This window comes from Dromaius novaehollandiae, chromosome 1, assembly GCF_036370855.1.
Source record: "Dromaius novaehollandiae isolate bDroNov1 chromosome 1, bDroNov1.hap1, whole genome shotgun sequence".
Taxonomy (NCBI): Eukaryota; Metazoa; Chordata; class Aves; order Casuariiformes; family Dromaiidae; genus Dromaius; species Dromaius novaehollandiae.
In genome coordinates this window covers 176603563-177180278 of record NC_088098.1, presented here as the reverse complement: position 1 = coordinate 177180278, position 576716 = coordinate 176603563, and the positions used below count along the sequence as shown (strand labels likewise).

Sequence of the window (576716 nt, the reverse complement as noted above, 5' to 3'; positions counted from 1 at the left end):
AGGAAAGCAAACAAATAGTTTAACACAAAACAAAAGAAAACAAAACCTTTAAACATCTTTTTAAGCTCAAGTCTTAGGCTCTAAAGTATCATGAGGAAATGACAAATCTGCTGCCACTAGCTTTAATTAAAGCAACTATAAATTATATCACCTGGCTACACTTCTCTCCCACATCCTCATATTGAATGAAGGTTCATCAGAGTATATCAGCTTTACATGAATTTTACATGAAAGAATTCTCAACTAGTTAATTACAAGTAGAATGCAGCTCTTTATATTTCCTGAGCAACAGAGGAACACATTACCCCAGCTGCTGTAAAACGTAAAAGCAGCATCATAAACTTTTTACTGGATGCTTGCTAGAAGCTCAACCCAGCCTAACCAGTCTTGCAGGAAGACTGCTGAGAAAACAGGAACACAGATTAGGTGACAGTTATGAAGAAGCTTTCTGATAGCCATCTTCGTGGATTACATTGACTGGTCATCAAAATCAAACATTCTAATGAAATAGTTGATTTCTATAAATCGGAAAATTCCTATGAACACAACTACCCCCTTGAAATCATAGTAAGGGAAATTTTATTATCTCAAGGTTCTTGGCAACAGAGGTTGTGAAGAAATAGAAGTGAAGACATTCCTGTTGTAGGTTGGCTGTACCAACTGAAGTCCAAACAATTCATCAGAAAGTTCATATTTGACTGTAACTACAATCTACAATACTGCAGTGCAAAGACCTTTATCAATCAGTGAGATTTGGAGAGGGGAGAATTAAAAATACTTCTTTTGCCGACAGAAGTGATACACGAGTTCTCATTTTTTTGCATGGTAATATAACCCTTACAAATAATTTAGAAATGCCTTTATAACACTTCCCATTTTGACTCATTAGTAGTCAGAATATGTTTTCCTCTGATTAATCCTTGATATAGGAAGTTAAGAAATGAAATATTAATACAATCCAGGGACATACTATAACTGAAATTCATTTTTCCTAATTAGAAACTTAAGTGTTTTGTATAACCAGTTGCATTTTCTTTACCTGAACTGGATTTCAAAAATAGCCACAAGACTAGCAATATAGCAAAACAAAGTGGGGTAAAATTGTGAATAATCACTGTGAAAAGTATTTAAAATCAGAAATATACAGCAGAAATCAGTATATAAGCTGTAATTATTAAGTTATCCGATTGTTTTTCGTAGTGCATTTGCAGTGGTAGTCTATGCACTGAAAAACAGGTTACAGCTTCACACATCAGCTTTTTGAACACTTTTTTTCTATGCCTTCTGTAGATTTAACACGAAATGTTTGTAAAATTATCGTAAGCCATGATATTCCTATGAAGCTAGATAAAAGGCAGGGATGTGGAGAATTGTCACAACCTTTTCTTCAGGTTATAAGTACAAAGTTTCCCCTCATATTCTTTACTCATCACGGGCCTAGATTTCTTTAAAAACTACTTGCAACAGCCAATCATAATGAGATTTTCCTTATTATTGATTGATCTTCTCAACCGTGTCCCTAATAGTTGTCCATGGAGCACAAACCCATTAAAAAATAAATACTGAACTTCCAAAGTAGTATACCAACCTATATTGCTTGTGTTTAGGTATAAGGAAACAAACAGCAGACAGTCATTTTTTCTCACAAAAACCTGTGTAAAAAGACTTTGAATTCTGTAGAACAGTGAATTTTGTTTACATTTCAGCAATGTGGGAAATAAATTCTAAGGCTAAGGTTTCAGCTCTAGATAGTAAAAACTGGTATGTGTAAGGTAAAGACATACGAGTGGAACTTTGTTGGTAGTTCATAAAAAAATACCTGGAATTTTTTTTGAGAATATAATCTAGTCACTGCATATTTTCATGATCCTTATATTATACTATTGTACAAGAAGAGCTGTAATGTATATACAGTAACAAGTAAAGTGTTATCCTTGCTAAGCAGACATTCTCCAGTATCCTCTAGGAAACAGTTTCCTGAGGAGATGGGAACCTTATGGTCACTGAACACCTTTCCATAGTTGTCTGATCATGCCTCTTCCTTCCTTGGACACTGTTTTAGTTTTAAACGCAGAAGGAAGTCATTAATTTATTTCAGATGACTTATATTAAGCCAGTGGATTTAATGAGTTGTGAACTGCAGTTCTCAAGAGACTAAGCTGCTCTGCCATTGTAACACACAAGATTGAGCAGCCAAAGACATGGCAAGGAATTCATTAGGTGAGATACGGCCAGTCTTCAGAGTTCCTGCATGCCGTAGTAAAGACGAAAACTATCAAAGTCCTTGCCAAATATAGTGATAATTTGGGGAGAGGAGATTTCTCCACAAACCCTGTGATCACTGTGATCTGTGTGGAAGAGCAAGACTAATGAAACAGGCTTTTAGAAATACAATTCCTTTTTTATCATCTGAGCATTGTGGTCTGAACCACCCAGTATTCCACTCCCAGCTATTGCTAATCTCTGCTGCTTGAGTATAAGAAATGAAAATGGAAACACAAACATACAGAAAACCTGCATAATACCAGCCAGAGATGCATTCATTTTCAGGAAAAAAAAAAAAAAAAATCCTTCCTGAATCACATTGAATCACTGAAGAATGAGATGTGGTAATAGTTTTTCTGTAACAAAAAAAGGCATGTGTCATGGCTTTTGCTTGCCAAAAAGCTAAGGTTTCCTTTTTTTTTTTTCCCAATTGAATCAACACTTCTTTTAAAAGCACTGTTTACTCTGCAGTCTCTGTGTGATTAGAGTTTTTGCCAATATATAACCAATTCCATGCAAGAAGGGAAATTTCAATTAATATTAATTTAACTATATAATGGAGGGGCTTCCCTTGCTTCTCAATCTAAAGTAAGCACTCAAGGAACCCAAAGTGAGTTCTTTAAGGCACTCATCTTAGACTGAATGAAAGTTTTTACTCATGAGAAATTTCAAAAAAATAATATTGACATCAAATAAAGATAGAATATATGTTCATTTATGAAACATTTTTCGTTGTAAAAAATAAAATAAGTTTTAATTATGAATGTATTAAGATCAAAGTTTTATTTCCTATAGTTCATAAAGTTGAACATGCTACTGATAAATTCATAGCATGAATGACCAAAAAATCTCATTGTCTATTCTGACTCCCTAAGTGGGATCATGGGCATTCACAAAATCCTAGATCTAAACAAACTCATTCCACTCCGTTAGCAGCTCTAAGCCTTCCTAATAAGCAATTCTCAGTGTGGTTTTGATAAGAAGAACAAAAGATTGCACTGAAGTATCATCATTGTCATGTTAATGTGAATAGTGGTAAAGTGGATAGCACTTGGCAGAGTTCCTTGCATCTACAGTAGCAGACTGAAAAGAACATGTGGCCCTATATTCATATTCCTATTCTATTTGCAGAAAGATATACTGTTATGCAAAATAGCTTTATTTAAGGAGGATTAAGATGTTAAAGAATGAACTACTGATACTATGGTTGCTCCCTTTTTTTCTCTTTTCTCAGAATCTTCTCGTTTTATCAGCTTCCATGCTCTTACATGCATGAAATTCAGGTTTTTTGCCACTAGCTTTGAAGCTCTATTCTTTTTTTTTTTTTTTTAATAAACTGAAAATCTTCCCTCTTGTTTTGCCTGTGCTCCTCAGACTTATTTTTTACCTTCCTTTCTTATCTAAGCTAAAGTTACATTAGGTGATTTCACATGACTAAAGTCATCCACTTTTCTGGGCTCCCATTTCAGGCAATGACGAGAGACAAGTACTTCCAAAGGGCTATTCTTTCTTTCCTAAGATATTTCTATAAAGAAGCTCTGCAAGTGGTAATATCTTTGCATTAAAATGGACCTAACCAGTTCACTTAAACTTTAGCCATGAGACGGATAATGTTAAGTGAGAGGAAACCAAGCTTCAATATCCAATTTCCAATTAGTATTATGATGCTATTTCTGATGAGAACAATCTGGCCATCCCAGTGCACCTTTCCCTTTCTCTCTACTTGAAATATGTTATCCTAGCTCATTTGAAACTATCCATAATGTGTAAGGGGCATTAATAAATCAGAGAAATAATATGGAAAACTTTTTTTGGATTTTAAATTCTTTCAAATATTTCTGTACGTGATTATATATATTGATACAAAGTGTAGGCATCAATTCTATAACGATAGCATATTTGAGGTAGAATTTAAGTGTTACTCAGGCTATACATGAGTTCAAAATAGGTCAAGTTTTTTATACAGACTTTGACATAGGTGAAAAAGGAAAAAAGAAGAGGCCTTCAGTAAATTCAGTAATCAAATTATACTTACACGCAAAAGTAGGAAGGGAGTTTTGAAATGCAAAAAATAGGGAAGAATGATTATCAAACAGCTAAATTATCTGTACACGAAAGTGAGATCTGGGAATAATCCAAGGAGACACAGAAGTCACGAGATGTCAGATAGTTCCATCTCATTAGCACAATAAAAACTTAGTTTGATGTTTCACAACACTTGATCATCAGAGAGCAAGATCCATACATAATTGATAAGAATGGGGAAAAGCTGGGCAAAGACTTATGTCCAAAGTTTTTAAATGCCAACTGAATTGAAATTTGAGAAAATAGGGAACAAATCACATTGTTAATATGGTAAAGCTTAAATGAATGGAAGAAAGAGTGGATTCCATTTTTTAATTGTTTATCCCTCAAAATATGTATATGGTATTCAGACATATGTTCCTAGATGTTTCTGAAAATTCCTCAAGTTACTTGTCAGAATTTTAGCTGCGTACATGATTTAAATTCTGATCTACTGAGTAATACATGCAGCCAACAGGAATTATGAAACAGAGTGCTCTATTACTCTTTACCACCTAGGCAAGGTGGTAAAGAATGTAGCCAGAGGATAATCCACACGTGATCTTGTTGGTATCTAAGTTCTTATTATGAACAGGAAAATAAAAGAATCTTGGTGCTGGTGATCCAAAAATATTGAATATGATGTAGAGACATAATGGACATTTGGGGCAGCCAGGAAATTCAGTGGAATGGCTGTAATAAAAGGAAATATTGAAATCTATCTGAATCAAAGCTGTATTCCAAACAATGTATCTGTTAGAATAAAACAGATTACTTCCTCTCATCAAAGGGAGTGAAGGAATAGAAGTGACTCTGTCTGGTTTTGCAAGAGAGAGATGCCAAAACACATTTTTTTAAGCAAAGCTAATTCATACATTTTAGAATAATTCTGCACAGCTTTTGGAAATAAAAAACCTCACTTTCAAGCTGTGAAGAAATGAGTTTATATTTCAAAGTTGTAATATAATCAGTGCTAAGTAGAAAATGTTTCCTTCACACATGTATTTACAGAATAATCATTGACATGATGCTCTCATCACCCAGACTTAAGAAAAGTCAATTAAGTTAGTTCAAAATTATTATTATATATTCAAAATATTTAAGATATTTTCAAATTGTACTATTTAGCACAATTCAAAATCTTTTAGAAAATTCTAGTATATAAATTCTGATTTTATTAGCAATGAGGCCCTAGAAATACTAGTTGCCATGCACTTCTCTCAACTCTGCATTTAGGCTATCTGTTCATATTCTGGATGCCTGACGATATTCAAAGCTAGCAATGGCCATTTGAAAATACCTTCTGTGCAAACAGCTGTGCACTGTCAGCTCCTAAACCCGCCTGCAGACTTGTTCAAGTTGCACCCTCATATTTTTTAGATACCTGAAGCAATCTGCTGCAGAGTTCAGAGTTTTAAGAGCTATTCAATACTCTGATTTTCAGGGGTCTCCACATCCAAAAGGATGGAATGCTTTGAAATGACCCTCATAACGTATGGTTAAGGGAAAAACAGAAAAGTATGTAAAATTCAAATACAAACAACAGAATTGCACATGTTATTAAATCAGGTGAAAAGAAAAAATGAAGTGGAACAAACAACCTCATGCTTTTGCATTTCATAACAGATAAAAGATTCTGTTACTATCTACTTAATAATCTGCTTTAATGTTCAGCTAATCATGAGCCCATCATTGCACAAGCCTTACATTCTTACGTTGTTTTTATGGAATAGAACCTAGTTTAGAATATGTGTGCTTCCTTTTATGCCAAATCCTTCCTGTTGTAAGCTGTTTTGATAGCGTATTGATAACATTACTGTAACTAATAGATATTAATAATAAGTACTTACCAAAATATTTTATTTATATCTATACCTTCCAATGGACCATTATTTTTGTATAGTTAAATATTCAATAGCACTCGAACAAAGATATGTGCATGACTTAGTCTTGGTTCTAAAATATTTGTTATATTTGGGAAGCCATATCTTGGAGAGTTTTGAAGAAATACAGGGAATTTATAGCACGATCACCAAGAGTTCAAGTATAAGGTGATAGCAGAGTATAGGCACAGTATGTTACCAGGGGCTCCAAGGATATAAAAAACAAATCACAAATGATAAATTACTAATTAGTAAACAAATGAAACTGTAAAAACTAACTAGAACTCATTTTAAGATACAACTTGAATATATTTAGAGTTGTGTGATAACCTGTTGCAGCTACCCATGATTATTAAGTGAAGATGTCTTTAGTTTTTATATAAGACTGCAATGAAAACAACTAGTTCCGATGACACCCAAGGACATTCTTACTTCAGGATATGCCCCAGCACTTAAATGAACTATTAAAATCATTAAACTAACCAGGAGATAAAACATTTTTGCCTGCCTGGCAGAACTACATTTAAGAACAATGTAAGTTTTTGTTGTTGTTGTTGCTGCTGTTTGTTTGTTTGTTTTTTCTCAAACCAAACACTACAGCTAATGTAACTCTTTTAATCTGATAATTGCACATCAATGCTTACAACTCAGTTTTGGATCTCCTTTGAAAGCTAATATAGTAATCAGTCATAACGGGGTAATAATATATATTAGAAAGGCAGTGCACTGATCAGAGTTCTACAGAAAAATATCAAAAACCATCCCCAAGTATTTTTTTATACATATATATATATATGTATCTGTCTTAAAATAAGAAGAAAAATAGGAAGAAAAAAGGAACACCTTATTTGCAGTTTTTCAACTGGATGGTACAGAAATTAATCTCTGAGAAAAAAAAAACTTGTTAATAATAACAGCAGGAATACAGACACATCTGAGTCACTGGTAACTCAAATCAAAGCAAAAGCAAAAGCAAAAAAATCTCTGTGTATAAATAATGCAACACATTAATTACAAGCCAGATCATTTTCAACATGTCTAAAGTAGGCCTACAGAAATGAAAAGGAAATGTTGGTTTGTTAATCTCAGCAAAGAAACTGACAGAAAGTGTTAAAATAAGCAGCAGACGTTCTGATTTCTCAGTTTCGGAAAATTGTTCAGTGTCATCTCTGAATCAGCGAAACACATACAAGTTCTAAATTTGAACACATCCTAAACTAAACCAAAACTACAAAATAAATCTTTTTTTTTCTGTACAATAAGTATTTCAACAGATTAACTCATTTCATTTGCTTATTTTATTTCATTGATTTATTATAGGCTGGTCATCTGATTTAAATCTTTGGTCTTCTGTGGTTTCTTTTCTTGTTGACTCCTTTACCAGGTTGGAAAAAATGACAGTCTATGGTTCCATGTATTCTTTGGCTTAATACCAGACTTTTACTTGGTATCAAGCACTTGGATAGTTGTCTAAAAAAGTTTTGTTCTCCTTTTAAACAATATATTACAAAACACAAAAATGCACATACATACAAAAGGAAGCCGAGAATATTTTCAAAGTAAACACTTTCTGTATGTCTATTTTGAGTGAATTTTTCTGTTCAGTACAATATTTGTGCAAGTGTTAGGAGCACCATACTGTGCTGTAGGCACAAAAATATGTATATCATCTCTTACTCTCTCTTACTGCTCTATTTAGATGCCCACATAGATGTCTAGTAACATCTGAGATGGCATAAGGTATTGGCCTTGGCCTCTACCTGCTGCTTCAAGAGGATATTAGTATCTGATGAGTCCTGTGTGATATCCATTGTTCTCACATCAATGTCTTGGCTATTCTAGGGTGTTCGTAATTATACTAGCTACATACTTCTAGGCAACTTAATCTTAGTGGTCAAATCAGGTTTTAGGTATCATAAATCTACCCAAGATCTCTGCTTTCAATAATGTGTGAAAACAAATATTGCCTGAAAATAGAATAGACCTCTGAGAAATTACAGCTTGCATGAGTTAATTTCTTACTTGTAAACAACCCTATTTAGATTACCAGGCAAAAGACATGGACTTCACACATGTGGAATTCTTCTTCGAAGAATCAGCTCATCTTCAACATTGACTGAAACTCAAAGGCATTTCCCTTTCCACTCAGTCTCAGTGAGAAGGACCACTTCAGTCTTCAGCATCTGGTTATAAGTAGCCTTCCTGGAAAAAAACACTAAGAAAAGAAATACATCTGGTGGGACCCCCACACACACATGATCCTAGAAAAAGAATCTGTAGTTGCAATTGAAAAATGTTTGAAGCATGCTGATTTTTTTTCAGAGAGTACTCTTTTTCTGCAGGTTACCTTGTCTCTCTGGTGAAGTATAAAATGGAAATAATCTTTGGGACCTTTCAGAGGGAAAGAAAAGAAGTTAAATACATTTTAACCTCATAGTTATGGTATGAGCTATTGTATAGCAAAAACCTTGGATGTAAGCATCTTAGAAAATGTTCAGTTTATCGCCCAATTTGTCCCACCATGCTTTGTCCCATGATCCTACCCTCAAAATTATTCAGACAGGACACCCTTTGGGCCTATCTGGCCATGTATGTGGACTTTATATGCAAACCAGACTGCAGTGTGGCTAGTACTACCTAGGTGTGTCCTTAGTATGATGCTAGGAAAGCCTGAAAGACACAGAAGGAATTAAATATTAGTGCCAGGTTCCCTCAGCTAGACCTTGCCAGGGTGTACCTTGACATTTCTTGATGCATAACCCTTGAGACAATATTAAAAACTGATGTTTTCTCAGATTTATTTATATATGCATTAAGCTACTATTAGATATGCATTATAATATAGAACTATATATAATTGATTCAACATTATATACATGCTAGCTATATATATATATACATTACAAGCTATTATATTTACATTATATACACATTACACTATATATACATTAACATCTGGACAGAATATTTTTCCTTTTTATTTCAGACTCTTTATACACTGTTTAGACTTTCCTTCCATTATGTTTATGTATGTGCATCTCAGTCTCTGTTATATGGCTATGTGTACATGCCTCTCTGTTTCCCTCTAACTGCTCTACAGTATCCTCAGTAAAACAACAGTAGCATTTTAAAAACAGTAGCAATTCGCAATCTGTATCAAAATTTACATGAATTGGACAGACTGTCACAGACATGTCTTGGTCCCACATTGATCGTCACTGAGTGCACAGCCCTGTCTTCAACTCTTCTATTTAAAATCTTTCTTCACTGAATTCCACCTGTTCAGCTGTGTGATGATGCACGAGTTTGCGGCAGACAGACGAGTGAACTTTTGCCTTAAACATTTCTTGGTACATAACGTGCAAGCAAACCATAACCCCAAACAAGCCATCTGTCCCTGGCGGAAACTGGACTAAGCTGCTGCGACCCCCAAAATGGTCTCCCTGCAACCACCCAGGACACAGCGAGTCTGCGCTGAACCATACCACGATCGGGCAGAGACTTCGGGACCTGGACTGTAAATTATTGCTGCTTAGCACAACTTCTATAAAACTTGCTTAGCATGAGTAGCTAAATTTGCTGAAGCCTTAGGCCGCACTTCAATAAAATAATGAACTTTTACCTAGTTCAGTCAGAAAAGGGGCCTGAGAGCTGGTTCAAACTGGAATGATAAGGGAGCTGCAAGCAGTTTGCATTCCTGTGCTTTGCGCTCCAGAAGGGAGGATGTCAAGGCTTTGAAGTGAGGCCTGCTTGGGCGCCGGGAACCTGGGGAGCAAGGCCTCCTCTCCCTGCTGAAACAGTGTTGATTGGGGGAGTCTGGACTATCTCGGGGTCTGGATTATATTCCCCTTTGTCAGGACCTTGGAAGATAACACCTACTGTCACTGCTGGGGCAGTGCTAATTGCTGGAACAACTTCTCTTTGTCAGGGCCTTAAAAGATAAGGGCAGGACCTGAAGAATCAAAACACATCTGTCAGCAGAAACCACAACAGTAAAGATAAGGGAGAAAAACATCCTGCCTAGGAACAACGAGGAGACCCAACAAGGAGCAGGAGACCCCAGACCTAAAAATTACTATTGGTCTGAACTACCACATGAGGGGTGGGAAACTTAATTTGAAAAAGCTATAATTGCCCAGGGATTTCTTTGTTCGGGGTCCCTCTTCAGAGGCACCCAACTCGAGCTGTAACTACTGTACGCATGTCATTACCATTTATTTATTTAATTTGCCTTGATTTGGCTCTGAACTTTGCAGCGGGAACCTAGGGTCGGACCCTGCTCGAGTTGTAATTACTGCACGCGCATCGCTAAAATTTACGCCTAGGGTGAAGAGGACCAACGGGACGCCGCTGGATCCACGGGTGGCGATATCTCTCTCTCTCTTTCTCTCTCTCCCCCTTTCTCTTTCTCTTTCTCTCTCTTCTCCCCTTCACCTTTCCCCACCTTTTCTCCCCACTCTGTGGAAAATAAAGTTAAAAGATTGTACGATATTTGACCGGTTTTAGCGTCTTAATCTCGTCCTTGAGATCGTAACGAAACCCTCCCGATATTGGATCGGGACAGAGTTGAATCTACAAGTCTAGTTTTCTAAATCACAGACAAACTCTGTATGCTGGGGAAAAAACTTCCTTGCCAGACATCAGTTTAGAGGATGACTATAGAGCAACTTTCATTATCCAAGTGCACACAAAGCAAAAGAACAAATGAAAGAAAGAAAAAAGAAGAAAGAAAAAAGAAAGAAAAAAGAGAAAGAGAGAAAGAAAGAGAGAGAGAGAGGAAGGAAGGAAGGAAGGAAAGAAGGAAGGAAGGAAGAAAAAGAAATAAGGAAGGAAGGAAGAAAAAGAAAGAAAGAAGCAGGAAGGCAGGAAGGCAGGAAGGAAGGAGCGAGCACCTAGGAATAATGTGGATACTATGGAATTCTCTGAGATGCATGGAGAAAAGATAGAAAATGCCCAGGACATCAAGCTTCTAACAGCTCGGTGAGCTATCACTGCTATAGATAGCCTACATGAACGAGTAGTTAACTTTCTATCACAGAAACAAGTGAGACAATAATAAATGCATTGCCTGTTTTCAGTTATGTGTATGTAAACTGTCTCCTCAGAAAATTGTCAAAGAACTTACAGAACATATAGTGCTGATATTTAGTCTGAGATAATCACTGTAAGTACAGAATGGCAAATACTGTAATTTTAAGAGGAAAGGAAAACTTTATTTCATAATCAGTATTGATTTTCAAACACTAAGCCAATCAAAATCCATCAGTGTACTGAATATTTAACGTGCAGATTTTCAAAGCAGCAAAACTAACTGATTCAATGGCTTTAAGAATATAAACTTTCAAAGAGCAAAAATAAAACTTTTAAATAATTTTTAAATATCACTTAAAATAATTAATAATTTCTTCTGACTGAAATATAAAGATATATGTATCTTTAAAGTTTTAGTTCTAAATGAAACTGAAAGATGGGCCAAATCTGAATGTGATATATGTTACATAATTTACTGTAAGCATTTTATGTTTCACTGCAATAGGGAAACATTAAAAATATAGATATACATAAAATTAGATTATATCTTCAGTGTAAGACCAATTTATCTTAAAACACAAGTAATTCTGATCCTTTTTGATTTTAGCATTGAATTGTCGGAGACTTATTGTATTATAAAGCATCTAGGTGAGACACAGTGATAATATCTGGAAGTGAACGTACATCTTCAAGGCTGATTTTTTAGAATAGAGGCCCAAAAAGCACAACTGTCTAAGTCAGAATCTTCAATTGTGAAAAGACTTAGTGACTTTAAAGCAAAATTGGGTTTGCAGATCTTTGCACAAGCCTAACTACAGGGGCTAAAAATGCAAAGCTTGGTTCAAATCACCATCCTAACGGATTAATTCAGTTACTACAACTCATTATTCCAATGAAATATATCCCCTCACAAAGTAGATCAGAGTAGTTAAATTTCTTATATGAAGCTGTGCTTTTCTTTCAGTACTTTGCACTAATTTAAAATGAAACATTTACCTTTGCAGTGTGTTCTTTTTATACTCTGATAAGTCTCTGAACTATTTGCTGTCTGACAATACAATCAACTGGGAAGATAAGGAAGTAAAATTCTCTTCCAATGAAAAGGAAACTGTTTAAGACATGAAGGACACAAGATTAATTCATACAGGAAATTACTGTAATAAACTTTAACAATACATACATATGCAGAATTGCAGTATTTGAAAGTCCTATATGATCACACGTTGATACTATAACAACAGCTGATTTTGTAACAACTTCTTTAACAGAATAAAGAAGGTAAAATTGACTTGTTCTTTTATTAGAGAGAAAAAAAAGGAAAAAGTACCTATATCAAATAGATCAAAGGAATAAAGATTGGCACACAGCCACAAAGGTATCAGCATATCTGAGATTTTAAAACCCTGATATATCCCTGGTTCTAGAATTCAGTTTCCTCAGACTCTATCAGTGCTCCTGAACATAGTGTTTCTAAAACAGGAGAATACAAACAAAAGCATGTGAGTTTCCTTTTTTATGATCAAGCAGGCTGATCAGAGCCCAGTAGAGATGGAGAATGCATGGGAAACCTCACATGCCTCACAAAATTCCTAGTGAAAAAAAACCCCACATATATATATATATATATATATATATATATATATATATATATATATATATACACACACACACACACATTTCTTTTTTGCTGAACAAGGCATTGAGATATTTAATTATCTTTATGAGGTCTGGAAAATAACCCCTAAAACTATGGTTAGCCTTCACAAAGTGATCTCAGTTTGCAAAGGGAGCATTTCATAAACCCTAGCAGAAAGTAAGTTTTTTGTTGTTTTTTGTTTTTGTTTTTCTCTTTTCCTGAGCCTGATGCAGTAATCAAGTTATCAAGTTATCCTCTGGCAGACACACCGGAACTGATTTACCTGCTTAAAGCTAGTGCTACCAGAGACACCTAAGGCTATTCAGGATATTTCCCTGGGGTTGGTAGATACAGCATGGGAGCTACTGTCTTGAGCAGCAGTCAGATGTGAAGGTGGATACCCAAGGGTGTCTAAGACAGCTCTATAATTACTTTCAGGAAAATAAAATTAGGAAAACTTCCAAATGAGTTAGCCACTTTCATTAGCAAGATGCAAACAGTCAGTTTTGGAATGAAAAGAAGCTGACTCCAGGCAAAACTGAAATCATTTCTGATAGGAAAGAAAAAAATAAAGAAAAAACCTCTATAGAGTACTGATTCAGTACTTTCTCTTCAAAGTGTAGGACTTGTATTTTGTAGAGTCCTGCTATTCTTGTGTGACTGCAGAGTATGAAAGAATCACTCTCTCTTACACCAAGGCTGAACCTGAGATAGGGCATCTGTGGTCTTTAAAATGTGTTTGATGGAGCATCAGTGTTCCTTTAGGGCAGTGCAAACTACTTGAATATCACATGAGGCTTGGAGTTAAAAAAAAATCTTGTCCAAAAACTGTATAATACATGTTTGAAGATCAAGGGAATAAAAATTGTGACTTTTGGGGGGAAGAAAAAAGTCAATAAAACCTTCCTGAAACAGCTTTTAACTGCACACATTCTGTACAGCTTGCATATTCTGTTTGCTTTACCACATATTATGAATATTATAGCCAATATGGCAGTAAATATCTGATATAAATAGCTCCCAGAAGAAAAGGCAAAAACAAAAGAGAGAGAAAGAGAAAGAGAGAGAGAGAGAGAGCAACGAGGTATAACAGGTAACTAGATAAGCCAAGAAGGGGGAAAAGGTGCAGCTAGTTCCTTATTATAGTGTTTCTCTTTCACAAAAACTGTTTGTACTTCTAGCACGACAAACACTAAACATCTGGGAAGCAAACATTTTCCCCATAACAGTGAGAAATCCTTTTAGCAAGTAAAACCTACCATACATTAAAATTGTATATGTTTGTATCTAAAGCCTATTCCTTTTTTTTCCAAACTAAAGAGGACCAGAGACTTTCTGATATATGCTGGAGAATTCTTTTTCACTATTAGTTTTTTATTAGCAGTTATTAGGTTCAATTACTATGGTCACAGAAAGCAAAATAAAACCAAACTGTTCAAACCTGATCATACAGTTCAAATACACCCTCTTTCTTCATCTTTTCAGTGCTTTCCTCAGCAAAGTCCTGGCTCTGTTCAGTGAACTTTCCTGACAGTTTTTGAATATGACATAGCCTGCCGGGTCTCTCCTAACACACGTCTGCTACTGTACTGCTTCTCTTCAGCGACCTGCTGGGCTTTCAGATGCTGGTTCAAGTTACTGTTCTTGCCAACACACAACACACCGAGCCACTGTCCGGTCAACAGGTTAACCTTGTGGTCTAGCTACTGCTGCTTCTTCATGCTATTTTCCATTCAGCAGCTTGAATTTCCTGCTGCACCACTTCTGTTGTCGCAAAAAGACCCCCAAACCTTCTGAGTCTATCTGTGAAAGAGCTCTGTTTAAAGAGAGAAGTAGTTTTGTTCATCATGTTGGATTAATTCTTATCTACCTTTCTATAAGTCTGTTCTGGCTTCTGCTCTCCGTACAGACTAAACATTGCATTATCTTCTGTGTGTGCTTGGATTTTCGCAAAAATTTTGTCACTGCAAGGCTAACATAGCTAAAGAAGAGAAGGCTAGACACTGTCCTGGCATCTGCATTAACCACAAAATTGCTACTTACAGTGAATTCTCGCTCTGGATTCTCTGTAACAATTGCATGTTGAAGAATCACAAAACCAGTTTCCTTTTCTGCTTATTAAACAGAAGAGTTTCCAGAGACTGAGAGATCCAGCAGCTATCTCTCTTTAAAGTATCCTTTCCAAACACTGTTCACCAAAAGCCAGCTCACTCCTCTATAGCTGTCAAAATGGAACCCCTTAAGCTGACAAAGGCACAGCAATGTGCACGTTGCAGCAATGCACTTTCCTACCAGGTTCTATATGCAGTAGGAAAATCAGGTTTGCCTGGTCCTTATACAACACCAAATAATTTGTTTAAGGAGTGAAGTGCTGAGTTAATGAATGTCCAAGTCATATATCACACCATGAGAGGAAAGAATAAACAATTTTCTGAAAAAAAGATTGAATCTGTATGGCAAGCATTTATAAACCAATATTTGTACTGCTAAATCTATTAGGAAAATCAGCATTAAATAAAAAAAAAATCGTGTGTGTGTGTATATGTATATACAGCATGTAATTATACACATAATAGATATGTGCATTCTCTCTGTCTTTATACATATACTTACTTATTTTAAGGAATCATTTTCTCAGAGATTAACTGTGCTTTTTATGATGTAGAGGTTCACAGAGTATGTCGGGACAGGACGGACAAGGGAAGCAAGTGACCACCCTATATGCGTGATAAACAAGCTTCAACTTTATTGGTAGCAAGCACAGTTTATATAGCTCACTCGACTCTCGATTACATACTTGGCGCACATCCATTGGATAAGAATTGTACACGCCCTCCTGACAAGTCTCTTGGCCGACTGCCAGGGACTTCTCATGTCCGTTAGTGGTGTGCTGTTTGTTACCTACACTGTGCTGTAACTAAAGGTCAAGTAAAGTTCAAAACCTCTGTAATTTTCCTCAAGCTAGCACCTATACAAGCATCTCCATAGAACTGTGTCCCTGTTGCTCAAGCCATTCCCCAACAAGAGTACACAATGTACCCCACATATAACTCAGTGACAGATCATAGATCATATTACTTATCAAAACTGGTGACTCAAGAAGCTAAACAATTTAATTTTTAATTATAAAAAGCTGCATAGCCAGACTTTTTGGCATAAATTTGATTCAGCCTAAATAATCCACCTGTTGTTCCTACTGCAGGGTTTAGGTAGGTTTATTACTTCTTCAGTGTCAGCAGTAGATTTTGTGTGGTAAAGACAGAGGAGGAATATGCCCTAAAACTCTACTGTACGTTAGAGTTTGTGCTTCCTAAGGACAAATTAAAATTCCTCATGTATCACAAGAGAGCAATCTTTCTAATGGGAATCTATGGAAAAGCCCTGCTGGACCTGTGGTTTATATGGCTACAGGAATCAGTATTTTTGTATATCAAGACAGGAAACAAGCATTTAGAAAATACATTTTCAATTCCTTTTATTTGTAAAATGGTTTCGAGCCTTCAGGGTTTATATTTTCAAAGGTTTACTTCTTTTAGCGTAATCACTAGAAATCCTACTTTTTTCATGAAAGCAGAGGTGCTTGTATAACCAAATTATGCTAGAAGCTAAGAATTAAGAAAAGTAAAAGAAAGAAACAAACAAATTCCTAAATATCACAACAATACTGACATCATGCATTTAGCAACTCCAAAGTTTGTAGGTCATATCTATTAATACTAGCCTCTCTTCCTTAGTGAGAAGTTGTTCTACATCACCACCGCTGCTGCCACCATCACCTTGGAAATACCCTTGGCTCATAATCAGAATATGCTTTGTTCAAAATCACTGTAAACAATCTTAATGGTATACTGTAAACCATAAAATTTGACAACAGTGATTTATTTTTGAAATTTTTACTTCGCTTTTCAAGCAGCTGCTTTATGATTCTAGGTTTACATCATTCCTAAAACATAAAATGTACCTGAATGAGAAAAATCTACAAAAACAATATTAGATCACCATCACGAATGCTTGTGATCATGATACTGATCATGACTGCTGTTCATTATGCCCTCGATACATTATCTGAGCTCAACTAGAACAATCTTATTACCACAGCGTGTCCTTCAGGTTTTTCTGTGTTATGGCAGATAGGAAACTGTTTTCAGGGAAGAATCTATTATTGTTCAAAAAAGAAAACAAGAGGCTGGAGTTTTATTACCTCCTGAGCAAACAATAAGTCATAGGGGTTTTTTTTATTTATTTATCTTTTGAGAAATAAATATTTCAGTATCAGCCCTGTGGCATATGAAGACACGGACCTCAGATAGGGTGGCGCAAGAGATCTCCTTTATTGAGACAACAATGGCTGGTTATATAGCAACCAAGCCCAGCCCCTCTTCCTTCCGCATATCTCCTTGTGCGTTGTGGCATATTGTGATAGGCAGGAAGGCACATCCTGATCACTGGCACGTAGGCAGGAAGGCACATCGTGATCACTGGCAACTCACGTGCACGCATTCTGGCCACAGATCATAGTTACCACATCATCACTTTCTGCCTTAGAGATTCTCTGCTGTCTTACACAGCGTCATCCTTTTTTGGTCCCCAACACAGCCCTATGAGTTGGAAAAGTAGACGAGATTGCAGGAGCACAAGCTCTTTTCTCCAACTATACTACTTGAACACATAAAAGTTATCACCCATACTTACAAACTTTACTTCCCTGTATCCTTTAATCAACATAGATACAGCAATCCTATATCCTTAGATCATTATACCTACACTAGTTCTAACTTTATATATGTAAGTTCTTACCTTTTTTACATGTGAATATACTTTTTCCCAATATATAAATCAAAGGAAAAGATACAATAATATAATGACTAATAACAGCAATAATAATAATAATAATAATAATAATAATAATAATAATAATAATAATATCTTGATGACAAAATAATGTTTTTGTATATCACAGGTTTTCTGTAGAGTTTTGGAATCTTTTGATCCATGAAAACTTGTGGCTTCTGAAAAAGAAATGACTTCAGGTCCTGAAATAATAATATTTTGACTAATGTGGAATGCAGACTATCAGATGGTGTCTTCCATAATTGATTGCCCTTCCAAAATTTCTTCCAAAGTAGGTTATAGTACCTGATAGGTAATAAATTATAATGAAGTGTCTTTTGTTACTGAATTCACAACCTCTCTGATTTCGTGGCATGAAACTTTATAGCAAGATGCCAAAGGATCATTTACCTGCGACTGAATATGGTTGATAGAAACAGAAAACTCCTGGATAGATTTTCTTGTTTTGACGTATGGCTTGAAATTACTTATTATATAAAAATTAAATTAAACTGAATGGATGCCAATACTCAATTATTCCTTTATTTTAAAGAAAATTGTAAATTATTTTTCACTAGCTGATTAACTAACCTGTGATTTAAGGTTAAAGTCATGTACAGGGAGAAAATGAAGTTCCAGAGTTGAACAGTGACAAGGTATTCATTCACTCATATTCCTTTAAGATGTACTTATAGAACATTTTGTGGGGAGAGTAACAGCCATAAAATAGCAATCATATGCCAATTAGCATTTTGTCAGTAATACTATATTGTTTAGATTTTGTGTTTGTACACACAGCCTGCTGTTTTTGTTCATTTTTTTCAGGAAGCTCATAAAATAATGTAAATTATTTCAGATATGACATAAATTCTGCTAGACACACTAAGTGTTTAACCCTTTGGAGAAAAAAAAATCTCATTAGCTCTTATTAACACAATGTTTTCTTGTTTTAGATTACAGCAAGAATAAATCCTTTGAAGCTGAGAAATAAAATTTTCATCAGGCAGAGTATGTTTGTCCTCAAGTTGCATAGTGCTGAAATCTAATTTTCTCTAAATTCCTCTTGACGTATAACTATTTCAGTCAATACTGTGGTATCATTGTAAATGTGATAAGGCTTAAGACTTACCATCACATTTTGTGGTGTCATAAATTTTGTTCAGTGTGCTGTCCATTGCTTCTGACAAGGATCTTTAAACAAAAAAGATATTGCAATGCTGCCAATCAGGATGATAAAGGAAAAAAGGCTGATGTTCTTCCTCCTTCATAGTAAAAGAGAGGATACTGTGCCATATGAAACTCCAAATGCTGGAGAGCTGCCAAGCTTACACAGTCCTCATCCCACAGTGATTCAAAACTGAAGGACAGCCAATGCCTCTAGTCTGGTTCCTCGGCATGGCCACAGAGGTCCACAGGGATTTCCAAAGAGCCTAAAATTCCAGATGGAGGTAATGCTGACAAGTGGCACTGGGGAACAGACTCATAAAAAATCACTTAATGTGGTCAAACGTACTACCCACAACAAACAGGACAGCAGTTATTGAAACTCACACTGGGAAAAGGTAGAAACCGAGGCATTTTATGTCAGTTATAAAATGAACATGTGTTTTGGTATCCTACAGCACTTTAAGGAATATACATTTTAGTGTGAGCTAGTCACAACTGCCACATTTATACTGCTTACTGATCTCTTTTGTAAAATATTGTTGTGAACTGTTTTTGAACGGCTCATTTTACTGTTTTCAGAAATCGTGACATTCATTGAGGAAAAGCTTTCAAACTAAAGGAAATGCAATCGTGTACTAGAAAAATTCATTTAAGTTTGGCTGAGATGTAATCTCTAAAACTCGTATGCACGGTCAAGCACACACGCGCACACACAAGCACATCTTCTCTTTCTGATCGTTGAATTGCTCAGGAAAATGTTGGCAGTTTACCTGAATAATAGAACATAAACAGTGTGTAGCTGGGCCTATTTGGCCGTCATGTGTGTGGATGACACCCTGAAGCAGAGATGGCTTTGAGTCACTGACACAGCAGGAATGACAACAGGCAGCTGCTGCAATGGGCTTCACTTTCCTGACTTCTTAACACACACAGCCTGAGCACACTGCTCTCCTGAACCAAATTCATGGGGTAATAACAATCCTGAATGCTGAAAGCTAATGTGTTATTAATCCTGTAATGCAGTCTGTGAGTAAGTGTTGCATATTCAGGCTTTCAATTCTATAGGTGTTACATGGCTTTTTTAAAAAATAAGCTCTGCTTTTTTATATTTTTGTTTTATAAGAAGTTAGGCAGTTACAGAAACTCATTTCCACCCCCAGAAGTGTATACCTAAGAACTGATGCTGTTTTATTATATTACCATCATTCAAACATATTACTCAGTTACAAGTCAATTTCTCATTTCTTCTTATTCTCTATAATGAGAAATTATAAAACCTGTGGTAAAAATTGAGGCAAAAATTAGTGAATAACCTTCATTTCACCTTCCAGTTATGCATTATTATATATTCTATAATTGCATAATCAAATATATATTTTTAATAAGGGATCTTGCTTCATTTCAGACGTAGCATGTGCAGAGAAACGTACAGAACTGAGGTTGCAGGAAAATTCAAAACTATGAGAATTCTTCATTGCCACATACATGACTTAGTTATTTTGTTTTAAAATGTACGATACAACTCTGTAAATAAATAATTATTGGTAGTAATCACACACCACCAGTGTGTGGCTGGGAAAAGGAAGCAAATCAGCTGTCTGCCAACAGTAGCAAGAATCCTCTCACATGTACTGTCTGGCATAGAGTCCCAAAGTCCTAAATCCACAAAGTTTCATTCTAGATTTTATACAATCTTCAAATTTAAAAAACCTCATGCAATCCACACTTTTTTCCCAATAAGATAATGATCAAAATACTTACTTGTTCCCCTTTCCCTGTAACTATATTTCACTGATTTTGTATTTAGTAAGAAAGTAACAGAAGTCCCTGTCAAGAACAAGCAGAAGCACCTTCTGGAGAGGACGTCATATGTACAAAAATCAAAACAGCAGAGTCAGTATCTGGTTGTGTGATGTTAAGTAGGGAAACTATTTCTGCCATGTTGTGGAATATGAATCTACTGGTGTATCTACTGAGAATGAAACACTAACTATAGCAGTATGAAATGCACTAAGGTTATTTGGAAGGGCAATTAGGTGTCTGAAGCACAAATATGACATCTGTCTTTTGTTTATATATATACATATATACATACACAATAAATATAAAAAAGTTTTACATGGTATTGTATATTACACAAGAAAAACATGAGAAAAATTGATCTTGAGAAAATTCACAGTAAAAAAACCCAATCTGACAGCAAGAAGAACAGAAAATGATGGGGAAGGCAATTTAATCATTATGGCATAAGCTGAAACTATGTGCTTTGAAGGAATCACGCAACGTGAAATCACTAGTTTTATATTCTCAAGAACAATGCTTACTTTCAAACAATATATCCTAATAGTTATCAATTATTTTAAAAAGGAGGAAAAAGCCATTATTATTTGAAAAAATAAAATAAAACTGTGCTGGTAATAACAGAAATGAGTCCTGTATCCCTTCAATTTTAAGTCTCATTATTTTCATTTGTTCTTTTATTTTGGATTTTTGTTTTTAAAGTATAGTGACACACTATTTCACTGTATCCAGACAGATCACTCTTGGGTAAATTTCATCTCTTCAGCTACTCCAGAAGTTCTCTATTTCACGTACAACTTCACTCCTACATGTTGCTGACAAAAACAAAATATGAGTTCAGATGACTACTGAAAATACAAAATGTCACTTAAAACTTAGCAAATGCAGAAATCTATCAGGAATCTGGGATAAACTGCCTCCCCTAGGAAGCTCCTCACAAGTACCAATTCATACACATAGGGCACACATCATTAACTTGATTTTATCAGCAGTAAACAGCAGTAGTCATGTATTTTAAAATAATTAAAACAAAGATACCCTATAGTATCTTTGGTAGCAGCCCATTCAGTTATTCTACAATTTGATAATGCTCTTTTCACATCCTATATTAGTATTTCTCCTATACTCATTTTGCTATCCAGTGAAGTCCCAGGATTCAGAACAGCATCTAGTCACGTCTCTCTGAATTAACTTGAGGAAGAACTGTCTGTTCCACTGCTAAGATGCCAACATATCAGCCAGCTGAGTTTGAGTTTTATTAAAATTTGACAGGAAATGGGGAAATTCTTCATTTTGCTTCTCCTCTGTATGTATTCAGTAAGTTCCTTTTTCACCACGCACCCTTACAAAGGTGCCTGTCTGGAATGTACATTATATATGGTAAGGGATGACAAATTGGGCCCTTGAGCAAAAGCCTGACACAGCTCAGGCATCCTTCCCTTCACCTGTTTTCAGTTCTTCCCCTCACCCTTTTTTTTCCCTGTACTTCCAGTCCAGAGACCATAATCATGCCTTGTAACAGTCTCTAGAAAAGTGATAGTGATCTGGTCTCACCTGTCTATTAAAAAGTTAAAACAATTTCCATAACTCCAGGAACTAGCAGTGACAGTTCTCTCTCTAAGTTTATCCTCAGCTATCTCAAACAATTCTCACAGAGTATCATGAACAACCTTCTGAAAACATCTCTGTCTTTACCAGCTGGGATTTAGAAGACCAATTTTTATACGGCTAAAGCTAGGCAAGATGAATGCTAGCCTGAAAAAACATCTTCATGCTTCATGTTAGATTATGTGGTAAAAAGCTCCTTTCCAGGAACACAAAGGAGCACAGAGTTACAACGGCAGGTGAGGGAACACAGACACCACCCTGCCTGGCTACTCCCAGGCCCTTCACAGGACACCAATCAGCCATCAAGGGCTCATCTCCACAAGCACAGAGGACGCAGAGGCACAACGGTGGGCAAGGGAACCCAAGTTACCTGCTCAGAGAGACGGACACCCTGTCCAGGCCTCCTGTCTGGGCTTGTAGAGAACCGGTACTAAATGCAGTTCTGTCTCGACATTGCTGCTGCTACTGCAGAGCTGCCACTGCCAAGGTGCGTCGGGCAATGCCGCGCTGGCGCCCCCGGGAGCCGTCCACGAGGTAAACAACCTCGTGCACCTGCACGGGGGAAAAAGGGCGCGAAAAGGGCAGAAGGTCACCTCTAGGGGAACAGCACGTCTGGCACAAACCGCACGTACACATTTGCCATCTGCGCATGAGCAGGAGACCCCCAGATGCCCCCAGCCCGTTTCTGGAAGGTTCCGAGAGGGCGGACTGCGCATGACAGCTAATCTGCATGGGAAGTGAGGAAGCACCTCCCAGAGCCGGGGCAAGAACCTATAAAAACTGCAGACTGTGTGACTGGGGGTGGGGGGGCTTGTTTGTGACGACTGAAGAAGTGGAGTGGAGTCAGTGGAACGTCATCGGACTCGGAGTGGCGGTAGCTAGTTTCTTTTCTCCTTTTCCAACTTTCTCTGTCTTTTCCCCTTATCCTTGTTCCCCTCTCCCCTTTGCCTTTCCCCACCTTTTCTCCCCACTCCATTGAAAATAAGGGTAAAAGGTTGTACGACACTTGACCGGTTTTAGGGTCTTAATCTCGTCCTTGGGATCGTAACGAAACCTTCCCGATATTGGATCGGGACAGGGCTGTCCAAGGAGAGCATCAGCCCCATGGGCCAGGGGTGAAACCCAGCAAGATGAGTCAACAAGGGCAGCTGTTTGGGGCACCTTTTGGACTGAGGGAGGTTGCTGCCTAGGGGTGTGAGACAACTGAGGGATGCAAGGGAAGAGTTTCAAGATTGCACAAGAGCTTATGGGTTGGTTAGGGAAGAAACCAAAGGCAGGGAACAGGAGGGATCTAAGTGATATGGGGAGGAACAAACACAGGAAAATAGAGGGATATGGGGATAAAAAGGGGTCATTCCTGTGTAAACGGGACTGATCAGCATGCTTGTCTGGCCATGCCCTGTGTCTGATCAGTGTAGCCTGTCCTACCTTCTTATTAAATTCCTTTCTGTTTTTCCTCTGTGTGTGTGCGTGCATGTGTGTGTGTGAGGGGGTCTGTACTGGGAACTGGAGTGGGGCTGTCGGCCTTGTGAGCTCATACGTCCAGCTGCCAACAACTGGGGAGACTAGGGATCCAGAGTCCACTGGGTGGACTGAGCGTCTCAGCCCAGCTGCTGGAGGGATCCAGTTTGTACATACGGAGGTGTATGTCCCACTGATGGACCTTCCTCTTGATAAGCCAGAGAGGGCAAGAGAATGAGGCCATTGGTGTTGTCTGTGTTTGTGTGAGTGCTGCATATGTCTGTCCATGGTGATCTGTGTGGCTGGCCATGTATATATATGTACATACATATATATACATATATGTGTGTGTGTGTGTTTTATGTGTGTTTGCATGGGTGCCTATTGGGAATACATTCTCAGCTTCGCTACTGGTTGGACCTGGAAACATGGAGCTATGGCAGCCTTGTCCCGTTGGGCTGCTGGGTTCGACCTCATTACATAACACTTACTGAAAGTATGAAAGTATTATTTGTTTTCAGAAGAGTGGCTTGAGGTACAGAGATTAAGCAGCAATCTGTAAAAGCATCTGATCCCCAAATGCTTCGATGCTGTTACACTTAGATAGACTGGTGTTTGTTTTGTAACATTTAACTTGATTAGCATCTAAAAAGACAACTTTTTTTTAATATAACTAGAGCACATTTTCTTAATTTTAATAGCAATTGCATATCCACAATTATTACAGATCACTGACAGCACATATGATTAAAAACATTAAAATCAATGGTGTTGTTTGTGCAATTTCAAAATAGCATATCAGAAAAAAAAGTTTGGAAAGTTTTTTTGCAAAAATTATAGATTGCAAATGAATGTATTACACTGAGCCTAGTAATTAGAATTATTTATAGTGCTTGGAATCTTTTTTGCTGATTTGAAAAGACGTATACACAGTTCAGAATTTAGATGCACGGGCTATATGTTCTGATTTATCTGTAAATGACAATCATAATAAGACCAAATGCCAGTTTCAGCTGTCTTACTCCACAACCTGTGAAATCCAAATGATGCTTCATTATTTCAGAATAACAGCCTCCAGCTAATCCCACAAACAATAATAAGGAGATTTAGTTAGGGGACATAAAAACTACTAGCCTCTGATACAGTTCAAAGATAAAATCTATCCAACAGATGCTAGTCAGGGATAACCTCACATAGTTGGCTTGTGACCTGACCTTAATCTGTCCTCAAAAGACCACATGCTTAAGAAAAAACACAATAATAAGTAGAATCTATGACAGCCATCTTTAGGCCCTAAAGGGTCGGGGCCACTCTGATACGTACATTATATAAGAGCAGACTTTAAGCATCTTAAAGCTGACTGCTAAGAGCTGGGCTATAGCACCAGAAGGAAAAGTCATGGTAAACTTGCTTCAAACACCACTGTCCCAAAAGATTGCTCAGTTTTGAGATCTCCATAAAGGCTGAAGCGCTGTTTCTCAGCTGGGAAGACTGTAGGCAATGGTCAGAGTGCTCGTTCCCTTGACTAGCTATCGCTAGAGCACTGTGCTTGCATCCAGTGAGGGGCCTCCTCTAATCCTCCTGAATGGGAGAGATATCAGCTTGTCCTATTAGGCTTCCACATTATCAGTGAGTTAAACCAAATTAGTAGACTTTGCTGTATTCTGTTACTATTTTTGAATATTTCATCTGTTCATTTGGATTAAGATTGCCTGCTTGCTCAGTTATCTGACAATGTTGCTTTCACTCCTCATTCACTTTTATGCTTTTTCTTAATGTCCTTCATCATTTTCCAGAATAAAAATACTTTTTGAAGTAAAAATAGTTTTTGAAGTTGAAGGAATAGGAAACTGTATCACTCCAAAGGATCAAATATATTGTAGGAAGGTCTGAATTTCTTCCATATGGAAAGCTTCAAATTATGCTATATGCTATGTAATACATGTCAATTAGATGTTATAATTGACAAAAAGAAAGCTGACTCTGTACTAAATGTTACACATTGATTTTTCTGTGTTATTTGAACTTGATCTTTATAGTTCAGTATATGTGTTAATAATCTCTGATAATAAAGTTGATAGCTCTGTTAAAAGTATTTTAAGTTTATTCTTGTTTTCCCAGTTATCACTGACCTTGATGAAGATCAGTCCAGAACAAACCTTAGAAATACTTTAAAATATAAGATTCCTGTAGTTATTGGCACACGTGCAATACATGTACACACATACACACACACACACAGATTTAAAAAACTGTCATTTAAGCAGTTAATCTAAGGTTTGTTCCTCATTTAGCCAATGGACTGAAAATAAGCTATTCTGCGATGTATCTAATATAGATGAGGTGACTCACGCCACTCTTCCATTGACTACAAAGGTACCTGAGAATTGACATTTATCTTTTAGAGGGTTAAGGTAAGATGAAAAGAACCTAGAAGTTTCTATTTAATAAAGTGCTAATGCAAAAAGATTGTTGCTGATTTTCCTCACAGAAAACTCTTCATTAGTACTCAGGCAATGCGTTTTCTCAGCATTGCCTTAGGAAAGTCCATTTACTGCTTTGTGTCTCATTTTCTTTTTTCCAATTTCCAAAAAATTTGAGGAGTTGCACTGGCTTGTTTTGAGGTGTTTTAATATATAATGAAATCATTAGATAAGAGCCAGGTATTACTGTACAGTTTGCCTAGTTTATTCATTCAGGTGTTAAATAATCTAGATATTGGACATCGCTATACAGTCCTATTCAAGAGTATTGGAAATAGTCATTTTTTTTAATTCCATCACATGCAACAGTCATATTTAGTTCTTTATTTTTTTAACAAAAATGACTTTTGCAACTCACTAATTCAAAACCAGACCTAGCTGAATGCCTTCTTCACAGTGCCTGCCATGAGAGTAAAATTAATATATAAAACAATTGAATTCCACAGCTCTGAGAACATGAACAGGAGGAGTTTTGCAGTTCAAAATATCTCTTTCAATCCTGAATAGTTAATAATAGGTATAAGGATTAATTTTTAAAAGGTCAAATATTAAGGTTTCATGATTTAACACAAAGCTTTGCTTTCTACTTCAGACTACTCTTTTAATGTAGACTGAGCCATAGGCTGTTTTTTGCTGTTGTTTCTTTTTGTTTCTTCGATCAATAGCATCTGTTCAGTGATTGTCCTTTATGTAATAATGAGGAGACCTATGTTCCAAGACTTAATTCTTGTTTCTTACATTTTTTTCCAGATAGAACTTACTTATATATATGATGGGGCAAAGGTGTATGTATGTTCAAGAAACTTTAAAATTTGAGGTGTCTGAAAAATAAAATATAAAAGGAATAGGTGAAGGCCAAGAAAATGAAAAATCAGTATGCAAGTTTATATGGATTGTTTTCTTGTTTCAAAGTTAAAAGCTTTAAAAAATACATATATATTTTTTAATCTGAAATTCTGTATTCGGAAGAAGTATTTTGGAAGTCCTTCTGAAAGTTATATGGAATAAAACCCAAAACAATAAACACAGGATTAATTCTGTACAGAATCATGCAGTCAGCTACACTATGAGGATATTGTCCTCTGTAGATCTGGAAGTTACAGTGCTTTGAGAAAGCCAGAAGGTCTTCAGAACGCTGCAAGAGATTTGTCAGACTGCCTCACTGATTCAGGAATTTTGACAGTCTTCTCACCTCAGGGGAAGAGTGCTTATGTGCTTGCGAAGGCAATAACAGAAATAAGTAAAATACAGAGAAGAGGGTACTACCAATTAGAAATCCAAGACTGGAGTAGGCAACTTTCAGCAGCGGTTCCCTTTCCTAAGCAGCTAACCGTCTGCTGTTCAACCAACAGCATAACAAATTGTGAAGCAAGAAGAAAAAGGAATATAGTTCTGCCATATACTTATCCCAGGATGACTTCACATAGATTTATAACTATGATATTTTGAATAGTAAATTAGAACTCATTAATGAGATTTAAGCCTGTGTGTCAGATACAACAGAATAAAATATGGTATAGAATAAAGCTTACCAAATGAAGAAAAAAAAAAAAAACTACTGGCAAAATTACAGTAATCTCTTAGCAATTCATAGTTAGTCAACATGACAAAAACTGTTAAAAAATGGCTAATCATGTCAGGATAGCCATAGGGTGAATTATAGGAACTTTCTTCAGGATTATTGTTCAAGTACCTTGTAAGAGAGTAGATCTTTTTTTTCAGCTCTAATTATTTTATCATTTATAAATGATAAGAATTTGTTACCTATATTTGGATAATATAAACCTTTTAGTATGCCCTTGGCATACTAATATAAAATACTCTAAAGTACTGGTGAGAATATTTCAGTACTTAAACATTAGCTCTGCAGGGAGCAGTTTATTTTTTCTTTCAAAATAACTTTTTCTTTCTTTTAAGGATTAAAACTCAGGTTTCACCACATTCCCTTTTTCAGTGGTTTCTTTTTTGCTTTCAAGGTACAAGGCATACCTATCATCTAAATAGAAGGTTATTCATTATGGAAAAATGTCAGGAAAAATATATGTGGTGCTGAAAACAAATAGATCTTTTCTAATACAGTAATCTGAAGACAATTAAAAAGCCAGCAAACAACAGCAACCAGAGTCACATGTACCAACTCCATGTTGACTACTGTAACTTTAAGGTTTTGCAACATTTCTAAACCAAGAGAAGCTTGTTTAAACTCAAATATTGGGAAAAAATGCATTAGAATTGGTCCTCCAACACTCAATTAAAACTCAAAAAACCCACAAAACCTAAAGTTAGTACTAATTAGTCATATTGTGGTAACTTAATTTTCTGGGATATATTCTAGCTTTTGAACTGAGCTGTTCAGGTGGAAAATTTTGTGGGTTGCTTAAAGATTCCTGTTCAACACAATGAACTCCGCTAAATTCAAGAGTTTCATCTTTACTTTCCTTTTTCTTGAGAGTAAGCAAACGCATTCCAAGCACAATTCAGATGAAGAACTTTAAGGCATAGTAAAGGCAGGCACTGAAATCCCAGACCATAGAACCAGCACTTCACATATTCACTCTTAGTTTGACATAATAGGAGGCAGATCACATTAACTGAAGTTGATTTAGAAGTTTTCATTACTTATAGAAGCAGAAATTGTCATGTTTCCACTTAGGATAAAATATACTTGTACTAATTTTTCCTTAAATTATAGATGAACAATACATACATATACACTGCAGACAGAAAACATCTCCCTGATTCCCAAAATCTTATAGAGTCTGGATGATTGGGCTATTACTGATCCTTCAGTGGCCTTTGTTTGCTTCAATTGTCTGCTAACAAAATATTAAGACATGCACGGCATTTTAAGCAACACAGCAGGGACATAAATCTATTTTCAATACAAGAAAAAAAAAAAAAAAAGCTGCAAAAATACCAAAGAAATGGGAGAAAAATAGTTGGTCTTTTCATTACCTTGTGATGTGTCGTGGGTGTCACCATGAATTGTACCCCTATTTCAACTCCAAACAAAACAAGAGCTGAAGGAAACATCTGAAGAGTATCAGATAGCTATGGTTAGATAAATGTCAGTGTTTTAATTAAAGGCACAATTCAATATGCTATTCTTTTCCTCAACTCCCCAGTGCACTGATTTTAGTTCTCCCCTTTCTTCTGGTCTTTAAGAAAAATTATATGGGGACTACATGCTACCACTCACAGTGTTAGATAGAAGTCTATAACCAGTCCTTAACAAAAGGGCAGAATTTGTTAAATATTTAAATCTAGGTATTATCTAAAGTCAGATATATTTTTTCCTCTTTCAATTCCTTAGTGTTCTGAATTGCATAAGATACAAATATTTACGAAGAAAAACATACCAACTAACAATAGAGAGAACAAGCACATGCTAAACTTTGAAAGATTGCCCCTTAGATTCTACACGTTAGGTAGCTGTTGCAGAAGATGTATTAGGCTTTAGGTCTAACTTTTCTTATGCTTACTAGACTTAAACAGCTTAGCTGAACCAAAAAAAAAGTTAAATTTGCAATCTAATGGATACTCGATATAACTAGTGAGAGGTTTTACTGTAGATACAGGATTATTAACACCTCTTTCAACATTTGCATTCCCTCATAAGCAGAATACATTCTTCAGTAACAGCTGACAATATTTTAGGAGCAGCATTGCATGTTGCTTTTTTTTCATAGGTGATTGCCAGCAAGAACAAAATGGCCTGCACCAAACATGTCAAAGGAAGTTCTACACTCACATTGTACTTGCAAATGTATTTAATCTTAATAAAGTATACTGAATTGTTCAGTAAAATACCGATCTCTAAATGCATCTTAAATTAATCTGTTGCTTTTCTGAGAAGTGCAGATTCATACCACTGAACTAAAAAAATTGTAATCAGCAGTAAAACCCAACAACCGAAATCTAAGAACATTACTACCAGTCTCTATGTTGAATTTAGTAATAAACTACTGGGATAACTGCTGCTTACCTTATAAATTCAAAAGATGTGCTAGAAATCTTTAAGAACATGACTGAGAAGTGTATATTTTCTAATATACATATATGCATATAATTTCCTATGAGTCAGATAGATCCAGAAAAATAAATAGGAAATCTGAACTACATAAACCTATTTTAAATATAGGGCATTAAATACCTTAATAAAACACAAGAATAATATAAATTTTGGCTAGCTAAATTTTATGTCTAGAAATATCAAATCTGTCAAGAATGGAGAAAAATATATGTGGACAAATTACCAGAAATGCTAGTTACAACCATAAATGTTCCTATCATTTTGTGCATTTTAAACAACAGGAAATATTTTGCAGTATTCATTGTATTTCATAGCAAATTATCTTTAATGAATGAATCAAAAGTAGTAGATGTTTTGAATATGTTATTCAGTCATTGTTTTCATCAAAAACAGTTAAAGAAGATAAAAGATTTTAACTTCCCCAGTGAAGCTAATTTTGTATGTGGATTTGGTACTGGGTCTATAACTGAAGTTATTGAACTCTTCATATTACAAAAGGTATGTTCATATGTAACTTTTCTAAGCACAAGCCATTTAGAATGAAAATTTCCAAGTGACATGGAAGTCTCCAGCTGAAATTGTTATAAGAGGAAATAAATAAATATATGAACATTTATAAGAAGAATTTCAGGAGTAATCCTTTCATTATTATTTTTAAATATGTATTTCATTGCAGATCTTGATGCATGTGACTAGGGTGGAGGGTGAATTCAACTACCCGTGACATGCTTTCCCTTGCGTACCTATTAATGTATCTAATTTTGGCCAAAATAAAAACATTGGAAAAAAAACTTTTGAGTTTTCAGAAAATATATGTTTCAGCATATGGTAGATAAACACCCTAAGGTTTACATCCACAGTACTCATATTTTAACCCCTTGCAATTCCTGTTTGCTATTGAAAGAGTGTATATGACATTCACAAAGGATAGAAGCCTATTTGCCCAAAAAGGACTGAGAAGGATTTTTCTTCCAAACAGTATCTACTTCGGACATAACACCACCCACAGAAAATTTTTCTCCTATACCCTGTTTGCCCTTCGGATGGTGCCATGGGCCTCAGAAGATGACGAATCTTAAATGAAACATAGCTGGTAGGTGGGAAGTGGGGAAAAAAGAAAGGAAGAGGATGCTTTCTTAGAGGAAAATTCTAAGAAATATTTGCAAAAAGTAATTGTTACTGGGAAGGCATGGTGAAAGAGTAAGAGTAGGGATTACAACTGTAGCTGCCGGATAGGATAAGAAAGTTTGAGGAGAAGACAGAGCAGGTGGTGAGGAAGACAAAGTCTTTTAGAGTTTAATTTACCATAGGCAGAGTTTAGGGTTAGGAAGAAGAAAGTGGAAAAGACTAGCTGGCAACACAAGGTTGAAAGTGACTGTAATTACTACAGCTGTGAGTACTAATTTTTCTCCTCAGGATCAACAAATAGCTGAACTCAGTGACAGAAGGATGAAAAAAGAAAAGGAGGCAAGTTTCATTTTATAGATGAGTGAAAGGCTGTCTCACTTCTACCTAAAATTTGGCTCATGTAGAAAACAATTTCCTATTACCACTCATTTCTGAAATCTTAAGGAGTCAACACCTCCTTGTGATTTTTACTTTCTCATCTCTGCTAGTAATGGCTTTTTTCCAGACCAATTTTTTTTATTTTTTTTAATCTCTGATTTGAGTTCCTGTTGCTTTTGTTTCATTTTTAAATTGGAAAATTACATGATAATGTACTGGGTTAAAAACAGATCATAAAGAAGTTGAGAAACTTTACACTATTTTACAGCATGGTTTTAATTCTTTTTGTTGTTGTGGTTGACTGGATACCATAGGATTTTGAGACGTCGTGCTAAAAGGAACTCACTGAACTGGGATTTAAAATTAACTGGAATAGGGATGTGTGATTAATAACAGAGAAGAGATTGTTCCAACCACTTCAGCTGTGGAGTGCATTCACCTGTTAAACATCCACTCCCTGCCTGTTCCAGGTGTGGAAGAGGCGGAAGAAGACTGCAGGTTAGCTTCTGTTTGTCAGTTAAACCATGGGGGTTTAGAGACTGATTTATAAGAGGGAGTCTTTGGCCTCATTATACCCATCATTTTGAAAAAAGGGACCGATGCACATCAGTGACCATATCCCTCTGAATGATCACTCTGAAAAGGAGGACCAGGAGCTGTACAGATCTTCTGTTCTCACTGCTCTTATTCTGGACACACGAAGCCAAGCCAAGAACAGCCACAGCTGAGGTATATCAGAACTGTTAGACCGGAAAGGAGGAAAAAGCACTCACACAAAGGAGGACCAACAAAATTCACACTTGCTTTCTCATCTTCAGCTGAATTTCATGTGTACCAGTATATTTTTTTTTCACAATTGAATAATATTTCACCAACTGGTTTCTCATAGCAATTTTCATCTAAAGTATCCTTCAAATACTTTCAATATGAAATGATCTTGTCTGGATTTCATTATATATTGTATGCAAGTAAAATAATAAGATTAATCTCTTCTAAAAAAATAACAGAGAACAGTTCTGTTGTGATTGGATTCAGAGTCAGTTTATTTTATAGCCGCCTTAGATAATTTGCCTATATCCACTTTAAGTTTTATGAAGCATTGTACTTGCAACAATATGGGAGTTTGTCTATATCTGTTTTACAATATCTGAGTTCTGCATATTATTTATATATTGTATTTATTATAAAGTACAGGTATATATATGTGTACAAATATGTAGAATATAAAATCCATTTGATTTCAGAATTGGTCTGGTTTTGCCAAGATTTTTTTGTTTGCTCATTTTGTATCAGAATTTCAGGAGGTAATGGCTATTGATTAGCCTGTAGTCAGATATTCATAAAAGTCTTTTGTAGGATATCACAAGCTGAATGTTCTTTATACAAACAGAGTAAGTCATTGATATTCATACAGTATTATATATATGCCTAAAACCCAGTCGTTAGTTGCCATGCAAGGAACTCAGGAAAAGTTGACCTTTCAACAAAGAAAGTGCTATTCACATTTAGCCAAACTCAATGATAACATAAACTGAGTTGGAGCAGTTTGAAAACTGCCATATGTTGGAGGAAATGCAAAGTGAGGATTGACAGTCTATGGCAGATGTGAAAAAGCCTCTGATTGGACAGAAGAAAATAACTCTAAATAGCTCCTAGAAGAATGTAAAGGCTGACTGATGGGGGTATGGAAATGGAGGAAAAAATAAAAGCTCCTGTCCTAAAAACATCAATCAACAGCAAAGAGCAAGGAACACCAGAATGAAGAAACAAGACAAGAACCTGGAAATTGTTTTAACAATTCATGACATCTAATCAAATCTCTCTTAATTGTAGCCTCAATTATTTGCTGTAGATGTTAATTTAATGTTTCTTGTACTTGTTGATAATAACATCATAAGCAGGGTAACTACTGACATAATGTGTCTGTCTTTTCGTGCTTTGAAACATCATGATAAGCCAGGACAGCTCTTTCCTTTCACAGTAGGACCCTTGCCACCAACAGGTCAGTGATTCAAAGCAGTCCCTTAAAATGGCTGCTTTTATTGGTGAGCAGCAGTGTTAGTGTGCAATAATATGATTAGCCTTAAACAGCCATAAGTTTGTTGTTTTAAACTTGAAGCACTCATCATATTCACTCACTGCTTTCATATTCAGTCAATGAAGGAAAGCAGCCATGTCCAGAATCCTCTATCTAACACAGATTTATCTTAGATTCACATCTTAAACTAAGATGTGCAGGAGGACTTTTCTCTCTGTTTTGTATAAACAGAAGATGAGTTAACCAGCTTAGATTTTGACAACTAAATTGTGGATGCCTAATTCAGGAAATGTGAATTTTATACCAGAGTGTAAAACTATGATGATCCACCAGTGACCTGGAAACACAAAAGACAGACTAATAACAAAGTAATGAATCATCATAAAGTAAATGAGAAAGGATCAGAGAATTTAATTACGTTCTAAAGCCAAACAGTAGGTCTTCTAGCAAAGAAATTAATAGTAAGAGGATACAGTGTCTTTCTCTAACATTAGAGAAAAGAAAACAGACAGAAGATAGCAAGGAGAGAGACTCTTTAACTCTTTTTATTTGGACAAGAGACTACACATAGGAGAAACTTGGACACTTGGGACTGAGCAATGTTTAAAAAGATGAGGAAACTGAAGCAGGGAAAAATATAGAAGAGTTAGATACCTTGTGTCTCGATACGCTCTTTTTCATACTGGTATAATTGTGATAGAAACTTCTGCAAGGTCAATGAGGTCTGTGATACAACTAACAAAAGTCCCAGAACAGGTGGTCTGTAAAAACAGATGCCTGAAAGTTTTTGCTACTTGAAGCAGCAGGAGTCAATATAGACATATAGACAAGGCTATGTGTCTATGGCTAAATAAGAGAGAACCATAGACCATTCTCTAACTGGCTTATTGTGGTAAATAAGAAATAACTTAGACTGTAAACACAGACAGGCAGCAGGTAATTGTGTGTCTGGATGTGGAGGTGTGAGTGAATGTCTGAAACTGAACCCTCCAGCACAAGCCTGCTATTTGCTAGCTGTAACTGGTATGAGCTGGTTATAAATTTTGGTAACACCTAAACTGTACAGAAGTGACGTATCCTGAACTCTCCAATTAATAAAGACCACTAATTAGGATGCTGATCATGTATTGTGCTTCTGCATACAGACTGTTTAGATGGAGAAAATCAGGCCTAAAATAAAAAGATCCTGGAAAGAGAGGGAGATCTATGGAGACAAATGTCAAGGGATGCCCAGGGACCTGTCTGGTGATGTGTGAGACTGGTATCTTCATGTAGCTGCACAGCACAAAACTGACATGACTTTCTCTCCAGCTTTCCTAGACCAGCAGTGATCTCCATTGTGAGAGAAGTTAAGACTGAGTGAATGTGACTTTGGACAAGGAAGCAGGTGGGGGAACATGTGAGATAATCAAGTTGGGTAAAAGCTCTAATGTCATTCGTTCTTAAATAAATCTCAATATCCAGGTTCGCTCAGGGTGGTCATTTACTCTCTCTCATATGTGACACTCACATCAGCTACCTGCTGCTTGACTAGATTTGTATGGAAAAGAACTGGTTAGTGCTATCTAAAACATAGCCAAGGAGTAAGCCAATAACTAAACAGAATAGATGCTCATGGGCCCACTTTTTAAGATTATTCCCTGGATGTCTTTTATTTAGATGTATAAACATTGGAACCACTTTTCTAAAACTATAGGAGACCTCTGAGCTGTGTGCAGACTTAGAAAGCATGCTTCAATTGAACAAATTATTCTTTACTATCCCAAAACAATGAATCTCAACACAGTAACCAAGTGAGTTTCTAGTCAGGTGTCTCCAAGAGGTCTGTGACAAATCCCATTAGGAATTGCAATCAGAATCTATACGTTATTATATTTGAAACAGTCTGTGCATACCTTGTGCAGAGGTAGTCTTACACCTTCTAATAGCACACCTTCTTGTCCCACTCTGACAAGATGGAGACAGACAAGATTCATGGTTTGGAATGTGGGTGCTTTATTTTACAGTTGCATGATTCTACTTTGATGCTGTATCATTACAGGCCAAATTACAACATTGCCTGAGTATCTATGTGCAATGTCCTTTCTGGCAACAGAGTAAATCTGGAATAAAGCAATTTGCTCTCAGTGGAAATTCCCAGATTTAGATCAGTATTTCATTGACAGCTTTGGAGAACATAGGTCTGGAGGGAGGACTGAACGGATTTATAGCAAATGAAAAAAACATGAATATTTTTCTTGCCTAAAACTGCACCTAATCAGCATTTATTATTATTTATATTGGAGCAGGATTTTTTCTTTAAAATATATAATTTTACTTCCTCCTTCTCATTCATAATTTCAGAGGCTAAACTGTCACAGATTATATTATCCAAACAGTATGGAGTAGAGATGGGAATTTCTCTGTTATAGTAGAGAAAAAGGTTAGTATTTCTATTTAATATAACAATGTTATTTGCTGATGAGTTTGCTGCTTTTCCATAAATGTATTTTTGCATAAATGTTATTGCATGTAAAAAACTTAAAACAAGCCTTATCTATTAATCATGAAATTCTACCATGCAGACAGACATCTGATTCACAATGGAGTATATATTCACTGTCCTCCCTTACCAGATATTACCACATTTCCAGTTACTAATGAAATACCAGAGGTGCAATATGTCATACTGAATAGCCTCAAACTTATTTAAATTTCAAACTTTAATTTGTCAGCTATATTCCACCTTGAATTTACACTAATTTCCAAGAGCACTATCAAACTTAAATTAAATGAAACCAGCTTAGACCATTTTTTCCTCGGAAACGTGCTAGTAGGAAATTATGTGCTTTGTATATGACCCTAAGCATGGCAGGTTATATATTCTAAGATGCATTATGAAACTCATTCATATGGATGGTGTGTGAGGATTCATTTATCTTTGCATATTTTCTATCAGTCCAATTGGTATAATGCTATTATTTATGTGTCTTGGTTCATTCATGGGATTAAAAAGTTATTGTAACCGTTTTGTACATTTTATAGTAGAAAGTTGAAAATGCAGGCAAGTTGCACAAAAAGCTTGAAATTCAAGTAAATACTGACAGCTAGGGAATGTCTTGTATTTATTTTGCATTCATCTAATTGAAATGACATCTCAGACTTTTTACATGTAGCTGATATTGCTCTAATAAAAAAAAAAAGTTTTCTTGAAAATATGATTTTGTGGTCAGGAAATGCATTTCCTTGATTTTAGTCCTGTCACATCATTTAAAAAATAAAGATAACCTATTTCCATTTTCCCCAAAGACTGCATAAGGTTTAAATGAAGCTGTCATGACAGAAGTGTAAAATGTGAAGAATAGTCTAAAAGATTGCAAAAACTTTCACTTATGCTATGGCTCTGCCATCAGAGGCTATTTGTTCCAATTTTCATACTAGCAGATGATGCAGTGTATGTCACTGTGCGTAGAAAAAGAACAAAATGGATAGAGGAGTGTATGGTCAGGAAGAAGAAAATATTATAGGATTGATCTAAAACAAAAAGCTTCAAATAAGCCCTTTAAATATAATAGTTCCCCGCCCCTCCCCCCCAAATTACCCTGCTAGCACTCCCTACATTTAAATGAATAAAATCACAGCCAAGGGCCTGATTCTGTCACCATTAGACTACTGTAAACAGCTCTCTAAAGTTCATTCTCTCGAAGCCTAGGATTACACATCTGACCTGTGCTTGAATGGGGCATGTTGCAATGAGGGAGGGATCCTATTGGTGGGCTCCTATGGGGAGCTTCTGTTTCCAAGATAGACTGTGTTGGTTGTCTCCCTGGGTAGGTCAGTCCCTGATTGCACCCAAGGGCCATGAACTGTCTTTTGGTCTATCCCTTCTTGTGTCAGATGCAGCTCATCCACAGGTCACGGCACTGCCTGAAAGTTGTGATTATTTTGACTGTTAAAGGCACCCATCAGACCATTCTCAAGCCTAAACTATGCTCTTTCTTACAGTGCAGGTTTGTAAGCAACCTCAGGTGCGGGTACTCTGGACCCCAAGTGCAATCCCAATTTCCAAGTGGGCAACAGCTACCTCCCACAATCTTTTGGGCATGATTCAGTTCCCCAAGCACTGCCTACCATGCCGTCTGAGATTTTCTGGAGTGTCTCAGGCATCCACATGAGACAAGTAGATATGGTACAGCAGCAACAGCAGACTTGTGTCCTACTGGAGCAGTAGCTGACCTGGCAAATGAACCCCATCTTTGATACCTAAGGGGACATGTATGATATATATCAATCTATATTAAAACATCTTTTACTTGTTTATTTTTCTAATATATAGACAGGAAATAGTAACTGAAGGCATAGCAGTAGCTACTATATATGTGATATGATAAAGCTCTGGTTCAACCCAACTTTAGAGGGGACTGTCTCTTAAGATATTTCCTTAAACATGAATGTCTTACCTGAACTATTACATTATTAATTTCAGATTGTTTGTTAGAACAGATATTCACATGGAGATAGGTTTTCTGTATTTATTTATTGCAAGTTATACTGCTACTATTCTATGAACTCTGTGAAAATAATTGATATTAATTATATGGGTTTTCTTTTTAACTTCCTTGATAAATATGTTATGGTGGTGACACTGTTCCATTTACAAACAAGTATTAGCTACCTTATTCCAGACTATGTCACAACTACTGCTAAACATTTAATATGTTACTTCTTTTGCCTTCTCATATGCCATAGGCAAAACCAGTGTTGAAGTAAAAGTAAAGTTTCAAAGAAAAGGTTCAAAGAATACCCTCTCTAAAGGGTATATGTCTAAATCTACTTTTATTACAATGCCAAATTTTGGAGTTAATATTTAAAATTGGTCACTAAAATGTGACAAATCAGCTACTGTTCCAAACTGTTTGGTCTTTGTTTAGGTAAATGTGACTCCATGAACTAGAAGAATGCCAAATCCATCTCTACTAAAATGGAATTTGGCCATCAAAGGGCCATTTTCAAGGGATGAAAATGAAAATACCCAGGATATAAGCCAGTGGCAATTACTTTTGAGACATTAAAAGAATAACACTTTGATGCCTTTCTTTTATATATTTTTCTTTCATATGGGGAAAGAATTCTTAAGAAATCTGAAAGCCAAAGCTTTCCAGCCCTATACCTGATACTTCTAGTCCAAACCCAGAGCTAAACGCACTATTCTACAAAATGTGTAGAAGAGTCAATAAGATTAGGGGTAGAGATGTTTCTTTACATTCTGATAAATATTAAGTTCTCTGCCTTATCCTGTAATTATCTAAATATACAATGTTACAGCATAGACAGGAACAGAAACAGTTTAAAATGGGTATTTCTTTTTTATTTGTTTGGGTCACGTAATGTTGCAGGCACCTCTGTAAAAGAAATACATATAGAACTATAGTATAATTGACACTTTTAGCAAAGGGCTCACAGGATAATAATCTCACCTGTTTTCTCAATTTTACACAAAAGAAAATGGTAACAAGGAAAATAAAATAACAATGTAACTGTTTTAAATATATTAGTACTTAATATATTATTATTGTCAACAGCTCAGGAGCAACATGTTGCTCTCATCAGGCCTTGCAATGGGATGTGATGCCTATTTCTTTCTAGTACTACTGTCATCTAGCCACATTTCCTGATCTGAGCATGGAAAAACTGAATAACACTGCTATCCATCAGTATATTCATTTTGTAAGCACTAGGATCTGGTAAAATCAGCTTAGAAGTATGATTTATTTGTCAGAGACATTGCAGAGGAGAGTACAAAAATTCCTGTGAGTGAAAGGTTTTATAAAATGTTTTTTTCATTGAACACCAATCTCATTATAACTTCTGAAATTCAGACAAAAATGACATATTCTCCACCAGAAGGATAAGCATTTCCATCGAGATGCATCTTCAACTTGGTAAAAAGAAATACATGTGGCTAGATTTCCCTTGTGTTAGGGAAGAAGAAGGGAAAAAGAAAAAACAGACTCAAGATTGTCTTTACTTTTAAAAGGGAACTGGGGGCTGGGGGGCAGGTAGGCACCTTTTCCCAGCATATAAAGGATATTGCATTATATAGACTTCATGGAGATTAACTTGAACCAAGTCTAAAACCAATCATAATTGATGTGTTTAGTATTAACAATGAGAACCACATTCTCTAAGTAGTCTGACTGATGCATTTAAATGGATTTACATTCAAATATCTGAAATGGAATTTCCTGTAATAATTATCCCTCTATAAAACATATTACAGGTTATAAAACATTTCTGTAATGTTTTATACAACAAAGAACAAGAAACTTCTGTTGAAATTACAGCTGAGACGTATCTAGAGAAAAAAAACAAATACCCCCTGCAACACACATAGTCGCCAAACACCCATAAATCTCTAAGGTTTCATTAATAGTCAGGTAGTTTTTTTCATGCAAAGTCTTAAAGAAGGTTTTCATTATAGCTCTTTGCAATTGGAAAAGTAGACATAAAGTAGAAAAGCTGCTACATCAGACCAGTGTCCTTTCACTCCCAGTCTGTCTGTTTACTATATTACTGTTAATTAAAATTTGTTATTCAACCACATATTTGGTATCAGCTTTGTTGGGAAATCACAGTGCAAAGCATGCCTGCTGCTTTTGTTAAACAGGCTAAAAAGAGATTACTAAATATATAACATTTTGGAAAATGAATATGTATTCCAGACTTTTTGTACTGGAAAACTGCAATCTAAATTAATCCTAATTATCCTTCAGCTTATAAATATAAATTAAAATATAAATTAAAAACATATAATTTATAAATTAAAAACTGGGCTTGTCAGAGGAGTATTTGTGAAATTCAAGGTAACAGTTGGCATTACTTTATTAAGCTCTATATCACCTAATTGGAAATAATTATTTAGATATTTCTAGTGTAAACTGCATAAACAGTTTCAACTGTAGGTGTCGACATGTGAGAGAGGCATGCAAGTTCCTACCGTAATCAATAGATGTCTAGGATGGCATTCAACTGCACAAACATAGCCACTCTCCAGAAATGATTTGTTTGTTCATTCTTTCCCTCTTCCTTTCTTTCTTTTCTTCCTTCCCTCCCTCTCTCCCTCCCTCCCTCTAACTGGCTCTTTCTCAGTAGCCAATATAGACTAACCATATGAATATTTAGCAGCTAAAGTTTAGGTGAGATTAATTGTGAACATGTGGAGAATAAAAGGGATGAAGTCACTTATGCATTTTTTATACATTCACTTTTAGTGATTTCTCCATTTGTCATAAAGCTAGTTAGAGGTGATATTTTTACAGTACAAAAAAATGATCTTTGCTTGCATTTTTGTTTTCTTTTCCTTTCATCTGAAAGCTATTAAATCAAAATGAAAGCTCAAGTCTGCCTAAAATACCATTCTGGTTGCAGAAGATGAAGTTCGTAAATATGAGAAAAGAGGCAAAATTTGTCTCTTCTTTCAAATTGCATTTTCCAGAGACATCTCTGTTATTGAGATGTTTTTACAAAAAAAAAAAAAACCTTCAAAAATCGCTTTACATTGTAAATGTATATTTTCATCAATAATTTACCCTTTTTTATGAATTATGCCAAAAAGAATGTGATGAATGCTGTAATTTTTGTCCCATTCTCTAAGTTCCTCCATGTGTCACACCCCCAACTCACTATTTCTTTGATTCCCTATCACTAGTTACACCATATCACTGTATGCACTACTTTCTTTGCCAAGAAAATGATGAGGAATAGAAGATAGTTTAACCAGCACTCAAGATTAGCAGAGTATGTGAGCATAAGGTAACTGAATGAACATTCTGTGAAATATCTTGACTTCACGTATTCCAGGATACATTTATTATTCCCTATAGTGATACTGATTCCTTTCACCTCATTGGCAGGTTCAGTTTAATATTCCTCACCTCAAGGTGGGATAACCAGCAGTGACTACAGACCATTTGGCTAGGAGTTACTGCCTGTTTTGCACTGAAAACATACTTCCTTAAGAGAGGTGATTCTGTTGCTCCAGAGTGTTGTCATCACTGTTCCCCCTCCAGATTCTGTTCCTTGCTGTGAAATGAGTCTGATATTGGGAAAAAAGTTGGAGTGATCTAAATAAATATGGGAAATACAGTCATCATCTATCCCTGCATTATGGCCATCATGCTGATCACTAAAATAACTGTCTGACAGAACACATCTCCAGCTTTACAAAGGCCCTAAATAGCATTTCTTTTTACCTAGGCAAATAATATCACTACCACTACGTGAATAGAAAGAGATGTAACTCATTCTGCAGGCCAGGGAAAATTATGAAGGTTGATTCATGGATCTTATGACTGTCCATACTGACCAAGGGCATTGCCTAGAAATTCTGGGTTGAGGATGGAAAGGACCTCTGCAAATCTTCTAGTCACCCCCCCCCCCCGCTCAAGCAGGATCACCTAGAGCACGTTGCCCAGGATTGTGTGCAGATGGTTTTTGAATATCTCAAAGGAAGGAGACTCTACAACCTCTCTGGGCAACCTGTTCCAGTGCTTAGTCATCCTCACAGTAAAGCAGCTTTTCCTCATATGCTGGACTCTTGCTCTGTCTGTGTGGAAGGTGTTTGATTAGTTAACTGTAAGTTGGCAGAAAAGAGCAAAATTAAAAAGAATATTCTGAGTTTATAATAGTGTAATACTACATGCAACTATGTTTTAAAGAGATGTTTGTTGTGTAAGTTTTAAGATCCACCATAACTCATGGATATGATTCACCATGCCTTCCCCTCAGCTGTTCTCCTTAATTTAAAACACTTTCTCCATAGAGGAAAAATCTTCATTTTTGCTTTGGTGTATGTGCAAGACTGTGCTGGCTACATATGGTGTGTCAGTTTCTCCATCTATATACATTTCTTCATATTAGTTCCTATATTTTCTTCTGTATTATCTTCACTCTTCTTTAATACAAATAAACCTGGTTACTTTGTCCTCTGGACTAAGTACTATCTTGTGGCTATGCTGTACTCCATTTAAAGCACGGATTTTAAGACAAACCAATGAACAGTTACATAAATGTAAATACATGGAAATACTACCTCAAGAGCAATTTAAATGACTAGTCCAACTGAGGATTAGATATAGGGTATTTGAGTGTGCAGTACTACAAGCCTAATGAAACAGACAATTGCCAATGAACCTTTACAACTAGCTATGTAGCACATACAAAGTAATTGCATATACAGTTTTGCTTTATGCTTGCATTGTCCTTTACAGATTTTACTTTGAAAAAATAGATTACTTCCTATGGTATTGCTTTTCTTCTTTAAGAAAATTATTATTCTTTCAGGTTTTATTTCTTCCTGTGTGTTTGCCCTTCTGTTTTCTTTCTTTTTAGTTCCAATGATTGTGTGACAGCAATTTTTGTTCCAGTTAAGAAAAAAAATGCTATTAGGGAAGAGCTTACCAAATTTCTCTTCTGTATCCTGTTTTTTGTCAATATTATTTTCACAATCTCCCGAAATCAATATGTTGAGATAAGTAGTCACAATTGGTCCAAAGATAAATAGAGAAACAAAATATTTCTCCTTTTTTATCAGAATATGTATTTTGCTTGTATCAGAATATGGATGTACAGCCACCATGATTGAGAGATATTCTAGTTAACAGAAAACACTTCATAACAGATCATTTGGAGAAAAACAGAGGTATCATTACTGGACCAGTCTTCTTGACAATAAGTAGTTTTAGTCCAAAAGCACTGAGCAAACTGGGGAAAGCTGTTTCAACAAGTGTCCTTTTGTGGCACGTACCACCCCAAGCCAGCAGACTAGACAGCACTTCACACTGGGTCTTAGATCGAAATTATCCACCTTCCCAAGTCTGCTTTTTATCAATACCAGTGAATGCTTTGAATTCCACAATTCAGCTCTTTTAATTTAATTTTAATGAGATATTTTTGATAGATGCAGATGTAGATCACTAAATCTGCACTAATGCAGTGCAGGAAAATGAAGGTGTGCAGGCTTTTAGACCTATATCATCCATGGCTCTTACAGCATACATGCGAATGTTGTGTGATACAGATGAAGCTGCATTCAGCCTTCCAAATTAGATCAGTACTATGTCTATTCCAGGCTGAACAATTTGAAAAACAAAGATGTGCTTTGGCTCTGCCTCCTGAGCCCTTTTCTAAACATGAACAAATTAATCAAATATCTATTTAGGTAGGAAATGTTCCATTCAAAATTACCATTGACAAATGAATTTCAGGAAGCACGATGATATTTTGGGTTGTTTTTCATTTCTTCCTACTTGCATCAAAGGAAGACAGGGTGAATTAATTTGGGACAGAATAGATGGGAGAGATGAGATGGAGCTAATTTAGAATCTCAGTAAAACTGTTCCTTTCTCTTCATACCATTTACGACAGGAAAGCAAATGCATACTTATAATAATTCTGCTGACATCAATGCAGTTATTTTGTGGAATAATTTGACCTTCAGAATCCACTTTTCCATTTCCTTACACCTTTCTGAAGTCACTCATAGATGCACTGAATACAATACGGCAATTCTGGTATTTTGGTGTTTTATATCCATTTCTCATGTAGGTCACATTAAGTTATTAAGTGGTGAGGTTATTCAGTTATTAAGTGGTGGGGGACTGGAGCAGCAGAAATCCCCCTGTCCCAGTGCTGTACTGCAATAAACATCGGTTGAAATGTTGTACCTCTGTGATTTTGATTAAATAGTGGCAAGGCAGATATGAGAGTTTTAATAAATTCCCTTTAAAAGCTTCTATTTTCATGTGATTGACTCAATCTTTATTAAAAATCAAGGTTTTGAAATATACATATAAAGTTTTCATTTCATCTTTGGTGTAAATGGAACACTTGATTTTGGATTACTGTATACCGCACATTAATCTGGTGAAGTTTCTGGAGGCCATGCAGGATACCACTGACTTCTCTCTCTGATGCTACTAGATGTCTACTTCTGTTCAGCTGAATCCCAACCTGACTCTACTCCCTAGTGCTCCAGTGGAACCTAGCTAGCTGTTCAGCTGAACAGCTGGTGGGATCTCAATTCATTTGCCCACACACAGGTGTCCTGAGCTATTTAAGGTTCCCCTATGGACTCTTATGGCCTTCAGCTGTTGCACTAGTAAGCCACTGGTCTCTCTGGGGCCCTGGGTTCTCTCTGCCACTTGCATGCAGATGTCTTTGATTATCCCTACAGCATCCTGAATGGTACAAGACAGCTATGTTTAGGAGGCTGAGCTGAGCTGTAAGTGACTAAAGAGTTGTGTACAGGTGAAGTACCTAATTCCAGGTTCAAAATCCCAGTAACTGCTGGGTAGCTGCCACTATTTTGTGACAATCTCTTCCCATTTGATGCTACAGTTCTCTAGGCATTTAGGAAACTTCTGCTTATGTTTATTTAGGCCGCAGCCTAAATATTGCTGTCCAAACAGTCTCAGATATTTGGCATTTATCTTCTTCTGTAGCCCAGCTGAAGTCTGGAAACATCAGCTAGGTATTTCTCCACTTAATCCCTTAAAGGTGAATAATTCCATTAGCATTAGAGAACCTCTAACATATATTGACAAGGTAGGCAAAATTCGCTTGCTCATTTGTAGATGCTTAGTGCCATATAATATGTACTGTAGTATCCCACCTGGCTGATCACTTCCACTCCAGTAGGACTCAGCCTGATGCCATATCTACCACATTTATATGAGTTTCTTATCTGCTGATAAACAGCAGAGAAGTGAAAAACATCCGAAGAAAGGTGTTTTTCAAATATACTTGTGTTCGGTATTTCCTGTTGGCTAATATTACATCATTTTCTTCACACTTACTGATATTTTTTATTGCATCCTCATGTACCTAATAGCAACCCTATTGTGCAAGAAGCCAGGTGTATAGGTTCCCAGCAAAAGCTGGTTGCTAGAAATGAAATGGTAGAGTACATCAAAACCTTATCTATTTTTTGCTTTTTGCACTTCAAATATCAACTTTCATTGACTGAAGTCTATTATTAACTATTGATTACATTACATGATAAATAAGACTCTTTTAGGATATGATAGTCTGAAGTTTGACAGACTAGATAGTTATATTGAAGTCTACTGTTCTGTTCTGCTAACTTTCTATATCAATTTTGCACAAAGGTAGATAAATATCTGGGTGACAAGTTATAAAATGGTAAGAACTTAATATTTTTTGTAACAATATCTACTTACTGGGACTGGTCAAAAGAAGTAAAGATTTCTCATTGTAAGATATTTTAAAAGATTCTAGTTTTAAGAAAGTTTTAGGAATTCAGCTTTTCTCCTCTAAAGTTGAAGAACTAAAGTAATTACAGCAGGCAAAATCATGTTGAAAACTCTGACTAAAGGTCATATGTCTTATTCACTCTCTCTGAATAAAAACAAGAATAAGTGCATTATATAATCTATAGATAATAGATCTTAAAATTTCTAACATTACATGAAAGTTATATTACCAAATATTCACACTTCTGCAAAATGATTTTATGTCTGCTTTAAAGATCAGATTTGAACACTTTGAAGTTCTGGATACCAGTGATTTCTCAGCAGTGAGTGACTCTGCTTGGTTACCAGTGTTTCAGTGCACTACCATTCAAAACCATTTCATGTGGTTTGGAGAAATATAAAGATTATATATATATATACGTTTGTGTATATGTGTATTTATTTATATATATATATACACACACACATATATAGCTATTATTTATGTAATCTGTAATTACTATCCATCATAAAATGAAAAAAAATTAAGATGCATAAATATCTATCACTCGACCAGAAAACATTCATTGTGCAGAGCTATTCGTAAACATGTTTTCCATGATCTTTCAAAGATAATGGGGAGTGGCCTAGCAATAGTATCTGCCAGCTCCCTCAGCACTCATGGGTGCATCCCACTGGGGCCCACGGATTTGTGGGTGTCAAGTTTGCCTAAATGATCTCTAACCCAATCCTCCTAGACTACTGGAAAGTCTTCCTTTCTCTAGACTTTCTCTCTTGCTTCTGGTGACAAAGGATACAGAGAAGGCCAGTCTGCAGGAATCCCAGACCCTGGAAAGCAGACCCTTAGCAGTAAAGACTGAAGAAAAGAAGGCATTCGGTAACTCTGCCTTCTCTGTATCCTTCGTCACCAGAATACCCACCCAGCAGAGGGTACACATTTTGCTGCTGATGTATTTGAAGAAGCCCTTTGTGTTGTCCTTGACATCCCTTGCCAGATTTAATCCCAAATGGGCCTCAGCCTTCCTCGTCGCATCCCTGCATACTCTGACAATGCTCCTATATTCCTTCCAAGTGGCCTGTCCCTTTTTCCACCTTCTGTATACTTCCTTCTTCTGTTTGAGTTTTGCCAGGAGCTCCTTGCTCATCCATGCAGGTCTCCTGTGCCCTTTGTTTGACTGTCATAGGGATACACCAATCTTGAGCTTGGATGAAGTGATGCTTGAATATTAACCAACTCTCTTTGACCCCCCTTCCTTCTAGGGCCCTAACCCATGGGATTCCTCCAGGTAGGTCCCTGAAGAGGCCAAAGTTTGCTCTCCTGAAGTTCAGGGTTGCAATCCTACTTATTGCCCTGCTTCCTCCTCGCAGGATCCTGAACTCCACCATCTCATGGTCACTGTAGCCATGCCTGCTCCCAACCTTCACATCTCCAACCAGTCCTCCTTTGTTTGTTAGTATGAGGTCCAGCAGCACACCTCTCCTTGTTGCCTCCTCCACCTCCTGTGTCAAGAAGTTATTGTCAATACTCTGCAGGAACCTGCTGAACTATTTGTGCCTATCTGTGTGGTCTTTCCAGCAGATATCAGGGTGGTTGAAGTCCCCCATGAGAAACAGGGCCTGTGATCATGAGGCTACTTCCAGCTGTCTACAGAAGGCCTCATCGACGACTTCTTCCTGATCAGGTGGCCTGTAGTGAACATCCACGACACGTTAGCCTGCCCTTTAATCCTTACCCATAAGCTCTCAACTCGCTCTTCATCCACCCGTAGGCAGAGCTCAATACATTCCAATTGCTCTCTCACATAAAGAGCAACTCCACCATCTCACCTTCTTGGCCTGTCTTTCCTAAAAAGCACATAGCCATCCATGACAGCATTCCCATCATATGAGCTCTCCTACCATGTCTCTGTAATTGCAATAAGATCATGGCCCTGCAACCTCACACAGATCTCTAATTCTTCCTGTTTATTCCCCATGCTGCCTGCATTGATGTACAGGCATTTCAGGGAGGTAATCAAGCATGCAGGTTTCCCAGAAGGGGTGCAAGGGGATCCTCCATAGTCATGTCCTGTATTCACTTCCTTGGCTGCGTGCACCCGCTGCAGGTATCCCAAACTGAGCCATGTTTTGCTGACTACACTGTCTCTATAACTCTCCCCTTCCCCATCTTTCCTAGTTTAAAGCTGTCCTTACCAAGCTGGCCACCCTGTTGGCAAAGACACACATCCCCACCTTAGTGAAGTGGATGCCATCTCTCCTCATCAGTTGTCGATCTTCAAACAGGGTCCCACAGTCATAGAAACCAAAGCCCTGTTGCCAACACCAGTGGTGCAGCCAGTTGTTAACTTGGAAAATCCATCTACTCCTACTCCCATCCTTCCCCCTCACTGGTAGGATTGAGAAGAAAATGACCTAGGCTCCCAGAGCCTTGACCACCATCCCCAGAGCTCTGAAATCCTGTTTGAGGGTTTCCAGTTTGCCCTTGGTATCGTTATTGCCCACATGGAAGAGCAGCAGAGGGTGCCTGATGCACAGACAAGCCTTGACAGTCTTTCCATGACATCTTGTAATCGAGCTCCTGACAGGCAACAAAGCTCTCTAGACAAGAGGGCAGGTCAGCAGATAGGTGCCTCCGTCCTCTGCAGCAGGGAGTCTGCCTCTGTTAGCTGTGCAGCATTATTGTTTAGTACATGTGCAGTCTTAAGAAACTTTTGAATTCCTAGGCTGCAGGAGATAAGTACAGTAACAGTCTGAAAAGAAAAGCAGATACACGTTATTCTATGTTGTTTCATTTACAACTGTATCGTATCAGAGTTCTGAGACCTGCTATTACTTTGTACATATATGACTTTTTTTTATTGCAGTACCAATTCAAACAGTGCTCTTTTGCTCAGTGTGATAATAATAAAAGTCCTGTGTTAACATCAGACATTTTTACTGGTGCAAGGGGACAACTGACACACTGAGGGTAGCATTACATGAGACAAATTTTAGCTGCTGAGATGAATGATGCCTGACAAGGACCATCACTGAAAGGGCTGATAGGCTGAACAATTTTAAAGAAAAGAAAAATAAGGAAAAAAAAACAGAAATAAGGGAGAGAGAAGATGTTACAAAGAAAACATTCAATAAAAGCTAGCTTCTGGCCATCTGGGGAAACTAAAGGGGAATGGAGGCAGATAAGAGCATTCCTTGTTTCTTTTCCTGATGTCAGAAATAGGAAAGTGTGACTGCCTGTACATTTCTCCCCCCCCTGCAATAAATAAATAAACACATACATACATAAATAAAGTCTTGCTGGCAGCAGTCAGATTAAGTTTGATATGTTAAGCCATTTTAAAGAAGACTGCCACTGATATTTCCATCTTGGTCTTCTGCTTTACAGGGTTGAAATAACATTTGTGAACATACTCAAACTGTGCCAGGCTTTTCCAGACCAAAAGAGGCCTGTGAAACTTTAGAAGATTACCTGTCACCATGGGAATGCTCTTCTTCCCACAGATTTTTAAACTTCTCCATGTTCATTCTACATCTGCAACTCAAGGTTATTTCATATAGTAAATCAAGAGAAGAATGTGGGTGCCATCATGTAGTCATATAGCACCATTTGAAATGCTAAAATGTATCCAACATATCCAGGGCTGGCTGATATGACACATGAACTACATAAGAATAGAGCTCTATGGGTATGGCAAATATCTGACACCTATTTTAACATAGTGTCTAAAATGGCACCAGGCTCAGGCACTAGAATTACTCACCAAACTCCAGTTTTAGTAAGAACTATAGAAGAAACAGATGTTAGCCTCAGTTACTCCCTAAAGTCTCCTTCAAGATTAAATTTTCAATCTGCGTAAATAGTGAATCCATTAGGGTGCTTCTACATGTGGACTCATGTTTTAGTAATTCAGCACACAGGCGCAAAAACTTAGTGTGCTGTAGTGTAGCATTAAAATGGTGAATGCAATAAGGTATGCCCAGATAGGTTGTTTGCTTGCTGTTGACAAGGTCCTCATATGAAGAAGACCTCTCTTTAAAAAGCAGTGTGAACTTCATGAGTGACGTCACTCTGGTGCCTGTAAGGCAATCTTATAGATATGCACAGTGTGCTGATGATGGCCTGACTTATCTCACTGCACTTACTGTAAATTAGGGGTGATATCACTGAAGTCATTAAAGTCATACTCATCCAAACCACTGCCAAAGGAAAAAAAGAAACAGGCCTAATGAATGTGTAAGAGCAGAAGACATTCTATTGCAATTACCACTGTTCTGCTTTCTGAGTTATATATCTCTCAACAATTTGTACAAGGCTAAAGATTTCACAAGACTCTGAATGCATTCTCAGGTATTCCCTTTAGGAAGGGAGGTAATGAATGTATTACTAAATAAACTATTTTCCATGTTCAGAACTATGTTAAGTAGGTTATATATACGGAACAAAAATCTGACCCCAAAATGATCAGTCATATATTGTGTCCCCCAATGATAAATATACTTCTGGAAAAATATAACAACACATCGACAAAATGTATAACATTTTAAACTGGCAATAGATCTATTTTTGGATCTAAACATTTTATGTCGTCTAGATAATGCTATCATTCGATCTTGATAATCAGATACAATCTATTCTGCACCAGCGACTAATGTCATCAATATATCTCCTTTCTAAAACACTAGGTTTCCCAGGAAAGAGTTGGAGTAATGCCTTTGAAGATTGAATTTGACTGAAAAGTATGTTTTAGAATAACAACAAAAAAAAAAAGAGAAAATCAAAGTAGTTTGCCAAAATGTTTTCTAGTTATCCTAACTGTGTTAATGATGATAATATCCTTCTGGAACTTCTATATCGAAACAGAAATTATTTTTTATACCCTAAGCCAGGACCAGTCTCAAAGCTACTGCACAGCCCTCATTTAGTAATTCACAGGAAAACGTCTTTAACAGACTAACTTGGGTTATTCATCTTTGATCTCTGTACAATGAGGAGAGTTCGGTATCTATTATTGGGATCCAGAAAGTCTAACTTTTTGAGCCTGAAACACAAATAAAACACAGAGTATGTTTGAAACACCCCTCCTCAAATGAACCTAAGCCAAGATTCAGGAAACTGTGTGGGCTGCACCCATGCTAGCAAACTAAGTTAGCAAAAAGGCAAACTAGCATGAAGCAGCCTATGTCAATATTCTTAAACTCACCTTCCAAAACAAAAATTGCTGTTGAAATTGCTCCATGGCCCATGCTGACTTCTGAATCATGTCCAGGATACAAAATCATATCAAAGACCTTTCTAACAGGGAAACAGTATAGATGATCAAGTGTCAGCACCTGAGAATATTACATGCCACTGTTTAATTAATGAGTACAGAAATAGCTTAGTTACTAAAATACTGAATTTCAGTATGTTCGCTTTAAGTATCAGGCAATCTTAAGTAGAGTCCACAATCCTATAATAATGAATACTTTTTCTGGAACTGGAAACCTTAACTTTTTCAGTCCCTTCTCATATTGCATGTATTGATCTTATCTTTCTTACCATTCAGTGTGTATCCATGTTGAAACCTTGTCTCACACAATTGAAATTACAGAAAGACTTGACTACAACTCCAGTGAAAGAGACAGCAAAATTACCATAGATATCATATGAAGTATTTTATTACAGGCAAAATAATTCAGGCCATTTAAAGAAGTATGAAAATAACTTCTGATTAAGCAGTAGACTTAATGAACTGAATATTTAAGTATGCATTACAACATCCTCTAAGCTGACATTTAAAATCCTAAAGCCTAGTTTTCTGTGATAGGTACCATGCAAACAGATTTTGATTATGTGCACTTTGGCAAATAATTTGGACCAATATCAATTGATCTTGTAGGTGGAGGCAGACATATGGTTAGGAACCTTTTGATACTACAGTCAGACTATCTGAAAAACTTCTGGACCTCTGTCTTCACAGATTTATAACCAGTATTGTTCCCTCAGAGTATCAGGTTGCATTCGCTTTTGATTTTCAGAAAGGGTGCTGAAAGGGTAGATATTGCAGAAAAGAGAAACTCAAAAAGAGGGGTAATCAAAGAAAAAAAAACCAAAATGAGGTATTCAGCAATACAGGATAGCAACAAAACATAATAGAAGGCAAAAAGTTTTAAGCAGAAGTATAGGTGGTTGAGTAAGGAGAAGCAGATTAGAGAGTTAGCAATTAACAGCAAAAAGGCAGGCACACATGGCATGGTGCTTTACATAGCACAAGTACCACTTCAGGGTGCAGTGGGGCCTCTCTTGATTCAAGGGCCTTATATATGCATATTTGTCCTAGAAACACAATAGAAGACCTTTTTTGCACAGAGGCTCACTCAGACCCCACCAAGAACTGCAATACATTTGGAGCAGTTTTGGGGCAAGGATTCTGGTTTCATCTTCTCCACGTGGAATCTTGTTTGCATACATTAAATCTCCTTTGAGAACCAAACTAATGCACAAGAAGTGGCTTTTGAAATCACACTATTGCTCTGAACAAAATTGCTCTCATAGATACAGTACTTAATCTCCTCAGGGCATCAAAGACCATAGGACTCGTTGCATGCAGATCTCTTTTTGCCAATATCTCACTGAATATATTTGAGCACCACAGAGATACAGGATCTGCTGCAAGGTCTGAAGCTGACACAAGAACAGTAACAGAAATAAGTTTTCATATTCTTTCCCTTTTCACTTTTGTTAATTATTACAGTATACTTCTTCCTAAGACAAACCACACCCCCAGCCAACCAGAAACTACTGTGGCACCGTGCCTCTGAAGAGATGCACAGATATTCTTTCTGCATCTTTAAAAAAAAAAAAACAAAAAAAAACCCCCAAAAATATTCAGGAAACCAAATTGTTTTAATAATATCCTCATTCTTCAATATATACTTATATACACACACACACACACACACACACACACAATGTCCGTATGATTCTAAAGCTTCCAGTAAAAGAATAAAGATTTAAAAATGTATCTCTGTTGTTGTTAATCACTTAAAAATCTTTCCAGCAGTGGCCTGAAACCTTCCTCAGATATTTGCTATTATGTTGAATGTGTGCTGTTTATGCAAGAATATGTGATTTACTAAATGTCTATAGCCCTTAACATATTAGGGCAAATAAGCATGTGCTATAGAATACAACATTTGCTAAGAATAGCCTTCTCTTCAGCAACAGGAAAAAAGAAATTGCAGAAAAAAATATAAAGGACTCAGGAGAATAAAGGTTCCAGGTTAATTATTATATGACTTGGATCTGCAGCACTTTGACTTCTCTAAGTTTAAAGACTCAGAGCTGAAAAGAAAATAATTCAGTAAAAAAAAAAAAAAACCTATAAAAGTTCATTTTTTATAATAAAGAGTAAATAGGAACTCGATTTTTTTTTCCAGAAAGTTATGGAAGAAGAGCTCCTTGTGTAAACCAAGGGGGTTCTGCTTCTTTTTATTCGTTTTTGTTTATTTGAAGTATGAAACAGCAATGGAAACAGTCCACTTTAGTGACTTCAGTGTTAGAAAGTACTTTCAAACCTTATAATTCATTGAAAGTCAGTGGTACTCAAAGGGTTTGAAAAATTTTATCTGTGTTTAGAATTGACATGTCACTAATTGTTACTTTTTTAATATAGAACAGCTTACTTTATGGAGAAATTCATAACTCTTTTTTTCCATAATTTTAATCAAAGTGTTAATGAATTTAAAGGGTCAGTGTCAGATCTAAACTTTCCACACTTTAAGCAGTTTTTTATGAGAAAAATACGTATGTGACCTAAGAAAGCAGTTGCAGGCAAATTAATTATATATACAACTTTTTGCATATAGATCTCATTCTGTTCTCTATAGTCAAATGATATTTCTTTATATCCTGTCTTAGATGCAAGGGAAAAAAAAAAAAACACTGAAAAACTGGTGTATGGACACAAACACAATGCAGTAAAGTAGAAGAGATTGACGCTAGATTTAGGAATTTGAGTTTTGTTTCATAATACGAATCCTGTATAAAACAGAAGAGTTCAAAATATGAAATCACCTTTACAAATTAAATAAGTTTCATCTTTCATTGAAGTTTCTAGAAATGACCTCAAAATGTGTGCCAAAAGTTCCCCTTATTTTTCATCAAATTTTAAACTTGGACATATTTTCTTAGAAAACTTTCATAAACTTTCCTAATGAACTTTCCTAATACAATTTGGTCAAAGACTTCTATGCTATCTTTGTACAGCATATACATTTTGTTTGCTGTATGTACTTACCAAGTCCCATGGCTGGCTGTCATCTGAATTTTCAATGAAATATTGGTTTCACCAAACCGAAGGTCTGCTAGTGATTTTGACCAGCCAGAGGAAAATATTTAGGATAGTTAGAATATCTACATTTGAGCAAGTCAGTCTATAGTCCTATACTCAAAGGAGATATGCAGACATATGAGGAACAATTAATATGGTCTATTTTGGGTGCTCAATTTAGGATGAGATGAATAATATGCTTTAAGTACCTATTTCTTTACATTTATTGTTAAAAGATTGTAGGTAACTAGCCCAAATGTAGGCAACTTGTCTAACCTTAGATGAGATGAAATTCAGTCATGTTGTTTATTTGTCAAGACAGAACTACTTGAGTGTAGTGAACTGTTCCTAGAAAAGTTATGTGCTTTTTTTTAAGTGAGTATTATTAAATGAGGATCCTGATTTCAGGTGCTGCTTTGAGCAAAGAATCTTATGCTATTACTAAGAATGATGAGAAAAGCTACAGGTTCAGCCTGTCTCTGATTGAACAGATACTGATTGGGCATGCTGCAGTAAGCTAGGCCTGTTTCTCTTAAAAGACCTATGTCCCCATGACTGTAAATTTCACAAAGTCATTTTCAAAGAAAATGAAAATACTACCAACATTGAATTTACTCCTCTTTTATTATACCTTCTATTTTTATATAAAACATGTAATAAAAGAAAATTTGCCATTTGACACATTGGGATGTTCTATGGCACATGATTTCTGTGTTTATCATATATGATGTGGGATTCACTTATCTTTAAATATGCCAAAATTATGTATTGTAGTCTTAACTAGTCAGCCTGGATGTAATGAACAGAAGTAAGCACCTCTAGAGAGTGATTCATTTGACCTTTCTTAGATGTCTATGCTAATAGGAGATAAATCTCCATCTGGAGATACTTATTTCTCTAAAGTGCCTATGAAGAAATTCCAGAATGACTTATTTGGACTTAGATGCTTAACTTCTAGACATCAGAAGTTGGGTGGAATGAATCTTTCTCTGTGTGAGCCGAAAACAAAAAGAATTTGACACTAAAGAACCTAATTTATCATATATATTATGTATGTATCATACATATTTATATACAATGTGCAGTTACCTAGGAAGATGAATAGGTTTTTTTTCCCATAATTAGTCATGCTAAAATGCTAAACTAATGCTAAAAACTAAACTCTTTTGCAATCTTCCTTGCTTTAAAAACTTGTATGGGCAATGACATGAAATTGAGTTTCCAACAGAATAAAACCTCTCTAACACAAGTGGTGGTTTTAAAATATGTTTTTCCTAGCTGTCATTACTTACATTTTCCCCAGTCAGCTCACATTTTTCCAAGGAAGAAAGATGGCATCTGGAAACAGACTCCACAGAACAAACTGTGTGGGTGTGCTAACAGACATACATGCTTGTCTACATATGTGACTCCAAAGTTCAATTCTAACATATGTCTGGCTGCTCAGATCCAACCAGGTGGAAGAAAATGGCACAGAAATGCTGTTAAAAGAAAATGCTTAGGTAAATCACAGTCATAGCCCTTCACTTGTTGTATGTTCTTTCATAAGTGGACACTTAGTCTTTACAATATTTTATCATTTTTCCAATAAAGTGAGGATGAAGCATGATGAAGCTTGAGACTGCCTTTCTCACCGTTAACAACATTGCCCTGTATTTTGTTTCTGCATTCTGAACAAAAACAGTGGCTTAGCTTTCCTATCTCTTTTTATAATTTAGAGGAAATCTTGTATTCATTGATCTCAGGACATATGAAAAGTGCTTTGTCCTTGAGGCACTTCCATGTTCTTTTCACATTTCAAAATTCAAATGTTGCTTCTGTGAAAAGATTTTTCTAAAATCCAGTAGCATATTGCATAATGCTACATTTTAAAACATTTTATTGATGAATTCACTTAGAAGATATGTTTCAAATAGCATATGGTGTTAGAGCAGTGGAAAATACAGAACTTTTGTTTAGTAAGCAACATGGTTTCAAATAGACAAGGAAAATGATACATTAACTATAAAATAAAAACAACCTATGAATATTGATGGTGGCTACTACTTACTGTACTATACACTTAAAAATATTGGGTCTCTCATGCATCTTATGGTAGCCAGTATTACTTCAGTACTTATCTGTAATATAACTAGGCATGATTCCAATGTGACCGACATGAATTCAGTTACTACTGTTGTTCAGAGTTGGGTTAAGATCTCAGAATGCTGGCTGTGATGTATTCCTTTTTGTGTAAGGTGAACCTGCAAAGAGACAATAGCCCAGGTTCAATCCCTTTAAAGTCTACAGACACAAAATAGAAGAATAAGCATTTGATACAAGCCAAATTATTGGTGTACTAAAAGGGTTTTATTACCCTCTTACTTTTCCCTTTTACCTGAATAGCTTTCTCCTTCCCTTCCTCCTTCTTTCCCATTCTCTTTTTCTGGCTTTCATTCTTTCTTTCTTTTTCTCTTTCCTTCCTTCCTTCCATGAGAAGCCATGATCACCACTGTTCCTGATTACTCTTTGAGACGTCTTGACTGTTTTCAGGATTTGACATAAACTTTGCATTTATTCCTCCATCTCATGCAGCTGAACAGGCAAGTATGCAGAGCCTCTATGGATATTTTCAACAGACTCCCTAACCTCCAGCATCATCTTAGAAGGCAGAAAAACACCCATCAATGAAGCAATTCACTGTTGGAAAGCAAATCAGCATTCATGAACACTCTCACTGTTATAAATTCAAATAACTGATATCCATAAAAAAGAGAGTGAAAGAAGAGTAATATTTTCTAGTGTTTCTAAACAAAACCAGAGCAAAATAGCTGATTGGAGATTTAGGTTTGGATTTACAAACTGTGGAATTTACAGTCACTAAATATTTCACATTTTTATGGTTTACAGCTGTGTTTAAATAAATCTATCTAATTATATTGAAGGCTGCCTTGTAATCATAGGCTAATCCCATTTGCATGCCTAGAAAGTGATAACAATGAGCTCCACTGGGCTATAAAGATTAACAAATGGACAGGGTTTTGCATTTATCCTAAGGTTTCTTTCTTTCATTTTTTTTCCCTAAATGTGATTGGCTTTCTGCTTCAAAAGAATCATGTTTATGACCTTAAACCAAAAGTAAGAAAGACAGATAAGTCAATTCTTGACACTTTCCCACATAGACCAGACCATCTGGACACTTTGTATTTGTAACAGGTGCTTCTGGGACTTAGAGCCTAATTCTGGCCCAGATTCTGTTCTGTATGGGTGACTCTGTCGCTGTGTGCAATTGCGCATTGCATTAATTGAAGGCACTCAGAAAGGCCAAGTACAGTAATTAGTCAGTTGGTCATGCAGAAAAGAGACCAGTGGCTTAGTGCCATGGAATGTTGAATGCACAGATGTACAGTACTATCAACTTTTGCTCTCTGCGGTACTCTGCTAGTCTTTGTCAGGTAGAGCCAAGATCTGTCTTAGTCCAGGTTTTCAGTCTCCTGGAAGCAACAACATAAATTGTATAACCACTTGGCATAGAAAATGGTGAGTTTGATTGACCTAAAAAAGAAGCCACCTCAGCATAAAATTGTCATAGTAGTAAAAGTACCAGGTGAGCCAAATATGCTAGTTAGATTTTTAGATTCTAGTCTGAGTTTTCAGATTTATCTAACAGCAACTGGCATATGTAATAGAAGCTATGAAATGCATATGATTCCAATTTTAGAAGCTTACTTTTCTGAAAGATGCTGGGGGTTTTTTTTGCACATATTAAACTTTTTTGGATGCCTAACTGTTTTGAGGAAGTGTTTAGAGATGGTTCAACAGAATAATTAGATCACATTACTTGAAAATTTAAGAATACACCTACTTTGCTACTCATTTCTACTGAATAGTACGGGTAAGTGTGGTTGTTGGGGATATTCTAAAGGGATGTAAGTGAAACTGGTTTGTATCTGTTCTCTTTCTGGCTTACAGCAGAGACTTGCATCTTTCTTCTGCATCTTTGGTGAATGCCATGCCTGCTACTGTGCTATGTGTCCATTCAGAGTGGGTTTCCTTAAAAATGATTGGATAGTTTCAATTCATTGTAGTGTAAAATTCCTAAACTGAACATTTATTTTGGAAAACAGAAGTCTTACTTTCTGGTCAGAACAACCATTTTGTTTTCTGAGTATTTGTAAATTGAAATCTTGGTTTGCTTAGGCCAATATTTTCGCAATTATATTAGGTTTACATACATTCTCCACCTGATGTCAGCATCTACACTTTAAATTTCAATGAGTTGATGTACTCTCATTCTTGTCACTCATGGGACTCACTAAAGGAAAGGATTACTCATAGTAGTAAAATGAAGTGTGTGCAAGCTTATAAATGAAGTATTTTTTTCACTCATTGTTTACTTGAGCAATCTTAGAATCCTTCTATATTTCATTTCTTAGGATAAGCAAACAGCATTATGATCATACAGGTACCATGCAGGAATATTTAAGCAAAACTTCCTTTGATTTAAAAAAAAGAATAATATTGTAATAGAGCCAACAGTTTTATATTTTCTGATAAGTTTTGATATCTCTTGTTATGCCTAATACTATAATCCCTGTGTTCCATTAACGAGAAAATAATGTTGAGAATTTGTAGTGGAGTAAATCACTGGTGGTCTAATTGTAGCTGTATAGTTTTACTCCAGTTATGGACTGGGTTCATAGAATTATCTCACCTCCAAGGTTAGACTACCCCTTCTCTTCCTATGGAGGGTCCTGAGAAATCAAGAGTGAAGGACCACTTCTACAAACAGACAGCTTTTTCATATTACCTATGCTCCTAAGTATGAGAGGAAGTGGTTTATATGTCAAAATGACCAGTGTCACTTAAAACTTTACATTTTACCATGAAAACACATGAAACTGTTTATCATTTGGTACTGATTTACCTTAATTATTTTTATTTAATCACTATGACATTTTTAAGGGAACAGAGGAGAAAATTGGCTGGGCTATAATGTTCAGATTTATGTTATTGATAAGCATAAAAGTTAGATTAAAATTATTCCTGAGGAGTTAAAGTGTGGAAAAGACCTGGGAAAGAGGCATGAACCCAAGATACCGATCTTGATTGATATTGTAGGTTTCAGCATTACTCATCTGCTCTGCCTATTTCATTTGTGTGAGCAGGCAGGGGAATCAAATATCCTGGAGAAAAGGATTCAGAGGGCTGATCATCCTGCAAAATTTCAGTGGGAGTTGTGTATATTCATCTCCTGGGATTACTGAGCATCTTATGCGGCATATTTTAGTTCCCTACCTAATTAACATAAAGAATGGAGCAGAAAGACAGCACAAAGAGAAGACGCGATGCGTGCAGTGATTTAAACAAAACTGCCAAATCTCATTTTAAGCTCACTGGACTTGAAAGTGCCTCGTCCACCTCTTTTTTTAACATTCTGAGCACATAGTGTATGATTGAAAAAATGTATAAGTTACTGCAATCAGCTAACAAATATTGTAAAATGGCTTATTCTAGCAGTATTCCTCTGCCCCAAAAGTTCATAAGGAATGGACAAGTTTCTGCTATAATCTAAGATGAGCATGGTTCTTAAGTAATTCATCCTATTATTTAAACAAAGCAAAAATGGTTGTCATGGAATTACCAGATTTTTGTTGAGTCAGAAACAGGAAGGTTTTTTGGGGGGAAATGAAGATTGCAAGTAGGCTACCAACATGCTTTTTTCTTCTTTAAATCACACTTTCCATGTACATGTTGCTATATTTACTTGCATGTTCATAATTCCAAATACTAATCCTTGCCTAATTATTATAATATAAAGACTATGTATTGTCATGTATACTGAATTTATGTAATTTAGGAATAATTCTAAATGAAGTTAGCCCAAAATTTGTACTGAGATAACTGGGTATAATAGCTCATCTTCAAGAGTCTATGAAAAAAAAATATATACATATACATATATATATAGATATATTTCAGTGGCAGCCATCAATATCCATGGCTTAAGTCATTCTGCCAGCTAGACAATAATTTTTAGATCAACATGGTGAATGAAGGAACATAAAAAATGATTGAGAAATACATAGACTGTCCTGCTAGGGCACCCTAATCTCATAAATACCTAGGTTTACTTTCAGATGATCACCAAAATTGTGATTACCAGTGCCGCTCATTGTTGTGTCACTGATGGTATGTATTCTGAAGTGACATCATCGAGGGTAACCCCTCCTGATAGCTATTCCAGGAGATAGCAGATGGCAGGCTGATCCAAGTAAGTACTGTATGATTTCCTTCATTTATCATAATTTTATTACTGGACAATCCACAGATATAATGTAGCTTCTCTGAACATCTGAAGATTTGTTAATTATATATATGTGTGTGTGTATATGTATTTAGATTTATATATAATTTACATGATTTAGTAGCTAATTCTTTAGTGCTTCCTAGCAAATGCCTGCCATATCTGAAACACTCTGATATTACAATATTGCCTTATGTATAGATATTAAGCTCTTAAAAATTCTACCTAACTGTCCCGATCCAATATCGGGGGGGGGGGGGGGGGGTTCGTTACGATCCCAAGGACGAGATTAAGACACTAAAACCGGTCAAATATCATACAACCTTTTACATTTATTTTCCACGGAGTGGGGAGAAAAGGTGGGGAAAAGCAAAGGGGAGGAGAGAGAGAAAGAGAGAGAGAGAAAGAGATATCACCACCTGTGGATCCAGCGGCGTCCCGTTGGTCCTCTTCACCCTGGGTGTAAATTTTAGCGATGCGCGTGCAGTAATTACAACTCGAGCAGGGTCCGACCCTAGGTTCCCGCTGAAAAGTTCAGAGCCAAATCAAGGCAAATTAAATAAATAAATTGTAATGACACGCATGCAGTAGTTACAGCTCGAGTTGGGTGCCTCTGAAGAGGGACCCCGAACAAAGAAATCCCTGGGCAATTATAGCTTTTTCAAATTAAGTTTCCCACCCCTCACGTGGTAGTTCAGGCCAATAGTAATTTTTGGGTCTGGGGTCTCCTGCTCCCTATTGGGTCTCATCGTTGTTCCTAGGCAGGCTGCTTTTCTCCCTTATCTTTCTGACAGATGTGTTTTGATTCCTTGGGTTCTGCCCTTCTCTCTCAAGGCCCTGACAAACAGGTGTTGTTCCAGCAATTAGCACTGCCCCAGCAGTGACAGTAGGTGTTATCTTCCAAGGTCCTGACGAAGAGGATATAATCCGGACCCCCCCTAATTAATACTGTTTCAGCAGTGAGGGGAGGCTTTGTTTCCCAGGGTCCTGGTGCCCAAGCAGGCCTTATTTCAAAGCCTTGACATCCTCCCTCCCGGAGTGTGACGCATAGGAATGCAAACTGCTTGTAACTCCCTTATCTTTCCAGTCTGCACCAGCTCTGGGGCCCTTTCTCACTGAACTAGGGAGTGCGGCCTAAGGCTTCAGCAAATTTAGCTACTCATGCTAAGCAAGTTTTATAAAAGTTGTGCTAAGCGGCAGTAATTTGCAGTCCAGGTCCCAAAGTCTCTGTCCGATCGTGGTCTGGTTCAGCACAGGCTCGGTGTGTCCTGGGTGGTTGCAGGGAGACCATTTCGGGGGTCGCAGCAGCTCAGTCCTGTTTCTGCCGGGAACAGATGGCTTGTTCGGGGTTATGGTTTGCTTGCACCTTATGTACCAAGAAATGTTTAAGGCAAAAGTTCACTCATCTGTCCGCCACACTAACCTGTACTTCTACTCCTTTCCAAACAATCTGACATTCTCCCAAGAGGGCAGGATGAGGCACAAACAAACAAACAAAAAAATGTTGATTGTACCTTATCTCAGTTCTAAAATTAGTGTGTGAACAGAGACAATTCACTAGGTCTAACTCTGAAGATGGATATGAATATTTTTAATCATTTAGATTTATATTTTATTTGTCTTTATTTCTCTGAAAGGAAAAGGTAGGTTTAAATTCAAGGCCATTCCTGTTCTGGATCAAGATAATTATAATAAAAACAGCATTAACAATAAATTCAATTGTAGCTAAGCTGACAGCTCAGTAACTAAACTGACAGTAGAAAAACAAATCTTAATCACACATTAAAAAAAAAACAAGGAAAAAAGAAAAAAGAATAGAGAGAAAATAAGAACTAAATGTACTTATCTTTATATGTATATTGAGACAACAGTATGGTTTCCTCCATGACAGCATGTCCTGGAATAGCTTGCTGTATGTCCATAAGATAGCCTGCCCAAGTTTTATGATTTTGACAGGAAATAGATCTTCTTTTCTCTTCTTAGGATGATTGTTTCACCTTGTAATTACATCCACACCTAGGTGGAGTGATTAGATATTTTACAGAATCAAAGCATTCATAGTTCTATAATATGTGGGATTAAGGTTCTGATTAAGTTTGACCAAATATAGCAGAGAATAAGTATGGATTTTATTTAGGTATTATGAACTGCTGAAATTTAGTGAAATTTGTAGCCACAGGAAAATCTGTCTTAAAGAACTTGTGTTAATATTTGGAATTACTCATGTCGACAAAATAAAAATAAAACCAATTCAATATCTACTGCTGCTACATGCTCAGTGCATAAAATATGGTCTAATTCCCTGTCTGTATTGATGTCCACGTAAAGCAGAGAAAGGAAGAGAGAAAATAAAAGTAGTGTTCATATGCAGCTGTAAAGCAAGGGCATCTCCCATAGCTGAGTGCAGTTAAATTAGTATAACACTTTACAGATCTCGTATTTTAAATCTGAAAAGTTAGTGACTTTGTACATTTAAAAATCCTAGTTTTTACTAGGATTTAAAGACAATGTTGTATATCAGTTAATTATGAACAATGGTATTTTTAAAAGTATAATCCGTAATTTACTCACAGAAAATAATGTGGAGCTGGCTCCATTGTCCATGTCATTTCATCTTCATTTTAATATATAAATCCTTAACTTCTTTGAATCAGTAAATAAGTGTTCAAGAATAATAACACATATTTGTTTATCTTAATCATGCATATATTTCAGATTTTTAATACAATAGAAGTGGCACTTCTGTAAAGGTATTTCAGGTCAATGTCAACAAAATGCTGCTGGATTTGTGCTACTGTTGCAGGGAGTAAGTTTTGATCTCATATGAGCAAAATGAACTATTAAAAAAATTCTTCCCATGCACATACATACTGACAAATGTATTATAATTAACTTAGCTTCATAGAATTTAATTTTCTGTATATATTTCAGCACATGAAGAAATACAAAATATCTGTCAAATATCAGCATTCTTTTACCACTGTAGCTAGTGCTATATTTTTCATTCTGTGTTTTCTGATGTTCTTCTGAGGAGGGGCTGATGGAGACTTCACCTCTGTTCTCAGTTCGATGACTACTGAATATAACAGGTGACATCTGTTTTGCACCAGAGCAAGCCACCTGAAGGGTGTATATAAGTAACAAAATGTTTGACTCAAAGGATGGGCATTTTTTAAGCAACAGCAGCAGTTTGCCTCTGCTGCCCTCTTCTGCCACCACCTCTCAAGTGACAGAATTTAACCAAACACTCCGGAAGGAGAATCAGACCCTTCGAGAAGAGAATCAAATCCTTCGGCAAGAGAACAGAGCTTTCCGTGTGGAGAACAAAGCCTATCATCAGGAGAATCAAATTATCCGAGGAGAGAACAAAGCTCTTTGGGAAGAGAATAAAATCCTACAAGAGAAGCACACAGACTCTTCAGAGGAACCAAAGCACCTTGAGAAACAGGAAAAGGCCCTCCGGCAACAGAATAAAGCCCTCAGAGAAGAGATTAAGGCTCTCAAAGGACAAGAAATAGCATTTGCAATGGAGGAAAAAGCTCTTCAGGAAGAGATTATAGCCTTATGGGAGGAAAACAAGGCCTTCCAGGAGCAGATCAAGGCTCTTCGAAAGGATAGTAAAGCCATTCAGGAAGAGGAGAAAGCTCTTTATGAAGAAAAAAATGCCCTTAGTGAGGAGAAATTTGCCCTCCAAGAGGAGAACAGAGCCCTCCAAGTAGAGAAAAAAGCCCTACAAAGTGAGGGGAAAGCTCTCCAAGAAGAGAACAAAGTGCTCCATGAATGGAATAAGATCCTTCAAGGGGAGGAATAAAGCAAAGTAAGAAAAGAATCAGATGCTTAGGGAGACTTAACAGGAGGAGTAAAGACTTTACAAGAAAGGGCAGTAGTTTTCATGTTAGCCAAATACTCTAGAGAACACCAGAACAGAACACAAACAAGAACTAATGCAGAAAAACAGGTACCAAGTAGTCTGATAGACTTAATGCCAAAGCCTGGGAAGTTTGAATGTGCTGAAACATGGCATCTTGGCATCTTTGTGTTGTCATTTTTGGTCCCTGAAGGCTAATAAACTACTGCTGGCAATACATAATGCATAACTGCAGATGTCTGCCTTGTTGAGATTTTAAATATCAGAGAAAACAAGTTTCTGAATATAGTGTTTCAAAAGTTTAGATGAACTGATTTTTTTTACTATAGAATATTGAATAATATTCATAGAAGGTTGATTTTAATGTTACAAACATTGAGGTCATATATATATGAGGCTCTGTCAAAGTCCCACTTTCTATATGTGGTCTTCACTAGTAAAATAGTGTTTCTGAAAACAGGTGGTATGAAACACTTTCAGAAAATGATAATGAATAAGTGGACTCTAGCATCCTTTATCTCAGAGATTTTCCTTGAAAGACTGAGTTTTAACATGAATTAACATGAGTAACATGAAAAAGCCCTCTTTCTTTTCCAGTAATGCTAAAGAAAGATCAGGAAGCAAGTTTGAGCACTCTCCCTTTTCCTGACCATTTGCACTGCTACTTTTCCCTGTTTTCATTTTGTACAGCTCCAATAGACTATTTCTAAGGCAATATGTATGCACAGTTCCAGGGTGCCTTACTCCTAGTGTGAAAGGTAGCTGTGCCAGGGTTTGGCTTCTTTCATCTTATCCATTCCTGTTAATATCACTACCTCTTTGAAAGTGTATGTGAGCATCTTACCCATCACCTTGGCAACAAGTGTTTTCCTACATCTGACCAGCCTATTTGGTGTTATCAGTCAGCCCATAGTCTCCAGGAGCTAATTAGCACCTTCAGTGCCTATGTCATTCTGTTTTTAAGACAGCATTCTCAAAGTGCTGGTCATTATAAGACAACATTCAGAAGCAGCAGAATAACTCCATTAACTTCATGGCTGTCTGACAACAATTTCCTATTTCTGGACATTGTTGTCAGGTTTTTACAGGGTCCTGACATGATTCCAGTATTTGGCCTCAGTTCAATGTCAGGACATATGTCACCTTTAACAAGAAGACAGTATAGCAGTAAATACATAAATTCCCCTTTGCTCCTGTAGAAAGCTCTATAGCATGCCACTGATAGACATGCATGGCTTGCTCTCAGTTGCTGTCAGGCACGTAGGACTTCACTCACAGGCTTTCTTCTCTTTTTTTCCTTATCTTACTTCGCTTTTTCCAATGGATGATATAGTTACACTTTCTGTATTTCTTTTCTTGCACTCAAGTGCCAGCCAGAGAGCTGCTGAGGTACAACTAACCCCTGGGCCAGCTCCATCACGGGTGAGTATTGGCACCAAGAAGCCATTTAAAGCTGCCTCCACTGATCCTGGGGCTTTCTGCAATGTGCGGTAGTGAGGGCTGCTGCATACTGCAGAGGTTAACCTTAAAGCACTTCCTGCCTCTGTTTGAAGGAGGAGGAGGTTTCCTGCTTGACCAGCAAACTGAGTTAGCTAAGAATTGAATTAAAGTACACAAAATACTGATTTGGACTGTAGAAGCACAAAGACTAGAAAAGAAAGTTGTTTAGCGGTGGCTCTAAATCTCACAGAGAGGAGATATCACAGGCAGTGGAGCAAGGATATGTGTAGCTAGCACATGAGATTAGGAAATGAGTATTTCTTTTCTTTTACTAGATATTAAAGGCATCATGGTTGCCTTAAAGGCCAGACAGACTTAGGAAAGTTGAGCTCAGCAGTGTGCTAGAGGACATGTACCTTGAAAAACCTGATACAACTTGGTAGGCATATTCGGCTAGAAGTAAAAGGGAGAAACATGAAGAGTTTTTTTCTTGTACAGTCATTTTCCCAGTGAAAAATGGACTCGAATGCATCTTTGTCTTCAGTCTGGAGATCCTGGGTTCAGATCCTTCCCTTGGATCCAGATACCATGTACATGGGAAAGATTCTTGGTGGACGTCTGTCGTACAGATCTTGTTTTATGATCATTGGGAGAGGGCCTTCCTTTCCTCCCCAGGCTCAGCTTCGGCCACACACACCTCTCCTCTGCCTTCCTCATCGCAACTCCCCTTGTTCTTGCTGCGCTTTTCACTCAGCCTCTACCAGTCCGTTCAGTGAGGTGACAAGCAGCGCAGGAGGGTGCAGGCAGTGCGTAATGGTTTCTTTCTGCTGCTCCTGGCTTCTTCCTTGTTTTCCTATGCTCTGGCATGGGTCGCCTAAGGGCCATCATCCCTTTGGGGTGTCCCTGCCCGTGTGGGTGGCCCGTGGCCACAGTCCCCCAGGGGTATACCCCCTTGGTCATGGAGCCAGAGCCATGTCCCCAGCAATGCCTCCTGCCACGCGTCCCCTGCGCTTCTTCCCTTTCTACATTTTCTCCCATTTTCTCCTGCCTCTAGTGGCTGCCGCTGTTCCCTACGCAGCATGGTGCCGCAGCCCGCCCGACTCTGGCGTGGCGGCCATGGGGCGCTCCCAGCCCTGTGGGGCGGCTGGAACCAGCTGCAACCGGCCCGGGGCGGTTCAGCTGGCATTGCCATGGTCGCTTTGTTACCTCAGGAGCCTGCGTGAGTGGCTCTTCCCCTGGGCCCCAGCCTCGGTCAGGCAGCTCACGCTAGGCAGAGGCACTTGTGTAGATATGAAACTATGGGGGAACATGTCAAACATTTAAAGATACTATAGGAGAGTGTGTGGTAATAGTCATCCAGGATTTCCTATGTCAAGTCTGGGGAGATGAAGGTGGTAGGAGGTGAAGCGGTCTGCCACCACCGTAGTCAGGCCCTGTGTGACGGATCTGCCCTTGGGTTTATGCAGAGGGCCTTTTAGAGACAGAAAGAGCCTGTAACGCCAAAGTGGGAAAGGTATTGCCAGTGTTATAATAAAAGAGAGTTGTGGCAATAAGGAAGAAGTGAAAGTCTGTGAAGCAGTAAGGCATGAAGAGTACTGAATTACACATGTAGGAGCAGTCTAAAGAGAATTTTGTTCCTTGGTGCAAGAACCTAACAAGCTAGTGCACAAAGCATAAAAGGAATTGGCTTTCTGTCAATTGTATCATGCCGAAATGAAAATGTCTAGTTTGGGGAGGAACCTCTTTATGCTTTGGATTATGAATGAGAATGAGATGAATCCTAGCTACACTACCGTGGCTCAGAAATGGCATGTATACACATTGCTTTTACAGGATTTGCTTCTTTTTGGGGAAAGAGGAAAACAAAGGATGAAAAAAAAAAAAAAGAAAAGATAGGAATCTGTGGGGGGGGGGGCAGAGAAAAAGCTCCTCCTGTGAAAAAAAAGCTAACAACAGGTTTGCCATTGTATTTATAAGAAAAAAATAAAATAAAATAAAATAAAATAAAATAAAATAAAATAAAATAAAATAAAATAATATGGGAGAGGATAATGAGCAAGTATTACTCGGAATGAAAGGATCCACAGTCACATTTGCGCAATCTTTAGTTTATGATGGGTTTGTCTAGAATTAAAGATTCTGTGTTGGTGGTGGTAATATTCTGCTTGGAAAATGTAGCATTTACTTGTAATTACATTATGGGTTATTTCCATTTTGAGTCCAGATATTTGTATAATGAAGAATGTGGTGCTTTAATTTTTCTTTATAGCATTAATATGATTAAATTTACTTACACACAAATAAATTAATTACTTTCCATAAATATGTTTAAAACATTACAAAATTATTGTGTGTAATTAGGTAATTCAAGTATGATTAACAGTGTTTTAAAGTATTTAAATGAGCTATTTGTTTCTTGTGAAAAATTAAACACCACTGTGGCATTAGGAGTGATGATGAGGCTTCAGCTTTATGTATATGAGCAGCTGTAAACTGACTATATAGTGTGATGCTGAAGGACATGGGTTATGGTCAGCAGCACAAATTCCAGCTGGAGGCCAGTCTCCAGAGCATCCCAGGACTCAATATGGGGGCCATTACTGTTTCACATCTTCATTAGTGACCTGGGCAATGAGACAGAAGACACCTTCTGCAAGATTGCAGACAATACAATGCTGGGAGGAATGGTTGATACCCCAGATGTCTATGCTGCCACTGAAAGGGATGTCCACAGGCTGGAGAAATGGGCTGTCAGGAATCACTTGAAATGTGCCCTCAAGGCAAAGAAGGCCAAGAGCATCCAAGGTTACATCAGGTAGAACATTGCCAGCAGGTCGAGGGAAGTGATCCTTCCTCTCTATTCAGCCCTGGTGAGGCCACACCTGGAGTGCTAGGTCCAGGTCTGGGCTCCCCAGTACAAGAAGGACATGAACATGCTGGAATGAGTCCAGAGAAGGGCCTCAAAGATGGTTAAAGGATTGAGGCATCTGGCATGCGAGGAGAGGCTGAGAGAGTTGGGACTGTTCAGTCTGGAGAACAGAAGGCTCAGGGGGATCTAATCAGTGTGTATAAAAACCTGATGGATTTCTATAAAGAAACTGTTCTTTACCCTAATGGGTAAAGGTGATGCAGCCAGACTTTTCTCACTGGTGCTCAGTGAACATACAAGAGACAATGGGCACAAATTGAAGTACGAGAAACTCCCTTTAAACAAGAAAAATTCTTTTTTATAGTGAGTGTGGTTGAACACTGCAACAGGATGCCCAAAGAGGCTGTGGTGTCTCTGTCCTTGGAGATGCTCACACCCCAACTGGACATGGCTCTGAGCAACATGCTGTAGTTGACCTGGCTTGAGCAGGATAGGTTGGACCAATCTCCAGAGGTCTGTGCCAACCTGGACCATTCTGTCATTCTGTGACTTACCATATCAGACATTGAGCTTGTACCGATGAACACTAAGTACCTTTGAATTTTAACCATACAGTGCTAAGTACCTTTCATTCCTAGCCTTACCACAAGGTTTCTTTATATTCCGTAATGTTTCTTTAAATCTGCTATAGGAAGCCAGGCAGAAGAGACTCAGGGACAGCAAACACAGAAGTTTAACAGTAGTACAGAGACAGCATCTTTAGAGAAAAGAGAGTTTTTATTACTGTAATTCAGTTCCTTGATCAAGGTTAGAAAAAAAAAATTTTTTTCCTAAGACTGTTTTTATTTGGCACTTATAACTTACATAACTGAATTTGATCTGACTGAATTTGAACCTGTGAAATTTAAGGAAGAAAGAAAGAAAGGAAGAAAGAAAGGAAGAAAATGCTACTAAAAGTCTATGAGTGGAATTATAACGTGTGTGTGTGTGTGTGTGTGTGTGTGTGTGTGTGTATACATATGTATATATGTATGTATGTATATGCAAGTTGTTCAGCCTTAAAGCTCTTGAAGAAACTAACCTTTCAATACAGTCTTTTTCCCCTCAAAAGTGTAGGGTAATTAGCATAAATTGAAACTGCTTTCTGATCGGTGCTTTTAAAATTGGGGAATTTTCCAAAGCTGAAAGTGAACAGCATAGGCTACACCTTGCCCTTTTTGCACTGAACTGGAAGAGCAGTGACAGGAAGAGCAACTGCCTAGTAATAGCATTGCAGTTCTCCTTTTCAGGGAGGTTCATTGTCATGCTCAGTTTCATTCATTCTGATCTCTCTAAACTTTTAATGCATGTGTAAGTGACCCATTCCTATGTGATTAAGAACATTTGGAACTACCTGCATAGATGATTTAACATGTAAGACGGCCATTTTTTGATTACGCATTTCATGACCTATGTAAAACAGAATGCCAGGTGTAGACAGTGCAAACACTTAAGAAAGAGGTAAATATCCCCTGGAGAGAGGACACAGGGGAGGATCAGCATCAAATAGTGACATTGAAGGTAACAGGTGAACAGGAAGTGTAAGCTGAAAATATTTATGAGTGTTTTAACAGATATCTCTGTACTTTGGATTCATTCACATCACTAAATATCCTCTCAGAGAATGCTTCCAGATTCTGAACATTTCAGCAACACCAAAACCATCAGATTTGGAGACTGTGCTGTGAACAAAACAAATATAATAAGAGGAAGAGTAGACTGAATTTCAAATATCAAGCAAAATATTTAAGTCCTGGAGCAGTCTGAGCTGCTCAGGAATTATGCCACTATCCAGCAGCCTTTGAGAAAGAACAAGAAATTAAGAGGGTTCTTTGGCTCTTGCATACAGGTCCCAGGAATGATTCCTCGCTGGCAAAATCATAGCAGAGATGTGAAAAGATGCATGTTTGTCCCCGGCAATTTTCTGAAGGAGCAAACATGTCAAAACGATGAAAGCACAATGCTGAAGAGAAAGACCTGCAGGTGCCTTGGAAGAGGCTTACAGGAAAAGTAGCACTAAGATGATGTAGTGGGGAAGGCTGTAGGGAGGCAATCCTCAGTCTCATTAGGGCTCTACCTAAAAGGCATACCCAATACATCAGTGAGTTTTAGCCACGTGCTATTCAGCAGCAGTACCCAGCATAGCGCCCACTTTCAATGGGTTTAGCAAGTATCAGATGTTCACCATGAAATATTGACTCCAATAGAAATCAGAATCTTCTGAAAGTAAAAAATAATTGCTAGATACTCTGAACACCTGTAGGCACATTTTATTCTGTATAACACTGATACGCCTTCTATTGAACAGCAAAAGAGTCCCTCTATTCTTTTCAGGCATCAGGAAAAGTTTAACTTACCCCAGTAGAAATTTGTTTAGCTCTGTATTTAACAAAGGAGTCTTTTAAGAAAGCTTGTGTCTGCTTAAGGCAAATCTATGAAAATATGTTTTGGTGTTAATTGTGTGGAAAAAAAGTATTTCTAGCCTTTGAAAACACCACATTTTGTGTTTCTCCAGGAAATTCTTTCAACTAAGCAGATATCTCATTCAAACCTTCTCATGGGCATTGATTCATAATATTAAATATAATATGAAATAAAACATAAAATCAACAGGAGGTCCAGGAGGCAGAGCTGGTTTTTAAAATAAGGTTTTAATGCTTATTAAAATGGTCAAAATAATGCAAGTCAATAAAATGAAGACTATTGATGTATAAATCTAATATAAAAAGTCTTTGTACTAGGGAACACACATATATGAGTTGCCATAGTATTAAAACTTCAAAAATGCTCTGAACCAGAGACTTATACTTTTCTGTTTCTTCCCTGCACTTACAGTCATTGGATAGGATTCAACAAAATGTAGCCAGCAGTTAATAGACATAGAGTTGGTGTAAAGGTGTGCTTTTAACTTTGGTAAAATTTTAGGAAGACTGCAAAACAGATTAGTGTGGATTTCACTGGATTTCTACTTGTGGGTTACTTTTACTTGAAATATAACATTTACAACAGCTCTGTGGGAAACAAACTGTTTAGAAAGCAAGTTAAAGTAAAAACAACAATGGCAAAAAAATACATAGTCATAAAGAGATCATAATTTCTGAGGTAAAAAAAAAAAAAAAGCTGCTGAGTGCTTTAGTTTAAGACAGTCCAAAGGGTGAAACACCTTTTCCTGCACTTGCTGTACAAGAGCAGTAAGTAAAAAAAGTACAATTCTTCTGCACAACAAATGGAAGGTTGATGAGAAAAAAATCTAACAAGCCTTTATGGGACACTTAGCCTCTCTGCATGTATAATGGAGTTGTTTGAAGAAGAAACAAGAGCAAAAAGCATCACCAATAACATGCACCATCTGATTCCCCAGACCAGCAGATTGCAGCAAAGTTTATAATAGTCTAAGACCATGCTCACAAAGGGTATCAGTGTTTACATGGAATCTAAGAGGAATCAAAATCCCCCAAGGTGGACTATGAATAGCAGAGCAGTCTAGAGTAAATTTAAAGTGATAGACTATTCTAAATCACAATGATTAGGGGTTTCCTCTAGATCATGTCTCTGTACTACTTGTTTGAAAGTTGTTTTCATAATGTGCTACAGTTTAATCCATATTACTCTTTTTGCCTCCACATTTGATCTCCTCCACAGTGGATATAAGCTCTTGTTGTTTTTGGCTTTGCTGCTGAGATCAGAAAATTCATACTTTTAGCTCTAAAGGTGTCCAGTTCATTCTTCAATGTGCTGACCAAGAGAATAACCATAGGCCATCAGAAAAGCACTGAATTATTATATCTATGTATAGTACATTAATGGCATGTCTCCTGGAGTTTTTAATAAGCTGGTTCAAGGAGATTAAACGGAGAATAATGACATAAACTGAGTAGTGGGAAATGGAAGCTGAAAAATCCAGGAAATTTTCCAAATTAGAATATGACTAGAAACATTTTTTTTCCTACTGAAAGTTGTGGAAATGTCAAAGCTTGAGTCATTTAAAACAATTCAGTCACTCAGATATATACTATATGAAATAATCATCAATTTACCATGAGAGGAACAAGTTAACCCTGAGGAACAGGTCTTTCTGTTTTCTTTCTTTCTTTCTTTTTTTTTTTTTTTTTTTTTTTTTTTTTTTTTTTGCTCATTACTAACGTAAATGAAAGAAAGACCTAATAACCAGCCATTAAGGCATGTCATGAAGAGTCATAGGTGCTCAATAGTTAACAAAACATGAGTGCATTTAGAAGTTATGGGCTTCTCTCTCCCAGCTTACAATTCAGTTTGCACCCATACTTTTCCAAGGCTCATTCAGAGTCTGGGTTTGGTCCATTCTCAGCAAATCCAGTAGGAAAAAGATTACTACCTGAGATTTTCTTACATATTAAAAAGCATTGTTTAGGGTTTCAAGATACATTTGACTTAGGTTTATTTCATTAGTATCTGCACAGTCTCCAGAGATATCACTAAATCTATTTGTGATTTAGTGTTTACAGAATTATTTGGAGGAGTAAAAAACTCAAACAGGAAATTAAGATTAAGCAGAGAATCTGTGATGAATAGATAAAAGGCAGAGATTGTATGGACAGCTGTATCTCAAAAGTTAGAAAGTGAGACAATAAAATGAATGGTAAAAAGATTCTCCACATACATATATGGAGAGAGGATAAGAGAGAGGTGGCCCAATGTATGAGGATGGAAAGATGCAGACCGATAGTGATCGAGGTATTGCTGACATTCTAAATATATGTTTTGCTTCTTTTTCAGGAAGGATGATGATGTATGCAAGTCTAATGGTAAAGCATCTAAAGACTATGAGAACAGGGTATTGGAATATCTCATATGAGCTGTGAGCAAACTTTGAACTGTTTGCATTGACTGCTTTTTGATGGCTGAAAAATCTATATCCAGAGTACTAAAAGAACTAGCATATTAAATAACATATTTGCAGAGATGACCCCATCAATATGGCTGGAAAATAGAAAGAGTGGCATTTTAACTCAATAGGAAAAAGAGATGAATCAAGCAGAATGGGTCAAGTAAAAGTCTACTAGTTTATTCTAAGATTCATGAAATTTTGGAGGATATTTTGATTCAGGCATTATCATTAGCAGAGACATAGAAGGAAGTGGATAGTAATATAAAAGGCAAATGGATTTATAAAGGATACATCACGTTAGACTCATTCAATGTCTTTCTTAATGAGGTAATTTCTGAGATAAGATTAATACAAAAGACTCCATAGTTTGAGATCTAAGCAAGGAATATGATAGTCTTTCAAAAATGATTACTCAAGCTGCAGATGATCGATGAGTTAAAAAAAGAATTATAAATGGATAAAGAGAGTTTTTGTTGGGTATTAAGTGCAGATTACTGCAATGAAGGGAGATTGCAGTTGTTCCTTAGGTTCAATCTTGCAATAAATACTACTTAATGTTTTCATAATTGACTACATTACTAGGCCTGGGCCATGAAATCTATGTAAAGTACATGGTTGAAAAGTTTGACAAATATTATGGAGACCAGATCATAACTCTCAAAGAAACAAATGACCTTGAAAACTGATATAACAGAAATTGTGATGCAATTTGAAGATTAAATGACATAGAGATTGCTGTAAACTGAAGGCTTATTTGTTTGGAGGCCATGACAGAAGACAAGAAGCTGTGATGAAAACAAGCTGCCAATGTACTGTAGTTTTGTCAGTGAAGCTCTAGAATGCATCAGGTAAAAATTTTTAGGAAAGAGCAAAGAAGTGTTAGTGATATCCTTGTAAAATACATTGTTAGACTGTGCGTAGCTGCATGTAGTTCTGATCACCTGTGTTCCAGAAATACAAGTTTGAACCAGAAGAAGTGAAGAGTATGTATGACTAGTTTAGTCCAGCAGAATGAAAGTTGAGAGAAATATCATTCATATGAGGGAAAAATATCAGGGAGCAATATCTGTTTAAGTGCAAAATTAGTGGATGCACATTGCTCATGAATAAATTAGTACTGAATATTAGAAAAACACTTCTTCCTGTAAGGAGACTAAAATTTCTCAATGACCCTTCAGCCAGGGTAATGAGAGGCAAGGGAACTCATTGCTTCATATGTTTTTAAATAGATTTCCTGTAAATGCTGTTATTTGTTATTTATAGTACACTTAATACTTTAGGGATTCTTCTGTTTACCAGACGGGATTAGCAGGATTTCTACTCCTCACCTCTCAGTGCATAACTTGGCTTCTCTTCTGGTGCATTTACATTACCAACTGCTACATTGCCGAGAGATAAGGAGCAGTGTTTGGTTTGACACTGTATCTATTATATCTATTATAGGTCTAGGACCATATGCCCACGTAGGATGTTTACCAGCAATGTCATTTGTGCCAGTTGCCAGTCCCAGGATGACCCATACATCCATGAAGAGCTAATTGTTGGAGGACTTTGTGTCTACTTTGCTAGTGGCATGCCCTAGATTTGCCCCAGAAGTGACTTGAATCATGATTGCACCAGGAGAAAAATCTCTGAGTGCACCACTGGCACACAGACAGCCCCAGCACCTACTGCAGGACTTGAAGATCTGCGTGCAGGGCACATGCACACCTAAAAAGAACCTTATAGAGATACATCCCATCAAGGATGGAAATTATCAAAGATTGTCCATATCTGGGAATTGGTAAAGCTGAAATGCACTGATGTATACTGATGTATAAACAGGCATGTTTACGCATATTTTGTAGGTATGCAGGAGCTTGCTTTGACATGAGCAGAAATAATAAATCTGAAGTTAACATTATATATGGCAAGCCTAAGCTAATATGCCTGGTCTCTCAAGACAGTTTACTTGCTGTGGTTTAGCACCACACTAATCACAGTCACATGATTTAGAGCAAAGGCAGTGAGAATTCACACCACCCTACAAGACATTGCACAATCATACTCTGAGGAAATCTAGTTTGGGGATCAGGAAAGAACTTTACTAAATAACTGATAGACTGACAAAAATCTGTCTTTTTTTTTTTTTTTCTCTAGTGTTATTAGTCAATGAGCATAAACATGCTGAGTGTATCTTTAACTGATGAACCTTGCAGCAAGAGCAAAGTGGAAATAGCAGTTGGCAAACAATGGTTTAAAAACAGTATTTCAAAGCTGTTTGGTGGCATCTACATATGCTGTCTACCTTACTAGTGCTCTGAAAACTACTAGAACTGAAAAAATACTTTGAAACCGGGCATGAAATAAGTGACTAGAAGAATAAACTGGATTTTCTGTAAATGATAATGATCAGCACAAATTCTGAATTCTGAATTTAAGTAAATGTATAATGGCATTTCTGAAGAAGGATGAATGTTTTCTTAACTGAGGCCTAAATGAAAAGAACTTTTGTTGTTGTTGTTGGATTAATTGTCTATAAGCAAGTATATTTATAAAGATTTCTGGGAAGGGCAATGAAACCTATAAAATAGCTTCAGGGTATGATAACAGTCCATAATATGTCCAAAATATCTGAGAATGAGATCACAACTAATTAACTTAAATGCATACCATGGCAAAGAATTATGTAATTTTGTTGTCAAGTACACAGAATATCTGTTTTTCCTTAGTTTTAGTGACAGCAGCTCATAATAAGTATGTTTGAAATAGGCAGTTTTTAAGATATCTGAACATGGATTTAGATGGATAATGCCTTGTTCATGTGTCTGTAAATGGAAACTTTGGTGTCAATAAATTATGTGGTTTGGGATTTACCTTTTGGTAATATATTTAGTGGTGCTTTTGGTAATGTATTCAGCATGTGTTTTGGGATACACAGTAGATGATCTGTAAATACTTTTGATTAAATGTCTACCTTACTGGTTTCTATGATTACTGCATATCAAAAGCCATGTGGTCTTTTCTAGTTCTGTAATTTTCTCTGCTATTCAGAAACAAATCATACCAGTTATGAAGTGAAGGGTATTATTTCTAGTGATTCATATTTAGTGTGATTTTTTTTATTACAGAAAGTGAAGTCTGGTGAAGTTTTGTTTAAAAGAACATAAATATAAGTAAAGTCTTTTCATTCAGATAATTAAGGCCTCAGAATTTAATGTATTACACACAAATGTAACTTTAAATACATACATAATTCCTGTGAAATTATATGATTAAGGAAGACCATCTTTTTAAGTACTTTGCTGAATTGTAGTCACTTTGGTCATAAAAGGAATGTTGACAATATCTGATCTTCAGATTAAAGGTGCAAAAGTTGTTTCTTCGTTACATCAAATGACAACAATTCTCCATCATTCCTGTGCAAAAGGGCAAAACTACAGATTAATTCCTGTCTAGACAGAAGAAATAATGGTCTTTATCTAAATTGTCTTGGGCCACTGCTGGGACATTCAATGAAAAGCTCTACTACTAATGAATAAAAAGACAATTTTTTTACAATTAGTGAGTCATAGATATTTTAAGCACTGCAATTCAAGGACAGAAAGCTATGAGATTTAGAGGAAGAATGGAGGAAAATAATGAGATGAGAAGGGTGAGCTATTTTGGTACCTGAGAAAGGTTGTTATACTAATTCAATATTTATCATATGGTAGCAACTTTAAAATGAGGAATCTAAAGAAAAGATGCTTGGATCTTGGATACCATCTGGAAGGTTCAGTTGAAGAAAATCATATGTAAGAAAAGTAATAACATTAGTAACTGAAAATATGCCTGTAAAACACATTTTTTATTCAATAGAGAAAAAAAGCAGATGGTAGAATTTAGAAGTGAAGATTAGAAATTAACATATTAATGGCCAGATCCAGCAGTGACTGAAATAAACAGAATTTAGCTATTGATTTTAATGAAAACAGAATGAAGTATGTACACCAGAAGTGGTGAGAGGCCACATTCTCCAATTGATTACAGTTGTCTGCTTTATACGCACAAATTGGACTTCAAGGGCTAAACATAATCACTGGACAAGTCCTCCAGTTAGGGAAACAGTTCTCTAGTTAGCAAAACTGGATGCGTCCCTTGGGATTAAAGAGATTTTTGAGGGCGAGATGTGACAGAGATGGATACTCATTTGTACCAGTTTATTCACTGACATAAACTGGCATGGCTTCATGTCTACTTTGGTCTTTGCCAGATATAGGCAGATCAAAATGAGAAAGAACCAGCTCCTTTACGATCATGTCCTCTCTCTACAAAACAAGGTAGGGCATCTGCCACCAAGATATAATTACTGCATTTTGTTAAGCTGTGTGATTACATGTCTCACACACCCTGTTCTGCATCTATACAGCATCTTCTATCGGGATATTAGCAACAGGTAGGTCCTTCCGAAGGTCTAAAAGGTGTAAAGTCATCTTTCTATGCTTAATCACCTAAAAAGGTATATTTTAACCCACAAAGGACATAAGAAAGATTTTAACTAATACAAACTTTTCTACAAGGTAAATACACTATTGGAGCAGAAGGTGCATTTTCGTATTGAATTGATATAGTACTTATCTTGAAGGGTCATTGCTCTATGTGAGTGAATAATGAGATATGAACTATTGGAGAGAATAAGATTGTATAACAAAACTTTGTTATTATTTCCATAGTAATGTAACTAAGTTACATACATATTATTTACTAATTCTTGCCTTCAATTAGAAACAAATGAAAAGGTGAATACAAACAGAATTGGGAATACTACACTAATTTTATAAGTGTTTATTTTGCTGAAATAACATAATTAAAGTAAATACTAACTACTAAAACATTTTTCATTATTAAAGTGCAAAATGTGCTTATTTCTCAGGCAGTTACATGTTTTTACAAGAGCTCTCTCTTGTGGCCCTAACTGTTTCTGCATTGTAACTAGTTCAAATATTTACAGGACTTCTTTTAAAAAATAATAAATACAAATAATAAATAATGAATTCAGCTACCAGTCTTACCTAACTCCTTGATATGTTACAAGGTCTTACTTGTATTACTCTCATTTATTAAAGTTTTAGCAATTCTTTGAAATCCTGGGATGGAAAATACTATATAAGAACAAAGTATTGTCTCATGAAAGGTATCTGAAAAATGAGCTTAGTTGTCCTTGCCTAAAAAACCTATACACCTTTTCATGATTTTAACATGCTCAGAAGTGTCCATATAGCCATTATAGATATTCCTAGAAAGGACAACAACTGACACTAGAAACCAAAAGTCACTCTTTCAAGTCAGTCAGACTTTTTTCAAAGTACACAGATCTGCAGTTCAAATATCACTGGAAGCACATTGTAAATGTAAATCTTCAATCACAGTCTAAGACTATGTCAATACTAATAAATTAAACAGCACCCAGAAACATTCCTGATCAGGGGGTCTAAATGGAATGGCTCATGTCTGTATTAGTGAAGGCTTTTAGCCACTGAAACAGAGTGGCTGCATGCAAACTGCCAGCTTCCTAAAACATACCCAGGAGCTACTTGTGAACTAGCTAGCTGGCTCTGGTCAAAATTGTTGCAGAAAATGGTCTAACAGTTTAAAAAAATGCAGACAATGTCCTTCCAGTCCTGACAGCATTTACTGGCTCTGTTTAATTTCATAATATATTAATTTTTGATAATAAATGTAACATACAAGATAATTATGTATGGAACAGATGTAAAAGCTGAGGCCTGCAAAGAGAGGTGAAGGGATTCATGATGGGATTTACATATATATATTTTTTTTCTAATCACTCTTCCTAATATAAGTTTGAAAATAAATGTCATTACATTCTTGGCTTAAAATAATTTCTGGATCAAGTTCAGAGAGAGACAATTGGAGTTAAACTCAACTACTGTTAACTTTAACAATATGGGGACAATTGGAGTTAAACTCAACTACTGTTAACTTTAACAATATGCGTAAAATTATATGCCAAACAAATAACTTAAAAATAAAAGCCATGATTCTGCAAAAGTTTTGTGATTTGATAATAAATAATAATAAATAATCAAAAGCTTTATTGAGATGAACAGTTTAACTGACTTCAGAGGCTACATAACTACTGGTTTAAAGCATAAATATTTCATTCCACACAGATAACTACATGTTATTACTGTTTATATAACACTACACTTATGCTGTATAAGCAAAAGTAAAATAAATTAGACAGAGCCACTTGATCATTAGAAGAGTCCTATTACAGATAAACTAAGTAAAAACAAAGCAAGTCAGACAAGTCAAGAAAGTTCATACAAAAGAAGACAAGCCTCAGTCCTGAGGCCTTGCTAACTCACTACAAAGCCTGTGGTCTGATACTAGCAATGGTAATGCTAATGAGCAATTTAGTGGGCTATAGGACACTACCCAGACTTCTTCCACCCCTTGTCCCTGGCCTATCATCCTTCTGCTGTGCCTGTCCATGGAACCTGCTCAGTGTGAGGAACAGTCAATCTGCGTGGTGTCTTCATCTCTGCAAGGTGTCAAGAAGTTCCCTCACTCCCTTCTGCTGACATTGACAGCTTTTTCATGACTCTTTCAGTTTCTGCAGGTGCTTCTGATTTGATGCAGGACTTTGCATTTCCTTCTGTTGAGTTTAATGAGGTTCCTCTTGGCCCATTTCTCCATCCTGTCAAGGTCCCTTTGAATGGCAGCACAGCCCTCTGGAGGTCTAAGTTACCAAACAGTCATGCAAAATTTATACTGAAAGTGTTAAGTCATATCATTGGTGGTCCACAGTAGTCCTGCCTATTTTTCACATTTCAGATGGATGTTCTGACATTGTGAAATGCGCTGCTTATCCAGAGATGCTGTATCCTGCTACTCTGAGCTGTGAACATCTGATCATTGCATGAGATAGTTCAGGTGGGAGTCTTTTCATCTAACTTTTGATGGCTGTACTGCAGCTGTGAGTCTGACATAGTCACCTTCTGTCTCCTTTCTTTGTGCAGTGAAAAATATTCACTTTCAGAGAATGATTCATCTGACCAAGCGTATTTTAGGGTGAAAGAATCATGTTTAGCAGTATCTAGTACTCTTCTTTGTTAGTGATGAAATTTGATAATCATCGGGTTGGATCAGTGTGGTTACACTGAATGCTGAATCTTAATCTACATTTACACTGCTCTCAGCATGAGTACCCATTGTCACAGGTGCTGAAGCTGTCTGCACAACACACTGGAAGCATATTGACAGTATTGCATGGTCTTCCAAGTCCTCTGCAGGGCTTGGAAGCTGTGAAAGAGGCACAGTCCCTAGGCAGCTTGATAGAAGAGCCCTTGAACAGTGTCTTTAGCTTCCTCAGTGCCCACAGAGCCTGAAACCTACTCTGGAGCTTGCAGTAATGAATTTATACATGCACAGTAAAATTTAGAGTAAATCACCTCCTACCTCAATTCAAAGCTATTTTGATCAGTAAGATCAGCTGTTCTAAAGTTTTCCCCTTACTTTCCAGACTAAATCTAAAAAAAAAGAAGTCATTTTGCTGATTTAGGAGGCCTTTGATTATTGAACTTGTGGGCCAACACACAGGGATAACTGGTTGTACTGTTAACTGTAGTATTATTAAAATCCTCAGTATACAGCTAGGAATGTAAATTCTTCTGTCTTAATGTACTCACTGGTAGTATTTATTTCCTCAACAATATTAGAGAGATTTTTTTGTATGTTTAGATCTGACCTTGTGGTTCTATAGTGGGTTTTCAGCACTCTCTAAATAGAACTTTAATTAGCTTCCTCCAAAGTGTTTTTGACACATTACAAATTATTTAATTTTTTAAATGTATTTATTATTTTAATTATTTAAATTTATTTAAATTATTTAAATTTACTTATCTACACATCTTTTTCTTACTTCATTTAAAAATGTGTTATTTAAAAAAACCTGACTATAAAAACAAAACATTGAATGTATATCTGAGAAGTTCAAATTTGCAAATTATTTTATAAATTTAATTTTATCTAAAAATACAAGTTTTTCAAATTTATGATATATAGGAATATTCAGAATATAAAACTTTTCTACACTATCTAAGATTATCTATGTAAAAGATAAAAAAAAGAAGCAATTCATGATAGCTGCTGCCAATTAATAACTGTCTTTTTACTCTCTGCAAGCATATTGCACAATTGTGCGCTGTTGTGCTTTAAGACCAAATTGTCAGTGCAAAGGCTAAATGGACTCAGATACCAAAAGACTTCAGTCACAGATATATATATTGTTAATGAGAAACATGACTTCCTTATTCTACATGAGAGACAGCACAGTCCAGTAGAGAGTTGGGCAGCTCAGTGCAGCAGTTCCAGCTGTGCCATGTGCGGTCTTGAGGCAGGGTTGTGGGGGTCCAAATAAACTTGTAGGCAGTATATAAAATATTATAATATTTATAGGTATATAGTATACTATATATTATAATATAGTATATTATATATTATATAATGTATTAGATATGTCATGCACAAAAGCAATTTTTCTATACATCAAACGTATTAAGTAATTTCTGAGCAATATATTCCAGGTGTGGCCTAACAAGTGCCAAGTAGATCTTTTGATCTGTTGGTTATATGCTTACTGATGCAGTCCATGACACAATTTGCTGCAAGGATGCACTATTGACCCATGTTCTGCTTGATGCCTGGCAGAATCCCAAAGTCTTTTTTAGCAGAGCTACACCCCAGTCAGTCAGATCCCAAACTGTACTGATGCTTGGGATTATTCTGGTTTAGGTGCAGGACATCACATTTCTATTTGTTAAATGGCATGAAATACTTGTTGGCCCAGTTTTTCCCTCCAGGTGCAAAATGAAGTTTACAAGTTTTACATTTTCAAAGCACCTGCTGTCTGTAATTCCACAGTTTAAAACTCATAAATTTCACTCTATTGTCAGCAGCAGTCATGCAATGTAGTCACAAAATAGTAAATGAAGACATGGCAAATATAAAAATTACTATAGTCAGATCAGAGCATTTTGTCCTAAATGCCACCGTATTTGTTGATTTTTTTTTCTGAAACCTCTGCTTTGACAGTCATGTGATTACATCAATCTCCATTTCATAAAGAAAAAAAAGAATATAAACAGATTGTGACAATAGTACCCAGATTTACAAAAGCTAAAAGACATAACATCTTTACTAGCCTAAGATATTTTTTAAAAAACTCTCATGGTTTTTAATCAGGAATGTCAACTTTCCAAATTAAGAGTATAATTGCAATGTAACACATTAAATATTAATATAGTGATATCCTTTTATTCTGAGAATGGGCTATAGAATCTGGCAAAAGGGAAAGGTTTGTGAATTTGTTGAATCACTGAGAATGAAATTTCATAAATCCTTTTCCTGTTTTTTTCTTTTTTTTCATTTTTAAGTTACCTCAGGGTCTGACTAGAAGAGGTTTTCAGGAATAAATAATGGATTAGGTCCTATTCCTCTTTTTTTAATATTTGCAAGATCAAAATAACTTTGAAAAACTGTTCCTTAGTGCTACAAAGGTGAAAAAAAAAACCATAACAAGTTAAGCTATTAAAGGTTGTTAGGTATTTATTCCATGCTACATTCATAAAAAAGGCTTTCATGAACTCCCTTCATAGAGTTTTCAGTAACCAGTATCTGCAAGGACCAAACCTCATCAGAAATCCAGTCCAGACAAGATGCGCATACTGCAGTAATCCAGTCGATCCTCCAGTTTTGTGGCCCAGCTTCCCCTCACATTGTGTTAGCAGGTTGTTTCCCACCAAAAATTAGTTGGCATTTGTTTCCCACTAAAAATTAGGTAGCAGGTACTGTTATCCATTGTGTTCTTGATATCACACAATTTTTGAAACATACAACCTGTTAGTTACACCTGACTGTGTAGAGAAAGAGTAGTCTGTGTGGATGTTTTTCATCAGTCATCCTCTAACATGGAAATATTCATAGTCTTTAAAATATATATAAAGGAAATTAGGTTTCTGTGCCACCAAAAAGGTGGCTAAGCTGATTTAATCAGTGGAAAAAAAGAGCATAAGAACAATACAAGAAAGCAGGACAGCAGGAAAGCAAGCAAGCAAGCAAGCAAGCAGCAAGCAAGAAAGAATCAGTGTTCAGGTATAGTGACGGTAGAAAAGAGAAACTGCAGTGAGAAATGGAAAAGCAAGAAGAAAATATATTTCGACTAAAAGACAAACAATACAAAAACAAACCAATCACAGAAGACTGTCAAGAAGACACAAAATGAAATGAGAGCTGCAAGAATCCACTTTGGTGCTTATCATTTTGAAATGCCTGCAACCGAATGGGTGGTTTCCTGAGCAGCATCTCTTCCATGAAAATACACTCCTTAAAGCAAGTCTTATGGGCTAGCAGTCAGCAATAACATGTTTTCTGGAGCTGGAGAAGGGCCAAGGTGTATCGCTCCTGCCAGGTGGACATACGTGAATATGGTGTTATGTCTCCAACTGATTGTTGTGTGTATTTTAAAAGATGCATTTGCTTACAAAGAAAAACCAGAAAATAATTAGACTCTGATCAAAAATCTGTTCTTCTCAAGTGGCAGGACAACACACCAGAAACAGAAGTCTTGTCAATGAAAACTTTACTCAGGTTTTATTTTCTCCCATAGGGGTCTTCTTGGAAAGAGAAGTCAAAAGTAGTGCTAGGAAAGCCAGTGCAAGTACTTTCTTTAAGCTAATAGGACACCAGTACATAGGAGAGCTATTTTCTTTGAGTGTTAGGCTAAGTATCCACCAGATGTCAGTGCATACTTGCAGAATGGTCTAAGTTGTACTCATATGTTTCTAATACAAATCTGTTTTTTCTACTATATAATATAAAGTGCAAAGTTATATAATGCTGACAATGTTGTTAAAAAGTGCAAAATAATTCAAGACATTACTTACGCTTTCTAAATGACATATTAAAAAAAGGATTTTGATTCTGTATTGTTCTATATCTATTGTGATCATTTACTATATTTGTTTTTTAGCTCCTTACAACTGCTCTGATATCTTATCCATGGAAACAGAAAAAAAGCAGGGCAAAGAGGATCTGCACTGTAGACACTGGGGCAATACAGATTCTTAAATACAAGACATGAGTAAAGGCAGGCAAGAAAGCTAGGTTTGTTCAGTCTTAAGAAAAGAAGGTTAAGGGATGATTTTATAGCTGCCTTCAACTACCTAATGACTGGTTATGGGTTATGAAGTAGAAGGAGCAAGACCATTCTCAGACACACAAGCTAAAGGACATGGGGCAAGGGATACCAAGTTACAATAAAACCAATTCTGACTAGATATTAGGAAAAAAAATTCAAACCTAAGTTATTCTCTGATTTTATTTCAGTAACATCTCGGGTTGCCTGGAGTTCCCTGCATGGCCTCCAGCTACATTGCATTAGTTCCCATATCATATCTGCCATTCCATGAAGAATATCTTGGATATCGCAAGGATCCCAAATTAAATCAGATGCTTACATCTAGGCCACTGAAATCAGCCATGAGGTTGGGATTCAGCTGCAAATCGCATATATCTGATTTTAGATACCTTCAGCTTAAGCTGCTAAGCTCCCATTATACATGATCAGGGGTTTGATTCAGTCACTCACAAGTAAGTATCTAGTGCTGTTGAAAATACTCTAATATGTCTAAGACAACCATAAGGGGCTGGCAAAACCTATGTGAGACCTCTACCCTTTCAGAAGAGCAAATGGGGGAGAAGCAAATGTATTAAGGCACCCAAGAAGTAATTATTCTCCTACCTGCTGGCAAGAGGATCAGCTCCCTAGATTTCATTGCCACATCTAAATTTAGATGTCTGAACATAGAGTTTAATTCTGCTTGGACCTTAGGGCATGATTTGCCCTAAGGGCAAGTGTCCCCTCCAGGGATATTTTCTGCTATCTGAGCCATACCAAGGTACTGGAGGAAACCTTGTAGAATAATTAAATTGTGGTGCACCACCTTTACATTTAAAGGCACAAATTAAAAAGTTTTAATGTCCGATGGTTCCTAAAAAAAAGGAGGGGAGGGGAGAAATAAATGCATATTCACGCTAGTTTTTCCACCTACACTTTCATTTAGAGGAAATATATGTAACTAGTTTGATAAAATATGCCACAATATTGGCTATAATAAAATGCTGTATGAGTCTAGTTCATAGTCTGTCAATCATGTTAATGTTCATAATCCCTTGATCTAACCTTAAAACAAACAATGCTTATTCTTTACATGGTCAGTTTTTCAGAGTCGGTATTGTGTATAACTTCATGTTGTTTATCACCAATTAGGACACCAGGCTTAATCAAGGCTTGCATGTCTGCCTTTAGATACATATTCACTTAATAAAGTAATAAGGCATTTAAAAACACTAATGAAGATATAATCTGTTTACATTTTAAATGCCTTTAAGAAGCAAGATAACAATCCTTTGCCTTTTACATTTGATCAGTAATACTTAAAAGAATTCAAGACACTGTTTTCTGATGTATCTGTTTTAACTGGAAAAAAGACAAAAAAAAGCCCTTTTAAATTATGTGGGGTTTTGTTGTTGTTGTTTGTTTGTTTGTTTTAAAAATAAGCAAATAAGCCTCCTGCCTATCACGGTCAGATATATCTTTCCTCCAAGGCACTTGGCAGTTACACTGAGATGCCTCACTGATTTTCTTTATTTCTTTGTATGAGGTACCTCCACATACACAAAGCAGTATCAATTAAACTCTTCTCAATGATAGTTCAGCTTTTGGAACATGATCATTTGTTTTTGTTACATTACAAAGCTGACAACTTTACTCCTGTCTTATTACCTGACATAGTATTAAATAGGCCACTTAAGTCTTGTGATTTTTAAGTACAACTTCAGATAGAAAGTTGTTTCAGGACCTAGTTTGCCTTATTTGACAAGTTTGAGAGTATACACTGAAATATTAGAAGAAATACTTAATGCTATTATCTACCTTAAATAGATATTTTCACCAAATGTAATGAGAATAATATTTTGATAATTTTTATGTATTTTTAATATTTTAATAATATTTCAATGAGAATGATTCTATAGATATTTCACAGTGGTCAAACACCTTTTGATCTGAAAATCTATAAATATATTAGGAAATAAGTTTGTTCCTATTCATTTTTTTCTAAGCTAGTCTGAAGAATTCTGCAGATATAATCACTTCTCCATCCATTTCCAAATATTGAGAGTTATGGCTCACTGTCATCCTCAATATTTCTTGCAATCCAGTATGTACAAACTAATATGTACAGAAAAGATAGTATATGGATTATTTATCATGGCTTTGAGAAACAGTGCTGTGTAGACCCAAAAGTCTGGAAACAACTGACCTACTGTTTTTGGGTTCTTTTTTTTTTTTCCTTGAATTAGTGCTTTGTACCATTCTTACAGAAATTCCATTGTTTCATGATAAGATTTATCAATGTCGTATGTGACCTAAAGACAGTGAAGGTGATCACATATGCAACCCTTAATTCAACTGTGAGAAAAGATTTTATTATTGTTTTAGAAATAAGTGGAAGTTGCATTTTACATTTATTTCTAAAATCATAATGTGATTTGTTTGATTCACAGAAGGGATATACTGCATCTGATAGTGATCCCTGAGGGCACAAAGTAACCTCTATAGAGACCTCCAAAACAGTTGTTGCAGTATTGCACTACTGATTTTCTCCACAGAGGCCAAAAGCTGCTTAGTGTGGCCATCAAAATGTGCAATACTGGCTGAGGATGGAGTGTGGCCATTGCACTCTAGGGATGTATTGACTGAGAGTCTGTCTAACAGCTTCTGTTTGCAAGCCTTAGGCACAAATTAGAGGTATTAGGAGAGAAAGCAAGTGCCTATTTCCCTATGGGGATGGACCCCCACTGGTATAGTATAAGATGACAACCATTTTCTCTCGTTTATCATGTTGTTTTGCTTCTCAGAATACCAGCTAGAGTCAGTCTGTTGATTTTTCAGCAGACAGTCAAAAGGAGCAAGCTTGGGTGTTCAGCTTTTCGGTTTTGTGTGTGTATGTTTGTTTGTTTTGTTTTTTTTCCCCATTATTCCACAGTTCTCATTGTTTCCAGCATCAGGATAATTGAAATCCCATATGATCGGTGTTCTAGCCATTTTACTGTCTCTGCTTGTCTGCATAAACAATTCATATTTTGCCTCCTTGTTTTACCTTGGAGATATAACAGGTTTTGTTTGAAACGCCTCTTCAAAATCTGCCTGTCTTTTATTTCAGTCCATTTGCCTTTACAGTTTCTGAGAGCATTCTACCACATAACAAAAAGGGTTTTATTGCCCTTTCATTATTTTATAATTATCATCTTATCTACAATATATTTATTTTCTACCAAAAAATCTGTTAATTATTATTATTATTATTATTATTATTATTATTATTATTATATTTGCAAAGACAGACACCTAAAAGCTGTGATTTATAGTTTAAGACACATGAATATTTTTGTTTTCAGGGATACCCTGTACCACATAGGTACGACTTATGGATGTTTACCGAGTAGTTAAATATATACATATTTGTGTTTCTTAGCACTTTTGTGAAGTTAATTAGACCCAATAAAACAGACAGCCTAATAAAAATATTAAAATTAGATTAATTCATTATGAGAGGTTGTATAGCTAACTGCACAGGATATGGGTTTACCTTGTTAATAGATGGGATTTTACCCTGAGGACTTCCAGGGAATATAATGCTACCTCTCAGTTCTCTTCTCTGTAAGGTAAGGAAAAGAAAATGTGTCTGCATCCTGAAGTAAGACTATGAGGCATTTCTTACTGGTGTGGGAGTTAATGCCATTTCGTGTAAAAGTGAACTTATCAGTGCATTGTGACTGCTGAAAGGGTGACTCTTTCCTTAGGTAACACAGTATTTTGATGAAAAGAAAGCAAAAGAAAGTTAGAAGAGTAGGAAGATTTGTGCCTTAGGTTTTTCCTTAGAATAATGATTAGGATTCTGGAGACATAGTGAGTATTAGGCTTATATGAAACTGAAAGGACAGATTTACACAAATATATACAAATTAGGCATACTGCATGGGTCAAGATGGTGACCTCTTTTTTTCACCCAGAATTTATGAGCTGGCCTATTTTGGAAGTAGCTTTCTCTGGGGCAGCAGCAGTCTCCATATTTCAATTTCAAAGTTAACAAGATGGCATTTAATGCATGTTACTATCCAGTAAGAGAGAGAAAAAAATAACAAATAACAAAGTTAGCTCCAAAGTGTTAGATGTACAAGCAAGTTGGGGAAAATAAGGAGTTGGCATACCGTTGTTAGTCATTTGCTCCTTAGCCCCAGGTCTAGTGGCTTGATCTCCATAGCTTCACTTTAAAAGCTTTCTGTTTTGAAAGGTTCCACCTGTCCGCTGAAGAATATCTTGTAATAAAAACATTGAAGTTCATAAGCACCATCATATCACTAGAAATGTGATTCCACTAAACATACTGACTATTGCTTCTGAATACCAGGATTTTTCATTGTTTGGTATAAAATAGTTAGCACAAGAGCCTGAAAGTGCTACTACAATACAAAAAATAGCAGTTACACCTGTGTATGCTATTACATTTACAGGCTGATGGCAGTAGTAATGCTGGATATTCAGGCCTTTAAAAATATTAGATCACTTATTTAGTTACATAAATATGGAATATAAAAACAAATTCTAGGCAGCTAGAATTTAGCTCTAGATTACAAAATATATTTGCTATATAAATTTATGTAAAGACATCCAGAATTGAATTAATGTTACTAAAGTATTACTTACAGCAATTGAAAACCTTTTTGCAATGGTCGTATTTGGATCTTTTATTCCTTTTACTAAAAGTTTGAGAGACATTTTTTTAAAAGTTCTTTTAATCGCTCTAATCAATGGTTTGCAGTGTAAAGTCTCTTGCCGTTTTGGTTGATGCCTGTCTGAGCTTTAAAGCCTTGTGTTCTCAATGCAGCCCTGCAATTGCAGATTTTACACACACTGGACTTCCAAATGCATGGGAAATAATGCCTGGTTTTTGGGGTTCTTTTTTTCAAATTTTCCTAGGCCCATGATACATGTAATGGATCAAACTTCCATCTTGTTTAATTCCATTTTTTTCAACTTAGAATCTGTGCCAGAATCAATTAAGATCAGTATTTAATACATTCAGCTCCTTGACTGTGCAAAAATACTCTATCAAAAAGGATATTTTCACAGGAGCTCTTTCTTTAGTCCACAAAACTACCATAACAATCTTTAAGGGGTTACCTAATACCAGACACTTGTCTGTAATAGATGTGTTCTTCAGCTATGCATGTTCAAAGACACCACATTTAAACACATAAACGGAAAGTATTTAGCGTACTTATGATGTTTAGTTTGAAAGTAAGAAATGCATAAAAATTTACCTCCCCCCGTGACCACTGCCTAATGTAAGTACATACTTTCATCAAAATATCTCAAAGCAGTTTTCAGATGAGGTCAGTTCCATTGTCCCTATTTTACAGAGGGGAAAATGGGTATATAAAGCCATTAGATTCAAAGAACACAACCCAGTTCTAAAGTGACAGGTCAGTGCACTGTCTATTATGCAACTAGGAAAAACACACAAAAAAATCTATCAGTCATGTGCTTGGAAGACAGGCAAAGTTTGCTTGCTTGTTTGTTTGTTTGTTTGTTTTAATGTCATAACATTGCTTCAAAATAATAAGCCACAGTAGCCTGTGCAATGTAAGAACAACCAACATTTGATTTTGATGCAACACAACTTAACGTGTGCTACTACTCTCAATGCCACACTCGGCAGAGATTCTGGGTCTATCAGAAGCAGAACTGCCTTATTAGTGTGGTGATCCACACAGGGAAATATATCCTGTTTCTCCAAAGCTGGCTAAGAGCTAGAAAGGGTGCCTCTGAAAGGCTCTGTGATATGGCATGTGGGTATACTTTTAGTGACAAGAGTTTCATGGTGTAGCTTGAGGCCAAAAATAAGTCTTTTGCTGAACGATGACAGAAATCCTACACATCAGTTTACCTGAATCACTCATACAATCCTTTCAGGCAAAACACAAATGCTCTGAGTCCATTATAAAATATATAACTATTCCTATACACCGAGAAAAACAGCAGACAAGCTTAAGGATGTTTCATTTCTATCAGTTTAATCTCATTTTCTATTCAAACTCTCTCTCTTGAAGATACTTCCCTGCGTAACAATAATATTCCTTTATCACCAAAGTATAATGCAAATTAATTTTTATGAAACAGTCTCAAAGTTACTTCCATTTAATCTTTTAATATTCAAAATAAGGGCCTTTTTTCTTGGGTTAAGCAAAGTGAAATATACTACAATTTTTCAGTCTTCCCTGAATTTGAAAACACTTCTATATTTCATTTCCTACTGTATGTCCTCACAGGTAGCACGACGTTGTCATTTTATTTCTTTCCTACTTAGTTTTTTATCTCTGTTTTATTCCCAAGCAAACTCATTAGGTTCGCATTAGAAATTACCACAGCACTGAGGGGACAGATTTAACAGCACAACTGTAACCTTTAACATATTTTTTTAATGAATGCTCTCTGATCAGTACCTTTGGAATTAGTATTTGCAAGGGGCTATTCAATCACTTTATTCCTTTTATCTACAAAATCTTTATCAAAGGTCTAACAGGAGTTCTTTGAATTACATACCAAAATGAAGGATGCTTATTACTACCAGACTTGCACTAATATTTCATTGTATACAAGCCCCAGACTACTTTTCGTGCATTTGTTTAACCTGCACTAATATTTGTGCATATATCGTAGAACTTCATGTTTGGAAAGTACCAAGCACAGGGGAGCTACGTAATTGCAATCAGTTCCCTCTCATTGTTGTCCATCCTTCTAAATTCTTACTTAAGTTATTGTGCCTGGCTCCTGACAAAATACTTTTTCCATTAAAAATAATAAAAATAATATTAATAATAAAAGTGAGTTCAAATATTGACGTTTTTGTTTCAGTCTTAATGTGTAAAATATGTTACAGATTTTTTTCATAAGCTATCTGCACTATATTTACTATACTATATATATATTTACTGCACTAATATTACTATATTTTAAATGCATTATATTACCTTCTACAGACTAGAAGATTCACTGATGTGTTTGACATATATATAATGTAGAAAAGGTTTCTTCCGTTCAGCACTCCCCTTAGTCCACATTTTTATGGAAGAAATTTAGTAACTTCTTCATGAAAAAATATCGATTTATATTGTGTGGCTCACAATAAGACTGTCTTCTGTGTATGATATTTTTTTCTTCAATACAAACGAAATATACCTACTGTAGTAAAAGCTAAATGTATCTACTGCAGTATAAATGAGATTAAGCCTTATTCCAGGCAAACTTAAATCTTCTCATGTTCTTGAGAGCTCCCACTTTACGGAAAACATGATTTCAATCTCGTTGATTGCTATCTTTTAATTTCCTCATGATGGTATAAAGGACATGTGTTGGCCGCGGAGAGGAAAAACTGCTGCAGGACGGAAGTGTGGTAATTTCTTGGTGCAGCCTGTGAATCTTCTTGGGATTTTTTTAGACAGGTCTGCAATAAGCAATCACTTTTCAAATCTTAAATCCACGGTTAACAGAGAATTCAGCTTATGACCTGGGCTTCCTCTAAACCTGTTATATTGGTACAATATCTCATATTAAACCAGACATTCCTTTGAAGGGTGGAAATCAGTTATCTCAAAAACTCTACGGAATTAATTTTGTAAGCCTGTGTAAGGGGAGAGTTTGAAAGTTTGATTGAAAGGGTTATTATGCTTGTACTTTGGACAGTATGGGAGAAAAAAAATGATATTGCTTCGTGATACACTGTGTTCATTAGGATTCCAGGAAGATGCTTAATCAGAAGTGTTTTTTTGGAAATACGAGTCCTGCAAAGCTGTTTTGCTGAAAACCTAGAAATCTGACTGATCTAATAGGGATTCAGGCCACCTCAGTGATACAGGTTCCTAATTAACTGGACTGTTAGAGTGATCTAAAGGCTATTCATAGATGTGCAAGCCCAGTTGTGTGCATTTCTTTGAAGAGTCCTCTGCTGTAATATTTAGCAAGTAAAGTTCATGGTATACATGAAACCCAGGAACTAAAATGTCAGTAAAATCTATCTATCTAACTATCTATCTATCGACACACATATATTATATATATATATATACATACATAAATATCACTGCTTTAAGAAACCTAATGCAACAGAAAGAAAAATAAGGAAGAAAGAAAGAAAAGTTTGAAATGTGTGACGCATACCCCTATAATATCATATATACAGTGTGATTGACAAACATCCTCAAATCTACCAATCCATTATAAGAAATAAATTTTTCTCTCTATGATTTTTACTTTATAGTAGTTAACATAAAAACATTAAATGGTAAGATTGCCTGAATTAGGTGGCTATATTCCTTATACAGTGAATAAAGAAGCAAGTATTTTTGAAGGAAACCAGATTTGCTGAGCTGGACATTATAGTTCTCCATTGATAGGGAATTATGCTCTCACCGCTGAACAGGGAGGCTCTTAGGACCAGCCTGTTCTATTCAATTAGGTTCAAAACCACCCAGTCATCTTCTGAGGTTTGGCAACGGTATATCTTTCTTCAAAGATAGCAAGGGTGTCCACATTATGTATAACAGTAATAACTGCAGCATTTACTTACAAAGCAAAATATCTGATTTTCCTAAAACTTCAGGGGCTAGGTTTCTTACTTTTAGAAAAGATACAGCTCACAAGGCAGACCATTCATAATAGCAACCAAAGTTAAGGTCTTCCTAAATACCAGTGTGCCCTACTAAGCACTCCTGGGTTGTTTTATATATTTATTGATTTTCTCTGGATTCCTTCAGGAAATATATTGTCAAATACTTATCAAAAACCTATAATTATTAAATGGGGCAGGGAAGTATGAGATCAAATACTTCTCACTGATGTGAGCAACAGCCTGTCAAAGGGAATTTTTTAAAATTCACTAGTTTCATTTTCAGTTCTAGAACCATGAATGATGCTGCAAGACTGACATCATCTACTATTTCTCACTGAAGTGATAGTTCTATTTGATATTTTGTTCAGAAGAACTTCAAAGAGTGGAGAGGATTACAAAAAAGCATTTGAGTTCATACTATATAGAAAATTGGGAAAGAAAATTAAGTACAGTTACGGGCAAGAGAAATAGGAGCTGTCAGTACCAGACTGGATACTTAATTAGCAGGAAATTACTTAGAAATGAAAAAGATGTATGATAAAAAACAGGAGAAAATAACATCCATTCCAGAAAAACATAGCAGAGAGTCTAATTTCTGAATGACATCTGAATATGCAGACTTCTAAGCTCACATGTGAATCTGTTGAATTAATTCTACATTACACAAATGCAGGTGTACCTGTTCAGGAGGATTTGGGTCTGATGCAACCTAGGAAAAATAAGCAAAAATGTGGATGCAAAAGCATATTTAAAACCAGTAACAGTAAAACTGTATGTAAAACTTGTATGTTTAGCTAGCTCTACCTTTCAATGCTTTGGTGGCTTGTGAAAACCAATAATAATGCCCACAGCTCGAGTCCTCACACACCTATCTGCAGGTGAGATTTTTTTTTTTCATTCTTTATCTGCACTGAAGCATCAGGATGCTTTTCACTTAACAAATTTTCACTTAACAAACCCTCTGTTATTTCATCCCTGTAGAAAGAGATTTCCTTGGCCCTGAGTAACAACTGAAAGTAGATGAAGAATGAAATAGCAAAAATATAGCAATCACAATAGCAATGAATTACATAAAAAATCTACAAGCACAATTCTATTTTACGCAGATGACATTTTTTCTCTGAGCAATTCTGTTAAGCCAGATCTAAAGATACTGATTTCCAAACATTTCATTACCAGATAAATATAGACAGTTGAAAAAGTAAGTGCATGAGTTTCGAGATATCACTTACCAAGGAATTATGTCAGAAGTTAGATATTTGTTTAGGTTAAATGAGAAATAGCATTTTAACATATCAAAAGTGAGAAAAGAGTGGCAATTAAGATAATAATAATAAAAAAATCTCAGTGATCTATAGAAATAGTAGATATTAGGCTGAAGTTAAAAAAACCTTCCTTGCAATCAGCTCTCGCAACCAGCATAATCTCCTATGGGAAATGATGAAAGTTCTTTCACTTGAACAGTTAAAAGTCTGATGAAAACTTGACAAGGAACAATTGTGCATCACCAGACTGATGAACCATATGGCATAATATTTCTTTTTCCCTATTTAGATTATATGATTCTGTTACTTAAATTATGTCCATCCTCATTTCTAAGCAGGAATGTTCCCTGCAATGAATGCTCTGTTCACAATGAAGATTTTGTCATTTTGTCTGAAATGGCAGCTTTTCTCATGAAGGCATATTCTTTCATCTATGTATTTGGATGTCATAGTAAATAGGTTTTTTTTTATCAGTCTCCCCATTCTGTAAGGCTCAGTAGACAAGAATTTACAATGCTATATTATCCATGTGTTCAGTAACAGCCACCGTTAGTATATTGTTTGACAGCTGTAGCAGCAACCAAAGCAAAATATTGGAGGTTAGTCCATACAGATAAAAATTACAAAGTAAGCCTCTTTTTTTTGTCTTTTCATACATTTTACTAAACTGTGAAATAGATATTAACTATTTATATAAATTGGGGATTATTCTAAAGCATAGAAGCAAAACTTTCATAAAAGCAATCTGGTTTTTTTCATAAAATCTTTATAGCATACTACCAATAACATTAATTTCATGAAAATTTCAGTCCTGAGTAAAACAGAAAAAGGACTGTCCTTCAGAAACTTCAATATATTGACATTAATAGAGCAGTGTTCATTTACCCCAGCCAAGGATTTAGCCCTTTAGTTTAGAAGTAATTTCTAAAGCATGAAGTCATCTGATGAAATTATGCCTTTCTGGATGGGAATTAATCTTTCCTAACCTGAAATATCTCAAGTGCAGATTCTACATTTAACTCAGTTACTCTATGATTCCTTTAGAGTTACTGAGCAGGAGTAGCCATTTTGGTATGTGATTTACCTAATCTACTTTAGGATCAGAAGAATGCTTGTTTAGCTCCTTTGACTATTAAGGTCAAATAAAGTAATAAGTTCAGGGTTCAGGTGTAAACTTTTATAGTGCAAGCACATGAAGTTAAGTGGAAAATTGGAAAATAAGTACTTAGATGTAGATATGTCCTTGGCATGTTATTTCTTAAATTTGAAAAGCATGTGTTACTAGTTTAGACTTAGCTTCATAGGATCACAGGACAACTCAAGGGCTAAAGGACCTCAGAAGGTCCAACCTCTTGCTCACAGCAGGGTCACAGCTATGAGATTAGATCAGGTTGCCCAGGGCTTTATCCAGTTGGTTCTTGAAAACCTTCAAAGCTGGAGACTGTACACCCTCCTTGGACAGCTCATTCAAGCTGTCGAAGGGGAGCCCAACTCAAGCACAGCCTGACTGTTCAGAGGGAGAAGTTTCTCTTTGTATCTAACACGAACCTCTCTCATTTCAATTTATGCCCATTGTTGCTCATCCTCTTGCCGTGCATGACTGTGAACAGACTGGCTCCATCTTCTCAATAACCTCCCCATAGATATTGGGGGAGCTGCTGTTAGGTTTCCATGAAGCCATCTTTTCTCCAGGCTGAACAAGCCCCTGTCCCTCAGTCTCTCCTCACAAGGCAAGTGCTCCAGCCCCAACCTTCCTGATGGCCCTCCACTGAACTTGCGCAAGTTTACCAATAGCTTTCCCACACAAGGGAGCCCTAAACTCAACGCAGTATTATGGATGTGGGTCAACAAGTGCTAAGTATAGTGGAATAATCCCCTCCCTTCACCTGCTGGCTGTGCTCCTGTTAATACAGCCCCGGATGCTACTGACCATCACTGTTTTCAGGGCAGACTGCCAGCTCACATACAGCTCACTGTCCCCCAGGGCCTTTTTTTCAGAGCTGCTCTCTAGCCTGTCAGTCCCCAGCCTTTAACACTGGAAGGTGTTCTTCCTTCCCAAGGGCAGGACTTTGCATTTGTCCTTGTTGAATGTCATAAGGCTTCTGCCAGCGCGTTCCTCCAGCCTGTCTGTCCCTCTGAATGGTAGCCCTGCCCTCAAGCATACAGACTGGTCCCCTCAGAGTGGTGTCATCTGCAAACTTAATGAGAGTGCAGTGCATCACATACTCTGAATTGCTGAAAAGATGTTGAACAGTACAGGTCCCAGGACAGACACTTAGGGTACTCCTCTTGTTAGCAGTCTCCAGGGAGAGTACAGCCTGTTAATACTACCATCTGAGCCAGTCATCCAACCAGGTTTTTACCCATCTGGTTGTCTATCAATCCATGCTGTAGCATCCTAACAGGTACTGTCATCTCCTTCCGAGCTATCCAGGTTCTTTACAAGGAATACTCTCACAACAACCGGATGGAAGTACTCAGTGGGAGCACTCATTCCAGTCCCTTCTACATTTTCTGATCCTTTATTTCCTTTGCTCATTCCATTGCCTGTTACTCAATGATGTATACACAAAGCCCATCACTGCACAGTAGTCCTTTGGGCTACCCTCTAAGGGTAACGTTCAAATCTGTTTAGAATAGGAATACATACATGAAGCTTGATCTCCTGTTCTTGCTCTTCTTCTTGTTCTCCCAGTTAATGGCTGGGTAGTTAGCAACCCTTCGTAATCAGTTAATAGTGCTTTCTCAAACAGCATATAGTTCTGTTGGGAGCCTTGCCAGGACTTAGAATCAGAGGTCTTTTTACCTTGCATATCTTGTTGACATAATTCACATTGATCCCTCTTATCACCTGTATGTAATGTCTATATGTAATGAAAATGGGCAGATTTTCAGGCCCCATAGACTGATAAATGAAAATTTCATCTTTTAAGGCATTTAATGCCTTGTAAAATTTTTATTCCTAATTCCATACTGCGTGTTTCTTGAGCATATCATACAGGGGTCTTGCTGGAATACTAAATCCAGGAATGACCTCTGAAACCCCAAGGTTCCTAAAAAAGCTTGCAACTCTTTTTTTTTTTTTTTTTTTTTAAATCAGAAGGTGCTAGAATTTTTTTTTTTAACTGCTAGTACAGATTCTGGCACAGTCTTTCATCCTGATATCCATTGGGTACCTAAAAACGTAACCTCTTGACTCAGTCCTTGTCCCTCTGAGTCAGGAATGTTGATATTTAAATCCTGCAAGTGCTGAATAATAGCATACATACTTTGACAAACCATCTCCTCATTAGATCCTCTGATTAAGATAGCATCTATATATTGTACAATTGTTACTTCCAGAGGAGGATGATTGATTCTAGTTAATTAGCTAACATAGCATGAGCAATGGTGGGGCTGTGTTTAAAACCCCAGAGTAGGCAATTAAAGATGTATTACAATCCATCCAAAATAAAAGCAAAATTTGATTTATCTTGCTCTTGTATCAGGATCATAAAGAACATATCTCTAACATCTAGCACAGCCATCCAAGGGAATAGTTGGTCATTTATAGTATTTACAATATCCACAATATTTGGTACCATGGCAGTTAAAGGGCTAGTGGCTTTATTTAAAGCCCTATAATCAATGCTCATTTTCCACATCCCATCTCATCTTTTAACTGGCCATATGAAGCTGTTGTAGTGGGAATGATTTTTGTCCATAATTCCTCACTACTTTAGTTGCTGAACTAAATCAGTTAAACCTGTTTAACAGCTGGGACAGGGAGTTTATATTGTAGAATATTAACAGTTAGGTAGAGCCAGAGCTATCTGCAGTAAATTTACTCTCTTGAATACACTAAGATCAGTACCTCTTATTGCTGGGAAACTGCTAATTCACAGTTTGCCCCATCTACTTAGGATTCACCTCTCAAGAAGTCCACTCCCGAAATATTCTTTTCCCCTACTAACAACAAGGCCCTTACAGGGCATTCATTCTGCAGAACTTAGCATGCATAACAAGATGGGAAGTAGATACTTCATTCACTCCAATTACAGACACTACTCATTTCCTTAAGGAGACCTTGCCTTCATAAGTACAGTGGTCTGTTATCAGAAGCTGGGCCCCACTGTCAGTTTAGAAAGTAGTAGTATATCTATCATTCCTGGAAACCACTATTTCCAGCCTCGGGTCCCAGTCAGCTGTCTGAGTGGCTGCTACTTGGACAGTAGAGCCAAGCTGGCTCCCCTATTCTCTATTTACATAGTATCTTTTCTTATTGCATTCTCCTTATTTGGAGTATAGTCTTGGAGTAGATACAGGTTCCTCCGGTGGTTCCTGACTTTCTCCTGCTATTTATCTGAGCTCTGGAGTTTCCTCTGCTAACTATTTGAACACCTACTGCTGAGTTTCTCTAGCTAATTGTTTGAGTCCCTTAGTATCCATGTACTATCCATGCAGCTGCTGTCTAGTTAAACCCTTCTCTAAATATTTCCTCCAATAATGATTATGTCCTCCTTGCATTTCTCTGGGAGGAAATTTATTCTTATTTTCAACAGGGTTTGAAAACTCTTAGGTTTAAAAGTACTGCAATTAGGTTTGATTGTTTGTGTAATTATGATTTTTTCCTTTGACTTAGGCATCTTGTATAGAGTTAAAGCAGATAACATTTGCTGTAAAATCGCATGCCAGCAGGTATCTGCATTCATCCCAGGCATGATGGAAGGGGACAGGAATTTAAGGTTAGCAGCAGCCCCTTTTATTACCAGACAAATGCTTCCCTGTGAAGCCTAGAATTGACACAGAATAAGGTTAGGAGGCTGTCTCTCAGCAGCTTTGGGTTCTGGTCTTTCTAACATGTCTACTATAGCTGATTTTAATATGTCTGTTTGCAATTCAAAAGCTATCTCCCATAACTATTTTTTTTCCTGCTAACAGGCAGGTACATGCCTTGCCCAATGAACAGCACAAGTACATAGCAAACCAGCTTGCTGGAGTTTCAGCATTTACAGCAGGATTCCCAGTGCTTCATCCATTGTCAGTGGAACCTGACTGGCACCATCTCCCAAGAGGCCATCTATTCCAAAGGAGTTTCCACAGGTTTATCATCAAACTACTACTGTAACCCAGCCAACTCCAGGGAGGGAAACTCTCTAGTAATCATTCAGGAATGGGCATTGGGACCTTGCTCTCTTTCTATCTTTGCCATAGATGCCATTATTTTAACTGCTTCCTCACTTTCCATATCACCGGAATCATCATCTTCTGGGCTAGAGAGATCTAGATCTGCCCAAATTTCCACAGACCACTCCTCCTTTTCTTCTGTATAATTAGGTGTCATTACCTTATCAGGGTCTATCTTTGTAGATCTCAGTAAACGATCTCTGTACATAAAAGCATCCACAATAATCTGTTACTGTACTTTAGATTCTAAAAATTTATTCTGGCTTTCTAATTGAGTACATCAGATTTTATAAATCATACTGTCTTTAAACAGTCATTTCCTTTTGTCACATAACACTCCAGCATTCCTTTTCTTCAAGCTTCTCCACTACTGCTCTCAAGCCACTTTCAAACAAGTAACAAATAACAAAACAAGTAATCCCTGCTTTTCTTTTCCCCTTTTTCACTTTATTTCCTGTTTTCTATTTTTCATACTCATCAAAAATATCATCTGGATGAGTAAAATGTTCTTTGATCCAAGAAAAATTGCAATGTAGATTTGCCACCCTTCCTCCTCATTAACTCCTAGCAAACCTTATGAGGATCCATGGTATCAAGTATCCCTTTTTTTCCAGTGGACAGCAACCCCAGTCTTAAGTGGCCTTTTTGCTATTGTGTGTCACTCTCTTAGTTGTTACAAGTCACCATAACTTCACAGACTTTTATTTTGTAATGCTCAGATTACTCTCCTTCTCTTCCTATACACATGTGCAAAGAGTATCCTGCTGGATATATTAATTAGTGTCAGCTCCCACTGAGCTAACCAGGTTCTTTGCCAGGAATACTGTCACAACATGTTGTATAAAAAGAGAGTAAAAACTATATTTAATCACGATTGTAATTTGATTGCTTATACTACTATGCTAATTTAAGGTATCACTTGATATGTTACAGTCTCTGTATATTCACTGTCACAATGCCAGGTGTACCCAGACACTGGAAGGAGATAAGTAGATTATAGCTAGCTCAGATCTGTTGTGCTCTTTGAACTTCTGAGGTGATGTTTAATCTTCACATATCCAAATATTGAGCTGAGCCATGTGTACACCTCCTGGTTAGCCTGTTAGCTGCTCAGGGGCTTCATAGCTAGTACCTTTCTACTCACTAAAACAGCTTGTTACGATAAAAACACTTCCAAGTTTTCAGATGTGCCAACATGATTAGTTTGTCTGAGTGCACAGGGAGGGCTCTCTAGCTCAGCAGTGTTACTGGAATAAACTAGTCTTATGGCCTTGCACATACTGATTTTCAGGAGAACAGCACAACTCCCTCCTTCACGGGTGCTCAGTGTGTGGGAGATTATGGAATAAAGGGACAGAAATATTGGGGAAACTGTCAAAAACTTTGCTAAAGCTAAGGTAAGCGGCATCCACTGCTCTTGCCTCATCCATAAATCCAGTCATTTTATGACATAAGGCAATCAGGCTGGTCCAACTTATCCTTAGTAAATGCATGGTGATTGTTCTCAATCGCTGTCTTCTCCTTCATGTGTCCAGAAGTGTGTTCCAAGAGGACTCATTCCATGATTTTCCCAGGCACTAAAGTGAGGCTAAAAGAAGAATCAGAATAAGCAGGAAAAAGGAAATAGTTGCTGTATAGTTCGTACAGGGTGAAGTTCACCTCTGTGATAGATATATCTAACCTAGCTTTAGAGATCTCAAAGTTAAACATCTAAGTCTGACCTAGTAACCTTTATAGTAAAGGCCTAGAAATAAAAACTCCAGATGATTATTTTCTCTGTTCTGCCTTAGAATGAGATGAACTGTCCTCCAGAGGTTTCTGTTACTCTCCATTGAATATAAATATTGCCTGTATAAGGCAGCTGGGGTGGGATTCAGCTCATAGATGAAGTGCCAAATGTAGGACTACACCTAGATCTCTGAGTATGGTCAATGGGAATTTTAGAATTCAGTATAGCCATCTTTAACAGGCATATATTGACATTTAAGATGCCACAGGGTATCTGAGATGTCCGTTACCACCTGTAATGCAGGTCTTATTGGATATATTTTTGTATTTGTGTCCTTCTCAAGTGACAGTTGAAGGATAGACAGGATACCGCAGGGTATATCAAATAACTCTAAATACCTAAGTGTAGGCAACTGAATGAGCCACTGATCAGTAGTTAAGGGGTCCAGAGAGTTATTAAATTAATCTTAAAAGTAGAATCCTATATGCAGACACTGACATTTAGGTTTCTATAATCTGAAACTGCATCTGACCCCTTACTTTTACATGCCCAAGTTAAAACAGATGTACTTCTACTATAAAGTTCCTCAGAGCCATTTATGTCCCGCATGAGCCCTCAATACTTCTGACTATGTGGGGTACTTATGTTTGTAGAATTGATGACAGAATCAGGATAAAGATAATTTGGTTCAGTCTTTTAAAACCTAATTTTTAGTTGCTTCTGACGAAAACATGACATGATATTTAACCTGGAGTAACCCTTCATATAATCATGATCAGCTTAATAAAAAGAAAAAATAGACCTTTCAGTCAGGCCAAGAAAAATTAATTCAAACCGTATATAAAGTATAGGAGAAGATTTATGAATCAGCATTCCTTGGGTTATGGTGGCCTGGAATGTGTGCTGATATGACTGATGTGGAGGGAAACTTGTTAGCAGAACAATATCAATCTTTATGAATTTGCTTTGACATCATGCAATATGTCAATTTATTCTGAATCTTACCTTGAGCAAGTCTGAGTCAAAGTGGTCATATCTATTAGAAACAATAAGGAAGGCAGTTCTCCTATATTCCAGATCTCTCTGAAGGAGTCAGTGAGCATGCTGAATAGATACCTTATGACAGGGTCTACAGAGAATAAGATATGATGGGGTGGAAGAGAAGATCCTTCTCAAATAACCAGTTAAAAATCTGCAGACAGTGTTCAAGGTAAAAACAAAAAATGTTATGAAAATGCTGTCTTGGTCATCAAGACTGGTAAAAAAAACAAACAAAACAAATAGAATGTTAGGAAAAAATAGAGCATGATAGAATAAATATTGTCATGCCACTTTGTGAAAGGTATGTCTATGCTGGTATAAACCAACAACTAAATGCAGTTCTGATCCTCCATCTCTAATAGGATCCAGAAGATATGAAAAAAGTATAGAGAAAAGCAACAGTGATGGTAATAGATTTGAAACAGCTTCTGTGAAAAGAATAATTTAAGAGACTAGGACTCTTAAATCTGAACAGGGACAACAAATGTGGGATCCATGAAACTACAGAAGGGTATATAAATATGTATGTCATGGAGAAAGGGAGTAAGAAATAAGTGTCTATTATTCCTCTAGTACAAAACCTAGGCATCAAATAATTATATTAGTAGTTGGCCGGTTCAAAGCAAACTAGAGAGGTCTTCTCACGACATAGAGTTAAGTTGAGGGACTCCTTGGAGCAAGACATAGTATATATTTAAAGAACGCAAGAGTTCAAAGAAGTAGTGGAGTAAATTAATGGGGGATAAAATGTATCAAAGTGTCTTAAAAATCCACACTCATCTCTGACTTACCCTACCCTCACTGGAGGGAGCCACCCTCCAGTGGCTCACTGGAGAATGAGAGCGTATATGGTGGAAATATATTCTATGCTTGCCTTGTTCTTAAAATCTTCAATACTCTCCTGTATTGACCACTGCGAGAGACAAGATACTGTGCTAGATTGCCCTTTGGCCTCATCATATGTTTCCAAGTTGAAGTAAATAGCAAGAGGATATAGAAAAGTAACCCTGAATTTAGACTACCACTAAATGGCTTACAGTCTTTCCTTATTTAGAATGATTCCTTATGTTTGAATCCTGCTTAGAGATTGAAGTCCTAGAGAGGGCATAAGAATAGCTTTTAGATGGAAATTGTACAGACTTTATATTGTCCAAAGGAAATCTGGATCTCTTTTTTCTCTTTCCAGTCTCAGAGAAAAGGCCAAGAATGATTCTTTTGGGAGCAAAATGTTTGGTAGAACATTGGAGGATATGATTCCATGTAGTAGAGAGTAAAAGCTAGGAGCAATCACGCTGGCAATTTTGTGACACATGCTGAAGATTTTTATTCAAAAAAAAGCTTAAAGAAAATGTTGCCATTCATTTTCAGGTTAAAAAATTAGCTTTTATTCTCACTGAAATACAGTCATTTTATGCTGCAAAGTAACAATATTCTTCACCCTCTCCTTTTTACCTGAAGAGAACAGAAATCCCTTAGTGTAAATCTTATGTTTCCTGGTATTTGTTTGGGGTTTATTTTTGTAATATAATACAACATAGTCATATAATTTTTTTTGTTACTTAAACGTTAACGTTAAAGTTAGTTTCTTGTGGAGAAAAAAAAATAACACTATTTGGTACACCACTTTGCTGCCGGGAATAGTTATCTACTTATGAACTAAGTAAAACAACTCATAAGAATTGGTTTGATATCATTTACTTACTAAGCAGGAATGGGCCAGGCACCTTCCAAGAACCTTTCTGCTTTTTTTACATCACAAAAAACATGGCCTGCTTTGTGAATTCACTGACTGTTCAGCCCTAAAACAAATGCTTCTGTATAATTAATATCTTGTTTTAAGCAACAAACCAAAGATACTTTTTTTTCTCTTTGGTGTAAGATGAGCTTCAAATTATCCTTTATGTGTGTTCCTTCCTTTTATTTTATTTTTTTTCCACTGATTGTTCCCCAAACATTTCAGCTGTTTACTATATCAAAGTTTAATTTAATTAATTAATTAATTAATTAATTAATAACGTAAAGTACCAAAACTTGAAAAACTATGAAGAATTGACCTCACGATTCAGGCTGAGCATAAAAGCCAAACACTTTTTTTTTTTTTTTTTTTTGGTCATAGCTTAATGAGACATAGCTGGCTTAGTCACCAGTGGCAGTGAAGTGACATTAAGTACCATAGAAATCAAAAAGGAAATCATACAATCTTAAAGTAAAATATATGAAACATGGCAGATATTATTTGTCAGTTCCTGCTCTTGAGAGCATGTATCTAAAAGTTCTGACTTGCTCTCGCCAGATTTGAAGTTTCTGTAAACATCCGTTTCAGGGGACCTTTTATAGGCTTAGAATGCTTATTTGAGATAAAAAGACACAGAAAGCCTTCTGTCTTGAAATACCTTCCAGCATGGTGAATGCGTGTGTACTCCTGAGCTCCCATGTCTGGGAACAGCTGCATATTGACATTATCTCAGGTTGAGACTTAGGAACTCATTGATCCCTCCCTTATGAAGAACTTGATTTCTGTGGGAAAAAAACTCCAAATGTGAAGGCTGAAAGAGATACATACACTGCTATATTCAGATATTTCATCTGGACAGCTGAAAGACCACAACCTTAAAGAATTTTATGGTATATGTCCATCGCTCAAGCTCATTTTAAATAAGAATTTTCTACAAGTAAGTAGATTTTCTTTGACACTAAATAATATTTTTACACATATTTACATAATATTTTATAATATTTTATAATATGTTTACTTCCTAATCACTTGGACTGTTCTTTTGAAGATAATTTTTACTGTTCGGGGATTTTCTTTGCTGAAGAGTTACCTTGTGTAAATACTTTGAGATATTTGCTTAAGAGTTAGCCTAACTATAGCAAGCTCAGCTACAGTGCAAGTTAGGAAAACCAAACAACATAGAATGTTTGATTTAATTGCATAGAGTATCTCACACTTGTCTTCTATGCAAATTCAGGCATACTGTATCTTTAACTTCAATCTATGTATCAGGTTAGACACACTGTTGGAGTAGATACTTTAGTGTGCGCACAGGAGATCTGTAAGGGGCACAGGAGGGTTGCTTTCTGACCTCACACTACAGGGAGCCTAAGTCTCTCCCATTAAAATGTCACTAGAAATTGCCCTCACAATGAAAACATAAAAATAAATCTGGTGTAGTTTTAGGTAATGAAAGTACATTTGGGAGTTAAAATCAGTTATTATCCTCCATTGCGAAAAAGCCTGCACTGAGTTCACAAAGCTTGTATCTTGTGTCCTTTGCATGGAGCTCATTATTCAAACAAAACACACAAATAAGGTAGTACAAAATAATTTTCGTCTTTGAAAAACTCTTCTGATATGGAAAAGGGAGTAGGATTTAAATTTAAAAAAGAGATTTTTTTCAGATTGATAACAAACTGACTATTTTATCATAGTCTTTTGATTCCTTTTTAAAAGACAATTAACAAAAATGATAGGTCAATGTAGACTTCACAAGTTATCTAAACAAAAATTACTTCTGGTAGAACTGATTTGTATTTGAATGGTTTGACTATGATGAAATATATGGAATCTGATACTTATAGAGAAGACCATTATAAAATGGTCTGCTAATTTATGATAAGCCTTTATTTCTGTGTTCCTGCTATAGTTATTTTTGACAACTTAATATCTTTTTTACTTTCTCTTTAAACTACAGTTTTAAACAGCTCACTGAAGAAAGGACCTCTACTAGACTGTACTATCACAATAAGAAGTATTACTGTGGTATTCTGTAGCTGTGAGTTGTACATTGATGCAAATACAGAAATTGTTATAACTTGTTGTTTCCTGGATAGTTATATTTAAAAAAATCAAAAGCCACAGCAAGTTTATTTAGTTGTTTAAAAGAATACCCATATGTTGGCTAATAATTTCATATGATTTTAGCTTCCAAGCTCTGATTTGGAGGTTTAAATACTATTCTTTCAAGACTACACAAGATGAAACTCAGGTGATAGATTTCCTCTAAGCTTTATTGTGTATGAATTCAATTTAACCTACATAATCTTTTAATTTGCATCATCCCAGATCTGTTTCTCTCTCTTCCCCCCCCCCCCCTTTTTCCAGTTGTTCAAGACTATTGATGTTTAGAAGTAAAACTGGGTATGTTGATACAGTGGAAAAAGGGGTTATGCTTTCTCAACAAATAACATCTAAATTGTCATGTAGCCACTGGACAAAAAGAGCTAGCATTCATATATTTCTAAAAAAATCGAGAAAAAGCTTTAAAACAAGTGGATCATTCACAGTAACATTTAGTGTACTGCTTTGGCATTCTTTACAATGAAACTGTTCCTCATACAGCTTCACGCTGTGATGGCTTCACAGATTGCCCAAAAGCATCTCTATATGAAAAGCTGTATCTTAAATAATGGTTCACTAAGAATTGCCTTTGGGTAGTATTCTAAATAATTCATAAAAAATGCATAGACTTTTCTCAAGCATAGCAGGACTGTTCAGAAGACAGTCCATATCTTCATAACTAAAGGCATATTCAGGATAGGTTGGACTCTGGCCAGCAAGCCAGATAGCATAGAAAGGCTTGTGATCACTTTAGTCAGGTAAGGCACATCAGGAGTGGACTGGCATCTAAATTACACGAACACATCTAAATTACAAAGAACTTTCCCCAAGTCTCTTTGTACCCTCAGCAACAATCATTATTTCTTCAGGATTTTTTCAGTTCATAGTACTTGAAATGCTGTGAGGAGTGTATCAGAATTCACTAGAATGATAGTCTCATTCCAAGGGTAGATACCACATGCCCTGAGATGATATTTGAAAACATGAGGTTGTTCTTTAAGGTACAAGGCTTGCCAGGGAGGGGGTAGGGCAAAGGCAGTAACTTGAGGCTATTTATATTATTTATATGGAGAGTCCCCCATGGAATGAATGTTCCTGACAACTGCAAGTGTGTTGTGCCTTAAAGGCAGTCCAAAGGACAGCCTTGGAACAAATATGCATACCCAGTGGATCATCAGGAGATGACAACCCAGGAGCATACTGTAGAATCAAGTCATTTGATGGTGTCAGCACACCCAGAATATCTCATATTTCTTTGATAAAATATTATAGTACTAACAAATAATTAAATTCTATCAATTTCCTTTAAAAACTATGAAAACATATGTATTTTCAATTAAATTATTTAGAAAACTATTTATTTTTACTATGTTATGTTTTCCTGTACTTTTCTAGAGTTTAGGATTCACCATACATGAGTACAGTTTCAAAGTGTCCTGAAACTAATTGGTGGACTTCATAATGCCTGGAAAGATTTAAATTTATGAGATTAATACTCAATATCACAGAAAGCAAAATTGCTATTCTAATTTGATCATTGTAAGTGCTAAGTAAACTCAGCAAAAAAAATGCTGCACTATAATCATGCGATCACAATTTTCTTTTTTATAAATGTTATCTGAATGTTAACAAACTTTTACACTGAAAACTTAGACATCAGTTAGTGTTTTAAATTGCCACTACTGACAATACCATATTAAACTTTTAAATAACCCTAGTGTTTTCCTCCTATCCTTTTGCTTATATAAACTGCCATAAGGAATTTCAACAAGATGCAGCATTATCACCCCCATCTGGCAAAGTCAAACTATTATCCATGGCAGCTGGGGGTGTAGATCAGGAAAACTTCTGAAGCTTCCTTTTAAAGGAAGACAAACTTTCAGCACGCCTCGCAGTCACTTAACCAATTACAGTGCTACCAACAGTACCAAGTGTATTTCAAAAATAGAGAAATAGGTAACTAAGAAACACATGGCAGCAAATGTAATGTTTGAACATAGTCTGATTTTTCCTCTCTGAAAAAAACATGTCTCAAACTGACAAATGTGAAAATCGATGCTATTTTTGAATTTTAGATTAGTCTGCCTATTATAGGTAAAACCTGCAAAAGTAGCACAGTACACAAGAAGCACCCTATAAAGCTTTTAGTATGACTGAGAGGTATACTTCAGTATTTACTTATCTAATTCTTTTGTGTACACTGTTTGGCATGACAAGAACTCAAGATAAGGACTGGGAATTACAGTGTATGCTAAAACATATGAAAGTGTTAGGTCATAGAAGTAAGTTTAGACAAACTACATGGAAAAGGGAAGTATCAAATACATTACAAATCTGATTCATTCAACATTTCTGGAGCAACCCTGAGATCTTCCTGTTTTTTCGTGCTATATGTTTAGACTACAGTTTCAAACATATATTTACATGCAATTTTTCAAGTGTCTTTTTCCAAAGTGCAAATGTGAAATGGAAAGTATGAAATGACTCACAGTGATAAAAGAAAAAAATGGATTTGAAACTTAAAACGCTCTCGATCTGTGTTAACTGTGCAGTTTGACACCTGCAGCTCCTTGGAATTCCCAGATCAGCAGGGAACCTCTCACAAATGTAAGGAACTTCTTGGAAGCTTCTGTTTTTCACATGACAAAAGAGTCAGGTTGAAGAGAGATTGTCTCCATATATCTCACAGACTTGACAGAACTACAGCTTACTTAAGACTTAATGACAGAAGGTTATCTATTTCTTCTGTATCTCTGCTTTGTCTGGAGTAAGTACTCTAGAAGAATAGTGATAACCTATCACCCTCAAAGACAGCCATCCCTGTCTTCATTGCTTTTATGGTTAAAAAGCTGTAATCTATAAATTGCTGAGGTCTTAAGTTAATTTGTTGAAAAAAAAATCTTAAGGTGTTTTTGAATATTAAAAATTACACCTGTGAACTGCTCACTATGGCTACCTCTATACTGGTAAATTCAGTGAACCCAGGGAGCATACTCTCTCTTTCAGGCCTGGCTGAACAGTGTGATCTCCAGGCACATTACTTGGGTCTAAACACTGGTAAGGCTGGATGGCCACATTACAGACAATTTGGTCCTGAGTCCTCTCTGGTCTGCTTGTGGTATAAATGGGTCCCTAAAATGCAGCTTAAATCTATTCACTCAAAAATTTCTAAAATAATGTTACACATTGCTTTCCCTCTTCCCTCCCTTCCTCCTTCCTTCCTTTCCTCCCTCTGTCCCTCCTTCCCTCCTTCCTGTCTGTTCATCGGCCCATCGGTCCATCTGCCTTTCTGTCCTGCCATCTGTCTTTCTGTCCATCTGTCAATGTATCAAACATTAAACATATGTTTAATGTCCTGGGGCAGTTCCTAATGGTAATTCTGTAGTTTCTTTTCTCAATGACACAAGTTTTTCTAGGAAGCTGGGGATGATATTGTAGAGGGGATAGAGTTTAAACGGGTTAAACTTTTCCTTACCGCTTTTAGAAAACAGTTCTTTGATGCGAACCATTCCCACAAACATACCTTCTTGGGATTTTTTTCATGAGAATTAGTCCAAAAGAGACTCCAGAAGCAAACTAATGTACATACATTACAAATGTTGAGAGGATTAGGACCTGAAAGTGAACCACCATCAAGTTATTTGATGATGAAGACATATCTAAAGTCATTCTTCCTTAGTTCCCTTCCTTAAATGATTGAGTATTGCATTATTGGTTGGTGCACACTGACTCTTGTTCAGTCCACAAATCTGGTTTTCCTTTACATGGAATCTGGAGCATGGAAAGAGAGAAAAGCATAACGAAGATATGGAGTTAGCATCCTGTAAGGGAGTGACAACACTTAGCCCTTTATATATATATATATATATATGTTTTTTTTTTCCCTTAACTTCAGGATCACCTTAATGCACAAGGCAGATCCACAAAAAAATACATAAAACCTTTTCCTTTCTTGGCAACAATATAATCTCTGCTACTGGAAAATCAAGCTTCTGTCTGTGATAAGTATTTCAGATTTCAGCAACGGTTAGGGGACCCAGAAGGAAAAGTAATCTTAATTCTAATATTGGTGGTTAAGCTGCATGTTTTTCTGAATTATTCAATTGGTCTTTTAAAATACCCCTCATGTAAAGAAGGGCTCAAGAATCTCAGCAGGAAAGATAGTGTAATGTATTCACCCAGGATCATTAAAACTTTGGAAAGAGTGTATTTTTTTTACCCACTCTTCAGCAGGGATTAAATACTGTATTATCAACTCCACAGATGCCAGACACTGAAGCTAGTGTTCTATTCATACTTTGAAGCTTTCTGTCCCTAAGGATATCTTCTTTACAGAAACTATTGATTTCCACCATCTGATGTACAGTCGCTCTCACAAAGTATTCTAGTTTTCTCTTTGCCTGCATGACTTTTATGGAGGGAACCATTGATTTTTGCTCTTTTGTAATAGATTTTTAAAATTGTTCTTTAAAAACTCAACTCTCATCCTATTTGGTGTCAGCAGAAAGAAAAAAAAATGTGAAGTATATAGAAAGGAACTACCTTATCATTGAATCTATGAAGAATGTGGAATGCATATATGCAGAGTGGAAGACTGCTACATATCGTAACTGTTTCTCTGAAAAAATTGAGCCTATTTTGCATCGAAAGTGTTCACTATAATGGAAACTAAAGTGAATACTTTGGAATTGTGTGTGTGTGTGTGTGTGTAACATACAGATTTTTATAATGACATTTAGGTCCTTTCCTTAAAAACTATCTTCCTTTGTAGAGCTGATATCATAGTACAAGTCTGATCATGATGCTCATACAAGATTGATCAAGACTTGGCATGCTTACCATAAATTCCTACAAAAAAAAGTTTTATGTGAAGAAGATTAAATGGTAGAAATATATCAAAACTGGAAGTTTTAATTCAGTTTTAAGTCACAAAATGTTAAGCCAGTGGAAGGTGGTCACTATAATGGAAACTAAAGTGAATATATTTTTTGTTATTCATTAGAATGTCTGTTTAGAATCAGTAACAATACATTTATTCTGCTGGTTTTATCTGGCAGATTAGCATCACCTTTCTGAAGAATACTCTTAGGAATGTGCTATTTTGTTTAGCACTATCAATTTGCACTTTTATGTAGTGGATTCTTTCTTATTTTCTTACAGACACACTGATTCATGGATAATTTGCTTTATATTAATATATTTCAGTTTATATCCACAGATATGAAAGTGTAACAATATTTCTAGTTACCTGTCAGGAAGACAGATTAAAATTCAATTGTTTAATATTAAAGATAGAAGCCCTACATATTAATTAAGTAGGTAGATCAAGCATCTATTACACTTACCTGTAAAGTTCTTTTTTTTAAGTAAAAATGGGTACATTTGATTGCTTTATATTAAAAATGTTAAGGATTTTGTTGTTTGTATATTATAAATCTGTCTTTGCCTACTCTGAAATACTACATTGAACTTGAAAAGGAGTGAAAGTCTTACCATAAAGGCACTTTATTTGGAGAAGAATGGAATTTTAATCAGACTATTTGGATGAATTATCGAGCTGCAGCAGATGACTGAAATTTACATTACAAGGCACTGACTCTTTTACTAATACATTTCTACACAGATAGTTCACATAAAGGTGTCATGCACATTATTATTCTTCAGCTGAAGATCAAGTCCTAACTCTGTTAAAGATAATTAGAGTTTTTTTCCTGATTTATTTTGAAATTCAGCTCATTGCTTCTTTATCTATGACCTATAAATGTGGTCTAAAAAATTCTGTTGAAGAGATCTCAGCATATATCTCAGATCATTTTTAAGTTTGCAGAATCTGAGAAATATTTAGACTTTTCTCATCTATTTATTTCATTTTTTCAACTTAAACTTTGCAACCAAGCTTCTTCCCCACTCTTACAAAATTACATGTATCGTGCTTATGTGACAGTTGTAATTGGCAATAAAAATATAAAAGTATTATCATGAAATCCATGAAAATTCCTACAAAAACAAGATGGAATTCAGTCTGGCTAACTTAAGCACATAACTTACCATAGTCCACCAAAAGAAGTGCTTAATTTGCCTAAATAGTCAAAAGAAAGAGGCTTTCATCAAAGTGTCTTTGATGATATTGAGTGGGAGAACTTTCCTGCTTATCTCTTACTCACTTTTATTCTGAATCATGAGCTTTAGAGATAGTTATGGTCGAGTGAAAGCTATTGTTAGAATAGAAATCATTGAATTGACTGAACTATAAACATTTAGCTATGTGGGGTACTGGATCTTTAATGCTCTGCCAGAAACATTAGAGAGTGATTATAATGGAAACAGTCTAGTAAAATGCTAATTTGCTCCTGTAATAATTAATTAGGATGGTATGAACATACATCTTTTTAAAATTCTTTTTACTTATAGTTCATGCATGTTAAAATACACATTTTCTTCTATGTTTATTTTAAATGAAATTCTACAGAAGTTTAAATATGTTTATTTTAATGAAATTCTATGTAAATTTGAATCTATTAAAGATATGTCTGAGTTTTGACACAGTTTGTCACTATATTTCAAAAGTCTCCAGAAAAGGATAATGATAGTTTACAAAAATATGACTAGAAGAAGTGACTGAATTTATTGGGGGAAAAAAAAAAAGAACAAACAAACTGTGGAAAGTCACCTGGAAAAGATGGGCAAGTTTCATAAAAGAAACCTAAAGCTATTAAAAAAAAAAAAAAAAAAAAAAAAAAAAAAACCACTCTTCAGTGAAATAATGCTATAGAGAATTCTTCAAACCATGAAGACAAAAGTAATTTAACACATTTTTGAATATGAAGATCCTACCAAGCCAGCTGCTGTGTGTCTAAAGGTGTTTTTAAGTTTTATACACTGTAGCCTTAAAATTCCAGGAGCACAATGCTTTTCGAGTTATTGGCAAAATGTGTATAGAAATCTTATCCCAGGTACTTGGGATATAGAAATCTCCTCCCCGGTATTTGTTTAAAAGTGGTGGCTCTGTGCTGTGAGATCCTTAGTCCCTTTCCTCACAGATGAGACACGAGACCATTTGCCCCTAGATGTCCACAGAGCTGCAGGAGGACTCTGTTACCACAGTGTGTCTTGAATATCCATGGAAGCCAACAGCATATTATGTCATGAAGAATGATCAACCTGACGCTGTAAGGTAAAATTCCCACCAAATGTGCCAGAGCCCTTTTTTTTTTATAACAGTTAGAACAAAAACTTGCATACCATTCCTCTATCACATTGATAGTTGAATAACTAGCTAGCTAGCTAGCTAGATAAAAGTGTAAGTAGTCCTAATGAATCATGCATAAAAGTAGAGTCACATCAGAAACAGATATTTGCTTAACTTTCACTGTGATAATATCCACTATTGACTGGAAAAAGGAGGAGATATGCTAAATGATGGAAGGGCCAAAGTATGACAAACCTAATCACAGTAAAGAAAAGGTATTTTTTTGTGAAAAATGGCACGTATATATAGGGAAAAAGTATGCACCAGCCATTTTCTGTCTTTTCAGGACTCTTTTTTAATTAAAAAAATATATTTTTTCCTCTATTATATCTTGTTTCTACTGTAGCCAATAGATGCTTGATAAATTCTCTTGGTTAGGTTTTCAAAATATGTATTTTCTCCTTCAAATTAAATTGTATTTAATTAAAAAGGGAATATATAAATATTGCATCACCCTTTACTAGGAAAAAATTAAATTAATTTGTTTTGTTTTCTGCTAGACTATCTCACTGATATCTTTGAGATTAAAGAGGAAGCCAATGATTAATTTATTTATGTATCACTGAATATCAACTAAAAAGAAATAATTAGACATAAATGAGATCTCTCATTTTCTCAGTTTGTCTTTTGTGGTTTTATTTTATTTAAACATGGTTTATATCATGTCTCTGATTCCTCCTGTCTTCTTATCCTTAGCTCATGGGCTTAGTCCTGAAGTTCTCTTCACATGATACTTTGTATCCTTAATCTTTTATTTTCTTAATATTTTGCAAACATTTTACACCTCTTATTGAGTTCTTCTTTCATCTCTACTTTTTTTTAACTGCAAAATATGTGTACATGGAAGAGTAACTTCCCAGCAGACTTTCTTTGGGAAGATGTGTCTGTGGCAACCTGAATGGAAGTACAGAAAAGACAGGTTTTTCTAGTAACACTATGATTTGTCTTTACCAGGGAGAAAAAATGAAAAGAAGTATGTCCTCACTTCAGTGAGACCTTTTCCTCATGTTGTGTTTTTCAAGTGCAGTATATTGTTTTTTTTAGGGCAGTGTGGCAATGGGATTGTCTTGTAAAGTCTTATAAATTTATTGCTATACTGCTTTTTCCTTTTTCAGTACCTTTTCTAGCTTTTCCATGACTTGAAGGTCTATGAAGCTCCTTCACTGAACAGTATTTTGTTCAAGACCATATCATACCCAATGGACATAAGATTTTGGTTTTGTTGTTGCTGTTGCTGGAATTCCCAGCAAGATGCTCACTTAAGGGAATTTAAGGAGGCAGACTACCAGGGCCTCTTCACAGTTTTCTAGTACAGCAGGAAGGGAAAGCACAGACTACTTTCCCTACAGGTATTTTCATATCTCCATTTCTTGTTATTTGTTTTTGTGAAGAAACAGAATTTCCTATTTTCCATCTCCTTTCATTCTCTAATGGGGGGATAGAACAGGTCTTTTATACCAAAGGTAGAGAAACTGTAACTGTATGAGATTCACGGAAAGGGGAGCTGGCATGTGATATACAAACCCTAAATTAATGCCCTTCCTTAGCCCAGATCCAGGTGTAGGTCAGATGATCTTGCTCCCCATTGTTGGTAGGTCACAATCCCGTGCTTTTTTTCTGGAGCCGCTGAAGATACATGAAGTGCTATTTTTAAACACCTGTTTTATTGAAACCAGTGTGCACAGGATCATTACAGTTCACTTCTTCGGAGCGGATATATCCCCAGTGGGTTCAACAACTGTAGGCCAACAGGGCTGGGGTTCCTCAGCAGGTCATCTAGGTCACCACAAAAAGTGTCAGCATCACCATCAGTGTCAGTGTCACTCTGACAACTTCTTGTCTAGTCTTCTAATAAGCTTCAGTTTTCTAGCTGCTTGTCTTTGAAGTAGCTAAAGTAATGAACTACTTATGAAGCACAGTTCAGACACACACAGAAGTACATTCCTGTGTGTGCGCAGTGCTTAGACACGGATAGACACTTTTAGAGGTTCTTTTTCCTATTTGCAGACAGAACTCTATAGGGTTGCCTCATTTCTTGGCTAAAGAAATTTATGAGAGAGAAATTCCCACTTTACCTAAGTGATTTTTCCTCTTGAATGTTAAAACAATTCAAAGGTAACATATCCTGAGTGACCTCCATTATATTTAAACTTTCTATTATTTTCTAAAGGTAAAGAATCAAGTTTCCATGAAGTATAATACATTAAACATAGCATTATTTCTATCTGAATTGATACTTAATGCTACCAAGAACTTTCCCTTGTATGGTTCAGACTTGTGTTTGATTATAATTGCCATCTTATTGTGAATAATTATTTCATCCACTCAAAAATGCAATTAGAATATTCCTACTAGATTAGTTATTTGATAAGTACCATCGGCCTAATTTTAGGATTTCTTTAGGACAACATCTTATAAATTGAAAAGAAAGAGTGAATTTAAGTAAGTTGTATGCAAAATAGTCTCAGCCTGTGCAAATGCAGAAGTAAAGTATGAAATAGTATAATCTACTACCTTATTGTTTTGCATCATTTTTTTTTACAATATCTTTATCAAAAAACCTGAAGAAACTCTCCCTCCCCCACCCCCGGAGTGGGAATAGATGTAAATAGTTCTAGGGACTAAATAATTACTACCTTTACATTATGTATCACATGTTATTTAATAAGAAACATAAAATGTGAAGGATATAAATACATAATTGTATTGGTTAGAAAGTATGACCACATATTAATCATATGATTATTTTTCAGTAATAATTTCTAACATAATCTCTACATTTGTTTTGTGATTTAGGTTGGGACACACTAAACAGACTCATCAATTACTGTGCAATAATTGGATCCATGTGAAGGAATTTGGATATTTATCACCTCTGTGGAAAAGTGATTTATAATGCGAAAACCAGTATAAAGTTACAGAGAAGTGGATATCACTACTCCTCCTTTCCTTGCTCACAGGTGTGGCAGTTGTCAGAGAGGAGCAGGGTGCTGAGTGTGGTGGTTGCAGCCATGTGAGCTTGGTCCCAGACGTCCCTGGAGGTCCTCCACAGCCAGGTGTCCCCAAAGTTAGAGCTCTCCTTAGAGGTGAGGTGGATGAGTTTTATGAGGTGTAAAATATCTTCCAGACTGCTTGATCTCTACCAGCTGGTGGACCGCTCTGAGCTGTTGCTTATTGATTGGTGTAGTGAGCTGCTGGCCAAGAAAATATTCTTGTATTCTTGTATACTTGTATAAGTTAAGTTCTGCTACTTCCAGCATTTACACTTTTTTTTTTTCTTTTCACAACACCTGCCTAATTGTGCTTTATCTAACAAAAATTATACAAACAACTACATAGCAACATACCAAAGGTTAGACTGTGGGCCTCTGACATCAGCCTAATTATTCCAGTGATATCAGCTCAGTAAGCTGAGACACCTTGTAATTGTGGTTTAAGGAAGGAATTATCCTTATTTCAAATACTTTCACTATAATTAATGCTATTTTCTTGCCTCCAGAAAGACTGGAGCACTTTGAATATGGTATCAGACATTTATCAATTAGTTGACGGTCTTTTGTTGGTAGCACTTTCACACTTGCAAGGCCATAAAGGCTACAGTGATGACCCTTCAGACCCAACTTTCAGAGGATTACACATCTGAGGCCTCCTGGTTGTGATATGATCTATTTTTGATTGTGCTTGGAAGCTGTGCAAGAGTCAGCCATCCTAAATAACCCTAAGCTTGTTTACACAGTTTGATCAGGTGGATGAAATCACATGAAGTCTCACAGATTGCAAGCAAGCAGCTGAAAACAGAAAGGAATCATAGCTTAAATTGCCTGTCAGTAGCAAACTGAGTACTCTTCTCTTTTGGAACAAACTGGTTAGTTTAAACTGAGTTCAGTATTGATATGTTTTATTTGACTTTGCATGAAAAGGAGTAGGAGCACTTAGATTACATGATCAGTAAACATATCTCATGGGAGAAATAGTTCTTCGTTCATATTTCTGACTTAGCTAAATTAAAAAAAAAAAAAATCTCCTAAACTTCAAATGAGATGATGCCGCATTGGCCAAGATGAGTTTAAAGATGGCTATTCAGTGGAGCATCTGCTTCAATTACTCAATTATTATTGGTGCCAAGTATTTTTGAAAAGATATTTTGGGAGAGAGGAAAAGTTTTTTTTTTTTTTTTTTTTTTTTTTTTTAAAGTGCTCATTAAGTCAACCATTCTTTTTATAAATATATCAGCTACAGTTAAACTTTTCCTGGAAAAATACTATTAAATCTATGATAATGTTTTTGTTTAAAACTAAGGAGAGACAGAAAACTGCAATAGTCTATAACCTGTGGTTATGCTACCTATTAGATAAGAAACCCACCTTTAGATCCACAGTTTGCCTCCCTCTGAGCAGTGACTAGAACATGGGTCTAAATAACATTGAGTGCATCCCAATTTCATGAAAATGCTTTGAAAAACCTTAGTTTTATGACTAAGCATACTTTTTTTTTTAATTGCCAAGAATTATCACAGCATGGAAAACCATGTTCCATCCAGGTCTGCTTATGATTGATTGATCTAATGGCTGTCATGCTGCTGAACCACCAAATACTCCACCTGCAAAACAGCTGGCATCTGCCTCTGCTGGTAGTGTTGTCTGGCTAAGAGCTCTTCAGACATGGTTCACTGCTGTCCTAGGCAGATCATCTCTTTGAACAGTTGTAACTCACCATCATCTTCAAACAGTCTTCATTTTTCTCTTTAAGAATGCCAGCAGAGATAATACTTCTGATTACATTTTATACGCACAGCAGTTCTCATAAGAACATTGCTCCGGTAAGGAGAAAGCAATCTCTGAACTTGTTCCTAGAAAATTGCTATTGTCTGGAGAAAGATGTGTCAGATGAAATTTCATAAGAGCTAAAATTAAACTTCAGATGCTTCTGATTTCTTTCCTTGCTCCCCTTTTTGGTTATAACAGTTCCAGTACAGTACAAGTGAGAAGATTTTCTCTTCGTCTTTTTCTCTAGCTATGGAAAAAGGGGTAATTAAGCATAGCATTGCAAGAAAGCATTTCATAGATGCTCCTCCATCGTGACTACTATGATTAGGACATAAGTTTAAATCTCTTGTAATCAGTTTTCTGATTAGTAATCATTTTGAAAAGGGGAGAAATGAGAAACGATGTTTATTATTTTATATAGGTGATCCTTTGATAAATATGCACATCTCACACGTAAGAGCACCACAGAAACAGACACACCTTATAACTGCTGTTGATGGTGTTTATTGATAATTGAGACAGGGGTCAATTCAAATCCAAATTCTAATGCCTCAATTTAGGAGATAGTGTCTGTAGTCAGTTGGAATCTGGGTCTCAATTCAGCTACCTAGACATGGATATTTAGTGTCATCTGGGATGCCATAGGAGACATCCGCCTGGGACTGGAAGTAGGACACAGGTCCTAGAGTAGTTCTGTGCTCTATGGAGTGGGAGTTATTCTAAAAAAACATTTGAAATGGCAGTACATGCTTCTCAGGTGACAAAATGTACATGTCTATTGCAAATTGAATAGCATTCTAGATTCTTCTTACTACGTACATCAAACAGATCTCCATTATTTATAACGGGGCCTGATCATTACAGACTTCAAGGAAAAATACATCTTAGTAGCTGAATCTAGAGCTGAATCCCACCCTTAACCAGAGGTGAAGCTCAGTCACATATTCAGTTTCAGATATATGAATTACGTCTGGTGGACAGAATATATTCAGTAGTATATTTTCATATGAAAATACTTTAAAGAAAATTCTTTGTAGAAGTACTAGAGTGCCATCTGAGATGCCTGTAGGCGGAAAAAAAACCAGTGGGTTGTTAAAGAAAAAGCAATATATATGAAAAATGCGAATAATGAAAAAGGACAGCATCAGGTTTGCTGTGTACATGCTGCCATATAGGAGCAATGAAAAATATATTCTGAGAGAGGTGAGACTGCAATTGTAGGAAAATAAAGCAATGTCATATAAAAAAATGCACTGACACATGAACTTATTTAAAAATTATTTGGTATTACAAGCTTTGCTTTAGAATGGGATATAAAAATAATAACTGCTTTCTGCATAAATGGGAAATAGAAAATATGTTGAAATTAAAAATACAGGTCATTATCATATTATTAAAATAAGAAATATCTATTATAATGAAGACAAAAGCTAGAGAAACTGAATTACTTTGAAAAAGTATTTTTTCGTGAAAAAACTAGTAGAGGGAATTTTCAGATAGTCTGTTAGAGAAGCTTGAAAATGTTTTTTTAATTCCCTCTGTGTTTGAAAAAGTAAATGAGCTAAAATGCAACTGATGAATTCCTACTGAACACAAATATTTCTTTGGTTTGTTGTTTTAGTGCTCTTGATGGCAAGTTCTGCATATTAGGGTTTCTTAAATTATTTTGCCTGTAAAATGATAAAATCATGTATTTGTGTAGTGCACATCCTAATCACAGTCATGTATTTCCGCCCTCCTCCTTCTCTCCCCCCCCCCCTTTTTTTCACAGGTTTACAGAGTGCCTTTCTTAGCAGCTGGCACCATGGAAGTCAACACAAGTTTTGCAATGAGTTCGAGAAGGCTCCTAATTCTAAAGCAATGGTCTGTTCAAGCTAATCTACTTTCTTTAACAGAAACTTAATCTAAAGCTTGCTGTAATCAATAAATGAAGTCCAATACTTGTGTGGCTTAAAACAGAGCATTAGGAAACAAAAAAAAACCCTAACATTTTATCAATAATAGTGCAAATATCATTATGAAAATGAATAATACAGCTAAAATATTATTCATTGCTTTTAAGAATGATTTAATTTTCTTTCCTGACTCTTGACTTCTATGCAGAACCTATGGTGACTGCAATCAAAGATAGAGAGGATACTACCTGATGAGATTCCTGTGACAGTCCTACACAGTACTTCATATATTTATTCATTTTGTTAAAACTATGAAAGAGAAATGAGCAAGTCTCTGGTTTTAAGCATTACTGGTGAGCCAGTTCTCTATAAATATCCCTTCATTTTACAAATCCCCCAAAATTTCAGAGGACTAAGAAGGCGAGCTGAGTCATGCCCAGATACTCACCTCACGATTCTCCACACTGAAATCTCTCTTTGTGTGCCACTGGGTGAATGTAGTGCAATCTTGAAGCCCCAGTGCTTTCCCTGGGTACCTATTAACCATTTCTGATTAATATATTTATTGTACAGAAACAGACTATTCCTAACCTAAAGTGTAAAATTATAACTAACATCCCTATCAACCTTCTGCCACTTGGGCTTCTGCATCTTTGACCTTCCAGCATATTGCTCCCTCTCTCTACAGCCTATAAGTTGATTATTACTATGCAGCTCTCTATTTGTTTTTTATGGTATCCTTCAGCTACATTCCATATACATATATATATATATGTGTGTGTGTGTGTGTGTGTGTGTGTTCTATTCTATATATATATATCTACTGAGTTAATGAGAGAGTTGAAGACCTCTTTTGAAGACCTCCAGAGGGTGATCTAATCCACTTAAATTAGGTATTTAAGCTTTAGTAAATTAAAGAGGCAGGAACTGTTTTCTGGCACTGAGGCCAACAGCCCACATCCATAGGATTTAAACCATCATCTCCTCAGAAACAATGTGGCCAACATGCAAACTGTGTGGTGCAGATGGTCATGGCCCATGGCAACTCCTGAATTCTGCCTAAGACTGCTAATTGATCCAGACTGAAACCATGCCAGAGTTTGTTCCAGTCTTTCCACAATGTAGGTAACTGAGTTCCATTTCCCAGAAATATTCTCCAGCTCTGCTTAATGTACTAACATTAGTCCTGAGGCTAAAAGAGCAGGCTTATATTTGTTTGATTATTTATTTATTTTGGGAGATATGGAAAATTAGCGTCCAGTTAGTGGTTCCGTTATTTAGCAATGCAGACATAATTCTGAAAAATTAAATGAACACTTTTGTTTGGTGATTGTTCTCATCTTTTTATTATCTTTGTTTGCTTCTTGTAATGCTCCAAGCAAATTCCAGAGCCTCAAGGAAGATTGTAGGGATATCACCTCAACTTTCAAAACATGCAAATGCAATCAGTGGATAGATGGCATGCGTGGCAATCTGGAAAAAGTTTGTTCAATGGCACATACATGGAAAGTAGAACAAGAGAAGGGGTATTTTCTTTCAAATAAGAGAATTAACAGCTATTTGGGATCTGGTCCTTTAAAAGTGCAAACCATAAGATATATCTTAAAGTTTTGTTTGGCAATCTGTTTATCTCCCCCATAGTAGCAGTATGATGTCATAATGCAGTATTATCCTAAAGGATCCCAGAATTTTAGAATTCTGCCTGAAAGCACAAAGTGAAAAGGTTAATGACTCCTTCAAAACTGATTCACCAGTCTCTGAGCACTGATGTTTTCTTAAGGTTGTGCATAAGAGCATGTCAAATGTCACCCTATAGTATCTCATGTCTTGAGTGGCAGCAAAAACAGGGAGGGGTTATTCACACTGTTTACTTTAGTGTACTTTAAAAATAGAATTTAGATGTGACTGGGATTTGGAAATTAGTTCTTAATTCCCCATGTAGCTAATAGAGTGAAAGACAGGTATCAGCAAAGGGTGAATTCAGAATACTACAGCTAGATGCTTAGAATTAGATAGTATGGACTTCATAATCTGCAGTACAAGTCAATACAAGTCCCTAAATTCTAAACTCAGTGTGAAAGGAAAAAGATTTTTATCAACTTTCAAATACAGCAGTCACATTATATTAATCATGCTAATCATTAAAAATATGCTTTCATTTGCAGAATGGATTTGATACTGACCACAGTTATGGAACAGCAGTAAGCAACAAAGAGGTGAATAATGAGAAGTGATATTCATTCTGACTGAAAGTACTGATGCCAGTTGCATCAGCATATTCAACAGACAGCCAGGAAACTGGAGTGGAATTGTTACACTTGATTTTTCATTTAGTGATGCTGGGCCAAGCCCTAAAGCTTTTGCATCTTTACTTGCAGTGGAGAAGGGAAAAATCAGGTGGTGCCACCTTCAGGAAGAAACTCATGATGTATAAGATAAACTATAAGGAACTTAACTATAATTAAAATTACTTTGTCTTTTCTTTTATTGAAGAAATATAGGAGGCTTCTGGATACTCATTTTCTCCTGAACAGGTTTTTAGAGTAAGAAATAGCAACACTTCTCTTCTTACGTTAGGTTGGTAGTTCAGAGTTTTTAGGAAGATATTAATTTTATCCTGTAAAAGGCTACAATAAAATATTATTTCATCCCTTCCCAGCAGCAATGGCCTCCTCAAGAAAAAATTATCATCCAACATACGTTGTCACTTGTTGAGTGATTTGAATATACATTTCAGAATTAGTCCTGTAACTGCAAAATAAATTGATGAACAGTTACTGTAGTTTCTCAAAAGATTTTGAAAATTTCCTTCGTACTTGAAGTAATTATGATTGGGGTAGGAGAATTTTAAGAGTGACAGAAGCCTGCTGAATCATCTGGGACTTAAAAAGAAGTGAAAGGTAAGTTCTGAAAGCTGAAGTAATGGCCTAGGCTGAAGCCTGCTGAAACCACTCAGAACAATTTTAGACTTGAGCAGATTCTAAGAAAAAAATAAAGCTTAGAAATGTGTAAATGCGATTCAAATAGTTAAATGCAATGAGGCAGAATTTCTTACAGATCTTACACATTCAATACTGTAAAGCACATTTATCTCTAATCTCTGAGTTCTCCAAATAAACTGTGACATCCATGTTATTTGCTTCATGGCATTTTAAAGTGTTTTTTAAAGGTTTTGTTCTTTTGTTTGTTCGCTTTTTTCCATTTCCTATTCCATGCTTGGCCCAGTTGAGCAGTTTTTAGGTTTTTATGTCAAGAAAGCACCAGGGAGAAAATAAAGAGCATAGCCAAAATCAGAGTCAGTTGTTTTATATATGGAGATATATTCAAGGAACTTTGCATCCATGGTCAAAATTTAGCACAGGTTTATTTGTGAATGCAAGAAAAAAATAATATTTATTTTTTCAGGTATAAAGACATATCTTTATTAAGCACAACTATTAGAGATATTATTTCATTTATTAAAACTATATTTTCTACATACACTGAAACAATGAATGAGAGAAAACAAACCACGATCTGACTTGTGTTCTAAGTTTAAATATTTCCCCAAATGTGCTTCTTAGAAGCATTACTGGAATATTGCTTCTGAGAATATTACTTCAAATAAAGCCTATCCACAGTCCAATGAAGAGAGTTTTCAAAATGTTAAATGAATGTTTAACAAAGCTGAAAAATCCACTGTAATAGAAACTCATTGGCTTTGCTCCAGTATAGAACACCCTCTCCTGAGGTGCTCACACAGCCCACCACTGGCGAAAAGGTCTGCATAAAATAGCTGTTCAGGCAGAAATGTGAATGTAAGTAGCGGGTGCGAATGGAGCACTCAGGACTGCAAAAGGGGGAGACGACCATAAACTGGGCTGAGCAGTTACCAGGGAATTACAGAGAGACTTTTGGAACAAAGGAGACAGCTTGAGAAGAAAAGGGAGGGAGAGGCCACGCAGGGGGAGGAGCAGCAGGCAAACCTGGCCTGCAGGTGCAAGAACTCGCCCCGCAGCACCACCGCCGCTGCTCAGCCACACCGCAGCCACCAGGGATGACAGTGTGGGCTGCAGATTACAGATTTTTGGATTAATTATAGAAGGGTGTTTAGAAATATTTAGGTACTTACTGACATTTTGTAAGAGTCCGTTATTGTGGTTTATCTATCATATTGATGACATTGACCTTGAAGGGACAGTTCACTGATTGCCAGATAACCATGTGTCATTAATAAGTCAAAAAGAAAAAGGAGATCACTTTGATTTAGATTTTATTTGAACTGTGAACTGAGCATTTTTTTGCTGCATGAAGCACACTTGAACCTGACCCTTTTGAAATATTGCTTAAAAGACAGATTCAAAAGCAAGTTGTAGAGGGCACAATCAATTGGTCATCATCAAATATAAGTGCAGAGCACAGCAGTGAAGCAATTAAGTGATTTATACTCATGGAGATATAAGAAATAGGGGCCTGCTATATTTCCAAGAAGAACTTCTGATGTTTTCTTTGCATAAAACATATGTATTTTAATTATTTTCCTTTTGGAGGGAGAGATGTAAGAATGACTAAACCTCTAGAAACTGAAACATGTTGGTTCTAACTACTTGTCGGTGTGACAGTCAGCTCACTGAGATGGAAACTTGCAGATCTCTTTCTTTGACTCACTTTTTCCCATTTATATTTTATTCATAATCTCTTTGCTCATTGCTTGCGAACATTGCATTTATGACTTTCAGAGTCCCTTTTCTTTGATTGGCCCATGACACTGATCTTTATCTTTATATGCTCAGTTTGCAATGAAGTTCTTCTATGCTTTCAAGCCTTAGTCTGTCACAGTCGCATACACTGTCTGTATGCATCTACAGAACTAAGGCATTATGTATCTTCAAAGAACTGAGGAATTCAATCCAGGTCAAACAGAAAAATAGCCTTCTTGTAATGGCTGAAAATAATGCCAGCAGTGAGAATAAAATATGAGATCACAGCTACCTGCTGTGCTCTAACCATTCTTGCTTGAGTGTTTTCTTGGGTCTTTTCATTTTGTGTCTATATCTTTTTTGTTTGACTTTTAGAAGATAAAATATGGAGGACTAAGAGTGCATTTGACTTCTGTTTACAAAGTCTTTCACAAAAGGTTCGGATTTGGGGATAAAGGATAAGCTCTATGGTAATAGAAATTTAAAAAAAAGAAAGAAAGAAACCAATAAGTAACTGTAAAGAGAAGGAAATGAAGCCATCCCTGTTATATTGTCCTATCTAGACATTAATAGATGACTTGGAAAGGGCTGGTGCATCTTAATGACAGATTTCAAGATCACAGAATGAAGAACAAAAATATTTTAAAATTTCTAAGTGATAGAAAATTTTGAGGAAAAAAGACATTTTCTATAAAAGAAAATTTTTGTGCAGTGAGATTTATATATAATTTATCATTTCAAATTATAATACAACTTAAATATGAATTAAAGAGTCAGGAAAAATGAATACAGATTTTTTCATGATATTAGCTCATAACTCATCTAAATAATAATTTGTGTACATCAAAAATACTAAGAAACATTTCAGTTTCAACTGAGGAAATTTTTCAATGGAAAAAGTTTTTATTTTTTCAGTCCTCTTTAGATGCTCCTAGGATGCTAGTTTCGAGCAGATGAGCATTCTGTGTGGTAAAAAATGTGTCTTGGTTTCTCAATATTTGTTACCAAGCACTTTTCCCAGCAGCTGACAAAAATATGGCCTTAAAATTGTAATTTTATACTCTTTTTTTCTACCTACATTTTAACAGAGACATAGAGATTAAGCTTCTGACTTGCATTTGAATCTAGTAATAATATCAATAAATCCCCTCGGATTGCTTTGGAAATTTAGCATCTAAGCTTATGTAATTAAAAACTGAGTTGTGAAATAGCTGACATCCATACTGCAGCTGAATATTCAGATTTTATAAGTTTATGGTGCAACAAGATATGTATTCAAAATTACTCCAATAATTCCAAGGTTAACACTTCTCTTCTCACAACTCAAAGTATAAAGGAAGTGAATTTGAATGAGACTGAAATGCAGAATTTTTTTTTCTTAGTTTACGTAGCAAGCCCACTGATCTGATAACACCTGTCAATCCAAAGCCTAGCAATTACTTTCTTCATTAAAGTACATTATTAGAAACAAGAAAGCAAGCAAAAAACCCTCTACAATCCCATCTCAGCAAGAGAGTGTTGAAATAAAATAGCTGATGCTAATAATGAAAGAAAGAAATTCACAGAGTATTGGTTACATTTGTAGGAATAATTGCATTGCCTAGTAATTTAAGAAACAGATGATGCATCTGTTCATTTTTTGAGCGTCTGATTTTTAGAAAAGTTTCTTTTATTTAACTTTTCTGATATAATGTTTAATATTAATACCTACTAATGTGCTATGTTTGAAACTTATTATGTTTTTATGGCTTTCTATTCTCTGGACATGAAAAAGGCTTTTACGGTAAATAATACAAATTTGCATACATTTAGTAGACATTGGACCATATGCACTTTCTCTGGATCTGCTGTTTTACGTGATAATCATTACTACATTAAAAAAGGGGGAAAAAAAAAAAGAAAATCCAGGTACAATCGAAAGGTCATCAGCAGTGACAATTCTCTTGCACTACAGGAGGAATATTACAATGTTAAGATATTCTATTCTTGAATACATTTTAGCACAGATTGCTTTTGCCTGCTAAGATTTTTTTGTCTGCTATTCTTTTCACTTGAGAGATTCTTCTTGAAATGTAGAGAATACTGAATTGAAATGAGCTGAGCTTATTCTGTATGTGACATCTTTACAGAAATAGAAATAACTAATTATTTGTTTGAGAAAATTAATCATGCTTGACAGGAACAACCGATAGTAATACATTTAGTTCCACAATTCGTCTAGTAAATGAGATTAATATTACCTTCCTTAGCAACAAAAGCAAAACATTTAATATGTTTGGCTTTGTATTTATCACTAGTGAGTTCAGACTAAAATAACTACCACACTTGAAAATCCAAAGAATAATTGTAGGAAGCCTGGACTCAATCTCATATTAAAAAATTGAATACATAAAAGCTATGATAGCAATTGAAAGTGCTCTATTCATAGGAGAATTTGCTTTTACAGATTATATTTCTATATAATGTGCTCCTATATTTGATCAGTATGAATGAAAAATGAATGCCCAGTGAAAGTGGTAACATTTCTATTTACCGCATTGTACATTAATCTAGTGAAAGTGTTTTGTCACAAGACTTCATTTGTACTGCTGCAGCTAGGGATACAAGAGTCTGTATGTGTTGCAGGAATACATTGCTAATTCCAACATCATTTTTATCTTTGGTTTATGGCTCTTTTACCCTATTAAAATACTTTCCACATACTATCTAAATGTCTAAGTTGTGCATGCAGATTGCTGTAGCTATTGCTATCCTCTATTGCTAATTGCCTGGCATTACTTCTGACTCATTTGCCTAATGATGCAAATGCAGAGAGAGCAATGTTTTGTGTAAACCATTAAGATGTGCCCAAATCCAGTGGGCTTCAGAATCCAAGGGAGTTGTGTTTTATCGTCTGCTATAGCACTGCTATTGCCCTCCACCAGGTCCCTCTCTCCAGTACTGTAGTGGACCTAACTAGACCATATTTACTGTACGTGGAGGAACGAGTGATCCACATAACAAGCTGACCTGAGTAGGCAAAAGCATGTACTGTGTCATCCTGTACTGCACATATCACTTGACCTCCAGCTTGTGCTGTGTTGCACATACCCCCTCATGCAGGATGGACTTAACCAGCTCATCATGAAGAGTCTGGAAGTGGCACTGACTTGGCACCAGTAGTGATGCTGTCGGCATGCCCTTATTTTTATCCTGAAGTGAAGTAATACATTTTCCCTCTACACCACAGTGCTGCTAAGAAAATCCTATCAAGACTCTAAAGACTGTAATGCTGGTGAACCTCACCATTAACAGGATCTGTTCACTGTGTCGTGGCCTGACTGGAGGTCTGTCCAGTACTGTATTGGGGTTCCTGACATCAGAAGGGACATAGGATTTTATAATTTGCTATCAAGGGAATATTTGCTATTTCTGGGATGTTTATAAAATAGTTATCTCTCTTGGGAGAGAGTTTCCTGTGGGATCCAAAAGAACCAGCACCTCCTTCTTCAAAACAGTAGAGTCTGTGCAGGAATTCCCTGTTGACTGTTGGCTATCAACAAATTAGCAAAAATCAGTGCCTTTTCAGGCACCACATACACATAACCAGCACTCAGGTAAACTTAAACAACACAAATGGCCTGATCCTGCTCTTACTTGTTGACTGATCAGGCTCAAAGCTTGCTAGCAGATCCTGCACCCCCACAGGCAGAGACACACATGGGTCCCTTCAGTGGCTGGCTGTGACCTCTGGTCCCTGCAGCATCCAGCCCTCGGATCCCTGGTCTCTGCAGCATGCAGATATGGTCTCTCTGGTAACTCAGACACCTCCACTTCAGGACAGTTAGTTCTCTCTTGCATGCCTACAACAGTAAATGTAGCATCAATTCAAATCTGTGGTGAAGCAAGGAGACAGTTGCTTATGTATGAGCATTAAAGAAAGACCAAGTTCAAATACAGGAAGAAACATTTAATCTAAAAAATTTCCTTAAATGGCTTCCACTCCTATTAATGCTCTGCCACCTATCATCCTATAAATTAGTCAGGCCTGTAAATGTAGCCAGGCCTGTAAATGTAGCCAGGCCCAGATTTTTTAGGGATCTCATTGTAGGTAGAAGTGTCTCTCTAGAAATCCATCTGATTGCCCTAACTGCTGGTGGTTATTGTATACCCTTATGCTGATATGCTCCAGACGGCAAACTCTGGACATATTTTCTGAAATGGCCAGCTACGGTCTGGTTTATATACAAGGTATGCTAGAGGATGTAGGACTATAGGACTCTTTGTAGCAATATGCAATTTTATTACTCTTTCTTTATTTTTCACTTCACTTTCAAAGTCTTTTCTCACTGACAGGGCATGCTTTCATTTAACAGGTACGCAGTCATGCTACCTCTAACAGTATTATCTTCACCTGCCGTATCCTTTTTCTTTCCCTCCCCTGCCTATTTCACTTGCTGCCTGCTCTAATCAGCTGTCTCTCTGGAAGAACAGATAGCAGAAGAGGTTAAATGAAAACTGTGCACTTTAACTCCTTCTCCGCCTGCCTGCACTGCAAACATGGTGGAGAAAATCATAATATAGTTGACTGCACAAATAATTTGTGTTCATCTTACATAGTTTCACATCATGCAAGTTTGCTATTTTGTGACTTGCTTCCCAGTGGGCTTGTAAAAGATATTTTTTCCCAATATAACATTTTCATGCTAAAGAGTTAGCTAGTTTTAACTCCTCCCCAAAATCAGTGAGAACACTTCTGAAGACACATTATTAATTGTGTCTTTTGCCCCCTCTAGGAACAGCTGAAGCAAATTAAAGACTGCTCAATAAAATGGTGATAGCTAAATCTTCGCTGTACCCTAAGGGATCTATATTTTCTATGGAGCTCTATCTTCAAAATGTTGTTTCTAAAATTTTGATTCAAGAGGTCTGAATGGACTCAATGCTTTCCAGAGCCCATTCCTCCCATCACAAATAGTAGATCATATTATTTAGGTACAGTGAGGTCCCAAAGGAATAAAATATGATCAAAGATTTTTTTCTATCTTTTATCATTTCTTTCTCTGGCAAATAAGGAGCAAATCTGAAGTGAACATTTGGTTTGCCTGAGGCAAGCTTATGAACACAGCTCCACTCTTTTTGCAACTTACATTCTCTTCTGTTTGGATTTGATAACTCTTTAAAATAAGCCTAAGTTCCCTTCCCTAATATACTGTCAGCTTCTGCAGTGATCCCCTCTGAACTGATTCTTTTCAACAAAATTATACGAAGCAATTGTACATGATTGTACGTTCTTGAGAGAAAAAATGAGGGTGTGCTTCAGAGAAAAAGACTCAGTATCAACATAGAAATAATTTATTTTTCATTCAGTCTGTTAACATTTAGACTCTAATTAAAGTCTGCTAAGTAGTAGGAAAAATCATAATCTTCAATATAAAATATAACTGTATATAGCATAAAGTTTTTCTCCTTGGTACAGAATTTGGGGAAAGAGATTGTCAATTTATTATCTGTGTAGAGATTAACTTTATTTGCAACTAACTTTATGCTAAATATTTTGAATGAGTAGTAAATCCTCCCCCTTTTATGGAATATAAGCTACTTGGAAAATGCCTTAACCTAGCTATGTTTTCAGCTTGATTACTAAAGTGAGTTTAGCTAGGAATAAAGTTTTAATTAACTGATGCTGCTGAAGACCTGTATCACTGATCACAAGATGTTTTGGGGTTTCTTTTGTTTGTTTTTTGGTGGGAGGGGTTGCAAGGTGGAGTCACAAGAAGGTGTTTGATCTTGTAAGAGAGCAAAGAAAGGAAAATGATCTAAGGAAAAAAGGGATCCCTGGGGCCATATCTTCTCTGAAGCTTTTTTTTTTTTTTTTACCTTAGTAAAATGTCACAATAATATATATGTATACCTATAGGTACTTAAATTAAAATCTCTGTGACTCCAGATTCATGTCTCTTTTAATACAGAAATAGTAAATATCTGATATGAACAGAAATATAACAAGAAATATATATATATAAAAATATATTATATCAAAGAGAAACTGAAGACAATGTTTTCTCAAGTTTTTCTATATTGCAAAACAAAAACAAATCTATTTGTAGGCATTCAACAGTTTGTGATTAACATGTCAATAAAACATCTTGTCTACAAAAATCTTTCAAATCTCATAATACTTCTTTTCTCCAACCAAAAGATGTTTCCATGTATGTATTCTACATTATGCCAACTAGCATTTTGTGATTTAATCTCTTTGTGAATTAATTTCTATTTTCAATTGATATATTGTCTGATATTGTGAATCTTTATGGCATTATCTATATATTAACAGTAAGAATCAATGACAGTAGTTTATGTCTCATTTCTCTATCACATCTTCATAGATTAATTCAAATATATGCATATTTTTAATTCAAGATTAAAGATCCTGTGAAGTTGGCAATATTCAAGTTGCTTTCAGAAAAGCAAAGCTATTCCTAGGTCATATTTGCTTTCAGCATAAGCTGAGAACATGAGAAGATGAAAAATGCATATAAATTTTTTTCAGAGACTAAAGTAAATGCTAAATTACATTTTAGAGGAGATTCAGAGTAATACAGGTAACATCTCTGACCCGTTCACAGATTTTAGAGCAGTTTATCCCCAGCTTGTGAAATACAATGAAGACTGAGGTGCGCCTAATAAGGTGAGAATAGGAAACAGTGCTACAGCCCAAAGGCAACCTCAGGCAGTGAAGGGAAACAGGACTTTGTGAACAATTATGCTCTATGCCTCTCCATAGTTACTTTTCCACGGAGTCACAGTGCTGCCTTCCTCCATGCCTAGCCCACATCACGACTTCTTATCTCCAAAACCATGTCCAAGGAGCAGAGGGAGAGCGATACAGAATATAAAACATCTGGTAGCAAAGCCTCTTCTTCACTCATGGACTTGCTAGTCCTGCCTCTGGTTAAGGTGGGATAAAATAAGGTACTGACCTCACGTGTGTGAGATTTAATACGGTGGGCAATACAAGAGAGAAAAGACAAGGACTTTGTTTATACTGCAGAAGAGAAGTCTAGGAACAGAGCAGCAGAGATCAACACGTGTCCATACTGCGTAGGACTATCCCCTTCTATAGGTGATTTCTCCTGGAAAGAACAAGTTACAGTGGTTCAAAACTGAGGTAGAGAGTGAGCTGACAGTCCAACAGTTTTGCCCATTAGAGTTTTGATGTTCAAGCTCACTTTTATCACTTTTTTTAAATTGTTTTATTTAACAGGTTAGATATACTCCAACAAATAAAGCAATTTGCTCCAGGTCACACAACAGATCATTAGCATCAACTCTGCATGCTGGATATGTGAGGACATGAATTAGTAATCTGATGAAAATGAATATTTTCTATACAATAACATATACCTTCATTTCCTTTGGAAATTACCTGATGGAAATATCTTCTCTTAAAGATGTCCAAATGTCTCTGAAAATATTTTCATACCCATGTTGCACTGATGTTGTATAATCCCTCATTCACCTGTCTGCTGATATAGGTTCCAGAAGTTACTGCAATATTGGTTTTGAAATGTGAGAAAAATATATCAATAAATGAAAATCCCATTAGATTGTCAGTCTATATCTTCCATTCTCATTTTCAGATTTGGTCATTTTGGATGGGAAGTTTGAAGTAAAAGTTTTGAAAATGCTATCTGGTATTTTCATTGCACTTAATAAGGTTTTTTTTTTTTTTAAGAGAAAAAAAAAAAGAAAATAAAACTAGGTCAAACTGTGATTTTGCCCTGAGATTCTTTCTGACACCAAGACACATGTATTCAATACAACCAAGATTCTACTACTTGTTCATAGTTTAATTACTATAGTACTTGATAAATTGTTAGTGTAGTTTCAGAGTTAGAATAAGGCAGTGTTTGCTGTAGAAAGAGCTATGGAATATGACTGTGAAATTTAGTCTCTAATGGGAGGTACCCATGAGATTTATCAAAGGGCAACAAGCATCAGTCCTAAATTAATGTCAGCCTTATGTAGGAGGGTTTGACTTTGTGAATTGCAAGAAAATATAATTTATGGGTTTTTTATTAAAAAAATTTAACAGAATTAGTACAAAAGCAGAGGAGTGGTTGGTGAACAAGGAATTTACAAATTTGAAAAGAGGTCTATGACATCACTATATTGATGACATTCAGGAATGGGGAATTTATTCAGATCATATTAGTTTAATTAATCAGGTTTCAGCAGGATGATTTTGAATGTGAGTCAAATTTTATAACTCTTTTGTCGATGGAAAATTCTAATGAAAAACTCATGAATAACCGATGTAACAAAAGCATAACTGAGCTGCTGTTTGATCAGTTATTTAGCAGCCACTGACTACAGTATTAACAGAATATTTATTAGAAATTGTTTTTATTTTCTAAAAGATGAAATAAACTCAATCCAGTAATAACCATTAGAATTTCATTTTAATATCAATTTTAAAAGTTTAGACTAATAGATCACACCTGTAGTTTCCTGACATTTGATTCATTTATCCTCCATACCTCCTTAGGTACTAGTAAAAATAGCCTTCTTTGAGATTTTTCTTTTTATTCCTGAAAACTATAATTTTCCTAGTGTTCAATAACATTTTTTGTTCTTTTTAGCTTGATACAGAACCGCTTTTGGATAAATACATTCCTCATATTTTCTCAAGTGTATTATATTTATTATTGTGCATTAACTCTGTATTCCTACTAACACAGTGAACCAAATATTCTGTAATGGTCCTAATATTATGAGTACTACTCAGAAGCATGAAAGAACTCTATGCTGTGATATTATCCCTGATACATGAATAGGAAGATTTCTCTAGCTGGTCAGTGCCTGTGGCATATGACGACACAGACCTGAGGTAGGGTAGTGCAAAAGATCCTTTATTGAAAAACACAGTGGCCGGTTATATAGCAATCAAGCCCAGCCACTCCTCCAAGTATCTCCTAAGCATTGTGACATCTTGTGATAGGTAGAAGACATCTCCTGATCCCTGGCAGGCAGGCAGGCAGGCCAGCAGGACAGGCCCACTGCAGCTGCTGACACGTAGGCAGGAAGGCACACCGTGACTGCTGGTACGCAGGGAAGAAGGCACATCATGATCACTGGCAACTCACGTGCACACATTCTGGCCACAGATCATAGTTACCACATCATCACTTTCTACCTTAGAGATTCTCTGCTGTCTTACACAGTGCCATCCTGTTTTGGTCCCCAACAAGTGCCTCTGAAGAGCAATTTGACAGGACAACTTTTTTTTACATTAAGTTTAAAAAGGTGCCTCAATGCTGGATATCTAACAGGATCGGCTGAATTACAGCATAAATGATGAGTGAGACAGACAGACAGAAAGACATATACATATATACATGCATGCATACATAGGCAGACAAACAGATGAAGTGTCTATACTGATCAAAAAATCAGTCTAATCCAATTCAGTCATTTGGCTTTCTTATTGTTAATAGCAAGATACCTCCAAAAGGTAAAAGCAGAAGAGAAGAAAAAGTGAAAAACAGATTAAACAAATCCCCTTAATATATTGCATATTATTATCAATATTGATGTAATTATATGGAATTAAAACAATTATATAAGCAATCTACTTCTGATTAAATAACATTTTAATACATATTAATGCAATACAATCATATAATTGATATAATATGTAATTACTATCACATGATTAATATTAAATATGAATATATATCTATATAGTCAACTTTGTAAATAATAAACTCTGGTAATAGTTCTTTGTGACTATTAATGCCACAAATCAATACATTGCTTAACATACTTCTAGAAACATGAGCTGCATTAACAATTAGAAATAATAATAACAATTCCTTAATTTTTATTCTCATGTTACTTAATTCAGCTTAAAAAAGTAAAAAAAAAAGAAAATGAAGGCTGAAAAACAAGCTTATCCTGCTGTAAAATTTATGTCTATAATAACTTCAAAGTTTGCTTGAATTCACTATGCCAGAGTCGAGCTGCATTTATGCCTCTACAACCTGATAGCCTTTTATGATGAAATGACAGGTTAATGGATGAGGAGAAGGAGAGAGTTGATGTTGCTTATCTTGACTTTAGCAAGGCTTTCAACACTGTCTCCCAGAACATCCTCATAGACAAGCTAGTGGTATGGACTAGATAAACAGTGAGATGGACTGAAAACTGACTGAACTTCCTGGATCAAAGGGTTGTGATCAGCAGTGCAAAGTCTAGCTCTCTCACTAGTGAGTATCACCCAGGTGTTGATACCAGGGCTAATGCTGCTTAACATCTTCATCAATGACCTAGATGATGAGACAGTACACTGTCAGCAAGTCTGCTGGCAATACAAAACTGGGAAGAATGGCAGATGCACCAGAGGTTTGTGGTGCCATTCGAGGGACCTCAACAGGCTGGACAGATAGACCAGCAGGAACCTCATAAAGACAAATGAAGGGAAATGAAAAGTTCTACATCTCGGGAGGAATAACCCAAGGTGCCAGTGCATGCTGTGAGATGACTGACTGGAAAGCAGCCTTGCAGAAAAGGACCTGGGGATCCTGGTGAACAGTAAATTGACCATGAACCAGCACTGTGCCCTGTGGCAAAGAAGGCCAACGGCCTCTGGAGCTTCATTAGGAAGATCATCACCAGCAGGTCAAGGGAGGTGATCCTTCCCTTCTAGTCAGCACTGGTGAGGCTACATCTGGAGTGCTATGTTCAGTTCTGGGGTCCCCAGGACAAGAAAGACATGGACATGGAGCAAATCCAGCAAAGGGACACAAGAATGGTGAACTAGTACTGGAGCATCTGCCATATGTGGAAAAGCTGGGAGAGCTGGGACTGTTGAGCATGGAGAGCAAAAGGCTGAGGGAGATCTTATCAATGTGTATAAGTACCTAATGGGGCTAGTAAGGAAGACCAAGCCAGACTCTTCTCATTGGTGCTCAGCGACAGGACAAGAGGCAATGGGCACAAACTGAAATACAGGAAATTCCACTTTAATTAAAAAAAAAAAAAAACTTTGAGAATGTTTGAATATTGGAACAGGGTCCCAGAGAGGTTGTGGATTCTCCATCCTCAGAGGTATTGAAAACCCAACTGGACATAGCCCTGAGCAACCTGCTCAGGCTGACACTGCTTTGGGCAGGAGTTTGGACTAGACAATACCCAGAGGTCCCCACCAACCTCAACTGTTCTGTGATTCTGTGAAGGATACCCATGAGTTGTAATTTTTTTGCTGCCTGAGTGATTTGTCTTCTGTCTCTTCATTTGCCCATATGCAAAGCAAGTCATTACAGCCTCTTTTTTAATAGACTCTCACAAATCCAGCATTCTTTCATTTCTGGAAGAGTTTTTCAGGTTGGAATCCCACCATTCATTGTTATAACCCAATTGCATGAAAGCTGCATCATTAATGCATTTGTTACTAAATAATCTCAAATGTGCTGAAAAAATAATGTCCTATTTGTCTCAAGGTAGATATGCACAGTGAGTGTGAACTCCGGAATGTAATCTTTCTGTGTCTGTTTCCACTCTGTAAAACAAGAATAATGCTATTTCAGGAAGCTTTGTGAGTGCTGCTAAGGTATGTTAGTAGATTCTAACCATACGGTGATGAAGTCCACAGAAAAACTCTGAAGAAGACTAGCAGTTTAATTTCTGAAGGTGACTTGAATAATTTCTAGGGAAAAATAAAATGGTGTTAATCAAGGTGACAAAAAGAAAATAATTGTTAACTGTTAAGTGAATACTACACTTTCATCTGCTCTGAATGTGTTGGAATCTGTCTGAAGAAATATGGGCAATTAAGTAAGCAAACACTACAGTATAATGGAAACATTCAAGGATACTAAAAGAGTGAATTGAAGTTTCATGGACTACATTAATTTTGGCACTTCCTGTCTATTAAGCACTTGACTCTACAAAGTCATTTAAGATTCATTTAACATTTTTTCTAACACCTTTTATACAGTCTGCAACAAACCTACTTCATTGTTTTACTGCGAGTATTTCTAACCATTTCAGGACTATTTGGAAAGTGTTCCTATTTCTTGCCTTAATTTCTGAACAGGATTTTATCTTCATTTAACACTGAACTTCTTTCTTTTTTCCAAATAATAGTAATAATAGACATTATTATTACTGTTTTTCTAAATACAAATCAGAATATCCATAGCAAATTATAGATATACCTTATTTATATGTATAATATATGTATATGTAATTTCATGCATATATCACACTTCAAAAATGCTCAGCAAACTGAAATCCTCCATTTTTTCCCATCACTGTTAATGCAGCAATCAACAGACACAGTGAAAGCTAGTGATGCATGCCACAAGTAAGGTTGGGAGTAAAAAAGACTTGCTATACCAGACCATATTAGAGCTTGATATAAAAATATATGCTATCTCATTTCATATCTCTATTCAGTGACTTATAACCTTGGGGCTGTGGACTCTTGGGCATTTATCAACTACTTCTAAAGGGCCTGTGAAAGGTTATTAAGCAAGGCAAGTCTACCACTGGTACAATTAAATTCTATATGTAAGATCTGGATCTCCACTGAAACTTTTCTAGGGGGTTGTAAAATAAGATTATTCTTATTTAACAGTGAAGAATTTTTCATATTTTCAGCATATTTGACCTCTCTAGATCCATCAACAGCAGAAATAAAACTATGGATTACAAATTCAGTCAGTATTACCTTCCCAGTGAAGGCAATTAAGGAATCAAGGAAACTGGAGATCAGGTGGACTACAATCCATCATCCTGTCCAGTCTTCTGACAGGACAGGATTATTTATTGTGCTTCTAATTGCTATGTCCAATGACATAAAGTAAGGTTTTCTATCTCAACTTTATTGATCTAAGTCAGGTCTCACCATTAAAGGGAAATAAAATAATGAATCATTGGCCAAATCTGAGACAAACCTGAGTCATCAGTATAAATTAGGAGCCCACAAAAGTCCCTAATATAGACTCTAATAAGTGCTCACAAGAGTGGACCTGTTTATCAGACTTGAAGTGGTCAGTACCCACTATAGCCTCTTTAGCACTGCACAGTGTATCCCTTTAATTTTTCCTCTTTCTCTGCAAATGAGGGGGAAAAAAGAAGAAAAAATATTTGTTTTTGGAGAAAGGCAGGAGAACGCAAGGATGGAGCAGATTTCTTTTTTACCCAAGCCAGAGAGGGTCTCTATATCTCCATCTGTATAATGAAGAAAATGGGAGGGGGAGATGATATTCTTTATAGTGAAATGAGAGTATTGGTATATTGGTATATTGGTAAATTGGTAAATTGGTATATTACAATAAATTTTAGTTCAAAGAATAAAGACAGGGAGACACACAGAAAACAATATTAAATAAGTTTACGAAAGTTAGATAACGTTGAATTAGAAAAAAAGGCTATCCATATATCAGTAGTGTGTTTGCTATGGAGACGGATTATTTATACATAATAAGATGGGGATCAGTTCATAACTATGTGGATAAAGAGTAGGCTAAGGGTGAATAGTGCTGAAAGAAATATAGCATATAAAATTAATAATATTTCAATATTATTAAATATTAATATTTTAATATCAATAACTTGACCTGAGGGTGAGTCAGGACACTCAAATTCTGGGAGCTTCTGGAAGCATTCTGGCTTGGTTTCTGATATTGACTGGGTCCACTTAGTGTACCATTTAGGAACACCATATTTTTGTGCAGTGTTTATGAGCGGATGGTAAGCCTTGCACAAAGATTTATTACTCAGATCTACTGAAATAAAGCCAGTGCTTTATACTAGGAAATTTCAGGTAAGTGTTAATGTTTTAAGAATCCTGGCTTATGATAGCTTGAAACACTTCTATTGCTAGAAGTGAAAATTATTGAAGTGGCAGATTTTAAGCATAATAGGTAATATGCAAAAGGCAAAAATCATATAATACACTGTTCAGTGAACACTGCAAGATACTTTACTAGCAAATTTGTTATTTGTAAGAGTTCATTTCTAGCAATTTTACCACTATATCAAACTCACTGGACTATTAGAAGCTTCCCCCCCACCCCAGACTACTGAAGCTATAACAAAGTTTATGAGAAGCTTTGGTATGGCCTTTCCAACGGGACATAATTGTTATGTTGCATAGAACTTGCATGGGCCTCAATATGAATAGGTCAAATAAGGTTCTAATTGATCCCAATTAAATTAAGTATTTAACTAATGCAAATAGGCCCTGAACTTGGGTGATCTGGCCCCCAACTCCCATTCATATTCAGGGCAAGATAGAAATGAGAAAATCATCCTTTATGAAGAGTGGACCAGGTGATTTGTGATTTGATTCTAATTCTAATACTGGTAGATACCATGTAATACATGAGGATATGCAAACTGCTGATAATACTTTTTAAATTGAGATAGAATATACATTACCTGTTTCCATGAAATTTCAAAAGGTATTATTAGTCTTCTGAGCATTAATCTTATTTGCTTTGCTTTAGAGAGATGAGCACTGCTGCAGTATCGATGTGGCACATGTGTATTGTGTGGTTTTCCTTTAATAAAAGAACAACATGGTCAGAAAGGCATCTTGGACAGCTAGGGGAACTCTGCAAGAAGTTTAGCATGCTTGAGAAATCTATGTTTCTCAGGGCAAGGAAAGAAGAAATAGGAAGATTTTTAGCATGGAACAGAGTTTGCACATCATGTAGAAGCAGAGGCACTTTTGAGGGGGGAGAGAGCAGACAGCTGGGCCTTGGAGGTGACAGAAGAGGAATTCGGAGAACCAGATGGGACTGCACAGAGTGTGCTGCAGTTCCAAAAGTCAATGAGTTGGTTTAAACCCACCCTGGAAGCAGAAACTTGCTTCACAGGGATATGGCAGGCAAAGAGAAGGATGTAGTAGGATGAAGGGTGAGAAAACAAGAAAAAACTTTGACCTTTGGTAATCTCAGGGTACTTTTCCATGAAAAAGTGTAGGCAGATCCCCTTCAAAGCTACAGCTAAATAAACGTCCCATTGCAATCACTCATGGCAGTGTTGGTACTCTGGAAGGTATAAATCTGGCCACCTGTAAAGGTTCAGAAGAGAGATTATTATTCCCAGAAAGGTTTTTCTGATCAATGCATAGGCCAGCTATCAAAGTGTATCTTGTCACTGATTTCTACAATTCAGATTTGTATGGCTGGGAAGAGTTAAAGGTTCAGTTATCCTAGATTATGGTTGGAAGAAAAGGTCACCTAAGGTGAAATCTCTGAAGGAATCCTTGAATAAGAATCTGTGACTTTCTGTGAGCTCAGCTGAGATGACCAAATTCTGCTAAACAATTGAAAAGTCTAGATACTTTTTTATGAACTTACAGTGTATTTTACTTAGGACAGAGATAAATGTGTGTTCAGAACACTCCGTGTGTCATTTTACTGCCAAAGAATAAAAGAAAAAGGTATCCAGAATAAAAGTGAGGAAGTATTATCAGGCATAGTGGTAAAATCCTCTACAGGAGTACTAATCCATCCCAGAAGTCATATGTTCTTGTCAAAGTACAATTATAATGTTTAATCCTTCTTTTGTCTCCTCAGTGAATGTCACTGTTGGGGAAATGTGTGTCCAGCAATGTCAAAGTCACCAGAGTAGTCTATGCAGGGAACATTTATCTTTCTTTTTCAGATGTTCAGTGACCTGCAGCAGCATTAAATCCACATTTTATATCTAGGGCTATGCCCAGGATGATCAAGAACTCACAGGGACTGTCTTTAATTTTTACTCCTGGTTAAAGGAGAATGTGCTTCTCTACAGAGATAAAGGGTCTGAAGGACAAAAGTATTAAAATGTAAAGTGAAGAAAATTTATGTGGAATGAAGGGAGATAAAAAGAGAGCTGCAGGGAACTCTTGCACTGCAGCTGCATTGGTTTCACTATTTTTGACTTAGAAAACATAGTCTGCCTCTGTACTATTCTCCCATGGAATGCAGTTCCTCCTGAGCACTCACTAAGTACTCCACATGCAGAAGAGGGAGGGAACTCCGTAAAATAAAGAAAATATCAAAATCGAAGATCAAGTATCCATGTTGAGAAGTATATTAATCTAGTAGTTACCTCACATGCTGCAACATAACTTTTCAGACATATAGGCACCATTCAGTTTAAATTCACAATTTGGTTGTTTCTGAGTCTTTCATGAGTTATAATATTTCGTATCTAACATTGCCATATTTTTCAGTTTGTGTGTGTGTTGTCCTTGAGTCTATTAATCTTCAGAGATTATGTGATATAGATAACACATCACATCTCAAGTAGTGTTAGAAAAAAAAAATCATCTTTTCAAAGCTTGATAATTTTATTTTTCTTTTATCACAATTTTGAGCCATTAGGAATGTCAAAAGTAACCTTTTCAGTGTCAAGCAGGATGTGTACGAGAAAACAATGTCCTGATTCTGTCCAACAGAATGGATGCAAAAATTGCTAAAATAAAAATTTTCTCCTGCTCTTAAATACACTTTAGAGAGAAGAATCACTTAAAGCCAATGTCAATAACATTTAGAATAGGAAGTTTATAGGTTCTCTGCAGAATGATAACTTTAATCTCATGAATTTAATTATATATAGATTTAACATGATATATCTAAAATGGATAAAATATTTACAATTTTAATTCACCTCCTTAAAAGTGGGTTACAAGGAACTAGAATTTGCATAGCTGTTGCCGAGTTAATTAAACAGTTATATATTCCCCCTCCGTGAACCCAAAAGACTGAATGTGACATTATAAAAATATTGCCAGTTATGAAGAACGTACTGAAGAAGATATTTAGATTTATATATGTCTTAGTTAAAAGTGTTCCAAGACACTTCAATAACTATAGAGCTGTAAAACAACTGAAATACATTTTTTATAGTAGATGTTAATCTGTCAATTTATGAACCAAAGGTCAAGAAGAGAAATTCTTGCTTTATATGAACTCTTGTGTCATAGTATTAGAATCAATGACTTTCCCAGATTAACAACAGTCCGGGTTTGTGGATGTCTTCAGAATTACTTTCAAAGTTTTGTGTTCAGTTGTTTATCTTTCTGGGAATAAAAACAATTAAACTTAAGATTTCCCTTAAATTGACTGTAACTTGTGAGAATTTATATAGACATATAAATAATGTGAGAAATAGTGCATCTGTCTTTAAATACTTATGGCTTTTAATACTATGATCTTATAAGGTTGCCTATTAGGCAGACATGACAAACAAATCAGGTTGGTTTTATGGCCATAGTCTTCATGTAGTGTATGTTAATGAACGGTATCCCTCAAAGTTCATAGAAGGAGTCATGTGAGACTACTGTGGGACTACATCTGCAGCTATTTCAGTCTCAGCCAGAAGTTCGGAATGAATGTTATCCATATTCTTACTTACATGTTTGTGTAAAAAGTATTTGTGTTCAAAACACACACATCCTTCTATAAAAGATGCTTTTAAATATTTCATGAATCTATACTCTAAGAGTGGGACTCATATCACTAAAAATTAACTAGGAAAAATAATTTATCAAATCTAAATCACATGGCATTGATTAGAAGTATAGATATATGTAAACATGTATTTTTTTCTCCTATGGCCTTGCATCCATCATAGAATCTAATGAGAATATAATGAGAATATTCTACTCAGATTCTGCAAACCAATTATATTTTTACTTGCTGTGTTTGTTATTAAGCTGGCTTTTAGTGGTATTAGCACACCTCAAACCATTACAGCCCAGTGTCTGAGTTCTTAAAACCAGTCCTGACCTTTTTGGAAAGTGCTCATCTGACCAATATGTAGAGTACTTCAAGGGCCTACTGAAGGCAAAGGAAGGAGAGGCTCCCATATTTATGTTGTGTGAGTTTATCAGGAAGGTGGTCTTGTAATGCCCCATGGCATACAGCAGTGGGGAGAATGCTTGAGACTACTGCAGGAACTTTATAACAATACAGAAGTTAGGCCTCTGCCTTTCAGAAAGCTTCATATAACAATTTTCTCATCTCTCTAGTATGGATGTGCTTCAAATCCTCCCCTGCTTGTTGTCAGTTTAATGGTCCAAATGAAAACTTAAGTGATGGTAGCCATAGACTAAAATGGTACTTCAAACAGGGCCAAAACTTATAAACTGAGTTAGTATCCAAACAGTCTCTCCTTTCTTGAGCACAACAAAAATTTCCTGATTCTTCAGAACATATGTGGGGCTTTGCACCAACGTGTGAAACTTTGCACCAAGTTGTCTGTTCTAAACACTATAATTTCCTTCACTTTTCTTCCCAAAGGGCTTCCTTCTCTTTCCCTGCATGCCTGACTCTACCAATATGGAGTTTCTCCATGGAAGATTCTTCCCTCTTTCTGTCTCTCTTGTAGCAAGAGAAAAGGACTCTTTTGATCCCTTCTCCAATGTAACTTTGCTGCAAAGAGATATAATGTAATGTCCCTGAGAGCAATGCTGTGGAAATAAAGTAATATTACACCTTAGTTTTATTTTTAAAGTATGTAATAACGTCATCTTACTGTGCAGCCAAAGGAAATCAGGTAAATATTTTAGAACTTCCTAGTAGAAGAATGAAGGAGAAAATAGTGAGCATTTGGATGCCACTGTTTAACTCCAGTACATATGAATACTAAGTACAGTTCAGAAGCTAAGGTTTCTAAAAAGGTATAGCAAAGCAAATCCTTAGAAAAAGTACTCGAAAGGGCGGCAAGGACAACCGAAGTTATAGAATAGCTTCTGTATGATGTAAATAAAATAGATCTCTTCAGCGTGGAAAAAGATACCTGTGATGAAAGATAGTGAATGATGTAAAATTGAGGGTGGCATAAAGAAGAGATTGAGAGGATAAGGAAACCTGTTCTTTCTTCATCACAACACATGAATTCAGATTGCCTACTGAAATTGTCTCCTAGGAAGGAGTAGGTGAGAATATGCCCTACATACTTGTTCTTATATTCTTTTCTGGAGCCGTTGCTACTAGTCACAAGCCAAAGACAAAATTCTAGGCTTCACAAATCTTTGATCAGAACTGGTACAACTATTTTTATGTTTTATGTTTATGACAATTTTGTGTTCAAGGGACCTGACCAGCAACACAGATGTATAAGCAGCAGATCTCCTCTGATGTTTATTGTAAACTGTTTGCTCAACATAGACCTAAGCCACTCTATAGTCCAAACACCTTCCCACTTTCATACTGAATGCTTTTGACATATTATAGAGTTCACTATTGTGATCCCATTATATAATGATGGGATTTCCTGCTAGAAAATCCTCTGTGATGCCTGTATCAAAAGGGATTTAACACAGCCTGAGCTTTGACTGCATTTGTCACTTGTCCTGCAAGTATATTTTGGGTGTAATGTGGATTTGTCTGTGGTCAGACAGCCTCTGTCCCAAGCCTGACTGCTCAGTGAAGGTCTTTGACATGTAATATAACAACACAAACCCAAACAAATTGGAAGAAATCCACACCACTTTTCTACTCTTTAATATTCTGAATTAGAAGAATTAGGGAATATTCTATAAGAAGCACCAATATGATCTGCATTAGCTAAGAGTATAGCTAGATTATGTAGATCATAACCCAATGTCATAAATAAGTCCTGCAGCCATTCAGCTCTCCAACTCAGTGAGCGACACTATCTTCATTCCCTCGTTCTAGATGAGAGACATCATAGATTTTGATACAAAGAAATGAATAACTTCCATTTCCATGACATTTTTCACCTGCTGCTCAGGTTTTATAGTCCATACAATCTTTCTGTGGTTCATACTTTCACCAGTTTCCTAGGAGCTTAAGGTACTAGCAATGTAGACTAGAAAATGGATGAAAATACTCAGAGAAAAATAGCTTCTTAGTTTCATCTAGTTTGAACGAAGTCAAAGAAATTTATTTCCATCATGTTGTAGCTAGCATCTTTGTATTGAGAAATCTCCTATACTTTTCTGCATACCTTTAAAATTTTTGGAAATTCCTTTATACTTAATAACAGGATGTTCTGTTGCTGAAATGCCATTTTTACCCTAGGCCCATCCATTTATGAAATTTTTAGACTATATACTATACTGTACTGACTTTAAACTTTATCTATATCTATGGTGAAAGATGTAGATTTTCTGGGTGTCTGTGTTCTGTAAAGGATATGTTTATATAATATGTATTGGGTAGACATGAACGTTCTCTGTTCAAGTGCAGATTTGTGGGATTGTGCTAGAATGCCTTAGAGACTCTATTAATGAATCTTTTGAAGGTTAAATGTTTGGTTTTGGGGCTCATTGATTTGCTTTAAGTAAGCCTGCAGATAAGGTAGAGCAAGAACACATCTGTCCAGATAGGTGTAAATATATGCTCATGCATCTGAAACAGTCCAGGGTTGGGAATCTAAGCTACTGATACCGTGTACAGAAATAATTAGCATGGAAGTGAGAGCCCTCTAAATTAGCTGAGAGGAAATGCTGAAAATGGGAAGTCCTGGATCCTGGACTTCATTTCATTGATGGTTAATGCACTTTGCATAATAACCATTTAATGTTAAAGGATCATAAAATACAAAATGTAATGTATAAAACATCTTCTACAGAGCCAAAATCCAGAAATTTCATACAATGAATGCCCAGATTAATGGATTAGAAACTGATATTCCTTCTCACACTTGTGCTCATGCTCTCTTCCTCTGGCTCAATGAACCTTTCATTCTTTGCTGCCTAATGGCACATTTGCAGCCATGTGGAGATTGTGTCCTACGCAATGCCCTAATCATAGTTTGGGCACAAACTGCAAGGTTAAAGCATATACTATATTTAAGAGTTAAACCTGAGGTCAACAGAAAGAGTAGAATATCATGACTGTAATACTTTTTTTCAGTCCTTGAGCCACAGGAGACTCAAGATCAAAATACCACAGTGACTTGTTTCTGCTTTTTTTGTGGAGAATTAAACAATATATTGCTGTGAAAAGAAAAGGGAATGATGGAGAACTTTGTGGAGATTGTCAGAAAAGCTTCTATTGTGTTAACTCAAGAATCTTTCTTATTTTTAAAAAATGTAAAGAACAGCATCAGCTTTGTGGATCTCCCATTCAGATGATTTAGTTCTAAAAGTTGTAAATTGATAAGAATCCCGCCAGAACAGCTGGGGGTCTGGCCAAGGTGTGATACGAAACAAGGTCAGTGGCATCAGGAGTGAGGAGTCCTGAGACAAGAACTGTTCATGTTTTGTATCCTTTGCAGTTTGGTGTACATAAAGCCTTGTGAGATTTTCATCTCACAGACATTAAAATGTGACTACAGGTAATCATTTTTAGGTAATCAGCACTCCTTAGCAATGTGTTAGAGCTTGAGAAAAGTATCAGGAACAAGGTACATGGATTCAAATCCCCTGCTACTGTAGGGAGATATGTCTTGTAAACTTTACCACAGAGTCTTAGATTCAAACTTAAAAGCATTTATTTCCTACCCATGTATTTTTCAGTTAGCTTCTAAGCATTCTTGTTAGAAGGCGGTTTCAAAACCTTACTCTTCTCTGACTTAAATATCTTTAGTTTCCAGCTTAAAATTTTTCTTAAGCACTCTGAATGTATTTCTCTTCTTGCCCAATAGGATCCTTTACATAATCCTTTTGTTTTTTTTTCTTTTTGTCTTTGGTGTTTGTCTCTTTTCCCTCATTTCACTATGCTAAATGATAAACCCTGATGCTATAAATTCTGAATTCTCCTATCTAGCCCATGTAGCCATTTCTTGCAACTGATCCAGAATGAATTAATATGTTAATGAACATGGGTGATCAGAGGGAAATGCACAAATATGGTCATAAGTGTTTGTTTTTACACATATAATATCTTGTTAACAAGTAAATTATGCAATGCAGTGTGTGAAATGGATCCTAGATTTCTGGACTATACAGCCAGAAAAAAAATATGCCTTTCTGATGGTATAATTAACAATTATTTTCATGTCTTCAAGATTCCCAATAATTCACCTACATCAAAATATCCATCATTTCCCAATATTTATGACAGGATAAAAGGAAAAGCTTTTTAGGGACAGATAGTCACAATATATATGCTTCCAGTACAACAGAAGCAGGAGTTCTTGATGAAATATGGAAAACAGGATCTGAAAGAAGAATGAGGTGCAAGAAAATGACTGAACGGGAGAAGGAAATGGTACTCCAGCTGAATGTGGTGTGAAGGAGACATTACAACACTCCTTGTAAAGAAGCAGTAAGGAAATTCATAGAAGCAGGGGAGAATGTAAGAATAAGAAGTAAACTGGAAAAAGGAGTGAAATATAAGACAATATAACTTGTTAGGAGGAATAAAATGATCTTGTATATGAGACAGAAAACTGGAAGTCAGAGTAAGATGAAATATAGATAAAGAAAAAGAAGAAAAGAAGCATAACAGTGTAAACAGTGAAGACGATAAATGTGGTTTCTCTTCAGATCCTACACTTGCATGAAGGCAAAGATGAATATTCAACTACATTATAAATCTTCTTTTTATGAATAAAACTTCTCCTCCTGTAACAGAATGATTTCTGTTTCTTAGACTGATTCTTTGTATATGGTCTTATTCATGATCAGTGATACTGTGAACAAGACTCAAAAAAAAACCCCTAATAATATATTTTGAAAGCTGTGTTAGTATGGCAGCCAGGTTTGATCATGGAGTTTATTGGCAGTTCCAAAATCATGTGAATTAACAGGATGCAGAATGTAATTAATGGTCACTTTGACAGTCTCCTTTTCATTACCACAATTACCCTTGCTTGACTGTATGTTATTCAAGAACAATGTGAGACAATGCAAAAAAATGATTTCTACAGTGAAGATTCATTTCTATCAAAGGTTAAACTCAAGTGAATACAAAGAGAATTTCTTGCTTATATATTTTCTAACAACAATTATGAAAAATAATTTTAATATTTCAGTCATTATGTGAAATAGATTAAGACAAATGGAAAAGAGAGGTATGTTCTCAGCAAAGTTTCTGTTGTTAAACTGTCCACCTCATAAACTCTCATATTAGTTATTCAAAATTCTTGCCTGTCCATGTGGTCATGTCTGTCAAGTATCTGTGTCTCCAAAAAGCTCGAAAACTCTTAATTCAAATTCTAGTATATATAATTTTCATACTTCAAGTGTGTCTATTCAAATTTGACTTTCGCAGACCTTCTTAAATGTCATACATATACATCCCTCATATATCTTCAACATATTTTAGTACATTTTTTCAAAAGTCCTGCATAAGATAAGTATATACTATGATCCATACCTCACTGGTAGGGCATTTAAACACAGGGAATACATAATTCTCCCAGATTTATATATGTCAACTGTGGCAAAATGAATAGTTTGAATAATTATACACCTATGCAGCAGACAGTGCAGCTGGATCTCACTATAGGATGAGGACAGAATACAGCTGGAATGCACAGCTGGGCTTCAGAAATATGAAGTACTCCTAGATCCTATAACATAGACTTCCTGTATATCCCAGGGTAACGTTTTTAGACACTGAAACTTTGTGATGAAATGTCAGTTGTTTTGCCCCCCAAAAGTATACTTTTTAGCTATTGAGAATTTATGTTTTTATTGACCATCAAGTGAGCAAGCAGGCTCACTTATAGTTCTTGTCTCTTACAATGTGTCCTGGACTACATAGCTGTGCATCTAGTGATTTTTTGAATGAGAGGAGTTATTTCATTTTGTTTTAAATAAAAGAAGACCAGATTTTTTTTTTTTTTAAGAGAGAAAATGACTGAATTGATGATGATGATTTGTAAGGCTTTTATAGTCTTGGTAGTGTGGCTTAAGAAAAAGATAAATCATTTAGTTATTACTGTTTATCAGAGTCTTAAAATTCTTGCTGATTTAATTTACTTAAAGAGAACAAGGTATGAGCAAGTTTAATACAAGCAAGTTAAAACCTTAATTGTGTTACAGTATCCATTCAACAGAATCACCTCTGCAGAACAGTAAAACAGGCACATTTATTCTTGTACAGTGACATTTTAAGAGTTCAATTTTTTAAAAAAACCAAGTTGTGTCAAATGAAGCCAGCTTACTAGAGTTTAACATTGTTCTCTATATCTTCACTTGCATTCTATACACAGATGTCAAAGATATAAAGGAATCATGGTAAAAGCATAATATTCAGTAAACTGCTCTGCAAATATGGCAAAATTTTGCACAGCTTAATTGAATGCATTTACAACCATAATTGTACATTTTCATAATATATTTGTTCTCATACATTCCAAACTGCTGTACACTTATTTTGTTCTTTAGTTCTTTATCATACTAAATATTTTCATACCTTAACATCCTATGATATTTCTTAAGTATTAGCTTTGTTTTGGACTAAAAATTTCAAAACTGGATCAATTTGATGGAAAAGCCATATGATACATATGCAAACAATTGCACTCTCAGATGGCAGCACTGGAAAGTTCATATTTACAACATACTGCTAACCACATCATGCCTATTTCAACTATGGCCCACTTCCAGGAAAGGCTCAGTCTGCCTTTTACGTAGAGCATGCAGCCATAATTTGGTCCAAGCTGTTTTGGTGTGAATAGTGAAGGCAGAAGTTTTTCAGTTAAGAATAAGTCATACATTAGCATAAACCTGCTCATCCTGTCTTCTGATTTGGCTGTTCTAGATGAAAATTAGTAATTACTTTTTTGATTTTTTTTTTTGTTTTACAGTTTATGAAGTCCTCTATTCTGTGCATAATAGTTATTTCTGTGCTTTCTTTATGTCTGTTATGGCTCTTTCCCTGGCCTGATTCTAATTTTGCAATTAATTATACTTTACAACAGTATAACTCAGTGCCTATGCACTGATATAAAAAAGGACAGAGTCAGATCTTATTTTTTGGGTTTTATTTTTTGTTTGCTTATTTTTTGAGAGGGAGGGAGACAGAGAGGAAGGAAGGAAAGAAAGGCTGCAGTCAAGCAAGTCAGATTCATGAAGATCTTAGTTTCATTTTGTTTATAATTTTTTTTGATAACTCTAATTCAGTTCTGTAATGTCATCTAAACATAACCAGATATCTTAGTTTCCTGCCGTAGAAAATAAATTAAAAAAGTAATATGTTAGCTTATTGAAGCAGAATCCTGCCATTTATTTTTCTGTAAAGTCCCACACATTCTATGAAAAACAAAAATTTCTAATTAAATACATATCTTAAATAAAATATAAATTAAAATATAGCCACAATTTTGAAAAATAGGCACCCAAATGTAGAGAGCAAAATAAATAGTCTATGTTTTTCAGAAATGCGAAACATTTAAACTGACAATGGAATTAACATTCTTTCAATGTAATATTTTTTCAGGCAAAGAGCACACAAAAAAATTGTAAACTTACATAAAAAAAAAACTAATTTACCTATCATAGCAACACAATAGATTCATTATTTTGAAGGTTGTCTATAATTATAAAAATGTTTCTTAAATTATGTCCGTATAAGTAGCACTTGTAAGGAGTATGTGCTACGATACAAACCATTCAGATAGGAAATGATAACATGGATATCTTCCAGAGGAAAGTGAAGCAGACTTACAATTTTAGGCAAGTTACACTATCTGGTATTTTTTCATACTTCATTGATGGGATATCTACCAATTTAGGTGCCTAAATCTTGATTAGTTGTGTTGGCACCGTTATTAGTCAAAGAAGGGAACTGCACATCTCCAGGGGGTGATTCATCCAACTTGCCTTGCATGCTTGTACTCAGATGAGATGAACTTTCAAGTGGGAGGTGCCTGTTTCTCTCCAGTGACTATAGAAGGGCCTTAATAACTTATTCTCTTTGGTTACGGCAATCTAAAGAACTTAATATTTGTAAAGAATCCTACCTTATGTTCATAAGGTTTCTAAAGTTTAATTATAGGGACACATTTTGTCATTTACTAGATTAAATTGCTCCCCCAACTCTGAAATCCACCTGGATATCTACGTCTCCAAACTTAGGTAACAAGGAGCTGCGGCTTTCTCCTACCTTTCACATTGGCTGCATGTCATTTGGAAGCTCAGAACTACCTGCTCTCTGAAGATCATTACAGTGCTTCATTTCAGAGCAGAGAATTTGCTTGGTTAAGCACACAACCGATTTTTGCGGATATGTTCTAAATGGAATTCCTGTCATAGCTATTTGGAATAAATGTTTGTGGGGCCAGTTCCTTCGAAGCATTTATCAGATTCTAGAGATTCATCTTGACTAACTTAAAATATTTATCTTACAAAATGTATGTATCTACTGTGTGAATGTCTGCCTCTGAACTAGACATTTTAGGGACCTTTCACAGCCAGTGGAGAGAAACATACTTTTAAAGTGTGATTCATTTGACCTTTAGAATAAGATGAATCATGCCTTAAATATTCTGATTTCTCTCCTCTAACTACACAGAAAAAGCTTAGAATGACTAATTCTGATATGGACATTTACACAGTAGATATCTACAAAATATTCTATATCAATGAAATAAAGGACTGGTTATTTATTCATTCAGCCTGCAACTGCAAGTCTTTTTCTTTCACTTTTTCCTTTCTTAAGGGCCAAACAACCATTTTTAAAAATTTATTTATAACCTGGAAAAAATGCATACATTAAAAAGAAAAATAAAAACAAGAACAAGAACTCCACACTAGACCATAGCAACTACTGCAGATGACCTTTCTTCTACCTCAGTAGAGTAGGAAAGATTTTCTCATGACGTGATTACAGAACAAATTTCTAACTGAAGTGATACACAAAAGCTAGTTTCCATGGTAAAGAGGATCTCTTCAGTTTAGCATTTTCCTTACTTATCCATATCATGACAGTATTAATGAGCAGGTGACTGCTCTCACAGCTGTGTTCACCATGCCTTTCATTGGAAAAGAAAAATTAATATTTTCAAGCTTAAGCAACTGAAGTTATACATTTTAAATGCAGCCTTTCTTAGTGCCCAGGTGGGTTACGATCTGCCTAATTCAAGTATCATATGACACTGGATGCTGATGTATAAATTCTTGGAATCAATTAAATTGCCCACACATAAGCAGTAGTGTCATTTGAGATGTTTTAAGGCTTCTCATTTGGACTTCAGCTGCCACTCCAAAATTTCGGCCAGCCAGCCTCATGTGGATGTCTTAGTTTTGGGCACCTCAGATGGTACGATACACTCATCTATGTGGGGGCAACTAAACTGAAAGTCCACCATAATTTTAATATCTCATCTTTTGAAAAAGATCTCCATCCTGAGGCCTTCAAAAGCAGCTCTTTCCATTGACTTTTGTAGGTGACATTAGAGGTTCATTAAGGACACTAAACTTTAGATGCAAGCTAGCTAAGTGAAAAAGACTGAATATGTCCAGTTCATACACTTGATTATAAAGAGCACTTGACTTCTGCATGAGCAGCTTTTTAATTTGAGGCATCGTGCCCTCATTAAGGAAAACCTGGGAAAAGATGGAATGACAGAAGAAATTGCTTATAGCTCTGTTGCAACTGCTTTTCAAACCCTTAGAGGGTGATAGATTTGGCGGCTCCATAGATCTGCAAAGGCAAGCTGTAGATATATTCCAGTAATTTAGGATTCAGTAATTACAGACTATATTCTTTGCCAATGCATTTCTTACTTTTGCTAGTAATTTTTTTTATGGTTCTATTTCCAACACTTATGGTTCTGCACATACGGAAATCAGAGAAGTTTTGCTGATTTAAGGATTTTGAGTTGTCTCTCTGTCTCTACATGTATCTAATCTTCATATGCTCTCCAGTAGAACTATAATGAGGGAATTTGCAGTGAAATGTAAGGTTATGCCAATCTGAGCAGCTTTATACCAGATTTAGAATAAGGCTGAAGAATAATTATTCCGTTGAATATTTTACACTGTCTCATTTAAGTTAGAGCAGATATATTGCATGACTAATCTAGTTTCATCACAAAAATTTCAGAAGTTACACTTACATATTGAGATTCTCTTCTGAGTTGACTATGAGCCTATATAACCTAATGTATGTCATTACACATCTATCTGGTACAGCAAAAAATATCCAAGCATTTAACACTCCCAGAATTTAAAGTTTGTAACAAGTTACTGACTTCTATTTGAGCTGTTGTTTTTCAGTATTAAGATTTTAAGTATTGCCATGGGATAAAAAACAATTTTTCTTCTTTTATGGTGAAAGTACAAAGTCAAGTCCCTATTTTACAAGAAGAAATACAAGAACTGACTGCTTTCAAACAGTATTTCAATTTATGAGCCAGAAGATTGGTTGCAAAGTTACTTTCCTAAAATCTAACTGCCTCTGTTGAGAAAAAAATATAATCCTTTCAAGGAATGTCTTCTTGCAAGTAACAAAAGTCTGTTTCCCTGATATTCTTTTTGCATTTCTTAGATACTTGTGTTCCATTGTATTATTCTTCACACAATTGTTCTATTGTGGCATTTTGATAAATATTATGCAAATTGAAGTGGATGTTAAATTTTGTAGAAAAAAGACCAACTCTGAATCAAAGTTTTACCAAGGCTGGAAACTTGCTCTGTGAGCAATTTGGGATTCTGATTTCTGATTTATGCATACCATGCAGAAGTTTCAAATTTGAATAGTAAATAGTGTCCAATATTTTAATCGCATAAGTGTAATTGCCTTTTGCACTGGCAAAAAATTGGAAACAATGAGACGTGTCGACAAACATACACACCTATAAGAGATTTGGAAGCTATAACTGGGATCATGAAAAATTGCGCATAACCAGACATACTGCTTTGCAAAGTTGGAGTAATTTGCTCATACTTGGAGGATCCTGCCTAAAAATTTTTATATTTTAAAATATCTACATTTCTTTTTAAAAAATTTGTAGCATTTTAAAACATTGAAGACATATCAGAAAAGTTTTACTTTGGAAAAGAAGAATAACCCTTTCTTTGTTTATGCCATGCACATCCATTTCTTTGAATATGAAGTGGTAAGGAATTGGTTACCAGTATGCTGTACTATCATGCTTGCTGTTTCTATCAGAAACAATTTTGTGGGAAAACGTGCCTAATGGTAGTTAGCCTCTGTAATAAAAAAAGAACCTGGGGGATGGGGATGGGGAGAAGAGTAAGAAGGCAGCAATGGTAATTCCCTGTACATAGACCCAATATACAGCTGGATTTTTAACATGTAAAACTAAACACAGATGCATATATGGATATGGGAGATGCTGATGGCAAAAAAGCAGGGTGTCCTGTTCAAGGCTGTGGATATAAGTAAATATATGCAGGTACCATGAAAATTCATACATGCACATAGTCAAATGTCTAAGTTTCTCATAGTAGTACAGGAATTTTCATGTAATTTTATTTCCGCCATTTAAGAATAATTACAAGAGCTTGTTTTAACCCTTTACAGAAATGCCTTCTCTACTTATCGATAATGAAATAATTCATGTAAAATCTTAGATAATGGCACACAGTATGTTATGCACAGTCCATTGTGCACACCCCATAAGGGAAGACTTGTTGAGGGTTTTTTTCCTTGTGGAAAACTTATATTTTGTGGTAATCACCATGCATACTGTTTCTGGCGTTTGCTCATGCACATCAAGGTCTGACCTGTTAAAACTTACATACCTTCAACTTCATTTGTGAGTTATTTTTATTGAAGTCATTAAGAACTATGTAAATACATCCAATGGAAATTGTTTGGCCCTTCTAAACAATATGAAAAATGATTCTTGTATAAAGCTTTCTAGAAACAATTAGTATGAGTACTTCTGTAAATAATGGTTATTTGATGGTAGTGTTCTATAGAAGAGAATAGTAGTCAAGAAAATTACCTTTTTCCTCTGTGCCATAATGGTTCCCATATGTCGACTAATGTTATCTTACAATGATAACATTATGAGGCAGGCAACTGCCTGGAAGTATCCTTAAATTGACTTAAAACTTTGAGAGGTTCCATATATCAGTAAAAGTGTATCTTGTATACAAAAGGAATTTTTAAAAAGCTAGGTTTTGCTTTTAAATAGTATTATTTTTTCATTGTAAGGACATAAACCACAAATATGTATTGCAGAATTATAGTTAAAAACAAGCTAACAACATTCTTGCATGCCTCTTTTTGTTGTCTTATTTGTGACTTTAATTTCAATGCACAAACTAGCAATAAAATTGGACCCCAAATATCCAGAATAAAAGACTTCTACTAAGTAATGACTATTCAACAATATTTTCTAAGTAGATCCTTCACTAATACTATGTTTCTAGCATCCATTACTGTCAATAATAAAAGCTATAAATGTAAAAAATAATTTAAAAGAAAGGTCCAAAACTACAAGGTCAAAATCATCAGTTGTATAAATAACAGAGGGTCAGAAGATTTGTCTGTCTTTTGTAAACTGGTTTTTGTAGCACTGCTGTATTGATAGAAACACATAACAAATGATGTCCTCAGAGTCATAGCAAAAGATCTACTTTTGCCTGATTTGCTTGCTGAGTTTTTCTATTGTATTTAATTTGAATCCTATATTCATACAGCCTCAAGCATTTTCTAGAAAAGTATATTTTTGGAGTTTGATCACCTAGCATTTTGAGTGGAATTAAAATTAGGAAAATTAATTAATCAGAAAAATAGTGAGCCAATTTTATTGTGGGTTTTTTTGTTTAACTAACCAACCAGTCAAAACCCTGCAGAAGTGTAATTTAGTCTATGATTTCTAATTGTATTAATTGTATTAATAAGCATTAACCACACTACCACAGCTATAACACTGATCAGTCTGTTCCCTCATTAGTGGCACTCACATATTGTCTTTTAGGTATCATTTCTATAAGCACTTAACACCTAACAGTATTTTAGCAGCAAACGTTTTATTCTCGCTAGTGAAATAATCAATGAAAGGAAACAGAAGAAAGAAAATTCTTCATCACAGCTGGCTAGCACTGGTCTACATTGTCCCACTAGACTTGGAAAGAGTTGGGTAGGGAGACTAAAGAAAGAATATAGACTGGTTTTCTTTGTGTCCATCCAAGCCTTTATCTTTTGAATATACATCCAAAATAAACTGACCTTAATAAAACCGGACCCTTCATTGGTAGGGAAATTCCCACAGAAATGCATCCATCAGTCACCAATAAATGCCCTGAAACAGGAATCATCATTTTATCCCAACATTGTTTTCCCTTTATTTCATAAAAACCTGTACAAACCAATCAATTTTAAAAAATAGCTTGTCTAGCATTCAGGGCCTTGATCTTCCTCCTACCTCGAAAACGGTAACAGAGAGGGAGAAATAAGTAAATAAATAATAAAGAACAAAATAAAAGGCCGTTTTTGAGGCATAAAACAGAGAAACACTAAGATTCTCTGACATGATTAAAGACATTGCCTTTACTCTTTGATTCATGTAAAAGATATATGCATAAGAGGGTGGGCAGCAATAAGAACAAAATGAATATAACCCCAATGTATAGAAATACAGGCTAATGCAAAACAAAGACATCTTAGTAGATTAGGTTGACATTGTGGGAACAAAAATACCTGAAATTAATAAAAATGAATTGGAAAGAAAGAAAATGATAACATTTTAAAATGTATTTAGACTATTAAACTATAAAATTTAGAAGCAATATTTTGAGGAAAATATTTATTTGTTTAACTGAAATTAATGAGTATTTGTTGGACATCTGAGTCTGCTGTGTTTTTCACACTGTGAAATCAAAGGAATTATTTGGGAAGAGAGGTACCATGCTAAATTAATAATGATGAGAGAATCTGGCTTTTGAAAGACAGCTACTTTTCCTGCAAAGGTGATACTGTTTATCACAGTACAGCCTATTACAAGTGGTTTTAACTCCTATATGTAGAAAGGGATCCTAATGGTTCACAGAAGCCAAGATTAAGATGACATACCATTTTGACTTAAATCCATTTCCTATGAAGTCAAAGGTTAAACTACTATTGTTTTAATAAGAGAAGAATAAAGACAACGGTAAGAAAAACTTAAACTCTCACCAAAAATTTCTCCCTCCATTCTGTTTAGGAATAGTTCCATAAGATAGTGATGTGTGCCTAAATAAAGAAACTGAAAGCCAGATTGTGCTCTTATTGTGTCCAGACTCTACCTAATGTAAATAGAAAAAACAAATAATTTTGTTCTTTCACAGTTGTTTCAGATTTAGAGAAGTGGAGTAATCTGAAATTTTTAGATGGAAATAATTTTAGAAAAAATAAAGGGAAATTGAAAATAGAAATGAGGAATTTGAGAATAAAAACAATCAAGGCACAGAAAACAAGTATCTGTCATAGACTGCTTTGAATATGTAATTCTTCTTGAAGGTAAGCATATAGGTAGAATAATCATATTTCTATTGTGTACAAATATAATGTACTCCAAAGGAAATTCTGAAAATAGAATTAAAATTAAAATTGTAAGATCATCAGGTATCTGTGTAGGAAAATTGAATGTTAATGTCTTCATATTTAATTGCAGTTAGAATTCTAGAACTTGTGGGTTTAGCTTCAGAAGATTAAATGAGGCAAGACTTGTAGAGAGGTAACACCTCTTATTAATCTAGGTGATTAATTTGGGAAAAAATTAACATGCTTGTCTGTGAAAGAGGTAATAATTGTAATTCAAAATCCAACTGACTGTGGGAAACTAATATTGAAGATTTTGCGACCTGTTTCTAATTAGTACAGAGAAGCATACTAAAAAAAAAAAAATTAAATCAGTATACTTATGTGTTAGAACACAGTTTAGTTAGTGTCAGGAAACAAAGATCTTGGTACTGCATGTTGCTGTGTTGCTGTGAAAAGCAGATACATCTTCAAATCAAATGTCCCAAGCATGAAGCTGTACTTCTCTTTATAATCCCAATGGACTAAAAGATTTCCACTAGGAAAGCTTTATTGGCTATGACTGGAAGTCCTGTCCAAAATTGCTAGTGACAGAGGACTGTAAGGTTGCTGTATTTAGACCATGAAATGTTTCTTAAAGTATCAGCAAGGCTTTAAAGAAAAGAAAATACTTGGTAGGCCTATTCTCAGAGCCTGAGCCTTCCTGAATAACAGAATTTCGTATTCCATTAACGGTCTTAGGATTCAAGCTGATTCAGCTGAGCAGACAGAAAACATTAATGTCAACCCTAGTGCCAAGGCAAAAGCTCAATGTATCATTACTGCCAGAAATGATCAATCCAAAAAGGAAGCACAGATGTCACTAGTATATTTACTGTATGAGATTTATTAGATCAAATGGTCTAATTTTGCCTTACTCCACTTCCATACATTCTGAATCCCCTACTTGCAGTAATTCTCAGTTGTAAATGGAAAGTCTTAAATTGGCACCCATAATCAGGCAGAGCTGTGCATGTGCAAACATCAGAAAGAAATAAAATAGAGTATATTTATTCTTCTTGAAATGTAATGAGGAGCTGTCAATTTAAATTAAAAGAGGCTCTAAAATCTCTTCTGGCCATGCTTCATCTGTTACATAGTCCAACGAAGTAACAGAATCTGTTTTCCAGTCCTTCACAGGCTTCTAACATGCAGAAGATGCATTAAACAATATGATCAGAGCCCACGTGCTTAAATTGAATATAGGATTAAGAAAGAGTTGCAAAACTGCTCCTTTGACTCCCATATTTTCAACAAAGCCTCAGTGCAGCAAAAAGCTTGCTTTTTCTGTGCAAAATTTGTGCAAACATTCAGGCTCCACCTTCAGTGGACTCTCTTTTAAGAAGTGTGACATTGACAGGCAGGTACAATCCAAACTTACCAAAACAATTATTTTGTTGATTTAATTTTAATTTTGCTTTTCTTCAAACTGCAAAGCAACAGCTTAATCATTATGAATGAGAGTAGAATATTCAGACTTTGCTACCTCTCCACTTTAGTAAGAACCAAATCTCTTCTGAAATGCATGTCTAAGTGGGAAGGCCATAACCCATTTGAAGACAAGACCTTGACAGAAAAACACTGTAATATTATCTACTTTTCACTTTTAAAAATTACAGTTTAAAAGAGATTAAATGTACTTTGCTGTTTCTGCAGTTAAAAGTCTTGGAGCAGCGAAAACTGTTCTTCCATACCCTCCTGGTCCTTAGGTAGCGCTTGCTTTGGTGCTTTGATTCTCCAGCTCTGCAGCACACATTCTGGAGAGCAGCATCTGAACTTGCTCCTGCGTATTCACATCTCTATTCTTATAACAGACTGACTTTTTTCTTGTTCACTGACTGTGAACAGTTTTTGTGATTGTATAGGGCATAAATCCTTAATCTTTCTCATTTACAAACTTCTCAAAGTTTGTGATCAACAAAGTATTCACTGTGTAAATCCTTGTTCTCATGAAGTTATCATTCTTGTTGTCTGATAGAAAAATAATCATTTCACAGTCAGTAAAATTCTAAGCAGTGCTGACAAAGTCATGGTTGCTTGATGACTACAACACAGGCACCAGCTCTTCCAATATTTAGGGAAGCCATCTGCAGAAAAAAAGATACAAATTAAAGGCACAGGAAGAACTCATGCAAGAAAGGGAAGAAGTGCTGTGTCAACATTATTCTGGAATGGTCAGAATTAATGGGAGTATAAAAAGCTAAAAGTAAATATAACCCACTAATATCCTAGTGTTGCACTTTTAAAATTGCTTACTCACATCTTATATCTTCCAGTTGAAATAGGAGAACAGGAAGAAAATATGATTGTAGAATTGTTGCCCGTTAATAGCACAGTGGATGTGGACTTTATTCCTATTTATAGTACATATTTTGAGTGGAATTTTAGAAAAGTGTCTTATTGTTCTATTTAATTGCAAGCTCAGTATAACAGAGACAGGTTTCAGTGAAGATCTGTATAGCAAATATATAGTTTAAAAATAAATATCAAATTTTAGAAATATTTAAAAATTAAAATACAAAAGAAAAAAAGACACTATCTCTCATTCTTAGAAAGTTTGCTTAAAAGTGGGACAAGGGGATATATCACTTTTTCCACATTATATTACATATTCCTTAGAATCTATGGGACTTATTCAATTGCTCTGAATACTTGTAATAAATCTTTAAATATTTACATTGTCTTATGATTGGCACAATACAATCTGTACAACACAAGCTGCTGTGATATTTGAATAGAAAATACCTGATCTAGTATCTACTCTAAGATTTAGCTGTTGAAGACAGCTGCTAAAAGTAAAGTAAAGCTAAAATGACTATCTCAAATTTGGCTATCAGCACTGTAAATATCAAAGATAGGATTCAGTTGCCTAAATATCCTGTGCCATTTGGGAAGTCCTATGGTATCCAAGCCACTTCTCTGGGACCTAGGAGCCACGGAAGTTCTTCTCCTTCCTGGAGCAACAGACCCCACAGCACCTCAAATGATATAGATATCTAGAGCTGAAATCTAACAGTTGATTACTTGACTTTCTCCAGGTTCCTCTTTTCTAAATAAGAGCTTGATTCAGCTGTTTCCACACAAGACACGCTGCAGAAAATATTGTTTCAAAATTACAAATCTAGTAAATATAGCAAAGTCTGCAGAAGACCTGTCCATTTTTGATGCAGGCTGCTGAAAGACAGATGCAACAGCCTAAGGTGTCTCAAATGCACTAGATGCCTGTGTTGGGCAACTTAACAGAATATAAATTGACAGCTTTGAATTGACACATTGAATATGACAGTAGCTTAGTCACCTAGATCAGAGGTGGCTAGCTATCTAAATTTAGATGTTTTCTTCTGGAGCTGAATCTTTCCCTTACTCTCTCAGTGAATCCCATCCCTAAAGCTGGCAATATGAATCCCAATCTTAATGGTAACTATCTATAGTATACTGTCAGCTACTGTGTTTGAAATTCTTGAAATAACATCATGTTTACCTAATAATTAAATTTTAATCAGAATATTAGAATAATATGTGAGAAACTAAGTACTAGGTCCTTGCTCTTCCTATTAAGGTGCATTTGCACCTGAACACATAGACACCTTAAAGTTTGAACCTTAAATCATATATAATCCCCGATAAGATATAACAGTGTTCGATCTAAGATAATATCACAAAACTTGTTTCTGGCTAAAAAGAAGACAATCCCAAATGTTGGGAAAAAAATAAATGTTTTGTTTTCACTTTACAAATGAAGAACTAGCACATAATATAATGATTTTGTTCAAAGTCACACAGGAAGTCTGTCACAAGCTAGAAAGAAATTAACTGCTGGGTTTTGGTGTTACAGTTCAGCTGCAAGACTATGCTTTTTTAACACATTAACTTACATCAGCCTTTGATGTACTGTTGCATATTAGTTAAAAGAAAAGCAAGGAATTTTCATGTAGAGATATATTTTTAAAAAGTAAGAGCTAAAATGATGGTAGACTAGAATGTAAAAGTGAGAAATAAGTAGTTCCTGAGATTTCTAAATATTTTTTAAAAAATATATTGTAACATCTTTATTTAAAAATTCTTTCAGGTAGTTTTCACTTGCAGGATACCACACAAGCAAAAAAAAAAAAAAAAAAGCAGGTGTAGTATGTGACAGGGAAATTACCTTTAAAATGATTTTTCATAACATTATTACTGTACCCTGCTGATCTATAATAATTTCAATCTGTGAGAAGTGTAGGTGTTTTCATTGATTTTCATGAGTGGAAACGAAGAGCATCATTGCACTTATACTGCCTTTTTTCATATGTTCATGTAGAACTGTAATTATTAAAATGCTACCTAACATGCTAAGGATGAAGTGCAAAGCCTGGGTAAATGAATAATTTAACACTTAAGTGTTCAAAACCTGAAATGCTGATACTAGTGGCCATAGTTTTGTCCCTCATTGAACAGGCAGGGCAAGGAGGACCAAGAGCTGACAGTGACATTCTGTAGCATGGTCTGTCAGCAGGAGCACTAAGGCTCAAGAATTATCCAAAAACCGTGGCCCTAGGTGTTCTTTCAATTGCATGGTCTAAAAGCTGTAACTCAGCTTTTCAGTAGTTGCTGTTCCATCCTTTGGTTTGTATAGTTGTTACCTGCCTGATGTTGCAGCTGTAAGAGATGAAGCTACAGTGCAATATCAGTGAAATCAAGACATGGCCTGTTGCCTTTAAATCACACTAATATGAATAATCAGCCATCTATCAATGCTTTATTAACCAACAATTTATCAGTTCAGAGCTTAATTTGTTTCCCTGTAGCATTCCTCAAGATCCTCAAAAGTGTAGTTTCATCCCCCACTTTTTTTTTTTTTTTTTTTTAACTTTATACAGCACTTGCTTTGTTAGGAGGTAAGATACAGTTCAATCTAACAGAGACTGAGTTACAAGGAATTTTATATCTTTAGCTTCCCAGAGGATAAGTGGAGAAATACCTATATCAATTCTGTATTCTTTGAAAAGAGAACAAACTCCGCACCCTTGGGTAAATTTGAATTTGCTTTCTGTAAATAATACTATGTTAAATTACATTAATGTACAGTTAAGGGTTTTGTGCATTACTATTTATTCTATGTACTTTTCAGTTCCTGTGAATTAAAGTTAACTTCACTATGAAGTCACTTGATTTGTGCCTATGCACAGAAAATCCTCCTCCACAGGAAATACTTGTCATCTTACTGAACTGTAGGGGCAGACAGTGAGGGATTGGACAAGATAGAGTTAAGGAGCCGAAAGGCTTGGGAGGAATAAATAGCAGTATGTAGATAAGGTAGTAGCTGCATGGAACGAGAAGGAGTGATGATGGGAACATGACCTTCGAGAAAGCTTATATATAGGGCTTGCTTGCTTGAATAAAGTTGATTTTGATCCAGCACATTGGAGTCCATGAATCAGACCGCCACAAATGGTGCCCGAGCAGGGACCGACGACTGACTTCGTCCAGGGCTGTAGAGGCAGCAGTTAGCTGAACCGGTGGCAGAGCCCGGCTGAACAAAGAGCTGCTGAAAGGAAGCAGAAGGGGAGCCGCTGAAAGGAAGCGGCACTGCGCACAACAGGTTACCTACCGCTGGATGGAGGTAAGCAGCCGGGAACGCGTGGGAGTCGTGGGAAATGGAATCTCCCCGCAAGATAGGTCCGTGCTAAACGTAATGCAAAAGACTTTGAAACAGCGTGGCAGAGATATACCCCCCCAAGATCTCAAAATGTTATTGATGTGGGCACGCTCTAACTGTCCAGAGGTGAATTCCAGTACGATTTATAGCCTTGGTACGTGGGATTCAATCGGAGTTAAGCTCTGGGACTCGGCAACAAGAAACGATAAGACGGCAGCAGGACTTTTAGCCCTGTGGCGTACCATGCTTGAGACCCTGAAAGAGCATAGCAAGAAGAAAACACAGGGACCGGAGGCACCCGCAGCCCCCACAGCACCTCCGTCAAGCGACATGGTGGTGGGGGCAGTGGGTGGATGGGACTCCCCAGGAAACGACCCAGACAATTCATTTGACCCAGGGCCGATTGATCCGGAACAGGAGCTGGACCTCTATCCGCCTCTTAATATGCCTTGCTGTGTCCATCTTATGGCCTGTTCGGAACCACTGCTCCCTCAAGAGACGGGGCCGCCTGCGAGTGCAGACTGCCCACAACCCCCCCACTGACCCAGCCTTCTGGGAAGGATCCATCACCCCAGGGCGGCTCGGCGGGGCGTGACTACACCGGCCGAGGACTTCCCTCCCTCCTTTCCTTCCCGCCTTCCTTCCCCTCCCACCCAGCCCTTCCTCTCTCTGCCTGGTGCCCTCTCCACCTGGTGCCGCCACCGCCGAGCAGCAGGAGGAGGAACATGGCAAAAGCAGAGCAGGCCTCAGCCTCGAACTGCAGCATGAGCTCAAATTCAAAGAGCCTTTCACAGATGGTGTCACCACAAACCTGAAGCTCGGCAATCCTACAGACAGAAATGTGTGCTTCAGAGTTAAGACCACAGCACCGCGTAGATACTGTGTAAGACCTAACAGTGCAATTATCGATGCAGGAACATCAGTTAATGTTTCTGTGATGCTACAGCCTTTTGACTATGATCCTAATGAGAAAAGTAAATGCACGTTTATGGTTAAAAAAAAGAAAAAAGAAAGAAAAGAAAAAGAAAAAAAAAAACAGTCTATGCTTGCTCCAGCTGATACTTCAGATATGGAAGCAGTATGGAAAGAGGCAAAACCAGAAGAACTCATGCATTCCAAACTTAGGTGTGTGTTTGAGCTACCAACGGAAAATGATACGCCTTATGATATAGAAATGAAATTGTATCTACAACTGCAACAAAGACAGATTCTTCTGTAATGTCTAAATCAATAAGTCCCTCTTCGGAGGCACCCAGCTTGAGCTGTAATTACTGCACGCGTCATTAAAATTTAATTATTTAATTTGCTTTGATTTGGCCCTGAACTTTTCTGTGGGAACCTAGGGTCAGGCCCTGTTATGGTGGCTGACAAACCTAATTTCCATAACAGTTTGGTGACCCAGCTGGGACCCTAGGCAACCACTGTCGGGGCCTCTCGTCTCCAAACGATCATCTGGCTCCATAGGGTCAGTTCACCTGGGATCTTTTGGCAACGAGAGGCACCGAAAAGGTGAGTCCTAAATTCCTGCCTAAATTCTAAATTCTGGTCTGGTAGCAGTGCACTGTAAGGGGTACGTGGGCTGGCCACCGTAAAACGTATCAGGGGATGGGTATGAGTCCCATCCCCAGGGTTTGAGTGGGTTTTAAGTCCCAGCTCGGTCCATCCAGAAAGGGGATTGCGCAGCCTGATCAGCATAAGGCACACTGCAAGACTGTAAGACAGAAGTCTAGAGTCACTGTGACTGGTGTGAGTGTGAGCAGTACTGTGTGTGCAAGTGCGTATAGCCTGGGAACCTCCCGGGGCACCCATCGGCTGATGAAGCCACTCGCTGTGAAGAGACAGCAGTCCTAGCAATTAAAGACTCAGGTGGTGTGAGTGCGGTTCCCAGAGAGTGAGAGAAAGAGAGTGTGTGATGATTAAAAAAAAAAAAAAAAGGTTGGTCCAACTATGTCAGGAGGATTGCCCATTCCTGACAAAGGAGGAAAACCCAGTGGAACCCAGCAAGGGACTTTTGATCAGCAGGCTAAATTGTCCCATGATTTCTTTTTTTTTCAACAAAATGAAAAAGCGCTACAAAAAACTTATCACAAGAAACCAGGCCCAAGACATTATTCGAAGTTGTCCCCATTGCCAAAATGTATCCCCATTACCACCCTACTTAGGGACCAACCCTCGAGGCCTGCAACCCTGCAATGTCTGGCAGGCAGATGTTACCCATTATCCCTTACTCGGAAAATTGAAATATGTCCATGTCTCTGTAGATACCTTTTCCCATTACATTGTCACTACTGCCTATGCTGGGGGAAAAAAAAGCCATGATGTATGTCGTCACTGGCTTGCCTGTTTTGCCACAATGGGGGTTCCCACTCTAATTAAAACTGACAATGGTCCCGCATACACTGCACAACGAACGTGGGCATTTCTTCAAACCTGGGGGGGGGTCACTCATGTGACCGGAATTCCCTATTCCCCAACTGGCCAGGCAATAGTGAAATGTACCCATCGTACTCTAAAAAACATGCTTGAAAAACAAAAAAGGGAATAGCCCCAGTGCCTCCCCACAAGAGCAGCTATGGAAAGCCTTATATGTTCTCAACCTCTTAAACTGTTACACAGACCAAAGTGCAGTTAATAAGCATTTCTCATGCCCTACATGGCGAGAACAGCCTCGGATTCACTACAAGAACCTGGAAATGGGTCAATGGAGTGAACCAGTAGACATAATAACATGGGGGAAAGGCTATGCTTGTGTCTCTACAGGTAACGGGCCTTGTTGGATGCCTGCATGGCTGATTTGACCTGTTGATGCATCCCTTGAAACACCAAATGAGGACTGAGAGCCAGTTAAGATGAGCCCATGTCGGGACATTTTCTGGCAATACCTGCCTGCCTCGTGCAGGGTCAATATCTATTCATAAAAGCTTACAGCGACTACATGACCTTACTGATAAGTTGTAGATAGAATCAGAGTGGAACCCTTTTGAGGAACAGGACTGGACGTTAGGTTTGGGGTCATGGGTTAAGAAGGTACTGGCATGTGGATTGGTAATCTTGCTAAGATTTCTAGCCCTTGCTATCTATCTCCCCTGCTTAATAAGCCTTATGCAGAAAATGACTCAAAGGGCTTTGCATCAAGTACTTGCTGTGCAAATAGACACTGCACTGGCAATATTTAGTTTAGAAAATAAAAAATGGGGAGATGTAGGGGCAGACAGCGAGGGATTGGACAAGATAGAGTTAAGGAGCCGAAAGGCTTGGGAGGAATAAATAGCAGTATGTAGATAAGGTAGTAGCCGCACGGAAGGAGAAGGAGTGATGATGGGAACATGACCTTCGAGAAAGTACCGATCCGGACTAGAGCTTATATATAGGGCTTGCTTGCTTGAATAAAGTTGATTCTAATCCAGCACATTGGAGTCCATGAATCAGACCGCCACAGATAACTTGTCTAGAGCAACTTGACAAGTTTCCATTTACTGAGGGATCTTGCAGTAGAAAGAGTATTATACCCAGCTGTATGCAAGTCATCAGGTTCTGGGAGAAATTCACCCGGAGTATGAAAAGTTGGACCAAGGGCTCTGCACTACTCTTTTAGGCTATGGCTTCAGCTCTCCTCTCTTCTGCTAAGGGGGCTTGGCTTGGGGAGTCCTGGGGGTCACTGATAAGCAAGAGGTTTCCACAGTCTGCAGGCTGTGACTGATGCCTCCACTTTAGTCCCTGAGGCAAAATCAAGGTTACCAATATACATACCGATCATATGGTTCCAGTATCCCTAAACAGGTTCAAGTTTCCTTTCAAATTAGTTTACCAGTGTCCAAATATAGTTAATCATGTTGTTTATGTGGACTAGTGGATTTTGAAAAAATAAACTTTTCATATGGATTTCCTATATCCTACAGAATGTCACAAAAATACTTCCTTGACATTTAGTTAATAAAAGACAAAAAAAGAAGATGGGCTTCGTCATTAACTTTACATAGTATATGTCTACATTTAAGATTGACAATACAAGCTGTCTTTTATAATCATGAAGAGAAATAGGCATTCGTGTGGCATAATTCATCTGACCTATTTTAAACTTTTATTTTAGCATGAGATCATGCTTTCAAAGTGTGTACTTTTTATCACTGACTTTAGAGGGAACTCAGAGTGACTAATTCCAATGAAAATATCTATGATAGTCAAATGAATTACTTTCCAGAAAGTCTTAAATTAGAATTAAACATACACAGGCGCGCGCACACACACACACATACACACATACAAGAAAAGAAAAAAAGAAAGAAAGAATCCATTGTTTCTTATTAAGGCTTTGCTATGGCTGCAAAAGTTTTCAAAGAAATGGAAATGAGAATGAACTGAAAACTTGACTCTCTACATAAAATATATATTTTTTTCATATGAAGAACCTTCAGGAAAGGCTGGTCACCAATTAAAATTCCAGATCCATTTTGACTGTTTTTATGACATTTCATCTGCATGAGGAAAGAGAAAAAAAATAATTTCCTATAGAAATTCAGCAGAATAAAAATTTTGTCTGATGGATAACAAGATAATATTTTTAGCGACTGCTTATCTGCTACCCCCAGTTTCCTAGTTGATAATTCTCTCTCTTCTTTCTTCAGGGGAAACTTCTAATATAACAGCTGATAAAATATTGGGACTACTTTTACAGCTATGAGAACCTCAGCTACATTTTTTTTTTTCAAAAAAGAAAAGCTTTTATGAAGTTCTACCAAAATATTTTATAGAAGAAAAAAAATCAGACTTTTTAAGTACCTGTGTCCATTCATTAGTTTGAGGGTCATATGATTCCATAGTGTTCAGGTATGTTTGACCATCATATCCACCCACTGCGTATAGTTTGTCACCAAGGAGACAGACACCAACAGCATCTCGAGGCATACTCAGTGGAGCCACCATTGTCCATGTATCAGTTTTTGGATCATACCTAAAGGAGAAGAAAGGAAACTGCATGTCCAGTGAGAAGCTAAGTGATTCATTGGGATCTTCATTTGCATTATAGTCTCTCTTTGGGGGAGAAAAAAATCATGACAGCAGAAAGAAAACATATGGATTTATTGTGTTCCCAGTTCAAGTCTCTTAATGTTGATTAGCAATTTTTGTTGAGTTAACATTTCAGAAAAAATAAGTAATTCATCGAGTAAAGTGTCATAAAATGAAATCTAAGAAGGATCATAAGACCATAATTTGGAAATATGTATAAAATATATCCGTATATGATATATAGGATAGGATATTTTCTTTAATATAATAAAATATTCTTTCTAAAATTAAACTATACATTAATTTCTAAAATTGTATTACACTATATTCACAGCAAGAAAACCTCCTTAAGGGTTTATGGATAATTTTAATTGTCTTAGAGTTGAATTCTCCTCCTGATACTTGTTCAAGAGAAGAGAGTAGTACTGTTTTCATATTTGTATGTACTTACAAAGTAAGACATTAATCACTGTAGAGCTTTTAAAACTGAAGGTAACATTCTCCTACATAATGTTACCTATTTAAAAAGTAAATATTTAGTTTAAGCTGTCAATTTAGAGTCTTTTTATCAATGTAAAAATTAGTTAATTTCAGAGGCAAATTTGTTGTGTCTATTTTAGACATCTATTGCAAATTGGAAATGAATCATTTCTGATGGTGCCTGTCAATTGATTACTAAGGATGTCTGGAGCATTAACTTAAACTGGATATCTCGTTTTCAGATGACTAATGTTACCAGAATAGAATATTTTATCATAGCATGTGTCATAGTATTTATCATAGTATTATTATATTATCATAGTTTTTGAGCACTCCTCAGATGAACTAGCCTCTCGGCTAGTATACAAAAAGTGAGTACGATAAGGAAAATATTTAATGGACAGGTTCCTTGTTGTAGTGTTTTGTGATGAACAAAGTGATGCCCCATGCATTAGGCAATGTGCAGAGCACCCCATAAGAAGTCATACCATCATATGGGAATGCCAGTCTGTAGCTCCCAGGCAGGCTTTGTTGTGAATAACAAATTCTGGATTCTCTTTACTTCCTGGAGCAGTCTGCTTATCCTTTTTCTCTTGGGCACTATCCAGAATTTATAGTAATCTAAAAATTGTTATTAAAACCACTATTGACAACATGCTTTAATGTATCACATTTCAACCTAGCTATGCTTAACTGGTACTTGTAAGAAAGTTGTTTTCTTGTTTGCTAGTATTCTGGTTGGTTACTGTTAAAAAATAAAACAAAACAAAAACACCTTCCTGTTTCCAGATACCTTATGCTAAATTGACCTACATTGTCCTAAAAACACAGTCCTGCACTAAGCTGTTAGGAAGGAGAGCAGGGCATTAAGAAAGAAGCTATAACTTTACAATTTGACTGGCTTTTCACCCTCGAACACCTTCAAATGATCCTATGTTCCTCAGAGCATGCAATACATAGCTTCATTTTCATGCTGTAAGACCACTACTTTGACTTATTGCAACAGAAACTACAAGTTATTTCAGCTTCTTTGAATTAAAAGAAATATTATCATTCATTATTTTTGAAGGGCATCATGGGGAGCCAAGGAGAGACCTAGAACCAATGACTGTGGTGGAAAGGATGATTTGTTTAAGAGAAGAAGGCTGGTATTAAGCTACGGACATAGATCACTTTCTATCACTTGGTCTCAGGCTTCTGTCCATGAATGGATGAACCTACAAACATAACTGTAGCCAATGTCACATTTTGCTTTGTTTCTAACTCTTACTCGGTTATTATCCTCCTCAGCCCTATTGTGTCTGCCACTCATTTGTGATATTGTAATTCAGCTGAAAAGAGAAGTGTTGATTTAAAATCACCAGTTCTGATTTTTTTTTCTCTCCAGAAAAGTTGTCATTTTGTGCATTTAAATGAGAGCTTGAGCTAGATCCTTCCCCCCACCCCACAATCCCTTTACATTAACCTCCCTAATACTTTATTTTCAGCTGCTTCTCCAAGAAAAATCTATAATCCTGTGTTAGGCATTTAGCCTGTCTTAACAGTGCATTGGAAGATATTAAAGCTCCAGAGGAGGAATGAAAAAAGTGGCATCTTGAGCACAGAAGCTGCTAGAGCTAGTCAAAAGGTAATACTAAGCAAATGGTATGTCTGAAAACATGCTATTCTCCACTGTTCCAGTATCTCCATTTACTTTACCTCCCTATATATCAGATAAAAATGTAGCAACTCTAGTTCCAAACCTGCTCTCAAGGGTTTCAAAGTCACATGTGCCATCTTCCAGAAGAATGCCCTGAACAGCAGACTATAATCTATTCAGGCGAGGACCCTCTCTCCTGTTTTAAAATTGGCTCTGTAATGCAGAAAACAATTACAATTAATTGTCCCAGAGAGAAGCAAATCAAGAAATAAGGACTGAGCACAGCTCTCACCTGAATGAAGATCTGGGTTAAAGTCCCTGCTACAAAAACATAAATTAAATTACACAGCCACTGGATAGTACACAGCAACAGCCCTTAGAGCAAAAAATCCAGGCACAAGCCAATGCAGTAAGCTATAAATCATGTTTTCTCTTGTGTTTCCACCCTCTCTTTCACTCATGAATCTTTTCACTTTCAGCAAGGTGGTTATTTGCTATTTCACAGTATATGGAGAATAAGTTCCCTCTGCACCGCTTTCTGAGTCTGTAACCTTGTACATTCTTGAGACCTGAGATGTGCACCTGAGTTGTCTCAGGCTCAGAAACACTGAAGCCAACTTCTTTATTCTCATACAAGTTCTCTAACTATATTGTTATATAAAATTATGTATCAAACCACCTTTCCTACTTCTTTAAAAGACAGCATTAGCTATAAATTTATTTCTTTGGCGAGCTGAGTTCTGTCCTTATGTGTTCTTGTAGTCTGTTGTTTCCTAACTGGAAGCTAATAACAATATGGAAAGTTGTGTGTAAATATGCTCTACAAAAGATAAAATTTTAGTCTTTTTACTACTAAGGCTGATGATGGTAACACCCCATTAAGTATCTCAGTCATTCATATTTTCAAGAAGCAAATTGTATGAATACTGTTAGAGGTCCTGCATTGTATTTGAAAAATGGGAATTTGTGAATCTTTTTAACATAAATGTTTCAACAGAAATGCTTTAGGTTTTTTTCCCTATAACTGCTTTTTCATTCATAATAATGACCTTCTAATGGAGCAATAATAGAATTACTTGTCTTTATTCTAACCTTGGTTAAATTGTTCTTGACAGATAAATACATGTCAGGAAAAAATTCTACTCATCCACTGGCTATCTGTCTTGCTGGTTTCATTGGAACTTCTCAGAAGGTAAGATGGTAAGATGCTGTGTTCAACTTCTTATGTCTAGAATATCATTCAAATGATGATGATGTTCATTTTACTTTCTTTTTAATTCATTTTCATTATTTTATTTATTGTTTTTTGATTTTGTTTTACTATCTTTCCTTAATAAGAAGTGGTATAATTATATAATTATATAATAATTATAATTAATATCTAGAATTATGGTAAACATCTATTAAAACTTGACAGAAGAATACTTTAAAACAATGCTTGAATATATGAAAGGGAAATACACATGTAACAAAAGCCAAAAAATGTTCATTTTGAATGGATTTTTTAAAAGACTGTATGACTTTTTTGACAAGAGCATCATATGCCTCTAGCGGGAAGACTTTCACAACCTGCTTTAGCAGTATGCATCGTATCTTCACCTGCCTAAAGGCAATAAACTTTAACAGACTCTTTGATACAGTACTCTACTCTTGAATTGCAAGGGCCAAGGTGAAGAGCTGCAAAAGCAGGCAAACTAAATATAAATGACATCTTTGGACTTTTTTTTTTTTTAATAAACAGGTAACCAGTGGCTAAATAGAATGCTCACAGCTCAATACTGTCAACAAAATAGAACTACACAAGAACTTGTTTTTTGTAAGTGCCAGGAAAATGCCCAAGTTTTCTTATATCCTTTATTCTGCTAAAAAAAATCTGTACATTCCATCTTTATAATAACTAGATATGCTTTAGGGTGAGAAGGGCAACAATAAAAGTTCCTGAATGTGGAAAGAAATCAATTTGAAATCATCAAGGTGAGAAGAAGGGGAAAAACTATAGATCACTTACTTATGGTTTCAATAGCTATTGCATTTGGAACAACACTTGAAAAAGAATGCTGCTTTATAAAATTTGCCAAAATATATCAAAAATTGTATAATTCTTAAATGGGAATTAGTGAATGTACCTTTAAAAAGAATACAAAGTTACATTTATCAGCTCGTGAAATATAGAAAAACATAACTATTTTTTTACTTCAGAGTGATCAAATCCATAGGAAATCCTTTACAATCACATCAACTTTAGAAGAGTTTAAATTGGGAGTCCTAATTACTGTTGAGCAGGATTTTAATAGTAGCATTCACAAACACATATCTGCTCTCACTAGATTTCCATAATCTCAAAAATATTTTTTGAATCATTATGTGTTTTGACAGTTTTCCAGGAGAAAATTGATATTTGAATAAAGCACATCCTTGCAGGCTCTATCAGAATGACAAAATGATTGAAGTAACAAAGAGAAAAAAGATTTGTTCCTGAGGCAGAGAGGAGACATAGTTAAAAAAGCCTGATGCCATAGATATGGACAGAAAGTAAAACTTTCAGAGATGTCTAAAATAACTTAAAATAACAGATCTCACTAACACTCACTAGTCCTTGGTTTCCTAAGTCACTAAGGTGTTTTTTATTTTTGGAAGATGAGTTATTATTTTTGAATATAAAAATAGGCATACTAAATCACCTCCCAGCAACCTTATATACCTAACACTGGGAGAGCTGTAGTGGATTTTTCATGTGTTAATGGAGTGCATGACTTAATTCACACCTACCCTATGCAAGCTGATAGACTTACAAGTTCTGATTTGTTAACTTCAATTTTCACTCTGAAAGCTAGCTGCCCATCAAGCACATTTATCCACATTTTTTGCTATCAGTGCACAAATACCTACTTGAGAAACACTGTACAAACTGTCATTCACATAGCATTACATAAGATAGCTTAAGCACATGAAGTTTAGCTGCTTGTTACAAGTCTCTTTAAGTACAAAAATGATGGAATGTGATTTGTCTTTGCCACCAGAAGGGTTTTCTCCTCAGAGACACAAAAGTGGAAAAAGAAGCTTTCTTGTAAGTACCAGTAAGTAGAAGTAGTTTGAAAGATTTCCATCTTAGAAATTCTGTCATTAGTAGTCTTAATATGAATATTTACTTCCCTGAAAATTCTGGTTATTGTCCGTTATAGGTAGAAGGCCAACAGGACAGATTCTATAAGTAAAGAGGATCTGGAATTTCTCTGATGAACTTTCCATCTGTTGGAGACATGTATTTTGCAGTCTGTGATCTGCTTTGAAACCTTTTTTGCTTGGGAGAAGGGAAGAAGTCTAAAACTGAACAAAATAATGTAAAGAGTGAGTTTGCAAATTTTACATGTTGGGACACTGGTAAATGCCAAGCGAGATTTACCAGAAGCTACAATTGTCATTTAATAAAAGTTTGACTGTTCCAGAAAAAAATCAGTCCCAGTTCCTCTCTTCAATTGCATGTCTAGATCAGCCAATTACTCAAATATATCTACTTTTAACTTTGCAACCTGTACATATTTGGAGATATATTTCTCTTTATTCTATTTTAAAGCATGTAAAACCCTCAGCAGCAAAAAGCCCAACCTTCACGAAACGTTTGAATGGTATCTTCAAATTGCACATTATAATCACTCCAACTGTGCCTTTGTGCCCTAGTAGACATTTCTGATTTACAGAATATCCATTTGCAAAATTCAGGGTACTGTAAGTGAAGTGTGTAGGACTTCATCGATATATCAGGAAGTGACAGTGCTGCCAAAGGAAGCACTGCAGTGTGCTGAAAATAGGCATCACATAAGCAGTTTATTTTTTCTTCTTTGCTCAGCTATAGTTTAAAAGTTACTGAATACATCTAAACACAACTTGGTATTATAAAATTGTTTCAAGCCTGAATTGTTATCTCTGCATTGTTTAGTTCATGACTCTGCAATGTGTAATATCTTCTTAAAGAAGGTGTGAAAAGATCGTAGTTTTGTGTCCATAATGATATATAATAGTTATGTGAAAAAGTAGGAAAGAAAATAATCTCCAAATACTTTTTTTTTCCTACAAACTTCTATGGAATTTTTCAAGTAAGTAGGAAGTAGGTATTTCATTCATTGCCATTCATTGGCTAACATCAGTTTAATTTCACCATAATTTAACTGAGAAAATGATGCTTCCAGATTTCATCTTGTATTCAAAAAAAAAAAAAGCTTGTACAGTTATATACTAGTTGAATACCTTTCTACATAGTCTAGCAGGCGGGAGCAATGGTTAGAAGCGGGAGCATCATGGCCTCCAACTGCATAAAGAAATCCATCGCATGTAGCCACTCCCACGCCTCCTCTTCTCTTACACATTGGAGCACACATATTCCATTTATTTGTGTGAGGATCATAATATTCCATTGAACTCAAGCAGGAACTTCCATCCCGACCTCCTACTGAATATAACCTAAAAAAAACCCCACACAAATAAAAACATTAATAAAACAAGAACTCAGAAATGCAGAAATAAAAATGAGTGTCTGTTTTTTCATCTATCAGCTGCAAAAGGAAAAAAGAAAAAGAATTATAATCTCTCAAACTCATATGAATTTCATATATTCAGCAAACATAGATGTTTTTAATGTTATTACCAAATTCACATTCTACTAAGAGTTTTGCCCTCTTTAAAGAAAAATTATAGTGCATGAATTGTAAAAGTAAGTAAACATGTGGAACAGTAGTTGTGGCAAATTATTCAGGTATAATCTAGAGGCTGAAACATATTTGCTTGTCATCTGATGAATATTTTTGAATAGCAAACAGATTTTTAACAACCAAAGCCTGTTCAAAGACAAAGCCCAAACAGAAAAAGATAGTAAATTAAGCAAATAAATTGTTTTCTGCAAATAGTTCACTGAGCTATGACTGGTGCAGAATACAAATCACACCACCTCTTAAAATTATGTGGAAACAGTGTTGTTAATTTTGGCATTGGTTATATATTATTGTAAAATGAGATGAAGGTAATACTATTTAAAAGCTGTAAAGGAAATACTAAGTTTGTTTCTGCAGAATCTTGATTCTTTTAAAATACACTATCTAAGCTCTCAGGTATTAATAGAACAAACAAAGGTTAAGATACTGCACAAAATTAATTAGAGACACGGTTTATCATCTATATTAGGAGAAATTAAACAAACAAGTGTCCTTCTATCTGAATAAGAGAATATTAATGTATGAGGGAAACAGTTCAATAAAAACATGAATGATATGGAAAAGCACAATAGAGAAGTTAGTTAACTATTTCACACAGTGCTAGAAACAACTGGCATAATATAAAACTATAAAACAATATCATAAGAAAAAAAGGGAAGGATTCTTTTCTTTTTCCTAAAAACACAGAATAAATGTAGCAATTGTTTTTAAGAGAATATTGTGAAAAACAAAAGGATAAATGAGTTCAAAATGAGAATAAACAACTTCAGAGAGAATGAGTTCATCGGCAGTATGGTTTATAAAGTCCTAAATAGAATATGATGGACAAAAGGCTTGACAAATATATCTGTATGGACCTTACACAGTTTCTTAAATATCCACTAATGTTCACTGATGGACACCAGATTCAAGGCTATTTCTGAACTATTTCTATTTCTGCTTGGCAAAATCTTATCCTACTGATCTATGTCAGACTTTGGGTATAACCTAGTATGGTTGTTCTTATTTGAACAGAAATGTTGACTGAAAGCAACACTGTGTTTCCAAGAACAAAACAATGGAAGTGGCAGGATTAAGATAATAAAAAGTATCCATAGAAGGTTATTATAACAGCAGTAGCATACTGATATCAGGAAACAACAGTTTTGAGAAAGAGAATTATTATTTTGCATTTATATGACATGCAAAAACAATATACTTTATATTTATACAATTTGCATAATTTAATTTATAATATATATTTATAAAAATTATAATATAATTTACAATATAATTTATATACTTGTTCTAAAGACTTGATGAGTTGACACTCAACTACAATAATAATAATATGACTACAAAATCCATATTTTTCAGCTACTTTCTTAGATATTCCTGGAATAGCCCACAAATATTATTTTATCAATTGACACTGACAGAATGCCCAAAATATAGTATATTGCTCTAATCAGCCAAAATAAAAAAAAAATAAACATACAAAAATCTCTAATCCAGTGATGATAGTTTCTCTGTGTATTTATCATGCATCTAAGTAGTGGGAGTTAGTCTGACTACTGTTCTCTTGTATTATGATATGCTATCTTCTACAATTCCTTAATATTGAATACATTCACAAACTCCTAATTCTCTGTTCTTACAATAAATAAATAAATTAGTTAATATTGCAAAAGTTCTGTATGCTCAATAAGAAGCCGTAAGGAGAACTGTAGTCAGTCTTTGATCTGATATTCAGCCTATTCCCTGTACTTGCAATGGGAGGTTCATGTCCAGAATGAATTTTACACTTAACCTATAGTAGAGATTAAATATGCAATGCAAGGCAGACTTTTCTTTAATTTAACAAAGATCTTTGCAAAAACAAATTCTTACCTATGCTAACACAAAAATGTCTATTCAGCAAGTAAGGAAAATGACACCCCAGGCACTGCATGTTGATTTTCTTCATCAGAATATATTATAATGGATGAGTTCTGTACGGAAGCTCTGGAAAACTTTTGAAAATATTTTAAAAGTAAAATTGTAAAAACATGGTTTAACAAAAATTCTATTGCATTTGTAACTACCTGCAGGTGAGAAACTTGTTTCCTTCCTCCCTTTATAATGGTTCCCGGGAGGAAACAGTTCTGACTGCTTTTTCACACTATTACCAATATTACCATGCTGTATTCATTTCTTATATGACTCCTTTTGCAGTCTGCTGCCTTTTCTACAGTGCCTGGAGATTAACTAATAGAAACACAGGCTATTTTAAAGTCCAACCATTGAGCAATTTAGGATGCAAAAGCTCCTTGCATGAAGCAATTATTCATTTGGAAGCTTTTACTGTCCTAAATGCACAATGAATTCAGAGCTACTTAAATGTACATTTACCATCATGTTTCCTTGGCATAGGTGCTGATGAAAAGGGAAGGATAATGCTAACACTACATATGTCACGGAAGCCATGGAAAATTTTGGTACTGCCCGACAGACATACTTGTTCTCTAACAAAAATAACCAGGAGAACCCATGGCTCCACTATGTGAGATAGGATGCTAAAGAAAACAGACTCTTTCACAACTATATCTATAGATGCAAACTTAAGGCATTTACCTTTGTATACGATTTTCTGATATCTACAGGTGGGATACAATTCAAGATTAAGACACCTATATGTAAGCGTTTATATGTGGGTGTTTATAGCGTTAAACCATTCTTATCAGAGTTGTCAGTGTAGTCAACAGAGTCTAACGAATAATTCAGTTGACTATTACTTCTACTTCCGCACTTTTTTCCATACCACAGAAAAAAAAACAAAAAAGCAAAAAAAAGTAGCACAGCACTAAACAAAATATACATACATGATTCAACTCTGTTTAAATGCAGGCATTTAAATAGGTGGCTATTAGCTGTCTAAATTACCATTACTCTCAGAAAAGATCTGGGATTTGGTTTAGCTGCCGAAAGGCAGGGATCAAATGCTATCTAACTACTGTGACACTCCCATGAGACTGGCAGATATGACAAAGACGCACAAGAGATGCATGCCTTGCTAGAATGATGGTTAGAGGTGAAGTAGGCAAATGAAACAGTTGTAGGCAATTGCACGTAGATTGATCTCTAGAAGTGAAGACCAACATTTTTGAGCGTGAGATTCCCAAATAGACTTCTAATTCAGTATTTGGACAACAAAACACTTCTCAAAGTTTTCAGAAGTGCACAGTACCAACACGTCTGTGGAGGCCACTGAGAATGATTACGCATTTCCCAAGTCTGAATACCTACCCATTTATTTCTTATCTCTTCTGTCGTGAAAGTTCTGTTCTATTTCATTGTATTTCCACTGAAATAAATATATAAGCTGATATTTCCACACTGAAAGCAAAGCATTTTATTTTTTATTCCTCTATTTCAATTAAGAGTTACTAAAATATAAAAAAAGCAGAACACCTAGCATTTCTGAGTTACCAGTAAAGAGACAGTATACATTGTTCATAAGCATCTGATAACAGTTTCAGCCAGCTAGTGGGGCCAGCTAGTTCTTGTTTAAACACTCTATGCCATTTAGGACCAAACAAAAATGATTTCAAAAATTAGGTTTGGGAACTATCATCATCTAAAGATTTTGATTGTGTTTATATCTCAGAGAGTAACAGCTCATTAGACTAACAGCAAAATTTTATTTCACAAAGGTCTAGTTCAGAGAAATAAAAGTTGAAAATGAAAAAATTATTATAAAGCTCTGATTTTAGTACAGTGTTGTGACTGAGCCTGGACATGTCAGTTATGAGCTGTATTTGCACCTGTCCACAAGTAACAAAGGAGACAGAAAAGCAAAGGAATTTCTTCTACCTCTATTCCTAAGCTACAACCACTCTCCTTAGCCTAAAATGACTGCAGAACCACTCTGCAAACAGTGCTGGAAGTTCAGGATAGCTCTAAGGAAGTTATGATGGATTGTTGCTGTTTTTCTTATTTCACCACAAGCAGCTCTTTCTTGGCCAAAGAATGTAAGTTCAACAATGTGAAAGACTGTTATTAAGCAAATAATGAGTCTAGAGCTAGCTAAATAATAATAATAATAATAAATATACATATATATATATAGCTCCCTAGCTCTACTGGCTATATGACAATTTGCTCTTTTCTTTAGCTCATAAGTTACACTTTAAAGTACCTAGGTCTTATACAGTGTTAATAACTCCCTTTCTCTCTCATCAGTTAGAAGGTCTTCTGAGAAAAAGATTATCTACCTGGTCTTCAGTCATCCTAACTATATGCACTGCTAAATGAATCTTTTGGGATTTTTAATATCTATTTCACTTGTTTCTTCAGAAACTTTCCACAGTCACTTATTAAATATTTATGACACACTACTTTCTCTCACATCTTCCCTTGCTCTTGCAATACCATTGCAACACTTACTTACATCCAAAGATACTGCAATCTTACTTGCTTCTTAGTGCTCATGGTCTTATTTTATAAAATGACTTAGAATATGTCCATTTTTGCAGCTTAGTCTTTCTCAGTAACTGTTTAGAGCTAAATTCTCTATAGCGAAAGTATAATATATTTCCTTAAGTAATATATCTGAAAGTCTGCCATAATTGAGGTCAGACCTCAGGCCTGTGATTCCATGGCTACTCTTATCTCTCTTGACTGTATTAAATTCTATGTCTTTTTTCACTAGATACCTCTGATTTGACTGGTTGTTGAAAATACTTGTAAGTAGACTTTCAGTTTCACTCATGTGCAAGTACTTGCAGAAATCAGAGATGACAGATAATCCAATGACTCTGAATTTAGTACAGTTCCTCAATTTTTTTCTCATTTGTTACTTTCACCTCAATATTTCACAGTATTATCTTAGCAATTTTACCTTAGCTAAACAGTGTTTACTACTTTTGACTGTTCTTTTACTCTATGTCTGCTATATAGTATATATACCATCCTGAAAAGCTCTCACTTGCCATCAAAGACATAGTTCAATTTTTTCCATTTCTCCCAGGCTCCTGGCATTTGTAAACTTCATATAGATTTCATATTTCTTAGTAGTTTTTGAGTACCTACAATACTCAAAAGTACAAAAGTTTTTCTTTTCAACACTGTGCACTTAAAAAGAAAACTCAAGAAATAAGTATGCTCTCAATCACATGGCAAGTCTATCCAAAATCTGTGTTCATTTTTCATCTGGAAAATTTCTGTTTACTGAATAGCTCAATTACTTATGAATCCTGTTAAAACTGTTGGGATTTTTGTTATAAATATCACTGTTTACAGGCAGAAGATCAACAAGGAAAAGAGAGGATTTGGTACTGAGTACTTTTATTTCCACCGATCACAGTGAAAGTTTTGCCTGTGGAGATACCATAGAATTCCATTCCCCAGTTTATTCAGACATTGTGAGTAGGCATGAATTTAGACCAAACTCAATCTCATCTGAATTGGAAATTTGGCACTTTAAGGTCTGGTCACTTCTTTTTTGTATGAAGGTGGGCAGAGATCCCCAAAACACGTTTTCATATAAAAATAGCTAGAAACTACAATGGAGGCTTAAAGTAGAAGACATTAGGCCAAATCATGACTGGCTCAATGAAAAGCATTTATTTCAGTGCTATGGTTGCAAACCTTTGATAAATAATCAGAAAGCCATTTTTAAATTCAGTTTGACAAGCCAACCTCAAAAGCCTAGGCTGCCTTTGATCTGAGGTAGTATGGCCTGTGAAAACAGCTAAATCATGCCTTTGCTGCATTTCTTAATGAGGTTTTGCCTTTCAAAATTGTTTCACTGTGAATATCAAAGACTATATCCTGTCTTTTGCTTAGGCCCCTGTACACCGCTTTGTGCCCTTTGAGTGTGCCTGAAAAAGCAACACAGATTTACTCTAGCTCATAGGATATATGCCCAGTAGCAGGGGAGAAGATAGTCAGCAGCAGCAGTGCGGGACTCCTGCACTGCCTAATGAGTCAATATCTGCCCCAGGAATGAGACTGTAGGAGAGCAAAGGTGCTTATCTATCTATACAGCATTGGTTATGCCACTGGCACAAGCTGAAAATGAGAATTAATTTTCTGAATGAAAACTATTAATGAAGTCTTACTTCTGTGTGTAAATTCAGAATGATATTTCACGTATTTGTAATGCAGTAATAGAATAAATTAAATATACATATAGTTTGACCAAAAAAGTGAAGAAAATAAAAAGCCCTCCTCTCACCCAACAATTGCCTGAATTAAAAAAAAAATAATAACTGGAAAAATACTCAGAGAGAAATACCATTTGCATGGATAATATTATTATGGCAAAGCTCTACTTCCTACATTAGAATGTATAGTTTCCTAATAGAAAGAACCTATTTCAAGTAAATTTACTTCCAATCAAATTGAAATTAGGAGTTGCATTAACTTTGCAAGACCAATGACTGAATGCAAATTCCACCAAAATGTCCATGACAGTATCAACTATGAAACAGTTAAGGCAAAATAGTCTCTGTAATCAATTATTTACTGCAACATGAGCTTAAGGGCCTTTATTTGCTCTCTTTTTTATAAACAAAAAAATACAGTGAACCTATCTTTAAATAAGAAATTTTTATTGAATTTATGGAATGGCTCTATGCTAGACTGAGCTAAAGTTCTTTATGATAGTCATCTTTTCTGTCAGTTTAATCGTTTTAGGCCATACTGTTTTTCTATGTTCTTCTTCTTAAAAAAGATATTCCTCCTCCTCTCCCCAGAAAATCCCAAGACTAAATTCTAAGAGTGATAAGTTGCAAGTTAGCCTTTGAAATGTGTTTCTCTGTTTCTCCTTCTTGCACAAAGGCTTCATAATATTAATCAAATTGCTAAAATACTTACACTAATATCATTCTAAGTCCAATTTCTTTTTAGTCTCTGCTTGGGTAGATAATCTGAGATATCTCCTGAAAACAGGTGTGTGAATGCAAGCATTTTTTTTTTTTTTGGTAAGGAAGAGCAGTGTTGTATTTCAATGTCAGGTAAACTATTCATGCCATTCATAAAATATAGATCTGAAAGTATTTGCTTATAGTTATTGAGAAATATTGTGGGCAGAAAGCATACACTATGAAGCATTTTCTCACTTTATATGATTGTAATTATGTATGCCAAGTATAGTACTTTTCTTAGTGCAGGTGGAGTTTGTAAGAGAATAGATCTGATTCATCAATAAGACACAACAATAAAAAAATTAAAAATTTAGCTATGAATTTTTTTTAGGCACTGACTCCTTCTGCCTAGATTGGTACTTATGGTACATTTAGAAGCTTAAGTTCAAGGCAGTGACCAGATTGCCTTTTTCATCCTAGGTATTAAAATTGAGTGAGTTAACTCCTCCTGCCTGCTTGGTCTGAAACATTCTTACATGCCCAAATCATATCATACTACGTCATGTTTTTTATCTACACAAGAGCCTGTAGTTCTTTTCAAAATTCATAGAAAAGGGAAGAGTGTAGTAAGGACAAAATGCTTGTTATTGAAAAAAGCTGGATTGGGACAGCCTTACAGCAAAAGCAAAGTCGTGTTAGCTGTTATATGGGAAAGTGCAGAAGAATGTCGAGGAGACAGACGATGGAAGCTAGCCAGACCGTTCTGTGGGAAAAGGAGCATCAACAGGGCATGTTGACCCATAGTCATGCAGTTGAGCCTGTGCCAGGGTGGTGCTGCACCTGGGCTTTGAATCGAGAATAACAATGAGCTCAACATGCTTACTGCGCATGTGTATGGTACATAAAAACTTCATCTAGTGGCCCCCCCCCCGGTGTTCCTCACCCTGGACCGACACTCAGCGGTGCCAGGGATCCCCTGCTCCATTATTGCCTCGATCAGGAAAACGCCGGGGAACCCCCGTTCAGACACAGAGGTAATAAATGCTCCATATCGACCATCATATGCCTTGTGTTTGTGTATCCGTCTCTGTTGGGAGTCCAGGCAGTACCCCCGCCTCACCCTTACAGCTGTATACTGGCCAACAGTAAGCTAATCCAAAAAGCTCTTGCCCACGCTGGTGAAGGACAAGGAGAAATGTATGTTGGAGCATACCCACTAAAACATGCAGATGCACCATCGCCTCTTAAAACATCCGCAATACAAAACGTGGCATAAGCAGCGGGGAGGCTGGCCACAGCATATCAACAGGAAATCGGCTTGTCAGGTTTCCACCCTGCAATGTAGCAATGGTTATAGCATTTGCCATGTTTTCTAACAACTACTTGACCCCTAAAGAGCAATACCTCCCAGCTGCATATAAGAACACACTGGGGTGAAGAAAGAAATGTCTTATTTACTGTAAAGTTGCACAATTTTTCATTGTCCTCTTTGAAAAGTCACATATATTTGTCTATCCTGCATCCTCTCTAGCTCTCTTTAGGGCTAGACTAGATGAATAGTACATGAAAAGAAGCAGACCTGAGCAGAGATTCCTGCTTTACAGTCTGAATGTGAAATACCAAGTTAAATCTTGCTTGAAAAAGAGTGAAGAATATGATGCATATTGAAGTGAATTGCACATTCATTGAGCTGCATGGGATCCCTACGTAGGAAATATGGATTTGCGTGCAAAAGTACAAAAGATCAGAGTAGGGCACTGAATTAGTAATAAGCCCTAACGATTCTGCTAAGAGAAAATGCCACAGACACTTTATTATATGATGCATGAAAGGCAAAGAAGCAGAACTCCTAGAGGAGGCTGTAATCAGCCATGCAATCAAGTATTGTAGGTGGTTATATACATGTAATACATTGCTAATTCTCTTGTGCCAAACACTAAATTGCTATTAAGAACTTTGTGGAATTATTAACCTCTGCCTCTCCAAGGTCAGTACACAGCAAATATATCATCATGTGAGTGACTAACTACAAGACAATTTTGAGAACCTTTCATACGCATAGTCTAATTTGGTTGGGATTCTGCTATTTACTTCAAAATGAAAGTTCAACAAGCTAAATTTTCTGATATTCATTTGGTCATAATGCATAGTAATCATAAGGGACATATCAAACTAAAATAACTGCTATTTTACCAGAGATACAATATTGATCTACATAAAACAAGTTTAATTTCTAGCTTTATTTCACTAATGGACCTGAAAACAAAACAATGCCCTGCACGTATGTTGATAGTTGTATTGGACAGCTCCCCATGTTTTCTGTTCAAAATGAAAAGCAGAATACCTGGAAAACTACTGGTAAGGCAATAATCAAATGTGTGGAAATCCATTGCTAAATGAATCAAACTATTGTAAAACTGATGGAACTGAAAGAACATAACTGAATATTTTCAAAAAAAAATCACATTTTTTAAAATAAATGTAGACATCACCAAAACCTCTTCACAAGACAGTGATTTATTTGAAAATTTAAGAAATGCATTTGCATGGGTGTGAAGGGACAAAATGGTGAATATGCATAGACGTGTACTTTTCCAAAATTCATCAGTATGCTCTACTTCTATGCATGTTTTAGTAGAATTAATAGTGTGTGGAAGCCATTATAAATTCTATCTGCTACAATCAAATAACCGACCAAATTTGTCACTGCCAATTGATAATAAATTATCTCATAAAGAACACAAACACAAACTCACATTTTTGTGTTGGACTGTCTTTCAGTAAAGAGATGAAAAGGGAATGCATTCAAATACCAATGACTAAGATAAATAGAGACAGCAGGAAAGAACTACAAAGGAAGGAAAAAAATATTCAATGGAGAAAGATGAGGCTTTTCAAACAATTCTAAAAGAGAGGCTACTCTAACAACATAGTTGTTAAATTTGATTGAGGAGATCTACATTTAGGGCTTTGATCCTATAACATAAAGAAATATCTTTGGGTCGGTTTAAGCATCTTGTCCTTAGCTTCTGCACTGCATTTTCCTGCTTAAAAAATGAATGCAGCAGCAATCCTTTCTTTGACCTCTTTCTTGAAATTATGAATTATGACTCAAATCCTCAAGCATGTTTGAGCATTTGTTTACTGCCTTTGGTAACAAAGGTACCAAACAAAGACCACAGATGGAGCTTTGGCAACACCCCTCAAATGCCCAGTTTGTTCATTTGCCATCTCATTCCCTGGCTATGCTTTTTAAGCTTTTGACTTAGGGCTTTTTTATTTTTTTTAACTGCTATAAAAAGGGCTAAGCCTCGATAATGAGAGGGAGTGCTGGCCTATGCTCCTTGCTCTTGTCATCAAGGACTGGTCTCTACCTCTCTTTTATCTGGCAGCATAAATGCAGCCAATGCCTACTGTGCAGGTGTTATCTGATGTGCTGAAAATAAGTGCTTAGCTACCGTTTCCTTCAGTTAACCTTGTGCTACATGAAACATGTTAAAGACTGTGCATGCCATGCTAATAACGTTATATTCCAGAATTGGCGAAAGTCTCAAAGTCAGTATTTCTTACCTTCTTCCTTCACCTCAGCTGGACCTTATTTTTAAGTTGCTCAGATAGATATATCTTCCACAAAAGAGGGCAGAAATAAACTATGCCTGCGCATTGTTAAATGGCACCTACCTACAATCTGTTCAAATCTTTGATCTGCTGGATTTGAGACACTACTTCAGTCTCATATCGCTAATAAATTCCCTAAATGACAAGGTTATACTTTTCTACAGATGAGAACCTCGGCTCAAGAATATAATTCCAGGAACTCTCAGTGTGCATTCGTATGAAAAAAGGCAATCCCTGCCAAGATCTGGCCAATTGCCCCGTATTAGGTCAGCTGCTTGGGTACTTGAACCCAATCCCCTTCCTTCAGCTTTCATCCTTGTCTAATTTAAACATAGATCCATTGTTTTCCAAACTCCATTCCTCCAGCATTTGATAGGAAACTCAGGAGATTAAGAAATTTCCCGTAGTTGGCAATTGTTTCAGGATTAAGTGTGCAAAAATCAACATCACAATGCATTACTAACTTCCAGTTCCCAGCAGCCCGCTCCTCTGTCCCTCATCATACAATGGCTAAACTTAGATGGAGTCTGTAAGAACAACTGTAATACAAATAATAATAACAAAAATTACATTGTTGTTTTTCTGTGCAAACAACAAGATAAAAATCAGATGGATACCGGTGAGAAATATTATTATCCTGCAACATTTCTCATAGTTCTTCTGTTTTTCTTCAGAGAAAATAAATATTTTTTTCTCAACTAAAAGTAAAAAGCTGATTCAAAGTAGAATTTAAAATAGTTCTATTTTAAAAAGTTAAAGTTAGAAGGTTTCTTGCTTTACTTTATCTATCATAGATCAATAACACTGTATGATATTTGATATAAACAACAACACCAGGTGGAAATATAAAGTTCACTAAAGCATGTCTTTGAGGTTGTGGTAATCGATAAAAGGCAGAATTTCTTCTCCTTGGTTCTGCAAGACAGTTGCCATGTGAATAAACTAGTTCCTAGTGTGTGCCAAAGTCATTATGTTTGACACTTAACTCAATGTACTGTTGTGATGTTCTACCATTTAAAGTCAATCTGCAGATCATACAGCTATGTATTTTTTCCTCTCATAGCATGGATTTATTGATGTCTGTCAAAAGAAAACAAAAATAAAGGGGCAGCCTTTTATTCTGTGAAAGCTGTAACTGCAACAAAAGAATGATGATGATAATTCCCAACACACAAGTCAGAACTGAGGAGTAAATTTTAAAAATGTAACTTTTAAGGACATATAATAGGGAAGTCTAGTAAAATTTCAGTTATGGTTGTGCCAAACAATTGTTTGGAATAAAATAAGTTTGTATGTTATAGAGAGTATCTGTTAGTCATCTATTCCAGAGGAAAGTAGAAACTAACAATTCAATTTTCTTTTTATTTACATTTTCCCCACTAGAATATTTGTTCTGCTATAAAATGAATTACATGAATAAATTTACTGTAAAAGTTCAGTGTTCTTAGGGCATGCATACTTCAAATAGGTACTTGTTGAGAGAAAATTAATAAATAGATAATGTAGCCTAGGAGGCAAATACATTGTTAGCTACTGAAAAGATTAGTTTTTATTTGAATGGAAACTGTCAATCAATTTTTTTTATTTTTGTTTTCTCATTAATTTTCAAAACTGAGGAAGTAATCTTGAAACAGCAGGTGCTGACAATTTTTAAAAATTATTGGAAAAGACAGGGGTACTTTTGGTCCCCTAATGATGCTTCTAAGTTCTTCTGCAGGAAAATAGTAAGGTTATTAGTCTCCACTTCGAAATTTTCAGAGTGCATTCCTTCTTCAGCATCATCTCCTCTACATTATAGGATACTAGCTTTACATACTAGCTGTTGCAAATGAGTTACATGCTACTTATGACTACTAAAAGACAAATAAACCATTCCAAGCTCTTTCCCCCTTGTTATCCACATATAAAAAGCACCATACTTTTCTGATTGTTTACACTTGATAGAACACTATACGCATCTAAATTAGCATAAGCCCTCATTTCACAATTAATGTTGTGGGAGAGTTTGTGCACTCTTTTTCTTCAAGTCTCCGCAACAGAGTTGTTAGCAGTAACAAGGCCAAAAATCTGATGCTCTTTCCAAATTTGGAGGAACTACTGGCCATGAGTCTTGCATCCCATCCATCTCATGAAAATCCACAGTCATGGCAAGCACTACAACCGCTACCAAGGTATGTTGAAAGATAATACAGAACTGAAGTTTAAAGAAGAGAAAGGAAATCAGATATTCTAAGACTATCACCTTTCCAGCTTCCACTACTATTGAACCATAAGAAGGGTATGAGGATAAAGAAGGCAAAATCTCCAAAGTCTCAGATTGTTACTGCTACATAGCACCAATTGCTGATTTGGGAACACAAAGACGCGTTACTGAAAAGGAAAAGTCTAAGATTCCAGTCTTTGGAGCCACATGAAATCAGATAATATTATTCTTTTTTTGAACTGATTGACATAAAATTTAGAACCAGATGAGAATTTTGTGTACAACCTTTAGCTGAGATTGGAAAGCTGTCCCAATCATCTTTGTTCTATATCTAATTTCTTTTCTAAATTTGATATATTATTATCCATTTGTTCCTGTGCCAGCATTATTCTTTCTTTAATAGTTCCTTTGCTTTCCTTTGCTATGGCAGGCTTTCTCAGTAATCACAATATCCCCTATTTGAACTTTACAGTTTCAGTTCATCTTTCTTAAATATTCATAATCAGAATTGTACACAGTGATCCAAATAGCATAAGTATTTCCCCGAAGGATAAATAAAACTTTATGTATTATTCAGTTCCATTTATGTTTGTCACAGATGTATTTTATTGGTTTTCCTGTACTAATAAGTACACATAAGGTTTTTTTACTGTTCCATCATTTTTAACCATTATTTTTCTTCAAACACAAGACTACATATGTATACTATATATATATACACACACACTATATATACATACTGCATATATAGTGTGTACATATAGTGTATATATATACTATATACTATTGCATCTGTGTTGCTTCTCAGGTTCATCCAAATACTCCTGCAGAATAGTCCAACACATCCCATATGATAATGCTTTTGTGCTACTTTGTGCCATCTGACAATTTTATTAGCATACTCCTGCTATTATGCTCCTCTGTTCCAAGGCTGATCTTTAAACAATTCTGACAATAACTTTGTGCCATCCTAATTGTCATATACAGTTCTTTTCCTGCCTAAAATTCCTTGTACTATTCATGTTATTTTCATCTTAACTTCTAATTTCCTGACAGCAGATCAGCTGCTTTATTGAAATTTGATAAAATAGATCCGCAATGTCTGTTTTACCTAGGAAGCCACCTACCTCTTCTGTTATTTGTTCCAGTTGCACATTAGCTTTAGGAAGTGGCTTGGGATAAGGCCTTTTGTATTCCCAATTCAAGAATAGCAAATACTCTGTCTTATTACCTGTAAATGACATGTGGGAAATCTGGGAGTAGCAAGCCTGAAGGCTTGAAAAGGAAAATGTTCCCTCTAGTCCCGAAGGATGAAACATTATTGTGAGTTCAGAATGTATTAATGCAACCTGACTGTACAATAAAAAAAAAAAAAAAAAAAAAGGCAAATGGAGTAAGTAAAAAAAAAAGCTTCAAATACTTTTTTTTCTGATTTCTGACAAATTTAGCAAGATTATAGACTGTGGTGGCTGCAGTTTTTAAAAGTTTTTCAGATAGAAGTACGCAGGTTGAGACAATCCTTTTCAGGTTTTAGAAAAGATTTTGATGTATTGTACATTTTCAGTATAATTTAAAATACATTTTGTTGTAATAACTTTCATTTCTGTGGGTTCTGCTTTTCCAGATGCATCTATGGCATGACTGTATATGTGTTTGAGAAGCAAAGTAACTGATAATTGACTAGCATATACCATGCAACTGAGCCTGATGTAAAACAGTGGCTACAAAAGCATGAAAAATATTCAATATATTAAGAAGGAACAAGAAGTTACTTACAAATGCATCATCTCAGAGCCTAAAGAGCTCAGTGCCTAAAGAGCTTTTATTCTTTATTTCTGCCATAAGCTTACAGAAAAATACAATGTCTTTAACTGGAAAAGTCACGAAGCAAACAGTAGAGGTATAGAAGATGGCAAGGGGAATAGCTTCCAGCATTAGCATACAAAAGAAGAGATAATATTTTTCAAGATTTTAAGTAGTTCATATCTGAGATGTTTAGCTCACAGTATCACTTTTGTGTGAAGTGCCCAAAGCAGTGTGGAAGATATGTAGATAGAACGATTTGAGCCCTCTCACTTCAAAGACAGTATAAGCCTACTAAAATTACGTGTTTTCAAGTTTCAGCTGTTGGCATATGGGACCTTTTTCGAAGACTCTGTGTTATTCATACAAAATTCTTGTTCCCCTGAGATCAGTAGTACATTTGGTATTCGCTCCAGTGGGGCCACTGCTTTTCAGTTTTTGATGGCGTCTATTGCACCTTGTTGAGACACAGGTGATCTCTTTTTTCATTTGCAAGTGTTCTACATACTACAGCACACACATGTTCAAGTGAGCATTTAGTAACTGGGAAGCATTAAATACATGCTCGACTGTGCTAAAGAAACATACAGACTATATGTGTATAAACAAATGCAGCTTTTTACAATCTTAGATCTATATTTGCAGTGCTATTTCACTAGATCTTGTCTTTGCTACTTGACTGCATGGACACATGCACTACTGAAACCATACTCTTTTAGAGTAACAGGGCTATTATAGCAGATTTGTCCATTTGATCTATTCTTGAACATTTCAATGCCACTGTGACTTTTAAACACTTTTAAAGCCCCCAAACTTTAATTATTTTGCCATTCAAATTTGAAAAGAAGAAAAAAAATCTGTGTACCAACATAATGATGAGATTCATCATCCTAGCTTTAGTCATTCTGGGTATTCCATCAGGTCTCTAGCTGCTGCTGGAGCTGTGGGCTATTAAATCAAGTCCCTTGTTTGGCTTTTATGGTCATTGACTCTTATGATCAGCAGAAAGACACTGGCAATTCCACAAAGCAATTCAGCCTACTATCTCAGGCGCTTATCGTAGCTGCAATAGGCACAAACTAGCCTAATGGGTTTTTGAGAGTTTAGGCAACTGTATATTCAAAACTGACCATTTTGCAACCAGAAGAGAAGGGAGAGCCACAATTTAGTGGGTTGTTGAATTACGCAATAGCATAGTCTGCCAGGAATCCCAATTGCCTTAATATGTCCTTTTTTTCCTACATATACTGCATCCTAATTGTTATTAAATGTTCTTTTCTTTCCTCAACTTTTACTCCCTAATTCCCACATTTATCCCACATCTGCAATTGTTTCACACTCTTTCTTCTTTGCTTTTCAGCATCAATAGAGTAAGAAGAAAATAATATTCCAGAAATTCTCCTTACTCCATTGCTCCCAGAATTCCCAAGCAGTATTAAAATGCACATATCAACACAGAATTTCTTGTCAAACCTCCTAGCAAAGGCTACAATGTTGGACAAAAAAAAAAAAAAAAAAAAAAAAAAAAAAGGATGTGTTTTTTAAAAGGGTCAAAACTGAGCAAAGAATGATAATTTTTTGCATATCTTCTGACACTAAAATAACTTCCTTCTACACTTCAATCCTAAAAGAAGTTGGGAGAGAAGATGGGTAAAATATTCAAAACTAATCCTGTTTCTTCTTGCTGTATCAGCTCTTCATGAAGTATTTACCAGATAGTTTGAATAAATGATTTTCAGACTGAGAATTGCATGGAAACTGTTCAATTAAGTGATTCTTTATTCATTGCCCTTTGTTCATGTTTGTTTCCCTAAGGTGAGATTCATCTTCCCCACTTAAGACGTCAACAATGTAGAAGTCAGAATCTGAGAAAGAGTACCCGGGCTTCCTTTACTGTTAGCAGAGAAAAATAGGCATTTACAGAGCACAATTCATGGTGTTCTAACGTAAATGTCTAAAAAAAGGTCAGATAAATGACACCTTAAAAGTATATATTTCTTTCATTGACCATTAGGGGAGCTTAGGGTGATTGGCTCTGTTGCAGATGTCTACACAAAAGTATATTAAGTTATGTGTGATGAATTCCTCTCCCACCTCTAAGTTATTACAGTACATACCACATTCATTTTCGTCACACACCTAAAAGCAAGAAACTTTAAAAATGGTGAGCAATAAGTAATATGTAATAGTGCATTACCGTAAACTATGTTTTAATAAGTGCCATATAATCTATAATAAAAATTTTAAAAAGTGAAAATGCGTATAAAACAAACCTCATCAGTGGATATATGGCTATATTAGGTTGGTAAACTCAGCTGGTTAAGTAGAACTGGCACATGCAACATAAAAAAATCTGGTGAGTCAGCCGGTAATTTGTCCAGAACAGCGCTTTGAAAATATTCTCCTGTATCTCCTTGGTTTATATTATACACACCCAGATTTCTTGTTCTTAAGAATTTGATATAAATATTTAACTTAGGGAATATAAAACAAATACATAAATTATTTTAGATAAATGGGAGAGCCAGGAGATATAGGAGGGCATGCCCAACTGTGTCTACCTTTATTTTAAAAGACACCCTCTATTACAATATAATAAAAATTATTTCCCACTGTACATCACAGTTATTCATCCTTCTAAGAAATATGTTTTGACTAAATATAAATACCCTACTCACTTGCCATTTAATGCTGCTACTCCAACAGTGCTTCTGGCAATCGACATACTTGCCACAAATGTCCACTGCTGACTTTGAGGGTCCCACCTCTCAACTGTATTCAAATAGCTCCAACCATCATGGCCTCCCACTGCATAAATAGGCCCTTCAAGCACTGTAACTCCTAAAATGGAGGAGAGAGTAAGAGAAGATAAAAGTCTGCTTTTTCCAGAAATTAAAAAAAAAAAAGTTTTCCATAACACAGCTATCAAATAAACTTTCATACTTAATGTAAAAATTGAAATACCAATTTGAATTTGATTAATGAAGAATTAAAAGATGGGAATAAAATTAATGCCAATCAACATGGCTTTATGAAAAATAGGTCTTGTCAAACAAACCTAATTTCACTATTTGAGAAGATTGTTTGCTTCACAGAATGACCTGTCAAGGATGTGATAGTCTTGGATTTCTGTAAAGTGTTTGGCTTAATAGCTCATAACATTCTGATCATAAATTAGCTCCTTAGAATATCAGTAAGGCTCATGACAAATAGATTACGGCCTGGATACCTGACAGTTCTCAATTTGTTAATCTAAGGGGAATTTAATTGAATTGTTTTTTTTCTACTGGGGTTCCACAGCAAATGGAAAGCCTGATGCTTTCAGCTTTTTTGTCAATTTGATAATAATAATAAAGTAATAATAATAATAAAATAAGAAATAATTATATAGCATTGTAAGCATATATAGTAAAGTATAAGAAAATATACAGCGTGTCACACATGAAGCTTGGTGGACTGGCCCAGAATCAAAAACATATTCAAAGGCTAGAGGAGGTGATTTATAGCGAGAAGCTTAAGCTGCTTCATCAATTTACCTTATCAAGAAAAGAAATGAGAAGTGGCAACTATAGAGAATGGGTTCTGTTACAGAAAAAATAATATTGGATATATAAGGATTCTTTTATCTACTGAAGAAAGGCAACACAGGATCCAAAGCTGGGAAGGTGAAGTAGGACAAATTTAAATAAGAGACAATTTTTTAACTATGAGGGGGTTTAATTAATTTCTTCAAAGGAACTGATGAATTCTGTAGCTCACAATATCTTCATCTATGATTAGAACACTCTGGAAGATAAGATACAGCTAAACACAATTTGATACAATACAGTGAGCTCAGGCCTTCCTCTCTATGAATCCATGATCCCAAATAAGCAGTATTCTGAAAATCTCAGACTATATCCATTCCCATTTCATAAAACAGTGTCTTTTTTTTTCCTGTTCCACTTCAAATGCTCTGAACTTGCCATAAAGTCAGAAAAAATAGCACCATTAAAGTTCCAGTTCTTTTTTCTTACAAAAAAGTCTACCTGTAAGTTAAGAAAAAATGTGAAATTTTCACTTTCTGGGTAGAACTGTGTTATATTCTGTTTGAGAAATGTCACTCATTCAAACACTAATTTGACTTTAAAAAACAGAGTTTGAACAAGTTCCATTTTAGTGCTCAAAGTAATCTTATTTCTGCAATTTGATTTTTTTTTAACCTAAGAAACACTTTTAAAACTGTGTTAACCCTTACTGAAATTTTCTTACTTATAAAGACTGAGCTGAGTGTTTTCTGTAGGATCTTCTGTGAATTCATTCTTCATTTTTTTCTGCTCCAAAGAGTCTTCCTCATAAACACTCTTTACTCAACCATGTTTCAGCTCTAATTTTTCCAGAATATTAAAGCAAATATTAAATGTGTGAGGAGACGTTTCAGTGAATCCATTGAAAAGCAAGGGATAATCTGCATTTTGCTTCTTACCTTAATATTTAATAGCTATATATGTTTCTGAATCATGAAGAATAAGGTTTACATGTTCCAAAAAATACTTTTTAGCATTTATTATAACACCACTATATACCTTAGCTGTTCGTGTATATATTCTTCACATAATGGATAGTTAAATAGAAACTCCCAGTCTTGCTGGGATAAAATAAATTAATTGTGTTCAAAGAAAGTGTAGGTGTGGGAATGTTTCTATATGCATATGTGCATTTATAATGCGTATTTAGATACACAAACACCCCCACACCCCCACATACACCCCCACACCCCTTTACATATAGGAAGAGTTGTATTATCACACAGTGATTTTCACAGCATGTGATGCATGACAAAACTTCTCTTTCATCAGTTTTGAAATTTCCACCTTTTACTCCCTTGCATGTCTTCTTTGCTATTTTATTAGGACAGAAAAAGAAGGGTTATCCTCAATTTATTCTTTTTAGCTTATTCATTATTTAATATTCTTTTATCATGTCCTTTCATATTTGAGTTTTAGTCCTTTCATTTTTCTCTGTTGTAAGTTAAGCCATCCTAATTATTTCAATCACTTTTTGTATAAAATCTATTCATTGCTCTTAATCACAATACTGTTCTTCTTGCATTCCTTTGAATTTTTTTTTTCTAAAATGACAATGAAAACTGATAAGTTTGATGAATGTAATGGATTTTCTCTCCACATCTCCCGCTGTATTCTTTAACCAAACTTTATGCTGAAGACAGTCTTTACTGACTTCTCCCTAATGAGAATTTTGCAGAGTTTATCCAATGAATGTAGAACTCTCTAACATGCACAGTTACTGCAGATTTCTTCCCTAATATCTTTTACTTTGCATTTACCACTTGCTATTATGTTATCAATTCAACTGGTTTCTGAAGCTCATCATGTTATCCTCTGAACTTGCCTGACATAACGGAATAACTTCTACACATTTTGTTACAACAATTTTCAATTCCATCTCCACAGAAGCTAATCTTACACAGGCCAATATTGCAGTTAGAAAACTGCCAAAATAAAAATGACTGTTTTGTGTGAGATTTATGTCATGCTCCTCCACCAAAAGGTGTGAATACAGTTACCTCTATGTCAAAGAAGAAATCTGAAAGTTTATTTTCCTGGTAGAACTTTAAGCAATGCAATAAAAGGTTGCCTGTTTCTTTGTTTTTCCCAGTTTGCACTGCTTCTATAATAGGAAAATCCACTGGCAAAGAGACAGGCAAATTGCTCTTTCCATATACAGTACAAAGGTAGAAGGGCTTCCATATAAAAATATTATCTCCTGTGCTGCTGTATTACAACACTTGTAAATGTGCAGTGTTTGTCTCTCTCCTTTTTTTTTTCTTTTTTTTTTTTCCTTCAGCGTACCAGATGCACTGATCTCTGTGCACTTACTCCTTAAGAGCTGGTCCAGTTCTAGCCCACTGTGTTTTAAAATATTGAACAGATTCCTCAATACAGAATTCCATGCTGTTGTGGCACAGTTATGGCTGTATTAACAGTGAAAGAATATCACCTTCTTGGACTATGTAAACACATTACCATAATACTCAAAGTCTAGTTAACTAATAATAATAAAATAAAATGCTGCACTCCATGAAAGTATTATTACACCTATTTTAAATGGTTTGTCTCCTTTTTTAATTTTGTTTTGATATCTATAGATATTTGAAATGCATAAATGCAAAGTGGACAGATTGAAACACCTTTACTCACAGCTGGTAGCAACTTACTCTCATGGTATATCCATGAAAACTAGTGGAGGCAGATATTGTGCATGCAGATAATGTAAACGATATGGAGAAAGTGCTGAAAGGACTAAAAAGGAATTATTTAAATATTGGAAAGCCTGCTGGAAATTCCGTGAGAGATGTCAGGTTTGTCTCTCTCTCTCTCTCTCTCTCTCTCTATATATATATATATATATACACTTTTCCCCAAGAGGTTATCTGATCATAGTGTATAAGTATCTGCATAAAGAGAAAATGTTTTGATTAAGAGCCTGACAGAGGAATAGCAAGGTCCAATGACTGGAAATAGTAACTTGACAAATTTAGGTGAAGGATAATGTTCAATTTTTTTTAATCAATGATGGCAAGAAATTATTGAAATTATGCTGGTAGTTCCTGTGTTGCCTGAAGTTTTCATATCTATACTGATAGTTTTTAGAAAGATATGTTCAAACTCAATGTGAAGGCATGTCCTCAGGGCAGAGATGACTGGGTGAAATTCTGTATTTCTCTGGCAGAAAGTCAGTCTACAAGATCACAGCTGCAGCTTCAGGCCATAAAATCTATGCCTCCGTATAAATTTGCTAAATTTAGGTATGAACATCATGGCCTCTTTGACTTTGGTATAGAGTCTGTCATGCCATGGGGAATATTTCTCTTTCACTATTTGTTCTGACTGGAATCTGTCTTCTCCTCCCAAGGTAACAATGCTGAGGGCTGGGCTAGACAAGCCTGTCGAACTGATAATTGCAGGAGGCCTACTGATGACAGATTGAAAAAACGGAAATGTAAGATTTAGCATATAGTTTAATATACCATGATATAGAGAGTGAAATGTTTTGTGCAGACATCTCTGTTGGGGAAACAGCTAGACCTATGCAGGGAACCTAATTGCATAATATATATATATTTTTTCTTCTCGTTTAACAGCAAATCCATTCTTTCTCTTCTACTCTTCATGCATGCACTCTCCTTCCCAGTACAGTGGGCTGATAAATTAATAATTCTCCTTATTTTCCACCCATTCTCCATCCATTTCTTAACATAGATTACATAGTAGAGGTACGTAGGTGTAGGGGCAACAGAAAGTCACATACTGACAGCTCATCATTCTGTTAAAATATAACAAAGACCTTCTCAGGATATGGTCTGTCCACACTGTCAAACAGTTTAAGTAACCAGTTCACTCCCAGTTCTTGACCTCCCGATCATCCCTATCTCTTTACAGAGATCCAGAAATGGATGATGGATGCTATTTTGACAACAGTCTGCTCCAGAAACAGTTCTCTAGTGTATATAGGTGCAACTATGCCAAATTTGCTTTCCGCAGCCCTTCAGAAATGATTCTGGTAGGTTCTGCATTCTCAGACACCACACACACAGCAGGACTTGCAGTAGCTGTCCTCAATACCACACCATAAAACACTTTTCTCTGTGACTTCACATTATTTCAAGCTCTTTGACTGAGAAAGCAGTAAAAAAAGGCAAAATTGGGTGAACTAAATATCATAATAATATATTATTATGAAGTTCAGGATTACAAAGCACAAGACCAAACATAGCATTAACAATAAGATTATTTTGCTGGTGGGATAAGGACTCTAAGCTCTCAGTGGAAAGCCTCACTCAGCAGTCCAGGAAGGGTGGTCTTCCTCTTTCTTGCTTGCATTTTTCTTTCTTGTATGAAATTATAAACATTCAAGGAGTGGGATCTAGCACTCAATTATCACAACTGTCCCTGTACTTCCTCACACCTATTCTCTACTCTACTTCATATTAATCCAACTTATAATAAAAGCAGCCCCTTCTGGATGATCTCAGATCTATCCCAGAGCCTCATGGCTGCCCTGAAAGGGAGAAGATCAGATTTTCAGCGCAGTCCTTTCCTCACTAGGTCAACCTTTTGAACTTAGATATCCACCCCACCTTCCAGGTAATGAGTTTAGCTACTAGTACAGGCAAAATTATAATGCTTCCAAAGAAGAAAATTATACTTAAATCCCACATATCCTTCTGTGAGTCAAAAAAACCCCAAAATAAAAGCAAAACAAAAATTCGTAATATTGGTGAATTTGGTAAGGTTATTAAGTAAACTTGATTAGACATTGCAGCTTGCTGGAGCAGCCAAAATGATTTTATTTTCCATTAGACTTTTTTTTAAGATAGGCTTTTGTGAATTGCCAGAATCTGTAAAAGAGACAATACTTCTCTTTGATAATACAAACTGCAAACAATCACACTTAAAATATTGCTCGATCTTGCTACTGCAGAGATGTTGCAGAGTCTGCCGAATGCATAAACATTTTGGTTATTAATGGGGTAGGCATATATAGGTATAATTATAACTTATATAACTAGAGTTTTGTCTTCATGTCTTTACAACCAATAATTTGCCTTATGAAGCATTTGTAAAATGCATGGCTTCAATCACAGAGAAACAATTTTGTGAAAGAACTTCATGCTTTTTTTTAATCAAATCAAATCAATGAAGTTGGCAGGCTCTTACTTCTGTGATGCAATGCCAATAAAAAGCTTTCACTCCTTCTTCACTATTAAAATGATATTCAAAACTTGTTAATAACAATGCACAATGGTGAGTATATCTTTAGAAGTGGAGAAAAAAAATCACTGTATACATATCTGAGACTTGTCTGTCTGTGTGAGAGAAAAGATAATCAAAAAGAACAGGCCCAAAGCAAAATCCAAGGCCTATAATAGCAGAACAATTCCCTCCAACCAATAATTGATTTTTATAGAAATATTGTTTTTTTCTTCTTTTGCTATGTACTCAGGCTACCCAGTTCATTTTCTTTTGCAATTATTAAAAATAGTATGAGAACATTAATCACACACATCTCGAAAAGGGAAGACATGATAGGCTAGACTTACAAGATACAAAAGTTTCTACTCTTCCTAAGCCATGCTGAGAGAAATCATTAATTTCTTCAATTACTATTTACTCAGAGGATTGTGTATTATCTTAGAGAGGATTGTGTATTATCTTAGAGCACTCAAAGTTCTCCTTGACTTTCACCCTGAGAGTGACATTGATGATGTTAATTTTGTTTTGCTGATGATTTCTCTGAATGGGAGAAATATCCAAGAAAAGACCAGCTGTGACATTCACTCTCTTGCCTGGCATGAGGGTGAGAGAAAGTATAAGCAGTACTGACTGCAATCCCTTAATGCATTCAGCCTTCTGGTTAAAAAAGTAAAAATCTCCAAAAATTAGGCAGTTACATTTTAAAGAATCACTGGAATAGTTAGACCAGCTTTTTTTTTTTTTTCTGTGTGCAGCAACAGTACGTTTACTACATCCACTTTCAGCTTATTTTTAGTACAAAAATCATATAGGAATATTAAAAATAATTTATGTAAATTTTAAGATTAAAAAAAATCTTAGAAGATTAAAAATTAAAAAATTAAAATAGTGTGTTGAAAATGAAAAGTAGACCATTAAAGGTTGCTGGAGAAAAATGTGTATTTTCTCTCTAAATATATCTGCCTATTCTGTTTCTGACTTCAGCTCCTCCACTCCTATTTCACCTTTCTTCTGTCATCTTTCTCTCATCCATAAGAGTTAAGGGATTTTTTCCTTTCCACTTTTGGATGATGACACATGACTTGAAAAGATTCAAAATGTCTGAGAGGATGAAAATGTAGTTTTGCAAATATTAACATCTAATTTTTGTTTAAATTAAGCAATTTTGATTTAAAATGATGAAATATGACAAACAAACCCCTCAAATTTTGCAAAGCCAGCTTTATAGATGTAGTGAGACATATAGTTTTGCTTTTGTGTTTAATATTTTACATAAAATATACATAAATGCAAATTATTGATAGATAAATTTCAAAAACACCAAAATGAGAGAAGTCTTTTGAATCTAAGTATGGAACTGCTGGAATAAAAACATAATAGTGAAATGAAGTAATAGAGAAATGGAAACTCTGATATAAATGATGATATTCTTTTAAGAAAACAAAATGGTTCATTGCATTGTCAAGAGCTGATTTTAGATTCAACAGTGTTCTTAGTTAATGGAATAGTTACTTGACCGTGGCTGATAAGCATAAGCCACAACACCTGATAATTTATAAAATGTGTTAACCAATTACCTTCATCGAATGATGGCTGAAGATATTTAAATACAATGTTAAAATAGACAAAAAATATAATCATTTGCAACACTGTGCTTCACCGTCATCTGATCTTGCATCCTCTCTCTTAAAAGAAAACTGATTGAAATCTGAGAAAGGGACAGACTCCTGTTCCCATTGTTTTGTTGTAGCTGCAGATTCCTAGATCCCCTTGCAGTGGATCTCTCACAGAATGGTTGAGATAGGAAGGGAGATCTCGAGATCTTCTAGTCCAACCCCCATGCTCAAAGGAGGGTCAACTAAAGCAGGTTGCTTAGCACCAGGTCAGGTTTTGAATATCTGCAAGGACAGAAACTCCACAGCCTCTCTCAGCAACCTACTCCAGTGTTTGAACACAGTTTTTTAAAAAATCTTATGTTTAAATGTTAATGTTTAAATCTTATGTTCCAATATTTCCATCTGTATTGCATTGGACACCACTAAGAAGTGTCTGGCTCTGTCTTCTTTATCGCCCACATCAGGTATCTATACACATTGATAAGATCCCCTGCTGAGCCTCCTCTTCTCCAGGCTGAACAATCCCAGCTCTCTCAGGCTCTCTTCATAGGAAGGATTCTCCAATCCATTAATCATCTCAGTGGTCCTTTGCTGGGCTTGCACCAGCAGCTTCCTGTTTCTCTTGTAGTGGAGAGCCCAGAACTGGACACAATGCTCCAGACGTGGCCTCACCAGGGCTGAGTCGAGGAGAAGGATCACCTCCCTCATCCTGCTACAACACTCTTCCTAATGCAGCCCTGGATGCTGTTGGCCTTCTTTGACACAAGTGCACATTGCTGGCTTGTGGCTAACTTGGTATCCAACAGGACCACCAGAATATTCTCTGCCAAACTGCTTTCCAGCCAGTCAGTCCTCAGCCTGTACTTGTGCATGGGGTTATTCCTCCACAGGTGCAGGACTTGGCATTTCCCTGTTGAACTTCATGAGATTCTTGACAGCCCATTTTTCCAGCCTGTCAAGGTCCCTCTGAATGGCAACACAGCCATCTGGGGTATCAACCACTCCTCCCAGTTAAAAAATCTTCAAACTTGCCAATGGTGCACTCTGTCCCATGATCCAGGTCACCAGTGAAGATTTTAAATACAGTGGCCCCAATATCAACCCCTGTGGCACAGCACTAGTGACTAGCCTGCAAACGAACTTTGTGCTGCTGATCATAACCTTTGAGCTAGGCAGTTCAGTCATTTTTTTAGTCCACCTCACTGCCCACTTATCTAGCCTGTACTTAATCAGTTTGTCTACAAGGATGTTATGGGACACAGCATCAAAAGCCTTATTAAAGTCATGATAAACAATATCAATTGTTCTCCCCTCATTCACCGGGCTGGTCATTTTCTCATAGAAGGCTGTTAGTTTTTTCAGGCATTTCTCCTTCATAAAGCCATGCTGACTATTACAAACCACATTCCTGACCTTCATATGGACTGGTACCAGAAGTCAGAGGCTTCCCGCTTGTATCCTCATGGGAGTCTCCATTTCCTAACTTAATAAGCACAGACTCTGTATGACTCTCCCTCAGTATCATTGAGGTCAGGGTCTTGAAGCCACAGGGGCCCGGAGAAGCTGCTGTTCATCATCTATGATGCTGCACGGTCTGGTGGCCTCCTCCTGCAGCTCCTTACGGAACAACACAGACCCTTCAGCAGTGCACATTTCTTGCAGGCAAAGAGACCATCTCCCTCGACCCAGTTCCAGCAAGGGGCCCCAGGCATCCCTGCAGCCCCAGACTGCAGAGTTGTGTCCTTCCCTGGGAACTTGAGCTGAGTCAAGGTCCCTGATGTGCCAAGGTAGTTGCTTCAGTGGCTGCTGGGAACTGTGTCCCACAGCATGTCACCACCATTGCAGAGCCCATGGATGCTGCCCAAGCAGAGATCTGGCCACCTTTTCTGCAAGCTGCTGCACAAGCTGCTGCATCTTTTAGCTCTTTTAAGCTATGCTCAAATCCTGCTATATATCAAATCCTGAAATCTGTTTTCTCATATTATGTTTTCTAAGAAGTCAGGCTGGCAAAGTTCTAAGCAATGCAGAGGTGTTTACTTTCACCATTAGGCATCACTTGTGCCCTAAGTTTCAAAAACATACAAGAACCCTTCATAGACAAAGTTACAAGATTGCATACATTTTTTAAAAATCAGGCCCTGAAACTAAAATTCTAAGATCAGGGAGCATGTCTCCTTACCTGTCTGTAAAAACTCTAGCTCACTTTTTAGATTATAATAAATAGTAAGGGTAAGGTAACAAAAATCAATAAATAATTAAATTCTTTCAATTAGACCAGGCAGTATAATATATGAAGAATTCAGCTGATACCAGTTCTTTTGGCTTGCTCTCAGCTCTTACATACAAAAACTTCTATGTGATTTTTACATCATATGGGTTTAAGGGTGGGGTAGTCCTTACGGGGTTTTAGCCTCCCTGTATACAGACTGGAGTGCAATAAACTTCACCTATGTATTGAAACTGGTGCCAAAGTTACTGACTGGCTATCCATGATAACCACAGACAGCTATAAACATTATATAAATCCAAATCTTAATGAACTTATTCTACAAAGCTCACAAAGCAAAATATTTTCCAGTAAAACTGATGACACAAGTCTGTTCTCTTTTCTGAATGTTCTGGTTCATTTGTTTTAATAGAAAAACAAAGTCAATTCAATTTACATAGTCTGTAGTGAAATGTCAGAGTTCCACTCCTATTAGCACACAGCAGAATTCCTCCTCCTTAAAGAGCAAAGGTACTGAACTCTACATAAGTTTTATTTTTCTTAATGGTGAAACAAATCTCTGCAGTCTTTTGGAATAGTATTTTTCATCTTTTTCTAGCCAAGATGCTGAACAATGCTTTAAAAGATCAGTGTTCACCTTGACTTCATGATACAGTTTTTCATGTTCACTACAAGTGTCCTACACTAAAGTGACATTGAAGTCCGTAATTTTTTTCCCTATATTCTGTGCCCATTAGACAATAAATATCCATCTGGATTTCACTCAGAATGTAGATAATGTTATTATTAAAATACGCTATACAGAGAAGGTTTCTGCTGTTCCTAAGTAAGACAATAATAGCTTCTAGTTGATGCCTGAAGTCTTATTGTGACTGACCAAAGTGCACACAAGTGTAATACTACTGTCATCTCTTTAAGGGTTCCATTTGCTAAGAGAAAAGAAAGAAGACAAGGCCCACACAGCTTCTCTTCCTACGTCTCGTCTTCAACAATTTGGTGAAACTAGTTTAAGGCAAGACCCAAATGCCAGTGCCATCTCGGAACAGAACAGCTCTAAAAGATGGCTTTTTGGCAGTATGCTCTTGATCAGTAGAGTAAACAAAACTACCTCAGAAGAACAGGTGACATGTTCACATGAAACATTGAAATCCTCTTGGACTTAATGTTCCACAGAAGACTACTGCTCTGTTTTGTGCTGAAAGAAGCAAACATACATCCAAAATGGGACAGTTTTATTATAGGAGAACTACACTGGAACTAATCAAGTGTATTATTTATCTGATTAAAGAAACTGGAAATTAGTGGAATCAGTACTTACATACTTTTAATCTGTAGAAAAGAATAATTCTGGCATAGAGAGACTAATCTAACCTATCCATCTTTTAATGAACCATTTTGATTTTCATGAGATTCTGAACAGCTTCGCTTTGTTACTTCACATTTAGCTTCTGGACAGCTGAGACCAGAAACCCAAATATGAGGATTTCTTTTTACAACAGGGAACATCCTTTTTTGAAGAGGAAATATACTTTCGGTAATATCTTGAGTAGGGATGATGAGATAATGAGGTGAATGTTAGTCTAAATGGTAGAAGTTGCAATTAGAATTTCCTTTAACGGTGAAGAAATTGTGGGAAATTGTGGGAATGAAGAGGAGAAAATGCAGCATTTAGCAGAGACAGCAAGCAATAGAGGACTATTCTGAAGTAAAATCAAGCAAGCTATAAGATACAAGATCTTAAGGGAAAGATCTGCAAAATGTTTGTAAGTACCAGGAAAAAAAAAAGCGCACCAGTAAAGCCCACTAGTTTGGATTTCTGTTTTAAGATATGAATGGAACATACCTAGCAAGAGCTAAATATTTAATTCTCATAAGATTTATTTGATGTAGAATTCTTTACCTTTAATCTTATATCATATCAAACAAATAAGAAATAATTCTTTAAGAAATTGCTCAGAAAATCTGATTTCTAATGATTCTAAAATTTCAAGAAAAGTTATATTCATTTCCAATAAGGCAAATATTCCACAGAATTATAAAGAAAGTAGAAAAAAGATCTGATATTAAAGTTAATGCATGAAGGGTGAATGTGTGCATTATTTTGACGTAAAACACTTTTTCAAATGTGATACTACAATGCTAGAGAAACTATAAGGCATTAGTTATTTATGACACTCAATTTATAATGATGTACTGGACTCTTGGAATATTCCAGCAGGTTAAATGATTACCACATAATACAAGATATCTGGCAGATGGTTAAATAAACCCTTTTTATACTGCCACAAATAGCAAAAATTTACAAATAATGCCCAAATTGCTCGGCAATTTACTTATTGAAAGTAAACAATAAGAAGTTAATAAAGTCAAATGCTCTAAGTACAGCAGAAAAATCCTGCTGTTTCCCTAAAAGTGATTAAAAGCTTTATAACTCAATGTTTGTTATTTTTTCAGTCATATAGAAGTTAGTAACTATTAATCTTCATTTCCCATAATAACTTTGCTTTCTGAGAAAAAGGTGTATTTTTGATAAAAAGTGTCCAAGCTAAATTGCATATCAGCATATTGCTGTTTAACATATCATAAGTGCAATTTGAAACTGGCATATTCCTGAACTAGTAGGAAAAAAAGAAAGAAAGAAAAAATATATTTTACAGTCAAATTATGCACACAGGCAGAAAAAATAAAAGTAGAAGAAAGAAGGATAATCACTTGTGGATAGAATGTTGCTATATCCTGCAAAGAATATTTTTTTTTACCTCAAAAATAATTCTCCTAGTCAATTAGATTTAGGGATTTATGAAAGAAAACTGTGTTATTTTTTAGCTAAAGGAGTTCTAAAAAGAAATATTGTCCAGTGTGCAATGGCATGTACCTTCCCTTTGATTACCAGCATTACCTTCACAATGCTATGTAGGAAAAAAAGAAAAATGAGAAACCTCAATATTTTGTCTAATTAAGTGCTGAGATCTGCACAATTTCAATGATTTATCCTGGGAGACTGGAACAGGATTTTTAAATTGCTTTTCTGTGGTGTTACAAAATAATGGCACACTGCCTTTCATATTTCTAACTTACTTTGCTTTCCTGTATGTATCTGTAAGACAGATCTAATGCTCTCACAACCTTGAACTTTTAAAAAGTATTAGTGTTTAATAAAATTACAGCAACTGTAGGTTCATACTGATACTTACATTTGGATACTAAAAGGCAAAGAAAAATGTTAGGTTAGCTGTACTTTTGCTCTGCACTTCCATTTTTTATAGAGACACAGAATTTTAACTGAGAAGGATAAACTAGTACTCAACAACTGATTTTTTTCAATGAGGAAATTACTTTTTAAGAAGAGAGCCGACGTATGCTATATTATGACACTGAAGGTGAGGAAATGAATACATCAGTGACTTGGTATTAAACTTGATCAAGCAGCACCCAAATTTTACTCCATCATTTTAAGCTAAACATCTAGTTTCCAGGTAGCTGTAAATTTTAACAAGCTCCCTTCTCACTGCATCCCCAGAAACACACTTGAACAATTCTGTACTAATTCTGCCTAAACTTGCTGTTTCTCCAGCTTCTGCTCTTGCCCTCCTTATGTCTTAAACCACTTCCATATTACTGATCTCAACACGAAGAAAAGTAATGAAGGTAAATTCCTACTTGCTTTCAATTATGCAGGAGGTTTAATTAACTGGTATATAACTTTCAAAAAATGCTGTCTTAACTGGGTGTGAAATATCTGCATAGTTCTTGAGATACTTTGGGCCTGCACACAGGACTGCCACGGGCCTATCTGGGAGTTTAGTGTGTGATAAACTGGCGAATTAGACCTGACCTAACTTCCTGAGTGAATATTCAGTGACACGTTGTTGAGTGTGTGTTCATCCAGAGACAGGTATCAAGGTTGATTAGAAGAATTACAAAAATGCCCCTGCCCTCTTGGGCCAGAAGATATTATACTGGCATGTTAATGTAATGCAAATTTATAGAGGTAAAGATGTGCTTACCATTTCTTTATTTACATTCAGTTTTGCAGATAAGACACCAAATTCTCAACTCTGCCACACTATTATCCTGAGAACCTGACTCAGAAAATATTATAACTGTTACCATTATGATTTATAGCTCTTTAGTGAATTGGGTCATGATCTACTACTTAATAAGGGAGCAAAGTACAATTACAAGGTACTTTATAATTCAGAAAAAAATCTCTCTTTAATGCTCCTGATGATTAGTACAAAAATCCAAGGCAAAAATCTAATATACATGCAAATCAATATTGCTGAGAAAATACTTTAAGAGGCTGAGGTCTTCTGTCAAGAAACAGTGGAAGCTAGAATGACATATTTCCCTAGAGATTTCTACATTAAAAAATAACAACAATTTAACTACAGAGGTACATGGTGCTATGCAATATTGCATGAAAGAGAGATTCTCAAACTAATATTTAAGAGCTGCTTCTGGAACAGTAAGCAGTATAGCTATGCCAGAGCATTGCTGTATTTTGGCAAGTTAGCCTGTTCTAGAATTACTCTACCCTCCTTAATGCTTAGGTAGTTATAATATTTCCAGGAATCAGCTATTTTCTTTGGCATATCTGTGGCTGTGCACCATTTAGACATATCGCCCTATAGAGAGCAACATCACACATCTCCAGCATTGCACTGCCTTGTGAGATGTGGACATAGCTAAAGAGATGTACCATTGCAGAAAAGCAAGATATTTCCAACAAGATTCGACTCAAAGACCTCTCTGGGACACATTAGATCAGTCATTCTCCTCAAGATATTCTGTTTTCTCTTCCAGTCATCCTGTTTAGATTAACACCATGGTGGATAATCTTTTATAGAAGAATATAAATGAAGAAAGGATAGATTAAAGGTTGAAACTGTTTCTTCATACTACATAGATAACAAAGCAGTGGACATTTTCTTTATATAAACGAAACACATTATATATGAATGTGTTCTTCATGACTTTTCAGTGTTCATAGCAGCTATTAAGTGTGCATAGCTGCCAATATGTCAAGGTCTAAAACAATGTCAGACTTATATGGATGGCATGTGCTGCAAATTTAACATGTACAGAATGCATCAGACTCACAGCTCTTTTGGTTTAAGGTTGATCTGAACAGACACTGTGCTCATTTGAGCTGCACATGTCTAGAAAAATGGGATGGTGTTGCCTAACGTAGTAGAATTCAGTCTGTGTTATGTGTGTGTGGTTGAATGAAGGGCTGAATTATTCTCAGGTTGATTTTTGGTGTTGACTGTTGTTTTACAATAAACAAATAGATGCCTGTTGCCTATGCCTGAGCAATTAATTATCAGTATGCTCTAATAAACTAAGATCTGGAAACGTTTCCTTCATCCAGTGTTCTAGCTTTTGACACTACAATGTAGCACTGATTTAAAAGAATAACAGAAGCAAACTTTCAGAGAAAAATATTATTATATCTTTTGATAATTATTTTATTTGTTAATAGTTGATGTGTTTAAAGCACTTTTTTGAAAACAAGTTAATCATAAATCAATACAGTTTTATTACTGACCAACAGAATATGACCTACTATAAGATCAGCCTGTTGGTTTCAATGTTAATTCCACTCTCCTCATTTCACTGATTGTATAAGTGTATTTCCTTAGGATTCGCTGCTGCTTGTCATCTCTGGCTTCCTATTTACAAAGGCCCTGAAGGTTCTTATCTATCCTTATGTCGATAATGGCATCTCAGATTCCCATGCAGCTGCCTACACCTCTCTCTGCTTTGTTTGCTCCTCATAGTGGTTTACATAATGGTTTGTTCTACATCCCACTCATTTTTTTTAATAACATACTTATTTTTGTCTTTTTTTTTTAACTGAAGGATGTGAATTGCCTTTTTTGCCTCATCTGTAGCCTTGCAATGATGGCACATAAAAAGAAGATGCTATCCTGCAAGCTAGTGGAGAAAGAAGAAAAAGGATGCCCTTCATTCTCTGCATTCCTTATAGTCTTACAGTTACCATGGATGCACCCATTAAAGCTGTATCAAGCCTTTGTTTATATTCCTCATTCTTCTTTAGTATTTTCTGTTTTGCCTTGAATGCCTTTTTGATAAATTATAACTTTATAGACGAACATATTTATTGATGCTTAGACAGTAAGTAAAATAATGTTATTGCTAAATTACCATGACAAAAATTCTCTAAATATAAGATGAAAGTTAAACTCTCACTGACTTGAAAACTATCCTTCAGTGTAGGTCTAAAGAGCAGTATCACTCATCTTTAGATTGTCCTTGTTGAACAAGTAATAATTTACAACTAAGTATTTTATGGAAAAGGTAAAACTCCAAGTTGATATACTGTCTAAATGCTTTTCCTCAGTTCCTGCTACCCCGATCTACTGTGCTTGAGAAGCGCTAAGCCTGTGTTTTCCTGGTCAAAGTGCTTAAAAAATGCTTGCTAGTACCACCCATTCTTCAGAGGCTTTTTTCCAAGCAAAGTTTATTTCCCATAAAATGAAGTGAGATGATTACTCTTCATATTCACCTCATAAACTGCTTCTTTAATCTGCATAATTTTTATCATAATCAGTTGTTCATTATAAACCCTTAGTATCAACCTCTTTGTGACTTTCATTTTGCCCTTCATCTGTTTCAGTGTGATCAGGTATTGTTTTACTATTACTGATTTAGCAAGATTTCTAGTATCTGCACCTTTTTCTAATATGTTCGTGGAAGGTATATTTTAAAATAATCTGCTAAAATTCTAGACATTTATAGTTCAAAAATATATTTTTTCATCAAATGAAAGCAATGGAATTAAAATATTTTTTCATGACAATTTTAATTTTGTTGATGGACCCTTTACTATTAATCATTGATTATAATAATGCATTTATTATCAATTATTTTATTGATTCCTTTATTAAGGAAATATCAGAAATGCTAAATGGGTGAGTGCTCCCATTAATACTACCTAGTATGTTACCACTAGCTTTAAAACATTAAGTACTTGATGACATTCTCAGTTTTATTTAAATATAAACTGTCTTATACATCTAATTCTATTTCTTTTTTTTTAATATAGTACCTTAAACATATATATTTTTTTAAATATGTGGTTTTGGCATTTCCCAAATCATACATACGCACATCAATAAATCACCTCTGTATTTTTATTATCTTTGAATACAGCACATGTATCACTCACTGGGATCTAGGTTACCTTTGCTTTAACAAAAAGGTAAAACTGTTTTTTTTTATTACTTTCCATTGAGAAATCTAAGTTAGTTCATTTGGCAAGTTAACAAGTCAGAGATATAGTCTGTCTAAACACTGAGAAATATTTTTATTCCTGATTAATTACTATTTTTCAATTTTTCTTATAGTTTCTTAACATCATAAAATATGTTCCTATAAAAGAGAAAACCCAGACATTTATTTTTTACAAAAAAAGGAAGAAAGAACATTTATTTTTTAAGAGAAAACACTGAAAATTGTACTCCAATAATATTTGATAGAAAACTATTGTATTTATCTGAAGCTGATTTTTTTAATAGGTTGATTTCAAGGAAAATGTTAGGTAGAGAATCCAAATCCTCACTGCAGGGCCAGTGTAATGGCTGAATCTGTGTGTCTTATGTAGACAGTAATTTGGTCGAGCACTAAATGCAAAGATTTGTCTGAGAGATTTCTGGCCTTATGCGCTTATGTCCGAATTAACATTTTAGGCTGAAGAAAGTGCTACATAACTTTTCATAGGCTGATGCTATATCTTCTTACATAACTGCAATTGCCATAGTATACCCTTCTTTGAAAAAAAAAAAAAAAATAGCCTTGCTCCTTAAAACAGGATTACATGTTGCTAGGCAACAACTGGTAAACCTTTTCCAAAATCCTCTTTCTTCAGGACATACCTAAACACTTGCAGCTACATAGGAATATACTGGATTGGAAGAGAATATTCCATCCTATTTTGGCTAACAAAGGGGTTGCTTATGAGTGTTTCTTTTGTGTTTTCATAGACATGGTACCCAAATCGTAATTCTAAGCGTTTAGACTGAAGTGCCTTTAAAAAAGAGAGGATTTAGACTTTTTGGATGAGCTGTATTGAAGAAGACTATCCAAGTGCTATCAGCTTTATGATGAGAACTGATTCTGGGAACTTATTCCTATATCTAAAATGTCATATCAGTACTAACACCCTGTTTCACAAAAAATTAAAAACATAAGACTCACAGCCTTACTTATTTTAAGACTTTAATTTGGCTTTAACTGAATATAACTGATGCAATTCAACATTTTACTAGTCAAACCTGTAAATGTACTTTTCTCTGTGGTGCAAAGGTTATCTGCAGCTGAAGGCCAGAAAATGAGATTTAACTGTGAGCATGATGGGTGCGGGTCTCTTGCATACGTATATTGTTTATGCCAGTCTGTTAATTTCTACCTTTTACCCTAGTATATATTAGATTAAGATGACACCACATCCTAAAGTAATTTATTTTTCTCTGTTATCATAAAGGGAATTTACTCAGATGCAGATTCTTATTTGTTTAAAGGAATACCTATCAACGTTTTCTGACTCACAATATAGTTAGCCCTTTAGTTTGATGATGTAATAAAGTTCTTGCTTATTTCTCACTTCTTTTGGAATTTTTAATTTCCATAATTGATTTTGAGATTTGAATATATATATATATATCTCCCTTAACCTTATATCCTTAAACTTTATATATATATATATGTTAAACGATTATACTAACTCCAGGAAAACATCCCAATGCTAAGTTAAATTTCTTATTGCTTTTCTTAGCAGTTAACATCTTTGCTTTTATTTGTTGCATTCTTGTTATTTTGTGAATTGAGTGACCTGCAGCTGCTAGCAGTATGTTATTTAATATTCAATTAAAAAGCAGTGAAAAAACAGCAGAAGATTTATTCTAACCAAACAGTAAGTTCATGAACATGTTATAAACTGCATAAAGATATTTCAAATAGACAACAGCAGTGTAATCTCACTCAAATAGCAAACATTACAGACTGTAACTGAAAGGAAAGTATGAGCTGAAGGCGCCAGAAAAGATGCTCTTTGCTACTTAAACAATAAGTACTTTCCAATATAAAGCAGAGATTTTTTTGTTAAATTTATATATTTTATATATATATATTCAGTGATATATAGAGAATAGAATATTGAATATTAAAGTTGTCTTTTAATAAATACTTTTTGAGTATTAAAAAACATATTTGGCAACATCCAGTATGGATAGAAATGCCTTAGGCTTTTTCATTAAAAAAAAAAAAAAAAATCATAGCATGAGATTCAGGGAACATATCTTCAGTTTGCAAAATCTTCTCAATGATTTTCATTGTACCTTGAGAGGCAGGAACAGCTCCCAAGCCACAGATTGTTTCATTCAAAATGTGCTCATTTCTTTTCATTAATGGAAACTGGAATGTGCCAGCTCAGATGTACTAATCAGTTGTACATCCTTCTATACAGGGAGATGAATCCTACCCTTAAAATGGTAGAGAAAGTTTGTAACCTGCCTTAAAGTATCATGCAGTTTAAAAACATATGATAAACAATAACTACTTTTTGAAAATCTAAAAATTCTCCGGAAGGTGTTTCCTGAATTTTAAGTCACTGCAGCAGAGAATAATGAAATACTTTTAGAAGTAGGTAGAACAATCTATAAAATATCACTTAATAACTTAATATATAGGCTTAGATTGATTATTGTTATCATATCTAAACACATGTTTTCCCTCTGATATTTACCATGTAGTAAGTATAAACTAAAGTCAAAATGAATTAATTAGGCAGGAGATCAATTTTTCTGACGATTTTCATTGATGAAAACATAAAGTTTAAAATTACATCAATTTACACTTCAGTCCTGATTTTCTTTATTAATAGTCAAAATCTTCTGTAGACTCATCGGAGGGTTACGAATTTCCACTGGTGAAGGAGCTCTTTACGCACTTTCTGATAAAGAAGAAATTATTGCACTATATTCTCATGACACATTGATATAATACACTTTCTCTCTGACAGCTATGGACTGTGCTTAAAACAATGATAGAAAAAAATGAGAAGTCTCTTAACAGTCAATAAGGACTTGAATTAATGTAATAATAAGTATTCTCTTAAAGAAAATGAAAGATTCAGTGAAACTATCTACTACCAAGTAATTTAACCGTTTTTCTATTAACAATAGGCTTTCATCTTAAGACTTTTAAATGGCATAAATAATCAAAAGATCTTAGGATCTTCATAATCAATATTGATGGTGATCTCATGATATAGCTGTCATGTGCATGTCTGCACATGAATAGAAAATCTTACAGTAATGTGAGTTATGTAGAAAATCACTAGAAATACTTATCTTAGTGAAATAATCAAAATTAGACCTAGCATTTCCAAAACTGCTTCAGAGTGAATAGAAGAAGATTATTTTCTTTAAAGTTCAAGAAAGCTTCAAAATTTCCCTTTGAATATGCAGAATTTAATGTTTGGGTTCTCCACACCAAGAAAAAGCAAAATAACCCCCCCAAAGTAAAATACCTTGCTGAGTGAGCTGTTTACCTTATTCAATTTTATGTAATATCAATTACTCTCAAAATTCAACAGACATTTAACTACATTTGTAGTCATTGTAAATTTTAATATGTTTAAGTAGTTCTCTTTAAAAATTACAACAATAATCTGTAAATCTATAATTCAATGCCTATATTGCAAATTTCTGCCTTAACTGGTGTCAGTGTTTTTGGATTGTCATTTCTGTCATTAGCATTTAAGGTAAATTTATATTCATAAAAAAACTAATTGTATCTCATTATTTGATGGGAAATATGACTTTTTATTCCATGTCTTGTATTCAAACCAGAGAAAAAAAATTTAGATACTTAGAAGCATTAAATTTTTACATGAATTCAAAAACATTCTTCTATGCAAAGTGCAATTACTAAAAGAAAAAAAGTATTCAATAATACTTTTCAATATTTCAATAATCCATAAAAGTCTGCTTACTATTATTATTTGTTTCAGGAAAGTAATGCCTTCAAGATGTAGCCGCATTTGGAATTCAGTTATCGGTTAATTTTTTTTTCACACTTGGCCATTTCATACATTATAACTGCTGACGAAGTAAAGAAAGCACCCACAATTTTCCTACAGGCACATGGATTCGGTAGTAACTGAATATTTCCAATAAAGGCTGGTTTAATTCACTTTGTGGTGAAGTGGAGGGTTGTTTATAACTTGCAAGATGAAAAGTGCTTATAGCTTTACATTATGAACCAAAGCATTAATAATGCTGTAAGTCCACAGAATGACTGCAATAAGTTTGGGCCAACCAAGTTATACACGTGTGTGTGTGTGTGTGTGTGTGTGTGTGTGTGTGTGTAAGCTATCAAATATATTTGAATCACTAGATACATATATGTAGTCTTAGTATTATTTTTGGATCAAATCTTTACAGGGGATAATTATGTCTTTGATTTTGGCCTCAATAGACATAGAGTCCCATCTTATTTTTCCATTTGTTAGCTCTGATTTTACCTAATCCCTATGTATTTTGCCTCAAGCTTTCTGACCGATACTTCAGATTCCCCGCAGTCTTTCCCTCCATTGACAGTCCTTACTACTACATACGGAGCTATCCCTGCTTTCTCCCCAGCCGATCCTCTCGTTCCTTCTCCCTATCTAGTATTTTGGAATCTACAGTAGTAGGGGTGGAAGTAGAATATAGGGAAAATCAAGCTGGATCTAAGAAGCAGGTGGCTTTGGGATACATTCGTTCTCCAGTTACAGTCTCTTGTTCCCTTCCTAGGAGCATACCCCAATATACAAATATCCCTTGAACCGGGTCTCTACCAGGTTCAGTTTTGACACCCATCCACTTGCCCAGTGTATCAAAATAAAAGAGTAAACCTGAAAAAAAATAGTGTTTGTTCCTTTTCCAGCATTAGAAGCTTTGTTTTAAAGAAGAAACTATCTTATCCATAAAACTTGTTTCTGAGCTCCAGTGTGTAATTTCTGCAGTCTACATCGCCTGCCTCTTGCAGCAATTTTCAAGATACAGAGTACAAATGCATGGAAGCTGTGCTGATTTCCCTTTGCTGTACATATGTAAACGGTAAAATGAGTACTTTGTATAAGTGGGCAGAATGTAAGAACATCCAAATAGTCTTTTTTTTTTTTTTTGTAAATTCAGTAATCTTTTATATTATTCTTAAAGCATCAAGTACTGTGAATATATAACTTGCTTTTTTCCCTGTTTTCTACTTTTTTAAGAGGACTTCCTTTTTTTGCAGGCTTAGTGACAAATGCAAAATTACAAATTGAGTACCTCATTAGTACTCAGAAACCAAAAGGTAACTGTCACATTCAAAAACTCTGGTTATTTATTAAACTAAATCTCATGAGTATGAACATAACTTTATTTTTATAACCAGGTTGCCCAGGCTGAGATATTGTCCATCATATTCTGTGGTTCAGGACTTAAATTGGTCTCACTGGAGAAAATTGAGAAATTTTTGCTAAAGGAAACTGCCTTCCAGTAAGTGTTAATGTCCTCACAACACTGGATACTGTTTGGTGTCATTTAAGGACACTATTTGGGAGATAATATTTCTTGACACAGTGAATCCATGTAAGCCTTTCAATCAGTCATATAACACTTAACAGAACAGACAACAAATCTTGTTAAACAGAAACAAATAAAAATGATTTGGACTTTGACGTACCAGGATGATGTCTCTCCCACCACCTCCCACAGGCTTCCATTTTACAGTAACACTCAGCTGAACAAATAATTGTAAAATACTTAAGAACTAAGTATGCTTAATATGGTCTATGCCATTTCCTCTTGAAATTAAATTTAGTCTTCATTTCTAACTTATCATCCTTTTTCAATATTTTATAGACTTTTATGCTAACACATAATGTCATTTGGTACTTTTTTATTATCACCATCAAAGTTATTTTATCCTATGGCTCTTAAACTTCCCTATTTTCTCTCCACCTCCAATTTTTCCATTTACTCTCTTAGATGTTAATTTTGCATGTACCAGTTTCATGACAGTCACATCATAGGCAGGTGCTTAAGAATACATTTGTGTTAGGTATTTAGGTGCCTTCCTACCAGCAGCAAATGGAAGTTATTTTTATAGCGCTGCTTGTCTGGTTCCAGGTATCAAAATTCAGTCTCCCGGGAGTGGAGGAGGAAAGGAGATCCTGTAACCTGTCTCCAGGCTCATCTGCCCAGGGTTTGCTAGCTCCTGCCATCCCTCCATCATCCTCCTTCCTGCTCTGATCATCCTGCAAATGCTCTATTTGAGTATGGATAAGGAGATCGCTAAATTTGACAAGACAAAGCCCAGAGCTCAAGCCGAGGCATAACAAATATTGCAAACATAGTCTAAAATAGGAGCTTATGCACCTTTTAAATAGCTAATGAGGACTGCGAGACAGATTATGACACCTATCCGAGAAGACTAAATCTAAAAATTAAATTTATTCTGTCATTGGTTCTCATTTCCTTCCTTCCTCCTCTGATAAGCCTCTCTCTTCCTCATATGAAGCAGTTCTACACCCATGTTTCCCTGACTTCTATTTTATCAACTTTTCATCCACAGTCTATTTTACTTTTCCCCCCTCCCTCTTTCTCTCTCTTTGTTCCTATTCTTGCTTCCCGTATCTGATTTATGACTTATTTGTTTCCTCTTTCTCAGGAAGGTGCCTCTACCTTCCTCATATTTCATTTGCACCTTTCTCTGTCTTTCTGGCTTCATACTACTCTCCTATATTCCATACTGTTCTACTTGTCAATTAAATTAGAATCACTGTTAGTTGAAATAATATTTGTGGGTCCCACAGTTTACCCTTTATTTTTTGCATGTTAGCATCGCTTATTCACCTGTCACTACCACCGCTTCCACCCATCTTCTATTGATGGCACCCAACATATGAGTTCCTGCAGCATGTACTTTCACTATGTGACCTTTCCATTCTCCTTTTCTCATTTCTACATATATGAGCTCTCACACACATAGTTCCACTTAGGATTGTATGAAGAGAGAATAAAGACATTGGATTGCTTGGTTGTGATCTTAGTTACAGCAAAGTAAATCCAAATATTTTTACTGGTATCAATAAAAAGACATCAGTCTAAAGTATGGGTGTTGTTACTAATCTTTTATGTAAAATCCAATTTGGACAGCCCTGTCATCATTACTACAAGGATATAACATCCTAGATATTTTAGGAAACAAATGAAAATGAATTTCTTACTGAGGAGCCTTATTCCTTTCTCATTAAAAAGGAAACTTATTAAAATAACATTTTTATGGAATTCCTGGATAAAGATATCTGTTTATACCAAAAAAAAAAAAAAAAATCCATTACTTAAATATGTCAGGAAATACTGTATTATAGTTTCTACATCTTTCCTCACTTTACATGATTTTTAAAAAATAAATCAATTTATGTAATATTCAAAAGTTTTTATTTTTTTCTCACCTCAAGTGGCCAGATGCCTTATGAGTTCCCTGTTTTCTCCTGTGGGAAATATATCAGTTTTTCTCTAATCATCACTTCAACATTCCTGGAGAGCTTTGCTTAAAGTATAGGGGTACCTTTTAGATCTATTGATTGAAAAGCATCCATAATAATATCAATCCAAAATAACAAATATTTTTGGAATTAACTACAAAGGGCTTGGATCACAGCCCCAACCTGTCTTTCCACTGGGAAAAGTTTTTCTCTACCATACATTTCCTAATGCTTTCTTAATGTATTTGTGTGTAATGGCTCAAGTCATTGCATTTTTAGCACTCCTTTGAGAAGAGTATTAGAAGTAGTAACAATTTCTGTAAAATTCCAGAACCCTGGCATGGAAAGCATTATATAAATTTCTGCATCATTATTATTATTATATGATCTTAGGAAACAATTTCAAATCACAGAGGTATTTAGTATCACAATGCCATTTGACATAGATTCCCATCACTACTTTCTGTTGTAAAACCTATAGACTATGTTTAATAGCAAAACTGCATTATGCCAGCTACTGAACAAATGCATATTATTATTAGTGTCAAATGGCAGGCAAAAAAATACGCACTTTGATTTTGAGAGATATTGATACAGAAGAACATTAAAGGACTTGCTACAGATTGTGACTCAGGGGAATGGACAGGATGACCTAGCAGGTCTTTTCCATTTCTATTTTTCATGACTTTGTAATGATTTTATCAAACCAGGCAACCTTAGCAGAACAGAAAATGGACAGATCAGTTTCCTAGACCTTCTTCGTGTTTTATTCCGGTGGGAATGTCTTACAGATTCTAAATTCCTTTCTTTTAGACAGAAAAACTCATCACCCTACTGGTGATGAATAAGAAAGGATACTTTTAAAGCATTTTACAATGGCTTATGTAATTGAATAAATGAGGATTTGTTTTTCTGCTACATGTATATATGTGAATATGTATGGATATATATATGATAGAAAAATGCATTTTATTTAAAGGAATATATACAACCGTGTTTTGCTTAATTTCAAAAATAAAACAAAACTACTGCATATTTCTCTGAGTAAATCAAATTGGCCTTTTTAGCCAAAAAAATATAAAAAATATAATAATAATGATGATTGATGATGATGATGATGATGATGATGATGATGATGATAACGGCAACAGCAAAATGGTAAATTGTAGTTGGGATATCTGATGACTTAAATAAAAGACAGTGAGATTACTGACAGGGCTCATTTTCTAGTGTTTGGTAGTCTCCAGCCATTTCCGAGAAGGAAAATGAGTACCATAACAACGATTTCAACATAGCTAGCACATTTCCTGGAAGTGTCAACACAAAAAGGCTAAATAATTCAGTAAAAAAGAAAGCTAAACTACCACGTTAATCTACAGTTAAGTCATGGTTGAGGCAGTTTCCACTGTTGCTAGTCATATTTTACTATTATTTTGTGGTAAACAGGGACTTGGTGCCCAGGATAGTCAATATGTACTATTCACAATATGCCATATTAAGTATTATGGGATGAGTATATTTTCATTTAAAACAGTTTTAATATATAACAACAGGTGTCCTTGTATTCCTTTTTATCCTTATTTGTGGCATTATCTTGATATGGAATTTGCATGAAAGGAGAAAAAGAATGTATGTATAGCCTGATAGCATTCCAGGGTGTAACTCATTTCATTCTAAGGAAAACATTTAAAATAGATACCATGAATTATACTTTCAAAACGCATTTTTCCTCTCCATTGACAATAAATGGGAGGAGATGATTAGCTTAGATGTAGATGTCTAAAAGGTCAGATTTCATAAATGCTTAAAAAAGGAAAATAGTTCTTATTTACATTTTTGGATTTAGGAAATCAAGAAAACCAATGAAAATGAGTTCAGATATCAGGTTTATCTCTATATGATCACTAAAATCAGGTAATTTTTAGCTTGTGACTATTCATAAAATAAGGAAAAAGGAAGCACTCCGGAGAAGAGGGATACAACACAGCATTTTAATGCTGACAGTGGTATGGATCACCCTATAAAAAAAAACTTATTTGAAACAGACTAGAGGAAAACGTGCTCTATCAATCATGCTGAAACCATTGCTATCTGTACTTTGTAAAGTCCATCACTAACATGGTGTATCAGCATGCTTCATATCATACCAGATAAATGAAAACACACAATACTTTGATTGCTTAATAAGACATTTAAAAGATTTCCTTTTTCAAAATCTGTGAAAATAAAACTGAATTTTCTGATCAACCAGCGTAAGCTTCAGGATTTCTTTTCTTGCTTTTCTGACTTTTCTTTATTTTTTTTCAATGTTAATATTTTGGTAAATGATAAAAAAGTCATTTAAGCTTCTTTATATTCTTAGTAAACTGACAAGAACAATTTAAGCAGTTACTGTTACTGTTTAGAGTGCTATGGTAAAAAATATGGTTAAAAATACTGAGTTTTGCATTACACACTATATATCTGAAAAACGTGGTAGCTTTTTTCCTTACCTAAACCATGCCTATGTGTTGACATTGGTGGTAACACAGTCCAAGCCTTCGTCTTTGGATTGTAGCATTCAACAGTGTTTAACGTCTTTAAACCATCCCGGCCTCCAATAACAAACAGTTTTTCGTCAATGACAGCGACACCAAACTGAAGCCTCCTGCCATTCATCACTCCAGCCTGGATCCATATATTTGTTCTGAGATCATACTTTTCAATGGTTGTAGCACCTGATAAGACACATTAATGGGATAATGTATACAAAATTGGTATTCTTTTTTGTCTAAATTTGACAGAACTTTACTACAGCTGTCTGATTACTTCATACATCTTGACAAAATTTTCTGTTTCTTTAGAAAAAGAAGTCCGTAGGGTAGGTTTGGGGGGTTTTATCGGTCCATGAAAATGAAAAAAACTGTAAGTCCTCTCTAGAATCAAGCTAACGTTAGTGTGAATAACAGTACACTCTAGCTTTCTGATCTTTTTTTATTGTATAGTGACGTAACTATCTATGATAACTAATCTTGTCACACTTGATTCCAATCTTCCACTAAGAGTTAAAAAAAAAAAAGTGAAATTAAGTGATACTTCGAGCAAAGATGAGAAATCATATTTAAAGTTGGGTCCATATTTCCTTCATTTCCTTCATTTTCTTCAACTCAGATGTAGAGTTCTGTTTCAGACATGAGTCTGTGCTGAAAGTGCAGAATGATGCACTTATAATTACAAGCAAAAGACTTAAAGAATGTTTCTATATACAGTCAAAATGGTTTCCTTCTCAACTTGGAAATTTGATTTACTTTCACAGCTGATCTCAAAAGGCATAAAGAGCAAAATTTATGAAATAACTTACCAGTTAATCATTAAGAAGCTTCTGCTCTGAAATGTAACTTGTGCATACCATACAAAGATGAGATATACAGTAAATGGTTTATTAACAGAAACAGAGAGATAAAGAGAGCATATTTAACTTAACCAAGTACAAAAAAGTGAAAGAATAATGCATCCCATTATGGTAATGTTAGTGTGGGAAAGGTTAATGTAAAGCAAAACCACAAACATTTAAATGATATATTAGTTTAAATTAATCCAAAGAAAGAAACATGTTAATTCATGTGAACTGTAACCAATTTTTTATTTGTATATACACATAACAGTGCTTCATTTCCAAAGTTTAAATATCCCTTCCAAAAGAATCAACATAATTATGCTCTGCTACTAAGCTTAACCAACCAGCTATCTGGATTATAATAAAAGGTTAGAATTCTGTGGGAAATAATGCTTTTAGGATTCATTCATTCTTTGGAACAGAAGAGCAATGAAGCAAGTGGAAAAAAAAACATCATGGAAGCAATACTTTTGTTAATTGAACTAAAAAGTTATAATTTAAATTCAGTTTGTATCTAAGCCTTACAGAGCAGTAATAATGTGGAAGACCAAATGGATATATTAAACCCCCTACTAGTTTTTGAAGTCATAAGAAATATGAACTAATTTTTGCATTCAATTAACAGAGGCATTTTTTATTTATTTTGCAGCCCCTAATTTAAAATTGAGTTCTGTGCAAATGCATTAATCCCTAGGTTGGAGAGGACAAAAACACAGCTTTTTTTGATACAGCTTTTTGGTGGTGCTGCAGGCATATTATAATGATGCATATCAATAATGTTATGTTATAATGCTTGGAAGTTTTTTATATACTGAATCTATTAATGTTAAAAGCTAGAACTGTAGCATATGACTTCCATAATGTTGTTTACTTCAATCTTAAAGAGTACATTTTACATTTTTTGTTATTCTGATGTCAGAAAATCTTACTAATACACCAAATACAGTCTTTGAATTATGTTCACCTATATATTTTCTAATATTGGTTAAGTCTGAGTTAGGCACAATGTTTTATTAAATTCTATATTGAACATCTAATCCAGCAGAGTTCCTGGAGTGTCTGAATGCAGTTTATTCTGTAAGGTACCTTGCTTATTAAAAAAAAAAAAAAAATCAAGAGCTATTTTGGATGCATCTTCATTAGCATTTTGGTTTTGGATCCAGAGTGCACTTTTACTGTGAACCTCCCATTCTTTCACACTTAGGACACTTTGATTCCCCTCACAGAATGTTTCTGAATCACAAAATTGGATTCATTTCAGATTAAATCAAATTGAAAGATGTGTGCTAGTAATGTGCCTTCTGTGCTCCAAACACTGTTGAGTATTCAGTCTACGAGAGCAGGCAACAGCTATTCCAAAGTGGAATAGGAACTCGTCCTGTAATATGGTCTCAAGTATCAGTAATATGAATGTAACACGTTTCAGATTGAAATACAAACAAGAACAGACGTACCATCAAGTTAGCCTTGTCCTTGGATGAAATCAACTCATGGATGAAGAACAGATGGTTGAACCAGTTAAAACATGATAGGTATCTCGATGATGACAGAAAAGCATATTTTTAGTCTTTTTCAGCTGAAATTTATCTTATGCACTCAAGTCAATTGAGTTCCTAACACTGGAATACTCATAGATTCCCTACAGATGCTAAGATCCTTGAAGCAGAATGTGGAAGTAATGCATTTTTAAATTCCAATTGATAAGGACACTCCATTTCTTCTAAAGGAAGAGCTCTAGGCCTAGAAATTCTTCTATCAATCAGAATCGTTAGTCATCACAGAATTTTTAAGCAAATCTCCTCATGTCATTCAAGCCTGCTGGATCATTTCATACCAGTCTTGTATTCTCTAGATTTTTTTTTTTTTTTTTTTTTTTTTTTGCAAAAAATACTGAGCCAAGTTAAAAATCTCATTCCTTGACTTCAGTGACTTTCAGCATGGATGATCAGTCTGTAACTTGTAAAGTGAATAAAACTTACCAGAACATCACAACCAGCCTGCTGGCTGCAGCTATACACAACAAAGCCTAAGTTGAGAACAAATGGAAAGTAGTTGGGTAGAGAACGCCTACAGCCTGTCCTTTGTTCCTGCAGTAAATAGTGAAGGATCTGCAAACTCTCCATACAGCTCCAGCCATAAAACAAAGTAACATGAGCTAACACATCAGTTCTGTCATCAGGTATTCTTAGGATACAGCTGGATATGAGCATGTTAAAAATAAATAAAAAGTGTGCCATATCCTCACCATGAACACTGACTGTCAAGTAATGGGACTGTTTGTCCATAGAATTTGTGCAGTCATCACCCTTGGAAGTTGTCAAGACCTGAATGGATATGGACTGAGCTCATAGCTGACCCTGCTTTGGGAAGGAGGTTGGACTAGGGACCTTGTGAGGTCCCTCCCAATCTGAATTATCCTGTTATTCTATGATTCTGTGATCTGGAAGGATATATTGCTCATCAGTCCCTTTCCCCAGGCACAACGAACTTTCAGGAACAGTAAAACCCATATCTGGTACAATTTTATTTATGGCTAGCCTCAGATTGTGAAATTAAATACTGTGTGAATAAAAGACCATCAAAATCCTCTTCATCTTTCACTGTAAGTGATGTTTTTCTTCAACTTTATTATTATTTACATAAACATATAAGTATTTGTGGTAAATATACTTAGCCATGTATTAAAACCTTACCAACTCTTTCACACGCCACAGTCCTCTGTTTAACTTAAAGAAGAGGAAAATTTATCATGTGTATCAGACATCAGTCCTGTTTTGAATGTGCTTTCTCAGATTTAATAGAGTATAATAGCACAAATAAAATAGTTTTAATGAACACTACATGAAACCATTCCTAATTCAAATCATGAGTTTACATTTGGTTTAAAGGCACACAGATCATTGTCACTGATTAGGTACTTATCATACAAAGTTTTGTTTTGGTGTGGTCTGTTCTTTTCTCACTGATAATGTTCTAAGCTTCTGATTACGATGGCTCTACAGGAGTAATATTTTGGCTGGAAATATCTTTCAACAGAAAGGTGGTAGAATCACTCAAAAATGCCATAAATGGAGATTTTAGAATGTCTTTAATTGCAGATTATTAAGAGCAAACATATGTTGAACATACTAAACTTAATCCTACAACATGAGAGATCTGGACTACATGATTTTTCGATTTCTCTTACAGCCTTACAATTATGATTCTTTGACTTCAGAAACTGAACTCTGATAGACTGGCCATCTCTCTTAGACAGTAATAATAAAAATATTTAACTATTGAAGTCTAAGAGTCTCTAGAATACTTCAGAATAAACTATGATGTATTCTTCCTGGGATCACGAGACTGTAAGAATGACTAGATAAATTTAAATGATATGCTGCATATGTATAATAGATTTGGAGTATATTTGGCTATGATCCTGAAGCACAAGACTTCACAAGATGCACAAGACTTGGGAATGGAGAGGACACCATGATATTTTTATTATAGTATTTCTTTACCCTAGAAAGAGGCAATGAGAATAGTAGTAAGATTGTTTGTATTTTGAGCCCACTTTAATTTTACAGTGTTTAGACTGTTCTTCATTCTCACACAAGATTGAGAAGTACTGGGAGAGTGCAGATAAACAGCAGAGAACAACCTTTACTTTGAAAGAAAACTGGGAAAATTACTTCTGTAAAAGCAATAAATTCCTCTCTTTAGACAGGGAGATTCTAGTTTAACTTATCTGATCATGAAGGTAAAAGGATTTGCTGCATCTAGAAGAGGAGAAGAGCCAAAATCTTGATTAAGTCCAATGGGATTTTACTACATGGATCTTACATATTTAGAAAGTGCTCAGCTACTTACATGTCAGGTCTCCTGGGTATAATGGATCAATAACATATTAGAGTATTTATTTTTCATCCACCATATATTTTATGGTTTGCACATACTTTAGAAGAAAAGTATTATTACATTGTCAAATGTTAACATCACAAAAATGTTAAGCTCTGATTCATTTACTCTGAAAAGGAACAAAGCAGAAGCCTTAATGTATCACTCTAAGAACTTACAGATCTTGTCTGCTACACGAACATCAGTGTGTAGTGGGAGCGAGAGGATAACAGGCATAATCTGTCTACAAAAATATTGGTTTAAGTTTCCATTAAAGATTGGAATCTTTATATTAAATTTATTCATATTAAGTATTTAAAGGTGTTGATACAGAGAAATGAATAATGAATAGTCTCATTCCAAAAAATTGTACAGATTCAACATGACTCTTAAATAATCTCTTTTAGCTGTATCTCTTTGTTTAGGTATATTTTCTACTTCACTGTTGATTTTCTCAGTCTTATTCACTTTGCCATCCTCTGCATCAATATTGGTGGGTACATCATTAACCTCATTACCACCAAGGGCACAGCTTCATACTGATGACAATAGCTTTGAGCTAGTTTTGTTGAACACTCCTCTCATTTAGTGAAGGCTCCTTTGAAAATCTGTTTTCCTAATTTTTAAGTATCCTAATTCAAATGGACAGCAACATTATTCTTAGTTTCTTTCACAGTCTTTTCTGCTGATTCTGCAGTGACCTTAAACATTGTCTTATTGTATGGGCACTGGAGTTAAATAATTCATAAACATCAAGTTGGTTGGTAAATATTTTGCTATTCAGTTTTACAATATAGATAAGGGACTGATTATGTTTAATAACATTAGGAAGAAAGCTTTGTCTAATTGCCACATTTTCTATTCTTTGTTTAACAGTAATTGACAAAATTATGCATGAGTAATTAGTATTGGTGGAAAAGCTATAAAAGCAGCTTGAGAACAAAATAAATTTTCCTTATTCAAATATTTGTTAATATCAATTGATGTTCAAAGAGCCATTAAAGAGAAGACAGAATGTTTGAAACCAGCAATATTGCTGCTGTCTTATATGTGGAAAGTTATTTATTTTCCATTTATGGCACAAAAATAAGGCCATAGCAATAAGAAATGTGGATGAAAAGTTCTAAAATTTTTTCAGACACTTCCCACATTTTCACAATGCCTAAAGTAAACTAAAGACCTGCAAATTTCATAAAGTAAGGTACAGTAAAGCAGAATACAGTTGCACTTTAGCAAATGGAATCAGAGATGTTAAAATGAGAGACATCTTTCAATATCTTGTGGCATGGTTTGCTATACAAAGATTGTTTATGAGAATATGCTGCATTCAACAGCAGTTCTAACAAAAAAAGAAAATAGAACTACTATAAAGAGAAAGACAGGAATAGATTCTTCTGATAGTATCCAAATATCTGGATGTTAAAGCATATCTCATGGCTCACAATACATTTCTAAATCCACAAGAGTAAAAATGTTCCAAACCTTTTTCTGTCCTATCTCAAGGAAGAGTCAAAGTCTACAGTGGTGATTATTCTGACTTCTCTTTTCTTTCTCTGACTTTTTTTTTTTACAGTTATTAATTTATTTTAAAAAGTGTGAAAGATGACTCATTTGATATAACATCAAATAGAAAAAAGTCAATTTTGAAATCTGCAACCTGTTTACAAACAAGACCAAGCAGGCTATAGCTCTGTAACGTAGACAGCTATACTCTACCACAGACTTTCTGTGTGGTCATAATTAGGAATGCTCTTTTATGGGCAATATCTACTTTTGGGTTCAGGCTGATCAAGTACCATCACACTGTTGTTCTACTTTACATGTGGTGTTCACACTGAACTTTGACAGGGAAAACTGAGGCCCAATATTATCTCACATATTTTTGTATTCTGCCATAACAGGCCCTTCTCACAGTAATGCTTCTCCTGATTTGATTGCACCATCATGACCTCAACCAGCTGCTGCTATGCTGTCTGCTATCACACTTCTAGAAAAATGTGTAAGGAGTGTAATTAGGAGCAGGAGATCAAGCTCAAAGTTATCTATACTGTGCACAAGCCAGGCACATCAGGAAGTAGCTAGCTAAGGACTTTTTTGTCCTCTGCTTTATCCTTATTCTAAATCAGTGCCATGTAATCCTGGCCAGGTTAAAATTTTCAAAGATCTTGCATGAAAAAAAGAGTTTTTGTGATGTAGTATGGGTGATTGGTGATGGCATATACCTGCTATTATGCGGGCTGTGTTTCCTACTTAGACAAAAACAGCCTCACGCGCACATCCAGTCCTGAAGGATTACTACAGAGATGTTCAAATAGTTCATCTCAAGGTTTAAAATGCTGCATTATCATCTCTGTATCAGCATACAAGTACATGCAAAATCATAGCCAGCAGCCCACCACAGCTTCTTCAAGACATGGGCTATCAAGCTCCCCTAGGTTAGCTAGCTGATGCAACAGGCAACGAGTGCAGTTCCCAATAAATAAGTCAAGAAATAGGACTGAACGGCTGTTTGCACCTGTATTGTCCAACTACAGCATTCCCATGAGTCACAGCTGAGGCTTTCTGCCCTGGAGTGTTGCTCCCTTTCATATCTTTTTCATTCTTTTCCTGTCCCATTTCCAGGATGTCTTTAAGCAGTGATTCCTTCCCCTACCCTTTTTCCCATTCATTCCCACATTGTAATATGGTTTCATATGTTCTGGTGAAATGCTTTACCAGCAGAGGCCCCAGGTCTTTCAGATAAACTTCCTTTCATGAAGACAGATGCTGACTAGTATCCAAACAATTTTTGCTTCTTCAATAAGGCCTTCTTTCTCCCTCTCGTATGCCTCCCATGGTGCCTGTACAGTCTCTTGCTGCATATTCTGCAGACACAAAAAGCTCCCTGAGAAGTTCAGAGAGGTGAGGGCTAATAGACAACTTTTACAGACTTTAATCTTTTCACGCTATGAATACTCTTAGGTCACAGTGATAACAGAAGTAAAGCTTGTAGGTGTTTTTCTTGGCATCACTGAAAAGTGTTAACAGAAGTCAAAATAACATAGGCTACATCACTGTCTAAAGGACAGGAAATATGGAGAATGAAAGTGTGTTTGAGCTCAGTATAGGCCAAGCAGATTTCATCGGGGCGAGTAAACAAGCTTACATTTTGTCTAAGCACATAGACCAATAAAATGATATCTACAGATAAACAAGTCAAGGATGTGAACTTAACAGACAGGGTCTGAAAGTCAATGTGGGGAATTCTTATCTTTAATTAATTCTGAAATAATCAAAGAAAGTGCTGAATGCTGTTCCAGAAATCAAAGCTGAAGTATAAATTACTCATCAAGAGCAGCATTCAAAAAACAATTCACTAAGAGTCAAACCATCTTTGGTATTATGGAGGAATTACAGTTCTTGAAGGTGTCCTCCTGCCAGCTTCCACCTCTAAGAAGTCTTCCTACTCTCTGTCTCTCTGCACTAATTTACTGATGTGCTCAAGATATTGGTGACTATTTTTCTACTGTGCTGTCTCCTAAAGGAGCAGAGCAGGCTGTGCAGGAATATGCCTCCTGGTTGGCATATGATCAAATGAGCAAGCTCAGGTAGCAGCTCTGTCATTGCCTGGAGTCTACCTTGCCAAGCTCCCTTTCCTGCTCCTCCATTTCGGAGTCCTAAAGATTCCTGTGTGCTTTGGGGAGTCAGGAGCTTTGACACTGCTGCTCTTAAGGTTTAAGAACAGGTGAGTATTCAGATGAATATTAGACTTCCAGGGATCCAATAGTGCCAGAATGGACAAGCAGCAGAAGAAAGGAGGAGAGGAGCTACTTCATCTTTGCTGTTTGAAAGCCAGCCTGTTAAGGCACTATCTCTGTCTGTTTCTGTTCTGAGAACAACAGCAAATAGAGCAAGCCTGCTTGTTGAGCAGGCATTTGATAGCAGGAGTCAAGTCTGAGCGAGAAGTATTTCATACAATAATGCTCCCTACACATATCTAAGACTGGACTGGGTAACATATACCCTAAAGCGGACTGGGTTAGTGTACTGATGGGAATGTTTTTATCAGTACTAGTGGTTCAAATTGATCTAGATTATTTTGAGTTCATGTCTTTGTATGAGAAATTTGCCAGTATCTGTGCCCTAAGTGGCTTTGTGTTTGAAGGGTAATGAAAAGACTGTTCTGGTATGGCTATGAAAGTTGCAGAGTTGTGAGAAATTTTAGTAGAACAATAACTTGATTGGCTGTTGTTGTCCTGCTACCTGCCTGGTAACTGTCCTAATTGATAAAACTGCCAATGGTAGCTGGCCTCATGTCACCATTCTAGATCAAGTATGACAATTAGCCAAAAGCTCTGCAAAACTTCACTCATTCCATATCCTCTCTTGGGGTTGCTTGTTCCTGGACTTTCGAATATGGAGGACTGAGCTCACTATACTGAGGAAACCTCTCCTCAGTGTTGTATTTTTGTTTTCACTTTGAAGGTGTGATTATCATTTAGAAACACAATTTGCAGAAGAGGATGAGGCTGATGAGACCTCAGAATTTCTGAGACTGATGAGATCTTGGAAATTATGGGCACCTGGAATTTGACAACTAAGTTGCATTTGACTAGCCAAAGACCCAGAAGAACTGCAATGGGAGCAAAAGGGTATGTCACCAGGCGTATTTTGACTTCACAATAAACAGCAATCATGCTTTCTTTTTGATCCCGAATTCCATTTTATGTCTTCCTCTGCATATCAGTCAGTAATTTGAACCAGATACCACAGGGCCCCCTGCAGAGTGGGAAGCAAGGGACATGATTTGTGGAGAGATTGCTGGAAGTTTATGCAGAGATTGATCATGAAGAAACTTTCTCTTTTGCAAGTGCACACACCCTGTTACTCTCTTTTTAGAGTATACAGAGAAGCATATTCACCACATTTTGATTCCTGGATCATGGCACAGGTGTGCCTGACCGCAGAGGATACCTTAAGATGCAAAACAGCCCCAGGAGCTCACTGTCAGGTTCACCTCCCAAGGAGAGTCAATACCGGATTGTCTTTGTGAGAGAAGCTGTGGGATTTGTCACAGTCACATGTTTGGTTTTAAAACAGGCTATTTCTTATCTTTATTTGGCTTTTCTACTAGTTGGCTTTTTTTTGTTAATGTTGACTTTGGATAACTGCCAGGAGTTTCCACATATCAGCATTCATTTTCTACATATCCCTGAATTTTGTGTCCTGAAAATCTTCTTCCACATGCTGATTAACCAGCGTGTTTTTCTGGTGGTATCCATATTAATATATTTCTCATCTCTTTTTATAGCCCATTCTCCTACTTGGAAAAGAATTACATGCCCTCTAGGATTCTTCCTTATCCTTATCCTGTTCCACAAACATTTATTTCTAACAGAAAGAGATCTAGCTTACACACTAGAAGAATGCTGTAAGATTCTCTGGTTAAGTCTTCAACATTGCCTCCATTGGGTTGTGGGTAGAGCATTCACCAGCTGCTACAAAGATAGCCCTCTTGTGCCCATATAGCCCCCACAGTACAGTACTCCTGTCATACTGTCCAAACAGGTTCCAGAGAAATAAGAGAGCTTCTCTGTGATTTGCAGTGCACTCTCTTCTGCAGCACGACACTAAGTCAGGGTAGGGACCAAGAGCAAGAAAGTGATTTTGAGGTGAAATGCAAAGCCAAAAAGTAGGGTATACAACTTCAATTCACAAGTTACTGGCTAGCATCACTGCATTTTCTTATCAGCAGTAGACAGCACAGGCAAATGAGATAGGCTTGAACGTGAGCATGAGTTCAAGTTAAATTTATATATATATTTGTAGGTACACACACACACACACACACACACACACACACACAAAACATGCATACATATATTTATATATACCTTCATAGATTTTTTACATGAAGATGCTTTTTTTTAAATATACATATCAGTTTTTCCTCTGTAAAATAGGGAAAGTACTATAGAGTATTTTTCTATCTTTTAAGTCTTTTATATCTATTTCAGAGATTAATACATTAAATAATATAACAACAGGGGACACAAGAGTTAAGAGAGAATGTCATGAGAGCAATTGTGATTATGTTTTTTTCTTCTAAAGATGGTAGTTGGTGTTGGTGCCTAGTCCCTGAGATATCGGAGTGTGTAGAGCTTTGAAACAAGACAAATAAATGGGAAAGGAGTGACTCATCAATCTGACTGACTAATTGTCATAACACAGCACCATAGTGTCTTGTGTCCACGAAGCTCTATGAAGGTGTCCTTCGTCATAAATACATCCTTAAACATAAAATAAAATGTTAGTCAAGTCAAAATCTTTGTCAATATGGAAGTTTATAAGAATAAAGTGTAACTTGCTTTCTTAAAGTTGTGGTCAATAATAAATTAATGTATACCTATAAAAGACTAGTAATTCACTTAAAAGAGTAATGGAGCAGTAACTGCAGGTTGTTACATGTACTTATTTGGGTAACGAAATTCAGACAAATATGAAATATGGCAGGTATTACAGCATTTCAATATGTGGGATGTTTTCCCATGTTTATTCTGAATAAGGGACACCCCCTGACTTTAGAGGGTCCATGGGATTATATGTATTATGTGTCCATGCATGTCAACATGATTATGATGAATGTCTATCTTTGCAGAAAGTAATTACTAAGTAATTAAGAGTAAATTATGAGTCACATTAAGCTTAACCTTAGTATGTACTCCAATATTTTATTGAAGTTCCATCTCTCTAGTTGTCAGGAGAAAGTTGACATAATTTTAGTTCCTCATTCATCTTTAAATATGTTGCTTTTTATTTTCAGCAGACATTATGTCTTTTTCTCTGTTGTAATACCAACTACCATATTTGTTCACTACAAACTCATAAAATATTTACATGACTGGCAAGAGAGGAAATGAGCAAGTCTCTTATAAAACCTATCATGATTTTAGGAGAAAAATAGGAAACTGCAAACATTACTGAAACAGACAGACTATCTGGGACGTTAATTATCTAACTGACTTTACAACTTTCTTTTTTCTTTTTTTTTCCATGTAAGCTTTTCAAATGAACTTTTTTTTTCATATATATGAGTCTTTTCCTGGTGCAGCTAAATAATTTAGGCAAACATAATGGTGATAGCTCTGTTGGAGATATCATGGTATTTCATAAAGCCTCTGTTCCACAGGAACTCATGGCTTTCCCAGGTGCCACAGAGAACTGTTAGAAACAGAGGAAGAAAGAAAGAGCAGAAAGGAGAGGAAACAAGAATAAATAAATTCAACATTACGCATAAGAGAAAAGAGAGATTTAAAAATGTGTTGAAGCTGCAGGAAACCAGAATGATTAATGAAGAGCTTGCTGTTGAATTTACTTTAATGTTGATAGGATTATATTATGTTAATGTGGTGGTGCACTTAGAACTGTAAATAGTCATAAATTTATTACTTTTGATTTAAGTAGATAAAAAAGTAAATGCAGGATATAAACAGGGAGCTGTAGTTTTCAGGGCCAGATAAAGCTTATCATTAATTGTGGTTACAATGGTAATGTGTAAAGAACTAACCACAGCTATAACCCACTGTGCTAGGCACTGATAAAAAAAAGAAAAAAAAAAGGCAGAGTTCGCCTGCTTTATAGGGTAGATTTACTTTATAGTATATCTATATATTAAATTTTATAGAGTTTATAGCACAAACCAAAGACCAGACACAGGTAGAAGAATAAAGCATATAAAAATAAATAAATGTGATAGCAGCAAATATTCATTCATTCCATGATCATATGTTCATTTGCTGGATTTAATTAGGCAGAGGTAAATTAATTGGAAAAAATGAATGGCAAAGGATATAGAAAGACAGGAAGATGGAGGTGGAATGGCAGGAAGAAGAGGATGGTGGAAGAGACAAATACTTTGGATAGAGCAGAAATGAAGACACTGTAGGACAGGTAGAAGTGAGGAATTTTAACAGTAAGAAAAGGGTAGGGACATCCCAGTAAAGCTGCAATACTATAGTGTTCTCTAAATGGACAAAGATCCCTGCTTTATTCAATTCCCTGGCTATGTCTGATAACTAGGATGGATGCAGTTAACCCCGTTATGAGTGGAGAGGGATACAGCCTCCAACATGAAACGTGGGTATCTGTAATAGGAGATATTTTTATAAACTCCCAGTGTAGTCAATAGTGATTTCACCAGTGCCGCCGATGAATTCTGTACAACTATAGCAGTTAGCAAATGTGACTGTCTACCCTGGGATAGATCAGCAGTTCTCTAAACAAGACCTAGATCTCTATTGATTATAGTGGATACTTAAACATATAGTTTAGATGTAGACAGATACACTATAAACACTAAAATTTAGGTGAACCATATTCTAGCCCTGGCATCACTCCACATGGGTTTTGGTAATCCAGGCTATGAGAGTTAAAGACAAGCAAATGGACCCCAGGCAAGAACATACTAATACAGTCTGTTTTCTGTAAGAATCCAGATAAAACAGCACTGAAATTTGAAAATAATTTTAAATAATAGATGCTTTGAAAGGAAAGTGCTAGGAAGCAACAACTATTTTCAGTCTACATCTTTTAGGCATAATTTGGTTCACATATGTAACATATTTCTATAAATCTATTCCAAATGCTTTTGGTTTCCTATCATTCTGAATCAACTAAGTTTATGTGAAGAAACGGATTAAACGCTCTCAAACTACAAATTACTAGATAACAATTTTATCTGCAGTGCCAAAGTTATATGTTCCCTAAGGTAACTTGTTAACATTTTTTTCAGTATCCATAATTCATTATATTTCCCATCATTATCATTCCTTGTGGACTTTCAATTTTCTTTTGTGAAACAGCCACAGTGAGTGACACATAAAATGTTTCTTTTTTGAGATCCTTGACTGCCTTCTATTGTACTGTCACCTCTTCCAGTGCTATAATAGTCAAATACTTCCTTTGAAAAATTAGCAAGTTATAAAGATATATCTTCAAAACGCATATTTGGTAAAGAGAGATACTTATTTAATTTAGAGAACTGAAATATTCCTGACAATTTGTCTATATATACTGTAGTATCCCCTCCAGATTCACACACCAAGGTAGCCAGGGGCCAAGTAATTTTCTATTTGTTCATCCACGGTACCACAAAGAGAACAAAGTTGCTGATATTGTTTATAAAGCACCCAACATTTGGAAGGTGCTTGATGAACAACCTTAAGATAATTTCAGATTTCTGTCCTGAAAAGCTGATATCCAGATAGATTAACCCTTTGAATGGTGACTAAAATAGTTTCTAAATTTTAGAGCAGGTAAGTATACATTTTACAAAGTGTGAGTTATAACATCCTTTAAAATATACTTATGAATATTTTGAAATTCTTCTACTTCCTGTGTATCCACACAGTCCCTTGTGATGATTCTACTCTTTTTCTGGTATAAAGCAAATATGGCCTTGCATTTAACATTAACTTGCATTAAACATTACTGAAAACTATCCCCAAATAAAATTATCACAGACTGCATGTAGAAATTTTTCACAAGTTACTGACACACAGCTGTACGGTAATTTTGAAATTATGCAAATCCCCATGGTTTGATTAATTACTGTCCCTAGAACTGCATATCCGTATGTCATACATGGCTATCTCACCTCTATTCGATCTGTTTCTTTACATGCTCTGCCCTACATATTTTGGTTTTTATAACTGCCTTTGCAATTGCCCCTGATTGTTGGGGGGGGGGGGGGGGAAATGGAACTTTGCAGCCAGTTATTTCCCTTCTGAAGTTATGCATCTACACTAACTTAAATAATAGCAACACAACACACTACTCATATATTATTCATAATTTTCCAAAACACTTTGGAGAGGAAAATACAAGTCAGAGGAAAGACACATGCAAAAAAATGGAGTCAAAGATAACATGGAGGGACAAAAGATGTGGGATAATAAATAGGAGAGTAAGAGACAGATTTGAGTGGAAAGATTTAGGTATGATTAGTCCATGAAGAGAACATATTTTCATGTGAAGTCTAAGACTGATATCATTTAAGTGGGCAATATTGGATTTTATGCTGATATAAAGACAGGATGTTGCAGGGGATATAAGATAAAGTGTTTTAAGAGGAGTATTCTTAGCATTATGCCAAAAGAACCTTTTTTCACTGGCTTACTCCCTTGCCAGACCAGCTTGAATCCCACCATGTCTGTGAAGACTGGTCTTCCTAGAATCATCTAGGACCTATTCTAAAAATTTCTTTCTTTTCATCTCTTCTTAATTTTTTTTTTTCCTTTCACAAAAGAGTTTAAGACTTTTTGGAACAGAGAGAGATAACAAAAGTCTGACGAGAACATTTATCCTACAGTTCCTAGATGAATGTTTTTTACTATCAATCTTTCCCACAGAGCAACTGTGTATTTTATCTTCAGTTCTAACCACGTGACAGTTCTGGAGGAGAAAGCTGACAGATAGGAACCATGAGTAAAGTCCAAAGTCTCAGGATGGCTATGATTTAAGACATCTCTGACCTCTGCATTTCCCTTTGGACGAGCTCTAGATAGTATCTTAATACATGTACTTCTTTTCACGGCTTCCATTCCTTGAGCCTGCTCTCGTCATATCCCGTAAATAGAATCAAGGCATTGGACATAGGGACCCATTCTAGGAAGCAGACACTTAGAGGTAGGGCACTTTCACATTTAAGATTTTGGTAATTAGACCCTTTTTGCAGATTTCTTTTTCTTTCTCTTTGACCTTGGGTTTCCCTACAAATAAAATGATATAACAGTATTTTCATAAATGAAAGGCTGAGGTACTTGGGATCATTGTGATAGGCAATGCATTATCACCTTTTACAATGTAAAAGACTTGTTTAAAGTTTTATGTCTAACCTGTAAGTACAGGACCAAGTCCTGGACTTGGGCTGGTAAGATGTGCAAACTGGTAACTGCTGCTAACTGTGCAAACTCAAAGAAATGAGCAATGTTGGTTAACATTGGCTGCCCCAGTCTATCTAGAATACAGACTATGGTAACGTGTCTGACCAATGTTAGAAATCTGTAGACAGCTACTCCTTTCTCATCCTGATAAACCAAGGGAATTCCAGTTTCAGAAAACTGGAAAAATACAATTTCCTAAAAAAGAGGAGGAGTAAAGAAAGCAGCTGTGAAGATATTATCTTATCTTTTGGTAGGGAAGTGGGATATGCGGGTTTAATCTGAATATAAAAATATACAAAGTATAGCAAAAATTATTTATTTATTTGGGGCTGAAGTGTATGACCTGATTATACGGAGACAGACATAATTTCCAGTAAAATGAAACAGATGGGATACTGCACTATGGGAAAATTCACACAGATCCAAATTAAAATATTGCTAATTATATTAAAAATCACAGAAAGATCCTATTCTATTTAGTTTATTTCAACTGCATATCACTGTAGTGTTTTTTAATCATGTAATAGAAAAAAAGAAAGACTTATGACTTATTTGACTGTCTTAAGATATTTGTTAGGAAACTTTACAATAATAAAAGAAAAGCAAATAAATAGAATACTGAGGATCTTATAGTAAGCATACTATGTGCTTAGGCTATTCCTGCATACACACATGCCTTCAGAAACCCCTATTTTTCAGATGGACAGACCTCTAAAAAAGCCAAAATTATTTCAGTGACTGGTATTGAGGACGCAATAGATGAAGAACCACACATCTTTTCAAATAAAAACTAAGGATTTTTCTTGATGTTCTGGAAACATTTGGGCTTTTTTTTTTTTTAACTTAAATTCTATGTATGATCCAACTGGGTGTTGTCTTACTTTCTGGTATCTGCTGCTTAGTATTAGTAATATCTACTGCTTTGTATTAGTGTGGATGAGATTAGCTCTGTGCATTGTGCATACTTACAAGGGTGCTGTAAGCCCTAATTAACCAAGGGTTATGAAATAATGAGAGATTTACAGAGGAAAGCAACTTTAGAAATGAAAGTACTGTAGAAGATTGGGAAACCTTTGTATGAATGTCTGACAGCTGCTGACAATTGATGTGTGTGCATGCATGTACGGAGGGGCTGTATGTGTCTCTAACATCCATGGATTCAGATGAACCAATAAAGTACTAGACATATTGCAAGATTGTTTGTAACTCAATAGTTTAAGGCAAGAGTAAGATCTAGAGTCTACCTTTTCCACAGGTGTTGATATTAAATATTTTTGAACAACCTGATGCAACGTACATGCAGTTAGAAGACTGTCTGAAACCATGAGAGAATACATTCATTTCAGTTAGGTATAAACAAGAATGTTGGCAGACACAAAGTGAAAATTGCTTCAGAATCAGATACAAATATCTAAAGAAAAAATCTTTGCATATAATTTAGTCATTTCCACAGGAATGGTATTTTTTGTCATAGCTAGAATGACTTCAGTTTTAAACCTATGGAGAAAGGTAGGAGTTTACATTTATCATTGCAAGATTTCCACATTTTTTTCCTGTAATGCTTTCTGCTGATTTTGCTATTACTATAGCTGTTGCTGATATGTACTTTGCCTATTTTGTTCAAGATTTAGAGATGCAGCTATGAGTAGGTGCAAAATGATGACCTCGATCTAGTGAGCTGCGACATTACATTTCAAACCAAAAAGATGGCTACTCACGTGGAACAAACATGACCTAAAGGGGTTATTGAAGCGAATATCAAGGAGAATTTCTTGGTAAAAGAAAGAGCTATACTGAAAAGAGCTCACTGCTGTTGTCTTTAGCAAGACTGTAAGAAACTCCTTTAAGCACTTCAAAACATATAACTTGCATATCATCATTCTTTCATTCTTTCATATATATTAAAATGCCATAACAATACATTGATTTGCCAGCAAGCAATATGAGCAATATCAGAAGAACTTTGGAAATATTAAATTATCGGATATGATCAGAATTCTCTAAAACTAATAAAATCTTTTTCCACTGATTTTTATATTTTAAAAAGCATGAGAAGTGGCAGCTTTTAGTGCTTTTAGGCAATGCTTTAGTTTTGGGTTTGGGGTTTTTTTGCTTTTTTTTAACCTAATGGAGATGTGGACAACATAGTATATACCCACGGTATAGAACAATGTAGTATAGTATATAATATAAAACATCTATGTTTTATTTTAGAATTTTATCTAGTTTACAACTTACAAAGGTCACTTTTATTAATGATTTATACCATACACTATGCTAGTCTATCTTTGCTCATCAGTAAAATACTTGCCTTCACATTTTTCAAAGGAGTTCTATTCTCCATATAACTTGTGTAAATAAGGTGTTAATAATAAAAAAGCTTTACATGTGGATAGCAGAAGACAGCAGACAGATGCATCCCACTAATATCCTGCATTTAACCAAGGTTTGCCCAGGCTCCTTTAATAGTAAGGAGATAGGCACAGCCAAAGGAATTCAGTCAGTTCTACGTGTGCTTATCTGTCGGTTACCGACTGCAGTACTGACTGTGGGTGTGCTCGTTTGGGGATGCCTGCACAGCCTTCCCTTGGCAAATAGCCTGGAGAGCTACACCTGCTATGAAAGGGAAGGGAGGGTAAATTGTGCATGTGCGTATGTGTTTGCAAAATACACAAAACTGGCTTGCATTTGTTCAAGACTTACTGTGCTAAAGAGGAATAATATCATCAGCCCTTCAGCAGTCATGCTAAAGATGAAAAGGATGATCAGCTGGATTAAATAGCAACTAGGGAACTGCAAAGAAACTCCTGAAACAAAGGATGAGGCAGCCTGAAAAGAAGTGTACAAGAAGCGTGAAACTTTGTACTGGCGGAAACACTTTGTGGTGGAAACAGCAGCAGTCAAATCCTGGTTTCACGCTGCTGGCAGTCGCCCCACAGCATCCCAACCCTGTCTGGGGTGGGGCGAGCGGCCTCCCTCAGGAGCAGTGCATTTATTTGTGTGAGCATGTGCATGTGCACGTGTATGCAACTACGAATAGAGATTTGGGGGATTAGCTGTAGAAGGGTGTTTAGAAATTTGAAGGAGTTTATTAAAATTTTGTCAGTGTCAAGTGTCGTGGTTTATTTGTTGAATGACTTTTATTGATCCTGAACTCATAGTTCGCTGATTGCGGCTTAATTATGTGTCATTAATAAATCAATAAACTGCTTTGATTATGATTTGGTTTAATCTACATGAACTAAACAGTTTTTTCTTGCAACAGCTTCAAATTCCCATTATGCCCTGGCCACCTTTTATTAATTATCATCATATGCGTACAGCTGCTCACCCACATGGCTTAGCTGTTCGCTCGGTTCCTGGGAGATTCTGTTTTGCTTCAACTACTTCTCTGCTTCTCAGCCTGCTCTAAATGGGACTACCCCTAACTGCATGGATGAGAGCCAGCTGGTGCCCCGTATCCACCGGGCCGTACAAGATGCCCTCTGTAGTGCAAAGAAATACTTCTGTTTGTTAGGGGTTTTTTTCCAGCTCAGAGTGTTTGAAAATAATGGGAGAACTGTGCTGAAGCTTACCTGGATGTTCTTCTGCCTGAAACTAAGGCCCTTTGTAGCCTTTCCCAGAATTTGGCGTGAAGATATATGAGGTGGCTGAAGGTGCAAAATAGAGCTGGAGGACTGCTTAGAGCAAGAAATGCCAATTTTTTTGCAGTCTTATCCACACTGGCTATTGAGGGTGGTCCCAGGAGTGAACTGTGCCCAAAATTTGTTCTGGAGAAAGCTCTCTGGTTACCTCCAAAAGTGACCCCAGGAGTAAACTAACATTAATGAAACAAAAATTGGTTAGTGTATGGAATAGCTAAGGTTTCTGACAATGTAGAGGTCCTCTAAATGTCCCCGCTGTCATGCATGTGCTGCACTTGGTAGTTCCTATATGAAGTTCCCTTTCTTTCTGCATACTTTACTACATGACCAAACATAGGGGTCTTCCAGGGTCTTCTTGGGAGAAGCATCTCACAAATATTCCCAGTGAGGCAGCAGTCTCTTGTACTGTCTGTTTGACACCATCAATAGTAGAGAGGTGTTAACAACCAGGGCAATAGCCTGACAATGGGGGAGCTCATGGAATGATGACATTTATCTTATCTATAATAACTTATGCTCTTCATTTATATTTGAAGTTGTGCAGACTTCAGAGTAGATCACTTCAGGTCATTGTCTCTATTTCAGACTGTAACTGAATTAGCAATTTCAGAAGTTAACTACACTGAAAAAATGCCAGAAATTAAGTGATGTAAAATACGTGCTGAAAAGCTACCAGATGGCGTTACAATCTGGAGGTTTTCTATTCAGAAATCCACATTTAAATCAAAGTACTGTAACTGCTAAATGGTCTATGAGCCTGACTGTTCTAGAACACATTAAAATTCACAGGAGTGAAAAGAAGCAAATAGTGATGTTAATACTTATAGGAACTGGTTGAAAAGGGAATTTTAGAGTGATTTATACATTTAATTAACTCATCAGTCATTAGGCAGCGTATTCCATATTCCTCCAGTGAAGTAATTAAACAAGCTCCACCTCATTCTACAATTATGCCATCACGTTACTTAATTAATTGTGAGCCATCTCCCCAGAATGTCATGTTGCCAGCTAAATAAAACATGTATATATGTTTTAGGAATTGAAAGAGTTTATCTCAGTCAAGTAATTGGATGAATCAGACTAATCATTGTACTCCTATTGCATATACCTGTTTATTAAGCATATATCCAATAACATACTGTCAGAATATTCAAATGACTGAAAATACAAATTTCTGCAAAAGATAAATTAAGGCTCCTAAAATCTGTTGTCTCGCTTTCTGTGTTAAAAACCATTGGATATTTTTACAAAGAGCTAATTTCCATCCGCTCCATTTAAATCATTTAAAACAAAAAGTGAGTTCTGCTGCATATTTGAAATACAGACACCAAAAAATTCACTTATTATCCTGCATAGACTACTTTTGAATTTGGCATTCTAGCTTCCACGAGAAAACCCACCATCATGATGACATCATTACTACGCTAGTTTGATGAATCTGATGAAAGATACTTTTTGCTTGTTTGTTTCTGTTTCTGTATTCCATTATTCTTTTCTTCCTGTATCTTTCATAAAGGGTAAAAAGGGAAAGCAGAGATGATCACATTGTTAGCCTAAAGCAAGCAGAGTGCTATTTTTTTATTAATGCATTTTACAATCAGGGTAAATTATGTTATATTTTTTCCCATTGCTAGCTGGAGAGTGACTGGGAAAACATTGCATTCAGTAGCAGTTTTTTAATCAAAATATTAGTATTCAAGTAAAGAAAAACATTCACAGTGAAAAAAGAAAGAGAACGGTCATGTAAATACACTTCACTCCGTGTATGTTTGTACGAAAGTGAGAAAAAAGGGCCACGATAATAATGAACGGAACACAAAATCAAGGCAAAAAAACTAAGAAATAATTATTAAGGTAAAATATGCAGTCATAGCAGAAACTGATTTTATTTTGGAGAGTATCATATTTCATAACGAACAGGGATTTATCTTCAGTACTGGAAAAATTCTGTAGCACAAATTGAAATACACAAATGGGATCTAAGAAGTGAAACATTGCAAGTGAAGAAAGCACTTCTGAAACAAATACTAGGCATAAAATGCACAAAATGCACACAGTAGCAAGAAATTTTGATTCTAGGGGGGTCTTAGGTATATATTTTTAATAATGCAATTATGTATAATACTAGCTGCTATCCCAAAGCTTCATTTTCACTACAAAATAAATATGGCTACCCAACAAAAAACATAATGTATATTAAAAAAAACTGTTTATACACTGTAAACATACCTCTATTGGTTTCCTATATCCATATGTTAGACACTTAAAGAATAATTGATTCTTTAAGTGCTCCGTAGAAAAGTCTTATTGAATTTGCACGCAAGTACTAAAGAACGAAATGTGATTTCTTGTTGATTACACCTTATTCTGCATTAGTTATACCTTCACAGTGAAGACAGTGCTAAGATCAATGGTTCCTATATTACGCTATAAGTGTATGCTGCAATTTATGCTAAGCAACAAGAGCCTTCAGCATATGTGTCTCCCCAAGAGCTAATAATTGATTTTACTTAATTTTTTTCAATGTAAATTCATATGTTCATTCCGAAGAAATGTGAGAGTAATTGTCCATGAGTAAGTTTTGAATGCCTAAGGCTGAGCAAAGATACTAAAAAACCCTCAAACTCATCCTTCCATTTTCTATTTCTTCAGGAGAGGGAAAAAAAAAAAAGAATAAAACTGGTTGTGGTAAATATATTTCCAAGAAAGACAAATGTCTCTGAAAAGCAAAAAAAAAAAAAAAAAAAAAAAACCCAAAAACAAAAAACCAAAACCCTGCTATTTTGGCATGTTAATTAATATTTCAGATTTACTTTCTGTGTTGGGGAGTTGACATCTGTCAGTTTACAGACAGGAATATTAACCTCAGACTTAATACTGCCACATCCACTTTCATGATAATGAAAGTTATAGTTAAGAAAGATAAGGTTCTTACTGTTTCAGTCTATGCTTTTCAAGGGGCTACAGTGGATGCCACAGGATTCATATTTATGGCCAAAAAACCATTTTTATGGTAGTAATACAGTGAAAGACAACAGTAAAGCAGTCTGTAGATTAACCTTCAAAGCCCTTCCTGGAACTGGAATTTTAGGTAGTTTTGCAATTTGCTTGTTGCAGGGTATCCATACAGAGGAGTGGTAAATATGGTTATCTCCTCCAGCTTTCTGTAGTTGAGGCTATAAATTTCCATAGAGATTTTAACAGGATGAAGAAAACACAATTCTCCTCAGATCTTCTAAGAGGCTATCGTGAAAGCTCACATATTTTAATAGAAAGAGAATCAGTCTTTCAAATATTAGATCAATTAAAGATACTCTTCTATTAATGTATTGTGAATTAATATTACTAATCAATTTCCAACCTCATTGATCTTAAATACTATTTTATCTACTTTCTTAACCTAATGGAAATTAAAAGGAAAATTTTCCAGAATTACAAGCTCTAGTGGATGACCATATCATATTTTTTATCAGAGCTACTGTTCTTTTTTGAATAGCTACTCAGCCTCACCAAAACCACAATCAAAAGTAAATTTCTTGGGAATTAAAAAAGCTAAATGAACCTCAATTTTGCCAAAGCAATTAATGCAAGGCCTGCAAACACATCTTTATAAAAGCATTTCCTACAGAAAAATAACACCAAAAGTAGTTGACCTGTAGTCAGGTGACCAAGGACCTCAGTTTAAAAAGAGAAAACAACAGGTTGTAGATAAACTTATATAAACTCTACGCTTTTTAACTGACTGGTGCTAGAAAACCTTTATCTTTGCTGTTAAAAGAGCAGATTGAGGAACTCTGAGTTGTCCACTGGTATTTTTGAGAACTCATGAGATTCCAGACGGTAAAGGGAAAACATATTATTTTAAAAAGAGGAAAGAAAGAATTTCAGAATTAATTTCAGTTTCTTGAGAGGTATAGGGAAAATATTTATTCACATTATTTAAAAGCAAAAGGAAAATAAGGAAGTGAGCAGGACTCAACTGGAAGAAGACAAAATAATTAGCATGTATGAAATACAAGGGAAGATTTAATGAATTTAGTGATTTATCCTGTTATAAAGATGACTGAAGGGAAAGTGAATAAAAGCCTAATGGAAAGAGGTGCATTAAAAGATATTTTTACCACAACAAGAAAGAGTCAGCTCAGCTATTTTAAAATAAACTTCTGCAGATAAGAAAAGTTGAGCTTTGGACCAGCTTCCCTGGAGATATTGCTGGAAATCTTTCAAGACTGGTTAGGCAGACATCTGCTTGGAATGTCATGGGCATATTTCAGTTTGCCTTATCATCCTCTTGAGGTCCTCTAAGGCTGTGACTACATGACTTTAATTTAATGCAGCAAATGTCCTCATGGAAAATGTATAGGTGAAACCAAACTAGTATTCAAGGCAGAAGAAACACCTACAGAGGATTAGTAAAGAAAGATATATTAAATTATTGATAAAAAGAGCAGGTTTGCAAAAGAGATGCTCAATTTCTCACTTCTCAGTTCTGATCTTCAAGGAAGAATGTAATAAGTATATATGCAATAACAGCCTGTTTACATTTCTGCTTCATGGGGGCGGTTAACTCACCCTTTCCCTGCAACCATATGCTATTCCACTATAGCTGAATACCTTTCTAAAAATGTTTAATGTACTAACGTAATTAAGCTGCATCTCCAGAAAGTTTTCCCAGCCTCAGCTTAATGTTTGCTGTGCCTAAGGAAAGCCTTGTAGTCTTGTCCATTTTTCTCGCAGTCAGTCAAATAATAAAAAAAAAAGTGTCCTTGCCTTGAAAGCTTACTTCAAAAGCTAATAATTTAAAACACAGTGCTTTAACTTTAAGGTTTTCAGAATCCTTTAAACTAGAGAGGCATGACTAAGTGAGGTTACTGTACTACTGCTAAAGCTTTCTGATAAACAGAGCAACAGAGGCATAGCCTAAATTCATTTGCATGCTGAATTATGGAACTCTTGAAATACAATAGATGGAGCGGAGTATTTCGCCATGCTAGAGCCTCAAACTTTTAAGAGATCACCTCAGAAATTCATACTGCTCATATATAAAAACGTATTTATATGTGTGTGTGCATATACACATACACATATACATACACATATATATACATACATATACATATACATATACATATATATATATATATATATATATATAAAGCATGCAATTTGCACAAACCTTTAAGAAAAATACACCAAGGAGAAATGTTCTGTAATTGAATTTTGAAACACATAGAACTTTTTGGTTAAGAAAATATGCCTTCTTAAATAGCTTTTGCTGTTTGTGTATAAATATATAATATTTATATGTAAATATTAGGACTACAAGGACTCGCTGTCATAAAATAGAATTCAGTTACCGTGTATTGCATATTTTGAACAAAAATGTGACTAAGACGAAGATAAGATGTTTTCTCAAGATAGTTATGAACATCAAATAAATAGAAAATGAACACTGTCATATGTTTTATGTATATGAAGACAAAGTGGTTTGTAGCAATTTTCACAACTTGTAATATGCTATGAAACAATCTTGAAGGATTTTATACTTGTTTTTTTAGGAATTGCTACTAAACTGAATGTGAAGGAGAGACATTTGCAAGTTATAGATATCTCAGGCACACTTCTTAGAGAACAAGAAGAATGAACCAGGAGGAAGAACCTGATCCTTTCTACCTTTATTTACAGTTGTTCCAATAAACTTCTAAAGGACTAAAAACATCAGTATTTCTTTCAATATTTAAAAAGTATGCCCATATGAGAATGAAAAATCTAAACTTAAATAAGGTTTAAGTGAAAAGTGTTCAGTGATGAAGGTCTCACTATAGAAACCAAACTCCCTCTCCCCTCCATCCCGCCAAATGCACATACAATAAAACAGGGACATCTCCTTAAAAGTCAAGTCCACCAGACTAAAAGAGTAACTTCATGTAGTCATGTCAGACCACACTCCTGTGAAATTATTGTAGATGGGTAATAAACCACACTTGTAAAAAAGAAAAGATTATTAGAAATGATTGAAAACTACTACAGAAAAAGAAGAATATGTAACATGAGAGTTTAAGCAACAGTTACTAGACACATCAGAGTTTCACATTTCGAGAGCTTCAATTTTTAGCACTTCTGGGGTGATACCAAAGATCTTTCTATTTACCTTATACAAATAACTATGAAAGCACTTTTAATATTGCTCGATATATAGACTGATAATGTACCTTAACTAATTATCATCAAAGGTTAATTTTAGTGATAGTTTTTATATTCAATCACAAAATTAAAGAAAAAGACATATTTAATATTAGTGTTTCAGTAAATCAGCTTTTCCCTCTCCCTATTAATGTCACATTTTTATGGCAGATCTTCTTGATCGAGTAATTTTTCACTTCATCTTTCCTTGTATGTACTTAAAGACTGATGCAGTAAAGACTAAGCTAATCCAGGACTTTAATTCCAAAGTAATATATACTAGTGCTTTTGGATCATGGTTACTCTGACATTATAACTTTTATTTTCTTTTTCTGTAGATTCTTCTAGTGCGTAAGTATCCCAGCTGCTAGGTAGTGAGACAAGTTACAGCACCTGAGGAGAGGTCAGTCAGTATTCTGCCATCAGTATAACACCGTTCAATTATTTACAGCAATCTCCTCTGGCTGTGCAAGTATATTTTCCCCATCAAAATATTCCATTGTACTATCTATCTCATATAATATAGCATATAAATCGTGTCTTATTACATAACTCTCGTTCTGCATTTGGGATTCCAAGACCTCTGTAAGAAGTCCGTGTTTTTCCATTCTAACAAGTTAACTTATGTCATGTCTTGCATATACTCATTTATTTCAGCCTGACATCCTCCTTTTTATATGTACCTGGATAGCTTTCGAATGCTACTAGGTGATTAAACCCTGCTAACCGAATTACGCAAGTCCATCTGACAATTTGAACTGGTAAGGTGAATGGAATTTTTTCATAAACATATACATCTAAACATACCTACTTTTTCTGACTCCATTAAGGTAACTATATAGAGATAAGCTGTTTCTTATTCCCTTACATGTACCTTTCAAAGGTACACGTATAATAATAATAATAATGATAATAATAAAGGTACATGTATAATAATAATAATAAAAAGATTTAATTAGGAAATTAAAATTACAGAATGATCTAACTTTGTTCCTTTTAGTTCTATCCAGTTAGTACTATGCTGTACTGACATTTCATATGTGAGGCATAATTCCAGTCACTGTCTGCTGCAGTTTAATTATCTCCCCTTTTCTATGAAAAGGAAAATAATTACAGAGTATCTTTCAAAACAAACTTGGCTTAGCATGCTAGACTACCTTCTATGTGATGGGCATACAACCTTAAGATACTTTCATAATACCACCACTTACCCACTGTTTCATATACTAGCAACCAAATTGCTAATTTGCTCAGTTCATCTGATTCTTACATGTAACAGTTTCGTATTTGGAAAAAAAAGACCTGCTGGCATTAAAAATGCATCATTGTCAATCAAAAATCATCCTAGGCAACATTTCAATGGAGAAATTTGAAAAAAAATATTAATTTTATTAGTTCTTTCCTCAAAATTCTGTATTCTTTCAACATTTTTTTCCCACAGTAGCCACAGCTATTTAGCAAAGCAACTGCAATAACTACACCTAGAAAGAGAGCTGTGAGGCACTTTTCAGGAACACATCACGAAATGAGGTCAGCTAACCTTTGCAGTGATACGCTGTGAAAGTGAGAGCTGAAGCTGCAATCAAAACACACAGAGATAAAACTTGTCAGGAACAATAAGCATACTGCTAACAGATTAAATAGTTCTCTCTTGGGACATGTACAAATGAAAGAAGACACAATATATGCAAGATACGTATCTGATTAAGAAACAGAGCTGAACTGCACACATCACACAAGCAGAAATCTCTTCCTAGGAAAAAAATCACACTCAATTTTAGACTTGAGGACTTGGAACTTTTTTTCAAATGCATTTAATGAGTTTTTGCATTCTACTCTAAACTTTTCTACAACCTGCTTACTAAGAAAAAAAATATGCCACAGCTTTCTTTTGGCTTTTCGGGAGCACCAGCAGCCTTGGAGCTCTGAAATTTAGTGTGATTATAAAAGAGAGAGCACGTTTCAGATTATGTGACACTTCAAAACTAGTACAGCATATACTAAAAAAAATCTACAAAAAAAGAAGCCTAGAAAGCCAATTCATAAAAGACTTTTTTTGGGGGGGGAGGGGAGGAGGAGGAGGAGGGAATGTCTAAACTCAATAAAAAAATAAAAACTTCCAAATGCATCTTCTATTACTCTTGTAATCTGGAAAAAAGGCTGAAGCCCCCTTAACCATTCATTATCCATTCATTATGGTGCTCTGGGTGAGCCACAACACAGCTCTTATGTATGCTCCACATTCACTTTCCAATGTCTGTAATGGGGAGAAACCTTTAAAAGTGTAAGTAGACAGCTTATATGCATCATATGGTTTACAACACAATGAAGAACACAGTGGTTCTCCAAAGCCTCATGCTCCTCTTACAGCAACTACTGAAGGTGTAGGAATGACCCTTGAATTGCAGTGAAGGCTGTGTTTCTACTTCCCAAATACAAAAAAACCCAACAAATAAAGGTGAGATTTTGTAGCAGATGTTGGGACACTGCTCATCTTGATTCTATAACAAAATAGGTCCCTATATTTAAGAAGCAAACACAGACTGAAGGTACCTAAACAAACAAAACACGTAAGTGGCTTAAAGAGGCTTTGTTAACATTATCTTTTCTTTAACTCAACTGTATACTCCATATTTTGTCAGCATTTTAATTAAAATCCTTAACATAAGATCAAGTTTAGAATTTAACATGGAAGATTCCTATTAAGAAAACTAAGGTCAAAGAATTAGTGTTGGCTCTGTTTCTGGCTTCTAGTCCACATCAGTCACATATAACATTCATAAGTACATTTCACAATATTAAGCACTTTAAGATCCTCATTAATTTTTCCTCCATATTATATACAGGATATACTATGTTAATGGTACTGTTGCACTACAAGAAAAAAGTTATGTTTTGTATTTTTTCATCTTGTAATTCAAAAGATTATGAACCTTTACGATCCCTCATAACTACTAAAAAAGTAGACTATCTCAAAATTTTCACAGCGATATTCTCAAATGCTATATAGAATATAAAAGGCAAATTGTATCATAATGCATGATTCATTTAATCACTGTACTCTAACCACCTGAAAACAGAAATTATTAGGACTATAAGGAGGACTTTCCATTATTCAGACTTGCAACAGTATATTTTAAATTTGTATGTCAAAGTATTAGATGCAAACTATTGACAACCTTTTCTTTTTAAGTCAAATTAATTCTAGAGGAGAACTGATGTATATGAAGATACATTCTTTGTCCTAAACATTGACTTGAAAACATGAGATACAGCAGAATTATTAGTGAATGTCAAGAAAAAGATATAATAAAAGCCTTTCTAAATATATACACTTATAACATGGCTCTTAGTTCAATAATTTTGTTCTGTTCAAAAAAATCAATGGATTAGACTTGTTTATCAGATATAAAAGCATATCATCATAATTCTTATTCACAACAAATACTGACAAAATAGTACTATCAAATTTCCACTCTTTCCCAGTCTTCTTCACATTACAATGGGATAATTTCACATGCATTTAGCCCTTGACAGGAATGTAGTTTAAGCTGGTTGATCAGTCTTTTTATCTAGATAACTGAGAAATTTGTGCGCAACAAAATACGATTCATCCATAAGACTTCAGACAGCTATATATGGATGGAATGCACTGCATATAAAACTTCCTTTCTTTCATTGATCAGTAAATATGCTCAGACATTTGACTTATACTGGAAGCAAAACTTTTAGAAAGCTAAAGCTAAGATAAATGAATCTCACTCTAATTTTTTTATTAAAATTACTTCCAGAAATTATAAAATTTTTTGAATAAATAATGAATTCAAACCACAGTTTCTTTTCTCTAATAGCTTTATATTTTTCCTTAAATATCAGTAGATCATCACTGGACCACACGCCTTGGAAGCATCTCTTGATTGGCTTAGATCCCCACAGCCTTAGAATACAAAGTTATTTCACTATTTTCTAGTACAGAAAATAATGCAAAACATAACCTTTATAAAGTAACAAATATCCTCTAATACCTTTGTTGTTATCCATTCCTCCAACAGCATAAAGTGTCCCAACTGTGGATTTTCTAGGTTTTGTTCTTGGACTTTGCATCAGAGTTCTTCTTTCTGGTAAGAGATGGTATTTCATGGCTTCCAAAATAAGCTTCTGGCATTCCAGGTCATCCTTAAAAAGTGCATGGTTTTCTAGGTCAGCCAGTATCTGTGAATGACATGATCATTGATCAAAAATGGTATAACATTCTAGGAAAAACAATATCATGTGATGACAGAAGATCACAAAAATGATGTCATATCACTTTATTGTAGAAAACATTCTTTTGCAATTTTTGTTTTGTTACAGGCAATTAAATATTTGGTTGATATTGAAAAGACTGTAGGCCACATTTTGATTCACTGTTTCACCATCCCTTGAGACTACAATAGGTTTCTTATTCCAACTATTGAAGGAAAAATATGTTCTCTTGTATACTACAGCCTGACTTATTTTTTAATGATTTTCAAAACAACATTGTAAAGATATCGAAAGCATCTCTTTTTGTGAATATCCTGAACAGGCAGTTACATAATGCCGCTGTATGCCATCTATGGAATGGACAGTTCACTTTTTCACCTTTTCAAAAAAATAAAGCATTTATGATTGGTCCTTTGTCTTAAATTTGTTATGAATGATAAGAAAACTAGTAATAACAACGACATCAACACAATCAACTAGTTCCAGCTGGATTTCACTGAAATCTAGCTCCCTGACCTTCTTTTCCTCCTTCCCCCCAAAAACACTGAAGAAATTTAAATATAATGAATGAGGAGTATGTAAATTTTGGATAATAATGATCATGGTCATACCTCTTCAATAAATAGGTATGAAATTACATTTCTTTGCAACTACAGCCTACAGTAACATAGTTTTAAATTATTATATTGTATATGTAATAATCCTGTATTCTATCCTAAAAAAATTTTAACTATTTCCTTTGGGACATACAGATAATGTAAATGTTGCTGACATAAAAACATCTCAAATGAAAATTTGGTCGTCTTTATAACATTTTGTATAATAGTTTCCAGGAATGCATCTTATTTCTAAAATACATACATATCTAGTGGCATTTGAGATACTTTGAAGCAGTCTGGAAGTTTTCAAGATCAGACTGCACTAAGTAACCTTGTCTGATCTCATAGCTTTGAGTAGGAGGTTGGACTAAAAACCTGCTGAGGCCTATTCCCGCCTGAACAGTTCTGCAGTTCTGTGATCTTGATGCCAGTCCAGAAGAGGGCAAGTCTTATGCACGTTTTGTGTCTTATCTGTGGATGACTCAGGTATCCGAAGGCCTCAGAAGTGGATCAAACCCTCAACGTCTGTGTTTAGGCAATTGAGCATTGCCCCTAGTAGTTGATATATTCCTCTGATTGTATCAAATAAGAACAGGATTTGATCGCATGCATTTAGGTGTCTAAGGCTACCTGAGATCAGCAGCTGAAGGCCAGGAAGCAGGAGAACTTAGTCCCCAGTGTCTATAAAACACTTGCTCACAGACACACATATGCAAACATATTGCCTACAATTCAGTTGTCTGAACACAGCCAACTAGATTCATTTTAAGCACTGTGAGCTATTTCTTCTGAACTTCAGCTGGTGCTGGAGAATGTGTGGATGTTCTTTGTCATATTTGTCAGCCTCTTATGGATATCTTGCATATTCTGACTTCTCAAATATTACTAGCTAGTACATATAGACAGCAGACTCCTGCTTCTGATTTTAAGCATCAAATGAATCTATTCAGTTCCAAGGACAAGCAGTATGCCCTGTGGCATCTCACCTGGATACAGCTGTTGCTCCAAATCTCTTATTTTACATGGCTGATGACCTCACAGACAATAGACTTGTTTATTAAAGAAAGTACAAAAGTAGGTCCATCTAGCCTTGTATTTTGTCTCCAACTGTGTCCATAAGTAAATGTTTAGAGCCATTATAGCCATAAGACTATTTTCAGATATATAATACTTCCCTTTAATATTATCTCAGGGTCCAGCTTTCAGGTCAGGGACTTCCTCAGATGGATGTCTTTTCTATGTATTTTGTAATTCTCAGGGGCTTTATCTTCCATGACTTTATTCAATTTTCCTTTGAACTCACATAAGTTTGTTACATCCACAATATGCTTTGGCAAAAAAATATATGACAAATCCACCACTCACTGCATATGAGAGTTTCCTTCCTTTTGTTTGCTTTGAACCTGGCTCCTGTTTGCTTCATTTGCTTTCATTCAGTTTGCCTCATTCATTTCATTTGTTTCATTCAGTGCCCCGTGATTATTCCACTGGAAGAGACAATCAATAATTGACCCCTAATCATACTCTGTAAGTCCCTTATGATATTGCAGGACTTAGTCATATTCTCCATTAGTCGTCTGTTTTCTAGCCTGGGGAATCTTAGATTAGTTAGTCATTGCTTACATAGAAGATTCATGTCTTTTCTTGTTACCTTCTCTGAACGTTTTCAGATTTGTTAAATCCCTTATGATATGAAGGGAGCAGAACTGCACACAGTATTCAAGAAATTGGCAAACCATGACCTTATATAGCGGCATAATGTCGTTCTCTGCCTTGTTATGGTTTTCTTTCCTAATAACTCATAGCATTTGATTGGCCTTGTTGACTTCAAGCTGATTTTTCCAAAAATTCATCTTTCATAGCCCCAAAATTTCATTCCTGAGTGGAAATGGCCAACTCAGAACCTACAACTTTAAAATTGATATTAAGGATTTTTTTTTCCTCCAGGTGCATTATTTTATATTTATCTACATTAAAATTATAGTAGAAATAGAAGAAAAAAATGCAGTTCTTAGTAATTCCAAATGTGTTAAATGCTACTCATGTCTTGCATATTGCAAATTAGAATATCACCTTTAATGTGTGTACAAGAGATATGTGGCAGTGAGGAAAGATTAGTATACAAGTAATAGGATTTGTGTTAATAATATTTATGGACTTTCTATGGTGAAGGACAATTTCATTTGTTACTGGTCTCTAATTTGGGTGCTTGTAATCCATGGGGTAGTCACCAAAACTTCTTGTTTTCAGAAAGCTTGATTGTTATTAAACTGCAAAGTAAACTCTTTAAGTTGATCCAAAGACAGAAGTATGTGTTACAGTGGAAGACTGTGTATTTTATTATATTTAATTGTCATACAAGTTCAGAGAAATACTACATACTTTAACTGAAGAAATAAGAGGAGTCTGTTTGCTTGTTTGCTTGTTTTTCCTTTGAAGCTAGATGCCTGAGATTGTTAGGCTATGAGATCTCCTGCTTCGGATAATCATTAGTAAGAAAACTTGTGGATCATTTGAGTCAATCCGAAGTTCAGTGAAGCTTCTAGACAAAAAATGTGTGAAATCCTGTTGACAGTACTGAAACATCAGCATCTAGTTAGCAAAATTCCTAGCTGTAACCAGGTCTGTTGGGCATAGAAAACCACTGGCACATTTTAAACGCCAGTACACTTCATGTTTGGCTCTTCCCATCTTCCTGGATATCAAATATCATAAGTTATCCAGTTATTAATGTTGTGATAGAGAAAGGCAGGTGGAGAATAAAAAATTGACAGAGGGAAAGAGAATGTAGAAGGAGGTATGCAGGAGTGTGAAGAGCCTTCATCACAAAGTAATTGAGCTGGGTTCAGGGAGAAGGAAAATAAAAATGGGAGAATTCAGCACAAGCAAACAAACAAAGCAGACATTAAGTTGGAGATGGAACAGGTGATACAAAGGAAACGATGGGTTTATGAGATTGCACAGTAGTGGTCAAGGACTGCATAAATAATGAACTTCTACTATCTTAAATGCAGCAACCCTAATTTCCAACTGTTCTTATTAGCATGTTAAAATACCTGCTATCATGAATATATACTACATGGCAAATGTACAGTTAAGAAGGTCAAAACAGACGTAAAACATTAATTTTCATCACTGAACCTAAGGACCAAATACAATGGCATTTTTTTACTACATAAGATAAAAGATAGGTAAAAGAATGAAAATGTGAAAGCAAAGACAGTTATGTTCCTTGACAGTAGTGTTTTCAGAAAGGGTTATGGGGCATGGTCTAGGTTAATGGCTTGATATAAATGTTTGCAAATAGATTACACATGGGTCACAAAGAATCCAATAATCATGAAAGCAAAAATAAGTGTAGGACAGGAGAAGATATATAAACATAAAGGGGCTAAAAAATACATTATTAATCAATTTTGTGGGACTACAAACATCTTTCATGCTTTCTGCATAATTTTCTGTCAGGGTGCAGAATCTGTATTCATGTAAAAACAAACAAAGGGATGAGGTTTTCCCTCCCAACCTGTAATGAATGGCTCTTACACTTTCTTTTATATAGGGAGATTAAGATTTTTCAAACAAATATTGTCTATATTTGGTGGAACAAGTTCTTTTTGTCATCTTATATTATGAAAAATGATGTACAGAACACATTTATTTGTTTTCAAAAACCGTGTTTGCTAATATTTGATAATAAATTTTCTAACAGTATTTATCATAATCACTTTTATAAATTTTCATTCTAGATTTAAAAAGTATGGATGTATATTATATTAAGAAAATAAGAAAAGGTCTTTGTAACACACCAGAATGACACATAGCACTGACCTGAAAAACAAGGAAACTATTGAGATGGTAATCCGTAAATTCAGTCTCAGAGAAATATTGCAGAAAACATTTGAAATTAAACCTGTTGCTCTTTTGACTTAATCATAATCTTCCATTCTTACCATTTTCCTAGAATAAATATATTTTTTAAACTTATTAGTTTCTGATCTATATACTCCGAGGCCCTATTTCTATGACCCCAGCAATTTAGTAAGGAAGAGGGAGCCAATATCACATGCACAAATTGTCTTGCATTTAAGCTTTACTCCTCTGAACCACCTCTCTGTGTCAAGATTTCAGATGACTTTAATGAGAGTAAAAAAAAAAAAAATGTTGCAAAACAAGTTCACCAGACAGGGCCTAATACTAAGGTCAGCTTAAAACAATGTATACTTGCGTCTTTTATACAAGAGCTTTGTCCCTGTAGGCTCCAGATCTCGGGTTGTCGATTTTCCTATTTAAATACTATGAGGCACAGGCAGAAGAGAAGTAGACATATGCAAAACCCAGCAAAGACAGACGTTTATGGTCCTTGATGGAAGTGGTTTTAGAAGGAGTCACTGTACGTGGTCAGGGTTAATAGCTTGGTATAAATGTTTTGCAAATAAATTACGCATGAAATAAATTACACTTGAAAACATTAAACTTAAACTTTGATATCAATTTCTTTTCTCTCATGGAAATGGCCAACTCTCAATGTCTGCTATTTTCAATCAAAATGGCAGCTCCTTAAAATTTTATCAGGAAGCTCATTAAAATGTATACCACGCTGACATATTAGTTGAACTGTATTATAATCTAACATATACGACCTTCACATCTAACCCCATGAATTTAAATATCAAGACTTTATTCTTTTCCCTTGTAGTTGGTGAGTGTTTTAATGTTGACTGTAATGTCATTACGTAAAATATGTCATTGCTATATGTTTTTACCTTTAATAGTATTGAGCTCAACTCAATACAGGGATAGTGGATCAGCCACTGGAATTTTTAGCATAACATTCCTTCATCTATGCTGAGCAACAAGAAGGTGATTGAGTCTATAATTAAAGTAAAATTCATTTTCAAGTTACCTTACTTTCCCCAATGTATAGAGGGAAATACTATTCTCAAGAAGGTATTTAAGCTATTATTTTGTAATAACTTCCCAAAGATTGTATCCTTACAATCCCAGAAGCAGCACCAGCAATATTAGTGGAGGGGTTTAGAAAATTCAAATTATCAAGAAATCTAAAGACAGCATTTTGTATGTCTTGAATGTCATGAATATGAATACATCATATTCAACATGATAAGGATTGTGTGTGTTTTGGTGTTGGATAACACAGTTAATGCAGCTAAATGAGAATATTGAAGTATGTCAACAGTGAGAGTATGTATAAATATACATCACACTAAATTGATTTATATTTCATAACATTAAGCTTTTTAATATTTGTGATTATTTGTGATTTATTTTTTCTTTGTAGTTTTCAGCACACTACGTAGTAGATCAAAAATCAAAGCTCTGAAGACAAATCATATTTAAAGTTTAGACAGGGTGATGTCTTCTCTTGCAAAATGCTTTATCATGTAATTAGGACTACTGAATCAACCAGTGTACTGCTGTCAACAATTAATTTAACAGAATACAGCCACAAGAAAACTCAGTTTCTCCTGCACTAATTTGAGACAATATATTAAGTTACTTATACTTTCTAATGCTTATTGAAATTAATGGAATCGATGGCAAGATTTTTTATAGGAAGTTTATCGTATCAGTGATAATCAATTCCAATAACTGAATCTGGTCACTTCCTACCAGAGAAGTGGTAGGAAGTTTCTTTATTCTGGTATTATGGTCTGTACTTAGACTCTTAAAACAAACATTTACCTCTATAGGACCTTCCAACTGAATTGCACTATATTTCAAAAGCAGGAATAATAATCAGCAAACACAAAATTCATAGATTTCACACATCAGAGATGAAGAGAGCAGAATGAAAACTATTTCAGTGATCTCCTGAGATCTTCAGGTATCTTCAGTTTTCTGTTTCATTCAGTCATTCTCTGATATCTGCTTAAGTGCCTGCTTACTAATGTAGGATGAATATCTTTCTCCTCCAATCAGAAATTCATCCTGAAAAAGGAAATCATTTCTGAATAAAACTTAAAAAACCCAGAAACATGTATTTTTCCCTCAAAAAAGTTACTTAATTGCCAAATTGTAAAAATGCCCCAAAAGCCCTTTGTTAAAAAAAATAATAATAAAAATTATTAGTTCTTGCAATAATGCTACAAAGCTAATCCCTCTAATGCACATATTATTCCATGCCCTATTTTTACCTGTGGAAAAATGGGAAAAATAATTCTGAGGAAAATATTCATCCCTCCCTCCTACCTGCTCCTTATGCTGGGATATGGACTAATTTGCAATAAGGACTGTATTTTTGAATCTTCTAAGGACTAACTCTTGTGAGTGGTAAAAAAGGTCACCCTATATATTGAATGGCATATGTTCAAATTAAAGGTACTGTTTAGGAACCAAAAGTCATATAAAGCCAATTGACTAAGTATCAAAATAATCAATACATTTTTATTTAATCAGGATGCACTTGATCAGGAAATTCAGTTAATAAGGATGTTTCCCTGGAAACCAAATTATGTTCAGCTTGCTATTTCATGGCTATGACATACTTAATTAAGACAGAAATATGCCTATCATTTAAATGAAGATTTCTGGGTTTTGTAACACTTGGAATCTCATAGAGCTGTTGGTTCTCAAAACACCCATTCAGTGCAATTTCGGCAGAGTTATATGGCTTCAAAGCATTGCTTAAACTTCTCAGACTGGCACTATCCTAAGAACTTTTAGCTATTTTGTGTCTCTGTGTGCCTTATTTTCCCCAGATAAAAAATCCACTAAGCCCTTTCTCAGTTGTACTTCTGGATTACCTTCAGCACAATGCTGCAGAGAGCCGGCACGTTTCATCCCAGTGAAGCAAAATCAGTTTGAGAACTAGAGTGAAAATTAGTCAAGCACTGCCAAAAGGAAAGTCAGGTCTAATGAACACAAAAGTAGGAGGCTGATACTGGTATGCTGTACTGATAGTGTGTATTTGTTAAAACAAAGTCACCATTTTTCATCGTAGGTGCTTAAAATTAGTTGACTAGTTTTATATTCAATCTTCTGTATATACAGTCTGAATTTCTACCACCCACCTAGCCATTTAAATATAGTCTTGACAGGATGACTCTAGGAACTTGAAGTTTGCATCTTCATCCCTACTCTTTTTCCTCAAATAATGCTACTTTCTTGAAAGTCAGATGGAACTTGTTATTAGCTTAATAAAAGCATAATTAAAACAAATAGCATAAAAGAGTAGTTGCTAAAATTGAAATTCTCACATTGCAGTGTGTGAACAGATAAGAATTTTAAATAGAGAAATTAGTGTTTTAAATTTTAGCTATATTTTAAAGTTGCTTAGCTGTTACATCTCGTACTTTCTGAAAAAAAATAAAAATGCTGTATTAGGAAAACAAAGCTAGTGATAATTAGGTTAGCACAGAACCAAATTTGTTTTCCTCTAACAGGAAGTATCAGAGGGGTTTACTTTCTGTGTTCGAACTGCTTGACTATGTTATTTTTTCTGTTTTGAAATACCTAATGAACCTATAGCCTCTCTCAGAGTCTCTTTCAGTGTCTAACTTTACGGAACAACTTCAGTGAAAATATTTCCTTTTTATTTGAGGCAGTATTTAACTGTTGCTAGAATGCTTACTTTTCTGACAATATTTATTTTGACATGAGTGGCAAGTAATATAAAAGACAATATAAAAAAACCACTGACAAGCAGTTGGGCAAATTATCTATTAAAAACATTTTATTTGATGTTTCTCCCACTTTTTTTTTTTCCTTGGCTGCTCAGGAACAGTCTTATTTCTCAATTCTTATTCTAATCTGACAAATGTTTCATGTTAAATCTCAGCCATGGATTTCTCCTAGGCTGTGATCCCCATATATATTGGCCATTTGTTTACTTATTAGAATCACTCCAACATTAGTAATGCAGCTAGATTCATAAGAAATATGCTACAGTTAGTGGAGGTGGGATTTTTTTAATATTAGGCCTCTCTCCGTGATGGCCATGTAGTTCCCTACATTCCTTGTTGCCTACACAGAGCAGGTGGCAAAGGCCAAGATGCACAGAAAATGGAAGCTTAGGGATTTTAAAAACCTTGATGGAACGTCACATATTTTACTTTGACATGCAGGAAAAGCACTCCCTGAATATCACACAGTTTTCACAGTTCTGAATTTCATATTGGAGAAGATGCCCAAAACATCAAATGATAGGGACTTCTCAGGGAGCTGAGTGCATTGGCTGGCTCCTAAGGGTTGGCTAACCTCCTAAAGGTTTAGCTGACCATGCTTAAGGTCAGCTCAGATGCAGCACAGATCTCTAACTTTGCATCATACTGTTGTGAACTCAGGTAATTCATGGGAGGGAGGTGTATGAGAAAGCTGATTCTTCTTATACTTTGGCTCGGGAGCTGCATTTAAGCTCAGGCCTTTGCCCTTGGTCGTTGCTTGAGCTACATTGCAGCTATGCGGTGCCTGGCTGTGTACCTGGATGATCAGGACTTTGCCGTGCTGACTTGGCTTCCTAGCCACTCTTTGGGCAAGTGTTGACGCTACAGCCTTGTCTGGTGATCACTGACCTGTTGGCTGACCCTCTTACCATCCCCAGACTTGCTCAGCTCTTCCTGTTCAGGTGCTGTGGGACTGCACCCCTTGTCACTGAGGGCACTCACCCTCAACTTCTAGCTTCCTCCCCTTGGGAAGCAGCCCTGCTCTTGCTGCGCCCTGACAAATCTAACCCAGCCCCATTTTTATCCCTGTGATTTGCAACTCTGCTTTAGATGTGAGCATTAGGGATTCAATTCATTCCTCTGAATGATATTAAGTTGCACCTCACATATTCTACAGGGATGATCACCTGTGACACGGGACTGGTCCCATTCCCCTCTGTTGAACCTGTGGCACCTAGGAGGAAATTCAGCCAGTGCTGGGAGAAAGGAGGGTGCCGTTTGCCAGGGAAGGGAATACCCACATTCCCCTCTCCTGCACCCTGCTCTAGGGAGAGACGATGCAGACAAAACTGTCCCACTGTCAAGAAAGGAATGGAGAAGAGTAGCATCCAAGACACTGCAGAACTGGGAAAAAAAAGGACTAAAATTGGCTGTAGTAGGAATACTCTGACACCACAGAAGAATCAACGACTGCAAATAGTAGTGTTATTTAAAGCCACATATATGTGGATTTGCAATACTATCACGGTACTAGCAGATCCTCATCACTACTTCATATGTAAACAGCAGAGATATGACAGAACAATAATTACAAAGGCTGAGAGAAGGCAGACATTGCCTTTCTCAGCAAAAATAATTAAATAAAAAGGCTACTTCCTCCCTTCAGGCTAGTCAGTCTCTGACAAGATGTTTTCTGTATTGTTAATATATCATTTTTTCCTTAACTTCTCCTCCTCCTGTAATAGATAGAAATACTTTGCTTTAAATGATGTTTGCTATTACAGACGAAAGCTTGTGCACCTCTGTTGCTTAATAAGGTGGCCCAAAATCTTTCACACAGGTCCAAGAATCTCCCATGCAAAATTCAAACTGGCTAAAAAGATACTCTGGTATATCCTTTTCCTCCATCTTGATTCCCAATCCAGTCTCTTACCCCTCAGTTACAGTTTTTCTTCATAAAATACATTTTATATACAATTTCCTTGGTTTTCATGTATAAAAAAGTCTAATTTCAAAACATGTTAGTATACTAAGATATGTATATTACTATATATATGAACAGCAATATATAATATGTAAAATTTAGCATACCTAATATGTATGTACATTTAAAGTGATATGAATCTAAAGATATTTCACTTGTAAAACAAATAAAACAAATAAGTAATACAGACCAAAACATTCATGAGATCCCCCTTTAGCAATCTTCCTGAAGAGGCACACAACACACACAGTTTTTTTAAGTGGAGTTTCCTACTTTGTGAAATATGTGAGATATGACAATATGCCCATAGTCAGAGCAAACTAAACCTCAAATTCCACCACCCCAGGGTTATTAAACTGAACAAAGTGAGAAAATCTTTCCTGCATGACAAATTGAGATGCTAAACACCACCTAGAAGTAGAATTCAAGACAATGAGCATTTTAAACACAAAGTCTGCACTTTGAGAGACAGAAAGCAGAGAAAGCAGTAAATGAAATGATTGAAAGGAATGATGATTTCTGGTCAGGTAAGACCTCTACATTTTCCAAAATTGTTATTTTCTTCTAAATGCCATTAGATAATTTTTCATCAGGAAGAGATTAAAGCTAGAATAATACTGCCTGGCTTTCCTTACATTAGAGACACCTACATAAGTCATTATGTTTTGCAAAGGCAAGAGTACCAGAGAAGGCTCATATTATATTCAGTATGGTAGTTTCAAATTAGAGACTTACTTGCAAATATTATTATATCTAAAATTGTATCAGACTCCATCATAAAATCTCTTTTGAAGGATTAGACTAGTTGTGTTTATGAATAAGTTATTACAGTAAATCTTGATTTTACAAGACTAAATATTGAAGGAGCCCAAATTTTTGTAAATGAGTAAAGACCAAAGTTTGTAATTTGGAGAAATAACTACAGATTTGTAAGCGATCTAACATATTTGCATCAAGATACACAAGAGAAAATTGCACGGACTGTCTGGTAACTTCCCACAGAAAGATCCTAAGTGATGTGACTGATCAGCGCATGCACACAAAGGAAACCAGGCCCAGGACTGGATTTCTGCAGTAGGTTTTCTTTCTTTTTCTTTGGCATTCTGCAGGGTGAGGGAACTTCATGTCCTGTCTCCTCTACATGTCTCATAAGTGACTGAAGTGAGTGGAAAGGGGAATACATGATTTCCCAACAACACCATGTTCATGCTGTATTGTCACAGTGACCCTGATGTCATTGGCTTCCTGAAGAGTATTACTCTGGACTAGATCTGGTTTGTGGTGATTATTCTATAGCCTGAATGGTATTAAGTTCCATATTCAAATATGTCAATTTTATGGTAGGCAGAAAGCAACTTCCAGTTCTCTAAAAATTCTCCCAATAGCTAGGTGCATTTTCCTGTTCATTTTTTCCTCTAAAAAAGACTAGAGAGTCCTGTGCCCTCAGAAACCTACATGCCAGCATTATGTGGAACATAAGATTAGCCTTATCTTAATACTTTTAATAATCACAATACAAGAACAAAAAGCTAAAAGCCTTGAAATGAACTGCGAGTAAATGAAATGTGGATTTTTATGGAACATTTTGTTTAACAAAGCACAAGAGCCTCTTTCTTGAGCCAAAATATATCTGAAGTCGTTGACAACTTTGAATCAGAGGAACACATTACCATACGAAATGAAAATCTGAAGTAAAAATGACATAGAAGTTTGCATATTCAATGGTCTTCAAAAGAAATATTTGATTGGACAACATTGTCCTTTTATGCGTCTGTTTCCATGAACAGATTTGTTACAGTTAATGTCAATGATCACAGAAATACAGCCAGTAGGAAAGAATACACTTTTAAAGGGTAAGATCATGTTTGTATTTTGTACAGGTAAAAATGAAAAGCAAATAAATGATTCATATGAATTCCTAGAAAATATACAAATACTGTTTTAAAATTTTGTCTTTAAAATAAGATTTCTGTCCATTTTCAAAGTCTTGCCATGCTTATGCTACTCCAGCTGACAGGAAGCACTGTTGCGTCTTTGGAAGAGGTGCCTATTAGAAGAGATTTCTATCAGTCTAAAGCTGATGGCAAAAGAGGAATTCATTATCCCTAGGTCATTGTATTGATATTTGAGTTGCATAATGTAGTTGAAAGGAATAAATCGTTTGTTACTTTTTATTCTCTATCTATAAGACATCTGCAAGAAATATCTGTAAATTCTATTATAACTGCAGATTTTGACTTAATTCATCATTATCCTGATCAAAAGCTTATATATTTATTTTAAGCAATTTCAGGCTATTTATGCTCCACCACAAACATGATGGAGAACAAAGTTCCACATGAAGTGCTGCTATCTTTTTCATAAAACAAACAGTCTCTGAACTACTTCTGTTGGATGCAAAACCTCTTGTTATAAGAGTAATTGTTCAATTGTAATTGCTTAAACTTCTTATCCTTGTTTAATAAATTTTGAACCAATTAGATTAAAAAAACAGTGAATTAGTTACTTAAATTTCATCTTAAGAGTTTGATGAAATGGTCCATTTTCCTAATATTTTTCTTAAAAAATGCATATCTCTCTTGACCACTCTGAACATAGATTCTGCAACTGGCAACAGATCAGCAGTTGCCACTGAAACTGTAGTTTTCATAGGCTGATTGCACTCTAGTTACCTTGGAGACAATCTATGGGTTTTTTTTTTTTTTTTTTTGAGACAACTCTGCAATGAATTGTAAATAGTTTTCTTCTTTTTCTTCTTTCTTTCTCCAAGAACAGCCTTACGTCAAACTTGAATATTTTCACTTAAATTAGACTTTATAGATAAAAACAATAGTATACTGAGCTAATACAATTAACAGCATATTGAATGGCTATCTCTGTGTGAATATATTTGATCATGCTTCAATTAATTCAGGATTCCACCTAAAAGAATACATCCATGTCTTTCCTCTGGGATTTAAATGATGGCTGGTATGAACAAGACTTTTGGTGTAGGCAAGGTTATTGCGTAGCCATCAGCCATTGTTAAAGACTTAAATTAAAATGATGGAAGATAATTTAAATGCTAATCTCACTAAGAAGGATTAAATCAGGAATAACAGGCAGAGTTTCAGATAAACTGTCCTTTTATATCACTGTAAGTCTAGTTAAAATTAGCTAGAAAAGAATGAGTGATGTTTTTCATGTTCTAGCAAATAAGCCACTTGAAACAACATTCTAAATTCATAAATTAAAAACTTTTTACAAATCAGATTTCTTTCTGTAGAAAATATATCCCAGTTCTTTCTAATTCCTCCCGTTTCGCCTATTTCAGTTGAAATTTTACAGCCCATTTTATGACCAGTTCCAGTAATCCTAAATATCCTCACTGCATGGTTTTTGCATGAAGGTTTCAAAATGTTTGAAAAAAATGAATAAATGCATTTCACAATCAGGAATTCTCCATTACTATGGATTAGTCCGCAAATCACCAAAGGTAGAAAAGAAACTGAATTATAAAATTAATAACAGAAAGGTACTGGAGAATGGAAGTAAAATATGGTTTGTCTCTGTCGATTACACTTTAATTTTCCCTCTTATAACTTCAAGTGAATTTTCTGCTGAACGGCTATATTAGAAAAAAACAGATTTAAGTAAGGGAGAGTTATGGCTTTCTTGACAACATAAGGTATTAATTTAAATGTCTATGTTAGGACTCTAAATGGTTTCCACTAATAATAATATTAACTTTCTTCTCAAGTAAAATGAAAGAGATATTTCAGTCATCAGTATTATTTTCTAATAAGGAAAAATACATCAAAATATTTCTATAGATATAAAACTAGTTATTCTTGTGAAATAATAAGATAACAGGAGCAAGAACAGCAGCACGTTTGCATTATTTACATGAAAACTGAAAGCATTTTGGGCTATTGACTGTTATTGGAGTGTTTAAGACAAACATTCGGAGAATAATGATATATTCAGAATAAATAAAAGCTCTTAAAAATTAAAATAACTATATACTTTGAAGTGAATACAAAGATAAGACACAATGATTGTTTTTTTAAAAAAACACATTACTTTAGTGTTTAGAAAACAACATCAAGAATGATACATTACTTTGAAAATTGGGGCAATTTTGTAGATAACCAAATGACTTAACTTTGTGTAGCACAAGATACCAACTTCAGGGATTGCATAATTGTGAATTTAATAGAACTATATTTTACTATTTCTTATAATCATTACTTATAAATTTTTGCACTTTGAAGATAGGCCAAGGTATTGCCAACAATGTCATTCTTCATCCAGACCTTGATATGCAATTAGATTTGAACTGAAGTAGATTAAACACTTAAAAATTCACTCACTGTCTCCTTTTATTCTTTTTAAAAACACAAAAGTTACGATATTTTCTGGACTTTTAAATGTAAAGATCACAAGCTCAAAAATTGATTATGCATGCAGCTAATGTGTAAACTCCATTTCTAAATCCCATTTGATCCAGCTGAACCTTAGCAATATTACTTAGAGACCTTTTTGTTTTGCTAGAAATTGTATAAATTGTGCAAATTGCAAAATAATCATCTCTGTTACTCGTTTGACTGTTTTGTAATTAGGGGCCCTAAACTGAAATTTAAAAGATAGTTTATATCTAGTTTATCTCTCTGAACTCATAGAGTTTTTAGGAAAACCATTCCAATATACTGTCTTAGAAACAAAATCATGAAAAATATTTGCAATGAATATTTTCTCCAATTTAGCATTTTTCATTTTGTTTTGTTTTCTATTGTTTTGCTTCAGATCAGCAAACATTCAGGGTCTGACTGGAATTCTTTCTTTCTTATTCACTTTTAATTAATGGTTTAAGTAAACCTCTTCTAGTTCAGAGATTATATCCAAGAATTTCTGTGCAGTAACAGCTTGAATAGATGAAATTCAATATCTTTGTTGCTCATTATTTATAATATATTGTTATTCTCCAACAGGCTGACAAAGAGACTATACTAAATCCCCCAGATTTCTATATTCTCAGAGAGAGGATATTTTCTCCTTAGCAATAAGCGACAAGAACTTAAAGATCTTTAGGAAACTAAACCAGTTCTTTCTTGAAATATAAGGCTAATCATTAGAAGTCTACATTAAGATTTATTCCCTAGACAGCAGACTTTCATGAGGTTGTGTGCAAGTCTATGATCTGTGCTTGCGCGCAGGTGATAATATACTGCAAACAGCACAATCAGATAATATATTGCAAACAGTCTTGGACTGGAGTTTTGGAAAGAAATCTAGTGTTTTATGACTAAGAACTGAACTCTGACATCTACCAGGCCTTTTCTTTTCTTTTTTTTCTTTTTTCTTTTTTTCTTTTTCTCTTTTTCTCTTTTTTTCTTTTTTCTTTTTTTCTTTTTTTTTTTCTGTGATCATAGTTGCTGGTAGTGGAAATGTGTTTAGTGTTTAACTGAAATGTAATTTCAGCTTTTTCCCCACACATAAAAAATAATTTCATATTCAGGGGAAATCTTAAATCTGGCTTTCTGCCTTTTACTTATAATCTTGAGTCCTCCCTGTCCCCCACACCAGTGTATAAAAGAATTAAAAAAATATATAGCACAGATGAAGTTTGTTTTCTTTAACCTACCATTGGGTTACCAAAATGAATATGTTAGGTAAACAAACAATCACACACCCACGCACACACATTCTCTGAGGTTTTGCATTTATAGTATAAAAATGAAGAAACTGATTATTTTTTCCCACTCTATTGAATAAACTAAGTAGTGGGATGGGAATATTCATTGGTAGCATCTGTGATAAGTAATTAAACTGTGGTGTTGAAACTACTTTCACAACATTAACACATCCCCAAAGATTATGATTTAATGAGCCCATTTATTAAAATCTTCAATATTATTTTGTATAAGTGGTCCCTTGTTGTCTTTTATCACACTGTTCAAACTTTAGTTTTAACATCATTCCTAAATACGTCCACTCTTTTGGCACACACTGACTTTCCTTGGTCTAAATAGTACAACTGGGTATATCTTTGCAAATGGTACTAATTTGACCAATTTACTTATCATCCCTGTGTATTACAGATTAAAATGCTTTTCAATTTAGGAAAATAGGAATTGACTTTTTTTTTTTTAATCTGATGAAACAACATCTGCCTCCAACAGTGACCTTTGACAATGATTTTATAAATCAGTGTATTTTATATATATTTAAAATCTAATTGCTATTAACAGAAATTCTCTCAGTTGTGCATACTAGTCCTTCAAAGCACTTTGCAGAAATTTGCACACGTGACATTACATATATTTAAGATACAATCAACACTCCTAAAAATCCAGTCCTCAATGTTAAAATGATCAAAGCTATATCTTAGCATCCTTTACTGAGTTAAGACTTACTCCATATTTAAGTCAGTTTAGGTTTTTTCCCTGCAGTTCTAAAGACGAAAGTAATTTGCTAAGATCAAACTATACTATTTTTACGAGATCAAGTTCTCTACATCAAGTTTTGTATCAGTATTTGTATCAGAGATTCATTCAAAGAAAGGCTTTAAAGAAAGGATGATTAACTTGTACAAACTAGCTCTCTTCCCACAATAAGGGATTTAGGGGCATGAATGAAAAGTAAAAAACTCAAGTGCAAGCTTTCTCTATAATTAATTATACAGATTCAGAGATCTACATTTGACCTCATCATCCTGGGATGTAGTAAATGGAGAGAAGAAAGTTGATTTATATCATGATAAATCTTTTAATGAAGTAAATGCCTATCTCAAATGCTAGACATTTGTATTCTAGATATCTAAAGTTAGGTGAGATGACTATGTCCAAAAGCCTTACATTTTTTTTCCTCTCTAATCCCTGGGGGGGAAAAAAGTAAAATATATTTCTTAATTCTGAGGCTATGCATATTTTGCAGTAATGTTAAAGTACTACTTAAGAAATAAGAAAAGTTCTACAGCTCAGAAAGTGTTCATAAGGAAGACAATCATTAAAGAAGTCACATTAAAAATAAAATAAAATATACTAGCATCAGCAAAAAGCTTGAGATATGACAGAATATTCTTATTGTCTGATCTTTTTCAGTTCACAGATAGTTTTTTTATTGGAAACTCTTCTGAATCAAATTCTTTTTTTTCTTTTAAAAGTGATGATAAGTAAATTAGAATAGAAGATTAAACAAAAGCATGACAAATGCTAACTAATGGAATACAAATGATATTCAGCCAATAACAAGTAATAGCTTATATTTGTAAATTACTATTTTCTTTTTTAAACTGCAGTTACTAGTCTACCAAAATTGATGTTATTTTGATACCACTCCTATAAAAATTTGAGTACAAATAAATGGAGCACAAAAGGACAACTTTTTCTTTAAATAATGTTCTTCTGTTTCAAATGTGATCTCTAGGCCTTAAAAACACTCAAAAAGATTGAATAAATAATAAAAAAAACTCATATAGAAATGAAAATATTTGTAACTTAAAATACCTTTTCTTTAGAGAGCATTTCAAGGACAAGTGTGACATATGAAGAATTCTTTTAGTATATACGTAATCTCCAAAATGTTGCTGTCTCAGCAAACTGGAGAAGAAAACTTTTCTGATGATCTGTTTTTCTATTAGGGAGACTCCACTCAGGGGAAAAGGAAGCCTACAGAAACCAGCACTACCCTACACTTCCTGTCACTCTAGTTAAGTCTAAAACTAGCTGAGGTGCCTCCACACTGAACTATAGAAATCAATATGAGTATAAAATAAGTATACCTTGTATTAAATAGGTATGGAAGCGCTAACCTCTATAAATAGGTAGACTTAGACATCTGGGTTTGCACAGTATTCGTTATTTGCACGAGTTAGACCGTGCCTTGGGTTTCAGGGACTGCATGGCATGTGGTCCTACAGGTCCTTCTACATCATAGCTCCTGAGCAGGCAGGGAGAATCTGCCCCACTGGCAGATTTTAAAGTCTTTATGGTTTGCTGGGTTCTTGTAGCCCATATGGAAAGATCTTGCTACCTGTTGCTTAGGTGTCAACAAAATTGTGAACTCTGCAGACTGTTCTTCTCCTGTGATGCAATTTTTCTCCCCAATGTCTTCCCTGCCCTCTCTATGAGAAAACAGAGCCCACTAGTGTGTGATAAACTCCACAGAAAACAATTTAAAAAAACAGCACTTCTTGATTTTTGCCATTATTGCCACTAATGAGCAAAATATACTACTGGAGAACAAAACAACGCTGTTCACTATATACAGCGTAGTCCAAGTTTGAATGACACTGAAAGCATCTTGTACCTTTGTAAATGAAAACAGAGCAAGGACAACTCTAAGGGAAGATATATGTCTGACAAGGTGTTTAAATCCAGATTTCCAAAAATGGTCAGCTCCGTTTAGGAACATAAAAAGGAACATACAACGAAAGACTTTCGAAAGTACTTTGTACCCAACTGTTTTCATTAAAATTACTATGAGCAGCTGGGGGTGAAGCATTTTGGCAAGTCTTAGCATATTATGTAGCTGTCTAAATGACACTGGAGCTTTGTTGAAAGTCGTGCCTCATTTTCACTGCTGAGAGCTATGCAAGCTATTGTGGTGCAGTCTATTTGTGTGCTAAAAAATGGGTGCAAATCAGAGTCTGAACTGGAAAATAACATTAGGTATATCACTGTGATTAGATCCACTTCCACTGCATTTACCTGTACTAGTTTCATTGAATATACAGGATTTTCAGATATGAGTTATAATATGCTGGTATCCTAATGAGTAAAAAATTATTGAAAGGACTTTAAAATATATTGCCAACGAGAATAATAGAATAGGCATACACAGAGAGCAATTTTTGCAACAATCTGATCTAATCAACAATGTGACCAGCAATCCCTAAAACAGCAAAGATACAAAGGTGCCAAATAATGACTCTAAATAATGTGAAATAATGTGACCTTTTAAAGACATAGACAAGCAGGTGAAGCATGTCTCCTCAACCCAAAAGACATCATTTCTTGCAGAGAGTGCTATATCATACATTTCACAGAGCGTGCACTTAAAATGGTGTCATTTTGCAGGTGAAGGAAAGATAGACTCTCACCAAAGCTGTACATTGATTTTGACAGGTGACATTGATATAATCTATCAATAAATGTGTATTTACACATGAACACACTCTATACATGCTGAGAGGGACATTTATGAGAATAAAAATTTCACATAGAATAAACTAGTTTTCTGAGCAACAGAAGTAGAACTATTTTTATTAAAACATTCATCTGAACCTTTCTCAGTGCAAAGTTACTACAAAGAGAGGCAAGGTCTGTGTTTTCTATTAATCAGTGTCATTCCCAAATACGTTTATCAGCACATGCCAAAAATGTTTTACTAAAGTGGAGATCAATTTTTTTGCACTAAATGAATTTATCCTTACATTTTTAGTAGCAAGCCTTATATTCAGGATATCATGACATACTGAACACAATAAAAAGCCAGGTTAACTGAGTATAGGATAAAGAAACAGTAGTATAGCATTATGTTGCCACCACATTTTAATCGAACACTATTTCATTACAGCTTCAAAGTATTCAAATGAACTGCACTGAAGCAAAACTGCATTTCAAAATGAATGCCACACAATAACTCCACTGACAGTCTATCATTTTAGTTGTTTGTAAGTTTTCATATTGTCACTTATCTATAGAAGAAAAGCCAACTAAACTGAAATAGGACTTTTAGACTATTTCAGAGTTAGTTAAAAGACAAAAAGGATCTCTTCTGCACTGCAGAAGTGCACTTCTGCAGTGGGTGACACTGCATTGAATTATCACATCTTTTGTCAGATAAAATATCAGCTGACCAGATATATCCACAACTAGAGAAGTTGTTCAAATAAAAAGAAAAAAAAAAGTCTGCTTTACTGAAAGACATCAAGTGGATGTTCCATATAAGAAGAGTAGAGAAATGAGAACATATTTTGCCTGCACTGAATAATATCAAATAATTGTTGTTTCACAGGCAAGTGAAATTCAAGGTCCAGATTTCTCTTATGATAAGCTAATACAGGAATATGTAGATCACCCTAGAATCTTGTCTGAAACCTCATTTTAAAAGGACTGTGATTTTTTAAAAGTATTTAATGTATTTAATTTATTTTTATTTATTTTTAAGTTATGCAAAAATGCTAGGTAACATGTAAAAAAAAGTTATGTTTTTTTCTTCACTGATCTGAAGCTAGCTTTAAACTATGTCTCTGAAAATGATGCATGATCTTATCTGTCAGTAAGAAGAAAAAAAAGGCAAAATTCTATTACAGTGAATTTGTCAGAAGATAATCAGATTCCTCAATAGTGAGGAATTTCTCTCTCAATAGTGAGAGAAATTGTCATCTTGTCATACTTGCTAGCACTCCTAAGTTCATATTATTTTGATACAGGTCAACATTCAAATCCCCATCCCATAAAAAGAGCAAATGTTTAATCCAATTGTATAAAAACAAGCATCTAGCACCTTTGGAGATGTCACGTTATCTAAGAATCCACATGGGACTAGCAAATATGATACTGGATTTATGCGAGAACCCTTCCAGAAAACCGATTGGGAACCTGGTACTATGATAACCCAAGGCACCTCTCAAACAGCACTGGGTTCCTCTGTGCTGGAAGCTGCACTAATGCTAGACCTCCACTGCCTACAGTGGAAGTTTAGGCATCTGGCTAACGTGGAGAAGCCTAAAGGTATATGTGAATATGAAATTGAATCACACCTTTAGTTCTTTCAAATGCAAGTTACAATCTTGTGACATCTAATTCATTAAAAAATTATTGACAGAACTTCACAAATATGTTGTAGAGGAGATGATTGATAGAATATACGTACATCCTGAGCCTTATGGTCCATTCTGGTCCATGGTGGACCGTGACATAAGCAGCACTCTAAAAACCCTAGAACTCTAGTCAGGTATGAATTCATATCAGCTAGACTTCTTTAATGACATGAGCTGTTTAGAGAGCTGAAAGAAGGTGAATTACTTCACTTTATATTATCAGTCACGTTGCCTAGATGGAGAAGTTAGGGATTGATTGAAATATAGTGACACCTTGGATTTTTGTTAGACAAAGGCTCCTTCAAATTTTTTATCTAATCCAATATATATTAAAAAGGTCAGAAATGGATGAACCTCAATAAACCAATGACTGCTTAATTGTTTTTTAATCGCAGAATTATCTCTTTTCGAAATGCCAATTGAGCTGTGGAAGGAATTTACAAGTTTGCCTAACGATGGCAATTATCCAAGCTAGGATTTAAAGGACTTCTACTCAGGTGTTATATGCAAATTAATAAAGACAAAATCATATACTGCCAGATGTAATGTGTGTTTTCTGGGAGGATTTAGAAGCTTAGCATTTTCTACAAGCTCCCTATAAGCACCATAGAAATAAGCACCGAAGCCAGGTGGATCAGCTCACTTTCTTAGCCATGACTTTACAGGGTATTTAAGTACTTCACTTTAGGACTGGATTGTTTGTGCCCCTGGGCATCATTTAGATGCCTACATTAGTTACACTAGCTCTGAGCCATAGTGTCTTTAATACTCAGACATAATGCATTATTCTACTGCTGCCTTTCATGCTCAGACACTATGCATTATTCTATTGATGGCATTTGCAAGCCTTTGAAAGTGATCTTGTTAAAAGCTTTACAGAGGGAAAAAACAATAATATCTGTGCTTTATCCTATGCTATTTTTTAACTTTCTTACTTGACCAAAGATCTAATATTATAAGCAGGTGCAAAAACAGCCATTATAAACACAACATGCTGGTGGGGTATAAGTTGTCTTTAACTTAACTATTTCTGCAAGTAAATTTCTGTAATCTTTTTAGCATGCATGCCTTTGCTGAGAACCATTAAAATATCCTTAACATCCTCATTCTTTACTTGTCATGCTATTCTATGCACTCAGTATCTTGTGTAATTCCTAATGCTTGTCTGTAATTTTTTTTCAACAGCCCAAGTATCATTAGCACTTCCTCATAATCTTATAAGAAACACTGTAAAAAGTGTTTTGCCTAAGAGGAGGTGAACACATTCTCAGTTCATGCCATAGCCTCCACGTTAGCAGGTACTTTACACTGTGCACAGACAGGCAACAAAAACAATCAAGCTTTTCATCCAAGTAAATCAGTTGACCTCAGTGCTAGTAAACGTAGGGCTAGGCAGAGGCTCAAATATGCTGCCAAATTGCCAGAGTGTGTTTCATGGTACAACTTGAGTCAGGGGATGTGAGATTCAAGCACAGGAGAAGCCACTCTGTTTGGGGAGAGGAGGAGAGTAAGATGAGGAAAACTCAGTCCTATAGATACAAACTCATCTATGCCATTTGCCCTCAGGGCCAGAAGGCCCTAGCCTATTTATATATTAGGATAAATTTAGCCTTGGTGTTCATATGCTGGTCCACAGTGACTGAAAGGATGTAAGTTTTCAGTCCATTCCAATTGCAAAGTAAAATGTTTTTTATTTAGGATACCAGAGTTAAAATATATTAGTTTAAACAATAAAGAGTGAATCATAGTTACATGTTTCTTTCATGACTGCAGCGGTCAAGGGCACCTTTGTGTCAAGTACTTTTAGAGGTAACGAGATCTATTGTAGTTATGTGGCCATCCGCTTAGGGTTTAGATGAGCTCAAACTCCATGTTGACTGAAAGATTACAAAAACTCTAAAGTGTAAGTTCAGATGGTGCTCGAGCACCTTGGTAGTAAACACATTCACTTTGGAAACGAGTTGAGCAGTTCAAGATATTGCAGCACCTCAAAGACTGTTAGCAGTTCCTGCTGGAAGTAAATCACTAACAAATATGAAACCAGTAGAATTAAAAATAGGAGTTTTCAAAGCCAAAGTCAACCATTTTAGATTCAACAGTAGGTGGAGCTAGATCGAGACATTCTAGCAGACTGTTGCCTACATAGGATTAGGGATAGCTCAGATGATCCTTTCTGCTCCCTGAGCTGTGGGGAAGGTAATCACCATGGGTCATGACAGGCAGCTGGGAACCATACAATAACATCTTTAGCTGTTCCAGATGGATCTCAAAGGGGATATCTGTTTACACTTATAGATTCTCACCACCTATTATAAGAAAATAAATAAATCTTATTTATTACAACACAAAATATTTCCTTATCTTGATCAAGCCACCAGTCTTCCTAGTTGATTTGAATGAGGAAACAGGCAATGTCTTACTTTGTTTAGCAGTTTCAAGCAAATCAAAGGAGCAAATTAAAATAATTAAACTAAACTCTATGGCAACATTGCAGGTTCTATCATTTCAATTTCAGCTTCATGACACTTTCCTTTTATACTTTAATGTTGATTGATTGGTCCTAAATTATTCCTCTGAATTGTGAATTATATTGATATCATATTACTTGAAGACTGACAACAGTGCCAGTATCATTACTAGACCTTGAAAGTGAAAATAAGGTATCATAAGAACAAAAGCTATAAATTTAAACCTTCATTTTAAGAGGATCTCAGTACAATCTTTCCAATCTGTTAATAACTTTTGTAGTATATGACTGATTTTTTTTTAAATGAATTCAAAAGTTAGGAACCCAAATCTTTTTCTTCAGAAGTTCTATGATTAGCTTTTAATTTTGACCCTACTTCTCTCCAGAGAGCTTTTCAGATAATTTTCAGTGCAATGAAAATGATGAAATGTTTTATTTGATTTACACTTAAGTAAAAAACTTAGTAGGGAAAATTTCAACTCTTAATAATAAATAAATAAATTTCAACTTTCTATTCTCAATAACTCTCTTTTGAAATTTTAATTATATCTTAACTTTAATTTGCAATCTTTTTTTAATACTTTCTTAGCATTATTGCAGCTGATTCTTGCCTTACTAGTCACTGACTAATTCTCGGTGTTGTGATCTTTCCCATAAACACTTACATGTAGTCATCTAACTTCATTTAATCCTGTCTAGCTGAAAGGAGAATGATTATTTAGAGGTACTAAACAGAAGAAAATTACTATTTACTACTCTTAAAAAAAGAAGAATCTAAAGTCTGCATCATAGGACGACAGAAGTGTTGATAGGGAGGGATCTCCAAAGGACCTCTGGAGGTCATCTAGTTCAATCTCCCACTCAAAGCAGAACTAATGCCAATACTCCATCTGGTGATCCACAGCCTTATCTAGCCAAGTAACGAACACTCCCAACAAAGGTGATTCTGCAACCTGTGAACAATATGCTGCAGTGCTGCACTGCCTTCTAAGCGATTTTTTTCTCCCCTAATATCCAAACTAAACCATCCATACTATGGTACCCCTTCTTTTTTTACCCCTTCTTACATTGTGCGGTGCTCCTCAGAAGAGTTGTTTCAGCTATCCCTCATAACTACCCTTACGTAGTTTCAAGTTGCTAGTAGATTTATAGGTTGCTTAGCCTTTTCTTCAGCAGACTAAACAAGCTTTCATGCTTAAACATACTTTAGGTCCCTGACCATGCTGACAGTCCCTCACCGGACCCTCTCCAGTTTTTCCATATCCCTCTTGAATTGTGAGGTCTAAAACTGGAAACAGCATTCCAGCTGTCCTTCTTATCATATCATGACGTATGTAGTTACACCTCTTCAGGTTCAAAACTGCACTTCTTGTTGGGAGTCTCTTGGCCCAAACCTCAAATTTATTGAAGTCACTCTGGATGAAGTGTTAATTTCATAGTGTCTAATCCTAAATGGTTTTGCTTTTAAATATCCAGAGTATTCAGCAGCTGCTGATTCTAAACTGAGAGTTTTACAATAACAGTGATTATATTCATTTTCTTAAAAAAAAAAAAAAACAGCATAAATTACCTGTGGTGGAAGCAGTGGTAATCTTATGTAAGCAAGTAGCATACTTAGGTCACTGCATCGCCTCTGCATATCATACTTCACCCACATCATTAAGGCATGGAAAATGGTTTCTTCATCAGGAACATTGACGTCATCACTAGCAAGAAGTTTATGGAGTTCTTCAGCCGGTAGAAGTAAAAACTCTTGATTTCTTATAACTTCCATTATATTCTCCTGACAAGATGAAAATATTTTAGATTCATTAATATTGAAAGGGGAAAAAAAACCCATCTATTAAAGCTAAAAAATCCCATAAGATTGGGCAATAACTTTCATACCAAGCCCTCATACAATTCTTCAGGAAAAGAAAACAAAAATGATTAGATGAAACAGCTATAGTTGCAATTCATATGTGACTATGAAAAGAAAAGGAAGATTATATTGTAATATATTGCAATAAAGGAAGAGTTCATTAAATAACTATGAATGGAAAAAAATTTTATCTAAGAATTAATAAAGACTAGTGCAGATCTGCATATTGTTTGAATTTTTATAATCTCAGTCATATCTAAGCACATTCAATATATATTATAAATGTTTACGTGCATACAGACACATTTTTCTATAGTTTTTTTGATTCTCTATTTCTGTATTTTTCCTATCTATGATCTATGATCTATTTCCTAAATAGCTTGTTAGTCCTATACAGTTACATTATCAATAACTGAATGATGTTTGTCTGTACAAGGCTAAGAAGTTCAAGACCGTGAGTTTAGCATTATTTCCTGAATGTGTTTAGAATGGATTGTTACCACCCAGCTAGCACACAAAACATGTACAGCAACTAAAAACTCACTATACTGAAGTTTATAATAAAAATAGGAATAACAAAAATATTAAGCTAAATAAAAATTGTTAATTTAGTTGACTGAATCCTGAGGGCTTAATTAAGCAGTCTCTGAACTACCTACCCTATATGAACAGGGAACAAGTGAGAAGCATAGTTTTGCAAGGTTTCTTTCTCCAACTATTTATTTTAGGGTGCTTACATTCCCTCATTCACTTACAACTGTAGGAGGAGAGTGAAATAGGTATAAATTAGAGGCAGAAGACCCTTCTCTTGGAAAAAGAAAAATCTAAATTTGATATAAAACAAACAGGAAACCAGTAAAAAGTATTGGAGAGAGAAATGAGTTACAAGATCTGATAGGTAAAAAACAACCATGTTTTTGCCAAGGGTGTTTTGGAAGAACTTAAGGAAACTTAGAAGCAGGGAAACAAAAGGCAAGAGTTATGACAAAAAGACAGTCAAAGTCTTAAAAGGGAGGACAGGTAAATTGAGAGAAGTGGATAATTCCACTGTTACACTTACTCAATTCAATCGTTAAAATATCAAAATTCAAATTAATGCTTGTCTAGAATTGCTTATTTGGGTTTCGACTAGGAGAAAGACTGACTGTTCCGCTGGAGCTAAACCAGAACTTACCCAGTTCTTGCTGAAACAATGTAGATGGTACAGACAAAGTTGGTCCAAGACTTAAAACATCCGAATTATATTGGCACAAGCAAGTCACATATTGTCCTTTGTGCTTTTTTCCCATAATACAAGGAGATGATCATTCTAGTTCTCTAACATCATATACTTTGAAAGTTACTAATTAAAAGAACCTGTTAAAAAATGGCTATGCATTATTTTATATAGGATTGCAGATAGAAATGAATAATAAAGACCTGGGCATGACAAAATGATAACAGACTTTGAACTTCATTGAGTTGTGTAATATAATTGAACATGCCAGCACATGCATGCAAATAGAATAAATTAGCTAAAGCTGAAAGTGATGCCTATTATTAAGAATGTGAATACTTTTTCACATAAAACAACTTTTAATGATGCATAACCTTTTACCTCTACATATCCACCTATATAGGCATGCCAACACAGAGACAATCAAAGGTTCACAGTCTATATTAATTGTGTTGTTATCTTTAAACAACTGATATTTATATCCAAAGATGACTCCTCTTTTTTTTTTAACATCACTTGACTAAATGTCAAAAGGTACCTAAAAGATAAGATTTTTATGGCCTGAGATTTTAATCCGTTGACTTCCATTATAGTATGTTTAAATTGTTTGACTAGAATGTTGTGTAATAGTTTGGAAATACAGGCGAAAAAGTTTGCAGTCACTTAACCACAAGTTGGCTTAATTTATTTTAATTAAAAAGCCATAAAACTCAGAAAATTTCACTGCACTTCTCAATAAAATGATTTATAAGCCAAAGTTTAATTAAGTCTGGTTAAATTGACATTAAATCTCATTATGAAGAAAATAAAACTCTACTTGTTAATTGGGACCAACATCAAACTTTGTAACAGTATATTAATCCAATGATCTAATATTCTTGCACAGCATTGTGATGGTAGAATACATTTATGAACTCACAGAACTTAATTAATTCTGGGTAACACTTGGAGCAGGGGCTCTGAATTCAGAATAACAATTTTGGGTTTGATATCTTTCATCATTTTTAATTGTGTTTTCATTTGGATATTTGCTTATATATTTAAGGATAACTTATTCCAGTCTCTGTATTGATTAACCAGTGACTGAAAGCAAAAACCATCAAAGTTTTCAGATAACATATAGGAGTTTTCAAAGTTGACAGGTACCACACAGGCAAGTGTGGGGCTGCAGACAGTGCAGCCCATGGAAGAGGGGTTTGCTCTGGGGTGCTCCCAAGAGTTAACAAACCCTGGGTGCATTATGGCCTGCGCCACCACACTGTGAGGCTGCTGCAGCCTGAACACACCTTCTGATGACCCCATGACTGACAAGTCCAGACAAGGGAGAAGTGACACCACAGACCCACACCATAGACATCCCTTCCCCACAGAACGACCTGCAAATGGGTGCATTGCTACCCACCGAGCAGGGCCAAGCAGCTACTGATGCATGTGCTGGTATTGACCAGAGCCATGCAGCCTTGCCATGGCTGTGGGCTGGTGCTGTTCTGACTGGGTATAAAAGTGACTAAGCCACGTAAGTTTGGTGTGGACTCAGACCCATGGTCAGCTGGCCTGCGGACCCGAGGATCCACCTATCAGCAGGGATGCCCCTGATATCAACAGTGTGGTGAGGAGAAACCGTGGAAAATTAGACCGGAGGGGAGGCCCATAAGAGATTAGAGCAGTCGCTATACCGTGCACCCACCATTGAACTACAGAGGTCTGATATGTATATATATTTTCAGTTCTGATCTATTTCTAGCTTTACCATACTTTTAACTTTGTTATAACCTCTTCTCTTTAATGCATTCTCACAGTCGACAAATGATGGTCTCTCGAGTTCAGTGCAACTAACGTTGGACTCCCAAATAATCCTGGATGCCCCTCCGGGTGCCTCACTAAAGCCTGAATACCTTGTTCTAAATGCCTTGAATTACACTAGTTTTCATGTGACCCAGGGCTGGGTATCCCAGGAACTACTATTTTTAAAAATCTTCATATAACTGCAGCTGATATATATCTAAAATATAACAGCAGTAAAACCCAGGTTCTTCAGTGGTTTTTATTTTTGCATTTTAGGGAGCCTGATACAAAAGATGTCTCTAATTTTCCACTGGATAAAATTTGCAGGGTAAATGGAATAACTTTATAAATTCTACTGGAATTAAGGTGCAAGGTAGTCATTGAGCTACTTGATCCTGCTCTGCTGAAGTGGTTTGAGTAATGCTTAGGTCCTCAGGGCCCAAGAAATTTTAATTTTGAGAATAAAGGCGCACAGAGTTTGGGCATCTCCAGGTTTATGTGACAAACGTATATGAGTTTTCAGGACCTGTAATTTCCAAGTCTGATCCCTGCAGAGCTTTGTAGATCTGGACTTCAGTGTTTCATAAGAGATGAACTGGCCTGTAACTAATACTTCTCCTGCATGGGTCATTCACCTAGCCTTTTCCTCAAGCAAGAATTGTAATGCTTTAATTAAGTAGTGGATTTTTGCTTTTAAATTAGAAAAGGTAACATCTAGTGGAACGTATGAGTCTCTGAACTCACTCAGAGAAAGTGATGTCTCATTTGGCTGCTGTTCCACTTTCTCAAAATGATCATACAATAACTGATGTCATGGGGGTCGGAGCCTTTCCATGTCAGAAGTGTTTTACTTTTAAACCTTTTCAGCAACACACAGGATTAGACCATAAAGTAGTAGCAGAGCAAACTCATGTAAACAAAATATGTCTATATTTAAAGGTAAATAAGCAAGTATCTCAACATCTTAATTGTGCATCATAGGAACATAAATGATCTAAGGAAATTAAAGTATTACCACATGGTATTTAATAAAAATGAATCCTTATAATTATGTTACCTATACAAGTGAATTTGATTTTTTTTTTAATCAAGATTTGTAATGATCATTTTTTCATGTGGGATCAAATTATTTTGCAAAAATCAGTTGTCATTGATATATATGTCACTGATTTTACTAATTAGCATGTGTGCAGTTGTAAGGAAGATCGTGAGAGTAATTTCCTCAATATTATAATAAATATGAAATAATTTCATTCCTTGGCCAACAAAGAATGCCAAACTCTGAATGTGCCAGTTAGAATCTGTTGCATCATGAAAGAGGTGTTCTGAAATTAAAATGCTTAGCAGGTATTTTGGTTTTGGATGAAGGAGTCTCATTTCAGTTTTGTATTTTATTGATTTTGATGCTGTAGCCTTTCCAATGCAAAAATGATAGATGCATTCAAGAATACTGAAGAAAAATATCTGTACACTAGAGTTTCCCTTAAATAATAACTGAATAGTGTCAATGAACATTTTAAACCCATGCTGATTTTGATTAAAAAGCTAAGTTTTCAAAAGAACATTTAAACAAATGAACAGATAGTGCCTCTGATTTCTACATTAAATCATGTAGTTTATTTGCTGAAGTGCTAAAGACCTGAAAATCAATTTTGATTTTGGCCAAGGCCCAAACTATTTCAGTCTGAAATGGTTGCTGTAGCACTACATAGAATTCAGTTCTCTTGCTTTGTGTGCCTGTTTCCCTATCAGCTGTGTATCATGCAAGACTGCATCACTTCTTTTCAGCATTGCCAAGAACTACCTACCTATGCAAAGACTGTGCTGTCATGTATTTTCTTTCCTAAGAAGAATGGGTTTTTCAAGTTCTTGAACTGTAACTCCCATTAGACAAAGAACCAGTATTTATTAGCATGCATGTGGTCTTTCTCACCAGCCAAATTCCGAATCTCATCAGAGAGAGCTCTATCTGCCTAAATACTTACATGTTTCTTCCAGTACCAGATGCTGGCCTGATATGGCCATCACTAAAGAGATATGAAGGCTGGAAGGTTCAAAGAATGGGCAGTCAGTGGAAAGCATTCTTAAGGCTGTATGCTCCTCTGAGCTGTGTCAGTGGGAAGAGAAATCAGCAGCTGCTGCTATTTGGGGAGAACAGATGAAAGGCTGAAGAAAGAATAGACTGTGACTATGGATATTTGCTCACACAGCATACTGAAAACTAGAGACACTTCTAGATGACAAAGAATACCAGCATCTAAATACTTCCTTTTTTTTACTTGCAATTTTTAAATTAAATATTTATTCCAAAATTTTAGTTTTTTAGGAGATGACTGTGCAGAATTAGCAAGATCGCAGTCTAATTCAGTGCCAGTATCCTGTGGCATTCTGGTATTTTCACAGCCTGTATGCATTTTGCAGCCTATTGGCCATAGACATTTCCAGTTATGACTGTTCGTCATAATAAATTGGTGAAAATTTTCAAGTTAGTGTTCTGAAAACTTGCATGTTTACCTAGCTGTGTTAATCTAGTTATTTAGTTGGTCAATGTTTATTTTCTGTTTTGCCAAAAGATCTTGGCTCACTCATGCTGCACATGTTCTTGTTAACAGCTAGAGAGATCCAAGAAGCCTGTACACGAAGCAGAGGTAACTTGCTAAATGGATGAGGTCCACTACACTTCTTGCTCCCCCTGCCCTCGACAGTCTTCCAACACTGTTCTGAAAGGACAAGAATTCCATCAACCATGAATATCCTGTGTCCTAAATCCCACTGCATGCATAATTTGTTCTTGGCAGCATGGTGTAAAAAACAGAACTCTAGTAGCCTACAAACCACTTCTTTTATTTTGTCTGGAGCAGCTGTGATTGTGGCCAGGAGTGGGAGCTGTGACTTATGGTATCTTTTGCAAGGGAAGTAAAGGCATTACTCCACCCTTCTTTTTTCTAATGTTGGTTTCCCCTCCCAAAATAAAGTATTAAGGAACTAGAAAGTGCAATTTGGGGAAAAGGGAACCTTTGTGTTCTAGTGACTTAACTTGGCACAGACTTATGCATTTGCTATAGGAAGGATTTTCAGTGCAATTTCAAGAAAACAGCAGTACTATGATTGATCCAAAGGTGTCATTTGAGATTGACAAGTCTAAGAATGGCAAAAATGGAGACTCACAATGCAAACTACCACATCAGTGCAGTACTGCAAAGTGTAGATACAGACATCTGTATCAGTCTTCTCAAGTATTTACAATGTTGTAAAGATTCAAAAATCATTGATCAAAAGAAAGATTTTATTCAAGGATTTTTTTGTCCCTCCTCACACAGCCATCTCCACTTTGGTCCAAGGCACTCCTCTACCTGGGACAAGAGCCCTGCTCTGATGACTGTCTTGTTTTTATTATACTCGTATAAGTTGTTCCCAAAGCACTCTCCAAGTATCAAAAATATCAGCTGCTCTCACTTTTTAAAATGGTGCTGTTTGCACAGCAGAAATGCAGCCTGTCTCATCTGGATAACAATTAAAATTTTCTGGGCTTAAATGACATCACTCCAGGAAAGTAGTCAGCATGACACTCTCTCACTGTCCTAGCATGACTTTTCTTTCTTCCATAGCCTGCTCCAGTGAGTATGTTTTGTTACAAGTTTCCCCCTCCACAGCCATCATCCAATTTAACAGTCTGGCCACAGCGGCTTCCCCAGTTTGTAAATAAACCATTCCATAACTAGTACCCTTGTGGGAGGAGGAACAGAACTATGTTGTATCCCAGGAGGGCAGGAGGACATGAGGACCATCACTTACATCTCCATTTAGGGCAGGCAGGATAATAACTGGTAAAATGATGTGGTTAGGGCATATGGAGGAGGGATGTCTTCCACTAAGAGGCCTATAAGCACACCGCAGAGCTTCTGACCATTGCTAGAACACTCTCCATGAACACATTAAAACTCGCTCAGGATGGGAATGTATGTGCATGCTCATCCTGCAGCGAGCGCACCAAGAACTAGTCCATACTGATTGAAGCAGCCTTGATGGCAGACCATATTGGAGCACTTATGACAGTGGCCAAGAGTGGGAGTTGCCACTTATGGCATCTTAAGCAAGGGGAGTAGAGGCAATGTAAGGACTAGAAGAGGCAAAAGCAGCAAGATAAGCCTTGTTAGGCATTGCGTTGCTTAGCAGAAGTTACATGTATGTCTCAAGCTCTTAAGTAACTCTCTGTGCACGAGAGTGGTGTGTGCTGGAGGCCTGTGGATGAATGAAACCAGTAGGTAATTGTTTCAGGCATTGTGAGTTTACTCCACTCATTATGCAGAATCCACAACTAAGGAGAGTTTTAGCCTTCAGCTAGACAGATGTGAGTCAGTTTATGTCATTTGGTCTCTGAATCATATCTCGGCCCTAGCTTGGATATAGAAGAGCATAAGGGTAAACTTTAAACAGATATGTCAAGGTAAACACATACTTTTTATGTCCTTATAGGGCCTCAGACTTGTTTACTCTGCTTAGCAGGCCTAGACAGAAAAATGATTTCTTCTCTGATTTATTTTGTTTATTTTGTTTCTATTCTTTTTGTTTCTATGCTTTTGTCTTACTTTATCTTTTTGCAAGGGGAATTATATTTTGGATAAAAAGTAAAGTAGAATGCAACAAGCAATATGTGCTGAAATGCCAAAGAACAGTTTAAGCTGGAGGACAATGCTGACCTAAAAGCAAGCTTGTATAAACCAACCTGGAATAAATGAAAGCTGTAAATTAGAAAATTATTTCTTACTATTAAAGCACAAAGCTCTAGAAAAGATATCTAGTGGGGTGAGGAAGGAATAGATCTATTAGAACTGATATTATAACTTAAGATGCAGTTTATGGAAGAGATTATATGATGTGTTTTCCCATGGCAGCAACGGACTGTCTATTGGGATCCCTTTCAATTCTATTTTAATCCAGTTACACTTTTGTTGAACCTAATAACATCTGATTCACTGAAGAATACCTCCAATAAAGGCATCATCTCAAAGACATTTGGAGATGAATAATTTGCCACTTTTGCAGTAGCTTTCACAAGTAATCATCCTCAACATTAAAATGCATGTCTAATTTCCCATTTGAACTTGTCTGTCTTCCACTCCACATACTGGTTCATATTATAAACTTCTCTGTCTGATTAATGAGCTCATTAGCACCAAATCTTGAAAAACTTAAAATAATCTCTTGGGTTTTTAGTAACTCAGAGGGGCTGAGTCGTTATCACCTTGTTTTTACAACTTATTCACAATAATACTACATAGAATGGTACAGGAGTGAAACAGGATACTTAATCATTAATACTGTTCCTTGCCGCAGCACCTGTGAATTGACTGGTGATCGCATAATCATATACTGACCAACCCTGACCCTGCTTAGGGTGTGAAATGTGATGGAATACAGCACAAAATGAAGTCTGAATGCATATGCAAGATCATACCTATTAAAAAAAAAGTTTCTACTTTTATAAAGGGCTAATAAATACTGTAATTAAGATAATATTCCAAATGACAATTGAAACCTCAGTCAAAGCATCACAGTGAACTCTTTCCTTATATTCTTGTGCTGAAAACCTGAACTAAAAATAAGTAGCCATTAAAATGAAAATGCATCTAAAGAACAATGTGTAATTGTATAATCATAGAAGAAAAATGCCTCATTGTATTACTCTCCATTCCACACTACAACGATTCACAACAACAGCCTTTCTTCTTTTTCCATTAGCTGTCGCTAAGCATATGCATTCTGTTGCAGATACGATGTATGTTGTTGGAGAATGGTTCAGTTATGGTTTTGTTTAAAGAGTGAAATGTTTAAAAAAGGTTACTTTACATTAGTATTCCAGATTTAGTGGTCATTCTAACTGCAACTAAATATTAAAAAATTATCACAGCAAAGACAGGAAAATTTAGCATTCATGATTAATTTATAGTATATCTTTGTATTGAAAAAGTATATACCTTCCCTATCAACAACAGTATCCCAGAAAACAAGTAGCCCATCACAGGAAAAATATATAGTTCACGAAATAGCTAAATACTGTGCTGCTCTTTTCTCACACTTTTTTTTTTTTTAATTGTCAGAACGATAAACTACCATTCAACTAACACTGGACATAATTTGAAGCACTGCTGAGAGTCTTAATTAGCATGAAAGACGAGAACCTACTCTAAATTGGAAAAACATTTGAACAGAAAAAGGATTTTGAGAGTAGAACCACCTTTCCTCATAAAGGGGGCTTTCAAAGAATTCCACTCCATAAGCAGGTTTGAAGAAAGTAATATGGTAATTACTCTCTGACAGCACTTATAGTCCTCAAGCACATCATGAAATCCAGATTAATTCTAAAGACAGAGTGTTATGGTAAAAAGTTAATTAGCATAGCCAAACACAAGTATATCCCTCCTGCAGACAACAACTTTTTTTCTGCATTATTTCAGAATACAGAATAATTCACACAAAGACATCTGATCATCAATACTGGTGCTTTCTATATCCTTTCCACCAAAATAACAGTATATATTACAATGTAAAATAACCACTGTATTAGACCTTAAGTGGTTTGTCAAGATACAAGGCCACTGAAAATTTGTGACATTAAGTTGCTGTCTTTGATAGAACACTTAAAAAGTTAAACGAATGCTGAAAATATATTAACATACTGTGTGAATCCCAAAAGACAAATTTCAGACTAAAATGAAATTGTAAAACATTTGTCATGCTGCACATTACATTGATTAAACTGACAGATACTCTTGTTTTATTGGTGCTTTGGAAATTATAAATTTGGAAGGAACAGTCATTATGCTTCACTCTGTCCAAGACCCTGCATGTTACCATTCAATAATCTCATGCTGTCAACTAACTATAACATGCAATAATTTCTTAGTGTCAGTTCTTTACTGTGAATGGAGAGGAGATGAAGAGGACTTTATAGCCTTGTCTAACTATTTTTTTCATTAACTTGTCTTCAAATTCAAACATAATTCTTACTCTTTCTATTCACTTCTTTTTTTCTTTTTATTAAATCCGATGCTTCAAAATCATCTGTATTGTTTAAACAACAGTCTGAGGCAAAATGGGCACAAACTCAATTTCCGAAGCTATGTTGCTACAAACCCTTTGGTCCCTTACATAATTAAACTTTCCTGTAAAGTATAAAAAGATTTCTAGACTAAATATCACTCAGCTAAAATTTTCTCATTTCTTTCTTTTTCTTTTTATGTTTATCAACACAAATAGATAGCACACCTCTTATGGAAATAAACAGAATGCTACTGAATAAGAATTTATACCTAAAATTATGCTGCCTAATGCATGACTTTAAAGCAGAAGATAGTCAAAAACATTCTCTAAAATAAAGGAATATGTATAAAATAACATTGGTGGATGGATCAGTGGATTTGCTAAAACTTTAAGAGTGGATCGCCTGATCCATTAATGCTTTAGCAGCTACTAATACTATTAAAAAAATATGGCATTTATTCAAGTAAGATTATTGATAACTGATGTAGTCTTGCAAAGAGTTTAGGTACCTAGAAGTTATTTTGTGTTTAAGCTCTCATAGAACATAAAAAATACCTGTGTGATTTCACAGCAAACAAAGGTTCACTTCTGGCCAGTGACCAGATATAATTTTGACAGTGATTAGAAAGGTGTATATACAGCAAAAGTTTAAAGGCATAAATATAAAATATTGTATCTTCTTCGTGTACCCTAGATTTTGGAAACTGTGATTTTAAGGACTCTAAGGATTGTGCAAAAGGCTCCTTATATTTAGAAGCCCTTTGTGGACTTTTCTTCCATTAATTTATGTAGTAGCATTTTGAATTCATTTATAGGTTTGGCCTCCAAATAATCCCTTGAATTAATTACATACTTAAGCACACATCTGTGAAAGAAAAATATTTCCTTTTGTTTGCTTTTAAATCCACTCCGCAGTTTTGTTTCATGAACCTCAATTCTTGTCCTGAGGGAAACAAAATCTCTTGTTTCCCCTTTCCCTGCCATTTATGGCATATGTCTCTGTTATAGCCTCTCCAGTAGTCATGTTTTCACCCATATCAGAAAAATAAAATTCTAATCCATCTAATCTCTCTTTATATGTAGATAGGGGGACTTTCCATATCTTTAATTATGTCCATGTCTTTAGCTATATCTAAACAGAGCGCCCTGGCAACATTTCTCATTTGATATTCTATTAAAACCCCAGAGCAGCATTGCAATGCTGTGCCATGCCAAGGTGATTTTACCCTAGGTGATCACAGCTGAGAGGGAAACAACCAATCAGACTCACAACCTTATTCCTGTGAAAAGGAAACCTAAGTCACAAAATGTATGTTTGATCTGGGTGCCCAAGGATCCAGACTTCAGAGCATATCATAGCATGTACTCACGTGTCTACTTAGTCTCAACCATCATTGACCTTTTTTATCTTTTTATTTTTAGTACATTCTTTGTGAGATTGGATGACTAGAACTACAAGCAGTACTAAAGGTGCAAACAAACCATGGAGTCACATGGTGGCGTCTTATGTTTTTTGATGTTTTCTATTTTCTCCTCCCCTCCTTTCCTAATACTTCCTAGCACTCCACTTTCCTTTTCAAACCACACTAAGTGCTGATCTGACATTCTCATAGAATACAATGGACATCTCCATTAACGGAAGTTTTTTTTTTTTTTAATCTCTGACAGCTCCGCGATAGCTAATTCACACCTCATCATGAAATGTATATAGATTATTCCTCTAGCTGCATTAATTTTCACTTATCAATATTTAATTTTATCTGCCATTATATTCTTAGTATCACAAGATCCTTTTGAAACTTTTTTAGTTAGTTTGTGCTTTTTACTATCCTCAGTAATATTTTGCTAGCAATAAAATTATTTTATTTCATTATTTACTCCTTTTCCATAGAATTTATGAATATGTTTAACTGAATAATTTCCAACATACTTCCAGTGTGGTCCTTAGTGGTAACTTCCTCCACAGTAACATCTGTCTCTTTATTCTTGTGCTTTGTTTCCTCATTTTTAACTAGTGATTAATCCACAGGAGTACCTCTTCTCTTATTCTTTTATAGGTTTACTTTTCACGTTTCTTTAAGAGTTTACAGTGACAGACTTTTCAAAGGATTTTTGGAAATGCAATTGCACAACAGAAAATTTATCCACATACTCCAATAGATTTGTGAAATGTAGTTTCCTTTAGAAATTCTTTGAGTCTCCTTTTTATCCATCTCTGCTAATTCTCCTTTAGTATGGTTTAACCAATTTATCTCCTAGAGAAATCAAGCCAGTTAGTCTCTAGATCCTTATGGGAGGTTTCTTTTTTTCTTTTTTTCTCTCTCACTGGTGTCACATTTATCTTTCATTTTTTGGTTACCAAGGACAATTTAGATGCCAGCTTACATATCATAGCTAATACTTCCTTGGGAATGCTTGGGTCAATGCCAAATGGTCTTAGTGATCTGTTATCATTCATATAATTTTGAGACAGTTGTTCTGGCTTGTCTCCCTCAAAAAAAGTTCATTTATGGCCATCTGTCTAAGCTCCTTGGTAGCAAATATGAATGCAAAGAATTCATTTAACTTTTTGTGTCTTGCCTCATCTTCCTTGAGCATTTCTATTGAATGTTAAATCTCTCCACCTGAAAGATTCTCTGTCTTTTTTTTTTATGAAGGTTTTGAAAAGAGTGTATTCCAAAATCCATATTGGTTGCTCAGGCTCCCCACACAGTGCATAAGTGAGTAAAGTGAGTAAAAGTGAGTAAATTCAGTCACTAAACAGCAAACTAAAATCCTGTATACTGAAGAGTGCCAACAGGAAACCCTGAGTTTAATGACATTTCTTCAATCCCACCTCCTCTCTGAAGTGTAAGCACTCAGGTTACAGAGTGCAAATCTTCCTTGGAAGGCAAGCCACAAAATCTTCACTAAATACCTGGTAGCAATAGCCTGATGTCTATTTTTCACAGTTTAATAATTCATGCACCTAGCAAAGAAATTTTGGGGTACAATATAAGCCTCAGTCAGAGCGGATCAATTTCCTCAACTCATTTGCTCTACTACTTAGTCAAGACAAATGATGGGATATTAGACAGATTTTTTGTATCAAATCTTTGACTTAAAATAAGTATTTTAATTGGATTTAGCAACCCTAGCAACCTTTATTTCTTTGGGATACTATTTCCTAATCATCATTCCAGCCTTATTAAGCCAGAAAAAAGATCTAAAATGTTAAAGGCTTTAATTCTGTATGGATGAAGACTGCCTTGGCATAGACAGTGCAAAATACAATAATTTAGTCCATGGACTAAATTTGGTTCACTTGTGCTATGTGGTTGTGAGATCTGTGCTACCCCTCTTAGTCTCACAGACTAAGATTTGTTATCACACTTCCAAACTACTTCCAGGCATTTGTATATTGACTTAAATTTATTAATTTGTCTCTGCATTGGAACAGAGGATATATACAATATAACTTAAATGTACATTTTAATTCTGTGAACACCAAGAAAAAAATCTCTTAACCAAGACACAAGGCTCAGGATTGCGTGAAACATGCATTGAAAAATTCCTTCCATTAGCTCTATCTGCATACTGCTTCATTTACAAAATAAAAATAATAAGAGTAAGAATAAGAGTAAGAGTAAGGATGAAGATAAGGAAAAGGATAAGAAACACTGATATTTCATACTTGTCACATACTTCCAAACACATTATTTTTCTTCTTATTAAGAAAGAATAAATACAACCTGATATAAGATAAGCAAATTGTCAACTAACATTCAGTTTGACTGAAAAGCTGAAGGTGATGATAAACTCTGACTGCTCTTGTCCCCTCTCAGTTTTAATCACACATAAAAAGTCAGCTGTAGATAGCATTCTTTTCTGCATTTTTACTTCATTGCACTGTAACACCCTAAATAAAAGAGAATAAAGCTAGCTATATTTACATATATTTCTTTTTCCAGCAAGTATTTTGAAAAGATCTTTATATGATGCAAGCTATAAATGCTGATTCAGGTAATGCATTTCAATAATGTATTCCAGATATGTCCAATCACATCTAAGAGGACGATGTTTTTTTATCAATTGTACAATAGGTCAGCTGGAATACATATCAGCAGTTCTTGATGGATATAACAGACTGAGAATTTGATTATATTAACAAATGTTGTTCAAATGCAATTTATGTAGGGGAAAAAAAGTGGATTCTTATCCAGCTATTTATTCTACTGAATTCAATAATGTATGTTGATGTGTTTGTAATAAGAAAAACACATCCTCAAAAACATGCTTTTACAATCCTTTTCATGGCAGTACATTCTGATACTATTTTTTATGAGAGAGTCATGACAATACATTTCTAAAACTTACTGCAAATAGCAAAATAATGAAGTGTACTCTGAATCACTATTTAGACCACATTAAAAAATAAATAAAATCAAATCCAAGTGAAAATAAAGCTTTAGCAGTCCCAGTGGATTCCTCTGATTTCTCACAATTCTCTCAAAGATTGTGTCTAAACCTGAGTAAAGCCCTAATAGCCATCAGAATGAATTTTGAGTAGGTTTCATAGTTAAATTAAATTTATTTAAAGAAAAAGTTAGTTGCTATCTAAAGTATTGATCCTCAGGATGCCTGTGGAGGAGTTGAATATTATTTTTAGTACTGCTCCATGTGACAACATACTACTCATGTCTTTTCTCTAGGATTAGTGTTCAATGAGTTTGGTGTTTATGAACAGTACTTGATTGATGGAAGATGGATTGGTTTTGAATTCAAACATGCTAGAGGTCCAGTTAAGAACAGAAATAATTGTCACATAATAGCTAGTGATTTCCTCAGTTTTCACAGCCTATATACTTCCCTTATGTGGAGAGATCACACGTACAAGTTGCTATTTTCTAAATATGTAGCTTCATTTGTGTATACTGTATGATTTACTAGTTCCACAGTTTGCCCGTTCTAGTACTGCACTATAGTAATGCAACAAAATTAATGGTTAGACTCTCCTTTTGAGAATTTGATCCTTTTTAATCAATAGATAATAGAAATAGAAATAGAAATACAAACAATAATAATCATATGTGCCTTTCGGATTTCTCTGATCATAAATTCACTTGCAAAATTGACTTAGTTTATAAAGTAAACTGTTTTGCAGCTACTGCTATGAGCTATTACTTCATAACTTACAAGCATTATAGTATATCTTTGAATTCATTCATTACAATGGTATGAATAGCACTTAAGGCTTATATATATCTTATGGATTAGATTGTACTGTTTATAATGGGAGCTTGTATAGTAAGATCGCACATATATGGACACTGAAGACATCCAACTGTAGGGTTTTGAATCTGATGTGAATCATATCTCTAATGTAACCCCCCCACCCCCCAAAAAAAATCATTACTGGAATAAATTCTATTGAAAATTGAAAATCTCAGAATGTCACAAAGAATTATATCTGATTATTTTGTGAATATTGCATTTTTTCTTGATTGGACAGTGATGAAATATACTAAACTTAAATTTAATGCATCAGGTTGACTTATGAAATAGAATCATAAAATAATTTAAGTAGAAAGGGACCTCTGGAGGTCATCTAATCCAACTCCTGCTAAAATCAAGGTTCGCTTTGAACCTAGGTCAGGTTGCTCAATGCCTTGTCCAGTCCACTTTTGCATATTTCCAAGGACAGAGATTCCACAGCCTTTCTGAGAAAAAGGCTCCAGCTGCAAGGAGCACCGCTATCACTGTGAAGCAATGTTTTCCTTTTGCTCACTGAAAGTTGCCTTGCTGCAACTTGACTGTTGCCCAGTGTCCTTTCATTGTGCACCCCCAAGAAGAGACCGATTTATCTTTTCTATAACCCCTAGTAGGTAGATGAAATTAATTATAGCTTTCTTTTCTCCATGTCAAATAAACCCACTCCCCTCAGTCTCTCTTCGCATGTCATGTGCTTCCTGGTCCAGTTTGGTAGCTGGACAGACTTGGGTTTTTCCACATTCCTCTTAACTGAAATGCCACCGAGTGGAACCCGTATTCCACTTATAGCATCATGAGTCCTGAATAGAGGACAAAAAACATTTCTTTCAATCTGCTGGCAGATGCAACCGAGTCTATGGCTCGTCTTCACTGTCACAAGGGCACGCTCACTCCATGTGTTCAGCTGACTGATGTCCACCGGGATCCCCAGGAGACTCCCTTTGCTGCAAAACTGCTTTCTAGCCTGTGAGACCCCATCCTGTCATGTTGCATAAGGTTATTCCATCCCAGGTGTAAGAATGTGTATTTGTCTTTGCTGAACATCCTGAGCTTTCTGTCAGCTTGTTCCTACAGCTTACTGAGGTCCTCCTGAATGGCAGTCCTACTCCACCCAGTTACGTGTCATCTGAGCTTGCTGAGATTGCATTCCCCCTTTTTTTTTTTTTTGTCCAAGACATTAAACAGTCTTAGACATATTATTGGTCCTTGTAGATAGATACAAAAGACTGTAAGTTCCTTGCAATTTTTCAGGGTATTTACTTTTTGTTCTAATTTTTTCCCCTAGCATCTTCATTCTTCACATTTACATAAAAAAGCAAACAACAAAAATTTTAAAAGAATACCCTGATTTTTTTTTTCTCCAAAGTCAACAAAATTTTGAGAAGAAATCTTCGGAAGTAAAAGACAACTCCCCACCAAAATGATGTTAGTACTGCAAAAAAGAGAACAAAATAAATGACCTCCATGGTTTCGATAGTGATAAGAGCCAAAAAAATTGATTATTCCTAGATAAGTGCAAGATAAGTTCTTCCCTTACATGCTTATTTCAAGTGGAGCATTTCATGTGGATCTAAAATAAAAGTTAACTCTGAAAATTTTAAATATATATATATATATAGGAAAGGAATTTAAATATAACTCACCAGTATTCTCTTTTCTCTAACCTTCTTACCCTAAAAAGCACCCAAACTAATGAAACTGTGCCTGGCAGATCCCAGATGCCAGATTAACCCTGGGCCAAGATACGGTGATCTCAGAGCCACTCTAACCCAAAGCATGCACAAGGCTCCTTAATAGACAGTTCTGCCATTGAAAACACCACAGATCCATGCACGCAGGATCTCTGAAGTATGCCTTCCTTTACAGTTTCCTTTGCTTTTGTTTCTTCTTTATCTCCTCACTCTTTTTAAGGAAATCCTGAATTTCTGGGTAAAGAGTGCATGTCCTGATAAGTTAATATATTTTCTAACCACTTATGATTATTTACAGTATTTCAAATTTGAAGAGTGAACTCAGAAAACCTTCAAACGGGTATGTTGTACTAAGTATCCATATCAGCAAGTACCACATGGCCATCTTTTGAGAATGTTAGATAAAACCTGGGAACCAGCCCCCAATATTTTTTGTACAGCAGGAGATCATCTAATTAAAATATATATCTATATCATCTAAATTTTAAGTTACTGCTATTAAATGATATTAAATACAGTTATGTATATCATAGAAAATGTCCTACTGTCATTTATTCTGATGTGAGAAACTTTTAACTGGGACCCTTAAAAACCTAGGTGTGGGTAGGACACAGAAGAATGAGATTGCTCTGTAATACCTGTAAGAAAATCTTTCATGAAAAGGAAGGACTGAACCTACTAATTCTCCTTAACCTTTGGAAAAGCAATTTCCTTACCCGTCTGGCTGTGATGGCAGTATCATAAGGCTTTGCTCTGCTTTTCTTAACCCCCCTGCAAACAGAAACTACACTGGCTAGCCCATAACTCTGTTGAAAGGGGTTGAAAGGTGAGGTATTTCTTTTATTAATGTTAGCAGTGCACAGCACTTCACCTTCTGAGCAATTGTATTGCTGTCAAGCATAAAACATTGTTCTTATAGTGATAAAAAAAATCTGATGGGTTTAGACCTATTGGAGACTTTCCACAATCCATCACCACCACTGGCACAATTCATTTTTGTGAAACTACAGATCTAAACAAATAGATTCTGCTAAATTACATCATTTCAAGTTTATTCATAGGTTAACTAACATATGCATAAATTACATTCAGTTACATCAGCTCTTCAGCTGCAATAAGGAAGTGGAGCACACTGAGATAGCACAGAGACAGACCTACCCCAGTTTCACAAATAAAAATGAGTCTTTACAATCCTACTGAATCTATCCAGTTCCAAAGGCACTCTGGAACATGGCCCTGCATTGCTCTACCCTCCCAGAAAGAGGGAAAGGAATTCCCTTTCACTCTCCAAAAAGCAGATTTGTACATAAGTACACAAGAACACCAGTACAGAATGAAAGAAAAATAAACCTGGATAAGTGTTTAAAAAAAGAAAAAAAGGAAAAAGTTCCCACCTTCAACAGATCCCAGGCTGTAAGATAAGAAAGAATGTTATGAAAAATTCCAACTGGGAAAAAAGTTCTTGTTCACACTTATTTGTTAAATCTACATTAACATGAACTAATGCACAATGTTTTGGCTCTTACATTTATTAGTTAAGTAAAGCAATAAGCCTCCTTCTCAAGGCTTTTTAATTCTAGGCATCTCTGATCTTAGCATGCTAGAAGCCAGTTAAACAAAATTTGCATATTTATAAAATATATAACATTGCCATATTGAAGAAAAAGGAGCTGTTAATAATAAAGAAACAAAACAGTTGCACTTTTTTCAGTTTTACTGTTTTCTAGGTATTGTTAAATTTTTTATTTATTTAGAATATGTTGCATAGAGATCGTATAAAGTAAACTTAAAGGGGGTCTTTTTGTTGTTCGAAGCTAAATCAATGTACAATGCTTACACATGACTGTTGACAACATAGAATGAATTATGCATGACAGTGTTTACACCTCACTTTTCTGAAGTCAATCCATAAGAGCTTTTCCATCATAAAAGGAATGAATGAGCGAAATTACAACCTGCTCCCTTACAAAACAAATATATCTGCTGAATAAATATTAAATCACAATAGCAAATAAGAAGTCATTGCTTACCGAACTAGTGAAAATGGGATGACTGTTTATATAACACTATATGCAGCACTAGAATTTAATATCTTTGTTTCAGAGTGACCTTTTTAACTGGAATCTGAAGCCATTACAAAGAACTTTGATTCTTTGGCAACTTCTTAAATATCTGGCCCCTGGAGCATATTCCAGCAGCCTGTGTTTGGTGTTTAGGATCTCTGCATGTATGAAGCAACGTAAGCAGTGGGCAGCTGTCTGGAACTTGCTAAAGTACAGATTTGTGTCTGAAATCCTACCCCTCATCAGAATAGTCTGGGCTCTTTCTTGGGAGCAGTTGCTAGATACACGCTTTGAAAGGAACAACCACTGCTCATGCTTCTTCCTAAATGAGGATGTGGAAGCCACTTTTTATATAATCGTTAGGGGGTCCACTTGATGCCCTTGGAGACCCAAGTTCAGTTCTGCTTTTACAGCCCATCTACTAAGCAAGTTCTAGGAGTGCACCAAAGCCAGCTGAAGAAAACTGACAAAAATCCAAATGTACTCTATGTGGCTTGATATGCAAAGATTTGCTTAAATGCTTAAATTATGCAAAATAAGTTAAACAACATTACATTTTACTTAGGTGCTTCAAATGAATTGGATAACTGCAGGTTTTGCTTCCTTGAAGTATATGCTAAATTTGGTGTGTATATTAAATAAAAACACCTTAAATAGTAATCATGTTCAGTTTTCCGTATGGATAATGCTCAGTAAACAAGAATCTGTTTAATATTTCACTTTATTCTTATTGTCAAACATATATCTCTAAACAACACTTACTCCAAGCTAACAAGGATCAAAAACAGAATTAATCAGTTCCCTAACAGACTTTTCTGTGGTGTAGCTCAGAATCCAGCTATGTGCTGTATGAGAATTTCACCAACTTTTATTAATTTTTACACTATGTGTTAGAGATTTTATAGTCTTATTACCTCAATTTTATAAATCAGAAAAAGAAACACAGAGAATTAATTTAAGGGGAAAAAAAAGAAAAGTCTATTATTTTCCAAAATGTCCAGTTTCAAAAGTTTAGGACTTGAATGCTTAAAGCTCTACTAACACTTTATGTCTCCCAAAGCACAGGCTCTTAGATTCCCCATATAAAGACTTCTTATCCAAGGCCTCAAGCAAGGCACTTATAAAGCAAGAAATACTATTTTAGTTAAGTTCTGTTGAAAAAAAAGTGTATTTTAAATAACTTACCATCACATTTCTATGTGATTAAAAAAGTAGTGTATCTAAAGAAAGGTGATATTCAACTTCTGTAACTATTAAAGATGACCTTCTGTCATATATTCTTCACATACCTGCAATTACTAATAAAAATTGGATGAGAACCTTTTGCTAAACAAAACTGACTCCATTTATTTTGTGTGTTGAAAAAAGAAGCAGAAATTCTAAATTCTAATTACTTAATTTTAATAACTAAAATATTACATACAATTCTGTAATTGAAGATTGCATCATAATGCATATTTGCAAGTACTCTAAGGTTGCACATGCTGCTTTGATTCCAGCATTTGAGTACTTCATTCTGTACTATAATATTCTTTCAACATATTATTTTACACACACACACACACACACACACACACACACACACACACACACAAATTAGCAAAAACAAAATTCCCTGTATTCATTCTTAGAAATAACTGAGCTATTTTCTGTTGACATTTTTATGGGGGTTGGTGGGGAGAAAAAGGCTGAGACAGATAAAAAGCCTGAGACAGATACCTAGCTTGGAAGATGTTATGCCTAACCAAATGTTCCAAAACTTTAACATATGAACTTCTTTTGAAAAAGCAGCTAGATGAATTTGGGGTAATTTTGCTTAAAAATGCCAATCAGTGAGTGGGAAATTTTACTTTATTTCTTAAATATGAAACAGAAATGTTTTGTATTTAATCTTTGAATTCCTGTCCTAAGGTTGAAGATTAAGACAGATGGGATTTACTTGTCCTCTAGAGTGCGTCTGTTTTTCCATTGATGATACAGGAAGCTTGGACAGAAGGTTTAGACTAGGCAGCTAAAACGAATTTATATGACTGAGTCAGGAAAGTTCACTTTCCCTTTTCATGTGTATTCTGAATTATGAAAAGGTGACTATGAATTTTGTACTATTATAAGGTACAAATTAATGGATTACTTGATATTTTATCAGGAGAAAACTATGCATTACTGACAACTATGCTTGCAATCAAAACTGAAAATTAGAGTTAGGCTGTTTAGTATTTTTATGCTAAGTCATTTATTTAAACATATTAGAAGTAGCAGTAAATGTATCTCGCTTAACGTTTTATCATTTTTTACTGTGGTTTTCAGCTCTAGATACACTATACTAAAGCTGTTAATAAAAACAGAAGAGTCACAAAAAAGAATCATCATTGTTTCTATTAGAGTAATAAAAGCTACATTTACCAACTGAATTCAGTATGCTGTAAATACTGTAAAAGGATTGCAGTTCTGTTAAATGATGATACGGGTAGTACACATTTTAAATTGTTCTGTATTTATGGATGGAAAGAGAAACTCTCAATTTTCAGGCCTTGTCATTTTTAGAACGAACCACTCGCTAGCTCTTTCTTTTACCTTAAAGACAAAAAAAAAAAAAGACTAAAGGAGAAACAATTTGCAGAATTTTTTTCTCCATTGTTGTGTAATAAAATGGTGAAACTTGTTCTTCGTGGCGATTACCTTACCATCACTGTATCATGAACAAAATGCTGCATTGACACAGCCAAGTTCTAATTTGCTATGATTCCTTTTAGCTAGAAATGAAACTTCCAGCTCTTTTGCTACTGAAAAGGAAACTGTTCTTTATCATCACTGTGATATAAGAGCAGCAGCTAAATAATGCAGTTCAAGTAAATTACTAAACAACTAAATTTACACTTGGAGAGTCTGTAATCTATATCATCTAAGCAGTTTTTTCCTCTAGTCTCAAAAGTACTGATGTTTCATTTCTCCAAATCAATCCCTTATTCTTTGAAGAAGCAGTATTTTAATAAGGACTCGTGAATTTTTGTATTTCTGTGTAGATGTTTTTATTCCACCTATGCTTTTTTTTCAGGTAAGTATTCACCAGGCTATGCAAGATATGTGAGACTTCCACACATGCAAGCTACTGCAGGCTTGACAATCAGGGCTTCAAAAAAAAAAAAAAAAAAAAAAGAAAAGAAAAGAAAAGAAAAGAAAAAAGGTTAGATATTATGAAAGTCTACGGAATTAACTGAGCCAAGCCAAATTCCTTGCAACTTTCCTTGCAACTCAGCGACTGTGCTGCAACAAATTCTATGCATCTCCTGTGAGAAAATCAAATCAAAACAAAAAAACAACCATTTCTTCTATTAACTTCTAAGTTTTGGGTGATTATCTGCTTCCTACTCAGTTAAGGAATATCCTCTCTGATACTGTGGATTCCTTGTTTAGCAAATCTCTCTAAAAATACGCTGAACTCCAAAGTGTCTCCTTTGCTGAGCTACCAGTAAAGGAGAATTTGGCCTTCCATCCATACAGTCCCACTTAACTCAGTGTTCAGGACTAACAAACAGGCAGCTTTCTCTACTGGTGCCCCTTTTTACATACATAACATACACCAAGCAGGAACATGTAAACAAGGAGACTATCACCTGTCACAGATATTTAGAATTAAAGCCAAGAAGTCTGGCTAAATCTTTAATCTAACTTCTTGTACATTAAATATATTTTTCCCATACAACTCACCAATTATCCTAGTACTGAGCATAATTTTTGCATAGATTTTATTCAAATGCATTCAAGCTTGAGATGACAATATCTGAGATGGAGAATTTATCACTTTTATCTGTAGCTATTCCAGTTTATTCCAGTGTTTAAGCACTCGTCCTGATGGAGAAGTGTCTCTTATTTCCAATCTATCTAACCTGAACTGGCTCTTGCTAGGCTTTCTCAACTAGATTAAAGAGCTCTTTAGTTCACAGTAGTTTTTCTCAGTGGAGATACATTGTAATCAAGCATATCATCTGCTCTTCTCCTTAATAAGCTGAAATACCCCAAGCACTGTAAGACATTCATTGCAAAGCATTTTTTCCTTATCCTCTAATCCTGTGTGTATCTTCTCTTCAGGCTCACCAAATGTCAAGCAGTATTTAAAAATGGTGACAAGAGAGCTACACCAAGTATTCGAAAAGCCACTCTCACATTCAAGGTAAGCCCCTTTGCCACAGCACCACGTTGGGGCAGAAGGGAGCTCTTTATCTATTCCTGTATTGATCTTCTTCAGCAAAACGTCCAGTCAGCAGATATCACAATTTACTGAAATGCAAACTGTATTAGGTTTATTCTACTTCCTTTTGCTAAGAAACCCGATACCCCTTATTAAAGAAAGATGTTGGATAAGTTTGAGATGATCTTACTTTGGAAACCTGTATCTCACATTCTCTGTGTGTCTGTATATGTAATGTATACATACAGGTGTGTGCATATAAATATATAAGTATACAGGCATACACACACATATCTATATGTGTGGAGATATATATATATGCGTAAGTATATATATATTTATTTATATGCATATATGTGTCACTTCTTTCTCTTCTGAGCTCTGAATTTTACCTTCACCCTTGTTGTGATAATTTCTCTTCCAAGACCATCAGTTTTCACTGAAGCACATTCTGCTTTGGTCCACATGTTTGAAATCAGTGTACTTATTTAAAGCAAGCTGAGGTTTCTAAGAAGTTTCATGTCAGTTATTTGATTATTGTTAGTCTCCATCACAATGTTGCAAGCAACACTGTTATGTTCTAGTTTTAGCAATTAAACTCCCCTTATTATTTGTTTTGGTATCTATTAATAATTTTAATTTAACTCTCCTCTTGATAGTTCTCACTTTATCTCCATATTCACTGATATGTTTCTGTACTGATTTTTTTCCATTACATGTTTAAGATTAGTGTAAAACGAGAGCTAACATTACATATTTTGAAAAGCAAGTGGAAAATAAGTAATTCTAGATACTATCAATGTGTGATTTTAATTTCTTTGACTAATAAAATAATAGAATATACATGGCAAATAAAACAAAATAGAAAGAAGTAAATAAAAGCCATCTCCAGAATAGAAAATATGATTGTAAGCAGGAAGGTTAAGTGGAAATACACTTTGAGTTTCTTTCTCTTATCCTCCTTATGTGCCACAAAGGACAAGGCAATACTGAGTCCCTGGTGAATTTCCTTTGAAGACAATATAGCTGATAAATTTATTTCCTAAGCTGAAAAATTCACAGATATGAAATCATTTGTGTCCTCATATTTCATTACATGCCAGGTCTAAACATCCTGGAGCTACTGTTTTGTCACATATTTATGTCCTTTCTGCTTACTTTTTTCCAGTTTTACTTTTTCAGTTTGACACAAGATCTTTCTGAGGACAGCCTAGCTTAACAGGAAAAAGGAAAGTTGCAGCATTTCAGGAAGAAGTTAGGACCTATTTACACTATGAAAGAAATAATTAAACTGACTTGCTGTCATGGAATTTAGATCCTTATTGGCCTTAGAATCAGTTAAAAATGTCATGGAGATAATTCATCTTTCTGTCAGCACCCTGCTACCTGTCAAACCAGGTGAGAATGAAGACCAATGTTGTATCCTGGGAAAAGGATAGTGAGAAACAGTTCATGATAAAGGACTATAACACTACTACTCCTATTGCTGTCCTTAACTGGAATGAATGATATAAACTTCAGCCCTAGATCAGCCTTCATCAGACATTACCTGAAGTCAGGAGCACTTCAGGTTACTGGAGTGAGACCATTCAATTTATTGGAACTGTTTTTTAACAAATTCACCGTTACATGTTAGTGCATGCAACATTACACCTATGCAGAAACACCAGATGATCTCTGAGAATAGTAGGTCTCTACCAAAAGAAATACTATACATATTAAAATGCAAACTGAAATCTTAGTACTTGAAGTGAGCCTCCAGAAAATTAGCTGCCAGAGTTGGATTCTTTACAGAAACTTTTTTTATTGTTGTTGTTAAACAATAAATCAAGTATTTTCATATTTTAAATAATCCACCAGAGGGAGTTCTATGAATGAAACAGAAATATTTAAAACTCTTGATACAAGGGCTTACATGCACAACTGACGTTACTTACACGTTTGATTGCACACTTAAATTTTTGGTCAAGCTTGCTACAAGAAAATCAGAGTTTAATAACTACGGTTTCAACCTGAAATTGAAATTTACAGTCTTCCAAACACTGATAAAGGGGTCAATGCAATACAGCTCTGTGATACCGACTCTAATCTCAGGGGTATAAGTACTGTCAACAATTACTGAAGTAAATTATTTACCTGTAAGAGCCAACTATCACATTTTTATCATGGCCATGGCTGTGGAAGGGAGTATCTTCAGAAGTTCTGGTCTTGGCATCATTGTCTATTGGTGGCACATTCCCCAGACATTTTCATCCTACAGAAAAACCTCAGGAAAGATCTATATAGTTCTCTAGATCTTCCTTTGGTAATGTTTTCCTTGTGGAAGACACTCAGATTATACCAATGTGTTCAACACCATAAAACAGTAGCTGAATACGTTAACACTAAATATGTGTTAATTTAAAACTATTTTGAATAAATTTCAAATACAGATAAAATATATGAAGATTTAAATATACAATATACAAAAAAGTTGAAATAATCTTAGTAGCGTGACTCTAGAAGTTCAAGAGCTAGATTGCCAGCTGGTATAAACCAGCACAGCTCCAATGACTTTAATGAGGTTATGTCAGTTTAAATGAGCTACTCTAGTTGCTTTTCCAGTAGTTGATATAATAATGATCTCAAAATCAAGTAAGGCTATTTCCTTCTAAGAAACAACAGATCCTTGTTTAGAAGCATGTGGTAATTTCATAAGACATTCAGAACCCGTGATATTTAAATGGTCTTTTGGAAATGAAAATGTAATTTGGAAAGATTAGAAATGATTTAAAGGAATCATTCAGGTATGGAGGGGGGCTTCTTTCTCTCTCCTTCTTTCTTTCTTTTTCTTTCTTTTCCTTCCTTTCCTTCCTTTCCTTCCTTTCGCTTTCCTTCTTTTAGGACTTTCAAAGCTGATTTTTTGTACACTCACCCCCCTCATGCTGCAGAACAGTTTTTCTTTGCCAACAGAGTGCAAATCAAGTGAGTATCATAAAAGTGGAGACACAGAAAAAGGGTGTCACAAAGTAATAAGATAGGTTTGATCATGAAGAAAGACAAAGCATCTCCAGACAGGGGACTGAGGAGTAGCTATAATTAAGAGCTGAAAAGTGTTTCTCTAGATAGGAGACTCCTAATGACCTCTCACTGATATCAGTTAGCCATTATCAGGAAAATGTAAACCCTCGCAAACAGTAATTACTACTGTTTTCATTCCATTTCAGCATGGGTCATGTTTTCAGAAAATTTGAGATGCATTGCTATGACCATTGTAAGTGATGAGGTTATATAGTTTCTCACATACACTGAGAAAGAAACAATCTTCTTGGCGAATCTCATCATGATAAAATTTGAGGGTTTTCATCAAAACAGACAAATATATCTGTTAAGGTCTATGGGATTTCAGTAGAAAGAAGAATTGGATTCTTTAGCATTCCATGGGATTCGGTCAAGTCATTTTAATTATTTATATCTTGGTTTCATCTTCACTAAGGTGGCAATAACAATACCTACCTATATTTAGATGAACTCATCATGATCTTTACTATTAGACTTGTAAGGTAATAGAGTAAAATTATAATATGGATGTGCAATAATATAACACCTGACCATAATACTCTTTATTGTTTTAATGTACAAGTTGCAAACAGAGCAGTAATGAAAACAAAACACTTGCTCAGAAAAACTTCAACATCAGCCCTATTGAGAGATCTTTGAAAAATCCCACTGATTTCATTTCGAGTCCCCATGAAATTGCTAGAGGCAACAAAAACTCCCCACAGATAGAAGAAAATGAGAGGGAATGAATGAACAGTGCACATGAACAGAGAAGCTAGCATACATTGTCATTTCCTGTAATCTTTATTGATTTCTCTGTTATTTTACCTTTTTAGCTTTATTTTGCAGTCTTCAGTGACACATCCTCTCTGGAACACAGAATCATATTACTACTTCAGAGTGGCAAAGAGGTAAAAAGGACAACAGGGTGTATGGGAAGAGAGTGGAAACCAAAATATTTCAGAAAAGGAAGAAAAGAGGGAAGAGGAAGGAATGAGGGAGGGAGAAAGGGAGAGAAGAAAGGAAGAAAAGAGAGAAAGAAAAAAGAAGAAGGAAAGGGGAAGGGGAAGGGGAAGGGGAAGGGGAAGGGGAAGGGGAAGGGGAAGGGGAAGGGGAAGGGGAAGGGGAAAGGGAAGAGGAAGGGGAAGGGGAAGGGGAAGGGGAGGGGAGGGAAGGAAAAAAGGAAGGGAAGGGAAAAGAAGGAGGGGGAGGGGTGGAGGAAGAGGGAGGGAGAGAGGGAGGAAGGAAAGAAGAAAAAGAATGAATGAACTAGGATCTCCTTAATAATACTGGGAGATTCCAGAGGAAACAGGTATGCTGGGAAAGATGTTAGCCGGAAGAACGTCTTCATTTCATCAGTATATGGGTGAAAGAGATGGGGAGGCAAAGGATGAAACAATGCAATTCACTGGATAACAGCTACTATTCTTAGTCTTCCATTCTCAAGTATTTTGCCTGTTGATCATATAAAGATTGCATGTTGATCTTATAGGTTCTGTGTACATTCATTGTTTTTGTATCGGGAAAAGTTGCATGAAGAAAACTGATCTGTTGCAATTGATTAGCTGTTAATTAAGGATGTAACTCATCCTTTCTGACTTTTTAAAATAAAAGCATATGGTTTAGATTATTTAAAAATACATTAGTTTTATATGGCCCTCTGTAGGTGTCATCTGTTACAAAATCTTTAAAACTTTTAGGTCTAAATGAGTTACAAAAATGTAACAGTTTTAAAACATGAAGTGTTTCCATTCAAAAAAAGAAAAAGGAAAAAAGTTTTTTTTTTTCTGGTAAGAAACATTTCCAGCCAAATTAAAACAATACAACATTATTTAGTGGCAAGAAAAAAGAAGCATATTGAACAGTTGGTGGTGATGGTGGGGGAGATGCCAAAATAGCACCAGACAGCATGATGTGGCTAAAGCTCAATTTAATAAGTGGACCAACGCAAGGAATAAGCTGTGTCAGGAAAAACTTCACACTCCCATACATACACACCCACATAAAGTTGCAGTTAACTGAGGCTGGCCCCAGCTGTGAGCTGACACAGCTGAGCCTGGAGGAAAGGCTCCAGCTCTGAGACGGAGACCGGAATAACAATATGTCACCCCATCTCCTCCCAGCCCCAGGCCCCATCTCTATTACCAGGGAGATGTCACATGGCCACCAATCAAACCAGTGCATGACAATGTCATGAACTCCCTTTCCAGCAATTTCAAGTATTGTTCTTCTGTCACTCACTGATCTACAGCCTAAACAAAAGCTCATTGCACTCTGCTCTTGTGTGCACTGTGCTATCAGCCATGGATTATTATACTCAGATTCTCAGCTCCTGTTCAAGGCAAGGCTGTGAGGCTCCTGTGACAACAGTTAAAAACCTTTGAAAGTTTGCAGTACCACGAGAAATATTCTAAATGTGGGTAAAATAAAGTATTTAATGAGCCAGCATTCACAGCCATTCTCAGGCTCAGGTTGGTGTAACATGCTGATGACAGAAAGGCCCAACTCTTGTCTGTTAATCATGAACACTTTTAATGTAGCTTGAGGAAGTGAAAACATGCATCCTGCTGCTCTCCCGGCTTCAGTTAGGAAGCAACATGGCAGATGATGTTTTCTTCCAATATTCCTGTGTTATGATTCTCCGACATCTGTCACTATTGTGTTGAAGGGCACCATTGACAGAATGCTGTAAAGCTTCAGTTTCTAATAATGCTTCAGGCAAGAGCAAGTCTAACCTTTGCCCTGTACTGCTTTCTCTTTTCTGGCACTGAAAGCATCAAAAGAGATATCATTCTTTGATATCTCTTCTTTGATATCTGGTCTAATCACATTGTCCAGAATGTTATCCTTGTCGCCTCCCACTCCTTTTGTATTCCAGTCGGGCTAGCTCCTCTGCTCCGTGATCTCAGAAGCCCACTGAAAGCACTAGTGGACCATCTTCCTTAAAAGATCTATGTTCAATCCTAAAATAGTGAGAACACCAGACGGAAAATGCAGTTGCAGGATATGTCTTGCTTTCTGAATACCCCTGAACTGGAACTTCTTCGATACATACAACATTTTCAGAGAACATAGCCCTCAACTTCTAATTTTCTACTAAGAATACAATGCAAATATTGTAGAGTTTATTATATCTAGCTGCTCTTGGATAGCCTTTTGTGAAAACAAACAAACAAAAATCCCCAGTACGGGGATCCTCCAAACATGTCATATGTCCACGTACAAATGTTAGGTATTTCATTTTACTGTAGTTCGCAGATGCAAAAGCTTTGAACTTACAGATCCAAAATCCAGATTCATGCTAACTGATTTTAGGCATCCACCAATGCTTTTAAGGTTAAGAGTCTGCTTGCACTGAGATACATCTATGGTCAGTAATTTATTTATGCCTACAGTTCAGTGAGATGAAGTAGGATTTATAAATTGCTATATTCTTCACTCTAGATGCTGAGGTGTAGATCTGCTGACCTGACAGACAAACCATCACCAAACCCACTGAAGAAAGAAGAAAGATATCAGGGCACCCTTAATATGAAATGATATTTTTGTTAACACTCTGGAGCACAAGCATTAGCACAACAGGATACTACTGCTGCTGCTGACTATTCAGGTTTCTGGAACTAGAACAAACTTTAAAGACAATAAAACCATTGAAACAGGTGAGTCCTGCATGTAGCGTAAAAAGATCATTTAGATGAGAGTGCTACTTTTGATCCGCTCCCTAGAAATAATTCAGTATTCTGCTATACTAACCTTTTATTGTGTGGCACCTAAGCAATAAGATGGAGATTTCTGATGATAAGGAAGTCATCAGGTTGTGATTAATGCGCTATGGACTATTTGCTTAACTATTTTCCAGCAGATTTCACAGCATTTTACTACCAGCAGTTGTCTCCTCCATTTCTTATTAATTAATTTGTCGTCCATATGCTAGTTCTTGAAATGTTTTTTACTTTCCTCTTCTCCTACCGTGTCTTGATGAGTGGTACTGTAATATGCCATGTCACAGCTGTATAAAAGAGAACTTATAAAAAAGCAACACATTGTGTTAAGTGCTAGCTATTACTTGCAAACAAGCATCTTAAAAACACCAGAAGTATGAAAAGTGATCTATGAAGTACGAGCTCTTCTCATAGAAGAGTAAAAAGGAAATTGGAAGCAAAAAAGAGTCAAGATAATATGCTAATGTAATGAATTAAAGGAAAGTAATGTCCCTGCAGCCTATTAAAAAAGTAATAATATCAAGAGAACTAACTAGTCTGAGCTTGGTTTTGCATATAAAGATCAAATTTTATGTTTTGGTTGCAAGTAAGATTATCAATAGCATTTTGCGACTCTGGTTACCATTTCCACTGTTTCAGTCTTTTTCAGTTTTGTGTATTGTTTTAAACTGGTGAGCTGGAGAATATTCTAACCCTCAAAAATACATTTGCAAGTATGGCATAAGGGATATAGTATGTTCCCCCCCCCCCCCCCAGCCCCCTTTTCATCTTTGCATAGCTATAGCTGGCTATATTGTTGTTTATTGTAATTATTCTGGTTTCTTTAGATTATTTTCAACTTAATTTTACTTGTCCAAAGGATGCTAGGGATAAGATAAAATAGCTTAAAACAGTTGGAGTGCCAAAATAGCAATTTGTTGTTTTATCAATCAGAATTTAGCTAGATAAGTAAAGGAGACTGATTTCTGTAACTAGCATGCAATGCAGGCATAAGAAGCATTCGAAGTAGGGGCACAATTACACTTTCTACTCCAAGCTAGTGAATTAAAATTTAATCCCCCTGAAAGAAAAATATATAAATAATTTGGGGATAGGAAGCCATACTTCTCCATGTTCCATATGTCGAAATGTACAAGATAGTGTTTTTTCCAGGTATGCCCTGTCAGGTATAAGAGAAGAAAGAGAATTACTAATTTAGAAACAGTCTCAGAGACCCAATGATCAGCAAGGTTTTGACAGCATCTTCTCATAGTGGTACAGGAATAAGTAGTTTTCTAAATTGTATATGTAAGTTGTATATAATACGTATAACCTTTTATGGTCCATGATTTTCTCTATACTGATTATTCCAAATTTGTGATTAGAATCCACAAGGTACAAAGCCTACAATAAAATATTTACAGTTTTCTAGAGTTTGGTTTCAGATACAGATTAAAGATAGATATTTTAAAAGAAAAACTGCCTAATGCTATTGCTTTCCAAACAGTGCAAGTAGGATCCTGTCTGTCCAAGAATGTTATCTGAAGCAACATTTTAGATGCCTAACAAGGCAGAACTCCAAAAAATAAGTGATTCAGTCAATCAGAGAGGCAGGAGATCTCTTTTCAGGTCTCAAAGGGAGATCCTGAGATGTTGTTTACCTAAGCTTAGTCTTATAAAAACACTAAGATTAGGCAGACAGAATTCATGGCTAAGGAAAATCTGACAATCCACTACAGGATTATACTTGCCATGAGACTATATATATTTAATCAAAGTCATTCCTTCAGAAGTCTTCAGAATGATAATTTTTAACACTCCTCTCTCAAGCTGAAAAACATTTTTTATTGGATTATGTCCATATTAGTCATAGGTATATGGAGTTGTTCTGTATTCTGATTTAATGACACCGTTCTTTTTTTTTAACCCAACATATCTTAAGATCATTTATTACAGATTTTTACTGATATTGAACTTGAGTCAAAACCTCAAATCTTAATCTTAAACAGATGTTAAAACCCTAATTCACTTTTAAGTGTGTGCAAAGTGCACTAAAAACAATGCTTGCTATACTACAGTAGCTGGAATGTTTTCATGCAATCAAGTAATAAATTGTTCCTTGTAAGTAAAAACAAAAACACATTAAAAACCCCCAGATATATCTTGCTATGGATAGAAATGTCCTATTTTAAAAGTTATATCTTAAAAATTTCCCTCAAAATTATTTCCTTCTTTGCTGTAAGTGTTCAGAAAATAATATATTTTATTTTTAGACAAATAAATGTCCAGCAATATAAGTAACCTTCCACTGTTTGAGACAATCTTTTCCACAGTTGCTAGAGTCCTTCGATTATCACAATATTCTCTTAGGTGATTGGACAATTTTTAAATATGGCTTTTCAGGAAACAACAATAAAACACAAAGTAAAAGAAGTGAAAGAAGTTCTGTCGTTGTCTAGAGTGCCTCAAGTTTTCTCTGAACACTACCTATGCAAACAAAAAAACTATTACAAACACTATCCATTAAGTGTTGGATGCCATAAATTTTGAACAGAGTCTCTATAGGTCTTCTTGTAGATTTACGTTTGCTATTTGCAGTGCAAGTAGGATATTTTGTACAATAATATATTTTGGAAACGTATGCCTGACAAAGAATAAGAAGAAACACAAAATCACAGAATGCTTTAAGCTTTCAATATGTCATTGCTGACTTGCTGCTAACATGATACCAATAACTTGTTGCTAACAAAAGTAACCAAAATGTTAGCTCTGGTAATCCCATCTACTGTACATTGCTTAAAAAAAAAAAAAAAAAAAAAAAAAAAAAAAAGAGGCCAGAAATTTCTGAACTTTTGCTGCATGTTGTCCATGGATACAGCTCATATCTAAGACTATTAAAAATGTACACATGTACATATATTTCATAGAATCACAGAATAAGATTGGAAGGGACCTCTGGAGGTCGTCTAGTCTAACTCCCTGCCCAGAGTAGGTCTAACTAAATCAGGTGGCTCAGGGACATTTCCAGTCAAGATGTCAAGATCCCACAAACTCTCTGGCTTGTTGTTGTTTGAATACTGTATTACCTTCATGCTTAAAAAAAAAAAAAAAAAAAAAAACACAAAAGAAAGTCTAATATTTAATCGGAAGTTCCTGTGTTCCAGCTCATGTTTGTTACCTCTCATCCTATCACTGTGCTCCTCTGACAAGAGTCTGGGATGATCCTCTCTGTATCCTCCAATCAAGTAGTTATAGGCAGCAATAAAGTCTCCCTTAGCCTTCTCTGAACCGGCCCAACTCTCACAGCCTCTCCTCATACATCATGTGCTCCAGCCCCCTGAACAGCTTGCTGGCCTCCCCTGGGCTTGCTCCAGAACATCAATGTGTTTCTTGTACCAGTGAGCCCAAACTGGACACAATGCTCCAGATGTGGTCTCACACGTGCCAAATAGAGGTGAAGAACCACCTCCCCTGACCTAGCAGCCACACTCTCATTAACACAGTGTGGGATGCCTTTGGCTTTCTTTTCTGTTGGCTCGTGTTTAACTTGCTGTCCACCAGCACAGACCCCATGTCCTTTTCTGCTGAGCTGCTTCCTAGACAGTCAGTCCCCATCCTGAACTGGTGTATGGAGTTATTTGTCCCTAGGCTGCAGGTCTTTGCATTTCTCTTTGCTGAACTTCATGAGTTTCTTGTCAGCCCATTTCTCCAGCCTGTCTAGGTCCCTCTAAATAGCAGCCCAGCCCTCGAGCTGAGGACAGAAAATCTGCTTGAAACCAGGATAGCCTAGAACATCAGACAGACATGGTCAAATGTGTATGTTATCACTCACTGAAAAAATAAACTTCTTATGCGTGCCTATGAAAGGAAGAATGCTGTTATGGCATATAGTGTTATGGCAATGACAGTGCTACAAAGGATCCAACATCTACTTTACAAATATACGTATTCTTTTGCCAAAAGCCACACATTATTTTCTTAAATCAAGGTACAATCAACAAAGGCTTTTGATGAATCCTATAAAAGTGATCAAAACAAAGTATGATATGAAATTAATTGTTATCTGATCAGTGTTTAATTGGTCAGCTATTTTACATAGTAGAAATACAAATGATGACCCTTCATGTAAATCATGTTAAACATCCCATGTTAAAGAACTGTTAAAATGCAGTGAGTTTGCTTGCCTTACTTGATATCTGACCATAGGTATAGCCATACTGATACTGAAATAAACAATCAATGTCTAAATACACAGCAGCAACTCATTAACAATAGTCATCACCATATAAATAGCTTTCCAATAATATTTTTCTTAATACGATTATGGAGTATTGTTATAATATTTTTAATATTTTCAGGATAAGCTGCTGTAAATAGAACTAGATAGCAAAGGTTTTACAAATCATCCCTTCCCCACCCCACCAATTCTTACTGTGATTTGAAGTTTTAGCTGTGAAATCCTGTGACTCAGATAATAAACATAACTAATAACATGAACTAATACCAAGTTATTCCCCATAAAAGAACATTAATTTTTTTGTAAGGTACAGACCTTACATAAATTAAATGATTACTCCATTTGTACTATTATCAGAATTCTTAGTAAGTTAAAGGGCCTTTATCGAGTGAGTACATGTCAGTTAGATTACCTATGTGCTTATAATTAAGTCTGAATAATGTTTTGCTGTGTTGGTACTAATGACTCGTACTGTGTGAAGTTCAAGACTGCAGCTTAGAGAGACTAAACACCCTCAACATCCAGTTCATTCAATGGCACATGCAAGCTTTCTGCATCTCCTCAGCTTGGGACTGTAATATACGCTTAGGTCTTTTATATTTCTAACATTTTGACTGGGTTACAAAGACATCAATCATTTTATTCATATAAAGTCTTCTACTCATGGAATTTTTACTTATTGTCTTCCCGCTACTGAGTACCTCAAAGTAAATCAAAGATTCTCCGAGTTTCTGTTTAGAAATGAATTTGGAAGCTGTTGAGATAAAAATGTGGAACAAAGCTCTAGCATCTCAATAGTCAAATTACACTTTCAAGATGAAAAATGATCACTGAGGACTTGAGCAAATTATCCTGAAAGGTTGACAGATTAAATAGCTGCATTTATGAGGTGTTTTCATTATTCATTAGAAACATCAGACTTTGGCCATATAGCATGACATTGGGCTGCAGAAACTGGTAGTGTAAGTTGAAAAGTCACATGCTAAATTTTTGAACAGTACCTATATGTCAAAACACAGGCAGAATCATGTTCTTGAGGGATAAAACAGACCATAATCAGTACCCATAGCCTGATCAAGTAAGAGTAAAATTTGGAAGAGTTTCACATGCTTCAAGACCATGTGCAATTATCTATTTAAGGAACAATATGATTTACTTTTCCTATCTCAATATTTATTAGTGTAGAAAAGTAGTTGTTACAAGAAGGGCTAGAGGTATATCAGCCACACAGCTTATTAAATTAGCATGATCTATTATGAAATTTCAACAATAAACATTAAAGTAAAGTAACATACAGAGTCAAAATATAATAAATTATAAAAGGTTATATATTCTAAAAACATTGCATTCCAATAAGGTTGCTGTTACAATGTCAAATTAGACTTTTATTTTATAAAAAGACAGATAAGACCATACACTATAATTCTAATTTCAAAAAATGTAGCAAGCTGATAAGTTGCTAGCTTTGGTTAGTTACCTTCCCTACAAATGAAAGGCTTGAAAATTAAAAGAATAAAGAATAGCCATTCAAAATGTTTGTTTGAAGAACGTGTTGGCTTTAGTTCATTCATGTTTTCCACTTCGCTGCTTTTGTTATTTAAAAAGAGAGCAAACCTGTTTTTCACTTTAGTATCATATTATTCTGACAATAATATTCTGACAATAAATTAGGAAAATGAACTCCTCAGACATATGGCTAGGCAGATTGAAAACTTAAAGTGACAAGCTAGTTAAAAATCAAGACCATCACTAAGAAGTAGAGAAGTCTTAAACCAAAAGAGACATGGATATTTGGGTTACCATTTCAATTAGAAGATTCATTAAAAAAATATGGCATTGCAGTTTCATGCATTAGAAACAAAATACCCCACTATAAATCTGATAAACCTAAAACATGAAACCAGTCAGAGCATTTTTGCTCTTTTTTCTTTCTTCAAATGTTTATTTTATAATGTTGAAATTGAACATTCATTTATAAAAAAAGTAGAGAATGCAAAGTCTCCAGCTTTCATTGTTCACTAACTTTTCATGAATTCTACTTTCCTCTCCTCTCCAACTATCCTGTGACTTATTATTTGGCGACTGTATTTTCTGAAGGTTTTTCAAATGTTCTCTGGCTTTCCTTCACTGTTTTTCAAACCTGACATAATTCCCACTCTGCCCCCCTCTGCCATACATACATTTTCTTTTCTTTGCTGAAGTTTCACATTTCAAAAGAATAGTTTGAAATTTGACACTGAAGACTCGCTAAATACAAGGGATATTATGCCTCTACTTATGGAAAGGAATATATATCTATACATTTAGTAAGTTTTACTTCCCTTAGAAGCAATGAAGCTTTCTTCATGCTCAGCAATGAGTTTATATGTTTTGAAAAACCTGGTCACATTTGAATTAAGTCTGGAAGTACTTATGCCAACTACAAAAATAAATATTTGTTTTCATGGCTTCTCCAGATTTCAGGATTGGGGGGAATTGAAATCCTGTCTTTTGTGGCAAAAAACATGTTGGAAATGACATACCTCCTCAGTTCTGGAGGATCCTAAAACCCTAGTGGTGTGCTTATTAGCTGTGTGGTGTGCTTCCGTCTTCAACATAAAGACATTTCCAAGCTAGAATAAATTACTTTTCTTGCCCTCCTGATGTATTATGTGAAAACACAAAGCAAGCTGATATTTTTCTTTTATGAACAACACAGTATAACTCTCATTTTTTTAACTTATAAAATATCAAGTCTGTCACTTATTAGAAATTCCAAGGTAAGGTGACTGCTTTTGAAAAAATGGATATTAAAGCATATGTGGAGATTCAGTGAAGCAGACTGTTTTCATGGAAATATATTGATTTTCATTAAAATGCTATTGCAAAGACAACTGGGATAAAGATTGAATTTCTAATCAAAACTAATTGGCGGAAGAAAGCTGTAAGACATTTGCCAGGTATGGTGCTGTCACAGGGAGTTATCCTAGGCTCCTTAAATGAGTACGCCAACCGAGGACCATGGAGAATCATTTTATTTTTTGGTTTGGCTTTTGAGGTATCAATTAATATTTCACCTGTGTAATTAACTAGGAGGCAAAATTATTCCAAAAAGAGATATAACTTGACATATCTCGAAATTACTACACATTTTACAGCATATGACATACCTATAAATCTGTTTTTGCAAATTACTTCAAAAGCTTTGTCCTGTTCCCCAATTCCCTAGCCAATGCAGAATTTGTTGTTACTTTGGGATTTTTATCTTAAAAAAAAAAAGAAAACCCTTCATGGTTCAGCATTATTATTTCTGGTCAGCTCTAATCATAATTCTCTATGGCAATATAGTCAGTAGAACAAAAATGATCAGCTGGATTTTGACAACTGTAATGTAATATGGATGTAATATTTAAGATACATAAGATGGGGTCAACAGGAATTTCTCGTGCTTAGTACCAAGGAGATATTTTTGTAGACACAAAGAACAAGAGGAAAGGTGTATAATTTCAATCATTACCATCACTGTTACCTTACTTTGGGGACATGCATACTAATATTGCTATTTGTAGTCTACTAAAAAAAGTTTGTTTTGATAATTAAAGTTATAGAACTGGCTGTTCAAATAGTCAGCTATAATTCCCTATTCATTGAACTGACATGTTATTAAAATACTCCCATGTATTAGTGTTAGAAATCCAGAAAGAAACTCAGTTTTTCTAGAGATTGAAAAACATATAGAAATAAATCATAATATTATTTAACTTTTAGAGTTCTCTCAAACACTATCAAAGATTTCTTTCCAAATTTTCTCCCTTACAGGTGCTTGTCATATATCAAAGAGATTACTTGATTTTATGACAATTCTTCAGTTCATATGAGAAATGATTTAAGTTAATATTTAAGAAAAATGGCTAGGGAAAATTCACGTTTCACACGGTTCAAGTTTTTGAGAAGAAAAATGATCTTTTTCCTACAAAGCAGACACAATAAGTGCATTTAAAGTTGCATTCATTAATCCATTATTCTGTCTTTATATCAGAAACTTTTAAAATGAGTACTTATTTTATAGGGGTTACAAAGAATGTTAAACTTATTCAAGCAAAATATGACACAAAATACCAGAGCAAAGGGAGTACCATTATTTCCCATTCCCAACAGTCATTTTGCAATGATACCTTGAAGAGGAATCACAGAGTCAAAACTTGAGTTGCATCACTTCCAACTCTTAAAGAAAGCACCCTGAAAAGCTTTTAAGAAAGGGCCTTGAAGAAGCATGAGAACTTTTTAAAACAAAGATTTCCCCATCCGTTTTTAAGGAGAGTTTCCCCGCAAATCCTCTGGGTAAGACAAAGGGGGAAAAAAAAAAAGTTTGTACACAAATCTCCTCTTTGCCTATACCTTAAGTTTGCTCTCATCACCATCCATACAGTTCCTCTGGAGTCTGCGGGAATAATCTACCCCTTTTTTCTTTTTTTATCTTGGAGACTGTGCATCTGCTTCTTGCTCTTCTCAGCAATCTCCTACCCTTTCTTCACATCACAAGGTCTCAGCTGCTGTCCCCCCACCACCACCCTGATATAGTCTATCTACTGTGCAGACACATCTCAGTGCAAGAACATGAAGCCTATAAAAATATCAAGAATTATGAAGCTAGATTTTAGGATTATGTTTTCACTGGGTTGGCAGTTTAAGCACGTTCAGAAAAAATATTATAATTGCATAATGAATGGTTGTTTGCCATTCTTGAGAAGATAAGCATGACTATCGTGCATGCTTGCAAATGTAATTGTAGTTGCATCAGAATTTGGGTTTATTCTACAATCTGTCATTAAAAAAGAAAATCAGCTTATTAATTACAACTGACTTCCTTTTGATCTTCCTTTTTTTTGGCAATTTTCTCTTTATGCATAACTCAGATTTTCGATCCGAGCATTAAATCCCATCCTACAATATATAACATACCTATTATCTTAGAAATGGGCATAGAATTAACTTTGTGATGGACTAGATAGTGTCAGCCGCAAGTCTTTGAATGTACTATGATAAGCAATTTCATGAACCCTAAAAATCTTTCAAGAAATGGTTTTAAAGAATGAGGAAACTTTTTAAAGTCAAGCTTTTTCCTTACTATCTTTTTTTCCTTTTCGTTACTCATTATATTGCCTTCCCCTCAAAAAAATCAAAATGATATGCCAATCTAAGAAAGAAAAAGAATTTTGATAAAGGGGTTGATTTTATTCTTACAAATATCATATCCTGTTCACTATTTAATGCAGTACTGATATATTAATGCTATATTTTAAGGTGTAGAGACCAAGGTTTGCTTGTGGCTCCATTTTAGTTACGGGTTTGAGTTTGAGTTAGCAACTGTAAGCACTCTTGTACGATTAGTAGAGAAAAATTAGCAATTAATCTCATTCTAAAATATATCAGATTAATCCTGCTCTGACAGCGTATTTCTCTTCACTGATAATAGAAGAATGTTAAACTGACTATTTTGGTCTTAGAAGATTAGTTTTTACTTGTCTAAAATCAGGTAAAATTAAAACCAGCCAAAGAACTAGCTCCATAAGTGTAAAATGGATACAAATACTTCAGCTGCAATGGTAAGTAAAACACAATTAAACCTATGAATTACAATATGATTTTAGTTATGCAAAAGAATAACTGTGTACTTTACAAATAAAATAAGGCTGTAACTGCTAGACAAGCCAAGCAGATTCATTGAAACATGCTGTATTACTTCACTAATTATTTCAGTCTAGACTATAAGGGATCATTATTTCTCTAAAATGATAGGTGATCTATTTTTTATGTAAGCTTAATTTCATGACTCAGATGTTTTCAATTTTGTCAAACCATGCAAAATTAAATGGCTACAGATATGATTTAGTTTCTGAGTAAGTAACATTTTTGCTTCATTGATTCTGATTAATTTTTACTATTAATGTCACACTAGCTCTGTCGAGTATAATTGGAGAAATTTAAAATATTGTCAGATAAAACTCATATCTTCAACTTTCTGTCTTAGTCTAGTCAATAGATGAACTGAAGGAGGGATAATGGTTGAGAAAAAAAAATAGGTTCCCTTGATATCATATTGCAGAACAATGACAATTACAAAGCCCTAAAGCCAAACAAAAAGAAGCAGTGATTAAAATGAAGTATACCAAAGTCTTAGAAATACTTTTTACTAATATCACCTGTATGTGAACATGCATCTAATTAAGCCACATACTGTTCTAACTGAACAGTTAGTGTCTTCATCATACTAAGCAAATTCTTATAACCTCACTGAAGTTCAGAGGTGTTATCACTCCTATGGCTTCAAAGCGGCCACTTGTAAAATGAAATATAAGAGAAATGGCAGGATTTCCAGCTCAGAAGTAGCAAGATATCTGTCACTTAGAAAAGAAACAGAAGATTCACAAATCATAATTTCAGTATTCTAAAACTGCCTTACCATGGTGTAGTTGTGAGCCACCTTCATAAGCTCTGTGCATCCTTGTGCATCAGCAAATGCTCGTATTCCCAAGCAGTTGGATGGGTGCAAAAGCTTCATTAGAAAATGGCAGCAAACTTCTACTACTTGTGGGAGCTGGAGGAGGCAGGCAGCTGCCAGAAGATTTTCAATGGTGTCTTCTTTCAACTCCAGGCAGCCTAAAAAATAGATTGATACACACACAAAGGTGTTTACTTGGTATTTACAAGACATACGGTATCAAAAGAACTTTTAGAAATAATGATAGCTCTATATAAACAATTCTATGGAAAAAAACAGAGAAAGATGATTAGTCTCTCTGAGTGGACACCTCAGTGGCATGAATGTCATGTATTAGTAACATTTGTATTGAAAGTACTGTGAATTCAGACATATAAGAGGGATATGAGAGAGATGGAAATGTGTTGAAAGAAAGAGGAGACTTGGGAACATCAGTTTTGTTTTTATAATGAGACTAAAATCTGAATGCGTATGTGAATATCACCTAGGTTGTGCTTTTTGCACACTGAAATTGTGTAAGAAAAGCCATTATCTTCTGTGGTACAGAGCAAAACTCACAGACATTTACCTGCTGCAAAGACCCAGAACACTGGCTAACACAGTATCACTAAAAACATATAACTATCTTCCAAATGGAGCTTAAAACCATCAAACTTCATGAAGTTTGTCTATATTGTGACTTCGGGATGAATTTCACTTAAATAATACTTGACAAACCTCTCATAACATATAATTCTTCCACAAGACTTTATAATAGGTCAAAGAGCATATATGGAACTATGATATTTATCTTCCATTAATTAATACTTTAATACATTATATTTAATTTTGTGATTTTATAGGTCGTTATCCTTACCTTGGAAACTAATATACTTTTTTGATAAATAAAAGATAAAATAAAATAAAATAAAATAAAATAAAATAAAATAAAATAAAATAAAATAAAAGTCACCCCTTTTAGTGAGGAGTGTCATTCCTTGTCATCATCCCCCCTCCCCAAAAAACAGTCATTTTTTAATTCTTTTTTTTCATGATCTCTTACATCAATAACTTAAAGAGATTATAAATTAGAGATCACAAGGATGGCAGGGAAGACAGGAAAAAGGAATAGGAAATGAAAATATGCAAGTATAATATAAATTGTAAGAAACTAATACTTTGATTTTATTTTGCTGTGCTTGGAAAAATCATTTCAAAATATAAGACGATTAAGTGTATATACATCTTTCTGTCCAAAGTTATATAGTTCAACTGTTAGATAAACTTATGCTTTTCCCCATACAAATTTTGTGTTTGCTGTCATATAAAGAAAATCTACAAATCTTAATAGTTCCATCACATGGCATTGAGCAGTTCTAAAATACTCTACTTCACAGCAGAATGACATTGAAAAGAAAAGCTGCTTTATACTGCAATACCAAAACCAAAATACAAAACCATAACACTGAAAGCAATATCTGACCTTTTCTCCTTCTTTCCTTTTATTTTTATCAGGCACTTTCAGTATAAGGTGGAAACTAGGAAATTAAACTTTACCAGATTTAGTTAAAATACACCCACTGACTGACTAGTCTAAGAAAAAAAAAAGAAATAGGAAAGCCAACATTGGATTAAGAACACAAAACCAAAACTTTTGAACTATCATTCCAAACACAAATAGCTGCTTCCTACAAAGGAAAACAGATAATCTTACAAATATGACTTAAAATTAAATTCATATTTGTTGGAGGATCATTCTAGGGCAAAGCACATCTCACAGGAGGCATTTAGAAAGTATTCAGCAACTTTCCCAAGCTGTTCACAAAATTTTCTTAACAAAATGCCATTTGCCTGAAGTTGAAACATTTGCTTACATTGTATCCACCAAACAAACAGAAATGAGTTTTTGCTTTTTTAGACATAAAAGGAGTTTAGACCTTGATGTTTCACTATAATACTGAAAATCTATTTCTTCCATAGAAAAAAAGAGAAAATGCCTATTTTTTACTCCAATGTGAAGTAAATTACAAAAGTTATCATGAAATGGAACAGTTGTGCAGACAAGGCCACTGACTATAACCATCATATTTAAATATCCTATCACACACATACAGTCAATGTATTCAACACAGGTACAGATTTATACTAGAACATTAATATTATTTCTGTTTACATATAATTCAATATTTGCAAAAAAACCTATGCATTTTTTATTATCACTTAATATATTATTTATATTTCAAATTAAGGATTGTGGATTAGTGTTTGCTGTAACAATTACTTCAGAACAACAGTTCTACTTATCTCTCACTTCAGTACTTTGTAAACTGTCCAGGAGCACAGCATTATTGGTATTCCTTGAGTAGGTGGCTTCAACATAAAAGAACTACCATTGAACCTACTTATAATATTAAATCAGAATTCTCATGCAAGTATGTCTGTATATGTCAGTGTCTGTAGTACTTCAATGCAAGAATTTCTGAGAAGAGCATTTTACACAGACAAGTTTTTGCAGACAACATATTTTGCAAAGGTTAGAGGATCAGATCAAGACAGTGCTTATTCAGTGCAATTTCAGTGCTTATTCCCTGCATATTTTTATGCATCTATTAATATCACGTTGGTTTCCCTTTGTGTCATTCTGACATTTGCTTATCATTTCTGTCCACCACACATTTATGCAATATGGTCAGAATGCACTGTCGGTGGTTGATTGTCAGCTGAATCGTATATTTTACAATGACACTCCCGGATTTGCTGCAAGATTGCAGGTAATCACTGGCCCAACACACTGCTCATTAAATAGAATATAGGTCCACTGTGTTGTGTGAAAGCTATCAAAAGATAGCTTTGTTCAGGACAAAACCTATCCTCCTAGTACCAAAAGAAAAAAAAATGTGCAAAACAGCTGTGAAAAGTACATTGACTGAGAAATGTGTTGATGGAAACAAAAATAGAAAACCACTGTTTCAGATCTGCTTTTCTCATACACTATTTATCTATCAATAAAGAGGTCAAAGAAGCGTCTGGCTTTTGAAGCTGGTCAAGACAACAATCTTCTGAGAATGACAGGAGGATTGAAAGAATCCTTGCCCTTTATGAAGAAAGGTAATAGCATCCCAGCTCAGCTTATCACTTAATGTAGCCTTAGAAGAAGAACCTAAAGGCAACAGTTGAAGCTACTTCAATCTATTTATATCAAAATTGAAGATATTTTCTGTTAGCTACAGGGAAAGCTTGGGTATTACATGGATTAAAATTACTGTAAGACAATGAAAATTATTATCTATTTTATAAATTATGTATTTCCTTGTATAACCAACATGACCATTCTGAATGAGGTCCTTTGGATTTTTATGAAAGTGTGTGAAAAAATCCCTGCCTTACAGATTAAACTATGTAACTATGGAACATACAATGCCTTTGAGGCTATCTGGAGATAGGAATACACTGTAGCTTGACTTATTTTAACTCAATTCATAAACACCAACTTGCTACTTAATATAGGTAGGATAAAAGCCAGAAAATTACATTCACCTAGAGCTAAAGAGAATTTTATTGCTCTTCTTCTTTCTTTAAGTGCTGTTTTATCCTGCTTTTTCCTTTTTCTTTTTTTTTCTTTTCCTTCCCATAAACTTCATAGAAAGTAAGATAGGGCTTTCCAGGATCCTGGTTTTACAAATCATTAACTTCAATGGCAAGTAGGTACCTAATCCACTTAAATGCTTTTTAAGTCTTACTTATCTTCATTTTTAAACATCAAGACATCCTCACAAGTTTGGCCATAAGTGCTGCATTGACTTTTATAGAATGGTGCTATTGATATTATTATGTCTCTAGGATATAAAGTGTTTTAGCACGGTCAGAGTCATGAAAAAAATTGTTAAAATGCTCAGTATATATGTGAACTCTTCAGGCAGTTTCATACTGAAAATTAGAAGATCTAAGCATCTAATCAAAAATGTTTAAGAGCCTATCCAAAGGGATATTAATATTTAGTTACTGCTTCCTCAAATCACACCCCCCTCAAATTTTTATGCAATAAAGAACTTGTGAAAGCACTCCAGCCTAAGCAAAACAAATTAAACAAAGCTTAAAATCTCGTTTTGTGTTACATTAATTAGGATGAAAAAAGAATGATAAAAAACAATCAAAATAACTTTAATGGATTCTAATTGTTATTCTAAAGTATAGTTATTTTTATTTGTGACAAATTTTATGTGCATTGATTATGTAGAAATTAAAATGCCTATCTTTAGGATGTATCCTTATAATGAATACATAAATTTTATTACCTTATTATGAGACTTGAAGCACAAAGAATATATAAAAGTTCCCTGGTCTCTTCATTCTTTTGCTAATTCCCCTTCCAAGTTAAAGGGGCATGCTTCTTATTTTACTCTACCTTTTACTTATATTCTTTATTCTTTTCTTTATGCCATGCTTTTACAACTAATTTCATGTATAGGGAATCATTGCATCTTTGAATGCCTTTACAAGAAATTAACAGGATCAGCGCTTGAGCCATGGGACTCAGCTTCCCACAGACCAATAGGTAGGAATATGAGTATGGTGAACCACTCAGCAGGCCTTGCTCACTTGCTCTGTGCATGAGCAACAAATGTGAATGTGTAAGCAATAACACATGGTCATACTTATTTACCACATGTGCTCAGTAAGATCCTTCTCTCTCTGGTAGATAATTACTCTGCACACTCATTCATTTATACACAGATCCTTAAGATAGCTGTGAGTAAGGGGGCACCTGTGAAGTCATGAGATTGAACAATTATGAAAAAAAGATTAAATGAACTCCTTTTAGCCAGGTGTTTATCTTTTAACTTTCCCATTTGATGTGTCTTCATCAGTTACGTTGCAGTTTCGAAGAGTCTCTGAACAGTATTCTTTCCATAGGCTGACCATAATGTGGGCTTGTAGTAACAACTTTTCTATTAGGTCTCCATTTTCAAAATACAGTAAATGGTCATATCCAGATAATATTTATTCGGAATCTGGACAATAGATGAATTGCTTACAATTCTGGTTTCACTGCAAGAAGAAATTTTTTTCTTTTCTTTTTTTTTTTTTTTTTTTTTTTGAATCTAGAAGCTCAAGACTAGAAAACACTTATGAAGAAAAGATACTATACTTTATATTGCTATAATGGTTTCTTTTTCATATTGCTTACCATTAATCTTACCAAACCTTAGGTATCAGCCAGGTAGTCATCTATATCTGAGCTCATCATCTTGGGTTTCTTTTTATAGTCCATGGAGGGAAATAGGACGTTTTAGAGCAGTATTCATCTGCTGTGTTTTAGTTACTACTTTAGGACTCTTAGGAATCATTCCCCAAGAGTGATTATTTCCTGCTATTTACTCTAAATGAAGCACCTTCACTTAACTTGTTGAGACACTGTTTATATTTATATTTGGTGATATGAATTCAGTCCATCTGCTCTCAAACGCACAGTACTATAATCAAGTATGTTTGCGTATCAGGTAATGCAGTGTCTGAAAATGCTTTACAGTCTGTAACACTCTTTTGGGTACAATTTTGATTATCATCATCTCTGTTATTGTCAACTCCTGGCAGTGATATCATATACAGTAAGCAGCTTTTATGACATCCGTGAAGAGCAGCCAACGTAGAATGCATTAAGAACGATTTTATCTGTCGCAGAATGTGCCTTAGCCTCCAGCTGTTTTCTGAAGTGCATGTTAAGGTTTTGATTTTGACCAATGCCTTAAAAGATAAACTGCCTAAGCCTCAATGGCTTAGGAACTCCTTATTGTATTATCTCCCACACTTTTCATAAAGATTAAATTGTTTTCAGAAGGGAAAAAATGATAGACAGTATATTCCCTATACAGAGGCTTCTCAAGATCACACTCTCCTCCTTTCTCTATTAACTATTTGTGGCAGACCATGGTCATCAGCTGCAAGTGAGGCAGGCAGGCACTCTCTGTTTTACATGGAGTTAATTACTGCCTGCCAGAGTAATTTGTGTTTATTTCTTACAGTCTTGCATCAGCAAAAAACTCTCAGTAGTAAAAGTAAAAAATATCAGCAAAAAATCAGCAAGGCATCTGTTTTTTTTTACCAAAGATATTCAAATTAACAAATACATACATATACATTACCTCCCAAATGAATAGATTCCCACGCAGATAGTACAATTTAATTTGGGGAGTAAAAAATAGGAAGCGTTCAATCTTTGTAGTATCAGACTATTCATTTTTAACATGATTATCAATCCAAAACAAAACCAGATACAAATGAGCCAACAAACAAAGCATGTATAACTCACAGATGTGCCTACTTGAAGGGGGTGATGAATCATTTGAATTTTTGGCAGCCATTTTGGTATCAGCCATCCTTCTATAAAAGAATTGTTAACCCATATCACTTAATTAAGAAAATCATTTTTTCTGGAAAAAAAATTCCTATCCTGTACAACTCACTCTTTCATCGTCTTTAACTCCAAATGAAACTGAGTCATCTGATCAGAACAGATGACTTTCTGTTCATATCACATCTCTTTTTTAATCCTTGTGGGTAAAATTCACCTTGTGAAAAGGGCAGCTTATTTTAATCCCTTGTTCTTCACACAGAAGAATTTAAATGATCTTCTAATTAATTTCAGTTTACATTTCTATGAAATAGTCTTTCCAAAGCAAAAATATTTAAAATTAGGAGAGCATTCAACATAAATATATTACTTTGGACTATGATATCATACTTGATTACATTGCCAGCTATGATACTAGTTTTTAAGCTTCTCACTACCGGACATGAAAATTATGGAAATTCATCATTTCAAATCCTCATTTCCATTTGAACTTTATCTTGTGGAAGTATTATGTGTAAGAACACTTCTTTCATAAATTATTCTATAGCTGTAAAAATATGTAGTTTGACAAAAACGATAAAGCAACTATCATAGGAATATGAGAATTCTGATAAATAAAACATCTTCACTCTTAAAAAAAAAAAAAAGTAACATTATTTAAACCCTTACATTGCTACATCTTTGTTTGTGTAAGCTGCCTAAACAGGCCTGATCACATGCTCTTTGGAGTGTACTGCCAAAGTCCAGTCTATTTCAATGGTGCAGAAAATTACAACATTGCAGAGTGATAAGCAAATCCGATTAACAAATTAAAATTCCCCCTGAGTGGGAATCTTCTTTCAAATGTCTCTCTAAAGATCGGAGAAGCATCATTAGCCAAAACATACCATGACATACAGTAGTACCTTTCCATCTCTTGGTCTGAGGAAAAAAGCTCCTGCTGTATAAGTGAAATATCCGGACCATGTGCTTTTAAAGAAAATATTTCTGCTTGCTTAGAAATATCAGCTTTTTAGAGACAGATATTAAACTGCTATTTTCTGTTTATGAAACAACTGCCATTCATGTGTCTTAGTTCACCTTAGGTGTTTGAACTTTGTCACATATGCCTGTAAGATACACATACAAATAATACGGGTATAAACAAAAATTTTCAACTAGTGAGTCTAATCTTCCTAAAATCTCCTTCCTATAGGTGGTATTCCTAAGACTGCACCATCTTGGGCTTCCAGAACTATATCATGTGACCCACCTTGCACAAGTCCTTCTGCTACAATCAAGACCACACAATGCACATCCTTAATGGTACTGTATATTAAAAAATAAACCAAACAAACAACCCCCCCCCCCCCATATCTCACTGAGATACAGCCTTTCAATTACACCAAATACAATCAAGCCCTGCGCTTTGCAAAAAAAAGAAAAACATCTCAAGGACAAAGAGTTTCAGCTTGCAGGTTTGAAGACAGCAGTATTCTATTCTCTGTACGTCTGAAACTGGCTCAAAAGCAGGAATACTCACCTCTGCCAGAATTAGCTTCTCAGGCTAAGGTTTGGCAGCTTGTTCTACAGTAATCCTGTAGCACTGAGCAGTGCAAGTTCACATTTAGAGAACAAAAGGTTTACATACATGGAGGCATCAGTTGCCAACAGAAGATTTTTGCTCATGAGCCCACCATAGGGACTAATAAAACTCGGATTCCTTTGCCGGGAGAAGTGACTATGCTAGTATTCTACTCTGTGGGTATTCTTCAGCAGTCACCATATGATGGGCACTGTTAGGGAAAAGAAAGGGGACAGAAATCTATTTTAAGATCCAGGGACAGGAGCAGAGAAACACATGAAAGGTGGGGACCTCTTTCATTAGTTGCCATCATGATTTTTGTGAAATTTCTGCTTTCTTTTGGAACCGTGGGTTCACAGCTAGCTGGCTGAGCTCAGCAGAGTGGATATGGGCATACATCACTGCAGGAACTGCAGACAGAAGCACACTAAAGTGGTAGCCCATGTTGCAGTAGCTTTGCTGATCACTTCTGAAGCTGTTTAGGCAACAGCATGGCATGAATCAGGTGAAAGCAAAGTGGGATGGCACTCCACTTAAAGGAACTGTCTCATTTCCCAGCCGGGTGCCATATTAACATGCAGTGCTGGTTTATTCCCTCTTTTGTATTGGAAAACTTTGAACACAGCAAGGAACTGTTCACAAAACAAGCCATCTCACAATGCACTCAATCTATCTGCTCTCTTCCTTCAGGAGGATTCCCTGAGTCTGCCTGGAATTTTTCTTTCTGACTTCTCAGCAGTAGAAGATTGTGCCACAATAAAAGGACAGACAGTCATTAGCTATCTCTCCATAGTATAGTCATCTTGATCACGCTGAATACTCCAAAATTTATGGGTACCAAGTTTGGAGCTTTCCTCCAAGCAATCCTTAGTCCTGTAGTTATACTGGAAGACACTTGGGAAGAAACTTTGTACTGAACACATGGGAAGTATAGCTGGTAATTTCATCCAGAAATACTCCTTGGTAGTGCACTAAAGCTTTATTGATGAATAAGGAAGATGTTCATGAAGCTGTAGAACTGTGAATCTTGTCAATTGCTTCAGCACAACTAGAAAATTTACACTGAACAAAGGTACATATGACTTTGAATGTTTAGTCAATGCAGAACATTCATGGAAAGATAATATGAATGATGGTTTTGGAGAATATCAGATCACTAGCACAGTCATGCCCACTTCCTGAATTGGAGGAACTCTGACAAGCAAGGTTTCTGTGGACAATTGCAACTCTTTCTTTATTGACGGTGATTGCTGAAAATGAGTTGACGGCAAGTACCAGCTCTCTGAAGAGAAACTCACAGGTGAACTTCCATATCTAGAAGTTCTGCTCATTCGAGGTCTATCATAATCTGATACCACTTGTGACCAGATTTCTGTATTCTTCATTATGCAAAGGCTAACAAAGGCAACAGTCTTCCAGATCAATCCAATTATCTTAACTGTTTATTTATTTATTTTTCTTTTGCCGTCTCATCCCTCTGCCAGTGTTCCTGGCACAACGGATCTCCCCATCTGAAGTGAACAGCAATCCACAAGGGCTCACTCTGAGAAAGTGAAAAGTCAACCAGCAAACACAGGGCTGTGCAAATGTAAAGTGACAGCAGCAGGTAATATTACAAAAAGTGTTAGACAGAAGTAGTCCATATTCACAGGGATCTCTGATATGATCCCATGGAACGAACAACTCCTGAGCTTCTCATGCATGACATAAAGGGCTCAGCGTGCCATACAGGCAGGGGCAAAACCTATCAGGATATGCACAATATCAGAAGCCACTCCAGGTATGGATCACTCACAATGTGGTGAGCGTGATCTTCAGGGGAGTAGCCTGAAAAATTGTAAACAAGCTACTCTGACCTAAGAGCAAGGGATTGTTTCTTTGAGTCTTCGATATTCATAAGGCCTTGTGTTAATCCTAAATTAAACTTCTCTGGGACTGTCCTTTAGACCTGAGGCCAGCTGGATTAGAATGGCCTGTGGTATACTCTAAACTCTGTGATCCTCCAAAATATGATGGTCACATCCAAACCGCTGATTGAGGAATGATCCTGTGGCTGTGAAAACCCTGGGCTGTGTGAAGGAATAGTTTAGAAGACTTAGTTGGCAAAGATCAAAACTATGCTAAGGGTCATTTATTAATATATACAGAACTGAGCTTCAGTGATCAAAAAAATGACACCCAGAACAAAAACAAAACAAAACAAAAAACCCCCCAAAACACTAAACCCCCCAAACTTCCCTGGAAGTGTTTAATTAATGAGGCTTCTGCTCCAAAGGAACCTAAGGGTCCTTGTCCTTAAAGGTATTTTCTTTCTTGCTATATCAGCTTGGTCTACATTACATGTTTTACTAGATATAACACTGACAGAGAGGACATTTGATATGCCTTTAATCAAAAAATCCAAAGATTAAAATCAAACTAAGAGTCATGCAGCAGAGCTTAATGCTCTTTCATATAAGATCCATGGTGTTTTTTTTTTAATAGTCATAAACAAATCAAGGACTTTTTTTCCTATTAGTTAAATGGGGTTTTTTTTCAGTTTCATAAATGGTATGAAAGCACTAACCTATTCTTCTGAACACTGCTAGAAACACATACTTATTAAATAGTCTGACATAGGCTGACCAGAACTTCAGGATTCGGTAGTAACTGCAAAGAAAGACTTCTTGAAACTTAAATTGAAATTTAACTATAATTGAAAATAATGAAAAATCAAGTTCTGAGATGAAGAAAGAATCATGACCTAAGGAAAATGAGTTAAAGAAATAGTCTTATGTATTACTGCTTATCTTGAACTCTAACAAGATTAATGAACACATATCCATGTATCCCATGGCACTAGGATCTCAAACTTATATTTTCTACAATCAATCCTCTTGCTGCCTGAGAAATGAAACATACTTCTTGTATAACCATTATACATAAATGTTGGCTTCAGAGTTCCTCAGCAGGCTTACATAAAACATTCAGCAGACAGGCAAAAGAGGAAATTTGGTTTTGTTTTAAATTATAGTTCTGTTAAATCACAGACTAAATGTACTTGCTTCATTTCAAAGAACCAAATGCAGCAAAGAGAAAGTAGATGTATGTATTGAACTTACATATTTTCTACTCGTCAAATACGTTCTTCACTGTAAAACTCATTAAGATTAATGATTAAACTTTCTTTAAAACATAAAGTGAAAAAACCCTCCACATTGTAATTTACAAACCTATGTAATTTACAAACCTACAAAGCACAGGGGTTTGAAAAAAAATAATCTGTAATAAAACTGGAGGGGTTCATAACTCTAGACAAATACCAACTGCAATGTTAATTTTTCTTTTTTATTTATGATAGATGGTTAATTCCAAGACAGTCAGAACACTACTTAGAGGCAATTGTCTGTGAAAAAGAGACATGAAAGCTGCAGGTAACTAAAATAACAAACATATCCTTGCAGTAGAAATTATATTATATGAAAATGAGTGAAACTATATGAGGCATTAAATGAAAGCATGAGCATACAGAAACTGTAGAGATGGCACTTAGGGAGTTATGATAAATATATATGCATATATTACAAAGATTATAATGAACTAAATTTAAGAATTTCTTTCATAAAACCATTTTTCAATGCATGCTTTTTTTTTTTTTTTTTTTTTTTTACTGCTGACTACTTTACAACTGCCTACTTGAGGTTTTGAAAAAAGCGGTCTTGAATCAATAGCAAAAAAGTGTCCTCACAGACAAAATAATTTCATAGTTTAAACATATGAAAATTTTCACTAAATTTCATGTCAATCAATCTGTTATATATATAACTATTATTGTCATTTCTTTGTCTGATACAGGCATGCATGTGTTTTATTATATAGTCTAAAGATTTTTAAAGGCTTTTTCTTGTTTTAAGTATGACTTTAGCTGAAAGTCATTTTTCATTAAATCTGCTGAGTTGCAAATGCAGTAAAAACCTAATACAGACTATTGATACTGAAGAATGAGTAACTGATATGAAGAGAAAGCAGTAGTAAATGCTGCAGTGTTTTACTAACAGATTTACAAAATATATATTTGCATAATATATATTTGAATTATACTATCCTGTACTGCTGTAATTACATTATAATTTAGCTTACATAATTAGAAAACTTTAATTTTGTAAATAAATTATCCTTAATAAGGTAATTACTGTGTATTATTTTATTCTCTGAAATAAATTCAAATTCTTTAGTTAAAATCCTTATATGTAAAACAAAAGCAGTAACTCACAAAAGAACCCCAAAGTCCATCTAAAATATCCTTTATAGTATGTATTTTAATACACCTCTTTTTTTTTTCCAGCTTTAACTAAATTGTGTTTTAAAGATATATCTAGCAAATTAATTTGCTAATTAGTAATGCTGCAGATGAAGCTTCTTAGAAAATTTAGCAACCTTTAATTCAGTAGTGTTTGATAGTTCTGTTTTCCCATTACTACTCAGATGGACCTTTATTTAGGAGAAGCTCTTATGAAGTCTGTACTGGAGCTGATGTTCTGCCGGCACCAGGTAATCCTGCTTTGCAGGCTATTTAGTGAGCACACCAGTGAGCACAGTCTGGCTGCTCAGACCATCACAATTCTGTCACCTGCCTTTTTAGGATACACAGAGAGGGCAATTTACTGTTGTATGAAGTCTTTCATAATATAATTAGGCACCATGACTACTGTCTTTAACAGATTAGTATCTGTTTAAGAAGAAAAAAATAAATGTCAGGAAATACTGCATATTTAAAAGGGGGGGGGGGGAAATTATAAGGAAACCAGCAAAAATCAAATGAACATTGGATCTCTCTTAAGCATATTCTTTATTTTTGTCAACTTTATTCAGGTGTATAGCCTCGAAAACATGAATATGTTTGAAAGCTTAGATTCATTTAAAATGTGAATTTCTTATAGATGTCAAGATCTTTCTGAAGTTGATTAGATTTGAAAATGTTCATTTTCCATTGCAAATTAGATAATATCCAGTCTTCACGCAATGGGTAAAGAGACATGTTACACTTCCTTTTTTAAAAAAATTATATTTAGCAGTGTTACTACATGTCTATTTTTTATTTTCCTCCCACTGAAATTTTACTTTGTTTGTTTCACACAGAAGTTCTGAATATTATTTTAAAGACTCAAAAATATATAAAAGAAATTGCTCTTGATGATAGTTAAATAAACACAATTTCATCATGAAAACAGGACACCTTGACAATAAATCTGGCCTTTATTTTGTTGGATAGCAGAGAAGTCTTTTTTTTTTTTTTTTAATAAATACATGCATATCTTTGACCTCTACATAGATAAAATTCTTAAGGTCTTACTGGAACAAAAAACTTTTTAGATGATTTGCAAAACCAAATAATAAAAAGTGTAGCAACAAAATACTACTACATTTTTTTGAGATCAATGAAGGTTGAACCATTTCCCTTATAAATAAAAATCTAAAATACAGGGTCTGTTTAACATATTTAAGTCTAACAAATAAGCAATCAATAGTGAAATGTTATGCCTGTGCTAATAGGATCTCAGGAAAATATTATCTTTAGCCAATGAGCTAAAGGAATATTTTCTTCCATTTGATCAAGAGTCTGTTTTATCATCAACATAATTAAATTACAATACAAGCATTAAATAATCATAGGGAAATAACATAGGTGTTGGGTCTTTTGGATAAAAATATGATTTGTTTTCTTCATTTTAGATTTTTAACAAAACGATTTTAGTTTTGGATTTTATAACTTCAAGGTCTACAATCATGAACAGGTTTCAAGATTTATTGATTTTTTCTGTTACTGAAAAAAAGAAGCTTTTATGTCTCATTCTAAAACTCCTGGTAAATAGCATATTTGAATCAGAAATGGCAGAAAAAGAACAGTATAATAATGCAACGTACCATCGTTAGAACCATTTCAAAATCACATGTACTCCAAAAATACATTTTTTTTACTCTTATCTTTCTCTCCCTTTTCTGACTGGATTAAAAGCATGGCAAAGATGTTCTAACATGAAATTTATATCTTTCTGATAAAATTTGGGATGTCTCAGAACAGATTCAAAATGTGCTGAGTTGCAGTTGTGAAAGTATACATTTCAACAATCCTACTCATTTTTCCCCTCCTGACTGAAGACTTAAAATCAAAGAAGATAATATCAGAGGGGTTGTCAAGCACTGACTAGGCTTTCAACACTGGCCCGAAGGCTAGTTTAAAGGAAGTTTAAGAAAAGGATATGACTGGTAGGAATAAATGTTGATTTCAGAATGGAAGGACATTGCTCTTGGTGTTGCTTGCCTTTAGGGCTTTTAAGATATTTGTGATATTCTTGAATAACCTACTAATGGGAGGTTTATTTTGTATATTAGTGCCAGATAACAAATAATCACTCCTTTTCACCCTATCATAATTTTATTTCTCACATCAGTAGAAATTAGGAGGGCACAAACAAAATTACTGGACAGCAAATTTACACAGACCAAGGGAAGCCATGCATTTCACAAAATTGAACTCACTACCACAGTGTGCTGTTGAGGCCAAAATTATAAACAGTTTCCAAAGGATTAGGCAAATTCTTATTTGACCAGCTGACTACCAAAGTAGATGAAGTTATATTCCATAAAGACGGAAGCTAGGAAGATAGTTTAGCAGAAATATCAGTATGTATATCATGCTACTGAACATCTACTATCAGCTGTTATCTGTGGAAAGTCTCTGAGATAAAGAATTTATGATCTGGCCCTATGTAGGGGCTCTTCTGCCCACAGTTATGAGATGCATTGAGAAAGGGAGAAAAAAGAGGGACATATTTATTACAATATAATTTTGCCGGTTTGAAAAAACTGGATTTATCACCTATTTCAATGAATTAGAAGAAATGACACTGACAGCAATTCCAGAAATTCTGTCCAGAAAACTGTTTCCTTTCAGCAACCTGTGCATGGAATGCACAAGTAAAAGCTATTATGAATATTAACAGGGGTTAATAGGAAAACTTCGAGATATCCAAAGCAGTGTATTTAGTAACTAAATTAATATTGTTCCTATTTTTACTCAAGGATATAGCAGACAATAACGATTTCCTTTTTGGATAAATACACCTATCTTTTGTCTCTGATGTACAAATCCTCACCTTTGCTAAACTCTACTTCTGATATCTTTCTATAGTATTTAGTTTTATTGCTGGAACTGAAGGGTGTAGTCTGGCATCAGTACAGGATGCTTTTATCTGTAATAATACTTTCTAATAAATATGTATAGTTTTATCCTTCTTGAACTATTATTTGAGATTCATACTAAAAATGAAATAATTTCACTAGATTCTGATACATTATAAAACTGACTAAGAGAATTGCAGTTAATATAACATGGATATGGTTGCTTTTTTCTTTTAAAACCACATCTAAAATCATTTGCAAGGTAATACTGTTAACTTCTAGGTTTTTGAAAACAAGCCCATGATCAGCTGTATTTTACTGAAATGTTCAGTTGTCCCCAGAGGAAAAGCTTCTCTCAAACATAAGCAACTATATGTGAAATTAAAGGTTTTGGAAGCAAATCACCGACATAATTATGACTAGTTCCTTCGGCAAACTGTAGAAATTAAAACAATAAAGCCAATTAACATTTTTCTATACGAGATGAAAACCTTGTATAGGCAACCCACAGAAATTACTGTAATACATATCACGATACACGTGAGACCAGTTGAAGAGTAAAAAACTAACAAACTATTGATGATCTCTCTTATCCTGTTCTGAAGAGCTAAAAGTTCAAATATACTACACTCTTCTACCAAATACCAAATTTCAAGAAAAAATGCAAATATAAGATTATACAAGTTCATAAAAACTGTTGAGATTACCTGTCTCTTGCCATTTATACTTGTATGATACATATGCAAGAGGAAACAAATTCAGATTACAAATAAATCTTATTATTAGCATCCTATCTTTTAATTATTATATAGCCTTAGTATTCTTTTATATTAGTGCATTTCAGATAGATTTGTGCATAAGTTTGTTTAAAAAAGATAAAATATAAATTTATTATGCATTAAAATGTAGTAACTATGCAGAAGGAAGTTCTGAGTTATTAACTCTGAATTATGAGTTATTCAGAAATTTACATTATACAGCATAGTACCAGCTTATGATAGGAAATGAACGTGATAATACCCAGCCCATATCAAAATAACAGTTTTAAATATCTATGCAATTATTCAAACTGAAATTTGACTTGGACATTAATATAGTGCTACTCTTGTAAAAATACAACTGTTCCTTCAGTGATCTCACGTGATCCAAATCTGTCACAGCAGGAGGCCCCCTTCTTCAAGTAGTGCAAAATCAAGAAAAATATATAATTTTCTAGACTGTTCTCCTGTACTTACTAAGCCAGACATAGCAGTTTGGAGATCACAATCTGAATTCAGCCTCAGAAATGGTAAATGGGTATTTTGAATAATTGAGATTAAAAGAATATATGTTTAGAATATAAATATAATTCACCAAAATGTAGCAAAGAAAACTATCAACATCTTTCTTTCTAGGAAGTATAATGTATACATCGCAATACCTGTATATGCAAACTGAACAAGATCCCACAGTGCATTGGGGTCTATGCCTTCCATTTTGATTTCTTCTTGCTTGGCTTCACAAACATCACTTGTAAACATGGCAGCAAAGTAGTCAGAGACAGAACTGAGGACGAGTCTGTGAAAAGATGAGAAACTGGTGTCACTGAAATTGCTATTAGATTGTATTAGATACTTCATGTTTCCCCCCCCAAAACAGCTGTAATCTTAAAAATACATTTTTACAGTAATTACAAATTAGGAGGAGTAATATATTATTAATGTATGTAGGATCAAAAAAAGCACGACATTTAATTCTAATTTGATTCTGCTTCCTGTGATATGAACCAAGTGGCAAATTAGTGTATGCATATAAAACAGGCATAGAAATCAGCTTTCAGTCTTTGTGGTAACTTGCCTATCATGCAATGTCCCTATTGTTAACAAGATAACCCCTCAAGATCAAAGATAGCCTATTACAGAAACAGATACCATACCCCAGAGGTATTTTTCACTTAAAAAGACTATTTTTGATAAACTTTATTAACAGCATGTAACTTTACAAGATCATTCAGTCTTTAGTGAAACTGTTAATAGCTTACATACTCTTCAATAAATAAATAAAAAAAATCAGTCTAATGTAAAGATCTTACTTTTTTGTTAGGAAACATTTCCACAGGAAAATAATTTTAAAATACTTATAGAATATACTAGGCTTGTTTGGGAACCTGATTTATATAAATCAAAATCATACTAGTTATCATTTTGGGGCAATAAGGTCACATATTCTTTCAAATACCATTTACAGTAACATCATGACTTTGTTATGAGTGAATATTTATATATGATCCTAAGCTTGAAATGTGGTATAGCTATAAATAGTACACCAAATGCTTCCATGAAAGATGGTCACATTTCTAGCTTAATTTTAAAGAATAATATATTTAAATGCACTGATAGAAGTCAGAAGACTCTCAGTTGGAGAACTTGGAAACCAAGAAAAATTGTTCATCCCTTTGCATATAGTCAAGTATTTTGTCTAAGAAAAAAAAAGTTACTGAAGAATAACACATTACCAGTTATCAGACAGTGTGGTAAGTGATTGCTTTCGCTCTCTTTCCTCATCCCACTTCAAAAGTAAAACATGACTTTGAATTGTCTTCATAATTTTTACATGCTTTAAGCTACTATATTTTACCCCACATGTAGGGCAGATGGAGAACACATATGATCATTACTCTGGCTCAAATGCTGGGCAATGACTAATTAAGTTGTGATAGCTTAATCACTTTTGATGGTGTGCTCAACTGTACCAATCACGAACTTTAGAAATAAGGGTACAAATTTCCCAAGGAGCTAATATTCATATTCAAGTCATTAATAAAAACAGACACTACACAATAGACACAATACACTTTGTTGCTAGCCTAATTCACTCTTCAAACTTTGTTAACACTTGAGAACATTTATTTATTTATCTTAACTGAGTATCGCAAGTATGTATTCATTCAACCAGGACAGCCATCTAGTTTTGGATAACTACAGATCTACTTATAACCCTTTTTCAAAACTTTTCTTGTCCACTTATAAATAATGCTTAAGGGATTTGATCCACTTTCATTAGTACTTGCTTTATTATGAAAAGAAAGGAAAAATAATATGAGACAAAACCTCTCATCAGAATTTTTCTTCAGATATTGCTTCAGATTTACTAACCACCCTGTAAATTCACCTGAGTTTTCAGCCATGTCTTGTTAAAAGCAAAGCAAAAACCCTGTGCTGCATCAGATAACAACAGACAAATTAATGAAGAGAATTTTTAATACACCAATTAATGATCAATTTATTTTTAACAGTAATATCCTCAATTTGTAATTTCTATCATTTATGACCATACATTATTTATTATATAATTTTCTTGTATAGGTATTCTCACCTCACAGATAATAAAATAGAAGTATGACAGACAGAAAATAACAGAACAGAAGAATTATATCTCTTTTCATTACCTTTTCCAAAAAAATGCACTAATGAGGGTGAGTCTACATCGCTATTTCTGTCCGGATGAGGAGTGACTATTTGAAGTGCATCTCATGATTTTTCCCACTTTGTCTCATGTTACAAAGCTGTCTCAGAGAACATGAATTGGATTATTCCTGGATGAAACTACAGAGGAAGACATGCCAAGAAGCTATAATGGACTGCAGGTGCAAATATGAGCATGACTCAGTCTATGGGATCTGACAAGAACCCGTCCAAAGTGAATACCTTTAAAAAAATATAAAGTATGGATGTCAGGCCATTGGCAGTACCTGTTTCACTTACAGGTCTATCCTTACTGGTTTGCAATGCCTGTGAAAGAAGACGTAGCTTAAATGAGCAGGAAGGTTCCGTGAAGTAGCAGTTCACTTAAACAAGAAAGCCAAGGTTTTGAAAAGAGTGTTGTGGAAAGAGATTTTTTTTAAGTTCCATATGTTATTCACTAGTTAATATAAATAATAGAATAGCTATTTCACCAGCTGAATATAACCAGAAAGTTAATTGATTTCAAGACACTCAAACCTTTTCCTTAGGATATGCTTTGCAGGCTAAATTGAAGTGAAAGGAACATGCTAATTACACTCAATTCTGAAAGGTGACACCTTTTCTTAATCTTCCTTGTGCTTCAAGAATATCCAGTGCTGAAACAGAAAATGAAAAATGAGAAACCAAAGGGCTCAATTAATTTGTAATGATCTTCTGCTTTCTGTACCTCAGAAGGCTCCAAACAGCTCTAAATTTTGACTCAAAGGCATTTGACCTATTCATCAAGAAAGGCCATTTGTCTCAACATGTCATTTTCTTTTTTCAATTGCTGGTCTGGCAATGAGAATATTTCTATCTTTAAGAATCATAGAAGCTTTTTAGATTGCTTCAGAAGTAAGTCAGGACTATAAAATGAATATGTGGACACAAAATTATTTCCTCCAGATCAGCGGAATTCTCCACCTTTACTGTAACTAAATTCAGCCCAACATCTTACTGGTTTCATTTGTAGTATGATATATAACTGATTCCTGCTGTGATTTGTTTTTCTATCATATCCATTTTTTTTTACTACAAAATATTTCCTTGCAATTTTCATGACTGTTTTCATATAAACATCTGATACAGAATTCCCTCATTTTGGCTGGCACATTTATTGATTAAAAGAAAGAAAAAACTAACAAACCAAATCCCTCCCCCCAAAAAGAAACCTCTGGCCATTTATATTCTTTAAACAAACTCTGACAACATTTAAGTACCATCCAAAAAAAGCTTCAATTGTTACTTGGACTGGAAACTCATATACACCACACAACCTTTTTTATCCACACATGTTATGCTAGGTACTTAAGAAGCTGATCATTAATTGTTTTTTAAATATGATTTGTTGCTCTGCAGAGGACACCAGCTGATATGTTACTGGGTGTCTTTGATGATAAACAGTGGTGCTCAACAGCTGTTCTTGCAACAGACAAACATTTATTGCCTGTATACAAAAGGTTTGATGGTTCCCTAAATCTTAAGTCTTGCTGCACATGTACTAAGGTATATCCATGGATGCATTCAAAAAATCTAAGGAGAATAATGGGCCAGACACTGGCTGTCACTTCCAGAACAATTTAGGCAATGCAATCAATCAAGACTGCTTTCTTTTCTGAGCAAAACACAACAAAGGAGCGGTCTGTGGAAGAGACTAACTTTTTGGATTATGCCAGATTGCTATAGCAATTATCTTTCCCGATGATTATGGTACCTCCTCCATCACCACATCACCAGAGACAGAAAAGGCCTTTGGAAAAATTATATCTGGAAGACATGTGCAGCTAACAGGAAAACTGATCAATATACACAGACTATTTCCTACCTAGTACCAAAGATCCTTGCAAAAAATGATCTCCATATATATTTCTGTGAGATCAAATATTGCCCACCAACTTTAAATTACCATTTCCTATATCTGAATTCTGATCATAACTATTTGGGATCACCACTTCCATGATGTCTGTAATTCAGAATTAGATGTGCCTTGTCCTTCCCTTTTGTTCACTCAATCTTTCTCATGCAGATTATAACCATTGGCGTTAATATTCATGAAATAGAAAATGCTGTAATTTTCAACTCAGTTTCAGTAATACAGTACAAAATCCAATTTTTCTTGCTCTGTGCTCTCTCATGGATTGTGTAAAGCCAACTAAAGAGTGTTTGCAGTAAAGTTTCTTGATATCTTGAGCAATTTTGCTTGTCAAAACCTGCATTCTATGTTTCCTCAATGGTAATTTGTTCCCTCTGCAACATTTTCATTTTATTAACGTTTTTTTGCCTTCATCTGTTAATTATGCTCTTTAGACTCTATTTCACTTTTTTTAAGTTCAACAACATTAAATGTGTAGCATCCATTTTCTGCTGAAGAGAGTGTATCAACCAGTGTATCATCCTTCTACCTTCACCTGTCATCTATTCAGCATTTCAAAACTAGAATTCTTTGCCTTCTATCTTCCTTTCCTTGCAGACAGGAAACTCTGAAATGATAATTTGAGCTTGTTATTGCTATATCTGCCTCAGTCTTCTGAATTTGTAAACATGTAAAGGAAGCCATGAGTATCTCATAAATTATTCTTGCCCATAAAATTCTAGTAAGACCTCTTATCATGTTGTGTGCCTTGACTCTAGGAGCAGAACAAAAATATTCCATCGACCACTTACACCTTGAGTGCTTTTCCTTTTGTTTTTACCAGCAGAAAATGTTCAAAAGCTTTTTCTTCCTTCTCTTGTGGGTTAGTTCAGCCACTTTTCCTTCCATTAACTAACCTGATCATCAGAAACATTTTCAGGAATTTCCACAGAGAACACAATAACAATTAGGTTAAAACTGTGGAGTTCTTCCTTATCTCTCTGGGGTTCACACTTTGTCTGGAGAAAAAAAAAAAACATTACTCAATCTTAATGGAATAAAAATCCATACAGTGTTATTAGTTAGGGAGATACCACATCCGGCCTGGAAGTCCCTGAGATACAATTCACCGGTGATTACTGAAGTGCTTATACTGAGTATCTTTCAAGGTAAGGCTCTAGAAAACTACCTTTAGTAAAAGACTATCGGGAGCCAATAAAATAGTTGTTATCCTTTTCTCTTGCCTGTGAAAACTATGTACAACAAAACCTTGTCTATTCTGTCCATTCTGTCAGTTTTGTTCATGGTCAATTCCTTTCCTTTTTGAATCTCATCATGTTTCAGACTTGATTGCCAAGAAACTGTGAACTTCTTCAACTTTCTACAGCATCATTACTTATTCCTTCAAAGCACAAATTGTTTAGTCTTGCAGAGCCAATTTGTCAAATTGAAAAAAAACAGAAAAAAGAAACAAAATTTGCCAAAAAGTCATGTAGTAAAAATCTAAATATATTGCATATATATATACACACATATTTTGTATGTATGTATGTATATACATATAGACATATATATCACTTTTTGTAATGAAATCTGTTCCTGTGCAGGAAATAATCTTAAATGTCTCAAATAATTTCACCACCTGTACGTCATTACTGAAGCTATTATATAATATTTATGTGAATCTATATTTATGCAAATTACTTTTTCAGTTTTTGTTTTATTTACATCTCATGATGGTTTAACTAATGATCTTTATTTTTCCAGCAGCTGTTACTTTCACTTCTAGAATGCATCCAGTTTACCAGTTATGTTGTTCATTATGGAATTTTTCAACATTGATAATAAAAACTAAAAACCTTTTTTCTCCCCTCATAACTTTATTTAAGTGTTTTCAGCATACAGAGGTGATTTTAAATGGCCATCTACTGAGGGATGCATGAACTTCTATCTAACCTGAATCACTGTTCAAACAAAACAGGTATTTCAAAGCATTCAGATAAAGCAGGAGAATTTCTTTTTTCTCTCAATCAGGAATACAAAGTGTAAGAAGCCTAACAGAAGAACTTAGTCGCCTCAAGCTAGAATGAAGTTAAAAAAAAATCGTATGTGAGCCATACTAAGCATATCCAGAAAATATATTCAGTCCAGCCATGTGGAAGACAACACTGGTCGGCATGAAGGGTGACACCCATCTAGTCCGTACAATCCAACATATTCCTTCCTATCTGTATTAGGTACTATTTACTTTGCAAGAAACCTTGAAAGCTCCCCACATTAAATTAGCCTCTTTTATAAACTCTACTGGTCAAAGAGCACTAATAATGATTACACACTGACAGTAAGCCAAAGGGAGAAGCATGAAGATTGGTAAGTGAATTTTGAGACAATAAAATATCCTGGGAGACTGATTACAGATGCTTTTCTTCCACACTATCTTTGGAGTTAATTTGGATTCAGCATCGACTCGGAAGCAGTATCATAGTGCAATTGTCTTGATAATAGTTCAGATTAGCTCATTAACCTAATAGATATACATTTATTGGGTAAAGAACAGTGGTCAGTGAGTACCTAATAGTTAATGAGAACTGTCTCATACTTCCTATTACAGCTGTTCATATCGACAGCATATCTTATTTGTTTATCTTGTTCTTGAGAAAAAAGGAACAGAACAACAGGATAAACTTTTTTCTTTTTTTTTTTTTTCCTGACCATCTGGATCATTGCTGTTTAACAGTTACAAACCAACCTATTTGTACAGGCAGTTCTGCCTAGGACAAATCACACACACACACACACACACACACACACACACACACACACACACACACCCCTCTGAAACAAAATAAAACAAACAACCAAACAAGAAATCAAAAAAGAAAAAAACCCTCTCCAAACACATAAGGGGACAGATGGAATTCAGAAGAGAAGAGGTTAAGCCTGAAAGAAGAAATCTTCCTTTCTGCCTTCAGTAAAACATGGTTTGTTTCTATTTTAACCTCTCCTACAGTACACGTCTCTGCTACAAAGGATAACTGATACCAGTAATCTATTCCATCTACATGATATTCAGTCTTTCCCCTCAGGACCATGCCTTATGAGTTTACATTCTCTTCTTTGTTTCATCCTCTTTTAATTCTTCACTGTCTCCCAGGTATTTAAGTGCAAATACAGTAAGTGACTCCTCCTCTCTTCTTCAATACAAATTGAAGCATAATTTTGCAATCATTACATCTCTTATGTTGCCAGGCTATTTTTAGGATTGCTACACTAATCCGACATCATTATTTTCATTACACATGCACCAAACCCACAATGTCTATCATAGCTTTGGTTTCTCCCAGAGACCACAAGTAACACACACAGCACAGCTGCCAGGCTTGATGACGAAGTGCATTGTCCAAAACACATTGCCATGACCTAGGGTCAGTTTTGAAGATATCTGGTTAAGCTAGTACTTTGAACTTCACACAGTTCTGAACCAGTACAGAGATGAACCAAGACGGAGAGAAGAAGGAAATAAGAATCCAGGAAAATATTCAATGTTTGGGAATTGGCAAAAGAGGCAAAATGTCACAGTGAAGAAGCCAAGAGCTGATGAAAATCTGTTATGATGCAAATGAAAAACAGAGCTCAATATTTTTCTCCAGAAAACAACAACAAAAAATACTCAGAGAGAGCATACATATTTGGAGATAGAGAGACAACAGAATTAAATGTGATCCTTTCTCTGTGGGCTTAATGATTTTATTTATTCAATATAACTCCAGAGGAAAAGGAAGAAAATTGCAGGCCAGGAAAAGGAATCATTCAATTTTAGTTCCTTTGAGCTATCAAGAGAAATGTCAGAAAAGCAGAATTAAGTTTGAGGAAAGTACAGAGATAGATCTGTGAAGTCTTCAAAATAACCGACTGCTCAAATTTTTAATGTGCTTTTAGGAATATTTGGTTAGGGGCGGAGGCCAAATCCAGCGGCTCAAGGCTGCTGCAGCTACATGTCCCCAGGTCCAACCAGTAGCGAGGCTGTGAATGTATTCCCAGCAGGTGCCCACACAAACACAGAAGTACAACACATATGCATATATATACATGGCTGGTGACACAGTTCAACATGGACAGCACCAGCAGCCTCCTCCTGCTCCCTTCTCTGGCTGATCAGGAGGAAGGTTCATCCATGGTACATACATCTACATACGTACAGTGTGGATCCCTCCAGCAGCTGGTCTGAGACACTCAGTCCACCCAGTAGGGTGCACCTGGAGGCTCCAGGTGCCCCTGGAGGCATGCTGTTCCCAGGTGCCTCACTCCTAGAGACACGCGCGTGCGCGCACACACACACACACACACACACACACACACACACACAAACAGGTTTCAGTCGATCCCCAGACGCTATAGTCTCCCTGGCTGTTGGTCAGAACTCGTGTTGTCACTCTGGTAGTCAACTCCACCATGGTCTCACCCTTAGAGACACTCACACACCCCTGGCTCCCAGATCATGTCACCTACTCACCAGCTAGTCCAGTTTGATGTTTGCTAGCGGCCACATGCTCACTAACAGACCCTCACTTCCTCCAGTTGCTGGCACCAGACACATGGACCCTGTCACTTGTGGTCTCACTCCAGTTGCTGGCACTTAGACCTCCACACACTCACATGCACATAGAGTCCCTCACCCTGGAAAATGATTAGAAAGGAATTTAATAAGATAGGACTGACTGCACCGATCAGGCGCAGGGCATGGCCATACAAGTATATTGACCACAAAAGTTTTTACATTAGACCAGCCCTTTCTATCTCCTCATCCCTTTAGTTTCACAAACATTTATTCCTCCCTCCGTCACTCAGAACCCTCCCTTTCTCTGCATTTGGTTCCTTCCCTAAACATTCCATAATAAGTCTTATGCAACCCCATAATGCATAAACCCTCTTCCCCTGCATCCCACAATTACTTCCATATCCCTAGGACCCTCTCTCAGTCTGAAGTGTGCTCTGGAGAGCAGCTCCCTTTGACTCATCTTGCAGGCTTTCGCATTTGGCCCATGGGGCTGATGCTCTCCTGGGAAGAGCCTGGACAGGGTGTGTCTCTCCCTCTGAGTAGGTCATTTGGGTTCCCCTGCCCATCAGTGTGTCTCTACCTCTTCTGTGCTTTTGGAGATAAGCCCCTGATGGCTGGCTGATTGCTGTCCTCAGGCAGGCCTGGGAATAGCCAGTCAGGGTGGTGCCTGTGTTCTCCCACCTGCCATTGTCCCTCTCTCTCCTTTGCGCTTCTGGAAATGAGCTTTTCATCACCTAACCTATTTGTCATTGTTTTCTTTTATTTTAGAACTCCTTTGTACAAAGATGGTACAATAATGCATTATTATTATTTTATCTCTACAGCTTATTCCTTCACAGAGCTCAGTTTGGTTATATCCTTGTGCATTATCTTCAAATCCTTTTTTGGTGGTGGGCTATCTGGGCCTTTCTGACCAACATCATTCTTGTATGACTTCCTTTGGCATTCTGTCATCTGTTTTCTGCAAGGTTGTCACTATCTTAATCTTAAAATCCTATTAATTCTGGGCTTTAATTTTATACCATGTAGCATTCTAAGTCTTATTTTTTCTTAAAACCATCAATTTCAATTTACCCAACTTCAATTTACATCTGAGAAGTGACTCAGCTGCCTAAACAGGTGTCTAGTGCCAATTTCATATATTTGAGGGTGTCCAATTCATCAGCATTGAAAAACCTTCACCTTTCTGGACCACCAGGTGAAAGACAAGCAGCATACCCCAAAGCATCTCAGGGATACTAAGCAGCTTCACATTGCTCTTAACCGTCTTTCTAAGACATCTTATCCCTGATTCTTTAGGCCTTCGAAGCCTATTTCACTTATTGCATTTGCTTCCACTCTTTAAAGTAATAACAGTAGTACCTAGTTTTAATAACTTCACATTTTGATACTAATCAACACATTTCATCCCTTGAAAATATATCTGTAGCTCTTTTTCAGCACATGTCCTTTAACTTTATTCTTGAACAGACAGTCAGCACATATAGTGATTTCTAGGAAAAAAAATGCGCCTGTCCTGTAACTTGACTTTGCTGCAGTTCAGAACTCTACCTTCTTTCCTAGGATACCTATTATCCTTTTCTGGCACAAATTGTATGGTCAACTCACTGTTATTTATGCAATCTTATTAAAAATAGCATTGCTAATTTAAACACATTTGCCATCTATGCAACATTATCCGGATGATGAGCTTAACTCAGTTAATTCAGAAGCTTAACTCAAGATCTTTGGAGTCAAGATCTCAGGCTACATCTTAGGCTACATCTGTTTGAAAAATTGAATAGCATAATGGAACATTCCTGCGTACCAAATGGGTTCCAACCACTTTGTCTGAATAATCTGTTTTTAAATTCATAGAAGATAGGTTGTGTTAAACAACTCCACTCTTAATTCACTCATATAGCCCCTGACACAGTTTTGGTCTAGCTACCAATTCCTGGGCATGCTTCAGAAATTAGCATGAACTATAAGTCATTCTTAATGAGCAATATGGATATGGCAACCCTGGTAGTCACAACATCTAGTTTATGAACAGATAATTTTACCTCTTCCTATAACACTTTCTGTTCAAGAAAATGGCTTTCAATATTTGATGAAAATAAAAAATGGCTTCTGTCCCATTTTGTCTTTTGCACCTCCTTCCACAATACTGAGATCTAGCTGATTCTGCTGAAGAAGCCTACAGTACTATTCAGCTAATCTTGAAGGAGACATCCAAATTTGGTCATATCTCCAGGCTCCAGACTACAGGATCAATTTAGTTGTCAAACACAAGTGCCTGAGATGCCACTTGGCCTCCAAACACCTTTCCAGAAGGGCTTTGCAGATCTTGTAGCTTATGGATCAACTTCACATCAACGTGTGAGAATGCTTAAGGGCACCTCAGTTAGCATCATATACAGGTGTTTAGGTAATATAAACTATAGTTCTCCATTGATTACAATGAGATTAGATACATGGCCATATCGAAATCAAAATTCAAGTTAAGAACCAACTTTACATTCTCAGAAATTACCTTCAAAACTCAAGGCACATTTCTGCATGTGCAAAATCTTTAAATTGTCCATGCAGTCACTATCACAGTAATCTATAGGCAGAAGCTACATGTCCAAAATGTCTCAATTACATGAACTTAAGGTTTTTTATGTCTGGAAAACGCACAAATGAAAAACAAGAAAGTTCACAATGGAGGTCACAGAAAGTCTTTTGAAAGTATTAACACTATTCTCATTAACAGGGAGTATTCTTTGACTACTATTTCCTTTAAAAAAAAAAAAGGATCAAAAGTTATCTATCAAGGTGAATATTTTATGCTTATCTAAATTGCCTGGCTGCTGTCCCCTAGTAGCAGGATTTTTTTTGTTTTGTTCTGTCCCAAACACAGTGTTTGAATAATTTGTTTTTAAACTCATCAGTGATAGGTTGTGTTAAACACTACAGTCTAGATGCAGTATTTGACTCAGAAAGTTCCTAAAACCTTAATTACAGAAATCTGAGGGTGTACACAGGACAAGATAGTTTTGTTCTGCTTATATTGCATTCTTTCCATGAACATCTGCCACTGACTAATGCAAGACGGTCAGCTGAATCTTTGCACTGTACATTGTGCTTTCTACCTCTTTCATCTCCTGCCTTTATACCATCTTTCATTCTCTGCCTGGTTCTTTATCTCTCCATCTCTCCTTTCAGCTCAACTTACTCCATTCATTTTTTTCTATGAGTTTTCACTTTCTGTCTCTCCCTTTGCATATTTTAATGCTACTTTTTTTCTTTCTAAACTTCACCTTTCTATAGTAGCACTCAAAATGTGTTGAAAGAGAGGACCTCTCTCCTTAAAGAGCTGAAGAAAAAAGTACATACATTACGGTTTGTTCAGAAAGGTTTAGTAAACTGATCAGGATGATAGCATATGAAAGCTGCACTATTTCATATCTGAGTAGTCAGAGAAGTTCAGTTGAAGTTATTTCAGTATTTAGGAAGAAAAAACTAAACTTTCTGTGGCAAACAACTTTTTACTTTTCACTTGCTGTGGAAAACTTTCAGCAACTATATTAAAACATTTCTTAGTTTTATATGTAAGCTATAATTTTCTCTTATTCCTTCTGTGCTACCTTTTCATCTACAATATGAGTTTCAGCCCTTATCTTGAACATCAGGAAGAACTCAAGTGCCTATGTTTCTTCGATGATAAGTGAAAAAAGGAAATAAAGAACTCTGCTTTCTCACAATAAACTCAGCTATGCTTGATAATATAAAAAGAAATCTAGAGTTCTTGGTTTCTTCCCATTCAAAATCTTGAGTTCTTAGTGTTTAACCAAGTGCAATAAAAGCCAGAATTGCAATTTCAGGATGTAAATCTCCTCCTATAATTTTTACAGGATTCTTCTGTTTTTTATTGAACATTCAACCTCTGTTATATAGGAGCTTTTTGTTTTAATTAAATAAGTAAGTTCTATGCTTATAGCACTTTTCCTCTAATATTGAATCCCCGTATTGCTACAAAATCCATGTTACTAATGATATTTTAAAATGAGGAGAGACTGTTAATAGTGCAACAGCTTAACAGAAGAAAATGAAAGTTAGCTACTAAAGGGAAATTATTATTTTAGCATTTTTCTCTATGGTACATTTTTTTTTTTTACATCTGATTGTTATGTCTGCATATTATAGTAACCATTTACCTAGTGTAATAAAAATTTGAGTTTTGCTCTTTTGTTTTAACCTTTATTTAAGTATCAACTACTTTAGTCTTCCCAAATGCCTGTTACAGAGGTCTTCCTACTTTCTCAGTATCCTTTTTGGTTGCTTGTTGATCATTATAATACTTGGGTGGTTTGTACTTTCTCTTGCTGTTCCTCTATTTGAAAGATTATATTGCTAACCTGGAGGATTAGATAAAACAACCACTATGTTCAAGAGCCAAGAAAAAGCTTAAGCACATTATAATTTTAAAGCTGTTTGAGTCACCAGAACAGTGAAAAGCAGCTATAACAAGATTGAGAGTTTGGCATGGTGTCTCCAAGTGGGAAACTAGAGTTCCCTGATTATGGTTTATGACCTACCTTTTAATCTGATCTTTTCCCCCTTTTTGTGAGAAATACAAATGTAAATGTAAAAAAGATCCAAAATAAAAAATAATAACAACAAACACTTGGCAGCATTCAGTCTGTGGCCAGAGCTTACCTGGCATACTTCCAATAAAAGCTTTAGAGATTTTATAGCATGCTAATAGCATCTTCTCTAGAGAAAAAAAAAAGTCATTTGAAAAATTATCTAATAGACATGATCAAGACAGGTGATTAAGAAGAGGCAAGAAAGGGTAAATACCCTCAAGAATGAAACCTGAAATGGTAGAGATATTATAAAGTTTGGAGGGGTTTTGACTGGGAAGAAGAAGCACAAGAACCAATGGCAGAAAATCCACTTGTCTTTCATTTCATTCGATGCAATATACTTGCATTTCTTTAACTGAATTTTTATTTTTAAAGAAATAGAAACATTGATGTTATATAATCTTACATAAAATATTTTTGTTTGGTTTTTATACCTATTTTGCTTAGATTTTTTTCTAAATCAGAGAAAAATGAAGAAAAATATCCCTTTCATCCTTGTTATTGTTAAATTCATCATAGTAATTGTTTAGCATAAATGTAGAAAGTTTGGAACTGCTTTTTTGAAAGTGCTTTTTTAATTGTACTATATTGTAGCATATAAATACTGTATTTGCTTAAATTATTCTATTAAAAAAGAGCACATGTGACAATCAATGATTTTTAATCAATAATTTTGAGTGTTTATTTTTTATTAATTGTATTTTATTAATCTGTAACACAGTCAGTATAAACTACGGCCTACATAATGTTTTAAATTGAACAAAATTAAACAATTTTAAGTGGATTTTCATTGATATGTGTTCATTTCATTTGGGATAAGATTTTATATATCTTATACATGGACTGTATAAGTTCTACCTCTCATATACTTGCTGAATTTATAAACTCCACAAATACTGATCATGTATCCTCCTCAAGCAGATTCTTTATAAGTTCTCAGGAATATATAATAAATGTTATCTAGCCTACTTTTTATAAAAGTTAACTAGAGTAGGCACTCTGCTGTTCACAAAAAATGGAAAATTTGGAGGGGAGGGCAATGTGAAAGCTGATGGCAAACCTGTCTGCAGCGACCATGAGATGAGAGAGTTTAAGATGGTAGATCCTGAGAGAAGTTAGTAAAATGAACATTAAATTACAACCCTGCATGTCAGAAATGATCCTGACTGAGCTAAAATGCAAAAAGGAAGTATACAGAAGGTGGATGCAGGTATGGACTAGCTGGTGGAAACACAGAGACTTTGCCCAGCCACACAGAAAAGGAATTAGGAAAGCCAAAGCTCAGATGCAAATGAAGCTAGAAAGAGATGTGAAGGGAAAGAAGGGTTTCTGTAGTTACATCGGCAGCAAAAGGAAGACTCGGGAAAACTTTTGTCCAGTGGTCAGTGAAGAAGGGACCTCGTGACAAAGGACTCACAAAGGGCGAAGCTACTTAATGCCTTCTTTGTCTCAGCCAATTTTAGCAAGGTCCACTTTCAGGACTCCCAGGTCCCTGTGCCTAGTGGCAGCATAAGTAGGGTGATAATGTACTACCTGCAATAAAGGAAGATGTAGGCAGGGGGCACTTTAAGCAAATTGGATATACACAAGTCCATGGGACCAGATAGGATGTATTCAAAGAGAAGTGTCTCAAAGAGCTGGCCAATATCACTGAAACAAGACTCTCTATCATCTTTGAAAGGTCACAGCAGTTGGGGGAGGTTTCTGAAGAGTAGGAAAAGACAAATGTTCACATCAGTCCTCGAGAAGGGCAAGGAGAAAGATCTGAGGATGTAAAGACTGGTCAGCCTGAGCTACAACTCCAAGAATCTTTCTAGAAGCCATGTCATCAGGGCCATCAAGGACAGTGAGGATGATCAAAAATTGGAACAGGTTGCCAAGAGAAGTTGTGGAACCTCCATGCATGCAGATATTTAAAACCTAAGTGGATATGACCCTGAACACCTGATCTAACCTTGGAATTGAATCTAACTTTCTAGCTGATGTTGCTTTGAGTGGGGACAGCTGAATCAGACTCCAGGTCTCTTTCAATTTAAATTATATTCTAGGATTAAACAAGCAAGATTAAACCAGAAGCCTTCTTTCCTTCTGCCCAGCCACAACTGTCTAACGAAACATAGAGCAAACACTGTAAAGAAACACAAAATTCAGATCACCCTTCACCGCATTTTGTCTTGTTAGACAAAACATCAGTCTATTTAAAACAATCTTTTCAATTCTACATCATTCAGCAGTTGCTTTGCCAATTCTTTGTGATTTGGTCCTTTGACTGCAGATCACAGATAAGTAAAATATCAAATGGAAAAATGTCTGAAGGTTTATTACAAAATCTGAATTAGATTTTGGTTATTATTTCATGGTCAATCTTCCCCTTATTAAGGTATTTTTCCAGCTCCAGAAGGATTTAGATATGCTGTAGAATTGAAATGACAAATGTGAAATGAAATTTACTACTGTCAGGCTGTAATACAAACATGAACAGCTGTCTTGAAAATTGTGGGGAGAAGGAGCTAAACTATTAAAAAAAATGTACAGTGACAGTTTTCTCTTCACCCTCTCTCCAAACTATGCAGTCTACCAAAATATTTATACTGGTAAAAATGTAGTGGTTTATTCTAAATAAAACATTAAATAGGGCAAACAGCACCAAATGTGTAATATTTGTATGTATGTCATATGTCTTTTTTTAGTCCAGTTTAAGGATGTAAATTCAGGCATTGCATAATTTTTTTTTTTTCACCTTATTTGTGCCTGAAAATCTGAAAGGCAAAAACGGACCAAATAACTTTCAGGTAAGAACAACCCATTTCCCATTCTTTCTACAGAGTTCCACTGCTTTGAATTTAGTAATATATAGGGAGGTTAAATTGGACATAGTTTAGAAGTCCTTAGGATGGTAAAAGGTCTTTATCACTCCAGTTTTCTTCTGGATGGACAACATCTTAAGGCAAATTTTGCAGCTGTGGAATCCAGTAAATGCAGAAGGACTGAAAGACTAAAGTTTAGTACTATTTAGTATTCTTTGTACTTATTATATCCATAAAGAAAAGATCTTGGTGATTTATATAAAAATAGCATCACATTACAATTACCAGGGATGCATAGTGTCAGCTGCAAAGTATGTTATACAGGGCAAAACACTGGAGCACAGAAGTAGAGTCAGTTGTTAACTTGGTGGGTAGAAAATATTAGGGACTTTGCTGTCTTCTGGGAATCAGAGCATATCAAGGCAAGGAAGGAAGAGTGAAAGTGGTAACTCTTAGAACATGTGATAGTAGGAACAGGGTCTTAAGATAAAAAAAAGGCCAAAGGAAGAGGAGGAAGTTTCCTGTGTTTATTGCAGCTACAGACCTCAAACTAAGCAGACTTTACGCTTCTGTCTTATGTGTGCTGCAAACTATCTAGGTCCATCTTAATGTTATGGCTTGTTAAGTGGAGTTTTTTCTCACTTACTATAATTATGGGGATAATTTAAATACTTTGATGATGTTTCTTGCCTATTTTTACTTTTTCATATTTTAACAATGGCTTTGACTTCTCAGTCTTGCATATTCCACGCATCTTACTATTATGAGAGCTGGAATATCTAGTATGCAACCTTTCTGTACAACAGCACAAAGAATAGTCTCTGTGCCTGTCTTCACTTGGGGCAGAAAGAACTTTGTGAGGTCAAAGCTGCAAAGATGACCTTACAGTACTCCTCTACACCAGAAAGCTAATTTATGAATACAGAAATACACTGGCTGTGTGTAGTCCTTCCTACTGGGGCAATCCTAGCCTTTTCCTGGATATAGTGCCTCAGCAGAGAAACCAGGGCACAGGCAGAGGACAGGTCATTATCAGCTTGCAGCTTTATATACAGTTCAAATGCACAGAGACTTGTTCTCTAACCTGGAACTCAAAAGCATTCTGTGTATTTCAGTAGATGCTGTAGGACTGGATTTTCATTTACATCCATTAAATGAAAGGCTACAATTAAGATCAAGATCTCAATGAAAAATGAGTATTTTAAGTTCTAATGATAATCTGAACCCAAGCATGGTTCCATGTATATTGTCTGCTTTAATACCATATCACCTTATAGAATTTTACAAATGTTAATACCATTATATTTTTATAGTCATAATTACTATTAAAAGTAATTGAGATATCTTTCAGTTCATTCAAAATAATGGTTCATGGGAATTCAGTGTTCAGTATTATTTTACTCTAAGTGTATTTTGGTCTGAGAGACTCCACAGGAGAGACTCAGCAGCATGACCCGACTGTGAGCTAAAAATGATGCTGTGTTCCCTGTAGCTGTACAGCATCCCATTTTAGAAATTCCATTCCAGTCACAGATGAACAGCATTACAACATGGAGAATATTTTGGCACACTCACAGTAGAAAGTTTACTAGTCGAGTGCTACCTACACTATTAAAATCTGTCTTTAAAAAAAAAAAACCCAAAAAGCTTTAAAGGCCCTTCCTTAAAAGTATGCAGCCAGTTACCTTTGTAGTGCTTATAGCAAGTGCAAAGCAAGTATAAGAGACCACAGAAAGTACTGTTCATGAAATAAGCAGATGCAAAACCTTTACTGTCATAGTTTCAATACCATACGTTTATGTCCTACCTATGCGCAGGTATCTTGCGATTCCCTGCAATCAGGATAACGTCGCAGAGCTGCTGTTGCTTCAGGTAGCTCTCCATCTTCCTGAAGGTTTGCTCGGCATGGTGAACAGCCTGGTAGAACTCCTCAGAGCTACTCGAATCCATGTCACAGGGAGGTGACAAGGGGTGGCTGGCTGCTGACAGTCTGCAAACCACAACAGAAATGGCATGTTGATAATATGTGACTTCCAGAAGCTGCTAACAGCAATCAATGCATCCTTCACCTAGTCTCCTCCCTAGAATTTCAAGATGGAAAAATCTTACTGCACTGGAAGGAACAACTAAAGTTGTAAGTCTTTAGCACTGAAGCACCCTTTCAGCAGAGAGACAGAAGTAATGCATTTCTTTCATCATTGATAAAGTTATTAACCCTACAAATACGAGCAATAAACAAATTCAGTATATTCGTGCTAATGCTAATTTTATAGCTATGTCTTTATTATGAATGATTGGGCTTTTCACCTTTTTGAAAATTTTAGAGCAAAATTATTTTACAGAATAAAACAAACCATTTATTTCTCTAATTGATTCATCATATGCACACACAAAATAAAGGAATAAAGGAAAAAGCAATCTTATTTTTCCACTGATTCTAAGGCTGCCTACTCTAGTTCACTTCTTCAAGACTAACATTCATTTTGTACCACTTTGGAAAGAAATAAAACTAATCAACTTAACTGGCAATGAACTGGGAATATTCCTGCAATAATAAACTACAGACCTGCATTTTAACCATAATTAATTAATGCAAAGTGAATTTAGCCTATTATGATGTCTGCAATTTCAAAACTTGGAAAAAAAGCATATAGAAATGGGAGGAAAATGCAATGTAATTTCATTATGCAGCCATATTTTCTTAGTTCAAACTTATTTGGTACAATAGTTTTGTTTCAAAACCTTTACTAAAATAAGAAAATGTGTCAGCAAGCACTAGCCCTCGAGGAAACTATGTGATTCCAAATAATCCATGACACAGACAATATCCCCTTCTTTTACAACTATTTATGAGATTGTTTCAAATGAAAGCTCTAGCTTTTTGCATATCTTGTGGTGCTTAAAATGAAGCATTTCATACATGATCAAGCTGATCAAGTTATTTTCCTCAACTAGATATATACAAAACAGCTTATTAAATCAATAGAAGATCATTAGAGTATCAAATGATATATTTTAAAGCCAGCATATCAAATGATTTTATCAGTTAATTCAAATCAGTTTATATGTATTCTATTGAAAGAGAAATATTAAGGAGAGCATAAGAAAATCTGATAATTTACAATAATAAAGCAGCAGTTTCATTAGATATGCTTTCAAATCAGTGGGAAACATATTCTAAGAACAATATTAACAGATCTGTAGGATAACGCAATCTGCATTTCTGGTGCTGGAAATGTTTGAAAAGGACATAAAGATAATTAAAAATCATCTATTAAAATGAAATACAGGTATATTAAAAAAAGTCTTTATTGTTTTGATTGTGTTTTGGTAGACTGTAATATTGTTAAAAAAAATAGTATTTGCTATAGACCAATGATTTATTTTTGGATTCTTTTTTGTCCAAATTTGTTCCAAGTACTGTGCTACAATTATTGTAGGAGAGCCACCAGGGGAAAGGAGGAAGGCTGGTCCATCTTCCTGCCACAGTAATTCCTACATTTTCCAGCATTCCTTTGAAGTGACAGCCTGCCAGTGGATGCCAGGTTGGAAGCCTGCATAATTTAGGACGGCATGCAGATAATTTTTAAAAGGAAACTCATTCTAGTAAATTGATACCTGTATATAGCACAGTATAGATTAGGGAGGGAGGTAAAAAGGTAACTGAGTTGGATCTCTGTAAAATTATGACCCACATTAACTTCACTTGGATAGAATTAAATGGGAACCTGAGAAATCATCAGCTGTTTTAAATTACTCAGTATTGCAATTTCTATGTTAGTAATGTTACAATATATGCTAGCCAGAACCATTTATACTGGGAAGAAACTGAGAGACTATAGCAAATTGGATTGGCAAAACTTTATTAACCGTACTTCCACAACAGAAACAATTATCAATCGGTAATTTAGAAAGCAACACTGCCTTCATTCTGTTATACTCAATGTTTTTAATTCATACAAGTTGTTTAAGCTAAATATCCCATACAACCTCTTCCTAAAGAATAAAATAAATGTATTCATTCTACAGGTGATATAATCTTCTTCTGTGTTCCTGTCCTTTCTGGTCTGCCAACCATGTTGAGCAGAAATCCATGTTTATTTTCATATATTTCTGAATGATCAAGAAACTCTCGCATAAAACTGTAATTATGGAGCTAAGCTCACCGGTATGGATAGTGTGTAGAGACTTCATCTTCTCTCTCTCTCTCTCTCTTTTTTTTTTTTTTTTAATATACTCTCAGTTTTATTGCAGCCCCACACAGACTTCTTCAGTTTTATTGCTGAAGAATTAGAATGGCAAGTAATTTACAGGGGAGAAAGTGGTGCCTAATAAACAAGATTGGTAGGGAAAAACAGACTTTTTTTTTCACTTCCTCCAGGGAATTTAGAAGTGACAACAGCAGCAATTCAGAGAAAGGAAAATAACAGGAATGAGCAAGTCTGAATGGGTTCATATTGTTTGCTATATCAGAATTTAGGGTTTAGACTCTAAGCCAGTTTACATTTAACCAGTTAAGGTACTAAACATATCTCTTCTTGATTATTCAAAACATGCTGCTCTCCTTAGGTCAAAAAAGTGGAAGCATTCTGACTGAATTTATACAGCTGAGATGAGACTAGGTTATTTTGTTCTTCAGCCGCTTCAACCACTGCAGACTGTATTTGCCACAAATTCTGTTCTTTCCTGCTTGCCATTTATAAACAATGCTTTCCACCCTCAAACTCATCAGTATATTTAACACTTAACAAATGCCTACTCAAAAAACAAACCCTGAAGGCCCTGAAAATAATCCTGAAAACTAGCATGCAATCAGTTTTTATTTACTATTTATTTAATTTTTGAGCAAGTGGAGATAGAAAGTCTGCTACTTATCATTTTTAGAAGCTATATTTTTTTCATTGTAAGTGCTCTGTTTGCACAATCAATACTTTAAATTCAGCCAGCAGCTTGTTAACACAGGAATTACTTAAAGAGCTTCAGCCAGCAAATAACAGTTATTTTGTACCAGTTTATTAAATGCATGTATAGGCAATTATGAACAATTAAAAAAAATCCTGTTTGCATTTTTGTTGTTGTGATTCAGGCAACCTGAACCACATAGGCAATGAGACACTTTTGGATTGCATTCTGCAGAAAGTCCAGCAGAAATACATCTCAAGGTTCCCTGAATCTATCATTCAAAATCCTTTTTTTGTACCTGCATGCCTCAAAAATGCATAGAGTAATTACTCTGTAATCAGTGAACATGACAGACTCCAGATGGGCTTTACCCATAACCTCTCTTAGGTGGCAAGAGCCAAATCTGAACTTACTGTGGGAATTTCAAACAGTCAGGAGTTGTTCACTCTAGAATACTTTCTATATTTAAACAATTTAGTTACCAATAAAGAAATAAGACCAAACCTTTTACAAGTTTATAACAGTGCTACTGAAGGGTGATACTACAAGGATGAGAGGACTAAAAGAGTCACAAAAATTATAAACTTTGGAAATGAGCAATAGTTTCAATTTATTTTTAATAAGAAATGGCAAAACAAATGAAGATCACATGAAATAAAACAGAAAAAAAAGAAAAAAACACCCCAGAATAATCTTCAGAGCTCAGGACCACATGCTCAGCATGCTGTCTTCAAAAGAGAAATGGTTTAAAGAACAGCCTGAAAGTGTTGATGAGGAAATTCAACCTTCAAGCCTTATGGATCTTAAAGAATATAATTGGAAAGCAAAGCTTAACTCTGAGGATGTAGCACATCTGACTCCACAGTCCTCTCCTTTTCCTTGAAAAATGATTTTGAATTGAATAGTAATGCCATCTGTAATCAGCTTACTTCTTTGAAAGAAAAGAGTGCAAACCAATACTCCCTTAAACATCAATAAAATCCTAAAATTTTGTCTGATCTAAAGAGGCATCTCCCAAACAGGAGGTGCTTCTCAACCTATTCCAAACACTGTGCTTCAGGACCAATGCCCTAAACTCTTTTTACAGAGAGAGAAATGGGAGTACTGATGCTCCCCTACTGTAATTAAGTAAGAAGGAAAAGGCACTCTGCCAAAGGTCTCCTGGGGGTTGGCCATACTGAGCAATCTTTCAGACCTTCGAGATTAGATTTATCCAAGTAGGACACAGTTTAATCCTCAGAAGATATGTTGATCAGGTACCAGTTAGGACCTTGCCGTTACTGCGTAGATATCTAGTCCACCTTCCATCTGTACCTTGTACAGCTGTTCATTCTTATAGATAGTGATTATAAGAACATGCCACTTAGATTTGATTATGACAGCTCACTGACATTACACGTGAATAAACTATGACACAAAGAATAAAGAAATGAAAACACTTAGCTTATGATAATGCTGAAAGTAAGTTAATGGGAAAATGTTAGGGAAAAAAGGGACCTCTCTTACAGAATCACAGAAAGGTTGAGGTTGGAAGGGACCTCTGCAGATCATCTAGTCCAACCCCCTTGCTCAAGCAGGGTCAGCTAGAGCACATTGCCCAGGACTGTATCTGGATGGCTTTTGAATATCTCCAAGGAAGGAGACACCACAACCTCTCTGGGTTAACCATCTGTGTTTCTTTTCTCTGGAAAGCAATTAGTAAAGCTACAAAGGTCCGAAAACAGCAGTTTTCTACAATTAGCTACATCTGTAGTTAAACTATATCATGAATAAGTTTCAAAAGGAAAAAAAAAAAGAACTTTGAAATGACAGGTGAGAAATTTCATAAGGCTTGAAACTATACTACATTTACTATGTAAACAGAGGCTTATATTTAGAAATCAGCATATATTACTAAGCAAATACCTCTAGTCAATAATTCAGAAGAAAAATACATCCAGTTTTTCAATTAAAAAGTTATTATTTTGCTGTTTTCAACTAGCAAAAGCATATAAGAAAGATTCCATTATGTCTGAGTGAAAAAAGTCTTCAAACAGTTTGTCCTCTAAAAATTGCTTATTGAGTGCTTAGTATTCAATAATTTGCCGTACTACAGTTTCCAAACTAAGATGTACTGTCAAAAGACACGACTTTCATCAATGATCACTTGCAAAAACACAACAGAACAAGTTCTACAAAGTTTTTATACCCCTTCTTAGAGCAACAGTAGGACTGATGTTCTGTTTGTGAAGGTATGCTTTTCAGTCTGCTACCAGCAATTACATCCATAATTGAGGGTTCTACCCATAGTATAGGATTGTTATACATTTCCTTCATGAAAGACAGAGTTATGTAGAAGAGCTAAACAAAAATTCAAAATATCAAATAAGGCTTTTCAATCACACCAATTAATCTCAGTGATGAATAAACATTTACTCAAAAAATCCTTTTCCATATAAAAAATAAGTATTTTTAAAAACAGTTCAGTGCATATGATAAATTCACTGTTCTTGTTCTACAGATAAATCTGCATATAGATAATTCTGTTCTATAGATAAATCTAGCAGCTAATTTGGGAGTCAAACTACTTGTAACATAGCTTATTTGCTGGACCCCTTAAGGTGAAATTCCATCTGGGCATCTCTGTGCCTGCTAAAAATATGCATGGTTCCACTGTTGTTCTGTGTATCTGTGCACAGAACATGTTAGGAATATTACCAACTTCAATAACCAAAATAAAAATGAATCTCTTCCATAGATTAATGTCCTTCTCACCTTGAGCAAACAGTAAATACTGGGTACTAGAAAATTAAATACTTAAAATGACATTACAAAAGATCAACAAAAATAATGCTTTTAATGTTATTACATTAATAGAAGTTCTTAAATGACTGTCATTTATCTACATTACTTAATACTCTCCATTTCCCTTTTATTGTTTGTGATATTCATCTTCCGATAACAAGAACCTCTGACCTCTCATGCACAGCTTTGATTTACCTTCACACCTCTCAGTAAAATACCTACCATACTTCTGGCAATTTACAAACAAGCTATAATTAAGTTATATAAAAGGTGCAATGACAGAAGGGAGAATGGATTTCTAGCCAAGCCAGTGGCATGGGATTACAGCAATATTAGCTACTAGTTTGTCATGTAATCTTAGACAAATTGTTTGAACAGCCTTTTCAAAACACAGGAAGGACAACTTCTCCCCCACACACACCTTGAAGAGATTGCATCCTTCCCCTCCAACATGAAGGGACCACTGTGATGTACTGAACACTATGAAGAAAAAAAATATTTTCTTGTTAAGTTTAGTTTAGCTGGACTGAAGAAAATGGGAGTAGGGTTAGAGAAGGGAGAGTCTGTTCAGGCTGAGATATTTTCCAGGTTACTAATAAAACATATAAAGCAAGACTTTTGTTTTGGCTCACATCAACATAATTTCATTTAAGTTGGATTTTTTCTTATCTAACACACTTTAGAAGTTAGGTATCCAATCTAAGTTATGAGCATAGGCTCTCTCTAATGTCATTGGAGAGAATATAAGGAAAGTAAAGAATCTCTTAAAATATTTGGTTCTGAGTTATGCAACCCATTTTTTTTTAATATTTTTTCTTAAAAAAATAGTTACAGAAAATTTACAGGTTTTTTTTGAAAAATCTTGACTTTTTTTTTTGAAATTGCTTATTGAGTTCAGTTAAATTTATGGCAATCCCTTCATTCTCCCTTCAGTCTTGCCCCATTTTTACAGAAGTTTATTATTGTTATTTATGAAACAAGTTTGTCCTATGAACAGAACCAATGGAATCTTTTTTTTTTTTTTTTTTTTTTTAGTATTATGTTCAATAAATCCTTTATCCCTCTTTTTGGGTTCTGACCTTTTATCTTCTACAGTGTTCTAAAGAAGAACTTGAGACTCTTCCTCTTTCTCCTCTTTCTTCTTATTTATGTCCAGTCTTAAAAATGAATTTTTGCTTATCCCTCACCAGTAATTCCCTTTCCTCCCCACACATTTCCTACCTTATCTTCTTCTATCAATTATGCCTTCAGCTTCTCCCTCCAGTACTACCAGCTCCCAACAAATTAAATTTTTTTTTTACTGATGAGCAATTAAATGAGTTCTGCAATGTGAGATTGCCATGACTGATAGTCAAACTTTGGAAAAAATAAACATTAATATAACATAAATATCCTCTGCAGGAAATGTAAATATTTAAAATTTTGATTCTCTTCTATGTTGAGTCAGAAAGGATATTCTTTTTCTATAGGTGGAAACATGCAATATTGCAATGCTATCATTTGACAAGGTTAAAACAAAGGTTATAAATTGTCTTAAACAGCATAACGAAACATTCATATTTTATTGAAAGCTTTGTTTTAATTATATCCACTTATGAAAAATGTTATAAATTACATTCTTGTGAAGACTTAATGCAATACCATACTCCAGTACAGAAGTTTCCTAGAAAAGTGCTAGACCTGTGCTACTAATAGGGACCTTTACTCTCTACAGTAGCTATTCTGAGAAGTAAATGAAAGCTAGCCTAGACAAAATGGTGCTAGTATTGACAGAACACCATTTCATATACCCCTCCAGTCAAAGGACTTGTTAGCAATTGTCTTGCTTAAGTTATGCAAAACTCCCAGTCATTCCTTTATAAAACAGCAAGTCTGCAGAAGTGACTATACTTGGTGTTTCATATATTAATTTATTCACATTGCTTTTTTAAGGTTTTTTAACATAAGAATGTCAGATTTCAATTTAATAGCTCTCAAGACACCTGACTTTATTTGTATAAGGAGATAACTAGTTCGTGCATTATTCTAGATTTTGATAATTAATGGCTGATATTTTAGAGATAATCTTTCTTCAAATCCTCTCTGTCAGCAAATAAGAACTGCTTGTTTATTTTAACAGTTAAAATCCATAATTACAACAAGTATTAATTATAAGTATTTATAAGTGGCCTTGATATAAAAACACTTCCAGCAATGTCCATAAGCAGCTCATATTTATAGACAGGCAAAAGGTTAATGATTTTGTTTCAAATGAGATGCTATTCAGAAAAAAAATAAATAAAAAAATAAAAAAGAGACAAAGTGGTAAAAAAAACCAAAAGGAAACAGTGGTGCTATTATAATGGAAAATTATCGTATAATATATGTGAGAAAAGTCAAATCAGTTAAGCGTCAGTTCTTTTAAACTGCAAATGATTTTCTTGCTAGAGTTTCAGTTTTTCCTTGCACTACATTCCTCTCCCTTCACTTCTTCCTCCAATTATGGCTAGCTGACCTAGGTTTGAAGTGTCACTCTCTAGTTTGAATGCTATGATTAGTTTTGCTGATGTCTTTAAGGTTGCAAGGGCTTTAACCTGGCCTAGATTTTCTACACTGGGAGGGACATAAGTGGGACATCTTACCAATATACTGATCCATAAATATCATTTTAACTATGTGAATTAGAAGTCCCTTCTGGATTAGGAAGCCCAGACCCCAGCTGAGTATTTGGTATCTATCATATTCATGGCCAGCTTCCACCCAGGACGGGCCAACACTCCTCCGTCCCTGCCCCCAAAAGGAAGCAAATTTTATCAGGATGAAGCTATCTTCTTGCATCATAACAGCTGGTGTCCATTTTCTGCTTGCCCATCTTATTCTGAAGATCTAAATCACACAAAATCTTTACCTGGCCTCTGAATTACTTAAGGGCTCAGGTCAAGCATGGATGCAGAAGACTGACTGCAAGGTAAGGACACCAGAGGCACTCCTACCATTTTGTGCATCTTACAGCCTGAAGCCTGAAGGGATTATAGACAATCCTTCAACCTCAGCCCTTCAGGTTGCTTTTTCACAGTCCAAGTCTACCATGACCTCTGGAAGAGCAATGCATCTGCTCACATACAGTGAAGGTTCCCAACCTCTTTCATGCATGCTTTAAACTGGAGAGGATGCCAGAACAATTGTTCCTTTCCTTCTCTCAATGAGGAAAAAAAAGAAAAAAATCCTTTTTTCTTTCTCCAACTAATTTTCCGTGCTCTTTGCTTTCTCCTCCCTCCTCTCACTCCTTTCCCCAACATAATTATGTGTTAAATGCAGACTGGAAAGTCTCAGTCCATAGTAAGAGGCCTGACTGGGATAGGGTAAGAGACAAGAAAGAAGTTGTAGTTGCCTGAGAGCCTTTACAAAAGGGAGAAAGAGACCACATACCCTTCACCATTCAACATTACAGTACTTTTTTTTCCTCTAACAAATTCAAGAATCACCAAATCATGACTATTAAGTGACAGATAAAAGAAAACAAATCACTTTTTCTCCTGACAACTGAGCTACCTCGCAGTACTTGAGGCACTGAATATTTTGTGTGTTCTGCACAACCTCCATCAACCAAAGCCAGATTTGACTTTTCTTTTAATTAATTTCCCTTCATTTCCACAGGTTACTATCTTTTCCTAAATTAAAACAAACAAACAAACAAAAACCTTGAACTGGTTCTTTTCCAAATCTATATGATATTTTATTACGTGTCTGTGAAATGCAATTAAGACCTCTTACTGTTTCTTTTCTTCAAGTCAAAACATAATAATTTGTTGCAGTATATCATTGTGGAAAATTCTTTCACACTGAAAATCGGTCTCATTATCCCTCCTGAAACTTATTTCAGCATAAAGATGATCCTTTTATAAACTCTACTTCAAGTTCCCATCACTTCTGTAAATCCATAGCAAACTTTGGAAGGAGATCTGAGGAACTTAGATGACTTTTTAAGGTTCTTCATCCCAGCCAACACCAGGAGCCTGACAGCTATAGTACTAATTGTACAGATACAAACACTGACATAAGTATCCTGTTAACAGCCCTCATATTTTCTGCACCAATTAGGCTTTTTTAAATGTCTTTGACCTATTCTGCCTCTAAATAGTCTTTCCATGCAACAGTAGAGAATAGATGCTGACTATCTGCTAGATGGCTTTCTCCCCCCACACAGCTAACAGTGAATCCACTGCTTTTTCAGTTTTGCATGCCCACGCAGAGGACATAGTTTGTTCCAATTGTTCTTGAGAAACCTGATAATGAACACAAATGAACCTATAGTTCACCTAGCTACACATAGACATATTTAAATGACTCGGAAACTTATTGGTATAATTTCTGTAATACATCGCTATTTTTTTTCCATTCACATTTCTAGAGGAGCTTTCTGTCATGTTGGATTTCACTGTCTGAATTTATTTTGTAAATCTTGAGAGATACTGGAAACGGAGACCTTGAAAGTATAAAGCCTAGGAAACAGGTACAATCTGCATATAAATCCACACAACAAATCACTTGCCTGAAAGGAGGCAAATCATTCTTCTCGAAAGCAGAAACCAGAAAAGATGTCACAGGAGACCTCAATTTTTAAATACATATGCAACTGAAGAACAACTGAGAAGCGCAACCACTTTTTCTTGAGCTACTAACAGTAGTTTTTCTCCTCTTTTTTTAGCTCAAGACCCAAGGGAGCCTCCTTCACTAGAGTATGGCTTAGTCAGTGGGCATTCCTCCTCTCTTTTTCCTTTCATTATAAGAGAACTAGACAAAATTTCTACTACAAGGAATTAGAGTTGACTCAGACCACAAGCAAGACTACTACTTCTTCACATATGCATGCATTCCTCCTCCCTCACCAGCTCCACCAAAATCACGGCCCTCATCCACCATTCATTTTCAGTTAATGACAATTTTGACTCCAAGCAGAAATAATAAATAAATAAATCTGCACCACTGCAAGTTAAATTCCTCGTGTTTGCCAATTAAAAGACTCCGTTAAAAATTCAAAATTGCAGTTTTAGCCTAAACGCTACTCCCCTACAGAAGCCAAGAGTCCTTCCATGTCTAAAATGAAATACCGAAGTCATATCCTTTCTTCATCATTCTTAACCCACAAGCAATTGTCTGCAATTTATTTTTTTTCTTTTATTTTGTTGTAATAATTTACAACCTTTCCTTCAAAAGTAGCTCTCTAGTTTCCTTGCTCCTATCAATTAATTAATGTAGCAAAAGACAAAATTCATGAGGTAGGTGTGCCTGGAAGACAAAGCCACCAACTATATGTAAGCTGGATGAGAGAGAACTTTGTCCCTGCTGTGAAAATTGAGGTGCAACTTACTTGCTGGAAAGTTTGATACAAAGCATAAAGACTGTAATATATGAGATTAATACTGCTGGCCAGGTGTGATAGGCTGGAGAGGTACTTTCCTGTCTTCTTGCCTATGTTAAGTGCTCATGATGATTACTCATTCATCTGGTTCAGAAGTATCAATAAGCAGATAGGCGTAGGAGGAAATCTGAAAAGTGGATGCAATAATGGGAGTGAGAGACAGGTGATTCCTTTTCCTTTCTTAACAACTTCAGAAATTTATGACATCATACTTTGTACAACGGTGCATCATCAGCTGAGCAGCACCAGCAAGATGAACTCAGGGAGACAGATCTCACACAGTACAGACTGTCACAGCTTCCCTGATGCCAAGTGGCTACGATGGCTCATTCCAGATAATGATCTGCCCTAAGCCCTTCTGAATTTCTTAAGAGCTCAAACATAACATACTAAAATAGTTCTCCTATAAAGTTTAAATAATTCTCTTATCCCCCAATGCCACCTTATATCAGTGTGTTGGCACTTTATAACTCAGCTATAAAAGTGGATTGAGCTTGAGCCTGAAGAGAAGGATGAATGGATATTGTTATGCATGGTCTGTCTTAGTGGCCTTTGTAGAAAAAAAAAGGATGTGAGCGGTTGACTAGACTACTTTTCCAGGTACTAAAAAGAGATTTTGGTCATATGTCTGGTACCAGATCTGCTCCTCAGAAGTAAAAACAGACTTCTGGTGAGGCTAGTTATAATTGAAAATATGTTCTTCAGGAACCGTTCTTTTGATCGATAATGAAAACTATTTAACAGATAAAAAACAGTAGTATTAAAATGAATGTTGATAGGTATAACTAACTTTGGTTCATTTAATAAATAAGAAACTGCTGAGCATTTCAGAATAATTCCTTCAGAATAATTCAGAATAAAATAACCACTATTCACTGATTTTATTTTTTACAGTTTCCTGTAATTCAAATTTACTTAGTCATGGGCAAGACTCACCATTTCAGTGAGTATGATTTTAAGTCGAATGGTTGATTAAAGAGAATATATCCAAGGTGAAAGGTTCATAATGAGAAGTCAAACTGTTTTTGATATCAGGGCCTTGCTGATTTTTACAGGCTGGACAAAATAACATTTGTTGACAGTTTTATCATTTAAGTTTATGAAAAAAATACAATAAATGCAACTGTATAGTATTGACTTGAATTTCTGAGTTTTATCATTAAAATAATAAATATTAAATAATTCCCTATGCTATACAGATAGATATATGACAAAAACATAAAAAAGCAGAACTAGTAACTGATTAACATACTGCCAAAGGCAGAGTAATTAAAGAGGATGGTTTCAGACTGAGGTTAATATGGAGCTGACATGAGATAATATTTTACTTCAGCACTTATGTATATAGAACAACTCATGCTTTTATCACCATGCATTATTTATTCACAAACTTCCACCTAAATGAGAATTTTATAAATATAGGAATTGAAGATTGAACTAAGATTTTTATAAAGCAAACAACGCAACACTATGCTATAGAAGGGAAGCTCCTTTACAGGTAGCTTTACCTGTATGGAGCATGCTCACATGTTATGTGACTCCCCACTGATCCGTTTCTTTAAAATTGCTTTTGCTTCCTTGGTTGCAACAGTGCTGTATTTTCTGAGTGAATGGCCTGCATTTGTGCTTAAGAGATGTGTCACATGTAACTACCTTGTCATGACAAATGACCATGCCTGCACGGATAAGCTGAGTAAACTAGTTGACATACTTACTCATTCAGAGAGTGTGCACAAATATATACACCGATGCAGATCTCTCTTTTATTAAGAGGCACTTTTTTTCCAGCATTTAATTTATGATACAGGTATTTTATGTAAACAGGAATCATATATCTGAATGATGGTAATGGCATATAAAAAAGGACACGCAAGCATTGTATTACTATGGTATTTAGCATGTGCTTTGGATCGAAGACAAGAACTACATGTCAAACCATGGGAAGCTGCAACTTCAGAAATCCCAGATTAAAATTCTGGTACGGCTAGCTACTGCACTAGGTGTGTGTGCCGGGGGAAACGACAGCATGCATACACAGAGAGCAGCACTCTGTGAACTGTATGACTGCTGCTCCAGTGTCTGGTTGCAAGGCAGGCTTCAGGGAGCTTGCACTGCATTCAGCAACAATCTCTTTCTGCTGTTTGGTACAGACCTGTCGAGTGTCACACGTCTTTGGGAGAGGCTCACAGATTTCACGGTCCTGACATGCCTGCTTGCACCTGCAAACCACTGGGAAAGATACATCTCAAGGTAGACCATTTTGCCGCGTTGTTTTGAAATGACAATATAGTCTTCACTTATCTCAACTCCATCAGTTAAGACTGACAACTTGGTGGATCTTGTCTAAGATGAATTTGATGGATTCAGCCTCTACACTAGATGATCACTACAACCCCGGGAACTGAACCAGCAAGTGATTTAGGACTATGCATTACCTAAGAACTACCTCTTATTAACCCTACACATGCCTGAGCTATATTCTTCATAGGATGTTCAATATGAAACAGTCTAATATCTTTCTCATACATATGCATGATAGTACAAAATATAGCCTTTAGTATTGTTTTGGTCTAACAATATTTGGAAAATCAACTATTATCTATAAACTCTGAGTATAGGGAATGAGTGATTTGACAGATCTCTATCAAAAGGTATCAATCAAAAGGTATCATGTGGACACACACACAATTTAAATACGGCCCTTAATTTGAAAATTTGTAGGTCCAGAAACTCCAACCAAAGCTACAATATTATGTACAGTTATATGAGGCTATAGGGCAATATGTGGTATGATCAGCAATTACCTTATAGAACAGAAAGAGCACAAACTTTTATCGTAATCATTACAGCAAAACTTCCATGTAACTGTGATTTAAAGATTTTTTATATATTTTCTCTAAAGTCTGACAGAAGGAGAATAGACAAACCTGGAACTCAGATTTTCTTTCTGTTAAAGAAAAGTTAATTCTTGGTATCCCCTCCTTCCTTTGGCCTAATTATTCTTGAATTATTAATGAAGTAATGGTTGAGAAATTTTCCTCCTTCCACTCCACAGACTAATCCATAGACACCAAATATGTAAAATTTTACTCTGCAGAGGCAGAGGAGGAATCAAGCACGCAGTGTGAGTTCTCTAACCACAGAGCTAACGGCTAAAAGCACGGGGAACTCAGACCTTTGTCATTAGGGTGTTTATACAAGACACATGCAAAGGTATTACAAATGACATGAATTTTTAATTTCTTTTAAAGAGATACAGGAAGGAGACACTGTTGCCTGTGACTCCCATGTAAAAGAACGCATTCGCAGGAATATATATGAAGAAAGATAAGATTTAAAGAACATATGGCCTATACTGGCTAATTTATGAGGACTCTCTCACTCAGTATGATGGCTTTCCTGGATCTTATTTTATAGTACTTAAATTTTCTCATTAAACATTCAAGGAGCCTAGATATTTCTTTTAAGAGTAGGTACCAAATATTTAAGCATTTTAGTATCTAACATAGCAGCACAGAAATCTTTTTTGGAAGCTGGGTTCAAGAGATGATAAAAGAAAATTTTAGATTTCTGAACCGTGTTTGCATCTACATTCAATTTAATGCATAACTGTTTATGTGAAGCAGGATTTTCAGTAGAATTTTATAACACTGAGATTCCTGCTTATGCCTCCAATTTATTTCTTAGACTCTCTTATTACAGGAATTTCTTGAGGCCATTCTTTTTTTCCTTTTTTTTTTTTTTTTACTTTTTTACTTTTTTGGAACAAAGCCAAGAGAAGAACTACAGGTCATGTTTACAGAGGTACAAACTATTTGCATCTTATTATCTTTATAAATCTTTAATGGCTGTGGACATAAGAGAAATTTCAAAAATTCCCTCACTCTCCCAAGTCAGCATATAGCCATATTTTATGTTCACTCCATATAGAATATTTATGAATTTACAAAAATAATAAAAAACCTACCAAAACAAAATAATTAAGTAATCCCTAGAAATTTCAAGTCTGTAAAACTGTAACCATGCATTTCCAACTGGTTTTAGTGAACCAAATGCCACTTCAAAATTAAAAATTAATGATCAGAATAAGATTTATTTTAATCAGGTTTATTAGTAAATTAATTTATAAGTAATTCGGATTTATGATTAATAACACCTTTTTTCCTCCCTACCTATATATATATATATGTATGTGTGGTTTGGTTTTTTTTTTTTCATTTTCAGGTAAGAATAAAATTCTAGTTCAACTATACTTGAAAAAAATTAAAGTTCATATCAGTTCAGTATCAGTTGTAAAAAAATTTGTTAAAAACATTACAACTTCAAGAACCCCCCAAAACCCTCATAAAGCTATCAACTAACACCAAGATATGATTACCAAAGCCAAATTCTGAATAATATAGTTTCATCATGCATAATTCATTCAAGATAATGAATGTGATATATTATAGAATCAATACCAGTGAAAACATATTTAAAAGTGATGGCTGATTATGGAAAATGCTTAGAACTATTTCTCTAGTTATATGGCAGGTTAAAAGAAAGAGATCTGAAAATATACAATAATATCTTAAACAGTTTTTGGTCATTAGTGTTGTTCTAACCACAGCAGCAGACATTAAGATGCACTAAATCAATTATATCTTATTATAATAATGTTATAAAAGATAACAGTGATGGGTATATTTTGACTTATTAGTCTCTTTTGATCAATCTAATATATTAATCCTCACCTTTCCAACAAGTAAGAATAGAGAATAGAAATGTACTTCTAATAAGATTACTAAAACAGATCTACAAAACTGTCTACATCTCCACCATCAGGAGCAGGTGAGTGCATTAAAGGAAAAAAAAAAATCTATAAAGGCAACTTAAATTATTCTACAAAGTAAAAATTAATGCAAACACATATTACCTAATTTAAAGGGAAAATGACATTTTCAAGCCTATTTAGATGAAAATGATCTTACTTAGGTAAGCGGAGTCCTAGGAATATATTAGTGCTGTTACTTCACATTAGTTAGAAGGTATGGGAAACCTTGCCTTCTGCAAAGAGCATGTTTTCTATGCTCCGGTCTTTCTTAAGAAGGACATTCACAACTATCTTCTGGGCAGAATGAGAAAGAAATCAGATAAGTAGATAATAGAGTCTTTCAGATTCATATTTAGATTCATTTTTGTTGTATTTGCCTACATTAGTTTAAATTTAAAGTTATGCATATAGAACACACAGATCAAGCCAGTACATGGCTATGTTAAAATTGTCAAAGTTCTGATGATAAATGATTGTTCTACATATACAAGATATGCAGAACTATATTTAAATTGTTTCTACAACAAATCAAACATGGTAATCCATACAGCGGTAATATCCAGGCTCAGCTAAGACTTTTCTCCAATCACTTTAAATCTAGTGAAGTGACAGACATAGTGGTACTATAAAACTGCACTCAGTACAATGAGTGTGTGAGGAAGAAAATCAGTCATAATTTCATGCCTGGCCTCACCATTTTGCATGTAGAGCCCACATGAATGTGTTAGGGTAGGGTACCTCTGAGCAATCTTTTAATCCATAAAGTTGTTGGGACAGTTCACTTCTCAACCCAATTAGAACAGCTCTGGGGCAATCCGATTTTAGCAAACTGAAATGGTGGTTTCAGCTATTCAGGGTTTGCTGTTGGTATATATCACAACTTTTGCCACCAAAGTACTCATCTATCCCAGGAAATTGGGTGATACGGGGGAAGACAAAGAGGAAGACAGAAATGATACATAACAGGAATTCCTGCTATTAGTTAAACACACATGCCAACATATAGATAACCGCTCCAGGCTCAAATAGTTTAAATATCTCTCTCAGAAGTAGAGGTGTTTTTCTAGTAGTGTGCACTGCCTTGGTAAGTTCTCTTTATTTATTTTATTTGACAGCTAATGTTCATTAGCTACTGCAAGCATTATCCACTGACATTTTTCTTTATTTCACTGATATTATTATGCTGAAAAGCCATCTCCAGCCATGACTGAATGTTTCCATATTTTTGGCAGCTATAGGACAAAGACAAGACATTAATGCCGTAATTACTAGCCCATCTCTAAGAATGATACAGAAGTGACAAATCCTCAGTGAAAATTTCTGCCTGAGTATTTTGCACAGTGTATAGTTACAGAGACTTTAATAGTAGAATTAATTTCATTATGATGTCACTTAAAAATCTAAATTGTATAAAAATCTAAATTGTATAAAATTGTATTTTATAATATATATTATAATTTCAATACTTCAAACTTCTTCAGGACAGAGTGTGACAACTAGGCAGTATTATAGCTTAGTTTCTTGGCCCTAGATGTCTGTAGACTAGGAGTTTTATTGTCAGCTTTTTTTCCCCACGCCTAAGCATCTTGCATACACAAACTCAGCAGAGAAATGAATATCTATGAGCATGCTTTGGGTTTCATTAGGAGTGCTGTACAACAAATACAAAGTTTCCCTGTCTACCACTTTACAAAATCACAGTATTTTTTCAACAAGTGAAATCATATTAAGGATAATTACTTGATTATGCATTTCTTGCACGGCTCCTTAATAAAATATGGGAATTAATTTGCCAGTGAAATTCAAGAACCTTAACCCCACATCAGTAAATTCAAAACTAGACACTTTTCTACTTAGGTGATGATCTGTAACTCCTTCATTCTGAAATATTTAAGCAGCACACCTGAACATTTTATGACAGATACATATAGTGTCTTTATTTGTAAATTAGTTTATTTCTGAAAATCCTATACTTATTATCAGAACAATTTAGTGACCAGAAATTAAAACAAGGGATATTAGTAAACAAGGCAGTGAACTTCTATGTCTTCTCTGCAGACTGTAAGTGATCATAATAGAGCAACTAATAGTAAATATTTTGCAGGGATAATCACAATTCTTACTTAATAAATATGATGAAGTGAAGTACAGTTATGTATGAGATTGGCTCTTATTAATGAATTACACCTGCCAATAATTTTGTTTTCTGCCAGACTTTGCTATAATGGGGTATTCAAATAAAAAAAGTTAGTATGTGCATGCATGCTGATTTGGGGGTTTCTCCTCTGTGGTATTCAGACATCTGTCAAGTATGTATTACACCATTGTCAGGCCACAGATTTCCAAGAAATCATATTCAGCTGAATCCTTTTCATTGTGCTGGACATAATTCATCTCTGTTAAAAAATGGATTCTTTTATTCTACAGTGATAGGAAATCTCTCAGCTGTAACATATAACTGTAACATAGTGCAACATACTACCTATTCCTCCTGGCAAGACACACTTCCTATTTAAAACAATGCCATTGACAAGACATAACAGAGTTTATTTCAAGGGCACATGTTACCCTGGAATAAAATAAAAACAGTCGAGGGATTTGATCTCATTCCAAACTTGTGCTTATCCAACATGTTTGGAAAACTCTCAACACCCAAACAGCATCAGACCACCTAAACTCTTAAAAATTTTTAGCTTCCAACAATTATACTTGCCATTATATGCTGTCTCAATAGCAAATTTCTTTTTATTGAAATGACACCTCATCATGACTTTCTTTAAAGAAATTTTTGTGTCATCTTCCTTAAGTAAACAGTAATATTTTACTATTATGTGTTTAATTTAATGCATATTTATTATTATATCCATATTTATTATTTATTATTATTATATCATATATGTGTATCTGGTTTTGCACAAGTACTTAATAAAAGAAAATGTATGCATTATATTCTGTATACACTAAAAAGGACTGGTTCCTGGCAATAAGCTCCTCCTTTTCCCTGCCCCAAGAGTACTTTTTCTAATGGTATGTGGAAAGTAGTTGAAATAGAAAAAGCAGTTTATTGTATAATTTCACAAGCATTTCAGACTATAACAATAATCAGGAATTCATTTACTACATTAACTTATTTAGCAAAAACTATCCCTTATATATGAAAGAACTGTTAATTCTCTGGTAAGACTATCCTTGTGTTCTTTAAGAGCAATTTAAGTTTAAATTAAACAATAAACTTAATAAGGTAACATTCCATGTTCTTTTTATGTCACAAATCATCCATCACAAATTTACTCCAACACTTTCCAGGCTTTGCATAACTGCTTGACAATTGTGAATCCTAATTTTGTAGTGTTACATTTAAGATATAACTGCAAAATTTGAAGATATTTTGGTTCTAATACCAAAACGTGTCTTAAATTTAAAATGGAAGAAGAAATTCTTGCCAAATAGAAAGCAAGTATAAAAGCTAGTGAGGACATTTTCATGTGCAAGGAAGGGGAACATACAATGTTTTTGACCACAAAATTCATGTGATATATTGCACAACAGACTAGTATACTATTTCATCTCCTTAACTGTAAAATTTGATTAAAGAAATACCAAGTTGTAGGCTAACAAATATTGTAGAACTGAATATTAGGAGAAATCCCAATGTTTAAAGAAGCTTGACAAATAATTAGTTTTCAGAGCAATAAAATCCTGCCAGTAATTAATATCAGTGAAAGGTTATTTGTCCACAGGAGGCAGCTAATTAAAGGTAAGGTAATAAGTGAGTTCAATGCTCTTTGAAAGAGCTATCTATTTGCTACTCATAAATCTGGGAAAATGTTTTGACTATGTTGGAGTGCAGTCCTATTAAACAGATAAACATGGAAATCTGATGAAAAGCACTCCATACACACCGAGTTTATTAAGAAGATTCCTAAACAGTACACTGTTGTATTTATATTTGTTGAAAAATACACAAAATAATAGTAAGTATATTTTTATTCTTACTATTAAAAAGACTAATTATTAGTACAACAAAGAACAGAAAGTAAAAAGACTAAAATAGAAATAAATAATAAAAATTTTTATCAAAAAAACTTCAGAAAATATGTTTTGTTTTTTTCTTAGAAGTACTGCAAAAGAGTGAGTGAATATAGGGTACAATCATTGTTATTAAATAAACATCCTCTTTTCATTCAACTGTTAATTTTAAGAATATCTACAGACATTAAAATTTCACGCATGAGTTTTCTAGATTGCTGAAACATTGCAAAATTGGTACTTTTCAAACTGTTACTTACACTTTACTTGAGCTTTGCACTATGATCTAAAGTCAGAATACAAAGTACTGTGGTGAAAATTCCACTCTTAGTAATGCCCATAAGCAATTACCTTTTTTTAAAGACTCTGTGAATTAAGAATTGAAGCTGTATTAAATGAAAAGATGTCCTAAACCAGAATGTCAAAAACTGTCTTTTTTATAAAATGACATGATAGGCTTTGATCCTTTTCGTCCTCTTCCATCTTAAAAAATATTTTATATATATATTTATTTTGTTCAATTAGCTGAGGGGTCTTATTTTTAAGGACATCCAAAAACACAGTGTATGGCAAAACTGCTAGGCCCCTAAAAACCTCTTTACCTCATTTTTGTTTGTACAGGTGGCAGGCATGCTCTCAGTCAATAAACCTTGGATAATTTACAGAAATTATCCTACAGCTCCAGCCTTGTGTGCATCAGCACAACCTTGCACAGAAGCACTGCAAGGACTGTGGCAGTGTCATGACTGGTCATCCTGAACCACGTGTGCTGTGTCCCCAAGGCTTGCTTCATGGGCTTGAGGCCTCCTGAACAGATGCACCTGGGAATTTGCAGAACAGAGTACTGCCTTTGCCCTCTGCTTGGTTCTACTGCAGGTACTAATCACATAGGCAAAGAAGAATTTAGAAAAAATTCACATAGGTAGTGGGCGGAATTCATAGAATTATGAATTCATAGAATTTACAATTTTCCCATTTTGTTGGATTTTCCCAGTAAAAAGTTTTCTGATTGTTACTGGAGAGTAAATACAGCAATTGTTCAGGTGAAAAATATCATGAAGTCTGCTCAATGAATTAGAAAAATTCAGATTTACTGAAATTAAACAAAGAATCAAGCAAACAAAACTCCAAAATTAAATTATAGAAGTGAGTCCAAAGTAGAAATGCTGAGGATAGAATGGTCTAAGAGAAGCTTAAATGTGAAGACAAATGAAGTGGTCCAGTCTTTATGGCAGTGGAAATCTTCCCCAGTTTCTTAATATTTCCTTTCTCTCATATTTCTTACGCACCTATTCCATAGCTAACTCATTTGAGTGGTCAAGGTCCAGAATTCAGGTATTCTTCAGCATATTTGCCCTGATCCTGGAAATATTTTTTTCCCCAGCAACTACTACAAAAGAAGTAATTCACAAAGGCAAAGCTGCAGTGGCTGTATTCTGCTAATAAGGCACAGACGAAGAGGAATTATTTATTTAGTAACTCAGTGGTGCAAACATTTAACCAAGAAGGAATAGGCACGTATGTTTAATAGTTATCTCTATATATATCGAGATATATATATACTGAGATAGACACCTCATTATCCATACTAGGAAAGTATTTTAATCATCAGGTTATAAGATACTCTACGATAAATAAAAGATTCTGTATATGTCTTGATAAAGTTATTTGCTTTTGCATGAGATGGGAAATAAATAATAATAATGATAAAAAAAGATGAAGGACAACTTGAATGGAAAGTAAAAGAATAAAAAGATGAATTAATGAATGAGTAGTATGAACAAGAATTGGATAGGACACTTGATTTTGCTCCTCTGTCCATGGACTATTTATGTAAGATGCATCAAAAAGTTACTGAATAAAATATATCAACAGTTATTAGTGGAAAACGGTCCAGAAAAGAGGGCTTCTCTCTCAGAAGTGCATTAATTAGGCTAAGCCAGATTTCTTCTTGTATTTAATGATGTTCCTCATGCAACACAGGAAAAGTTTTATCAACATAGCATTAAGACCCCTTAAGTCCTTTAGTGTTTAAGGCAAAGCCTTGAGACTTGAAAGCTACAGGCTGGATTTCCTTCACGCATGGTAAATACCTAACCTTGGACCTTCCACTTGTCTCACATCTGACAAACTACTAAATAAGGAGAGAGGGGAGCTGGGTGCAACTGGAGAGCCCAAACACTTTCTCTTCTACTGTCTTCCATGGACTGTAATTCATTAGACATTTGTTGTTAATTTTATATATAAATATACATATTTATATGTACACACAGATGGAGATATATTTATACAATTCACTCAACCAAAGTTTTTGCATACCTGATTTTTGGTTGAGTTTTTAATTGACAGTACTCTTGCACATTATTCTGTTAAATATAAGCAAATTATGTTTTAAATTCAAGGCAAAAGAGCAGTGGATATAAAAAAGAGGAGGAAAGAAAGTGAAATTATGCTGAGTGCTGTTAACTGTGCTAACAGTACTGTAAAGTTACACATGCAGGAGCAATTCTATAGGATCAGTGATCTTCTGTGAAATTTCAAGTGATTTGTGGCTAAGTTCACCTATTTCACATGCATTTTGCATAATAATTATGACCACAGCTGTCAGAGTATGGCTTTGCGACCTCCTCTAGACTGGATTGCTGTAATTAGTTATTCTTAAGGGTACTTTGAAAGGAAAGCAAAGACATCCAAGGATACACAGTACACTGTGACCTGACTGCTTTGTGAACTTCACTGTCTGTCTATTGACTTCCCGGTACAGTTCAAGATGTTAATATCAGTCTCAAGGATTGTACAGTTAGGACATTAATTCTCAAAAGATATCAGCAATCCATTCTATGTCAGTTCAGCCAAAATCAGCTAATAAACTCACAGTAGCAGTAACTAGATTGGATTTAATGTCAAGCTATTCTTAACCAGAGATATTTGTGAAAAAACAAAACATGAGAAGGTAAAATCTTTCACATAATGCATTTTTATATATGACACATTTACAAAGGGCATAAATATTTAAGCTAGCAATTGCTTTGATTTTCTTACACTTGAAACTAAAACAGGTGAAGAAGTAGCATCATCTGACCATGGCAAGCATATCATGACTTTATATGACCTTCTACTAATTTACTCTTTCATTTTATAGCTTTCTCTCACTCTGGATTTTACAAAACGGGCTTACCGAACTACTCTTTCTATTAAATAGAAATATTACCTGGATATATTTCACACATTCCCTCAGTATCACTGTACTTTAATAGATGTTGTCATTGGCCTCAACATATGAAGTGGTATATCCAAAATCAACTTGCTGGCTGGTAAAAGATCAAGCAGAAAATGCCAGGACCAGTCAGCTGGTGCTTGGGGCTTTAGGTAATGCTGTCTCCCTTGTAAGCAATCTCATTTAGGTAGCCAAATGTAAGAAAATAAAATAGCTTCATTGCTGCTAGTAAACAAAATCAGTCAGAGCCTATTCATGGCATAGCTGATACCCATTGAGCCAACCTCTCTTCCTGCCCCCCAAAATAGTGATCTTAGCCTAGCCCAGGGACTGTTTCGGATAGGCATCTCTTAGATTGGGCACTGTGTGGGACAAAACTGTGTCAGGCAACTTGCTAACAACTAAATACTATAGCTGACTACAAGACTGCTTGATCTTGTGTCCTGGCCTGCACCAGCACAGGCATAGCCAGATGCTGTTTCCTGCTCATTCCAAGGTTCACCACAGATCACACAGAAAGTAAAAGGGTATTTACAGAATTGGCCTGTAAATTTTAATTATTTCAATGTTAAATGCTATTTTAATATTTGAATTTCATATAACATTAAAAGAAAGATACCCAACACAAGTAATATATTATTAGCACAATACATTTTTGAAAAAAAAAAAAAACAAGATAATTGGGTATATATTTTAATATTCCCCTCTTTTTATTACTGTAATTTTGATGAACAAACTTAATAATGATAACATTAAACTTTTACCTGCCATAGTTATATCTTGAATACCATAATTATATTTGGAACAACGTATTTGTTTTATCTTGCAAAGCCTTCTGTTTCAGCATGGCTTGAGGTGAGGGGCAACAGGATTTTGGGTTTTTTGACAGCTAGATGGATTGTATTTAGAAAGTTCGTTCAGGGTGTTTTAGTGAAACAAAAAGGATTTGTCTAAACTGTCATGTTCTATATTCTTGGAAGCCCATGTGTTCAAACATCCTGGCAGATTTTTCCGAACTGCAGACAAACTAGTTTAAAAGCCTACAGGCAACAGCTTAAGTATATTAAGGTGAGGTGTTAATTTAAAGAGCAATAATAATGTCAATAATGTACTAGAAAATGTTTTAAAAAATCAACACATTTTATTCACAATAAAAGACTATTAGATTATCTACTCTATCCTAGTAAAAATACATGTGGATTGATACCTCTTTATAGGCACACTGTCATTCTCCATACAGGAAACCTCTCCTATAAGAAAAGCGAAAGAAAGAAAGCTAAGACTATTAGCAGGGGAAAAGGGAGGACTCCTGTCTTGCAGAGGGACCACAGCATTAATCCATCTAGCAAGGTTTTTGTTTCCAATTCAACAGGCACTTTTCATTACCAGTCTTTACTCATTAGCACAGGCATATTTTCCATGTGGGTCAGTGGAATAATTTAAAAAGGGCAGACTCCAAATACATTTTTGCATAGCTGTAATATGAACATACAAACAAGATTCCAATGTATCAGAAAGAGTTGTAAATGCAGTAGTGTAACCTGTGAGGTACATATAGATTTTGTACTACTGTGAAATACATTTTACTTCTAAAATTCATTCACTATATATCCTTGGAAAAAGATTTATTTATTTTTTAAAGAAGATAATGTTACTTGATGTGGTTAATTTTTTTGGCATAAGAAGTAATTATACATGAAATAATCCTACCACTCAAACATAAGAGATATGCATTCAGTTACTGGTAGTTTTTGTCCTCAAAATTATGCTTAAAATATAAGCTACTGTTTTTCAGTCAAAAATTGAAAAAAAAATACTTATTTCATAAAAAAGCTCAAGCAAAACCAAATCCTTCTTTGTTCCAATAACAAAACTTTCTCACCATAAAATGTTGTCCCAATTTTTACATATATACATAGCTATCAATATGTTAATTAGGCTATAGTATTTAAGTTCACATACCAAATCCTCAAGTACTGCATACTGCATTCTTGGAGCCAAATTCAAGAAAATAGAGCACATTTATGTCAAACTTTAAGTTAGCTTTACACCTTAATAGAGTTCCATCTCACAATGAAAATTTCCTAACATTCAATTATAATACTCTGTAGTTTAGATTTTTTTATCTCTTAGCACAGAAACAGAGCCAATATAACCTTCTCATCAAGCTCTATTATGCTGTCCAAATGGATAATAAGTCACAGGTGAAAGGTGGTATATGAAGTCACCTCTAGTGATCTTACAGCAGTTTGCTGCCAGGTCCTAGCTGAAACCAACATAAATGTACCCCTTTCTCTTTATTCCTGGGAATATTGTCTCAGCAGTGACTTATGTCTTATTTAAGTTGTGAAAATGAGCTCAACAAGGCAGGCGGATTCACCTTTAATACTAGAGATCTAGCAGATTTCATAACCTAATATTAGCAGTTTATCCTTGACTGGTAAGAGAGTGCTACAGCCAGGCAGAAAACAATGACATTAATTGTTTCTTCCTTTCAGCTAAGGTTAGAGTTCAGTACAATCATAGATATTACTAAATGCCTAATTTCAGAAGTGAAATGAACAAAGTGGACCTATTTTTCTATAGCTAGAGGGGGGAAAGATGAGGCACCTGGCTGGGTTCATAACAGCTAGAGTATCAAAGGCACCTAATCAAGCCAGCAGTGAATACCAATGAAAGGAATGAGACCAAATTTCTTTACACTGCATGACTGAAAGAGCCTTTCTCAGGGCTGCAGATAGCACAAATAGAAGACAGAGATGAAGAGGTACAAATCCTTTCTGGGGCTGGTCATTTGCTAAGCTGCCTTTGAGAAGACTAAGAGTCCTTAAGAGCACAGTGTTAAGAATAATGAGTTTATGCAATGGGAATGGGCTCTAGGGTTATCTATCCTGATGGTGTTTGCACCTACAGCTGTATGTCCCCCTTATTGTGGAACCAACGTGTCAGTTATGGGTTTAGGGGACATCAGGTAGAAGAAAGAGTATCAGCTAAAGGCTTGATACAGTTTTAAACTCAAAATTTAATATTCTGCACATGCAAAATTATAATCTATCTAAATAAAAATGTAATGGTACCTGTGATACTATCTCATACTGCTGACCATTCTTAATCCTCCTGCCTTATAAATGGACATAGAACATAAAGTCTAGTTGAGTGTACTTCATACCACATTTTCCCACCATACATTTCCAAACCATAACAACTTAAAAATAACAGTCTTGAGTTAACATAATTCTCCTTCCTAAATATATTGTAGGCTTTTAAATTTAAATTAAACTATTATTACAGCACATTTTCACCATCTCTGTTTTTCCATTTTGTCTTGGCATTTTTATGAGACTGGGATGCCAAGTTTACTGTCAGCAGAAAAAAAAAAGAGAAAAGAAAATAACAAGCACATACACCTGTTTTGTTGGGATGCCTCTTCTCAAGATCAAGGTTCTTAAACAGTTTGTCTTTTTTTTTCATAATGATTTCACAGTGTGTAAAAATAAAGTCTTAACCATCAATTTATTGGGTTTATTTTGCCCGATCTTTTTATGTGTTTTTAACAGATGTTTGTTTTGGATGCTCGTTTCATGTATATTGATGAGCTGTATATTCTAAAGGACTCAAGCTTGTATTCACAATTAATCTCATAAAGCTCTTTAAGCTGTTCAGCACCATCTTGTCAATAGTAAACATATCTTTCACTGAAACAATTAATCCGACTCCATTTACAAATGTTGGGAAGACACATTTATTGTTTAATATACTGCACATATTTAAATGTCTTTTAATCCATTTAACCATAGACATTTTTTTCCAGTTATTTTTCTTCAAAGCTATCTACCCCATAGCAGATATGGCTTTAGTATTTACTTTTCAGTACAGCTGCCACATTACGTGTACATCTCTCTCTCTCTCTTTCTCTGCCTCTCTCTCTCTTTTTAACTACACTACATTAAACTGCTCAATACTCTTAAATTAACTATTTCAAAATCTTTAAGATTCATTGACAGTGCAAATAATACATAGTTCTGTTTTACGACATTAATGGATGTACTAGAAAAAACAAAATAGGCACTTACATCTTGGAACAAATGTTGAATGACATGACTTGGTATCAATATATCATCAAGGGCCAGAGATAATCTACAGCGGTGATGGGAATGTCACAGCTGAAGAGCTGCATCTGTTCCCTTCATGATCTCTTTGAGTGTGCACCCCTCAAGTTGTCAAACTTCATGCTTTTATGAAATGCTCTTGTTCAATAAGGCAAATTGAGCTAAACACTACTCTTTGAAGGAAGTGAGGTATGAGCGGTGTTACCCATTGATGAAAAGCGCCCTTTTAAACCAAAAAGTAAGTTTTTTTTGGGGCAAACATTAATTAGACAAATTCATACAGTACATAGCCAAAAAGTAGGTCAACATACAGCACTTAAAAAATATTACAGATTAGCTTCCAATTACATTATACAGTTTAATCACTGACCTCAGTTTTAGTGGTACCAGACTTCCATTCTCTTTTGTACTTAAATATTACTCTATTTTACTGTTTTGTTTATATGTTAAAAAGTGTGATGATGTGTCCAAATATGTAAAAGATGACAGAATGCTATTTTAAGTGTTAAATTAATGGTGAAAAATTGTGTTTGGCTGCATAAAGGACTTAAAACTCACAAAGATGGTCACTATCAGAATAATTAGCATTGCCACCAGTGCTTCACAAAAATCTTGAGGTCACCATCCTGTGGATTACAGTTCTCCCTCTTCTAAAATAAGGCTGAACAGACCAGCTGGAGAAGAAACCAGAATTCATAGCTGGATATATACATCTGTATTCATAGCCATATCCTAAGCAAATCCTCTGATACGAAAAGAAGGATCTAGCTGCTCAGCCCTGATTCTAATACAACTACCACCTTCTAGGTATTTTTTATCTCTTTCTCTTTTTAATAATAGTACAACTTACCAAAATGTTAGCAGCTTACAAGGATGTAGCATTATGGTTTTTGCTCTAATTGGCACATTAAAAACTAATCTCGAAGAGCCAAATACCACTTACTGTGAGAATAATACCTTCCTTGAAGCATAATGCAAAGAAAATTGGAATATCTTTAGAGTAGAAATCATGTGGAAGCATTGAGATAAAGCGACTTGTCCACAAAATTAGCCTGGAAGCTTGCGGTAAGGCCTAGAACTAAGCTTAAATCTCCTGTGAATTAATACAATGCTTTAATTATAAAACCATCCTTTCTTTTCAGCTAAATCTAGTATCTCACAAAGGTAACTAAAGACAGATAAGAATAAATAAGGCTAACTAAACATTTTTAGAGTCATAGGAAGAAAGCGACTGTCCTTTTAAGTATGGTGGCTTGAGACCTCTGTTTCTTGATAGGGATATTGTCTTCTAGTAAATGAAAAAGAGTGTAAGAGATAAGGATAAATTTTTTTTCATTCCCTTTGTGCATTCCTTTGTTGGTCTTGAGAAAAGGCAGATAGAGGTAATGTAAATACACCTCAGAGCTCATATCACTCCCATCCAGTATATTTGATGCTGTTTAAGAGACTTCCTGGTAAGGATTTTTTCCTTCTAAAAGACTGTAGGTCAAGAAAGACAGAAGGAATTTGGAAACTCAAAAAAAAAAAAAAAAAAGTAGTATGTGTTCTTTCCACATTATTTCATCCCACACTTTATACATTTTATTGTATTAGAAAAACGTTGTTTATGTACTGGCAATATAAATGGAATTTATTGGCAACAAAAGCACAAAACCAAATAATTTTTGTTGCTTCAGTCTGAAAGAAGTAGAACAGATTAAATATATTAAAATGGAATAAATCTCCAAAATATTTATTAAAGCATACCTTTTATAGTTAGTGTGCATGTTTGTTAGGGGCTTCTGAGCTGGTTCACACCAGCTTCCTTGATTAGGCCTTGAACATATTCAAAGAATCTAAACTTCTGTTGCCAATATCCCTGGAAGAATTTTTTACTAAAAGTCACAGCCTACCATTAAAAATGTATTTACCACATGCTGAGAGCAACAGAGGCGGAATCAGCCCCAGTACAAATGAGGACGTATGCAGTCACGAGTACACTACACGACATGGAAAGACATGCTGCAACAGCCTGGTGATAAAAATGCCATAATCATCTGGAAAAAAACATGCAACACGGACTTTTGTAGAACTATTCACATACTTCAGGCAAGTAAAATTCTTATATATTCTCCAGGATCAGAAAGGATTAAGGTGCTGTAACAAGACAACTTAAGCCTCAGTCCTGAAACCCATAAACTCAAAATGCATCCCCATGGAAGTGTATTTGGGGCTTGATTGGATCCTTTGTCAATCTTCTCCTTGGGTAAAGAAAACAAATTACTCTGTTTTACTAACTTTCTGAAAGGCAGATTTACCAGATCATTCTTCTCTATAGCTTTTTCTGTCTCATGCTTTTCCGAAAGTTGAACCAGCACAGGGCATGTATTTCTTTAATGGTTTCATCGATGCCATATTCTTTTTGTGTCTATATTCTTACTTGATCTTTTTGTGTTTCTGCATCCAAAATTGTTGGCCAGATCACACTTACTCCAACAAGCTATTTCCTGTCTCACGAATATGTTTCATATTCTTAGCAGATACATATATGGATGACTCATAATAGCTTTTATTCAAAAGTATTGTCTTTGAATTATAACATTATTAGCAGTGATCCAGCCTTACCTGTGTCACTGATTCCATAATTTCTGAAGCATCCGTAGATTAAATCAAGGAATCATTTATGTATTTTCATTAAGACCAGTGGCATATTTATACATGTTGAACAGCACAAAGTCTATAGCACTGCATTGGCTTTTAACAAATTTAATGAATTAAATGAAGATCATGCTTCATTTATCTGTATTTTTTTTCTTTTAATTAGAATGTTACAAAAGACTAATAAAAAAAACCTTACAGGTGTCAAAATGTGTTAGTGTGCCATAAAATTGTCTCCATCTGCTGCGTATAACACAGATAATGAGTTGATTTGATACGACTTGTCTTCCATGAAACTCTTTTGTTTTGCATTAATTCAGTCAGAGTACTTACCATATCAACTTCTGTAATATTTTGTTAGGATTAATGTGAGGCTGGCTAGCTTGTAGTCAGTTATATCATCTTTTTTAAATATTAGAAGAAACAAACTTTTCCCCAGACCTCTATATCTCCCCCAGCGTTGCAAATTCTTTTGTTAAAATATCTCAAAGATTTATTCAGGCAGCCCCTCAGCTGGCACTTCTACTAATCTTTTATACTGCTAATATAATCTCTTTTTTAAAAATATACTTTTAATAGTTCATGATTAACATCCTCACAAATTACACACAGAAAACATTTTAATGAAAAATAGTTATAAGCGCACCACAGTGATTATAAGATTATTGTATTTTGAATATGCAATACCCAGTTTCATTGTTAGCAAACTAATTTTTTTCCTAATATTTAGAAGAATCTTACTTTTTCTTAATCAGGCTTAACCTTTTTCATGGAAATATTTAGCCTCCTTTATCAACTGCCTGCAGCTCCTGACTGCAGTTCCTGTCTATATCTAAATTGAAGGATCCACATGTACCTTCCAAGATCATTTCCACAGGGGAGGGAAAACTGGGACGGCACCATTCTTCCATCCAATGTCTTGGTTTGTATGGAAAGGAATCCCCAGGTTTTTTTAGGCAGGAGAGAAGTAAGACATTCTGTGGTCAGGATATGAAGAATCATCAGACCAGAATTTAAAACATGTTATCTGATTAACTTACACAGTTTTAAATTTGTCAAAAGGTATAAAAATATTTTTATGATTGTTGCTTTCACTTCCAATTTTAGAAATTATCCTGAGGTAAAACATGACTTTTTGCATAATGACATATCTATATTCTGTAGAGAGAATATTGTAAAAGAATATCTATTAAGTCTTAAAAGATACTACACAAGTATTTTGGATCTGTTCTTTGTAGTAGGTATTGCGTTAGTGCCTATTACAACAGCTTTATTAAATAGGGAACTAAGTGGCAATGCATATCAGTCTTTTCAACGAAATGAGAATAGAAAATATTGTTTGTGTATCTTTTTCAGTTTTATTCTTGTCTTATAGTAATAATGAACAGAAACACATTATTTGATACTTTCATCGTACTTAAAAAGATGTTAATTTGGTGAAACAATAGCCAGATCTTGGAAAACAGAATTATGTTTACATCTGTGCAACAAGAAAGAAATACATTCACAGTCTGCATGTTTCATTTACTGAGTATTTTATATTTAGAAATATTCTTCCTTCAATAGGAAAACCTTCCTGATTCACAGAATCAAAGTTAAATCTGTGAGAAGAAGATGAAACACTGTTAGAAGTCTGTAAGTACACATTTTTTCATTTTGGAAGTCTTCCAGGTTTCCCATTATTTATTTATTTATGGGAATTTCATAATTAGGCAGAACAGAATAAAAATGCATGTAATAGTTATCCGAGAGATAAAATATCCTTTTTACTAGTGAGGGAGCATTGTCATTAAATCATTCAAAATGAAAAAAATAGTGAATAGCAAAAATAGTTTAGCAGATATGAAGAACAAATCTATCTCTGTAACGCAACACTAAGCAAGCTATATTATGGAGACTGGCAGTCAGATAGCCATGATTTGAGTTCACTACTTATCATTAATTTTACTGGCGTGAGAGAGAATAGATTACATATTGAAATAGTTAAATAGGAAAAAGTAGTTATTTTATAAGGAAAACTTGACTTTGTTTTGTATCAAAAATAACTTTGCATCAGTTTCCATAAATTCCTGATTTGAGACATTATGACAGTAAATGTTTCTGAACATTTTCAGGGAGACTATCATGCCCCTCTCAGTACATGGACTAAATGAGGGAGAAGAATGTGTTTCGTATTGTCTTCAGCAAAAAACACATTCAGCTTTCAAAGCCATTAGGAATTTTCCACAAACATCCCATTTTGTTGTTAAGCTTGTAATTCTATAAACAAAAATCCTGCACACCCCCAAGCCCTGATCAACCCATTACTTACACATTATTTTACCTGTAAAAATTATTTTACCTGTAAAAATTTCTTTTTTATTTTCTCTGTTTTCATCTCATATTTTTGTCTGAAAGTTTTTTCTTCTTACATCTGTTTTTGCCTTATTTATACTTACTTTGTTCCTTCATCCTGTCCAATATATGGATTTCCTCTTCTTCCCAGATTCTTTCCTATATCTGATTTTTGTTCTGTGGGCTGTAACCCTATCTACATCCAGATGCAGACAGCTAAATTTACCAACACGGTTTGTAACTAGCTACACTGCAAGACTGTCTCTGAATCATACTTACATATATGTATGCTGATTGTGTATTAACTTTGGAGGGGACAGTAGGATTTTAGGGATCTTTTTAGGACTGCACAAATTATGAAGGAGAAGGCATTTTTCCTTCTAGAGTTTCTATGCAGAAGTACTCTTAGTCTGACAGTAACAATACTACATTCCTTTCTATCACTTTCCATCCCAGTCAGTGCCAATGTCTGGGTCATGGTCAGTAGGGCAAGCTGTTCTTCCTTTGATACAATTAATGGCAAACGCACATAGAAACTTTGCATTACTGAGAGGACAATTCAGCAGCAGCATGCAACCCAGAGAAGGAGACCATAAGGCAAGGAGCAAGGTGATCCCACAGGACAGATGCTGACTTATCAGAATGGAAGATAGTTAATATAATTAATTATAGCTGTGGGTGTTGACATCTGTGGATCCATAGTTGTTAAATGATCACAGCACAGGTTAATGGAATTAGCATGCCTTGGAATGTGAAGATGAGAAAAGCCATGCAACAGAGAGAGGCTGCTGTTGAGATCTCAAAACAAGCTACAATAAACTTACTGACAACTTGTTTTGCCAGTACTGTTTCTTTATTTTGTCACAGCCATTAGTCCTGAAGCCACTATAATGTCGTCAAATAGAGCAATTCTCAACCAAGCTGAGATTACTAAGGACATACACATAGTATGCACATTTGCTGTACACCAGGAGGAAGTACCAGTTTAGAAGTACACCATTCACTATGTCCTTTGACAGCAGGTCATGAGCACTAATGAAAGGCATTGCTAGAGTAAATGAGCCATAGCAGGTTGCTTAGGAGATTTGGTATCAGCTATTTTTGAAGGGGGGGGCACCTTTATAGTCTTCAAATAACACTGATATCAATATTATATTTGTACCCAGATGTCATATTTAAGATTACCTGGTAGAAAGTTTAACTTCACACTAAATAGTCTGACAAATTCAGAAGAAGATGCCAATGGCTACATTTCCATTCCTGGTGCATTCTGTGACGGTAAAAGACACATGAGGGTAAGCGGGAGCTTTCCTTTGGAGCGACTCACAGGAGCGCTGGTGAACAGGCTAAGTGCAGGCAGTCATAAAGCACATCTCTAATCCTTTGGACAGATTCAGTCAACCAAGAGAAACAAGAGATATGCCCATTATCTTAACTGTAGTGGAAAGATATGATGTAAAGCTGATATGGGGGACTATGAGCTAAACTTTAGCCTAAATATCAATTTTTCTATTTGCTATTGCTCTTGTAAAATTATATGAACATATATGAGTAACTTTTGTTCTATTTCTTCCTTCCCCCCCCCCCAAAAAAATCCTTGCATGCTAACTGAAAGGTATAGGCAGTCTAGCTACCACTGTAGCTAACTAAATTAAAAGAGAGAAACTATACACTCATTTAAGGATTGTTCGACTACTGTTTCCTCTTAGTGTTTGAGACATGTGGCTATCTAATATGCACATTAAGAAAGCTGAAAAGCATCATGAGCCAGGAATGCCAACCACAACCATTCAGTGCTATTTTACTGATAATGGCATTGAATATTAACAAAAAAACCTGTTCTCATTCTTACCTCCATTTCCATTCAGCCTATCCCTTAGTTATTATAGTTACAAAGAATAGCATCCCTGAAAGGGAGATAATACAAAACTAAATGCAATCACAACTTTCTGCTACCAGTTAAGCAGCATCTCATACAATCCTGATGACTGAAACTGGTTTTACAAAGATACTGTGCAGGCTGGTGATGAGCTGCTCTCCTGAGATAATCTTAAGTGCCTAAGCCATAGGAAAACTTGGGAATTACCACCGTGACTATTGCAAGTTTGAGACTGCTACAATTTTCTATTTTTTTCCCCATGGATTTATGCAATGTTCAAATGATTTCTAACCAAAAACTAAACTGGAGGAGTGGATTATTCTGGAGGATTCAAAGTTTCCATGCGGAGAAAACCAAAGCAAAAATTTTAACAGATTGGATACACTTCAATGTTAAAGACATATTTAGAGAGTTAAGAATTAAAAATTAGGAAAGGCTAGAAATACTTAAATGCTTAATTTGAGCTTATTTTGAAAGTGTTATATTAGAGTTTTCATTGTAGCTGAATTCAACTTGTGTCTGCAAGTGACTGGACCACTGACAAGAATGTGGCCCAAGAGCTACATTCTGAGGGTTTCAAACATAATCCTAAGGATCAAAAAAACCAAGCAAATAGCCCCTAAAATTATTTAAATTAAAGGCCGTGATGAGAAATGTCATGGTGATATACATGTGATATACAAGCAAAAGACAAATGTAATGCCTGGTATGCACCTAACAGGCAGGTAGACCTGCAGGTGGGTACGCACTACAGATTATGGACAAGTACTGAGAAAAAATTAAGTGTTTCTACAGTGTGAATATAGTCATTCTGCTCCAGAAGGAGTCAGCCATCATCAGCATAGGCAAGCTAATCTACACCAGTTATTTCAGAAAGGGAGCTCATTCCTTGGGGAAAACCTAAAAGGACCAGTGCAGATACAGCTGTAGCTAAAGACCTGCATAAAGCCTCAGAGAAAACTTGGACTAATCAGGGAGAGACTCCAGCTCTGGGTCTTCTTATGCTTCCTTTTCCTCTGGTCTCTCACAGCAGAAATTCAGGAAAACTGGAAGAAGTCCTATCCACAGAATCATATAAATATTAAAATTTTGACAAGTTATTTAACCATCTGTTAGTTGGTTCATTTATAGTTAGAATTACCTAGACAATTACTGAAAGATGTCTGCCTAATCCCCAAAACTGGAAACTCTTCAGTGAATGAGATTTGCAGATATCCAAGGTAACCTTTTTTGGTGTTTAAATATGTTTCCAGCTAAAACTGTTCTATAAAGATACTGCACATCAGCTGGTCCAAATTTCTACTCCTAGACACAGATACTACAAATCTGAAATAGCTTATCTGTTGTTACAAGAGAGATAAGTTAATTCAAACTACCTTGCATATGCTGTGGGATAAGAGTTCGTACATATGTCACTACTAAAGCAGTACCCGTGGCTAATTTGCCTGAGTGCCTGAGCCCCGAGTTTTTATATCTATTCTTTCTTATGATGAAGGGTTAATTTATGATATGACTTAGTCTTCCAAAAAATATTTGAAAACCTTTCATCTTGGTTTCACCTGGGTACGCTGTCAATAACAAGTCCCCAAGTGATACCCATGCTAGTAATCTACAAGCTACCACATATAAAACCTTAAAGACCAGCAAGCAATCCAGAAAATCATGAACCATCAAAACATGCCAAAAACTCCAGTCGTCAGGTCTCAGGTCTTCAGATAACATCTCTGCACTGAAGAGAATACTCCTTGCACATTATCATTACACAGAAAATTTTCATCTAACAAAGATGCTTTTCTTCAGATCTGAATTGCATGTTGGGATGAGTTAAACATCAGGTACTTTCTACAGCGGAAAAAGAAACTTCCTGCTGAATCTCCTAATCTCAAATCATTACACTCCAAACAGGAAGGTGTACAGAATACCATTAAACAGTGACAATCCATACTGGAAGGAGACTGTTCTTTTGATTTTTTCCCCCCCCATAAATTTGTCATTTAAATGGCTGTACTGTCATTCAAATGCCCATACTGATCACTTTCCATGCACTAACCAGACACTAATGCAATAAATGCAAACATGTCAGCGAGTTTCAACAATCCTTACAATACGTGTCAGGCCCTTCTAACACAGCAATCCACAAATGTTATGTATGTTCCTTTCAAATGGAATATATCTAAATAGCTTCAAGAAAACTGTGTTGCTGAATCCAGTCAACACCTATGTACCACAGTGAGCTCACACAACTGTTAAATGGACAGTCTATTAGTTACTAGTGAGACAACCTTTCTGCATAATAGTTATTTTTCTCTGACTCTTAATCCTCATCTTCACAGGACACGTAGAAAAAACCTTTGTAAGACCATTTTGAAAACTCAAATTCTGAAGTATATTCAATACTAAAAATCAAGATTCAAGAAATGTGTTGGTTTTATCACAATTACATTACAATTTTTCTCGTTACCTGTTTCATAGGTTACCTCTCTGTTTCATCTTCCCTTTTGTTTCCCACTAGGGCCAGTAATTCCATCATCTCAAACACTTTGTTCCATCACAGAATCACAGATTCACAGAATGGTTGAGGTCAGAAGAGACCTCTGGAGACCATCTAGTCCAACCCCCCTGCTCAAGCAGGGTCACCTAGAGCACGTTTCCAAGGATTGTGTCCAGACAGCTTTTGAGTATTTCCAAGGAAGGAGATTCCACAACCTCCCTGGGCAACCTGTTCCAGTGCTCTGTCGCCCTCACAGGAAAGAAGTTTTTCCTCATATTTGGATGGAACTTCCTGGGTTTCAGTTTGTACCCGTTGCCTCTCGTCCTATCACTGCATATCACTGAAAAGAGTCTGGCCCCATCATCTCTAAACCCTCCCTTCAGATATCTATACACATTGATAAGATTCTCCCTCAGCCTTCTCTTCTCCAGTCCCAGCTCTCTCAGCCTTTCCTCCATCAGTACTTAAAAACATTTTTTTTTAACTTGAGTGCTGTAATTGACACAAACGGATTTATTTAAGAACTACTATGTATGATCTATATTTGTCTTGGACTTTGCTGCTTCTAGAAAAATCTGTGAAAGAGACTCTAAGTCAGAAGGCTTCTTAATTTTCTTCAACTGTACTAGTTGAGAGTAATTCTCCTTAGAGAAGTTGCCTGTACATACTAATAGAGTAGAATGTGGCAAACATTATTTTTGATGCAGTAACTCCAAATTACATTGACATAACAATTAGCCATCTTGCTTTCCAAGAACTGTGCTGATATTAAGAGAATGCACAGAAAAAATATAAGAAAATAAATGATATATATAAATTATATATATTAAAATTATATATTATGTGTTATAAATTATAACACATTCAGAGAACTATCATGCTTCATTAGCTCTCCACCCCTCCCATAAAACAAAAAAAATCATTATACTTTACAGAAAGAAAATAGGCTTTTAGTATTTCTTCCCTATCAGTTGGAGATTCCATTTCAGTCTACAGAGAAGACCTAAGTCAACTTCACTGATTTCAGACTCTGAACCATGCATCTATACTTCTGTTTAAGGCTGAAATTTTACTGCTAGGAAAGGTTCAGTTCTTCAAATAATATACTAAATTATGAAAATGAAGACTCAGTTGTTTCCTTCAAGATCTTCCTATGGTCCTTAGTAGCCTGTTGTACACAGGTACTGAAAACACACTGCTCATTCTAAAATAGTCTCACAGATATTTATCTAAATGATACTCCAGAACTTGTGTTGCACAAAGTAAGAAGCTGCCATCTGAAGAAACTAATTATTCATAGTTTAACTAAATTTCAGAAATTAACATAGAGTAATGTATAAATATAGACAGTAGTAAGGAACATATAGAAACATCACATATTTTTATTAAATTAGTACTGTTTTTTCTGGAGTGATCATATACCTGAAAATACACATCATGTCTCAACCCTCCCATTACTTTCTTGACCATTTTCCATTAATTGTCCCACATAATACAGCATAAATAATAAAATAATATCGCAGAGATAATATAATCTTTATCAGACTGAAGTCACACTGCTAATTTTAGTAGCAGTGTTTAGCTGCCATAAATTCATAAAATACTTTTCTGAGTGTCAAAGCAATTGTTGTGTTATTTCCAAGCATGCTAAATTATTATTTAATTTAAAGTAGAATGATTCAAAAGTAGATATAAATATTTTTAAGTATTTTCAGATGTTCAGTAACAGATGCATACAAAGAACAAAAATGTTGTGTGTTATTGATTTCTCACTCTTTTAAAACATTATTTTAAAATATGAAATTGAGTTTGAAATAATAATGCATATGTTCTGTTTTGCAAGTAATAAGGCTCCATAGAGAGGAGCCTTAATTAAAAATCTATTACTATAAAAGGTGTTCAAACAAAACTTTACAAAGCTCATGGAACTTTTTGCACTGAATTTAATTTAATCAATAATTTATAATAAATGTTAGCACAATATGATTGCACTGCACAGTTTTCAAAAATAGTTTTGACTACCTTTGATCCATTTTTCAAGCTATGGGTTATAGGTTGTTTTCAGGTATTCTCCAGAGGACTGACTGGGACTGCTGTATCTCCACTTTATCAACTTTCCAGCCCTCTATTCTTTTCAGCAGGGAGAGAATCACTAAGGGACAGAAGTCAAAACCTGCTATAGAAGCGTCCAAGCCTCTTTCCCACCCAGAGTTTCCACACATATGAACAAAAAGATGTGATCTGATCATATATATGTATATGCACTAACCTAGAAAAGCAAAAATATTCATGTTAATGAGATTGCCTTTGCCAGAATTTGTGCACCATTAAGCCATCTGCTATAAAGACAATCTGACTTTTTACTCGTAGATACATTTAAAAGTGAGCAGGAAATGAGGTGTGATTATATAATTCTCTAATTATGCTTTCAATCTGTTCTGTTATGTTCATGAAGATCTCTACATTCCTTTAGTCAGCACAAATCAAAAAAAAAAAAAAAAAAAGCAGTAAAGAATAAAGACAAACTTCCACAGGCAATTCAGGGATCACTTCAAACTTTCTTAAAAAGAAGATATGAAAGAAAAATGTGAGGGCTTTTCATTTAAGACTTGTAAGTATAGCTAAAATTAGCACAACGAAATATTGGCCACAGAACTCATTAGTGGATTAACACACCATCACATAAAAAACTTCTTATAATTCTGTCATTGTTTATCAGTATTATCAAAATATTAATAATCAAAGTAGTTGAAATTGATCTGTTTAAAAGGGAGATTCTGTCTCTCATGCTGTTTTCCTGCATTCACAGGAAAAATTCAAAGCTTTCAGAAGGCGCAAAAGCCATTCTTGTTAAAAATATCTATCAGCATTCTGACATCAAAGTTGATTTCTTTCAGGTATCTAAGTTAGTCAGGAGAGGAGAGGAGAGGAGGGGAGGGACGAGACGAGACGAGACGAGATGAGAAGAGACGAAACGGGACGAGACCCCCAATCTGGTCAGTAATAGGCACATGTACTTTCTGATTGTATGGCTTGGACTTGGACTCTCTCCTGAACTTGGCATTTATCTTAGATGACATTATACTTCAGTAGACAATTCATGTGGAGAGTAACCAAGAGCTGAGGATATTTAAATGGCATTTATTTAAATGGCTCCTGTTCTCTTCTGCTGTCCTTTCCAAATGTGCTGTGTTGTGTATGAGTAATGTAATGCCATAAGGGAGCTAATCCTTTCCTTTTGTAAATAAATGGTAAAACTTCATTAGCCCAAATAAGCCCCATTGAGCCTCAAAGGATCTATATTTGAGATGTCACAGTATCTTTATGTTCCAGAGAAGGCAGTACTGTTTATTAACTGTATCTGCTAAGCTTTTAATAATTGATACTAAACATTTGATGACAGAAATTAAATATCATTAATTCATTCCATAATTATTCACTTATATTTAAAAAAAAATAATTCTTTGGATTTACTTACTAAAAATTAAGTCTCTGTTTATTTATAAGTCTCTCACTTTGATCTGTATACTGATTATGCTAGGGAAAAAAAAAAGAAAAGAAAAAGACAACTTCCCTCAGTCCAAAAAAAAGTTTCTTTATTATGAATTGGTATTTTTGATACACTTAAGAAAGCTTGACAGAATTGATGTAAGATACTGAACAACCCTTCAGTTTTATGTGCTTAGATGTCCTTTACATTTTTTTTGTCTGCCAGACTTATTTGAAATAAAGTAGATATCTCTAGCAGTGAAAAAGAAATTGATAGAAGAAATATTGTAGTACCACCCTGAAAGAATGACTCACTCCTGAAAAGAAACTATATAAAAATGTTAATTTTTCTAGGTTTTTAAATATGGAAAGTCCTACACTTCAGTCTGTTTTGGTTGGGGTTTTTTTTAGTCAATTTTTTAAATCTCATTTTCTATTTGCAACTGAGTTCAATCTTAGAGGAACACATGCAGGTTCTCTAACCAGACATCTTCCTTTCACTGGAAACAAAATCGGACAAGTAGCCACAAACTGAAATTATTAAAAGGTTTCAGAATAAATCTATGAACTAGAAAATAATAAATTGTCACAACAATCTGACATACACCTACAAATTTTCTATGAAACAAAATAATAAACAGCTATACTGTTAGTTCTGTATTGCATGATGTTATTTAAATCAGCTTTGATACTAGAACAATGGACAGTAGCTATTGGTGTGACATAAATTTTAAATAGAGCTCAACCATCGTCTGAGTTATATTTCGGGAAAATTGGAGAAAATATAGAGTAGGGAATATTATTAATACACACTTGAATGCAAAAGATATGTTTGGAAGAAGAAAATTGGCTTCTGTATAAGAAATCATGCCTTACAAATTTTACTATACTTATCTAAAGGAATCAGCAAGTAAGTAAATAAGATATAAGCATGAGGTACTTGGGTTTCCAATAAATTTTTTAAGTTCTCCCTTTAAAGCCTCTGAAAGAAACTCTCCTATTACAAAGGAAGAGGCAGACCTTTAATGAATTAATAATTAGCTAAAAGACAGAGAAAGGACTGAAATAAATGGTCATTTTTCATAATGAAGAGACATCCTTGAAGAATCTGCATGCTGTATACGTTGTTAATTATTTACCCCCAAAAAGTTAGAATGCAAAATCTTTGACTCAGTTAAATTCTAAAGAATAATCAAATCTTATCTGATCACAGAGGTCTTATCTGATCACAGAGGTGCCAGAAAGATCCCACATTTCAGAAGGATTAATACCTTTCACTGTTAACAAATGCAGATGAAATTCAGCGTTAATATTTGCAGAGTCATGGAGAATGGAGAACAGTCCTAACTGTATATCAAAAATTATAGGCTCTAAATTTTCTATTATGACTTAGAAAAAGCCACTGGATTCATTGTAGGTCGTTTTCCAAAACAAACAAAGAAAACGAAATATTAAAAAAGAGAGTTACTAGGTGTTATGGAAAAACCTGCAATCAAACATAAAACATTATTGAGCATTACATATACGCTCAGCAATCCCTCATTTCAATAACGTGTGTATTTGTCACCAGCACTTGTCATTTATTATAGTAAAATTAGAAAAAATAGAGAAAAGTATGACAAGTTTAGTATTAAATGATGGAATTATTAAGTAGACTTAGACTTCTCAGCTAGAAAAAGTCTTGACTTAAATATTTGAACAAAAGCCAGAGACACTGAATGAAAAGAAAATGTTCAGAATTTGAGGACCATTTCTTATCACATATTAATTTGGGGATATATTATGAAGTTAGCAGTAGATTTCAAAAAAAAAAAAAAAAGCAGTACTTTTTCAGACAAAATTAAAACCCAAAACTGATTATCACAACTTCTTCAAGATTCGAAAAGGTACACATGACTTTATAAAGGGATGGGGCAAATTACTGAAGAAGACATTTACTGGTAATGTAAGTAAGTTCAAAATCTTGATTTTCAGAAATCTGTGAAAGTGTATCTGTACTTCTTATTCCTTTTTTTTTCTTTAAAACATTCAATATACACCAAATAAAACATTTTATACTCTTTCCTTATATTGATGTAGATTAGTAGCCACTTCCTAGGACAGATGCTGGGACTTTTTATCTGGCAGCAGTTTTTTGTCTTTAATTTCTCAAAAAAGGTGAGGTGATAGTGATTAATTTTGAAATGCACTTATTGAGACTCCATTTCTACTCTCGACTTGCATGAATTTACTGAGATCAGAACACAATCACCTAGGTCTTACCTTTGCCTCCCATCCATGTGAAATTACTCGTATGAGGCTTTGGGCCCATTTATTTTATGACTAATAATAAAAATGCAATTAGAAAACCTCACAAAAATCCACCCTTGATCATATGGAAAAGTTAGTGCTTTTAAAAAGAAATTGTTTAGAAAATTGACTTTTAATGAGAGTGCCTAGTATTTTTCACTGATTTTTTATTATTGTTTTTAACTGAAAAATACTGGCACAAATATTTTTGAGCACTCTAAGTTTCTGCCTGAGATGAGTTTTCTGATCTTTTAGCACACTATTAGTTTCCTATTCTTTGTTTTAGCATTATAATTTTACTTGCTTAATAAAGCTCAATTTTTTCCTAAAATATTAAAATTCATGCACAGTGCCCCCCCTGAGAGTTCTCTTGAGAAAACTTTATTCTGTGAGAAAGTAAAATCGATGTGTTCTTTTGTGTCTATGTGTGCTCTAAAATGCATTCCACACCACCACAGTGATTGCATTTAACAGAAATATTTCTTATAATCGTCTCTTGAATTGCACACAATAAATTGAAGATGGTCCAGAACAGACACCTTGGTTTTCAAGTTATGCCTAGTTCTATCTTTGATGCATTGTGCATTCCTTGAGAATATCAGTTACTAGTAATATTTCTCAACTGCACTCCTTCGAGATGTAAAATGAAGAGTCAATTTGATATCATTTTACTGAACAAAGTTTTCTGATTGTGAAAGTCCCCACAAAGACCTGTATGCAATGAAGTTAGTTAGACCTTTGTAAAAGGAGAAACTAGTACACAGAGACTGGGCACCATTTCAGCAATCTGTGGAGCTTTTGCCTCCACAGAAAACTCACAGGAGGGACTTTCATGAATATAGCTAAAGAGGAAAACAGTTTGTGGTTGTCTGATTTACTTGTGGAAAAAAATAGTAATATAATTTCTGCAGAAACTATATTTTTCAGTATAACAGGTTACAATACTGTACCCTATTAACTGAACTCAATATGAAAGACTGAATTGGGTCCTTTGTCATGACTGGAGATTTTATTATGTTAGCAGTTAACAAAGAAATATCTTCACGAGCCATGACAGCAATGCAGCATGACATTGTGGGATGAGAAGAAAAAAGAGAAAGAGGGTGAGAGAGAGAAAGAAAGAAGGAAAGATCATTTGGGAAGCTGTTCCTCTTGTTTTTAATACTGCTCTCACATTAATGCTCACTGTAACTTGCAGTCAATGGAAGGTGATTCATATTTCACATTGCCTTAACTTACAGAGCTTACCATTTATCTGTAAATTGTTAAATTTAGCAAAGTGTTTGTTTTTTATTTTTTTTTCTAATTCAGATTTTCCCAGAAAAGGACTGATCCACTGCTCATTAGCATGCATTTCCTTAGCTTTTCAACATGCTACTAAGGTAGATAGTAGATAAAAAGGAAGATTTTCAGGAGAAGAGAGCAGGAAACACTGAGATATATGTGCGAAACATAAAATCTAAAAAGAGTAAGAATTCACTTCAAATATCTTCTTTTTTTGGTACCCTTCCTCAAACATGAACAACTATTCACAGTCCCAATTCAGATTAATTAGGAAAAATAATGCTTTATCAGCTTAGGTCTTTGAGGTCACACTCCAGAAAGGGTTTGCTAACCTTCAAAAGGGCTCTATTTTGTCTTTTCTGATAAATCATCACTTGAAACAATTCACAGCAAATCTCCCCAAGTTGGACTGGTAATATCTAGTAAGGTCCCTCAGTCCCATTGCCATACACTCAACCTTCATGCCTCAAAGGTCTCAAAGGTCTCTAAGAGACACAATAGCTGAAACGATATAAATATACACATTTCTCCCTGTTGTCTCTGTGAAAGTTCAAATTCTTAATACTAAGCCTGATTTTGAATACAGCTGAAACTTTATATAACAATTACCTCTCATTATCATAGTAATAGTTTTAGCAATTCTACAGTGACCAAATCATAAAAATATGTAATCATTCAAGGTGAAAGCATATTTTCTCAAGTTACATTTTGTTTAGATCTTACTAATAAAATATTTAACACAAAATATTTTCAATGGCAGAGATGGAGAATTTGGGGCAAGGGTAGGAAGCAAAGAAAAGACAGACAGAAATAAATCTTCTTTCATTTCAGTCCATGAAGCTTTTTCTGAGCTGAGGATTAGAGACAAAAATATTGGAAATCCATCAACCATAAAAGTTAAGGAAGATTTCATTATTATAGGCCTTCCAAACATAGCTTTAGGTAGCTTTCTTGTGGCTGACAGAACTTGACATAAGTACATGACCCCATCTAACTGTGTCTAAAACACTCTTGGTCTCAGGGCTGACTTTTTTATGGACTTTTAACGTGTTAAAAAACAAAAACCAGAACAAAAAGAAACCTTTATTTCTTAAAAAAAAACCCACAAAAATAAGAAACTTCTAAGAACTAAAAGCTTGTGTTTGTTCCTTTTTTTTTTTTTTAATTTTAGCAGGACCATTGCACCTAAGCAATATGGTATATTCATTTGGAATTAACTGAAAACTAATTCAACTGATGCTATTTAATTCCCACATTAAAATGGAGCTTACAAAGACTTCAGCCTGGAATACCTATCAACCATTTCTCCATCATTCATTTTCTTTCAAAATACTTTGGGGAAGGTAAAGGCTTTTACCAAAGCCTATTTCAAAATGCACTTATCCCTAAGTGATGATATTTTTAATTGACTTTAGAAACATGCATATTAAAAATATAAAGGCTTGCAAACATTTCATATACTTCTATGTTTGGCATTAGTAAAGTAACCTTTTCCAAAGGTTATGACTAACCTTTTGATGGTCTTTTTGTCAAAAAAATGAAGGTTGACATTGAAGCTGGTTCTTGTAACATGAAATATTCACAAATGACTTCAGTGCTTTCTTCTTTGTGCTAAAGAAACTCTTTCAAAATATTCTTATTCAGCAACTAGCTTCTGCTGATGTATTAAACTTTTATATCAGAGTTAAAATTTTATAAGGTTTAAGGTTATAAAATATTAAGACAATTGGTAAGTTCTGTTTAAAAGAGAGCAAGAATATCTATCAAAAAAGAAATGCACATTTTACTACAATACCACTTTACAGAAATGCTTTTCTTATTTCTTTTTTTCTCACACTAATTATTTTTTGTAAATACTTGACAGGAAAAAAAAAAGGAAAATAACCTTTGAGTGCTAATGAAATGAAAACGTTACAAACTTTCTTTCAAAACTTTCAATTAGATCCTCTTGACCAATACCAAAATTTGAACAGGCACTACCAGTTACTAGAGGTCAAATATATTTTTTGTCACAATTAGTAGCAGACGTCAATATCTATGTGTCTCTCTAAGACTGAGTATCCAATTATGTGTGAATGTTCTTTGAATTCAGAAATGTTCATCAACAGTATCTCCACATAGAATTAATGTCATATGCAGCTGTTAAGCACTTTCAAAAATGATACAAACAGCAGAACATAAAAGTTTCAGAGATGTTAAAAAGTAAAAAAAAAAAATGTATTTTTTACATTCTCTACAGGTAAATAAATGCTTATTCCACTGCAAATATCACTCTTGATTACAAGAGTAGCTTTAAAATTTGTATTCACTTTCTGAATTTTCTATTTTGATTAGCAATTTTTATAGTTTAGAGAATTTTTATTGTTAAGATCTGTACTGTGCAATTCTAAAGGTTTTGGCAAATGAAGTTATACTTCTATCCCAACGTTGTCTTTTTTTTCAGTCATTGTAATTTCAGGTAACTGTGTCTATATATGACACAAAGTAGATAAAAATAATTCTTTATTTCTATTGTTAAAAGAGTTTTTATCCTCTTTTAATTCATTCTTCTTTCTTACCATTTTGGGTTAATTTAATCAGCATCAGTCTGCCTTCTCAGTAATAAAAGCACATTAGAAGGGTAAAATTCTGATTCTGCCTTGCTCCAGTCTATTCTACAATATTCTACACGTACAAACGTATCATGGAAACTTTGGATGGGCTGCTGTAGACATCTAGGCACTTCTGAAGCATGATTAATTCCATTTCATTACAGACATCTGAAAGATGTCAGCTGAATCATGGCTTAGAAGTGCAAATTTCCATCGGCCATAACGAGAGCCCAGGAAGACACAGCTTGGTGAGTCTGCTTCCCTGTGTTGCTACTTCTAATTTGAGAACCCCCGAAATGCCTTTTTCCTAACTGCTAATGTGGAACCCTTCAGAACGTGTGCAGTGAAAGATCTGTCTTTTCCAAGCCCAACAACTCCTTTCAGTCACCTGAGAACATCAGTTGTCCATGGATGCTAATCCAGATGCAAAAGCAAGGAGAAAATCAAGAATACTGGACAACACAAAACAACTAAAATCATTTATTCTTCTATTTTATTGAAAAAAAGGTGCAACTCTTAACATCTAAATTTTTACTCCGAGGATATAGACCGATGGTAGCAAGTAAACAAGTTGGCCCATCTTAAGATATTACTGTTTCTCAGCTGAGATACAATAACTGTCCCTGCACATGCTCCCAGACTGATGTAGCTGTAAAGAAAAATGAGTTAGATTAAACCACCATGAGGACAGTAACAGTTCACATTCTCCTTACAGCTGTTTTTTTGGTCTGTCTTATTTTATGCTTGCTCAATGCTATTTTTTTCTATTAAAAATTCACTACAATGATTTATAGTCAACTTTGAATTAAAAGATCCAAGAGTCCTAACAATCACCAGGGCATTAAAGGAGATTTGTTAATATTCTAATTAAAAGTTACAGCTATTCTATATACAAGAAAAGTCACGCTGTGATTAAATTAAACCAGTAATTTTGTGAGCACCAGAACTAATGAGGCTTGGTTTCTTATATATCTTTTTTTCTCTTGGCTGAATTATAACAAGATTTTCTGTTATCTCTTCATGGATGTACACTGTACTCTCACACAGTGCTTTGGTGGTGGTATACGGGCTCCCTTGTTCAAATGTTAGAGTATCATACAAAACTTGGAGAAAGGTAGTTATCTGGGGCACAAACCTGTACAACAGATTTTGCTGAAATGTGGTATTCCAAAAAGATAGGGATGCAAGAAGTATGACACACAAAGTTACACTGAGATGGCATAAAGTCTGGTTTGAAGGGAAATCAAAATGGAAACATGCACACACAAATGTTCAGTGGTGAAAGTACCATGCCTGTATACTTCTATTTCATAAAGGTATCTTGTCACTTTTGGTTCTGTGGTGCATCTATAGCACGCAACAGTAACACTGTCTGGGTGTGAGTAAACCACGTTCATCCTGTTGAATGTCAGACCCTCTGGAACTTGCATAACCATTTTAAGCTGTTTTTGGACTGCAGGTTCATGTATATCCTGCTTGTTTAACTAATGCACTTTCACTCTTCACAAAGACAGAAAGACCTTTTTTGTGTAACATATGCCAAGTTATCTTTGCCTAGATAATCTCTTAGATTATATACACCTGTTCAGTACAATAGGTTGGTGAGATGATTCCTGAACTAGGCATCTTACTTTTAGGCAAGTACAAGTAAATTGGAAAAATCCTTACTAGTAAGCTAATATGTCTTTGTAAGAATATGTTTAAAATAGTTTCCTAAATGCTAACTTCCTACAGTTTTAGAAAAGAAAATTTGGAAAAATTGTTAAATTCTTTGGATCTGATAATCCAAATTCAATATGAAATAATAATAATAAAAAAAGTTCTTGTAGTATGAAGAAGGTTACTAAAACTGATCCTCTTGCTTGCCTGTCATATGCGCTAAATTTTCTAATTATAATATAATACCTAAGAATTGTTATTTTCTTCCTGAAACTATTCTTATAAAGCTTGGTTAAACGAATTTCTAATTCAATGCAGATATTTAAAAAGAAATGCCATTTTAAAAGGTCAAATGGTAGAGGCAATACATACCATGTGACAAAGGCTTAGCAGAAGAATAATAATGCTCTCTTCTTCCTATTAAGCTTTTAACTGTAATAGTATTTCTGATATAAGACTACTATGGCTCAATTCCCATTGACACTGCACCTTATCAAGAAGTACTTACCAGTAGTAATGCATAATAAGGTTGAAATATTAGCTGACAATAAACTATAAACGTTAATTTAAAAATAAGTAAGTACACTTGTTAAAAGGGCAAGAAATACTGTAAAGTTTATCCATCTAAACTTGATTATTCTTATTTAAATCTTTGGCAACTGTCAAAGGTACACTAAGTATGTGCAAATGCAGGACTCTAAAAAATAAATGATTACTGAAATGAGATAACTATACCTAAGGAAGACTGTGTACCACCAAAAATGTACATATTTTAAAAATAATCAAGTGGTGATAAAATCAAAAAAATAGAAACACTGATCTCAAAAGTAAGAACAAAATATATTTTCCTTCTTGTACATGTGCTTCCCTTCCACTAAATATGTCACCATCTCTTCAACCACGTGATGGGATTTTGAGGTATTTTTCCCACTTAAAATGAAAAAGTTAGAACTTTGACAGTTTTCATGAACCAAATTAAAAAATTAGGAAATAAGAACTCCTATCAGTTCAAGTCAATGCATTCATCTAAATAATTTAATATTACTTTTTACAACACTCTTTAATCATTTTAATTACTATATTCAATTATGATTTTTGAAGCAAAAATATTTTTGGAATAAGAATGTAACTTTTTTGTTCATATGTCACACAAGATGCTTCAATCGTTTTGAAAATCTTGTTAACTATTAACTCAGGCAATTAAATCAATAAGTCATTCACTGAAATCACCACTTCCCATTAATTTTTTCACAAAACATTATTTTCTAACAAAAATGTTTTGATGGAAAATTCAAGATCATCTCTGTTTTGTGTTGAGCAAAGACACATCAAATCTTTCCAGAATAACCCTGCCACAGTGAACTGACTTACAATAGAGTGATCACATGGCAACTATGGGCAATACATTATTTTCCTTTCAATGCATTTTGATCTCCATTCACTCTCTAATAAGCCTGAAGGAACTATTATAACAAGGATTTACCTAAAAATCATGCTTAAAAATCAGACATTGTTACCCAAATTAGCATGAAGGGTAATTTGAAAGATAAAACAAATCAGGGACTGAAAAACAATCGGTTTATAAGTTTCATAAATTCTATTATTATCCATTACAACATGAACATTAACAGTAATTAATTTTGACAGAAGATATGCTTTTAAACTTAATAACATATGGTTGGCCCTAATAAAAATTTTTAAAAATGTTTAAAACAGTTAAAAGAACAATTAGATATACATTTAAGTCATGAAAGATTTATTTCTGAACCTCTTCCAGCAGATTTCTGTTCAAATACAAGTTTTGGCTTTGTTTTTTATAATGCAGTGACAACAGACATTGATGTTTAGTATGGGTTTTCCAATGCTTTCAATTCCCAGTAATATTCTGAAATGTACACATTTTAGTGTGGAAGTTTTCCAGACTTCCAGCTCTGTCCAAGCATTTAAAAATATATATACATATATTTCTTTATAAAAAGGAGAAGAATAGTACAGAGGAATAAAAATGGCACTGTTATTTTTGAGAATGAATCAAGAGCATGAAAATATTTAATTTTCTAATTAAACACACAAAAAGGCTCCTAACCTTACCAGCTTTTCTGAAAATTTGCCCAGCAAAGACAAGCCATGCAATATTACTTACAAAAACAGTCCTTAGGAATAACCATTTTTCAGAGATCACTGTTATCTGCTTTATATTAGATCTGCTTTAGACTGAGTTTTGACATTCTGAAACTTTTCTACTGTACATGACATGAGGTTTGTGTTTGATTGATTTTTTAATCTCAGTTTCTAGATAGTGTTCTGTGCACTGTAAAGGATGATGTACCTGAAGAGAGAAACATCTGTAAAGGTTTAAAAAAAGTCATCAGAACTGCTGCTTATGCTGAAAGGATGCTGAAATTCAGTCTCTGACAGAAAAATTGTACGTTATGTGAAAATGGTAACAAATATTAAACAAACTAAGCTAAACTTGCATGCAAAAGAGAACTGTATTTCTTCAGAGCTTCTCCATGGTCTCCTCCTATGTAATATTTTTACAAATATTCAAAAAGGCAATATCGTTATTTGTATTTTTTTTTTTTAGTAAAAACACTGGGGCAGCTGTAAGTAATGAAGAAAATATACCAAAATTAAAAATAAATATCAATCAGTTAGTAAACTGGGAACTATCTGTTTGGCATTTCACTTTGGTCAAATGTGCAGACGTTGAGACAAGAAGAAAGGACAATCATAGTACTGAACTGAAGGATTGTATTCTAGGAAAGAACTACTCCAGAAAGACATCGAAAGCTGTTGAACACTGATTTTTTTATTATAGTGTTGTAGCTAAAGAGCAATGTTTTGGATATATATCAAAAGAATATGATACTGAATGAAGGTATCATTACTTCTGAAATTAATACCGTTCCTGGTGTCCCGGCTCTATGTTTGTGCATTAAGACAAGCACTATTAAAGAAAAATATATATATTAGAAAAAAAAAACTTGCCTAAAACACTTGGACCACTGTGTTTTCCTTAAAGCAAATTCCTACAGCCACACTTTACCTGCTTAAATAAAAGTATCCTGATTTTCGAAGGTGCCATTTCACTTTAAAGTTATTATATCCCTATGATTATTGTTTGCTGGTAAAACAGTCCTGAAAAACTGCTAGTGATGAAATCTAAAAGCTATATCACTTTTTACTGAGACACCTATATATGGTCTTAGAAAGATAACCTTAGGCAATGAGGTTAAAAAACATGGTCACACATATCTTTACAAATATGTACTGAGTTGTGATAAGAAACACCTTCATGTATAAATAGAAGTATGCCATCATCATACATATTGGCATTCTATGACATTAATCGATATAGCTCAATAAATGGCATATGATAACATGATTGCAGAAAACAAATATAAATGGCAATAATTCAATCAATGTTTTTTCTTAAATCTTAACCATAGAATTTCTTCACCTGAAGTCTTGAATATGCAACCTTATGTAACTTTAACCTTATTTTGCCATATTTACAGCTACTGTTACTATAACTATTAGTATGATATTGTTGATACAGACACAGAGTATTTTCTTTTCTCCCTTCTTTAAGCCAGCAATTTAGTTTTACACTGACATATCCTTTCTTAATACTTAAGAAAAAGACACACACACACACGCATCTTCTAGACATACAAATACATGTTTGTATGAGCTTCTCTATATGTGCATGTTTGTGCATATATTTATGTGGGTGTGGGCATATACATACATACATACATACATATACACACCTCTATCAGCATTTGCACATATGGAAACACACACATGTACATGTATAGAAATATGTATATTCTTCACCTTCTAGTATGAAAAAGCAGACATAATGACATTTTGCTTCTCATTTTAGGCCACAATGATACTTTTTTTCAAAACTTTTAGCAGACTGAATGTTATGTGCATACTGATAGACAGAGCACCTATTACCTCCTTGTAACAGAATGCACAAACCATCTGTTGTGATTTTTTTAACTGCCATTTTCATATGTTAACATAAAAAGCAAAACAAAACAAAACAAAAATCCTGAAGTATCTTTGAGTCTTCCTTACAATGCAGCAATCACAGAAGGTTCTGTTTAAACTACTCAAACAGGCAAGGGAGAAAACAAGCCCATAAGGAGTAAAGTTATTTGACTTCACCTTGCAAAATAACATATGCCTAGACACTCACTCTGTTGTAATAACAATTACTCTACAGAAAACTGAGTTCCTCACAAGATTCATTCTCAAGATTAAATAATCTTATTAGTTTTTAATTAATTCTGTATCTTGAACTTTTTGGATGATCTTTTCAAAATGTCCTTGTGTTATGCATAGGGGAATTAATTTCAATACCAGAAAAAAGACTGAAGAAATGTCTGTATCAGTTCCTAATCATTGAAATTCGGAAGGATGCATATGCAATCACTGACAAGGTAGTTCATAAAACAACATAAACTCCTTCCTTTCCTAATTACTCTCTTCCTTTTTCGCTACATAATTCCCAACCTACATAATTCCCATCCACCCCTACAAAGGAAACGAGACACTTCAGACAGCAATCTCCTTGATCAAACAACCATCTTTGATTCCACAAGTTACACTCTCAAAGTTGTGTACTGTAGCACAAGAGTACTAAGAGCCTAGCACATAAAAAGATCTGATTTCAACTGCGGGCTTTAGCAACGCTTGAAGCCTTTTTTGAAACCAGTGTCACCTGCAGAGAAATCAACCAAACAGCTTAGATGATAGTGAGACAGATGGTACTGGAGAATAGTTGTTGCTATTATTTCCTGTATTAAGTTTTTATTTTGTATGTAATTTATTATTTGTTACTAGAAACAAAAACCTTAATGATACTTTTCACAGGTTTTTTAAGCAGATATAATGAGAAACACGATGATATTGAATTGGCTCATTGGGGGAATTTCAGTCAGGATGGTGCACAAAAAGGGTCACAATAAATTTCGCATAATTCAAATTTTAAAGTATAAGGAATTAAATGTACAAGTTTTGACTACACACTTTAACTTCACTTTGTGAATTTTGTGGATTAATTTATTTTACTACAACACTTATTTGAGAAAGATATAGGTTCTTGAGTTCAGGGAATCAGACTCAAAACAGTTAGTTTCAGTTTATAACAGACTCCCCATGTAATTTAGTGATAATTTTTGCTTCACTTTTCCATCTTAAAAATATATAACAGTACTGGCATTCACTTCCAGTTAATATAATGTCTTTAAACTGTAAGCTTTTCAAGATACAAATATATGAGTATATCAAATGCCTAACACGATGAGGGCAGATTTTGGCACGAGATTCTGATTTGGCACACCAGAAGAGCAAATCAAATGAAGAGCAAACAAAAAGTAAAGAAAGGATGTACTTAAACTATAAAAGAGATGTATATAAAGAATAATTGCAAATATAGTATGATAATAATACATTTTTATTCCCCATATGAAACGTGTGGAGGTTTTTTTAACTGTTTATCAGCATTTGTAGTCTACCTTTCCATAGAAAGATATAGCCTAATAGTTTGGGAGAGATTATTTTATACACTCTGCGCTTTAAGGCAAAAGAGCTGTTATGCTTGAACATGTCATGCTGTCATTGATTTTTGTCTAAGCTAGTCTTCTAATCTCTAATATTAAATAGTCCACAGGACTCCCAGGAAATCTGTTCCAGTGCTTCACTATCCATTCTAATACAATCAGTTTCCTACTGATTGTCTAATGTGTGATTTAAAGCCTGTAGGTCTTTTCCAATATTCTGTTCTCAGGAACAGTAGATGAATACTGTTATCATATCTCACCAAAAATTTTCCTTTCCTTTCCCACCTGTTTTGGTAGGTTATGTTTCTTAAAATTCTGATGATTTTTACCTGGAATTTCTCCAAACAATCCATATCTTTCTTGACCATCCTGGATAGTAATTGATAAAGTAGAGTTCAGGCTCTACAAAAACTGAATGAAGAAAAATGATTATTAACCTATTTTGCAGGCTGTATTTCTGTTTATATATTCCTACGATTACTTTTTTAGCAGCAGCGTGGCATTCATATTTACTCATATTTAACATGCACTTCACTAACTGCAAATCTTCTGCAGAACTGCCACCTAGACATTTGATCCCATTGGGTATTTGTGCTGATTATTCCTGTGACAGAATAATCAGTTGTGCTATTCCATGTTCAGTTTTCCAGAAGATGTCCCCAGTTTTTCAAGATTTTGCATTCTAATTCCATCCTGTAACATAGTAATAAACCCTCTAAGACTTCTTTCATGTTTATTTTTAAGTATATTCTTTATCTCATTATTTAGTCATTAGTGAATAATGAAAGTATCGAGCCCAAAAGAAACATATGAAGATCTGAAGACACATCCTTCCATTCTGCCACTGAACTACAGTTTATTTTTTTCATGTGAACAAAGGTTTCCACTTCCAACCATTTTATAGACGTTTTGATAAATTCCATTTCTACTGTAGATGAACAGTGTACAGAAGCATTCACTTTCCTCTAAATTTCAATCCTCTCAAACACTATTGTATTTTTAAACCCAGTTCTTTAATCTTTGAAATTAAAATAACACAAGTCAAGATATATATAACTCATTTCAGTAGGCTTAATTACAATCAAATATGTTGGTGAAAGCATTGTTGATTAACAATCAATTGTCTTGAAACTTTCTGTTAGCCTTATGAAACATGGCAGTAGTTCAAAGTCTTAATGTCTGTCAACAGAATACTAAGAAGATTTCAAAAAGCTTCCCATTAACTGAAAATATAGAGTTGTTTATTCGTTTTCTTTCCTTCCTTACTTCTCTCTCTCTTTCTCCCTCCCTCTCCTCTCTTTCAAGTACTGTATATTTTTAAGTCTTTCTTACTATGACTACTTTTTTTTATTTCCTTTGGGGTTTTTTTTTGTTCTAAACTTCAGATAATCAAGTTAAATATTACACTATCATTATGAATAAATCAATAATGAATATTAAGACAAAACAACTGTCAAATAAAAAAACAACTATAGCAGATAGAGCCATCAAACATTATACATGGAAGGTGTCCACTTAGTATGATGGATAGTACTGTAAAATTCTGTGATAAGTCATTTTGTAAAACGAACCTTTCAGACTTTCACAGATGATCACAACTAAGTTGCATGCATAAAAATGTAATGGCACATGTGGTGATGAATAATGAGTGGACATATAGTAAACCAGATCCCAGTTATCAGAAGGGAAATACCAAGGAATTTCAGAACAAGTGTTGAACCAGATCAATTAAATCAGAGTCTGAGGGCCTCAATTAGTTATTCAGACTACCACCTAACCTGTCTAAAAACTCAAAATGAACATACTGCAGTGGCAGCCAGAAAGCTACTTAAGAACAGAAAGTTATGTACTTCATATGTATGTTTAACCTTTGTTATATATAGTATAGATAGGTATATATAATGTATATATACTAGCAAGAGAGACAGAATAGATATAAGGTATATATAATGTATATACTTTATCTGTTTATGTAACCTAAAGATAAATGTCACGCATTCTTGGAAATACAGATGCACTATTCTTTTCGTGTTTTCTCTCCATTCTTAGGGAACTTGCCCAAGAAACACAAGACATTTCTATGTCTGTTTTGTGCTGGCTGGGCTACATCAACAACTTTTATGCCCTGAGTGAACGTCTTCATCAGTAAACTGCAAGACATTCTTGCAGGAGACAGCTTCAACAAAACCACGCAGCACAACATATGCATTATGTATGTACCCTGTATTTTCTTTCTTTATGTATTCCTACACCCTATTTATAGATATGAATCATTTACATAGTTGAAGAGTCACTTTAAAAAATTAAGAACCAAAACAGGATTCTGATCCATATTTGGCAAAGAGAACATAGCTGTTTGATTATACCTGTTCAGCTCAAAGGATCTTTTATGCATGTTTTTGTCTGATTGTTTTGGGGGCTCCTCTTTGAGCTTTGCACAAAGCTACACTGTGATAACAGCAAAACCGCAGGGTCAAGATAATGCTGCTCTTCCCATATGGTTAGAGTGGGAGGGAGGATGAAAGCAGATGACAGGCAAATCTAAGCATTTTAAAAGGCTGAGCGTTTTAGAGTTGATAAGGCAGAATGAAAGGGAACACCTGACTGATGCAAATTTCAGAAAGAATGAATGACGGGTGATGCATTCCACACAGCGAACCCAGCCACTATTACACAATAAGAAAGTAAGTGCATTTGCCTTAAATTCAGACAATCAGTTCTGTGTGGTAAAGATGTTTTGTTTAAATTCAAGGATTTTTAAAGGCCTTTTGAAAAAGACATTTTAGTCTTTCAAACTCCCTTGTAGATAAAGGCAAATGTTGAAACAATGCCAAAGAACAAAAGGCAAAATCTCTTATTTTCAACCAAATCTAATTTTAAATGTTTAATTTGTAATATTCAGTTGTAATACTCAGAACAAACTGAAGCATGTGATCCCAAACTGTGGAATACATGCTACTGTTTTTAATAGAGTCCTATTTCTCTCTACAAGTATCTGCTGAGTTGTTTCTGAGAATTAAAAACTGATGCTGATCCTATATTTTCTGTTTTGTTTCACTAACTGAAGTCAGGAAATTCTGTTTCTTATACCAAATATCTTTAACATGAGTTCCTCAAATTGATGTGTTTGGTCCGAGGTAACAGCAGCTTTCGTGCAGACACTAGTTAGAGGCTACGATAAGTGTCTTCTGATTTCTGCAAAAGCCTGAACATGAGGGGACCAGGAGTTGTTCATTTCTGGGGCTTATCATGAATACTCTACTCTAAAGCCTCCAGACATATCAACCCAGTTGGGTCAAGCAGAACACATTAAACTCCAGATAAAGTAGCCAGAATGGAAATACAGAGATTAGATGTGCCTAGGTAAGTGAAAGCACAGATCCTGGATTCTAACTAGTAGAAAAGGTGTATGTGACACAGCAGTGTGGGACTGGAGAGTGAAAAAATAGGAGGTAAGGCTAGAATTGTGGTTTAGAAAACTAGAGTAAGCATAACAATGACCTATGAGGTTCAGAATATGCACCTTTAGGACTATATAACTCTAATGCTGGTCTAAACTTATAGCTGTCCTTGCCATTCCCATTAGAAGTACTCCAGAGCTAAGTTGGGAAATCTTTAACCTGAAATAGGAGATATGGAATTATAGTCATATACATTACAAAAAATATAATATTTCTTCTAGTTGATGAAATGAATGAAAACCACAGGGAAAAACAGCCCGGCAAAAGTGAAAAGGTGTATTTAATTTTTCAGATAAAACTTAACAGGATTTTTGGAGACACTTTTTTTGTTTGTTCTGAAATGCTGAAATGCTTTATTTCATTTCATATTTTGTAATTCTTTAAAGAGTATTTTTAAAATGTAAATGCAATAATTTATTACAGTTAAAATTAACATACTAAAATGATTTTTAAATAAAATATTGAAAAGATTAACATGAAATCTAAACAACATTATAATTTAAGGAAATACTTTGCTATGAAAATCAAAATATTTTAATAATTTGAATCTATGCTTTGGTTTAATTTACTGCTGGGTTATTTATTTATTTTTTTTAATTAGACATTTTAGCCACTGCTGAAATATATTTTTGGTAAAATTTTGTATTTACAAAATGAAGTTTGGTCAGTTTTACTAGGGATGACTATACAATTACTTAACTTTCTGTGAAAGCTGTGGAATTTTGCTAATTTTTGCAGGACAGATTTTTTATAAGCCTTTTTGTGGCATGCATATTGCTATTTCCTTAGTGCAAATAGTTTATTTTATGTGATCAAACCTGCATTCTACAAACGTGTTCAAGCAACATGGGGAACTTTGTCTACTAGGAAATTATGTCAAAATGTCATTGCAAAATTTTAGGGAGTAGTTCTCAATGAAGAAATGCTAGTTTCAGATATAAAAGGAAAGAAGCTCTGTATAACAGCATGTAAAAAAATATATACATCACAAGGAGAAGCTTTGGAAAGCAATGATCACCTGCTAAGAACATGTTAAACTGTATGTAGCAACACCATCCATACAAATTTAACATGTGCTCCAATTTTTTTCCATGTATACTATTTAGGTGAACTTACTGCTCACAAAAATAGTATGAGGGAACCAACTATAATTCATTTATTAATAGCTGTATAGGAATTTAAAAATAAAAAGGCACGTGTATATGCATATATATATATAAAATATGTATATATATGTGCCTTATAAACGTATATAGATTACGATATCTACAAATGGAGAAAGATGTAAGTGATACAGATAAGGATATCTGTGTGCACATATATACATACATACATATGTCCATTTCATTATTATTACAGAAATGATTTTATCAGGAAAAAAGATATCCAGGCCATCAGTATTTCTAGAAGCTTACCTATTAAATAAACATATTTATTTAGGATCTTTTCCAGTGATAGCTGTTTTTCTCTGTATATGCTTTCTCTTTTACAATAGGAAGGCCTAACAGAATTCCCTTTTCTAAGGTTGTTTGATATTTCCTCTAAGATAACCATAGTTTCAGAGATATTTTAATGATTTTGCCACTCTCTATGCAGCTAATATTTTCCATGCCAAATTCTTTCTTCAGGCTGAATCTTTTGGAAATATTCTGGCAAAGCAGTCCAACCATTTCTGAAAACAAGTCCAGAGAAATAAATGTTGTTTTACCCAGTGTTTAAAGTACAGGAATAACAACAACAAAAACAACTGGCAAGTCTTGCTTTCTAATGGTTTTACTGTGTCCATGCTTCAGAGCATGGCACTTAAATTCAGTAGGACGAAGGATATGCTCTTTACCAATGCAATGAAAATCTACTATTATTTAATTTGACTCTATCCTTTTAGAATGGTTTGAATTTGCAACGTAGACTTCAGATGGTGTTCGTTTTCATTTAACTGAACACTGAACATTTAAATTTAATATTTAAATCTGAATTAGTCACTGTAGACTACTATTAATGAAACAGGTACGTCTGGATGACAATTTCACCTTACTCTAAAATGGGCATCTAAGAAAGAGGTAAGATAAATCACCTTCACTGACAGAATGAATTACTCAAACTTAGGTGTCTTACCAATCCATTAGACACAGCAAATGCTACCACAACTTGGTGTTAGCTCAGGAAACAGATCAGAAGAACATACTAATACTGGGAGCTTCAGAGGAAATAGGGGAACGGGAATAGGAATCCTATTAGAATCCCATTAAAATTGATAAAAGAGCTGGAGGAAGGTTGAAATTGGGAGATTAGTAAATCGTGGCAGAGAAACAGAAGAACAAGAGATTGGACTAGTTGTTAAGGAACTGGAGGACAAATGGACTTGATTTGTGAAAGCATCTAGGGAAAGATAAAAGAAAGAATGGTTATTCCTGAGGCAAAGTAAGTAACCTGGTGATTAAACCAAGGAGAGATCATAAGAGAAGCAAGGAAAATCAAATAGGACTCTCTGGGTAAGGAATCCAGGATTTGAGTAAGGCAGTCAGGCACAGCACAGGACCGTGGAAAGGAGAACAAGGCTAGGACAAGGTCCATAGGGACCAGAAGGAGAGGACACAACTTGGACAAAAACAGCTGAGAGAGGATGGAACAAAAGGAAGTAAGTTCGGGAGCAAAGAGCAGGAAAGTGTATGAGTCTGTGCTTGCCACAAGGATCTCAAATGCAATAGAAGATCTGGAAGACTTGTGATTCCTCAGCTGTCAGATCCCCAAATCTTTTTGCAAAGATCATATGTAATCACTCTTGTAATTGTCCACACAGAAAATAACAACTTACTTCTGCTATCAGCAAATTTATTAGTTCAAGCGACAGTGGGATGGGGAGTGAATCTAGAAGTTTTAGTCCTGAGCCCTACTGGTGGACAAAAGATGTGAGATCTGTGACAACACCTGATGGGAGTTCCGTATCCTTCCTTTTCTTTTTAACTGAATGCCGTGTTATAAGAGCTATTCCTAAAGTTGCAAAGGCAAAGACTTCAGAGTTAGGAAATTCCAAAATTACATTATCCTTGTTGTCATTGTAACGATAATTTAATCCCATCTGTGTATACCATAGTCTTCAGTTATATGATCATGCACTGTTTTTACAACCAGATTCTTCTGCATCCCATTCACAGACACACATGCTCTAAGAATAAATCAGAACTGTGGGGAAAATAGGGTTTGTAGTGTGCATGAACCCTGCCTCTTTTGTTGTCTAAGTCAAAAGCGTAAGTGCAAAAGTTTAAAAGTTATATAATTGTGTTAAAAAAAGTTTTTTAATTTATTAGAAAACTAGTCTCATGTTGAAGGCAACTGAATTCTTCTGACTGTATAGTATAGAAAAGCAGAGTTGTGTGTTCTGTATTCTACATATGAGCATTAAGTTAAATTATATTCCTAGCACAGCATTCTATATGGAGACAGGCAAGTCAAAAGAAAACATAGGCAGCTATAAGTTTGACATCTACAGTATCTAATTTTAGGATTTGGCTGTCACAGTAGAATCCACAGTTCACATTTTGATACCTAAATTAGGTATACCAAGAAGACAGAACCTCAGAAAGTCCATAGCCAGTTCAGTAGGAAGTCACTTAAAGGTGTGAGAGTGATAGGACAGATAAAGATATGGGAATATGTCTCGATTCCACCCTTTTTCCCAAGCTCAGGAACTCAAGTTCAAAACCATAACATCCTCAACAGCATGCTAACCACAATGTGGCAGGTTGCTAAGAGAAGGCTAATAAGACTTGGAAGTGGGAGAGAATAGGGCGCAAAAGCATCAAAATGCAAGATTTGTGGAGTCAGAAGACAGAAATACGAAAGAAATGCTTATCTGGAGAATCTTGCTTTTATAGCCTAAAAATACAGTTTTGTGTTCCTGACTCTACTTTGATCATTGTTTCTTACCAAATGACTATTTAATTTAAACACACAAATAGTTTTGAAAGTAGAGACTTGTAAACGAGGACTTTGATTGCTCAGTTATGTTCAAATTACAAATTCATGTTCCCATTTTTTAACTTTTCAGACTCCCAATTACTATTGAATTTTTTACTACCCAGTGACACATATTAAATAGAAATAGTAGAAAATGTTCTTCTCTCATGCCTTTTTTCTAAGGAAGCAAGATATGAGTTTGAAACTCTTCTGTGTCAGCAGGGCACAGAACTCAGATCTTTCACTTCCTGCTATACAGTATTCATAAATATAATATACCTATATATAGAACATAATGGTAGGTGGGTTTGCCACCTTCTTTCAGAAGCCATATTTTCAAATACTTGCACGTTTTATGAAAGACTTCTGTACTGTCAGTGCTTGTTTTATACTTACGCATATCTAGTATATCCTTCTTGAAGCTGTCTCTTGAATAAAATGTTAAGTCATGTGTTCCTCATTCCCCCTGCACATAGCCAGAGAAGTCTGGGACCAGTCTGCAGAAGCACTGAGCATTGACAGGTACAGCTGAGAACACAGAACTAGGAGAAAAATGCTCTGTGCCCAGAAACCAGCAATTCTTTTTTTTTTCCACTTTTATCTCTCTGTGATTGACGCCTTCATTGAAAAAACAGGGCTGTTGTGAAAATAAACTCATGAACAGCTTGTGAGGCACTCGTGTAGTGATGCGAGGTACTACACTCTCTGAGTGTAGCGATGAGCACAACTGCAGGCTCATGAGTAACTGTGTCTTCATATACAAGGCTGGGATAGCCTACAGCAAGAAAAGCATATTACCATGCGCTGAACAAGTAGGAAAGAAAATATCAACTCTTTGCTTATTCAATGAATGCTATCCGTTTTGTGTATTGACAAATGGGTCCCATGGAAAAAGCTAACATGATCGTCTAAAAAACCTCCATTCTAAATTCACAGGAGCTGATGGCTATATAGAGAATCTTAATACTGGTATTTTCCAAGCTTTTCCTGTTTGATTTATAAATCTTAATTGCAAATTCATTATATAGATTTCTTTCTAAGAGCTTTTTCTTACATAATTAAGATCAAAATAGAATCTATGTTTATATATCTACTACAGTTATTTCAAAATTTGACATGCAAGCTCTGAAACAATTTGACAGGCAAGCTTTCAAGCAATTTCAAACAAATACTATTTTAACACTAATTATTCACTGCAAAATATTTTTTTACAAATAGAATATGGAATGTAGAATAATTATGGCAGGACTTTACATAAAGTCTAATCCTTCAGTCTTCTTAATGCCAACGGGACTGTCCATATAATCTTACTTTTGTGTATAAGTATCTGTAGAACTATCTGGAAGTATTCAAAACCATATTAATAGAGAATAATGGAACTTTTATTACTATCTTATGGCCTTCATTAAATAAATTCCATAATATCTTACATATTATTAAAAGAATTCTAGATCAAACAGCTAAGTGCTTAACTTGGATGTGAAAATAGAGCGGTCATAAAACCACAAGTAACAATAGACAGGAGTATACGATATGGAGTGAAAAAAGAATGCAGTACAGAACTCTTGTATCAAGCAGATGGGAGCTATCAATAAAAACTCCTTCCTAAATACAAGGGTCCCAAGCAGAAGCCAAAGGAAAATAAAAATGACATTTACACCTGTAAAAAATATTAATAGTATAAATAACAATAAAAGTATTAATCCTTATAAAACCAAAGCCTTCACAACCTCTTGTTGACCTCCTCCTCATATTACTGTCCCACCAGGTTACTGGATATTACTGTCTGGCGATCTCCTGTTCACAAAATTTGAAATATTTTGGATACGTTCTATGATGGAACATATCCAAATGTTGATTTATCACTGTTTTCACAAAGCAAAAATGCTGTTTTCCAAACAGTTCCAATAGATTAGAGTAGCTGTAAGTCATGCCTCAAAATATGTACAGCATAAAATGCAAAGGGGTAGCCAAGAGTTAATGCTTTTATACTCACTGTACCAAACATGCTGATGTATGCCTACAGGCTCTGTTGAAGTTCCCCATATCTGGCTGTTTACATATTTGGTAGTACCTATCATTCAGGACTGAATTGCAGATCATATACCCTACAGTCATGATGAAGTGAACAAGTTGGCACCTTTTATAAAAAGAGTAATTTCTACAGAAGGAAGGAGACAGAAGGTGTCAGGGCATAAGAAGATTCTCGGACCACATAGCTCTTCTGAAATCCGGTATTGCACACCCAAGTGCCATCATAGAAATTTGTGCAGTACTTGAACATTTTTTTAGCTTTAGCTAATGATTGGATGATTTAACATTTAAAATTGACATATTTGAGTTAAAATATCTTGGAAGGAAAAAGAGGAAGGAAGGACTTGGACTATAAAACTGTCTTAAACATTTTCATATTTCAAGAGACATTGTCATTAACAATAAAGTAGCATCTCTCTGCACAATTTTAAATTTAAACAAATTTAACATATGACTTTAGCAGTCTTAACATGGTAACAGCTACTGTTGGTTAGATGTGTTGTTTCAGTAGTAATGAATGAAGAGCATGAAATAAACACATCTTAAAGAAACAAGTACACTACAGTACATACGTAATGAGCAAGTCCAGTGTAGCAATTTATCTCCTATTGATAAATTAAGTGGCTCCACTAAAACTCAGTAACCTTGTGTCAGTATGCAGATCTCTGAAGACTCTGAGATCAATGGTGCACCCAATATGAAATCTATGGGGGATTTTATTTGTACCACAGTTTTAAACCTCTTCTATTCATTTCAGAAGCCTTGAAGAGGTAAAAGTTTTGTTTTGTGTATCTCTATAGTGTGTTTTGATAATATTTGTATCTTGAATCCTATGTTACGTACCTATGTTATTCTTCGGAACAAAAGCCTCGGACGTACAGAAAAACTTTAGCGTCACTGACCCTTCCTTTAAAAAAGTACTCTATGTTGTGCATCAGTTATGCATCGGTTGTTGAATGTAGGTACTATGAAATGAACTACACTAACGGATAAAGCAATTAAGAGTTTAAAATAGATGAAACATGTTTTAGGTCTCTATGAAAATGCTTAACATTTTAAGTTACAGGTACATGTATGGGCACCTACAGCTGTATTAATCCTAGCAAATGCATAGTGTTGTCTCTGCCTAATAAAATATTTAATATTATGTGTTTTACTTGCCATCCAAAGACCACAACTAATGACAAAAGAATGGAAAGACTTTCTTTTCTGTTTAGAAATAAAGCTATGTATTTACTTTTCGTGGGAAAAGTAATAAACGAGAAGGGAAATAAAATTATTGTAACAGTGGTGAGAAAGGGGGAAGCAGAGTTAGACCAACAGAGAATTTATCATCCTCAGGACGTGTTATCTGTATTACAAAATTTCTAGAACCTCCGTGTTCGTTACTTTTCCCTTTTCTATGGATTTTTATATTGCATTTCTCATTTGCATTTTTTTAATTTGAGAAGGAAAACCGATTCAACATTAAAAAAAAAAAAGTTTCCTATGAAACACGAGGCAGCTGGAAGTGGCTTCCTCGCCCTCACGCCTGCCTCAGCCCACGCCTGCCAAAACACATCCCCATTTTTTGCGGGAGTCGCCCGCGCTTCGTCCAACTTCCACGGCGCCGCGGGGGCGGCGGGGCGCAGCCCGGGGGGCGGGGGGTGCTGCCCCTCGGGGACCCTCCCCGCGGGGCCCGCCCGGCGGAGCCCGCCCCGCATCTCCCCTCTGTATCCCGCTCCGCCTCCTCCCGCCGCGCAAACTTTCCCCCCGGCCCGGGCCCCCCGCAGCCGCGGCGGGACCCCCGCCCGCCCGGCCGGACCCCCCCCGCCCCCCGCGGCGCGTCCCTACCTGCTGCCGCCGCCGTCACCTGTTGCCGGGCCGCCGCCATCGGCGCAGCCCCCCGGCGCCTCCTGCCGCTCCGGCAGCGTCAGGGGCTTCTCGGGCTCCCGGGCGACCTCCATCCCGCCGGGCGCCGCCTCCTCCTCCGCCGCCTCCTCCTCCTCCTCCTCCTCCTCCAGGGACTCCACGTAGAAGATGGTCCGGGGCGGCGGCGGCTGCCCCAGCCCATGCCCCCCGCGGCGGCCGGCGGGCAGCAGCGTCCCGTTGGGCGGGCTGGCTGGGGTGGTGGCGGAGGAGGAGGAGGAGGAGGAAGAGGAGGAGGATTTCTTCCAGAAGGCGCCGCTGCCTCGCTCCTGGCTCTTCAGCAGGCGGCTCTGGCTGGGCCCCCAGTGCTCGAAGCTGCTGTCGGGCGGCAGGCAGCCGCCCCCCGCCGGGCCGCCCGCCGGCGAGGGGTGGCTGAACAGTTTCCAGCGGAGGCGCAGGATGTGCTTCACGTCGAAGTCTTTCCTGCCGGAGCCGGACATGGTGCCGCGGCGGGCAGGGCGCGGGCGGCGGCGGGCGGCGGGCGGCGCGGCGCGGCGGCGAGGCAGGGCCGGCGGCGGCGGCGGCGGCGGCGGCTCCTCCGGGCAGGGGCTGGTCGCCGGCGGCGGGGGAAAGATGCGCGGAGAGAGAGCGAGGGCGGCCGGCGGGAGCGGGGATGCGCGGAGGCGAGAGGAGGCAGAGGCGCTCGGGAGGGAAGGGAAGGGAGAGGAGCGAGCGGGAGAGGTGCCCGGAGCTGACGAGGATTGCACGGTGATCAGGGGAAAGGGGAGGAGAGAGAGGCAGAAATGAGAGACACCTCTCAGGGGAGACAGGCGCTTGCGAGGCGAGCGCGGGCGAGGGAAGCTGCGGAGAAGCGCTGGTCTGCTTTAGCCGGGCGAGGAGCAGTTCCAGCCCGCGGAGCGCCCAGCGGCCGCGCCAGGAGGCAGGTGCCTCTTCCTCGGTCTCCTGCAGCTTCGTGCAGCTGGAGAGGCAAAAGTCATCTGGGAGGCTCTCTCCACCGCCCGCCTTCCCATCCCATTTCTCAGGGGAGTCCCGTGCCTGCAGCCACCCCGGATAGCAAAGCCGGAGAGCTGGCACGCAGGGAAAGCGGGGTCCTTTATATACACCCTACGTAGGAGAGGGGAAAAAAAAAAAAAGAAAGCAAGCCTGTGAGGCTGTTAAGGTCCTCACTGTACAATTTTCTATCTCAGCGCCTCTCACCAAGCTGCCCCCTCCCCTGCATGTGACGCAGATGTGCACTAGGGCCTTCAGTGCGAAGAGACAGAGGGGAAGAAGATGCTTCAGTCTTCCTCGCGCAAGTAAGTCTGCAGGTTGCTAATTGTCCCTCCTAGCCCCTCCTCCCCTCTCCTCACCTTGTTAGTTTGGTGCGGAGACCGCCATATAGCACTGTGAGCAAAATAAAGCAAAACAACAAATGCAGCAGCAGCGGTAAACAAAAGAGTATGAATCATAAGAGTGCAAACTTAATAGACTGCATGCTGAAAGGATGAGGTTACAGGTTAACGATTTATTCTGCAAGCTCCATTCATTAGCCTCTTGGCTCAGTGTTGCTGTACCAGTAGAAAACACTGGGTAGAGGGACACTGTGTGTCAAACAGAAATAGCAATACACATCTGCCTTTTACCTTTTATATCTGATCTTAATGCAGTCTGACAGGGCTAAGCTCAAGGGAGGTTCCTTCACAACAGAGAAGTGTGCCTAGGAACATCTGCCCACTTGGGAGGGGTGTCACAAAGAGTACTGTGCATCTGGGACATAATTACGGAATTAAAGGCTTCGTGGTGAAATGCTGGAGAGGAGCGGAGTAGCAAAACTACAGCGCATATCATCACCTGCTAGCTCAAAGTGATATCCAGAATGCCTGTGATCCACCTGTACCTCAGAAAACAGTATTTTAGAATAAGATTTTTCCTTAGAAAATGATGGAAAAGACTCTGTTTTCCTCAAAGTGCTCCCTGCTTTGGCCAGCTTCACCTTTGCACTCATGAGCTATAAAAAGTTTGTTACACTAGCCATTGGTGAATGCGAGAAGAAAAAGTTAAAGGATTTTTTTTCTTCAAGCTGGAATATTTTAACTCCTCATTCATGAAACACGATCTTGGCTTGAGGCTTGAACAGTCCTCCAGGGAAACACAGAAGTCAAACATGAGTCAACAATTTTAGTAGTGTTTTATTTGATTTATCACTGAAGTAGTACTTCTAGTTACAAGCCAGTATTAGCGTTTGTTTTGTAACTTTGATAAAGTCCTGGATTTAACAGAACAAGAAATTCAGGACACAAAGTCCTGCTTTCCAAGGAAGAAAAATTGCGACTGTGCATTTTAAATATTGATTTATGCCAGAACAGCTGGACTGCAAACTCCCTAGTGCCTTGATTTTGCTCTTCGTATTCAATGACAAAAAAAGACAAAAAGCCTTCTAAAGCAAACAGAAGAGACAGTTCATTTTTACCCAGGAACTGATGTGTCCTGTTGGGGAGAAAAGCAAGAAGAAAAGCAGAAAAATCTTCAGGATAGGACAGATGAAACTTTTACCATTTTAGATTACACATTTAGAAATGTGTATCCTATGCATTTTGTGAGAAATCATCTATATTGTACCCTGGTTATTTAATGCCTGGTTACAAGCTCTCAAGGCTGTAGACAGGTACATAGAAAATACCTTTGGTCAATGAATACAGTGATAGACAATATGCATGTTATCTTTCCTGTATTTAATACAGTTAAGTTAAGGATTATTTGCAAGTTGAGGACGATAGCATATCTTCTTTGGTGTATTAAAAATCTTAGACATTTTAAAATCCGAACTAATATTTCTGTTGATTATTTAATGTGAATAGTTGATGGATTTTTAATCATTTTAAATTTAACTATGTTGCATAGCTTTTTTAGTATGATTTTTATTACCTAGAAAAATATAACAGACAGCAAAACTGTCTTTCCAAAGGTATTTCAGAAGTCACTCACAGGATACATTTCAGCATCACCCAGCAAAGCAGTATAGCTTTTTTATCAGCTTTTTAATACAAATTGGCAAGCAATTATAAAGAAAAGATAAACATGATTTAGGGCTATGACTTTGTTATTCAGACTTTGTTATTTCAGTTATGTCAGTTTATTTTTAATAATTAATGGCTCTACTCCTCAATATTTCTTTGAGAGGTTTGCATATGCATGTTAGCAGTGCTTGATCCCTTCACATTTGAGAACATAAACATTTTTTGCAACTAAGAGATGTGTTAACTTTGGTATCAGTAACTGATTTTTAAGCAACATCTTAAAGTTTGTTCCATAAATGAAGATGAATGAACACATATCTATCATACATATGAAATCTGGAAAACTCTTATGGACTTCTAGGTTATATCACATTCACAAGTATAAATAGATATTTTGTAAATATGCAGTAAACACGAGCTTCATCAAGGCAAGCTGCATTAGAGAGGTAGCCATTGTCACTGCATGTAGTTTATGAATAAATTGGTTTCCCTAGCATGAAGTGAAAAGATGAAACTTAGGTTTTCAGAGTTTCTTACCTTCTTGTTTCCCTGCAGCACGTCCGATACATGCCAGTGAGGCAAAGGACATATTCCAGATTATTGTATGGCAAGATGAACACAGATGTCTTTTAAATCTCGGATTAAACTTCTGGTACACAAAATGATTAATTGTATAGACTCTGTAGAGTTACTGTAAATTGTAAACCTGCTCCTCCATCCAGAAGAAAAGAAAAGGGTTTCTATTGGAATTGTAGGAACATTCCTCACTGGATTTACAATAAAATAATCAGTTATTGAAGTCAGATATGCCTTAGACTAGTCATAAGGGGTTTTTTTTTGGGGGGGGGGGGAGGTACGAATGTGAAATGATATGAAAATATACCATCTCTCTCGGTTGCTGAAGGGAAATATTTGATGCCTTACAATTTTAATAAACTGTTCAAGAGCCATTCATCCTTACCAAATAGAGCGACCCATAAAATGTGGCTAAGATCATAGTGAATATGGGTAATCTGCCAGGTACCATGTCTGTTGGTTGCACATTTGAACATAGTGTATTGCATTGTATTTTTGTTTATTGAACAGCATGTTTCTGAACTAGCTCGTTTCTTGTAGTTTCTCCAGATTATTCATAACTGCACAAATCTTGAATAACTTCCCAGATTTTGCTTGAAAGTGCTTGTGCTTCTTTTCTCTTTATGTATTAGTTAGACAGACAGATGAAAATGGTTGATCTTCAGGTCAGATTCCTGACACTTTTTCTTTGTATTTTTTATCTTTCTAATGCTCTGCAAATGAATTAAATTCACATAGTCATGTGAATGACTAAAGAAGTCTCATGCTCCTGCTTGTAGGAAAATATGCTTAGGGATATATATCCTTTTAATAAATCCTCCAAGTAGTTGAAAGCACTCCCAAAAAAAAGGATCCTGTGGCAAGCCTCCAACCTGGTCAGATTTGATTAACCTTTTCTCTCTCTCTCTTTTTTTTTTTTCTTTTCTTCTGGAACTTCTTTCCATTGAAAAGCTCCTTGATGGGGAATTGTTAAATTTCAGGTTTCAGATGTTTCACGTTAAGCTGTTTATATGTTGTACCCTGTACCTCAAGGAGTATTGGTAGATAAGGAATAAAGATAAGTTGTAGTTGCAGATTCTCAAAATAGACTCTGAGGAAGGAATCATCATACAAAATGATGTGCTAACAGTGCTGCACACCCTTAAATCCTTCAGGTTATGAATAGTCATATTCTATGTGAGATTTCACATTACATTAAGTCCAGGGACATATAGCAAGTGAGCCTGAAGGTGATAAGCATACACATTACTGTGGACCGATCTTTATTAATAAGGGAAAGAATATACCTCTCGGCAAGCTAAAAGTGGTATTTTTGTCATTGAATTTCAGTGTGGACTATTGTGTATCTTTAATAGAGAAGACACTAAATCTCCTTGCTGAACAAAAGCAAAAAAAGAAAGACAAGACATCACTGTGTTGGTTATAATAAGGACAATAGTAGAAGGAATGGTTTTAAAACAAGTCTCACATAAATAAAAACATGCACTTCAGTTATAAAGAAGCTGATTTTGTAGATGGTTAATTATACATTCAGAAGGAAGAATCTGAGGGTGTTGAAAAGATCCTGTGAAACAGATCTAGAGAAGACTCAAGCTACAGAGAATATAGATAGAAATTGATGGGACTGGACATAGCACTGAGAGATTAAAAGTTACTGAAAAAATGGTGGTATAGTAAGTAATCAGTAAATAATGTATTAGATTTATTCTTTAAACTTTTGCCACATGTAAAGCATTTGAACAAGCTTCATGAAATGTGGAGATATGTAAAATGTGAAAGACTAGGGAAAGGTGGTAATATTGGGAATCTAAACATTAAACCATGTAAGAAATTAATCTCATAACTATTTTATACTTAATCTATACATATAATGCTGTGGAGTTGCTGTGGGTCAAGAAGGGGGACTTCAAGCTGTTGAGCTATTTTTCCTTCTGAAATATACAAATGCATACAGATTTGTCTAAATAACAGCAAGATAACCATGATTATTAATGATAATTATTTTCTCATGACAAGAAAGGAATAGTAATAATAAAAAAAAAGTACACGAGAATTGAATCACATGTCAACTCCTGTATTTGTTTTTTTGTGGTGAGTTTTCAGCTGAGTTTTCGCTTTTGAGAATGGATTTGCTATTGCATAAGTTGAGGTTAAGTAATTTCTCAAAAATTAATGTAAGTTATCACAGCATAGGATAGATGTCTGTAGGCGTGGTCACATGACCAGTTATATTTATTGTAGAGGGTAATAAAAGATTACTTCTCCATAGTTGTTATTTTCTGCCTTCTTAGTAATGCTGAATAAAATAAGGATATATAAATTGCCCCTTTGATTTGATTTTTTTGCCCAATTGATTCGAACAAATATGTTTTATTCTATATTGCTGGAGCCTAGAAGTGCACACACAGTCACTTACATTAACTCTAAGGACAGTCACTTCTTAAACCATTTAATTATGATCACAAGCAGTTGTATAAATACACCCTAAAACAATGTTTATATGGTCAGAGAATTTCAGTTAAGTAAATGCTACATGGTTTCTCATGGATAAAGATTCACACATAAGCTAAGGATAGAGAACATAAATATTATGAAACCAGAGAAATAATTTCAAAATTTGGAAAAGTAATACAAGCCATTTTCTTAAAGTAGGCAAATTAAAGAGTATTAAGATTCTTTAATACCAAATTAGTTCCCACAGTTTCTGTGTTTGCAATGGTTGTCAGTTGTCTTTTCTTGAGGAATGCATAGTTTATACCAGCGTGTCCCAAGCCTACTGTAATTACGCTTATTTGAAAAAAATGTCAGTGTCTTATTTCCAAAATTATGGTCCAGAGAAACAGCTGAACTAGATGTAGTACAGGTTTGGCAGAGCACATACTTTTAGTCTCCCAATCCATAGCCCACATAACATGTCCTTAGACCTTACCATTTGAGAACGATTCATCTGTACCACTTCATAATTCACATGGAAGCTGTTAGTGTTTTAGGTGATGCCATTTCAATACTTCATTAAAATGTTGTTTTGCTTTGTTTTAACTCTAATACTTCTGGCAGTGCCTTTGCGACTATCTTATTTTTTTTTCTTTCTTCTATTGTGTGGAGGTCCTGGTGATACAAAGAGAATAGCATGTTTTTTCTTAGCTAGAGTGACTAATAGGCCTATGTTTTTTCTTTTACTCTGTACTTCTCTACTTCTTAGAACTGTCTTGCTTTCATGTTTTGTTCAAAATTATGCAGTCTCCTGGTGATCTTTCATTTAGCATTTATTTACAAACAGAAGTAAAAACTTTTGTCAAATATTATATGTTAGTGAAATCACAGCAATGGAGACGCATACAGTTTACAAAATGGGCTGTACAAAAAGGAGTGTGTAAGTGGTATCACTAGGCATACACTACTAATTAAATTAGACTAAACTAAACAGAGACAGTAGAACTGGCAAGAGATGGCCCATACTCATAAGGTGTTACCACCATCACTAAGATGGTTTTGGATTGTAGAAACTAGCTTGCTAACTAGCTCAGGAATTAGCATAAGTGAGGGAACATGATTCAGTATGCACTTTGGATTTGGCCTCTGTTTTAGAGGATAAGAGAATTTAGCCATGTGGATGCAAATTGCGCCATGCCACTTGGCCTGAGTCCCAGAGCCTGACAAGAACAGAGAACAGGCACTGGGAGGTTTTGTTTACTGTTCTAGACAAAAGCTTATGATGCTTATATTTCAGCTTGTGCAGGTTCTTCTGAAGTAAAAAAATGTGATTTCAGGGGGGTTTTCAGCTTTTAAAGTCTTCCAGTATCAGTTAGGATAAAAATCAATTAGCCTAACATAATGACACATAGTTGGAGATGTTATCTTTCCAGTAACTTTTCATCCAAGTCCCACTTTCAGTAAGCAGTCATTTTAATGAATGTCAGAAGACACTGGGATATAGTAAAGGAAATGGAAATGAGTCATCAAGTGTGAACGAAAGAAGTTGGCTAGTGGAGATGAAAGAACAAGCCTGTTTTGTTTGGTGTTCATCCACAACTGATACCAGGTATTTTCTAATGTCTCTCTGTGGATAGATGGTTTTAAAAGGAATGCTTCTTTTTTATAATGTAATTCAAAATTATGTTTCTTGTTTATTTTATTTCCTATTTTACATACTATTTACTTACAGTGGTGATGAAGAATAGTTTTAAAAAATCAAAATGCTTTACCTAAATAAAAGGATATCAGATGATTTTACTATTTAGAATATTGTCTGAAAATATTATTTACCTTATAAATGACAGCCTTTATGATCACAGTAGAAAGGATACCTTATAAAATTCCACTGTACTACTTTACATGTGGGCAGTTTTATTTCGAGACATAAATAGATGGACATCATGTCATTGCTCAGGTCAACACTTGTAATAACATTTTTTTTGAGGGGGAAGAATTAAAGTTTTGCTATTTTGAAAGTAAAATAAAGAACAAAATACAGTCATTTGACAGTTTGTTATTCTATGCATTTCTAAATGCATATTTCCCTCCTGCAGCCTGCAATTAAAGTAAAACATTTTGAAGTTCAGAACAGCAATTAACTTGTATTAATTTGTTAAAAATAAGCTTATATTTTTTTCTTTCAACTTGAAAAGTATAAGCAAAAATGCTATAATTAAGCTGCATCAAGATATAATATAGAAATTTCTATACATTTCGAGCACATAGAATGATCTAAGAAATAAATCGTGTGGCACTTTAAATGTCTTTTACTGAGATCGTGTATTAAAATTAGCAACTTAGGATGATCGTGATTTCTCCTCACTGTTTTTCAGACTCTCATAACCCTTTGGGTATAGCTTCCTGTCCATACTGTTTTCATACTTTATGGATACCAGCAGTTAGAGGAGAAGCATTTCTCGATTTTCAGGTGTGTCTCATGGGATGTTAGATGCCTGTCCTAACAGAGGTGCATTCCATCATTTGGAGTGTTACTTAGCAGCAGACTTCAACAGCCATATACTTTCTTTTCTGTTTGTTTTCAGTAAACAAATTCCTAGACTGCGGAAAATTCTGCACTCCCAGTTCAGGAAGCTGTTTTTTAATCTCAAAAATTAAACTTTCCAGTTGTGGTTGATGTGCTTGTTGCTTATACCAATTCTTTATCTTTACATTAGTCAGATTAGTAGGAAATTTTACATTGCAGAGCCATGGGCATTGCTGCTGTTGTACTCAGGAAATGGTGGATGGTTGGACAGCCTCTGAATTCATGATTAAATAAAGGAATTTTCTGTTCTGGGAGACCTAACAATGGAATTTCACATATAGTAATGCTGATGGGTATCTCTAAACACTATTTTAATTTGTAAATGACTGTTAATGATGCTGAAGTCTTTATTTACTGTGCATATGACTGATCTGTGTCTTGGCATACCACAATCCTACAACTCATTCAAAATTTTAAGTTACATTTCCTGCAGACCTATGTCATTTGTTGAAGGGAATTCATTATCCCATAGTATAAAGCAATGAAATAAGCTCTTGTAGGCTTTTCTTATCCTTTCTATCAAACATGAAAAATGGAGCTTTGTTTATGATTATATATACATATGATCATTTTTTTTATGTTCAGTATCTGACCAAATAAAAAATCAGATATTTGTGAATGTTTCTTTGATGTGCTTATTCACAATTTCATTTGAACTAAGTGTCTCAACAAGTATACTGGATTTTTTTCCCCCTAGAAAAAATATTTTGTAATTTAAATGAGATTATTTTAATTGCTTGAACAATTTAAGAGTTTAGTTTTCTGTCTAAATACCATGCCAGTAACAGTAACAGGTGTTAACATTACAATTTAAGATCACAGATTGCTTGAAATTTCTTATAACTACATAATGCAAAAGCAGTTAAGCATATGACACTATTTTTTTTCTGTTTTAGCTATAGTATCATGAACTTTTAATAATATATCATCATACAGCAACTTAGGTAGGATGGGACTTCTGTAGGTCATTTGGTGCAACCTCCTGCTTAAAGTGGGACTAATTTCAGAGTCAGATCTGGTTGCACAGGACCTTGTCCAGGTAAGTATTGGAGGATGGAGACTCCACAGCCTCTCTGGGCAACCTATTCCAGTGCTTAAACACTCTGATTGTGAAGAATTTTTTCCTTGTGTATAATGGAAATTCCCTTGCTACAACTTGTGACTATTGCTCATCTTTTCACTGTGCATGTCTGAGAACAGTCTGGCTCTGTCTTTCCTATAAGCCACTCTGGGTAGTGGAAAAGTGCAATTAGATTTACCCATAGCCTTGTCTTCTTAAGACTGAACAAACTCTCAGCCTCTCTTGTACATCGTGTGTCCCAGCCTCCTAAACATCGTAGTGGCCCTCCATTCAACCCTCTCCAGTTTAAAAATACATCTTTGGTACTGACAACAGTACTCCAGGTGAGACCTTGCAAGTGCTGCATAAAGGGGAGTAATCACTTCCCTTGACCTGCAGGTCATACTTTTGCTAATGCAGACCCAAATGTGGTTATTATTCACTGGTGCAAGGACACGCTGCTGATTCATGTTTGCCTTTTTGTCTTCTAGGACCTCCATATCCTTTTCTGCAGGGCTGATTTCTAGCTAGTCAGCCACCACTCTGTATCAATGCATCTTGTTGTTCTTCTCCAACACACGTGTTTGTGTGTCTGTCTGCATATATGTGTGTATGAAACCTGTATCACTGTTGCTTCAAATTAAGTTTAGTATTTCTTTCTGAGTTCACAGTGGAGAAAAATTCATCCTCTGCAGTAACCTTCCATGTATTTGAAGATCCCTTTTAGGTCCGTCTTCTCTCTCTTCATAGAGAAAAAATGCCCTTCTTTTCTGTAGTTTCTCATAGGTCATATTCCCAAGCATGATAACTGTTACTGTTCTCTGACTCTCTCCAAATGGACTGCATCCTTCCTGAATAGCAGGTATTTGAAAGCTAATACTTTTGTTTAGATGTACACAGAAGGTCATTAGGAGAAGAAATAACATGCAGAGTTCATCCATTTTATTTGATCTTAAAAATGCAGTCTCTGAAAATAGACAGATAAATATTGTTACTTAATCAGCACTACTGACTTTAATAGAATCATTCATAATTTTTTTAATCATTTCCGACCGACATGGTAGTTTTCAAGTGAATAATGATACTGCTTTCTTAAAGCTGCAATTCTAAACTTTGTTCAAGACTTTTCTGGAAAACGAAGTTTCTAAATTAGCCTCTGGTGTTTTGCTAACTATGAAAACAACTTGATTTTGTCTATTCATATTCTTTTCATTCAGGTTTAATGCTAAATCTTAATTTATGGTAAAGTTCAAGAGCTGTATTATTTTAGATGATATTCTAAGTTTAAAGTTCACAGTGTAGAAAATGCTAACAAAATTATAAATTTGGAGGAAAGCTGTTTGATGTTATATTGTGGTAACTCATCACTCATCCATTTACCCTGGATGGCAGGGCACTCACCCATCCTCTTTTCAGCTTTTTCTAAGCATAATTTTATTTTTACCATTACTTTGTCCTCAGAGAAGGGTATGTTTTACTATCCCAAATTTATAAATGACATATAAACAAAAATGGAGAAAATTGGCTGACAAAGAAGTTGACATTTTAGCTATTTGTGGAGACCTTCCTCTTTTAAACTGGTTGAGCACATGAATTTATGTTACAAAGTGGGAAATATTAAGGGAGCTATTGTGTAGACTTTGCTCAAACTTATGCAAATGTATATGCAAATATATGAAAGTACATAATAGTGACATACATGTGTTAAAAAAAGATAAATTGAAAGAAAACTAACCACATATAGATATCCCTGTTTTAACAGCATTGTGGCTGACATCAGGTATACCATAGACATTCTGAGCAATTCAAAGAATAAACAGAAAACATTAATGAGCCTAGATAAGTATTAAGGCTGCAGCATGTTACAGTGGTATTCTTTTGAAAAATATTATGAAGTGGTAATAAATCAGTTTTTTTAATGTTTTCTTAGTAATGCAATAGCAAACAAGCTTATGAAATGAGTTTAATAAGGTATAAAATCACAGTTCAGACAAAATTGATTATGCTAGGATTATTTAATTTTCACATTATTTCGCATACAGCTGAACAAACTGCAGACCTAAAACAAAACAGAAACATACTCAAAATTGTTCTGAATCAAAATCTGTTAGTATGCCTCTCATCTATATTCAAGAATTTGAACTTAAAGTTGTTTTAAATTCTAAATCACATCCTAGTAATTTCTCAAACAAGAGATTTTCTGCCACTGAAATTATCTTAAACTGAAATTCTTGAAATATCATTTTAATAAAATTTTAGAATACAATTTTTATTTTTTTTCTCACTTGTAGATTGTAGATTTCTCTGAAAATTCCTTATCATAATGATTCTGAGGACTAGGTTGGCCTTACTATAACAAAGGTAACCCTCTTTCCCTAGGTCACTTCATTTGGACTTCTTCTATCATACACAAAGAGTGTGCAGCAAGATATGCATAACTTAGGAGTGGGAAGCAATTATTTGTTGGCTAATGCACATGAGCTACTATGCTAAGCATTAATATGCTTGCCATCTCTAATGATTGATCCTTGATGAGTCTTGGTTTGGCTGGGCAGTCAGTAGTCAGATGAGGAAGAGCCAACCTCCTTGTTGCTTGGAACAGGCTGATCCTCGATGTTGCTGAATTGCTGTCTTCTGATGCTCTGCTTTTTCATAAGATTTTATACCTTTTCATGTCAGCATTTTTCCTATTGAATCTTTGACCTGTTAACTATCACTGTCCAAATAGTTATATTTTCTGTTTTCCTCTCTCTCACTCTCTCTCTCTTTTTTTATTATTAATCTTGCATGGGTTTAGACCACTTGCTGTCTCACCTGTCTCACACTTAAATAGTAATTTTCTCAGTGAAACTGAGCCAAAGTCAGACAGCTGTGCTGCACAAAACTAAGCCTTGGATCACAGACAGCTGAACCTGTTGGCCCAGGGCTAAACTAGCGTGCTGTAATTTGTTGTGTATACATTTGCATAGGAAATATGAATCTTACTGTATCAAAAATTGTAATAATTGACAATGAAGATAATTAGACATAACATTTGGAGATGACAGCTGCCCACTGACATTTCCAAGAGTTCACCAGAGAACTTAGGCACTGTATGAGCCCTGCATCACAAAGCATCTAACATTTAATCATAAATTAGATCTCTTTGTTAAGAAGACTGTATGTCACTCTTGAATAAACTAGCTTGTATAACTCTTAATATTTCTTTAGTAAAATCTGCATCAAAAAATCAAATCTGAATTTCTGATATACTTGAAACTTTGTTGAATATCACTTATCTGTTGGCAATAGAAAAATGTATTCCTATTAAATTTACATCAAATACTATCCTGATTAAATGTAAATTAGCATTCATTAAGACTTGGCAATAAACATTTCCTGGAAAACACCCCTGTATGGCATACATTTTTATTCACATAAATATCATGGAAATGTATTTGCATTGTGTATTTCATATCAAGGCAATTTACAAGCAAGGTGATGAAGATCCAGAAAAAAATTTAGTATTGTAACCCTCGGTACTGTAACACCAATCTTATGTATCCAGGTTCCGATATTTAATTTTTAAGGTTGAGTTATGCATCTCAGTTATACCTATAGCATATATAAGTGTATCACATGGTTGAAGACTCCTACCCACAAAACCCAGCATATCTATTTCTAGAAAAATCTAAAGATAGTAGAAATATTAAATAATAGTAGACAAATTGATGAAAGAAATAAAGAAACCAGGCAACTCAGAAGAAGAGGATTTATCTGAAACTGTTATTTACAAGAGTTGCAGTATTTGAGAGCTGAAGGCCCTGTAATATGGTTTTGACTAAATAACAGTAGAGTTTATGGCACAAACATATGCCATATTTTTTTTAACTAAAATATTTAGGATTTTTATATCCATAAGAACACAAATGCAAAACTCAGAGTTTGACAGAGTATGTTGAAAACAGGAAAGCCATTATTCACATGTAAATCTGGGTCTTTTTTTATTGATTCCTGTTTTTATTTTTTTCCCACATAATTCAACAAGACTTTTATTTTTAAACAAAGGTAAATTAAAGAGTTGAACAAGGCACTTTTGCAGGAAGATCAGTTGTTTTGTGAAGTATTGCCTAAGAATGAGTTCTAAGATACATCCATTCACATCCTCTTCCATGACAGCACTAACAGACTGTAGAATATCAAATTCCTGGCTTCTTGAAAAGAGAAGAGACCATTCCAAAGATACCTTTGGAAAAAATCTTAAAATGTCAAAATCGATGAAATATAACTATTTTTATGAATGTGACCCATCCTCAATAGGAAATAGAAACCGGTAGTGGATAGCTAAATGAGTGTTTTCCATATACATTTAAAACTGACATTCATGATAGAAGATTTTCCATCCTTTTTGCTTTTAACTTTTTTGAGAGGTTATGTGTCCTATGCTATTTTTTTTCCATAGTCTGCCTGCATATGGTAATTTCTTTGATAATATCTTGATAATTTATTAATTATGCTATAATTCGATCACATAGTAAATTATTTTATACTTTTGTCATGCATTGTGTGGAATTTGGAATAGAACAGAACTTCTTAGGTGGCTGGATAATGCATTGTAAAAATTGGCCTGGATTATTTTATTTTGAAGATGTAGGAGCCCTATTCTTAACCATGTTTTGATTTTATTTATTTATTTACTGAATATACTGAAGTGCTGCTTGGACCAAATTCCTTACTGAACTTCATAAAATTAGAAATGGAGGATAAATCTATGGGAGCTGAGATGGGAATTTTCTTAAATCCATTTTCAATTGTTTCTATTCAAGAGAAGAAATTATGATTAACTGGGTATGCTTCTATTGCTTCCTTCTGAAAGTTTATGTTCTCACTTCTCTGAATTCATCTTATATTACTCCATCACTCTCACATCTTCTGCGGAGCTAGATGTAGCATTCTAGGCTAAATGAGGTAAAATATTTTAGATGAATAAAAGAATTATGAAATAAGCATTTTCCACAGAAAGTATTTGATTAAGAGGGAGAGAAGGTGTGCAGAACATTTTTAGGTGCTGCTGAGGCTTCCTTAATCATAAAGGTGAGGTAATAAATACTTAGCCTTCTTGAAGCAATAGATTCTACAATAGATGTAGCACTTGATTTTCAAGATCAATAAATTGGCTTTTTTTCCAGTTTATTCTGTATTTTTTTCAAAGTAGCCATTAAATGTTAAAGGTTCTTTATGTAGATCGTAAAAACTTCCCAAAAAAGAGAGCGAGAATACAGAATTTCATGGGTACTGTCAAAGAAAATTTTCTCTTTTCTTGTTACAGTATATTTTATGTATTTATATTTTACAGACTTGTTGCTGATACACTTTGAAGGGAAGAGCAGTTCAGCAATGTTGTATATGTATATGCATGCATTACTAAGCACTGAGGTGACTAAATGCCTTTCAAGCACAATAAATTCAAGAATGTAATTCAAGTGCTTTCTCAGGTACCTGAGATGAAGTGGCTCAGGTCTCAAGTCGCAGGCAAAATTTTCCTACTAGTTTAATCAATGCCCTTGTGCATGCATGATCTTTGTTGCTAACCTTTTGTCTATTTTACATCTCTGTATGTTTGAGAGTCTAAAAAGGAGCATCCTGGCACTACTAGAAGGACAAATTTTTAGTTGTTCTTGGAACGATTCTAAACCATGAATAGTACTCGACTTTTAAAATAATTTAAGAAAGGTCTTACTTGACCTGTCTGGATCAATAAAACATGGGTATCACTTTTCCTTGAGTGCTTTTTTCTTACTTAGAATTGTATCAGCAACTACAAAACTAAAATCGGAAGTGCATGAATTGCATGGCAAGATTTGTGTAAAAAATGTTGCATTGGTTAGAAGTGATGCACAGATGCTGAAGCCATCAGGAACAGGACCTGACATGGTGATACCATCATTTTGCCTGTCCAGATATTCTCCTGTTAGCCAGGCAAAGAGCCCAGCCTCTCCCGAAGCCTTCCTGACTGCAGAACTGATTTCACGTGTTATGCTTAGCCTAACGTGATTAGTTTATTGCCCTGATTTAGGCTACAGTGATCAAGTGCAGGGCTGCCCAGCCAGTACCCCCAGACTGCTAGCACAGATCACAAGATTACAATACCTTGTTACTGATTTTCTCTTTTCTTAACCCTCCTTTTGTTATTTTTGTACCTCCTTTTCTCTGCCCCAGTCTTCTTCCAAATAAACTGCCCTTAATTGCTTTTTCCCTGTTGGTCCCTGCTTTGCTACATCCTTATCCAAGCTGGACTTTCCTCACACCACTGCTGAGGTAACTGCAGTCTTGTAGGGTAACCAATGTAGTTACCTAGGCACTGCTGGCTTTGCAATCTGCTACTCTCCAAAAGATCCCCAATACTCCCCTCCAATCATTTGTTCACTCATTTCTCAGATAACTCTGCCTTAACCATCTGTGCACCCCTGCCATCCCTCACAGTGCTATCTATCATTTATGTCAGCTTCTCACACTGTTACTTACCTCTCACATTCAGCAATTTCTCATGTCATATCACATCGTGCTCAGTTAGCTTAATCTCAGGACAGGGCCTAGCCTAGTCATTTTCTTGTGGCCCTAACAATATTCCATGTTTTATGTAAATTTACAGCTATTTCAAGCCAATCTTCCATGTCTATAGACATTTATTTTAAGTACATACATTTTATTACAATAACTAGCAGGAATGAAATGCCAATAATAAAAAAGGTTGATAACAAAAATAGAGGTAAGTACCCAACAGGTCTGTGCCCCTATTCCTGCCAGGTCTGTAGTCAGCTAAATTTTTGAGTAACACCATTATTTGGATTTGATACTGAAGGACTTCAAAAAACTATTACATCATTCTGTGTTTGATTCCCTTTCTCAGATACCTAACCCTATTCAAAAAAGTTTACCTTTACGGTATCATCATATCTGCTATGTCAACATTATGTTCTGTCATGTTTTATATGTGGCTTGTTTCTATATAAAGTTTGACATCTTCTCACTGAGATTTATCTATACTGTAAAAACTTACTTTAAAATCTCTCAGATTAACTCCAGTTTTCAGATTCACAGAATCACAAAATCACAGAATGGTTGAGGTTGGAAGGGTCCTCTGGAGATCATCTAGTCCAACCCGAGGGCTCAAGCAGGGTCACCTGGAGCACATTGCGCAGGACTGTGTCTAGATGGCTTCTGAATGTCTCCAGAGAAGGAGACTCCACAGCCTCTCTGGGCAACCTGTTCCAGTGCTCTGTCACCCTCAGAATAAAGAATTTTTTCCTCATTTTCAGACAGAACTTCCTGTGTTTCAGTTTGTGCCCATTGCCTTTCATCCTATCTCTGGACAGTGCTGAAAAGAGTCTGGCCCCATCCTCTTTACACCCTCCATTCAGACACGTATATACATTGATAAGATCCTCCCTCAACTGATAGCAAGACATTTAGTTTCTTTTAAAATGAACCTTAAAAAATGTAATCATGTAAGATACAAAAATAAAATGTCACTTACAAAGCTATTTGATAATCTTGCAGTCCATTATATCTGTATTTCCTATGTGACGATTTGTCAAAAAATAGGAGAAGAAAACATTTGAGCTAAATAAAAGCAAAAAAGAAACATTACACAGGTATGAAGGATACAAACAGAATAAAAAAGTGCATTCAAAGTTAATTCCAGTTTCTGAGGTATTGATTGTTCTTTCTGTGCTCCCCATTTCAACTATAATGAAAATTAGTGCCTGTTGTTGGAGTGTCACCTTGAAAACCTAAAATGAGTATCTCAGTTTTAGCTACATATTACATTTTATCATTTGTCTGAAAGAAAACAAGGTGGACACACATTTGCTACTTTAATTTTTGCAGATAGCTACAATAAACTCTGAAAGATCTTTGTATGTTTTAAAAATCTGTAGTAAATGACAGTATTTTATAAAATTAAAGGTAACTGGGACGTGCATGTCCTTAGTATGGTAAAAACAGATTCACAGATGGCACATCAGTGAATCTGTTTTTCTGTAAACATATTTTCCAGAATTTGATCCTACTATGAGTGTGCCTCACAGTCAAACTCTTTGGACTTTCTGCTCATGTACAGAGAAAATGCATAGATTATGATCTCTAGTTAGCGTGCACTGGCTTTGGGTCCCTTTTCAAATGGACTTTTTGTGTTAAGACCACTCTTCAAGGATAATTCTGTGGCCAGAAAAAGGAATTTGGTAAGAATGTCGGACAAAATAGTCAGTGCCACCTATGCTGCACACACAATGTGAATTAGCTCCAGACTGCACCACCTAAATTTTAGTGCATGTGCGGTTTTGAAAGCTAAATACTTGAATTTCCATTATAGTCAATGGAATATTGGACCGATGGTGTCCTAGACATTCACAGAGGTCTAACAGATATGACACAGGTCCTGTGCCCTTCTCAAGTGAGAGCAGCATATGATGCCTAAAGACATCTATCTTCCATTCCTTGCTATTTGAGAAATTTGAGGACTTTCATTAGGTATTGCCTATTTATTAGGAGTTTTTATGCACTATGTTTTTCTTCATATAATGTATTCAGCTTCTGTACAAGTCAATTATTTGTCTGTGCATTCTCTTTGTGCATTTATACAACACAAAATTCTTAGATGTCACGTTAGCTCTCATAACTGGACTAACCTTAGTATATGAGAAGATAGAAATGTCATGTTTGAATCCTTTATGCATTTGAAAACTGAGCGTCACAACAGCCACTAAGTTTACCTATCATTAATTCTTTCCCTGTAATTCACTAATACATTTGTTTAGATTTATATAGATGCTAGGAAGGATATCTAGCCAAATAAGTCAGATAGATAAATTTATTTAAAATACAATCAACTTAATGTCCTACCACCATTAGATTGCAATGTCATACTATTCCTCCTTGATAGAACTCCAACTGGGAGGACAGAAATCCGGCTTGGTAATGTACCCTGTAAAGCTTCAGGCAGGGACTAGTTTTTGGCCAAGATGACCAAGTGAAATTGTGAACTAAGAGCCCTATAAGTTTGAAAGCCTGTGATGCCATAGAAATGACAATATAAATGGTGGGATGGAGAATGATTAAGAAGTTAAATAAGAAGAAACACTTGGTATGTCATTTCCTAAAGAATCTAAATGTTCTTTATGATCTTCAAGCACTTTTGGAAATGGCACACTGGAAAAGAAATGGAAGAAACTGAAATGATAGAAGGCATCAAAAGATTTTCAGGAGGGAAGGAACCTTATCACAAAATCTATATCTTCTTTTAGAGTTGATCATGAGTTCACTGATGAAAATTTGCAGAATATTGTTCCTCCCTGCTATTTCTAATTTAGTTTAAAGAATAGGGTTTAACTTAGAAATTTTTTTAAGCAGAAGGTTTCAGAACTACATTCCAGGATTTTTTTTTAACTAAAAAGAAATAATGTTCTGCAGAAATAATGGTAGCCTGGCAATTATTAAGCTGACCTAGAATCACAAAAATGCATCCAATTCTAACAGTGAAAAAAAAAAACTGACTTATTTGAACAGCCTGAAGATTACTCTGCTCATATACAAATTTTAATTAATAACAGATATCATAATTAATATATTTTTCTGTCATACAAGCATTTCTTATTATTACTACCACAGATAATTTGTCCAGTGTCGTATAGTCCAAATAACTCAAAACTGCACAAATCCTTTTTTATGCCCTCATACCCATAAGCCATATTCATTAGTTCCCCCATTTCCCTTTTGTTGGGCTACCAAGGGAAATAAAAGGTACCTTAGGGATTCTTTTTGTTTGTTTGTTTGTTTTACGGAAGCAATTAAGGCTGTGTATTCCAGAATATGTCAATCCAATTTCATGAAATAAATTAGTGTAATTATATTAAAAGCAAAATCTCTTCTACTGTAGTTTCAAAATTTGTTGTTTGACATAATACTCTAGATATACTGTGTTTATAAATAACTCATTGTGAATCAATAAAAAATACTATTCACAAAGTATTGTCATAATAAACAGATTTCCAGAAAGATTAATATACTCCATTAATAGATGGAAATCAACAGCATAAGTGTTTTCTGAAATTAATATGGGATTAGATGCAGAAAGGAATTACACACTGCAGCATATTATTGCAGTACCTCATTCTTAAGTCTAGTTTTGTCTTGATGTGTTCATTGTAGAATGAAATCCCATTTACTTTGTTAGACTCTTCGCTTCCTAAACGAAGTTACATGTCTTATTTTGAGATTGACAAAGACTAGAATGCTGGACGACAACCCAATAGTTAGCCAATACTGACAAGTATCTATTCAGTGTCATTATTCTTGAGACAGTACTGATCTCCAGGGATTTTTTTTTTCTCCACTCAAGATTAACTATCCTCCTTCTTAGGCACAGAGCACAGCAAGAGGAGTTTTGCTTCCTTTCCTACAGCAACTTACTGGGATATAGCAGATGCAGATTCCCTCTCCTTCTTACCTTTGCATATTTAAACTTACTTTGTCTAAATTGTTAGTGTATTCCATATTCACCAGGCTATATCTTATTGTGGAAAGAAGGCGAATTTTGCAGAGCAAAACTTAAAATATGTGTTCGTCTAGTTAGAAAGGGAAAAGCATGAAGAAAGCTACTGAATCCAGCAGCTCTTATTTATTCAGGTGATTATTAATTCTGTCCACTGTAGCCTCTTAATTTGTTCAGTACAGTTCCAAGATTTACAGAGAGATGTAGTTCTCTGCATACCCCTGGAAACATCCTTAAAAATTAGTATCACATTTAGTGCTCTACAGTCTTCAGGTATCAGTGCAGTTTTAGACAAAGATCACATGCTTTTGGTAGGAGTTCATCTGTTTCATCCCTGTGCTGCCATTTGTTCTTGTTTATTTTTCTAGTTTGTGCCGTAATTTCTTCCACAATCACTTCAAGTTCAGACAAATCATCCACTGAAAAGTTTCCAGAAAAGATTCTGCTGTGGGAACTGGTTTCTTTTGTAAAATGAATAGATTCAAGTGTATAAAGTTAAGTAATATGAAAATCGTTAGCATTTAGCAGAAAGACTGGAGACTGTACCTTTCAAATCTTGGAGAGTTCTATAAAATATAATCATGGTCTCTATCAATATATTAATAGAGAACAGGAAAAAACATACATGATTACCTGTAAGCTCAAAATTATGTTTGGCTCTCAGCTGCTCTCTGCTGCTACCCATTTTTGTTTGTGCTCAACTTCTTCTAGTAACTTTCTAGTAAGTTGTGCTTGCAACTGTTAGAATTTTTCTGTTTAAACCAACCAACATGTTTTATGTAAGTTGATTTTTTTTGTAGGCGTGAAGTAATTGGAGTCTCTACTTGACCCATTGGTGACATGCTTTATCAGAATAGACTTTTCTTTTTTGGGGGGGGCTGTATCTATTTCCATCAGGCGAACCTCCATGCTAGATCAAAGCTGTCAAGGTGTATACATCACCCTGGCAAATTTATGCTTCTTTCATTTTATTACTGATGAGAAGAACTCAGTAATATAGAAATAAATAGTGTTGGACACTGTAACATGTACTGCTATGAAGTTCATTTAAGATTTTTTAAAGGCTGTTGGATTATGTCTCCATACCTTATTTATGTAATGAAAATAATTAGAGCTACATTTCAAAAATGTGTAAGTTTCATTTTAGTCCCTTGTTCAGTGATATTTAAATCTGAACAAACTGGCTTATTTCTCAGTTGCTGTAAAGGCCTTTTTTTTGGATGCTACTGATATCTGCTACTTCGATAATTTTAATGTTCATTCCAGTTTATGAAACAAAATGATGTTGATTTCCTGTGTTAAATAGAAGTTATTAATTTCTGCAATTACTAACTTATGACATGACTGAGAAGTAAATGTGAATGTTCTATTTCTAAGGGCACTGTAAGTTCACTTGTTGAACTTAATAGCTCATTACCTAAGGAGTACTGGACTAGCTATTCTTGCCAAGAACTATGTACACATTGATACAATATGAAACCTGACAAAAATAATCCTACCATAAATCTTTGCTCTATTGAAATAATACTAAAGAATATCTGGACCCACTATACCTACATAATTCACAGTATTTCACATTCAGTAGTAGTGTAGTTTTCATAAATAGTAGGACTTCTAAGTTACAAGGGATTCAAAGAAGACAGGAACTCAGATAATGATGCTGGCTGGCTATCTTGCTCATATAATTACAATGCAGGTATAGTTTATCAAAAGAGTAATAAAATATGACAACTGTTATGTTTTTTGGTGGCAATACTGCTTCTGCAAATGCCCTACATTCATTGGATTTTATATTATGTCATGCTTAAGAGTGCATTTGTAACTATAAACAGCATTTATTAGAATTAATCCATGATGATAAATGAAAATCCAAATCAGATTATAATTAGATCACTTTAATTAAGTAGATATGTTTTCTCTGCTTTAGAATGGAAGAGTTAAGATTGTTTTTATGTTCTCGCCCATTCAAATTTTGTGATACCGAAAACAATTTAATCATGTTTCTCTAAATCCATGGTGTGAATTACCTACACTGAGCACTCTCAGGCTTCTCGTTGACATATGGATTTATCTATTTTAAGCTGGTATACAGGCCTCTCTATGCAATCTGAAAAGTACTGAAGCCTGAGAGAGGCCTTTTCAAAAATGATGCTATGAGTAATTGACGGACCCAGTCTGAAGCAAACTTTACCAGTGAAATGTAATTACAGGCAAGAATAGATACTTCAGAGTCTAACTCAGGGAAACTTGGTTTTGCACAAGCCCAAAATATGGATTTAACAGGTAATGATAATATATAAATCCCATCCTTGTCTGACTTTAAAAATCACTAGTGTCACTGCTTTGTGTGCCAGCTTTTAGGGAGTCTCATACTTAGATATCTGTTTGCATAACCAGGGTCTAGAACCTCAATGCTGCATACTGAGTCCAGTGACTCTGCCTGAGTCTACTGAGTGGCCATTTGAGATTTCTCTCTCCTACCACAACCAACAGACTTTATATATGCATATAGTCACCAACAGTCAATAGTAAAAGTCAATCATTCTCAAAAGCATTAATAAACATTCTCAAAAAATAGTAACGGGGGTGTATTACTTAATTAGCCCACAGTAATAGTGTACAGTCGTAGTCAAAATGCTCAGAGAAATTGAGAATTTAGGATTAAATTCCATTCTCATCCAAGAGGGAACAAACCCACGCTATCCACCTTTCAAAAGATACGAGAGTTACTTTCGCACTCATGGTACCTCTCCCGCTATGTTAAATATTGATTTTCTTTACTGTATAACAGCACAGCTTCAAAAGGATGAACGGAGATTATTCATCTGCTTCAGACCAACATCTGTCAGTGTAATGGCACTTTTCCGCAAAGTCCAGGATGTTTACTTCACCCTGTTAGTGTGAGATGTGTGTTAAATGAAGGTCTTTCACAGCCTGGACAGTCCTCGAACCACAAGGAAATCACGTAAAATCCAAATGTGACACCAGTTTGTCTCTCAGTGGTTGTTCCTTAAAATTAAAAAAAAAAAGACACAAGCCCTACCCATGGCTTGGAAGTACATTATAACCGTATCTTTTAAATTAGGTCTGTGTGATGTACCTGCCAGTCTTCCAAGAGGTCTTAGGCCTTGTACTAGATTCCTAGAAGCTCTTATCAAAGTATTTCTAGCGAAAGTCAGAGCTAATCTCCTACCGAGTTTAGATGATTTACTGACAGTACTTGTGGACTGCAAGATTTGTACCAACTTAAAAAGTAAGATCCACTACATGGTTATTATCAGCATGCTAGACTCTAGTTGAGTGAGTATGATGTGGCTGCTTATAGTAATTTGTGTTTTGCAACACAACCAGATTCATAAAGCATACTTACTACCGCTGAAGTCTGACATAACTGAATGAAGATCAGTAATTGAAAAGAGCAAAGGAACTACTCAATAGCAAAGTAGATAACACACCGTGACATTCTGCACTATACATTTCAAGTGTTTGAAATAGAACCTGCTCAACATTTTCCTTTGGTTATACCTTGATGAGTTCATACCGTTTGGAGATTTAAAAAAAAAATCTTTTTCTTTTATAGGTGAATGTCTCTTTCCATTAAGTTGATACGCACCTTTCTATTGTTTTTTTAGGGAGACATGAGTGACGTTTTCCTGAGAAATCATGATAAAAAATAGTTAAAAAAAGCAAAAGTTTGAACTGAAGAAAGTGAAAAGGAAAATCATGACTTCTGATTATTGTCCATCTCTGTCGTAACACCGTATTGACTGGCCAGCAAATCAAACACATTTTGGCTATCAATCCTGGAATGAATATTGTCCTGATCCAATATCGGGAAGGTTTCGTTACGATCCCAAGGACAAGATTAAGACCCTAAAACCGGTCAAATATTGCACAGCCTTTTAACTTTATTTTCCACGAAGTCGAGAAAAAAGGTGGGGAAGAGCGAAGAAGAGGGGAAAAAGGGTAAGGGGAAAAGATAGAGAAAAGTTGGGAAAGAATAAAATAAACTAGCCACCGCCACTCCTAGTCCGATGATGTTCCGGTGACTCCACTCAAGAACTTCGGTCATCGTAAACAAGCCCCCCCACACCCAGTCATGCAGTCTGCAGTTTTTATAGGTTCTTGCCCCGCCTCTGGGAGGTGCTTCCTCACTTCCCATGCAGATTAGCTGTTGTGCACAGTCTGCCCTCTCGGAACCTTCCAGAAACGAGCTGGGGGCATCTGGAGGTCTCCTGCTCATCCGCAGATGGCAAATGAGTACATGTGGTTCGTGCCAGATGTGCTGTTCCCCTAGAAGCCTTTCTCTGCTCTTTTTGTGCCTTTTTTTCCCCCTGTGCAGGTGCATGACGTTCGTTGCCTCACGGACGGCTCCCGGGGACGCCGGCGCGGCATTGCCCAGCGGGCCTCGGCAGCGGCGGCTCTGCAGCAGCGGCTCTGCAGCAGCAGCAGCAATGTCGAGACAAAACCGCATTTAGTACCGGTTCTCTACAAATATACACAAGTGGTGTATATCATTGGTATTAATTCTTTATATCTTTTCCCATGATATTACTCACAAAGGCCTATTGGCAAAATAGTTACTAAAAAAGTTTCTTTCTTTAAACTCTATTTTTGACAGAGTGGTAGAGAAGAATCTGACAGAACCAATAGAAGGTAATACGTTGTCAGAGTAATATGCATTAAAAAATAGACCTACCAGTGGTCTTCCAAGTATTGCACAATTTGGAGACTTTGCATACCAAAATTCTTTGGCAGTTCCATAAAGGAACTGCTTTTTTTTCTTTTTCTTTTTTTTTTTTTTTTGCCTTTTACTTTTTTTTTTTTTTTTGGTAAAAATAAAAAACGGAAAGGAAGTTCCAGAAGTTAAAATTCACAGAATTCATTCCTTAGGTTCTTGAATATACATATGCATGTACATTCTTATAAATATCAGAGTGATAATGATTTACATCCATATTCTGCAGCTGCAAATGGCTGCATGCTCAAGAGCACTATAGAATTAGATCCCTTTCTGTCTAATATATTTCTCCAGTAAAGGAAATATGTCTCCATTTAGTTAGGCTGACTTTTGAGCATTTTTCAAATATTCTGCTTTTGTTTAACAGAAGTCTTTCAAATCTTAATGAATTCTCACAACCTTCTTGACTGTTCTTAGATGCAAATTGCTATTTCTAGATACATTTTTCATATGACAAGTGCTGATTTTGATCATTGAGAGGAGATGGAGCTATTAGTGAAAATAATAGTAAAAATATCTTGATAGAGTAGTCCCAAATGCTATATTAATATTAACTGTATTAATAGTGCTGTATTATTAATAGAAGGCCAAAATATATTGCAGTGCAAATTGTCAGTTTTCCTAATTTTGGTAGGACTATATCCAGTTATATCAACTAAGATGTGATGCAGCTTGTTAGTGAATCTGTTTTTTTTCCCTTTTTTATGTTAATCTTGCTAATATTAAGTAAAAATACATTTTATTATTTTATTTCCACTTCATTATTATCTTTGTAACCTCATTGCTCCTACACATTTCTTTTCTAAATTATCGGTGACTAAGAAAGGAATGTATCTCAAAGGCTGTCAAAAGTGGATGAGATTCTCCTTTGTGAAAGTTTTCTGTCATTCTAATGACTGCAGAGTTTCCTGAAGGATGGAAGTTTTCCTTCCATTTTCTATTGTGATAATCTTTTCATTCTTCTGTGTTCATGTTGGAATATTTGAAAGTTGATATACTATTTTTTATGATTTTATTTACCCTTTCAGACTGTTTTAAATTACTTTTAAAACTAGTCTCCAATATTTAGATAGATTTGTATACCTCTCTTCTGATTTTCAAAGGTGCAGTCCTTATTGACTTTGAATGGGTTTGTGAAATCAAGACCTTCTATTTAGTAGCCTTATTCTGTAAATTTACATTTGAAAATGGTAAGAATGCATAATTATTTTAAGATGTCATACATCATCCTTTTCTTTGTAGTAAAAGATGGAAGGGTAACTTGGAAAATTATACTCGTATATTATGCTTTTTCATTATTCTATAAGGTGTTCTTACTAAAAATTATTATTTATGTATCTATATGCATACACAGGCAAAAAAATTACATGCTATGACTGCTGATCTTTTCCACTAACTAGTTTTCAGTCTTAATATTTAATTGCCATTGGTTAATTCTTTTTAAATGAAGCTTTTGTATTAGCTGAACAATTTGTATAACTTTCTCAATTCTGTCTACACAAATAGTCCCATACATTTTTAAAACACAGCATGTTTTCTTAGTTTGCACAGATCTATAATTATTTCTAGGCACTGATTGTTCCCAAGTAGTTAAAGGGTGGGTAGTATGCGTGACAGTTCGATAGGGCTTGTCAAGACAGGCTCCCTTACTCACGAACTTCTGTAGGGTTGAGTTGTAAGTACGTGATAGGTGTCTATATGGTTCCAGGATGCAGTGATTCACGACTAGATGGGCATGGCAAACCAAGAAGATTAAACGTGGGTAACTCGAGTCTCACAGTTCTGCAGTAGATGAGCTGCCATACTGACACAACAGAAAGTCTTTACTGTAATCACATTAAATGAGTCACAAATTCACCCCAGAAATGTGGTTGAATTTTAGTACTCAAATGATCCATGAAAACTTAACTACACAATACCATCTCGGTTTATTATTCTAAATTATTTCAATAAAACATTTTATGATGTTTAAGTTGATAGGTAAAAGAACTCATATAATAAAAATGAAGGTGGAGAAATCTCACAGCCTTGTTTGTTCCCTGTTTTGATACATCCTGCAAGCTGCTCATCCTGTTAGTCAGAAAGCACCGTAGAATATCTGTGAAATGATTTGAAATGTTGTATCTTAATTAGTAGACAGGAATTGTCCTCTTTATACATTAAAAAAAGATTTACATGCCTAATTTCCATAAGCAGTGATCAAGAAAGTAATCAAAATAATTATTTCAATGTAATGATTTCCTCAAAATTTCAGAGCTGCTCTCATTTAAAATCAATAAGAATGTTTCCAGGTTAACATTGTACTCGTTTAATATACTGAGGCCCTAGGGGTAGCGGACATTTACATGGCAGCTCTTAAGTGATTTCGCTTGCTAATTCTGCCAGTAAAATCAGATGATCTCCCAAAAGGGGAGGTCTAATTAAAAATTAGATGTCTTCCTGGCTTTTTCACTTAGAATAAAACCTCAGAACTAGAATGTCACAGTCATTCTATAGGGAGGACTTGTCAAATCTCTTTTATTCAGGGCTGATAAGCTTCTGGATATGTAAAGTTAACAGTCCCAACTTAAAACAGGTGTTAAAAGAACTGTAAGTTATTTACAGCTTCTATAACCTGAACTTTACAAAGAAAAGCAAAACAGAAGCCATGCCAGAAATGGAAGGAAAAAAAAAATCATCAAGACCAGGAAAGGACACTTTTGAGAAATGGATGTACTGTACTGCTAGTTTTCATTTTCTTCGAGTTTGCTGCTCATAAAATTATAAGCAAGAAATGCATAAACATAGTGATTATTTACATTAAAATAGACCGCTACACTAAAAATCTGCCTAGCAATTATGTTCTGATCAAATCTTAATAAAACTATTCCACTTTTCTTTTTTTTATTCTTTTTTTATACTTACTGCCTTGCACATAATCTCGCTATACATGAGCAGCCTGCTGTGCTTGTGAAATTCCAAAAAGGCATTTTCGCATGGCATGTCTCCAGGTTGAGTTTAACAGCAAAAAAAAAAAAAAAAAAAAAAAAAAAAGCCCAGACACTCCACTCAAGTGTTTGCAAAATAGTTAATACTGCTAGAAACCCCAACCAGCCACAACCTCATATCCTGGCTTTCGCTCTGGCTCTTTGATACTTTTCTTGACAGCACTTCTTCAGTCTCCTTCAGAAAGTGAGTAATCTGGTGCTCCAAAGACAGGTTATGTGTCTGGGAGGAGGGGGAAAAAAAAAAAAAAAAGAATTCTTCCCTGGCAGATTGGGAAGTAACTAGTTACAGGTCAATAAAAGAGAATTTGCCTCCTGGAGGGAAAAAGTGTACATCACCTATAGCAGAAAAAATGAAAAAGATTGTCCTTTAAGACAGTCTTGGACCTTGGCAGGAAAGTATGTGAGTGAGCTCTGAGCAAGCAAAAAAGAAAAAAAAAAAAGGAAAAAGAAGGGAAGATCTGATGCAAAATCTCCATGTCCTGGGCATGGGCTCAGCGCTGGGTGTCAGAACGGCAGGTGCCCATGTGGGGGCGGCCACAAACCACCCCGGGCCGGTCACAGCTGGTTCCAGCCGCCCCGACAGGGCTGGGAGCGCCCCATGGCTGCCACGCTGGAGCCAGACGGGCAGCCCCGGCACCCATGTCACCGCCATCACACTTCCTAGAGAACAGGGGCGGCCACATGGGGAGGAGGAGACAGGTGGGGAGAAACTCTCTGGAGACACATGGGAGAGTTATGGATGAGAGCCCCACGGGAGGCCTGACAGGACAGCACCAAAGAGACATCCATGTACGACGAAGCCGGGCCCCAGGCCTGCACACCGCTCGGCTGGGGCTGCTGTGGCCAACCCACCTCCCAGGGCACGCTGTCTCCCTGCAGCATGGGGAGGTCGTGGGGCTCATAAAATTGCCCACATATCAGTGATTAAAGTGCTTTATTATCCTAGTCGTTATAGTCTCTGCACTGCCATTTGGTCTTAAACTATGACAAGCCAGAGATTTGAGTCCATGGCCCTATTGGCCTTATTGTTCTTTATTCTATTGCCAAATTGTATCAGTTATCAATACGGCTGTCTAACTGTATTGATACGGTGTCTACTGCACTTTCGTAAAGAGCAATATTAACCCCCAAACCACAAAAACAGATGGGGATACAGATCCAATAATTTCTGTCATTATTCAGTAAGGTTTTCTACAGAGTGAACCTATTTGCAGTAGCCAGTTCTGTTCCAGCAGCTTTAGAAATCAAAGAAAAGTGTCTTGAAAGTGCTCTTATAAACTAAAGCTTGATAAACCATAATAACTACTTTTCTTTTAATCAAAGAAAATTGGACAACATGCGTCTTGAAAATGTATTTACAATTACATTACATTCATAATTGCATTCACAATTTTGCCTTATAAAAAGCAAAGTAATTATCATCATATTCCATTCAACTGCAATATTTTAATATGAGGTGTTATAGGGGATTTGATTTATATTTCTTCTGACATTTGTCTGTAGCTACAGGCATGCCAATGTGACCCATGAAAAAGGAAAAATTGCATGTCATCTTTAATTTACTGGTGTTGCTATATATCAATATTTGATTTTATGGGCCCTTCCGGGTTATATAATCTGTTACAGTATCTTCATATCCCCCTGTGACTTCAGTGGTAATAGAATAAGATATAAAATCAGTATATCGTATCTAGTATTTTTTTCCTAGAAAATAAATTACCGTCAAAGAGAAATATTTTTATTTTAATTATATATTGAAACACAATACCTGTACTTTTCCTGAAAAAAAATTAGTTTGTTATATATTATGGCAGAACTAGCCCTTTGATTCTATGCTGTAAAATTAAAGTAATGTAGATCCTGTTCCAGCTTTTCTTCAAAGACCATATCAGGCACTTACCGACTCATCAGCAAGGCAACAACAATGGAATTTTCAGAATCTAAAAGATAATGAAGAATATAAGTTAAACACTGAAATGAAGAATATGAAATTTAACAGAAAAAAACCCCCATAAAACTTAAACCTTTTATTAATATTGTGCCTTAGCAGTCTACAGGTGTGTGGTTATTAATGAATTATAACAACACAGGGTATAATCTTGAAACTAGCTCAAAATCAGTGTTTCAGAATGGGCTTTATCTCTAGAGTGAAACATCTTATTTTAAACATCTGCAGGTTGGGTATCTGTATACGAGTTAGGCATCCAAACTCCCACTATATTCAGTGACAAATAAGAGCTCAACTGAGTTACCAGACATGGGATTATAGTGTATTTGAAGTGCTCTGGGACATCGGATATCCACATGGGGCTGCCATATATCATACAGGACATATGGGAGGTAAACAGTGGCAGGAAGGAGCTGATCAGTCCCAGTGGCTACATCTGCCTACTGTTTCAGGGCTGGATCTCCTCATGTTCGTTTATAATGCAGTTGCCATCCTGCTGCATTTACTCTGCCTGAAAAGGGTTCCTGGTATCCCACGGTCCTTGCTGGGGTTCCATTCAGATTTAGGTTTATGCTGTAGAAACTCAGATCATACTTACTTTATGATTCCTTGTAGAGCCTTGAATCTTGGAAGTCACAGAACTGAAATAAATAGCACTGAGAAGACATCTAGGAGTTTCTAGGCTCTGTAGTTACACCAGTACACACTGGTGAAACACTGAACTACTACCAGTGCAGAGAGGTGGCACAGGCATGGAGTGAGGTCTCTGCTAGGCTCCTGACCGCCAACATGCCATAGCCAACATAATCTGCCAGCTAACCACAACCATTCTGCAGGTCTGGCACTGTTGGAGATGGCTGCTTGTGTTCACAGGACGCTTATACTACTCTGGCATTTTTCAGTGGGAAAGGATCAGCAGTGGGTTCCCAGCTTCCAAATGCATAAAGTTCAGTCTGTTTTCTGGGTTAAACTCTGTATCATGAAACAAGCAGCTGCCCCTACAGTTAGCTAGTCTGCCTGCATGTCCAAAGCCTGCCACCACACAATGTACCATACCTGAAATTTCATGCCAGTTTGTGCTCAAGTATCACCTTATTTACCTGCTCTGCTAAAGAATCTACTGGTCCAGCCACAAATGAGCTGATCTCCCTTACCATCAGGCACATAGCCCAAGTTGTTACCTGGTTTCTGTTCATTTTGGGGGGAGATACTGGATCATAACGACCTTTCACAAGACCAGTTAGTCATGCAACAAAAACAAAAAAAGTCAAGTGAAAAATTCATTATATTTTTAAATTAAAAATAAAACTGGAAATATGTGAGCCCATAGGTCTAGCCCTGAAATTACTTTTAAGTAACACAGGTGTACATAGTATAAATTATATAAATATATACAGTTCAATTGGAGTTGGAGCTCAATAAATTTCTGTTCATTATTTAACTCTCCCTTTTATTTCAAAACTTAGGAAAGAGATTCAGGAATTCCTTACCTTTTAATTGTAAATTCCCCAGTTGCCATGACTACGTAAGCCCCAAACTGGCCCTTGCTCAATAAGATACAACAATTTCATGTCTGACTTCTGTGCTGAGGTGTAGAAACTAGACATGGTTTCCCTGTCCTGAGGGCTCAATCTGATAGCAGCAAGTGTGAATATGAGTAGCCTGTACTGACTTCATCCCTTACTCTGTCTCATGGAACTTTAGAGAAATATATTTTCACCTCTCCTGACTGAACTCCCTGTTTAGGTGTGAGAGGAATACTCCAAAACCCAGATTATAGAGTTTCCTGTTTGGTAGGAAGGCTTGATCTTTTTCCTCAAGGGAGAAAAATTTCTAAGAAGTATTTCATCTGACCTATTTTAGATGGAATCTAGAATTCATCCTAGAAGTTGCCTGTAAATGCATGGGAGGTAACAAAATCATATGCCCTGCACTGTAGATGCCTAGTGTGAGCCGAATCCCACTCTAAATAACAAGTAATTATTTTTTTCTGATTCTGTTTATGTGATACTCTTTAAAATGTGGACACTGAATAAAGGTCTATGTCTTGCTTATTAATAATTTTTTGTTAATAACAGAAATCTCATTTTCCTACAAAGAAGATGGGATTTGGATTTCACCAAAAAGATTTTGTTTAAGAGAGTTCATATTCATTTTGAGCTCATATGAATATATGGTGAAAGGTTTATATGGATTTACAATCATAAAATTCAAAAACATCGTAAGTCTCATTTTATTTCCATGAAAAGTCCTGTTACAGAACGTTCATTACATTTTATACGGATTTTAGCAAATGTGAGGGACATGGCTATACAAATACTCATAAAACATTTTTGAATATCAGGTAGAAAGATTATGCGGAGTAGCAAATGAGTGCCCACTCAGCCATTTTTCAGACTTTAATATCTTGACCTTTCCTGTGTGGGACAATACAGTCCCCAGTACTGAATAACAGTGCATAAGCAAGGTTCTTGCTTATCAGTTGTGTGCTAACAGTGTGCTTGCAAAACAGAATTTATTTGCCAGCTGTTGACTGTTCCATATCTCACATTTTATCATGCACAGCTTCTTTGCTCCACAAGGAAAGGAAATGGGCAGATGTCAGGGCAACAGTGAAGGTACTATGTAAAATACACTGCAGACTGCTTAGCCTAGCAGTTACACCGAACTATTCCTTTAAGATACGCTCTGCTGGATCTTGTATTTATCAAATTCATTATAAAGGATTATACAGAATCTATCCTGCGGAGGCTCCCAAGTCTGCATTTGTAAGAACAGAGATTATTCTGGCCATGAATTTTCAACTCACTCTCTGTAACTAATCATTTTAAAAGGAATGGAGGAAGTGGCTAAGGATCATTGTTCTGTATTCTCAAACAGAATACTGAAACTAATGATTGGAAGCTATAGGCTTCTTAGAAATGCTATACAGTAGACTTAATATTAGAGAGAGAGAAAGAAAGAGGTATAAAAATAGATAAAGGATAGATTAAGGAAAGATACTCTTTCTAATAACACTAGACTTTTTATTTTATATACACTAAGCTTTACTATTTCTTTATAGTTTATCACTTTTTAACATAGAAAGACACCAATCCATACTTCGGTCTTTTCTTAACACCTTCTGCTCTTAATTCTACATTTTTTTCTGATGCAGAATAATACTCAGTTTCAGATCCTCCGGCTGTGTTTCTGTTTTATTTGATATATTGCCCAGGCTTCTTGCTCTAGCAAACTTACAGATATAAAGTTTCTATTTTCATAAAAATCCTTTCTATGTGAATTTGTTTAAATGAATTTTATAGGTACCTATGGGTGTGATGGAGAAATAGTTACCAGAAAACAGCTGACTGAAGGGAGAAGTATGTGCTGAGGGGTAATGTGTGAAAGTCTCCCAAGACCTGATAAGCTTCAGAAATGAGCAGGCCTGTTCAAGAAGTGATAAACTAAGTATTCCAGGAATTTGTCACATCTGAACAAGGCCACCAGCATACACTGGCTTCAGCAATGGGCTATATAATTCAGACCAGATCCAAGAGGGAGGTGGCTGCTATATGCAGACAAAACCACAGGATTTTATGTAAATACAAATGCCTGGAACAAGGGACCCCCTTGAGGGACTTCCTAAACACCTACCCAGAAGCCACTAGACCATCAGTATGACCCTCCTCTCCTGAGTAAACAGCTGGAGTTGGTCTGCCAGCTCTTGCTCCTAATGCGTGAGGGTGTGTGGGTGTGTGTGTGTGTGTGTGTGTGTGTGTGTGTGTGTGTGTGTGTGTGCGCGCGCGTGTGTGTGTGTGAGAGAGCGAGAGAGAGAACTTTGTGAGGGAATAATTGAGTGCACTCTGTAAATAGTTATCTGCTGTGAATAACAGCTTGATTTTAGTAATAGTAGCAGCTTAACTAACAAAAGTTGTTCTAATAAATACTAGGTCTACTCAGCTCTCCCTAACTGTCCTCTGACAGGGAAAATAGATTTACAACACTAGATTCTTCTTACTGACCACATCCAATTTTCTGATTGAAATGGATGCAATATTTCTACTAGCTGTATTACCTATATGCCAGTTTATCTAATTAACATTCTTTTTGTTGTCTAGCTAACTCTCTTCTACTACTCTATGCATAGCTATACACTTCCACATTTGTTTAAAGTAGCACAACTTTTTTAAAATAAACGTATCTTAGTTGCTGCAGCCTCTGTCACAAAAGACTTACCTCAAGTGCTTCAATAAATTCATACTACTAGGCATAGTCTTCCTGTGTGTACTTCCCAAAAGTCACCCATCCCAAACAGCTTTCTATTCTTCACCATATTTAGATAACAGAAAACCAAAAGTATTAAAGGTGTTAGGTTCAGACGATCATAGTATAGTTCAGATGAGAAGGGACATTAGGAAGTCTCTAATGCAACCTTCTGCTCAAAGCAGGGTCAGCTATGATGTTGTTCGGGGATTTTTCAAGCCAAATCTTGAAAATCCCTGAGGATGGAGACTGCACAACCCCTTGAGGGCAGTCTCTTCCAATGCTTGATTGTCCTCATGGTGAAAAAGTTTCTTAGAAAAACTTTTCAGTGCTTTACTGGACTGGTGAAAAGTGAAAAAGAATCTGATTTTTTCTTGTTCCAACTGATGCCCCTTGTCCCTTATGCTCCCACCATGCTCCACTGTGAAGAGCCTGGCTCCATCTTCCTGATGGTCTCCGAGTGATTTCTCAGCATCTTCTACATATAGTTCAGCACAGTTATTTAAATCTATTCCAGCAAAAATTCTAGAAATGATAAAAAATTCAGGCATCTATCGTGATTTTTTTTGGACATAGGCTGCTTACATCTTTTATATTTGATCTGGAAAATAAGCATATCTGCTGCACATCTGCAGCTGTTTTGCTACCGATTCAATAAAGTTGATCATACCAAGCTAACTTGAAAATATAAATATATATTTTTAGCAGATCTATTTTACCTGAACTCCTAGTGAAACTTGAAAAAAAATTGGTTGAACTAAAGCTAATTACAAATTAAAAGACAGATACAAAACTTTCTAGAAAGAGACAATTTCAAGGAGAAAATGGAGTCTAGAGAATACTAATGTTGAACTTTCTTAGCATTCAGTCTTGAGAACAAGCTTAGCTAATATTTTTGTTACTGATTCCAAAACAAAAATAGGAACATTTTAAGTAAATTTTGTCATGACACAAAGTTGGGAGACGTCATTAATGCACAGGCAGACCTGAATATCATAAAAGAATAATGAGATGATCTTCTAGGATAAAGTAAAACTAATGGGATAAAATTTAGCAGGGTCATGTGCCTAGGGATTTGTAATGTGAGTTTCTACTAGATCAACTAAAAGCTCATCAGTAGGAAATGACTTCAGTGTCCATGACTGTGCACTGCCAAATTAATACAGAAATGGAAAAAGTCAAGGGAAATCTTAAAAAAAATACTGTACAAAGGACTCCTAGTAGTGATAGAAAGATATTAGTATACAGTTTTATGAGTCCTAAACTAGAATACTACTGACAACTCTGTTAATTCATGTAAGAAAAAGATAAACTTGTAAGAGACTCAGAGAAAGGTGACTTGGGAGATTAGAAGATTTTAAGAATAACAGCTAAAAAATCTGCTGCTGTTAAGCCAGATAAAATGAAGGTTGAAAAGAGACTAATAAAAAATTAGAGAATCAAAAAGAGCTAGTAAAGCTAAAGGATAAATGTTGGTGCAAGAACAAATGGGCATAAAGTGACTATGAATAAAGTTAACATGTAAATTGTCAGTTTCTTTTAATAAGAGAATTAGCAACACAAAAAGGCATGTTTTTTGTTGATGCTTGCTTCTGTTTAGAGAGGATGCTACAGATTAGATGGCTTTCCATATTCACAGGAGCAGGGACTGAGGACTGAAGATAATCCTTTCAGTCCTGCACTCTCATCTTTATGGTAGAGCACTGTGCCTCTTGCAATATTAGATATTTTGATATCTCTGCTTTCTGATAGGTTGTCTTTAAATTACCCTTGACTAGTTTCCTTTCCCTCATCGGGAAAGACTCTGTTGAAGTACAGCCCTGACCTAAAGCCAAACTGCAGATCTTTATAAAGATTTGTTGCTAGTAAGTGCTCTGTATTCTGGTATGCTGGCAAAAATATATACAAGACAAGATACAGTTTGGCTTTATATTTTGTAGTATTTACATATGAAGAGTGAGACAACATTGTTAGTAATAGAGATGTTTGAAACCAGTTATGGACATACTGTACCACACTGACAAAGGAGAAAAGGTGGTAGGCTTGCATCATAATGAAGATAGAGTTAATGTAATTTTAGTGTCTTATTTGAGAAGTTCAATCTCTATTCTTACTCTCCAGATTCAAAAAGAGTGAAAACTTTAATAGACTTGGAAGGCAATATGCATTCAAATCACTGCTACCTGCATACAGCTTTAGTGAATATATTTGTGAGGTATTTCGTTGTGCTGAGTGATTAGTATTCAGCTATCTACTTTCATGTGGGATCTGTTTGCAAACTTTCATAATTGGTTTACTAATCAACATACCAATAACTTTATGTAATTTAAACATTCTTGAAATCATATCCTAAAATATCAACTGTAACAAGCTCAACATGGCATATATTCATTTCAGAATAAGAATTATGAATACCATTAATTATATTACCAGTAATTAGTGTTTCAGAAGTTAACATAACTCTCTTTATGTGTAATACATTCACAAGGTCCTTTATTTGTTAACTTAATACTTCACAGAATTTAGACTAAAAGTGATTTGTTTATTCTAAGATGGAAAAACTTTGTCTAGTGAAAAATAAAATAGAAGAAATCTGAAGGTTTAGCAGAAATGAGGAACCTCTACTTCTCAGCAAAGCTGTTAAATAAATAATGAAAATTCATTGAACATTTACTATCAAGTTTAAAAAACAACCAGCAAATATAAACGTAAGGAAATAAATATGACTATTAAAAAAAATAAGCTTTAACAAATGAAAGAATAAAAATATGTTAAGAGACACAGAAAAAAATAGTTTGGCTAGAAGCAGATCTGAAAAACTATTAATTTCTTAGACAAAAGACTCAGCTTCTATCTTTATACTACAGTAGAGATAGATAACATCTTACCGATGCATGTCAGGCTTTCTCCAGTGGTTTTACCTTCATGCTGACTGCTGTCTCTGTTAATGAACTTAAATTTTGCTCAGCAGTGAACAAGTGTTGTACAGAAATTCAAGATAAAGTATTTGTTTAAAAAAAAGAAAGGACAAAAAAGACTAGCTTATTGGGATCTCTCAATATTGCTGGGGGCCTCTGCTGGGGTCACGCTTGGCTCTTAGCTCATCTTCTCTCAGAAAACAGCCCTGCTCTTTCTGCTCCCTGGCATATGGGACCACTCCAGCACATGCCTGACCATTACTATCAATTATCTTAAACTGTATACAAAACATCTCCTAGTTATCTTAAGAGTATACAAAAGATTGTCCTATGCGACCATTTCTGCATCTGTACAGGCACTTACTACCGACTGTTACAAGTTTCTTGTCTATGCACAGTTTGGTCAGTTCTGCACAGGAACCACCTGGGAGTCTCTGAAATGGTCAGATTCTCCATGCAGGATGTTAATCAACACACTGAATATACAGACTGGTCTAGGCACTGCCTGGGAAAATATTCACAATAGTTTGAAATTTTCACCTGGAAATCTGCTATGCCAATTAGTCAAATGCTTTACAGGGACAGTGGCTAGGAGTTCAATCAATAACCTTGTCTCAAGCCAGTCCACTATCTTACCTATGCAGATGACTCCCTGGGGACTTCCTGGACCACCCACAGAATTAATGACTTAAGTGCCCTGGATGTACACACAGGCAGAGACCACATGCCCAATTATACAACAATTATAACTAAAGAACAAATTTGAAACTCATAAACTAAATTCCATAGCTTTTGCCACACAACAGAGAACTAACAAATGAAGCCTTCTATTGACGCTGAGGAATGAGAATGGCAGAACCACAGCAGCTTAGCAGGAGTTAAATATTTTGCTAATGTTTTACAGAGAATCTTTCTCCCCACTGAAGCTGTAAACCAGATTAGGTATAGTGAAAAATATAATAGGAGAAACGCTTATATACATTGAAGTGTCTGGGACTGCAATAGAGAAATACATATATATATATATTTAGGTCAATGCTTGTGCTGACCAGGAGCTGAATTTCATTTTTTTTTCTTTTTTAAGAGCACTCTACCTCAAATAAAACCGACAGTTCCTTTTTGCAAGGTATTTTTGGCCATCGTCATTAATATAAACTCTTCTTTGGAAAATTTAGCAAACAAATAGCTACAGATATTCTTAGTTATATATATATTTTTTCTAGAGTTCTGATACACAGGTGTAATATATATTGTTTCAACTGAAAAACAGATTTAGAAAGTATGAAGAATTATAATTCCAAAGCATTGGGCTTCCTAATAATATAATTTAAAGTGATCCTTCTCAAGAATCAGTCCTGTAATCCATTTAATTATAACCACATTACTACGAAATACAAAGTAAACATTTGTAATAGCAATATGCACATAATCATTTTGGTTTAAAGAGAAATCATTTGATGCACAATATTCAGCAACATGAATTCAATCATATGAATAATTAAAAAATGAACATTTATTATAGGTATGAGTTAATGAGTCTAGTATAATTAAGGAGCCTTTGTTTAATCATGTATTTAGATGCTAGAAAGTATCTTGCTTCCCAACTGCCCTCCCAAAAGGTAAGCACATGATTTTAATTTTAGTCTTGGAAGAACCTCTCCAAGTAGATTAGTTTTAAATGTCAGTGTTCCAGACTCTAGCCAAATGCAGCAAATGAAAACGTGATAATAAGAGATGTGATGACTGTACAACATCTATAATGCATTAATTGACATTGCCATCTAACGTTTCTTACATGCAATATCTAGGTAGGACTCAGAGGCTTGGCAATTCCTCTGTCAATTGAGAATCATTAACGTCAGGATGATGATTTTTCCCATTTTTTTTCTGTGATTCTTTTCCTTGAAGGCTTACCTGCAGAATGATCCTATAAAGTATTTCCATAGCTCTTCATCATCATTATAGGAAATTTGAGAGAGGGACTGCAGTGTGATTCTTTGGCTCACAATGACCACTCACTGCACCTTCACAATTCTTTCTGATGGGATGTGATTCACATGCCTAAAAATAGAGATCTAAATTTAAGCTAGTGCTTCTTACAAACTGCATTTAATCATGAGATACTTGCCTAAAGGCAGACATTATATTCCCCTATTTACACAATGAAAGGTATTATGGATAGACAGCCTTCAGCTGGAGTGATTCAGGTGACTCAGCTTTATCAGGTTGACAATAGAGCAACATGAAGGAAAAGTGCTCCAGGGCATCACACTAAAACCCACATGTTCTCCCACTCTTTCCCTCCATATTTCTACTCAGTCTTGCTCCTTCCTCAAATCCGTTATTACTCTGTTTTGCAAAAAGACCTTGGAGGCCTATTTTCTCTTCTCTGTTAGAAAGACCTCTTTTGCCTTTTCCTTAATGCACTATCTAGAAAATAGTGGGGCACTCTTCATGGACAAAAAGCAGTAGCCTCTTTAAGACAGTTCTGAAAGGAGAGCCACAGCTTCTTGTGTCACAGAAACACCAGCTTGTGAAAACTGGAACACCTGGACACCATGTTTTCACGGTTGCAGCCAAAACAAAAGCAGATAGGTCATGCAGATGATGTCATACATGTTCAGCCAATAAATATTACAATTGCTGCCTGCACCCCAGATGATGAATTACATGCTTGAAGTTTCTTGCCAGAAGGGCACTCTGAAACAAGCAACCTAAGATTCCTCTCTCCCTGAGTGGGACAGGCTGGTAGTATTCTTCCACTTTCCCCTATATGGTGGGTGAATCTTATAGTATAGGACCAAACAGAATCAAAGAGGGAGGCTAAACAGGGGCAGGGGTGTCAAAGAAGGACATACAGAGGACGTTCTGAGTGTACCCGGCACAGTATACAGACACAGTTCCCCACTGTCCCCATTGTCTTCAAAATCTATAAAGAATCAAAATAGATGAGCCAGGAATATTGCTTATAATAAATGTCATCATGCCAGACGCTCACTGCAAGACGTCAATACTGACAGATTTCTGCAGTGACACAAACCTTTCATGGGTCTGACAGCAAGTGGTCTTTCTTGTAGTTAATGCCAGCATCCTTGCAACCCAGTAACTCCTTATGTTCCATAGCCAACAAAAGCATGGAGCAAGCTCTGGGAGGCACATCAACATGGATTGCTGCACACAAGCCACAGAGGCCAGTGCTTCTATGCTACTTTACCCTACCTGCATTCTACCCTAAGCATAACCTGTTTGCTTCAGGCAGTCAACAGGATGAACCCTTCATCACAGTCATAAGTTTATAATAGTTCACTTGGTCTTAAAGCAAAAACAGTCAGGGTTTATAGTAACACAAGGTAATGGTTTATTCTTCAAGACAGAAAAGTCAGAGGCACAAGTGCAAGGCTTGGAAAGAAAAGTTGCACTGACATAAGCCATAGTTTATGCTCTTTTCTTCAGCAGCTATTAGTGATTGATTCTACATCCCTCTGACACTTGGAATACCTAATAAATAAAGAGGAAAATGGATTTACACGAGGCTTAATCTTTTTGTGTCTTTTCCCCTCCCTCTCACCATCCTTTCCATATTGTTAGTATTTTTTAGAGCTGGATTGTCGAAGAGCTTAGGGTCTTCTGGTCACTGTCTTCAGTTGCTGAATTCAATCTTGCACAACTGAAAAACAGAAAGATTCAAACTAAGCTTCCTATACACTGTTAGTGAATATACTCAGTGGGCATCTGAAGTGGAGATGCACAGTAGTCACGTACTGAGAGGGAAGTGCTTGAAGCTAGATGGAAGCTCTTTGTGCCTCAGAAGTGTTCATTCAGGTGATCTGCTCACATGCCTGTACAAACTGTAGTCAAAATCATTAAGACTCAGGCTGAATGCGTAAGGGAACTACACATGTCCTGTTATTAAAAGGCAGTCAAGGAGACGTATGACATTCTGTCTTTCTTTGGAAACAGCTGATGGTCATATGTTCTCTCAGATACGGCACTTCTTTTGGTGCTGCTACTGGACTCCAGACCTAAGTAGACATCCCCGTAAGGAGATCATTTTGATAGTGTTCCAGGACACAGTGCAGGGTCTATATCCTGCAAGCAGATACATTTATTTATTTACTTATTTATTTACTGGCCGTCAGATATTCCACAAACCTTAGTCTTTGGTATAACAATTCTCATCAAAACAAGTTAAAAATATCTTAAATTTCAAGATTATGGTACATACTTGGCTCTGTGCTCTAGAGCTGTTCAGGTGGCTGATGTTTCCAGAATGTTACAACTTCTCATTTATGGAAGTTTGTACCAAAGTGTAAAAGCCAGACATTACAAATGCAACTATTATTAACTCTCAGAGATTTTCTTTCTGAAATGCATGCCATAATAACTAAAGAACATTCTTGAAAGTTTAATGGATGAGTAGATGGATTTCTCCACTTAGATCCTTCAGTCTACAACTGTTATGATACAAGGCCTCATCTCCATTTTTTTTTTTTTTAAATCTATTCTTTCCTGGTGTCATCTTCAGGTGCACAGCCATCTCAGACCACAGTGATTTCTTTATTTTTCTAATCATAATTAGTGAACAAATGAATGCGCATGCACAAACTCATGAAAGGAAGTATATTAAATGGATGCCTTAATATGCAAATTTTTCTTTCAGATATCTCACCCTTTTCTTGATTATCTGTTTTCAGTTTATAAGGCCTTTTTCCAATCTGTATTCTGGGATTCATACCATAGAAAGGTTGCTAGGCAACATAAAATGGAAATCATGCAGTTGACTAGCAGGCAGTTCTGATGTAGGCTCCTGAAACCATACCTTAGTCTCCACACCTCACAGCTAATTCTGGGATTGTGGGTTCAGATAGCAGCTAGGCAGTGGTCTCTGATTACTAAGGGATACCTGCTACTGTAATGTACAGCTGGGTAGCATGCCAGAGTGAAAGACTGAATAGTCACTGGCAAAGGACTCAGAAAAAACTTGTGGACCAAGCAGTTAGACAGATTTATTGAAAGCACTGTTGTGCAATATTATGTAATAGACAGTTAAATTATCTAGTAACCTAAGCTTGAAGTAAACAATTAAAAAGTAAATGGAACAGCAAGCAACACACAACTCTAACACCAATAGAGGAGCTTTTGGTTATGTCTATACCAGTAAATAAACAGCTTCTGGAAATGTTCCTAGACAAACTATTATATATTCTATCAGACTGGTCCCTGAAAATCTTTTGGCCTGTGCCAGTAACAGTCTTCCAAATCATTCCTTGGGACAGTCTGGGAGTTAGCACTGACTATGGATGATTGCCAACAGGCATTGTGGATGTATCCACTATATTCTGGATCATAAGAAAGTTTAATAGTTTAATGGTATGAATGCAGGCCATTCTGTGCAGTTGCACTCCATGACAGACAAAAGTCTGGGTCATATTTAATTTATTAGCACAGGCATAGCTTTTGAGGATTCAGCAGCGCATCATCAGTCTTGATGCCTTTCCTGATCCCTAGATCCTGACAGTATATCCAAATATTCTGATTTACATTTTTATGATTTCTTTTATGACATTCAGAAACTTTTGATCACAGCTAAGTCTGCAGTTTTCTACAAATCGTTTTCCAAGTACAAGTGATACATATATGCATTTTGCCAGATTCTCTGTATCTGTTGCTTGATAATATAAAATGGTTATTTGAATAATTCACTACATGAATTTCCATTATTTAGAAGGTTCGATTAATCAGTTCTGTCATCTTGTATATTTCTGTCCATTTATATCATTGCTTTGACAATTGTGAGTAAGCACAGTGGCTACTGTGTTCCTGTGGTGAGACATCAAATGTGCAAGCTCATATAATTTCGTCCTTGATTAAATAATACGTAATGCCAGTAGTAAATTCATAGGACGCCTTACGTTGTCACTAATTCTGTTAAGTTTACTTACTCCTTAATTCTATTCCTGCCATCCTACTCATTCTCTGACAATATCCTTTCAGGCTTCCTGAGCTGTCTGTTTGAGTTCTCCACCTCCACATTGTGTCTTTCTGGTTTGAACTATATTTAATTAAGCCATGTAAAATGTTATGGGGAGGTGGAGAGCCAACACCTTCAGTGTGCTAGAGAACCTGGGGATCCCTCCTTCCCAGCCACTGGAGCCCAGCCCAATGTGCCTGGGGACCCGGAGGTCTCCATCCCAGGCTGATGGATGTGGCTGCTGCTCTCCCATTTGCAGGTTCAACTAGTAGCGAGGCTGAGCAGGTATCCCAGAGGCAAACACACACATATACACACACAGAGGACACTAACACTGCCAGCTATGCATACTGCTACAGCTACAGACAAGGCATTGCCTTCAATAACACCCACATATAACATTACCAGAACTCTCATAAAAAACATAGATATAGTTAAGCAAGTCCTCTTCCTCCTTTCGCCAGGGGAAAACCAAGTGAGGGGAAAATACAAACACTTTGCCCTCCCGTAGCAGTTGCCCAGGCACAAGGCACTGCAACACGTGGTCCCACTCTAGCATTTAGTGTTTGGGGATAGCCTTAAAGGCAGGCACCCTGTGGATAGATGTCAAGCCACCTATTAACTTCCCATCTGCAATTTTTGCATTTTAAATGCCTTTAAAAGCTATAATTTAATGCTTTGGGGATAAACTTTTTCTTTGTTAATATTCATATAGGCTTTGTTTAGCGCTAACATGAATTTCCAGAAATGGTTCAATTGCCTGCTCTAATCAACTGTAAATCATTAGAAATTATTTGTGTTGCTATGTATGGAAGGCAAAAAAAAAAAAAAAAAAAAAAAAAAAGTTGCCAGTGTTTCCTATACCCTTTCAGTGTTTCCCAGCCATTCACCAAAGACCATTTTTAACTGTTTCCAGCATCCCAGAACACACTCACACTTTATCAAGTCAGAGCTTCTTATCCATCCTTTTGAGACCAATATGCTCCCTGCTAATACATTTGTTTCCACCATCTTGCTGAGAGGACGTTTCCCACACACCTATTAGAATCTAGATCTTAAAAAAAATAAATTCCACTGCTTAACTGCTGTCTGTTTCTTCTTTTTCTTGGAGCATTCTATAATAATAATGTTCAGACATGTATATTGTGGCTTCCACAAATCTTCAGAAAAGCCAGCACATACACAGAATACAGTTAACAAAAATACTTCACATTGCTGAAACAATGTAAAGAATTCTACTGTAAATAAATGTTTAGTCCCAAGGATATAGAAGCAAAGGGATAAAACATTAGCCAATAACTTCTGAAAAAAGGGAGAAATATCATTTCAGTGAGTTTTTCTGTTGATCCAGATGATGTAGTTCTACCAAAACCAGGGATACTGAAACTCCAGTGTTCTTAATAGGGTTCCATCCTGATCACAACATCCAGAAAGCTAAGGAAACAAACAAACAAACAAAGTAATTTCTACCTGTAGTCCAGGGAAGGTTGAGACATGTATTTCTATGAAATAGTTGGTTTTTGAAGACCTAACATTAGAAATGTGTTTCCAGATAGCTCTTTCATGTTGTATAGTAACCACTAACTACTATGATGTCCGTTTTAAATTTTGTGCAGTTTCCATCCCAAATTCTAAATCTCTTCTGATGGGGATGTTTAACATTATAAAGAATACATATATTTTGTATTTTAGGGGGAAAAAAAGTAATTGCAAATTTTTCACTGATCTTCCATAACGTCAGAGTTGTATCTAGATTTTTAAGGATGAGAAAGTATTAATGCCTTTCTGAAATACTATTATTCCTAAAAGTACTTTGGCCTGAAGATTGTTACTAATATGATTTTTTGTGCTAGATAAATAGTATTGCTTGCTTCTATGAGTCATAACTGAAAATATAAGCACTGATAGTAGTATTTATATGTTTACAACCAGATTAAATAAATGGCATGGGTTAATTACAGAGTTATATATATGTGTGTGTGTGTGTATGTATGTATGCATGTGTGTGTGCATACAGATGTACAAATAAAATATATTGGCTGAGTACTGTATGTGCTCAACATATTTTTCAATGGCAAATTGTTTATACTATAGTTCATAAATTGTCATTATTTATAAGTAGTGCACCAGAAGTCCTCATATTAATTTTAATATACTGCTGCTTATTTAAATACTTCCTGTGAACATTGCTTTAGTCAGACTTAAGGGAAAGAATAAATATTCAAGGTATTTGTTTTTTGCTTTCCTGAGGGTACTTCTAGCTGGCTGAAGCACTACAGCAACATCTTGAAAAAATATATATAACATATTTGAACTATTAGCTTTTAATTAAAGCCAACTTGCAATTCCATTTATTTCTGGAATAATCTCCATTAGGTTAATGTACTGGTTATTAAAAGGACTGATTTATGATTTGTCTGTTCAAAGGTATATGTCTTTAATTTAATTAACTGTGTATTTATTACACAGTTAATGTCTCTGATGAGACATTATGACATTATTTTGTCTCTGATGAGACAAAATGTTTCTGATGAGATATTTTTATGGGGTTGAGGAATCAATCTAAATACATTTCACTATTTTTGTAATGATTATCCTTCCAGTATTAACCTCTAGAGTTCCAACAGATGAGTGAGTCTGTTCTTTCTTCAGTTGAAAAACTGCCTTTCATCAGGCTGTGCTTTTACTAATATCGCTTAAGTATTTTATAAGTTCGTCAACTGTCATGTTAAACTAGTCAGCTGGTAATTTCACGATAGGTTTCTCACCAGGTTGTTGGCTGCATTCCATTTCTAAGAAATCTCTCCTAAAGGGAATGAGCTTGGGTAAATTTCTATAATAGCTTTCATCTCTTATTAACCATTTTTGATAACAGATATATATACGAGCATGATGTTTGCATAAATGTCAAATAGGATAGAATTATTTCTATTTTCTACAGCCATATCTCCATGTTCAGTAATAAAATAAAAAGTAAAGTAGGTATTATCTAGACAGATATAGTGCACACACAGATATTGTGTATATTTACAGGCAGATCATATTTGGGAAAGAGAGGTCTTGTTTTTTATGAGAATTTTACCATTTATTTTAATTAATCCAGGGTTTTATTATGGTTCACATAAAGTTATAACTTGGATTGTCCTTACCCAATTTTTTATGAATGTCATTGACATCAGAGCCAGAAAGAACATTTCTTGACTTTGAGAACCTAGATAGATTAAGCAGAAAAGGTATGTTCCTTCTTTGAGACCCAAAGTTTCAAAATTGTTTGCCAGAAAAAAATGATATGCCTACATGAACACTGAGCAGATCCGATGTTTAGCAATTGACATACAGTATGTGTGGAGGTGTGTGATGTTCTACTTTTTATTAGACATTTTTGAAAGATAAATATGTTTGAAAGATTTTCAGATCAACAAATCAAAACCCTCCTATGTGTCTGCAAAACTAGAATTCTCCATAAAGCTTCATCCAAATGTGTAAGTATAATTTCTTTGTGCCTGACTTTGAATATTTGGAATATTTTAACCTTCATAAATTAGTTTCCTTATTTTGAAAATATTCCTATAATATAAAATAATAATTTCCCATATACATTTCCAGAAGACAAAATGTACTTTGAATAGCTTGTTCCATAATTTTCATTTTGTATTTCTTAATTTTGAATATATAACCTGCATTATCACTTTAAGAATATTGTGTAAGCCACTAACTTGAGGACTTTATTTTTTTATCTATTTTTTATACTCCAAAATGATATTTAATGAAGAGGATCCCCAAACTCATTACCTATGATTATTCCATAGCTTATAAGTAAGGTCAAGGTGGAAAAACAAACAAAAATGAAACAAACAAAAACACTCAAGAATTATAAAAATCCTGCAATAGCTGATATTTAAGTGTCAATACTATCACTAAAATGTATAGTGATGACTTAAACATATATATAAAATAAAAACAATTAAACTCCTTGAACTGGGATTTCTCAGAGCCAGCACTGACTGCATTAAATGCAGCTTTGGGAAACTCCGAAGAGAAGATTTTGGAATTTCCTTGTTTTCTTCCTCTCAGCAAGGATTCAGAGGCAGTTGTTTGTGACCATATTGTCCTAAAGCATATATTCAGTAATAGACAGCTGGAATTTTTTTTTTTTCAAGAAGAGTAGGGAGAAGACAACATTTTTTTAGTAACCTAAAACCATTTTGTTTTGCACTCTTGGTAGCAGTACTATGCTAATACTCTGTCTTGACTGAACAGGGCCCAAAAGCAATATATTTTCTTCTATTTTTTTCTCTCATTTGTCAACACTCTTTCTGAACTATTTCTTATTACATGTGTAGTGTATTCCTTTTAAAGTATTTCAAACTTTAGCAAATAGCTTTTCTAAAACTTCAAAATTCTAATTTCAATTAAAATATACATAACCTTGAAAAAAGAAAAAAACAAACAAGCCAAACCCAAAACTTTGTAAAGCCTGTTTTGCATCTCTCCACAAATCACAAAATTATATTTACAGCATCTGCATAATGAAAGGTAAACTCTCTTTATTTTGCAGCAACTAAGATCTAGACAAAGAGTACCAGAGACAACGTGGAATGTGTTATAAGAAGTATGTAAATCTGGAGGAGAAGCTGTGGCCTTCCTTGATTTTTGTGACCATAGGACAATTCTTTTCAGTCTCCTGACAAAGGCACTATGAACTTAATTTTGTATGTTTTATATATGCTGTGTATCGTGTTCCCAGCATCGATTTATCCTATCCCTTGTCTTCACCAGCACATTTTATTTTATTTTTTAACTACAAATATGGCTCTAGGAGGACTATTTTTAAGTATAGACAACTGCCATTAAACAAGCAAATAAGCAAAGACCCCAAAACACGCATTGTCGCTAGCTCATCATAAACTCAAGGGAGGAAAGGGCACAATAAAGTCTCTTCTAGTTTTACTGATTTTCCTGGGGAGTTTCTAGAGGGCTGAAATTAAAAATGTTTGTTCCTTTTTCCATTCTCTGACGTATGAAATACCGTAGGGTTTAAACCTAGCATTTCATGACATGGGAGTTTACCAACCCTTGGGAAGATTTCACCATTAACATATGAAAAACTAAACTGAAAAACCTGCTTTCCGAGAATATTCCCTGCACATGTCATAAGCTTTCTGGCGTGACAAATAAGATTTGATTCAGCTCTGGGTTGTAGTTATCTAGTTTTGAGTGTCTTCATGTAAGTGCCTAAATGTGAGCTTGTTGTCTAAATTGCTATTAACATCAGCACAGTAGTCAGTGGTGTCAATAAAATCTGGAAAGCTATTCACTCCTTTTTCAGGTAGACATCTATTTTTGGCTGAGAAACTCTCTAGACTCCTTTGACTGTATTGAATCAATTGCCAAAGATAGGTGTTAGTGTCATTTCAGATGCCACAAAGGACTGAAGACATGCATATGGTGTGGGAGGACAGCACACTGAACTGGTGAGAGAATTGCGTCCTCTGGAGTGACCACTGGAGGCCAGGCAGCTCCTGGTAGGAATGGAAGGAACATCTAAAAGGGCATTAGTTGCTATCTTAAAGCAACTGAATCATGACATAGTTCTCCCCTGATTATAATGGAGGGTGGATGCCTACACATACACATTTATAGTGCAATTCATTTGCAAAAACAAAGGATTTCATTTGAAACTGCCCAGTTAACCCATTTAGCTATTCCTAAAGAATAGCACCTGTAGTCATTTTTCCTACCTGTTATCCCCATCTATACATCTCAGATAACTTATGATATCATCTCAAATAATGCTATACAAATGTTACAATCTAGTAACTGAATGGCATCACTAAATTTAAGTGGTTTAACTTTAACCCAAATCTAACCAAATTTTAAAATTAACTGACATAGTCTGGAGCTGCCTGCCATTTATGCAGTTTCAAAGGCCTGGGAACAGCAACGTCTAGTTCTAGACCACTAGATGGTTTTAAGTACAGTGCACTGCTGCTGACCAGACCTGGACAGTGTTGAAAAATGCAGACCAATCAAAAGCCTTCAGTCACAAATAGATCCTAAAATATTGACATGCAAAGATGTGTGAATATTTTTAAAAGCTAAGGCAGTATCTATTACCTAACATATATATATTTTTTATCTACAGGGATTTTGTAATTGAAATGGGTATCACAGAAGCCTGGGCTTTAAAGTGAAGGTAATTAAACATTTAAACTTTTATATAATATTTCTAAAATATGAGCTACCTGTGTGATAGCAGTGACATTGATTTTAGATGACCTGCATGATATGACTTTCTGAGTCTCATGCCAATAAATACTTTTGCATCATATCAAGACACATTACCTAAATGAAGGTATCATCAAGACAGGGGTTCATGCAAATAAGGGTTCTCCTATTGGTTCAAAAGAGTATAGCTTGGTATAATATAAAAATATAAAACATATAATATTAAAACATATTTAAATAGTAAAATATTATAATATAGAATAATATTTTAAAAATGTGGTTTGTTTAATCCTCATAAAACTGCTTCTGTTTTCTTGATCCACTAGAAGCATCTTCAAAAAAGGGTAAAACTCAAAATAATACAAATTGCATAATCTCAAATTTAGATTTAAGCAAATATTTCCTGCTTTAATTCTTCTGAATTGAAATTTACCTTGGACCAAACATCAAATATTAACATATATGAGATACAGTGTGCCTAATTGTACCAAAACCATTTTGCTATTTTAGGTAGAATGGTTCTGCTTGCATAGGTTAGTGGTATATAAGAGCTTTAACAGCAGCGTCAGAGATTTAAACTAGCCTAGGACAAAATTGTTAGGTAGAATTGTTTAGGTAGGATTGTTCCTGTTAGGTCATAAAATAATACTTTTCTACGTTAAACAATCCATGATTTCAGAATACTAATACGTAACTAATTTTTCTCCAGTGTTCAGAGTATGGATGAATACTCTGAAGGGAGAAGATCCTCCGGTTAGCTTTCAGACAGCTATATCACACAGTGCAGACAATGAGGAAATGAGTTTTCTTTAAGCTACCTTTAAGCTACCTAAACTTTAGACTGGAAAAGGTCATGAAGTATTTCAACTGAATAAGTTTTTACACAACTATACATAAACTCAACAATGTTCTGGAATACTGATAGCACTGTAATAAACACACACCCACTACTCTGACCCTCAATGTTCCTTTTATGCAGGAGCCTATGACATTATTTCTATCCTAAACTACTACTGCACAGCAAGAATATTGTCCCGAACAACAGTGGCTTTATTACAGACATCAGATGCTACATCATTAGTAGCTCAGACAAATGCCCATTATTTTCCATTAGAATACTTGCATGATTATCAACCACAGGGTACTATTTATGATTCTTCATTGTGGTTCAGGTAATACATAGCTGATTGTGTTAATAAAGACACACTTGAAATAACAAGAACTAAATTCCAAAGCAAAATTAAATGAAGAAAGAAGCCCAAACTTGCCAGTTACCCACTGTGTACATTTATTGAAAACTACATTCTTTGCAGATGTTACAATCCATGAACCAAAGCCAGGTGATTTAACTGCTTAGGATAGAAGTTATCTTACAGTTGTTCACTGGAATATTTTATTGTAGTTATAAAATAATATTCTAAACAAAAAAAAGAATGCATTTGTATTGTGAAGTAATTAAGTACTTTAGTTTAAAAAGGAAAATAATTTTGAAGGATATAAGTTTGGTGGATAGCACAGCAAGATATCTAAAATTCAATGTCAGCTTAGTTCTCTGGATCAGTAACAAGTGAAGCAATTCAGAAATGTCCTTCTGTGAAAATAGTTTACAGATTCTTCTGCACAACAGTTAATAATCAGCATCAGTAATGTCCACAAATAAACTACCAAGCACTACAAGTTTGTCATCTCTGAGTGGGAGTATAATGTCAGATTCATAGCAGTGGTGGTGGTGTTGCTGCTGTGGCTGTGCGAATAGACAGAAAATAACAAACAAAAATATTTTTCCCCAAGTAAATTATTTCAGTGTTGGTGCAAAGACTATTTTCCTGCCCCCAGGAGACAGTGAAAACTGTCAACAACTGGAATGCTTCAGAATTGCAAATGATCTGAATCCTAAGTATTGCTTTTCAAATAAAAGCTAAGAAGTAAGTCATAACCATAAGGCAGATAGAGCTATGTAAAGCTGAGTGTACTATACATACTAAAATGTTTTAATAGACACCCATTGTGTCCTAGGTTAGTTTGATACTGAGTTTGATACTAGGTTAGTCTGATGCTCCTACTAAAGCTCTTGTATACCACTGATCTATGCAAGCAGTGCACACATTTCAGACTAATTCAATTCTTTTCATTCTCACCAGCCTTACCTGTAGATTTCCAAAGTCCTAGAAGAAATTAATATTTTTGTGCTGTAAAAAGAACAAATTTTAAAGCAACAGAAAATGGCTTGTATTCCATATTTTTTACAAAGCTTGAACATCAAAACTTAGGAAATTTATACTAAATTTTATTCCATATATAACTAAGTTCCTTTTTTGAGGAGGACCTGAACGTAAATTTGACAAAATATTTAGATATATTGGCTTCTTACTTACCAATGATAATAATTGGCAGGAATTTAAGTTAGACTTTGGAGCCACTGGATATGTCTATTCCAGTATGTAAGAACTACTCTCTGGCCCTGAAGCCAGCTGGCATATTTTGCATTCATACAACTGTGGATTTGGGGACTGGAACTTTCCTAGATGTAATTGAGACTCAGCTGTCTCTGTTTCAGTCCCTGTTTGTAGCTATTCAAAGCAGAGCACTCCCAGTAGATAGGCTCTGATTTTAGAATACATTCTGTGAGCCTTGTTGGGAGGATTTTTGAGAGTGTTTTATGTTGGTCTAATTGCAGTCCTATAGCTTAGCTCTTTATTTTACTCCTGGGTTGTAGACCCCCTGAAGCCTTTTTGAGTGGTCCCACTAGTTCCCTCCAAAATAAGATGCACATTTAGTTCTGAAAGTAGATAATCTGAGGGGCCACTTTTAAAAGGCAGTATGCATGAGAATGTGTCAGGTTTGGGTCCCCGTGCAGTACAGAATTGTCTTCAGTCAGCTCTTTATCCACGAGCATACTTATCCCCAAGTTTGGATCACTCATGGGGCATTCAGCTCAGCTTATGGACAGTAACAACAATACTCTGGTGAGCTGCAGCATTGCCCCCGCATTATTTTAATCATTCTCAATAACAAAAACAAGCACAAATCCTAATAATTCTGCCGTAAGACCCCACAAGCTTCCCTTGGAGACAAATGTGGACCCAAAGCCAATTAATGTGTGGTAGGCCAATTAATATGTGGTAGCCAATTAATATGTGACTGATGCCTAGTTCACCTGAGGACTACAGAGTACTCCATCGAGTAGATTTAGCACAGGGTGTTGGTATAGCACCCTAATTGTCATAGATTTCTTTGAGACTCAAGGTTCATCCATACTACTTTGTTGTACGTCAAAGTTTTCTTGGCCACTACTGGTCACTAGAAGATACTTCTTCCTTTTTTGACACTATTTTCTGATGGTGTATGCCTTTGGATATTCTGAAAGTAATTTATTAAGAAATTGAACGCTAGCTAAGGTGTCTAAATTTTCAGATTTTATATCTTGAGTGAAAGATACCTTGTTGTATGGCAGATAACAGATGTTGCCTTACCAGTATAGATTATGTAAGGATTAGAAAGAATTAGTGTAATACAATATGCTTTAAATAGTGAAAGAAGTTAGAAAAACATACTTACGTTTAGCAATGAGGATCCTGCTTGGCTTCTTCAGCACCTCATTAGCTTCCATTTCTCTAATTCTCTTTGTTAAACTAATCTATCTCTTAATTGTTGCCTTGTTATGTTTCTTTAAGATGGCCTATATATGGTTTCTCTTTCCTCCAGTACAAAAAGAAAGTCAGAAAGTGAAAACAAATGCCTTCGTTTAATGTTAGAATGGCTTAGCTTTGCTTGTTACCTCTGTAAGAAAATTTCATCCCTTGCTTCCCATGACTGTTGCTTGAAGGGGATTACTTTCATTCCTTCCGCCCTGACATTCTTTAATTATTTGTTTCTATTTAAGCCTTACATAACATATTCTTGATTTCAGGTATTTTTCTTTCTGTGCTATAGACATTTGAAGGCACTTTAGTAAAAGTGAATAAACATTATAACAAAAATATTAAATGAGCAACCTTCTGCTAAATATAAAGCAAGTTCTTATTCTGTGAACATCTATTGATCTACAAAGATCAAACATGATGACACAGATGATGACATTGGGAATGGGCATTTTTTTAGGGTTTCTTTCAGGATAGTCCTTTACGGTCACACTGATAGCAGTTCCTGACAAAGTGAGGCTGATAATGAATGCTTTTCAAACTCCATTCTAATGCACTTTTTTGGCATTTAATGATCTGATTATGAGTGAAGATTGTGGTTCACAGAATTTGTTTGTTTTTCTCTTGATGACCACTTTATTTATTTATAATTTTAGATAAAACAGTAGCTCATTAAAACTGCTTTTTTTCATCAGAAAATTGTGAGCGGACATAAAGGCTAATCAATACATGAATTCTGTAAGTGAACAGAATGAAATAAATAAGAAAAAAGAATGGTGAGTCGGGATGTCACTCTGCTGCAAGGTAAGAGCCTTATATCATCACTTAGAATTTCCTCAAATTTTCTGCAGCACTTTTTCAATTTGAATTGACTACTATTCATTTAGCTAAACATATGTGGCTAAATTTAGGTTTAAACAGTATCTGAAAACTTAAATCCAGAAGATTGAGAATTCTTTTCTCTTCATTCTTTCAAATTTAGTAAAGTAAATTCTGTTAGAAAATTAAGTGCTGTATAAAAATATGAATCTTTATATAGGGGTAGTGACAATAAAAAGGTAATGGTAAAAAACTGAGAAATCCACCAATTCATTGTAATATGTGCATTCATTTTACCTCTTTTATTTTGTAGAGCTAGGAGAAATTGTTTGCATAAGACAGCATTTTTTCAGGGGAGAGAATTTTTTTAGGATGAGAGAGAGTATGGCCTTCTGTGTTGAAAATTGCCACTTATCCTAATCAGGTCAGTATCCTTTTGTGATAAATACCATTGTCCAGTGTGTGGTGCTACAAAATAGCACTAGTGACAGAGTCTGAAACCAGCAATAGTAAAAGGAAAGCTGTAGAGACAAAATATTCCTTTCTCTGGTCAAGATACTGACTAGTCACTGAAATTAGCACTCCATATGCATGCTTCATGCTGTTTCTTAGTGAAGAAATTATAAATATCTTCTAATTGGTTTCTTTTATACTGGTGCAGAGATCTTCAATTATAGTCATGCTTTTTATCCCAACAGCAGCTGACTTGACATTTACAAGTACAGCAACAGCATACTTTTCCTGCTTTTACTAGACTTAACAGTTTTACAATCTGTGTGAATCAGTGACCTTTGCAACTAAATTCAGACCTTCAGCATTTCTCATAAAAATAATAAAATGCCCTCAGAAGAACAGAGTATTTTGCTGCACCCTGTGCAAGCCCAGAGGAGATTTGAAAACTGCGCTAGCATCACAATTATTTCAATGCAGACTATGTACTTTAACAGGAAAAAAAATAAAATAAGATGCACATGTTTTTAAGGTCTGGGTTCTAAGGATCAAAGGCATCTTGCACAATAATATATCCGAGAAACAAAAAGACTAGGATTTTGCAAACTGTTCCCTGCAGTATGAATGTACATATAGAAAAGTACAAATGATGTATCTGTTTTTTAAAAGCTATATCCTAGGTAGGCTAAATTGGAGTGTTTCCTGTATATGAAAGAACATGGAGCTCATAGTGGAGACCAGGGTACACAGCTAGATAACATAAGATAACCAGGCATTTTGAAGATAATTAAGGATCCTAGTGGACTGGACAGAGAGGTTAAATCTGACACTCTCATTGAATTGGAGGACTGAATTGTGGAGAACTAAAGTCCTATTAAATCCTCTCTGCTGCTGTATAAAGTAAAATAGATAAATGGATATTTTTGTATGGTTAAAGTGTAAAGGCAGTCACTCTATGTTTTATCAGTTTTCATTAGATATGAAGCAGTAGCCTCAGTAACACAATGAAACCAAACCATTAAAGCATTCTGGAATGGGACAGTAGGTTCAGGGTTTTTTTAATTTTTTTTCCTAACAAATAAATCATAATCTCAACAATCCTGGACTGATTTCAACAGATGATACTCAGCATGATATTTTTCTTGCAGGTTCTTTCTCCTTACAGGCTCTATTACTTTTTTTAAAATACTGGTTTTTCTCCACAGACACTCCACTTTTTCATCTCTTTTTTAAGCAATACCTTTTGAGGGAATATATAATTCCTATAAATAACACTTTGCAATGCTTCTCAAAGGTTTTTCAGAATAATTTCTCCACAGCAGTATTCTCACCAGCATAATATTCACTAAAGGCAGAGGTTAAAAATAATCTTATCCCAAAGAGACTGTTAAACCTAATGAACTGCCAATCTTGGTGTTTGTAGGTTCCTAAATCCTTTTAATTTTAATGTTGTCTACCTGAATTCTCAGTTTAATTATTGCATTGGATAAACATTAGATTTATATAACAGACCTAGTCCAACAGCTGCTGAAAATTCACTTTTATTTTGTATGTTTAAACTTAAAAAAGAAAAAAAAATACTGCAAACTTTAAAATTATTGATTTGACATAGTATGTGACCCTTTCATCTCTTTGTACTGAATTTCAGTATATGAGTTTCCCAGTTGCTTCAAATAAAGAAAGATTCTTTTCAAAGTCACGTGCACATTATCTAAAATCTCCTGCCTGGTTCCTTTATGTCCTTTAATAGGAAGTTAAGGGAAATGCATTCTGAATATTATCTTTTGTAGTCTACTTCTCCGTACCAGATCTTTTATATCTGTCTACCAGACCCTACTGCAGCTTGAAAGAGCATATTAATAAAGGAAAAATAATTATTAAAAGGAATAAAAGTATACAGAAAAGTAAAAATCTAAAAAATACATTTGAGCAACATCCTTCTAGAGAATGCCATATATCTAGGAAAAGTATATACAGAAAAAAAGGCATCTTTTTAAAGGAACTTTAAAATAATCACCTGCATCCCAGTTCTTGTATTTGCAAGCTGTGGCAATTGTGTGTCCCCTTAGTGAGCCAGTTCAGCTCACTTAACCAGTGGAAAAAACAATTAAAAAATGAATAGAAATGGCAATGGGGCGCAGGATACCATTCTTGCCCAGTGGACTGTCATGTCAGCTAGCCTTCTCATGGGACTGCGCTTGTCATATATCAAAGTCTGTAGCATGATGTTGTTTTGTACTTTCTAATTGGTACTGAGTATCTAAATGACTAAGTTTAAAACCAAACAAAATCCATCTTTCTACCCTGTTCCCAAAACTGTTGAAATGGTGTAGCTTATTGGGTGAGGAGTTGGCTGTGCTGAACGTGAACATGGTCTTAGTGATGCTTTAGCATGGCTTATGGTCATTTGGATTTTTATTTGGATTTGTCCTTACTCTGCCATGTAAGGATGGAAATAATAGGGACCAATGAGGACTTTAGAGATGCTGTGTGTTTTGGGCACTGTTGCAGAATGAACATAGGATAGTAAGCACAGTGGTGAGTTCTAGTGTTGACTTTATTACCCATTAATTTTGAATTGATAGCTTCACATTTCAATTTACCCATCAATAAAATGGGAATAATGATACCTACCTACCTGTCAAAGGGAGATCTAATTAGTGCCTGTAGTGTCATGTTTTCAAGATGAAAGGTATGATTATTTATCAGGAGTAGAGAGAGTTTGGGGCTGCTACAAGGTAACTGCAGTGATCAGTTTTCCCTCCCCTGCTTCATCCTGGTGGTAGAATTATAATTAGCAGTTTCAAAAAATGTCTTAGCATTCTCTGTTGGCACATATCTATGGAGTGAGATATATGATTTATGTCATTGCTAAATAGCTTATTGGTTGAGGATAGTGCATGGTTTATCTGCTAAGCTTTGCAAATATTTGTTTGTTTATGTGTCCACTGCTTTAGATGGGAATATAAGAAGATATTTGTATAAACACATCAATATTTAGGATAGGATATTTGCGTGATTAATCTTCCCTACTGATTTCTTTAAATGAATTTATGCTATAAGTTAATTATTAAAATATTGTCTTTACGGTTCTTATTTTCATATTCACTTTTTTTATATTGGTCTATGAATGATACTTGGGGTTAATTCACATAATTTTTCAGATGAACACCAAGATTCAGTGTTGTTTAATCCGGAAGCAGGAATGCTTTAAATTCTCCTAGCCTCCTCTTCAAGACACACTTCATATTACAAAATCACCACAAAACTTTGTTCCATTAGGAACACTCAGACAGCAAAAACTGACATAGCTCAGTTTCTACTAATAGGACTACATTAATATGCCCACAATGATGCTGATACTCAAAGAAGCTGAGTATGCAGCTCTCTCTTATGCTAAGTACCTGCACTTGGATATTGCCACTGCTGACTAGGGCTCATCTGATATTTAGCTATTTGTGATTTAGGCTCAGTTTTTGTAAGATTTCTTAACTGCCTACGTCCTTGGGTACCCTGTTGGCACTCTGCCTAGACTCTTGGTATGCCCTGTTGGTGTCTACATTTTAGATGACTGATAATGAGAAGAACTGTAGAGGTTTAATGGCAGGTCTTTGGTGGAAGAGGGCTTAAAAAGCTTGCAGACATCCCACCTGTATATGTTTAAACAAATAGCTTAAATAGACAGCATTTACTGAAAGAGTAAATGCAAGAGAAAACTTCAAATTTACCTACCTCTCTCTGAAGGCTACGCATAAAACTAATGCATGAGAAGTAATGTTCCACTGAGCATCTAAAATATAGGTGTGTGTAGATGAACTGAATTAGAATCTGAAAATTGCAAGCAGACAAATGTAGATTTTCAGAAATATCTAGCATCCAATTCCTATAGGAATTGATGTGTTTTTCATGTCCAGATGTTTTTATAAGCATTACAGGAGTTATATATATATATTAGGCTACCTAACATTTCTAACCTAGAATAGAAGGAAAGTTTTAATCATTGAGGCCAAAGTGTTTGATTGGAAATGCACATGAAAGAAATCTCACATCCTTTATAAAACTTGGCTTCATAAATCCTTTACGAATACTTTGTTCTTCAAATTTTTGCCTTTTTCAGTTTCAGTTATACTATTTATTTTGTTCAGTAATCAGACCTCAGGTTGTCTAAAAATATTTAATGCTATACTTTAGACTTGAAAGGATACTTTTTTTTCCCCACGGGATAGCTTCAAAGGGTATGTAGCTGGATCCTTACTTCCCTATAGCCATTATTATATGAAAAGATTTTATATGTTGTATTTTAATATTAAATGGTGTGATTGTATTCAGGAGTTCAGGCTTATACTGTTAAATGAATTATTTACATGGTTTCCCTGCTGTTCGGGCTTCACCTAACCACTCTTTTCAGCTACATATTTTTTTGCAGTAAGGTTTCACAGGGCTCTGCGAGAAGTTTCACTGTGAAGGAGAAATAATGTCTAAAATGCACCCATCACAAATTCTCCATATGTCACATCAGAAATTTGCAGTATGCATAAATGAGGTGGAACAAATAAACTTAACAAAGCAATTCTAAATCTCAGAAAACCATTTACCAAACTGTGTTAGAGCTTTATACAATAACTCATGGTTTGTATGGTTGTTTAGATATACAAATGGAAAGTCCAAGGAAAGTGCAGAAGATGTATTCAACAGTGCCTGCAGAAGATTGCTCTGAGGAGTAGCATTAGCAGGATTGTATCCCGGAACAGATTCCAGCCCCCTCTGGCACAGGGAGAGAAGGAGGCCTGCCACCAGCCTGCTTCTCCAGAGGTGCTCAAGCCTCAGCATTGCTGAAGATCTTCAGGCTTTAATGAATTTGTCCTTCAGTGTCTTTTATGTACATGATCTCATTCAGCATTGTACAATATATTGTATAGTTTTGTAACTGCCACATTTCAAGTGTTTGACAGTGCTATTAGAAACTTTTGCAGATGCCAGTAAACATATTTAAATAATATCAGCTAATGAAATTATTTGTTTTCTATTTTCAGCTTGTTTTCTATTTTCAGCGTGATATAGATAACCATATTCAATCTACTTCCATGCTATAAGTTTATTTTGAAATTTCAGGTTAATTTGCATTAATAGTAGTATTGCATGTACAATAAACATGACTTGTTTTGTTTCTAATTGTGTTTATAGCCTTTGTATATGTGTATGATTAAAATAGAATGTCATCACTATTTGCCTAATATGAGTACGCTGTATTGAAAAGATAATTTTGCATTAACAAATAAATAAAATATATGTTAGTATTCAACATCCATCTTGAAAGTAGTCCTCATCTCTTAAAATACTTCTTCTCAAAAGCTGTATCAAGCAGTAAAGCAAGACAGATGGCAAAACAGAGAACCTGCCATTCAGGGCAGAGAACAACATAAAAAAGGAAGAAATTCTCCATGGATGCTGCATCAGTACAAGGGCACCATTAATTAAAATTAAAAAAAATCACAATGTGAAAATACTTAGATGAATAAGAATCTACAGTAAACACGAGACTAAAGTGATGAGCATGCTGCAAGGCTAATTAACATAATTTTCAACATGCGACAAATATTTTTATTGTAAATCTTTTTATAGGGCACAACAGTTTGGAAAAATGCCTTTGTTTTTTCTACTTATTAGTCTAGAATAACTGCCTATCATTATAACAGATATTATAAACCTTGGCACTTTTGAAAACAATGTTATTTTAACGGTTAATTATATTCATAAATGCTTCGCATACATTACTTTATTATTCTGTTAAACCAGAACATTCTTAAAAGAAGACGTCCCTATTGCATTCTGTTGTCAGTCATAAAGGCACACATTCTTGCCTGAATTCCAGTGCTCAGTTGTGACCTTTATACGTAGCCTGATACTGTGAGAATCTGTATCTCACCTTTAGTGAAATTAACCATTTTAACTATTATTTGAAGTAAGTGTGAAGTTTTTTCAACAGTAGTTTTTTTGAGGGTGGTTCTGGGGAACTATCTCCCATAATGAACATTCTTAATTCTTCAGGAAGGGAAATGATAGGACTATTCTATTTCCTTAAAATGTTTCATGAGAAGAAAAAACATGAAAATATTTGCCATTTTCTTCTTGTTACTATATCACATCATACTTACTTTATTCTAGATAGCCATAATCTTTTAAATTTATATTTTATCTAAGCATATAATTACTTTCACTATGTTCTATAAGCAAAGCATATGTATAAAACAGAATATATATAAAAGAATACATATAAACAAGAAAATATGTTGAAAGATTATATAAAACAACAACAAAAGTTAGAGTGATTTGTTTACCTTGCAAAAATTTTCAAAATAAAATTGAGGCCAGCAACCAATGTCTGTAAGCCTGTTGCTGCTTTTGTTTTCAACAAAGGGTGCAGCTCTCCCTCATCCTATTTCTTTCCCTTTTTGATTAGCTCATGTAATAGTTGTGATTCAGGACAATTGTCTTGAAGACAGAGACTTGTTCTCAGGATTTCATCAGATTTCAAAACTGAACATTTGTTGCCCTCTTCCTTCTCAGATATATACAGTAACACTTGCTGGGAAAGAAAATGGGAAATTTTAAACTACAGTTTCTTTTTCCATTAAATACAAAGCAATTTTCTGCTTTTTTAATTTCCTGCTTCACACTGAGTTTGAACGTAATGGTTCAGCTGAGACTTAATTTACACAAGAAAATAAAGGGAAAATATGGAACTTCCAGCAGAAGTTCACTGGCTCTTCTTGCTGAGGAGATTATCTAGTTTTGTCCAGGAGATGGGCAATTTGAAGGCACTTTAAAACTGGCATACCAAGTGCACAATCTGCAGTCTGTGCATGGCTCGTGGAACAGTTTTACCTATGACACAGACTTCCCAGGAATCTTTTTTCTTTTTTTACAGGAATTGCACAGACTAGAGCTCGTAAAGCCTCATGTTGCTGCAAGCTGGAAGCAGTTTAACCATGTTTGTATGAAAAATTCTATGCTGAACTAATTCTGGACCCAGTGCCATTTACCAAAGAATGACAGTAACAAAAAAAAAAAAAAAAAAAAAAGGAAAAAAAAAAAAAGATATAAGCACCCAAATGGTTTATCTTTACATTAGCTATGTCTGTTTGGGTGATTAAGGTTCAGTGCCAGAATATGGAGTCTATCATATAAAATTTGTGCAACATTCACTATTTACAACCTCAAAATCTTCTACAGCTGAATGAGCATCTCTCTCTCTTTTTTTTTTAATCTTGATCTGCATAAAGGTTTGAGAGGAGGAAGTCACATCTCCCACTTCCCTGACAAAGCAATATTTTATCTCAGGTGCTTTGAAAGGGAGGAAGTAGAGTTGAAGGAGAATCAACTGGTAGGTTTTACTCATTTGGCCGGAGAGACAAAATCATGCAAGGCTTTGAAACTGTTTTCTATACCTGGGTACCCTGCAATTTTGCAATAGAAAATTTGCCATAAATAGGGATTTTGATAAGTCAGATGTGATTTGTCCTCAGGGTAAGGCAATTAAGAAGCCCTGTATAGCTCACCTCAAAAAGAGCAAGCAAACAGAGAAAACCAATACCTCTTACTCTCTGCAGAAAACAGGAGCTGAATTATGAAGCAGGAAGGGCTGTTTAGAGTCAAGGGAAGCATTGATTCATGGATTGCCATTGAAATCAATGGCAAGATTCCCATTAGCTTGTGAAGTGCAGAGTCAGATCTTCTGTACTTAAAGCTTTCCCCCCCTCTTCAGCCTCAAAGAAAAGCTGAGGAAAACCACATGGTGTCAATTCCCTGAAACCCAATGAATTAGACTGATGCAGAGACATGTTTTTATTTCCCTTAGTCAGCAAGAGTCATTCCTTTCCAGTATGGTTATTAAAATTATTTTATTCATGCAAAATGTGAGGCAGAATGAGCAAACCCTTTAGAAAAGCCAAAACTTGGGCACATACACAAATGTCGTCATGCAGTCTTCTAATCCTGGCATGTTACTGCTGATGTAGAGCATTGCCATGCCAGTCTTTTGAGTTGGCTGTATTTCAGTCATGTTCAAATTTGGTATGATACAAATTTTTTACTGGCCATGCTTCAGCCAAGCAAGACAGCCATCTAACCCTTCTGTGCTATCATGACTCCCGAAGATAGATGCGTGAAGTGATAATGTACCTTGCATTCTCTAAAGAGAGCTGAAACACTTGTTTCCAGGCTCAGTCCCCATCCTGGTGCCCAGAGGGATGTGAGGCAGTCTCCACCCTCTCTACATTTGCTGGCAAAATAGCCAGTCTCAAACAGATCTTGACTCAGACCTTTGCAAAATATACTTCTTAGGCCACTGTTAACCAGATAGTGTCTCAGGGAAAATTTGTGGTAGCAGAAAACAAACCCTTCCCAAGGAGCCTCCGAACTGACTCAGTAGGTACCCCCATTCACTACTACTGACTAAACAACACACTGTGAGTCATGTTAAAAATTTAAATAATTGTAAATAATATGCTGATGGTGTAGTACTGAGTAAATGTTTTTACATTGTTTCTATGGGAAAAAATATTAAATTTATGAAAAGGACTGCAATATGAAAAAAATAACATGACTGCAGAAAAAAAGCTTGCTTTAATAGAAGGAAGATCTCTAAGATATTTACTTTTTAAGTCAAATAGAGCAAATATTTTTTAAGTGAGCTTGTAAAAGTGAATATGAAGTAATAATGTGCAAATGTAGCTATTCCTGCAAGGTAATAATATCACTAACAAAAGCTCTTTGGCATTTAGCCAATGGAAACTTGAGAAAGCAGAAGAGTATAATTCTGTTTTCTGCTCTTACAGGACTTTTGCTGCAGCAAGTTGTACTACTTGTTAATACTGAAAGGTAGTCTAAAGAAAACCTGTCAAAATAAAGACTATAATATAAGCTATTGTAAATATTACATAATGGATTCTGCTCCAGCCAATTTTAAGTAGCAAGTACTTGGATACATACTCTAATTTTATATTCTAATGTGCAAATGGACTATGTTGTTACTAAAAAAAGCAGAACCTGGATGCAGGAGAAAAGGACCCAGATACACACCAACATCAGGCAAGGAAAGCATCTGAGAGTCAGCTGCAATCCTTTGTTCTAACAAGCAACTCTATATCCACTAACAGAGATTTGTCCATCAGTGAGGGAACATGACACGATACAGTGTCCTAAGGGATTATCAGACTGTGGCAAAACAGGATTTTTTCCCTGCACCATAGCATTGTCAAAAGTTGGCAACATTTGTTTGTACAGTTCTGTTACAACAGCGGTGGTCAGTGAGATCAGCTAAGGGTGAATCATCACCAGCAAGATGTGTGGCAAGGGGACTTTCGGTGAACGGACTTATCTACAAGATGTTCTGAAGATCTGTTAATCCCAAACAGCCTTTAAATGAACCTGTGCAATTTGGCAGGCTGTGGATTATACAGAACGATCCTTCTTGGGACCTGTATTGGATAATATACTTCTTATTTCCTCCCTCACCTTATCACCATCTGCTTCACATGAACTAGGTTCAAGGTCCTCAGCATTATTTTCACAGAAGCTTGAGGTCTGATGCAATTGGAATGATGCAGATAATTTATTTCTGGGATAGATTTTCCAAATCTGATAAAATGCACAGTGTACACAAATCCAATGAGTTGATGTTCCTCCTCTAACTTTTCACCATACATAGATATTGTGGATATCTCCTTTTTAAATGCCAGTACTAACATTCTAAAAGACTATATTTTAGTCCAACATAAAAACTGTTGTTCTGGGAGTAAGTCTGAGAGATTTTTATAGAATACGGAGATTTGACACCTGCAACTTTGAATCTCAAAAGAGGAAAGAAGTTGTAAGTTGTTTGTAATTTAACTGTTTGTAAATTGTGAATCCAAGCACTTTTAATGCACTTTTCAAAAAATGTCAAGCTTAAATGCACTTCAACACATTTCAGTCATCTCTAAGCTATCATTAATATAAAAAGTGTACAAACTGGAATCATTTTGAAACTTTCCTAAAATTCTGTATGACTAAAATCATTCTTTCTGACATAAATGCAAAAAGGTCTTTTGCTTTGATGAGAACTCACTACTGCGGTAAAACATTCCTTTTACTGAAGATGCTGAAGCAAAGCTTTTGCAGACAATGGACAAAATATTGAATCTAAGAGAAATAGCAGCTAAAGTACAGAGCTATATGGAAAAGATACTATCTATCTAACGAAAACTATTTTCTATATTGTCCATGAATAAAAGAAAAGCTTATATGTTTCACTGTTTTTCTACCTGATCTACGATGCTACTGAACCTAAGGAAAAGTCCTTATCATTTTGCTAATGACTACATGAAAGAACAATAGAAAGCAGAAGAAAATAATTCCATTCTACTTCATTCTATTACAATGTCCTTTTGAGAGATTCATAGATTAAATTGGAACTTTCAGTCTTTTGCATCATTCTTTTTTTGTTCCTCCAGAAAGAAAATAATTCCATTATTGTAAAATAAATAACATTTAAATTCAGGTATTTCACACTGAATAATGGAGTGAATGTCTGTACTGATGTACATTTATTCCCAATTCAACACTGTGAGTGAAAAATAAGTGTTTTGAATACTCCAGGGATCCTGTAAAACATCTGCTTTATGTGCCTGATTTCAATGTCATAGTACCTAACAGCAGAGGCCTGGCTTCAGCAGAGGGCACTAAGCTATCAAAGTCCTTCAGACTAGTATTCAGATACTGGTTATCAAAGCTCCATTGCCATCAGTTTGATGTCTGAAAGTCTTTTCCATGTGGTTGGGAGAGCATATTTTTACTTTTAATGGGAAAAGATTAAGCCTAGGAGGCTCCATTGCACCATCAGTGATTCTGCGTTCTAAGTTGGAAGGTACTTGAAGATAGTAATTGGGATATAACAGAGGATAGGTGATTATTTAGAAATATTTCCCTTAGGACCGCATAGTAGTTATAACTTTTTGCCTGGGGTTTGGACAGCCATGTCTTTTATGAGGGTTGCACGAGCCTGTTTCACTTCCTGGTGGAATGGTCTCTTGGTTAGAGCATCTGCCTCAGCAACGAGAGATGCTCCAGGTCATCCTCAGTGCCGTAGGGTTTGAACACAGCTCTCCTTTTTTCCAAGAACCCAGTCACCTGTGGACTGCCTGGTGTTCTGGTATGACGTTCTTTCAAAAATATGTCACTTATGATACAACCCAATGGAATGAAACTTTATGGGAACTCTCAGTGGTGGTCCCATTCCAAGTAAAGCTTATTTATTTTCCATTTCAATGCCACTGGGTGAAGTACCAAAAGAGTAAAATCTGACGAAAATTTTAAAATCTGATTTAAAAAAACTGAGGCACAGTTCAAGCGATGGCTTTTCTGAATATATTGCATATTAGAAATTAATAACTGCATTGTGAGTTTGTATTAAATAGTAACCATGTGCATTTTAACAATATATACCAAAATAATATCTTGGTTGATCAGTTCAGAATGAAAATATTTGAGTAAGTTTAACTGTGCTTCCACTGATGCTTCCCAAACCATACAATCTTCCAAGGGATTTTTAAATGAGGAAGTTTCAACACTGGAGAGTCCTTTTGGCAATAGTGGGTCTATCTGTTTCAAAAGTAGTGCTTTACTCACTATGAATCAGTGGAAGTTAGTAGATAGATTTATCATTGAGTAATCTACTAAGGAAGATTATTCAATAGCTTATTGAAAATGGAAATATAATGAAATCTAGTCAGCTTTAAATTAAAAATGGAATCCTTGCATTTTAAAAACCTGCTAAAAAAGGTTCTAATGCAGAGTTGACCCAATGGTGGCATCTGTATTTGATGGAAATAAGTTATCTGAAAGTGATTTGTGAATGCTGCTGAAAAAATGAGGGATTTTTCTGTTCATTTATGTGCCTCAGTAAAGTTGGGAAATACACTGTTATTGCCAGTGGTAGAAGTTGATCTAGAAATCTGTATGAAGGGCTTGATTTTTTCAAGATATTGACTGATTAGTGTAAACAAATGTAACCATGTAAGCAAATGTGAACAAAAGTTGTACTTTACAAAAAAAAGAAGAACAGTAGAACTGGAAGACAAAATAGGATAGGAGATGGGTCTGAAGAATGAATGAGAATTATGTGGTAATAGCCATTAATTCTCAGTGCTGAGAATTGGGTTTGCACAGCAGCAAGTGAGGCTCTTGATGGTTTTGAAATGCAGTTTGAATATAAAAGAAGCTCAGATTTAAAGACAGGAGTAAATCCCTCACTCAGTTGTACCGTGTAAATTGAACATTGTGTAAAAACGAACTTATTGGTGATTTATTACTGTAACAAGAAAACCTAATGAAGTTTATGTGGAAAACACACCTAATGTTAGAAAATACAATATATGAGTTATAACATAAAATGTGTGTGATGGATTTCAACATGGAAGGATGTCTAGAGGAGAAAAGAAGTTGGACTGTAATCTCTATATTTTACAATTTTGTAGTGGTTAGGCCTTCATGGGATGTCAAAGAAGGTAAAGACCCATTCAGGGAATCATTTACTGTAGTTCAGACTGACCATTATAAATCAATCTGTGTCTTTACTAATTTAAATAAATCACACACATTTTCCAGTCCCTGAAAGCATGATGAATGTGATTATAAAGAAGATTCAATGTAAGGGAAATTTTTATCTTGGGTGGAGTTTTGCTTGTCCCTAATCTATCCGCATCTACATAACACATCTATAATCTATGCCTAGCATAAACACATAGACTGAAATTTTGACCTAAGTGGGACTGGAATTCTAAGAATTCTACAATTCATTGAGGGAAATAGTTTACTCCAAAAGTTTAGCCCTCAGCATTATATATATAATGAATCTGATTCTACAAAAGAAAAAAAAAAGCCATACTTTTTAGAATGAATAAATAATACAGACCAAAAGGCCTGCAATTAAAATATTTATTCCCGCTTACTGAGGCACAGGTAAATACTTCCATTTTGTAATTGCTCAAAATTGTATACAAAACTTTTTCTTCTAAAATATGTCACACAATCTTTTCCATTTTTACAAAGATAATACTCATAGAAAGAAAACGGACATCCAAATGTGGAAAAGAGAGCTGAAGAAAATGTGTCCATGTTTGAAATACGATGTACAAAGTAAACAGAATTTATCCATGATTGCATGAGATGTGTTACACAGGAAAACAGCTATATAGCATTTCAGTATTTTCCAAGGTGCTAATGTTCTGCTATGCTCAGCCCTGTGTGCATGTGTGTGTGTTTTTTTGTGTAAATACTGGACTCTCTCAAAAGTAACAATATTCTCAAATTTTAAGCTATTAAATTATTACTTTTCTTCTTCTTCTTTTCCTCTATTTTAGCCCCACAGAAAGTTTGCAATCCTTTTTCATCAAGGACTTCACATAAGAGTAAAAATGAAATATAAGCTAATCGGTTCACATCCCCCAAATCATTTTGTCTCAATAAGGAATGAGCAAAACCAGTTCTAACACAAATGCAATTGCCCCTGTTCAGGTGAGCGGGCATCCCTTCTTCCCCTTCACAGGTTATCTTGGAGCAATTTGACACACCTATATGATGCATTATGGAATGATGCAAAAAAATTCTTTTTTCTAGACCTAATCCAAAACCCACTGAAGTCGCTGAGCGTGGGATTTATCTGACTAAACGGAGATGTCCACGTCGTAACTAGTTACTCTAGGCTTCTGTTTATATTTGACAGAAGAAAGCAGACACTTACAGGATGTGATTAATCTAAACTTAGATGTCTACTTGAGATGAATCACATCCTAAAAACACTTGTTTCTGTATATTCATTATAAATAAATGCTAGTGTCATTTCCTCAGAGATAGACATCTAGACTATCTATGTCTGAAGTTAGATGAGAAGTTGGAGGCTTTCCACTAGTGGCTATAGCTTTGGAGCAAGTCATTTGTGCTTCTCAGCAATTTACAGAAATTAATTTACAGAAATTGCAGGATCTCAGATGCCTTACCATCTCCTTTCCTGTTGTTCTAAGCATAGTTTGAATCTTAAAAAATAGATGTCTAATATCTTGCTAATCTATTTTAGACTCAGAGTCAATTTAGATTGTGATAGTTTGAAATGTGAAAATTGTTTCTTTCTGTTACCCTTCATTGCCTACCAGGCATATATAACTTCCATCTTTTAGCAACTTTTTACATCTGCTCTTTAAATGAAATCATGTACACATATGTGAAAAGTTATTTTACTGTTATTGCCAAGTATTTTACATCATGTATGAAATGGCAGGGATGATTCTGATTGCTTGCTAAAATGCTTTAAAAATAATGATATCACTAAAATGCTTTAAAAATAATATCAAATGTTGCATTTTCTTTACATAACAGATTATGATATTCTTTATTAGAAATTCTACAATTCATCCAGATATGAACATACACGTGGCACGATAAATATATACATGTAATTCCTTAATGGCAATTACCATGTTATACCTCATTTTATAGGAGACCATCCTTTGTTTCAAATGAAATTACTCCTAAAAGTCATTTGCCTTATGTTCTGTAATCCTTTAAAAACAGTCCTTAATGTGATATTTTCAAGTGATATACAAATCCTGGTTGGTCAAGAAGTAGTAAATCTAAGGAGGATAAGATGTCAAATGCAAAAATCTTTAATAATTATTTTAATATATTTTCTTGACTATTTTGAATTTAGGAAATGTGATTCACTTATTCCTAGGTTTATATATATATATAGATATAGATATAGATATATATATATATTTTTACTGCAATTACACCTCAGAGTTGTGGTCATGGAGCAAAATATGATTGCATGGGTACTGAAAAGAAATAGGAAGAAGTAATGGCTAAGGCCCAGATAACTCGCCACCTAATCAAATCATGAGACAAAGGTCAAGTTCAGACAAATGAGGGTGCTCAAGGGATGGAAGTGAGTCAGCACTGGTCAGGATGACAAGTGTTCTCCATGTTCTGCTCATAACACAGGAAAAGGTTTCTTTTCTTGATTTCTATTCATATTCTGCAGTAGTTCAATGAAAAGAACATCTATTAATATCAGTGGGAGTCCTGTATACAGGACAGCTACAAAATATGCTATTGAGAACTGCAGCGCAGAATGGAGACAGAATTTTATCCATTATTAAGGGCTACATTGCAGCATTTCTCATCCTTTAAAATAGAGTTAAATTTCTTTCACTTTACTTTCAGGTAAAATTGTTCTATTCTGTGTTCTGATTTCTTTCATTGTCTAATTTTTATAAGTGCACTCCATCTCTTTACAATTTCATTTTTCTTCCTTGCACCTATTTGATTCTCAACTTTATTCTGTCCTCCTAGATGCTTGAAATAGCAGCCCAGTAGCCAGTGGTCAAGCACCTTTGCTTTCACCCTCTAAAAATAACAACCTAAAATTCTTTTCATTAGTTTCATGCTTAAACTCATTTTTATAATTATATAGATTAATTATTACTGTACTTGTTTGTTATTTTTCACACTATGATACAGTCTTAATGGTTACTGCTATAAAAGGAACATGTGGTATCTATTCTGATGAAAAGTTTAAAGGTATTCTGGTGGAGTGAAACAGTGTTGAGATAACATGTAAAAGTGTAACTGAGATACTAGAATGTCTAAACAGGAAGTGAAACAACCCTACAACAAACTCTACAATTCTACTCTATCTGAAGCTAATTGCATATTATCAGCTGAAGTAAAGAAGAAGAAAAAAAAAAACAAAAAAAACCCCTCTCCCTTGTTATCCTTTTAAGGATTTGGTAAAATTATAATCTCACTGTAAAACGAACACTATATTGGCACTACATGGGACCAGCAGTAGAATCAGAAAGAAGAGTAGACATCTGGAAGCAAACGAATAAAAGCAAAGGATTATACAGGGAGTGAAGCTAAAAACTCCAAGAAAGCTGAAATTTTTTAGAACATTTGGAAGTACCAAAGGCAACTGGAAGAAATTCAGTAAAGAGTGTAACTCCTGGAAATAGTGGAAGGATTTAGCTTAAGGTAGCTTTTTATAACATTGTATACTTGGAAGCTTTTCAATTGCTTTATATTCACAGCTGATGAGAAGAATAGACCACATTTTATCAGAGTATGTGAAAGAAATTTAAGGATATTTAAGCAAATTTAAGTCCAAGAAAGAATGATGGTTTTAGACTATGTTAGTCTTACATGATAAACAAAAAAAAAAACAAAAAAAAAACAAAAAACAAAAAAAAAGAGAGAGAGAGGGGGAGAGAGAGAGAGAGAATTGAGAGCATGTTTGAGCCTGGTGAGTGAATATTGGAAGGTATTTGGCCTTCCAGGAAATAGGGGTAGCAAGAATCCGAGATCCCAAACTGAGGGAAAGGGTGTTAAAGAACTTGATTTAAACTTAGAAAAAGCAATTTGTATCTTCTCAGCTATAGAATGATATCAAACCTTTATGATGCATTTATAAGGAAAAAAAGAAAAGTTAGTAAAACAGAAACAGATTTTGAAGTAAAAACAAACCTAAACAGATAGAACTAATACATCTGTAAGAAAAAAAGTCATTTTGCAAGAGGCTCCACAGAAGGACTGAAAGTATCAAAGAAGAAATAAAGTTTGCACATAGTATGTATAGTGAAGAAGAGCTTTCATGGGAAACTGCTGCAGGAGTATCTCTATCTAGAGATAAGATCACCTTAGACCCAAGTAGAACCCTTATTATTCATAAAATGGATGCTCGTACAAAGAATAATGAAATGTCAGAAGTTATACTAAAGGTTTGGAAGAACAATTATTTTGAACATGAGTAAAATTCAGATGATACATCAAGCAAATGATTCTGTCTCAAAATGCTACAATTCATGGTAGAATAGAAATATCAAAACATAGTTATAGTGAGGAAAGGACTGATCATGGTGAAGTGCTCAGAACAAATAATTGTATTCAAGTACCCAAAAGCTATGTATATGTCTTAAAATATATATATTTACGTTGAAGAAGGTATTAGATTCAAGGTGCTTTTTAAGAGAATAAGCTATAGTGGCCTTTCCTCTGCCTTTTTTTTTCTCTTTCTGCATCTTTAGAAGCAGAAGTAGAGGCAGAATTTAAGTTCTCTGCATGTAAAATCTTATTATATATATATATATTATATATATATATATATAAAAATATATATATGTTGGACCATCTATTAATTACTACTTTTTTACTGTAACAGAATAAAAAATGCACCTAAAATTACAAACCTGATGACAGGTTTTGATTAGGTAAAAACTTCAGGATTCTATTTCCTAATAATAATAAATCTTCTTTATTTTAAAATGCATAATATTGTTCATACAACTATAAAACTGTAGACCTTAGAGAACAAACAAACAAACAAAGAATCACAAAAAAGGTTCCTGTTGATCTTGAAGACTGGTGAATGAATAAAACTTTGTGTACAGACAGTTTGAATGTGCCTGTCGTGATGGATGCAGAATGTGGCATAATTTTCTGACTGCTCAAGTCAACCTGGCGTGTCAGCTTCGTTTCAGTGGGCATGCAAATATTAGTATATCAATATCTTTGAGTTCACAGACCTCCATTGCTACAGATTGTTATATTTCATCCTGCTGGTACACCAAAGCAGCCAGACACAAAACAGCCCTGTCCAGAAAGTGGTATGTTTACAGATCTAAGCCTAAGTTAGCATTCCTTGCCTCTTAGCAGAGCTTGAGTGCAGTGACAATGCCATTAGTTTTTTAGTATATTCGTAGGACTACTTCTGGTGATTGCCAAAGACGTTTTTGTCAAATACAATGTATGCCATTCATTCTTGCTTGTAGGCAACATCAATGGATAGCATAAAGCAAGCTAAACATAATACTTTTCATTCATGTAACATTTTTCTTTTCATATCACCAGCTATGCTCTAATAAGTCTTGACAAAGATCTCACTGAATTAGATAATATCAACCCAAAGTAAAACTGAGCAGATTAAGTCACAGAAAAGATGTTTAAGGCTATAGAGCAAATCAATGGCAGACAAAATGAGAACTCAGAAGCTCTGAATTGGAACAAGCTGTTACTCAGTCTCACTGGAGGTGATATCTTTGTCCTGTTAGAATGATTTTATGCAATTTGCAAGTGTGGATAATGTTCTACAAATATGTAAAAAAGACATGATCTCTAGCCAGAATTACTTTATTTCAGAGGTCAAACACAAGGACAGGAGGAAGTTTCTCAACAGAAAAGCGAGGTGATTGAATAGCAATGTTTTGAATACAAAGTGCTAGCTCTGTTATAATGGCAGCTATATCAGAGCAGCAGATGAGGCATGGAAAAAAGTGCTATATAGTCTGAACGGGAGAATATTTAGTCGTTTCCAACAACAATGAAAGACAAAGCATACACTTTTCCAGGGTGACCCCAGTATCCATGGCTACATAGGCAATTCAGTCTATATGTGATGAGATTCTATACTGCATGGGCAGTAGGATGGACATACTGCATATCTGCCACACACCGACTCTTGAAAGCACAAATCTCAGCTTTCATCAGAGTTGCAGCACATACACACCCAATAGACCAACATATTTCAGTCTATCTGACGTGTGTGATATTGCTTAGATCTACTACGCACTGTCTTTGGGGCCTTTTCAAAGACGTGGGATCTAAGAGTAAACATGTGCCTTAAAGTAAAATCATCTCTCTCTTTGGTTTTGCATGCACTCCTGCTCCCTTCAACACACACAAAACCACCTCTGCTTATTCACAAAACCCTCTGTTCTACATGATTTTCCCAGTAGCAAGGATTTTGGCAACTGATATCAAAGAACGGAATGTATCAATTCTTACATAATTATCTTCAGTAAATAGCAATAATAACTAGGCTCTTCTGCCTTTGCTATGAAACCAGACAATTCTTATGCCTTGGGTATTGATAAGGCTCATTTCTTTGTCAATAGCAAGCTCTGTTGTCTTTAAAAGTTTCTTTTACTGAATAATTAAAAAATAAACCAGTAAGCCTGTATCTGAAATCCTTATTCAGCTATATAGACATTGCTAGTTATTAAATATTTTCCCAAATGTAAGATAGAAAGTTTGAGTGCAGAGCATGAAGTCACCCAGGACACCGCATATGAGACAGAAAATAACCCCCCTGTAGATTCTTTTGGGTTCCAAGTGTTCAGGCAAAATTAATTAAGATTGAGCTATATAAGCTGATAATCGAAAGGCATCCAAAAACATAACCGCTTGGAAAAATATTTTCTCACATAAAGTACATCACCTGTTAAATTATGTATCTTAATTTCAAATGGTGAAAACTTCCCTTTAAAGCATTGCCAAAGTAAGCCAGAAGACAGGTTTTTTTAAAGTAATTGGCACAAAAATAACTCTAACTCTCAAAACAATATTTTCTTTTAATTTTTTTTTCATTTACTACTAGAGCTAATTTGTTCTTCATTACTTTCTCCATTTGACTTTTTGATTATATCTCTGGTACTTCCTTATTTAATTAAATATTCTTCTTCACATTACTTCTTCTTACTCACTGTGCTTAAAACAAAGTCAAAATCCCCCTCTACTCAATCAGAAACCAAATATATTTAAATTTGGGTATAAGAAAAACAAGCAGTTGATTCAGAATCTGTGAAAATGCAAAGAGATTTTTTTCCCTTTGGATCTGTTCTAAAATGTATTCATTCATTATGCATACTATAAATATAAAAGTGGAACCCAACAGTAGTAAGGACAGAATTAAATTGCAGGGTGCCATGTGTGGTTCCTTTTATAGCTGCATTCATATTGATTACATGTAATTTTTATAGCAGACTTCTTTTAACTGTATAGGTGAAGATGGCAATTAGATGTCTGTGCTTTTTCTCTGTATTATTATATGCTATCCAGGGTAGGATAGGTTTTCATATAAATTGTCTTGCATTCTCTTACTCTTTTAACCTTCAAAATAAAAACTATACTTTTGTGATTCATTCTTTTTTCTTCAAGAACTACAGCAGTTAAAAGTGCATGTGAATTTGCACCCAATTTATTTATATTTTTCTTATAGTTTACATATAAAAATGCAAACATGTGAATGCTAGTTTGAAAAAAAGAAAACACTGTTGGGAGTGATTGGTAAAAGATTTTATGGTAACCCCTAAATTACGTAGAATCAGAAACACAACAGCTCGCTCTTCTAAGAAAACTTAACACCCTGCTTATGATGATACAGCCACAGCAGAATCATGTCTGCTTGCATATTCTGTATTTGTACTTGAACTTGCAGGCTTTACAGAGTCCATATTGCTCTTATTCTCATTGAAATAAGTTACCATATTATTTCTCACTGTCATATATGTTAGGCCAAACCTATTTTTATTGTCAAATCATATTTTGGCCCCATCTCAAAGACTCTCAAGCTCACCTGCATCATAATCCCACGTATGACCTACAGTGTTTTTTCTGAGACTGTAACTCATAAAGCAGAGCGCAGAACAGATAACATCTGGAGCCTCCCACCCCATTTTCACAGATCCACATAATGGAAGCATTCCCAGTTTAGTTGGAAGAATTTTTTTATATGCTTTGCAAAACTTCATGGAGATTCTTTTTGTCTGCACTATCTAAAGAACAAAAATATAAATTAAAAAACATTACCAAAATAAATAAGCATTACATACAAGTATGGATGGAGGAAAGAGTGTAAGTCTGTGAAGTCTACTAGAAGACTTGTTCCATACATCTAAGCTACCTGGGAACCACCTGAATACTCCATCATGTATGCTACAGAGCACCCTAGCACATACCAAAGCATGCCTTTTCTTCTACAACAATCATTTCTTGGGTTCTTCTACATGTCTTTTTAATAAGATTTTTGCAGACATGTTAAGAAATATTTATTTGATACTTCAATTAAAAATGTAAGTGTAAGAATGCATGTACATTGTTCATACTTCACCCATTTCTGGTGTTTAATCATCTTGGCTCTCAGAAAATAACACATAATTTGTTAGAGGATATCAGCTCGAATTCTCTTCCTTTCCATAAATCTACATGTATATGATAAGCATAGATATTCTGTAGTTATAATTTTTCTTGATTTTTTTTTTTTTTTTTTTTTTTTTGCATTGCTTAAAGTAATATGTTTCCTAACCTACTGGAAATACTGCCATGTAAGTGCTATTTCTTTTGATAAGCTTGTATATTCTGTCATTGGCATCAAGACTGGACCCCGTACCTACATTTTATGCTGTAGCTGTACACTTTTAGTTGGGGGGACTCAGTATTGCATTTTCTTTGGAAAGAAACCTGTAACTTGTGGTTAGAGGTGGAAAATGGAAAATATTGAAATAATTACCTGACTAAAACTAAAACCTGAAATTTGTTGCTTTCTGAGGGGGGGAAAAAAAGCTCTCTGTGTTTTTAACGCCATTAAGCTTTTTGCATAGTAAAATAATGTAGTGACATATAGCTGTATGCCCTCAGCACACTCTTGGGAATAACTTGGAAACTCTTCCTACTTTTCCCCTTCCTCTGCTTGGGAAGTTATGAAGCTAATTTTCTCTTTGTCTGACCAGCCACTTCAGACAGTTTGAGAGTGGGCAAAGCTCCCTTCCTAGTTACCTGACTGCAGAAGTAATATGTAAATGCCCACAATCTCCTTCTACCTTCTTATTTTTGCTTTGTAATAGCATGTATACCTCAGTGAGTGTGCAGGCCATGATCCGACGCACTTTTGCCCTGAATGCTTTATGCTTGACAGATAAGGCATGTAGAGACATAGTTGTATTTGGGGAAATCACAGTAACAAGCTGGCACGATGACCAATGGACTCTACGCGGCTGCCTAGCCTTGCTGAATGCCAGGCATTTGGCAGCGCAAGGAGGGTTGTCATGAAGAAGGAGCAAAACAGGTGGCTCTACCCATCCGTACAATCAAGCCAGAGCTTAGCGTACCAAAGGCAAAACCAGAAATGCATGTAGTGGGATTGCTTGAAAATGTTACAGACTGATGAAGGATGGCACAGTCAGAGAAAAGACATCATGTTTTCGAATACCATATCATTATACCATATAATACCATACCATAGCATTTAAAAATGAAATGAAAAAATGAAAATTTTTTCAAGTGACACACAATATTAAGTTCATTTGCAGCATTAAACCGTTGCTTGCAAAAATAAAAAGATTCCTAATACAAACATTTGATATTAAGAATAATGAAGTGTATCTTCTTCTGTTTTCAGGCCAAGTAACCTTCCAAGGATATACATAAACAAATCCCTGCCATGGCTTGCTCACATTTGTCAAACATATAGAAGTTGAAAACCTTCTGACCTCCTAGCTACTGCCTTTCTGGAAGAATACTGAAACTATCCTAGCACTGATCCAGCACATCATTGACAATGAGACTGTTCCTTTCTATTGAAAAATTCCCATAGGCTGTTTTTGAACTCACCAGTCACATATGACAGCCAAAAGAAATTTGGTAAGGGAAATTTGGCAAGAATCAGGACACGCAGAAAGTGAGAATTCTGGCTTGGAAGTGCTCTTTGGTGCAGTAATGTAGATGCAGACATAATTTCAGCAGAGAGAGAATCCAAAAAGGCTGCTTTATAAATTCTGTAGTTCTGAAAAAAAAATGCTGAAATCTGTTTTTTTGCCCATTCAAAGATGTCTTCTTTCTGTGATCAGTTGGTTCATGGAGACAGTAGCGAGTGTTTCATCAGAATCCCTAGAACAGAAATGTCACTCATGCATTTTTAGAACAGTTGCCCTTACGCTGAGTTAAACGAAAGTTAAATTTCATATGCTTAGCTCTGTTCTGATATTGAGTCATCACCCACTACCTCTGCAAAGTAGTGTTAGGAATATGCATGTGAGTTTTAAACTATTGTTGAAATTGTGAATCTTAACATATTTTCTTATCTAAATGCTACTAAACGTTCCTTTGACAAGCTGGAAACTCTAGCTGCTAAATGTGCGAGGTAAATGATGGATGGTGAATAGTGTAACAGTCCCAGGACAGTAAAAGTAGTATGGGATCATGAAGGGTAATTGTTATGCATGCATAGCCCTTCAACTTCTAGACTCCAAGAACCATGCTAGGAAGCCCAAAATACTGGAAAACTTCAGGACTTCTGAAACCTCATAGATTCTGAATGATCTTACAAGAGCTTTGTAGCTGGCACAAAAGGGATTTGGGGTTTCTAAATGCCCTGATGCACCAGGTTTTTGTTTCCCAGAGGCTGCAGTAGAAACCTGGAACTCTGGAGTGTTAGTTCTGTCAGGATGCCAAGGCATTGCATTTGTTTTGAAAATGGAACTGGGGCTTTCATTAGAACTGCCTTCTTCAGGGTATTCTGGTTCTTGGCTCCATACCATGAACTTTGCAGGTGACAGGATTTCCATTACTTTGACTATGGAGTCTGCTGGAAAAGTCTGTGGTGGGTTTGCTACTTGATGACAAACTATGAAATCTTAAGTTCTCTGTCCTGAAACCTGCTAGCAGGAAAACACTACATGAAATAAAAATCATTACAGTTAATAAAAGGATTGACAGCACTCTCCCACCAGAGAGAGGACACAGACAGCTCCGCCATTCTGTATGTCAGGCTATTTGAAAAAAGTTTGTCAAGTTTCAGCGTTTTTCATTGCTATGGGAAGACATGCATATAAACAGATTATGCACGTGGCAGGTTTTCTCCTCTTATTAATTCCTTCTGATTGTCTCATGAAAGCCAACTGTGTCTGCATAAAGAATTTTTTAAAAAATCCCATTATTTATAATAATCTTATGTATTGTTTTAACAGAAAGTGCTGTTTTGCACAAGTGTTATAAAATGACTTCATTTAATACAATGCCCACAGTAAACACAACTTATGATGATCCTTGCACCAGGAGCACTTAGAGAAAATCTAATCTAGCTACTATCTCCTAGTCCCTAATGTAGCATTTCTTTTAACTTAAAATTTCCGAACTTTTGGTTTTTATAAAGAAAATCAGATAAAATCCTGGCAAGCCTTAATATTCCAGACTGAAAATACTGTGGGTTTTCCACATTTTAGAATAGATTTGTGGCACTTCTACACGCACTACAGCCTGGGAAGGATGTGATCATGGCTTTAGTGTCAGACCATCTGCCCTTGTGTCCTGTAGATGTTACTTTTTTCATGAGGCTAAATAAAACAAACTTTGTCTTTAATCTTGCAAAAGAGGCTTCCTGCCAGACCAGATCTCTTTATCTATCTACCCTCAGGTAGAATGTTCTGTAAGAAAGAAATAAAAAGCTGGATGTCATACTAGAAGTAGGTTAAGAAGTACGAGCGCAAGCTAAGAAAGAATTTCAGAAAGACAATCCAGCTCTAATGGTTGTCACATCTCACTTTTTTCTTTCTCTCTCAGTGAATTATACAGACCTCCCCCAAAACTCAGTTCCTAGTTTGCTTGACACAAACAGTGAATTGCAAGTTGCTCACAGTACTTTTTCTAACTTTTTGTGAATTCAACTTCGAAGCTCCTTTTCTGCTTGTACTGATTTAGGAACATAATATTCTTCTCAAAATGACTTTTGGGATATGTCTTAACCCTGACAAGTCCTTTGAAAAGCCAAGCATGCCTTTAGCAAAAGAGTGAATTATTAATCTTTTTATTCCTGCAATAGTGTGTGACAGATGTATAACATCTTAACCTATAACCTTTCTTGCTACCTCTTGCTTGCTAGTCTAATCCACAGGGAATATCTGATAAATACTTTTTTTTATTCTGAAGATATTTATTTTCTAATAAAATGTAAATATTTTATGGTTTAAGAAAAGGTTTACAAATTGTTGTGCTAGGATATGTTTTTTTCTTAATTTTGTAAGTAAGTCACGTATTTGTTCTCTCTGAAAATAGCAAGTTTTTAACCACCCAGATTCATAGCTCAAATTTTTTATCAATCATTTTTTTGTAAGTGGATATGGACCTATAGCTATTGCTTTTGTATGTTTCTTTGTTCTTTTGTTGCAAAACATCCACTATATCTTAAAAAAATGACAAGGTTTTGTTGATATCTACCAAGTGTTTCATGGGTCTCTTAGTCATTTAAACTAACACTTGTGTGGCTACTGAAGTGAAGGAGGATGTTTTGATCATGACTTCTGCTCTCCTACTCAGTTAAGTAACTAAATCTGCCAGAGAGATGAAAGTGAGGAAAAAAAGTTTTGGGAAGGAGAATCAGGGAAAAAAGAGTAAAATGAAATTATGAGAATCACCAAGAAAATATCTCCTTCTTCTACGCTCAGCAAGTCTTCTTAGGTGAAAATGAAAAGTGTGAAGTACACATTCACTTCTGCCTCTCCTAGGCTTTTAGCCAATATTAATATTCATAAGGGCGTGAATTTCAGTCCATATAGTAATTTGAACTTCCACCGATTTCAAAAACAATTGTGACTGTTCATCACTTTCAACTGATCCCTCTGCACCTTCTCTGTTTAACATGTTAATTTTATTAAAATTTCATTTTTATTGTAGTAGTCTTTATTCAATATCACATTAATTTTACACAATTTTGTGATTATATAGCACATTTCTTCCTGCAAATATTAGTTCAGAAACTTTAATTTTATGTTGACACACACAAACAGCAATCCTAAATTGCTAATCTAACTCTAATCAAAAGTGAATTTGGCCAGAATTTTGAAGTACTTTGGGGATAAGATTTAAATCAGTTTAACTTCCTAAGGGAGTGAAATTTCATCTAGTGCATTAGCTTCTACTATCTGCTTTAGCTTATGTTTAAATATGCTGCAGCATACATGTCTTAAGCAAGACAAGTATTTTTTCAACAAGTATTTTTTTCTGGTTTATCTGTTCTGATCTCTTACAATTCTTTGGGACTGCATGAGGGAAACATTTATCCACTGCATTCAAATCAATGTGCCTTTCAGAGCCTACAGTAACAAGGCTACTAAAATGTTAATATTCACACTACTTTGTGAAAAGCAGCTTCACGGGGACAAGGGCTGGGTTTTGTTTGTTTGTTTTTCCCCTTCACTTCATACATAAAATAACATAAACCATTCCTGCCTAGTTCTCTTCAACAAACAGTGCCAGTTCATTTTAAATTCCAGTGAAGCATGCCTTCAGGTTCAGTTCTTGGTCAACAACCGTCTCCCTCTCCCTAGGATGCAATAAAATAAGTGTCCCCAAAATAAGACTTTCTCATGGATAGCATACACTGTAGATTACTTTGTCAGTTATTATCCTTTTGGGGAAAAGAGTGAACCATAAGACGTGATAATATGCTTCATTCATTAACCGTTGGCACGCTAGCTAGTTTTCACCTATCTAAAATATACAAATTCCTCTTCCCCCTCCCCGCCTAAGGCTTTTGGTGGCATTTATACTCTGCTGAATGGAAAAAAAAATCAGTGGCAAGCAAGCCCTGTCTCATGCAGAACCTTTTAGCCACTGAATTATACAATCAGAATAGTTATAGCACTTGCTAAGCTTTTGATTATCTAAGTTCTGAATTTTTTCAATAAGATAGGTAAAGAGTACAGATTATAGATTAAAGGCCAGAGCAGGGAGAAACATTTGTTGGCAGGAAGGAGAGAGGACATAGCACACAGCAGACAGAGAACTATTAAAGGGGCAAAAGGAACTGTGGACACAAAGTTTAAGGCTTACACAAGAGCAGCAAAAAATGTATAGTTTTCTTCCAGTGATGAATCAGTAACTCCAGTAGCAGATTAACATTTATTTAGTCTTCCTCCAGCTTTCTTAATTTCACATGACTTTGAAGAATAAGTTGGTAAATATTTCCAAGTAGTGCCTTTCACAATGGCTGATTTGTACAGCTTCATTTTTCCATAAAGTCTGACATCATTATTTATTAGTTAACCCAGCCTACTGTGATACAATATGCTATCTTTTGTCTGTGTTTTAACCATTTTTCTCTCCCTTATTTTTTCAAGTGTAAAAGGATCTGACTCTTAAAACATTTACTTGTTTCATTAATTTCCTTGCCACCTTTTTAATATGTCTATTTTCACTATCGTGCAGATATTTTACTCATTGTTAGATATTAAAGCACTATTACTAAAGACAATAATTGCATTAACATTACTTATATGTCTATTATATCTGAAAACCCTGAAGATATCTATGTGTGCTTAACTGTTTCCCTTTTTTGGATATCTAGTACAGTCCAGTACAGAGCTTTTTTCTTTCTTTTTGATATTCTGGTCTTGAAGCAACATATGCTGAAACGATGTATCATGTTAAGTGTTCATTAGTAGAGTAGTAATACTCTCTTGACATAGCTGATGGCACTCTGCTAAATGTGGAACAGGCCAACAATCCACTGATGTACACCCTGGTATGGCTTATTACTAGGCCTGAAAGCCTGAACCAGTATCAACAAGCCTGCTTTAAACCTAGAACTATTCACCGAATTTCTTTTCAAAAGCAATTATTGTCGCGCTTTCGACTCCCAGAGCTTGCTGCCTACCTGGAACTCTGGAAAGTCAATGGAAAGATTCCATCGATTTCAGCAGACCCACAGTGAGAGAAGCACAATAACTGTCCAAAATTTATTTTCTGAGCCTGTTTGCCCATAAAAATCACAGGCTGGTAGAAGTGACTAGACTTAGTAAGTATTTATTACTGGAACTGAATACCTATATAAGCCCAGCTATACATATCCATATACAGCATATGTATACATATATGCTATATATAGCTATATTGTACATGTACATATTATATTTATCAGAGAATTAGAAATCATCGTGGCTAGAGTCTGGTTGATACACCTGCCTTCTTTTAAATCTTAAAACAAAACCTTACATTCATTAGGAACATGCTTTATGAGCCACTGTCCCGATCCAGTATTGGGAGGGTTTCGTTACGATCCCAAGGACAAGATTAAGACACTAAAACCGGTCAAATATCGTGCAACCTCTTAACTCTATTTTCCACGAAGTGGGGAGAAAAGGTGGGGGAAAGGCAAAGGGGATGCGAAGGAGAGAGGGGAACAAGGGCAAGGGGAAAAGATAGAGAAAGCTGGAAAAGGAGAAAAGAAACTAGCTATCGCCACTCCGAGTCCAATGATGTTCCGTTGACTCCTTTCGAGATCTTCAGTCGTTGCAAGCCCCCGGTGGCGGTGGCCACGGCCATGGCCCGGCTGCAACAAGCACATACCTCCGCACAGAGACAGAGCTCCTCCCCCCCTCCTTTATTCACACAGGCTGCAGTTTTTATAGGTTCTTGCCCCGCCTCTGGGAGGTGCTTCCTCACTTCCCATGCAGATTAGCTGTCGTGCGCAGTCCGCCCTCTCGGAACCTTCCAGAAACGGGCTGGGGCATCTGGGGGTCTCCTGCTCATGTGCAGATGGCAAATGAGTACGTGCGGTTTGTGCCAGACGTGCTGTTCCTCTAGAAGCGTTCTTCTGCCCTTTTTGCACTTTGTTTTCCCTGCGCAGGCACAGGAGGTTGTTTACCTCTAAACTGTGAAGAAGATGGTTTCTTTTTTTCAAGGCATGATGTTCAATGCCAAGAAATGGCAGTGTGGCGGCAATGTTGAGACAAAAGCGCATTTAGTACCAGTTCTCTACAGCCACTACCACTATTTAATCACCACATACACAAAAGTGTCAGTCCTTAGCACTTACATCCTAAATTACCTGTGATGGAACAGATGCCAAACAGGTAGAACTGATGTCTGTGGTCCTTGGTCATTCTCAGTTGCTGAAGTTGAGGTTATCACACTTGAGAACAAGGAAAGTTGGAGCTGAAACAGGAGTACTCCTTCTTCCTAAGATTCCATCCTTCATCCATCCCTCGTGTTTTTATGCTGCTTGCCCCCCTTTCAAAGAGTCTCATTTGCTCCCAGTAGTGCTGTTACACGTTTTTTCTGTGCCTCCCGCATACTACCACACATACCTTTGTCCCTTTGTTGGTCACGTTTTCCATATATTTATGTAAAATATATATACATTTTGTATGGCAGTATTACAAAATAGTTTTATGCTACTTTTACCATGAACTTTTGCTTGGATGCTTCTGATGGATGCTAGGAGGATCAACAGGAGAAAGCTTTTGCAGTGCTTGGAACCTGAAGGAAAAATATATAACTTTTCTGATCAACGTACCTTCTAAAAGTTCAGTCTTTCATTACAGCATTATTAAAAATCCCATTTTTAACAACAATTCACTTATGGACCTAAGGGCTTTTTTTACAATAAATCAGTGGTGACTGATTTTAGATAATTTGACTATCAAACAGTTTCCTTTATTAATTCAAGCAGGACTACAAATTTGTCCCAAAGTGCAAGACCTTTATCCGTCATTCCTCCTCAGCTGCAAAGCTTTTAGTTTTGTGCCTTTCTCATTAGTAGGAACATTTGATAAAGCAAAACCATTGCTAGCATCAAGTAACTACTAAGAATTTGTTCTTACTGTAGTCACATTTTGAGTTTACAGCTGCTCCATATGCCTGCCACTTTTTAGATTCCAGTATTTCCTAACTTATATAGGGGATAGACATTATGTACATGAATAATCACTGTGAGGAAGGTAAAGCAGGGTGTGGCACAGTAGTCAAAACACAATAGAAAAATAAAAAGTCACAAGTTACACAGCTGCTATATTAGATGACATTAAATACAGCATACAGTCCTGTGATACTTCTAAAGATTGTGGGAAAACACTCAGCCAGGAGCTCGAACGTCACCATGGGACGTTCTGGGAGAATTGTGAAGGCTTTGGCCAAGTACTTACTTTTGCTTTTGCAAATAAAGTCAGTCCCTACAGATAGAAGCTGCGACCTGCTTTTCTTCCAAAGTGTCATTGGACCAGTTTAGGCCGTATTTGCACAGCTGCTGCCAAACACCTAAGAACACATGCTTTGCTCCGTTTCTAATAAAACAGCAGTTTTTTTTTTTTTAATATCATTCCACCATGAGTAAATAAACACTTTAGCAATTCCTCTGAGGAACTTAGTGCACTGCATAATGCAAGTGAAAATGTATCTGTATAGGTTTATATTCAGACCTATAGCCTGAAGTCAAAAAAAGTCAGTGTCTAACATTCTCCCAGTTCTGCTTGGTCCCCTATTCGTACCTTCCATCAATACTTACACCACTGGTCCCTTAGCACCAAAAAACTTCAAGGCTGAACAAGAACTGTGCACTTATTTTCCTTTTGTGCACTCCAAGTCATTCTGCTATTGTCAGGAAATCCGCTGACCAGGCAGAAACTGAATGCCTGCTGAGGCAGATGAGTGATTCGTGTACTCTTCATAGCACTGTATGCTTGCCTTAGAATAATTTAAATATCTGTGTTATTTCTTATTACATATCCATAAGTAGTATCAAAGCAGGTCCATGTGTCTTCCATCAATACCAACACTCTACAAAATGTGTTATATTCTGTTTTAGTATAGATATCCTGATCAGACTTGCTGCCTCCTACATGCGTTCTTATGGTCTTTCCTGAACATCTATTGTTGGACATTCTCAGAGACAAGATTTTGTGCTAGATCAGTCACTGCTCTGTCCCAGGACAGCCATTTTTTTATGTCCCTTAGATACTCAGCATTTTCTTGCATCGCTTTCTAATCTGGTCTTTAGATCCTTTTCTGTGGGGACCAAGCAATCACAGAATTCATGTCAAGAAACTTTAACAAATAACGGATTTTAGATTAGTTATGGCCAGATAGATTGCCTTTTCTACAAGACGTGCTACTAGAGTAATCTGACAAGCATCTTTTCCTCATTAGGTTGCACTAGCATATTACACAAAATTAAACTTTTCATCAATTAGCAATTGGCAATAAGAGGAATTACAAAAACATAAACTGAAGTTGAAAATCATGAATAAGGTAGTAGTTTTCTCCAACTTTCGACTGATTAAGGGCTTTTTTATTATTTAAGTGTGGAATGTTTGCATTTTTTTCTTCAAAGTGCTATGCAAGCATTTTGTATATAATTTCCTTTGGAGTTGCCTGCTAAAAACATTTATTAGTGACTTTATTGTTGGTAGCCAAACCATATTGCTTAACTGCTACATCACAGAGTAAGCTTTGAGTTTATTACTTCACCACATTAATTAATTTATTAAATATTAATGATGAAAAAGCCATTCAAATGATGTTATATAGACAGCTTCAGCATTGCTAACATGTTATTACCCCATTTATCAACAGCTATGCATAAGATGTATGAAGCAATATAACTGGTAGATGAGGTATGTTCATACCATATGTTGTTAATCTAGTTAATGGAATAACAAATACATAGCTGGGTCTATTAAATGAGAGACTTAACAACTTACAGTTATGTTCAGCTATTTCATCTTCCACAGACAGAATGATTACACTGTCTTTTTGAACTCAGAGAATGGAGCATAAATAAAAATCTTTTTAGAATTATAATTATGCCAGCTTTTGCTTGCTATCCAGACCATGTTGACCTGAAAAAAGGTCTAAACTGAAACAAACACGTTTATTTTTGGATAAATATTTTGTAATAATATATTAAAGGTAATTAAATTTTTAAAAGAATTTATAAATTTTTATTTATTGAATGGAACTTATTCCCCTTTAAATTTTCTTCTTTGTCTTCCATTTGTTACCATTTATTGCACTGCATCAATATGAATTGTCATCTTCCTTCTATTCCTCTGAAGTAAGTATAATAAAATGTTAATCTTCTGAGCTGGAACTTTACTTGAATGTCAAATTTGGAAGTTGAAATTTATTTTTCTAACTTCAGTATGTCATGGTTATTGACCTAAACCTCAGAGACAGCAGATTTAAGCCCCACTGTGTTTTTTTAATTCATTGTAGTCTTTCCTGTACAATTCCCTAACCCCTGCTCATTTCATTTCCTTTATCAATGTTGTCTCCAATTAGTTTAAAAAGTGATATATTTATGAAGCTATGATTTATAAATGAGCATCTTCTATTAAACAACCATGCTAATTATTTTATTTGTTTTTTTTAATAATTTAAACCATAAGCAATCAGCTCAGTCAATTATGTGCAACATTTGATGTTTAAGTTTTCAGATTGCAACTATCCTTCTGAAAACTCCTTTAAAACTCTGATTAATGCAGGCAGATAACCACTCAAAGGGATTATCAAAATCATTGTTGTAAATATTTTAAGGGTGATTCTTTGTCCTAAATATTACAACTAACTAGTACTGCTTATCCTATTTTCCACTGGAATATTACATGTATTTGCAATGTGACATGTTTATTAAAAAGGTATCTGCATTCCGCAGTGTAATAAATTGAACCACAAGCTGTGGGCCTGTATTCAGCAAAGCTGTGTTGAAGCCAGTATGTCAGGTCCCTGACTGCATTACCTTGTGTTCCTCATTGCTTTACACCAGTAAAGTTACACTTAGCTAACACTGTAACAAGTCAGTATGGACGAATTAGCAGTTATTTTGAGGAAGATCATTAAGTCCCTTTTGGGCAGATTTATGGGAAAAGGGCTGGCACCACTCCTCCTAATTAATGATTTGATGGTTAAAGTGAATATTTCTAAACTATGCTGTCTATAATGGTATATTGTTTTAATTTAATGGGAATATTATTTGTGCTTCATACCGTTCTGTGCAGAGTCTGCAGAATTCTGCCTGTAGAAGAGTCCTTTGTGATACTTATAATCTACTTCATAAAATTTTTCCAGAGAAGGTAAATTAAACTCTCTTGAACTCTTAAATTCTGGGGTAGTATGAACATACATGAAATGGAAAGTTAGTACAAAAGTAATTTCGAGTGGTTTAGTAGTGTTGTTACTTCCAAAAAGAATTGCCAGAATAGTGTAATTCCTTGGAAAACTTGCATTAGCAGAATTATACTCCAGTTCCAAAACCTTTTGAGAACCTTCACAGGGAATGAGTAAAATGATTAACAAAACATTAATTCCAAAATCACCAGTTTACTCTATCTTGTAAATCATATGTGCTGATACATGTTATGTCATGCAGATTCATATTTTCAACCCACATGAAGGAATAAAATCATGGATAATCCCTGAAATGCCACACAACTTTTATGCAAATAGCTAGATTTTCAATAAAACATTTATTTAAGCTTTTCTTTTTCTTTTATTTTTTTTTACCTGGGTTTGAATCTTGGCTTTGGGGTCAACCTGCTGGAGTTTGTGTTGCAGGAGGAAATTCTGCTGAATTGTACTCTGCATTGAGCGGTTTTGTGCATAAGCACCTTTGAAGTTCATCTTGGGTCTCCCTACTTCCAGGACTAGCTTGCAGACTCAAGTTCCCTATTGTTCTCTGTCTATATCCATCCTCTCCCATGGTCTTGACTTCTTTGCCATACAATACATACCCATATCACCTTTTTTTCCTCACTAGAATTGTTTCCCGGTCTGATAATTTAAGACAAACATTTGCAAGAGATTTTTTAAAGCTTTGTTAGAGTGAGGAAAGTGTAGGACTTAGGTCTCCTTTGCTGATAAGCACTGTAATGAAAGTGTTATGTAAAGGCTAATTCTTTGTCTTTATTTTGAACAACAGTAGGTATGTCCAGCATGTTTTGTGGAAGAATAGACCCTGTTGGCACATAAGCTGTGCTCTTAACATGCCTCCTATAACTGTTCTGCCAGCACCTTCTGTGAATATTTTAGTTCGACTTAGGTTCACACAGGGAACAATCTGCTCAGAGTTGTGAAGATAATGTCAGTCTTAAGCATGTGCATTAGGACAACTTTAGATATCCGAGGCATTTTCCCATGAAAGGGATTAAATGATAGAGTTGAAGATTTTCCTAGAGTCCACTATAGGAAACTAAGTCCCTTGGATCTAGCTGTGCAGAGAACTTTGCAGTGCCAGCCAACATAGTGATTTTTGGTGCTTCATTTTCCAAAATTCACAACCTGAGCTGAATGCCTAGAGTCTTCTGAAGCTACGTGTGGGAAGATACAGACACCTAAGAATTGTATTCATAGAAATCTGCAGGGCGAGTGAAGAGCTACACAAGCCATCCAACAGGGAATACCAAGTGGAGAGAAGGGGACTAGCCTTCCCATCTGATTGGTTAAAAAAAAAAAAAAAAGGCATCGTTCCACTCTATCCAGTGGTCCAATATTTCAACCAGTCATTTGCAATGTAAGAAACAGAACAGATCCAGAAATTACAGGTTCCTAAACAGACAATAACCTACAAATTGGATATTCCCCTAATAGATGAGAGCACTTGCTTGAAGTCCCTACTCTGTCAGCTTGTGCTTACATGAAGAATATCCTAATTAGGCTATTTGGGGTGGGATCGGTCATCTTTCAACTGTTCTACTTTGTATAAAACTATTGAATATTCACTGTTGCAGGCACCCGAACATGAAAATTTCATTTCCCAGCTGCGTGCCTTAGCCTCTAAGGCAGTAGTGTCAGTCTCTTTCACCAGCTGAATTAATATTTTATTACTACAAAATGGAACAACTCCAAGAGGGAAGATAAAGGATGGACAATATCCCCTAGTGGCTAAGCTATTCATCTCAAATAAAAAGTGCCCAGCTTCTAATCACTGGTCTGAAGCTACAAGAAAGTGGAGATGGATCAGATTCCCTTCCATTGCTTTTTCCAGTGATGAATATAGGTATGTAGACACCCAAAAATGTAGTTCTGATGAATCAGTACTTTTAAAAAAATAAAACAAAGCTTCATCAGCTTAAAGTAAAACAGCAAAATAGAGGTAATGAACTCCATAGCAGATTGAAATGAATATTTATCCCTTTCATATTGTATAATGTTGCATATTGTATAATCCTGTGCTGAGTAATTCTATGTGAAGCCTTATAGGTTTTCTAACTGGTGCACATCATTTTAGGAATGCCATATCCATAACCAGACACTGTATTCTGGAGGAGTTCATGCTTCTGATGAGTAGAGTACTGGGATGACTTCACTTGCATTTTTATTTTTACTAATATTTATTCCTCTAAAAATAATGTCGTCTTCTTTCCCACAGGTGAATCCTCAGATACTGCTCATCAGAGCTGCCACTAATCAACTGTTTTCTAACCTGTCCTTCAGTAGTTGATTCTACCTGTCTAAAAGCAGCACCTCCTATGTAGCACTGCTTCTCAGTTTTCAGTATCATCTTGGATTCTAATCGTATCCTCCAAAATATTGATAGTTGCTTTCACATTTATGTAGTCTGTTAATGGACTATCCATACTTACCAATAAAAAATATAAAGATATACTGGACCCAGGCTAATCCCTTGTAGCTTTACATACTACCTGCCTGTTGACCACGTTTCTCTAACTTGCAAGACTGATATGAGGCAATACATTCCAAAAATTGTTTAATTTAAAGAGGACTAAAAAGGGTGTGTGCATGTGGCTATGGCTGTGGCAGAATAGTCTTAAAATCTACAAAAGCTCTCTGCAAATGTAATAATTTTGACCCCACATCCATGGTGAACTACCTAAGAAAAAATGGAGCCAGTTAGATATTAATAAAAATTTTAATGGCTGGGGGAGTGGAACACTAAAAAAATCCATATAAAGATTTTCTCCAACATTAGAGGCTTTATAGAACAGATTAAACAAGCATCTGTCAGGAGTGCCATAGATATAATTGTGCTTGCATTGGAGTACATAAATTGGCATGTAAAGGGAGAAAGAGATTAAATATATCAGCTGTTAAAAAACAACCAAAAAAACCCTAGTGTATCTTGACAAAGAATCTGTGAAGGTAAATATAAATTCTCTTCCTCAAAATGCATTCCTAGAATCTGTTCTTCTTTTTCACCTGAATAATCTAACTGCTTGAAATCCTTCTATGCTTTGATTGTATTTTTTTTCAAGTAGAGCATTTTGCTGCTATGCAGATGAGGTGAAATGCATACTTCTATATTTATTTATTTCCTATTGTACCACTAGTGCTGTCAGTATGTTCCTGTCCAAGGAAAAGCTTTATAAAAGTTATTTTTAAAATTTCTAATTGGAGAAAGGATATTGATTGACAGCAGCAAATAGAGGTGAAATGAAGGAGATGTGGATGGTATGTTTTGAAAACTGGGATTTAATCTGCATTAATAAGAAGGAAATTATGCACTGTGCTTGCAATTTATTTAACTTTTGCTGTGGCTAATTTGTATAGACAAAGGTTCTGTACTATTATGATTTAAGTAGACTGTGTGTTCTACTTCATCAGTTTCTGAGAAATCAGAAAGAAAAGGATGAGAATAATGAAACAAGCTAAATATGATGAAAGCCAGAAAAATTTATCCAGTCTAGCAGAAATCCTCCAGACTGGGCTTTCCATTGAAAAATATTTTATCAATTATTATTTTACAGAAGTGATTTTGCAGTTCAGCACAGCTGAAAATATTTTGTGCACTGGATATTTGTAAATGAATAATCTTCTGTAGATGCAAAGCAATCAGCACACTTCTTTTAGAAAAATCATTAGAATTTTATAGAAATGATCATTTATACACATATTTTTTAAATGTAGCCTATTGAATGGCAGAAGATAAATATAATTATAATAATTTTATTAATAATTTTATTAATAATATAATTTTAGAAAGCTTCCAAAAAACTATACAGCATTTCTTACATAAAATACAAAAAAATATTTTTAGTATACTTTGTATAATCATACTAGCTTCATCTATTTGATAGTCTTCTGTAATTGTCACAGATTTCCCTGTGAAATTTAAGGCAGTATCAGGGCATGTATATAAGGTGGATGGATTGTCAAGGTGAACAGTCCTCTATTCTATCAAAGTCAGGTTTGTCACACTTTGCCATGGTTTGATTAGCACAACACTAAAAACTAAGCTACAAGCCATAAAAAGTGTCAACTGTCACTAAAAAAGCTGTCTTCTAAACCAATACCGTCACAGTGAGCAGAGCTGCCCAGTGTATATGGAATTTTCATTTTCTTCATTTAAATATACTTTAATGAAATTGGCTTTTATTTGTGGCTACTTCTCCTGTTAATCTTCTATAACTTTAAGAGTTATAAATATTAGCTGTGAAGATTAGTCTTGTGACAGCTGAAAGTAGATTGATATGTAATTTCCTGTTTACTGCTAATAGTCATTTAATCTAAAATTGAAGAATTTACCATTACTTCATGAATAAGATGTTTCTTAAGTACTTCTTGTGACGATCCACATGAATGGGTTATTATGCATGAAATTAGATGAATTATCCATCCATAGACCTCTAACTTCATCAGATTTCAAATCGTATGTAAAACTTTACTCCAGTTCTCAGAGGAAAACAAAAATTGCTTCAGGTCATGCTTCTCTTTCCTGACCCTGTCCAGAACACGTTGCCAGCTGCAACGAGGAGCGAACACTTTATCCTCTTCTCTGGTGACACAGAGGCCTTGCGATGGCTCTCGACATGCCAGCAGGCATTGCACTTGCCAGCAACACAGCCCCGCGTGGCAGCTGCCACTGCGTGCATGGGCACGTGCCTGAAGAACACGATAGACACAACAGACCTTACAGAAAAGCAGTAAAATGGGTTCAATGGGGCTTTAAGATCATGAACACACAGACCGAAGTCCATCAGTACATTCAGCATACCCAGATGTAACGTATTAGTGTGGAAAAGCCAGTTTTCACTTAGATTTGCTATGTGGACATTTAATCTGTGTTTGAATTTGAATGTTTCACTTTTTTTTTTTTTTTTTTTTTTTTTTTTTTTGCCATGTGATCTTCATGGAGCAGATGTTTTACAAATGAGGCTATTCAAGAGTCATTTAGCTTAAAATTACTTTAATATTATGAAATTGCTTGGAGAAAAGTTTAGCAGTCCTACTTAGGCGCCTGGGAAAGTGCAGTGCCTAAGGCTGCAGCTGGAAACTTCTGTTTGTGAGAGAGGATTGGCTTGGTAGAATTTCTGACTCTGCTGAGCTGAGAGTAAATATACCTATCTCCTCCACTAATATGTTTGAAATAGCATTTAAGCATATACGTTTCTGGAGGAGCTTGATTTGTTATGGATATCCAGAGCTCTCCTGCTTTACTCCAGTTGATTTGATTTCTGTCAAACATCATGAAAGTAAAGTCAACTTTCTGCTTTGCAACCTAATGATTATAAAACTCACTCCATTCCCAAAACGGTGATCTGAATTCTACCTCTTGTTAGCATGAAAGGATTACATCTAATTTGCAAACTAATGCTCAGAGGTATTTTGCCTGCAATTACTCTCTAACTCTCTTCTGTCTTCTTGAAATTGGGGCCCTGTTTAGTCTATAAGAAATGTGCACAGAGCAAGGAAGAAAAAAAAAAAAAAAAAGCCAGGTCAGAAAAACCTATTTTTGTATTTGCCTAGTTAGGTTTCAGAGTACTCTCCAGAAACTGCTTGTGCTTTTCACGTCAGACAATTATTGGTGAAAGCAGCAGAAATCGCACTGCATCCCCAGGATGTTTTTCCAATTTATGACTTGATCTAGACACCTAAATGAAGACTTTTTTTTTTTTTTTTTTTGAGCTCCATCTTCAGAAAGGTGTTTAGATGGAGCACTAAGTATCTAAACTCTCTTGCTTGTCTCTCTTGCTTCAGCAAAAGAGAGTTTTGGGCACATTTGGCTCAGTACACTGCATTCTCACATCTGCTGCCATGTGAGATGTCTATCTGAGACATATGCATAGGGTTGGCAGATATGGCAGATCCTCACCCTTCTTAAGCAGCACCTGCAGGTAAGTTCATAAGCTCTAGGGAATATCAAATGATGATTTAGTTTAGGAAACCCATCTGAGCCCACCACTTTCACATTTTCCATTCTCTGTTTTAAGAACTCGAATGTTCAAGGCAGTGTTAAGAATCCCAGTTTATAGGAATTTAATCATCTGTATCATAAATCCTACTGCTAGAGCTGGGCAGTTGTATTTTGCAATTTTGAGCATCACATAACTGAAGTCTCGGTTGAATGACTGCCCAGCTCAGTTAGTTTAATGCAACTGCACCACAGCATGCTAATGCTACAATGAAAAATATGTCAAAAACAACAAGCAAGTCAGTGTGAATTCATAAAGCAAAATGACATTTCAACCCAATGCATTATTTAATAAAAGTAATATATCACTGTAATTACCACATAGTGTAGGAATGTAATTTACATTAGAAAAATGTATTAAAAATGATGTGCCACAGGTGATAAATCTTAGGGAAATCTATAAATCAATTGCAAAATCCTGGCAGAAATGTCAATGAATTCATATATACTTGTGATATTTTAAACTCATAAACGCAAAGCTGGATACTTCCTCAAAGCAGAAAAGATATTTTGCATGGGGTGATATAATTCAGTAATCCTTTATTACCCTAGCTATTATTTATCATGTGTAACAGTCCTTAAGTCTTCAATTTTTTTCTCACAGCACTACTTGCATACAGAGAATGTAGTCTACTTGTTCCATCACAAAGTTTTATTGTATATTGATTAATGTTGCCACACTGTAATGATTATTCTGTGATTTTTCTTATAGTAATATTCTTTTTTTCAGCCTTATGACTGCAGAACTGAAAGACCAAGTCATGAGATGTGAAAGAATCCACTGACAGTTCAGGTATATGCTCATGGGACAAGAAAGCTTTCCTTTCATTTTCTTTTGGCATCCTCTACTGGTATGCAGCTGCAAAGACTCCTCCTTCAGATCAAAGATCTCACAAGGGCTTGCTGCACTTCTTTGGCTCTCTGAGCCCTTTTGAATGTTAATAACAGGAAAAATAACGGCATGTTAATGTGACATTTATATTCTCCTCAAACAACATGAATTTATTGCTTCAGTGAATATACCATTTCCTTAAACACTAAATCTAATTACAGTACTTTCTTTGCATGTTTCACACATGCTTATTTTCCCTCCCTTGTACTATAGAAATAAGGAGATTTGCTTAGTATGGATGAGATTTTTCTTTTATCTTAATAACAAAGAAATAAGTGTCAAATTTCTCATTGAAACTGCCAGAATAAATATAATTTGTGATAAGGTAGTGTGGCAACATGTGCTATTCACAGCTGACATGAAGATGAAAAGCCTTTATGTATATTCCAGATCCATTCTTGAAGGGCTGGGACAGAATTGTTCCTCACTATTAGGATGACACTATTACTCATATTTTCTCCTCCCATAGAAAATGGAAAGATATCAGGTGACATTGATATCTTTCCATTTTTTGTAGGCATAGTGGTTCATATTGACAAACATCCCCACCTTATTTTTGGCAACTGGTGTATCTCAAGCCACGATCAACCAAGGCTTCTTCTATAGTCAAAGGAGAGAAGCTAGCACCTCAGATTCATAACCTAGAAGTTCTCTATTGACTGTAGAACTGTTGGGCAATTGCACTTCTACATCAACTAAAATGTCTAAGGTCTACTTTAAATGTCCAGAATTAGTTGATATGGGTCTGCTGACCACGGACAATGCTCTGGGCAGAACAGATAGAGAAGTGTTCTCATTCTGCTTGTCACAGAATTTTCTACATTTTTCTAAACACCAAATCTACAGCCTTTGCTCACCACAACTAACCTTGCTGAAGTTAGTTTTCTCATGAAAGGATCTCAGAAGTGGACTATATGTATCTAGTCTATGATTATGGGGTACATAAATGACTAGAGGCTGAAGGATCTTGCTGTAGATACTCAGCACAGAAAATTAAAGCATTTTGAACAGAAATCAAATAATATACTACTAAATAGCTGGGTGTTGATCAATGGCACTTTCTGAATGACAAATGATTTCCAATTGTACGTTTTGTTCATTCTTTAAATGCTCATTAATCTCTAGTGATGATAAGATGGGAGCATGTACCGCTAAATATTAATACTTCCCATTAATCTTAGAATGCAGGTATGACTTTCAGTTAGATGGAATAATATTATCATATGTGTCCTGTCAGGTTATCTATTAGACAGTAGTAGCCTTTTCCCATTGCCCATTCATATCCCTTTTTTTCACCAAAATCTATGATTTCTATAAAAACAAATTTCACTATTGTAAAACATATGTGTGAATATATATATAAGACAAGGACCACATTTAAACCACTTTCCCCTTCTAGATTGATTCCTATTTTTCACACAACATTACCTGTTAGTATTTCTTTAGAGTTAATGAGTAGGATTCCCCCCCACCTCTTTTTTTTGCAGATGGGAAATATGAGGCACAGGCAGCTCAGTGACTTACTCAGTATGGAACACCTGCCTGTATCATCAGAATACAAAAGTGTTTTTTCCCAAGTGTATATTTTAATCATATACAATACATTTTCCTCCGGCTATGGAATATAAACTAACGTGATTTATTTTCATGTATCGTGAACGTACTTTGCATGCACCTCAACTTCCAAGACAATAAAAGTGTCAAAGATGTGCCTTGCATTTCAACAAGGAATAACAGTAATGCCAATGATAATAATAAATAGCCATGAAACACTTAGACTATGTCTATACTTACAAATAGAAAAAAAGGGATCGGGAAGTGGGCTTCTTGTTATCCATGCTTAATTGTCAGTACCATCCCTGACACTGTTTTATCATATGCCTAATATACTCCAGAAAGTATTTGGGCCTGGATTAGGGGACAGCATACACCACTAGGCAGTATGGAAGAAAAAAGCCTGCTTGGGGATGAAAGGAGAGGTTAGGCAAGTGGATGCAAAAAAGGGTGTGCCAGAGCACACCTGAGGGCCCTGGCCTGTTATATTTACTAGTGCAATGCAGTGTATTACTATACCAACATGTGTTTGTTACCAACTGCTGAAGTATGAACCATGAACTGATGTATTAGACTATACAGTGTCTTAATTCTTGGGGTTCTTAACTACAGTTATAATAAATTCCCTTATATTTCAGACTGTCAGAAGTTTCATTGCATGTGTAAGGCAAATTATACCACAGGTAGACCACTGTCTGTACTGGAATGCTGTTATCATGAAAACAAAATGTTGTTCTCTGAAACTAAACCTGTCTGGTTTTGAAATTTACATCAAAATCAAATACATGAACATTCTCTAACATTTTGGAAATGATATGGTAAGTTTTTCAAAGTTATCTTGTTAAAGGCATGGTGAAGGGGAAATTTAGCAAAATGCTAAGGGTTTGTATGGGGGAAGACATGGTCAGCAAGAAGAAGCAGGCAAACAAAACAAAAAACATCATGGCAAGTAAAGAGACTAAATAAAATTTCCTGTGACTGACAGTACTATTCTCAAATTTTCATCTTCATAGTACGTCTGATTTTATTGCCACGTACTTCCAATGATTTGGTCCATGTCACTTGGTTGAACACCAGCGGCTTTGAAATCTTAATTTGATGACTTTATTATAGGGTTTAACTACTTCTTTCAGTGCAAAAACCAGTAGTTATACTACTTATGTTCAGCCAGAGGACATATCACAGGTTGTCATTTTACTATGCTTTAGAAAAAACACAGTAAGAAGTTCTTTCTCTTCTTTTTACTAGATAAAAAATGATGGCTGGAGTTCCAGGACCTCTTAAAAAAAATAAAGCAAGCAAGGAAGAAAGTGAGGTAAAACTATATATTTCACTGAAATAAAAAGGTTCTATGGAGCTATGTGAATCATGGCATTACACATTACCAAGGTATGTGACAAGTATTTTTGGTTTTAGTTTGCGTAAATTCATAAAGCTAAAACTGATTCTAATGCTTTATCCTCCCGCATGGTAACGGTTACTCAGTTGAAGAATGAGGGTTTTTCAAAGACATAAATTCATTCCAGCTGCCTTTTTTTGCTATAAGCAGTATCAGAAGTCAAACTTTATGATATATTCTGGAAAGAAAACTCATACATGCATAACATAATAAAAATGTATTCCTTACAGTTCCATAACTTAGGGCTCATCCAGTAAATATGAAATCATCACACATTACAAATTTGTAAAATGGACCTTTATATCAGGTATACTTAATTAATTAGGATCAAATAGGTATTGGGTGTTGTTAATTCAATACAATATTCAGACTTCCAAAGTAAAACTCTCTCTTAATTTTTCTTGGCGATTTCTGTTTCTCTTCTCCCAAGGTCAAGGAGAGACTGTGTCTTCCTCAGGTATTTTGTGAACATGAAGAGCAGATCCTGGAAATGGTTGCTTACATAATTCTCACATTTCTTTTCCTTCCTTAATAAGCAACATAGCAAAAGGCTACTGTGCAGTCGTTCACAATGCAACATGCAGCATGCTCTCTTGGTAACCAGAACACCACACAGTTCGTATTTATTGAGCTAGAGACAAGTAAGACAACACAATTCAAGACTTGTACCAGTATGGACCCAGTTTGAAGGTCTGGTTTTCAAAATTCTCAGTGTTTTAATAACTCTATTATTAATGTTTGGCAGGAGTCATTATTTCAAGTCTCTCTCTTCTTTTTTTTTTTGAAAAGCAGCTTATTACATCCCAGCTATCTCCCATGAGTCTGGAAAATTAATAAATAAATAAACCCTTGAGTTATGAGTGTATTTCAGCTCTAACAATCTCTGATTCAAATTATTCTTAGAAAAGGGCTCTATTCTTAAGTATATCATATCATCAGTCCTGAAGGCTTTCCTCATAAAACCTGCAGAATAGAATGGGGGAAAAAAAAACCACAGGCTAAGTTCATGGATTTAGTCTTCCCTTGCACAGGGGAACTATTATCCTTGTCCTAACAATGGCATAGTCAGCAGTGTGTTTCTGGCCTGAATATGCAAACTTCTGCCTATTAGACTGTATTATGCTGAATGCAGAAGCCCAACTCAGCTTTTCTCTCTCCCTTTTTTAAAAAAAGGATTTTTAAAGTATTCAGGTTTTTGTCATTAGAATATGAGATCATGGTTTTATTCTTGCTCCAATTTAACAAGAAGTATGTGCATATGTATGTATGCATATATTCATTGTGTAAGTAGAACTGAGTGTGAGATCCAGGCAGACAAGGTCAAGGTCAAGCTCAAACTTTTTACTTTTACAGGATTTAGGTGCACAATGATTGGATTTATACTGTTAATTCACTACAGTAAATAAAAGATTTTTATTTAAACACAAACTGAAAGTTTTATCTACTTGTTATCAACAAACTCTTTATATTAGGCACCATGACTGTCAAATAAAAAAAAAAATGTTGAAATCCCTGAGAACTTTTCTACCATTGCCAGTAGGCTTTAGATAAAGCTGATTGTCAGCAATAAAATACCTGTGGTTCAGAAATATTTACCTTTTTTCACCTATGTGGCACCTTGGACAGAAAATGCTTTTTACTCATGTGACTATAATCCAACAGAAACTAACTCAGTACAACCCCTCTGTCCTTCAAACACCTAGATTATGATTCTTGTTTACAGTCTTTGTATGTTTACAACATATGTGTTACCTGGATTTGTGTGTGCCCTCACCTCTCATTCAATGCTAGGCATTAATCAACTGTAACTTAATTCAATGTATATAAGTGACATCATCTCTTATTGCTTTGACTCAAATATGATAATACAACAGAGATGATATAAAATACAGCTTACTTTATTACTTTGAATTTACATTTTTGTGATTTTGATCCTTAATCTATGATCTATTATACTATATGTTTTTGTTTTGCATGCATAACACTGAATACCATATTTTGAAATGGACTCTAGCTAATAATAAAATATAGAACAGAAACAGTCTTTTTAGCCTGTAGGTGTTACTGCATTGCATGGAGATTTCCATGTTTTTTTCACAAAGATGCAAATAGACACAGGCAAATAAGTGCCTAATGTAAATTTTTAAAACTTCCTAATTTAAGAAGATAAAGAGAGTCTACTTTTGAAATTCAGTTCATTAACATTAAGGTGTTGATCCAGCAAATCTTTGAGAGATGCACAGTGAGGAACACCAAATAATTTGGCTTCAATTCCAAACCTAGAAACATGCCCCCCCTTCCCCCAAACACACACACGTTATTACAAAACAATAGTAAATCTCAAATTCCAGAGCACAGTGAAGAGGCAGAGACCAGATGTGTCTATGGAGACAGAAGCTTAATTACAGAGCTCGATTGTACTAGCAAGATGATGCTTAATTGTGCATCCTCCTTTGATAATTTAGCCCAGCTGCTCTGAGGCTATAAGACCCATGCAGCATAATATGTGTGTGAACACTTTATGTTTTTAATAGAAAGTCAGATAGATATGTGTAAAATATTGTTTAGTCCAGCCTAATATATGGTGACACATGGTAAGAGAAATCAGTTTGTATTTATTTATTTTGTCTGTTGATAGAATTAGATTGAGAAACTGAAATGATAGGCTTATTTAGACTTCACCAAAGTCCCTTGTTCTCCCATATTAATTTCAAGACTCTGTTTTATTTATAACTGAGCTGCTCAGATATTTGCATTTTTAAAGGAATCCTTCTGTTAAACTAGAAAGGTGAACAGGTTGCAAAATATGTCCCTTATCAGTAAGGAATCTAAATACATATTGTTATTTGTCAGTATGCAGATGGCACTTGACCAAAAGTGTGAAAACCACAGACTGGTTGCTGAAATTTGCCATGAAAAGCCTTAAATTTGAACTGACAATGTTACTGTCAGGCTAAAGCTCCTTAACATCTTGTGATATCACTGAAAAAGGGATATAAACTTCTTATTAGATGAGAAACTGGTGTTTTACTCCAGTGCATACTCTCCATAAATGATTGACAGAAGCAAGTTAATGGAGAATAAGCATTGGAGATGTGGAAATCTTAGACCCTGGATGTATTTCTCTCTTCTGTCTTTCTGTTAGCCCTCACTATTAAAACTGCACCAGGAAATATAGTCCTTTCTTCTTGATCCCAAGCTTAATAAGTTCTTAGCTGAATTAAATGATTGTAAAGGATGTGGATAAACTTGGAGTAACCCAATGCCTGTTCTGCACTTGGGATCAAGCTGGTCTCCCCACAGAGAGGAAGTCATAAAAATTGCATGTAGTTTTTGCTCTTCTTCCTTTTGCTTTGCACTGAATTTGGATCATTCAAATCCCAAATCAGGGTTATCCAGTCCTTGCCCTCGCCTTTCCCTGTTTTTAAGTTATGTGTTATGTGTTTTTATCCTGAAGATAGCTCAAGTGAGTAGTTCACAGCCAGAGAATAAACTGGCAATTAAACAATGAATAGATCTGCAATGTAAATAAAAAGAAGACTAGATATTAATACTTGCCTACAAAGCTAGGTTGCATATATTAATACTTGCCTACGAAGCTAGGTTGCATGGACTGACTGGCTTCCACGCTGCTTGGAGTCCACCCTTCAATACCAATTTTGTTTCAGAGAGAGCTAGTTAGAAGGGTTTAAAATGTTGTCAGGTCCAAGCTAGTGATTAAGTAGCATAGGTAATTAATTCAAGTTGCTGAACTTTCTTCTTGGACCAGTTCTGTTGTGACTACCGCTATTAGTTCACCAATGTAGGTATATCTTTCTATTTTTTTTTAATTTCACCTGTTACCTAAATTGATAATGGACAGACAGAAAGATCCATGCTGGTAAGAGGACAGAAGCCTTTGGAAAAAGGAAATTAGCCAACAGTAAGAGAAAGAATAGTATTTTTGCTTGTAGCAGATGAATCTAATGGATATGAAATGACTTGCTTCTTAAACTAAAGAGCTTGTGCCGAAAATTGGCTGGGAATGCTAGAGGACTACTAATTGTTACTTGGCTTAGCAGCTCTGGAGACACTGAAGTTACCTGCGTATATGAGTAGGAATCTGCCCCACTCTCTTCTTTCTAGAAGAGAAATCATCACAAACTTCAGAGAGAATTGCTTATGCTGTCTTTGTAGACAACTTTGGTAGATGAGAGATATTCAATTTTTAAATTGAATTTAAGAAACTGTTAAAAAGTGTTATGATTTGGGATATGAGATAAATTTTTAAGCCTAATTTTGATTCCTTTCAATTTGCCATGAATAGACATTCAGAGTAAGGAAGAGGAGAGCTGTTATTTGTATTAAATAATATCATTTGTTGGATAGGATAATTACTTTTTCTTGATTGTATTTGTACAACATTAATATGTCCTCTATTAAAGAACACTTCTTTAATTAAAAAAAAAACCCTTAAACACTCAAAAAAAGCCAAATAATGTTTCTCTTCTTTTCTTGTCAGTCAAAGCAAAAACATCAGAAATAACTATTTGCCCAAAATAGGAGTCTAAGAACGGGATGTCAACAAAGTAAAAGAGAAGGAGAACTGGTATGTATGCCTGCTCAAAAGAAAAATGAAGAGAGAGGACAGTATCAGAGCATATGGTGCCCTAAGCCTTAGAAAGAAAAAGAAGTTATTAAGAGTTATTAATGTATTTCTATTTCTATTTTAATTTCTCATAGCAGAAATTAAAATCAAGTGTTGTGTTAAGAGTCTATTAATCACTTTCCAGTTGCCTGCATTGCAGATGTACAAGGAAGATAAGGACTGTCCAAATTGGCAAATGCTTATATAATACTCAGCCAGATAATAGAACAGTAAATATATGGTAAGTATTTTAAGCCTTTAAAAATTAAAGGGAGTGCAGGAGAATGTAGGCCAGCTGTTTGGGCCTACTACTGTAAAAATCCTCAGTTTCTTTAGTGGTTTTTGGCACTGCTTGAACTTTTGGCACTGTTCCCATATCTCTCTGAGACCAATTTTTTTTTTTGATCCAGCACTTCTTCATTATCTGACCTTTTAGTTAATTCATTATTTAATGCATTTATTTATTTTCACTTTCTCAGTTATTTCGTACTTCATTCATCCATTTCTCACAGACTTTCATAGAAAAAAAATGGGAGTATCTACTTAAAGTGGAAAAGGTGTGCATGTTTAAAGGACAGTGAGAAAAATCTGCCCATACAGTTCACCCAGTCTGCTGCCTCCTGCCACCTCTGTGTGTGCTTCTTTGCTGCAGCAAGACTCCCAAAGGCAGTTTTCTCATTTGTTCTGTTCATTAGACTAAAATGCATCATTTTTATCCAAAAAATGTCAGCAGCAGAATAAGAAATCCTATTCACTTGCTGTACAATCCTAACTTCTAAAGAAACTATCTTCCTCCTGCTCTCTGAATTTTCCTTTTAGCTTTTTTTTTTCTTTTAGCTTGAGAAGCTTTTCTGTTAAGTTTTGTCATCAGTGACCTACTATTTTGTGTAACAGTGGTTATCATCCCTTACTGACATTTCCATATGCTCTCCACATCCTTACAATAATGATTAAGTAAAATATGGAGGAAGGAGATGATGTACAGTGTTTTTAAAAAAACTTTACATTTGTTATGAACATGCATTTTAGAAGTGAGAGGTGAGGAAGGTTACCTGCAAAAACATAAACGTGCACACCTTTGTGTTACTGGCATGGCTGATGGAGATGTCTGAAAATGTGAGCTGTTCATTCTCCTTGCCCAATTCATGAATAGCAGTCTAGCAGTCACTGCTTGTGTTCCTCATCTTGATCTCTAACTGCAGCTCACTCTGCCAGCACAGTGAAATATGGAGGTAATTAAGATGCAGAATGTATAATTGCTTTTTTGGAAACTGTATTTAGTGAAAAACCTGTTAAGACAATCTCTAAGAAGATAAATATGTTGATAAAAATCAAATTGCTCACAGTTCTGAAATAGGATATTTAGCTTTTTTGTTTACTCAAACAAAATTGTATTTCTGCATTTGGAAATATTAATTGTAGTAATCTCATTATTTTGTTATCTGATAGGTAAACAAATGTCAGTGAGATAAAATGTTTATAATTTAATTATAAACATCCTTATCATATCATGCATTTTTTTTTGTATTCGGTAGTAGTTTTTTTAGCAACTTCAGCAGCACAATATCTAAGTTTCTTCCATTGTTACAGAAAATGTTGTGACTTACCTCCAGTGTATATACTTCGTATTCTTCCAAAGGAAGAAAGGAGACAGAAAAGGAGATATGAGATACAGAGAGAAAATAAAGCAAGCAATTTAGATGAAGGCAAAAAGAAGGGAAAGAGTAATAAAGCAGAATGGCTGGAGCAAATGGACCTAAAATTAGTAGACTAAAAAGACTGTCTGAGCCAGTAGAAGGGATACAAAAATAGTGAAAGAAAGAAGAAAAACAGTCTCAAATAGTCTTACAGAATTCACCTGTAGACATTTGCCTGTTTTTTTATTTGTGTCATCCTGTGTGTTCTTTGAAATACATGGATTTGAAAAGTACTTGGAATGAAAAGCTATTTTTTCAACATAATGATAATATATCATTAATATTACTGCACTTGTTTTGTGAATCAGGAATACAGGGATTCTCTGTCCCAAGTTCTGCAGTGCTCAAAGATATATATCTATATATTTTAATTTCTTAAAATAATTATTTTTCATTTTGTAAATTAAAGTCTCTTCATGTGAATATATTTTGAGCCTTTATATTCAGACTTTTCTTTTTGAGAATTTCTACCATTCTATGTCTAATCCTGAACTCACTGAAAATAATATAACAACAGCAATATGCTGTAGCCATAGTGATATAAAAAATATATGAAGAGACTGTGCCCAAAAGGTTTTGCTTTTTCCAATCTTACCATATAGTTTAATAAAATATTACCTCTTCATTTCTTCTCTCACTTCTACTGGAATAAATATTGGAATAATTTTAAAACCAAGTGAACTCCTCATATCTTTTGTTAGCAACATATTAAAGTTTGACCAAGGATCTAAAAGCAAAATTAACAGACTTTGCTTGTTTTATTTTTTTTGTCAAATGTCACTTCAACAGTAAAAATCAGTACAATTCTATTATATTAATATTTTTGTTTCAATATTTAAGACCTAGTGCATGTTTTACTTTTCATGTTGGACAAAAACAAATCAGAAAAGACACATTCTGTTTTTCTTTTCTTGTCACATACCAGTTGAAGGAAACCGATCACCTCTATCAGCTGAGACGACACTTTCATTGACTTAAATTGAGCAAACCATGTAATTTTTTTTTTTTTGATATTGGAAAATAATTTTGAGTAAAATGCGTCTATCACATACTTGGTGCAGCCAAAATAACTTAGAGAAAAGTGTAATAAAGGTGAAATTCAGCACATGCAGAAGGTCTGCCCATCAAGAACTATTCTACCAGTGCCCTTTCTTTAAGGTTTCAATGTTTTTAAGCTGCCTGCTTAAAATTTGCTTTTTAAAAATCTCTTTCAGCACTGCAGTGGTATGATACTATACGTAAGTCATTTCATATATTCGCATATTTCACAAGTGATCACTGAAACATCTGAAGTCAATTTTAAGCTTTGTGGTTGTTCTTAATAAACCAGGATTCAATTTTACTTTTGTCTTGTGTTCCTGGTCACTAACAGCAAGTAACACAAAGAAATAAACTCATTTGTTTGGTGTTCTAAGTAGGATGGTGAACATGAATTGACACTTTATTGCCCAGATAGGTTTTTCATTAACTGTATCCCTGTTCATGGGGTTAGCAATTTATAGGGGTCCCGCCATGGCTATAGACTCTAGGGGACTTTCCTTTTCTTTTTCTTTTCTTCCCCCCGCCAGTGAAGGCTTGGCATATACGTAGCAAATATTGCTTTACTTTTCTCTCTCTCTAGCTTTGCTTGTCTACAAATGTGCTGGGAACAACTGTAACATATCAGGGTGGGAGATGAGCACCTGAAGTGCCTTATTTTAAAGCAATCCTGGCATGCAAAGCAACTCAGAGACATTGTAGAAGCTGCTGTAAAGACCAGCACTCACACCAGTCTGTAGTTCAGACAAAATCCAGGCAAAGCCACCTTTGCCTCTCCTTCCCCTCAGATGTGCTTCTCTGTGCTGCCTCTCTTAACAGAAGCAATCCAGAATATACCCCTTTATTGGACACATCAGGATATGAAGTGTAGTATAAGTATTTCAAGCTGGAGAAAGCATTTGTGCTTGCAAGAGTATGTGAAATGAATGAAAAGTCTGAAAAATGAATATTCAGATACCTGCATTGTAATCGGATTCAGCTAGAGATATTGCCATATGGATTTAAATCTATTATTTCTGCCCAGAATATATATTTTTTTCTTTTTAGGCATGTTATACTAAATGAAACCTAATGAATTGTACATCCAATTCTAATTAAATACCTGCAGGTGGAATTCCTGATTTGGCAAGTTAATTGATCTTTTCTACATTCAGATTTGAAATTATCAGAAGTATAAGCCAGATAAAACAGTTTGTTGGGGTTATAAAGGAGTGATTAAAGCTTGCTGGTATGACAGCTTTTGTTTTATTTTGAGATTGAGTAATTAGGATCTTACTTTTACAGGTGGAAGTACACATCTCTGTGATGGTTTCACCCTAAATTATATTGCAAATTGAAACTTATAAATTTGTTTTCTTTTTGACACTTAGTTTATGAAGTACTTTCCTACAGAAAGAAAAACATTAAAGTTACCCATTAATCATTCAGTGCTAGTCACAAAACGTTGCGTTTTCTTGCTCACTTTATTTTACCTAAATAGAGAGTTTGTTCCCCAGACTGTTTTGGTCTTGCTGATTTTCTTCATAGTGTCTCAAAGGTACATTTTTTACTCAGTTTCTCAGTGATTTCTTTACACGGATCTACATCCAACTGAGAATTCTTATTCCACAGGAAGCTTTCTTATTGTGTGTAAATGGTCCTATTTTAAGTGCTGCTACCGAGTTTGATGTAGTTGTCCAAATAGACAACAGCTTATACTTTTTGGAATACCATAGTGTTTCCAAGAGATCCAAATAGGGCTGTCTCATATGACACAGACCCTATAGTAGACCCGTACTCTTCTGGATTAGTTGGAGGCCAGGCAGGATATTGTAGGACACCACATGCAGGCTATTGAACCAAGCCTGTAATGAATAATGTTCTTAATAATACTGCAGTGTAGATCTGTGGATCTCATGCTTTTAGAAATGTCAGGAGATACACTTCTAAATATTGGGCGCTAACATGGCAGACAATATTTATGTTTGTATCTTATTAAATCAAGGTACGTTTTTAGGGGCAAAACTTAGGTATTCCATGCATCCACAATAAAGACCTGAGAACCTCAGGAGATGTGTCACATGGAAAAACTGCTCAGTTCATGCAATTTAAACAAAATCAGAATCAAAGTGATTTATTGATTTATTGATGACAGATAATTAATGAGAAATCAGTGAGCTACACTTTCAAGGTCCATAATAACATTACAGAAGATAAGCCACAATAACAGATACTTAAAAAAAGTTAGTAAACACCTGCACATTTCTAAACGCCACATAAAGATTCCTGCACACCCTGCAGAAGAGCGGGTCACCAGCACCCCAGGAATAGGTGATCCCCTCGGTCTGTCTACTGCTCCTTCCCCTGCATGGCTTCTCCCCTCTGACTTCTTCTCAAACTGTCCCCTTCTTTGTTTCAAAAGTCTCTCTGTAATTCCCTGGTTACTGTTCAGTCCAGCTGATGCTCATCTCCCTCTTTGACATGAGCAATGGGCAAACAGCCTCTTCAGACAGGCCATTCACACGCGCTATTTACACTCACGTTACTATCCTTATGGCTGCTGTTATCCAGACCATTTTGCCAAAGGAGGGCCATGTGAGCACACCCAAAGCTACCCTCAGTTAATGAAGACATACATTACTTTTACCTGTTGCTTTTGAAGGATAACCATGTCAAAAGATACAAACTTGTGGTAGCAGCTAGTGTTGTTATTCCAAATATTGCTATGATCTATTTTGGCAAAAGCTGATATAGATATTTTGACAAAAGGTAATTTTGACAAGAAGTGATAATATATATTCTTAGTTGTTTTAGCTCTAGTAGTATTATAATCGAACATAAAGATCATTACATATTGTTGTTTCAGCAAAAGTAAGTGAAGGTGGTTCGACAGATTTCACTAGTCCACAGCAGCTAAGGATCAGACACTGTCTGTGAGAATGTAGGTCAGGCAAAGTGGGAAAAACCACACTGGAAAACTGTGAAATTTTAAAAAGCCCTTATAGTTTCTGGTAGCTAATTAACAAAAAGCTCAGCGTGCACTTATATAACTGGGAGAATAGAAGGAATGTGGTTGGCCAAACACCAAGTACAAAGGTAGAAATAAGAAAGAATTTGCTAATGTATTAGATATTATTTGCATTAGGTATTATTTTTATAGCGGCCACTCATCAAAAATACTATTAGAAAGCAGAAAGCTTTGAGAAAAGACTCCTGAGGTGAATTGAGGCAATGAGAATTTACTTTAGAGAGAAATATTTAGGAAGCTCAATTTACTCTGTCTAGAGGAGAAACTTAACTAACTTGCTTGTTCCACAAATACATATATTCTGTCAATACTCCCTCAACTTTTTCTTTTTCTTTTTTTTTACTACAGACTACTGTAGTATTAAATGTAGTAGACTACATTTATATTCACCCTTATTTTAAAAATTTCAGTTGAAAAACACTATACTATTTTCAGGGAATAGCTGAGAAAGCAGATTGTTAGAAAATGGTTAAATTTCAGATTCCAGACACCTTGCTTTAAAGTTGGGTTTAAGCTCTAGATTGTAGATGCTTGTAATTAATTGTCTAAATGTGGGTTTCCTCAAGCGAGCTTGGTGATTAAGGAAAGATTAGGAAAACTAATCAATGCAGTCAATGGGCTTGATTCAGTTGTCCGCACACAAGGTACCTACTGTCATTTGAGAGCACCTCTGTTATCCTGCCTGTCTAGCAGCTGCCACTGCAGCAAATGAATACAGATCTCTGATAGGTCCTTTGTCAAAACTGACAGATCATGTTGAGTCTTGGATGACTTAAGGCATATCAGGTGACATTAGGTGCTTATGTGTAGGTTACTGAATCCAAACTAGTGGAATTTATAGAACTGTTCAGCAAACCAAATCTATTCAAATAATACATATGAAGACATCTACAGTGTAAACATTTACATTTCAGATGACTGAATCTGGAACACACACTGCATAAGAATGAATCAGTCCTTGCCCCTTTGCTCATGAGAGTGCTCTAGAAAGCTATTAAAACTGTCATTAAGATGTCACAATATATTGGATGGCTGTGGCGGACAGATGAGTGAACTTTTGCCTTAAACATTTCTTGGTACATAAGGTGCAAGCAAACCATAACCCCGAACAAGCCATCTGTTCCCGGCAGAAACTGGACTGGGCTGCTGCGACCCCTGAAATGGTCTCCCTGCGACCACCCAGGACACACCGAGCCTGTGCTGAACCAGACCACGATCGGGCAGAGACTTTGGGACCTGGACTGTAAATTATTGCCGCTTAGCACAACTTCTATAAAACTTGCTTAGCATGAGTAGCTAAATTTGCTGAAGCTTTAGGCTGCACTTAGATAAAATAATGAACTTTTACCTAGTTCAGTGAGAAAAGAGCCTGAGAGCTGGTTCAAACTGGAATGATAAGGGAGTTGCAAGCAGTTGCATTCCTGTGCTTTGCGCTCCAGGAGGGAGGATGTCAAAGCTTTGAAGTGAGGCCTGCTTGGGCACCGGGACCGTGGGGAGCAGGGCCTCCTCTCGCTGCTGAAACAGTGCTGATTAGGGGGGGGTCAGGACTATTTCGGGGTCTGGATTATATTCCCTTTGTCAGGACCTTGGGAGATAACACCTACTATCACTGCTGGGGCAGTGCTAATTGCTGGAACAACATCTCTTTGTCAGGGCCTTGAGAGATAAAGGCAGGACCCAAAGAATGAAGACACATCTGTCAGCAGAAACCGCAACAGTAAACAGCCTACCTAGGGACAGTGATGAGACCCAATAAGGAGCAGGAGACCCCAGACCTAAATATTACTATTGGTCTGAACTACCGTGTGAGGGATGGGAAACTTAATTTGAAAAAGCTATAATTGCCCAGGGATTTCTTTGTTTGGGGTCCCTCTTTGGAGGCACCCAACTCGAGCTGTAACTACTGCACGTGTGTCATTGCAATTTATTTATTTAATTTGCCTTGATTTGGCTCTGAACATTTTGGCGGGAACCTAGGGTCGGACCCTGCTCGAGTTGTAATTACTGCACGCGCATCGCTAAAATTTACGCCTAGGGCGAAGAGGACCAACAGGACACCGCTGGATCCACGGGTGGTGATATCTCTTTCTCTCTCTCTCTCTCTTTCTCTCTCTCTCCCTCTCTTTCTCTCTCTCTCCCCTTCACCTTTCCCCACCTGTTCTCCTCACTTTGTGGAAAATAAAGTTAAAAGGTTGTACGATATTTGACTGGTTTTAGCATCTTAATCTCGTCCTTGGGATTGTAACGAAACCCCCCTGATACTGGATCGGGACAATGGCCACTGTTGCTATAGTAAACAACCCTTCCATCAGTACTAGCAGCAGCAGCAGTTGATACCCCTATGCAATTGCAGAAGCAAGATCTGCTTTCCTCACTGTTTATGCCCTTTTTTATCCTCTGTACATTTCCCTATCTCTTCCTTTCCTATGGCTGGGGAAGCAGTACTCAGTTATGTCTACACGTTTGAGAAGACTTTGATTTAGTCATAACTGTGTGGCATAAGAGTCAAAATCCTGGAATGTATGAAGGACAATTTTTCTGACATAGAGTTTGGATGACACCACCACATGAGGTGCCCTTTTTTGGATGTGAAGAAAGAATTCATAGGAGATGCGAAGGTCAGTGGTGACTTTGGCTACAGCAACCATGAGAAACTGAGAGAAAGGAAGAAGGCAAGTCACAGTATTGCAGTCCTCAGCTTCAGGAAAGCAGAATTTGGCTTTTTCAGATATCAGATCAGAGAGATCCCATGGGGAATGGGCCAGAAAAGAAAAGGGGTCCAAAAGACTTTGTTGACAACTTCCTCAGAGCACAGGACTGGTCCATCCCAATGTGCAGGAACTCAAGCAGATATGGCAGAAAATTGGTTTGACAAACTCCTGATTTCAAATGCAAAAATGATGTGTATGGAAGTTCAGAGCAGGGATAGGCTGCCTGCGAAGAATATAGAAACATTGCCCAGATATGCAGGGATGGAATTAGCAAAGCCAAAGTTCAGATGTGATTAGAACTAGAAAGGGATATGAAGGGCAACAAGAAGGGCTTCTATAAGTATTTGGTATTGGCACCAAAAGGAAAACTAAGGAAATGCTGGGACTTCTGTTCTATGGGGTTGGATGTTTAGTTACAAAGAATGAGGAAATATGACTTTTCGGTCTTTACTGGCAAGATCTGCTTTCCTGTTCATAGTGACAAAGTCTGGAGAGAAGTTATTTATGGTAATGGAAGATAGTGCCCAGTCAAGTGTGCTTATGGGTCCATGGGGCAAGGAAGGATACATTTAAGGATTTTGAGGGAGCTGGTCAGTGTCCTTGGAAGACCACCCTCTCTTGTTTCTGGAAGGTCATATGTAATTGGGTATGTTCCTGATGACTCGAAAAAGGACAATCATAAAGAAAGGCAAGAAGGAGATTCCAGAAAACTACAGCTTTATCTCAGCAGGTCAAGAGAAGTGGTTATTCTCCTCAAGTATTCCCCTCACAAGTATTTGGTATTTGTTGTGAGAGCATGCAGAATATAGTGTCCAGTTTCAGGCTTCCTAGTATATGAAATACTTTGGCATACTGGTGTAAGCTCATTGGAGGGCTACCAAGATGATTAAGAGGCCAGAGCACATGATGTGCAATGAGAGGCTGAAAGAGCTGGGGTTCGGTTTTAAGAAGAGAAGGTTTATTGCTGTACTCAGCTACCCAGGGAGTGGTTACAGAGAAGATGGAGCCAGACTCTTTTTCCAGGTGTACAGCAACAAAATAAAAAACAAAACAAAACAAAACAAAAACAAACAAAAAATAGAGTCAAAGGAGGCATGAAAAAATCAGATTGGGTATTAGGAAAAAATCTGATAATGAAATCTCATAACAAATGCTTGCACAAGGAGGCTGTGGAATCTCCACCCTTGGAGTTATCTGACACAGTACTGGATGTGACCTGAGTGATCTGATCTAACTTTGAAGTTATCCCTGCTTTGAATAGGAGGTTGGACCAATGTTGACCTTCTGAGGTCCCTTCCAACCTATATTCTATGGTTTTGTAAATATACTGCAAACCCCTGCCTGAGCTATTTTAGGGAGCAGCAAGGACAGGCAGCTCCCCAAGGGAAGGTGAGACAGGAGCTGAGGGTGACAGCACAGGCAGGGCTAAGTGGGAGAAGCTCAGCTTCAAAGCAGTTCCCATGAGAAGGAGTGGCAGCCCTCTCCTCTAGCCTTCTTCCCAAGAGCTCTTATGAGCAATGGAGCTCAAGACTTAGCCTGGACTCCACCAGTTCAGTTCCTTAACTCAGCCAACTAAACACCTAGGAGAGAATGAGCACAGGAAATCTCTAACCCTAACTCCTCCTCTTATAGAGATAAATTATTACTGTTTCTGTAGTCATTCTCCTGCAAAGATACACTCACATGCAAATTGAAAAAAAATTCAAATGTGAAATTACATCTACAAAAGTTATACTCAACATTACATTGGAAATGAAGAATTATGGCCTTTATTGTTGTAGAGCTAATTTTTGAGTAGCTGCTGATAAATCTAGCTGATGCAAATGTGATCTAGCTGATACAGTCTGTGAAGATTTCCAAAAGGCATTTGACAAGGTCCATCACCAAAGGTTATCAAAGAAACTAAGCTGAACTGGGATAAGAGTGATATTATTTACATAAATAAAAGTTTGTCTAAAAGACCAAAAACAGAGGGTGTAAGTGGTCAGTTTTCACAGTGGAAAGAGAGTGTCAGTCCTAACAGTGCTGTAAAAATACCACCTCAGGATCTTAGCATGGAAAAACGTTGAATGGGTGGAGATTATCATTATGTCTTATATACAGAGGACTTGTTTTGTTCTGATGTTTTGCATCTGACGTTATCCATTGCCTAACAGAGCGCAGGATAGGCAGACTTTTGATTTAATCTGATCCACTAAGGTTTTTCTTACTATTTTAAAATACATTTTAAAGCCCCACAGTTATCCATGTTTATAGTCATGCTGTTTAACATATTCATAAAAAAATCTGACAAGGAGGAATATGAAATTATAAAGTTTGCTCATGATACTAAATTATCCAGATAGGTAGTAAAGACTGTAGGTACTGTGGAAGGATCTTACAGTTATATGTGACTGAGAGATAAATGGCAGACAAAATTCAGTGCTGATAAATGCATGTAAAGTAACACACAGAAAAAAAAAATCTATGTATAAAATAGCGGGCTCCGAGGTAATAGCTGTCAGAAACAAGATCTTGTAGTTGCAAGACATAGTTCTACACAAACTTCATCTCAGCATTCAGTAGCTTTAAAAATAAATAAATAAACAAATAAAAGAATACTGAGAATGATTAGGAAAGAATTAGAGAACAAAACCAAAAATATACGCCACTGTATAAATGGTTTTTGAATTATATGTGCAGTTCAGATTCCTTCATCTCAAAAAAGTTAGAAATGAACTCTAACAGTATAAAAAAGATCAAGGAGGACATACAAAAATATGCAAAAACTTTTTTATGAGGAACAATTAACTAAACTTGGACCCTTCCATTTGAAAAAAAGAGATTGATTGGAGAAGAAATGACAAAAGTGTTAAGAAGTGTAAAGATTGTTCATAGACAATGTATTTTATCTTTCTCTAGAACATCTAGAATAAGAACAAGGAAATCAAATTAATTTAACAGAAGTCAAGTTTAAAAAAAAATGGTTAGAGGCAGTTCTTGCCATAATATGCAATTATGTTGTGGAATTTCTTTTTGCAAGATGTGCATAGTAAAATTATACATGGGTTTAAAAAACAGTGGGAGAAAGTCATAGAAACAGAATCCATCAAGCTATTTTAACCAGAAACACATTACTCCTGTCTTTGCAAATTCTGAGGAAGAACTACAGGAAAAAGAAATTCCAAGGAACTATTACTTCATGTTTGATCAATTTCTGTGTTCTTCCTTAAACATTTGCTCTTGGCTGCTTTTGGAAAACTGATATTCTACTAGCTGGACCTTTGGTCTGACAATATGTCTGTTCTTATGGCTTAATAATTTACTTATTTATCTTATTTTAGAGAAAAGTAGTCATAATCTTCTGTCAGCACATCACCTTTTTAGGAAGAATAGGCTAAATATGGTAATAAGAAAGATTATTCTTTATCGTATGTTGTGATGCATCCATCCTAAATTTAATTTTTAGCAATGGTTCTGAAATCTGGAACACAAACTCTTGTATCAATAACCCAGAATCAAAGAACACAGAAAACATATGTTTTTTGGCTTGTCTGTGATATCTTTCATTAAGAATGGGGCTCATAATGTCTTCTTCCACCGTGGAACAGGATATATTTGTCTACAGGCAAGGGAGGTTTATTAATATTATTATAGTTAAAGTGATTCATGTTTTCTCAGGAAAAATATTGCTTTAAAGAACCTATCATCCTGTTTGAAATGAATTGACAGATTGACAAAGTGATTAAGATGATGATAAATGAGATCTTATGATGGTACTATATGGAATTTACACATCAGTATGTAAACCATATCAGGATAAATTTATTTACACTGTGTTAGCATACAGACATGTTTATCTGCTTTCAAAAGACAGATTCACCTCCAACTGTCATCTTGCATTTACAGGGAAGGCTTTACTGTTCAGAAGCAGATGGCCTCATATGCATATAAAATTCATGCTCATGAGAGTCAGTGTCAAAATTTGGAGTGACTGTAATGCTGCAGGATCATGCTTTTAATACCTTTTAAAACCTGCAATAAAGCAAATTTATACATTAATTTGTTGTCTTTCTCTAGCTAAAATATAATCATTTTATTTTAAACAGGAAGATAAGTTGTATGCTACTGAAATATTTAAGCTGGAAATTTAAAATTATTTAAGAAGGGTGGGTTTTTTTCTATTTTTTACTTAGCCTGTAATGCCTATCAGGATTCCAGACTACTAGAAAATTTGGGTGCTCCTAATGAATAATCTCTACTGGGACATCTGCAACAAGACACCAAGCCCAAAGGAACTACCTATCATGCTATTCTCTGATGATAATGGTTTTATTCAAAAACCCCAAACCATATCCAACCCCACAAATGGATATACAAAAATCTCTTCTTTTTCAGAGATTTAGATTTCAGAAAGCAAATAGCTTTCCTAATGTACCTGTAAAGAACAAGAAAAAAATGGAGAAAATTGAGATTTTATGAGATTAAACATATTTTTAAGAGGTCCTAATTGACAAACCACAAAACATAAATATAGGCATCAGGAGTAAAAAGGTAAGAAGCAGATGTGGAACGCAAACAGAGAAAAGAGTCTATATAGAATAATAGTAGGTAGTTAGTGATGCAGGTGGTTAATCAGATCAGATATTTGTTCATTTAGTTGCAGTCAGGTTTCTTACCTTTTATCCCAGTAAAAGGATTTTTAATAAGTGTGTATAAACAAGGAATGTGATGAAATGCTAAAGCAAAAAAATACCACAACAAAAAAACTGGTACCAAAGGGAAGAATGCAATAAATGGGAAGATAAAGATTGTTAGGATGAGGGTACTACATTATTTACTCTCTATCTCAAAGGATCTTAGATAAATGGATTTGCTAGGCTTTAAATGACCTTTCTGACACAAAAGTGCCCAGGGAAACAAGACTCTCAGATACTGCCTACGAAAGGTAGGGAATATAATTATTATCCAAAGCAGCCACAGAACAATCTTTGTCCTTTATTTCTGTGAAAACTGATTCTGTAGAACTTTGGTTGAGGAGTCGCCTGACTTTGTCTAGTTCTTCTGCACAGTGAGTAGGGTAAGCTGAAATAAGTCTTACCCAGGAAGTAATTATGGAAGAACAAGGGCTACTGGGCTCGTAGGAGACAGGAAACATATCAGAATGAACACTAAACTAGGAAGCTAAAATAAAATGCCCTTTCTATATTTTCTATGTTTAGTTACTAAAAAGAAAAAAAAATTCTTAAGCTTTTAGGTTTTTTTTAATTTAGTTTATTCTTTTTAATCACTGTATTGTTCTGCTTCTTCTGATAGAGATTGCCACCCTGGTGGGAGCTACAAGAGTTTATTGTATGCCACATTGCCTCCAGAAGTATCATAATAGAAATTCAGTGAATGAGAATCCATTTAAAATTTGCTTCTAAAAAGATAGAATTTTCCAAACTGCTTATTTTTTGCAAATAATAGTGCTTATATGTCATTGACCTGATCAGATATGGATGTCTACATCTGAACTAGTCAGCCTAAGTAGTTCCTATAATCAAGGAAGGGAAAAAGCTTCAGTTAGTTTCATCCTATCTACATCTGGTTAGATGAGTTAGATAACTCACACATTTTATTCCCAAGGATTAGGGACATACTTTGGGATTCATCTCAAAGCTTTATACAATCTACCACACACAGGTTAGTTAATTGTCTGGCCCATTTTCAGATCTCTTTAGAATGAGGACAATCACCCCTTAGAAAAAGTCTCTTTTTCTCCATTCCTCAGGAAGAGAGACTAAGGAAGCTAGTTCAGTTACTAGTTTAGTTAGTTATTAATTTAGTTAGCTTAGCACTTTGGAACAGATTTTTCATGCTATAATTGTGCTGAAATTTTAAGTTAGAAATTATAAGAATTTTTTTTACTGTTAAATTGCCACTATGTCCAGCTGCAAATATGAGTAAAAAGGAAAAAGAAAATTTATTGAGTGTTTAGTCACAATGGCACGGAGAGTTTTATGGCTAACTCTTCATGCAAACTTTTCTGCAGTGCATGTGAACAACTTTTTCTTTTCTAGGAACAAATGATTGTATATCCCATTTAAGCATATTTCAGGATTTTGATTTTTTTTTTTTCCTTTTCTTCTTTCTTTTTTTTTTTTTTTTTTTTTTTTTTTTTTTTTTTTTTTACTTCTCTCTCTCTCTCATCTGAGATTCTACCTCCTTTGAGTCTTTTCAGGTTTAGTAAAATTAAAACAGTTGACCATCCTATTAGAAAGAATAAACATATTCCCTAGTAGTATTAAATTATACACTGAATGTGTTGAACTTCTGCCATACCTACATTTAACCACTTTTTTTTTTCTGCATGGTGTTACGCAGAAATGCCTGTTCTGTCTTGAGTTAGAATGAAGATGAAAGGTCTTAACATATTTTCATTAATATACATAAATGAGTGGGAGTTTGCCAATTTGCTTTTTTTTTGCAATTTCTCTTTGAGAAGCAAAAGCAAGAGGCAAGAAATGAATACAGAAGATAAAAAAAAAAGCTCCTTCTGCTTGAAAGTGTGGAATGAAAGTTTACTAAAATACCTTACTATTTTTTTGATAATGTCTCTGCTATAAATAAGAGAGGGCTGGAAGGTGAGCTCCAATACCATTCCCTGACCATCTGCTGAACTGGTGAATTTCTCCCTGGCTCTGTTTTGTAGCACCACATCTCGATCTCTTCAAGACAAAGCCTGTGCATAATTTTGGGGATATTTTATCGTAGGTTCTTCCCCCAAAGCCACTATGGATGAAAAATGCACCAAGTTTAGGTTCCCTTTACCCGCAAAGTCCTCCAAAGCTACTACATCAGGCTTTGCACTTGTAAACACCCTCACATCTCACCCCAAGGCATGTAGTTCCTACATCAGTGCTATGAAATAAATAGTGGAATTTGGCACAGTAATCCCATACTTGACACACTTTGAACTGAAAAAAATATATATATATTTATATATACTGTTTCATAGGGCCACACAGTAACTGTTTTATAGGGTATCACCTGTTGCTAAAAGGACACCCAGGGCCAAGTACAACAGTGTGAATGTGGCTAGTGTGCTCTGAAGAGAGAAAGTCCCAAGCAGTGAGCATATAGACCATGCCACCAGACCACGCCACCTAGTCTTGGGAGCAGTGATTGGTCTCTGCTACTTTATTTAGCAATACAGACATAATTGTTGTGTCTGCAAACTATTTCAAATAATTTCAATGCATATTGGTCAAATGTCAAAATGTTACTTTATAAAGATAAAAAGCAGGTTTAAAATAATCCTAGAATTATTTATTTTAAGTCTGTCAAAATCAGGTTCTTATATTTAGAACTCTTCAGCTGCCAGGGAAACAGGTTCAAATCTGTGCAAAATTTTATTAAAGTCTGACAGAAGTGAAAGTGAAAAGCCACAACGACAAACTTATATTCTTTGTACTTGTCTTCACAGGCACGCCTGATTTACAGACTAGAATAAGCTGCCATCTTTTGGGAACCCATTTTCTAGATAGCAGCTGAAAACAGTATGACAGCTTGAAGTCTACTTGGCTTTGTAAGATAGGAGATTTGTGAAGATATTCAATAGAAGTGAAAACAATATAGCAAAATTTATTTAAAAAATACTTGTTTTTGAGGACTCCACTCAGCACTGGTTTTCCTATAACTCTGAAGCCTAATAATGCAAATTAACTGCAATATCCGGTTATATCTGTATTCACACTGTTTTCTCTGCACTGCACATTGATGACAGATACTGTGACTTGCCTTCCTCAGTTTTCTCAGTTTCTCATTGTCACTGGGGCCAAAGTTGCTACTGATCCTCATATCCCCTACCGGTTGTTTCTTCATGTATATCTGGAAAAAAAGAAGGTTAAGGTCTATAACCACACATTTACTTAAGTGCCAGGAGTGTAGTTTAGGTTAAATTTAGTAACATAAGTTCAAAACTTAGATCTGGTTTCTGAGGCACTTAACTTTGCACCTTATTTAAGGTTATATAGTCTACTGGAGTTTCAACGTAGTTTGAGCATCTCTCCAGCCTACATTCAATCATATCTAAAAACTAGATAATTCACTAGTTGAATTCTCAGAAGGGCCTAGACTCCAAGCATGCTGGAACCTCTTCTACAATATTTGTTACTCTGCAGAACAAAGTCAGTGGAAACCATTGTTTTATTTTAAATCACAGAATGTATGAGGTTGGAAAGGATCTCTAGAGACTATGTAGTACAACTACCCTGCTCAAAGCAGGGTCAACTAGAGCAGATTGCTCAGGACCACGTCCAGTCAGGTTTTGAATATCTCCAAGGATGGAGACTCCATGACCTCTCCGGCCAACCATTTCCAGTGTTTGACCACCCCCACAATAAAAAAGTTTTTTCTTATGTTTAAATGGAATTTCCTGTGCTCGTTGTCTGCTGTCATTGCTCCAATATGTCTATGTCTCTGTAGTATTGGGAAGCCCAGAACTGAACACAGCACTCTAGATGTGATTTCACCAGTGCTGAGTAGAGGGGAAGGATAACCTCCCTCCACCTGCTGACAATACTCTTCCTAAAGCAGCTCAAGATATCATTGGCCTTCTTCGCTACAAGGTCAATTGGTGGCTTGTGTTCACTCTGTCATCTACCACGGCCCCCAGGTCCTTCTCTGCAAAGTTGCTTTCCAGACAGTTAGTCTGCAGCCTGTAGTAGTACGTGGGGTTGTTCCTCCACAGGTGCAGGACTTTGCACTTCCCTTTGTAGAACTTCATGAAACTCCTGTTAGTCCATTTCTCCATCCTGTGAAGGTCCCTCTGAGTGGCAGCACGCCCATCCCGTGTATCGATATTGCCCTCAATTTGGTTTGCCTGTAAACTTGCTGAGGGTGAACTCAGTACCATCATCCAGGTTGGCGATGATGACATTAAACAGAATTGGACCCAATATTGACCCCTGAGATACGCTGCTAGTGACTGGCCTCCAGCTGGACTTCTTCCCATTGATCACAACCCTTTCACCCAGCAGTTCAAAAAGTTTTCAGTTCACCTCACTGATCACTTTTGTCTAGCTGTACTTCAGCTGTACTTCAGCATTTTTTTCTATGAAGATGCTGTAGAACATGGTATTGAAAGCTAGTAAAGTCAAGATAAACAACATCCACTGCTCTTCTGTCATCCACCAAGCTAGTCACCTCATTCCAGAAGGCTACCAGCATCTTTAGACTTGTTTTCCCCTTTTTAAAATCCATAGTGAATACTCCCAATCACCTTTTTGTCTTTCATATGTCTGAAAATGGCTTCCAGGACTAGGTCTCAGGGGCTTGGTATCTCTGAGGGAAGGTCTTACCAGTAAAAAACAAAGGGAAGAAGGCACTAAGTACTTCAGCCTTTTTTTTGTCCTTTGTCATGAGGTCCCAACCCCATTCAGCAGCAGGCCCACATTTTCCCTAGCCTTCTTTTTGCTGCTGGTAGACCTGAGGGAGCCTTTCTTGTTGCCTTTCATGTCCCTCACCAGATTAAACTCCAGATGAGCTTTGACTTTCCTAAACCCATCTCTGCATGCTCAGTGTCTCTATATTGCTCCTGGGTCACCTGTCACTGCTTCCACCTCTTGTACATGTCCTTGTTATATTTGAGTTTAGTCAGGAGTTCCTTATTCATCTGCACAGGCCTCTTACCACCTTTGCTTGATTTTCTGCTCATCAAAATTGAGCCATTCTTGAACTTGGAGGAAGTGATGTTTGAGTATCAGTCAGCTCCCGTGGACTCGTCTTCTCTTCAAGATGGTCCTCCATGAGATTCTTCCAAAAAGATTCCTGAACAGGCTGAGGCCAGCTCTCCCGAAGTCCAGGGCTGTGATCCTGCTATTTGCTTTGATTCCTGCTCTCAGGATTCTGAACTCCATCATCATGTGGTCACTGCAGCTAGGGCTACCCTCGATCTTCATGTACACTACCAGTTCTTCCTAAGTATCAGGTCCAGCAGAGTGCCTCATCTCATTAGCTCCTCCATCACCTGCATTAGGAAGTTATCATGCACTCCAGAAACCTGCTGAATAGACGGTGCATTTCCAGCAAATATTTGAGAGCTGTCCTCCTGGTGCCAGAAGTCACAGGCTTCCAGCCTGTATCCTCATAGGAGTCTCCATTTCCCAACTTGATAAGCACAGGCTCTGCCTGCCCCTCCTCAGTATAGTTGGGGTCAGTCTCTTGAATCCACAGGGTCCTGCAGACGCTCCAGTCAATCTTCTTTTCATCATCTCTGATGCTGCGCAGTCTGATGACCTCCTTCCACAGCTTCTTACTGGACTACATGGACCCTCTGACAGTGCACACCTCCTGGAGACACGAAGCCCATCTACCCACACCCCAGTGAGGGGCCCCAGGCATCCCTGCAGCCCTGAACCTGCAGAGCTGCACCTTTCTCTGGGAGCTCGGGCTGAGCCGAGGCCCCTGATATGCTGGCATAGCTGCTTCAGTGGTTTCTGAGGATTGTACTGTGCAGCGCATCACCACCATTGCAGATACCACTGCCAAAGAAAAGTTTCTGTCCACCTTTTGTGCAAACTGTTGGTCAAACTGCTGCATCTGCTGGCTGCCTCTGTTAGCCATTAAAGAAGGAAAGGGTTGGATTTTTTTTTTTCCTGGACTACTAAACTCTAATGAATTGTGCATTGGAGATCCTAACACACTGGTTTAGATATCTCTTTGATATTAAACTTTTTAAAGTCAGGAACTGAGTTCCTAGGTCCTGTACTGGATGAAGTCTTAAAATTCAGGCTGTCAGATAAATCTAACAAAGGAAAATGAAAAGGATTGATCAGGCAGACATCCAGAGTGACCAGGAAAGAGTAGAAGCAATATATTAACTAACAAGAAAACACCTACTTGTAAGGCATAAATCACTCGTAAAAGATAAGGGGATCAGTTCGGATATTAATTAAGAAAAAAGATCTGGAAATTACACAGTAAGTTAAAGGCTTAAATTAAGCACATTGTCTTTCAACACTAACCGAATTCAAGTTCTAAACCTTAAAAAATCTTATTCTTCTAAGAAAAAGATAGGAAAAAAGTAAAATCAGATAGTAGCTAGGTTAGGTTAAGAATGAGAGTGAATGAAATATGGAAAAGTTCTATATAATGTTCCCATTATACAAAAACCCCTGGTTTTTATTGTTGCTGTTATCATTACATGAATCAAAGACCCTACAGAAATAATATATAAAACATATCACATTGAAAATTCATTCAAAAAAACTTTTGAAGTGTCACAAAAAACAGATGATGTACCAAGAAAAGCCTTGTTAGAACCTGCCAAAAGAAGCAAACTGACTGAATGACCAGGAAAAAAAAAAAAAAAGTCCTAAGGTTATTTGGTCATTTAACAGCATTTGACTGCTGCTCAAGCTAGGTTGTTTTAGGACTTTGAGGAGAAAAATGATATTCTGGGGAAAGCTGAATGGAATCACTAAGGAATCCTTTTTGAATCATTGGGGGCTTGTTAAGACAGAATATATAAATAGATGAAAAATACTAAGCCTAATCTTTATACAACATTAGTTTTTGTGCTGTAATAACATCATTTATTTCAGTTCAGTGAGCACGGATTGATCTAAGAAGAGTGGAAAATGTATGGAGAATCTGGATTCTCCATCTGGAGAAGGAGTGCTAATGTTTCCTAGTTCTCTCTAGTGTTTAAATAATTCTATTGAAGAATGGAATGAAAAAGAGAAAAGGAATGGAAGAAAGAGCAATTTAAAAATCAGTCAGATAAGTCATAGGAAAAGAGGAGGCTGCCCTTTTGAAGGAGGTGACAAACAGATTGCTTTTAGATTTGTTCTAAAAGTTTCTGCCAAAACTGTTACATTCTGTTTTTAAAACTAAACTATACTTTTCATGATAATTATATGAATTTAATGAACAGCTTGAGATTTTGCAAAAGTATTATGAAAATATAATAATGGTGACTCACATGCCACTGGTGTTTGTCATTTACTCTTTCATGGTTGACTTCCCTCTGAGATTACACCTCTGATGATAAGTTGCAGACACAGACTACATCTGTTGATCCATGTAGGACCAGGACAGGCTTACTGTATTGTGGGACAGAGAGCCAGCAAAAGACAGAGAAATTGAAAAAAAACTCGGTAAATAACCACACATCCAAATAACTCTTTCAAAACACAGCAGCGGCATTTTTTAATCAAAATGGTTTGGGGACTTTTTTTTCTTGTTTTTTTTTTTTGCTGTTGTTTAGTAAATTAACTGAGAAAGAAAGATCTAACCTGGATTTTCTCTAACAATTCTATGATTATATCTTTCGTTAAACTTTTGGCTTCTGTAATGAACTGAAAATGTGCCCTACAGCTACCTGAAGCAGTTGAGGTATTTATGCTACACTGCATTTGTGGAAGGTAGGGAAAAGTTTCCAGAAAATGTGAAGAGAGTGCAAGTTCTCTGTTGGGCAACACTAATGGAACTGCAGTCTTTTGACCGTTCTTAGCTCCTTCTCACTGAGACAGATAAAAGAAAAAGTATGGTTGTGTGGGGAGAAGGGCTATTCAGGAACATCAGCAATGGATGTCAAATAAGAAAATAAAAATGGAAAAATGTGCTGGACAGAAAACACAGAGGGAAAAATTACACATACCTATATGTGTGTATAAAAAAAGGGGGAAGATTTTTATACTTAAAGGAAAGGAAAGTACAATTAGAAACAGAGGAAATGAGATAGTCAAAGTTTAGCATAATTCCAGGATCAGAGGCTAAATGGTGGTTCATAGTAGAATAGATCTGGACTTTTAAAATTCGCATTTTTGCATTTGAATATGCAATTCGGATAATGTTTTGTTTCTTTTGGCTTGTCACTTCTGAGTTTTATCAGCTTCTTTTTCGGTATAGGGCTTCGTGCAGACTGTATTATTATTCTCTGTATAGCTTCTGTCTTTGTTCAAGAGATATTCAGTGTACACAAAGAAGACTTGTGAAGAATGAAATTCATAGACTCTTTTTTCCCAGCTTCACTTTCTTCTATCAATGTGAAAAGCCAAGAAAGCTATCAGCTAATCAAAAATGGCTGTTTGACCAGGTAAAAACAAAATAAATATTTTATGCTTCTTATTTGGGCAAATCTCCTCTTCTCCTGAATACACAAGCATTCAGACTGGTTTGCTTAAATCTGAAATTATAATGCTGTTTTTAGAATTATGAATTCCACTTTTGGGAATAGGAGTACACTTCTGCTTTCAAAGTGTACATGTATACAGGGAAGACAAAAACATGTTTTTTGTAGAGCATAGTTTAAGTGAAAACAAATAGGGAACTGGTACTCTTTCAGGCTGGCTGAATCAGGCCCCAGCTGCCCAATTTGATACTGCAAATTTCAGCATTTGCAGGAGCTGGAAACATGATAATTATGTACGTATAGGTGAGCTTCTGAGGGTTTCAAGAGCTCTCATACCTACACATTTGATTTTTTTGCTCACAGACACAGGCATTCTGCTGAACTTATAATATTGCTTGTTGACTTCAGGGCCTCACTAAACACCTTTTCTTCTTATTGGCCTGTAGAAAATTGAATATCTAGTATACCCCTAAGTGTCACTCAGCATGACGTCTCCATCCATATTCACTCGCTTCTTCATAGACCATGCAGACAACAACCACAACAATGTGCTGATTCAGTAGGACTGAGGCAACTCTTGTTCAGTTCTTCTTATGCTTTAGACTGCAACAGCCCTAGTTGCAAATCTCCTAAGTACGCATCCACTTCTAAACTGATTGGGATCCATTATTTAATCTACTGCCACCCAACAAAGCAGGGAAGAGATGAGATATTTGTGTAGCCAGTTGTCCTCCTGTCCAGCTAGATAACAAAGTGAAGTGCGAAAGGCCGAAGAGTCATTTTGGACTAACCGACAGATTTCTTACGGCATCACACTCCTGTTAACTCAGACTACAACGTAATTAGCGACTCTGGGCAATAGCTGGTCACGCTGGTGGAGGAAGGAGCAGTGTGCTGGCTGCAGCTCATTGCCTCCAGAACCTGAACCTCCTGGCATACAGAAATCATAATTGGATGCATGAAAATGTAGTAACGATGAGCCTACAGGCAGCAGAAGATAATTCTGGTTGTATTCTGTGCAGACAAACAAGTTTTCTGTCATTCTTTTGACAGATTTTTTTTTTTTAGTTTTATTTGATAAACAGTAATTGGAAAGAGTATGAAGCCATAGTATACCAGGAGACCAACCCATAGGCAGCAAAAGGAAAACAATTGCCCAAATCATCTTCGTTAACATAATACACAGAAGTATAGGCAGCTATAATGATTTCTTAAATATTGACTCTGACATTCTGAAGTGAATAACAGCTACCATCTCAGCTGCCAGCAGCTGCCAACTGTGTGTGTAATAATATTGCAGAACCTGTGGTGCCTACAATAGATGGCAATTTTCTGGGTGCTAGGGAATGCACCCAGGAATTTAAAACAAAAACCTTTTTATTTTTCTCCCCTAGCTTTTCTGCTTATTATGACAGTCATAGCAACACAGTCAAAAGCTTGATCAGAGAAGTGATGGCTGCATATTTATAAGGTCCATAGCTCTTGTTTCCCAGTGGATTTTGTGTCATTTCAGTCAGAAAATTGCCTCCAGACAAATGCAATAATAAATTGGAAAAATCATTTTCAGCCTTTTCTTTTACTGTGATGAGCCTGAACAAGTAGGGAATTGCGAAGATAGGGGTCATCATGAAATACTTACTTTGGTAGCTCTGAATCATCTGGCCAGTGATTGTTTCATGACAGGGCAGAGTTTTTACAGAAAAACAAACATGAACAATTAGTGCATCCCATGACCTAAAAAAAGAAAAATGACTTTTTTTTCCCCTTTAAGGTTAATGAAAAAGGGATTCATATCTTATATATATTAAAATTTCCATATGATGTACACATTTCTGAAAGCCACATGCATTGCATACATTTTCATTACGTGAAGTTATTAGAGCCAGATCCAATAAAGCATTAGATGTCTGCAATGTAAGGTCTCCATAGTGGAATCTGAAACTTAGATGCTTAGATTTTTTGACATTGTACAGGGAGAATTAGGTGGATGATCAATAATCATAATTTATTGAATTTGGAGTTATGTACTCCATAACTCTGTGTATCATGAAGAAATGCCAGCCACCAAATTTCTACTCCTTTCTAGTGATTAGGAAGTTAAGTCAGAATTTCAGTAAGGCCTGTTTCAATTACTTTCAATTACTTTACAGTACAGAAAATTCTTCTGAGGACCAAAATCTAAATGTGTTCTTTGAAGAACGGATTAACTTCTCTCTTTTAAGATATTAGGCCATTCACATCCTCTACTGCAGGTGCTGAATTTTAGAAAGTTTTGCTCCTCATGTATTACATGTAGAGCTAAAGGCTCTTGCCACAGGTCAATCAGAGTACTAAGCTATGCTCCTGCTCTAAATCTGGAAAAAGAATAGGAGGAATATCAGCAAAGTATTTTTCTCACTAAAGAGAGGGAGACTACATTCCTCATTTAGGCAGACAAACTAGATAGTGGGAATGCCTTCCATTAGGGTGGACACTTATCAAGGAAATTCAGCTTTTTCTTTAACTTAAGTAAACTAAGAAGAGTCCGTGAGGTGATCTAATTATCCAGTTACTGCTAATCAGGGACCTGCTTCTTGTACCGTTGAACAAGAAACTCTCTATAATAAAGAATGCTAAATCCATAAGACTTAAGAATACCATTAAATGTAAGTATATTTTAGTGGTGAGAGTATTCAGCTGAGATGGAGGAATAGAACTTGTTTATCACCTCCAAGAATTCTTATAAATTGAGCTTGAAATAGTCTTTGGATGAAAATGAAGTGAAATGAAATAAAATGAAATGAAATAAAATAAAACAAAAATCTTGAAAACAAGGAGTTGAGCTATCCTTTCTGTGTATACAAGGAGCCAAACTTCCTTGTCTGCAGCTTTTGACCTCGTGAATCCTGTACTATGATCTGAATGCCTCTGGAATTAAGGAAGGTGAAACTGAGAACAACTGATAGCCCTGTGATTATGTTTTCCGTATGGCTTGAGGAGGGAATTAGATGTTCCACTTTCTTGATAAATCCTGCCTGGTTTGCTGCCTGTAGTACTAAAAACAAGATGTATATGAGCACTGGATCTGGCCAATCAAATGATTTAGGTTCCATTCTTCTCAGTTTCTAATTTTAACTTCTAGCTTTTCAAGTGAGAATAATTCTGAGGAAATGTAAAACGCAGAATCTATTGCACTGGGGAATATTCAAGATGAAAAGGAGCTGTCCTTTTCATAGTTTTTAGGCTTCAGTACTTCAAATCCAACTCTTTCAGGCACTTAGTCCAAAGAAATATGACCCTCCATAGCCTAAAATGGCATCGGCTTTAAGATTACAGCTTTAGTTCTTTAGCAGCTTCAACCTGCCAGAAAGAGCATGGTCTAACTTGTGGGGTAAAATTTCACATAGCATACTCCTGATATTACAAATCAGAAAGTGCATTTGGAAAAATCACCTGAATTCAAGTGCAGATCAGCGCACCAGACCTTGATCTGCGAGTTGTGCACAGACAAACCTATCACTGACTACTGCATCTGTGGGAGTTTCATTTGTGTTGGGACAGAAGAACTGAGATAATTCATTCTACTGTGTGAGCTTTTTAGGTCCAAAAATGTAGTGGAAATATACTTAAACTAGGTAAAGAAGTTTCTTTGAAAGACAATGGGCATTGTCAGTCCGTTATTAGGAAACAGAGAAACCCACACATTGAAAATATTTATTCAAAGCATAAAACTTACTGCTTTATGATAAAATACTATTCACTGTGAGTAAAAGGATCAGAATGTTTATTTTGAAACTATTCTTAAATGTCTGCCTTTATAATAAGAATGGAATAAGGGGGAACTAAAAACTTTGAAGTTACCACAATTTGGTGCTATTTGCCTATCCAGACTGTCCAGTAAGACTGGTATATTGTTTGTAACTTTCATCAGAGAAGATTAATTAAAAAAAAAAAAAAAAAAGGTCGATCTTGTCTGAGGACAGATACACACAATATATCAGTTTTAGTGAAAATTCTGTCAAGTAGCACCAAATTGTGGTAACTTCAAAATGCTCTTTTTACTTCATGTGTTTGGTGCTCTGGATAGGAAGGAATTTCCATTTTATACATCATCTGTGCCTTGCCAGAGTGATTTAAAAAGTCAGAAGGCACTGAAAAGTTACTAACAAATTGAAGACCTGGTTTTCAAGGTGGTTCATATCTGCAGGTACTGCAATATGTAGGGACAGGTACAATATACTGGGCAAATTGAGTGGGCTTCTGCAATGAAGCACTAATTCCATTTGTGTGTACAGTCAGTAATTCAATGGAGTAGAAAGACAGTGTCACAACTCTGACACATATGCATATTTATTGCTATAAACAAGGAATGAATGAATGAATGAACAAATTGATTAATTCTTCTTCTTAAGTGCTTTCAAGCATTAATTTAATTATACTAGTTAGGCATTAGGCAAACACAGTGCCTAAGCTCCTGGCCTTATGCAACAGATAACAGTAGAGGGGTGATGGATGGGGGAGTTTTAATCCAAAGAGTGCTTAATGAGTGTTTAATACCTTGATGAGGTCTCTTTTCCCTAGCTGCTGCCATAGCCTATTATTTTGTAATATTTCTCATGCACTAAATACCACATAATACGAAGGGGAAAATCACAAATGTGAAATGTAGCCTTAGCAACTTTGCTAGGTCTTGATCTCTCCTAGTCTATATGGTTTTCCAGTGATTTAATAAGAGAGGCAGGCTATTGCCACTTCTGCTCATACTGTTGCCAAAACTTGACTCTTTCTCTAGAATGTCTCTTTCACCAGAGCATTGGGGAAAACTTTCAACTTAAAATCCATAGTTATATTGTTTCATGAGAAGACTACCTGCAGAAAGATGAAGAAGTGTCTTGTCCACTTGAACAGAAATCTGGGCAGCAGGAAAAACTAGTGTAGAGCTAGTACAAGTCCTGTACACCATCAAAGTTGTGCAGGAGTACTGTCTTGAGAGCCTTCATCAGACTTGCTTGGACAAAATGATAGTGTGAAGATTAGCTTCATGCGGAGAATTTTGCTGAATTAGTAAATTTATGTTGGTTGGTTTTAAACTGTGATATCTTTTTGGATAAAAGTTTTGAGTCAAAAACTACCTTGTGGATAGCTTTTACTATTATTTCTTTGATTGCTCGCTGTGTATTTACCAAGAATATTCACACAGTGCTGTTTCTATTAACACAGGTGAAACTGAACAAAATTAGACAATTTTATTTCACAAAGTATGAGCATTTTTTGGTTATATTTTTACAATGTTAGTTTTTATCATACTTTTCCTTAGAGTCAGGCTAGAAATGCCTTTCTGCCTGTGTCTTGACTTCTTTTCTGTTTTATTTTTCTGTTCTTCTTTTTTTATGTGTTTCCTACATTTCTTCTCTGAGAACAAAAATCTTCACAGCCCAAATACTGCTCAGATTTACATTTATGTCAGCTAGCACAGGGGAATGTTCAGGTTCCCTTATCACTTGTACAAATGAGCAATGAGCCTCTAAATATAGTCAAGAAACTGGCTCACAACCTAAAATCAGGATACTGATTTTTAATAGATAATATAGCATTTGAAGTCCTTACATTTTTCAGTTGAAGTTCATCTGTAATCTCTCCTACTTTTGTTTTAACGATCTCACTATTGAATCTCAGGTTGGTAGGTGAGATTTTAGTAAGAGATCTCTCTCTGCTGCCAAGACATCGCTCTCCACTATAAAAAATGGCATGTGTTGTCTTTATTCTTTTTCTATACTGTAAGCCTTCTTCCTTTGTATTGAGATTCCCCAATGTATCTTTCTCTTATCTTAAATTTTTGAACTGCTTAGATGTGATTCTTTATCCATCCCACATGTATATGTACAGTTGTGTATTACTTGGGTTATTGAGAAGAGCATTGGAATGACAATTAACCTGAGTGAAGGTCTTTCCTGAACCTATCAAAGTTAATGGGAGGTTTTTCATCTACTTTGGGGAAGCTACTTTCAAAACATTGATGTTACAGATGCAAGAAAGCAAGAAATTAATCACAGACATTATACCTCTTATTTTGGCATAAGCCACTGATTGTTGCATATGATTTTATGTCAGCTCTTAACAATACGAAGAAGGGAAATTTCAGCAAAAAGCTGAATGTACCAAACCGCAGTTTGGATGAATAAAAAGTGGTGTATTTTCAAATATATTACATGTAACTCAGCATGGTCTTGAATCATTTATCTATTACTCCAAAATCCAGGTTATATCTGTATTTTATTGGATAGGCCTAATGGTTTGAGAATGGAGAATTCCAAAATACACCTTGTAGGCAAACAATTTTATTTTCTCTAGGATATATGTGGTGATAGTTTAATTTTATAAAAAGAAAAGGAGATGGAGTATAACCTCATGTCTAGGTTTCAGCAAAAGGAATACACTCAAATGACACTTTTCGTCAAACCCTACAATTATTACTTATGCAAAACTCCCACTGAAACCAGACTTGTAGTAGAAGCTGATTATAATAGCTTGACATTCCCTTGGGATATGTAGGTATATGTGTCACCTGAATGACACAAAAATAGCAGATGTTCAGTGTATATCTAGTCTCTTTACTTTATTCTTTTCTATTGCACTCATTAATCTAAAATAAATTATTTTAAATCAAAGCTACTCATTCTGCTGTTACCACATCAGACCATAACATCTGTTCCCTCAGATGAAAAGATATAAGATCAATTCTGTGTGGATTTTTATATATGAATCTGTTTCTAGGATTTGCTACCTATGGTAATATGGTATTTTAATTTCAGGGTACTGCAGCATAGAATTTGATTCATATCCCTGTGGCAGTAGTCTTACACATTGGTAAATTTTTGACCCTTACAATTCAAGGAGAAATCCCAGTGTGGGTTTCTAAACAACAACAACAAAAATCTGTTTCAAAACACATTCATTTAATGTGCATGAAGGGAATTTGCACAGCACTTTCTGTCTCTGTTCCCTCCCACTACCATACTATTGCCAGGACAAGAAAGATTCAAAGTTTAGAAGTCTCTTTCTAGGCCTTTTTCCTCATGATCATACCCCATTGACTCCCTCCCTCTCCAGGGTTATGCAATGGATCATACTGCCCCCCTATAAAACACTCACCTCTCATCCAGAGCTCTGCATATTTTTTCTTCCTTATGGTTGTGCTGAATAGCAGAAGCAGCTAAACAATATCTTTTAAACCTGTTGCAGGTTTAACAATCACAGAGGATAATTCTTCTGTTTCTCTGTATGCATGTACACAAGTCCTTTTCTATCCACCTCAGACGACAAAATACACCATGGTAAACCCACATTATCCACCTTAAGTTCAGAGGTAGACTATCACAATGACAACACACTTGCTGAACATTTGGAAACATAAGTAGATTGAATAAATTAACTCTATTCAGGAGAAGAAGATTAAGACCAGTGGTATGTTATCTACCTTTAGCATACAAGCTTCCATATTGTCAGCTTACAATTTAAGTAGTTATTATCTCAAAGCTCCGTTCATACACAGTATTAATCAACATCACTACATATAAAAAACTGTTAGTCTTTAACACTTTTGTTCTTACTTATCTGTGAATATACAATAGTGTAGAGACAATAACCATATAGCTTGGATGGATATATGGTCATTCCTTGTTACACAGGTCAAAAGGGTCAGCCTTGAGAGCGCTTTGAGGAGAGGAGTGGAACCAAAATGGACTTGTCTTATCTCCTCTCTTATATTTATGCTATTTGCCCGCTCAGAAGGGGGGGTCTCTGGCTCCTGATATTGCTTACCTTGTTTTCTTTTGTCTTGCCTGTCATCCGTCTTTGGAAGTCGCTAATAGTAACTATATCCTGATTAGTACATTTATAATATACTAGTGTTAAAGGTCTCTGCTTTGGCTACACCATGATACCACGTGTTCTTCTAAAGTTGAAGAAAGAAAAAACAAAAAGGTTCAGCATGGTGCTCAAGTGTGCTCAGATCTTTAGAGTGAAAGGTGATGTGCCAGAGAATGTAAGATTTGGATGATAATTTATTTTATATGATCTTATATAAAAAAAGACACATTGATGTTTCTTTCATAAATTTTGGAAACTCTGGAAATGTCCAAAGGTATGTAGTTGCATTTCCATATCTTTTCTGCTTAACACCACCCCCCAAAGTATTATATTAAAAAAATATATTTATTACATATATCTTCTGTTTGAGTATCTGCCTCTGTATTGCATCTCTTAATATTTCTTTTCTGGATTCTCACTTTTGTTTGCTTTATAGAATATATAAGTTTTTACAAGTATATATCATCTAAGAAATCATGTTTTGAAGAGTTTTAAATGTAAATGTTTGAAATGCTCTTAAATGTATGCTAGAAAGAATAGTTAAAATAAGACATTATACTAAAGATAAAATAGTTAGGATTAAAGGCAAAGATTGATGATCACAGTGAATTCAATTTACTTAACCAAAAGAGAGATTCGTTGTAGCTAGATAAGTACTTACTGCTTAATTTGGTACATCTTTTATCTGAAGTCAGGTGGATCTCTGTTTTGAATATGTAGTTACCAAAAAAAATATTTAAAATAAGCAAGGATTCAGCTATACACGTTATAATTCAGTGATATTAAAGATCATAAAAGTTTTCCCAACTAAAATAATTTCTTAGGGTTTTCTTTGCTTCAGATTAATGTGATTTAAAGTTATATTTTGCTGAAAAATAATAAATAATTTTAGATTGTGGGGAATATTCTGCATTTTTCTTTATTTTTCCAGCTAGAAAAGCAATTTTTCTTTTTCAAGAAGGTTTCTCTGATCACTTAGGAATTATAGTCAGGAACGCTTTAAGAGATAATCTCATACTTTTTTCCAAGTGTAGGTATTGGGATTAGCCATCAACTGTTAAGGGCCTCTCAATGGTGCAATTACAGATTTACTTGCTTAAATTCTGTTTAAATTCCATTTTAATTTCTGATACTGCCTGCTTCCACAGTGTCCTGTGGCAGCAAGCTACAAAAGTTCATCTCTCAGACTTCTGTAAGTGTAAAGTACTTTCTTGCATTAGCTTAAATCAAATTCCTGATGCTTTCGTAGAATGACCCTTAGTCCATTTGGTGAATGGTTAATCAGTGTTCTTAATGATGTGGTAAACCTTGGTGATAACCTTCTTCAGCTTTCTCCTCTCCAAACTGAAATGTCCCAACCTTTTTAGCCTTTTCTCAAAAGGCAATATCCTCATTACTTTTGTTGCCATTCTCTGTACTTTCTCTAACTACCCTATGTCCTTCTTAAAATGTGGAGACCAGAACTACACAAGGTAGTAAAATAATTTTTCTGCCATAAATCTTCAATATGCCTACATTTTGACTACTACATTGCCTTATGAGGAAAGAGTTAAAAGGCTGGGATTCTTCATGACCTATTATGCCAGAGTCTATGTTCAGCATCATGTAGGCAGGATATACATTTTTACCTATATTTATTTCCTTCCATTTATCTGAATTGAAGTTCATCTGCCATCTTTTTCCTTTCCTTTTCTGTGATGTTCTTTCAGAGTTCCTTATCCTCAGCATGTCATTTGACTACCCATCAGAGCTTAGTATCATCTCGAGAATTGGAGATTTCTTTGTTAACATCTGCAGCTGTCCGGTCCCCCATCAGAGGGGACCTGTCAAGGTTCTTCTTTCCTTTTCTAGCTGCCAGCAGCCTGTTCCAAAGAAAATAAATTTGATCTGTGAGCAGCAATGTCAGTATAAAACACCGATGTCAAATAAACAGTTAGTGTGCAAGGACGTCTATATCAAATACAGAGTTACTGTGCAAGGATCTCCAGTTGGTATACTGTGTAGCAGAAAGTCACTTTCAAGGGCTCTGCAGCACAGCTCAATGCTTTGATTTTTTTCTGTGGTTAAGACGAGCAGAAATATCAACCAGGCTCCCATCAAACATCATAATTCAAATTTTTAAGAGGAGGGTTTGTTATACACTTGATTAATGCTGATACAGCTCTTAACTTTTCATATATTTACTGCTTTTTCAGAAGACAACTGGAATAGTTTTAAGACAGCAAGGATCAGAATCATCTGTTATCTGTGTATGAAATATAAACCATATGTGGCAGTCACAAGTTGATCAACAAAACTAAATGTCCTTCACATGTCCTCTTTATTGAAAGGAAAAAATACTTTGCCCATAAATATGAGAAATTTGTTCTGAGAGAGGCACAATAATAGTTTCTGCTGCAAGCATAATAAGTCCTATTTTTTCACTAGAAGATAGCTGTGCAGATGTTAGTGAAAGCTGAAGGAGATGACTTACACCTGGTGGGTCACTCATCTACAGGTGTGCGATAATTGGCTTTGATATTGTTCACTATTTTTAAAGTATTTTATGTGTTTACTATAAAGCTACTACTTTATAGTATACAAATAGCTCCTAGGGACCAGATGGTTTTCCAAGATCATAAATAATTTATTTTTCAAAGCTGAATATATATTATAATGCTTGTTATTTTCATGTAAAAAATGGAGGAATATTAAAAGCAAATTCATTGAGTGGACTGGCTTTTATCAAATCTGAAACAAAAGGAAGAAGTCTGGTGTAACGTATCTTGTTACTTACACAATCATTATATAAGTGCTTGTAGCTAGTTTCAGGAGCTAACATAGCCATCTTGCCACTTCGAAGAATTTACAGTGTTTACACTATTTCCACCTTTGGCACAGTCACTTATTTAAAGACAGATGTACATATGAATAGCTGGATACAACATTGAATAGATAACCTAAGTAACATTATATAAATTTGCTGATAAGATAGGATAAGGTCCCCATTTTTGCTCAAAAAAATTATATGGTGATCCCTGCTGGTGAAAGCTAATGGCAAGAAATGAAGGTCCTCGGAAGTTAAGTTCTAGCTGCATGAAAGCAACTAAAAGCTGGCAACCAGAACAAGAAAAGTGGGATAAGAGTACAAAAGTTCAGAAAGATCTTGCAGATCATAAAGCAAGGAGCAGCTGACTTTCAAAACTTTTGTATCAATGACAGCAGTCTGACAGCTACAGATCAGAGGTCTTGTAAAAAGAGTAAGAGGTGATACGAGAAGGAGAAGTATCTCATCTACTCAGGACATGGAGACAACGACCTTTTACAGGGAGCAGCACTCATCATGACAAACTCTCTGCAAAGTGGTGATCTCACTGGCTCGGACAGTAGGAGAGGATACACAATGTTCTCTCAAGAAAAGCATTTTTCAAAGTGATGTTACACTTTGGATGTAATGGATGTAAAGAATGATGGAAGCAAAGTGCTAAGGAAAACAGAACAATATTTCCAGGATGAGATTCACCTCATCCTGACTTTCTCCATGTCTTAGCCTACTGAGCTGACATTACTCACGTAATTAGGTTGATGTTGGAGGCCCACAGTTTGATCTTTGGTATGTTGCTATGTAGTTGCTAGGGGTATAAATTCTGTTAGATAAAACACAATTAGGCAGGTAATATGAAGAAAAAAATTTGTAGAAATAACACAACCAAAATTGTACAAGAATATTTTTTCTGGCAACTCGCTACATCAATGAGCAACAGCTCAGTCTACCAACCAGTAAAGATTTATAAGCATGCAGAAGTACACACACACACACACACACGCTCCATGAATTATGATTTTTTCAGAAATTAATTTTTAAATAAATATTCTGAGCTTTCAGCCTGACTCCTTGAAATAGTGATGAAATAATGAAAATTGAGGTCCCATATCTGTAAACATACTTATGCTTAACTTTAAGCAATTGCACAAGCACTTTCAAGATTTTGGCTCTGATTTCTGATTTACTTGGCTCCTGTATTTTTAACCATTCTTAATTAAAAAAGGATTTTTTTTTGTAGCAACCTATTTATCATCCCTATCTTGCAATGCCAAAAAACAACCAGACAATGGAAGTACTCCATCAGTACTAACAGTCCAGTTCTGTTCTGATAACTCAAACTTGTATCATACACTAGCAACAAACTGGGACATATTCTTACAAATAATTAAGCTCACTGGTAATTTAAAACTGACCTAGCTGTAAATTAAATTATATTACTTATAGTAGTTTGTCACACTCTTTAACATCCTCCCACTACTTGCACAGCAGGTTCAACATTTCCTTGCTTTTGGAAGCCTATCAAAAAAAAGTTTTAACTTTGAATTTTAATAAAGTATTTTAACAAATAGTTCAAGGGAAGCTTCTGGAATTGTAATTTAATATTGTTAAAGTTTGGCTTAGTTGCTTCTAAATCATATAAGTGATCCTAATAACAATGAACATTTTGCTCAAAGAGCACTAGAACTTGTAAAAATCTGATATTGCAGGTCCTTACAAGTCTCCTGTCTACAGTAAACTTATCTCACTGAAGACAGATATTACAAAATCTCCCTCCATATAATTTCAGTTTCCATCTCCCTATCCCTTCACCTGCCTTAGATTTATAACCGACTTCTTTTTATGGCCCATAAATAACATCTGAGCAAGCAACATTATAGTTCTTTGGCTATTATGAATCAATCACTTATTTATTGGTCAGCTGATATGTGCAAGGGCCATTCATCAGCCCAAAGGTCCATTTATTATCTCATGTTGGAGATACTCCTTTAGTAGAAGCACTCACTGGATATTGTTTTCTTCATCCTAGCCTCTAATTCCCAGAAAACTTGAGCAATTAAGATAGAATTCACTGCAAAGATGAAAACATCTAAGTTTAAGTGTCTGTAACATAGGTTTGGTATCTAAACTTGCGTTATAGCCAGTGGAGACCTAGATAATCTAGTCAGTAGAGAAGTAAACAGATGTTTACCTTAAAGTGAACACTTTTAGCTGGTCAGCTGAGTGCCGCTTGACTAACCTGGGAAGGATTCAGTCCCTGAAACAGCAATCTATTATCATTTTAGGTGTTATCATCTCCAACTTCCACTCCTCTAAGTTCTTCACTCAGTTCTGTATTGTATCCGTTAGCTCCATGCAGTTACTTTGGTTATGATAGGAAACCTTAAACTGCACCAAGAGTGTGAAATCTAAATAGGCAATGAATCCTGAACCATCTACCTCACCATTGACTATAATGAGGGCACAGAGACCTATGGCTTAATTCAGTTGCCATACATAGGCATCTAGTTCCATCTGAGATGTTTTAGAGTATCACCTCAGTGCCTCCAGCTCCTATTTTAGAAAGGCAAGTCCCATAAGTCTTCTGTCATATTTGCTTAGCCCCATTCAGCTATCCTGGATATACTACAGTTTGACAGCTACAGTATTATAAAAAGAATAATAGGTTATACAGCAAGGAGAGGAAATATCTCATTTACTCCTGACCCAGACACAAACACCTTTTATAGGGAGCTGCCATCACCATCATGGTAGTGAGCTATTCAGCTACCAGCTGTATTTGTTTACTTTGAGGGGATCTGAACATCTGCCTGGACTCCACTGAGTCTATTGTCCTTATCCACTGTCTTTTTAAAAACCAGGTAGCATCCTAGTTCAAATGGAAATAGGCACCTATTTTAGACCACTGAACTCTGAACTTTTAAACACAGGCAGCTAAATCTGGTGTCTTAATTTGGAGGTGAACCAAGGGATAATTTCCGTTGCCTGACCATAAGTACCTGGAGGTCAAATTAGCTTCCTAAACACAGAAATCTAGCAGCATTTTCCACCCCTTTAGGATAGAGACCTCCTCCTGAGCCTGGCAGATAGAAAACAGGCCTACAGAGGGCTCACAGTCATCAGAACATGGCAGCTGGACTCCAGGTAGATACGACAGGGCATCTGAAATGGTACTAGAAACATGTATTTATGCTGTAACATCAATCGCTAATGTATTGAAATCTCTGTCACCCAGAAGTTTTGTTGAAATCGGTCATTGGAGACCTGGCAGGCAGACAAACAGATGAACCAGCTGGTCTATTACATGCACCATGTTTCCTGAGAAAGTTAGGCTAAAAATACCATAGTTTTGATGAAAGCATAGATATTAACTTATGCATAGACTGAATGCTGTTATAAACAATGCTTCCTAATGGCTGTTTTACTTTTGCATCAAGATATCATGGTGATTATATATATTTAGAGAAATTCATAAATATATACTTTATATCTTATTATTTATTTATTCTGTGATAGGTCCAGAAGGCTAAAAGTCTCAAAGACTTTAAAGTAATATTTTTGGTTAAATGTTGACTATTATGTAAAGACAATCACTTTAAAAAGTACACAAATTAAACAGCCATTATAAGGTTACAGAAGAACACTGAGGTTCTGTGAGAAATATGTTATCTTCAAGATTTATATTGAAAAATTTTGTGATATTGAAAAGTATAATCAAGAAGATTATGAAAAAGAAACTGATACTTCACATTGAATTGTTTATTCTGGAAAAGAAACACAGAGAAAACTTAAATTACACAGCATTCTTGAATTAGTTGAGAGAGATCTCAAAATACATGACTCTTCTTCCACAAAACTTGTGTCACTTTTAGAACAATGGTGAATTGAAAAGACATTGTAAAAAGAACATTGAATTACTCTGAAAAATCAGTGAAGTATTTCTTCTTCCATATGACTTCACACAAGACACTGAACAAACAATAAACTAAGGACAACTCCGACTTTATTTGTGGTATTCAATTGGACCAGATATGTGTAAAAAATACAGTATAAAAGTAAATGGACCCTTAGCTGAAGTAGTCATAATGGCCAAAGCACTAGCACACCACAGTTTTCAATGTTCAAATGTGCATGTGTTTAGAGCATCCAGCTAATTTTAAATTGCACTTTTTCCCTCCTAACAGTTCAGTATGAATGTACATTTGAAATAACTGTGTAGGTTGCAGCAAAGCAGAGCTTTCACCGTTATAAAACACAAGGTTTTCCTAGAGCTTCCAAGCTCCATACTACTTTCTGTACAAGGTTCTTTCTACAGTATTCATACCTCAGTTTTCCAGTTATGTTAGCAGGGCAGGTCTCATATGGTAACATTTTTTCTAAGCTGGAGAATGAATTATTTTATTTGTACATTGAAAGTGATAAATTTAGACACCAGTTTCCTTAAAGCTACAGTTTATAATGCCATTTCTACCACTTATATTATCTTTTCATTAATATTTTGAGAATATTAACACAGAAGCTGGTACAATCTTATTTGGTGAAGCTGCTTGAAAGTTTGAATCACTCTGTAAAAGTACTATTGCTGCACAGAAAAATCACAGAGTAGGTTATTTTATACTAAAAAAAATATTGGCTCAGGATTCTCTTGTGCTATTTCAAGCTCTCTATAGACATGAAAGTTCCTAATCAAAAAATAAGGAAAATGTATTGCAAAAGATATTTGTGGGAAATTGATACGACTATGATAAAACATATTTTCTCTAATAAGGTGATGGTTTTCTTTTCATGTGCCTGTCATTTATCTATCTGCACACACATATATGCATACAATATATTTTTAAATGCATTGAAAAAATTAGATGTTTTTAGCTGGTGAACTCTCATCAAATAGCAATGCTTTTTGTACTTCTGAGCTGTGGCAGGTGCCATCAATCCAGCTAAACTCTTTTACATTTTTTAAGTAGATAGAGATTAGGAAAAGGGTGTAATACACTCTTATGCTGATATCCTGAATTCTCTGAGGTCACTGATAGAATTCATTTTTGAAATCTATTTCTCATTTTCAGCTCTATCTTAAAGTTGTAATCTGTCCTATGCAACTCTGGAATGGAGCAATTTAATGCTTCTACTTTTTAATCCTTAATGCACATTACCTACAGCACAGGGAAAGCACAAATATCCCTATATCATTTTGTTTCTCTTTCATCATCATCTAAATGTGGTATGGTAATTGCTGGAAGTGTGCAATGCTAATGAGAGTATATTTCTGCCAAGTCTTTGTTTTTATTTACTTATTTTTCTATTTTAACCATTTCTTCTCTGCTTTTCCTGCACAATAACCTATTCAATAGGAATTTTCTTTAACAGATCTGCCAGATATCCAAAGAAGTGAGTTGCTCCTCATAAATATAGTTTACAAATGCTGGGTAGTGAAAACTGAACATTAAAATATCATAAGAAAAGAATAAGTAATACAATTTGACTTTTGGGAAAATTTTGAATTTTCTTCTGCTTTCCTGTTTTGGATTCCTTCAAGTCATATTCTCTCAAATTTTTTTCCATGAACATTATCATTGGAAAAGAAGTTGTAGGGCTTAGAAAAAATAAGCATCCTGGGACAAGGTCCTACAGGTTCGAAATTCTCAGGAATGACTGATACATGTTATTTAGATATGTTGTCTTATAAAAATTTGAATTATAATAAGGTAATGCACAGTAATACTGCATTATATAATAAACAGAATTAGGAGTATCTAACTAGAATATAGTATCTAAGTTTCTTTCAACTTTTAACTTTAAGGATCTCACCTGTATATAAAAATGCCTGGGTAAATAGAGCCAAACAACAATATACGGAGTAAGCAAGAAAAAATGAACGTTTAAACAGTAAACACTGAAAAGCCCCAAATTATAGTAGCTGATGCCATAGAAGTAGCTATCACATTTTCTGCAGTAAAAAATATTTTTATTTCTCTCAGAATTTTCGAAACAGTTTCAGCTATCTGCAGGGTACATGGACTCTATTTCATCTGGCTCCAGTGGTTCTCTTTTCTCTTGTAAAGTTAGGAGATTACACATGCAGCCTGAAGGCAAGGATAAAGTATGCAGGCTCCAAAATCTCCTTAACAAAAAAAAAACCACACAAAATCTCACAAACATTTGGCTATTGTGGCTATACACATGAGAATTTAAACTCTTGCTTATCTTTTTCAAGGTATACCTGTATAAAGCTGAGAAGCAACGTATATACTAGAAGCCTGCTGAATGGCAAAAATTTACCCCCAAATAATTTACCCTTATTAAAATTACAATTATAATTGAGAGTTTTACGATTCTGCTAATGGCAGGGCATTTCAGTGAAAGACCTTAGACTTTCCAACATTTGATTCAGGCTAAAACTGAAGATATTTGCTGGGACAGTGCTTTGCTGACTTACATCAAGATGAAATACTTCTGGCAATGAGAAAACAAAATGATACAGAGAGTACAGTGCCAGAGACAAGGATACAGAAGTCTGTCTCCTTTCTTCAGCTATAAAAACCTTGGGTGTCAGAGACTTGCAAGGTCATGTTGAAACAACAAAATAAAATATATATGAAACAAGACGATGTGGAATAACAAACTAGAATACAAAGAATGTGAACAAGATATGGGTCATAGTGGACAGTTTAACAAAATAGTGAATAATTCTGGATTCCACATATTCTTATATTAGTTAATGGAGAAAATATAGGAGGAAAGGGTTTTTTTTTTTTCTTTTTTTTTCTTTTTTTTTTTTCTATTAAACCCACTAGGGAAAAAAAGGTTTGGGCGTACAAAAGCATATAGGTTATAAACTATCCATGTCTAATGTTTAGCTATGTTCTGATTATGAGCATTTCTCGCTCTTTGTTTGAAGGAGCATATTTTGCATTTTTTTTGTTCATTTTTTAGAGGTGGGTCATGGGATGCGGTGGTACTTAATGATTTCAGCATGTTGATTCTGTGAATGAGTGCCCCTGACTAGCACCCTTGGCATCCACAGCTGCATGAATAGACTGGTAGAAATATTTTCAATTATATTGCTGTGGACCTTAAGTTTCCTGAAACCTAGTTTTGAGAAAGTGCAAAGCTCTGATACTGATTCCTGGCTTACTTCCCTAGCAGAAAACAACAAGAGCACATTGAATCCTGACAGGGACCTGAGGCATGCCTTTAAGGGAATGTGAGAATTTCTTCCCAAATATACCAGTCTGTTTTATACGGCAGTTGCTACTTGAGAAGTGGTTTATGGCATTACTGATCATTAGTCTAGTATCACTAAATGTTTTGATAACAGTATGTTGCTAATTTGCCCCAGTATGTTTTAGCTCAGCACACTTCATCCTGTACTTGCTCGAATGGGTGCTGTCATAAGTGATAATTATGTAGGAAATAAAAGACAGAAGGTGGGAATGTAATTTAAAGAGGTGTCTGCTCAGAGAAATCACAAAACCAGGAAAGAGTGATAGACATTGAGTCTTTGCTGAAACCAGCTGCTAAACAGAGTGAGGTTTAGTCCATGTGGATGTCCTGGCTTTATTTTGGTGCTACAGGTGACTAAGACAGGAAGAAAGCTTTAATTAGGAAAAAAAAAATATTAACTTTTTAGAATAGCAACCATGCCCCACTTTCTTTTTCATATAAATGTAGCATACTACAACATAATTTGCTTCATAAAGATCTTATATCATATTCATAAATTAGTATGTCAGTGCTATTTGTTAGTACAACAGTAGCAAAATGTGCATATGAGACGTAAAATTAATGACGATTTGACATAAGCTCTTTGTTAACAAAGATATTTAATTGTCTGTTAGTCAGGGACTGAAAAACAATCCAAATACTGAAGCTTCACCTATCTTTGGAAGTAGCTTTGTTTTTTGATTTGCAAGAAAATCCTTAAAGAAAGTGAGAGTTCATATGCAAACTGTGGGAAAATAAGGACACAGTTGTCCTCTTTACTTCTTCCAGTACAAGTTTTCGAGCCAAAAATGGCACAGGAATATGTTGCTGGGTGGAAAAGTCAAATGAACTTATCACAAGCAAGTGCATAAACCTGCCAGCAAGGAATTATGAAATTTATGGACAATTGCACCTTTCACCAAAATAGTTATTATTTTCATACTAATGGTGAGTGTGAAAAGGCTGTGTAAAATATAAAACATATTCTGAAATAAGATTCTTCTTTTCTTAATGACCGAGCAACATAGTGAGCAAATGTCACTAAAAAATTGAAAACAAAGAGCATCAATTTTAAATGTCTCTAAGGTACATATATATATCAAAGCTAGTCATTTAACCTCTTAATATCAATAAACAGGCAATTCTAAGGAAACCTTTGTTTTATCCTACAGTAAATGTCTAAAATAGATCAGATAAGCATATCTTAAAAGTACCTTTTTCTTTCATTGTTTGTAAACAGTCTAAGCAACTGGCTCAAATATCAACATCTGTATTACAGACATTTAAAGAGAATTTAAATGAATCTTGCCCCTAATGTGTACAATGACAGGGGTTTCCAATTTAGAAGGCAAATTATATATCTAATCCTGCTTTACTTGCACATCTCATATGGTATATAGTCAATGTAGAGTCAATAAGATTATTTTCTGTGTAAAGATGATAAATTAAAATAGATTTAGCTGAAGAGAAATTCTAGGTTCTATCATTTTGTACAGTGAAATATTGCATTGGCACAGTTTACAGTGAACATATACCTAAAATAATTCTTAAAACATACACTCCAGTAATGATTTGCTCAGCATTTATACATGACCAACAATAATCCTTGAGCTGATATCTAAAACTTATATATTCCCAAGTATGCATAGCTATTCTATTGGCATCTCAGGGTGCAAATTATAAAAATTACAAAGTATCAGAAGTTATTATCATCTTCCTAATGTCATCTTTCTAATAATACATAAAATATGTATCATTATCCTTTGCAAGGCTTAAATGATTTGACAAGGCTAAGGCTTTCTGCAATGGTAATTTAGAGCTACATAGACAGTAATGTTATTTAAATGAGAGACATGCATGGAAGCTTCATAATAACATGACACAAAATATCAGAATTCTTTAATCTTTCATTAAGGGAGAAGAAGAAAAAAAATAATTCTTCCTATTTTCTTTTACACTAACTGTTGGCTGTTTATCTAAAATTTCTAGTCTTTTTTGCTTTGTTTCAAATGTATTTGCTGGTTGTTTATGTAACAATTTTGTTACTACTGGAATAATTAAACAGCATAGTCACTACCTGGATGGGGGCAATCTGAGACATTAGAGTTACTGCTTTAATCTCCTAATGAAAACTGAATAAATTTGTTTTGAAGGTATCTTTCTCTCAACTAACTGTAGAGGAGCCTGGATGACCTTGCATTTGGATGGACAATGTTAAGTGAGATGAACTCTGCTCCCTAGTTTCATAATGACTGTAAATAAAAGATAAAAAGCGGTGTTTTGGAAGTGAGCAATTCTACCACCTGAATATCCTGTTTTGTACTGAGTTGTTACCTGGAAAGGCTTAAGCATGTGTAGAGAGAACAGGACCAAACAGAAATTTATGGCAGAGACTAAATTTTCTCTCCTGCATCTGCACTGCAAACCAGCAACAGCTAGGCAGATGATTCAGGAACAGGTACCTATTATTCAGAACGAGGTGCGATGAAAGTAGTACTTTCAAGACTAGAGCAGGTCCATAAAAGCCAACCATCTCCTACTTACCAATGAGTCTAAGTTGAACTGTAAGCAATCTGACACGAAAGAAATTAAAAACTCTTGAATTTCTAATCTTCAGACCATTATTATTTAGTACTGATGAACTCAGATGATACTTACATTAGCAAATAAAATAGCCCAGGGACCATGCTCTGCTCTGAGAGCAAGTGTCAGGGCATACCTCACATCCATATGACTAAACTCTTTTCCCCAAAAAGCAGAGTGGTCTTGCCCATACTGTCTATTGGTATCAATCATGAGTTCAAGCTGCCTTTGAAACTGTGCTGTTCAGGAGAATGCTAGATGATAGGCATTAACAACACGTCAGAGGTTGTTTTAAAAATTTGAAAGGACAAGATTATGCTCTTGCCTGAGTCTGTGTTCTCGTCCCGTTACTGCTACAAACATAATTTAAAGGTCTCGATTTGGGTTGCTCACTCCCTTTTAGACAAATATAAAAGGAATTATCTTGTTTCTAGTCTTGCTAGTTCTTTTCCTTTTTATCCTTTGTAGAAATGGACTTACAGTCTTATATTCCTAATGACTGCACCGTGTCACTGGGTGGAGAAATAATCCTTGAAAATATGGTCTATAGGTCATTCCAAAGCTAGAAATGAGAGCGTAGCTAAGGCAGGAGGCTTGAGCCATTGCTTTATAGCTCTTGGCACACAGCTGTTCTTGCAGCCAAGAGTATCTGTCAAAAACTGCATGCTCTTTAAGAGCAACAGTGGTGTAACTTGTAAATTATCTTCTGTTATCCAACATGTGGCTCTAACAGTCCCAATACTTCTGCTTAAAAAAAGCACTAATAAACTTTTGTCATATCTCTGCTGAGTATGTATAAAATGCTCATTAAAATCACTATTCTAATTAGTTTCTTCTCCTGTTACCTGAAGACAGAAACAATATTTTGCATTTGATTTATCTTTGCTACGGAAGTAATGGCTGCTGGGCCTTAATATTAAACCATAAACTCCCATTCGTAAGCACTATATGGGATTTGGTAGCTGATATTCATTGCATAGAACAGACACAAGCATAAATTTTAGAAAAAGCATATGACCATAAATCAGAAAGAATTCGTATCTTGAAGGCACTTCCTTTTTGAGAGAGTTTGACATTTGATTGAAGAGCTACGTAAGAATTTTAGTTTGCAGCTTTAAAGGACTCTTCATCCCTGAGGGTACCTCTATACATCTTATACCATGACTGAACTCAGGCACTGGCCCTTGGATCATACATACTACTTATGGGGCTTAGGCTGAGGAAACATTAAATTTAAAAGTTTCCTAAACCTGATCATAGCACCCTGGTCTATAGTGGGTTCTGAAAAACTGCAGGGGTGTATTCAGCAGGCAAAGCAGCAAAGTGGCTGGCTAGGCCTGGAGGCTGAACTATGGCTCAGTTTTTGATGGGTCAGTAAAAATTTGTACGCCAACAGAGTACTGGATGGTTTCACACGAGATGCTGGTGCCTTGGTAATACAATTTTGATGTTCTCATGTGGATTTGGGTTACAGGTGTTATGGTGTGCTTACATATTGCTGCCTCATCAGACTGACTCAAGGTTCTCATTAGTACCATCTATAAATTACTTTATCTACATGCCAGAGATGAGACAAAAACAATTCTGTGAAGTTGCTCTCCCAAGGACTGTCTTCCTGGTGTGGAGACCTGGCTGTGACTGTTGAAAAGACCACACAGCTAATGGGCTGCTCAAACAACTGAAAGCTGTACTGGCAATGAGGAGCATGATGATGCTTCCTTGCTGATGATACTGCACTTTCCTGGCATGGTCAGGAATGTATTCTCAAATGTGCAAAAGAAAAGTACTAAAGGCTGACTAAAAAACTTGCAGTCCTGTGCCCGAGTTTGTGCTCCATACAGCACAAGCATTTTCCTATAAATATTTATTCAACAAGTATCCATTTTTGAGTAGTAGCTTTCCATATTAATATTTTGAAAACTTTTTTTTTCCTTAAAGCTTAAAATATCAGCAATATTTTCTCCTTGATTTCATTTGCTTATATAGATCACATAAATCCCTGGGCTGCTGGGTAAGATGATTATTAGCTACTATTTTAGACCTTCAATCTGCAATATTTGTTTGGTCTGAGATACATAACCTTTGTGCTACTCTGTTTTTTCTTCATTCTAAGACATTAACTCACCTTTCCTAGTATATGGTGTATTATTGATTAGATTTTCTTTCTCTATACATACCAGAGATAGTTCTTTCATCATGTTCTTTCCTTGGGGCTGTTGGAGGTATTATCCTGCAGGCTGTATGTACTTGCTTTGATTTTTAGCGAGTATTGATTTCTTTGTTATATGAAAGTATAGCTAGAAATTTACTGAATATAAATAAACCTGCATCTATAGGAAAGCCTGCTTTCCAGTGAACAAATCTCTTCCCCTGATAAGGGTTTGATAAAAGAACAGGATGTTACTGGAATCTATTTACAGCAGTTCATCTTACTAGTAGAGAGTACTGAAACGACTTTACTTAATTAAGGCTAAAATAAAAAAGATTACATTTTCTACAATTTTAGATCTCAAATATATTTTTATTTATTTCCATGTTTTGGAACTGCTTTTACAGCTAATGGGCAGTTTCACACTCCATCATTAACCCCATGGTTCAGCCCACTGGTCAGTGTGCACTACCTATAAACTTCTGTGATAAATGAGCAGAGACTGTGAGCCTTCGTATTTAACTCCAGGGAATTCTGTTTTCATCCTGTAATGATACATGCTTTTACCTCCTGAGTCCTGTAGTTCAGTCCTGGTGGTGACTAGCATCACTAAAATCAAGTTTTGGAAATTGAATCTATATGCAGACCAGCAGTAAAAGCCTGATTGTGGCCTTTCAGCTACTAGTCCTGTTTGAAAAAGAGTGGAAATATAGTGTTGTATACTATTTGTGCATACACCAGAAATAAACACTGGCTGTAGCAGAATAAGAATGTTCTCAAACACAGAATATAATGTTTCTGCCTTGTTTTAACTTCTCTTGCCCTGAGGTCGAAATCTGACTGAGTGAGCTCATCATGAGGCCTGAAACAAGAGTTGTTCTGAGTTGTTTCATCGATCAAAAAACGATAATGACATGAAAGACACTTCTCATAAGTATTGCAAAGATTTATATCTTAGTTGGCTCTGTTAAGATACTTCAATTATAAAAGAAGAGAAATTCTAGGGGGGAAAAAAGTGTTCTAGGCCATGATTCACCCCACTGTACAACATCTGTCTAAATTTCCATGAAATAAATTTCACCGTTGATGAATATATTCTCATGTTTACAACATTCAAAAAATAAAGTATTTTTCATTAGTATTTTCAGTTATTTTGTTTTCAGTGTATTTATTATTTTGCTTAACTTCTAATTTTCCACAAAATGCCTTATGAAGTTCTGTGTCCAGTATGGTCAGGTGAATGGAAGAGTTTTAAGCTTAAAAGGAATGAGAGGAGAGGGGAGAAGAGGAGAGGAGAGGGGAGAAGAGGAGAGGGGAGGGGAGGAGAGGAGAGGAGAGGAGAGGAGAGGAGAGAGGGCAATTGTTCTAGAAAAAGTGCAAATATGAGAGCCAGGAAACAAGCATGTAATCTGAGATACCTGATGATTCAGTTACTGCAATGCCACTTGTAATTTATTTCATAGGTGAGTATAGATGATACATCCAGACTTGTTTTTATGACTCTATACATTTTCTTTATTTGAAGAGAACATGGCATTATTATAAATGAATAATATGTCAATATAGGATGTGAAAATATTTTATTAGAAAACTCTGAATAAAAAACCCCCACAGAGCTCAAAATAAGTAAAAAAAAAAAGTAAAAAGAAAATATTTTATGGACGTTAAGCCCAACATATTTACTAAATATAATTTCACTGTGCACTAGTGCTGAATTTAATGAGCACCATCTAGAGGATGCCACTATATTTCAGGCATTTGAATATTTAATCGTAGCTGATTGTATCATTGCAGCTGTTGTCTAGTCTTATAGTAATGTGCATCACACAGGGTTTTATAGTACTCAATAAAATCGCAAAGAAATAACCTTGTTGAAAAAGTTGCAAATCCTAGATTTACTGAAATGCACATTTTTTTAACACAAATAGTGTAAATACTCCTTAAGGAGATTACACATAACCAACCTGAATTTATGAGTCTATTTACAGAATATTTTACACATACCTTATATAAAGTAAACAAAATAAGCTAAAAGGGTCAGCAAAAGTGACAACAGTGTAGATTTAAAACCAAGTACATGTACACTATCTAATTTAATCTTGTTTTCGTGAGGAGAGTATTTGTTTTAATAAAAAACGAGAGGCTTTATTGCTTTTCATGCCTCCTAATGTTATCTCAGCTCTTTCTTTTGTTCTTTTTCACAATTTAATATCTGAATAAATATTGTTCACATTGAGATGTGGAATAAATTGCTAAATTATTATTTAATTCAAAAGGTGTAGTAAATGCTTTATAATACATACAGAAAAGAAAATTCACTTCTCTAAGGTTTCACAGTTAAATCGTGTGCATAATATAACAAAGTACCTTTGTGGAATGGGGAGACAGCAAAAGAATAGCTGTCAGAAAAATGAAACAAAAATATTAAATGATTATGTAGGATAATTTTTCTCTTATGTAAGATATTTTCCCTTTAAAAATTAATAATTCATAACATATATGTATATACCTGTCAGTGTTTTTAGTGAGTGCAATAAAAAGCCTTATCATAAGAATGGTAATACTAATTGGAAAGAATCCTGAATAAACTACAAATTTTTATCCTTAAGAAAATTTCCCACCAACTCCATGAAAAGTTCCAGCTCTAAATATATCATACTATTTTCCTTTACCTCACATTAAACCCAGCTAAATCTTAGACTGTGCATTCTTCAGGGCATGGTGAAAATTACTTTTTCAGTATAATTTATCAATGTAGATACTCTTGCACAAATAATTTCCCTTCCCTGCTAAAAGTGAGAATGCAGATTTTAAACTCCTTGAAACAACTTAGTAAATGTATTTATCAATTTCTTGTTTTTAAGGCATTTTAATTTCTGTAGACATTCATGTTTCTAGCCTTAAGGTTTTTAGTGTCAGGTATTCTATACTTCTTGACTTGCAGAAACTGGGAAACCTTCTTCCGGTTTATGCTATAAATTTAGATGTGGGGATGGTTTGACATGACAGATTGAGAGAAGTAGAAATTACATATGCTTAGTTAGCCTGAGCACCTATGATACATGAAAATTCAAATGTGAAAAAAGAACTGACTCTGTTTAGAGATTTTTTCTTTCAATTGCTGCTGAAATTCCATGGGATTCTTTCTGCTGGGGGTTTTTTGAACAACACTAAACAGGAAAATCTTTCGGACTATATTTATCTCCACATTAGTATTTCCTTCATTCTAGTCTGCACTCAGTATCTCTGAGTGGCTTAATCCCTGTTGGCTTAAAGGGTTTGAAAGTCATTTATAATACTATAATGTCATTTCTGCTGACTTTGCCAAAGTAGAGGTGTCAACTTGTGGTATACATTGCCATAGCTACTAGCAAAGATGCAATCAAAGCATTTTTGATTCTTGGAATCTTATCAGCCCACAGACTTATATTCATACACACAGGGATGTGTGTGTGTCTGTGTTTGTGTGTGTGTCTGTGTGTATTATTTTAAAAAACTATTTTAAAATCAAGAAAAGGTTTTTTTTTTTTTTTTTTTACTTTAAATATGTCCATATATACGCAGTTCTTTATTTGCTGGTCTCCACATGTGTTCCAGCAGAATGGACAGTAGGAACACACAGTCACATATCCCAGGGATTTATCTGCATACTAAAAAGACTCTAAGATTCAGGTTAGTAAGTTATGACAATCAGATAATAGTGATATCTGAGTCAGAAGTTTAAACAGGAATAGGGAGGTTCATAAACTCTTACTGAGATGTGGAAACTGAGAGTGCTTCTGAGTGCTTTGTTTGGACGTGAGCTCTGGTCACATATTCAATCAGGCGAGATCCAGGAGCACGTTCATTCTAACCCCTACTTCTCGTTTTTCAAAGAAAGAAAAGCCAGACTCACACAATGGTGGAAGAAGGCATTGTGTTTTCAACCCAAGTGTCCCATCAGGACAACTGAAGTCATGGTAAGAAAGTGAGGAGGAGGTAAGAGGTGAAAGGTACAGCCACCCACTGATCAGTTTTAGACACAGTCTTCTGACTAATTTCAAATCTGTAATTGAGAGACATGTTTTGGCATTCAGCATTGTCAATGGAAAGGGGGAGGCATCCCAAAATGGAATTCAAGTTTCTGATAGGCTGAACGGTTCTTTGGCATAACCCCTGTCTCTTCATTGACCCCAGAGGGGTCTAGGGCAAAGAAATTAATTACGCACTTCCAATAAAGCCTATAATTAAGAGATATGATGTCCTGTAAGGGTAGGCTTTAGTCTCCAAAGCTGAATTCTTGCAGTAATTTGTTCTTATTATTACATTTTATGACAATAACACTTGGGATTATAAAGATAAAAACTTTTATTTTTGTGAAATTTATTTTAAACTCTTTTTGAAATGATAATGCCAGCTGTGGAACTTCAGAACTGGTCAGCCCTACAGCTCTGCAGCTATTTAAATTCATTACTGCCCTTTAACTCTTCTGGCATCTTCGCAGTACCTATAATTTCTAAGGCTTCTTTGTTTGCTTTCATTTAAATTTATTCTATTCCATTTGTTAGTTTAGCTTTAGTCTGTAGGTCAAGTAAATTTTCTTGACTAATGCCAGCAGAAGAAATTTGATTAAAGTCATACATCCACAAAAACTGCAGGTTATTTTGTTAAATATTAGGGGTGAGATTTACAGAAGCAATCAGTTCTAAACTAGCTCTGAAAGTTGAACTTGAATTCCTTGAGTTGATAGTAAAACTGCAATTTACTTCTAATGGAGTAAAGTTAACTCAAAGCTGAATGCTTTGCAAAACCCCTATAACGTTCTGGTGAATCTACCTAAAAAAATATAAATGATTTTTACAAATTCTCTTTGGCTGCAGCTGTATGTGTCTGAAGAGGTTACCAGCTCAGCCTACCTACTACACTTCCTCTCTCCCAATTAAATATGGTAACCTTTCATTTTTGCCAGCTCAAAAGGCAGGCATTTAACTGACTGTGAACCTAGGTCAGTCAAATTAAACCAGATTATCCTCAGCAGCTTAAGTAGCAGAACATTGCTAATGCAACTCATTTTGACCGAGAAGTGATTGCAGGAGCAAATGACTGGACAGAGGGGCAGAGATCTCCAGGATGGCCAAAGTAACAAGGATGGGGATAAGCAACCCCCTCCAGTAGGATGGTTGCTACTACAGTAGGACACGTGTAAACAGCCTTACCAATCCCATGTGAGGTTACAGATGGCTGGTAAGTATTTTCAAGACACCACCAAATATACTTCAAGCTGTATTTTGTCCCTGTTTGCCATCTTTTATCTTTAACCCATGGGCTACAATAGCTTACCTGTGCCATGAGGGCAAACATGACAGTTTTTTTACTACTCATTGTATCCTATGGTGCTGGGAAAGCACCTACAACCTTCATAATGGCAGATGTATGACGACTGCAGGACGAGCATCAAGGTATACCTTCTGATATTTTCTGCTACCTCGCACTGGAATTGGACAATATTTGTTGATCACTTTTGTAGTCTCTTTATCACAATTACAATGAAATTTACACTGTAGATACCTCTGTACATACAAACAAAAAAAGCTGATTATGACACAGAACAGGAAATATCTTTACTTCCATGCCCCCATACTGCTCTTCCTGGCTTAGCTGTCCCATCAAATAGCTGATATTCTTTGAATTACACTAAGAGAGCTTCTAAGTATAGAAGGTTCTATCTGAAATAGCTCCGGTCTCTAGTAACTTCCTTATGTTTTCCAATGGGATGAAGAGATACATATGTTCCCTTAACAGTCTGTGGAAAGGGAAGACAGTATCTCTGAATAGTGGTAAAGGCTGTGCAATCCACACCAAAACCCAAAGAAATTATCAGGCTTTACCTACAACAGTTTCCAATAGCTTTTAAAATGTTTCATCCATGTTACTGAATTATTAAATTGAAAAGAGACATTAGAGATTTAGTATGTCAGCCTCAGATTCCTACATGATCTCTACCATCAGTATAAACTGATCAGGATAGATGTACTGTATTAATGGTCTTATTATTTAATGCTAAGTTTCTTTTTCAGTTCAAGGCTTATATTTGTTTATCTTGGCAAGGTTGTTATAGTACAACGATATGTATATTTCTTGAAATAAGATGATTTCAGTACTTTAGCATTCAGAGGTATGCAGAGGAAAATTTGTTTTGTGCTGTGTCTTCAAAAAGCATTTGAAGTCTAGGAGAAAAATGTCAGTGTTGGAAACTCCAGGATAGAAGATAAAATTCTGAACTCCAAACATATGGTAGTCAAGCTCTTCTGCTTGGATGTCAGTGCTTGTGGTCTGTAGCGAGCACTGGACTGATATAAACAGGCAGTGAGATGGAACTTAGGGGAAAAATCACATGTAAAATGAAAAAAATACAATAAAGCACTATCTAAAGAAGCTATTGTTTTATCACCAAGAGCGTATCACAGAAATGGTCATTCAAGTTTTAATAAAATATTGGACAATTTTAATTTTACTTAAAATTAAATCATACAATTGTGTGTCAAGAAGAGGTAAATTATGGCACAATCTGATAGTGATTTAAAAGAAGCTGAAAAACATTTCTGGCTTAGTAAACAACCTATTCATTCAAGCTACAATTTCAACAGAATGAAGTACCTAGGAAAATGCTCTCTGTAGCTTAGACCAAATCCAATTCATCCTATTTTTTCCCCTACTGTAAATGCTCTTTTTTTTCATTTTTTGAGGATTTTTTATAAAGAGATAAATCCTAGCTTTTGGGTGCAACTGAAAATGACTACCTTGTCTCCCTGAGAAATCAGCTACTTAGCAATATATAAGCCTTATGTGACACAAAATGCAATGTATCCATCCAGTTATGTCTAGTGTGTGTTTCAGCATCGTGATATATAGATCTTTAAAATGTATGTCCTTCATTTTGGTTCTCAGAAATGTAGTTTGTGAGCCAACACAGACATAAGCTAAATATGAATGAAAGGAAGCTGAGAAGCGTTATGTTATGATCTGTTACACTGTCATATGTGTAATGAAAATATTCAAAGGTTGGAGAACCTTGTATATCTGTTACACTATCTAAATACAGGATAATGTGAAAATTTATGAAAGCCTATATGTCAAATATTAGTCTCTATCAAATGACCATTCCTCCTACAAAACTAATCAAAGTTAATATAACAATTTGATATCTGGTATAAATACAAGCTAAGGATATTAATTGAGATTTTTGTTTTTTCACTTTAGATTCAGAGTTGCTCAGAAATATAAATACTTTAAGCTAAATAATTATATTTAGTTCCAACTTTGTGAAAGTATAAGTTAAGAGCTGGGGGGAAGCCGGGGGAGGGGGTTATTTCTTAGTCTTTAAAAGTCTAGAAGTGTTTTTTCACTAATTTATAGCTCAGTTGTAATGTTGTGACCAAAACTAGAGTAATTAGTGCTCTCTCATTGTTCATAACACATTGACTGTTAATTTGTAATTTTCTGAACACAGCAAAAGAACAGGGAGAAAGAGAACAGAAGGATCAGCCTGAATGATGCAGAGTCAGCAATACACTACTGTCCCTCTAGTTATCAGCTGTACCCTGCTTTTATACGGGTGAAAAGTAATATTAATATATCTGCAAAACATTCTGAAATTAAATATTATTATCTTGATATATTTATTTTAGTCCTTTGAAATTAAATTTTGCATAAAATAAAAATGTATTTATACTAATAACAAATCTGGTATTACATTATATTTTACCTTATCAGACAGGTGATTTGAACCATCTAAATTTATTACTTTCTATTGTGTAGTCTTTTATCTACATACAGTATTCTCATTTTATATCCTGATGGGAGTGAAATGAGAAAGTTTGGATTAAAAATTATAGATTTTATATAAATATGTGTGAATTAGGTAGATTTGATTAAATCAGCATTGATGTATTCCAGTCAGAAATGTGTGACCTGATCTAAACTGATATAGGTCACAAGACCATTATGTCTTATCTCTTCTGAAGGAGACTGCTTAGTAAACACAGGCTTTTGGCCTGACAGAAGTCAATGCTAATGTTCCCTGGAGCAGGATTAAGTAACAAGAGCTGACAGCCCTCTTTATTGCTGATTTATTTGTTCATTTTTCTATAAAATTAGGGCTTACCCACAGATTGAGCCATTAAGCTGAAGCTATTTTCTCCAATTCACTTTTTCTTCTGTATATGCTAAAGTGCATATGGGAGTATGAAGGCAAATTGTACCTTTAGTGCCTGTTTCTAATATAGATGTATTTGATATACATATATATATATATGTTCTTTTCAAGTCTTCAGTTATATAGAGCTACGTTTGTACTGACTAGCCTTCTGCAGAAGTATCTGGCCTGTAAAATACTGAGAATTATACATCTGAATCTGGCTGGTCATTTCTCCTGACAGTTAAATGTGGGTGCAGACATGCTATCAAGACCAATACCTTTCACTATTTTCATTGTAATTTCTCACTATTGTGCTAAAAGGCTACTTCAGACCAAACACTGTAGTACTACGTTGGGGAGTTCTTGAGGACTGGTCCTTGGCACATTTATCTCTCAGAGCAGACATAATTGCAATGCTAAACATACATATGACGTTCTTTAATAGTTTCAGATATCAATAATAGTAATGTCTTCAGTAATCAGTAAGTTTGTGAGCTATATAGAAATAGACTTTGCTTGCTGTAAAGAAAATCAGTGTTTCTTAATAACCAAGACAGCTATGAAAACTTTGCAAACTATCCATGAAATCAGAAAGAGTATAATTGTTGAATAATTTAGTCACTTTTGAAAGCTTTTCAAAAATTTTCTCCTAAATGTACTCAAAGCTTTCCTTGGCACAGAAGTTATCTGTTTCTCCTTTGTGAATGATCCTTAACTCTGATTTTGATATATGACATTGGTGTAGTTAGTAGGATGTATCCTACCTTGTCAGGTGGCCAAGAATTTCTTTTTCAGAATTAATATTTTATTCTTCTGAAAAAAAGTCATTCTGGATTTTTTGCCATATATTATGATGCATTTTATTTTCCTGGAGCATACCTTCTGGTTACACTAAACTAATCTGGGTTGCATTATATGCAGTGCAAAACATGACTTTCATTAGCCATCAGATTATTGTCTTTATCCACTTAGATTTAGGTAAATGGCTTACCCTAATGTATCACTGTGAAATTTCTTTGTTATAATAGCAAAGCTCCTAGCTAACTTGAAGACTCTGAATCTTATTACAAAGCTGCTGTCTATTTGAATTATTCTTTGCAAAAGTATACATATTTGAACAGTGTAGTGAATTGTCAAAATGTGCTGTTAAGGAATTGTGACTCATTGTGCGTTATTAACTCATCTGGAATGCTGTAGTGCATAAACTATGATTTACAATGTGTTATTACATTGCCACTTGATGTGTTCTGCAAGAGCTCAATTGCAAAACGCTGTCTTTTTAAAGAGTCAGCCAGTTACTATGTGAAATAGTTTATCATTTTCAGTGTCTAGCTTTATTTACCCCATCATATACAGTAAAGTCAATATTCTGTGTCTTTCCAGTGCTGGAAATTAGAGAAAAAAGGTGATCTTTGATCTTATTATAGGTGTACCTTCACCAAGTCCCATAGAGTTTTATAGGTCGACACTCCCCTTGCTCCAGTTAGATATAATGTATTAGGTAATGTGAAAAGTGTTCTTGAGGGCCCTCCATGGGCCACCTCTGTCCCTGCCTCGCACAGACCCCCACTGTGACACACCACCACTGCTGGGGTGACACAGTTTGCCACCACTGCAGCCAGTGAGGTAAAAAGGCAGATACCAAGGCCCTTGGCTACCCAAGGGAGGAGCTACCTGTCACTTCTTCCCTTGGGTCAACCCTGTCCATATACTGCTAAAATACAAGTTTGACAAATGACCCTTTTTTGCCCTGGTCCTGAAAATCCAACACACAGCTAGCGGCTGCTTTACAAGCCTAATGCCCATGCTTTTCCAGTAAAGAAATTCCTGAGGAAAAGCAGACAGCTAAACAGTTGGTTTTCCATCAGATCGGATCCCAGACTGAGGCTGAGCCCTGGAACAAACAGAGGAGAATATAATTATCTCTGCCCAAGGACTGTACAGCTTTAGCCTGCACACCGCAAATTCATTCTTTATTTCCAGGTTCATGTTTTCTGAAAGTATCCTGCCTAGATATTTCAGACATTTGTTCTCCTCAGTGTTCTGCTTACATAAATAACCTATTGCAAATCATCTCCTGTGTTACTTTAATTTCGTCTTGTTTCATTGGAAATTTCGAGTTGGACCTTGAACATTTGCTAAGAGGAAGAAAAGTGGGCCTGGGTCGGGTGGACTCTCCCCATATTGCATGAGGAAGCCCTTCTGTCTGAGCATTGGTCTATCGAGACCAAAGTGCTGATAATGATCATAATATCGTTATAATAATACCATTCAAAACTTGTCTTCACAAAGTGCTCCGTTATGCCAGAGGAGTAAATGTGGCTGTGCCATGCAAAAATAGGAGGGTCAGCGCGAGACAGAGCAAGCAGCTGCTTCGTCTCCTTGGCCAGTGCTGGCAGGAGGGTGACAAAGGCAAAGGCGGCCCCATACCAGGGCCATCAACTCTTCCCTGTACTGCCCAAAGAATTGAGAGACACATCCATCTTCGCGGCCGCAGGGGAAGTGGAAGCTGCGCTTGTAGTAGCTTGTAGGTGATGGTGGCCTCGTGCTCACCACAGACATAGCAGAGTTGGAAAGAACACAGCAGGCCCCCATCAGAGACATGCTCCAGGTCCCCAGGGCCTGCCCCACACCTTTGGGAAGGGTGCAGGCATCTGGGCACTGCTGGATTGCTCATTTAATTCAAACAGTTCTGTTACCAACCTTCTACCAAGGGGAATTAAGAACAACAGGCAGTTTAAATAGCCCTTTTCAATTCTTTTTTAAACAGTAGTTGGAGCAATTGCCTTTGGATATTATCTCTTCAGTGATGCTATTTATTTTTGGCCAAAGGTAGACATGCTACTGACTGGCCTGTAAGATCTATAATGGCCTATAAGGCCCAAAACAGCATTCTGTTTATGTTGGAAGCTGTGCTGTTTGTTATATATGAACACATAGTCTTCAAAGAGTGTAATTTTTTTCAAAACCCCCATATGTACTGTACTCTGATTCATTAAAAAAAAAGGAAAAAAAGAAAGGGAAATAATTGTTATATCAATCTTTCTCCCTTTCCATGCTGCTGAACTTACATAACAACACACCTGACCATGGGAATCCAAATACTTCAGAAACATGTTGGAATTTAGGACTAACATGTGGTTTAATCACAGTTAGAATACCATGCTAGATGCTTCTTCTATCATATTTATCATTTCATTTCTGTAGACCCGATAGCCACTACAGAGGCCTGTTGGCCCCACAAAGTAGAAGCAGACTATATTTGCAAGATATAGTTAATATTTGCTTCCCTTGCAACCCAAACAAGCACAGAAAAAAGCCTAGCAGGTGAGCATGTATAAGCATTGTGCTGCATTGTAACACCACTAATAGCATTCTGTAACACTGCTGAGCTTAAATATCTAACCACTAAGTATCTGCAAGGGGCCAAGTGGAGATTTATGGTATAAGTACACAGGAGAGTACAGGAAAACATGCAAGCTTTAAAATCATCAAGATAAGAGCAAAGCATGTTGAACATACAGGAGCAATCTCTAATGGAAACAGATAATCCTGCAGCACAAGCAAGATGCTTGGTGAAACCAGAACAAGTCCTGATCCCCAAAATAACATAAACTATGTCACGAGCAGCTCCTTTTTGTTTGGAAAGGGAGCCAAGCATCATAAAACATCAATGAGAGGAAAGATGGGGAAGAAAGAAGATGCCCACTTCAGTTCCGGCTTCCTGCCTCAAAAAACTCTCAAACCTCATCGCTTCGGCCTTTGGAAGAAGCGTCAAGGACTGTACACATCAGTAGTGACTATACAGCATTGGCTTTGTGGTATTGTATATTCATGGATAACTTAGGAGAAGCTTGTTAAAGAACTACTTGTTTTATATTCAGTACTCATGATTGATAATGATTAAGAACTAACCATTAGCAAATATCAATCCAATATATCAACCCCATATATCAATTCAATAAAGCATCATTTTACATTTGAAGCAGGCCTGATTTGTCAGTAGTTTATATCATAGTGCATCACAGTGTTTCCCTAACTGATAAATCTAGAGACTTAGATGTATCAATAAATACATATACATATTAGTATACATATACATGTATTCACTTGGAACAATCTAGTGCAATTTATTGTTTCCTATAAACTGTGGCTGAATTTTACAGCTCTATCTATCTATCTGTTATTTCATTCTTATGTAAGCTATATTTTGCATCAGGTAATTGATGATTTCATTATAATTTCTTACAATCTTATGTAAAGCCTAGTTGTTGTTTACAGTTACTGATGCTGCCTTGATCACAACCTCCTGGCACCCATGCCTACATGCCTTTCACAAATGAGACTATTTCTAGTAAATGTTTAACAGCAAGACATTGCATAGTTATTCTACAGAGGATACTCAAGTTCAAACCCTTTAGCCCTTTCATCTGTCACTGGAAACCCTTTGATTGTCTAGCAAAATGCTGCAATACAAATTATGCAGTTCCAGTTTTCCAACCTTAGAGTTTTCACTCCACTCACTAGTGCAAAACAGGGAAATACTATGTACTGTTGCATTATAATCTTCAAATGTAATCTATCAGAGTCATGCAGCTTTGAATACATGGCAGAAACCTTGGATAAATGTCATCTCGTGCAAATTTGGATCATGAAGATTGGATATATAAGTCTGATCTATCCATGGTAGTCTCCATTTATACTCAGTCAAAGGAAATAGGCTCTTTCCAGAGGGAGAGTCATATCATTCTATGACACTTATTCAAGACAGGTCTGACAAATAGCCCTCTGGAATGCCTATATCCCACTTTTAATTATTAATGAAATTAGACACCAGCACTGATGCAGACATCCAGATTTAAAGGTCTATAGTTAGCTGAGTTGAATTCAATCTAAGGCACCTGAAGAATGTGATGTAAGATTGAATGGGCATGCATTAACTTTACCTTGGATTGCATGCATTCAAAAACTATTAAATTCCTCCTGTTCTGCAAAGAGTTACCTTGCATATAGTTCTTTTAGTGAAGAATATGAAATTATAGTAAGAATAAAAGTTCTGAAATTATTCTGATTTGGGGGTTCTACCTGGAGATGAACATTTGATGATACTTAGTGCTACGCTGGGAATGGTCAACAGCACAGAAGGAAATGAAATTCTGCATGTGCTTGAGACAAGCAATATCAAATAAAACATCACCAAGTGAAGACAAACACAAATAGTTTATGACAGTAACTCCCCCACCCCACCCCCCCAAAAAAAAGAAAAAGAAAATCCAGGAAACAGATAAAGAGTCTGAAAGGAATGTGTTTTGTTTATAATCAGTGGACAATATTTAAATAATGTCATATTTTAATAGATCCTCTTGAAGCCATTTATCAGAAGAAAATCTGGTCTCAAAACCTCTTTAACTTATACTTTGATTTTGGCCTTGTATTTTTAAGTGAAATGTCTGCCTTTCTAATGGATGGACTGCAGAAATATCATGGAGTGTCTGGTATATGGTACAGTTATTAGATTCTCCTTTTTCCTACATATTAACTTTCACTTTTCATGGAGAAAAATACAGCCAAATTTCTTCATTTTCATAACTATTAAACAGTTTAAATTCAAGTCTTGATATATTTATAAAATATAAATAGGTGTCAATAGTTCCATTCTAAAAGATTAAGTACAGTTTTTTGTTTGTTTTTTTCCCCTAGGATAACAAATATTTTGTACATGAAAACGATGGTAAATACTATAGAATGTTGTGATAGTAACTGGAAAAAAAAGTTAGTTCAGCTGTTTCTTTTTTTTTTAGTTTACTTAAAAACTATTACATTTTAAATCTGAGTTATTAAAGTAATTGATCTTTCATTACTATCATATAAAAACATCTTAGCACAGTATCAACACTCTGATTTTTCTTTTGCACATAGATATAAACAATACTTTCTTTGAATATTCATTCCAAGATGATTCCTCTATCTTTATAGTGTCACTTGAGTGTGTAGTTTATTTCATCTGACCTTCCTAGATTGAGCCAAAAAGCAACATTTATTCCAGTTCTTTCAGAATACTTCAGCATCCTGCCAGTAAAAAAAACAGTTTGAAGTCTCCACAGCTACAAGCAAATTCCAGACCTGAGGTCAAGGACTGACTGGTCATCTGTCACTGGGAAAGACAGACGTCTGTAACCTTTATCCAAAGTGGCACAGATATTGGGCCCAGCATACAAAACAACTGTTCCTTGCATCAGACTGAGGCTCTTGCTTACAGCACATTGTCTTCACAAAATAGGAAATAATTATCAGAAAATACTTTCATCTCTGGACCTTCTTATTTTGAGACATAATCCCACTTTCAAGTAGTTGGCTAATTAAAAACTTTGTGTGCATTGTAGTTTCTAACTGTACATGTATCATGAAAGAGACATCCAAATTCCATAAAGCATTATTTTAGGAGATGGGTTTCCATTACATAAACTTGAAAGAATATTTATATGTAGCTAGAATGCTGCAACTCAATCCTGTACTGATCATGCTCAGCTACTGATATGAGGAAGGAAAAGTGTATTTTCCTGACAGTAACGACCTCCTATGTGCTTGAGAAACACATACCTAGTAATTATCAAAGGCTATTCACAATGTTACAAAGTCCTTCTAATTGAGTGGAAAACCTTGCATTTAATTCTGTAAAGACAGCAAGTCTCCAAGCTCTGTCTTCTCTTGTGAGCTTCATTTCTTTTTTTTTTGAGCTAGAGTTAAATAACATAAAAGGCACATCCAGACTGGTGTCCCAGCATGCAATCTAGCTGTAAAGACTACTAGATGGGTGAAAAATTGGCTTGATTGTCAAGTTCAGAGAGTAGTGCTTAATGGTTCACAATCTATGTAGATGCCATTATAGCTGCAGTACCGTAAGGGTCTATTCTGGAACCTATCCAATTTAATATCTTTATCAATGACCTGAAAGAGGAGATGGAGTGCAGTCTGGTCGAGTTTGTGGACAACATCATGCTGGGGAAGGGGAGGGTACAGTCAGCTCTTCTAACAGGAGAACAGCCAGTAGGGCTGGAAATGATTATATCTCTCTATTCAGCACTCATTAGACCTCATTTACAGGGCTGCATCCATTTTGGGGCAACCTGGGACAAGAAACACGTCTATAAACTGGAGCAAGTTCAGTGGAGGGCCACCAAGATGATCAGGAGCTGGAGCACTTGCCATATGAGGAGATCACAGCTGTGCAGTGGCTATGTCTGTGTCTGGTCCTCTACCTCCATGAGCCTGACCCTCACCTGGACCCACAGGCTTGGCTTCCTGGCTTGACTTTGGACTTCACTATAGACTTGCTGGGTGATCAGTGGTCTGTGTCTGACCATGTTTGTTAAGGGATGTTTATAGATGCCACCACCTCCAGCAGACTCTGAGACCTGTGGATTCCTCCTGCCCAGCTGCTGGAGCTCAGCCTGGCACACCCAGAGACCTAGCAGCGCTTCTGTCCAAGGCTGATGCTGCTCTCCTGTTTGCAGGTTCAACCTGCAAGGCTCAGCATGGCAGGCCCAGACACACACACACACACACACACACACACACACACACACACACGCACACGCACACGCACACGCATGCACACACACACACACACACACACACGCACACGCATGCACACGCACACGCACACGCATGCACACACACACACACACACACACACGCACACGCATGCACACACACACACACACACACACACACACACACACACACACACACACACACACACACCCCTCTAACATGGCCAGCGATGCAGACTGCCGTAGACAAGGTGCTGCCTTTAACAACATCCACATACAACACCACCAGAACTCACATAAAACAAGTATAGATAGCCAAGTCCTGTTCTTCCATTCCATATATTAAAGATTGAATTTCGCTAGTGAAAGCATACATGCCCTCACATTCTAATTTGTATTGGTAGGTTTTGTCGCACTCTCTCTTGCTTATGACTCTTTTGAAACAAAAAGCTCCTTAATCACCTTAATGAATCAGATGTTCCCACAATCCACATAACCTGACGAATACACAAGTCCTGACCCAGATTTGCCACTTTTCATCCTAGCTCCTTGTTGGTGAAGTCACCCCTCTTGCTTGCCTTGTTATTGTGCTCTACTCCTAGCTCACCTTTCCTTGCACAGCAGCCGGCCCTCGCTGCTCCCTGAAATTTCCAAAAAGGTCCCTGAACAGGCCAAAGTCTTCTCTCCTTTTTGCCTTGCCTCCTTCTCTCAGGATCTTGAATTCTACCATCTCGTGGTCACTTCAACCAGGGCTGCCCTCAGCCTATGATTACAGACATTTTTCTCAAGATTCAAAAAGTGCAAAATACCAAATCAGGGAAAGTGCATAAATATACTTTTCTCCCCTCCTTCCTCAGAAGGGAGTTCTTTAGAAAAGAATTAAAAGGGGGTATATTAAATATTTTCAATTCTGACATTTTTTTCTCATGCTAAGGAACACTTTAATTTGTAAGTAGTGCTTCAGAAGTCAAGAATGATGAAGGAGATTCCAAGTTGCTCCAGTGAATAAACAGCATGGGTAAATATGAGCCATTTTTTACTTCCATGGATTAGGTAGCATGACAGCATGCAGAAAGTAATGTACTCATGATATTTCTGTATAATTCTTTCTGCAACAAGAAAGTATCGTATTTACTATTTTAATTGGTGGCTATCTAGAATAAGCTTGCATTTAATAAGGTAAATGTGATGTTTAGTTGCTCAGAAAAATGTAAAGCAATATTAAAATAATATTTTCTATATTACCTTCCATCTCTTTTTTAAGACACCCAAACAACCTATTTGCTTCCTTAACCAATAGCTGGCCAGTGTATGCATGAGCAATTAAGAAAGCCTATAAGGATCTTGGGTGTCTTAAAATGATAGAGCATTCTACTAAAATATTCTAATGACTTTATTCAGC

General features: G+C 35.5%; 1 protein-coding gene, 2 long non-coding RNA genes and 1 pseudogene across 8 annotated transcripts; 2 read left to right on the top strand and 2 right to left on the bottom strand.

The window, feature by feature from the left end:
* Positions 1-44590: 44590 nt before the first annotated feature.
* LOC135327136 (uncharacterized) lies at positions 44591-61900 on the bottom strand. 6 transcript variants are annotated; one of them, XR_010387207.1, is made up of 5 exons: positions 61074-61900; positions 56746-57047; positions 51258-56611; positions 48289-48806; positions 44591-47743 (listed from the first exon to the last, which is right to left on the bottom strand). It is a non-coding gene; the product is annotated as an uncharacterized LOC135327136 (long non-coding RNA). The 6 variants fall into 6 exon arrangements; XR_010387203.1 differs by having other exon boundaries at positions 44591-48806; positions 51258-51349; positions 54336-56611; XR_010387205.1 differs by having other exon boundaries at positions 44591-48806; positions 51258-54402; positions 55661-56611.
* Positions 61901-63778: 1878 nt separating this feature from the next.
* LOC112995698 (coiled-coil domain-containing protein 70-like) lies at positions 63779-64495 on the top strand (annotated as a pseudogene).
* A 93016-nt stretch (positions 64496-157511) lies between these two features.
* KLHL1 (kelch like family member 1) lies at positions 157512-414567 on the bottom strand. Its single transcript, XM_026120882.2, has 11 exons — positions 414027-414567; positions 349062-349244; positions 331363-331499; positions 314848-315044; positions 273900-274112; positions 248631-248817; positions 219094-219318; positions 192136-192298; positions 174546-174758; positions 167954-168125; positions 157512-159623 (listed from the first exon to the last, which is right to left on the bottom strand). Exons 1-11 carry the CDS (start codon positions 414539-414541, stop codon positions 159564-159566), a joined length of 2265 nt encoding a protein of 754 aa, XP_025976667.2. The 5' UTR covers positions 414542-414567; the 3' UTR covers positions 157512-159563.
* On the top strand, positions 414404-419954 carry LOC112995722 (uncharacterized). Its single transcript, XR_010387201.1, has 3 exons — positions 414404-414542; positions 415250-415357; positions 417614-419954. It is a non-coding gene; the product is annotated as an uncharacterized LOC112995722 (long non-coding RNA).
* The last annotated feature ends 156762 nt before the right edge of the window (positions 419955-576716 follow it).

Coding starts and splice junctions, on each gene's coding strand:
- KLHL1 (XM_026120882.2), bottom strand. CDS start 414,541: ATGTCCGGCTCCGGCAGGAAAGACTTCGACGTGAAGCACATCCTGCGC. Junction 331,500..349,061: donor CGCAAGATACCTGCGCATAG/GTAGGACATAAA, acceptor ATCTTTTCACAG/ACTCGTCCTCAGTTCTGTCT. Junction 219,319..248,630: donor AGGAATGGATAACAACAAAG/GTATTAGAGGAT, acceptor GTGTCTTATCAG/GTGCTACAACCATTGAAAAG.